This window comes from Excalfactoria chinensis, chromosome 2, assembly GCF_039878825.1.
Source record: "Excalfactoria chinensis isolate bCotChi1 chromosome 2, bCotChi1.hap2, whole genome shotgun sequence".
NCBI lineage: Eukaryota > Metazoa > Chordata > Aves > Galliformes > Phasianidae > Excalfactoria > Excalfactoria chinensis.
Window position 1 is genome coordinate 82391452 of NC_092826.1, and position 427167 is coordinate 82818618.

At 41.2% G+C, this 427167-nt stretch overlaps 2 protein-coding genes across 26 annotated transcripts; one reads left to right on the plus strand and one right to left on the minus strand.

Moving 5' to 3' along the window:
• Nucleotides 1-121300: 121300 nt before the first annotated feature.
• PHACTR1 (phosphatase and actin regulator 1) lies at nucleotides 121301-404466 on the plus strand. 22 transcript variants are annotated; one of them, XM_072329542.1, is made up of 17 exons: nucleotides 121553-121688; nucleotides 123700-123813; nucleotides 135207-135353; nucleotides 136420-136566; nucleotides 148240-148344; nucleotides 287126-287290; nucleotides 333111-333191; nucleotides 340212-340397; nucleotides 341350-341556; nucleotides 348234-348567; nucleotides 355420-355628; nucleotides 357740-357896; nucleotides 384928-384983; nucleotides 388662-388723; nucleotides 396904-397044; nucleotides 399812-399888; nucleotides 400736-404466. In XM_072329542.1, exons 2-17 carry the CDS (start codon nucleotides 123753-123755, stop codon nucleotides 400749-400751), a joined length of 2151 nt encoding a protein of 716 aa, XP_072185643.1. In that variant the 5' UTR covers nucleotides 121553-121688; nucleotides 123700-123752; the 3' UTR covers nucleotides 400752-404466. The 22 variants fall into 22 exon arrangements, with proteins under 22 accessions (XP_072185650.1, XP_072185647.1, XP_072185653.1 ...); XM_072329537.1 differs by having other exon boundaries at nucleotides 121564-121701; XM_072329538.1 differs by lacking the exon at nucleotides 121553-121688 and adding an exon at nucleotides 122446-122579.
• Nucleotides 404467-409900: 5434 nt separating this feature from the next.
• On the minus strand, nucleotides 409901-420202 carry TBC1D7 (TBC1 domain family member 7). 4 transcript variants are annotated; one of them, XM_072328728.1, is made up of 9 exons: nucleotides 419886-420202; nucleotides 419025-419136; nucleotides 418707-418827; nucleotides 417885-417965; nucleotides 415369-415556; nucleotides 414073-414210; nucleotides 413641-413786; nucleotides 410930-411059; nucleotides 409901-410170 (listed from the first exon to the last, which is right to left on the minus strand). In XM_072328728.1, exons 3-9 carry the CDS (start codon nucleotides 418816-418818, stop codon nucleotides 410084-410086), a joined length of 882 nt encoding a protein of 293 aa, XP_072184829.1. In that variant the 5' UTR covers nucleotides 418819-418827; nucleotides 419025-419136; nucleotides 419886-420202; the 3' UTR covers nucleotides 409901-410083. The 4 variants fall into 4 exon arrangements, with proteins under 4 accessions (XP_072184829.1, XP_072184832.1, XP_072184831.1 ...); XM_072328731.1 differs by having other exon boundaries at nucleotides 419890-419919; XM_072328730.1 differs by having other exon boundaries at nucleotides 419537-419914.
• Between the last annotated feature and the right edge of the window lie 6965 nt (nucleotides 420203-427167).

The window sequence follows — 427167 nt, forward strand, 5'->3', positions numbered from 1 at the left end:
GTTTGGCTTAACACAGATATCATGAATAAAATAAACAAGATTTAACACTACTAGGATCTGCAAAACATGCTGTTGTGTCAGTATCACACCTAGGGTTCCCACATCTTTTCCCAGTACTTATTTTCAGCACTTCTCCAGTATGCTGCTAACAGGATTTTTGATCAGGGAAGTAGAGATGTGGCAAGGCTGGAAGGACTTAGGCTGAACAATAGGCAAGCAAACAAGTTAGCCCTTACAAAGCCACGTCTGTTGCAACTGCATGGCCCTAAAGAGTTAATCCCAAATGAACCTGAGCAACGTGAAAGGTCTCTGTCTTCATAGCAGTGTTGTAGGGTCACTGCTGGGCAATACTTAGCATCCAGTGATGGTGCAGTGCAATGGCAGGTGGATGTTCTTACTGCTGGAGATACTTTTTTGAAAGCACTGATGACTGTTCCTCAGGTTATTATAGTTTTCTTTACACTCTTGAAGATGTCTAATGAAACACGTCCAACAATAGCAAAAAATACCCACAAAAAACACCCACAAATGTATGACTTAGCTGTGTAGTAGCACTATACTTTCCCAATTTGATATCCTCACTTGAACAGGAGACTTGCATGCTGGTCTTGTATTCGGTGATCACAGCTAATCTTTTCTGCTGTGGATGATAAATACACAGGGTCTATGAGGCTGTGAAGGAAACTCTGAGATGCCCCATGAAGGCATCTCCACCACTGGTACTCCTCACTAATTGCCCTGGATGGTTTTACTCTCTCACATCCCAGCTACCAAAAGGGCTATGCTAGAAATAAAGCCTTCAGCTCGCCCAGACCTGCTATATATCAGATTTACACAACGAGAGCTTACAAGCTGACAGGTGACAGACTTCACAGCAGCTGCAATTAAATCTGGAGTTTATGAGCATTCCAAATAATTGTTACAGGTTTGTTTAGACAATTTGCCTTTTAAGGCAGGTATTCTTTGCTGTTTATGTGTATATTTGAGAACATCTTTATTACTTAAAAGTAGAATTAAAGGCTTGATTTCATTTTTGAGTCTTAACGTGTCTCTCAACTATAGCAATAAAAAAATTAACAGTAAAACAGCATACTTTCTTACATGATGTCTCTATGTTTTTCCAGTCAGAGACTTTGTCCCCCAAGCCCTAGAGCACAACCATTGCGTGGTAATCTGCTGTTTGTTACTAGTGAGGCTGTCTGGCCATTGAGCCTGCCCAGCATGCATAATGCAGTCCTCAGAAAGACACGTGATTACTGTGGCTGCAAACTCTCCTGAGTAGATTTAGGCAGTGATCAAATGAACAAGAATATTATACACCTTCAAGCTGAACATCTTCTGTAGTCAGTGTCTCTAGGAAGGATGTACTCCTCTTCATCATGAGCCATTTGTATTTTACACATCAGGAAGTAGCCCATGAGAGACACCTCACTTTACTCTGTATAGATATTTATCCCTGTGCTGATGTCTGGATATTTTTACATTTGGATATTTTGATGGCAGAGGCAATATATGGGCAAAAATGTTCCACTGTGACATCTAAATGCTGTTGCATATGAGACAGTGAAGACCTGTAGGTGCAGAGTACTTACATAGTGTACAAATCCTGAAGAAACAGCACAGAAACCATTTAACTTACCATGAAGGTATGCATTGCTACAGTTTCTGCAGAGCCTATGGCTCACCATATTAATCCTACAACTGCTCTGTCCTGAGCTGAGAGGAGGACTCCATACTCAAGCAGAGGGAAAACATGGCAGAATCAAATTTCTCCATTCATTTACCTTGTGTGGACCCAGTATGTCCTAATTAACAGCCGTCAATATTTCAACTTAACTTGATGGCGGCAAGTACAATAAAAGGGACCAAGGATGTTTCTCTGCATCAGATGCAGATCCTTCCCTGCAAAATGTTAAAGCTACTAAATGTCTTTCAAAAAATACTCAGGGTATTCAGGATGTTGACAGATAAGTGGATGAGATTCTCAGAGTAAAAGAGAGAGAGAAACAGGGGGCACAGGTCTGTGGCCAACCTTAAAGCCCATTGTGGCTCTCCTAAGTCCAAGCTCACACCACCTACTCCCCTATGTTGACTAAAAGAACATCCCCATGGGGCACTCCACATTTGCAGGCGCAATTTCACTTTGGAACAAGTCAAAACATTTTGGCACTTCTAATATGTGGCAATGGTGCTCCCAGGACTCATGTGCCAACTGCTTATACTCCCCAGCTCCTGCTCTTTCTCAGTCAGCCTGTTCTGATGAGTAAGTTAACCCAGGGAATAGTATGTACTGTATGCCCAACCACAGTCTTCTTTTGCATCAACACCTTTGCCTCATACAATATCTCTGAGGAAGAGAGATGCAGTCACAGAGTTGATACATGTCTTTGTAAGCATATTCAAAAAGGAGATAAATTTTGCAGCTTTATCTACAAAAATGCCTGAGCTGAGGGAAAGTCACAAGCAGTACTCTTTTGGGGTGTGACAAGAGAAAAGAAGTATTCCCTTTTGTGCTGCATTCTCAGTCCACTTAGCTCATCCTGGAGTTCTCTCCCTATGAATTTACTCTTTGGAGGATATCAGTCCATGACTACTACACTAAAGGCTGATTGAAGGTAAATAGTAATACACAGCCTACCATGTTGGCCTCTCTCTAGAGGTCTCAGAAAGCAAGGTAGTTTTAATCATGTGACATTGCTGTGGAATATGTACCTTTATTACCACTAAACACAAAGGGAAACAAAGGCAGGTGGCAAAAAGTCATATTATATCTCTTGTACAGGAAGGCTCTCTGTCAACTAAAACATGCCATAATTTGTCCATGGTTGACCCAAATCTGTGAGAAATTCTCATAATGGTGGATTTTTCAAAGTGCAGTGGAAACCAGAGGTCAGAGGTAGAAGATGAACCATTTACAAGGACTGAATGGGAGCTGGAAATCTTTTGAAAGAGGATTTCCTTTTCTTCAATGTGATCTTTGAAGCTAAAAGGATCTTCCAATCCAGACAATTTAGAAGTCTTTAACAGTGCTGGCCGTTCTTGAAAATCCGGCACCTACTACTTCATAGGAGAGACATTCCTACATCAACTGTAAAAGAAGGGTGACATCCTCAGACCACTGGATTCCCCAGGACATCTCTTCGAGGTGTATGGACTGAGAGTACACATCCCTTTGATCCATACCTAAAAAAGTGGCAAACCTTGAGACATGATCAGTTGCAAATAACTGAACAAACTGTACACAACTACAATTACTTTAGAACCATTACTCTCAATGAAAAAAAAAGAGGGGTCAAAATAGCCTGAACAATTGTTGATGTGCTTTCAGAGATTCTTTGTAATATACATTGTACTATAAGTCCTTTCAAATGCCTTTTTCAGTGTACTTTATCCTGACTGGCCAGCTTTGATAATTTACTGGTTCATTGTGAAAACTTTCTTTCATGTTTAAATAAATATGTGAATTTCCTGCATAAAGGCAAATCACTATTGGCTCATCATCTATCTCCACATTCATGAAAGTGAATTCCATGCAGACACTAAGCTAATGCTAGGTGTTCACAGGCCATTAATCCAAAGAGCTTTGAAAAGGTTGTGGGTTTTTTTAGCTAATAGAATAAAATCCACATAGTATAACATTCAGAAAGATTGAAAGTCTAGGAAGTGTCTCTTGCAAGCTAATTTAATCCCCTGTAGACTAAAATGTCTGGATAAAGCTCACAAAAGATTAAAGACACTGAGGGACCTGATTTTCTAACCCATTGCATTTGCTATCCCAGTGCAAATCCATACAAATCTTTACCTCTTTGAAGTCATTAACAAATCTCTTGGTTTTTTCAATGGGACTTACAACTTCACTTCTGGTAATTACATCAGCCTGCCACTGTGGAACATCACTCCTGGGAAATGTTAATAATATAAAGCTGTGCACTGTCAGATCCTCTTTGTACTAAAGCCATTTAATTTAAATAGTTCTTTTCTCTGCCTTGTTGAAGATGCAAGGGTGTCACAGGCTTCAGATGCTCAGATCGTCTCAGAAAGGGAGAAGGTGATCTTTTTAATGATGGTTTGAACTCTGATATTCTGATTAGGGAGAAGATCATGGCTAGGCAGCCAAATCTTCCAAGGTTTCAGAGGCAGTTGGTTGCTTCCAGAGATCATCCTTCCTCAAGGCATGGCTTTCCTCCACACGATACCCTGACTTGGTACGTGCCTGTCATAAACTTCTGCAAATAGCTCTTATCAGCTACATATCTCCTTCTCCTTTCCAAGACCCATGTTAGTGTCTGACCCAATGGGTGCATAGCAGCTCATCTAATCTGACAGCCTTTGCTCAGGCCATGCTCCTGGGGATGACTCCATCTCATTCTGCGCACCCTGATGGATCAGCAAGAAACTGAATAAAAATTTGGCTGGATATGAAAGTAGGTCACCTTTTATCAGCAGCCTTGGCACGCTGATAAATCTTTCCTTTGTTACCCTCCTCAAATTAACACATTGCAGAGGCAGCCTGCAGTGGCTGAGGAGCTAATGTTTGCCTAGAGGTACTTTCCATCGCTCTGAGTCCACATACTGAAATACATCTTTTCACAGCAGCGTGATGGATAATGAAAAGAAAACAGAAGATACCAACTGTGCTGCAAGGAAATAAGGGAAACACACTGCAGAGTCTCCTTCTTTTACTGGTTAAGTTTCCAGCCAAAATACTCCATTTACTGAAGTATTGTGCTGTGTCGGGGTTTTCTGTTTGTTTATTATACTTCTCCATTGATTTAGACACAGACACAAATACACATAGAAAAGCAAAATAAAACAGAATTCTTGACTAAAGATCTGGATTTTCTGGCAAATCACGAGAGTGATCAATTGCAACTACCAAACTCTACATCTGCATCATCAAATGCTTGTCTGAGGTGGAGTTCACTGTAACCCCACTGCTGAACTCTGCCAAAGGCTCTCTGTTTCAGTAGCAATGTGTCTTCCTATTCAAAATTTCATGTTTTTGTGGCCTGGCAGGTTGCTAAAGAAAAAGTTTCTTGTATGCTGCAGGCTGCTGTTCCTATCACAGTTGCCATTTCTTTTCTCTACAGGGGAACTGTTGACAGAGCAGACAATAAGTAAAAGCCTAGATGATGATCTGGGTGTTGACAGATAAGATCCATGTGCTTGTTCTCTCAACCCAGGCACTGTTCATCCAGTACAACGATAGGCTAATTTCACTGGCACTCACTGTATGCTAATGCCTCATCATAAATGAAGATTTAGGAGTTAATACAACTCCACCTGAATGCTTGTGCTGCTCCAAGTAAATGTCAGCTGAAATACCAGGTGTGGAGATTGCATGTTCGATAATTTCTTTTGACTTAGGTGGTTTTTCTTGGGGTATCAACATGGTGCAAGTCTGCCATTGTGTCAGCTGCAGGTACTCCTCACTGAATGAGATTCTCTGTGAGATTTAATGCATATCATTCCCTAGGTATCAGAAAAGTATGGCAATAAACCAGAATAATTTGAGATTAGAATCATTCTAAATTACATATTAAATCCTGTGTTATTCCAGTACCTTTGATGACGCTGTGACAGATGCAAGCTTGTGCTGTTTAAGGTAGAATCTTGGCTGTTTTCTCTAAGCAGAAATGCACTCTTTCAGGAGCAGGAAATCATTTTCATGTCTGCATGACAAAGAATTATTACATACAAGAGATAATTAAAAGCATCACTTCACAGATCTTGTTTGTGTCACATAATTAGTTTTGTACCCAGGTGATAAATGAGGACCTTGGCAAATGGAACCAGTGCTTTTCTACTTATCACTAGAAAGGACTTGCTTGAATTCCACCAAAACTCTTTTCCCTCTTACCACTATCTTCTTTGACAAGCACTTGTAACTCCTTTACTTCTCCAACGATAACTCCCTGAAACCATCACTGCAAGATAAGGTCTGTAAGTGCCTCCTTCACACCTCTATACTCAAGAAATGGCTGTGAGGTTTATGTCCTTCACAATAATCCCAGAAAGACACTCATTTCTCAATCTCAGTATCAGAGATACATCTAAAGCAGCTTCCAGACCATGTGCACTGACACTGATTGGGAAACAGCTGCTAGAAAGTGATGAATATTTAGAGGTGATCTTTGTAATGACTGTAAATCATAATTAGGGCCGAATGGAAAATATAAGTAGCTTGCTGAGAAGATGAATATGCATTTTGTTAATGAATTCCCCCTGATGGTATCTGTGTTTCTTTCTAATGTTTTTGTATTGCACAAATGCCTGATTGAAAAGGATTTTCTACCCACACAAAACTAGGCTACCAGATAACATTGCTGTAGGTGTCCAAAGTGGCTGATGGGGTACCAGGAGCATTTTTCCCACTGGTGATCAATACTGGAGGGAGCCAGGTTTGCAGAACACAGCCTTGCTGAAGGCAAACTGTGGTGGCAAATGCCAGCTCCAAACAGATACAGCAGTGAGTTACCTGTACTATATAGCAGCACTTACAGCTTCCCTAAACTGCAGGGGACAAATGTCCCTAATACCTGCTCTAACAGGGAAGATGTAGCTCTCCTTCACTGGCTCCTGTATCAATAATTAAGAACTCTCTAAGCAGAGTACTCGAATATTGCAGTTATGTGAGAATTATGCTATTTAACTTGTGCCACACTTGCCACTACTAAAATATTTTAAACTACTAGGATAAAAGGTAATGAACGCTTGTTACTGTGTGTTATCATTAATGGTTGCTTTTCTATTTGTGGAGTGATTTTGCTGTATTCTATGCTAAACTTTGTAATGGTCAGCTGTGTTGGTTTTGTTCTGTTTTGTTTTTTTGTTGGTTTGGGTGTTGTTTTTCTTTTTTGTTTGTTTTTTGTTTTTTTGTAAATAAATATTGTTAACTGGGAACTTAAACTTCTTTTATTTGCCAGATTGAGTCAGAACTTTAAAGCAGAAATCAGCTTTGAAGTGAGGCCTGAAGTAAGAAAGAAAAGCCAACAAAACCTTTAATGTTTTATCTGCAGGTTTGCTGACCAAGTCCGTCTGCTTTATTTGACAGCTGATAAAGACTGGCAGGTGCTCTAATGAGCCGGATTTGGCTGCACTTGCAGATCATCCTTTTGAAACTTGCAATGATGTTGTCCTCCAAATAGCTGAAAGACATGATTGACCCCAATGTCAAATGTCTCTGGGGATGTGTGCATGACCATTCTTGTGAACATGTCTAAAATATCCTCCCGCACCCCCATGCTACAGCACCTTGACTCCTGCTCTTCTGCACTATACACACGCGCACACATCACCACCACATTTGGTCTCTTTTCCTTTCATTTGGGATTCCAACTTTCCTACAACACATAGAATCACAGAATCACAAAATCATAGAATGGCCTGGGTTGAAAAGGACCACAATGATCATCCAGTTTCTACCCCCCTGCTATGTGCATGATCACCAGCCACCAGACCAGGCTGCCCAGAGCCACATTCAGCCTCCAGAGATGGGGCATCCATAACCTCCTTGGGCAACCTTTTCCAGTGCATCACCACCCTGTGTATGAATAACTTCCTCCTAATATCTAACCTAAACCTACCCTGTCTCAGTTTAAAATCATTCCCTCTTGTCCTACCACTACCCACCTTTGTATACAGCCATTCCCCATCCTGTTTATATGCTTCCTTCAAGTGTTGGAAGGCCACAATAAGGTCTCCCCAGAGCCTTCTCTTCTCCAAACTAACCAATACCAGCTCCCTCAACCTTTCATCATAGAAGAAGTGCTCCAGTCCTCTGATCATCTTAGTGGCCCTCCTCTGTACCTGTTCTAAGAGCTCTGCATCTTGCTTGTGCTGGGGACCCCAGGCTTGAATGCATGTCAATGCCTGTTGGAAAGCGGAGGCTGGTTCCTACCTATAGCATTGGTTCCCACCTATGGCATTCCCCATCAGATATAAAAAACTTCAGGGAACTAAAGGGTTTCCACATTTCATCCATCTGAACAATTCACAAAGGTCAGAAGCTTTTCACAGCAAAGAGGATGGGAGCTCATCTGTAAGAGCTGATATCTGAGAGAAAACTTACAGAATGGCTTGTGTCACCCCACAGTCTGTATTAGAAGGGAAGAAAGGAACTAGTCCGTGCTCTGGTCCGTGAATGCTGTTCTCATTTGGGTGACAGAATTTTATCATTAAAAATGCACACTTTATGGGAAGAGGTAAAATAAAATCTAATAATTGAGTTTGGAAAGGATTTCCAAAGGTCATTTTCTCCTCTCAAGGAAGGCCCAATTTCCAAGCCGGTGTCTTCAGTATCGATGTCTTCTTGTGCTACCTTGTCAAGCACCTCTATCTCCCTGTTTTGCAAGAACAAACTGGGAATGTCTTTTCTTTATCATAGTCAAAGGGGACAGCATAATCAGGTTAAAATTAGAGCAACTGTCCACAATTTGTATCTAGCTTTTCAGCCTCTTCTATTTTTTGACTCAAAGAAGAATTTCTGTACCCAGACTCTTATTTGCCTTTCCAGCTGTATCAGCCAGTCTGATAAAAACTGTTACCTCCTCCTACAAACCTTGCTTGCATTCTTAGACTCTCTCAGCAAGAACATTATCTTCAGTGGCAGTTTTGACTCAGCAGTGGACAGAAAATTCTTGTCTCTGAGATTACACGTGTTTTATCTCAGAGAAACTACTGAAGCTGCTACTGGAATAAGGAAACTAACCTAAGATTCACTAATGCTTTCTAAAGGCTTAAACTGTACATAAATTCTCAAAAGAGAAATTGAAATAAAGCGGCCAGAGTAAAAACAGTGATTATTTGGTTTGTATGTAACTGAAACGTATTTATATCATTTATCCAGATCTTTTTCTCTTTTCTTTCTTCCTTTTTGTTTTTTTTCCTTTCAAACTTTTTATTGACAACACGCTCAGTTTCCCATTCCAAATGAAATGGGAAAATATTAGGAGAGCAGACCTAAAGAAGCAGGGTTGGGCAGATATGTAAGTGGAAAGATATGCTGTGCCCAAAGTTCATTTATCTTTATTATGGTAAATGATTAAAGGACATTATCACATTCAAATCCCTACCCTGACATCTTCCTCTTAAAAGTGAAAGCTAAACTGCTGATGTAAGAGCAATGCAACTATCTTTGAATTGGGCTTTACAACCAAAAACAAAAAAATAGGACAACTCTGTCATTTAATTTTTACTGGTAATATTATGGGAATTTCAGAGCAGCTATTTCTCTATGTGGTTCTGCTGTTCCTGATGCGACTAGACACACACACAGTAGATTTTTCACTGGACTGCAATCTTGCTGCATTTAAGCAAGTTAGAAACTTAGAAAAGCTCCAACTTTATCTCCCTGAGGAAGTCTTGACCCTCACAACTGCATCTTTGAATGCTTGGGGAAAGAAAAAGAAAAGAAGATGAACTGTTCAAGCTGCCCTGAAAGGAATGCAGATTCCATCAGTATCCATTCCCATCCATCAGTGGAAATGACTCCCAAAAAATGCTATCTAAACTAATTGCTCAAGCATCACTTGTTGGACTAACTACACTTCTTCCAGGTGCCATGTTAGTGTTGATTATGATTTCCACCAGCAGATCCCTCCATTGTGGGCATGGTCTATCCTTCAGGGAGTTCACAGACTGATCAAAGCAAAAGGAAGAAGAAAACTTGTTGCCACCACTTAAAGACTGGGACTTCAGATGCAGTGGGGCAGTGATATCTTGAGGGACAGGTTGTTGTTGCCAGGAAAAAGGACACAAATAAATAAGCTTCTGTCACAACAGGATAAAATATTTGGTAAGAAATTCCAAGCGCTCAAGGTCTGTCCTGCTCCTCAAGCTTAGAGTAGCCACAGGAGTATCCCTGATCCTGGAGAGAATTTGATGCGCTGGCTAAAATCAGCTCTCAGCCACAAACCTTTCTTCAATAACTCTTGAAAAATTCCATCACAAAAGCATAAACACCAGCATGGAGAGTGTTTTAGGGGAAAGAGCAAGCCTGAAGAGAAGGCAACCCACAGGTCTGTGGGAGGAGTGTCAAAAAGGGCATTACTGTTCATGCCACTGAATACCCATTGCTTTGTGACACTGGCTCCATTTAGCTTCTCTTCTTTCTTCTCCTATTTGCCTTACCTTCCCCCAGATAATACTGACAGAGAGGCCTAGACTGAAGAAGCAGGAGAGAAAGTGTTGTTTGCCAGAATAATAATGGAGAATTCAGTGAGTTACCTCATCACATTAGATCTCTCAATTTGAAATGCTGTGGAACAAATAATATCAAGAAGAAGAATGGAATTCCTTCTCTTGGTTTCCTTTCCCAAATATGAAATTTCAGTATGCCAAATAGCCAGAAAATTGTAATGCAAGCACAATTAGAATCCCGAAGGGCAAAGAAAATGAAATACACTGCTGTTCATGGAAAACTCATGTCTAAGGCCTGGCCAGATAACCCTAACAACTTTCACCATGCCATTTGAATAGTCACACTCTAGATCTAGAAAATTCATCAGCTGAAAAGAGCAGTCCTATTCAGGAAAAATAATTCCTAAAGGGCCAATAACAGCAGGACAAGGGGAAATGGTTTTAAGTTGAAAGAGGGAAGATTTAGTTTGGATGTTAGGGGGAAGTTCTTTACTAGGAGAGTGGTGAGATCCTGGAACAGGCTGCCCAGGGAGGTTGTGGATGCCCCATCCCTGGAGGTGTTCAAGGCCAGGTTGGATGGTGCCCTGGGCAACCTGATCTAGTAAACATGGAAGTTTGGCGGCCCTGCCAGGCAGTGGGGTTGGAGCTTCATGATCCTTGAGGTCCCTTCCAACCTGGGACATTCTGTGATTCTGTGATTGTGAAGCTAATTCAGAAATGGCTGTCTGAAATCCCACTGTGATGCAAGTGTGATTATAATGGACATTTGGATGTAATCTGCATTTGCTCCAGAACTGACTGTGCGCTTTCCTTCAGGTTTTGATCTAAAAGTCTGCCTCAGGCCATCACTCCTTCCTTGTGCAACGGCCACAGCAGTAGTCACTAACTGTGAACAAGAGGCACAGGCACCGGTCACAGACACAGACCGTCTGCAGCTTCCATTTGAGTAAATGCAGCATGGGCTGCAGAGTTTCAGTCTATCTGACAGTCCTAACCCAGGAATAATAATAAAGAGTTTCTGTAGTAGGCTGGGCAATGCACATTCCTCAGCCAGGCACAGAGCACCATAAAAAGAGGTACTACTGGAGTCATATAAGGTTAGTACGTCATAGGAATGTGGTAACAGCTCTATGTTCATGTCCAAAGTATTCCTCTAACAGGGTACTTTCTACAGACTGACTGCTAAAGAGACTCATTCATGCCCCTAACTGAGAGAGCTTGGGATGTCCTGATGTACTCCGAGGGATGGCTCATAAGGCTCATGAGCTGATAAAGTCAGACACAAAGAATGGTTTCTAAGCAAAAGCTTTGGAAAAGGTTAATGAAATAAAAGAGATAGAAGATGAGATAGTAGTACATGTGTGGTCAGAGTGGGCAGGAATATTCTATACATCAGGAAAGACCTCCATCTAGTTATTCCTTTGGGAATATCACACATTCTGTAATTGCACTTGAGGATATAAGGATGATACATTCCAAAGTCAGATCACAGATGAGGCTTGAAATACACCTAGATTTCTTTTGAACCAAAGAAATACCAAATTATCAGCACCCAAAGGAGTGCATCTCAGTGCTCCAGCTATCTGGGGTTCTTGCCAACCCTGTCACAAGCAGTAGAAAACTTTTACAGTTACAATGCATTTACCAGAAGTACTAATATCGTTTTAACCCAAAGCCTTTGTTTTAGGTCTGTATTTCTCTTATAGCTGGTCCTTTGCAGAGGGATATTCAGAAAGAACAGCAGCTTTCCACTATAGTAAAACTTGCTTTGTTCCTGAGCTTGGTTTTGGAGAATATAACTTGACATGCAGAAGTAATAAAATGCAACATTTCATAAAATCACCATTTTAATATTTGTCTTGGCTTTATTGCTATCTTCTGTGAGTATGTGTGTTTTTATGACTGTTTTGTTTTGTTTCCCCAAAGGTTAGCGTTGACAAGCAATCTTCATCAAAGAACATAAAACAATCTACTTAAATCTGTCAGTGGAGATTAAGATGGGCACTTTCTGGAAGGTGCATATATTAATTTTAGGAAGTTCTGAGTGGCAGAGCCTTCAAGTTTAGCCACAGGGTTTGTGGGTTCCTCAGGCAAGGCCATCAGTTCTCCCAAACAGAGCAGCTAGAAGAGAAAAGAAGCCCACGTTTTCCACTCAAACAAACTCACAGCTACTTGACATTGATTTCTATCTTTCCTTCTCTCAACCTGGACATCAGGAAAAATTTATCCCTGTGAGCCATGGTCACACTTGAAGTATTAGAGCTGCATGTAATGATCTGGGGTTTCTGTTCTCTTCTGATATGCATGAGCTGGGGATTCCTTTAACAAGCCTGATCACAGTGAGCCCCTGCCCTTTGACCCCACTGTGGCACCCTGTTGTCTTGTGTTTTCTGGTCCCTGTTTTATCCTAGCAAAAGTAGCATTGTGCTTTCCCACATCTACACCTCAGATCCTCTTCCCCTCTCATAAAGTGATGATAAAGGACAGAGGAGAGCCTTTGCAAGTAGTCACCTGCTGGGTGAAACAGTGCCACTCAGTACTAGGATCTGCAGCCAGGGGCACCAGAGCTCTGCCATCTTGTGTCCCCTTGCACAAGCTTGTGGCCTGGGCTTGGCAACCCCCTGTAGCCAGCACTGGGAGACAGCCAGGATCACCTGGCACCCAGAGCGTGAGACTGGGCCTTCAGACTCTAAGCATCCCCATCAATGAAAATTAAGAGCAAAATTCTTATGTTTCTAGCAGGGTGTTTGTATTTGCTTTGGCACAAGTGGTAGCAGCATACAATCTTTTCCTTAGAAACACATGTGTGCCGTTTCTATGACCCACCTTGTCCAGTGTGCACTCGCTCTGAGAAAGTAATGTGGCAGTGAGAAGACCAGGGGAAACAGCCTAGCTTTTCAAACTGGAGTCTATACACCAGCAGCGTACACAGAGGCTGGGGCTCCACAGCTGAGCCATCCCATAAACCAGCCTATAAGATCCTATCACAGTTTTTGATTGAGGTTTATTACAAAGTTGGGCACTTTTATTCTGACAGGTAAAATGGTCTTGCAGGAAGAAAACAATGACTAAGCAGGTCTCCACAGGAAGAAATGCCCAGAACTTTATGCACAAGTTGCAGTTCTAGTTTTTTTTTCTTTCCTTAAAGTATCTTCAAGTCAGAACAAATTTGTTCCATGCACTGATTCAAACAACGCTCTCCCGGTCATGGCTGCACTGCCACAACTGGCACTGTTAACTGAAAGGATCTTACTAAAGAAAGGCACTCAATAAATTCTGCAACACGATCTCAAACAGCAGAATTGTGTTACCAGCCTCTTGTTAGTTAGATTCATCTTTCTTCTCAAGCTGACAGTATATTAAACCACACATCTGTTGAGTTGGTGGGATACAATTCTATTTTGTATAGGACCTGTGTTTTATGGGAATAAGGTTGGATAATCCAGCTATAGCTGATGAGAAAGGAAGTGATGGATTTTCTAAAACTTAATCTGAACAAACAGGCAAACCAAATATATCCATTCCTCTTTAATTGGAAAAGCAAACTGCAGAAAGAAGGTAGCACTGATGTTAGGGTAAAGGTAGCAGAGGAAAGGTGCCCGCTAAATTACATCTTGACAACCAAAGAGACCTGTGAGGGGCCGTGTTTGAGTTACATGTTTGCACTCATATTTGGAGGAACAGTGAGGAAGGTGGTAGGGTCTATTACCTTTGATGTCTACTGGAAGCCCAACTAACTAACTAAATAAATAAAAGCAAATAAGAGATGAAAATCTGCGTTTTAATACTCCAAAGAAGGCTCTTACTATAGGATTTGAGTGTTCTGTGGTGTAATCCTGTCTGTAATTACATAGGAACAGCATTTGTGGTAGCGTCAGGACATATATTACCTGCATTAGGTCTTGAACAAACATGACTTGAGAAGCGTAGGTGTTCTCTAACGTACTCTGTCCACAACACGAGTTAATTGATTTTATTGAGTGCTACAGGCACCCCAAAATTTGAAAACTCGTGTTTTGAATGCCCTCTAGTGGCTACTGATGCTGTTCCTTGCCTCTTCCCAAAAATCTAAGTGGTCCTTGAGGCCTTTGGAGCTGGACTTCACAAGTGTGGTGGGCTGACAAGGGTCAGAACCAAGCAAACCGTTTCACTGAATGAACTGAGAGGTTTTCAGGCTCCTTTTTGCTTGAAGAAAGTAAAGCTTGCTTGTAATGATTTTTTTGTAATTCTTTTAATATTTGCAGCTGTTAACAGCTTTCTAATGTAATTTGTCTCTCACTGTCTCCTGGAGGGAGAAGGAGGAGAGGTGAAAGTACTGTCTACTGTGTTTGAATACATCTAGCCAAGGTATTTATTTACTCCTGCACCCCCTTATGTCATTTACCTCGCGGCAATTCTCTTCAGATTTTCTACAGCTCCAATTTTAAGCTTATGCCAGCAAATTAGCATTTTTGGTGTGAGAAACATTCTCAGCAAAAATTGCTTCTCTCTAGGCTTTGTTTGCATGCAAAGGCAGACCCATCCTGGCATTGTGCTACATACAAGCTGGGTGCCTTTATTACACAGAGAAACCCAACTACCTGGGAGAAATGAAGTAAAAATCCATAGGCAGGCATGATGCTTGTAGCTCTTCAGAAGTGCCCTTATCAACACCTTCCAACAGCAGATGCAAAATCAGTCTATATACTTTAATAATTAACAGTGGTGATAAAAATTTACAAGTTATCTAAGTTAGACTTTTCTTCCTTAATAAAGTTTGTAAACTATAGCTCTGTTTTTCCATCTGCTTTTTGATCTAGAGGCCCATCTTAATATAGTCATCATCAACAAGCAGAAGGGTGTGTTAACACATTCCTTTTGCTAGCATTGCTACAGGCTAGAAAATACCTGAACTTTGAGAAAAGAAGAAAAACCAAAACAATACAGTAAGATCAAAGCAAAAATCTCTGATAATTTTTCTTTAACAGAGTTTCCTTCTTTTCCTCCTCGTATTTTTGGAGATGTTTCTGCTCTTGGAGGTCACCCTAAGCTATTCTTTGGAGAAAGATGACATGGAAGCCTTGATAGCATTAAAGCAATCCCAAAAGGGATTAAGATCAGATCTGAGGACAAAATTTCTGCTTCAATCAGGCTGGACTGTTCCACCGCTCTTGTTTTGCATACAAGAACTCAAGATGCGAAGACAGTGTGGCAGAAGCAGCTTTGCAATAAACGCTGAAGAGGATGACTTCACTAAGCATTTGGCTTTTACTTCTTTGAGATAACGCGTGGTAATAGAAATAAATCAGAGCCAGAAGGACAAGTCACTTCCCAGCTGTGCCTTTCACATAGCAAAACGGACTTATCCTGCAATGGGACATTTTCCACCAAAACCAGTTGTTTGTATGCATCTGCACTGTGTGCTCTTTGAATCTCAGTCCACAGGCAGAAGTGGACACCATGTCAGAGGATCATAAGTAAGTATTGTGTATTAGCCAAAAATAGACCATTCTGATTTTGTTGGGAAATAAGAATCAGTAAAGTAAATGCTATGTACACAGGTATTAAGATAGAAGTAACTGGTGCTACTTTTTATCCAGGATGCTAGACTGGAGGCATGAAATCAGAGTTCTCCTCTCAGCCTGACAAAGGCAAGTCATTGTACTTTTTTTGTGCATCGAACAGGGAGGGAGTCCTGTTCTAAAAATGCTTATAATGAAATTGTCTCCTTCCAGAAAGGGCATGGAAATCATCTGACGTGAAGGGTAGTATCTAAATATTAAAGCATATTATGATTATGCAGTAATATTAGGGCAGGACTTAGGCTGATGTCCCGGCTAACACAAAGATGCCATTGGTCCCAGGTTTCTGATTTAAATGTTTTGATGGTCAAATGTCAAACATTAGAAGTACATACAAGTACTTCTGAATGAGCTGCAAACAAAGAAGTTACAATGAAAATACCTGTGGTAAAATCCAAAGAAGAATCGCACTGCAGAATCCAGCAACTGATCAAAATATTCTATAAGAGAGCAAAGTAAAATCAATTAGGTAGGTTGGGAATTACCAAGCAAGAATTTAACTCCAACTGTAAAATAGAGACTAGGAGTAGCAAATTTAGCTCCTGTGTGGGTCTTTAGCACTCAACATAGGGGACTTCTGATGTTCTGCACTAGATTAAAGACTTCATATAAGCATGTCTGCTGGTAGGTATTTCTGGTTTCAGTCCCTAGTAAGAAACTAACTAGCAGTGTTTACAGAGAGCAGCTCTGCCTGGAAGTGTGGGGTAAACTAGCTTGTGGTGGGACACACTGGAAACAAGTGATGCCCCACAGGTCCCTGAGGGGCAGTGTGCTGTGCCTCAGGTATATGAAAGCCTTGCTTTAGTCCCTGATGTATCGAAAAGGTTGGTGATGCATTTCTAGTGACCAAAGTATGTTAGTTGGTATGGGCTGGGATGAAGATGGTAGGGTTGCTTTTCTTGAGCTGTGAACGGAAAACTGTGGAGATGTTCCCAAGCCTGGGAGTTGCAGATATAGCAGTTATCGTAACGTTCTGTTAATGGAAGTGATTGCTGGTAGCCTTGTACTAACGTGTCATGGCCCCCTTTACAGTCTCACTTGCAGGCCTGTGGGCAGGTGCCTGCATGCAGAAGCTGATGAGTGCATTCAGCTCTGCTTTACAAAGATCTGGTGCAGTTATTTGGTTCCTGCTAAACTGCAAATGCAGGTTTCCCTGAGCAAAGCTTTGAGCATGGTATGTTTTAGAGACCACAAGAGAACGTTAAGATATAAGAACAATCCCTCTTGACATTCTGCTATACAGTTAAACCCAAAGTTGCTTCTAGAATATTATCATCTTCCTGTCTATTGTGGTGAGATTTTGATTCTTTTGTTAAAATCTAGCTTGCTTGTAACTGCCATCCCTCTTAAACTTTTAAAACTTCTTGTTCAGATATGTTTTATTTCAGTATTCATTTTAATTGCATTCTGAGGTTACCTGACAGTCGTTGCTTGACTCGTCCTGGCACCTACACAAAGGCCCCACCTACAGCTGAGGTATGAGGGAAAACAGAGTATAACCTAATTCCATTGCAATGGGCTCATGTGAAAACTGTGCTGCAACTGCTTTGCAATATTTGACAAAACATGAGTTGCAAGAAGGGAAAGATCCATTAACTTTATAAACAGGGTTTCTTTGCTCTTTTTCTTTTCTTAATAGCAGTATAGGAATTGGAAGTGGGGAAGCATTATACTGCCCTGCATTCAGCTATCCTCTATCTCAAAGATGCCTATATTCTCATTTTCAGAGATCTGAAGTCATTTCAAAATAACGACTTATCACAAATACACCTGCAATAAAAATAACTGAGTGAAGTCAAGTCCATTCTGCGACAGAGGCATCCTAGATTCTGTGTTTTGCAGGTTTGCCTTTCCTTCCGGCAATTGTTTTATTCTATGACTGGTTTTCGCTTGTCCAGGTGCAATATCCATTGGCATTGCCTGTTTTCTGACACCAAACTGACTTAGACTTGAAGTAACCTGTCCTACAAGGCCTCCTTCTGCTTCTTGGAGGCTCAGTAGAGGACTGCCCTAGTTTTTGGAACATCCAAAATCTGTTATCTTGAACACTGAGTCATTTTAAAGAAGAAGTAGGTACACTGTACTGAAAGCTTTAGATACTGCAGACAGTATTTTGTCCTTTCTAAGGCAGCTGGAGACATTTTATAGATCTCTTAGACTCTTAGCCTTTAAAACATACCTTGGTCATATTTTTAAGGTTTGCTTCACTGTGAGGGTAAGACATACACTTTACTTTTGTTTTGTCTAATTAACACTTTAAAAATAATACTTAATTTTTAAAAAATGAAATATAAGTCCATAAACATTGTATGACTTGGTAGGGCCATGACAGCCAATGAGACTATTTACTTGCTACATAGTCAAAACATCTCCAAGCGCATACGGGCCTTTCAAATCTACCCATCACTAACCTGTGGGTAGTTTTCATTCTTTTTACATTGTGTGCTAGGCAGAAGAAAGAGAAAGTTTAGGAAACGTTATTGCTTCATGCAGTATCTTAATATACATCTACCACCCACTGTGCATATCTAATGCACTATCTACCACCTAGTATAGCCTGATATTGCACCATAACAAAATTCAGCAGCAGTTTGGAAGAAGAAAGTAGCTTTTCATCTTGTGAGTAGGCCTATGTCTCCCCATCTCCACCAGGCAAATCCACTGAAGTACTACTTCCCCTGCCAGCACTGAGGTGTTCAGGTTCTGTTAATTTATACTTGTCATTACTGGACTGATTCATTCATATTATCTTTCCAAAGATGATTCAAAGCCCCCAAGATACTTCCATTCCCTGCACCTCCACTGACTTCTGCAGAAGACCATCTGTATGACTGAAAAGATGCTATACGTACAGCTGGCAAAACTGAAATTAGGCCACGCAGACTCATCTGTGCTGTCAGACTCACTGTTTATGCTTGCAGTTGCCCTTACAAACCATAGTTGCTCCAAAATTAAGCATGATATTTTGCTCCAGGTAGCAACTTGATGTGAAAGGCTTGGCAGGTGATTAGTTAATAATATCACTTAATCTGTTTCAGAATACTGTCAGCAGCTAAAAGTGCCTATTGCGAAGTAGCTGCTCTAAGGATGCTTAATCTCTTTGTAAAATGCTTTTGAGATCTACTGATGAAAGTTAGGTGGTATTACTATTGTTGTTGTTGTGTCATAAATCTGGGTGTATGCTACAAAATATTTTCTCTGAGTACTCACTTTAATTTGGATTTTAAACAGACCGTTGTAGCCAACATGTATTGCTTTCAAGCCTGCTTTCACAAATTTTGCTGGGTGTATTAAGCGTGAATTCTACAAGCACTAACTCTGTGAGCTTGATAGCTGAAATACTGCTGTTTTCTGAATGTGAAGCTAATACCGTGTGGAGCATGATGGAGGAAGATGGTTCTTTACACAGGGAGGTATAGCTAACAAGTAGGTGGATAAATCTACCTGTTGAGTTTTTCAGTCGGAGACAAACCCAAGGCAAACAAACTCCTAGGTTAAAGGTAGGTAAAAACATTGTTAGTCTTCACCACTGATGGCAGGGCTTGTTGACCTTCCTGGAGCAGAGCTCATAAGAAAGTGTGAATTCCCCATTTCACTTTGTGCTTTCCCTGACTGTGATCCCTGTCCATCTGGTGAATCAAATTTCAAGTTCTGCACATGCCAACATGGCAAAACATTGTAATTAGTCACGTATTTCAAGTCTTTTGCTCTTTATGCAACAAAGAAGATACCACAAGGAGTATGTTTACTGTGCATACACAAATACGAGGCCTAGAAACTTGTGCTGATATTCTGGCTGGTTTCTGGCACTTCCTGCAACAAACTACTTTGAAGGGCAAAGTACAAGAGTAAGAAAGTGTTATGTACAAGTTTAGTGATTAATCACAGTTTATTGTATACAGGAGGATATGCAATATCACTTAACCCCCTTCTGAAGCTGCTAGGTGTTCCCATAATTATATGTATGAGCCACCTGGCATGCACCTAGAAGGACTGACATCTAGTTTTCAATGTAAAAGGCTGTCCTGCTCCAGTTTCTTCTGCTACTGAAGACCTAGTATGTCCTCTGGGACAAGAAGTCTTCCTTTCCTCTTGAAATTGTTATTCTGACCCAAGCAGCGGTAAATGGGCAGCAGTAGTGTGAAAAATAGGATACAGTATTATTAGATTTGAATATTTGTATGGAAGTACATTGGTTAATGGCTGGATTCAGGAATGGGTCTTTCTGATGTTGAGATAACTGAAACAACCTCACTGATGGGTGAGCCTTCGTTTCTGTTTTCAGTAATGTTCTTTAGTGCCTGGTGTGAGGAACCAATCTAATATCTTTGCACTACAACAGGATTTGCAGAAACAGTAGCAGAACACTTGGACTGTCCAATTTTTCCTGTGTTACCATGCTACCTGCAAAGCTCCTGTAAATAAAGAAAACTGCATGCAAAGAGATTGGGAACAACTACTAATCCTCAGCATAAGTAAGTGTCACCTCAGGGCTGTAGATATAGGATTGCTCTTTGCACACCTCTCTGTTGCCTCAATAGTCCAAGTCATGCCTTGCAGATAAGATTTCAGGGTCTTACAGTGACTGTCTGGAAGAAAGCATCACAGCCTGCAGGGTGCAAAACCAAATCTTTATGCATATGTTATTTATGTGCATATTTACTACTAAGCTTTGTTGTGAGAATGTGGACATTAAGTGCTCAGAATCTTTCCTGCATGAAGCAGCCCAGCAATGTGCAGCCTGGATGGATGGTGCTGTGAGGAAGAGCCTTGGGTTGCACTGAGTAACACTTCCCTGGGGAAGGCTGTTTACCACCATGATGTGTCACTGATGGAGGCAGGAGGGAGAAGGTGCCTGTTGTCCATACCCCACCCTAAGAATTCCCCCTGCCTCCCAGGCTCTTCCCTTTATTTCCACAGACACTTTTGGAGCCTGCTGGTAATGAAAATTCAAGATCTATCAAGACAAAATGAGAGGAACAACAAAGCGAAGAGGATGCCTCAGTGCTTACTCTCCTCTCAGTGGCTCTTCTGGGCTGTGGTTGACTGTATGAAAAAGCCCTGCTTCATTCCTGGGAACCAGAAGCTGTTTATGTGAGGGAGAGAAAACTATGCTAGTAGAGGATTAAAGATTTAATAGTCATAAAGTAAAACATGCTCTGTAATGAACTATCAACACTAATTGACTAGTTTCTGCTATTTTGACAATTGCCAGGTGTTCTGCAGCAGCATGATCCACACCTGCCTGTGTTATTTCAGCAGCACAGAGGCTTTCCTCTCCACCAAGCTACATCTTGCACTGCAAATCTCCCCTGAAAAGGATTAGGAGCGGTTGTTCTTTGGCATGTTGCCATGTTTCAACAAGGCAAAGTGCAAGGTCTTAACACCTGGGCGTGGACAATTCCCAGTCAAAAGACTGTGCCATGGATGGATTGAGAGCAGCCTTATAGAGAAAGGACTAGGGTACGGATGTAGGAAAATTTGGACACGAGCAAGTGTGCATTTGCAGGCTGGAAAGCCATCCATATCCTGGGCTGCATCAAAGAAGCATGACCAGCAGGACACGGAGGTGACTGTCCCCCTCTGCTCCACTTATATGATGCCCCCTCCTGCACTACTGCATCCAGGTCTGGGGCCCCCAACAACAAAAAGGACACAGAGCTGTTGGAGCAGGTCCAGAGGAGGGCCACAAAAAAAGAGAAGTCCCTGGAGAGAGCTGAGAGCAGATTTCCAATATACAAGGAGAATATATCAGACAGATGGAGACACTTTTTACCGAGGCCTGAAGTGACAGGACATGTCAGTGGTTTTGAATTGAAAGAGGGTGCATTTAGATTAGATGTAAGGATGAAAGTCTACATGGTGAGGGTGATCAGACACTGGAACAGGTTGCCCAGAGAAAATGTGAATGTTCCATCTCTAGAAATGTTCAGAGTCTCATTGGATGGGGCTCTGAGCAACTTGACCTGCTGAAAGATGTCCCTGCCCAAAAGATTAGTGGGTTAAACTAGATCATTTTTGAAGGATGCTTCTAATCTAAGCCACTCTATGGATCTAGAAACCCCTTTGTGCTTCTTTATGCTGTTTGAACAAAAGTGGCTGTGGGAGAGCTCCTTGGCAGCCTTCTCGCGGAGAGTCTGGCAGGGGGATGATGGCTGTCTGGAGGTGCAAGGCCACTCCTGATGTGTGAGGATGTCTGGGAGACCTGAAGCACATCTGTGCCAGGCAGGCTCCTGCAGCCTTGTACCTTGGTCTGCTCTAATCTCTCCCACAGAAAATGGTGTTCTCTCTGAGGTGAATGAGCATGCCCGGCAAAGACTTGGAGCAAATGTGCAGACTTTGGCTTCTTGGTCTCTTCAGCATTCAGAGTTTGCAATGGGTGTAGTGCTACTGACTGGGTTTCAGGAATGACTGTGGCTCAAGTTCATGGCTCAGTGTTGATCTCTGAAAGTATCTTCTGTTCAGCAAATAATTCAGTGTAATGGATAAGAAAAAGAAGGAGAAAAACAGCTGATGCTGATCTGGATTTGGCTGCTTCTGAAGCTGTAAAAGTCCTGTCTTCTAACAAATTTCATCATCTGATGTCTTTCTTTGAGCTCCAAGCTTGATTTTCTCCTCGCGCATGGTACACCAATGCCCATACATACTGTGCTTCCAAAGACTGGAGGACAAAACATAAAGAAGCTGTTGTCATATTCCTGGTATACTTTATGTCGCTGTTCTTAGAAGCTGAGGGTGCGGTCAGACAGCAGAGCAAGGCCAGTGTCACACCCTGCGGAGACTGTCTGTCCCCATCCCTCCCCATTCCTGCACCAGCTCCAACGCGTGTCTGTTTGCATAGATTGTTTAGCCCTATACCCTGGCCATGGGCTGCTTTCCACCTCCCTGAGCTAGTTTCCTGCTGGCTTGAATTGCCTTATCGGCCTATCAGCCGTGCGCCAGCAGGGAGGGGAGGTGGGCTAGTGTGGACCCACTCTCCTGCAGAGCTTCTGTCAGCCCAGCCTCAGCATCGCGCCACACCCTCTGACACAGAAATGAACGACACTTCAGCTGTTCCCAAGATAGACCTCTAGATAATAACAATAGACAATAAGAGCAGTGTACTGCTCACAAGCATTTTTGGCAGACAGAAGCAATGCGGATATCAAGAGTCTGAAGAGCAATGCTAGCTCTATTTGTTATGGCAAAGCTATTGACACAAAGGCATGCATATCCAAGTGCTTTTCTTTGCCTTCTGTTGTACTTTATCTTGATGGATAAAGATTTATCTGAATTAATTGCATCCTGTTATCATAATGGTGGCTACTTTGAAACTGCCGGTAATTATACTTCAGAAATCTGCTACTAAGATTGGTGCGTGTTAAAATCACTGCTCCTCCCATCGCTGCATTTCAAGAATATCTATGTTTTCATTCTGAAGTTGTATTAATATGCCACGTTCCCGAGTCTTGGTCCTGAACGGAACTCAGAAAGCTGCACATGGTCTCAGATTTTGAAGAAGTAAGCCTTTCTAATGAAAGTTCAGGTTATCCTTTTATCCTTTTCCTTTCTCTCTGAGCTGGACCAGGTCTAGAATTTCAAAGGTGTCTGGTTTAAACTTCCATAAGTGAATGCAGCAGTAGTGGGCAACAGGGTTATGCTACAGAACTGAAGCCTGGGTAAGTTTTCAGGTAGTGCAGTTTTCAAGTATATGACAGGTCCTAATAAAAACATGTGAACTGCAGTGACTCTGAGCCCATAAAAATCTGAGCCTCTCAAATACTTCCGCTGGCAAATCGAAGGCTAGATAAACTTTCTTGGTCAGTCCTTGGTTCAGGAAGCATTTAAACAAATAGATAATCCTGTTCAGTGGGACATTCAATTGCATTGTGCTGAATAAAGAATATACATACTAGAGTTGAGCATGCAAACAGTTCATCAGAAGAGATTTCAGACAGTGCAGATTGAAATGGCCTCCATCAGCAGTGAGAAGACCACTCAGGGTAAAACCAAAGTCCAAATTTGATTCTCTTGTTCAATCTTAGTAGCTAAACCTGAGTTTTAAAGATCTGAGCACCTATAGGATGATATTTCTTCATATTTTCACAGGTGCCAATTGCTTCCATTTGTGACAGAACTGAACGGCACAGAACAAATAGGGCTTTATAGCTTATTCCTGGTGGTTAGCTGCCAGCTTGCATGAGCAGTTGACTACTTCTCTTACAGTGTTTCCGGGTTATGGGACAATATAAAGAAGTTTGCTAATTAAGGACTTAAGTCATGCTCTGATCTTTTCTGAAACCATGCCTGAATTGTCCATAATCTTCTGTTTATCAGCTATTGCTAAGTTCATTTATTTATAAGCTTGACAAATAACCCTCACGTACATTCCTCCTGTGATTTATTGTGCAATTGTTTTGCATTCCTCAAATGTAAAATAAGCCATCAGAGTAAGACATGATGCAAGATCTCAATTTGTAAGAAACAAATGGCAAATTCCTTGAAATGAACAATGAAAAACATAAACAAACCAGCTGCTCATGTACTACCGATAAGATTCTAGCTGAAAATTTAATTTTGATGAGCACACTATGAAATGTGTAAATTGTTTGATTGTAGAAAAGATATTGATTATGCTACTTTGTCATAATGCCAGTTAGTGCTCCAATAATTTGCAGATTTGCCTTGAAGACTGGGCTGTTGCTGGGCAGCATCACTTTAGGGCCTGCCTCTCATTGTCTTTTGGCTGCAGAAAGTGCAATCTGATCCAGATTCCACTGGGGAAAAAAAGAGCTGGTTCAGGCATATTGTGCATGGTGTCAGTGGTCATGTTTCTATCTAATCTCCACTCCTCCATTCTCCAGTCTTGGAACAGTTCATGCTCCAGGAAGGTGAGCTGCAATGTAGGCACTATGGGAAGACACAGAAGTTGTGCTCTCTTCCAAAGTCTTCAGGAGATACTAGACTGGGAGTGCCTGAAGAGTCTCTCCACTGATCTCATCTGCACTAACTAAAATTGTGAGGCAAGAAAACACCCTTGAGTTGCTTGGGGTTTTTGTGTATGAACAAGCAGTTTATGTTCCCCCAGAAATCAATGAAAACAATGAATGTCTAGTGTATGGCACAGGGGGATTCATCTAAAACAAGATTGGACCCTTCTTCACAACTATTAGTTGTAAGATCCTTGAATTAACATGACTTCCTTACCAAAATTTATATTGGCTTATATGTTGCACAGGCACGTATGAAATATGATATAGCTTGTGCTCTTATGGTCTTACTGGATAATCCAATTCCTAACCATCCGAATAGGTATACAAGCTACCATGTGATAGTGATTACATTGCTGTTGATTCTACTACTAGTTTGTCCTGCTTCAGCTTGCTCCAGGCATTCAGAGAAGGTGTTTGCCCTCGCTACAAAATGCCAATGAACAGCTCGTGGCGAGCCCTGAACAAGGCTTTTCCTGCTGTTCACACATGCTCCGTTGGATGCTCACCCTGCACTCTTTCCCTTGAGTGGCAATTTTCTGTGGTCTCTCTCCTGTTTGTTAATTGCAAGACCTTAATAATCCTTGTAACCTATGCACTTCTATCAGGCTGGTTGAGGTTGGTCAGAGGGCTCAAGAGCTGCTAGAGGAGGCCATACCTATATCTCTGTCAGCAAGTACAGATGCATACCCATGTGAATAAGCACATTATGATCACACCTATTTTTATAGAAGCCTAATGAAAACCCTACAGAAGCTCTTAGCACTAATGCTGAGAACCCACTCTTCCAATTGAGATCAGGGCCAGTCTCTAAAGATCCAGAATGTCTGTAGTGGAAGTCTCTTAGACGAATTTAACACTGATTAACATTAACGCAATCAAATTTCATCCTGGCAAGAGCTGAAACAATGTACAGAGCTCTAACGTTACTGGAAATTTGTGAAATAATCATGCTGTTGCTTAGTTGTTTTGTTCTGCTTAATACCAATTGTTTAGAAAAGAAAACTTTTCTGAAAAAGGAAATCAAGAGCATTTCTCCATCCTACTGTTGCTGCAATAACAGGAAACAAAATTCGCATATGCAGAGTTCAGCAGATAAGAGCTCAATTGTAGGGGTTATTTTTTGTATTATTATTTTTTTTAAGTAGTTGGTGGCAAGTGATCCGAGAGAAAACCAAACTGCTTGCCATTCTAGCTCTTAGAGAACTGAGCCCTGTGACATCTGGGACCTTTTCAGGCACTGGGATGGAGAACCCCAGGGAGCTTTAGGAGAGCTCTCTCCTGAACCAGCAAAATGACTCCAGGTTCAACAGTTCACAGCCATGGGTTGGCAGTGGTGCTGTAGAACTGTCAATATAATGTGACCTGGCAACCTGAGGAAGGCAAGCATGGCCAGCTTGCTATGTGCCTCCTATATTAGTTTTTCTGCAATGCAGAGTCTGTGGCTTTTCTGATAAAATGCCACACTAACAGGTGATGTAATCCAGGTAGTGTTTAGGCTCCTTGCCCTGGTCAGCTAGTAGTGGCCTTCCCTCACAAGGAAAAATCCACTAGTATCTCAAACTCTGGAACTGAAACTGCCTTGAGTAGCCTATGGGATGAAGGTTCCTGCAACAATGCAGTGCTGTGTAGGCTTTGGGGAAAAAAAAAAGAAAGCTGAATGGCTTCCTAATGCTAACAGCAATATAATTATCAGCAGAGTTGATGGTGTTCCACAGCTCACCTTGTCAGGAGCTCTGTGATACTGAGCAGTTTCCCCTTAAGCTTCTGCATCTTGTTGGTTCTCTTAAGTTTTCCATTTAGTTTCCTAGGTTAGCATGTAATGTTTTGTTCCACATTCATGTTCACAGATTGTGTAGTAATAGCAGTGGATTTCACTTAATCCCTCCTTTTTACCTAGCCTGAGAGTTAATCCTGCTTTCTGGCAGCCTCTTACTGTCTGCTAAATCTGGCAATGCTGAAGCATACACTTTCTGAGTCGGGGCTTGCTCTCTGGCTACTGATATTGGTATATGTATACGATACTGTGTCAGTAAAAGAACTGCAAGAATCTGTCTTCAGCAGTAAAAACCACAGCATTATTCAATAGCTGAGATACACACTGACTACTGCCTTTTGTCAGGTGTGAGCTAAGACACGGGCAGGTACTCATTTCTGGGGATGTGTAGCAGGGGGAGGCTGCAAATAGGGCTGCTGCAAACAAGAGCCTGCGGGAACGCCGAATTCCTGCCCCAAAGAATTTATAATTTAGGAAATAATGTGTTTCTCTAATGTATGTTTCACCCAAAGGTCCAATCATGCAAATTATTTTAAGGACAGAAATTAAGCTTGTTAGGGTAGCATTATTAAACCATCCACACGTTGTTGCCTTTAGGCTGGGCTGCATTGCAGGCATGTTTGCTGGCTTAAATGCTTTTTTGCTTGTCTTGACATAGCAGAAAAAGCATACTGATTTGTTGTTTGTTTTTTTTTTTTCTTTTGAGGGAAGATGGAATACTTTGAATAGCATCAGCCTTGCTGGGATTCCTATCCATATGAATTGCTCTATTGCTTAAATTGCAGAGGTAGAAAACTTTCTCTAACTGGTTAACAGCTCTTTCTTACTGGATCTGACACTCTTCTGTCCACTGTGCTTTCACTTCCCTCCACAGCATTCTCTGTTGGGTCTCCTATCTGGGAACACACCTTTCATCTACCTTCATTTATGTAAATTATTTTTAGAAAATATGTTTTCCCCTTTGAAATATAGAAGCAAGCATCACTTAAATGTAAAAATAAAGCAACAAACAGCTCTATCACTAACACTGCTGAATCTTTGGCTGCTTGTGAAATGGCTGATGATGTTCTGCTTAACACCTGGGTCATCTAAATTTCCATCAGGTGAGGTGTAGCTTGCAAAGCTGCTTGCTGCCGTGACACACAGCTGAGCAATTCTTACCACATCTTACCAGGGAAATAACTACAGCCCAGCCATTCTACTACTATTATTTTTTAACTTAACTGGGAAATGTGTCATCTTTAAAAAATCCATAGGAAGTATGTGAGCTGGCAGTGTTGTTTGCGGAAGGCAACAACACCTTATTGTTTGGCATCTCTGTTACTTGTGTTTATTGCTTGCATGTGAGGGGTGAGGTGTAAAAGCGAATATCAACAGCAAACTGGAGCACATGGGTTCACACTGTTGAGTATTTAGACGTTCGTTCACTGCAAGTTCCTAGGAAAAATAAGCCCATGTCCTCACTATGGATCTCAGTGCACAATTCCAGAGCAGCGTTCCTCTACTACTGAGCTGTTCTAGAATAATTCATGTCTACTAGTAAGCAGAGACGATGGATATTCCCTGCTGTCTAGTGACTAACTAAGCTTTAAATGACACCTTCACTAGAATGAGTGCAATTAGATTGTCTTCAGTAGATCTGGGTGGCTAAAACTTGCTGGAACTTAGTCAGCACTTCTGTGGTGGTGGGCAAGACCCATTGCCACTTACCACAGTGGTGAGGATCCTCAGCCAAAAATTCCAGGTGTCGACACGGCTGGAGAACACTGGCTGCAAGCAAAAATCAGCTCTGTGAAAACAACTCTTGATTAATAAATCATTGGAAGCTTTCATAAGGCCCAATTTAATGGAATTCCAAGATGAGAGGGGATTAAATGAATAAGAGGAAGCATCCCGCAAGAATTTCCCCCAAAGCACCAAGGGTGAACAAGAGAAGGGAGAGACGAGTGCACTGTGTTGGAGTTGTGTTATGCATGCCTCTGAGGGGTGGTGCACGCTCCCCCTGGGGCAAACCCCACTTGCTGCATCCCACACAGGCTCTGCTGGGAGAAACCAGTGCTCACAGGGAACAGGTGGGCAAACCCTGCCTTTGCATTCAGCCCATGAGCCAACAAGGCGCGTTGTGTCTCGCTTCGTTCTTCTTTTCCTCTCTCCCCCAAGCCCTGTAGCAACCCCCCCCCCCCCTCACATCTCTGAAAGTAAGGCCTCCTTTGCCAGGCAGCCCCTGCAAGGAACAGGGTATTCAGAGCAACAGCACACGGTATCAATGTATTTGATAAAATGCAAATATTTTCCTGACCAGCTCAGTGGCAACACTGTTATTCAGACAGAAACACTGACTGCCTTTCTGCATGAGCTAGATGAGTATTTTTGTTTGAAGTACGGAACACCTATGAGAAAGAACAGCTGCAGGTATTAAAAGTAGTTAACCAGAGGAAACAAGAGTATTGCTTAAACAGGGAGCTTGACAAAGAGTAAGTCATCCAAAAGCACAATGATGCTTGAAAAGTGCCATGACAGTAATTTTCTGCCACAGAAGTGGAAGTAGAATTCTCTTGAGCCACAGAATATAATAATTTGGAGTAAATCATTCCCTCATTTCTCACACAAGCACTTTTTAATGTCAGAAACCAACTGTACTGTGGACAGGGGAAAATATTACTCTGTGAAACTCAGAACAGCATTTTGTCTACAGTTCTCAACTTTAAATTGCCATATCAAAGAAGAATCCTGCTAGCATGTCTTTAATTAAAGGCCATTAATCTCATGGCCCTACTGAGAGTGCCAAAACAAACAAAAAAGTGCATTTTTTTCATTCCCAAGGCAAGAGTGTTGTTACATGAGCGAGGCAGCAGCTATGCAAAAGGTCCCAGAGGGGCAGGAATGAGCAGAGTTGCCCTGCTAACTGCGGGCAGTAACTGGCACAGCATGGGGAAAAGGAAGGGGAAAGTGTTTGAATTTTCTTCCCCGACTCTAAAATGTTATAAAACAATGCCAATTCTCCACCTAACGTGATCCAAATGTGGGAAAGGCTCAGCTTGCAAACAGCAGCATCGACGCATGTCCTAGACTTTGATGGAGCGCTTGTGTGCATTTCCAAGCAGTAGCACAGTCCTGATTTTTATTGCATCCTGTTTGCATATTAAATTGATTAGTTGCTGATACATATATATATATATTAGCTTAGCTTTGGAATGTTCCTTAAGGTAACAGAATGCTAAATAGGAAAGCCCAGAGTCTAGAATACCATCTGAGGTAAGGACTGAGGTTGCGATGGAGGAAGGAGCTCTGCCCGTTGCTGTTTGCCCCGTCACTTCAGGCCTGTGTGGAAATGGGACACATCCCACAGCAGTATAAGGAAGAAGACCATTCACTGTACAAATGACAGTGAAGGAGAGGAAGTAATTTCTTAAACTCCCTCCCCCACAACAACTTATGTAGTTACACAAACTTGAGCATCCACACATTGATTTTTCATCAGGTAGTACAACTGTTCTTACATTCACTGAAATGCAAGAAAGGTGTGAAACAGAGAAAAAAAACAAAACACCTGATGTACCATAGTAGAAAATCAAGTTATCCCTGCAGTGGCATAATGTAGTGTTGCAAACTACAGCGTACATTTAACACTCCCAACCTTTATGTCTCTCATGACATACCAGACCTCAGTAGCAGTTGTCTGACATCCTGGGGAATGAAGGACAGAAAGGAGAAAGAAACCTGAGTCATCTGAGTTAAAATGTTGCTATGGGTTTAAAAGCACAGCAGTTCATTAGGAAGATCTGTTTTTTTCAAGTGGGTCAAGGTGCTGAAATATTCTGATTTTCAACCTAAGCTACTTTGCCAGTTTTCAGATGTGCAGACTTTCACTGAAAAAGAACAGTTTTCCAAGGAAGATGCATGATTTCTATGGGGAAGCGGCAAAAAATCTGTATCTTTTTGGATGAAAACTTCATTTTTAACTTCATTTTTTCTCCATCAGATCATGTTTGCAATCAGCTTTATTTGAAAGGGAACTTCCTGTTAGCAGTGCTCCAACTCAAAGGCGGGTTGGTATCAGTGCAATGTTTTGTTTATTCAGAGATGTCAGGATCAGGCTTTAAGTCTGTAGAAACAAGAGGTCGTGCTACTGTTTTACTTGTAGATGTGCAGCTGATGGGTGTTCAGCCTCCAGGACTTAAGATTATTGAGATAAGGTTTCAGATAAACGTCCAAATGTTTAGATCTTTATCTAACCCAAAGCTCTGAACCTTTAAAGGATTACCCACCTCCAGGGATAATCCTGTAGTGATTTCAACACCTGTACTGAGTCAAAGTGAGTTCATAGTCTCCTGGCCACAAGAAATGGTTCAAACCCACCCTATCATTTGTTTTGGGTGGCTAAGGGCATTCATGTCAGATCTGAACATGATTTGCTGAGTATTCCTATTTTAAATGACTCCATCATGGGATATCTCCAAACAGTTGTCAGTAGGGTCACTTATCACCACGGAAAAACAACCTGTGACGTTATGCTTCTGTGGCCTACAGGGCTGATCTGCCCTGGATGTTCTTATGGTGAATCAGAATCAATAAATAACCCACATTTTTATAGATATTTAAATGGGCTGCTTCTCTGTCAGCATTTTGATTTGGAAACAGACTTTGCTGCCCTCTTTTGCAGTCGTTATGAAAGTGTGTTTGTGCTGGCTGGCACACAGGAAAGCTATACTGTAGGTTACAGCATTGACTTAAAGTTTACCATCAACATATACAGAGCATGACATCTTGAAAGTAGCTATTTCCCTCTGTTATTGCAAACATCTTAGACATGACAGAGGGAACTTTGTTTTACTCCTCTCCCTCCTCTTCTGAAGAGAGCACACAGCAGGATGGGCTGTACGCCGTTCTCCATCTGAGGCAGCAGCTTGTCCAAGTGCCCTGAGGAGCACTTGGACTTTAGGCCTTTTTCAAGCTCCTCCCAAACAAAGCAGTAACTCTTATCAGGTTTTCTGCAGTTCTTCCAGCAAATCCAAGAAATTATTCGGTGTAGCTTCATTTTGAGATGTTATGCTGGTGCCTCACAGGGAAGCACGAATTGGGAGGAAATGAAAAACTTAACGCTTTATACACACATATGCATGTATGTAGTTTCACCTTATTTCACCATGGATCTGAAAGTGCTTTACATGCGTTAACTGATCATAACACAGAAATCTCCTTTCCTTATGTAAAAAGAAGAAAAACAAAAGTACTATTCTGACAACAAAATTATAGACAGAATGCAGTCTTCCCTGGGGTATTTAGGCAAACCCTTTTGCCTTTCTGAGTCCCCTCTGAGTGTGAAAGGAAAGCAGAGGTTGTTAATAGAAGGGTTGCCTGGTAGACCGAACCTGAGCAAGAAAAATAGGGCTTACTATTCCTCACTTGAGAAGCTCATCTGCTGTAAGCAAATATACTTCTGGAAGCAACTACTGGCTTTGATCACTCCTGAAGTACAACAGTATTTAAGGAAAAGCTGATCTTGTTTTAATCACTGGTTCTTCAGCTCATCTTTGTAATTAGAAGGAAAGCTTGCCTTGACAGCGCTCAGGTGGAATGCATTGGAAACATATGATTAAATGGTTAGCTTAAGTTTAACATTTCACCTCCAGAAAGCAAAACAATTTTTGAGTGAAAGGGATTTTTGAAAGTCCACATTAATTTACAATGGCCTATGTAGTGAGAGGAGACAAAGGATGAAATCACAGTGAATTAAAGTCACTTGAGATTCTGCTGTTGCTTTCAGTTGGGACAGACTTTCAACATTCTATTTGAAAACGGAGTCTCTACAGATTTAGCTTTGCATTCATGGTGAGCTGACTTGCAGGGAAGTTTACTGATAAGAAAAACAAATACAGATTGGGTGTGTTATCTTATGCCACGGCCATCTGATCAGCCTGAACTAGAAGCTCCTCCCTGCCGTGTTGTGCATCCTACTGCTTGGTAACTTCAGGCAAATGTTTTTAATAGAGTTCTGCTGATTATACTTTCCGCAATATGTTGTAAATCTCTGGAAGTGGAGGAGGATGTTTTCCTGGAGAGGAGAAACTTGTTTATCCTTTTAAATGAAACTGTTCTCTAGTAACTATGTACATCTGGCTACTGGCAAACAGACTTACACAGAATTATGTGTCAGGAATGTTTTTAGTCTGGATGTCCACAACTAGAGAATTGCAGTCAATGGTCCAAATCCAAACAGAGGCCAGTAGCAAGTGGTATCCCTCAGAGGTCTGTCTTGGAATCAGGGCTCTCCAACATCTTTATCAACAACCTTGACAGTGAGATCGAGTGTACCCTCAGCATGTTTGCTGATGACACCAAGCTGAGTGATGCAGCTGATATAACAGAAAGCAGGGATGCCATTCAAAGGGACCTGGAAAAGCTTGAAAAGGGGACCCTTGAGTACATAAAGAGGTTCCCCAAGGCCTAGTGTGAAGAGTTGCACTTGGGTTGGGGCAATTCCAGGTATGTGTACAGACTAGGAGAACTCATTCAGAGCAGCTCAACAGAGAAGGACTTGGAGGGTTCTGGTGGAAGAAAAGCTGGACATGAGTCAATAGTGCACTTGCAGACCAGAAGGTCAGCAGTAGCCTGATCTGCACCAAAAGTGGGATGGCCAGCAAGAAGAGGGAGGTGATTGTCCCTGTCTATTCTGCACTCACAAAGACCCATATGTAGTACTGCCTTCAGCCCTGGAACCCCCAGCGCAAGAAGGATTTAGAGCAAGTCTAGAGGAGGCTCATGAAAATGATCAAAGGGCTGGAGCACCTCTCCTACAAAGAAAGGCTAAGGGAGCTGGGTTTGTTCAGCCTGGAGAAGGATCCAGGGAGACCAGATAGCAACTCTCCAATGCTTAAAGAGAGCTTATAAACAAGGGGGAAACTGACCTTTCATATGATCTGATAGTGAGAGGACAAGGGAGAATGTTTTTAAACTAAAAGAGAGAAGATTTAGGTTGGATGTCAGGGGGAAATTCATTATTCAGGGAATGGTGAGGCACTGGAACATGTTGCCCAGAGAAACTGTGGATGCCTTATTCCTGGAGGTGTTCAAAGCCAGGTTGGATGAAGGTCTGGGCTACATGATGTAGAGAGCAGCAACCCTGCCCATGGCAGCAAGGTTGGAACTAGATGTTCTTTAAGGTCCCTTTCAAGCCCACACCATTCTGTGATTCTATGATTCTATTCTACCAGTGTTTTTCACCACAGTACCACAGTCCACATCTAATTTATATAAAGATGTGGTCCAGGGGGTATTTTCACCCACACTACTGTTATTATCATAGGATACCTACTATTTGCATCTCTGATTCATTGCTTATTCCCTCACCGTCCCAAGAAAGGTTTATCCTTTGTAGGGATTTAGCAATAGCAACGGGATAAGTTACTGCATGAACAGACAAGGCTGTCTTCGTTGTATTGCACATTGAGCAGCCAATAATGTTAAGAGTTCCCAAAAGTTCCTCCAATTCATTCAGCCAATACTTCCCAATATTCTCATCATCTTCAAATTTCATTCTAGGCTAAATAAAATTTAATGTGTGCCATTTGAGAAGTGCAAACGCAAAGGGAACTTGATATAAAGCAGTTTTCAGATCTATTTTTTTTTATATGATGGTGAATAAATTCTTCTCTCGCACTTGCTTGTGTTTCTAACACTAGTCTCAGGAAAAAATGCCATTTCCTAAACTGGATTTCATAATCTATACTAGAAGATATGACTCATAGAATGGATTTTCTGGAGTCTGTCAGGTACTCGAGTCTGGAACATTTTGCTCTCCAACAAAAAGGATTAAAACATGCGGTCTCATTTCTTACCTGTAGAAACTTATGGCTGGACCATGATAATGGTCTCCCATGGAAAGCCATTGGTAGGAAATGAAATTCTAGATGGATGGATACAGAAGTTTCTGTATCTCAGATATTCTGGACTAGAGGCTGAGGGAGATGCGGTGAGTAGGAGACAGACCAGATATTTCAGTTTAAACTCTGATGTAGATTAAGATTTCAAACTTGTGAAAATATTTCTCTATTTGAGTGCTTGACTTCAAACTCTGATGTTAGTCTGGCAATTTCTTTTAAGGACAAACATCTTGATAGAGAACCACTTAATTCCATTTATTTCCATTTACAGAAGAGCTAAATGAAGCACAAAATGTTCCGGGAGTGCCTGGCTCACAGTAAACAGCAGCCAGTCTTTGCTGATGGCAGCAGCCATGAGACTATCGCTTGGAAAGAGAGGATGAGAAACACTAATGGTCTGGAAATTTGTGCCCACAGAAGGAGCAGAAACATCTTCACTTCTACCACACCACTGAGTCTCCAAAAAGAATTCTTCTTTTCACTGTGTCCGTCCTATATCACTGACACTCTCATGAAATCATGAATTTACCTTAACCAGGATCCTTGGTGAAAGAAATTAACACATTGGACTGTTTTGAGAGGTAAAGTAGTCTTTACCTGAAAATGTATGAAACAACATGGAGAATATACATGTTTTAGACTACTGTAAACCATGGCTCAGACTGTGTGTTGAATAGTTCTGAATGATGAATTAGCCTGTTGTTATTAGATTGATGTTTATTACCTGGTGAAACCTCTACAGCTATTAATTGCGTAAGAAGACATATGAAACCTGCTGATTGGCAGGAAACAACTAACTCAGTCTTTTCTTCTGATCATACTGTTGTCATATGTTCTTCACCAGGCATTTTTACTTTTATTACTTTTTATTATTATTTATTATTACTTTTCTTGTAATAGTGGTTTTTCTTTCTGTGACATTGTGTGACAGTTATATTACTGTTTGTTTCTCAGAGAACTGACATAGTACTGTACACAAATCTACTCCCTAAGTGATAAAATACAATCTTTTTTTGCATATTAGGCATGAAAATCCAAACTTCCCAGTGCAAAATATTAAGAATGTTGTTTTGATGCCTGCAGTTCCTTGGCAACTTTCATTTTAAAACTTCTATATCTAGAAAATCACATTTTATTGATTAGTAAAAGGAATCTCAGTGATTCTTCATTGTCCAAAGGTGAACAGACAAGCAAATCTAAATGCCACCTCTTTTCAGAGTGGATGCTTGCAGAGGTCACCTTGCTGAAATATCTCCTGAGCCATTTGAGTATAAGATGGCAGTTTACACCTCATGGATCACACATTTATAGGGTAAATATTGGACATCGGTGATCAAATACAATATTAAACATGGGGAGCATTTGTGAGTCCCTCTTCCCTGGCTAGTGAAGTGAGCAGCTCAGTCATTTCTGTTCCAGTACAACAATAATCCATCTTACAGCTTCTCAGATTGTGAATGGAGTCTAAAATGCAGCTGCCTGTCAGGGGAAAGTAAGAGAGGAAGGCAGGGAAATGGACAGGAATAGGAAGAAAAGAATAATAACAATGCAGTGCTTTGAAAAGGTAGGCTTGACTCCAGCTTAATATCAAAAACCTCTGAGCTGCATGGTAACTTAGCAGCTGGGAGGTTTTCATAATGATATTGTGCATTGTGCTGCAGTGGCTTCTACCACTGCGACTGAGCCACTCTGCAGAAGACTCTGGGGAATTACCTTGGTATTTAATTTGTGTTATGAAAACAGTGAGTTTGACTGCAGCAGGAATAGTTTCTTCCCAAACAGTTACCAGAATCCTATTGTTGTTCTCCTTCTTGTTGACCTTTTTGCTGGTTTTGCGATTGTAATAATGATTTTCCCGTCTTGGCTATCTTGAATTTGTTTGATTTATATTGTGCCAGGAATTCAGAAGGGGAAAAAGCAACCCATCCCAGGCAAAATGTTCTGCTCAATGATGGATTTTTAGTAATTTTTTTGAATGGAATTGTGACAGGAAATGCAAAGTTTTCCTTTCTTTAAGCATTTTAATTACATATGGCCATTACACACAAACATATGGGTCCATTTTCAGACATTTCCGCTGCTAGCACACATGCAGTCTAATTTTATTTTATATTTTTATTAAATTAAAAGCAAATATTAATTTTTTAGAGTAGAAAGGCTATTAAAATCATCTCATGACGGTATTTGCATCCAGAAAATTACTGAGATCAATGGCTTCCTTACTTAGTTTTATTTTCTGATGGTATATTCTGGGCTTTCTACTCTATCTTTCACATCAAATTCCAAAGTGAGCAGAAAAGCCCTACCAGTGTGCTTTGTATAGCTATAGATAATCTTTCCTCAGAATCCTGTTTGCTGCATCTCTGTGTGCAGCCTCTCCTTGACCTCCCATGAAGGTAAGGATCATGTTAAGTCTGGTTCAGGCCATGCTTTCCCAGCATATGTCGAAGCAGACAATGGCATAACAAAATCATTTCCTGTTCAATTCTCCTGTGCCTTCTGAGACCCAGGCTGTAATTTCTCAAAGCGTCCAAGATGATGACAATATTAGGAAGGCGTTATGTTGCCTAGCACAGAAAGTGCATTGTAAAGTTATTTGTCTATTAAATGTGTTGGATGGGCAGCTAGATCATCTTCCCTTTGCCTCCTGCTAATGGCCCAAGACATTAGCACAAGAGCGTGTGTTACTGTGCCTCTATCTCTGGTCAGCCCATGTCCCCTTTTGTATTGTAACAGGTCTTGCATGATGTCCACTATACAAGTACCAAGCTAAAAATCAGTGAAAGTAAATGTCTGCTAACTTAGATACAGATGAGTGAATGTATGATGTTGCTTAGAAGATCAAGTCACTGAAGAACATAAAAAGATTTTTACATTTTTTACCTAGATGTTCTTTATTGTAGGTAGTTGACTATATCTGAGGTAATATTTGCATTTTAAACTATGCACCATTATGATAAGACAACATAGTCATTATAATAGTATTTACTGTGCTTTTACAGTGTGCTGATTCTGTTCCTGCACATTACTTTTTATTTACTACTTCTGGCAGTGTTTAAAAAACAATCCAAACAAATACCTTTTTGTATGTGTGTGTGTATCAGTTGTACGTGAAGCTTATCTATGCTCTGCAAAGCTTACATTTTAATTGACATTCCTTATCTGTGAGGACAAATTTCTACAATTGGAGCAGTGTGCCTTAAGCTATTTATGGACATCCTATTGGGAGACAATTATTATAATTACTATATTTATTAATGTTAGAATGCTGTTAAAAGCATTCTATGCACTTAAAAGATAGAAAAAACACCTCTCTATCTTATACCCACTTCTCCCAAGACAGTTTGCAATCTACAGACACAAAAACATTTGGGAACAACTATAAAAGTGCGCAGAAGCTGGTAGGCCAAAGTGGCTTTCATGGACTTAAGAAAATACGAACATAGTCTTGAAATCATTTTATTAGGACCTAGGTGGCCAAACTATGGAACTATGCTGTCTACTGTGTATAATTTGTTCTCAAATTACAGTAATATAAGTGAAATAAGGTAATCATGAGTTGCTGGTTTCACACCAACTTTTCCAGCAACGGTGTCATTTTGACACCTTGTATGAAGGTTAGAGGTATTCTTTAAGCTTTTTTCTTGTACTTTCAATGCAAAGGCCATACATAGAGAGTGTCTGTGAGTTTTTAAGCCTTGTGTCCACCAATAAGCCTATCTTGTGTGATGAAGATAGACTTTTATGTGTCCCACGAGACTTTTTATTATTTTGTTACCAAAGACACGACCAGTTCACAATAGATGTGTGGGGTTTTTATTTGTTTTTATTTTTTATTTATTTTTCACGAGGTTGTTAGCATGGATATTTGTAGTAGTAGATTTTAGCACAAGGTTGAGACGAAGCACAAGGAAAGCAAGATGCTTCAGATGAACAAATGAGAAGAAGCTCAACATGAATAGCCCACAGAGCCTCATTTGTTATTTTGCTCCATTTTTCTTGGCAGCACCACCTAATACTTGTCTTCACAGCACAGATGGAAATGACTCAATAAATCTCCACCTGGGGAGTATCAAAACCTAGACAGAGCTGAAATACTACTGAAACAATGGGAGATAGACATACTCAATATAAAATCAGGAGAATGAATCCAGTGCTGTAATGGAGATAGAATACCCGTATTTCTCCTTGCCCTTTGGTCTCCCCTGGGCTGCCTCTAGCCCATGTAGAGCGTATGTATTTGCATGTTTCAGACTCCTGAAATTTAAGCTAGTGAATTGAAAAGGAAGAATTGGTTTAGTGAGTCATGACTCATCCTGAGACACAGAAAGAAAACACTTTTAGCAGTGCTCTGGCCTAGCTCAAACTCTGTTTCTCAAGGGCGGTCTGACAATCAACAGCTTTGGGAAAACATTTGGATCCCTGCTGCCAGATCAAGACAGGTGGACACTGATCCAACCAGAACTCTTCTGGCAGAGAGCTCCTTCCTGCAAGACCACTGAGGCCTCAAACCTTGATGTGGTAAATGGTGAAACTAAACCAAGAAGTGGCTTTGCTAATGGAGTTTTGGATGCTGTCCTCAAGCAGTAGGAAAAGACCCAAAATATACTGGGAGCAGGTGGCCTCTTGGCAGCTGCTGCCAAACAAAATGTTCTCAGGAGTGTGGTAAGGCTTCTGAGAAAGGATTTTCATCTTCACAGAAAGGTTTTAACACTTTGCAGAGGGAGTGTCAGGTGTGTGACTGGAGTTTCAGGTCAGTCATTTCTCCATGTTTGCCTACTGGCACATGGATAAAGCTACAGCCACTCAAACACTGAAGGTCTGCTTAAATCCCAGGTGTCACAAGAGAAATCAATCTTGATATAGAATGCTCTGCTGTACGTCTGGGTTTTCTGCACAGTTGTGCCAATGTTAAATAAGACTGGGGAAAAGACACTTATTTTAGATTGCCCAGGTAAGGAAGGGAGACCTGCTCCATGCCTGTAGTCCAGCCTCCAGCTGATGTTTTCCTCTTTGTGTGCAAGCACACAATTTAGTTGTACAGTTCAGGGCAAGAGTTATCTTTCAGTTCCGTGTTTGTACAGTATCTAACACAGTGAAGCCCTTCTCTTTGACTACAGCTTAGAGACGTCATCACAATACACATAGTAAATAATAATCAGGTCAAAGATAGCACTGAATTAAACCAGAGCAAAAAGTCTACTGGAGGCTTAAATGGGTCACAGTGCCAGCTGGGGCAACTGGCTCTCAAAACTGAAAGAGAACATTCCTCTACAGTAAAATAAACACTATTCTTTTTCTCTCTAGCTAGATAAAGTGTTGTGTGTTTCCGATAAATCCATATGGTTTGCTTGCTTGCAGAGGAAAGCATGAACAACAATTCCCCAGACATCTTCCTCAGAAGTTGCATTATCAATAAATGCCTGTGATATCAGTTGGGTTCTTTAGCCCACACATCCGGCCAGTATCTTAATTGCAGTAACTTCACGTCCCAAGAAGCTAATGCAGTGATATACAATGGACCTGATTCCAACCCCTAACCTCCCAGAGCCCGGAAAGTCTTTCAGCATTCCTGCAAACTTACATAAGAGAGAATGAGAAGATAACATTGTATGCTTGCAGTCAAAAATGCAGAATGCTTGTGCCCTCTTGCAAAAAGGAGTGAAAGAATGGCCCCTTAGGAAGTGCTTCTCAATTAGAAAATGGCCTTACAGCTGAAGAATTTGGAGTACAAAACACAAGACCCTTGGGATTGCCCAAAATTGTTTGTAACTTTCCAGAATGACTTAATTGCCTTTTTTCTCCTAGTCTACAACAGCCTCAAACCTACTGAATACAGACAAAACGCTGTACATGGTTTTTATCCATATTGGACTAGGCCTCACCAGCAAGACATATGAAGTGGACAGAGGACAGGACTTACTCCTAAGTGAAGAGGGGAATTCTTTTTACTTAGAATATTTCCTTTATTTAATTTACCCTTAGGATTGCAAACTATAGGCCAGAACTGGGAAGTCAGACCAGTTTGACTTTCATCCTTCTGAAGGCAATAGATGTCTCCATACATCTCTTGGGAAAGAGTCAGCTTCTGCAAAGGGAATGTCTGTCTCTGGATCTTTAGAAGGATATCAATAGCTCTTGAGTGAAAATAATCCAATCAACATAATGCATATGAATTTTCAAAGGCCTCTAACAGTGTCCCACGGTGTGGAAGTTGTTAAGAAACTAAATGTTTCTTTGAAGATATAGGCTTTTATTGAAGACTTTCTCTTTAGGAGCACTGGGGGAAAGTGCTGCTATACTCAAATGGGCTTTGTTTTTTGATTATGTTTTCTTCTAAACTACTGTATAATGTCACTGGATTTCATGGGTATACGAAAGTGAATAAGTGAGATAGCATTGATATAGTTCAGTTAGTAATGAAAGTAGTTAAATAAGTGCACAACTTTGAGCTTTTGATAGATATTTGAGTCATTCTGACAAGGAGTCAAGGTGAGAGTACTCTAACGGATTTTGTTGAGCTAAGATCTAACAGTTCTTGAGTTTGGTAAAGGGGAATACTGTTTTCATGATCTAAGAGGTCACCTTGGCCTTTTCCCTGAGGTTCTGCTCTCTCTTGTCCTCTTTCAGATCCTTTCAGTGCCACTGAAAGGACTGCCAGGCATGATATTCTTTCTCAATGTTCCTGTTGCACTCTTAGATTATTCTTTGGACAACTGGGACAAGTAGTACTTTAGAGTGTAGTTCCTCAATGCTCACACCATCCCTGTGAATAGGAGTCAAACCCAGGGTAAGATGCTATCAGAGAAGCTGTGGCACAGAGGGAGCAAAATTCAAGTGTTATTTCAGCTAAAGAAAAAGCTTGTATCCACATTTGATCACTCTTTGTCACTATTGTTAGTAAATGGAAGCATTACCAGCTTTACGAGGCTTATCTAAACTCCAAGACAGGACTGTAATGTGTTCTGTGAAAGCTCGGTTAGCAGAAAGTGGTAGTAATGCAATCAGATCACATCCTGAAGTCAGATTTTTAAAAAATTCCATTTCCAAACAGTGAATACTTTCATATTTGTTGTTTAGATTAAGTAGTTACAATGGGTCGAACATATATGAAAAACCTCATATTTTATCTGACTTATTACTGTCATGGTTTGGACCCTGTAAAAAAAAAGTTCTTTTTCTTGCCCCTAATTATTCAAACTCTTATTCAAAGCCATATTAGTGTGTGGAGGCAGGAACTGGACTTAATGATCCTTGTGTGTCCCTTCCAACTCAGGATATTCTGTGGTTCTATGGTTCTATGAGCAAAGTATTTAGGCTAAATCTATGGATATCAGACAAGATAGTAGTTTGAATATGTCCACTACCTAGCCAGTTCCAGGTGTTTGCACAGAGTTAAGAAAAGGCTGAATGAGTTTCACTGGGTCTTAATTTTGGACAGTTCTGAAAAATTAAGCAATATTTCTTCTTGTTAAGAAGGAATCTACATCTTCCTGGCACCTATTCTGATCTACCAGGTGTGTGTGGTCTCTTCCCCTTCTGAAGTTGCCCTTTTGTTCTGGCTTTAGCCTTTTTTGTTGTTTTTTTTGGAGTGGGGGGGTGAGGTGGGGGGGATGGAAATCAGCTGGACAGCTTTAGTCTGTTAAATAGTCCACATTACTTCCACGGCTACTCTCCTCACTGACCCTTAACAGTTTAGTAGCTACGAGCTTTAAGAGGCTCAGCCTTAATCTATCATCAAAGGAGCTGGAATGTGGCCTTTTGATTGTGGTTTTCCCTGAATTTTAGAAACCCACCTTTATCAGATGGTCACTTCTATGCTTTTATCTAGATGCTAACAATGATAAAATTAATGCAATTTACACAGGCTTGTCTAATGGCTTTTCTTGTTCCTCAATAACTTGCTCCTCTTCTGACATGAGCTCTTGCTAATGTTGTGTTAAACTGGAAATTGCTACCTAAGGGACAAACCGTTCATAATCCTTGGGTGCACAGTCTACAGAAAATAGGCTGTTTGAGTGCTCTCTGGATTATAAGTAAAGCCTTTTTTAACTGAGGAAAAATGGCATACAAATTATGTGATGAATCAATTATAATACTATGTCTCTGCACATGGTTTCAGAAACTGCTTTTCTGTGATCTGCACAGGTGTCAGGACTGGACCCAAAGAAGCTCGTTACTTAGGGAAAACAGTCATTTTCAGCAAGACATAGGTGTTGGGCTGATGTTCTCAATGGATTTTTGCCTGTGAAGCAGTATTCTCCAATGATTTCACACAGGTATCATTTGCTATTTCTTACTCTCCTTTGGTTCTCTTTGAAGCAACTGTGCTCTGAGCAGTAAGTATAGAGGGTAACTGTAGCCATGGTCATGAACCTGAGCTGATGTAAAGAATGTGTTCAACACTGACACCTAAGGAGTTTGAATTGGATCCTTTCCTGGTGCTCCAAAATGCGTGTGGGTTGCTCTGCAGCATGTATGCCTATTGCATGCAAGACCTCAATTCCACTGACAGTACTTTTTTTTTTCCCTTCTAAGAGGTCAGATGTATCTAAAGAAAGGAAAAAATAGAGAGTTGGGAAGGAAAAGGGATCAAACTGCACTAATAATTTCTTTGCAGTATCTTGATTTATTGGAAGAATTCTAAACCAAGGTGCTAACTACGGGCAATGCATGTGTAAGAGAAATGGCTGATCACAGCCTGAACCTCTGATTAACCATCTGAAGCAAACGACAAGTCAGCTGCAGGAGCACAGGTGAAGATAATTCAGCTGTGCTCCTGGAAGGGGTGGAACTTGACTCTACCTCTCCTAGATCGCATTTAAGGGCTGACTACCACTAAAGTAGCATTTCTTTCCGGAGATTGCTCCTTTGTGGAGTCCTTTTGATGAGCGTTGACATTAGTGAGCCCCCACATTGACTGCAGACCTCAGAGTTGGTGTGTCCTTTTCCTTAGATGCCCTTTGGCTATCTTTTTCCAGCTATGTTTGTATTATTCCAACTGTACACTATACTTGTATTATTTCAACCATACAACACTATACTTGTACTATTTCAACTGTATAGCATGGCACTGGGACTGTGTATGGATGCTCTTGCTCACACTGATGATGCAAATGGACCTGCTGGCTTCCCTGGCACAAACACCAATGGCTGATGTTGTGGAAGGTTTTATCAAGATGCTAGGGCCCATGCTGGGCTCTGTAGATTCAAAAGCCTTGACTTTGTTGTGTGACATTCCTTCATATCCTGTCCTCTCTTGTTGACCCTTTATTCCTTGTTTTCCATGTGACTGACGGCCCTTCAAAACACAAAGCAACAGGATAATGTCGGATGGTGGGAGGAAACATTGTCATCGGTCTGGGATATCATTATTGAAACAGCTTCAAGTTATCAACAGCTTCAAGGGGGGAAAAATGCTGATACTTGTTTTTGCCTTGCATACTATTCCCCATTCATTAATTGGTTTCTTGACTTCCTGACCCACTTTCCTGCAATAATAGTACTATGGAAAATCTAATTTTTCTTATCCCGATGTCTGTATCCCTCGGCTGAAGGTTTTCAGTTCTGCTTACTGGCAAACCTTCGTAAGATACTTCTGCCTGTAAGTAGACAAGACCTTTCCTTCCTTCTGGATTGGAAATCATGTCCTAATTCTTCCCTCTTACTCACTTTTCTATTTCTTCACTACAGCTGCTAGGAAAGCTAAAATGCAGTTCCTCCAGAATTACATTACTCTGTTGAACTATTAGGGACCTACGGGGTGAGGGAGAGTAGCAGGTCTCCTTTCTCTGGAGCCATTGTGCTAATTACCTGTGTAGCGCTTCACCAAAAGGGGTTTGACTCTAATGATTAGCGTCTCAAAGCCTGCCACTTATCTCATAATCACAGAGCTTTGCAAACATTTGTTAATTACTTTCATAGAAGCCAGGTTTCTTTAATTTCGCTGTTCTAACTTGGTACCACAAGAACCACTGTTTTTAGTAAGGTAATTTCTAGCTTCATATCAGCATTGTATAAACTGATATACGAAGTGATTACATTAGGTCACTGACCAATGGAACACTACATATGCAGCAGGGAAAGGGCTGCATCTGACTCTTTCAGTTCTATTTTGACAACTAGGGTAATCTCACTTTTTAATCCTGTAAGTTCACATGGGGTCTTCCCTAATGCTTCACTATAACAAAAGTTGGAGAGAAGAGGTGGGTAGACTCCTCTGCCCCAGAGCAAAAGCACAACGCTAACCAATGACAAATTTCTCATCAGGTAGATGTTAGGAGCTGAGCTGCCATGGAAGCTGAGTTAGCTGTAGAAGATGCCAAGACTATGAAGCGCAAGCAGTTGTGAATAGCTCTAATACTGAGGAAAAACTATCTGCAGAGGCGTGTAGTAGCAGAAAGCTCACCCTAGAGCAGGGATCTTCACTGAAGGTAAATGAAGTGGTAAATATGAGTGCTAAGGAACTACACAGGTGAACTATCTGTAATTAATAAGCTTGGTATACTTTGAAGATTAGATAATCCACCCAGCATAACCTGTGACAGATAACACAGGCCATGAGTAGACATGGCCTGGGGCCAGCAACCAGTGGTGCAGTTTCACACTTGCTTTGAGCAGTATGAGGCCACAATGCTCCTGCTTGTTCTCTCCTGTCAGCAAATCTCTGCCCCTCTTCTCACGCTCTTTGCTTTGCACTGGCTCGAGTGGTTGTGAGGCTAACTTGAAAGTACCAAAAGAAGTGTTGTTTTCAGTTGGGTCTATAATCTCAGTGTTTGATACTATGCAAGCAGTGAGGTGGGGTGATGCAGCCAGAGGCTGAGAAGGCTGTGCATGGCTTGACTGCATGAAGGCACTTGGTTACAGTTGGGATCATCTAAAACATCTCATTTCTTAGCTAGTTCTGAATCAGAAATGTTGACATTAGGAAACTCCCATTGTTGCCACTTTATTAACGTTTTCAGGACCATAGGACTGCCTTCAACTACGTCACCACAATAGCCTATTCTTCATTAAAAAAAAAAAAAAAAGAAAAAGAAAAAGAAAAAAAAAAAAAAAAAGGATTTATTTACTTTTTCTGTTGTTCATATTGGAAAACGTTGTGGAAATCTACAAGTTATGCTCAAGGTTCTAGTGGTATGACGTGAGGATAGTAGAGAGGGGTAGCTTAAAAGACAAAATGACAGTTGCACACCTAATCCTCCTGTATAGTTACCGTTATTCTACGAAAATCATAGGGCTAGCTAGCATTTAAGACTGAGAAGTTTTTGCCATTGGGCTGTTGTCAGTGTCAACAAGGTCAGTGTTTAAATAACTGCAGCATGCAGTAAGTTAAAAACAAGGGTCAGATTCCAATGATTGATGGGTGCAGTTCAAATTGTGAAGGGAAGGAAGAGAGTTATTTGCTAAGGTGTGATTTATGTATTTGAAGAACATAAAAAGGAAACAATATGGAAGTAACACTTTTTTCATCTTTTTTAAAGCCCTTTACACAACAATCAGTCGTGTGTTATATTTCTCAAGGGCAAAAACAGGTCCTCTCCAGGCTAAGATAACATAAAGCAGTACAAGTGGGCAAAACGGGCTGAGTAGGAGTTAGTATTTGGTTAGTTCTAAACCACCTAGTGAAAAGCAGAGCTAAGATACAGCAGAATATACTGAGAAGTTGATTGTGCTTCTTTCAGCAATGCATTTACAATCATCCACATCTACGCAGACCATTTTTTGGGTATATGTGAAGCTGTGCATAAGTCCTGTTGAAACCAGTGGAAAAAAATATTTCTGACTCAGTTATGCTACCAAAAAAAATCCCTTCTTCAAAAATTTTGCTCTATTCCCATTTTAATGTTTCTTTTACTGAAACCCTTCTGGATGTCAACTTCTTTTAATGCTGGGATTCGTAATTTTTTGCTAATACTTCAAACTGTTTCATGGACATTTTCCCCTTTGATCTCCCGTGAAAGGCTACCTCCTCTTTTGTGTCTCCCCAGAGCCATCAACATTTCTGTGCTCTGGGTGATATGCAGCCTTGAGGATCTTGACTCCCAGAAGCGCATGCTTGTGCCTCCTGTGGGCATTAACAAGGACACGCTTGTGGGATAGGGCCCTTGGGTTGCAAAGGCAGCAGTGATGCCCCCTCTGGGGTCAGTGCTATCTCTAAGGACTCATTTTCTCAGAGGAAGGTTCGTACCTAAAGACAAAGTCTGGCATTTTCCTCGTTGCTCAGATTGTGTTGGGAAAAGTTACCTTCACCTCTGAGCCTATACACAAGACCTTTTGCTCTATTCCCTCTTTGAGCTCATACATTTGTGCATTTCGGGTGTAATCTTGGCCTTTATGTTTTGTGGTCTAACAGTGATGATAATGAACAAGATGCTGATGGCAATGAATTGTTCAAAGGCCTCAAAAGCAAATGTAATGCTCATACAGAGCATTAATTTATTAGCCTCTTATATTTACAAGCTGGATGGGAGCAGAGAGCTTAGCTTGTAAAATGCTACATGAGAGCTGACACCATTATAATGGTAGAAAAGCTAGCTGGAAAGCATTGGAAGAGCAGCCAAGAAGACTGCATGAGTATGCTGGAATAGAGAGTGAGTTGGCCAGAAGCTCTTGGAAAGATTTAGGCTGAGGGGCGATGACATGATAGTAATATAAATAAGTAAAAGGAAATTACATGAAGGAAAGGAAGAAGGTTATCTGGATTATCAAGAAAGTGGTTGTTCAGAGTTTGGTCTAAAATTAAAAATGGAAAAAGAATCAGGCTAGACATTAGGAAAAAAATTCGTAAACTTGAGCGTGACTGGAATAAACTGTCAGACTGACATGGGTGGGTGAGACTAGATAGGAGCAGACAATAGCAAAAATAAAGCAAGGAAATAATCCTTGTGGAATGAGTGAGTGGAGTGGATGGCCTAACTCATGTTTTTCCAGGCTTGGCTATCTATGTATAGTTGAAGGTAGACAGTGAAGTCTGTGCGCTTGTCAGTAGTGGCTGGCTGTGATGTGCCTCCATACAGTTTTGTAGTGATGCAGCTGTGAGGGCCCAAATGCTTGCCAGAGGACAGGCTGCAAGAATTACAATGAAATGGAAAAGAGCTACACCATCAGTTGCAGCTGTGGCTTTCAAAATCTTCCAGGTTTTGGGAGTAACTGTATCTGGAGAGGTTGCTTTGGATGTTGAAATGTCCAACTTCATTTTTCAATAGGTCTGTTGTGGCTTCATCATTTGCATGTCTGCTGTTTCCAAACAAATCCCTTCACCTCATTCCACCTCCAGTGTAGTGATGCAGACCCCAGCAGATGTTACTGATGGGAGATCTGTAGGCTCCTTTGTAAATTTCATACACCAATCAGTTCAGTGACTACTTGTTTTATTCTATCATCTCCTTGATCGGTTGAGGAAAGAATGGCATGAAAAATGAAGGGAATGAAAGGTGTGAATTTGCTATGGTGCTTTTTTTGTTTACCCATGATGTCAACGTTTGGGAATTGCTTCTTTGTTTTTCCCAAAATTTGTGTTAATGTAACCTCTGTGTCTTTCAGAAGAAAGACAGTGAAGAAAAACATCCATCAGAAGAACCTTTTGGCACGCTTCTTTCTCTGTGAGAATTTTTTGTTTAATGTTATGATGGTTGGCTCATACTAAGCTAAAATGAACCTTTAGACGAAGCAACCTTAAATGGACCCTTCAGGTTCATTCTCTCAGACCGGACAGGAATGGAGAAAGCTTGAAATTCTCCTTGCAGAGAGAAGGGGTCTGCATTTCTAACCTGACGAGTCATTTTTCCCCATATTTGGCATTCAGTTGAGTTCCTGAGAGTAGCAGTTATGTGCAGGAGGCATACCAAGAGGGAAGAAGCAAAATTTTGAAGTACTGCCAAGTACTGCACATTGTTACGCACCAACGTGCTCTCTGCACACCCTTTGGGTAGTGGTTGTTGGTATGCAAATACTCAGGTAGCAGTCATCCTAAATTTACATGCCTCTTTACAGGGAAAAATGCTGATCCTGTTCCCCAGTAAAGAAGGCATCGGGAGCTCTGCTGTTGATTTACTGCTCAGAACAGACACTGTAGATTTAGAGGAATCCTTCAGGAGATCAGAGAAAACTGAGGGCAGTCTCCATACCCTGAGAAAGAAATAGTTCCCACCTTTCCAGCCTGTTTCTTAACATCAAGAAGTAAAAAGACTGAATATAATGATGCTGGGCCAAATGTTTCTGTTTCTGGGTGGCAACAGAGGGAAGAAATGATGAAGACTTGAGGGAAGGGGGGCAAAACATATTTTCCAAACTTTCTGCAAATGAGGAATTTCACAAAAGAAAAAAAGGAACAGAAACACTGTTCAGGAAAACTTCAAATCTCATTGCAAAGGATATGTAAGCTTCAGGACATCAGGGGCCAGAGTTCCCAGGGCCTCTTGTTTCCTACCTGTGACCAACCCAACAATGACTTGCCCTGGAGCAGGGATGTCAGCAGCAATACACTCCCCATTACCACATCAGGTAGCCCAGCAGGAAACCACTTCAGGACCCATCTTACCTGTGCTTTATCAGAAGACTGTCAAACAGACACAGTTTCCTAAAGACACTGTCATTCTGAATTGCCCCTTTCTAATCTGTTTCACTGGAAAATTCCTGAAGTGCCCTAACTACTATCCAAGGATGCAAAAGAAACTGAAAGGTAGCAAGATTGAAGGAGCTGGGGCTGTTTAGTCTGGGGAAAAGGAGGCTGAGGGGAGACCTCTTCCAGTATCTGAAAGGTGCTTTCAGTCAGCACAGGGCTGGTCTCTTCTCACTGGTGACAGGTGGCAGGACAAGGGGAAACATCCTCGAGTTGTGCCAGAGGAGGTTTATGTTGGGTATCAGGGAAAACCTCTTTACAGAAAGGGTTGTTAAGCACTGGAATAAGCTCCACAGGGAGGTGGTTGGATCACCATCCCTGGATGCGTTTAAAAACTGTTTGGATGTGGTGCTCAGGGATGTGATTTAGCAGAGGGTTGTTATAGTTAGGGTAGTACGGTTAGGTTGTGGTTGGACTTGATGATCTTTTTTTCCAACCTGACTGATTCTGTGATTCTAAGTAAGCTGAGAATTATTTTGAACTGTTTTCACTGTGCAGTATAGTTCAGATACGCAACTCATTAGGCCCTCCTATCTCTCAGGCCAGGAATTTAGCAAGGTTTGGAAAGAGCTGGGAATATATGTCAATGTGCTTATTTGCAGTAGTTTGAAGTAATGCTACAAAAGTAGGTTTGGGAGGGGTTGTGTGAACTATTAAATCTGGACATAAGCTTTTGCCCTGTCTGCTAGAGTTTAGGATAAGACCTTCATTGATCTCTCTTGCTATAATGGGCTGAAATGTATTACCTATAGATGTGTATTATAGAGGTTTTTCCTTGTGTTCCCCTGTATGAACAACCAATGAGTTTCAGTTCTCATCACTATCAGAGTGATAGTGGTCATTCACTTGTTTCTCATCCTGGTTGGATGAGAGAGGCTTAAGTAACAAGATCTCCTATTAAATATTAAGACTCATTTTTGATGCACTAAAGATGTTTAATTTGAGAGATTATTTGCTTAATGATTTAAGTTGTCATAACTGCCATTGGAAACACAGAGGAAAAGAGGTTTTTTCACTTTGGAGGGGGTTGGGCCTATGCTGTTGAGGCAAAGGAAGGTTGGAGGTGAGGAATGGGCAACAAAAGTTTCTGGGGTGTCAAGTCTGCACAGGGCCATGTGGGTACAATATCCTCCAGGAAGGGAGGGTAGTTTGTAGGAGGAACTGGATGTCTGGCAAATGACATTTCAAATTCTTGAACTGCAAAGTCATGGCCAAGTTTACAACTATGGACTTTTTTGCCTCACTAATTTTGTCAGGTGGGTTAAGGTCAGCATTTCTAGCATACAAAATCACCTTTTGGGCATGATTCACCTCACTTGATTTTAGTCACTTCAGACTAAGACTAGTGATCAAGAACCCCTGTATCCTCAGCACGTGGAGAAAAGTGTGTCTAGAGGATGATTCATCTCTCATCTCTGATATCTGTCACAGAACAAGTTGAACCATTCTCAGAAGAGCTCATCTCTTTCCACGTCCTTGAGCAGAAGTCCAGACACACCAGGTCATGCTATAGATACATAATGCTCAGACAACTCAAGTGAAACGAGATAAATCTTCCTCCTTGGGTAGCTGTGCTAATAGCAGAAATAGCAAAAAGCACTAATAAACTTTATTATTATTTAATCACCTCATGCTCACTGAAATGGCCAACACGATATGAATTGTATGAGTACCAGCAAAGAGGAGTCTGCCTTCAGAGCTATGTCAGTAGGGTCCCACAGCTATATTCCTCTCCCTTTCAGCTCTTAGACTTTAATTTCTGTCAAATTCTCTTTTTCTCAGGAGGTAAGTAACTTCACATGAAGTTGAGGGAAAAAATGTAAGAAGATGACAGGAGCATAGCAGCTCTGGTGTGCACCAAAGCCTGCTTGTTTGTTGGTCTAATGAAAGATACTAGCTTTGCTTACTTCCTATTCTTTTAGCATCAAGGCAGCCACAAAACTACCCTTACCTTGCCCTCAACTGATCTCTGATGAAGAACATATGCTAAGCCTGTAGTGAAATAAACTTGTGCTTTTAAAATGTACACTTATCAAGCCAGAGGAACTGCTCACGTCTTGTAAAATCAGAAGATACTTAAGCATCTCCTGGTGATGAGACACTCTCATCTGCAAATGGCAACACTTCTGGCTTTTCAGTGTAAGAACTTGAGAGGTCATGTATTTAAGAAAGAGGTATCTTCTCTGTTTTATCCATAAAAGCAAGTAGACTTTCAGAAGTCTGTATATTTCCTTGACAACAAAATCATTGGAAGCAGAAATGAATGGCAAAAAAAAAAAAAACAACCATACATGGGACAGACAGTGTTACTCATGCAATGACTCTGTCTCTTAGAGGAAGAAAACAAATCCCGCAGAAAACCTCAGAGGAGAAGCATGTGGGGAATTTCTGTGCTTCACAATTCCCTCATTTTGAGTGTGTAAGTAACAGCGCTTGCCATCTGGGGGACTTCTTGCACAGTGACACATTGGTAGCTGCTTATTGTCCTTCTAGGGAAATATACAGTAAGTTGTGCAAATAGAGGCAGCATGGAGACTTCCGTCTCCCACTGGCGAGGAATGTGGGTGTGGATCACACCAGGCTCCAGCCCGGCCCCTCTGGGGCACTGCTGTTGCATGGCCTGAGAACAATAACCTCAGGGAAGTGTTAAGAGATCTTTGTGATGGGGGTGGAGAGAAGAAAAAAATACCATCCCAGTGCATCTTGTAGTGCTATTTCTGGAGGTAAGTGGGATGTGCATATGTTGACATGCTGCTTTTGCTCACCTGTCCAGGATGCTCTCAGAAGTGGGTGGCTGATGTTACAGCATGGATGGTGCGGTGGCCTTGGTTTCCCCTAAGGATGGCTTGTCCTTGGATGGGCTGCCAGTTCCCTCTGTTACAAGCTGTGGCTTCTCACAGCTGCCAAAGAGGGGAGCTCTGCAAGCGCTGCCTCTTAGGATGTACCTGGTGGAGAGAGAGAAAGCAGCAGCAGAATCTCAACAGCCTCCTAAAATAGCTAGATACTTGTTTACCACCATCTGCTTTGCTAGCCTACTCTCTTGGTCTTCACGCATATCAAAGTAATTAAGTGCTACAGCTCATTTTCATGTTGTGTGGAGCTGATGTGCACGTATCCCACCCACGTTGAGGAGAACATGTATTCCCTGTGCTGTGGTTTGGAGCAAGCATCTCCTGCTAAAGCTTCTTGTGTAACACCACCTCCTTGCTGGCTATTTCTAATTCCAGACTGGCTGCTTGCTTTAAAGGCATCTTAAAAAAATCATTGCTGGGAAGCTCTTGAAGAAGGCTGCAATAACCCATCCTTTGGCACCTCCAATACAAGAGCAATGCTATACTTCTGACACAGCCTTCAGCACTGGCAGCCTTCTCCAATGGCTACGACCATGCCATGTTCACTAGCAGAGGTTATGACCACTCATCACAGCTCTGGCAATGAAAACACCAACTGTTTTGGTCGGTGGGATCTTATCGCCAGCAGTAACAAAGGAGGGAAATGTAGGTAGCCAGAAAGGACCCACGGGTGCAGCGGTCAGGCAGTGATGCTAATCAGTATTGTAAGAGTGGATTGCCTGCCCATTGGCCCTCCCAGCCCTGCTAAGTAGCAGATGCCAGTGGCAGGTTTGATGTTTTTGGATGTATTCTGCTGCTGACTGCAGCATCCATTGCTGGTGTTGCATCCTCTCAAAACTCAGCATAGGTAATTAGCCGTCATTATCTGGAAGAGAACAGTTGCTTGTGGGCACTTGTGTTTGAAAGTAGTTGACATTTGACAATTGTCTCTCCGTTACTATAAACAAATAAATGTTGCTTTTCTTCTTAGCTCTGATTTCCCCAGAAACAAGTAGACTGGAAGTAAGCAAGCTGTGACTGCCTTTAGCTCTGTTTCTGTGCTTCTTGCCCCAGCAAATGCAGTGTGAGTAAAGCCATTTGCTACTATAGATATTCTGTACTACCAGTTCTTCATGTAATCCACAACAACCTGTGTCAGGTATGATTTTTAGGTTTCTTGTAGTGTAACTGTATTTAAAACAATAAAATTATGTGATACAGAGGCTTGCTGTAGATAGCTTGATAAAACACATTTAAAAGAAAAAGTCACTGAAAGAAACAGGCTGGACTAAAGACAGCTGATGATCTGCTACTTGGCTGTTGTAAAGGCTGTAAATACAGGATAAGTAGTGACAGCTCACAGCATCATGGGATCAGCACATCCTCTTGTATGATAAACTTATGACTGGTTGGTTAGTTTTGGACAAGGAGAACTACTATCCATGCCAAAGATCAGCGTGTTTCACTCATCACATCTAGCAAGTGTTACTTAACATAGAAATAAATAGAAAACAGTAATTTCAGTGTGATGGGTTCAGGTGCAAAGTTTGGGAAAGGTATGTGAGAGGAACTTCAGGGATGTAGCTTAGGTGCCAGTGACTGCTTTTTGTACCAGTCTGAGTCACTTTGGCAGAAGCAGAGCTTGGATCTGTGTTTTTTCCCAGCTACAGCCTGGATTGAATACCCAAAGCCATCTTCTTGGGGAAAAAGAGACAAGATGGACTAGGCAGAAAGCACAAGGATACAGCATTCAGAATTTCACATTCTTGGAAGGAAAGTGATAAATTTCTGCCAGCTCTGTTAGGAATTAGCTTTGCATTCCTGACTTCACCTGTTTTGGAGGTGGTGGGAGCAGAGGCTTGGCAGGGTTGCTGAGCTCCCCAAAGGATGCTATCTGCCCTGGGTTTGGCAAGATCACACTACCCCAGGGCTCCATGGCATGGAAACTGCCAAGTCATGACTTTCTTTCAGGAACTGGGTCTCCTAACACAAGAAGGACAAGGAGCTATTGGAGCAGGTCCAGAGAAGGGCCACAAAGATGATCAGAGGGCTGGAGAACCTCCCCTATGGGACAGGTTGAGAGAGTTGGGGTTCTTTGGTCTGGAGAAGAAAAGGCTCTGAGAAGACCTTATAGCAGCTATCTAGTACCTGAAGGGTACTAAAGGTGGGAAAAAAAATTTTATGAGGGCATGTAGCAACAGGACAAGAGGAAATGGCATTAAATTGGTCAGGGTAGGTTTAGACTAGATATTAGGAAGAAATCCTTTACTGTGAGGGTGGTGAGACGCTGCAACAGGTTGCCCAGAGAGGTTGTGGATGCTCCCTCCCTGGAGGCATTCAAGGCCAGGCTGGATGGGGCTTTGACCACCCTGGTCTAGAGGGAGATGTCCCTGCCTATAGCAGTGGAGTTGGAATTAGAGGATCTCAAAAGTCCCTTCCAACCCAGACCATTCCATAACTCTATGAACTGCACTCTGCCTTCCTTCATTTCTCAGGCTCTTTGGGAGTTCAGTGCTTTGTCTTAGTCTGCTGGTTTTACCTGATGTCTTTGCCACCACTCAATCCTGTCTTATTTTTCCAAGCTTCCCAACCAGTAATTCAGTATCTGCAGTGAGTGTTTTCTAGAGAGTCAGGCAACAAAACATTGCCTGCAGACCTGTGTATTTCAGGCATGCAACCTGCTAACACTCTTCAAAGTGAGTGACTGCCTTTCTCCAGCACTGGCAGCCCCGAATGAAGAAGACACCTTCCCTCAGGGGATGCCTGTGGCTCTGAGTGATGGGCGCCAGTGCAGCAATTAATCTGCCAGCCACTGGGACAGCTCTGCTGGAATTCAGGACAAACACATCAACACCCATTCTCAATGGGGATAGGCGTTCCATAGGGTACAGCAACCCTTTATTTCTGCTTGTAGTGTCTGCAAAGGGCATGGGTCAAGACCTTGAGTCTGAGGAGAGGTGGCCTAGATCAGTCAAGGAAGATGTAAGCAGCATCAGGAACCATCTGCGAACAGCCAACAGCAGGCTTCCTTTCTCATAAAATATTCAAAATCCACAGGATCGTCACTGATGGCTGGATTAGGGTAGGCATGAGAAGGTAGCCTCGAGCCAAATGAAAGCACAGCTTTCTTTTTCGTTACACAGCCATCTCCGCTTGACTTCACCAATTAAGCCAGGCTATTCTCTTATTTGTTTGTGCATTTGCTTGCTTGTTTGTTTGTTTCAAAAGGAGAAGGGAAGGCCTTTGTTGTACTCTACAGTTGTAATTTGATTTATCCTGGCTTTTCGTGTGCTGTTGAGACAAGCTGAGTGGAAATTCCAGTTAGATGTTTTCATTTGTTCCCCATTGGCATGTAGGTTACGGGAATAGAGCAGCAGGCCCATTGGCCTACATGTCATTAATCTTCCGGGAACAATGAAGAGAGAGCATTTGAATGTGTCTTGTGTTTTCCGGTAGGCTCTCTCTGAAGGATTTTTCATTTGTGTGGCAAGAATAACAAAATAAGGGGGAAGAACAATAAAAGGAATCTTTGTGAAGAGAGCGCATGCATTTGTGGGTGCCCATGAGCCTTGCTAGATGAGGCCTGCATCCAAATACCAGGAACAAAAGCCAAGGTGGCAGAGGACTCCTTTCACAGCTTGAGAAGCCCAAAATGTTGATTAGATACAGCTCTTGGCAAGGAGCTGTGGATGTACACAACCAAAAACTTCCTGAAGGCAAGGCAGAAGGCCTCCTGACCCACCCCTGGTAGCTTTCAAGGCTGGGTTAGATGGGATCCTGGGCAGCCTGGTCTGGCTGGTGGCAGCCCTACCCATGGCAGAGGGTTGGAACTGGGTGGGCTTTGAGGACCCTTCCAACCCAAGCCATTCTATGATTCTAATGTTGGTGTCTGCCAACAATTGTCTTGCTTTCATTGTGGCTGTTGCTGGAGAGTATCCATTCCACCTGCAGGTGGATTATTTTATTCTGCATCATTCTGATGTTTTTTGTCACCTGTATTTCTTATTCTGTGTCCTCGCTGCTGCTCCCTTGTAACAGTTACCAGCTGTCTCTCTCACAAGCTCTGTGCTACTCAGTTGTTTATATAAACAATTACCTTACTGAATGCATGGGGAGCTGACTAGGATTTTCAGTGCAAGATGTACCAGCTTTTGTCTGCAGGCAAGTATATTTTACTTCATCATTTAGTCTAAGGATTTACATTTTGCTGGGTGTCCGAGGAAACCTCAATATTTTCATTACAGGGCTGGGCAGGCAACAAGAATTCCATTTTGCAAAATATTTCAAGGTGTTGACACTGATGTCAAAGTGGAATGAAACCAAGACTCTCCCAGATGTTTTTGCCAAAAAATAAAAATTAAAAAAAAAAAAAAAAAAGGCAGGGGTGGAGGGGGATACACATGCACAATAGCCAACAGCTCATGCATGCAGATACTCACTTGAGAAGTGGGCTGCAATCTGGAAGAGGAAGAGCACTCTTACCACCAGGCTACTCGCCATCCTGGGGTGTGCCTCCCTAAAACAGAGATACTTCACTGCACCCAAGCAAAAAATATGTTCTGTATTCCTCGATGAAAAGCAAGCAAAAACAATAGGTCTTCAAGGACAGTTTTGGTTTTAATTTACTGCGCTTTCCAAGGAAACACCCCCTCCCATTTTTATTTTTTTTTTCTTTTATCTTCCCTGCCATCTCCAATTATAGCATTCTTTTTATGTGTTCTCCACTATGGAACGGATCCAATGCTAGTGGAATTGCTTATCTTTTTCCAATAGAAACAAAAATAATCAGAATTATTCAACGTATAATAAGAATGTTTTGGTATTCAGCTTCCCAACAAGCCGTGTTTTGCCTTAGAATGTTACATTTCTGCTAATTTTGCAGTTTATTAGAAATGAACTGCAAGCCAGCGTCCTTGCCTTTCTGGAAAACTGATATCTAGAAAAATGGATAAGCTCTAAGGTACAAAGAGCAAGTACGCTCCATGGGCAAGCACCAAAGGGCACTCCCTTTGGGAGAAAGGAGTTGCCGGCAACTATTTTCAATGCCCATACAAAGCCTTCTTGTTTTGAAAGCAAACAAGAGATTGCACTTGGTGTCTTGGGGATTTTCTGTCCTCCTGCAGCATGGGGGAGGAGTATTAATCGGGGTGATAATTTTAAGGTTTTTACCAAGGTTCTATTAGGTTTTTCCTAGAGAACTTTGGAAGCAGTCCATAAGACAACACTCAGTGAGCTCTTGTGCTGCAGACTGGGTGTTGTGGCACTGTATTTACTCTAGAATTAAGAGTAAATATTAATGATAAAGAGAAAAAAAAATACAACATCACATGCATGCAACTTAATTGTGTTATTTAGATTTTCATCAGTGAAGCAATTGAAGGATTAGGCTTTACATACTGAAGCTGCCTGTTGGAACTGTGTCTGAAAACTTGTATTCAGACAGTAAATGCTGGGAAGATAACAATTCACCTGTCAGTAGGAAAGATGGAAAATGTGTCTTTGAAATAAAGGTTGATAAGACTGTGTATTTTAAGCAAATAAATAGTAATTCATAAATTCTGCAGTTTTTATCATAAATGATGGCACTTCCAATTTATCAGAACTAAAGCTCCGCAGCATCAGAAAGAAATTCCATACGTGGAACAGCGTATCTGAAAATTCAGAGCGAAGGGGCCTGGAGAAATCTTTAGAACATGTTGAAACATATCCACAGGAAGACAAGAAAATCCAAGTATCTCTTAAATTGTAGATTTTAAAGAAAACAAACTCAAAACCAAGGTTCCAGTACTTCTGTTGAAACTGTTCCTAAGAAAATTGGTAATTTTTGGTTGTATCAAGGAAAGTAAGCAACAAATCATCCAATTAAATCCTGCGCAGAAGACAATCTGCAGTTGGAACAGAAAACCTCTTTATCATAGAATCACCAGGCTTAGAAAATATCTACAAGATCATCCAGTCCAACTATCTACCTGTCACCAACAGTTCTCACAACGTCTGAGCATTCCTTGAACATCTTCTGGGTTGGTAACTCCACCACCTCCTCCAACCAGCCCATTCTAGTGCCTGACCGTGAGTTATTCCCTCCGTTTTCACCACTTTCCCTGTGAAAGAGAGGTGCCAGAACAGGACTGGCCCAGAGAATGTACATTCGCCATCAACAGGGGATGTACAGAGCTTGTCTTACCCAACCAAAACATATAAAGGCAGAAACTGCTGATTATTGGAGGTCTGGTGAAGCTTAACAGCAACAAGTGAGGCAGACCTGGACACCTCCTGGGCCTCAAACCACTATTTGCAGTGTTTGTTGCTTTTCTTTATTATCTCTCCTTGGGGCTTAAAACTAATCCAGACACACCTCAACCTCATGCTCTGTTTTACCTTCAGGTTCGAGTCCTTTAACAGACAGCTCTGTAAAGAGGATGTGGAGCAAAGCCTCTTGCTGGCACCCTGAGCACCCCATTGCTTGGCTTTCTGGGCTCAGGAGCCCCCCTCAGAACATTCATTCACTCTTCCACCCACCAAATCTTAAGGCAAAGATGGCTGTTCCTCCTCCCATTCCACAGGCAGCCTCGTAAGGGCTAAAATTCACCCCTGTAACCAGCAGCATTTCTCAGATAGCAGCACAACCTGACTCATGGTTTTCTTTTGTTCCTCCCTGCCTGTGGTAGCCACCTGTGGCATTTCACCTAGCACTTGGTTTGGAAGGCTTTAGGCAGGGCTCCTTTGTTTGTTGTATGTTTACATACATAGCACAGAGTGGGAAAACCTGAATCATGGCTGATACTCCTGAACAACACTGCATTACACACACACACACACACACACACAAAACAACTGCAACAGAGACGAAGATTTGTTGGTACTCAAGTTGTACTCACCATCAAAACCTCCATGCAAGCTTCAGCCATATGCTGATGGGGTTCAGCTGCATGTGTGGGGAAGGAGGATATCTGCCTTTGGGAAAGCCCAGTAAATCTCAGTATCTCGGCTCCTGAGAAGCGTCTTTGTCCTCCCTTGTAGACTGCTGCTGCTTGTGGTGATGGAGGCCACCACACGCTGGCTGCTACAGAGGCAAAGCACGGTGTGTTTAAACCCAGAGATACACTAGGAATTAAAGATAATGGTCCTGCTGATGTAAGACAAGAAGTTATCCATCCACTCAAGGCTTGGGGAATATATCAGTGTGATATGAGTGTGTACTATATGTTGTTTTGAATGATCTAGAAAAATATACACATATATGCTTTGCTTCCTTAATACATTACTGATATGATACTTTTCTCCCTGTGTGACTGAGATCATGTTTCTCTTGTATCTACAATGCATGAGGAAATAATTTCCTACCATAAACCTTCTTTCAAACAGAGAATCTTTTATTTCCTTAGTATTATCAGAGGAAGGCAGGATGGTTTAAAAAGAATGCAGCAGCTTGGAAAGAGAAGAATGCTGCTTTTATTTTTATGCAGGTGTCAATGTTCATGTGGGAATAATTGCTAGCAAGAATCTTTGGAACAAATTAACACCTACCAGAAATATCTTGGGCCTCAGACCAGCAAAGCAATTAAGCATGTGCTCAGCTCAGAACACAGCTTATTTTGCAAGTCACTTAGGTGCATAATGTTAAACAGGGCCTTAATTACTCCACAAAATCATACAAAAGCAGGGTTGGAAGGGACCTCAAGAGATGACCTAGAGCAACTTCAGCTGATGTTTCTCTAACCCTCCTCCAATGGCAGGGTTTGCACAGCCTCCTCTGGAAGCTTGTTCCAGCCCTGAGCTATCCCTCAAATGAGAAAGATTTTTCCAAGCCGCTAGGTTAAATCATTGTGCAAAAGGAACCAATTTTTCTGCCAATATAGAGAACAAAAAAGCTCTCTTTTGTTGTTGTTAGAAGGCTAACAGCATCTCTTCTCTTTTGTTTTCCTTTTGCTCCTGTTTCTTTATTTTCCCCAACCTTCTCCTGTATAATCCCTTTCTCACATCATGTCACCCCCATTGCTCTCTTCTAAACTCTCACTTGTGCACTGATCTCATTGGAGAGGGCAACAAGCAGATGCCTCACCAGTGTTGCACAGAGCAAGCTGACTGTCTTGTCTCACATCTACTCTCCTATTGATATGCAATGAAAAAAGGCTCTGCTTCTTTTTCTCTGTTTGCATTGAGCTCCTTATCCTCTACAATCCCACAATCTCTTCTTGGTATGCTGCACCTCCTCTGCTTATTCAGTCTCATTTATTAATACATTCAGTACCACCTCATCTTCGCAGGATGTCATGCTGCCAGTTTGAACTCCCCTACCCCTTCTTTTTAGATCATTCTTTACATCTTTACCTCTAGCTCTGTAAGTGCTCTGCTCGCTGCCATTTCCCCTCTCTAACAAATAAGGTGAGTAGAGCAGAGATCGGAATAAATGTGTGAAGCATTTCCTTAAATGTCAGACAGTAAATGATCAATAACTGAACTCAAACTTCAGGTTCTTTTCACTCAGTGGCACATTCAAGTGCCATATTTTCCTGTTTTGCTTCTCAGAACAGCGTAGGAAGATGGCATCCTGCCTTCTTCTTAATTACTAGACTGCTTAGACTGTAGAAGAAACGGTCTGACATACTTTGTGCTTAAAAATGATGGGATGCCCTCTTTAATCCCTGAATTCTTACAGATAACGGCTAATAGCTCAGACTGCTTTGATTAGTTCCTTAATTACAGCAGTGTGAGTTTCATCAGGCCTCATGAACTTGAAAGCATTTACCTTATCTAAAAAGGATCCAAGCAATTCTTTTTTCTATCTTTGTCTTTGCTTCTATCACCTGCTAAATCAATCTCACAGTTCACTTTCTTTTTTCTTTTTTTCCACAGACTTCAACAGTCCTGTTTTGGCCATTATCCGTCCTCTTTATTCAGTAAGTAGCAGGTTTTCCTGTGTTGACCTGTTGCCTCTGGACATCTGGGAAGTCCTTCACATCCCTTGCTAGCTGCTATTCATACTTGCACTTAAATACTTGCACTATTTCTTGATGCTCATTCATCAACATAAGCCTGCACTTACACTTCTATAAGGATTTCTTTGTCATGGCAATCTTTCACCCGCTCCCATTCTGTTGGTTTTAATGATGCTTGCTTTTTTCTTTTGTCTTCCCTCTGCAACTCACACTGCTTTGTGATTGTCCAAACAGAGTCTCACACAGTGACTTTTCTGCACTTCTCTACAATTTCTACTTGCAAGACACGACTTATAACTTCTGTGATGCTGCTGAAGTTTTCTGTCTAGAAATAGCTGGTTTTGTTGGTTTATTTGTTTGCTTTGTCGATGTTGCTCTTTTCATGAGCTTGACTGTTGTATGACCCACATTATCCCACTTACCTTATGTTTGAAAGCTCACTTTCAATTCATGCAGCACAAAAACTATGTTCTCTCCTTCCCCAGGCAAACTCCCTTCTTTCTTAAAATCAAAATGTTTTGCTATGGTGTTCTAAACATGATGAAATACATCCTGCCCTATTTGGTTAATTACTTATGTAACATTTCCCTCTCACCAGGTCTTCATTGCTCTGAGATTTGCAGAACCTCAGACCAGTTCATGCTGCAGATGCAGCCTTGTCTGCTGAGGTCAGACTCAATGCTATTGCTTTCATTATGAGATGCAGAGGTCAGTAAATTAAACCTTTCACAGAATGATATCACCTCCAATGTCTCATTGACCCAGTTACCTTCCCATGTTAATCAGAGTACTGCTGCTTCAGTTCACAGTCCACTGAAGACCACACAGCACCTGATGATGGCCAAGTGCCTGATACTCATCCCACTGTATGTGTACCATCCTCTAAACGTGTAATTACATGCATGTACTTAAAGTAGACTTCTCTAAGAACTTAATACAAGATTTGGCAGTCCTGAATACTCTGGCCAAGTGCTGTCTTTGCATTGTCTAGAAGCCTGATGCACCCAGACTAACATCCTTAAATATATATATATGTATGTGCGTGTATATATTAGGGAGTCAATAGTCTCATCCACAGCATAAACTGGTTTTACAGTAGAGGGTTCACCTTCTGTTATGTAGTCAGTCTGAAGCAGCATCTCTCTCCAATGCTTCTTTTCCTATCTGCAAGGTATTTCCAAATGTGCAGATCTCTGCTGAGGGGTGAAGTTTCCCCACATGACTGAGGAGGGGCAAGGAGCATGCTATGCTCCTACTACCACCTTTCCTGCCTTACCTATGGATCCGACCACTCCTTCACCAAGCAGCTGTTGTGAAAACCCTTCTTGCTGTGTGTGTTGCTTTGGTGGCTGGCACCACCACCTCGCTCAGCCCATCAGCGCTGCCGGCCCTGTGCAAACCTTTGGAGTCCCAGATGGCTTTATCAGAAGCCTCCCTGCTCCTGTTTAACAAGTGCCATGGTTACAAGCACCACTAGACTGATGATATTCACATGCAGGAAACAATGCAGGGAAAACAGGATTTGCACGGCTCCGGCTGCACTGCCCCAAGAATTGCAGGAAGCGATTGTACTTTATGAAACCGTCTGTGCTCCACTAGATTGTCTATAGCTTTTAAGGTCAAGCCATAGCACACCGCGTTTGAAATGCCTTTTGTAATAATGCAGACTGTTTATGAGCCGGAGTACAGGCTGTATTGTTTACCCTAAGCTTTGGTTAAAAGGTGCTATATTTCAGCCTGTTTTGCAGGATGGCACGGGGAATCTATCATGGGCCTTTCTGGCACGAGCTTGGGCTCAGTTCAAAGGGAGAATGTCCATCATGTCAACTCAAGCATCCCCCGGCATGCAGAAAGTCACGCAGCCAGCACTGCCACTGCACCGAGCTGACAAAAGAGCCAGGGGGAATCAGAAGGGTCTGAGTGGTGCCTCTCAGAGGTGTACTCAACACTGCCAGGAGCTGTCCTGCATCCTGGCAGGCACAGTCCCCAGCAGCCCAAAGGTCATGCTGGAGTCTTGAAGCTGAGACATACCCCCCTTCAGAAAGCATATTTTGGTTAGAAATCAAGGTAGGTGGGCAAAAATAGGTCAGCAGTGCAGGGGAACATGGACAAAATATCCCCAGGGCATCTCAGTGCTGGTGCTTGGCTGGCAGGAGCCTGGATGGTGGGCATAGTCTGCTCTTTATCTTGTTCCTTTTGCTTCATCTGCATCACAGAGACATCTCCTGGCCTCACAAGGAAGGTACTTTGCTTGGGTTAGGCAAAATCTCCTCCCAGACCAGGACCAAACCAGAGAAGAGCACTGTTTTCCAACAAATAACATATTAAAAGGGGAGTGAAGGGAACACATAATTAACATTTGCCGCAGATGCCGAGGGATGAAACACTCCTGATAGACATCTTTCACATCCCATCACTCCTTTGAATGCTCCCATTTGCCTGTTTTATCCACCTGTTGGATCTCGACATGAATAGAAATATTGGCCTCAGCTGCACTCTGTGTTCACCTCCTCCCACACGCTCTGTGTCCTTCTGTGTCAGTCTTGGTGTCCAAAAGAATCACTCAGTTTCATTCCCCTCTCTCTTTATCTAAATTACAGTACCTCATGGCACTGAAACTTTTGAGGAGCTTGACCAGTAATCCATAAATAAAAATAAAAAGGCACAACTGAGCTGGACACCCACATATGTGATAACACCCATATGCACGGATATAAAAGCTTCTGAAGATTTAGGGACAGATCCATGAGGCGTGGGGATGGAAGAGGTGGTTCAAGGTAACAGAAGATCTTCCTCAAAGCATTCATCACTTTAAAAAAATCTTGGCACGTGTATATCTCATGTGAGCAGGCATAAAGATCTGGGCTTATTTTTATTATGAAGCGGCTAATTGTGGTTAATGCACTAGATGCTGTTCAGACACAGCGTGCCATAGCCTCTAGGGTATTTAAAAGCAGAAAAGTGAAGAGTTAGACAAAGCAGACCTTGAGAATAACATTGGCTTGACTGGCTCCACACATACGTCTAAGATTAGTCATGAATGAACTTCAGTGGACAAAGAAAAATGCTCAGCTCTGGGTTGAGCCCTGTTTCTATTAACGTGCTGCTCTTCTTTCAGTATGCATTGAACGGCTGTGACGACACCGTATTGTTTGTTATGGCAGGTTTCAGATGGTTATTCACAGTTATCAGATATGATCACTTGCTCAGTTTCTTCTTAGTTTTCTTCCTGGAAATGCTTACCCAGGACGATGACGACTGCATTCCTGGAGAAATACACGAGGTTGAGAAATACATCCATGTGTGCTCTGTGTGTGAGTAATGAGGATAATGACCTCACGAAAGCATCAAAGCAACACAGCTTTCAGACTTGGTTCTCTTTTTCTTCATTTGGTCACTTTTTTGTGTCTGGTAGTATGCACAGAGAAATGAGATATGCTCATACTGAAGTACTTCAGCTCTCACCATAAGAGCAGAATGTTTTTCCAGGGAAACACTGCTAGGAGAGCTGACTGAAAAACAGAGATATGCAGCCCAATAAAGTAGGAATTTGCAGCTTAAGGGGGAAATATATCAGAAGACATTTAAAGACTAAGACTGAGTAAATGAGAAAACAATTGAAAAAGAACAAACACTAACAAAGACAAACAAACACTTTTTGGAGGAGTGCCTGGAAGAACTTGGACTTCCTAATTTAGGGCTAAATTAAACCCCTCTGTAGGCAGAAATACTTGGGTCAGTTAGAAGATGGAGGTGATAAAGCTGCCAAGGAAGAGAGGAAAGGAGCACCAAGGCTGTAGGCCAGAGCCTCTGTCCAGAACAAAGCAGTACAGAGCAGATGTCGAGGGCTCTTTCCTTCCTTGAGTACCCACGAAAAAGGAGCAGAAATTGAATGGAGGCTGTAAATGTTATTCTCAAGATGAAGAGAGGATTTTTTCTCTTTAAGTTCATAACAAACCTCTGTCCCAGCATTCTGCAGCTAGGCCTTAGAAAATTATCCTATCTCACACATGTATTTATGGCTTCTGTGACAACAGGAGATGCAGTCAGGATTTTTATATGAAACCTGAAGCCTCAGATTCAGACTGAGTCACAGATAGTGACTGGGAACAAACAAGTAGTGTTAGGATTGCTTGCCCGGTTGCCTACTTGCAGACACCTCTGATGTTTTTGCTCTCTTTCTCCTCTTGTCCTGTGCATAACATGAGAAGACTTCAAGGCTTCCCTTTCCTCACCTTTCCCCATGTCCATCCCTGGTGCTCACTGTGGAGACATCTGAAGCTGTAGTTCATGAGTGGATCCCATGAGATGATCTGTAGTTCCAAGCCACCACCAGGGCATAGCTCTCTGGAGAACATAAAAATAAAATTCACAGATTACACAGGAAACTCCAGCAGTTTGGCTGCCTGCTTGTAACAACAGCCTTTAAGAGCTCTGCTTTACTTGTGACCAAGGCAATTCCAAGGTCAGCAGATCATAACCTTTTATCAAATGATAAATATTTGCCTTTATAACCTCAGCACAGCCTGTGCAAGTGGGGCAGGAAATTAACTTCCACCAAAATATTCTTGTTTGTTTGTTTATGATGAGTGTCCAGCCTTGGCACCAGGCTGTGCTGAGACACCTAACTGTGCAGTTCGGTCCTCCAGCCCTTCGCTGTCATGGAGATAACTGTCTGACTTTAAAGATCAGCTTGTGCTTGTAAGTCACTCCCCTAATTCAAGAGCTTAGCTCCATAGCATTTCTCACTTCTGTTTTTCTTACAGTATTCCAAGTAATTCATACAGTTTTAATTTTGAAGCACAAATATCGAAGAACATAAACATTTTTACAGCGTAATTATGTTGTCAAATGTTTATTTTCTATTGTTTTTAATTTTTATTGCTGTTTCTTCTTGTTAATTGCTTGCTTTCAGTCAACACTTTAAAGCTTCTGTGACATTATGCAAACTCATTCTTGCCAACCTCAGAAGTTCACAGTCTTCAGCTCAAAAACTGCACTGCCTTTATTTTATATGTCATAAAGAATCTGAGATTCTCATTCCTCACATTCTGCATTTTCAGCCTCTCGGAGGCAATCTAGTGGCATTTCCAAGGTTTTGCCTACAGGTGCACAGACATCCTTTCTCTAAGGGGATGGTGAGGAGCATAAGAGTACAGAAGCTGGGTTTTGATTGGGCATGAACTATTTCCCAAGTCACAACAATTTTGGTAGCATTGATGGTGATTCGGAATAGATCAGGCCATGGTAAATTCAAAAGAAAGGGAGGTAGAGTTGAGATACGTATTTGCGTTTAGGCTACGCTGCAAAGTGCTTGGGCCCTCAGCACAATGCTTAGAATAAATAAATGGAGGAATGGGATGCATAAAACCCAGCAGGAGTGAAAGTGCTTTCTTCTTTTATGTGAAAAGTTTGCTCAACAGCAAAAAAAGTCCAGCCCAACAAATGGCTGCTAAAACAGACATTTACCTTGCACTCCTGCAACATGAAAGAAGCCCGAGGAGAGGGTTTTTTTGTGTGTGTGTGCATTTTTAGTTAAAGTGTGTGGAGAGTTTTAAACAAACCTGAAAGGCTGAAATCCTCTGCCACCACCATATATCCACCTGGCTTAACAAGAAAATCCCTAAAGTATGTTTGTTGACAGACTAGTAACAATTGCAGAGTTAATGCTGCTATTTACCCCTCTCTTTTCTTCTGCCTTTTACCCTTGATGCTTGCAGAAGCTTTGCCTGTATGTATTTTATTTGCTCACTGATTTAACTCAGCCCTGTTTTAAAGCAGAACAACAAGAGTAAAGGCCTAGATTACTTATTTTTGTTATGATTACCCCTTTTTTTTTTTTTTTTTTTTTTTTGCAGGTACTGTTTGTCCAGAGATTAGGGAGGCCAGGGGGAAAAGGGACATTTGAAGCGTGTCTCCTAGGATGCCTTATTAAAGGATGGCAGTTCCTTATCACTTCTCATCACACAGCTGTGGCCTCTTAATTCCTGTTGTTTCTCAATATGCATTCTTTAAGCATTTCCATGTTGACAGTGATATAATTTGTGGCATGCCCTCCCCTCTTTCCCTTTCTGTTTTTCTCTTATCAGATTCGTTGTTGCATTATTTTTTGTTCTAGAGTTTTTTTCTCTGAATTTGTAGGGAGCTATTTTTATGTTCACAAAGTTTTAAAGCGGAAGAGAAAATAAAAATGAGATCTGGGTGGAAGAATAAGCCGCAGATTTGGGGAATGCTGGCAGGCAAGAACAGCATGGACTCTGGATGCTTCTCAAGGAGCACGGCCTGGTTTTAAGCATCTGCTTTTAAAACTGAAATGAAATGTATGTGGTAGTCTTGAATGGCTCTGAGAAATGGAAGCGATGAGGTTGCAGTAACTAAGGTATGAAATGTATAAAGTAGAGGCTCCATAAGATGCTCCTTGATCTCCTTCAATTGAATGCAGAATTGTACAGGAGGCTGAGAGATGAACACTGGAGGTCACTGCTTCATGCTTAAGTATGGACCTTGAGTTAGTGGAAGAAAGCCACAGAAAGGTCAGCAATACTAGGGAAGCTTTTAGAGTGAGGTAAGAGGATGGGACTAGGAGCTTTTCTCTTTCTGGTACAGGGATAGGGCGGCTTAGAAGAAGACGTGCCACCACCTTGTGTCTTGGCCTTGTGTCTTGTCTGTTTGACCTTGAAGATGGGGTCACATGCAGTTCCTCACCGTCACCACAGGGAGCCTCTGGAGAACGCAGCTACATCCTTGAAAGGTTATGGGACTTTGAATTTCCCTTTTTCAGTAACTGACCTTGGGTTTAGGCACCTCATCTCACCTTTTGTTTTATGTTTTGCTTTTGCTTTTTGTTCACCATGACAGCACGCACATGCAGAATAAGAAAATAGGAGAATGGGGTTCATTAGGAATATAACAGCTCGATGACAAATTAGTCAGTTACCAAAGCAGTAACTATTAAAAAGAAAAAATCCTCCTCCCCCCAAAATTGCTAGATGTTTCTGCCAGCCAGCTCATAAACTGAATATAAATTAAATAACAGTTTGCAACAGAGCCAATAAAGTTGCTAAAGAAAGCATCAACAGAACGTTTCCGACATAATAAGGAAGAGTTTTTAATGGCCAAGACATTACAGCACCATCTGAAATTCCCTAACGTGTCTGTCCTTAGAAGGTCAGCATGGAGAATTATTGAGCAAAGCAAAAACAGGTCTGCACAATAGAAACAAACACAGGCGTACACAGAAAGGGTGCAACTTGGTTCTTGTGCATTGTGTACCCATGGTGTGCCCATTTCCTTGGCTTTCCCGCTGTTTTCCTTCCTTCTAGGCATTGCTACTCAATTTTCTTGTCACTGCTGTGGCAGAAGGGGAACTCTTGTCCTCTTTACAGTCTTTCTTCTCTCGGTGAAGTATAGTTCTGTTAGTTGGTCCCTTCTCTTCCCTTTCTCATTTGCACTGAAACGTTTTCCCCTCTTCCTAAAGTTTAGTATCAAAACATCTTTCTGTCATCCTAGAATGATGCAGCTATCATTGTGATAGTGTAAGGGAAACTGTTAATCACAGCCCGAACCTCTGATTGACCATCTGAGGGAAGTGACGAGTCAGCTGCAGGAGCACAGGTGAAGGTAACTCAGCTGTGCTCTCAGATAGGGTGGAGCTTGGGTCCATCTCTTCTGGATCCCATTTAAGGGCTGACCACCACCAAGGTAGCATTTCTCTATGGAGATTGCTCCTGTGTGGAGTTTTTGTTGTGAGCCTCAGTATTGGTGAGCATCCATCTTGACTGAAAGCTTCAGCATTAATGAGTCTTTCCTTAGATACCCTTTGGCTATCTCTTTACTCTGTAATTAAGACTACACGCTTGTATTATTCCAACTATATAGATAGGGTTGTTATAAACAGAGAAATTCTTGTCAACCAACCTATTTGTGAGCCTGTAAATGTGTTGGTACTCAGCGCTGGCTTTGCTAACACTTTTCAAAGGCAAAAAGGCAAGCTAAAGAGCAGGCTGGTGATTACTCTTACCTTGTCCTTTGGTCTTGCCTTGGAAAATTTCCTCAGGTCCCATGCTGGCAGTTCATATATGTTTGCTGGAACTCAGGCTAAAACATATTTCTGTTTTTTATGTTGCTTGCTTCTTGTTGTGAGGATTTTTATAGAGACATTTTCCACCTGAAGGGAAAACTGCTGTACCTCAGAGTTATTTAATGGCTTTCTTCTGGTGAAGTTGCTTCAGGTTTATTTGATGATAAAAGCTATCAGATGTTTTTTCCCCCTCACTGTAATTCTAGACAGCTGTAATTCTAGACAAAGTTCTAAACCCAAGATTCAGAGAATCATATGAAGTCACCCTGTAAGAGGGTCTCAGGAGATCATCTCCTGCATCCCTCTGAAATGTGGTACTCTTTGAAATATTTTGCTGCAGGTTTATTGGATGTATTTTTCAATCCTTTTCAGCGTGTGTTAATCAAGATTTAACACACCGCTCCTTGTTTGCTCCTCACAGATTGCATTTCCAAGCCTTTTGCCATTGCTTTTGCTCAGCTCTGAGCCCAGTTCAACTTGCCCATCTCCTCCCTGAAGTATATTGTCCAGTACCAGAATGTGTTCTGGTACTTGTACTTGGCATCACTTAGGAGATGAATAACTCCCTCTTCAAACAACACTTTAGGTCAGGAAATAGTTTTGAGGAGATGAACACAAGTGTTGTGAGAAATTGAGGGCTCACTGGGGAGTTTGCTATTGCCCCTTCCCTTCCAGTACTGATACCTGCTTTGGAGCTGAGTCCCCTTGGCATATTAAATATGCAGGGAGTTAGGCACCAGAATGCCCTTCTAGAAGACCATGGTCAACTCTTAGTACTCATGAAATACTAAATAGCCTTATAAGCATCTACTTTTTCTTTTAATTGTTTGGGTTTTAGTCAGGAAAGTTGTTTTTTTTTTTACTCACAACCATCTATCTCTGATGATACAGGCCTGCCTCGAGCAGATCTCACACTCAGCCTTATCAAAGACTTACAGAGCAAGCACAGCCCTGTCTTACTCTACCTGCAGGAAGGTTGTTTTATGTGTACCCTCAATGAACGTTCTTTTATTGCACTTTTAATATACCTTCTCATATTTTCCAGTGTTTTTATCCTCAAGAAATGAGGCATAGACCAATTCTGCTCTCTGAGGTACCTTTTAAACTAAATGAGGACAAAGCAGTGCAACAAGTACTCAGATATGCTGTCCAGAGCCAGGTTCAGGCTCTGACCCTGTACAAAGCTGTTATCCTGTGTTCCAACCAGTGCTTTAAGCATCATGTTGTTTGGTCCCTTAGAGACCACAGCCCCTTCAGTCAGATCATACAATGATCAGCTTTTCCATGAATGCTTTAGGAAGCTGAAATCCAGGAGAAAAAGTGTTACTGCCAAGCCTTGCTAAAAGAGATGTTTACATACTTGAGGAAGCAATGCTGAGGCTGCATAGTTTTGGGTGATTAAACAGCCTTGCTATCTTCCTGCATTCAGGAGATCCTGTTTTTTAGGCTCTCTTGCCACAACTGAGGTACAGTACCCCATACTTGGGTTTGCTGAACTTCACTTGGGCCCACTGCTCAAGCCTGTCTAGGTCTCTCTGGATGGCATCCCATCCATACCACGCAGCTTGGTGTCATGCTCCAACTTACTGAGGGTGCACTCAATCCCACGGTCAATGTCATTGATGAAGATGTTAAAGAACATTGGTCTCAGTATAGACCCGCTGAGGGACACTGCTCATCACTGATCTCCATGCAGACATCAACCCATTGACCACCACTCTCTGGGTGTTATCTCGCACAACCAGTTCCTTGTCTGTCAAACAGTCCATCCATCAAATCCATATCTTTCCAACTTTGAGAGGAGGATGTTCTGAGGGACTATGTCAGAGGCCTTACTGAAGCTCAGATAGGTGACATCAGTGACTCTTCTCTCGTCCACTGACACAGTTATACCATCACAAAAGCAACAAAGTTGGCCAGGCAGGACTTGCCCTTGGTGAAGCCAATCTGTTTGTCCCACATCATCTCCCTCTTTAGTAATTATCTCACTTTTTGTGATGCATCAAGCTGCACATGCTTAACTGTAGTTAGATAAATTTACTCTTCTGTTTTCCTGTTTCTTTTTGAAGTGACTTTTATGCAATTCAGTTTATTTAGTCAGTCTTAGGAATGTTTTCTTACTGAGCAAAAAGCTTGAAACGTTATTGTTAGCCTAAATAGTTTTCTTTTCACATGAAAAACTTTCCTTACTCTTATTATTTAACGTTTCTATTTCCTTGTATGCTAATTCCTAGCTGTGGACAAGGGAATCTTCCACGAGCTGTTCCTTTGGATGGTCACAGCAGTCTTAGAGCTAAGGTTGAGGTGTTGGTGCCCTCTAGTGAGCACTATCTAATTTCACGAAGATTGTTGATTGTTGCTACGAATACCTTCTTCAGCTTGTGCTGTCGTTAGAACTTATTATCAGGTCTGAAATAGTAAGCAGCAGAGGTCCACACCTCTGCAGCCCCAGGGATCGCTGTTTAATGAACCAGAATGAACCACTCATAGCATATAATTTAGGAAACACATTTAGGAGCATTTCTTGCACTTGCATTACCTATGAGAAAACTGCTCTTTTTCCAAGCTCACAGAACACATGGTGTGCATGTTCTGAACATCCACCTGTTGTCACCCAGGTGCTCTTTCCCCACCTCCCTGGGGCAAACTTGGACACCATGCCTATGCTACCTTTTCCAGCAGCACTGCATATGCCCAGTCAGTTATCTCTTCTTGTCTGCTGAGATTTTTAAGTACCTTAAGGTCTGGACAAATTATTTAGTATGTGTGCATACCGTGGAACATTTCTCTTTGAGTTACCAAGGAGAAATGCAATGATACTTGGTGCTCACAAATGGATCCAGTGGTTAGCTGCAACTGAGCAAACAAGGCATGGTGTAATGTTCACTGGCCAGAAGGATGTCCCCTTTAGGATCAGTAAATAACAATCTTAAACCTCTCTGAAATTCAGGTGGCAGGAATGGGATTTTTGCTACGTTTTCCTGAAGGGCTGGGCCAATCTCTGCAAGTTCTTCTTGAAGAAATTTAGGCATTTATGTTTACATACATTTAAATTAATAGCATGCATGTATAGTGTGCATTTAGCTTGGGAAAATACTGAGTGATGTTTCTCTAGTTGACTTAACTGAGGCCGGGGTCTGCAAGGACTCTGAAGAATTTGTCCCTCATGCTGAACCGTGCAGGAGAAGCCTTAGATGTACCCATGTGCTTTACTGCCCTGCAGAGCACAGACAGGGAAACGATGATGGTGGTGAGCTAAAAAAGCAGTTTGCTGCAGTCACAGCTATCCGTAACATTGTGGAAACCATACACAGCACAGTCAACTGCCCTGAAGAACTGTTTTTTCCATGTGGATATGAGACCCTGGCAACAAGGGGTTCCCCATGCTGTCCCTGCAGTCACCCCTGCAGAGGACAGAAGCTGCCTAAACTTGGAGGCGTTACTAGATACTTCTAGCATTAGGCATCTTCTGTCATGTCTGAATAAAGAATGTTTCCAGGTCTCACTGAGACTATTGAAGGCAGAGGCACAGTTCCAAGGCTCGAGGAGATGTGGGCTGTGAGATTAAGTGATGGGGAAATGAGAGCAGTCATGTTGTCTGCGGCACAGCAGCCTCCTAGTGACAGTCTGTGTCACAAGCAGAAAGCATCAAGTGGCAGGGATTTGTCCTTTGTGCTCCTTGTTCATTTTTATCCAACCCTTTCTAACTCCTCACCACTTGAATCGCAGCTTAATGCCAATGTCCAACTCATCCCTCAGTGCCCTGAAGAGGTCCTTGGAATGACAAGGGTAATAATCATCATGCAGCTCTTCCTCCTGAAAAAGTGCACATCTTGCCAAAAAAAAAATCAAAACTAATACACAGTTCCAGCTATTCTAGACAACCACAATCTCTCTGTATTCTATACACTCCAATGTCAGGTGGATGCTTTTTCTGTTGTATTCAGGGCTGAGCTTGGCTGGTGGTCACGCTTCCTTACTCACAGACGTTGTTTCTGTTTGATAGGGATTTCACACACAGCAAACCTAAATCAACTGGAGAATGCTTATGCAGTGACTGCTCAAGTGACACCCATGAAAAGCAGCTGACAAAGTAACTGCACATAATGCACTTAACTGGTGTGTTTTCTGGGGCGCGTTCGGGTTAACTGTGTGGGTAGGTTAAAAACAGACTTCTCTGACTATGGCTCTCCCCAGCAAATCCTGTCGTGATCCTCCCTGTCAAGCAAGCAGAATCTGCAAGTGGAGGAGGAGAAGCTTGGCAGAGCTGTGGAAAATTTCAGAGGAAACTGTCAGAAAATCTCCAAAAATTACAAAATTGCCTTTTTTACAGGAGTTAAAACACTTTTCAAAGGGCAGCACTTGCACGCTATCTGCATACCTATGTGCTCTCATAGGTGAAAAGGTAGGATTTAGGCTTCCTCTTAATTTGAGGACTGCTGCAGTGTATTCAGATGAGTCAGTTACATTCAGTTATAGGTTTGCCTGTTGGTGAGAAGAAACCATTTTAGTTACTTGAGAAAAGCAAGTCTATAAATAGCAGTGTGATTCTGCCACAGATGGGTAGAAACTCCATCTCTTAATCTGAACATTTCATGCTTTGGGGCACTTGAAATATGAGTCTGACGTTTGCATCATTAAATGTTTAGAGTCCTCCTACACAAGATTGTAAAACATGCAATTTTCAGCAGATGTTACTTTAGTCAGATTCTCTTCCCGTTTCTCTGCCTCTCTTTCTTTATTTCCCCTTCTCCTGCTGTTGGATCCTAAAGATTTTCACAGAAAATTATTTTTATAGATGTTTTTATTAGCGCGCTATCCTTGCTAAACGCATCTATGAAATTCTCAATTAGATTGTACCCACCTACAGACCCTGTGGTTTCCTGCTAGATTTTTCAATCTTGATTTCACCAAAGTTTCTCCCTGGGTACACTTTAAATGTCAAATTATAACTTTCAGCCTGTGATGTTATATATAGTAATTTCATCCCCTTCCTTCCAGCTTTCGGAGGAAACTTTTTCTTTCCTTCTGCACACACAACCTCCACAAGCTGTCTGATGTTTCCTGTCATAGTTCACAGAGAAATCTCTCTGTGGAGAGATGCGAACCATTAAAAAAAAATCAGCAACGAAAGGAGATCTTTTAGAATGTTGCTATTATGTAAGGGGAGCAGAACTATTATGTAAGGGCAAGAGTGCTATGGAAAAGAAGAAGCACAAAATAATCTGAAGACTTAACTCCTTGAAGGCCCGAGGAAAATACTGAGAGCTTGTCTATTTTCCTCAAGGTATCAGTTAGGTCAATTAAGATTATTGCCTCTTTCCTTCACTTGCTGTCTCCAGCTCATGACAAGATGTGGTGATGCTGCTACTGCAGCAGTGAATCATGTTAAGAGTGGACAGCATCACAGCTGCGTGCTGCTGAGGTCAACCCAAGCAGACAGCATCATATATGCCTATATTTTTTTTAAACAGAAAACTGGACTTACACCTATCCTAGTTCATAGATTCAGAATCATTGAGGTTAGAAAGGAACATTAAGATCATCTAGCCCAACTACCAACCACTCAGTGAGACATTTATCTTTTTCTTGAAAGCCTTCAGGGATGGTGACACCCCACCACCTCCCTGGGCAGCTTGTTCCAATACGTCACCACTCTTCTGAGAAAGAATTTTTTTAGGCCATTCCCTCCCATCCTATCATTAGTTTCATGAGAGAAGAGGCTGACCCCCACGTCACCACAGCCTCCTTTCTAGGAGTTGTAGGGAGTGTTAAAGCCTCCCCTGGCCCTCCTCTTTTCCAGGCTGAACAATCTCAGTTCCCTCAGCCATTCCTCATAAGTATAGTTCTCCAGACATTTGACAGTCTCATTGCCTTTCTCTGGACATGTTCCAGGGCCTGTAAAAGTACTGTGCTGCAATCATAGAATCATAGAATCATAGAATGACGCGGGTTGGAAGGGACCTCAAGGATCATGTAGTTCCAACCCCCCTGCCTAGCGGGGCCACCAAACATATGCCTTTACTAGATCAGGTTGCCCAGAGCCCCGTCCAACCTGGTCTTGAACACCTCCAAGGATGGGGCATCCACAACCTCCCTGGGCAGCCTGTTCCAGGGCCTAACCACTCTCCTAGTAAAGAACTTCCCCCCAACATCCAACCTAAATCTTCCCTCCTTCAATCTTCTACCTCGTTCTCTACTGAACCCACTTTGCTTGTTTAGCATTTATCAGGTCTATACTTTTACTTTGCATGCAGACTATATGCTGGATATACAGAACAAGCAAACCAAAATGGTTTCCTAGCTCTGTCTGTAGGAGTTGGGACAGAAAATCCTTTGGAAAAAGAATCATAGATTTAATATGGTAGCTCAGCTCTTGAACAAATCATTCCTGAAGGTATTAACAGAAACATCAATTTAAGTTCCAGTGCTGCTAATGAGACCACAGAAGCATTGTTACTATATGCAAAACACTTAGTTTATACTGCCCTCTTCTGTAGTACACTGAAAATTAAAACATAATTAAGTTCAGGAATTGCTCCAAGAAAAGAGATCCTATTTACTATTACGGATCCCTCTGTGTCACATTCTCCTTCCAGGCTAGCTTTTCCTTCTGGTTATTTGTGAAAACAATGTCCGTATTCAGAATATAACATTTTGTGTTCGCCCTTTCATTCTAAGTTGGCCTTTGCTAATAGCTGTTCTGCAGAGTAGGTGTCACTTCTCAAAATACCGCTGTTACGTAAAGCCTGATTGATATGAGCTAAGGTGGGCAGAAAAGAGTTATCAAAATGTGACTGTTTGAAAGAGAAGAATGTATTTTTGTTTAAAGCAGTGGGAGGGCATAATTACCTGTGCTGAGGATAGGAAAGATATGAGCTCACTTTGCCGACGTTAAGGTCTGTGAAGTGCAGACCTCCCTCTTTGTGTGCTTTTCTGTGCCACGCTGCCCTGAAATATCCAAGAGGGGTTTCCAAAATCCCACTGCAGTCATAACATAAAAGCCAAACAATGCCATGCTGTTTATCCAAAGAGCATTAGCGGTCAGTGTGTTTATGCCACACATGTAGAGGTCTATGAGTGCTGAAGGATGTGCAGTGAGCAGCTGGCTGAGTCACCTTGCCCTGGCATGGAGTGGCAAACAGGGTGAGGAGGTCCTGAACAGCTTGGAAGCTGTTGAAAGATAAGGTGAAAACCGAAAATTAAAAAAGGCTCCAGCACCCAGGGCTTGGTTTGCATTCAAGGCATGTTGCTTGCTAACATATGAGAGAGAAGCTGGAAAGTGATGCTTTAAATAAAGATCTGGGCAAATTTCCAGCTTCCCTGTTGTAGGAGATTTAGGTTTGATCTACAGCTGTGTTTGAAAGGTAGCTCTCAAAGTCTTCCCTTTATGTCCCTAAGCCAGCTATCTGCAGCATTTCGCTCCTCTGAGACCCTGGGAACCCTGTTCTCTGCAGTTTCTCTGCCAAGCTGTCACCCTTTTGGCAGGTGTGTGCAGGCTTTCTAAAGGTCTGTTTTGACTGCAGAAGGCTCTCTTTTAGTCCTGTGATGAGGCCTTGCCATGTAAATGCATTAAATTCCATCTACCAGGAAGCTGTTTTGCTCACTCAGTAAATTGTAGAGGAGAGTACGAGGGACTCATACATACACAGCATATTGCAGCCTTGATAACTACTGGAGCTGGTGTTCAGATAAAGAAATCCAATAAAAGACACTGTTTGCTGAACAAGTTATTTTAAGATACGTTTTCATTTCTTAATGATCATTCCATTACCAACTTTCTGACCAATTATGAGAACAGCTGGTGCAAACTGATTAACAGAACAGTACTTGGCATTTTCTAATTATGCTTTACAACCAATATTCTCACATAGATACTACAGTACAGCTGACCTGTATGTGTACATAATTATTTCAAAGTAACCTATCAAAGCATTTAGGTGAAATAATGATGCCTTTGAATATCTTAGCCACTGGTACTTCACTGACTTTACTACTAATATTTGTTCCAGCAGTGCATCCTGAAAAAACATATTTAGCAATCAGACAGAAAGCTCTTTCCTCTAAACAGTACCACATCTTTTCACAGACTCATAGAATCATAGAATCACTCAGATTGGAAAAGACCTTAAAGATCATCAAGTCCAACCATACTACCCTAACTAACAACCATATGCTAAATCATGACCCTGAGCACCACATCCAAATGGTTTTTAAACACATCCAGGGATGATGACTCAACCACCTCCCTGTGGAACCTATTCCAGTGCTTAACAACCCTTTCTGTAAAGAGGTATCTCCTGATACCCAACCTAAACCTCCCCTGGCACAACTTGAGGCCATTTCCCCTCGTCCTGTCACCAGTGAGAAGAGACCAGCCCCACTCTCGCTGTAAGCAGTGTTCAGATATTGGAAGAGAGCAGTAAGGTCTCTCCTCGGCCTCCTTTTCCCCATTCTAAACAGCCCCTTTAGTTCCCTCAGTCTCTCCTCATAGGGCATATTCTCCAAGCCTTCTCAAGTCTTGTTGCCCTTCTTTGGACCTGCTCCAGTACCTCCATGTCTTTTCTGATTTCCATCAGGCAGCTTTCCAGACACTCCTCCCCAACTCAACACCCTGCACTTGGCCATGTTGAACCTCATTAGGTTCAACATTTCTTCTCTTTTGCCTCTTGCAGTGAAGATCTTCCAGAATTTTTATGAAAAACTGGCATATTCCCTGAATACTTTGCAATCCGAATTATCTGGGTCTGCTCAGCTCTGATTTGTAATATATATATATATATATATATATGAATTACCTTGTTTTTTTCACTTGAATTCCCTTGCTAACTGCTCATATTCTGTCATATTTTTATAGTTAAATTTAGGTTTGTCTACCATCATTCTGGTCTCATTTCCTAGAGAATGCAAATTCCCTTTTGTACCACTTGAAAGCTAAAAATAATAGTAAAAAGAATGATTAAAAACTAGAAGTGAGTTCAAACAGAAAAATTCAGATTTAGGCATAAGTTCAGTCAAAGTTCAGGCGCAGTCCAGCAGAGGTGTGAAGGCTCATTCCCCCAGCCCTGACAGTATACAAGGATGTGCCCTGTGCTGAGTTGATGGGGAAGAGCAGCTCTAGCACAGCAGTGAAGCAAAGGCATGAAGGCATTTTCCCTGTTGTTGACCAAAGCATAGTAAATTCCTCTGCTGGGAGTCGAAGCTCACCAGGTGCTACATCTTTGTTTGCAGTGAAAGAAAGGCTTTCACAATAGAAACCCGCAATAGAAGCAGTTGCTATGTGGGAGGATACTGAAAACAGTGATTGGCACCTACATTCTTTCTTATGTCTTTTCTAGTGCTTGAACCCCAAGCACTGCAGGTACCTTATGTTCTTGCGGTTAAGTCCATTACCCTCTCCTCTATACCTCATTTCCCTGCTCCAGCCATTTATTTTTTTGGAACAACTTGAAGTAACCATTCCACCGCCAGCAGGCTTGCATCTCCCAGCCTTTGACACTACCACTGTGCTGAAGGCCATGCATCGGCTCCATCCCAGGGCTGAGGCAGCAAGGTGAGCTCTGCCTCCACTGGGGCACACACACACACACATATACATATATATATGTTTGTGTGTGTCCCTCTGTCTTCCCAGCCTAAGATATGCTCATGTTTTGTCTCACCATTGAGAAAACAGAATTAAGAGTCCTTGTTAAAACCAGCCCTTCAGGCTGGCACTTGCTGAAACTTGTCTGAAACTCATCAGTGGTTGAATCTAGTTATAGTGATAGCAAGAGAAAGCACAGCTGCAAAGGGAGACTGTGTCGCACCACCCTATCAAAATTTGGAGATGCTGTGAAGTGCAAAGTTATTTGTGGTCAACCTCACACACCGAATCTTGTTTTGTTTTTGTTGTTGTTGTTTTTTTAAGGCTCTTGCAAGGGGAATGGTTGCTAATGGATCTCGTGCAGCCTACCTCCCTGCTCTGTTTTCTGAGTGTGTAGGTAGCGCAGAAAGCCAATGGAAACCTTTTGTACTTTTGTAAATTGAAAGAGAACAGCTACTGTCTGTTCACAAAGATGAAAGCCAGAGACTTAGGAGGAAAGTACTGTTAACAACTGGCTTCAGAAACCTCGATGAAAGAAATTCGATAATGAAAGCCACAGTCATCAGAGAGACAATAACACAAAGAGGCTGAAGGCAGGATTTTTTTAAGCTAGGCAACCACAGTGGTTAGGAGTAGACCTTTCAATGTATCGCTGCCTGCCTGCACATGTTTGCTGAGGTGAAAAGGACACTGAAATGTGTCCTGGAATTGTGCATTGCTCTTTATTATGATGATCAGTGCTACAGCAGTGCCTGACAACTCTAATGAAGTACCTCATTATAGAAGTCAGAGTGTGAAGGGGAAATGAAGAAAAAGTGATTTGGCATTTTAGGCAGAAAAGAGTATGAAACAAGCACTCAGAATGCAGGCTTTAAAATACTAGTTCCATGAGAAATAAAATGTATGTAAAACAAAGATATTCTTCTACATTTCTATGTTTTTGACTAATAAAGGGAGGCTCGGGGAGAACTCTGAGAAAGAAATGAGGGGGAAACATTTGACCAGTAGCAAGGAAAATGTCTGAGACTACTTAAAAAAGGCTTAAAGATGCCTTTCAGAAGGGCTAGGTCTGTTTACAGGGCAGAGAAAATTGAAGCATCAAGCTCTCTAAAGATTGTTTCCAGTTCCTTTCCCCACATTCACATGTTTCTTGGAGTCTGGTCATGGTGTTTCCATATCGTTCTCCTACTACTCAATATCTAATTGTCACCGCTATTGATCTCCTGTCCAGTTGTTGTGAGTGTTCATTAACTGTAGCACACAAATCATTTAGGTGACTTTGCCCTCTCTGCTTAGCAGATTGGCTTCGTTTGTGCGTGGTGTTTCCTTATCTTGTTTGGTTTTGTTTCTTTCCCTAGATGAGTGCTGTCAATGGTTTACCATCATTCCTCCCTCTGACTTGATTTTTCCCATCTCATCAAAGACAAGCTTGTGTTGTGAGCTGATACCATGCCCTTTTTTTCCCCCTGTGGCTCTGCTGTTCTCCAGATAGGTCCAATATTTCTCAAGATCAATACTCCTTATTTTCAGTAGCCATGTTTTAAGCCTTCTTGCTATTCAGTGTAATTCCTTCCCTGCTCAATGCTTGCTGAAACCTTTCTCCTAGGACCAATGCCCTGATTAATCAATAAGTAATAAAACTGAGATAATTCCAGAACCAAAAGGGGAAATCCCAAGGGAAATGTGCTTCTTTTTAGAAGACTGTAAGATTTCATGAACTTCACAGGGCTAATTAAAGGGCTTTACAGAGTGCAAGTACTGGAGGACTGAATATTTCTCTTCATCTTGACCAAGAGTAGCAGATGTCAATCCACAGCCTGACAAGAAAATCCATTCCATGAAGGCAGCACCATGAGAAACTGGAGGTTAGTTTTAGTGACCAAATAACTGCACAATGTGTAAGTTCAGCAGAAATCAAGCACATGAAAAGTGAAAATACATCTGAATGTTTCCTTTAGACAAGAAGTGCTAGTGAGGGAAGAGACCTGGATGATACCTGGAGACCAGAGTTATTTGTGGACCCTACTCCTTGTACCAGAGGAGACCAAACAGTTATTCTATATTTGAGAATCATGATTTCATATCTCGGTGTTTTTTTCCACCAATCTGCTTCCCAGGCTGTAGAACTCCTGCTCATTTCCCTTGTGCTCTTGGCAGTCTCACTGAATCTTAATGCACAGGTCCCACAGTTCAGTATGGATACTGCAGTTTTGATCTTCTGTCAGCCAGGTCTGAGCTGCAGCTCGTAGGAAGGTCTGTCCAAGGACACAGGTGGTGCTTTCAGTTAAGGTTCCCTGCTTGTCTGCTTCCACTCCTTGCAGAGAGATTGTGATCATGAATGTGCAGTCATGGAATCACAGAATGGCTCAGGTTGGAGGGGACATCTAATTCCAACCCTCCTGCCATGGGCAGGGTTGCCAACCACTAGACCAGGTTGCCCAGGATCCCATCCAACATGACCTTGAATGCTTCCAGAAATATGGGAATCCGGAACATCTCTGGGCTACCTGCCCCAGTGACTTACCACCTTCTAAGTAAAAAATTTTTCTAACATCTAACTGAAATATCCCCTCTTTTAGTTTAATTGCTATCAGATCATATAAAAAGTTGGTCCCCATCCTGCTTGTAAGTAAGTTCCCTTCAAGTACTGAAAAGCTGTAATGAAGTCTCCCTGGAGCTTTCTCTTCTCCAGGATGAACAAGCTCTCTCATTCTTTCTTCATAGGAGAGGTGCCCCAGCTGTTTGAACATCTTTGTGGCCCTCCACTGTACCCACTCCCACAGCTTTGCATCCTTCCTCTACTAGGACACAGTACTCTAGATGGGGTTTCACAAGAGCAGAGTAGAAGGAGACAATCATCTCCTTCTCCCAGCTGGCCACCCCACTTTTCATGCAGCCCAGGATACAGTTATCCTTCCTAGATGTAAGAGCACGCTGGCTCATGTCCAGCTTTTTGTCCATCAGAACATCTAAGTCCTTCTCCACAAAGCTGCTCTAAATGAGTTATTTTCCCAGTCTGTACTAGTATCTGGAACTGCCTCAACCCAAGTGCCATGCTTTGCACTTGGCCTTGTTGAACCTCATTAGGTTCTTGTCAGCCCCAATTTCAAGCATGTCCGGGTCCCTCAGGATGATGTCTCTCTCTTCTATCATTTCAACTGCACTACTCAGCTTGGTGTCATCAGCAAATTTAGTGAGGATACACTCTATCCCACTGTCATTTATCACTGATAAAGATGTTGAAGATCACTGGTCATAAGACAGACCCTTGGGGAACACAACTTGTGACCAGCACTGACCTAGACACAAAGCCACTGACAACAACCCTCTGCCTATGACCATCCAAACACTTCTTTATCCACTGAATGGTCCAGCCTTCAAATCCATCTCTCTCCAGTTTAGAGATAAGGATGTGCTACAGGCCACAAATCCAGGTAGACAATACCAGTTGCCCTTCCTTTGTCCACTGATTCCATCACTCCATCATGAAGTTATCAAACATCTCATAACTGTTAAGAAGTTCAGCCCTTGCTGAATTCAAGAGATGGGTGAAAGTTTTGCCAAGAGTGTTGTGAAAGTACATCTTATCCACCTCCGTACCTGAGCACGTGTCTTGATGGGAGAGCTCAGACAGTGCCAACAACACTGCCTTTCTCACGCGCTGTAGAAAGACACCTTGAGCAATTTTGCCATTCTCCACAATGGAAAAGTACATGCACACAGCTGACATCCAAACACTTACTGCTTCTGTATGCAGCACATTCCCAATAGTTCAGTTCTGTACTAAACCTTCACTTTTTAAAAAGTTCATTATGTGGGAGAGGATAAAGCAGGGACAGCACAACTTTGCTCAACAGCATAAATGGGTTTCTTTGGCAACCATCAGCAAACTGCATTACATAGTAACTAAGTGTAGAAGCAGCTATATTTAGGTTTTTGGTCTGCTATTGCATTAACTTTTCCACTGCAGAAAATTAGTGTGTATCTGCACACTAATCCTCTACCAGTAAGACAGGAATATGTCTTTGAAATTTGAAAATGTCTGTCTGACCATCTTCATTTTCCTTCTTTGTACGCTTCTCTTCTTAGTGCATTTCCTGTTCTTCACAAGTTTCTCAGCTTCCTCCAGACTTTCCAAACACTTGAACCACTGGGCCCTTTGCAGGACATAGCAAGCCTTAGAGGACCTAGAACAGTTCATCCTACATATAGAGCAGAGAGCATTCAAATGCAGGCTCTTAATACCCATTTAAATCATTCTAAATATCTTCAAATTTCAGAGCCTGGCTTCTTCAGTGCATGGTATTCTGGCATCACTACAGCCAGTGGGAAAGTTAAATGTTTGTCTAGCAAACATCCTCAGCACCATCGCAGATGCATAATGAATAGAAATAGGATAAGAGCCCCGCTTATGATCTGAGTAGATGGGACTGTAAGAACCAGAGGAGATTCAAAACCCCAATTTTCAAAATGTTTGTGGAATCTGAGAGTGCAAAGAGTTGTTAGAAAGTGACAACTATCACCTTCTGGTGACCAGCCTCCAGGAAAATGCCTTCACTTTAGCAACTAAAATAGTGGCACTTAAAATCACAAGTCCCTTTCCTGAATGTATTTCTTCTCTATATAATACACAGACATCAGCTAAAGTATTATCCAAGGGATATTAAAAATAATTCTGAAATATTCTGGAAGAAATTTATTTTTAAAAAATACCCTTTTGTTGATAATTTTGTGATCTTTAATTTTCTAATTTTCCTTAGTATCAATTGATTTCTTTCTCTCAGCTTACTGAGGAGAGAATATGACAACAGCTATGTACACAACAGTAAGCATCAAACTAATTAATACAAATCAAATTGAATTAAATAAAAATCTTGCATCTCCAAAAACTAAGAACTAACACATGTACAGTGCAGGGCATTATCTACAAACAGCTACTAAAGACAATAACAACACTGTTTATACATTTTTGGCAGTTGTATTTCAAATAGCAGTGATAGCTTGACATCTAGAGATTAGCTCACAGTCTCATTATCTGCTGAATGAGCCTAATGTTTTTAAAATTACTAAATCAAACCTCAGTCTGACATAGCATTATGTAAGTTTTCTTCCAGCACCCACTCTATCCAACTTGCCCTCCATCTCACAGTATTCTTGATTTCTGCACTAGTTATTTGGCAGACCTCTAGGCAAACCAGCAGCAATTTCACATTCCACGGAAGAAGTCTTCAGCATAAGATTCCACAGTGAGTTATATATTTATGTAATGTTTAAGCTGATAAAAATGTTTTGTTGAGAACTCAAGTGGTTATTATAAATTACAGATTATTCCATATCTTCCTCTGGAAATAGACTTTATAATGAAGTTGGTGAGAGATGGATTGAAAGAGGGAGACAAGAAATTGAGTGGAAAAACATCTGAACTTTCAGGCTCCAAGGATGCTGATAATGCGTACAAAGTCCAAACGGGGGCCATGTGCCCCCATAGTTCCTCAGATATCCATAATGGGGACAATGCTGTTTAGGGTCCTTACTGAGGCAGAGGATGAGGGGAATGGATGTGCTTTGTACAAGTTTCAAGGAGATACCTAATCAAGAAAGCAGTCAATATACTGGAGAACAGGTTGGACAGATGGCCCAAGATGAACCTCATGAAGTTCAACAAAAGGAAATACCAAGCCCTGCCCTGGTGAGGAATAGTCCCATGCACAGGACAGGCTGAGGTCTGACTGACTGGAGAGCAGCTTTGCAGACAAAGCCTAGGGGTCCTTCTAGACATCAAGATGACCAAGAGCCAGCAATGAATCCTTGCAGCAAAGAAGGGTCATGGCGGCCTGGACTGTGTTAGCAAGAATGAGGTGATAATTTCCCCTTTATTTTGCACTTGTGAATCTGGAGTGCTGTGTCCAGCTTTGGCCTTTCCAGTACAAGAAGAGAGCTGATGCTCTGGAGCAAGTCTAGCAATGAGATACTAAGACACTGGCACATATTAAATATGAGGGCAGACTGAGAGGAGTGAGAGGAGATCAGACAGGAGTAGAGAAGTTAAATGGGAGGCCTGCTGTGTGCAAATACTGAACCAGAAGTGGAAATGCACATTGGAAGGACAAGAGACAATAGATATATGTCAAAACATAGGAAATTTTGTCGCGACGTAAGAAACATTTTTACTGTGTGGGTGATCACACAATGGGGGAGGTTCCCAGAGAGGGAACACTCAAAGCCCATCTTACTGATTTTTGGAATTCAGACAAAAGCAGCAAAACCTCAGCACTAACTAGACAGTCGTGACAAAGGCAAAATTTTCTCCAAGTCCGGAAGGATTTCCACCTTATAGGCCAAAAGAAGGGTATTCGACCTTAACCTCTCTCTAATTCCAAAGAGGAAGGGCAAAAACTACCTAACATTGTAAAATGGCACCTAAAGACAGGTTAAAATGCCAACACGCATTCAAAAGAAGATAATGGCACCTTCCAAGCCAAGTTCCTTCCCGCCTGATGGGCTGGACATGAAAGACTTATGATACAGCTGTGTATTCAACCTCAGGTTGAGCAAGGAGACTTGCTAAACTGAAGCAATATGTTGTTTTCTACCCTTAGGCCTGACAAAGCAAATTCTGGTCTTTAGGATTCTGTAGCCTGAAAGACAAAGCCAGGAGTAAAAAGCAAAAGTTTGTTTGTCTTAAGATGTTTTCTGTGTTATTCAGTTTAGGACTAGCCTGCATTACAAGTATTTAGGGATCTGATACTAGTGGGATAGAAATTGTTGTTACTACTACTTACAGCAGTGGGGGTTTTCAGCTCATAGGAGACCAACAATATAACAAGCTGGTGAAATATGTGCACTCTTGCTTACACAACACTAACATCTTTATAAAATATATGCATCTTTTTTAGACTTAACAGGAATTCTGTCACAGGCTTACAAAAATAAATATTCCCTCCCCTGACTTGCTAACATATCTGCCCAAGCATCAAGCCTTATCTCACATACAAATGCTGATTCTAGGAGTCTTATCAGTTTACCGAAACAAATATTATAAGAAAATTAAATAGAAGCATATGTTTGCCTTCCTTCCTTCCTTCCTTCCTTCCTTCCTTCCTTCCTTCCTTCCTTCCTTCCTTCCTTCCTTCCTTCCTTCCTTCCTTCCTTCCTTCCTTCCTTCCTTCCTTCCTTCCTTCCTTCCTTCCTTCCTTCCTTCCTTCCTTCCTTCCTTCCTTCCTTCCTTCCTTCCTCCCTTCCTCCCTTCCTCCCTTCCTCCCTTCCTCCCTCCCTTCCTCCCTTCCTCCCTTCCTTCCTTCCTTCCTCCCTTCCTCCCTCCCTCCCTCCCTCCCTCCCTCCCTCCCTTCCTCCCTTCCTCCCTCCCTCCCTCCCTCCCTCCCTTCCTCCCTCCCTTCCTCCCTTCCTCTCTCCCTCCCTTCCTCCCTCCCTCCCTTCCTCCCTTCCTCCCTTCCTCCCTCCCTCCCTCCCTCCCTTCCTCCCTTCCTCCCTTCCTCCCTCCCTTCCTCCCTCCCTCCCTCCCTCCCTCCCTTCCTTCCTTCCTTCCTTCCTTCCTTCCTTCCTTCCTTCCTTCCTTCCTTCCTTCCTTCCTTCCTTCCTTCCTTCCTTCCTTCCTTCCTTCCTTCCTTCCTTCCTTCCTTCCTTCCTTCCTTCCTTCCTCCCTTCCTCCCTTCCTCCCTTCCTCCCTTCCTCCCTCCCTTCCTCCCTCCCTTCCTCCCTCCCTTCCTCCCTCCCTCCCTCCCTTCCTCCCTCCCTTCCTCCCTTCCTCCCTTCCTCCCTTCCTCCCTCCCTTCCTTCCTCCCTTCCTCCCTTCCTCCCTCCCTCCCTCCCTCCCTCCCTCCCTCCCTTCCTCCCTCCCTCCCTTCCTCCCTTCCTCCCTCCCTTCCTCCCTCCCTTCCTCCCTTCCTCCCTTCCTCCCTTCCTCCCTTCCTCCCTTCCTCCCTCCCTTCCTCCCTTCCTCCCTTCCTCCCTTCCTCCCTTCCTCCCTTCCTCCCTTCCTCCCTTCCTTCCTTCCTTCCTTCCTCCCTTCCTCCCTTCCTCCCTTCCTCCCTTCCTCCCTTCCTCCCTCCCTTCCTCCCTCCCTTCCTCCCTCCCTCCCTCCCTCCCTTCCTCCCTTCCTCCCTTCCTTCCTCCCTTCCTTCCTCCCTTCCTCCCTTCCTCCCTTCCTTCCTCCCTTCCTCCCTTCCTTCCTTCCTTCCTCCCTTCCTCCCTCCCTCCCTCCCTCCCTCCCTTCCTCCCTTCCTCCCTTCCTCCCTCCCTCCCTTCCTCCCTCCCTCCCTTCCTCCCTCCCTTCCTCCCTTCCTCTCTCCCTCCCTTCCTCCCTCCCTCCCTCCCTCCCTCCCTTCCTCCCTTCCTCCCTCCCTTCCTCCCTCCCTCCCTCCCTCCCTCCCTTCCTCCCTCCCTTCCTCCCTTCCTCCCTTCCTCCCTTCCTCCCTTCCTCCCTTCCTCCCTTCCTCCCTTCCTCCCTTCCTCCCTTCCTCCCTTCCTCCCTTCCTCCCTTCCTCCCTTCCTTCCTTCCTTCCTTCCTTCCTTCCTTCCTTCCTTCCTTCCTTCCTTCCTTCCTTCCTTCCTTCCTTCCCATATGCACTTAATATTTGCTGCTCCCATTTGGACAGGAGAAAAAAACAACAACAAGAAAATCAAAACACCTCCCTGTATTACTCTCCAAAAGCAGTCAGATGAGGACTGGCAAACATCTTCAAACCTGAATCAAAGCAGACATCACATCTTTAAAAATAATGTGCACAGTAAACTGAAGTCCAAAGGAAAGAATCATGCAAGCTATTTCCATATCTCCCCATAAATATCCTGTGAGATTTGTAGGTTTTTTTGTTCATTTGTTTAAACACACTAGCTTTTCCTTCTTTATTTTTTTCTTTATCTGAGATTGACGTTTGAGAGAAATTAATTATGTTTTAAATTATCGATCTCTTAATCAAAATGTGGATTTTTAATAGGCTGTTAAATAAGATCTAGTCAAGAAGAGCACAGAGGTGAGAAATGTCAAACTTATCTAGCTGATAAGTTGCTGGGTTGCTGAGACCATTTGGGTGATGTATCTTGTGGACCACTGGAGCATGAGCATTCAACAGCAAACATTGTAAGGATGGGCTTATGCTCTTTGTTACTGAGTTCACACCGTGGTTGCTTTAGGGAAGCAGGGAATAAAAAGAAGGTTTCTCCCCATGGAGAAATGGTGGATTAGTAATGGAGAGGTAGCCAACATCCAGAGTTTTGAGGAGAAAACAGAGAAGAGGTGCAAGACTCCTCTGTATATCTGTGAACCTATCTAAGCAGAACACAGCATGTTTCCCAGGAAAGTTTCAGAAAGATTTTGTGCTCTCTTGTTAAGATAGATGCACAGAGGGTTTTGTTTTGTTTTGTTTTGTTTTTAAGTGTGAATAACTTCTCTTATACAGCAAATTGCTGCTTTTAATGACTCCTGAGTCCTTGAAAGTGAAGTATGAACAGTGAAACAAAAAGAGCAGGGAGTCACGGAAGCCGCCTCTGCTCTCGAGGGCACTTTGCCTGCATTTCAGGCAGATGAGAAGCAAGTCATCACTGCTGCTCCAGCACTTCTGGGAGATGGGTCCAGCAAATGGCACCATATGCAAGTCAGACACCCAGGGAGTAGTGCTGAGGTACATGGCAATGGGCCTCACCCTGAGCAGTGTGAGAGGCCTCGGATAATCACTGGGTGGGTGGGAAAGTCTTTCTTCTGTCCTTGCCATGTCACGGCCTTTAAGGAAATGCCAAGCAGAGTGTGGACTGCCTCAATATAATGTACCAGAAGGTGGTTTGCAGGTATTTTCTAAGCAGCTTGATAAAGACCTGCAGCCTGCACACCTGGCTGCTCCCTGTTCCGCAGCACTTCTTCATCCTGTAGGGACTCAGGAGACGCCAGATGGAGGGATGTGGGGAGCAGGGCCTGAAGAGGGCACAGGCCACACATCGAGAAGGGCACAGTGGCTTGTGGCTGGGCTCTCCATGTCCGACCACCATGGTAGGGATGGTTTTCTCTGCAGCTGCCTCTAGAGGGCTCCTTGCGTTGCTGGAGACAGGGCTCTTTGTTCTTGCTTCACGCAGCATCGCCGCCACAGAAAACGCGCCGTGTTTTGCTTTTGCTCTTTAATCTTCCTCCTGTTCCCTCTAAAATCACCCATGGTTTGATCTGCAAACTGAGTGCGTGAAGTGAAAGGGGGTCTGTTTGCCTATTGGGGAGGCACCGGGGAGAGTCCCATTTGCCATCCTGCAGGCCTCTCAGGGTCAGTGGCCTTAAAAACCATATCCCTTTGCTCTGAAACTCTACCTTGCATCTACTCATACTGGCACTTCTTATGTGGGGCTGACATGCCACGGGTATTGGTCCTCCTGCCGAGGGTGGGCTACCACAAGCACTGGGATTGAAGACCAGTGTCACAGCCAGGTTTGGGCATTTAGACAGAATTTCTGCACTCAAAAAAAGAGAAAGCCAGTCTAAAGGTGCTATTAGTCCCATGCATCAATCAGGCAGATAAATGTGTGCCTCCAGATACTTGCCAAGCCTTCAGAGGTATTCAGGACTGATTTTGTTCTCCAGGGCCAGTCGCTAGAAATCACATAATCATAGGGGTTGAAACAGGGACCTCTGGAGACCATCAAGTCCAACCCTCTGCTGAAGCAGGCTCCCCACAGCAGGCCACATAAGAAAGTGGCCAGGTGGGTTTTGAATATCTCAAGAGAAGGAGACTCAGCATCCTCTCTGGGCAGCCTGTTCCTGTGCTCTGTAACTCTCAAAGGAAAGAAGTTCTTAAACTTCTTCCTGGTATTAGCAAACCTTCTTGTGTACCGTTTGTTCTTCCTGCCCCTTGTTCTATTGCTGCACACCACTGAAAAGAGCCTGGCCTCATCCACTTGACTCCCACACTTTAGGTATTTATAAACAGTGATGAAATCCTCCCCTCAGTCGTCTCCACTCCAGGCTGAACAGACCGAGGCCTTTCCTTAGAACAGAGATGTTCCAGGTTTCTCACCATCTTTGTGGCCTTTCACTGGACTCCCTCTAGGAGATCACTGTCTTTTTCGAACTGAGGAGCCCAGGATTGGACACAGTACTCCTGTTGTGGCCTCACCAGGGCAGAGCAGAGGGGGAAGATTGCCTCCCTCAAATTGCTGGCCATGCTCTTCTTGATGGATAACACTCGCCTTTTTAGCCATAAGGGCACAAGGAATGTAAGCATACTACTTTTTTCTTTTTTCTTTTTTCTTTTTTTTCTTTCTTTTTTTTTTTTTTTTTTTTGGTGGGTAGTAGTTAGAATAAAAGCTGTGAACATGAAGCTTTAACAGTTAGCACCGTTTAGTCATTCCTGTGACATTCTTTTGCACTGCACAATTTTTCATCAGTATTAAGGTTTCATCTGCAATTGTCCATTCATTTAGTTTTATCCTAATGCAGAAAAAACCATCCAGGACTGCTTTGCAAAGCAACCAATGTAAAAGCTGAAGCCATTAATTGTGACTATTCTCCCTCAAGTTTTATAAGCTTTAGAAACCTCTGGCTTTCATCTGGATTTTGTTAAGACTAGTCAGGATGTGATCACCTCACTTGCTGTACAGCTCTTCCTTCCACGGAGTGTTCAGCCTCCACTCCTTGTACCTTTTGCTTTCTCCCACTGAAGTCAATAGAAAGATTCTTGTTGGCAAGGTTGAAAGGGGGCAGATCATCAGCTCCCCAAAAGGTGCATGTGACTTATCAGTGTGACTTAGCAGTGCTTCAAGACTCCACAGCATTTCTGGGATATTGCCAGTTGGGCTCATTTCTCTATCCAGGAAAGAGAAAAAGCTTTTAGCAGGGAACAGCCCCTGCCATAAGGAGTAAAGCTGAGACTTTCTGGCTACTAAGGTTCAGTCCTCTGGCATAAGTCTGTGAACACCACACATGACAACAGTATAACAAGTCTTTACTAAAGCGAGAGTGTGAATCAAAGCAACAGGCAAAACAGAAACACCAAGCATCAAAAAAGGAACAAACATCTGACTCGGTAATGTAGCATGCCAAATGCCCCAACACACAACAGGAGACTGTCATGTTGTTGATAGTATTTTGTCAGAATTACGTGCAATTTGCTTATAGACATTGTTCAGTACAGATAAAATAATGATCAGCATCTCACTAAGGAACAAGTATTTAACTCCTGAAAGCAGTCTTTATATTCTACCTTCCTTACTGTGGCAAGAGGAGGTGTGTTTGTGCAGACTGAGGAGTTGAGCTGTGCATTTTACAGGCTGCCAGACTGATTTCATGCAATCTTGGAGGGGACAGCCTCTAGGGACTGCTCACAATTGCTCTGGTGCCCGTGATGGATGAACACTGCCTTGTGTCTCCATGCAATCGGAAATCCAATTTGCATGTATATTGCTGATGATTATTCAGTCATTATTTTTATTAGGGAACCACACAGAGACCTCTTCTGACAAGTAGTCCTACAGGTACTATAGAAAAGCTTTATGACAGTCCTTTCACAAAGGTTTTCTGGTACATAAGAGGAAGAAAAGAACTTGAGTGTTTACAGCTGCTGCAGAGCTAAATGAGCAGGATCCTTTCTGCAAACTGTTCCTTATTTGCACAGAGCTCACTCACAGGCAGCCACATCTCTTGGGGAAGCAGAGGGCAGCACAGCAAAGCTCTCATAAGCTAGGCCACGTTCCTCCTCTGGGACCATTTAGGATCAGGTTTGCTGAATTTAGGCACTGCAGAGTCTAACCTAGTGTATGAAAATGTGTGAATGATCTGCACAGAGTTCTGTAGACATCTTTGTACTTCTCGACAGTCACTTTTACCTTGAAGCTCTGTGAGATTCATTCTCTATAACCACATTCCGTGGGTTTCCATAGACTTGACAAACTGCTCTTCCCATCTGGCTCAAGACAAAATTTTTAACAATTTTTTTATGCAACTGGCCCATTTTTGAGAACTGGTTTATTACACAGTGGTCTATTTCATGGATGCTCCATTGTAAGATATTCAGCTGCTACTTCTATAGGATAAAAATGCAATACTATACAGCATACAAAACTATTCCCTAGAAATTCTAGATATGTCATATCAAAAATGATGGATGTGGCATATGTATAACATAAGGCAATGAGCTGCTTGCATCTCAGGAAGCAAAGTTTTAATGTTTAATTTTTCATTTATTATTTCTGTCATTTCTTTCCATATCTTGAAATGTGTCAGCACTACATAGGTGTTGCTAGAAGAATTGCCCAATGAGTAGATGAACATCCAGATCACTCTCGCTTTCCATTAGGCTGAGTATCCTGCACCTGGGATGGGGCAGGCCTAGCTATGGCTATATGTACACACTCAGGGATGAGATGCTGGAGAACAGCCCTGCAGATCTGAGGGTTCTTCCTGACAGCAGTTGAATGTGAGCCAGCAGCATGTGCTGGCAACCTGAAGGGCCAACTGTACCCTAGAGTGCATCAGACCCAGCACTGCCATTAAGTGAGGAGAGGGGTGCTCTACGCTGTGCGGTGGCACCTCCAGCACTGGGGGCAGGTCTGGGTGCCACTATATAAGGAGGGCATAAAACTATTAGAGCATCCAAAGGAGGGCTATGAAGATGGTGAACGCAGTAGAGGGCAAAGTGTATGAGGTGCAGCTGAGTTCCCTTGGCTGGTTCAGCCCAGAGCAGAGGAAATGAGGGGAGGCCTAACGGCAGCCTGCAGCACCTCAGAGGGAGTGGAGGATCAGCTCTGAGTTCTGCTTTCTGATGGCAGGGACAGGGCCTGAGGGAACAGCATGGGGCTGCATCAGGGGAGGGTCAGGTTGAGGGTTAGGGAAAGGTTCTTCACCAACAGGTGGCCAGGCCCTGGAACAGGCTGCCCAGGTCAGTTGGCTCAGCCCTGAGTTGCCAAAGTTCAGGGGATGTTTGGAAAATGCTGTTAGATATAGAGGCTGATCTTCAGTCCTGTGTGGAGCCAGGAGTTGATCTTGGTGATCCTTGTGAGTTCCTTTCAGTTTGGAATGATCTGTGATTCAGCATGTCAGGATTACATGAGCGCATCCTCAGAAATATTTGTTCAGTTTGATGCCTATGGAGTGAAAGTTTCCTCAAGATTTCAAACTTTTGTTTGATTTTGTATAACAGCAGAGTTTCAAATTCTTTCAGACAGGGAAGCTGCTGTTACATCCTATGAGGTAATGGGTAAACTGTCTTCAGAGGCCAGCACATTTCTAGCTGTCAAAAGAATGTGTGAGCACCTAGGATGCAACAAATTTAACTGCTATGAATGACCTTTATTTGGGTCATTTTGAGGGGAAAAAAAAAAAGTTCATTTCACATCATAGAAAAAATATTCCATTCAAGATTTATGCTTTTTTTTTTTGTCACTAGTGTTGTGTTAATCCTATGGAAATGAATGAGTAAAAGACCCATGAATTGAGACCTGATGAAAACAATATGCTGATTACTTACATTCACACATTACTTACCCCCCAAAAAACAACAACAACAAAAAACTAACTAAACACTGGTATCTGTGACTGTGCACACAAGTACACTTAGATCAACACCGTCATTCATGGCCCAATACTATCAAATGTATTTTACGGCTTCTGGCCTTAACACTTGGCTGGCTTTGAGAAGATCTTTGTACCTGATATTTCTTTTTTTGAAACTATAGCTTGCCAAAAATATCCTCCATTTTCTCTGAGATTCCCCATCCTTGAAAAAGTAGCCATGTGTCCAGTGCATACACAGCTCGTATCTAGCTCTGCATAGAAATGTGAAACTCCTTGCAAAGACAAATTGCTCTCATCTAAGTGTCAGAGCTAAAACATTTCAGTTTTATGTATCCAAAAGTTTTCACAGGTCATCTGCAAGGTGTGTTTTTATTCTCTAAGATTTCTTAATAATACTCGTTTCCACTAATAGGCATTGATACCAGAACCCATCCATGTCAGAGACGAGTCTTGGGCATACTGAGGTACTACATACACCTACCTGCTTTGCATGTCCTGCCTGGCAATTGAGTGGTTCTCCCATACGAAGAGGACAACAGTGAGCAGTGAAGCAATGAAATCCATCAGGCTGAGGTGAGAGCCAAAATGTGCAGACTTTTGTCTTAGTGTTTGCTCTCCAGTCTTTTCAGTGCATCACACCACAGTAATAACTGTGTGTGTAGAACATCAGTGGCATGGAAGAAAAGGACTTACACACACAGCAAACTTTTTATAGCACTTTAGTACTTCCATCAGAAATTACTGGACTCAACAATATGATTAACTCAGTTTTTGTAATTGATTTTACCAACAATTACTGACTAATGAAAAATGCCTGTTGTTTTTCTGGATGCTCTCACCCTGACCCATAACACATATCAAGAGGCAATAAACTATTTTATTCCTGTTTTCACTTCAACAAATGTCCCTTAGAGCATCTCTTACATTCATTCATTAGAACAATTTGGAGTAGATATCCGAAAGCAACTTTCACTGTGGCTATAAAAGGTTCATTACCTAAGACTGGATTTCTATCAACATTTCAACAGGGATTTCTTTTTTCACTTCCAAATGTTCTTCCAGTCTATCAACTTTTATACTGCTACTTAGGGCTGGCTCGAAGTCAACGGCTTCATTTCCTAACTCAAGTAGCTTTATGCTTGCTTATTCTACAGTATGTGGGCAGTTTGCCCTGAAAAGCCCTATAATTAAAAGAGTTGAGACATGACCTCAGCAATAAATTGTCCCTGAATACTGAAAGTACACACACAAGCAGGGAAAGAAAGCACTTTACACATCATAGGATTGAAAGCAATAAATGCTCACATTGTTCATGTCCATTTAAACGGACAGATGGAGCTGTTTGGGCCTATCAGGTCAATAATCCACAAACTAAGAAGGATTTATGTGATAGACCATAATGGCTTAAATCCACTTTAAAAAGGAGAGTTACAATAACTTGGAACAACGTTCAGTATATTCAGGGGACTGATGCGGTAAATAACGATGAGCCTTTTTTGAATTAGCATAGTTATTTAAAAATTGAGCATAGAGGTGAAATAACAGGGTTTTTAAATGCCTGCATTCTGCTCGTTGTCAGACTACAGAAGCTTTAATGCCAAGTGTCAAAACAGTGAGTCAGAGCCAGGTTGACAGAGCAGCATTTCCTCTGGGAGTGGTGCAGGGCCAGCCTCTGTTCTGCTCCTTAATTAAGGAAGTAACACGTGCAGCCTTGTGATTTAGTGGGACAGCGTTCACTGTAAGTGCAGCATATGCTGGTTTGGGGTGTTTGAATTCCCACTGAGCAGACCTCTAGGCAATCCGTAGACTTTCAAAGTCTCTCACCTCCCCAGTAGCACAGTGTCACCAGCCTAAATGGGACCACTCCAAGTGCATTCAAAGCCCCACTGTTTCTCCATGGGAAGGGGAAGTGGCCTCCACCTGGCCAAAGTGGGTTACTCTTAGCTTGGTACAGGAGCATGGCATGTAGCACTCCTGAGGATTTTGCTTGTTCTGTTTGCATTTATTAAACAATTTAGTAGCTTGATTTGAATTGGGCCAGTGTGTAACAGAGCTTTTGTACATCCTTTTCTCACTAAGCAGGAGCAAAATGTTTTGAGTGCATCATGGAGCTGATTTAATGATGTGGGTAAGTGTTTATTTTGCTGCTATGTGCTTGAGTAAGTCTACAAATAGCAGCAAATATGAATTCAAGCTTTCTTCTGCCTTCTGGGGCAATAGTCTATTTCTGTATTTTCTTTGCCTGTAAAAAGTCTTTGCTATTTCCATATTCTTGGCTCTGGCTTTATCAGATTTCTGCCCTTTCCCTCAGACTTCTTTCCTTCTCCAAGCTTTCTTGTTCTTTGCTGTTATTTATCTAAAATGTTTGAAAGCTTCTGTACTTATGTCCTAGCAACAGCAGTTTTCTTTCTTTTTCTGCCTCTGTGACCACTTGAAAGTATGTCATAATTGTATCTATCAAAAACATTACAAGGCATTAGACCAGGTTTTTCACTGTCTGTAGGAAATATGATCCCATAGCAAGAGAGTAGAATTGGTCATCAACTAGAATGAGAAAATATGGAAGTGGAATACATGGGCACATCTTAAAGAGGAGCAGCACCCTGTGGACAAGCTCTGTAGTGTTCTGGTCACATCAATTCATTTCAACTTTTCAACCAGAGAGCAAAGCTTCCCTTTCTCCCGCTAGTAAGGAAAGTACACTTAGTTTGAGGTGTTTAGATATTGTGGATACAAATGTGTCATTGAAACCTAAAAACAAATGCAGAATAAAGAGAGAAGCCCAAGGGAGCGCTCTGAGCTGCAAACCATCACGTCCTTGGATGAATGCTCTTGTTCAAGTCAAGAACTGTTCTGCTTGCAGCTGAGGAAGGCATATGGTTAAATGCACTCATGTATGGTTTTCCTTGTTGCTTTCAAGGAGTTCAAAAGACTTACGCCCACCAGCAGCAGAAATTTGTGGGAGCTGAACAAAGGAAGGGTGCTAGAAGTTTAACTTAACTGCTTCTGGTTGATTCTGTGTGCTTCTTCTCCTGATGTGTGAAAAGTGTGTATATGCATAAAATATAAGCAGCTTGAAAAGCATTTTATATTGAAATGTGTTCTTTTCTTTAATATATGTATATACAAATGGAGCCTAGTCTATTCCAAAGCATTTGAACTGCAGAAAAATGAAGATCTGGACTTCAATTTGGCTTTGAGTGCTCAATCTAAGAGAGTGAGATTACTAGACACAATGGGGATAACTTCATTAAGCAAGCGCTTTCTGTAAAAGTGATGTATTTTCTCTTAATTTCCTTTTTTTTTGCTTTACTCAGTCCTGGTTTCTGTGTCTTTGGATCCATCCTCCCACATGGATGTTATTTATCAAAGGGAAAATGCCTTTCAGATACCCAAGAAAATGTGCACAATCTCAAAATACAGAATTATAGATCATGCTTTATTTTGCCCCTTTGATGACCAAAAATGTCAGGAATAGCATCTTTGAAATGTGCCACCTTCTGATAACTTTTAAAACACTGTCATCTTCTTTCCATTAAGCAGTAAAGAAAAATAGTATTTATATAACCTGAAGAGGATAAAGGAGAGCTGGGGACACCTTGCTATGCTTGGTACCTTGAAGGACCTGGAATTCATATTTATTCAGTGCAGAGCCTAAACAGGTTACAGCTTAGTCTCAGAGCTGAAGGATCTAGGATTACAGCTGAATTTGAAGAAGGGTTTATTGATTTGCTGACAGCTACAGAAAAATAAAGAAGTAATTTTGATTTCGGATGATCATGAATATTTAAACAACAAATCACAGAATTAAGAACTGAAAAGAATCACTTCTGGTGAAGAAGTGACTTGATTGGTCTGAAGCAGGGTGTTGTTTTCAATTTGAGTTTTCTGAGTAATTTTAAAATACGTTTTGAAAGTCATTTCAGACAGTAGAGTTGTTTTGTGCTTGAAAAGCAAAACGCATCACTATCAAAAATGGCAGGGTAAAATGTTTGGACTTTTTCAGGTTTGTCTGCTGTGTATCCCCACCACAGCTACTTCTAAGAACAGGCACTTCAGTAAAATTGACCCAGATTCAAAAAATATTTCTCTATAGCTGTATAGAAGCTTTCTCACTTGATGCTTCAGACAAACATTTGTCCAGTTATGGTCTGGATGTCACTGAAATAGTTAATAATACCTTATTTTTATAACCTTCTGCCCTGCATAATCCTTTAATGTCAGAATATATACTGACAACAGCAGTTATCCCCAGTGAATGGGTAACCCATGAGTGAGCAGAGCAGCAGAATATGCAGTGTGTCGGTGTCAGCAGTGACATATCAGTGTGTGATGGCAGAGTGAGAAAATATTTAAGTGGAGCTATTTGTCATGTAACTAGTGCAGTGTTGCACACAGATCTGGATAAAGCTGAAGGCTGAACTTCTGGTATGTATTAGGAGTATATATTCATTGGCCACAAAAGGCTGAACAACATCACCATACCAGCAAAGGTGCTTTGTGGTGAGGTCAGCTGGAAGAAGCGATAATAGAAATATCAAGAGGTCGAGCATGAAACTGTGGCCCTGATGAACTCACTGGGAACTCTGCCTTATGCACTACACTTGACTTTCTCTTGAGAACAGGTTTCTTTTGAGCTTGTGAGTCTGAGTGGGCGTCCCAGCTTCATACCAAACAGAAACTTACTTGGACATGTGTTTTTCTTTTTGCCTATGTTGATTCCCCTGACCCATGCATGTGCTGTTTTACACAGAAACATGGTGTAAAATCCTACCATGTTCTAAGAGGTACCAGAACAGATGTCCATTAAAATGTTATGATATACCATAGTAGAAAATCAGCTTCCCAGTGGAAAGGAGCAGATGTAACTGGAGAAATGAGGAGTCTCTCCACTCAGTACCAGTGTAGGTTTCTCTTAGTGATCTACTGGCAAGTCTCCTGCATTGACAGATCAACAGCAGAGAAATCAGCTTACAATTAATACATTCACACAATGAATTAAACAGGATTTCCTGTATGGGATATATAATTCTAGTGCTGAAACATAAAACTTCTATTTATGTGAATAAGAGCTAGCATCAACTGGAGCAGATTTTGTTTCCCATGTTATGGGAAGAGGATGATACAAGTTCTCTTTAGCCTCCACCAGTTCAACTTTATGACAGTCTCTTTGGTTGCTAAGTTTTCTGGCCTGTGGATACTTTGCATAGTCGCTGGAGTTGTTTTGATATTAATCGCTTAACACGGGCCATAGAAATTCTAACAGCTTGACTGGAGCCTGGAAATAGAACCTCCACAATTGACAGTGAGAGTTTATCACCCTCACTGACCTGAGGGTGTTTATCAGAATGTAAGTCACTTTTACCAAATATTTCAGATTTTGTCTGTGTCTTCTGATTAAATAAAACCAACATATTCATATAATCAACATCATAAAAACCAGGTCATCCTCTACTACTCATGAATTATCACAAAGCATCTGTCACATGCTTAATCTGCTTTTTAAAGCAGGGAGAATGCCTTTGCTTAAGCCAGTGTCTTAAGTTACTGCTTTAGCCCCCTGTGGTTCGACAGGGCATGATTGGAGGGCATGATTACTTATTTTTATTGTACAGTATGCATTGTAGAAGCAGCTGACTGATTACCAGGCAGTGGCTCTAAGCAGGTTGTTTAAAGCTTTTAGCATTCTAACACTAGTCCTGAAAAATTGGTCCCCCTGTACCCCGTGCTGTTTATTCAGTGTTGGGCCTCTCACTACAGGAAAGACACTGAGGTACTGGTGGGTGTCCAGAGAAGGGCAATGAAGCTGTGAGGGGTCTGGAGCACTGTCCTGAGAGGAGTGGCTGAGGGGATGGGATGGTTCAGACTGGAGAAGAGGAGGCGCAGGGGAGAGAGACCTCATTGCTCCCTACAACTCCTGAAAAGAGATCATGGTGAGGTGGGAATTGGCCTCTACTTTCATGTAACAGCAATAGCATTAGAAGTGATGGTTTTCAGTGGCACCAAGGGAGGTTCAGTTTGGATATCAGGAAGAATTTCTTCTCAGAAGAAGTGTTGAGACCTTGGCACAGGCTGCCCAGGGAAGTGGTGGGGTGACGGTCCCTGGAGATGTTTAAACAAAGGGTAGATGTGGTACTTAGGGACATGGTTTTATGGGCAATAGTGGTGGCAGCTGGACAGTTGGACTAGATGATCTTAGAGGTCTTTTCCAACCTTAACGATTCTCTGATTCTATGAAAATGTTCTCAGAATTGGAAACTGCTGTGTTCGTTATAATGTTTCTTGCACTTGAATAATATTCTGCTTTCTTAGGTGAAAATGTAGACAGTCAGCTTCCATAAGGGCTGTGACAATGGACCTGTCAGTCACTTCAGAACTCTAACTGTGAAAAGTAAAAGGTTTTCTTCAAATCTTGAGGAACTTCTTTCACTGCAGTTGCATATATTTGCATATTGATTCACAGATAAGTGTATGCCAATAGCCTCTTCTGTGAACAGATGTTGACTTCTGAAGTATCAGAGTTCCATGAACGAGTACATATTTTTGCATGCACAGAGAAATGCATAATCTATATGCTTCCAGCATGTCTATAGAGCCATAGCACACTCACCAGCCTTTGCAGAAATACTCAATCTTCGCAGTAACATCAAGCAAGAATTTAAAATAAGAAGGAGACATACAAAAAAGAAATTGTGTTGCAGGAGTATTTCTAATAGAGATACTGTATGGAGTATACTGACATATATTTTGGAAAAAAATAAAAAAAGAAAGCAAGCAACATTCAATTTAAAATGGTGTTTGTCAAAGAGTGTGATGATTAAATATGTTCTTAGTCATAATCATAACAATTATGTAGCAAATATTGAAATAACAGACACTACCTACAAGTTCAAACATTTGGTATTTGATGTTCTAGTAATGGATTTGAAGGAATCTACTAGGCATTTCTCTGGCATGTTGGTGTTACCAAGATAAATCTTAAGAAATACGGGCATTTAATAGAGAGCTGTCATAGGCTGGCTTTTGAATCAAGTCTCAGCACTGTTTTGGAAGGAAAAAAACACTTGTTTGCTCAAGGGATAAATCTACTTTCCTGATGACAGAAGCAAAAGTTTTTATAGATATGTTTTAAGATATTGATATATATTTTTCAGACCAAAATGAAACCAGGCAATATGTAACACAGACTACATACTACTAGGTAGAGGAGTGAAATGCATATACATCACTCTGGCTCTGTTGCTCCTTGGGCATTCTAAGGCAAGTCAACAGTCCTTCCCCAGTAACAGGTATTACTAAAGCAGTTTCTATACAAATGCATTAAAAAACCAAGATACATGACGACTGATCTGAAAGTAATGCATCCAGTTTTCTTATTTTGGCTGACAAATCAGAGGTGGATGTTGGTAGCATGACAGTAGAAGCTGAACTATCTACTATCTACTGAAGCTATCAGTATCTCATTACATTTTGTTGCTGTGTGACAGATGGCAGCAGAGGGGCAGTCTGACAAAATGGCGCCTGACATAGAAGGGTGGACAAAGCAAAGGTGTGTCACTGAATTCCTTCATGCATAAAAAATGGCTCCCACTGGCATTAATCAATACCTGCTGAATATTTCTGGAGCCCAAGCAGTGGATGTGAGCTCAGTGAGGGGGTGGGCGTTGTGTTTTAGCAGTGGTGACAGTGACAGTGGGTCAACTCTGCTGGTACAGCATGCAAGCTTGTGTTCATCTAAAGCATTTTTGAATTTGTTGCTAGAAAAAAAAATAAAAAATGGTGTTTTGTAGCTGAGAATTTGCTCTATCAAATAGTGATGCTGTGTTCTTTGTATCTATTGTAATTTCCATGGAAGCAAACAGGAGGCACTGCTTTCAGAGCAACCTACATACTTAGCATATGGATTTTTGCTTTGGTTTGGTTTGTTTGTCTGTCTCGGGTTTCTACTGTGATTAGCAAAGAACCCATCCACTTTTATTCTGATGTTGCTGTGTTCTTTCTGATAATACACACTGACACCCTGAACTTTGTTTCATCAGAACATTAAATAATGGGAATTTTGTTTGTCTCTTCTTCAGTATTCTTTATTGTGCTTTAAAATTGTGCCTGAGAAATCAGATTTGCCATTATGATAAACAGCCTATAACACTTTCTTTTTGTTTTCAATGTGGAAAGTAATCTGAAGAAGATCAGATTATCTTCTAGGTCTTTTCCAACCTGAAAAATTCTGTGATTCTGTGATTCTGTGATCCTTAACATCCAGACCTCTTTCTACAGACAGGAAGTGGGTGGTTCAGTGGGAACATGCTAGAGAAGAATCAGAAGGGCAGAAAGCTGAAGGGAAAAAACAGTATAATAGAATCACAGAATATCCTGAGTTGGAAAAGGTCCACAATGATTCTCAAGTCCAACCCTTAGCTCTGCAGAGGACCACCCAGAATTCAAACCTGGTGTCTGAGAACATTGTCCAAACACTCCCTGAACTCTGGCAGCTCAGGGCTGTGCCAAATGTGCTGGGCAGCCTGTTCCAGGGCCTGACCACCCTCTGGTGAAGAACCACCAACCTGACCCTCCCTTGATGCAGCCCTATGCTGCTCCCTTGGGCCCTGTCCCTGCCATAAAAGAGCAGAGCTCAGTGCTGACCCTGCACTCCCTTTGAGGAGCTGCAGCCACCGTCAGGCTCCCCTCAGCTCCTCTGCTCTGGGCTGAACCAGCCAAGGGAACTCAGCTGCTCCTCATATACTTTGCCCTCTACTACATTCACCATCTTCATAGCCCTCCTTTGGATGCTCTAATAGCTTTATGCCCTCCTTATATAGTGGCACCCAGACCTACCACCAGTGCTGGAGGTGCAGCCACACAGCACAGCACATTGGGACTTCCCTTGCCCTGTGGCAGTGCTGGGTCTGATGCTCCTGTGGGTACAGTTGGCTTTTTGGGCTGCCGGAGCACACTGCTGGCTCACATTCACCTTGCCACCAATCAGAACACCCAAGTCACTTTCAGTGAGCCTATCATCCACCAGACTATACATATTGTCAGGGTGTTAGTTTGTTCTTAAAAAGTCAGGAGTCTAAGTCCTGTCTCAGAGGCAAATTTTAACTTCTCTGGGTGTTTACTGAGAGCTACTACCAAAGACAAGGCTTTTGTAATGGGTGTTAGGTGTACTTTTTGTTTTTAGTTCCAAGATAGTTTCCTCAAGATTTTTTGAATACATGTCTGAAGTTTTGTCCCAGCCTGCTGGCCCTGGTATTTTGGGGGTAGGAAGCAGGATATCACATGTAGTTTCACAAGAGTTTTAAAACACTGGCATGATTTTTCCTATTACTAAAAATGCAGGACACATTACGACTATGGTTGCTGCAGGTGAATGACTTTACGTAAGTATTGTAATTAAGGCAAAACATAGAGTGAATTTCTGTTTCATTAGAGTCGTCCTACAGGTCTGCCTAAAGAAAGAAAAAATCTCATGTGAAAGAAAATGCTGCCCACATTTACATAGATTAAAAAAAAACTAATTTCTTGACCATCTCTCAACTACAACTAGAACTCGACTACCTTCACTTTCTCTATTTCATGTATACATACCAATTGTAGTTCACAGTTTATCTACTCACCTTTCCAGTCTTTCTAGAGAGATTTGAGTCCTTGAATTGTATCTAAAGATAGAAGACTATTTTTCTTACCTGTCCACAAATCTGAACAAGTGAGTTGCATTAAGCAAAAATAAATGAGCCTCCTTAGTAACAGGAGCTGGAAGGAAAATAGGAAATTCCATAGAGAAAATCTTGCTTGAAGAATAGCTGGGGTCATCTTCTGTAAACGTAGCCCTGGCTTTAACTTGAAACAAAGATTTTTTGGAAGCACAAGGACAACAGATTACCTTGAGATTTCTTATCTCTGTTGGTTTGGGTTACCTGCTTTAGCAATTGCCTATGTAAGCTATGCTATTCTAGCTATAGGAGTTAGCTGTAAATGTAGAGCAAATGTCATCTTAATACTTGCTGAAATGTGATACTTTGGAGTATGGTGTGTCCAAGCTGGCTGATGAAGTGGTATTTAATAGATTCTCCTAAAAATAAGCATGGATAGATATTCAGTATTCTTAACTGGTGAAAATGCAAGTTTTTGAAAGTCTGGTCTTTGGAACAGTTTCACCGATGAACCTCCTTTCCTTTATAATAAAAATAAAATATTTTTTGGCAAGGTTCTCTATACTAAGTTCACAAGTCTAAATAAGTCTGTTTCCCAAAGGTTATTTTGGTACCCTATTCTTACACAGTTAATGAGCTAATGAGCAGTGCAAAGTAACAGTAGCCTGAGCATGTGGTAGAAGCAGTACCGGTCTCACTGAGAGCTGACTAAACAAGAAGGTAGCTGGTAGAGCTCTGAGAGGCAGATGAAACATGCTTCTGAGCATCATTAGAATCACTTCCATACGTTTGTCTACAAATCAAAAGAAGTATCATTACTGTCTTCGCAGTAATACATCAAAAATATTCTTGAACCATTAACATGTGATGTGCTTAACAACAGTGAGAAATTAATGAGCTGGTTATCTTCAGCAGTCTGGTCCATTTCTTGGAACACTGTAATTTAGTCACTGCACAGGAAACAGAAACACCTTTCTTTCCTTTTTACCTGATTTTAGGATCTGAATACTTTCGGGATGCTTGAAGAATATAGAAGTCAAATGCTGGGGGACAGCCACCTATGTGCTTGTGTCCCTTCCCCCTAAGACCTCCTCTCTGAACTCCATGGGACCCAAGGCTGGATATTAGAAAAAGGTTCTTGCCAGAATTCAAGAGGTATTTGGATAATGCTTTCCAAAATACATTTTGAATTTTAGTTGGTCTCACGTGGAGCCAGAAGTTGGTGATCATTATGGATCCCTTCCAAGTTCAGATATTCTATTCCGTGTTGTCTACCTCAATTTTAGTACACAGTTTAGAACTCTTAGAGGAGTATGCATTGATATCTGCTCATCTAGGAATGTGATATTTTTATGAACTATGAATTGAAGGATTTTTGAGCCTAATTGAATACAAACTGAATCCAAAAACAGCTTTGGAGATTCCATTTTACACATCCACCTGTTTGAGCAAATTATTTCTGGTACCAGAACAAGCTGGCTATGATCTCTGACATTTACCAAGGGTTAATCCCTGTGTCTTCGGTTACATAATTTGTGGAGCTACCTGGTAACCATAGTCAGTCCATGGCCTCCTAATGTCACCTGCCATCTCACAGTCTTCTGTTCTGAGCACTGTGGGGATCCTAGGCTAGAATGCCACAGTCACTGGACAACTGAAAACAGTGGTTTCTCTTTCTCTATGAGAGAATGGTGTGTTCTTGTATACATTGTGTGTTCTTTTGTATACATAATTGATAAATCTGTACTTTTAACAGTTTAATACATTTTCTCTTTTTAATTTAGAGGCACATGATTTCATTTTCATTATGTTCCCATCGTCTCTGACTTTTGATTTGCCTGTGGTATCATCTGTGGGAACAAATTAAGTAGAAAATAACACTCTGATATTACTGAGATAAGGAGAGAATAATACAAACAGCAAATTAAAAAGGATAATTACCTGAAAATTCGAAGATAAAGACATGAATTCCCTGAAACAGGAACAGGGAGACTTAACATACAATTTTGTGCCAGATTCCCTGGCTGTACCTCCCGACGTTTTTGAAGATATAAGGAAAGATTCATTAAGAGACTTAGGGGCTTTTACAGGTGCTTAAGTGTTGCTGGACATGTACTGATCTGCATAGACACTGCGGTATCCTTAGCATCCTCAGCTTTCTCCCCTGTTACATGTTTTGCAGGAAAGCATGACAAATTTACTCTAGATAATGACTCACAAAGCCTCTCTAATTGAGCTTCTTGACTTGCATATTTACATGGCAAAGCACCAAAACCCAAAAGCTCTTCATTGAATAGTCCCCTGGTGACTCGTGATAGGCTTGGTATGGAGAAAGGTCTGTCTTCATGCTTTCCCTCTCTCTAGGTGAATTTTCAGCCTGTGGGTTTCTGCTTTTGAGGATTACTGTGAACACAGAGCAAGTCTAGCTACTTCAACAGATCTGGCCCAGCATTTTTCTAGGTCTCAGCCCCCGCTATTCAGCCAAAGGAAAAGAAATTGAATGGGGTGTGAGGGAACAGAGACGGGGCATTTTCATCATCTTTCCCATGAATGCACTATGAGTTAGGTTGCAAACAATCAAATTCAGCACTAGCCAAGGTTTTTTTTACTTCTAACTAGAAGCATTAATTTACAATCTAGATTTGCAGTAATGTAAAAGTTACAGAAAATTGAAACGAAAAAGCATTAACCTGTTCATGAGTAGTCTTAATAATCAGGTAACAATTATGTTAAGTCATCACAACTGACATACCAGTGTGGCTGTTTGGACTTCATAACCCATGCAGACCCTGATCAGTCCACCCTTCCTCACTTCTTAAAGAACAGCAGCTGCTTTGAACAGCTGCCACAAATAGCTTGGCTAGCCACAGGTGTAATGACCTCCTCTTTCCTCTCTCTTCCTGTTTACCTGCCCTCAGTCTCAGTGACTGGGAACAGAGCATTTGGGAAACTAGCTCATTTCCTTTCTCAACTACTTAAGATGGCCTAATTATTATTTCTGTAGTGTTTGTGCCTTCCTTCTTCTGAAAACATGCCAGTATGGTTTTATGTGAGACACCAGGACCCGTGCTGAATACATGATCTTCTTACCAGAACTGGAACTGAACTCATTCAATGAATATCATTCAACAAACTAAATGTCATATAGGAACACTGATGGTGGAAGAAGAGCTTTGATCATCTGTTCCCAGTGGGAATTTTAGCAAGGCTGGGGGACTAAAGAGCATGACTGTGCACTTGCCTAGTTTGCTAAACTGCTGTTTGTCTTTGTATTGGCAACACCAGGTTGTAAACCTCTCTTACTGACTGATACTCCTGAGGGTTTGTCAGCTTCCAAAGATGAAAATGAGAAAGCAGGAAGTACTAACAACATCATTTGCAGGGTTTTGTTTGTTTGTTTGTTTTTGTTCTTTGAGATTACTGCTCAGGTAACCTTTTTTCCCCCCCTTTTATTTATTTAAGAAAGCAAAATAAAGCTTTATAAGGATGGATGGAAGAACAGAGCAGGTAGCAGAAGATTTTTGAGGGGAAGATTGGTGAAAGCAGAAAACTTACTACTTGATAATGTTACGGTGCAATAATGGAAGAAGCTATATGTTTTAAGGAAAGAAACTAGTCAAGCTCCTGTTATTATAAGCACCTAAGTACAGTCTTGCACTCATCCTTCTTCAGCAGACCAGTGAAAGTAGATGTGACTGAATTATTGCCCTATATTTAAATGAGTGCTGTAATGAATAAGGGTTATGCTGAAGTTTGTAAGTATGTGATCAAATCACCACTTCATCCTGTGCTGTTCTTCTGCTCAAGCCTGGGATTATTAAAGAACTTCCTTAACTGAAGGGAATAGCATTTTACTTATTACAATGCAAATAGTACTTTCAACTAGGTAAAACTTTCTGGTTCTTAACGGGATATTTAAGACTATAATTCCCTTTTTGCACTCTATAATTTGGGTATTAATCTTTGACTCATTCTTGACATTCTACTTACACCTACAAGTGCTTTGGTGCACACTGTGTTTTGGAATTTAACAAAATTAGATATACTGTACTTTGCCAGAGAATGACTAGAGAAAAGGCATCCTATTTTTTAAAAAGCTATATAAGTAAAAACCACATTTCTGCTGCTTTAGCAAGTCTGTGTGCACCAGAGCAGAACATGTGGGTCAGGGCAGCCATTTTTGTGTTTCATCATTGTGTCCATGTCCACTGAAGGTGAACAAACTGTGGAGAAAGGAGAAATAGTTTCTATTTTTTGTTTGTTTAACATGCTTTTAAACATGTGTGTATGCATTCCCTGTAGAAGCTTTACGCTACAGAAACTCCAGATGGAAAGATTTCCACTTTCTCTATTGATTTCAAAGATAGATGGGTCCATCCATCTCATCTGGTTTCTAGGAGCCAGTTATTTACTCATATTTCATTATCTCTCCCAGTATCTTACTGATTTCTAAAACATAACAGAGTGAAGAATGAGCCAGCTACTACTTTTCTTTTTGCAAGTTCAGTGCTAGTGGGAACTCGTGAGAACCAAATTCTGTGTAGCAGATCAGTGACATCTCATTTGAGAGACAAAGGCTGATGATTGCAGCCTTCTAATGATGCCCCTCTTAGTGCCACTGATCCCTTTCTATGAGGGTTACTCTGAGAGTAATACCTCTTATTTTATGACCCATGACATCAGAGGCAAAATGTTGATGATATGATTCATTGATGCTTCTTGAATGTATCTGAAGACCCAACAGTGGATGTGAGCACAGTGAGGAGGTGAGTGGTGAGGTTCAGAGGCAGCAATAGAGACAGTGGTTCACCTCTGCTGGTATGGATTTTTATGAGCATGACAATGCAGGCTCTTGTTCATCACTGGTGAAAACACATAGCTAATGGTGGTGACTATGTTGGAAATAGCGTTTTGTAATTGAGACTTTGCTCTATCAAACAGTGTGGTTGTGCTCCTTGAATCCATTGTAGCTTCCTTGGAAAGAAGTAGGAGGCATTACTTTTGGATCAACTTAAGTAGACTCCCCTTCTCAACAACAAATGTTAGTGTCCCGAATCTCGTGTGGTTGAATCTTAGTGTGTGCAGGAGCAGCAGATTAAAATTTGCATAAAGGATGCAGTGTGTCCCAGAAGAACAAAAAAATCTCTGAAAAAGGGGGAAAATGGCACTTGGTCACCTAAGGAGTAAATGCTTGTATCTGACTGAAATCTTGAATGCACTTGTGTGTTGTGCCTGTGGGCTGAAACATAGGCACAACACAGCGGGCTTGCTCCGGTATCACTCTAATGATAATGAACCTTCTGCTTTCTGTCATTCCTCTGCTCCCTTTCACTGAGAAGGTATGCTCTTCTCCCAGGAGCTTTAGCTATTGATTTAAATGAGTAAACATTTAGATGGTAAATTAATTCAGGTAGGGATTATTTTTGCATCACCTGACATAGTGGGGCTTTTGAGAAATGCCCATAAGTGTTAGGGACTCAGAAAGGCAAATTATGAATAATAATAGCAGCGAAATAATACAGACCATAAATTATTTATTTTTCTGATGATTTTTAAAGCTAAAACTTACCTAAATCTCTCAGTAAAATCCAGATCTGCTGTGAATTGAGGGGTAAAATGTAGCCAGGCTGGATCTATCCCTTCTAATCTCAGCAGAAGGAAGCCATCTGGGTAACTGTGTCATGGAGATGAGATCTTCTACACTCCCAGGTAAGGGCTGGGCTCCTTCTTGCAGCTTGGTTGAGGTAAAACAGGGTTTCATAGGAAAGCAGACAGAGAGGGCATGGATGCAGCCCTTTAGCAGCAGTGGAATGAGTTTGGAACTCACTGCCAGAGTTCTGTTTCAGTCCTTTGCTTTGCCAAGTAGCTATTGCTAAGGAGTTTCAGTTCCCCCCAAAATCAGCAGTTGCAGCCTCAACCCCTCTGGTTCCCCAGCAGCAGTGGAGGTGCCAGCCCAGCTTCTGTGGCAAAAGGGACCTAGCATCCAGGGGGATCCTTGAGCCAGCCTACTTTATACTTGCCAGGTTTTAGCTTTCATCCTGCTCAGAGTATTTATTACTTAACCCAAGCTAGAATACACATGACTGTAGCTACTCTTCAGTAACTTCTTGGGGATGAAGTGAATGGGGAGTCCGACTGCTAGTTGTTTCAGAGCCCTTCTATCTCAAGATCCCTATGGAGATAACTATGAAATCTCCAACTTGCCTTTGCCCTACTCCATCTTCAGTTACTGAATACAACTTACAGGAAACAAATCAATGTGGTAGGGACAGAAGCCATCAGAGAGAGAAGGCAATGAGAAGTCTGGGGCTAGATGGCAGGAATGTATTTATTACATCAGTATGCATGAGTTGTAAGAGTAAAGAAGTCCTGGATTTGAAAATTGCACAAGATATTATTAGAAATACAATGATGAATATGCTCTGGGGGCTTTTTAAACTAATAATGACCATATCTATCTCTGTCACTGTTTCCAAGTGACTGGGAAATCCAATGGATTATTAAATAGACTAAACAGAATCATTTTCTGAGGTGACAAAACATGGGGAAAAGCCTTTACAGAGTGCTTGAAAAGCAGAATGCTTGAGGAGTTAGGCAGATTTGCATTGAGCACTGTTAACAAGTTCTTCATTAAGAAGAAATGACAACTGTATTCTTCAAAGATTCTCATGGTAGCTTTCTAGTCACCAACAGAGAAATGTGATTTTGCCTTCAGCAAAGTAATTGAATATGTTATCTCTATGTGAAACGTTCTAGTTACATCACGTTGCTCAATTATTCAAGATATGTGCTGGAGGAAAAAGGGGGGGAAAAAAGCCCAATTTGTAGCAAAGAAATTGGGTGATTTTAAAAAGAGAAATAATAACCCTAAAAGGTACTGTAAAACTAGAAGGGCTTACCAGGGAGGTTGTGCTGTCTTTCAAGGGAGGTTTTAAAGGGTAGGTTAGAGAAACATCTGTGAAGAATGATCTAGGTGAGGTTAATTTTACTTCATTGCACAGGGACTAGAAAATATCTCAAGATCCTCGCTGTCTTCTGTTTCTGTGCCTTCATTGCTGTTGTGCGCTGTCGTTTTATTGATCTGTCCCAATATGCTGCTTGTCATTTACATTGCAACTCTGCATTAAGTGCTGCCTTCAAAGACTTTTTCCTTCCACAGTAATCCTTTTTCTGGAGAGCACACTACATCTCTCCTTTAATAGACACGTACAGTTCATGTGTTCCAGTCCTTACCTCCTCAGGCTTTTACAATTGTTTCTAGCAAATTTCGTTTTCTCATAGGCTCCAGGCGTTTAGAGGAAAATTACAGCCTAGTCATGAAAGATCACACAAACTAAAAAAATGTTAATATCTGCCAATGTGTGCTGTTCACATGGGGTCAAACAATGGGCTCACAGAGGACAGGCATAAAACACATCTTAATTTCAGCAGTGCTTGTGTTTGGCTAAAGGAACCTGTCATATACAATAGAGAGCTGCTATAGATACTGTCCAAGTACTCCCTTTGGTTAGGGGCACCATTTAATTTAGTCCTGCCGTATCTCATTTTTTGAGCTAAACAAAGTACAGCATTCTTACTTACTTACATACTTACTTCTACAGCCAGATGAGTCATGCTCATTAGAGATCCTTTGAAGCCTCATTGTGAGTTGTGAACATTGAGATATCACAGGAACAAATGCTGAGCCACTTTGGGCTTGAAGGAGGTAAAGAAGGATTCTCAGGGAGAGCTCATTTCTACCAATTCCTCAGAAAAGCAGTGAGGAAAGGGAGGCAGGAGGCTCTCTTGAATTGCTCTGAAGCAACATCTCGAGTAGTTAATATTTTTTTGTCTGCTGACAAAATACAGAGCACTGGGAGAATAGCTTAACAGCTGAGTACCTCTATGGCTGTGTAAACCTGAGTGAGCTTACCTCCACAGCAGTGGCTGAGGTTCCTTTTGTATGCCCCAAAAGAAATACAGGAAAAAAAACAGTCTCTCAGGTCAGCTGACATTTCCTTATCCATGCTGGACATCACTGAGACACAAAATTCTGCACAATTATTCTGTTCCTTTTATATTTATTTATTTATTTATTTTCCTCTAAGCCTATTATAAAGCTTCTGAGAGTACTTTGAGATGATAGCTTTCCTTGATGTTGAAGAGATGACACATTAGGGTATAAGCAATCCAAGAGGTTTCTAGAGTGCTTTGGTGATACTTTCCTTCTCCAAGTAATGAAGGAGTCAACAGAGAACAGGGCTATACTGGGCTTTTTTCTCATAAAGGAGTGAGTGGTGGAGAATGTGAAGCTGCAGGGCAGCCTTGGCTGCAGCCACCATGAAATGATGGAGTTCGGGATTCCTAGGGCAGCAAGCAGTGTGTGCAGCAAGATTACTATACCAGACTCAGAAGAGTAGATTTTGGACTCACAGAATCACATAACTGTAGAGGCTGGAGGGAACCTCTAGAGATCATCTAGTCCAACCTCCCTGCCAAAGAAGGCTCCCTAGACCAGACTGCACAGATAGGTGTCCAGGTGGGTCTTGAACATCTCAAGAGAAGGAGACTCCACAACCTCTCTGGGCAGCCTATTCCAGTGCTCCATCACCCTTACCATGACGAAGTTCTTAAGCACATTTGTGCGAAACTTCCTATGCTTCAGTTTGTGGCTGTTTCTCCTTGCCTTGTAGTTTAAAGCCAAATGCAAAACCCTGCACCTTGACTGAGGCAATCCCAAGCACAGATACAAGCTGGGTAGAGAATGTATTGAATAAATAAACCCTGAGGAGAAGAACTTGGGGTTGTTGGTTGATGAGAAGCTTAACACGAGCCAGAAGTGTGCAAATTTAGCCCAGAAAGCTAACTGGGCTGCATCAAAAGGATCATGGCCAGCAGGGTGAGGGAGTTGATTGTCCACCTCTACTCTGCACTCATTAGTTCGTACCTGTATTCAGCTTTGAAGCCCCCAGCACAAAAAGGACATGGAGCTATTGGAGTGGGTTCAGAGGAGGCTGAAAATATGATCAGAGGAATGAAGCCTTCTCTCTTATGAAGAGAGCCTGGGATTGTTCAGCCTGGAGACTGCAAGGTGATCTTACAACAGCCTTTCAGTACCTAAAAGGGGAGCCCAGAAGAGAGCTGGAAAAGGACTCTTTATCAAGGAGTGTAGTGACAGGACAAGTGGTAATGGCAAGCGACAAGTCAGCTGCAGGAGCGCGGGTGAAGGTAATTCATCTGTGCTCCTGGAAGGGGTGGAGCTTGACTCCACCTCTCCTAGATCCTATTTAAGGGCTGACCACCATTAAGGTAGCATCTCTCTCTGGAGACTGATCATTTGTGGAGTTTTTGTGGCAAGCCTCAACATTGGCCAGCATCCATCTCAACTGAAAGCCTCAGTACTGGTCTTTTTTTAGATACCTCAGGCTATTTACTCTATAATTACAACTATTCACTTGTATTATTCCAACTATACACCAACCTTCAAATCCACATCTCTCTAATTTCTAGAGAAGGATGTTGTGAGAGCATGTAAAAGGCTTTGTAGAAGTCCAGGTAGATGACATCCATTACCCTTCCCCCATCCACTGAAGCCATCACTCCATCATAGAAGGCCACCAGATTGGTCAAGCAAGATCTGACTCTGGTGAAGCTATGCTGGTTGTTTTGAATCATCTCTTTGTCTCAGATGTGCCTTAGCATAGCTTCTAGGAGGATCTGCTCCATGATCTTCCCAGGTACAGAGGTGAGGCTCACCAGCCCGCAGTTCCCCAGGTCTTCCTTTCGCCCTTTCTTAAAAATAGGAGTAATATTTCCCTTTCTCCAGTCACTACAGACTTTGCCAGACAACAATGATTTTTCAAATATGATGGAGAGCAGCTCAGCAACCTCATCAGCCATCTCTTTCAGAACCCTAGGATGGATATCATCCAGCCCTATGGACTTATACACCTTCAGTATCATGACGAGGACTTAGACTTGTTCCAATGTTACAGTGGGACAGAAGCCACTCCTCACACCCTCATCTACAGGTTCATGTTCCTGGCAGACATGGGAAGTCTGACCTCCTGTGAAGACTGAGGCAAAGCACTATTGAGTACCCCAGCTTATTCTATGTCTGAGGAAGCCAGCTTCCCATTACCTTTCATCTGAGGGGGAACACTCTCCTTGGCCTGTCTCCTCCTACCAATGTACCTGTAGAACCTCTTCTTGTTATCCTTCACATCCGTCACCAAGTTCAGCCCCATCTGCTCCTTAGCTTTCCTAATCCTATCTATCTCAACACAGTGTGACAGCAGCCCTGTATTCCTCCCAGGCTACACAACCCTGCTTCCAGTTTCTGTACATTTCCCTCTTTTCCCTCAGTTTAAGCTGCAGGTCCTTGCACAGCCATGAAAATAAATAATAAAAGATAAAAGATGCAAGTAATAGAGACCAGCAAGGCAGATGAGCTGAAGAGTCTAATAACTGAGAATGAGCTCTCTTTAACAGAGGCTTCATAACACAGAGCTGTGAACAATAAATACTCCACATCCCCTCCTCCCCCCCTTCTGAGAAAGGAGATTAAAAAAATCCATATTACTTTATCTTTTCGTTATTTTTATTTTAATATTATAAGCCCTAAGTTCAAGCTGACTTTAAGTAACTTCTAAAGCTATAAGGGGCCGGGCAAGGGAAGGATTTCCAGAGACTGCTTAGCATCTCTGAAAAGTAGTTGTTGTTTTTTTTTATATATCACTGAGATTGCTGATTGCAGCCTGTAAATGTATTAAATAATGTCACTGTTGCTGGTTTGATCATCAGTGTCTGATTTTCACCCCTCCCCCCCCCACCTTTATTTTCTAAACACATTGTTGGTTCTAATAACAGGCTTTCTAAAACTATCCATATGACCTCTCAGACGAGATATTTTTGGTCTTTGTGAATTTCATCATCTGCATTTTCAAAATCAGTATTTTTTAATTGGTCACTTGAGCTTTTTTTGCAGTGACGTTAAACCTCTGATGCATGTCACTTCAGAAGCATTTTCCAAACATTGTAGGCGTCATGGAGCAATTTTAGCATAAAAAGAAGAGTATAACTAGAGATGGCGGGGGAGCAAATTACATTTTGTATATATAGTATTAAATGCTTCCATTAGTTGCCATAGGGATGGGCAGAAGTTGGTCTGAAATGACAGCTTTTCTGATGCTCAATGTGTTTAAAACGAAAACATTTTGGGGAGGGTTTTTACTGTTATTATTACCCTGGGAATCTTTTATAGGTGAAAGGGATATATTAAAGTCATATTTCTCTAAAAAACACAATGAGGCTATGTTAACAGACAAGGCATCACCTTCACCTCTCTGCAGAGGCAATGACCTCTATAAAACATGCATCTTTGTAGCTTCAGGGCTGCAACTCCACAGCTGCTTCAAGCTTCACATTTCCTCTTGTGCAATGCAGGAGCTAGCAGGCAACCACTCCTCCTGAGCGCTACCTGTAAATCTGTGCAGCAGTAACTCAAGGAAATCTTTGTCCTGCATAGATTTGCTACTGTGCACACCCTAGTTGCCACAGAATTAACAAGACCTGGTTCTCAGACCAGACTTCTGTTTGTTCAGATTCATATACATTCGTTTGGACAGAATACAGGGAATCAACAGAACCTGAGACTTCAATTTACAGATGTTTTATGAGCTCCTGCACAGTGATGTCAAAAAGCTGAGAGGTGCAAGTCATATCACAGCATGCAATCTAATCCTGTGGCTATCCGATGTTAGAATGCACGCTCATGTTAAGCACGATCAAGAGCAAGATGTCAGCTGTGCTGTCTGCTGGCATTTAGGTCCCTGGAAACTGAATGGATAGTATGTGTGCCACACAAAGGGTCAGTTTCTGCTTTTGATAGCAAAAAGAAAAGTTTCAGAAATGGCTACTATCTGGCACACAAATGATATCTAACCAGTAGCCTTAATGCCATAACTTCCAGTGTTTCTCAGAGTACTCCATAAGAAAAGGATCTGGCCCATGAGAAATGAAACTGAAGCGCTAAACTTAATAAGCGTAATTTAAATTAACTGGACTTCCCATTGACTTCTAGTAAGTTCTCAGCCTAGCACCTCTGAAATGGAATTTAAAAAGGAGCACAACACAACACTATATTCTAGGCTGTGCCCCATGTGCCTTTTAAATTCATTTTTCTAAGGAATACAAGTTTTATTAAAATTGCCTATTATCAGCCAGGGGGATGCTGAGCAAACATCAAATGTTATCTTGAGAAGACCACCCATAGACTGCAAAATGTCATTTGTCAGGGCAATAATTTGTACATGCTGTTCTGCTAGTTCATGAGGATATACCACACTCATATGATTGTAGTATTTCTAACAACTTCTGAACGATGGGCAACAGAATAAACATGAATTTTATTCTCAAAGTGTCTGACTGGAAATAAGCACAACCCACATAAAATAAACTTGTCCTCAGCTGATGTTCTTTTCTAGAAACCATCTAGGTTCCAGTACTCTGCTCAGAGACCCAATTTTCCATCAGGTTAAAGGAACTAGAGGAAAGGATCTGCATTAGATGTTCTACAGTGGGATGCAAATTTGATGTTAGTCCTACAAATTTCTACTGAAGGTGCAAAGCAGTTTTGCTCAAAGCTACGCAGAAATAGTTTGAAATCATGAGCAACATAAAGAGTTTAAAGCTCTTCTGAGACTGGAGTGTGTGAAAAGGAGGAGGATGTGGGCAGAAAACAGGCATGTCTGAGGAGACAGGGGAACTCGTGCAGCCCCCATCATGCTAATGGAGCATGTAGCTACAATATGTATTCCTGGTTTAGGTCATGCTTTTGCCATCAGGCAGAAGTAACTTGACAGTTCTACAATCTCACTGTCATTAAGATAGAATTAGGTTCTTGTGGCTTGCTATTTTACTTGTCATTTTTGACACAGCATAGCCCTGCACTGTGCAGGATCAAATCTTTTTGTAAAGTCAGGACAGCACAATAATATGTAGTTGCATATACTTACATATTTGAAATGCACAAAAACATCCAACTTGCACATGTGGAAAATTGTGTTTAACCTAAGGTAAGGATAGATGCAAACTGCAGAATAACTCTAGTAGTGAGGTCCGACGATTATTGTCTAAGTATACTTGAGGTATCTGGATGATTTTGCCAATTACATTTGCTCTTCTTGTAAAAGATGTGGCTCCTCAGTAGCTCCACAGGGTAGGAAACAAAAGGCAGGTTGACGTCTTTACTGAAGCTCTCGCTGTTGCTCTCCTAGCAAAATTCATCATTAAAAACACAGACCAAACACCTTTGAAAACTTCATTAGAATTGATGCCATTTTTGGAGGATGATACGATGTAAAAACAGGAAAGGAGATTGATTTTATGTAAATTATTCAGAGACTGGTATTCATATGCATTATTTATCTATGCGTGCATGGTGCCCTGTGAATATTAAATCACACCATGCTATTGGAGAACTGTTCTTTGTAATTTCATTAATACTCCATTGTTATGTCTTTGCCTCGCATGGAGTCAGTTGGCAAGAAGTAATTTGCTTTTGTTCTAACCAGATAGCAATTCCTAGATTTTTATCAAATTTCATCAAGTTACTGCACTTCTGTCCAGCTGCTCAGTTATTTCAGAATTGTTTATCCCATTTACAACAAGCAGCCAACTGAAAACAGATTTGGGAATGATCCACTAGCAGTGCAATTTCTCAAAGGCCAATGGAAGACTGTAAACACATATTTGTTTCTACTTTCCTTGTGTCGAGTTTTCCCCCAACTTTTGATGAAAGCTGAGACTGAGGTCATTTGTACTTGCATTGGTGTTTTTTAGGGGGTACAGATGATACCAAACTGGGAGTAGATGTTGATCTGCCTGAGAGTAGGAAGGCTCTACAGAGAGATCGGGACAGGGAGGATCAATGGACTGAGGCCAAGTGTAAGAGTTTGAACAAGACCAAGTACTGGATCCTGCTACATTGGGGCAGAGTGGCTGGAATGTTGCATGGAGGAAAAGGATCTGAATGTGAGCCAGCAGTGTGTCCATGCGGCTGAAAAGGCCAATAACATCCTGGCTTGTATCAGAAACAGTGTGGTCAGCAGGAGGAGGGAGGTGATTGTCCCCCTGGACTCAGCTGTGATGAGGCTACACCTCAAGTACTGTGTTCAGTTTTAAGCTTCTCACTACAAGAAAGACATTAAAGCCCTGGGTCCAGAGAAGGGCAATGAAGCTGGTGAAAGGTCTGGAGCATGAGTCTTATGAAGAGCAGCTGAGGGAGCTGGGATTGTTTAGTCTGGAAAGAGGAGGTTCAGGGGAGACCTTATAGCTCTCTACAACTACCTGAAAGGAGGCAGTAGCAAAGTGGGAGTCAATTTCTTCTGCCTGGTAATTAGTGATAGGATGAGATGTAATGGTCTAGAGCTGTGCCATGGGAGATTCAGGGTTTATATTAGAAAAAATTTATTCTCCAAAAGAGTGGTGAGGTATTGGAACAGGCTGCCCAGGGAGGTGATGGAGTCACCATCCTTGGAGGTGTTCAAGAAATGTGTGGACGTGGCACTGAGGGATGTGGGCATGGTACTGAGAGGCTGGTAGTTGGACCAGATAGCTGGTACTGATGGGTTGGTAGTTGGACCAGATGATCCAACAGTGGTGTTTTCCTACCTTAATGATTCTGTGGTTTTATCAACTACAAATTAAAAGCATTCCTAATCATGTTTTTGAACAATTACACTGCTCTTCATGTGAGGGCTAGATCAAGCTTTGGAGACTGCTTGGTCCCAGGACAGCATAGAGACTGGGTCATTTTACGGAGTTCCACACACTGTTTTTTGCTGCTCCTTTGAACCCTTTTAGATCTCCTTTGCCAGAACTCCTAGAAAAGAGAGCAGGAAGCCAAAAAGGATGTTTCTGCCTCCACAGCTGTTGTGTGCTGGTGAGGCTATGGAGGAAAGCTTATCCAAAAGATCTGTATTACTAGTTTCATCTGTGTCCTCTGCCTCACGTAGCTCTATACTACTCTGCTTATCCCCGCATCACCAGTGAGAGTGAACCTGGGAAGTTTTGTTGTTTTTCCCCTTTATTCTAGTGTAGTTTGTTATAGGAATAAAAAATCTAGTCATGTAATTGAGGATGATGAAGGTCTATTTAGTGCAGAAGAATTTCTGCCTATATAAGGACTGAAGGACTAGGCTTAAACACATGTGCTCTTCCAAAAGCTCTCCTCTCTAATATGTTTATCATATAATTATGACTTCAACTTCTCCTCCCTCAAATGAAGGCGTATCAAACTGCCATATATCATATTAGAATAGAGGTTTTTTTTAATGCAGGATATCTAACCTTTGTTCTCTGTGACAGCACTTTAAGATTTTCTCAAATAATAACTTCTGGAACTTCTTGTTCACGTCACAGGATGCTGGAGGTTCTTCTTTTCAAGCTCATCTTTTCTGCATTGGAAACTAAAATACTTGCTTCAGAGCTATATAATTGGAGTGTAATCCTGATGCTACAAAAGACAAAACCAAGCTTTGTGCTTTTTTTAAAGAGCCAGATCTACCTCTATGCTTTTTACAGTGTTTTTGGATATTGATAATTTTCATAGCAGAAACATTAGAAACAAGTACTTCCATACTGGGAGCATCTTTTCTTCTGGTCATCTCTCATAACTCAGACATGTTACCTTGGGAACCTCAACCTTATGAACCCAAAGATAGAGTTGTACAAAATCTGTAGAAACTTGGGAAAACACCAGCTTTAGTCTCTGTCACTGTGAAGTGCACGTAACACTCATTTGAGTATTTTTGCTTTTATTGTATGCTGTGTGTATCCTAATATTTGTCTTGCATTACAAATAAGAAACAGAGAACACACTTGTGTCCTAATTTTGTTAGCAATCCTCTTTTTAATATATCTAAGCACAAGACTGATAATTATGATTTTTAAAAACCTACTTTTCGTAGCTTAAGGACTTAAACTTTTATATTCTTCCTTTATTCTGAATGTATCCCTCAGGAAACAACTCTCTGTAATAATCACCTTGCCTACACTTTTTCAGTCACACATTACATTCTCTCTCCCACTTTCTTTCAGGTTAATATTAGTGTTTGTCAGCAGCAGACTTCTTTCTTTTTTCTTTCCCTTTTCTTTCTTTCTTTTCTTTTCTTTTTCTTTCTTTTTTTTTAAAGCTCTGAGTCACTACAGTTAACAGTTATGTTCTCAATAGAGAGTTCAGGGTAGGAAAAAGCGCCAGCCCTGTTGCCTACATGTATCTGACTGTTAGAAAACCAGAAGGCTACTCACTTCTTTTAAATGCCAAGTGTTCAATTACTTTCCTCTTGAGGGTTGGTTGGTTTGTTGGTTTTTTCTTTTTTTCAGTTTTCTTTTTTTAATTTGGGAAAAAGTCAAATGTGATGCAGTGGGTTACTTAAGCATACGATGAGGAATGGCAGCTTCAGATGTTTTGCAGAGCGTGACAGTTTTTCTCCAAGTATTCCTCTGAGGTCGATTGGGTGGTTTGAACATCTCGCTCACAAACAGTTCAATCATCTCAGTCTGTTCCTCTGTGGGTATCGGTCTATGTTACAAAACCATTGCATTGATTATCCCGAATAGGGATCTGTGCTGATAAGAGGCCTGGTCAACGGAGGAGTTTTTGCATGTTTGGCTTCAGGGGTTGACAGAGGATAGGGAAGCTTTCAGAGAGATGGAGACTATAGTTTCTGGCTCTGGCTGTGGATGCCCTTCCCTGTCCTGTGAGGTGCTCTGATGCTCCTGAATGAGCGTGAGTGGTACCGTACTTTCTGAGCAAGCTTCAAGGATATGTAAAGCCTGATCTGGGGAACATATTCAACTCAGAACCATTCTGTTTCACCTGAACATTCTTATAGAAATGTAGGCTTTTCAGCTGAACTAGAGGTGATGGATTTTCCTATCTGAGGGACTGAAGGTCAAATGTGTGCTGCCATCCTAAAGGCTCTGAAACCAGGCAGGTGAGGATTTCCCTCTTTGTGACTAACGCCACAGAAACATATAAATAAATAGGTACAGTTATCCTTGTTGCTAAGTACCCCCTAGTCAGAGAGAGCTCTTGGCAGCTGTCAGAACTGCTGCACAATAATTTAAAGTGAACCATAAAACCCTGAGATGGATGAACGTATTGAAATGGTTGATGGAGTGATGGTCAGCAGAGGCTGCTGGTGATTTCATTGACTGCACCTGTCGGTCAGTGGAAGTGACAGTGCAGACTGAAAGGATGATGACAAAGGGTATCAGAAGAACACACCAAAGGCTAATAGACAGGTGCTGTAAAACATTCTCCAGCATGCAAAGTTTTATTGTTCTCAGCCCCCTTTTGACTGAGAGATCCACTGCCTCTAAAAAGCAAGCAAGCAGACATTCTTGCAGAACGTGAAGAAAAATCTTTTACACTCTTCCATCTGTGTGGCTGTTCCTAGTCTTTCTTTTTTTTCCTGCTTTCTGTTAAAGAAAGTCAGTGGGGCTAAAGGGGCAAACAGACTGTGATCCAAAATATAATTAATCCAATAATTATCAGAAGACAGATTGGAAGGATCTACTGTTCAGTAGTCATCACGGCAGACAAACTCTCTCAAATACAAGGAGTGCATAGAGAAAAGCCTGTAGTGTTCTTGCTCTTTGTTTTTGCTTTAATTTGTGTTTAGGAATGAAAATGTTTGTCATACCTCCGAAAACAGGAGAGCACTGTTTGCATAAGCCAGATCCACGATGGAGGTAGCACTGCGAGACACCTACTCACTCCAATCACATTCAGTAGGGTGCCAGTGTAGAAATAACCATTCCTGATTCTACCTGAGGCTCATGTAGCTCACCCCTATCTTTGATACTGCCTGGGTGCTTTGCAGATGCATGAAAGAAATTTTTGAGTGGAAATCCATGGTATAGCCTGCTCAGGGTGATTCTTACTTTCTAGCCCGCACCAAAGAACATATACTCTGAGGGTTTATTTATCTTCTTGGGTTTCTTCTTCAAAGCCAAAAAGTCTTTGCTATTTGATTTAAAGAGCTGGCTGATGCTGAAATGAAAATCTGACCTTTCAGAACCCGCAGTTTTGAGCATCAGTATTGTCTGGTGGCAATGCACTTGAGAGGGTGGTAACACCTGATCTTTTGAGCAGATCATCTGCAAACGTCAGAATACTAAGCCTGGTGCTTCTTTTGGCCAGAACTTCTGAGATTCCTTTATCGCTGCTTTTGTCACATTCTGGTCCACTTCCAACATCAGGATTTGGGGAGCCATCCTAAAAACTGCTGGGCAAAGCTAGTCCTGACCTTCTCATGAGGGATGTCCCATGCAGCCTCATACCAATGCCTTTGTCAGCCCCTAATGCCTGGTTTCACGAGGGTTCCAAACCCAAACAATGTGAGATTCCAAGAACCTTAAACTAGATTAACCGGAAGCCAATAAAAAATAACTGTTCTGTATTTCAGTTTATTAACTGTCCAAGCCCACTTTCAAACTTGAGAAAGGCTTATTATTATTGAAAAGATCCTAGTAGAATCTTATTCTGCTTTCACAATCTGTGGATATGCATGTTTAAGCAATCATGACATGACACCGTGCTATTTGATTTATGCTTTTACTGATGCTTTGACTGAGTAGTTTGTTGCAATGTACTGCTAAATGGAGAAAAAAAAAATCAGAAACTGCATCAGACAACCACTCTGTATTTCATTCTAGAAAATAGCTGGCAATTATAATTACTCACCATGTTTCTGGCTCAGAATAAAAGTGGAATTGCACAAAAAAACCACACTGAACATTCATCATGATTAGAAAATGCTCCACACCTTGGAGTGCATTGGAGACATAAGAATAATTTTAAATGCAAATTAAATTGTGGGGGTAGCAAAGAGAACAGATAAAAGACAGTAAAACAAAGCCTTTCACTTTCCTCAAATTAGCAGGCTAATGTAGTATGAAAAAAAGCAGTTCTACTCAGATCTGTGCTAAGAGCTTTCACTTCATCATAATATAAAACAGCAGATCCGTCACCTTTCTGTATTCAGTACTCTTGATTTCGAGGTTGAAGTGAAAATTAGAAGCTGTTCGTTCTGGCTCACAGACCGGGTTGCATTCGTTCAGTCTTATTCCATGACAGTGGGATGGAAAGAGGTCAGTAACACTGGTGAGTACTTCTCTCCTGCATGTGATTTTATTTATTTATTTTTAAAATCCTTCACAGTGCTTCTGCTTTTGATCAGTGCATACTTTCTGCAAAAAAGCTTCGCTGTGTGTTTTTGTACAAGGCTGTATCTCACGCAGAAATGCAATGATTCATAGATAATGCTTGTATCAACTATTACAGCATCTTAAAGAATGAATGAATTACTTAAAGTAGGAATTCTGGTATTGAAAAGATTTCTGGATAATTTATATATTTCGTAGCATTACTGGCACATTTTGTGTGTTGCTTTTTTCTATATGCCTTGTCCAGTAAGCAGTACCAGATAAGAACTGAATCTTTTCAAGACATGATTTGCATTATACTCACAGCAAAGCATTTAACAGTCTCATTACCCTTGTGGTAAATGAAGAAAGTAGGCATTTCAGTTACTGGAAGCAAATTTCTACACAGAACACAGTCTTATGGTTAATCATTATGAAACACTTAAAAATATCTCAGAATACGAGCTGCAATGAGGAAGATTGGAGTGAAAAAAAAAAAACAAACCCAAATTCTTTAGGAAACTTGAAGAAGATCTTCTTTTTTTCTTGGGAAAGTTTTTATCAAATCAAAACCAGGGGCTTAATTTTTCAGTATGAAGGGTGAGGGGGAGTGGAGAAGATGATCATAGTGTCACCTCCTGTTGCTAAGTAACAACATCTCCTGGCCATTTTTATCTGATAAAGGAAGTCCAGTTGACGTTATGCATTATTCATCAGAGTTCCAATCAAACAATCAAAATTGTTTGCTTACACTGGGGACATTTAGTAAGATCAAAGAAACCCTCCTTGAAACTACTGGAGCTTACACGACTGCCAGGCAGCTCTTGATATTTTGCAGTAAGTACAGCTTCTGGCTTGGGAGTGCTACAGTCAAGTTAATTGCTGAGGAATTTTAGAAGTTTCCTTGCCAAGGTAGGCTTCTGAATTTCAGAAAGGACTGCATGTTGATGAAAGCTGAATTGAAGAAAAGAGGAAAAAGCTTTGGAACCCTGGTTTCCTGATTTTTGCCAACGTAATTAAAGGAATTGCTTGAAGCGAGGGTCTCGAGTCTCTCTGCCCAAACCTTTCTGTTAGGTTTGTACGGAAAAGAACTGGAGGTATTTTTGTCTGTCTGTCTTAAAATAAACGTCGTGCAGAGCTGTTTGCATGTTTATGATTGTGCCGTAAGTAACAGAGGTGTGGAGGAGAGATCTGGATCTCTGCAAATCTTGGATTTTTATGTGAGTTGCTGAGAACAGACGAAAACGAAGGAGGTAGAATGGGTCAGGTTAATGTCCATAACCCCAGGAACTCTGCTGGCAGAGGTGTCTTGGACAGATGTAACCTGTGGTCTAGACAGACCCAAAGTTCAGAAGGATCCCAAAAATATAAATATCAACTAAGAAACTGTCCTGGGAGTATCCTACCATTTTTTAATTGTCACTCTTATCACTGCTTTTAAAACGAATGGTGCAGTATTTTGCTGTTATTTCTTTCTGGTCAGTAAGAGGGGAGAAAAAAAGGAAAGGCTGGTTTCTGTTCATTCTTCTGTTCATTTCTTTTCTAGTGCTGTGTTTTGTCATACACAGCACCAGTCCTGTCTTTACTGTAGCCTGTTACAGTAGTGTCTGTTCAGAGGTCCCAGCATTGTTGCTGCCCTTGGCACTGAATGACCTGGGCACCCCTAAGGTTTTCTGATCTCATTTTGAAGTGCAAATGTAACAGGCAGAGGAACCTAAGTATGTACTGAAAGAAACTGAGACTGTGGATAGAATAAAAGGTTAAAACCAAATATCCCAAAATAGCAAAGGATACTTGTGAAGCTCTATGAGTAGTGATTTGAAAATGTCTTGACTCTAATATGCCAAACTACATCCTTCAATGACTGCCTATGCTGTTGTTGTGTTTTGTTGTTTTTTTTTTTCACCGAGAAACTCAACAACTTTTTTCTGTCTGACATCTGTGTTATTTTTCCCAGGAATCTGATTGATCGTACCAGAGCATTGCAAACACACATTAAGTTCCTTCAAAATGGACTACTTTTTGGATGTCGAGTCTGCTCAGAGAATGTTTTACAGTCAAGGAGCCCAAGGTAAGAGACTCTTAACACTACCTCCACAACTACTGTTTTAACCATACAGCTAAGATGTACAGTGCCGTGCAATGGCCAGCCCTTGTGACTGAGCTACTGAAGTGTATCCAAGCAGAAGGGTCTTCAAAATGCACAGGGTGTAAAAGTGATTACATGAAGACTAATGATTAAGCTGATCTGGATAAAGGATAAGGAAAAGCTCAGAAGTGGGGGGGAAAAAGGAACAGCTGAGATCCAGACTGGGGCTACAGAACCAGACTGGTTCTGTTGGAGGGGGAAGGGAACTTCATGCTGCTACACTGTGGTGTCTTTCCCCTCCTTCCTTGCTTCTCAGGGCTATTGGGATGGTTTAGTACATAGGCTGCTATAATTCTGTGCTGAAGTTATAACTGACTTGGGAAAGCTCTGAGGCATTTCAATGTGCGGTATGTAAGCAGCACGCTCAGTGTGGTCTGCATCTTTCCCTGTGAAATACTGGCCCCCACTGAACAGCAAGAAAGCAAAGGAGTAATAAGACTTCTCTGCTTTAAGATAGCTGAGAACTGTTCACGACACAGATGATATTTTTGGTAAAGGCAGTTCACATTTTCCTCATCAGTTCTATTTCTGGAGAAAACTTGCAGTTTCAAAGAGGAGGGTTTTTCATTCCATAAAGCATCATACAAAATGGTAGAAAAATGTGAGGACCGAGTAGCGTTATCAGTCTTTTTCTTTTTACATACCGTTCTCCAAAATCATTGTCCGGTGTTTTTCTGCCATTAATTTCATCATTTGCTACTCCCACTCAAAGCTCGGACACCAGAATTTGGCCTTCCTTCTGGAGGCCATCTTCCTAGAGCTCAACCCACCAGGGGAATGCCACCATCCCAGGACACGTCAAGGTCAGCGACACTTAACCTTCTGCCCAACTGAGGTGCTGCATTGCCGGGCTGCTGTCCCAGTCTCTGTGATACATTTTCATCTCTATTCCGCAAAGTAACATTGCCAGAAACTCCCCTCTTGTCACAACACTGCCTTCCAAATTGAACCACATCAGAAGGAAATGCTAAGCTCCTCAAAGTCAGGTTAAAACCAGCTGAGCATAATGACTAATTTTGCTCGTTTTTTCTCCATCTCGAAAATGCAATGGATGCCTGAGCATTGCTATAGAAGCAATGTTAAAATAGGTTCTTTGATATCCCTATGGGAACAGATCTCTTTTCTATTCCATAGAAACAAAAGATCAGAAATGTGCATTTTAATGCTTTACAAGCTGTATCACTTTATCAGCAGCACCCTTCCTGTGCACTGCAGTGTACAGAGAGGACTGTGGAAGAAGTAATATGTATTCGTGCAATGGAAGACTGTTATATTAATACGAGGTAGCTAGTAAAAGCTACACAGCTAACCTTTACTGTAAATATTTCCAAGAAGGCAGAGGGAAAAAAAATGGTTATTTTACCCATATTTGGAGAAATTATATTGTTGGCACTGAGATGTTCACCTTAGTACCTGGTTAATTCCTTGTTTTAATGCAGTTATTTTGCCTTTTAAAACACGAAGAGAGAGAAAAATCTATTATGCAGAAATGTATCATGTATGATCTATATGATACACAGATCATTAGCTGAGGTTTGATATTCAGGTCTGTCATGAGGGCTTCTACCCTTTGGACAAAACAAATAGAAACCAGGACTAAGAATTGTGGACTTTCAGTCCATCAGTATGTGAACCTTTTTTTCTAAGACACCAATAAAAGCGACATGCTTCTGCTGTGCATCACAGTGTGGTACAGAGGCTCCCAAACCCCCATCACCTCTGTAAGTGGGAACAGCTCATTGATACAAGAGCCAAACTGCACTTACGCTCGGTCCCCTTAACTTCTCATCTCTGCTGCTATTAATGTATTTTCCCCAGCTTCAGGAGGCTTTCACTGTCTGAGGTTGCACCAAGCACAAGGAGACAGAGATGGTTGCAGCGGGCCAAATGATAATCCTCTGAAAAAGCTGCATCTGGAATGTTTCCTACAGAAAACGCCTTTATCACCTCCCTTAGCCCCAAAAGTATTGATATCATCTCCTTCCTCTGAGCTGTTTTACCCCAGTGCACAGCAAAGAGCTCTAACCCTGTCCCAGTGAGCAATTGGTGCTGCCTGTACTGCTCTCATAACTCCTGGCATCTTTGTACCTCGTGCCAAATTTTGTTTTCTACAGCATAGGCATTTCTATATGAGATAATGAAATGATTTCTCCAAACATGGGCAAAAGGAACCTCTCTCTTACTTTATCTGCCTCCTGAGAAACAGTTAAGCTGTGTTAGCTTAAACTTTCAGAAGAAAAAAAACCACACACACACACCCCAAAACACACTATTTGTGAGGCACCCATCCAACATAACCAGCTTAGCTCAAGTCTCTACTTTGGAACTGAAATGTCTTCAAGAAAGCATTGTCACCAGATCTACCTAATGGTATCACAAGAAACTATTTGATGTTAATATAATAACATGATGCTATTAGCAAATTATGCTATCAAAGAGCTTCTATATGTGCATTAAAACCTCGTTATGCTCAAACTGAGTGAAAGAAGACTACAGCATTCTAGTATTTAATTAAAAACAATATCAAAATGCATTATGTGTATTATTACTGTAGTTATTATTACAGTTATTGCATTACAATTTACTCTGTTCACGGATCATATAATAGGGGTTTATGACCCACTTACTCTTCTTGTGAAATTGTAAGACTTCTGCCTTTTAATCCTTTGATCCTCCAGATCAAGAACAAAACCTCATTTCCAATGTTTTCACATTAATGACATGCCAATGTTACAAATAGCAGCTGGAAAGCACTCATTCTCAACTGTACCCACTCCTTGTGAGTGGGAGAGAAGGCAAGGAATAGGGCTGCAAGATGTTTGGAAGGATCTCAGAGAGCTATGACAGCATTGCTAGCAGATTATACCAAATCCCAGCTGACCTCAGGTCTTCTGTAGTTGAGAGCAGGATACTCTGACCTTAGCAAAGGGACAGAATCAGGGTCTTGGCACCAGCAGCTAGCTGATTGTCTATCCCATGCTGACTGCACAAACACCCACAGGCTGTTTCTACCTCTGTAGAAAGCTGCAGAGCTGCCTTTGCTGCTGTAGGGTAGGAGGAGAGAGGTGTTACCTTATCAGCTGCCTCCTCTCCCATCCTCTCCTTCTGCAGCAGCAGCCATCACCTCCCTCCCGTGGGCTGAGTGCAGAACAGAGGATATTGGCCATTTGGGCGCATGTGCTGCTCAAACAGCTGCTCCCCATTTCCTCCACAGAAAGTGAAAGCAGGAGGGATGGAAAAGTCACAAAAGCTGGATCTGGCAGCAAAGATTATCTACATTTAGAAAACTTGGTAAATGAAGCCAGCTGGCTGTAGTCTTCAGATACCAGCCAGAAATATCTTGACTGTCTCTTCTGTGACCGTATGCTGGGATCTAGGAGATGGGGTGTCCTTGCCAACTGTGTAATGCCTGGTGACGCATCTGCAAGTCAGAAGTGAGAGAAAAGGGACCGTGGCCCTGTGTCTAACACCTTACTGTAGGAAAGTCAAGGTCTGAAATGTAAATATGGGCTGGACTTTAATATTTGAAAATTGCTTTTCCCTTTGAAGGGTTTAGAAGCAAAATACTAGTTGCTCTGGAATGTCAGTGTGTTCTAAATACAGATCTACCACAGCTGAAGGTATATAATGGGGCCTGGAACAGGACTCAGCTCACTTACCTCTTAGGCATTCTCAATGAAGATGTAGCCACCTAAGTCATCCAACTACCTGGCAGGTGTCAGCGGAGAGCAACAATCATTTTGAAAGTAGGGTTCACCTAACCGTAGACATCTTCCATCGTATAATATAAAGCACACCTAATGCTCTGCATCAATTTAAGCAGCCAACTCAGAAGACAACTGTGGTAATTGCAGTCGTTTGCATGGAGAAATTCCATGTTGACAGGCAAGAAAACACCCAACTCAGGTAAGGGAGTAACTTCCCTAGAATATGTCAAGCTGTAATGAAGCCACAATCCAAAAGGACAGGCTGGGTATTGTGGCCAGGATGCTGTTCTGGGCTGTGAGTCCACCTCTTCTCTACAGACCGACTCTCCGTTCCGCTCTGCTCTCAGGCAACTTTTAACTCAATCATAAAATCATTTCTAATATCTTCCAGACCTGTACGTCCACTTTTCCAGTCTTATCTCCTTTTACCCAGCAGGGGGCATGAAGCTTAAAATTAACTGCATTAATTGAACATTTCTAGGATGCTCCTACAGACGTTGAAGTTGTTTGCCGGTCCATTTGGCAGGATACACTGTGCATACTTAAGGAACTGAACAAAACTCTCTTGAAGGCTTATCTTAAACTATCTTTGTATCTATAAATTATTTATAGATCCACTCGCATGAGATATGCTCCTACTGCTTGCAACATTCCTGCAAGCTACTTGATGAATGTGAGGAGTAATTTAAAAAATGCAGAGTAAATATGGCAATAAGGAACAACATAGTACATTGGGCAAGTGGATAACAGAGTACAGTACATAGGACAGCCAGATAACATATGCATACGATTGTATAGACACATGGGGAATGGTTATTCAAGAGATTGCCTCAAGGAAATACTACTTTACTGTTTTTCCAAGTTTAATAAAATACTCCCAGTTAAAGTTTTAATTCGACATTCCCCTCTCCAACTCTGTTGCCATAATTTATTTATTTCCCCGTGCTTCGCTTTTGCTCACTTATTTTAATTCATACAGTGCTGACTCACTCTTGACGTTTGACTTTAATCACTGCTGACAACTCAGAGCTACTTCCCTCCTGCTTATGCATATTAGATGATGTCCAGTACTTCACAAAAGTATTGCTGCAGTATCCCCAAATCCTATCCCAGACTGATTCCACTGCAGATGTTTGTTGTGAAAAATAGCATTTGAACACTCCACCTATCAATTTATTTATCACTCACTGTATAGATCAATATCTCTTCAGAATTATGATTTTTCAGGTCTTATTCACCTGATGTTATTTGTTCTTAAAATAATAAGATTAATAATGGCAAATTACTAACAACAAATGAACATTCCTGATGTAATCGATTTCCTTCCCTTTATTTCCAGGAAGTCAACAATGAACACATGACATACCCTCATCCTTAAATGTTTTCTCCCCTTCCCACATCTTCTGTCATTAGTTAGAAGTTAGGAACTGGAAACTGAGCACCACGGTCTTGCACAATCAGGAAGATTAGCCTCATTAATTCTATTAAAATAGCTCATTGTGTGTTGTAGTAACTATACTTCAGCTACTTTTTGGCTACTTATTACAATATCCACTCAGACAAACTAAGAATAAGTTAGTTAGAAGAAATAAGAATCTCCTAATTCTCAGTGGCATATCTAAATAGAACTGGAATGCCTGAGATTCACTTATCTATACTCTTAAATGCAGAAAATTTTAGAAAACCTCTGCATTCCTCACAGTTGGAAAAGACTGTATCTGAATGCTAAATGTTCACCTAGCTGTTTTCCTTCCTTCCTTCCTTCCTTCCTTCCTTCCTTCCTTCCTTCCTTCCTTCCTTCCTTCCTTCCTTCCTTCCTTCCTTCCTTCCTTCCTTCCTTCCTTCCTTCCTTCCTTCCTTCCTTCCTTCCTTCCTTCCTTCCTTCCTTCCTTCCTTCCTTCCTTCCTTCCTTCCTTCCTTCCTTCCTTCCTTCCTTCCTTCCTTCCTTCCTTCCTTCCTTCCTTCCTTCCCTCCTTCCTTCCTTCCCTCCTTCCTTCCTTCCCTCCTTCCTTCCTTCCCTCCTTCCTTCCTTCCTTCCTTCCCTCCTTCCTTCCTTCCCTCCTTCCTTCCTTCCCTCCTTCCCTCCTTCCCTCCTTCCTTCCTTCCTTCCTTCCTTCCTTCCTTCCTTCCTTCCTTCCTTCCTTCCTTCCTTCCTTCCTTCCTTCCTTCCTTCCTTCCTTCCTTCCTTCCTTCCTTCCTTCCTTCCTTCCCTCCTTCCCTCCTTCCCTCCTTCCCTCCTTCCCTCCTTCCTTCCCTCCTTCCTTCCCTCCTTCCTTCCTTCCCTCCTTCCTTCCCTCCTTCCTTCCCCTCCTTCCTCCCTCCCTTCCTCCCTCCCTTCCTCCCTCCCTTCCTCCCTCCCTTCCTTCCTCCCTCCCTTCCTTCCTTCCTTCCTTCCTTCCTTCCTTCCTTCCTTCCTTCCTTCCTTCCTTCCTTCCTTCCTTCCTTCCTTCCTTCCTTCCTTCCTTCCTTCCTTCCTTCCTTCCTTCCTTCCTTCCTTCCTTCCTTCCTTCCTTCCCTCCTTCCCTCCTTCCCTCCTTCCCTCCTTCCCTCCCTCCTTCCCTCCTTCCCTCCTCCCTCCCTTCCTCCCTTCCTCCCTTCCTCCCTTCCTCCCTTCCTCCCTTCCTCCCTTCCCTCCTTCCCTCCTTCCCTCCTTCCCTCCTTCCCTCCTTCCCTCCTTCCCTCCTTCCCTCCTTCCCTCCTTCCTTCCTTCCTTCCTTCCTTCCTTCCTTCCTTCCTTCCTTCCTTCCTTCCTTCCTTCCTTCCTTCCTTCCTTCCTTCCTTCCTTCCTTCCTTCCTTCCTTCCTTCCTTCCTTCCTTCCTTCCTTCCTTCCTTCCTTCCTTCCTTCCTTCCTTCCTTCCTTCCTTCCTTCCTCCCTCCCTCCCTCCCTCTCTCCCTCCCTCCCTTCCTCCCTTCCTTCCCTTCCTTCCCTTCCTTCCTTCCTTTCCTTTCCTCCCTTCCTGCCTCCATATTACCCTACCCTACCTTTCTCATTTTTTTTTTAAATACAGATATTCTAAAGCCTGTCTTTGGATGCAAAGGCAGAGGTAAAAGCACATTTCCTCTAAAACGTACCAAAAAAATGCTAATTAGGTATAGAAAATTTACATTTACCCAGATGTCACAAGCCAACATAACACACTTGTGCACAGATTGGATGCCTTTTTGCCCTAAGTACTACTGTTTGCAACTGTGTATCTAAGTACTTTCAGGTTATCAGCATCCATCAAACTGATGTCAAAGATCTCATTAGCTTTGTTTTAGAGAGATGCAGCAATCCATATGTATGTACTTCTGTGTTTATCTGGGAGACATGAGTCTATGCATCATTCTTCATAGATAACAAACAAGTCATGTCCTCTCCAGTGCTTGCGCACACATTCTACTGTTTTCCTCTCCTGCCAGCCATACCCCATTTCACATCTCTAATACTTCAGAAGTTGTTCTTCACTGCTTGAATTTAAAACAAATCAAAAGTGAAGTGGCACTAAATCAGTCCACAAGATTTTCTGGTAAACATTCATTTGGATCCATTGTTTGACTGTCTTTAAAGAAGAATTTTCACAGTCTTGTATATTTTTCTAGCAAAGATGGGATATCATATTCCAGATGCATCAAAACCTACCTGAACTAATGATTTTACAGCTGATACCCAGCCAAAACCACATGTCTGTCTGCATCATCTGCACATGATACTGTGGTGAGCCCTTTCCACAACAGCATGAAAGAGGGAAACCGAAAGAGGAGAGGGTGCCGGGCAGAATAGGAAAGGAAATAAGATGCTCATACCCTTATCTAATGAAAATAACTAGCAAGAAAGATTCCTACCCTGTTAGCAACAGCAGCACTGCAATTAAAATGGTTTCAAAGATATTCTACACGTGTTCAGAATTTGACCTAAAAAAATGATTTTTTTTCCTCCAAAATATCTTAAGGATTGCTGTCGTAAAAACAAAATTCCTTTACATTTACTTCCATGTCACCTGTGATTATACACATCCGAAACACTGCCTTTTCCATTTCGGTCTAGACATCTCCAGCAGAAACGTTTTAGCACTGCACTTGTAGTGGGCTCAAAATCAAGGGTTTCGTTTGCAATTCACAGGTAAGAATTAGTGATTCAAATTAGACTTTGTAGATAAAGGCACTATTAAAACAAAAATGACCAGGGTATGAGTCACCAATAAGATATTCTAACATTTCGGTAGAAGTTAATTGGCAAAAGTGGATGGGAAAATCTAGATGAATATTTCACATTTTCTTTGACTCATTTTAAGAGAATGATTTCACCGCCAAAAGCTTTTCTAAAGAAGTGAGTCTTAAAAACATCAATTATTATAGCTCCTCGAGACATACAGCTAGACTTTGGGCAATATATATATATATATATTAATACTGATATTTATATTTACATTAAAGTAAGTGAAAATTTATCTTCATGGGGAAAAGATGGAAACCACAAAGAATTCTTTGCAAACCATCCCTTCAAAAATAGGGCCTTCTCTTGATGTAACTACACAAGTTGAAATTACATGTTTCAAATGCCTCTGAACTTGCACTATAATCCTTCACGCATTTCTCGTTCCCCTCTCCCTAACACGTACTTGTTTCACATTTCAATAACATGCAGTATTGTCAAAAAACGAATATGAGATTATATGCAATCAATTCTAACATGTCATTACATGTGTTACTCAATTTCTTAAGTGTTTTTCGTCCATAAGTAACCATTCTTTTTCTCTTTTTAATGAACATCAGACATGATGTTGGCGAAATGCGCTGATGCCTGTTGTATCAGGAACAATGCAAGCAGAACAAAAGAATTTAGCCAAAATGACTCATCTGTGTTCTGCGTTAAGGTAGAATTGTTTTAAAGGAGCTTGCAGTGAATTACAGTAAGGAAAAGAGCATGCACAGCTGTACCCATGACATACATACATATTCAGTGCCACTGAAAGGATATTTGAATGTGTTCAACCATACCTCCTACTTCTATGGTTGGGTAAGAATCAATCTTAGGCTTTCGTTGCAAAAATATTTACTCCATATTAATTCCCTCTAAAATGTTCCTGTGCTTATTTAAAATTTCAAGTCATTCTTGAAAACTCCTGTTGGTAATAGGCATAAAGGGGAAATACCAGGGAGATAAGCATGGTTGTTAAAATAATACCTATCGATTAATCCAGGAAACATTTTCCTGTATCCACCTGCCTCCAATCAAAATGAATACGTGCTAGACCCCAATATTTTGACCCCCAAAATAAAAATGAGTTATAAATGACTATAGGAAAGTTCTCTTTTCTTCTTTTTACAAGAAATGTGTGTGTGTAATTTGGTATTTGTTGGTTTTTCTTCTTCCAAATAGTCTCCTGCGCTGTCATCCATTCACCCCTGAAATGCATGGATGCCCTTTCTCTGACATTAACTATGGCTGAAGCACGCCAGGTTTAAATGACTATTTTTTTACACGGTTCTTTTATGAGATGGTTTTTACAATCCTGACTTCATAAACTGATAAATCTTCCTTACGTGTAAACTTGATGATGCCATAGACAAAATTCTCCCTTGCAGAAATTATCCATTCTCTTTCCTCTTCATTACTGTACATCCTGTTACAACTGAATAATAGTTCACAGTCTAGTAGCGGTGTTTACTTTAGCTTCATCTAAATAGCTGGCCCCATTAAATCAATTTCAACACTTGCCCTTTGCTTTTACTTCAGATTCAAATGTTAGGTTAGAAAGGATCAAAAACTTGAAAGGAATCTATTTAAAACCAAAAAAAACAAATAAGGTAGAGCAGAAATAACTACTACACCCAGCAGCACAGATTTGCATGTTTGGTAAACTTCGTAACTCTGCAAATTGGAAAATACAGCATGACAGCTTTTGTTAAATCATATTAATTACGTGTTATCATTCCTAGCACCTAAGTCAGCTTTTAGGCATCAGAAGGCTTCTAATTGACAGGTATTATTTGGAACTCTGAAAAGGAATTAGGAAAAAAATAAAGAAAGAAAGAATCACAGTTACCAGGCTGCAGAGTTTGCACTTAGTCACCATGCTCTCCAACTCCAGAAGGAAAATAGAGCTCATTATTAGCTCATTATTAGTGCGGTAGCTTACAAAAGCCCTGAGATGTGGGCTTGATAAAGGTGATTCTTGCCCAAACAGCAAGAAATATCCAGGCTTTAGGCCAGGGATGGGCACAGTCATATGCCAGGTGTGATGTGAGAGCATGCATGTGTGCATGGCAGGCCAGAATCAAACCCAGCCCTCTGAAGCCCACCTTGAAGTCATAATAAAAGGGTAGCATTTGAGGGTGTGAAGCTCTCAAACCCTGGATATTTATTTTGCACCTTCTTATTGAAGGGAGAGCAGTCTCTCTCAAAGTCCCACACTAACGTTAATAGCCCCACATGAAAGGCAAGGAAGGGGTTTCAAGCAGAAATTCTCTTCCCAGCTCTGTATGAAGGGAAAAACAACATACTGGCAAAGTACTTGGGCATGGCACTCACGCTTTCAGTGATCAGACAGATCGAATCTAGCATTTGTGATAACCTCTATCTACTCACAGAGCCGAGGTGGATATATTTGTAGTGGCTCTTCTGTTTGTGATTTGTAATTTATAGGCATGGCACCAAATGCGCTCAACAGACACTCATAATTATATTTTACATAAAAAAAAACCCACCTACATTAAAGGGTTATTATCAAGGCCATAAGGTCAAGTGCTGAATACTTCTGCAATGCCAGAATGAAGGTTGCCTCTGCGACACTCGTTCAGTTTTCTAATCCATGTGTATTATGGTTCAATTTTGGAACTGTATGATGAGACAGTAAGTTTTTTTGCTATCCTACCACTTGGTAGGATACCAAGTGGATAGGTACCACTATCAGTGGGCAGTACTCCCATAATGAACTAATATTGCATGTTTTGCTTTCTCTTCCTTTAAGGCATGGCACCATTTAACTTAAAGCCCACACAGGAGATAGAAATATTCATTTCCTTGTGGGCTCAGAAAATCCCTCATGGAAGAAGCAGATGATTCCACATTTCACAATTAAGACACTAAGGCATGGAGTGCTAAAGAGCAAAAACTAGCTGTCAGTCTGAGTGCACAAATTAAAGACATCAAGAAACTGAATTTTGGGACAGTTTCTGTACGTATCATCTCACACATCCCAGGGCACAGATTCCATCAGGTTCTGCAAACTAAGTGAACGCCTGGCAACTCCCATTACTTAAGCATCATGGTCTGAGAAGCAATACTCAGAAAAGGTGGCACTGCAGCTATTGGACAAGTTGTGAAGAATGGTATAAGTAGTAAAACTGGTAACTGCAAACAGGCAATCTGTGTCAGAAAACGTGCTATTAGTTGTGTCTTTTAGGCACAGAGTGCTGCAGTCTTTTCTCATTTGGCATCGTTTGAATCAGCCCTTAAGTTCTGCAGCACAAGGCAGGGACTTCACACCCTCATCTACTACATGCTGCAGATTTTAATTTCCATTGAACAATCTGATTTCTCTTCTTCTCTTTTTTCCCCCCTCTCCTTCCCCTTCACCCCCATTCCCATTTCTCCTGCTGTCTTCCTCTTCATTTCTTATCAGCTCGTCGGGCAACTCTGCTCACTGTGCCCACACTGATGTCAGCATCTTCTGAGGAAGACATAGACCGGAGACCCATCAGAAGACTCCGGTCTAAGAGTGACACCCCATACTTAGAAGAAGCCAGAATTTGCTTCAATCTTGACACAGGTGAGAACACCCCTTCCCCAGAGGGCAAGGTACTCCTTTGCTCACCAGTTGCATGGTGGTTCACCAGAGATCCTGCAATATTCTGCATGCACCTACGCATTTATGAATATGGATCCTTTTAAGAATCCTATTGCAAGTGCTGACCAATGCTTTCCCCTGTGTTTGCTGGGGTAAGGCAGCAACATCAGAGCAAACTGGATAGCTTTGCAAACAAGATACATTTACACCTTATCCACTGCAATCACATGGAAACCTAGAAGTTCTTGTAAACTTTCACAAAGGCATTAAGTCGTAATGGCAAACTTTGGCTAGAGCTAACATTACAGCCACAGAAAGAACATCCAGCGTGCTCCAAAACCTCTACAGATTTCATAGGCAAAAGAAGTAACTGTTGATTCTGCAGGAATGAAAGGCATCCCCAAAACTCTATGGCTGCCCGCAGTCAATGGGCACCTGCCGGTGTCCCTTTGGTGCTGAGGCTGACCAGAACAACAGACTCTGAGACCGTGACAAATTAGTGACCTTAAGTGACCACCTTCTTGTTAAGCAATCCTCATCTTTCAAACACGTGCCAACGCAAGGTGTACACAAGCCCCAGGCTGTAGGTGGTGGCCACGGGCTCCTCGCGTCGGCCCTTCTAAACGCGTGACCCCGGGTCCCTCCGTGGTTTATCTCATCCCCATCCCCAGACCGGCTCGGGCAGCGCGGGGCAGGCCGCAGCCCCGCTGTGGGGGTAGCTGGGCGGGGGCAGCTCGGCCAGGCGCGCTACGCTTGGCAGCCCACCTCAGCCGTGCCCTCTGCCAGGCGGCCAGCGGGCGGGGCGGGCGGCGCCGGCCGCCCGGGGGCGGGAGGGGCAGCGGGCAGGGCCGCCGCTCCCGTCCGCGGATCCTTGACGGGTTTTCCCTTTCTCCCTCCCTCCGCTCCTTTCTCCCTTTCCCTCTCTCCCTTCCCCGTCCTCGCCTCCCCTCCCCCCCCCCGCCTCCTTCCCTCCGTCCCTCCCGCCCGCCCCCGCCGCCCCCCTCCTCGCCCGGCCGCCCCGCGCCGCTCCGCCGCTCGCCCTCGCCAGCTCGCCGGGCCACGCTGCTCACCGTGCCCACATTAATGGCGGCATCTTCCGAGGAGGACATCGACCGCAGACCCATCCGCCGCGTCCGCTCCAAAAGCGACACTCCGTACCTCGCCGAGGCCCGCATCTCCTTCAACCTCGAGGCAGGTGAGAGACGGCCCGGTGCGGGGTGGGGACGGGGAGCGGGTCCCGCCTAGCTCCCCGTGCCGCTGTCGGGCCCCGCTTCGCACCTTCGGGGCCCGCCGGCCGCAGCCCGGCTTCCCCCGGCCCCCCGGGGCCTGTTCTTGGCCCCCAGCCTTCTGTCCGCGTGCTGCCCGTCCCACCTGCCCATCGCCTTCCACACGGCCTTGCTGTCTGCTCGTGGTGGGGCTGGCCCTGCAGAGCGCCAGGACACCCGCACCCGCCTTGCCCACCTGGTCTCCTGAGGTCTGCCATTGTCTTGCTGTTGCCTTTCGTGGTTCTCAAGTTGTGTGCACTCCACTGCTTGCTGGTCTACCTCTGGCTCCCCTGATTCACTTCCTTCGTCCCGCTTACCTACTCATTGGCTTCAGGACTAGCCTCCCTGCCCGGCCTCTTGCTCCTCTGTCTGCCCCTTCCTTGCAGCCACCTCATAGCACCTTGGGTTTCAGCTGTCCCACCAGCTCATACTGCACATGGTGTTTGTCCTAGGTGCTAGGCCTGCTGTTTCCCTCCTCCGACCTTTTCATCCCTTATGGTCTGTGTCAGCTGTAAACTACACCCAAGCTGATTTGTTCTCCAACACAAAGGAAAAGAAAGTACTTTCTGTTGGTTTTCTGCACCACGCTGAACTTCCCCTATTTGTCAGGGTGTGAGGGAGGATTGATAGCTGGGAAGCCCTCCTGCAGCCTTGTGTCCCAGCAGCAGATGGAACAGCCTCCCTGTGCAATGTGCTTTGGTGCAGCTCCCTCTTTCAGCTAAGCCTGTCAGCTCCTTAAGAGGGGCAAAGAGCCACCATGGTGTTGCTTCTTGCCATGCTGCAGGCTGTCTATGCCTCCTCCCCCTTTCAGCTGGCTGAAAGTTGGAGATGACAGAAAAGAGATGTGTTTTCTCCTCTGTTGGGTGATGGAGGGGATTCCCCTCCCCCTCCTGTCATCCTTGCTGTAATTACACCCTTGGTAATGGGTAATGTGTGGTTTGGTTGTACCATTGGTAGAACAGTTGGCTGCGTTGTGCGGTGGGTCATTATTTCACTCTGATCGTGACTTCTTAAAGACACACCAAGCTGTGGTGAGTTGGTGACTGGAATACAGTGTCAGAAACCAGGTCTTAGGTCTAGGGAGAGAGGAGTGAAAACACAAAGAGCAGCTCTGTGTGTAAGTTGTAAATCGTGCGAGGCTGCATGTGGTTGTTGGACTGCTGAAATACTCCTGTGTTGGCTTGCGCTGTCACAGGTAATAATACTATGTCACGTAGTTATAAATAGATAAACCAGTTAAGAGCAAGACTCCTTCAGGTCACCTGGTGCCTCACATCTCTATGCTGAGCCAGGCGTGCTGTCTTTACTACAAGTCCTCAAGGGCTCTCGAGTCCCGAGGTGCCTCTTTTCTGCAATCCACTGGAAAATGTGATGATTACACTTAGCTTCTTTCTGTTCCTCCGCTTGAATTTACATCTTTGCTTGGAGAGGTGGAATTCCTTTAAAAGAAATGATTAAAAGTAGCGTCGGTTTATCAAGGAACATAAATGAAAAGTGTGTGAAGCAGCGCAAGCGTGTGTTTTCATTAATCCATCTGGCAGCGAGTAGTTTGGAGCTTAAAAAAATATAAAGATTGCTTAGCAACCAGCATTGAGTGAGTGAGCCAAAGTAAGCAAAACGTGCCAGCGGTGCCCACTTCATTTCTCAGCTTTTGGATTTACTCCCCTGGTTCTTCAGAAAGCACAAGCCGTGCACCTTGACTGCAAGTATTCTGTATGCCAAGGGAACAGCTGCTGGGCGTCTTGTCGAGCCACTATAGCGTGATCTTGCCGCACGATGTAGCTTTGGAGCCTTAGTTCGGAGTGTCCTGCAGGTCTCTCTGGGTGCTTTGCGGCTGCAGGCGGAGCACGTGTCTTGGAGCTGTCCATCGCTCGCGGTGCTGAAACGGCTCCGCTGCGGGGAGGCGGCAGTGCTCGCCGTTGTCCGGCTCTCTTGTGGGTTACCTGGCGGTGCGCACCCAACGTGCGTGTGCTCCCATGCCTGTGCGGGGGAAGAGAGTGGAAAGGAAGCGATGCTTTGTTCTCTGTCTGAGCGAAAGTAAGGTGACATGAGGGGCACAGGAAATAGCCTCTGCCTGATGTGCTGATCACTTATTTTCCATGTAATGCATTCCATATCTATGGCTGCTGCTCAACCACTTCTTACAGAGGTATTTTTTTTTTCCTACAGCTGCTACACATCGGGTTGCCTTGCCCAGTCATTGTCTTCTTATAGGACATGGCCAGGGCTGAGATGCAGCATGCAGCTGCTTTGCTGTATTGGAACTTAAAATCCCCATTTATTAATGAAACATAAGCAGAATAAGCAAATACTACCCTTCTCCATTCCTAATTACAACCACTGGTTAAGAGCTAGCAGGTTTTTATCTACTTCTGCTGTAGGTTATAATTATACCATTACTGTTGTTATCTATGTTGTTGAACAACTGAGAGATTGCACACAGAGTCAATTTGGGGAAAGCATAGATTTGGTCGGCACTGTAAAAAAAAGTGATTAGCAATGCAAATTTTGTCTTCCCTTCTCTTCAGAACATCTTTAAAGTTTTGCTTTGATTGTCCAAAATATCCTGGCTTATTTTGCTTGTTTCTAAATATTGCTCAATTAACTCACAGTTATCACCTAGCATGAGTTAAAAATGCTGTTCAATTATTTGTCCCCAGTACATATTTTTGCTGGTCTTCCCAATCTGTTTAAAATACAAAGCTGTTTTCCAAACTCAGGGTTATTTTCCTTACTACTATACATATGCAAATCCTATTAATCTGAGTTATGTGCTCATATCAAGAGGATAATGCTTCCCAAAGGATTTAGATTACTTCTTCTGCCAAAATTAATGTGGCTGCATAACATAATAAAAATACAGACAGATACAAATTCTTTTTCCATATTTGATAGTGGATCAGTCCACGTACAAAAATGACTTTTTTAATTTTCTGGAAGACTTCCTCCATTGCCACACTAGAGGAATGTGAAATGTTCTCTTGCTTTTGAGTAGCCATCTTTTGTTTTCTTTATTTTGTTTAGCAGTCTGTCATGGCTCAATCTCTTAACGTGCAGCTTTGGCTTTTATTCCACATCTTCCTAACATCTGTGTTCAATTTTTATTTCTAACCTTCTTATTCAGGCACCTATAAGCTAATCCCACATTGCTTCAGAAAACTGGAGCCTCCATCTGTGACAACTGTTCAGTAGCATCATCTCTCTGCTGGGACTGTTCCATCTGAGAAGCTAATGTGTTTTTAGAGGCTTTGACCCATTTCTATTCCTCTTGTTGCTAAATATTCTAGGCTTACAGTAACAGTGCATGGTAGGTAACTTTCAAGTTTTATAAATTAGCAGAGATAGTGACTGATAAGGAAGTGGACCACTTACAACTCTCACTAAATGATCTAATACATGTGTTTTACTTCTGCTGTCCCCTTCATATCTTATCTGTGGACTACAGGGGATAGAACTACATTGAGCTGATCTGACCAAGTTTTCTTTCATATAAAGGCACATACTTATTTCCTAGCTGAAAAATAAGGATTTGTACTGCAATCAATTGCAGTGTTGATTTTCAGAGACAGATTTCTTGTTAAGGGAGCAAGAAGTCATCTATACCTCAGCTGTCTTCCAAAGATGATTCAGGAAGGTCATCAAGTGTCAGTCTTTGCTTAAACAAGATCGGTTGTTTACTTAGAATTTAACTGGGAATGTAAACTTGGGGAGGAAGAAAGCCAGTGCCTTGGTGATGGTATAAGGGAAGAAAGACTGCAGTAGCTGTTTAAGGAATCAGCCAGGAGGGAACAGTCCTTAAGAAAGAATATATTTAGTCTTTGTGCTGTACAACAAGGGGCGGGGAGCTCTTGAATTTTAACGTCTCCCCACCTTGGACTGAAAAGTATGGGCCAGTGATGCAACTGAATGGAAACCCATGGTCAGAGGGGATGTGGGGGGTTGGGATTTGCACTGTGGAGCAGGGATTATATTCCATATATATGGAATATATATATATATATATTTATTTTTTTTTCCTAAGACTCATCATTTTATTTAAAGATCTTTTTCTCAGTTTTCCTCTGGTCATCCTTATGTGTGATTTAGTACACTAACACAGCTGTCTCTGTAGTCATGTTAAATGTTTTTTGAGCTGTGTTTTTTTTTGTGTCTGTTTATCCAATGAATGTTTGCGTCTACCTATAATAAAGTATTCTGTGTGGTTTTGTGATTGGAATAGCTTGGAGTTTAGGCTACTTTGAATTTATGGGGTTAACAGGTTAGAAACTGTATCTAGGGAGTAATCGGAAGCACATGTTCGTATTTTTAAAAATACTTCCAAATTCTGTTGGGCTTATGATTTCCAATAGGTAAGATTGGGCTCAGGAGAACAGGGAAGGAATATGCAGTAGTAGGCTTTGTAATGTGTGTGGGATGTTTTATTTCTTGCTGGAGAAAGATTAGTAAAAATGCATGCTTGGAAAAATTCCACCTTCTTTCTCTGTTCTAATCACTCCCTCAGATTATTGTCATGGAGATTCTCTTGTACTTACAAAGCTGTTTCTCTGATTTTTGACAAAACATTTTTAAATACCTGTATGAAAGGGTTTGAACAACTGGTCTCTTCTGTAATCAGGCTCTGTGTTGCCAAAATTCACATTTGCACTTTGTTTTTGATTGAATTATGACCATTAGCCTCCAAGCTGCTTATGTTGCAGCACAACTAGAGACCAGATCTGTACCCATCCCTTGTTTTGCCTAATCCAAGAGAGTGCACACCAGTGAAAGCAAGTCTTTAAAACACGCTCCACGCATCAAACAGCAAGAATAAGTCATTTGAGACAGACGTCCCTTCCCAGGACTAAGTGAAGCTGCTGAAAACGCCTTAGGATCAATGATGTATGTGTTAGGCAAATGTTCCATTTTGAGAGGAAAGGTCATAACTACAATTGAGATTCTTCAGTCCTGTACTTGGCTTTGGAGACTCTTGGCTTAAGAGGCATGATGTTTCTTAAGGGTTTGCTGGATGGGAATAAGTTTAAGGGTTCTCAAAGTCTTGTAAATGGGAGGGATGCCTGTGCTTTAGAAGGTGTCACCAAAACAGGAATTGTTGATGCTTTAGTTAACAAATACAACTGGGAACAATTTAAAAGGAAAGGCAAAGTTGGTCAAGGTGATAGAGCTGCCAAGAAGAAAAATACATACATTTCTTAGAGTGCTGGCTTTGTTGGTGGAATAGGATTAAAAATATCTTTAATGATTTGACCATGTGGCAATACACATGTGCACTACCTTTCTGTGTCAAGGAGGCAGCCAACACTGGTGCAGTCTCCCGCGCTGACATTGCTGTGGAACAAATGTGGAAGGAGACAGAAAGATGGTGCAGGTTTTCTTCTTGGTTGAGATATACAGATCTGATGCATTTTACAACTGTTCACGTTAAATACGATTGTGAGGCTGCTGTCATGCATTGTTGGTAACCCAGTTCTTCTTGTAAATAGATGTAATGGCATTCACTGGAGTAAGATGTTCTCTTTATATTGGCCTTCTGCTTGATAAGGTTGTTGGGTTAATATAACCTGGTTTGTTCCTGCAAGATGAGAGACTGCAGAATCTTTCATTTTTTTCTCATTTCATCAGGAATTGTACTTTTCGTAGTGGATCTGGGACTGTAAAGAAAACACATTTTCTAAAACTTTAGATATAATTGTCAGAACCACCAATCTTAACTCTGAAATATTAGCATTAAAATCTAGTGAGAAGAAAAGGCCTAATTCCCAGTAACAGGTATAATTAGCTCTAATGCTTAATTACTCTGAGTCAACTAATTGGTTTCATTGGGACTACTGACAGTAATACTCACAGGTAGACGTGTAAGTAATAATGCCATCAGAATAGGTGTTAAAGTTTGTAAGATCTTGCTGTATGATAGAATTTGTTGGTGCAGAAAGAATGTTCTGAACTGCTTTCACATAATCCAGAGTTTCAGTGCTGATGAAATCTTATGTTATTAACAGTTGCTTCTTGTGCTTCTGACTATGGTATCATTGTGGAATGTTGTACTTGTCTACATTTGTTCTTGCTGTTGAACAGTCAGAATGGTGCTTCTCCTAAGGTGTAAAAAGTGTCAGTTACAACATTTTGATTATATCTGTTTGTCTTGCATGGTAATAAAACTGGTTAATAAGGCCATCTCAATTTTTTGCTCTTCATTCAGAATGCTTTTAAGGTAAAATTTTTTTTGCAGTTCACCATTTATAATCCTGCAATTCTATTGATTTTGTTTAGAGTGCTTCGATAGTCTTATTTTATATTGATATGCTGAGGCCCTACATAGCTGCCTTCCTAGGTTTTGTTATGGAACTGTTATTGAATATTTGAAAGAAGGTAATTATTGTCATTACTGCAGGCTTTGTTAAAGGGCATCATAAGAATGTTTCATTCCTTGATACTTAACTTTAACCTGTAAGAAACAACATGAAGGTGATGCCCAAAGACAAATTTTATTGAGTAGCAAATTCAACGAGAAAATAGGGAAGCAAAAATTGAAAGATATCCCGAGTGTTTCTTCAGCACTCCAGACTGTCTGTGGTTTCACGCTGGTTATGAAGTACATAAGGTATGGAAAGTATCTGACAAGTGTTTTCATGTTGATATACCGTATGGACATATGCCATTTTAACTATGATGGGTAATGACTGCAGCACATGTTTCAGCTAACCAGAGCATCTATGCATAATTTATAGCACAGTATGATTTTTATGATTAGTGCTAACAGTACTTGGACAGACAGATATCTGGTTAATAGTTTATAAGCAAATTAAATACTTGATATATTATTAAAGTGGAAGAGAAATTTTCATCAAGGCTTAATCTAATTCATTGCAAGAGTGCTGGAAGTAGCTAGTGCCTGTTGCAAGCTTCACACCCCACACTGAGCAGGATCTGTTTCAGTGTGACTCTTGACTGCCTGTATGTCCTTTCTCTTGTGTGGAGAGAAAAAGCTGTGTTAGGAGTGGTAAGGAACCCACTGATGGACATGAGAACAGCTTTCCACATGCTCTGGCTTGGGTTTGAGAGTATGTGAGTGTGAAGGCTTTGCTGCATGCTCTGTGCTCCACTGACCCATTGTGAAGAAGTCCCATGTAATGCCTTCAGCTTCTGTGTCCTCTACTTTTCTGCCATCTTTCTCATTTGTGTGTGTTTATCAAGGCTACCTGAGCTGGTAGCAGCATCATGTGAGTCTGCGGTTTCTTGAAGGCTGGCTGTGCTGAGTTGTAAGTTGCCATATATGCATTGGGAACTTAGGGCTTTAAATGGTCACTCTGTGTTCTTAGGATATCTGATAAAGAGCCTCAAATTGCGCCAAGGTAAGTTGAAGTTGGATGTTAGGAAACACTTCTTTACAGAAAGGGTCGTGATGTACTGGAATAGGCTCCTCAGGGAGGTGGTTGAGTCGCCATCCCTGGATGTGTTTAAGAGCTGTTAGGATGTGGTGCTCAGGGATATGATTTAGCAGAGGGGTGTTAGAGCTAGGGTACTATGGTTAGGCTGTGGTTGGATTTGATGATCTTCAAGGTCTTTTCCAACCTGGGTGATTCTGTGATCTACCAGGTGCTTCCTTGATCCCAGGCAAGCCAGTAATTCCTCAGAGCAATTGTTCTCACCCTCTGCTTTGTGAGTGCTTTTTTGTTCATTGTAGGCGAAATACTGACATGAAGAGCTACAAATAAACTGAATTAAGCTGCTAGTAAGTACTCACTAATTAAAGAAATTTGGCATGCTCAGGCATTCGTGAACAATTTAATTTGTCTTATCACTGTCCCATCAGCACCTTTTTCTTATGGCTTATGCTACATGTAAAGGCGCTTTGTAGATCACTATAGTGATTAACTTTTTAAAAAGCCTTTGTAGTTTGTTTCAGGGTTACAACAATTGTGTAGAAGGTTGGAAGAGCTAAAATGAGTGGAATGCGATCGACCTTTTAATTTTCTCTATGTGGAAGCATGGCAGAATCTTGGAACATTTCAAAAAATAACAACAAAAACAGAAATAGCTTTAACTAATAACCTGCAAAGTAGTAGCATATGATTGAGAGGCAAAAAAGAGATTAAGAAGGACTGAATTGCAATTCAGTCTTATCTCAAAGCTTTGATGAACAAACCATTCTGTAGAATGGATTTGATAAGGTTGTTACGAATAATGGTTTTAGGAACAAATTAATTTATAAAGAATGTTTTTGTTTTTCGTTTTTTAAAAGAAAACAAGATAGGCATCAGTGTATAACCTTGGGGTCAGACCTTGAAAGCTTTTCCCTCTGGAAGCAGTGCATCTGACAGCTCTGGCAGTGCTAAGGAGACCCAAGGGGAGAGCAACAAAACAGTTTGGTTGGGAAATATCATTACGCAGATGGAATATAGCTTTTTGTTAACATGTTTTATGGCATAATAGTAGGAAACAAGGGGAAAGATACACCAAGATTAAGGTGAAAGAGGGCATGGGATGTCATTAAGAATTGGCAGAGCTTGCTAAACTTAGCTGCTGCCAGTTAATGCTGCCCAAGGCAGCAGGAATGTTCTTAGCGGATGCCCCCAAAGCATCCCTAGATGTACCTATGGATATGTGTCAGCAGCCTCAGGAGTGCACAAGGACCATCTGCTGCCAGTGTAAAAGGCTTATAGTGGGCACTGGAAGGATTGCTCCAGAAGAGCAAGGTATTTGCTCTTGCAATTATCCATGTCAGTCACAGGTAGACAGTTCAGAAGCTGTGTTAGCTGCTCCCTTCTTGGAGGTGTTAAAGGTTGTGTTTCTGTATCTGTAGCCAACTGCGGTATTAAGTAGTAGTGCTTAATGCTGAGAGGGAGCAGAATGTTGGGCTTGTTTGCTTGTCTTTTCAGAGATACATTCTACTTTTAAACTCCTTTCTTCCCTCTGTCAAGTGAAAAGTCTTACCAGCTGTATCAGTGTAGTGAATGAAGAGATTCTTAGCTTTCATTAAGCCTCGCAAAAGAAAGAAAAAAATTAATGTCAGCAAGTTATAGAGGCATATACTGAGACAGTGAGTGTGGGAACAGTATTAGCTATAGCAAAATCCATCATTCCGGACATCTGATGTCCCATGTAGCTTTTTGCCACTGTACTGGAACGTGTATGAGCTTCGTTGTTCACTTGTATGAAACTGGTGGATTAGGTTTATGCATGCAGCAGAGCTGTTGTGTGGCCGTAGCCATTACTGTACATGTAGTTTTCTTTGTTGAATGGGATACTGTGAAGGACTTGCTTTTGGGAACTTGGTGTTTTATCTACTTCTGAATTTTATATTGAATCTAAGGCAGAGGTTTAAAGTGCTTTAAGCAAGGAAATATAGGTTGAATATCCAAGAAAACATTCTTGGTAGCTTAGATCTTCTCTCATGTCTTGGTTTAGCTAGTGGTGAAATTTTAGAAGATCTGGGACTGTACATAATGACGTCCCTATCTATTTGTTTTACTGGTGGATAAGAATATTGCTATTATGATTGCTCCTGCCTACGGCGTGACCTCTTAAGTAATGTGTCATTCAATGAAAACAAGAACGTGCCTGTTGTCCTTACTCTGTCCTCAAGTGTGCCAGGAGAAGTCATCCCCAGGCAGTGCGTATGCCCTTTCCATGAGGCAGAACCTCAGAAGACCTAGAAATCATGCAGACAGAAAGAGTGAGAGTGATGGTGAATGTGTACCGCGTCCTTCTCTAATTACAATAAATTGACTAAGTGACCTTAGTAGTTTTACTTACTTCTTCCATCTCCAAATTTTGGAAGGGATCAGTTCATTTTTTTTTCTGGGAAGCCATTGTGTGCATGAGGAAAGGGAAGAAGGGGCAAAGTGAACGTAGTCCTTCAGAAATACCTCCTTTCCCAAAAATAAGAGTGGATGGAGGAAAGATGTTTCTTTATGCTAGAACTGAATGTGTTGGGATTTTTTCGTTGTTGTTATTTGGTGTATTTTTCCCCTACTTACTGGATTTTATTTTTGATATAGAGGATTGTATTTTTTATTTAGCATCTCTTAAGTAGCTTCTGTAAGTCTGTATTCAGAGTATTATATCTGAGTTACAGATACTTTTTCTTGCTAGATCTCTTGTATCTTGTGGCACGAATGTGCAGGTATTTATGTGCCTTCATTAAAGTTTTTATTCTCCTCTATAAAGTGAAACCTGAGTGCCAACCACTTGCTGCTGACAAAGTCCTCTGATTTATTTTTTTCTGTTTTCCTTGGGAATCTCTTGCCTTAATTCTGTGTAGCAGAGTGGATGCTCTCTCCAAAGTATTTTTCATCATATTGGCTGAGGATGTGACGATAAAAGCCAGTGCAAGTTCTTTTTGAACTCTTTTATCTACTGACTCTACAATACCCTGAAACCACGTTGGCCCCAGAGCAAAGGTTTAGGCATACATCTTGTGCAAAGAAACTTATCTCATTGCAATATCCTGTCACTACACTTGCATGATTTGCCCAGTGAGGGTTATGGTGATAGGTTTGCATGCATGTGCTCCTCACCTTAGGAACTCTTTCCAGCAGCTTCAAAACTTAAGTAAAAGCAATGCCTTTCAAAGGTTTTTTTACTCTTCTTTCTCCTCCCTTTCAGGAAAAGGATATGAAAAAAAAAAGAGCAAATAGGCTTACTTTTAATGCAGTTTTATGTAGTTTGGGGGACTTGAAAGCAAAAGAAAATTCCGAAGAGTTCAGACTGTTTTCCTATTTGTTCAAATTATACTTGTATCCATAGGCCCTTTTATACAGCACAGTTCCTAGATCCCAGTGGATACCAAACAGCTACCCGAAGCTCTGGTTACGTTTTACACTGTGTAAGCCCCAAAACAGCCTTCCAGTTTTGTTACAGCAATTAGCCATGGAAAAGAAAGAAATGCTGTATTGTGATTAAGCTGAGTTTCTTAGCCCTCTCCCGGTTTTTAGGAAAGCACTGATGTGTCTTGGTTCATCATTAACGGGGATCAGAGGGATGTTCCTGAATCTGTCTTTAAATGGCAAATTAAAATGCAAGAGCCTTGTTTTCCTTTCTTGCACCCTCATTTTCAGTTGGGCCCAAGGAAGCATTCGTGTTTAAGGTGAAAGAGAAAATGTCCACATCAGTGCTGAGAGGCGTAAAGCCAATTGGACTGGGTGAAACTCATGCTGATTGTTACTTAGTTTGAAATGGGCTACTGGAGAAGGGACTTATAGTTCTTTAAATGATGTTTTTCATTCAAGTACTGCTGTTTTTCTTGTTTGGATAGTCATCAAAATGCAGTCACTCAGTAAAGAAACATCCTTCCAGCTGTGTTGCCTTCAGACTGAGATAGTTCCCTAGGTACTGTGTTTGCATAGGTCAGCCTCCTGGAAACCAGAGCCACAGAGCTATGTGTCTGATGTGCACCTTAGTGTGTGTCAGCAATGTGCTTGTGACACGTGTACAGCTTGAGGGAGGCAGGGGTGTTCCCCAGATCCCTAATCATAGCACTCCATTAATGTTTGTATAGTCTCTTCCCCCTCACTTGGGCTGCTGGCTCATACAGCCTCTGAATATCTCCATGGCTTGCAGTTGTCAGATGTGCCAGGTTTCTTCTTGTTTCTGCCCAAACACAGCTTCTCTGCGGGGAAGAAATCCAAGTCTGCAAAACGTTTGCCAGGGATCTCCAGATGCGAAGCAAGCCCATCAGAGCAATAGACTAAGCCTGCCTCTGGACATTTGTAAGTCTATGTACTTTTCTGTATGTTCAAAGAGCTTCTCCACAGAGCATGCATGGCCAATCTGATACATCCTAGAAATGTATGTATTTCTGTTTAAGGCCGTAGCCTTACTACTGTCCTCAGGATGCCCCGTGGAAAGTAATTTGTGGCTGACTTCACAGTGCCTGCACTAGAAGCAGACTTTTCTGGGCCTATAAGGGCACTGATATGCTATACATATCATTGTGTTGGTACACCAGTACAACAGCAAGGAGAAAAAACCTGTATTTCTCATCCTATAAGTGCTAACAGATAAGTATTAATCATCTATATTGAAATATTAATAGACATCGCTGAGTTAGCTGGAATCTCTGCAGTTAATACAGAGTAATGGATACATTGAATTGGAGCAGCAGTTCATCAGATCTGAGCTTTTGCTCTCTGTAGTGTCAAAAACATAGAGAATTCAGAGGTATGTGACTGTTACAGTTTGTCATAGTTTTGTGGTGCTGCTGTCAATATTCCACATTATAACATCATGTGCAGTATGGATCATCCATACTCCAGTTCCGTAGAATGGTAGCATCCCAGGTGCTCAGCTCTCGGAGAAGAACTACATATCCCAGAGGACACCGCGGCCAGAGATAAGTCACGGGAGGAGGACATTTATAATCTCGCTCCCAGGCTGGAACTCTCTCTCTCTCGGACTCTCAGGGAGTGAGAAGCATTCCTGCCGTGTCGCCTAGACTTCACAGTAGGCCTCTCGGTTTTCGGGGACTCTCTCTCTTCGTTTTGTTCAATTAATTAGCCTCAATCATTGTATTCCGATATCATATTTAGTAAAATAAGTTTTCCTCCTTAGATTGCTGCCACTGTTTTATTTTCCCTTCCTTTCCGGGGCCCCGGGAGGGGAGGGGAGGCCCTACGGGGCAGCTGCCCTGTCACGGATACAGGTAAATCTAGATAATCTGTGACACAGTTCTTCAATCATTGCAGAACACATTGGCTATGCTCATCAGAAAGTCAAAGAAATAAAGGGCAAAGCTCACAGAGGTCATATAAATGCTTTTATTTTGGTCATTCAGAGTGCAGAGTGATTCTTTCAATGCTGACCCATCTTTGGAGCATTGAGTCCTCTGCATTGGAGGAGAGGAAGGAGAAATAGATGTACTAGTTAGCAGGTGGGTGCATTTCATTAGGCAAATCAAAAGCCTGGAAGTTTTAAACAGGATTTTGATTCTTCTAGAGCTGGCTTGCCAGGCACTGGCAGCAGTGATGGAGTTTCATTTTGCTGGTTCTGTACTGTTCAGAATAATGCAACTCACATGATGTCCAGAGAATCAGCGAGCTCCCAGCAAGAAGCATGTCAGAAATAAATGTGAAGCTAGTGAGTTGTTTTCTTGATATAAGACCTGTCATTTCAGTCAGTGTTTTCCACCCAGTACTGAGAAACTCTGTTCTAGCCTTAGTGTGATGGAGAGTTTACTTTGGTGTGTGGACTTTGAAAATCCCATGAAAAAGCCCAGTCTACCCCCTAATTCAACACTGCTTTCCAGTGGCTGACCTGCATGTAGTTTTATGAATCGCATGCTTTTCCTGTAGCTTGCTCATGTCTTGGGGTTCTCAACATGATCACTGTTGTTCTGTTTGGCAGAATCTGAGAGAAAAGCAAGAGAAAATGTGACAGTTTTGACTTGTTCACATCCATTTCTTGTCTTTTTGCTGTCATAGATCTGAACTGGAATGGCTACTGGGACATGGAGTTTGCTGGTAGAAGGATTTGAGGGGATGGGAAAGGAATCTTACCCAAATGGCTGTGTCCTTGAAGGGTTTGATGACAAAGCCAGGCTATGAAATACAGACTGTGTTTTGTCTTTAGCCTCTTCTCTGTTCAAACCAGACTTTCAAAGCGTTTAGGTTATAAAACTATTGTAATACAGTAAAATAGCAGAGGTCAAAATTCTTGCAGGTTTTCTTTAAAGTGCTAATGACTGTTAGATGATGCATTATCTGGCAGTAAACAGGGCAGCAGGAGGCCCAGCAGTAGCATCTTAAATGCCAAGAAATAGAAAAGCCAAATATGTTGCACTCTGGAAAAAGATGAAGGTGAAACTGGAGTGCCCACATTTGCCTTCTTACTCAGGAACTCCTTGTGGACTAAAAGACTGAAGTTAGTGGTGCAGTGCAAAGCATGAGATGATACTGCGTCTAAAGTGTGACAGATATTCAACTTAAGTAACTACTGCTAATTATTCAATTAGAATTTTTAAGACAACGTGGTAAAAGTAGAAGGTAAGAAAAAGGATGTGCTGCTGCAGTGGTGTGCATAGAGACTTTAGAAAATAAGTTGTTCTACACAGTACAATAACTAAAAGAAAATCATTTCTTGTTAATAGATTTGAAATTGACAGTTACCTTGACTTGACAGGAACATTTAAATAATAATAATAATAATCACAAAAACAAAAGATGATCAGGTGGGAAGAAGGGAAGGATACCTGTAACTTGGATCTGGGAATATGCAGAATATTTTGCTGCTTGTTTCACTGCAAGGAGGCATTTTTATCTTGATGCTGCAGAGGCTGCTTTGTTACATGAATCACCACAGAACTGGTAATTCTCAGAGTCGGAAGCTTTATGCCAAGTGTGGAGGTGATTAGATTTAGAGTAGCAGTGACTCGCTCAAGCAGCCCTGCTCCCTGCAGTGGGACTGCACTTGTGTGCAGAGGTTGCAGAATTGACATGCTGCTGCTGGGGGATCAGGAGGGTGAGAGGGAAAGGCAGCATGCCTCCCAGAGCATTTCCATCTCTTCTATGTGAGATGGGAAGAGCTGCTTTCTCTGTGCAGTCAGTCTGGACCCCACTGAGCAGTCCTCCTGCTGGGATGTGTATCACACCAGGATAGGTGCCTACACCAGGAAGCATTAAGGTCATTCATGTTTCTCAGCACCAGCCATGCTCTGCTCATGTGTCAGGGGAGAAATCTGCCCTTTGGGGCTTCCCTGCTGTGTTGCTATTCTGCGCTGCCGCCCTGTGGATCCAGCCCTTGAAGGCAAGAATGTTTGTCCCTTAGTATTTGTCTGCTTGAAAAGCATCAGTGCTTCCTATTCAGGTTAGGTCTGTGTCAGTGAAAAAGAACTTTGAGTTGATCAAGAAAGAGATGTAAATAATGTAAGCCTTCTTGCTAAAATTTAGGGTTTTTTTGCCTTTCTGGTCTGTAGGCAAGATTTTTAGTGCAAGAGATGTTCATTGGATTTGGTGGGACTTTTGCTGAGTGATCCAAACTCAGGGCTAGCAATGCATTGGCTGTGCTTGCCACTGAAGGAGGATGAAGGTCACATGTTCTGCAACCTGGAGGAAATGCTGCTCAATGCGTATCAGAAAACGCTGAGGCCCCACAGGCTTTGGCATCAGCAGGATCCTACTCTGGCTTTCATCTACAACCAGCTCTTAAGGAGTCCCAAGGGAGTTGTTTTTCCTCTAAGCAAGTAGAATGACTAAAAGTCCGGTAAGCAATCTTTATGAGCACGAGTTAAATTTTCCAGATGGCATTTGAACACCTTATCTCTGATCTAGCCCTGTACTGTTCTTCATACTTGTTAGATCTCAGTGCATGTGCAGTTGCATGTAGCTCTGCTACCTTTCATCTCCTTTCCCCGGAGACTAATGCATGAACACTGAAGTCACAAAGACCCCAAACTCAGCCATTCAGGTGGTCTTCTGCTGGAAGAGGTCACTCAGTAACGGGGATGGAACAACCTCTTGATTCATTTTTATCACTGAAATCAGTGTTCTTTTAGAAAAGCCTCAGTGTGCTTACATAGGTGTAAGTTTTAATCAAACAATAATCAGGGATAATCAGAAATAAGGGGTTAAAGTTGGCGCTTCAAATCAATTATGGTGTGTGTCTGTCCAGCCAGTGGGATTTCCAGTTAAGAGTGCTACCTTCATCTATATTTCAGCAGCCTGGTGAGTGAAATACGAGCACTTGCTCTAAAGAGCTGCTTAAGAAATACTTGGAAAGTTAGGAGTATGCCAAGTGCAGTTGTAGGAAAGGAGTTGGTGGCTTGTGGGGTTTACTTTGGTTTTGGCTGTTTGTGGTTCAGCTAAAAGCAGAAACTCCTGCTGCTTCCTGTATGCCTGTTGTGGCTACGTAATGTATCAAACACTGCATCCTCATACTTTATTAATTTCTTGCTTTTATTTTGATTCTGATTAGTATGAAAATTAGTATTCAACCAGTCAGAAGAAACACAGAAATAATCTCTTAAATCTGAGATTTTAGTCTGCTTTTTTGCTATATAGGCTTATACTCTGGGGGGGGGGAAGAAAAAACATGCACTCATTTGTACATCCAACAGGCAATCTGTGACCCTAATTGAGAAAGACCTTTTCTATCCTTAATTGTAGTGTTTAAAAGAGATAATGTAGTATGAATTCTCAGTGACACTGCTCAAGCTATTTAGGGGTTCTTCATAATGCCCATGCTAGACAGGGCTCACTTACAGCTTGCAAGGTTGAGCCTTGCACTGGAAATGGGGCCTGAGTTACCTGTGTGGAGGGTTTTCCTCCCTTACTGTTATTGTGATTTGTTGGTCTTTTTAGTGTGTTTTTACCTGGAGTGTCATAAGGACATGACCTTCCAGGCAATTATTTTTCTTTCTGCATGCCAGCTTCTGGAAATTGGTACTAAAGCCAGGTGCCCTCTGGTTCATAACTTAGATTGTGTTGAATTAATCAGACCTCAATTTAGAATGAATTGCAGTGGAACAGAGCATTGTTTTTGGAGACCTATCATAGAGATCTGAAGGGGAAACCTTCCCTTTACAAGACTTGTTTTTCTTTAATAAAAGCAATGCTGTTATTTGGTAGGCTATTAAATGCAGACAGTTGAAGTACCACCATCTGCTGTGTGTGTAGCAAATCCAGTATTATGGAATGCCTCTGTGGCCATTCAATAAATAAGAAACTAGTCATATATTCAGTGTAATTGAATGTTTGTGGTAATGTGTATTACTGATGATTTGTACTGACAGTACAGTCTGAAAACATCAGCACGAACATTTGGGATAAAACTTTTCATGTGACAAACCATAAACTTGTCTGTAGTTGTTCAGAAATGGATGTGATGTCCTGGTGCAGCTTCCTGAAGCATTCTGCTGTGTTGTGAGCCGGTCATTTAAGTTAAAAGCAGATGCGTCTCTTTTGAAATGAATGTTGGGCGCCTTAAATAAGTGTGTGTTTCTTTATTTTTACTTTCTAACACTTCTCAGATCTCTGAAGGTATCTTTGGATCACTTCTTGTTGTTTTTTTCTTAATGTAAAAGAGTATGAACTACAGGTGACCCTTTTGCATCCCTCACTTTGAACCTTTCTGGTGACTTCTATTGTTCAGTTTTCAAGGTAATTCAGTCTATAGGCAATCCTGACGTTGGTCACGGGTTGATGAAAGGAAATGAGATAACGAAAATATTCCTTAGGTATCCTTTGCCCTTCTTGCTAAATCTTACTGTGTTTTCTAAGTCACCAATGATACTGCTTGTAGCTCTAGTTCACTATTCTGAATTTCAGCTGGGATGCAGTTTCCTGACCCTTCCAGAAGAGGTTTAGATTAGACATAAGATGGAAATTTTCCTCTCAGAGAGTGGTCAGGCACTGGAATGGCTGCCCAGGGAGGTGGTGGAGTTGCTGTCCCTGTCAGTGTTCAAGAGGCGTTGTAATGAGGAACTATGAGAGATGGTTTAATGGCTTGTGGTAGCAATGGTAATGGGAGGACGGTTGGACTAGATGATCTTGTAGGTCCTTTCCAACCTTCTGATTCTATGATTCTATGAGCACATTTAAATCAGTTCCTTTCTTCCTACAAGAATATGCTTTAAAAGTATATGACACGTGGTGCTGAAAGTCTTTGCTTAACCAGATTGGGTTTTTAACTGAGATTTTCTTTTCTAAACAACCTCATTGCTTTTTCAAAAATACTAAATGCTGTTATGAATAAGATGGTGGGGACATACAGCTGTAATTTTGTGTATTTCCAGGCATAAACAAGAGTAGCTACATTTGAACAAGATTTAATAGGAAAGGTGGACCTGCTATTAGTACAAGACTTGAACTGCTTCGTTTTCTGCTTTTTCCCCCTTTTTTTAATTCAAACAAATGCAGAACTATTCCTCAGTGCATTATTGTCTTTGGGTGGGAGAGGAAATGTCCTCAGGTATTGATGTATCTCTAATGCTTCTAAGAAGCTTTACTCAGTATATTTACTCAACTAGCATTGTAGGCATAAATTTAGACGTGAAATTTAAAAGTATGTTTTTCTATGGATAAATGTGAATAAAAGTTGTGTTCCTGATGTTGAAGGGGAGATTCAGCAATGGGAAGTGGAAAATAACTCCAAGGCTGCCTCTGAGGTTCACAGAGAGGTCATCGTTTCCCAAATGGCTCACTGGATTTCTTCCTGCAGAATCACAGCTTTTGTGCAGAGAAATTCTTTAATCTTCTGCTGAGATAGCAGGGATTTTGTGCTTTCAAAATATACTTGATCAAAGAATTTTACTTGGACAGTTAAAACTGTGAAATCTTTTCAGTCAACTTTTTGCAGGCCTTCAGCAGATCTGGATTCATCAAAACCAACATGCTTAGCAGTTCAATGTTAGCAGTCCCCACACTTGATTTCTCTCTTCTCCCTCTGTAGGCTCTCTGACTTTCAGAGATTTCGAAAGCTTCTTAGTAATGGAAGTGGCTGCTCTTGCAGTGTTCTTTTCATTGCAGCATTGCGTAAGTGTTTTTCTGCACTGTGTCGCCGGGCCTGAGCCACATGTGACGATTACAGCTATACCTTAATGAATGAATAATAACTCTTGTGGATTTTCAGACACGGATGGCTCAAAGTTGGCTAGCTTTAAACATGATTCCCTATACTTCCTGAAAACTAATTTCTGCAAAGTTGTTTTTTTTCCTATACTGCTTGTAAATCTGGGAAAATACTGTTTTGCTTTTTCACAGCTTGATCAAAATTTCTGAACGTTTTAACATCAAAACCTTCCATGACTATATGGAAAGAGAGCGTGAATAGCCTTAAGTATCACACTTAACTGAAAATGACAGTTGCTTGTGATTTAAGACCAAAAGGTTATATTTGACAAAGGCTTGTATTTGAGAGAGCCATCATCGTGGAGCAGAGCCTTGCAGAGCACGGAAGGGAGCACTTTGCAGAGCCACTATTGCTTTCTGTGGTTGAACGCCGTTTAATTGTTTCATGCTTGAAAACCTGGGAGCTACTCTGATGTATAAATAAATAGTATTGTGGTAGTTTAAGTGAATCTGTGTGCCAGCTGCCACAATCTGACCTGTCTCTGACCATGTCCTGTGTCTTCAGCTGGTGCTAGCATCTGTCCGGAATGAATAATCCAATAAAATAATAGCCCCCCCTAAAAAAGAGTTTTCAGCCAGATCCACTTATTGGACCAGCTCTCTGCATAGCTACAGCTGCCTCCTTATGGGACTGTACAGGCATTTACAGCTAAGGAAAAAAAAATCCTCTATCAGTTTGGATTTAAAGCAGGTTACTTTACCTTGGAACTGTATCAAAAACCACAACAAGGGCAGCAGTTGCAGGTGAAGCTTCCCTATTCTGTCCTTGTAGCATCGGTTTTTTGTTGTTTATATGCCTTCCTATAGGAAGGAAACAAGACAAGATTGTGGCTTTTGGGAATGGAGGGATGATGTGGGAGGTGTGCAGTAGAATCAACAGCACATTAAACAGTTGTAGTGTGGAAGCAAAAGAGGGATTGTTACACCCCACATTTCTTTCCAAGTGTGGTTTATTGGGGAATAACGCAACATTTCTTCATTTCCTAGAGCAGGTTGTTATCTTTTCTTACATCTTCATGGTTTCTTGGATATGATGACTTGCTTATTGTTAAACAACTGAGGGAAGTGCTTTTGCACACTTTGCCTTCCTACGATGCTGAAAGGAGGACTATTAGGGTGAGGATGGTGGCTCTCACATCTTATTTCAAAGCACTGTTAGCATACTCCATTGCATCAATAAAATGTCATTAAAATGCAGGGCTGAAAGAGCTTCAGAGTGATTGCTGAGTCCAACTCCTTGCTCATGCAGCTTGTCTCAGGGTTGACCTGTACCCTCTCTGCCTGATGAAGAGCTTTGAGCTCTTTATACATTGAAAGTGCTACAAGCAGGATTACGTTGAGTAAAGGTGTGTGTTTTTCTTTGTTTGCATGCATTTGTTTAGCTAAACATATGTGAAAGCATGAATCAGATGATGGGGCACTGTTATTGCTGTAAAAATATTGTTTCCCAAACTTAAACAAGCTGTACTTCCATGAGCAGTACAGCCATTTCTTTTTCCTGCTCTTAACTATAGACTGTGTCTGTCCTAGTTAAAGCAGTAAAATGCTGAGATGTGAGCTTAAACGCTTGCTTGGTCTTAAGTATTTCAGTCCACTGGAACCTAGGAGTGCTCCTGCTGCAGTCCTTGCTTCAGCTAATTGTGCACGTTCTTGCCTGTAAAAGCAACTTGGTTAAGGATTTCAGCAGCAGGATTATCAACCACTGTAACAATTTCTCACAAGTACAACGGGAAGCATGCAATGGAAATTCAGGAAATCACCTCTTAGAGCATTCATCTTTTCATTTGCTCACTGGACCATCTCCTTCATATGTTTTACAGTATCCATCCAACCTTAATTTTGGCTCCTGAGTATTCTGTATTGTAGCAATGTGCTGTTGAACCATAACTTTCTGTTTATTACTTCATGGATAAGTTTTCAAAACTCGTTATTTTCAACAGCTTACCTTACAGTACTGTTATTGGCTTCAGTAGTTGCTTGGTCACCAATTAGTGCTTCAGTCCATCTAATTAAAAACTGGCAGGCAGCTTAGTCCCTACATAATAATTTCCTAGGGTGATACAGAAAACTTGCTCAGAGAAAGAAATCAGTGGACTCCTGGGATTAAAGACTGTGTCTTTCTAACAGAAAGCAAAAGTTTCTGACTTGGATGTTAACAGCACTAACAGTGATGTTATGTTTAAGATGTAGTATGTGGCTTTCGTGGCTAGTGCTGAATGGAGATTGAGCAGAAGACCAAAGCTTGTGCACATCTGTGCAGAGGAGCCTCTTGCAATTCTGTGTTATCATCTGCTCCTCTTTCTCTCTGTTGAGGACAAGAAAGGAAAGGATCAGAAGCATCCATGCATTTGTTGTAGGCAGAGGTCCAATAACTCAGCCTGCCCAGAGATTGTCAGTGTGGGGAGCAGCGGCCTCTGGCTGCACACACTCACAGCAGTGTTCTGCTGGTTCAGAGCCATTGGAGTTGGCTTGTGAAGTAATTAGTGCTCTGCTAATGATATGGGATATGCAGTTTTAAAACTGCAGCTGTAAGCCATTCCTTTCTCTTTGTTCCTCACCCACTTGCTTTTCCTTTCTCTGAGCACGTTTTTTACTTCCCACACATGCACAAATGGCTTGCCAGTATTTGAAAGGGATGAAAACAGTTTTGAAGGGAGATTGGATCACAAAGCCAGGTTCAGAACTTAGTCTTCCAAGTGTGTGATTGCATGTTCTTCATTGCTTGTAACAGCAAATTTGAGTCTTGCATTATTGCTTGTGTTGCACTTTGCTGAAGTTTCTCCACAACTGAAACAGCCATGAGAGGGTTATGGGGAACTTTTGGAAGTTCTCCCCGGGTAGTGAGGTTAGCAATTTTAAAATGAAAACCATTAGCTCTCTAGTCCCCAGATATCACCTTCACAGTCTGTTTGAGGAGCAAGTAGGAGAAAGGAAAGGCTCACGCGTTCTTCTGACAAACTTAAGTGGAAAATCCATGGAAAGGATTAACTGTTCAGTTGAAATGATTGATCGTTCACTTTTGCCCAAACACTAAGACCAGGGAACCAAAAGCAGACACATCCTCACTGCACAGAAAGTCTCCTCTTGCCAGCCTGTTTTGATGTATGTCACATACATTGCTCAGTATCATTCCAAATAATTCCAGACCAAAATCAAATGATTCCTTGGTGTTTCCTTTAAGCATTTGTGTTTGTGTAAGAGCTGAAAATTACCTTTTAGTGGGGGCTGTCCAGATGTGGGTATGACACTGGCTGTTTGTCATGATCCAGAAGTCTGCTGAAGAAGTAACACTGGTTACTGATACCTTTGACAGAGAATAGCACTTCTGACTCCTGTGTAGTTACTTGTATGATATTCTTCAGTCATTGCTATACAGGTGATAGTGATCTATTTATGTCAAGTAAAGAAGCTATGTATGTGGAATAGTTGAGGTGCTTTGGAGATTGTCTGCTGTGCTCAGAGCAGGATCAAATACAGCAGGTTGCTCATTGCTCCTTCTAGTTGGGTTCTGAGTATTTCCATGGATGGAGACTCAGCATCCTCTCTGGGCAACCTATGGCAATGTTTTGACCGTTCTCGCTGTGATCACTTCTTCATATGTTTTAATCTAAGTTCTTTTATTTCAGTTTATTTTCAGTCCCTTGCCTTTTGTCCTGTCACTGGACTTTACTCAGAAGGGCCTGGCTCCATCTTCTCTACAGCCTGCTATTTATGTGTGTTGGTAATATCCTCCCCAGTCTTCTCTTCTACGTGTTGAGTAGTACTGCCTATTTTAGCCTCTCTACATACAAAAAAACAAAGCAAAACAAAACAAGAGCCCTTAATCATCTTTATCACCCTTTTCTGGTCTTACTCAGATATATTTCTGTCCTGATCAGTGATACTCAAGGTCTTTTGTTTAACTATTACGTTAATGCATAAGGAGTAGGTCACTACTGCATTACTACTTGTAATGTCAATTCCACATTTTCACTCCTACTCTTTTTTTTTGTTCTGAAGATAACAGAACAAGTCAGTAGGGCTTAGAAATAGAAAAAATAGAAGACTTTTCTACAGTGTTTCAGAGTGTCCCTGCAGAGGTTGGATTGCTGTCAGTCTCTGAATACCGATCTCAAGCTTTAGAAGTTTCCTACATTTGATTCCTTATAATGACCAAGGTAACTTCTTATGAATCTTTATGCACTGCTTTGACATCATCAGCTATAAAGGCTTTTTCTTCCTGTACTTGTGTGAAAAATCTGTTTTGCTTTTTTATATGATGTTGACAGAAATGAATTTGTTAATTACATTTGTCTCATAGTGAAGACTTTTTAGCACTGAGAAGTTCTAATGAGAGAGATAATGATGCAGGAGTTTGAAAATCATAGGGCTGCTGGTGGCTGTCACTTAGCTATCTTGTGTGACTTAAAGAGAATGTGTATCAAGTGGCATGAGTGACTCACCCGAACAGGGATGACTCAAGTTGTTGCTGTGAATTCTGCAAGGAATGTTAGATGATGGTGAACTCGCAGAGTGGCAGTGCTGCAAGTCTCTAGGTGACAACGAAGGTGCTTATATATTAGTGTGATGGAATCACATTAGGTTACATTCTGGACAAGAACTGAGACTTTTGCAAGTTGCCCAGTTTTGCAGGCTTGGAAGACTTATGAGTATGTTACTAAACCATCTCAGATAATGCCCTCAGTATGGATAAACATAAGGAGAGTGATGTTTATGACAGTACTTCTGATTGTCCTCATTTGTTTTTATCTAAATAATGTAACTCACTTTAAACACAGGACCAGGTATCCACCTGGCTCTGATGGAAACTTTAATGAATATACTGGAGAACTAGTAGCCAGGCTGTGTCTGGCATGCAGTGAGAGCTGCTCCGTGGAGCATCGTGGCTCCTGAAACTGAAGTTTGTCTTATATTTTCTAGCAGAAAGTTCAGTTCTGCTATCAGTGATTCTATTCTTCTAGGTAATCACAGTTCAGAGCAAAAGTACAGTGGAAGGTCCACAGGCCTAAGCCCTTGCAGTATTTTCTCTCTTATGGATAGGGGAATCAGCTGTTGAAACGAAGTACAAGTGAGGGCATAAAAGGCAAAGAAAACAGCTGTTCTTTAATAAGAAATCAGAAGGCAAATCGGACTATTGCATGAATGCAAGATTGCAGAAGGCCCTGAACTAGTGACCCAGGCAGAATGAAAGTGAAATCCCCACCTACACTGCCTTTTCCTGCCTCTGCTAAAAACAAAACAACAATTAGCACAATTATTTCGGTGTTCTACTGAAATGTCTGAACTGGGTCTGTTCAGCAGTTCAGTCTGTTCAGTTATATGGCATGCCGGATATGGGTCCCCCAACAGATCTTTATTCCTTGACTGTGTGAAATCAGATAACACAGCAAGTGCACTCACGTGCCTTCAAAGAGTATAGATGTTGCTGTGTGATAGACCTAAGGTGATAAAGCTTCTCAAAGGTTTTCATAGAGTGGTCGTAGTGTTACAATGTACTTAACTTCAACTGCAAGGTTCAGCTGCAGAAAAGGATATTCATATTTCATATGAAAAATTACTGGTGTTTAAAGCAAGGGTGCTTGTTTTAAGAGAAAGATATTTTATGGCTTTTCTAAAGCTACTGACTGTTAAGTGATTAGTCTCACTGACCTAAGAGCTGTCTGAGATCCCAGTGTTAATACAGCTATGTAAATTGCACTTGCAAACCTATTTTAGTAATCTGTTTCTCACAGACTGTTTGTATTCTTATTTATGTAGTTGCCGTATTTTATTTCAAATCTGTTGTTCTACTTGTTTGTTTAATTGTCAGACCTCCTGTCAATGTGGAATGCCTGTCTCCTTCAATAAATCCAATCAAAGGATCATACAATGAAATAGGTTGTAAGATACCTTAAAGACCATCCAGTTCCAATTCCCTGCCACGGACAGGGCTGCCAACAACTAAATCAGTTGGCAACTAAATCATTCAACCTGACCTTGAGCATCTCCAGGGATGGGAGATGCACAGCTCCTCTGGGCAGCCTGTGCTAGTGCCTTGTCAACAACAACTAAGTCTTATACACAGGTCAGGTAAAAGTGTGCCTTTTTAAAAGACAGTGATCTGCTGATCTTCAGGTATTGCTGGAGTCCTGCTGCCCACAGTGTCAGTGTTAGCTTCTCTCTGAAAAAGCCAAGAGCATGAAGCTCTGATGTAGATCTCTCTTACTTTTATAAACTCAAAGGGCCAGTTCTGAGGTTCATTTACTGCTCCACAGTGACTTTCATGAAGAAATTTATGGTGACTTTCTCAAGGATCTGGTTAACTGTACTAATTTTGATTGTGGAATAATTATTTGGGAGAACAGATTTGGGTTGAGCCGTGCCACAGTAGATTTTGACTCATCTAATCAAGATTCATCTTTCACCTGCCTAGTATGTGAATTTTTTGGGGTTTCCTTTTTAAATCCTTTTGTTACACACCTTTCTAACTGCACTGCAACGTGTAGAGAGAGACACTTGCTAGGTGTCTTTTGGCCTAACATGCGACTACATCTTTTTGCTAACTTAGTTGATATAACCATAATATATCATAATTCTTTGTCAACAAATCTAAGACAAATAGTGTTCTTATTAATGTTGTGGCTACTCCACTAAATTGCATACAGGCCAAAACCAGACATTTCCCAACTACCTTTCAAGATGCAAAATATCTAATGTTCTCACATAACAGGTAGCCTGAATAAGAGACTGCAAAGAAATCAGCAAAGCACTTCAGAAACTTTTCAGCCTTGACTACTCCTACTCATTTGCTATTCTTAGCACACTCTATTGCCGTCAAGAATCTAGCTCAAAGCTTTAAGATTCTTCTCACTTCATCAGCATCGTAAGATTCCTTTTTTTTGCATCTTTTATTTTTAGACATGCAGTTTCTGGCAATTAATGCACAGCCTCCCTTCCTGGAGAAAAGTGTGATTGTGAAGTACTGTAAAAACAGATTGTGTTTCACAAATGTTTGAGGGTAGAGGATGAACGTTTTCCTATTTTATTCTTACTCCACACCAGGGGCAGATGTTGCTGTATGGCTGATGCTACTTCAGTTTTCTGAGTAGGATTATCCACACTCCTCAAATTCTGTCCTGCACTTGCTTAAACGTTTTACTTGCCTGGAGCTTAGTCTGAAACAATGACTGGGAAGCTTGTTTCAAATTAATGAAATATGCATCAGTGAACAAGCGAATAAACACAGCAGATTGCAGAATAAGAAACACGCAGCATAAGAAATGAACTTTGCTCATTTAATAAATACTGTTTGTTTTTCTTATAACTCACTATTATCCTCATGAGAAGTAGTAGCACAGAATGGTCCCATGTAGCACAGGAAGAAGGGCTGCATATATGAACATAAGATGGAAAAACAAACAAATTGGACAAAGCAACCCTGGGGAATGTGATCCTGACTGAATAATAGCAGTGCTGCTGGCTGCCAAATTCCCTATCCTTAGCATCCAGAACCGGTCTGAAGAGGTAACAATGATATTTATTATTGCTTAGTTTATGGGTGTTAGTAAAGAACTTGTGATTTGAATAGTAGTCCCAGTGCATCATAGAGTCTGAGGTATGATTCTTTTTTTGTGTGTGTTTTATTTGTTGTAGCAGCAGAACGTTTTCTAACTCCTGTGGAGGACTGATGGTTACTGAGGCAGACAAATCAGAAGGGAGTTTTATGGATAAGTGTATAAATGATGGTTGTTGAATACCTCCTGGAAGGCAGGGAGCAAACTATTTTCAAGACATGTCTTTATCTGGTTCTTTCTCTTGATTCTTCATGTCTCCCTACAGTGGTGCAACTGTATATATGTATTAGAGGATCAGTTTATACATATATACTGACGTGTACGTCACTGGGATAGTGCAGGAAAGCAGCCAGTCTTTTGACTGCAGTGGCTCAGTTAATGCTTTCACGCACAGGAAGCACAGTTTTGCTGCGCTAAGTCCCAGTTAGTGTGTTTTAGAGGTATTTATGTGGGTTCCTTCTCTGCAGGAGTGTATTAGAACTTGCTGAAATGCCTTCCAGATAGAGGGCGCATCCTTTATCAGACATGACTCCATCCAAAAGAGGTCAGGGAAGTTCTGAGACTTCTTTTGCTTGACCTGAGTGAGGAACCATCGTCATGGAATTCAAAGTCAAGGAGAAGGTGAGAGTTGCTTAGTTTAATTAAAAAGTAATTAGCCAAGAACGCCAACAGATTGTGGTGATAGATGAGAAGCTATGGAACAAATTAGTTTTAAAAATTTTGGCTTTTTGCAAAGTAACATGCAGAACACATCAGGTACAAACATAACATCTGTTGTTCCGCTGATTACCCCGACTACCTAAGCGCTTCTTTCTAGATTACTGTTTTACCTTTAAGTAGCAGTAAATATGACTAATAATTGGAATGCAGAAACATGGGCATTATCCACCTGATGCTACAAGGTAGCAGCTAAAACAAACTGGTAGGACAATACCTCTTAATGATAAATATCTTACAACTGTGTAGGGAGCAGAAGCCTTTGGACTGGACAGCCACAGTCTGTGGCTGTCCATAGGAAACAATAAAAATGCAGTGATGGGAAGAGAGTAGTTTTATGCTTTGGATTTACTCAGGTTACTGCTCTTGTTTGGAGGGATTATTAAAAGTTTGTCATAGGGCTCCATTCTTTTACAATCAATCCGAAGCCCAGACAAGGAGCACCATCAAGAGCCATGTCCTGTATTCTGCATATAGGCCAGCCTTTTTGAAAAGCATCTTTGCATGAGACGTCAACTGATGTGCTGGGAAGTCATGCAGGAAAATGTAAACTGATTAAAGAGTGTTAGAATTAGGCTGAACAGAGGAAAAAGCAGACTTAACTTGCTGGAGTCCTTTGAAGATCTTACTACAAAGGTACAGTGGGTGTTGGTGTGTTTAGTGATTTGTCTCTAGCTGCTAAAATCAAAGCAGTCAGTGCTTTGGTATAGAAACCAAGTGATCGCATCTGTACTGCACAAATATTTAGCACATCACTCACCAAATCCTTCAGAACTCAAACCTCTATGACTATGGCCCATTATAAAATGTGTGGGTCAGCCGGTCTTGTTTTGTTGTTAGTTCTAGTAATATCCTACTTTTAATACTCCTCATGTGAAATAAAGCAATGAAAGTTTACCTAAAAACTCACTTGAGAATCTTCCCCCCTCTGTGTATGACTCAACAAATAGACGCTGCTGAGATCAGGAATGCTACTGTTGTCTGCTCAAATAGAAAGCTCTGCTAGGAAAAAAAAGAGTTGTTACTTCAAATAAATATTCTGGTCATGTTCTTCCCAGAAGAATGTAACACACTTTGAGTTATTGCATCTGATCCCACTGGATGTCTTTAAAATCAGGAAGCAGTATGCAGTGTGTGCTTTATTTAAAGCAAAGTAAAACCAGAGTGGCTGTTCAGAAACAGTCATGGAGAATGAGTGTCACACAACAGACCAGGGAAGTGGCAATATAATTCCCTTCTGTTTGTTTTGAAAGCGACCAGCCTCCTGGTTTTTTGTTCTTGACTGGTCAGGCTTTGAGTTTCCTCTCACTTGACTGAGAAAACAGGAGGAGCTGTAGTATGTTGGCTGTGCCTTGGGTTGCATTTTATCTATGTATGTATATACACAAGCGCGTCTTTTGTGCATATTTGTGTACAGTAGTGCTTTTCTTACAAATAGCATCTGAGATGTCAAGCATATGCAGGCACCTTAATGATCTAACAGCTGGTGGCATGCTAAATAGAAATATTTGCCCTGCCTGTCTTGATGGCAAGTGCAGAATAATTCAGCTCCCACTAGGAAGCGTAGTGCTGCTCAAGCAGGGTTATTTTTGGGTTGGCGATAGCTGTGTCATCACCATTGGTGCTCCAAATGTAACAGCAGCTACTGACCTACCTGTGCTGCCGTCCTGCTCAAACCTCGTGAGCTATTTCATGCAAAATTACTCTCTAATTAAGTTGCACAGTGGTAGAGCTAGAACAAGCTGTACTGAGAAGGGGATGCCGCTTTACAGTAGGTACCAGAAACTCAGCGTGGTGTTAAGTAAATGGAATAAATGCCTCTTCACGGCCTGATGCTCTCTGTGTTTGACCTTGCGCTGCCAGCTATTGCCATGTTGGCAAACAATACCCTCTCCATACTGTAAACCCGACCCTGACAGTGACTCCAGCTTAAACAGTTATGCCCCTGCCATATTACCAAGTGAATTTTGATTTGAGAGGTAAACTGAGACATACAATTATGTTTTGTAACTTGGTACTGCTCCATCAGAATACTGTTACCTGAGGCACCTGGAGGAGTTGAAAAGAAAACCAAGAAATAAGAAAGCTGTAGATATGGATTCTGTGGCTTTCACTGTTACTAGCAGGTGTTACATGAGTAATTTCCGTACGGAAATGTAATCTTTGGCCGCTGTTCTCAGCATTCTTAAAAATGCAGACTGTTTTGTATAAATTCAAATAGCATTTTTATAAGAATTTGTAGATGGAGGATGTATGAAATCTTGCATAAAATGAAGAGAAAATGATACTAGGGAGACATTATCCAGCTACAGAAACTGTTCACCTCATTGAAGTGTGAAGAGATGGGAAAGTGAAAGCCATTGATCTGGTAGCGTTAGAAGAATACATGAATTATCTGGGCTGGTGACAAACCAAAATGCAATCTGGTATGGTTCATTGCTTGAGGTTACTTTAAACATCAGACAGAGAAAAAAGCAGTTAGTTTTTTGCAGCAGGGGTAGGGAATAGCTTTATCATGGCCAGTGCCTGTGAGACCATGGTCGTCTATGGTGTTCTGTGACCTGTGCTGCCAGCTGCTGTGCATCCAGAAGTCATTCCCAGCTGTTCTGCATGCACCTGTGAACTATTATCACTAATCCAAACTGAAGTGTATGGAGGTCTTACTCAAAAAGCAATGATACACTCACAGATGTGGAAACAGATGCAAAAGGTTTTATGCAAGTATAGAATGCACGCTTGCAGACAGTAATGTATAGACTGGCATTTTGCTGTGAGAGGAGTTAGAGTGTTCATGAAGCTGCAGCACAGCTATCCCTGGAGAATGCTATCCTTCTTACTTATACAGCTCAGTGTGGCCAAGAATGGCATTCTGCTGCACGGCATCAGCAGAAAAGCAAACTCCTCTGCCCATTGTGTCACATTTTCTGTCATTTGTTCACTTTTGATAAGAATTATGGGACCAGCACATGGCGATGTTTCTTTAGTCAGTCAACATGGACATGGAGCTGGGACATTGCACTCATCTCTAAATGTTCTCCTAGCCTGTTCATCCATCCCTGTGTAAATAAAAGAAGGGCAATGAACGTTCACAGCTTTTGACATTCTTCTCTCATTCTGTTGCTAGAGTCAGAAGGTGAGAAGGGATGGGGATGCCAGCTTCTTCATAGGATTGCCTTGCTCTGTATGGGAAATGCTCTGCACTTAAACAGTTTCAGCTTTACAATACAATGTGACTTCCTTCTTTAAAGACCTCAAGTCAGAGGCTGCTATCACACAGAATCACAGAATTGTAGAAGTTCCAACTTTTAGAGGTCATGGTGTCCAACCCTTCTGCTAAAGCAGGTTCTCGATGGTTCTCTGTCCATCGTAGCTTTCATATAAGGAAGCAGTGTGATTAATGAGCCTGGTGTTCTCACCCAGCAAAATCCTTCAGGCTTGTCTCAAGGTTTCTCTTTTTTTCCTTTCAAACTTTAAAGGAAGAGGGAGGAATGGAGAAAGAACATACCTACAGCAGGTGCTCAGAGATTGGCTCAAGATAACGTCTGTCATTATTGTGTTTAGACTGCCAAATAAAATAATGATTGAAAATGAAGATTAAAATTGGAAATCTTCTTTCACGTCTAATGAAAATCAGTACTCTTGGCATAACATATGGTGCTACGTTCAACTCTTAGTGCTGTAGGAGCAGTTTGCAGCTGACAGCTCATATGTCTGTACAGTATGCTTCAGAATCCCCAGATTTAGATACTCCATTGAATCAGTAACTTTTAAGCTTGAAACATAGGCATGTTCCTCTTCCCCTTTCTTCCCCTGCTCCATCTCCTGTGCTTCTTAAAAGCAAACCTGTAGAAGTTAAGTGTTTCCTAATGTTTTGCAGTGCTCTCCCGCGCTAGTTCTGAGTGATCCTCTCCCTTATGCTTCCGCTATTCCTTTGTGCTAACAAGATGGTACTCGCAGTTGTGTTCAGGTGAACAAAGGACCCTCCCCCGGAGAGCATGATGTGGAATCTCAGAGCTCAGACAATACCTGTCAGGAAAGCTTACTTAGTTGCTAATTTTCGGTTCTGTAAAACTTTCAATGCAACTGACAATATGGGTTTGAGCAAAAAAGCGTGTGAATTATCTGTGCGGAGTGAGACCATGATTCCTCCTTGACTGACATGGTAAAACTCTCAGGATGCCTCAGCATCCCTTAGCAGAGGATTAATAAAGGATTCCAGTTTCCGAAATGATCTCCATACCTTCACAGTGCATGATCTCTAATTCATCCAAATGTGCTGAGAATTGTTTTCTCCAGGAAGATGACAGGATACAGTCAGCAGAGAGTGCTCTCGTTAATCTTGCTTTGCTTGGATCCCTTCAGGGCAAAATGTCAGACATCCTTTTTTGTGTGGCGTTAGATTTTGTTTGTGTTTCATTACCAGTATCGTTTGTATCAAAGTTTTCATATGTTTTATATTGTGAAATTTCAGTTCCAAAGCCATATGTATGTTAATTACAGTGGATAAAATTCAAAAAAATATGATTAATGAACATGGAAATAACAATCCTTGTTTTGAATCAGAAGTTGTGAATAATATGCATTTGCAAATTTGTGGATATCTGCTCTTTCAAAGCTGAAAATCTAGTGAAAATATAATCGTTCAGCTTAGGTCTGGGCTTCCTTGATGGCTAAGGTGAACTAGATATAGGGAAATAGTGGAAGAAGAAATATTTGGCTGCAAAGATCTGCATATTAAGAGAGCTGGAATTAGGTACCTGAGTGCAAAGCTGAATATATTGCAAAGGCACTGCATGAGGCACAGCAAAGCTGAATATATTGCAAAATGTGGCGCTTTCCAGTGTATTCATTCTTGTACTTTAAAATTGGGTTTTCTCTTCACATAATGCAGTAGGGCTGTGGGAGACTGTTACATTTGCCTGTCTGCATCCATGCATCAATCCATGTGTCTCTGTGGACTATCCCACTGTGTTGCAGGTACTCCCAACAAATTGTCATTGTGTACCTACGCATGGGGCTCTGGTAGCTCCTATTTGTATCCCAGGCTGTATCTGTGTGGAATATGAGATGGCCTCCTTTATTGTGAACTGCTTTATTCTTTTTCATAACTCCTAGTAACTTGACTCTCCCTTATCTCCGTTCTCTCATTTAATCGCGAGCTGTTTTTGCTGTCCCCATATATGGCTAGTTTAAAATCCTCTGCACCAGGTTGGCAAGTCTTCTGGCAAAGGAGCTTTTATCCTGCTTATTCAAGTGGATCTCTCTGTTCCTGAAAGAGGGATCCTTGGCCATAAAAGCCAAAGCAGGGCTTGCAACACCAAATGCCAAGTGGATTGTTAACTCAGGACATGTATCCGCTCCTGTTCGGACCTTACCCCTTCACCTGCAGGATCAAGATCATCATATGGGCTCTCATGTCCTTTACTTTTATCTCTTCACAGTCTTGAAGTTGAAGTTGTTCTAATTATTGATGCTTATTGCATAAAAAAATATAGAGATACAAAATGATTTCAGAAACTTTATTTCTCGGGATTTTACAGCTTCACGGTGTCTATTCTATAACCATTCCAAAAAAAACCCCACCACTAGGCTGTAGCAATAATTGTACTTATTTCAAGTAAGTAAGTGAATAATGTTATTACATAAGATGACAAAGATCGATTATTGGCTAAAATAACCCAGACTTTCTGGAAATTTAATCTTTGTTTCCCAGCAGAGTTGGCCCTGTACTGACTCAGTTTTGTTGAGAAAAATTATTGCAGTTGAACTGCGTGGACCTCTATCAGTCAGAAAGGATTTCAAGAAAGAAAGGTTAAATCTGGAACTGAACAAGTACAAAATCATCTTGAAGACAGAAATCAGAACACTTTGATGGTATTCATGAAGCCTTTCATTCATTTTTCATGAGCAGTGGTAGAAGTGATGTTTTTTTTCCTGCAAGAATGTCTGCAGATCTTTGTGTCGCTGGTGATTCTTCGGTAGTCTTGTAGATGTAACAACAGCTTATAATACCAGTCAGATTGTCCTGGTTTTACAAAAAGTTTCAACAAGGGAATATTTAAGAAAAGAAGCAAATCCAAATCACTTAGTGAAGCAGCTCTCAGACAGTTGTTTGCTCAAGGTATTTGAGAAATTTAAGCAAATTAGGAAGAATCGTAACAAAAAAGAAGCTGGATAATTTTAGGCAATACGTTTGATTTATTTTATGCTGGGGTTATTCTTGTCTTCTGTTCCCTTCCCCCATAGAGTTAACGTTTTTTTGCTACCTGAGACAAAAATTGCTTGCTCTTCATAATGTCATGTTCTGACTCCCTTCAGCGCTCATCTTAGATTCTTATGCCATATCCACCATATTTCCATCTTAGTGCAGACCAGCAACATATGGCATACGATGAAGAAACAGTTTATATTTCTGGTGCAATCTCTAGCAAAGGTGATTAAAAACTAAATAAAGCTTGGATGATTTTTAATAAACAGGTTTTACCTTTTCCATGGTATTTTCTAGCTGGTTTTTAGGAGTATGTGTATGTGCTGCCCTCTAGCAGGATATCTCCTAGCATAGCTATTGTTTCTATTTGATATACAGGGACACTGGTTTTTTGTACACAGTAATTGCCCAAAAAAGATGGGCTTACTTTTTGAAGCCTGATTAAAAAGGGAGAGTGTCACTTATAGTCTCTCTACTCGTCCCCATGATCACCTCGTAAATATTGCTGGTTGTGACATTCTTAGATGTGTGTTGCATAGAAGGGATTTCCAAGCACCTGTTGTCTATTAGCTGGGCAGTGTTCTCTGAATTCTGTGATAAATATCTGTGCTGCTTTGTTTGAAGGCCTCAAGAAATGCCCCAACTGCTCTCCTTGTAGTGGGAGGTAGATCTTTCTTTTTAAAAGCAAGCAAATCACATTTGGACACCAGTATATCTCTGCAGCACTATTCTTCAGGTCTGCTGCATGTGTGAAGGGAATCATTTACATCTGGTAGATGTTAGTTGTTGATAAGTGATCATTAGAGCCAGAATACTGGAGGAGAAGTGCTAGTCTGAATCTCCCAAGAGACTGAAGAATTCTCTGCGTGACTGGCACAGAATCATAGAATCACCAAGGTTAGAAAAGACCTTCGATATTACCTAGTCTGACCATCCACCTACCACCAGTGTGATGCAACCACCTCTTTAGGCAGCCTTTTTTAGCACACAACCACTCTTTGGAGAAGAAATTTGTCGTAATATCCAACCTGAAACTGTCCTGGCATAACTTAAGGTCGTTAGCTCTAATCCTATTATGCAGGAGAAGAAGCCAACCCCTATCTCACCACATCTTATGAATGACATTGAAAATGCGAGGGAAACAAATACATGATTGTCAAGATTTAAAGATGAAGTAACCCACAGCTTTCACTAAGGGGATGCTGTCAGGTTTTATTTTCCTCTGGAATCTTGTAATTTTGTGCCAAGTTTTAATTTCTCTCTGGCATATGAGAAAAAAATGCTGCTTAATTACACGTAAAATTGATAGGGTGCAACTCTGAAGATGAAACCTGACTTATGAAGACTTTTAACTTATGCCATTTATAGTTAAGCATATTGAGAACTTCATTTGAAGTCTCATAGTCTGAACCAATTGCTATTTTTTCTTTTCCTGTGCAGGTACTTGAATTTTAAGAGTGCTTTGAAGTGGAAGGGAGAAACAGTCTTCCCCTAAATTAACTTTCTTTTCAAATGTATGTAAAAATACGATAGCTTTAAAATAATAAATATTACTCCCTGACATTTTTTCAAGCAGCGAGACCATCTCATTTTCTTTGTTTTGTTTAACACTGTGCAGAGGGTATAGGTGTTGCAAGCAGGGGTGAAGAGGGTGGAGCTGCTCAAGCCAAGGGAAAGGCTGAATAACAAGTCACTCAGGTTGCAGAAGCACAGAGAAAAAAACAAAGCAAGGCAAGAAAACATTTTCTCTTAACTGCATCTGCATAGGATGCAATCCTCAAGAGGTGTGGGGCATTATTGCTACTGCAGCCAGCCGCTGAGGGATGGAGATGTGACTGAATGCCCACTGGCTTAGTTTCGTCTGTCTTTAAGGTGCACTGCTGGGGTCTGATTCTTAATTTGGCCTCTTCCCCCTATGTTATTTAGGGAAGGGGAAAGAAAGAGAGAGCTACAAGCTCTGTAGTTCCTGCTCTGGTAGCTGACAGCTTCTGTAGAGACACGGCGGCATACTGAGCCTTCAGCAGTACTGCACAACTGCCGTAAAGCTTAAATGCATTCTTTTGACAGACTCTTTCTCTTGCTGGCAAGCTGTCTTCATTTATTCCCATTACCGTGTCAAGTTGTTCAGGCTTTTTCCTTGTCTTGAAATGACTTTTTTTTCTTACCTCTAAGTTGAATTTCTCTATGGAAAAAGAGTGTCAGATGGCTGTGTTACTGGGCTGTGCTTCCAGGGGCTGATACTGAGGGTTCAAGCCTCAGTACCGAGGGGCTGTGTATTCCTGGTGTCATTACCCTGCACGTATTTTGCAAGAATGGAGGGACTAAATGCTGTCAGTACAAACTCCTCATAGAACAAGTGAAATAGACTGTGTTGAATGCTTTGAAGTTAGTTGTTTTGAAAGATCATTGTTTGTTGAGAAGCTTAGAAGTGTATTTAGAGTGACCTCTTTGACAGATTGCTTGGTTGCAGGGTTAGGTGATGTTTTTCTGAGTGTCCTTCAACACACTGAGAACTAATTCTTCAAGAATTGTATTATTAATGTAAGCATGTCCTCCTGCATCAGCAGTAAGCCTAAATATCTGGCTACTGTTTTGGAGCATGGAGCAAGAGAGACAACTGGCTCAGCTGCAAAATCACAAATTTTAAGACCGGTGATAAACTTGTAGCAGGCATTTTAACTCAGATTAAAACAACACTTATTTGAGGTCTGCTAAGAGTTACAACATGCTGATGAGTAACACTGGGACCTTTGGTACAAAAAGCAGAGTTTCAGAGGTTTCAGCAGTGCGTGGTCACTCTGAAAGTATTGCCTCCTATCTATCTATTTCCATGTGGATAAATTCAGTGACACACCCTCTGCTTCATCCACACTTCCATGTCAGGCACCATTTGGCAACAGAATGTATTGAGAGGGAAGATTCAACCCCTATTGCCATCCCACCAGCATCCACCTCTGATGTCATGGGCTATCATAATAAAATAGGAGGCATTACCTTTAGAGCAGCTCTCATATTGCAAAAACTTGGAGAAGAATAAAAATACATGTTATTAATATTTAATTTAGTACCGTATAGATATTAGAGCTCTTGTTAGTGCTTTTACAAAGGGACTTTTTACAGAGCCTGATTTGAATAGGAGTCCCGATACCTTAATCTTGATGCTTGGACCTCTTGTATAGCTGAGGGATCAAGGAAAGAATTCACCTAGAACCGTAAACTGGTTTGAAGGCAATGTAAGCAAGACAGAAGGAGGTGCTGAGTAAGAGCTTGGTGTCTCATAATTGGTTTTCTCTGATGTCCTGATTTACAGTTTCTCATCTGCTGCAACTGTAACAGGAACAATCTCTCTGGGTTTGGTTCGCCCAGTGAGATCAAGTCTTGGCATTCCGTTCCCATTCCTATAACTGAACGTTTTAAGCCCAAGGCTGCTAACTCTTATGGAACGTGTCTCACTTACTGTGGCTGCTGAGGCTTTTTACTTCATGTGTCTGGCTGCTTGCTATAGTCTAAAGCTGGCAGAGAAAGACTGTCCTAGGGATAGTTACAGAGCTTCTCTGACCTATCCCCAGTTAAAAAATTAAGAAAGGTAACATAAACTGGAACAGATTTGAAGGATAGAGATGTTCCTCCCAGAATCACGTATAGAGAAAGGCACTCGTAATTATCAGTCTTTCCTTCAAATCAGGAAGCAGATGACTTGGCTGATGGGTGTTCTGCTCTGACCAATGAGATTGACTTCCATTTCTGTCCGCTCTTGAAAATCTGATTATCTTTTGCCAGATATGGCTAATGTTCTTCCACATTATTTTCCTTTGCCTTCAGGAAAATTTCGACATCTAGGATAACTTCCTATGTTTTATTAACTGGAAAGGATGAGAAAGGAAATATTTCAGATCAGGCTTTAAGAGATGCTTATTAGCATTACAGTTTTCAAGTATTTTGTTCAAATTAATGATTTCACTTCAGGCAAATGTGAGAAATGAAAATTTGAATAGCTTTTAATTTGAACATTAATTTGATTACAGTGGCATCTCAATTCACTGTAGATCTTTTAGGTCAAGATTTCAGCACGTTGTTTCCAAGTTTGGTCTTGAGGACCCTCAGTGGTTCCTTCTAGCCCTTAAGATTCTGTGAGGCATGGGTGACCATACTTATATCCTTGTTTAAATGGTACATCATTCTTTCATTAATATTAGAAAAGCTGTACGCATCCTTATAAAAACCATTCTTAAACAATGTGAGGAACTGTCAGTTTCTTGATAGCAATGGTGTTATCTTTGCTGTTGTTGTAGATGCATGATTGTCAGCTGCACAATAGCCCTTTCATGAGCAGTAGCTGTTGTTGCACGCAGGCCTGATTGAACTAAAGTACTGTGATTGGTGATCTCACTTGAAATCACTTCATGCAAAATTCATAGAATCATTTTTTTTTTACTGAAGCACAATACTTATTTTAAGACTTCAGTATGTCTACCTACTTCTTCAAGATTATATTGCAGATTTACCACAATTGCTGTGTGTGGGACAATGAGAAGTGATTTTACCCTTGAGCTCTGTGACTCTACATTGCAGCAATAAAGTTCCTGATGGGCTGGAAAGGACTAATTTATGTATTATTAGTTGTGCTTCTTTCTGCTGTTTCTTCTAGCTCAGTTGCCTGTGATCATCAGGTAGGCAGGTTCAGTACAATTGATACGTGGGAACTACTTTCCACTTTGCCAATCCAGTAAGTTTTTTTGTCCTTTTTGCTTCCTCACAGTGAAAAAGTAGAAATCAACATGCTTCGGTTCTGGGAAGATGTTGCTTTTCTTATGTTTGGGTTCCAGTCTTTTTCTGAATGACTAATGATTAGGTTTCATCATCAGCCTGCCCAAGTGAGCCTTAATGAACATCACATTACAATTTAAAAATATCACAGAATCACAGAAATTTTCAGGTTGGAAAAGACCTAGAAGATCATCTAGTCCAACCATTACCAATACTTCCCAGCTAAACCATATTCCTCAATGCAACATCCAAACGTTTCTTGAACACTCCCATGGTCGGTGACTCTACCACCTAGAGCACATATTTTATGCTCAATTTTGGTTTCTTTTTCTTTTTAAACTTCTTTCTTTTTGCCAATAGATATGACTAAAAGTGCTAAACTTAATTTGCTGTGATAGAAAATTCTGTTCTGTATGGCATCCACCTAAGCGGGAAGGAATAGAGAGGCATTAGTTTAATTGTAGAACAAGGCTTTTAATGTGGTTAGGGTTGTATTAGCTGTACATAAAGGTTTACTCCTCTGGATTTTCATTTGCAAAAGCCTGGTATGGAAATAGCAATGAAAGTAGCTTTACAATTTTATTTTATTTTTTAAACAAGTAGATGACATCCTTGTGCTTCAAAATCTTACTCCATTCCACAAATCTCTTGACTCGTGGGTGACCTTAAATGTGCAAATTCTGAGCATGCAGATTTACAAGCCTGTTTTTCAGCATTCAGTTACAAATGCTTTTAGATTAATACAGCACCGTTTCAACAGTCCTCTTTGCAGTGTTCTCACAGTCAGCATTGCTTGGGGACAGAGGCTTGGTATGCAAGAGCAAAGCATTTGCTCTGTAGCTCAAGAAGCACTGCCTTAAACTGCAAAACAGCTTTGAGCAAATACACTTAAAATAGCATACCTACTTGATATTCTATAGATAAAATAGCAGCAAGAATTGTATACTGAGCAGCTTACCACTGATTACTGTTCCTGTGTGCTGAGACTTGAATACTTTGGTGCAAGTTTCAGGTAACTGTCGATGCTCTGCCTGGTTGTTCCTTTACAGAAGTTGGACTTAGTAGAGCATACAAGTTAAGTGTAATTGAAGTAGATAGACCTTCACATCTACATGGGTACTGCTGCTTCATCTGACCAGAAGCAAGTAGATATTGATCAGATTCTGTGATAACCTACATCTACTTTGTCCCTTACATTTTTGTGATAATAAAAGGAATTGAATCAGATACATTTCCCAAAGTGTTACTAATTCAAACATACATATATATTTTATTTAATAAAGAGAAAGCATAGCATAACTGAGCAAAAAGAGGGGAAAAAAGGCTTTCTGGTTCTTAGATACCATAACAGAACATGCCATAGAAATTAGTTACAAATACTGAATTCAATCTAATACAGTCCTGTAAAATCTAATTATGTAAGTATTCCTATGGTTCATTTTGAAAATTGAACTGTGGGAGGACTTTAAGAAAAAAAATAAGCCAGCCTAAGATATAAAGCAATTTCCTTTAAACTGGAAAAACAAGAAATTGCAGCACTATGCATTTAGTCTGCATAGTAATAAATCATATCATATTAAATGCTTTAGATCGGAGAGGTGACACTGAGCACTGGAAACTTACCAGGAATCAAAAGTAGTTAAATGGTGCAAATGGGCAAGATATCAGGCTTTTGTTTCTTGTCCTGCTTTAGAGCAGTCCCTTGGAAATAAGAAAATAACAGGATTTCCTGGGCCTGTGTTGAATCTCAAATGTTCATCTGAAAACAAAGAAAACATTTTTCTTTTTCAGCTAAATCCCCCAAAACACGCACACAAAAACAAGCTTCTGGAAGCTGTCTTGCTCAAATTCTGGTAAGTTTAATTCTAGAAAGGCCTGTTTTGAAAAAGTATGTGAAGCAAAGGAATGAACTCAGTGAATATGCTGTCTGTGGACTTTTAAGCACATGGCTTTTACTGTTCAGCTTCTAGTTTATTTCTCAACTAAAATCATGTTTTCCTTTCTATTGACTACTGTGTCACACAGGAGAAGGCCTAATGGCACTCTGTCATCCTGAGCAGGGAGGTATACCAAGCCAGCCACACTTGTGGTTGTTCCCATGGCACTCCTGAGCTGGTGGTGGTTTGAGTCTGAGGGCCACCAGTACTTCCAGAAACCAGGGCTGCTTTGGCTGTGCTTGCAGTCTTCTCCCTTGGCAATGCAACAATGCGAGGCTCTGATCTGAGTCCTGTTGTTGCTGGGAAGCAGTGATGCTTGTGGAAATGTTAGCATGGCTATACAAGAAAGTTACAAAGGGCTATGAAGATACTGAAGGACCTAGAGGTCAAGGTGTATGAGAAGCAGCTGAGGTCCCTTAGTGTGTTCAGCCCAGAGCAAAGGCTGAGGGGAGGCTGCATGGCATTTGGACAACACCCTCAGAAATATGGTTGTTGCGTGGTCCTGTGTGGAGGCAGGAGGTGGACACCATGATCTTTGTGGATCCCTTCCAGCTCAGAATATTCTCTAAGACGTGATATTTTAACCACTACGCTATTTAGGCCTGTTACAGAAGGAATTAAACATGAGCTGAAATGTCAGCAAGAGCCTGAAACCTTGTCTATCAATACTCACGCAGAGTTGCCTCTGCTGGAAGTAATGCTGGGGAAGAAGTATTTAACATAAATCTGTCTGTAAATTTGTTCAACTCCCACAAAGTTCAGAACAAGCTATACTTCATTAGAAGAAGGTATGTTCATCTGCAGGAGAAACTAGTGCAAAAATGACTCACTAGAGCAGAAAAGATGCTTTCATAACATGCAGGATATTTCCCTTTTGGATCACAGCAAAAGTATTCTTTAGCCCCGTGCACCATCTTTTTGCTAGAGTACTCTTCGTATTACATAGAAAATTTGCAATGTTTAATGCTGTTTAAAACATCATGTGTGAATGTATCAGCTTAGTTTAAAATGGACTGTATTCTGTCGGAAGAATACACATCTGAACTCAGCTGGATGTCCTTTCAGGGTTTTAAACTAGCTTAATATTCTGGTGTAGAACTAACACTTTGTTTTTTCCATGCAGCATCTATCCAGGTGCAAATTCAAACCCATAATTGGGCCATAATTAGCAGGTATATCAATACTGGTGTTCATCAGAATGCAGTTTTGGCTTGCGTTAGCTAGCAGCCTTGGAAAGGGGACAGCTTTCACATGCCTGAGGCAGGGCCAGGTTCTGTATGGAGGTGCACAGAAAGAGGACAAGAGGTGACTGTCAAACTGAAGTGAGGGAAAACTATTAATGTGGTCAATGTCTGGACCTGTTAGTCCACAAAGACTGGGCAGTCTCTGGACAGAGCCGTGAGCAGCACTCTGGTCTGTGATTTTGGGTGCTGGGCTTCCCTCAAGTTAAACTAAGCAGGAAGGCATGCTGAAAGGTTATCGATCATGCTCCACACATTAAGAGCTGTTTGTGCAAGTTTCTTCAGAGAATATTTGGAAGAGATCAGATGAATGTTAATGTAATATAAGAGAGAAAGTATTTCTGGGTATAGAGAGCAGAAAAAGAGAGAACGCTGACCTGATTTGTAAAAGACTGATATAGAGACTACTGAAGAATAACGTAACGAAGGTGCATGTAACTTTTGTGTTGTGTGATACATCTTGTTCCTCAGGACACACTAGGCTGCTAAATTGAGCAATTGTTTTGAAACATAGCTTAGCAAAACCAAAAGCTATTCTTTTACCACTTTACTTCCCACACTCAGTTATGTTGTTCACGTAATTGAGAGAAATAATTGTATATGATCTCTGTTTCTTGAAGGGAAGCAGATATACAAGTCTTTCTCATCGAGTAGTTCTTCAGGACTCAACCACATTTATTGATGATTTAGCTAACCTTTCCCATCTGGGTCCAGATAGTCATTAACTGCTCTCTGCTTGCAAAAACCATGTGGTGCACCTGTCATGCTCCTGTACAGGATATAGCCTGACCAGTTACAGAAAGCACTAATATCTGTATTTTTGTGGATACTGATTTCTGCGATGTTTATGTTAGTACTTCTGCCTTGGTATCCTTTGGAGTCAGATTGTGATGCACACTGGAGTGCAGAACATCTCTGTAAAGCACGCTCTTACAGCTGTATGACATTTAACACACGTTACAGGAGCTTCCAGTCTCTTTGGTATCTCATGATACCAATGATTCATCTTGTATTGTCAAGTTTGACCTGAGTATCACAGAAGTGGGTTTCCAGTGTTGTGCCTTTCTATTCACTTCCAAGTACAAATGGTGTTCTTTAGGGATAGGGGAAGGGAGAAGCTAGGTGGAGTTGCTTTTGATTTATCCACATTTGACATTCTTTGGAGTAGATAAATACTGAAGGCTAGATAAATGAATTACTGCTATTAATGGGAGATGAGAATTAGTGCAACATAAACTGTATTTTTTCAACAAAACAACATTGTACGTATTCCATGAGAGGGACATGGTAGGAGCCTTGCTTTTCTCAAAATGGCTGCCGTATACACAAGATATCCAGTTCACAAGACCATTACAAAATCTGGATTTTTCAGGTTCCCAAATTAGATTTAACGTGTGCACATCATTACTTCTGTGAAATGCTTTCAAATTGCTCTGATTACAAAACATTTCTTGTAATCAGATCAAGATGAACAGGAAATCCCAACGAAGCGCAGTATTTTGTGAGTAATTGCTATACAAATACTTTAAATAAATTGTGAGCAGTTTCTTATGCAGTGGCTTTAGTTAATGTTCTTAGAGTGCTTAATTGACTTTTCTCTGTGTCAGATTTAGCTACAACACTGAAATCAGAAGGGAAGAAAACACCTGAATTTGAGGCACGTTACTTCATTCACATTCAGGCATGAACAACAAATTGTCTTTTAAAAGCCTTCGTTAATTTCTAAGCTATAAGTCAAATTCTTTTTTTCTTTTCCTCGGGACTTGAAGTCCTGACTTTCTTCCCATGTGGCATAGTGAAATTTCAGAGTTAGCTTTCACCACCTCCGTGTATTTGTGGAACACGAGCTTGTTGCCTGCCAGCTTCCACTGAAGTGGTTCAAAGATTTCTGTTGTCTTTTACCAGATTTTAGATTGAGTTCCCTGTGAGAAATGGTTGGTTGGGAAACTTGGCTCTTTTGGCTTGTGTTTCAGAATTCTTATAATATATCTTCATTGTTAGCACCTGGAAATAGTGTTGCACGCTAAGAAGTGGATGTCATCACACTTCCTCTTGTGATTATGATTTAGTTGTTGAATTGACATAAAACTCTCCACTTGGATGTTTAATCACATAGGCTGATTTAACTCAGTTATGTATTCTGTTAATAAACAAGACTGCTTTATCTGATGTAATATAGGATTTGTCCATAGGTAAGAACAATGACATAAGCCTGTATACCAGTGCTCCAGCTATGCAATGTTGATATTCATTTTACGAAACTGAAGTGAAATCAGTGTTACCTTCCTACATAATTGATGATCTTTTAATGCTGGCATTAGTGTTCAAAGACTGCCTTTGCAGTTAAAAATGCTATAATTCAACTGTTGCTGTTTAAGACAAAAGTCTAAAGAAGTTAGTTTAAAGAAACTGATATGATTTAATGGGAAGCTTGCCAAACTCTGTATTTCTGTAATCATTGCAATGTGAATATTTCACTGCAACTTGTTCTACAATGTAGTGCAGTAGATATTTACATAAAATTAGAAAATAAAAACAGGACTTCTCTTATTTACTGTAGTGAAAACACTTAAGCTCTTTTTTTCTTTTCTCCATGAAGACTATTGGTGAGAAACTCTTTGGAATATGCATGCATATTACTGAGGGTTGTGGCAGAGACATATTTAATAATTAATGCACTGGAATTATTTATGTCCCTAATATATCATAAAAGTTTTTCATTTCAGTAATGAGAAGTCTTGGTGGTGCAAGAGCATTGAGAACATAAAGATGAAAACAGCCATTGAGATTTGTTTGTGCTGAATGATTAATAGAGAGATATTTTCTCAACCTGTTGATCGATCTGAGAGTCATTTAAAGGAATAGTACCAACAGGCTTAATAAACACAATGCCTTACAACACCTCTTGTAATATTTCTCCTTTTCCTCTGCACTTCCTTCTAACACATGAGGTCAAGTAGGAAACAAAGTTGACTAGACTTAAGCCTGTTCTGAAGAAGTCTGTGCTATAGTTTGGGATTTAGGATAGAGAAAAGGCAGTAGACAGCTGATTGTTTAAGAATTTATTTAGTATGATTCCACACAATCAAGTAGTTTTGTCTGTATGTCTTTTTCTTCCCACTCTTTCCGATTAGACACTGTAACACTTGCTGATCAACAATTTTTTTTTCAGCTTGTTTCTGTGGAATAGTGGGTAGCTATAATTGTCCTGTTGACCTGAGTAAAAATAGCTTCACTAAATATGTCTTGACCTGTTCTTTCTGTTCTTTTGACCTGTAATGCTCTATTGTTAAATCTAAATTAAGTTCTTAATTACAACTGCCTTTTTCTTTGTTTTTTTCTTTCTTTTTCTTTTTTTTGTGTGTGTGTGTGTTTGTTTTTTTTTTAGTTAGATTTTGAATACTTTTGTCTCTGTAGATTCTACTCTGCCTTGAGAAATGGACCTGTTAAGGAACTGAAATAATGTTCTTCCTCTTGATCCTGGTGTATTTAGAGAATCATCAGTTTTAACTTACATTGCCTCTCTACCTGTCTAATTTTCTGTTGTTGTTGTTGTTTTTTCTCCATATGATTTCAAAACATTGTGGTTTTGCTGACATGTTTTATATGATTTCTGTTTTTAATGTCTTTAAAGTGTCTCCTTGCTTCTTATTACGGCAGTTGTTTGCCGTACTTTTATTATGCCCACACCCAATAACTGCCATTCTTCTGAATATCTTTGTCCCTGAGGTTGCTTTTCCATGGTTTTCTATGTTTGCTACAGTTTTTATCTTTTAACAAAACTTGATTGTTCTTACTTTGTATTTATTCACACCCATAAATCCCAGAGCATCTGTTCAGCTCTTCTATTAAGATTATATTCAGTGTCTAGATTTCCATACATTTTTCTACTGGACGGTACATTAAAGGCATGATGTGGTGATCAACTGACAACGTGAGCCAGCACTGTACCCTTGCTGGCTAAGGAGAACTTGGGCTTCACTGAGAAAAGAGTTGCTGGCATGTTGAGAGAGATGATCCTTTCCCTCTGTTTAGCACAGATGAGGCAGCATCTGGAGTCTGATTATAGTCTCCACAGTACAAGACAGGCATGCAGCAAAGGGGTACAAGGATGATGAAGGAGCTGGAACAGCTGTCTGAGGAATCAGAGCTGGGACTCTGCAGTCTGGAGAAGGTTCGGGGGCAGATCTCATCAACATCTATAAACACCTGAAGGGACAGTGCAGGATGAACACAGCAAGGCTCTTTTCAGAGTTGCCCAGTGACTTAACTATAGGTTTGGGAACAAACTGAACCCTATAGTTTTGTCTGAGCATTTGGAAACACTGGCACTTATTCCAAGGGTGGTTGTTGGAGTCTCTCTCCTCAGAGGAGTTCAGAAGCCACCTGGTCCTGAACTTGTGGCTGTAGGTGGCCCTGCTTGAGCAGGGACCAAATTACATCTAAAGTTCACTGGCACCTGAGCCATTCTATTCTGTGATGAGAATATGACACATGAAAACTGTGGAACATTCTTGTGCCGCTGTGCTGGTGATTGTTCCTCATTGAAAATACTTCATAAGTACTGTGGTTTAACATAATACTTTGGAGACTAATTAGGAACTACAGTAGCTTTGGAGATTCACAGGCATCGAGGATAACATCCATGGACTTTGGGGTTGTGTGGTACCACTGTTTACTGTAGCGTAGCTCACTCCAAAATCTGCAGAGATAGATCAGTGTGCTGCAACACCCTATGTCGGTAGCTCAGCTTAAGGTTTTCTTGTCTGAGCACATAGCAGCTTGACTGCTTTCAGACTTTGAGCTTAGCCAGCCCAGTCAGACATCTTTCAGGAACAAGCCTAAGAGGATACTTTCGTTATCAAGTTCAACTGCTATTACAGACATCACATTAAATGTCTCTTCTCACTCCATACTGCTTTGTGTACCACCATTCAAGGGCCTATTTTATCTCCTCTGTTATTTGCTAGATGTGGCATCCCAGTATGTAATGATATTTCTTGCTGATACCACTTCTGTCTTGGGAAATCCTGGGGATACATTTAGTTTATCCTTTTTTCTTTCTTCTTTTATTTGTTTGTTTGTTTGTTTTGGTCCCTCCAATTGACAGTTAATCGAAGCAGCTTCATTCTAAGTCCTAGAAAGCTCCAGTTCTGACAACTAAGAACTAACATAGAACTGCTTATTCTGGTTTCTGTTGAAGAGAGTTTAGAGTAGAATGTCCCTCATACTCCAGAAAGTATTGAAATATGTATGTTATGTTACTTTATTTTAAAATAAGGGATATATGAATAAGAATTATTTAAAGGAAATAACACACATTTGGGAGGAGGGAAGTCTGTGTATGACAAATGTTTCAATGATCTTAGAACAGACCTGGGCAAATGCATATGATTTAGAGGAAAATACTGATAAAACATTATCTTTCTGGCTGCAAGTTGTACCAGAAGAGATTTAGATTAGACCTAAGAAAGAATTCCAGTGGTCAGGCATTGGAATGGCCTGTCTAGGAAGGTGGTGCAGTCGCTGTCCCTGACAGTGTTCAAGAGGTGTCTGGATGAGGAGCTACGAGATATGGTTTAGTGGCTTGTGGTAGCAGATGGTTGGACTTGATGTCCTTGTAGGTCCTTTCCAACCTTGTGATTCTATGATTCTTGCTGCTGTTTATCACCCCACAGTAGTGTAATGAAGGGGGAGAAAAAGGAAGGAAAGACAGAGAAAGATAGCACTGGCTTGCATAGATTTAATTTAAATTACTAGTTTGAACAGTGCACTTGGACATCTCATCTGCTGCAGCTTGGAAGAAGATCCAGGTTTCGGCAGCAGAAGGGTGAGGAAGAATCTCCTTTCCTAGCATAGAGACAGGAGTATTTTCAGCTCATCTGTACATGCTAAATCTCAGTAGTAACCAGGCATTCAGCTGCTTGGGCTAGGTTTCCTCATCAGACGTGGTGGGTGGAAGCAAGCTGCTTGCCAGGTCTGGCTCCAGGGCTGCCTAATGGATTGCACAAATGTACAGAGTTGTTGGCTTATTTTAAAAGTAGGTTTTCTTATTTGGAGGGTGAATGATTGCATTTCTTTTTCCACCATGGTATATTTGTTGAGTTACATCTGCAGACAGTCCTTAGCATGTAGAAACTTAACCTATCTAGGGACTTCCAGTATTATACTGCAGTAAGGTTTTAGGAATCTTTCTTACTTAGAAAGAGGTTATTTTTGTTTATAACCTGTATCTAAAGGCATTGTTGCTTTCAGAGTTTGATTAAGATGATCTTTTCCTCTAGTTGTTACATAGGTAAATCACAGACATGGATCTTCATGGTAGGTATTCTAGGCCACTAGTATACCACGTTAGCCTGAGCTGTATGGTAACTACTTGAAGACTAACTGATGAGCAAGCAAGTTTAAATCTTCATATTAGCCATCTGTCCTGAAAAGTTTAGTCTTCCATTCCTTAATAATTTCCAGGAAAATAAAAGGATTTTGTTGTCTTAACAGGATAATTTGTTGTCTTAAGCCTTCTACCTCAGCTGAAAAATCAGATCATCCACACTGGAATAGGGTGGGTTTTGTTTTTTTTTGTTTGTTTGTTTTCTAATGGCTTTCTCATTCATGAATTGGTGTTTCAAGAAGCCATTGATTGAATCATAACTTACAACTATAAATATAAAATAATATAAATTCAGCGGGCTTAGAGTATTCTCTCAACTTGTACAATGGGCAAATGACAGTCTTCCCTTGAGAGAGTAATGCTGGTACAAAATCTGGGTGAGACTTCAATCAGAGTCAGTAGGGGACATTCCTACTTTATGAAAAGGATTAACTTTTTATCTAAGTACTCATGGTAAAAATAACACTCTCTTAGTTTCAGTGGTGAGGCATCAGAGGTCTAGAGAGCAACATGACCTGCCAAGATCACGCAGTAGGTTAACTGCAGAGCATGAAGTAGAAGCAAGTTTGACTCACATCCTGGTTATGTGATACTTTGAACCCTATTGTCTTGAGTTACTGCTTGGAGGCCATTGAGGAAGTATTTTGCAGAAGAATAAATAGTTCCCATTGATGCATATTCTTAAGATCATTTCCTTAGGAGTGTTTTCTTACCCTCTCTTATTCTATCATCTCATTTGTTTTCTACTGTTTCTGTTGAGACAATGAGACTTAATCTTTTCCTTAAATCATCTGCTTGATCAGCTATAATGTTTCTGACAACAGATTAAAAGAAGTCATTGGAGTAGAAATCGCCTTGTTTTTCTTACTTATTAATGATGTGATAAGGCTGCAAGTCACACTTCTAGATCTATTAGCAAGCTAGTCTGTATAATGGAAGAGGATTTCTCCAGGTTTGTAGTGGAAGTTTTCTTGAGCTTTAATCTTGGTGTAGCATCTGAGTTCATCAATGCAAAGGAATATATATAGGATATGCCTATATATGTGTGTGTGTCTTGGTGGAGCTGCAGCATAAAGCAAAAAAAGAAAAGTGAGGGCCCATTTTCTGAACCTTTGCTTTTTTCTTATAATAGGAAATGAATATGTCATTTTAGAAAATTAATGTAGATCACAGTATCACAGTATCGTGCGAGTTGGAAGGGACCTTAGAGATCATTGAGTCTAACTCCCGGGATTCGAGCCTTTCTGTGTAGCAGAGCAGCATTTCTGACACTTGCGCCACAGGGGGGATTCAAACCCTGGGCCTCTGGTGTTGCAAGCAGCACCTTATACCACTGCGCCACCGGAGGCACACAGATCAAGTTCTCTAGCATTCAATTACAAAAAAAAAGGGGGGAAAACAAAGTGGTTCGGTCTCTGAAACAGCAAAAATTAATGCTTTGATTTTGACAGTATTCAAATACTTCTCTGTGACCAGTACGAGCAGAATTCACTTTGTTCTTTAGTTCCTGAAGTTCATAATGCGAGTAAAAATCATTATTCATATGTTAAGTTCTACTTTTGTAACTGTTAGTAGCCGAGACTGTTCATGTCATCCTCATAAAAAGATGCTGAAAAGGTTTTGTCTGATGAAAATTTATCTATTTACACCCTTCTTAGATTGTTAACAGTGGAACCGTCCCCCTGTATGTTAAACACAATTACTCTGATGAAAGCAAGTTTAAGACAACCACTAAGGCTTTCTTGACAAATAAGTGGTTTGTACAAAGATACGAAAGATGTACTTAATTGCTACTCTTATTCTGAATACTTAGAATTCCTGATGTTTTATTGTAAGTGTCTCTATACTTTTGGGGTTTTTGTTTAGCGAAGTGGTAGAACTGAGTTGGCCCAGGAAGAGCTGTCCTCGTGAGCAGCCAGCCAGAGCTTGGTTCTGCATAGAACCGTCCTGCAGTTTGTAGCTGTAAAAGGGTTAGCAATATTGGCATGGTGTAGTAGATAAAGCCCTGCTTTGTGGTGTTTGTAGCAGCTGGATTGCTATTTTGATGACGTATTTTTCTCTCTCCCTGAGGGAGAACCTAGATTTTTGTATTTTCAGGCATTGAATGTAACTTGCAAAGCTCAGACATTCGTCCAGTGGCAGTGAGTTATTTAATCTGATAAATGATTAATCCAATCATGAAAAGAAAGAGCTTTTTGCTCTTCGCAAAGCTCCAAGAAAGGAAATTAAACTGCCGCAGGAAGGACGCCCAATTAAAACTATCAGCCAGCCATTCCTTTTTTTATTTATTTTTTCTGATTTAAAAATAGCTGCAATTAAAATATAACAAGAAGCAGTTCTGAATCTGAGCACATACAGTCCGACTGATTATTGGCCATCAGATTTAAGTATCTCCTGTAATGGTGGGAACTGTTTCACAGCACCTTAATGGCCCAGTATCTTGTTCTCATTTATTTTTACGGTTGTCTTGTAGTTCCCAAGTTTTATTATGGGTCTCTGTAGAAATGGCTTTCCTAGATCTGAAGTGCCTACAGTGCTGAGACTGGGTGAATTACAAAGCTGAAGAGTGAGGAAAAATGGAGTTTCTATCTTTTAAATTGCTTTTTAGGCCAAAAAACCCCACAAACAAACCCAAAAGCCTTTCTCGGAAGAATTAATGAGCAGAAGATGACTTTTTGCAATGCGAATTGTGGGACAAATAATGCAAGTTAATGCAAGTTCTAAATTTAGTTTGTGTTTTTGAGGTTCCATTTTCAGGACTGCAAAACTACTTGATCAGAAATAGAGTTGGGTGAAATTACAAACAATTTCATAGGGTGTAGGAAGTCTACTCAAAACGTGTCCATGGATTTACCACAGAGCGCTCTACATACTCACATACATACAATATTCAAATAAGTATATGAGATTTTTTTGTCAGCTCAGAAGTAATTTTAAAAATACCAGCAATTTGCAGTATATAGAAAAGCTCTTTGAAGGTTTCTCGGCGTGTTAGCACAGTAAGAGCTATTCAGTGCCAGCAAAAGATACGTATTGCACACACCCACTAAAAAGCATTTGTATTTTGGCCAAGTAGTTACTCACAGATAATTATGTGAACGTCTCAGTTAATGCATAAGGTTTTATCCATCTTCATGTTTTTCATCTTTTTATGGTCCTTCAGCACTTTGTATTGCAACGTATTCAGGGAGATGCTGAAGATCCTTTTGGGGAAGGGAGAACATACTGAGACACAGTAAGTGTCTCAGCTGGAGGAGTGTGGGCTTACCTATGAAGGAAAAAGCAGTAGAGGTATTCCAGATCAGTGAAAATGTGGCTTAGTCTTTCAATGCTGCTGAATTTGAGTCAGATGTTCACTATTCCCCAAAATAGCCTGCAATCTATGAAAAAGTGGAGCTCTGCTGTTGTTGAGATACAGCTGGAGCTGCTTCTGACAGTGAGACAGACACATTACAGTGGGATCAATGGAAACTCCCACTTCAGTCTTCAGGAGTTTACAAATGATCATCGGATAATGCTTCTCCTGATTACAATGGATTTGATCGTTATTTCCTAACAAGATATTATATATCTGTAGACTGCATACTTTTGAGCAAGTGTCAGTCTTTCTTTCTCTACGGGAGCCACATTCAGTATCACAACAGAACAATGGGAACACTGGACTGAAAAAGCAGAAGCAAGCTTTTGACATGCCACATGTATCTTCTGATGTTTTACTTCTACTATAGAGACGGTGTTTTGTCTGCTCACTTCAGAACTAGTAGTCCCTCCAGTTATGTTTTCTAATTTACTGTACTTTTGTGCTCATATTAAAGGCTTTAGGAACCTTTTTCAGATATCTGCTTTTCCCAAGTCGTACTGTTACAGTTCTGTGATTGTGTTGAACTCCATCTATTGAACTCAGCAGGCCTGAACACATGATTTGGGCAGCTATTATGGCCTCCTGTGGGACCCTGACACTCAGCATCAGTCAGAAAGGAGAAGGATGTAAGATGATATGGCTCCCAGGACCTCTATAAAGTTCTTAAATGTTTTAGAGTAGCAATACAATGAACACCCTGTACTCCAAGCTGATGAATCACAGCTTATATCCTCGTCATATTAGTCCTGTCGCTAACTGTATGGTCTACCTGTCTATTCTTCACTTTAATATTAAATTTCTTTCCCTTTTCAAAGGGATGGAGCTTCTGCCTGCTCTGTATTGCTGCATTCTCATTTAATTGAGTTTCCCCTCTCTAGTTGATAAAAGATTCATTTCTCTTATTTCTTCCTTTTTCTATTGTCTCAGCTCAGACTTCTTCATAAACAAGGCACATTAAGCTTTGTAGTTCCAAACCAAAAACTCAGAACCTTGGCATTGACTAACCTGAAGAATGATCTGTGGGTTTAATCTATGAGTAGGTTTTTACAAGCAAGGCAATTGTAATCATTCCGGTTAGGAAAACATTGCAACTGCTAGAAGAAATGGAAAATATTGTCTTAAGTAATAGTAGTGCTAACCCCCTATATTTGTGATTAACTGAATGAATCAGTGAAGGTGCTGAAGAATGGAAGAGGCAGGTGAAAGTAGTCTGTAACTTGTCTATTGGGTTCTCAGTGCAGAAGGTTTTCCTCCTGTGAATATTTGTTTTGGAAAGACTGAATGTTTAAGCTTCCACATCCTTTCAAAAGTGGATGTCAGTTTGTATAATAGAACTTTTATGGCAGACATATGTTTCCTAATAACACTTAATAACATGTTTTTAGGTATCCACAAAGAAAATGATAACTTCTAAGTGCTATGTAATTCAAAGCAGTGTATTTACGTACTGAATCCAGCAATCCAAACACTGCAAGGATATCTTTCTTCATTCACAAACATATAGTATGACAATGTTTTTATACCTCATGAGCATTTAAATACTGCATTACAGTTTCCCCAAGCATTCTTTTCGGAGGCTACTTGGCACAAGACTTTCTTTGTGGATAAAAAGACAAGTGTTGAATTGTTAGTACTGTCTATCTGAGGCTTCTGAGCTTTATTGAAAGAACTGGATTTCCCAGGGCAGCTGGGGGTTGTTGTATGCCACTTAGGGGGCATAAGGCAGGATAATGAAAAACATGGATGGTTGCTTTGGTCAGCCCACACTTCAGTCAGAGGGAAAGTCTTTCATTCCTGTATGGGCTGTTTTAATGCAGTTAATCCCCCATGTGGAAGCTACAAATGCAAATCCAGCTCTAGACTTAAAGTTGTTAAACTGAGAATTAATATCAGGGAAGAAAGTCTGTAAGGGGATTTTTTCATTCATGTGAAATAAATCCTCCATTCAGTGGCTGATCCAGCTTGATACCCTTCGAGGAAGGGCTGGTGAACAAGAATGCTCACTGCTGAGACATTTCTAAATCTGTTTATTGCTGGATCTGTGGATTTAGAAGCCAGAAGACAGCCAGCAGCTGCTTGTTGACTGAATGTAAGCATTTGTAAGAAGGGTGTCCCACTGCAGCCTCCCTAAACTCAGTAAGGATATGTTAGCTTACAGGTGAAAATGCATTTAGCCAGAAATGTGTGTGATGGTGATGTTTGGGGACATGTATTCTTGTGTTTCAAGACTGTACAGGGAAGAAGCCCTTCTTCCCTGTTAATGATGTAATCAGGGTATTAATAAGCCATCAGCAGCAGTAACAATACTTTGCACCTAAGCAACGCTTTTCAGCATTAGTACTTCACACATATCAATTAACGTTGTTCACCTCTCTTGATTCAGCAGCCAGTAATTTTCTTCTCCTTGTGAAAAAAGAAAAATTGCCTCTTGAGATTGACAGTTTATTCAGAGCTAGAATTATCTGTACAAAGAGGGAGCTGTAGGCTGTAGTTGCTTAACTAAACAGCTCCAATGGCAGTGGATTGAGTGGGTTGGCAGTGACAGAGTGGCTGTGACAGCGACCACAAGATATGATGGTAGTGCAGTGGAGACACAGGCAGAAGTTTATTTCTTTACACTTGCTGGACAGAGATCTAATGCAGTCCTTGAATTAGAGTTGAAATCGGCACCTTTTTTTCCCCCACAATTAGCCTATGTAGTTTTATTTTTATGTTGGTAATATGGGCCACGTGTCTTTACATACTGAGTTCATCTCTGGATATGAACTCATTTTGGACATAGAGCTCCTGGGAATAAATAATTGTGAGCTATCAGTATTTCAGTGCTGTGTGAAAGCAAACTGCATGTACACCCATCCGCATAAGGAGTAAAAGCAGGAGCACTTTGTGAGAATGGAAGCATTTGTAGAGAAGTCCTGGAGAATCATGTGGACTGAGAACACTTCTATTGTGCTACGCTGTTCTGGCTCTTGTTTTTAAGCTATCTGTAGAGAATGGTAAATCTAACAAATGTAAGAAGCTCAGAACAGAATGAATTTGTGTTAAGCTGTACAAGTAGAAGGCTGGTTGTTTTGTTCCTTTTTCAATTTATATAATACATATAGAAGTGTGTTTCTGTGTGTAGAAGTGTGCATGTATACATATATATATACACACATATAGGAGAAAAAGTAACACCGCATTTATATTCAACTACATCAGTTGACCATCTCTTACCGTTTAGTCCAATGACTTTGTAGAGTAACTTAAGTCAATTTGTCTGCAGTGATTTCAGTCTGTTCTTTTTTAACTTTTCCCCTATGGGTCTTATCCATAAAGACACCTGAAGGAAAAATGATCAACATTTTGGCTAAAATGTTTCTTGGCAGCATTTTTCCTCCCAGTTCTATAAGAGGCAATATTTTTCTACCAGGTCATGAAATTGTAGGTCACTGATCAATTGTGTCTTAAAGAACTTGAATCCTGCTTGATCAGCTTAAGGAAGAGAAGATTGTAAGGCAAAACCTTTACTTGTGTATGTTCAAAGCTCCTACCAAAAATAGAAGTTAACTTGATTTGACACAATTCTTTGCTCTCGTGAAAGTTTTCCTGTCTGAAGGTTTGACTTGGCAGAAAGATGAAGCTGACCTCTCAACTTCTACGGGGCTATTAATTACCAGAGAAGAGGAGGAAATGCTTGCAGTATAAGAAAATCTGTAGCAGCTACGTAACCATGCAAAATTGATTCTGCTCTCAATACTTAATACGTAATGGGAAAGAAGTTTCCCTGAGAGAAACTCTGGTCCCCATGTGAGTAAACTGAAACAATGGAAGACTAATCAGTTTTTTATTCCAGTAAGAGAATCAATATATTCTGCAGAGCCAGATGGAACATGTTTCCTGACGTAGTGAAAATTAATCAGTTATTTCACACTATATTTTCCTTTCGCTTAAATTTATCACTTGAGTCTCCTGTCATTTTAATGAATGGAACTATCTGAAATGTGTAACTCGCCCAATGCGTTTTGCAGTGAAAAGCTGCGGGTCTTTGGAATATTTGGTGACTTGCCAAAATCGCAATAACAACTCTTTGACCTGTGGATGGAATGGAAGTGCTGTTGTTTTCCTGGTTACTTTGTGCTTTTCCTCCTTAAACCTGCTCAGCAATGCCATGAAAAGCAAGCAGAGATGAGTGGTGGTCACTCTTTCAAGAGAGCGCTGGTTTCATGAGTTTGATTTTGTTAGCTTTAAACATGCTCATCAAAAGGCTTTTTATCCAAAGACATAATGTCCTGCATTCTACCACTTCCATCTCTTCTATTTTCATACCAGTCTATAAAAGTGTGCTGTTTTTATCTGTCAGTGGTAGTACGTTTCACTCAGCTTATCTTTGTACTTCACTGTGGAGCGGCTCAACATAAAGCTGATGATGCAAGAAAAAAAAGGCATAATGGCCTTTAGTTTAAAATCTTTTGTTGGCAGCATTCTTTATATAAGGCCCACAAGAGGAAGGAACTTTCTTGTTTCTGTTGTTGGATGTTCTGTTTTCCCTCAAGATTTACCTGCTCTGAACTGAGACCTCTAAAGTCTGAAGGGAGGCCTATCCCCATCAGACAGGACATCTGCTGCTGTGTTTTTTGCTTGTTCTGGATCATTTCCAATCTGCTTCAGTGTCTCACTTTCTCCTGGGAGCCCTCAGCCTGCTCCGGACATCTGTACACTTCTCATTTCTGGAGTGGCAAAGCAAAATATGATTATGGTTAATTCTATTGCTCTGTTTTTGGTTTGTTTTTTGTTGTTGTTAGTGAATGGTTTTTACTGAGTGCTGCAGTCCTGAATCATAAAATCTGCTCTTCTTAAGGAAAGGTATATATGCTTTACAAGTCCTAAAGCTGTGCAGTAAAATTCACCCAACTATGAAGTAATTAGACTTCTGAGCATGAGCAGTTTTTTTTCATTCTAGGAGTTGTACTGTCACTTTCAGCAGTTCCTTACTGCTGTATCTGGCTGCAGCTCCTTCTACCAAAGAGGCAGTAATAAATGAATACAATACATTGAATTTAGGTTTGGTTTTGACAAAAGAAGAAGGAAAAAAAAGTAGCCTTAGGATAAGCCTAGAAATAAAGTCTAGCAGAGAGATCTCGGTGTTTGTATTTGTTACTATGTTGAACTATTTGCTTTGTTGGTTTACAATTTACAATGGTATCGTCTACTCAGCACTCCTTCAGAATGAGAGTTAAGGGTTATCAAGTGAAGTTGGAATGATGGAGGTTTAAAACCAACAAAAGGACGTAGTTCATCAAAGCATGCTATTAAGCTACGAAATTCCTCAACACAGGGTGCTGATGCTAAAAGTAAATTTTCAGTGGAAGACCGGAGAAGCTCATGGAAAAGATCTTTCAAAGGCTAAAAAATACATAAACACTTCCTTTGGGAAGTTCAGCCTGGGGAAAAGAAGACTGAGGGAGGATCTGGTAAATTTTTGTTGTATCTAAAGGGAGTTGGGAGGCAAATGGATGAGGCTGAGCTCTTCTCAGTGGTGTGTAGCGATAAGACAGAGAGCAATGGCCTAAAACTTGAACTCAGGTAGTTCTGTACTAACATGTATCATAACTTTGTTATGATAAGGATGACAGAGCACTGGCACAGGCTGCCCAGCGAGATTGTGGAGTCTCCTTCTATAGAGATAGTCAAGGCCTGTTTGGATGCTTACCTGTGCAATCTATAGGAGGGAACCTGCTTTAGCAGTGGGGTTGGACTCAATGATCTCTTGAGGCTTCTTCCAACTCCTGTGTTTCTGTGATTTAGTTTTATCTAGCTGTTAACTTCTTCTAACTCCATTTTACTTGAACGTACATACATGCATCACAGGATAGTTGTAGTTTAACAGCAGTTTTCCAGTGTTTGTGAGACTACTTGGAAATATGATGGCAATCTACATGTTTTTTACTTAGGTTCAGAGTATGACTTTTCAGTTTTGTATGTTGCTACATTTTTTAATATTAGCCACTGTCCTGTATACCTAATAGGCGAAGGTGAGCTAAATATGGAGAGGAAAAGAGCAAGACAATATTTCCCCATAAATTAAATCTGAATCACAGACTATTAAAAAGACATTGGCGTAGAGAGTATTCACTTAAAATCAATCTCTGGCAATGGAATTAACGTTAGCAAACCAGCGTTTTACATTGTTCCTTATGACAAGTTAGAGAAACCATTAGAGTTGCCTCAAATTATTATTTTATTGCTAGCTATTTTACTGTTCATTAATAATCTGGAACTTCCTGCCATGAAGAAATACTTCAATTTTAGCAAATGTCAGAGGAGTGAAATTTGAAACAATTCTTTTTACAGGAGTTGGGTTTCTACATGGCAGCTGACAAATGGGATAAATCTTTTTATACATTGAATTTAAAACCCTTCATGAATATCTCAGGAGATTATTCTCATTTAGGGCATTTAACTTCTTTAGTCAAATTCAGAGTGCTCTTTAAAAATGATAACTTGCTCTGTAATCCAGCTGAAGTTTTAAATAGCATATGCATTTATGCTCTTCATGAGCATATACTCTTGTGCTTTAGCATTTAAGAACTACAGGCACAGAACAGGATTGTAAAGGTCATTTATGTATAATCTTGTCATAATAAACTTTGCAGCATGGTGTCAGTCTAGAATTCTGCCTCCACAGTTTCATCTGGCACAACTATGAGGAGTCATTTGTCTGCCACTGATGTAAATGCTAAACCAAACTGCAGCATGATCATGCTTACTTCCAGTTAAGTCTAGAAAATAAATGAACTCTGTTTAAAATATATATATACATTAAATATATATATATATATAACCATTATCATCCAGATGACAGAATAAGTTTGTGACTACAATTGGTTTAAAACCAAGACTTCTTGAATCCTTTTTTCCCCCCTTTTTCCCTCTTTCAGTGTGCAGAACAACCCAGGTCTGTGAAGCCAAAGCTACCTGGTTTTGTACAATCTATCTTGGCTGTTTTTGCTGATGTTGCCTTTCGTTTTCTAAAGGGGATCCTAGCATAGCCAGCAGTTCCTGGGGTCAGCTTCTCTCCAAGATCAACAAATGACTTTATAAATAGATGATATGTTATTAAGATGTAAAATTCTTGGAATTAAAACATAGACTTTATCAATTCACAGGGTTAAATGTAATTCTTTTGATGCTAATGATAAAACTAGTAACTATTTTTAAGTCTTTTTAAGCCTTCTCCAGAGTTTTTTCCAATGAAGTTTGTCAGAGGGCAGTAATTCTGTGTAATGACTGTTTTTATTTTTCTGGGCAATCAGAGATCCATTTAAAGCATTTATTTACAGGATAGAAAATCCCAGCTACTTTCATTTCCTCCAGAAAATCTAGCTGGAGAACAGAAATATCCAAGTTCAATATCTTCACTACATAATCTAACAGCAGAATGATTTTACCTAGTTTCTGGCGGTTCCTCTAATTCCAAAATGGTTGCATATGAAATAAAGAAAATAACTATTACATTGAAAAAAAAAACAGCATTACAGTTTTGCTACTCCATCTTAGCGTGACATTACTGTAGGCACACCATAAAATAACACACTGACTTCAATCACTGTAATCCAGTACTCATGGTACTGCAGAGACTGGATGTGGGAGTGGTTTGTTACCTTTTAAGCATTTTTAAGATAAGTGCCTAATTACTCTGCAAGGTAAGCCTATGCATCTATAGAGCGGATGCAACAACACAGCTGTAGTTCTATAGAAAAATTCTGTAGATGGGGCATTGCAATGAAATGTGAAATACATCACAATCTATTGCACTGAATTCTAGTCATTTGGGAGACCTCTTAGCTATCAAAAAATCTGAATAGACTTACTAAAGCTAACAGCACAAATGTTTATCATACAAACAGGGTCTTTGGTGTTGCTGTCAGAAGTTACTGGCCTTCTTTCTGCCTTGTATTGTCAAAATACAAGACGTAAGAGCTAAAGATACAAATAAAGATACAAAAAATAACTAACGTATACATTTTGGAAAGCAAAAAAAACCTGTTCAAAACCAAATAATTTTATTTGAAAAATATGGTTATCTATGCTTTGTCTTCTTATTGTGTAACTAATCCCAAATGGTGCATTTGCAGAATGCCTGTAACTTGTTTTCTGAGTCCACATTCAAAGCCAAAGCTGTGGCAAGTAAAACCAACTAGCATGTTGATAAGAGGGCCGAACTCAAAATATCTACTTAAGCAGTGCTTGATTCTTCATTCTGCTGGAAATCTCTCTAAGCATATTAGTCCAGAAGGCCATACAAGAGGAGTGGATTATTTGGGATGCTTACCATCAAAATTTGTAACAAGCTATTTTGTATTTGTTCTATACCTCTATCCCATGTTGATGATAATAGCTAGAACATAAAAGAGGAGTTGGGAGTATACTGGAGGAAACATCTGCATGCTTATATCGTAAATAGAGCTAATAGTTCATCTTTGCAGATACTAGCAAGTGCAATGAAAACAATAATTTAAGTAATATAGTGCCTAACATAAAAAAATTAAGCTATCAGACAAGATGTTTCACATGTTGCATTTTCTTTGTTCTTATGGATCAAAACTGTCTTCTGAGTATAATTATGAGATGAGAAGATGCATGTTCTGCATAGAGCTGAAGACTAATTAGGTTTCATCTAAGCACTGTAGAAAGCAGTCTGTTCCTTAGAACATCCTGTAAGGTGAATGATGGTGTGTGAAGTGTATGTTGAAGATAGCTTTGTCTGAAAGAAGTTACAATAACTGCAGTATTGCTTGACCTTCAAACCAGGGCAGATGTATATGAGCAGAAGTGAGCAGCATGCTCAGTTGGTAAGTCAAACCAAAAGAAAGCAATAAGCTGGGCTTCATCATTCTGTCAGACTGCCCCTTTTGCTGCCATCAGTTACACAGCAACAAAATGTAATGGAACATTGGTTGGAAGGTTCAGTCTCTACTGCCATGCCACCAACATCAGCCTCTGCTGGAACAGGGAACATAACCTTATTTTTGGACCTGCCCTCATATGCTGCTGCTGTTCTTGTGCTTCAGCATACTCTGCCCATCCTCTGTTTCTAAGGAACCATCCTTGTTCACACCATTCTTGTACAGTACTCATGGGAAAGCTTGCTGCAAGACCTTAACATTATTTTTTTCTAAATTTAATAGAGTAGTAAAATAAATGCATACAGCTGTTTATTCCATGGAACTGGGAAATGAGATCTGATAGTATTAATTCTAGTAATTGTTTACTAACAGAACTTTATTTCTCTTGTTCTGAAGACTTAGAGATGGTACAATTTCTCATAAACTCCAGTATTTAAAAATAGCATTGCATATCCTTGAGAGCTGAAGGCAGTGAAGACTGAGGGATGTACAACCACCTCAATAAGCTGGAACCTAGGTGTCCAACCTTTTGGTTCAAGTTGAGTAAAGAGGAATCATCTTGGTCTGCATGTGAAATATATCACATGTATACAAGTAGAAAAAATTCATTTTAAATATACTTTTTTAATTATTATTTTTTTTAATTAAAACATAAAAAACAGGGCAACAAAACAAAATTAGTGGGTTGGACATGTATGAGCTAGAAGGAAGCTGTTAAGTGATCTGGAGCAAGTGCATTTCCAATGCTGAGGTTTCTGTTCATGCCTATTTGTGAACTATAAAATATGAAGTAGAAGGAATACATCATAAAATATGGATTACAAAGTAACTCAGGAAGAGAAAGGCATTTAAATAGCCCGCAGCATGAAATCTGTCTTTATAAATTAATCAGTGGTTTTCTTAAACATAAATTTTATAAGAGAGGATGGGGTGAATCTTAGCCAATTTTTCTATTTATACAAGTTGCCTGAAGTTAGGCATTTAAAAGCTGTATCTCCTGGGCTGCTTTCTGGAAGTTTTGAACTGCAGAGTCAGTTCTCCTTGTGCATGTAAGCCCCCTTCAGGTGCTGGAAGGCCATATGTTTCAGTTCTTTAGTAAATCATGCTGTTTTCACTCAAACAATTCTAGCCGTAGTTGAGGCTTAGAGATGCAAAGTATCTGAGAGTAATATTTGAGCAGTAAGGCCTACGTTTTCTATTAATTCTGGGCAGTACTGTACTCTTTAACTGTTCCTGTCAACTTTCAGTACCTCGAGTGAAGGTGTAGCACCAAGTGTGGACTATAGTGCAGATCCCCAGTGGGCTGCATCAATTGGTAATGTTCTCACTTAAAGTGAATAGCAAGTCAAGGCCTAAAACTGACAGGGATTTAAGATTCTGTACTCGTCTGCATAATGACAACTAATTTTCATTCATATTTGCTTAATTTCATGAGTGTGGTATGTGGTCTTCCAAAACTTGATTCTACCTTCTACACTGCTTTGTATGTCTCCTGCAAATGTCCACATGATTGTGAGCTGGGGAACTCGATTTGTTTTTGTGGTCCTTGTAGAATCTGTCACAAAACCTATGAGATTAAGAAAAGTCTTCTGCTTTCTTTGAAGTTAGCTAAGAAAACACTGCTGTGTATGGTGTCAGGGTATGCTGTGCTAACACAGCTAAATTTTTTAATACTGCTTTAGAGAAATGCGCATCAGTAAAGCAGGTATGTCTGCAACTAAACATCTCATGCATAAGTGTGCATAAAACACATAAACCTCCTCTTAGCCCACCATGGGTAGAATGTCTATGCTAGGGATTATATAGGCTTTTTATGCTGCTCAGCCTCTCTAGACCTTAGCTGCAGTTGACGAAAGCTTAATTGCAAGTTTTGCTTGCTCACATTTTACCATGACCACATCTATTGGATGTGCCTCTTAACATCTGGATTCACATTTGCAGCTTGATTGGCTGACTGACAGAATTTGCTTGCTTGGATGAAGTACTAAAAGGTCCAATTCAACTCAAGCCATTCTACTGTAAAATTTTCAAGTTAACCAAATGTTAAAGAACGTCTCAAGTCTGTGTTCAACCGAGGCTGCTCTGCTAAGCTCACTAGTCTTTTCTGAATCTCAATATGAAATAATCTTTCAGTGTTCCTATTTGTAAGAAGGACATGAATTTTATTGTAAAGAAGCACGTGAATTTTGTGAGCTTCCTTTCCACTTCCAGTGTATACCAAGGCTCAGCATGCTGGCTTGTGTCTCTCTACAGTAGAGATCTACAATAGAAGATCTACAATAGAGATCTACAATAAAAGTAATGTAATGGCTCTCACAGGTAATATAAGGTAAAGTTGTTTTATATGTCTGTAGTTGAAAGAGAAAACAAAAGTATTAGAACATTATTAGAAATTACTTGAAGACTGGGGAAAGCTGACAGGGAATGCTCAGTGAGGAGAGAAGATATTCCCACTCCAGTGCAGAAGTAAGATTGGCAGATGCTACTATAGATAATGCTATAGTTTGGTGTTTCTTTTTGTAAAATATAGACAGTCATGCTATGAGGAAACAGTGTTTGAGTAAATGCTGTAGATTTTTGAAGCACTTCTTGTGCTTGAGATGTGGTTGTCATTTTGTTTTGCGTGGTGTTTGATTGCATGTATGGGGAGGCAGAAGAGAGGGTTTCAGCAATGAGGGGGCTAAGTTCACATTTGAGAACTTTCTTATTTTTGCCTCTATTGTGAATGAGATGGGCTGTCACAGAAATACCCTATCAGTAGTCAGGATGCCTGGCTGTCTTACTGTTCTAGGTGCAAAGAAAGTCAACAGAAAGAAGGTTTTTTCCCCACTCTGAAAGTATTTGCTGGTTAATCAATGACACAAAGCCCATTGACCTTAACTTTTCACTAAAGAGAATCTAATCAACCCAATTTTGACCCGTGCAGGGCATTCTGCCTGCTGGGAAGGATGGGGGCTGTCTCTATCCCTTGGGTTGCTGCAGGTGCAGGGTCTCTGTAGCAGCAGCTGAAATGCTCCAGGCACCTGGGGCCTAGCCATAACGGCCCAACTGTGTGTGTCCCAAATTAGAGACGTAGAAAGGTTTTTTTGCTGCTGAGAAGATTGAAAAGGCACCCATTTTCCTCAAATAATCAGGCAGGAACATGAATTCCAGGTAAGACTGTTTTAGTACAAACTTTTTCCTTGAAGTCCTGAACCCTTCATTTCTTCCCCTTCCCATCCACTTAATGCTCAATGCCATTAACTCCAAGAGTTTGTCTCGATTAATATTCTGTAGCAAAGGATAGAATGACATCCTCAGGATGAAGTATCTCCTTTAAGTAGCCTAGCAGAGATGCAGACCTGTTTCTTCTGTTAGTATTTGCATTCGTTTTGCAGGGGTTCCTTGGATAGTGGGAAGGCCCAGCAGAGCTCTGGATGTATGACATAAGGACAGTTGGGACAGGATTCCTGTCTTCTAGAGGAGTGTGTTCAAGGGAAGCGTCTAAATCTGAACTAATCCTTTTAGGCCTCATTTACAGACAAAAGGATGTATGAGATGCTTAAAGCTTTAAAGGAGCAATTCACTTTCCATATTATGATGGTTACTTTATGGGGAGATCAGCTGCTGCTGACTCTTTCCCCACTGACTTTAAAGGGAACTTGCAAATTCTGCCTCTGATGCAAATGTCAGTGTGTTAATGTGGTGAAATGAATGCATGCAAGAAATATTTTTAACTCTACCTTACAACTGCTACTGAATAGTTTAGCATTCGTGATATTGTGAAGGAGAGTGTAATCTGATTGAGCTGAAGTTTAAGAATACTTTGCCCCTTAGCAAACCTGGTACACAAGTCCTTATCTGTGACTAGAGCACCTGGCAGTGGTAACTAACCCTCCAAAAATGGGACTGTGGCAACTGCTCACACTGGTTTTTGATTGATTTTCAATGAAGCATCTTCAAGGTTTTTCTCTTTAGAAACAAACTAAACCACAAGTATATTTTAGGAAACGCTTGGATTAAAAAAACAAACAACTGTGTGCTTTCTCTTTTTTTTGGTTAAAGCTAACTATTTCCAAGGAAATTGAACTTGTTTTTTTCTTAACTGTTTGCTCTGAAGCAAATTATAACTTTTTATTTAAAAAGTGATAAAATCAAAAGGCTGAAGTGTGGTGATCAGAGTTCAGGCTTCTATGCAGAACTCGATCAACGTACCGCATTGCCTTCCCACACGTTGCATACATCCCTGCGATGAAGAAAGACTGATGGCATTCAGCTGGCTTTCATAGGGTGCTTCTCCACCCCAGAACCTTCAAACTCAAAAGATGTAGAACAAAGAGAGCTTTTCTGGTAGCTTTGTCTTTGTTCTGTGCTTCAGAATGGCTCTTCAGGGAGAGTAAGGACAGGAGCTGCTATACGCTATTTTTCTTCTGCTCTTCAGTGGATACTGCCAATGTAGCGGGCTTTACGTAACTAAAAAGTGTTGGACCTTGAGATAGACAATTGTTTTAAAATATAATGCAGAAAGCGTTACTGCTTCACTGCATTCTTCAAAATGTGTTTCCAGAACAAAGTGTTCGCTTGCTTTGACGGTCACTAAGCCCACACTGTTGATCCTGCAACATGGGAGCCTTTGAAATGGCGTTGCAGTTCTTCCCAGTCAAAGCTTTTCTGAGTAAACAGGTAAACAGCTTCAAGATCTTTAATAGCTGCAGGGTGGAAAGAGCTCCAAATTTTTAGTGGCTAAGCACATTAAGTGGCAGCGTGTTTTGTTCTGACAATTTGAAGAAGGGTCTGTTTCATAACCGGGGGCAACAGCTTCATGAAATGACAACAGTCATTTTTAGCAACAGTAAAGCAGAAGATGCTAAAGCACAGACCTACAGCTACTGCGTATATATGAAGATGTGATTTCATAGGTGGAAACAGAGAATTGTGTTCCCAGCTGTGTGTGTTAGAGAAAAATACATACATCATTAGGTGAGCTTCCTTAGTTAAACACTGGTGTAATTGTTGTATCTAACTGAAGATGATTTTGCCCACTTGTAGATTATATTGAATAAGGATTTGTTTTGGGTTGTTTTCTATACATGCTGAGCCTGGTGTCTCAGTGAAGTGAACAGATGATGATACTTGTAAGTAGATGAGCATTGTTCCAGTCTATAATCACCTTTAAGCTATGTGGGTTGGCACAGAAGAGGTGCTACAATCATCTGATAATCAGTGGATTCAGTTGTGCGTAGGTAGATCCTTATAGTATGTGTTGTGTATGTGCAGAATCATTTCAGGAGAGCCTCTTCAGCATAGCTACCTTGGTACTTAAGCTGTGGATTTATTCACATTGCTATAGTGTACCATTAAAGTCAGACACTGTAAATGGTAGTTATACCTCCCATGCATCTCCTCCTCATGCTCTGTTTTCCACTTCATCAGTACTCTCTGGTAATGATACCTCAAGTAATCACTTCTTCAGCACCTCATCCTGTTCAGCGTGCCTGGGTTCAAAATCCTGCATACAAAAATCTAATGAGAGAACTTACTATATTTCCATATAAAGGAAGTGTTTCACCTGCCTTATTAAGTAGCAGGGTGCCTGCCAATTGCTCTGTTTCAGTGTAAGGAAGGTGTAGTTAAACGCTGTTCTTATAAGCAAAGTACTGTCTTGGAGGATGACTTTAAGATACTTCTGTTTAATCCTGCAAAAGCTGCTCGACCTTTACTTAGAGATATCACTTAACATGTGACTTGGTGTGGTGGCGCAGCCTCTCCAGAAGTCACACACCTCACTGTTCATCTGTGATGATCAAATAATTCACACTCTCTTCTCAGCAACAAAGCGGTTGATGTTGAATGTGCCAGACTTACCCAGGGATTTTGGGTGAGTTCCTAGACATGTTGAAATCAAGGGCAAAACAACTTCTAACTTATGTAGGATCAGTTTCTTACCCTTGGATGTTCTAAAAACCACTTTTTTTTTTTTTTGGTATGTGACAACAGTGACATTTAAACACCTGATCTTAAGATTTCCTTGCAAGTTTTCTTATAGAAGTTAATAAAATAGTTAAAGAAAAAATGACTGGAATAACTTGTTGCTTCAGTCGGAATTCTCTGAATTAAATTTCAGAGAGATTATGAATCCCGGTTCGTAATCTGGGAAGCTGCTGTCATTTCTGATTTTAAATGGAAGGTGTTTAGCTTCTGTGGTTCTCAACAGCACTGAGAGTGTGGTGTCTTAACAAATGATGATGAGGAGTGTGTATTCATTACCCTGTTGTAACTCAGAAGTAACTTGGTTTATTTTCCTACTTTCTTCACGTAGGGAAGAATGTGAAACTATTGCTTATACCTTGGGAGGCACTGATGAGTTCAGGATCCTTCCGTATCTTATCCTATAGAGCTTTCTGAACTTCAGCTCCGTCACAGCAGGCAAAATTTCTGATTTCTAAAATGTAGATAGGGAAGAAATGGGAAGTAACTCCGAAGAGTAGGGCCAGGAGCATGTGCTGATGGCCAGTCTCATGATATACTGCAATTTCTAGTGCATTCTCTACTTTGCCCTGACAGTAAAAGGCTTTAGTATTAAAAGACACAGACACCAGTCTGTATACTTGAGCTAAGATCAAGCACAGAATAAATGGAGAAGGCTATCAGAAACTTTTCTGGTTTCTGATTCAGATCAAAGTAACCTTTGATCCGCTCGGTAAGAAATCTTACACCAGCTTAAGGCAAACTCTTCCAGCAGATCTGCTTCTTTTGTTGGACTCACTCCAAATAGAGTTAATCTGTACTAACTGGGGAAGGTAATTTGGGATTTTTTGTGATGTCGTTATTTAAATATACATTATCTGATGTTTTCCTCTTATGCAAGTAGAGGAGTGCTGATGCTGGTTAGTGTGAATCTGGTTGCATTGTGATCTACTGAAGAAAAGGAGTCAAATGCATGACCGATCAGCACAGCTGTATTCGTCTCAAAGTGCACAGGCTGGAGATCTAACTGAAACATTGCCAAGTGATGCTTCTTTTTCCAAAACACACACAAATAAGTTCCTTTTAAACATTTTCCAGTTGCAAATATACATGACATGTTCTTCTCTATTCTGTTTAAACTGAAAATAAAAGTGAGTGACTGGAATGGCCCAGAACTATAAATAATAATGATCAAAGTGAAGACATGAGTAGGCATTACTCATTAAATGATCATCTTCTGAAGAGCTTTAGAGATGTCTTGGCCCAAACTCCTTCTGTTGCCAGGGATAAATGACTTGTCCTGTAGGAAAGTGTGTGGTGACAGTACGCACCGCTGATGTCAGACTGACAGCTTGCTTTATATAGAAAATTAAATGTGCAGTTACTGGTTAGCTATAACATGGCTTATTTCTTCCCCCTTGCCTCCAGCACTCTCCTTCCATGAGCTTTGTATACTGCATCAGAAATCATTACTTGCTGGCACACTGGAAAGTCAGCAGGGACAAGTATCAAATCGTTAAACATGTATTATGCTAGCTTAGGACTAAGCATTCTTATGATGGCATTGTAAGAGGAAATCCGAAGATGAAGGAAATGCTGATGATTTGTTTATTGTCTCTAATGTGCCCTACTGAGAGGCAGGTATTTCTTCTGAGTTTTTGCTATTCTAAGAGCCAGTTAATTTCAGTGTTTTTAAATAGCTGAAATAGACTCGCTCAGGCCATCATAATGACTGGATTTTGACTGGCTGACCGGCACCCTGCTTAGAATAATAATGGCCCAAGTCTGCAGTGTAGCCAGCTGAAATAAACTTTCAGAGTCCAGACCATGCAGGAACTTGTTCACGGCTAGCAAAGATGCATAGCTAATGGCAATGACTGTGTTGACGCACTGAGAATTTGTACAGTCAAACATTGTGGTTGTGCTCTTTGTATCTGTTGTAGTTTCCATGAAATTAGATAGGAGGCAGTACTTTCAGGGTGATGTACATACTTACTTAACACCTGACTTGACATCATACTGAACCTTCTCACATCTCTCTGAGTAGAAAAACTCTCATAGTGGAAGAGAGTGATTTTTTTTTCTTTTCTTTCTTTCTTTTTTTTTTTTTAATTGAGCCATAAATCTCTGCAAGGATTTGTGCACGCTCTGCTGTGCTCCCCCTTACTGCAAATGTTGCACCCTGCTAGTGCACGAACTGCTGCCTTCCTGTTCATGCCCAATGTATACAACAATCCTAAAGTAGATTTCTTTGTGCTGGGGGAACTGTGAGCACACAATACTAGTTTCAGAAATTGCATTCAAGAGCATACATGGGAAAAGATGTGTTTTTGTGATCATGTGCTTTTGCTGTTTCAAGTAATGGTAATAACGGGACTAGAAGAAGAATAATGATAATGGCTGGAGATACAAGGCCATTCCCTTGTGTGCTCCCCAGAGTAATACGCTTTGCAAACCACAAAATCACAGAATGGTCTGGGCTGAAAAGGACCATAAGATCATCCAGTTTCAACCCCTCTTCTATTATGTGCAGGGTTGCCAACCACCAGACCAGGCTGCCTGGAGCCACGTCCAGCCTGGCCTTGAATGCCTCCAGGGATGGGGCATCCAAAACATCCTTGGGCAACCTGTTCCAGTGTGTCACCTCCCTCTGTGTGAAATGGTCGTGCAGTGTCATTCTCATTGCTTTTGTCTCAGCGATGAGCTTATACCCCTTTGCCCTGAGAAAGCAGAAGTGGTTTGTCATTGACTGTTCATTTAGCAAGTGCGCCGGCATCTACTCTTCATTGGGTGATCTCCAGGGGGGATTTTGCTGCTCTCTGCTTGGTGGCTGCTAGCTAGCTCAGTCTTAGTTGTGATTTAGGTTCTCAGCTCTTACTGAACAACACGGGGAGTTGAGCATCCAGCTGCTTCTTTTGTCCTTGTAAATATTCCCTCTTGCTGAATGATCTCGTCATTTTAAGAAAGCTGTCATTTTTACTGGATTTTGCTGCTGATGTAGCAGTTGAGAAGGAGATGAGAAAAGAATGGCTCCAAAGTAAGGCACCACATGCGGTTCCACAGCACAAAAAAGAATGAAGCCAGATTTTTTTTATGGACTTGCATCCTGCCTTCAAAATCTTTGCTATTAAAGAAATGCACTGTATAAAGCGGACCCCCTCCCTGCAGCTCTCCCTCTCCTCAGGCTATCTGACTGGATCTGTTCCATCAAGTTAACTAGCACCAAGATGTCTTTCTGAGCAGTCTGGCGCTTAAGCCCTTGGTGGGATTGCCTTATGTATTTTTAGTGGTACCTGTGGAGGTGAGGCTGCAGCCTTGCTCTGCGCCAGAGCCAAAGTCTTGCTAGATGCAGCAGCCTTGTAGGAGGGTGTCTGGCTGGGTTACATGAACCTCAACTACTTGGCATCACATTTTCCAGCAGCACAGTCATGACAGCTTTTCATGGTGATGCCTCAAGGCCTGTCAAAAGCTGAGGCCAACAAATCATCCCAGGTTTTTTCCCTCCCCTGTAGAATTGTGATCATTACTGAAATTGCTACCTAGAGGCTCAGCTTTGGCCACCAGATTTTGAAGTTACTGGGAAGGACAGAGAGACTGAAATGCAGCCTGTGTCAAATCAACTTAGTTTCCACAGGCCACTGATATCAAGAGCGAAGTTCATGCTGCCGAGTTATCTCTTGCAAACTCCGATAACATTTGCTGGTGAAAATGTGCTGACAATTGATGTTGGTTTTGGTTGTGGTTTTTTCTGTCTTTGATTAATTAGTGCCTTAGAACAGTGTGTTATTTTTGACAGCCCACTGAAGTTTGTGAATTAATATTTCTCGCAAATAGCTTTGTAGCAGAAGGAGCATATTTACAGGCAGAGTTGATGGATTTCAAATCGCGATTAAAATAGATTAAATAATCAGCCAGCAGAAATCTGTTACATAAATGGTTTTCTGTTTCATTTGTACTCACTTCTTGTTTTCCCAGAGAAACACTCATTCTTAGAGTGCGTATGGCCATCTAAACCATGTTGATTTACAACTGAATGACACTTCTGAACTAAAAGCTAGGGGTGCTTGGTTAAACTGGCAAATGCATATTCTGTAATTGCCTGCATAATTTCATTCCAAACGGATGCATATTAAGCAATCTCAGTTCCTAGTTTTGTTTTTTTTTTTAAAGTTGGTCAGCTTTACTGGATGTGATTTTTCTGTTGTTTATATATATATGTGCAATATCAGGCAATATAAGAATGAGAACTGATGAAGGCACAGTTGATACTCATGTTAGCATGTTGGGTTCCTTTTATTTGGTAAACTTAACACGCATACTGCCACAGATAGAAGGCCTGTTTAGCCTAGTCTCTTTTACCAGCAAATACCAGCTAATAGCTCATGCCTAGGAAAGAATATAATAATGAGGTAAGCAAATATTAATACTTCCCCAGTGCACTATATTGCTCTGTGGAGATTTGTAGCTTATGGACTATATCAGCCAAATAAGCTTTTCTATGTTTAATATCCCCTCATGTTTGTTTTTTTTTTTTTTTTGCCATTTATTTGTCTGAATGCTTTATGAACTCAGCAAGATTTTTAGCATCCATTCCTGTAACTGGTAGTGCATGAACTATGCATGAAAAAATCTTCTTTTGCTGTTTCTGACCTGACACACGCTGGACTTACTGATCTAATTTTATTTCATTAGAAGACGTGGTGAACGGTTATTTCTTATTTATCTCCAGCAAGCTTTATGGATGTCATCTCTCCCTCAGCCATCTGTAGATCCTGATTGGATGTGGTCTGCTTAATTATTCTTTACATGGAATATGGATTTGATATGTGTCTGATTATCTGTTTGCCTTTCTCTGGACCTTTTCTTGTATTATTCTTATATAGAGACTGGTTTTGATAAGCATTCAGGCTGTGGGTATACCCTGCATTTATACAGGGATAAAGAAATCTACTTTGCTACTCTTCTTCAATAATGGCTTCATTAAATATTAGAATGCTAGGAATGAAAAGATTTTTTTGCAGACAGGAAAGACTAAGCTTGCCAAAACATTTTTCTGTGTTCAAAACTATCTTACTCATTCATGAAACATTTAATTAGAGTCAGTGAATTGAACTACCAATTTCTAGTCATGCACCACATTCATTTTTAGAACTTAAAGATTTGGAAAAGAAGCTTCTTCTGTGCTGTTCTAATATTTGTTTCCTCAAATTCTGATTGATTTTTTTTCAAAGCAGAATGTTAGCTTGATACCAGAAAAGATGGTTATGTTCTTATTATTGGGATTTGTGTCAAGAGGTATTCTTCTACCTACTCTTTCTATGAAACAAATGATGCCAAGTATATAATTTCCTGCAGGCCTGTTTACACACTTTTCATTTAAAGGTTAGCAATAAGAGGAATTCTTCTAGCTCAGCCCTGATGGCCCTGTGCAGTAATCTCACTTAACGTATCTTTATTTTCATCTTTTTAGTTTGCTGTTCATTCTATTTGTCATTCGACATGTGTCAGTATTCATAAAACATTGTGTGTCATTATTCAGCTTTCAACACTTTGTCATCATTACCTGGACTCGGTTTAAATATATTAATAGTAAACATGAATATTTTGTCTTATGAAAAAGAAATAGTGGCATAATCTGTTGTTCCCTTTGTCAGTGTTGCAGTAAAATGTTTTGCAAAACTTCATGATAGGTTCATCTGTCTTGTTTTCTAAAGCTTTTTGATGATCGGTGATACCTTTCTTTTTTCATAAGAAGTGCCATTCATTTTCATAGGACTGTTAATTGACAGAGTAGTTAAGTAGCAATAACCATGGCAAAGCCACTAGATTTTAATTTTCTTCTACCGTAACATTTCAGTGACGGCAGTGTAGACAGCTAGGTCCTAGATGTAATTGTTTATTTAGGCCTTGTCTCAAGTATCGTGTTCAGTTTTGGGCCCCTCACTATGAGGAAGACATGGAGGCCATGGAGCATGTCCAAGGAAAGGCAACAGAGCTTTGTAGGGTCTGGAGCACAAGTCTTATGAGGGGTGGCTGAGGGAAGTAGGATTGTTTAGTCTGGAGAAGAGGAGGCTCAGGGGAGACTTTGTCGCTCTCTACAGTGACTTGAAAGGAGGCTGTAGCCTCCTGTGTGCGGGGGTCATCCACTTCTCCCAAGTAAAAGTGATAGGACAAGAGGGAATGACTTAATTTGCACCAGGGGAGGTTCAGACTGGATGTTAGGAAAAAATCCTGCTCCAAAGGTGTGGCCAAGCATTGGAACCAGCTTCACAGGGTATGGTAGAGTCGCTGTCCCTGGAGATGTTCAAGAAACATGTAGATGTGGCACTAAGGGATATGTTATAGTGGGCACGGTGACGATGGGTTGATGGATGGACTAGATGATCTTAGTGGTCTTTTCCGACCTTAAAGATGCTGTGATTTCTATAGAAATGTAATTTACAACATGTTTCTCTGTTGGTTTTGTTGTTGTGCATCATAAGCGGCTAACAGCCCAACTGCCTGGTTTCTTAGGAGTGCATCTGTTTCCCTAAACACAACAGCACACATTTAAATTTGGTATAATCAGACAGTAGAAAGCATAAATTCAACACTAAATTCTGTGTTTAAGATTAAGCAAGACAAGATTTGCATGGAAAGAAAATATTTTTCTTAGATAGACAGAAATAGTTGGGGGAAACAGGAAAGCTTATTCTGGCCCACAAGCCCGCCCTCTCATTTTATCAATATAAGAACTTGGTATTTCAAAAATATCATCTAGGAAGATGTATTACAAGTAGAGATCAATATTCTGGCGCCTGATAATTAAAATATTTGGTCTTTCATGTTTTTGTTTCTGTGTTTTCTTGAAAGTTTTATTACTGTATTTCCTTTCCAAAAGCTCTGTAATGTCAGACCTTTTAAATATCCCTGAGGCAAACTGCACTGCGCTTTATTTAACTAACACTTTCTCTTTTGATGCTCATAATTATTCCTATTTAGGCTGTGATGCACATGTTAACCTCAGCTGTGGAGTCAAGCTTTGATTCTAACTGTGGCATGAACTGGGATCTCCATTTCATGGACTCTGGGTCACAGTGCGTAATGAGGGCAATCAGCTAGCGAGAGAGAAGATAAGGGAAATAATATAAAGAGAGGCTTTAGTAATCTCATGAATCAGACTGCAAATAAATATCAAATGTTTTGCATTTGTTTTCTTAAAAAATGTGATGTTAGGAGCATGCAGTGTTTTATATTCTGATAAGGAGAAGGCTGCTCTCAAGGAGAGGCTGCTGCTATGAAACATAAGTGAAATACCTGACTTTCTTTCAGCCCTTTCTTATTGCAGATCTGTGTAATTAGATCTCTGGGCATTGTGCAGAGAAGTTGCCTGTTTTCAAAACAAGCTAATGCATCCTTTTAAACATATTAGAGAAACTTGGAATAAGAGCTTGGTTTCGAAAATGAGCTTGATATTATTATTACTGTTTATACTTGTCAAAAATGACTGGTAAGCAAAGGCTGTGAAGAAGACAGTAACTACTTGCTCCTGAAATCTGTAGGCACTTGCTTTGAAGTACCTGCAGGAGTGTCTTTGGTTTATCACACATGCTAAATAATGAACCACATTTCAGGAAGACCCTGCTGTTGTAATAAGGATCTGATCATGTAGAAGAGTGACATGCATCCATTGGCCTGAGTAAACTTGGCTTACAGTGTTACCCAGAACTACTAGAAATACAAATGTCTCATTTCTGTCCTTCCTCCTTAGTTTTCTCTCAGTTTTATTCTGCTTTGGCCTTGGGATCATAGGCAGCATGATGATGGAGAGGACAACTATGTCTTTAGGACTTGAGTTGGGCTCTTTCCCTTCATGAGTCCTGTGCCATCCCTTCCCACTCAAAATTTGAGCACTGTTCCCCAAGCAGTGACCTATCCTGTCTGCTTTAGGGTCTTGCCCCATATTCAAGTATCGCTTTTTCCTATGAGATTAATTCATGTGTTTTGCATATCTGAAACTGGCACTGATGTACTTCAAGTTGCTCTGTGGGCCACATTTATCCCTGTTACTCCTCTGGGTACAGAGAGAATGAATTCAGACCTTTTCATGTAAAGGCATCAGCTGCTGCAGAATGGCTGTCAGTGCCTCCACTCCTAGTCGTTTTCAGTTGTATTTTCTTCCCCTGACATCAGTCAAAGAATCACTGGCAAGTACTAAAGAGACAACCCAATGCTCTTGCCCACACAAAGGATGTCAATAATTAACAAGCTGTGCATTGAAAGTGAAAAGAGAAATGAGAGGGAAGGAATATATTAACTACCTGAACAATTAGTGTTATTAGAAAGGTGGATGCTAAGGATTAATAATTTTGGTTAGCACCTTCAAGACTGAAAACATGATGATGATAAATGAGAGACTGTCATCAGGTACAATTAAGGGATGTATAAAACTTGTGTTGAGTGTTTAAGTGCAGAATATAAATCAGTAATGTTGATGGAACAGGTCTCAGTGTGGATGCAGATCTTTACAGATGGAGCTCCTTCTCAGTCAGGCTCTTTGGGAAAAATATATACTGGGTATTTGGACTAAGGCAGCTTATGCACGCCATGCTGCCAGGCAGAAATCACAGCCCTGACTTAGGTGTCTTTTTCCATCTGCTATCCACGAGGAGCTTTTGGCATCTGAAAATTAGATGCACCAGAGTTCTTGTTTTGCTTAACTTTCCACATAGAATACTTAAGGGGTAGTTTCCAGGAGGAATTGGAACCTGCATTCCCGCTGCCTAAGTGCTGTGGCTTCTGAGTGGTGTTCTTTTCTTCTGTTTCCATGTCGGTTGTCCAGTGAGGCCATTGGAGTGGAACAGTTTAGGGGTACAGTAATGCTATTACGGACTACTCCGTAGCTTACTCTTTTTCCAAGATGGATTGTACATTATTTCCCGCCTGCATTTCCATCTGCTATATGTTCCTTTGATCTGCGTCTTTATTTCATTATCATTTTCAAAACAAACAACAACAATATAGTACTGCACACAGTTAAATTGAAATGTGCTTTTACTGCTTTTTGCATACCATTAAGAAAGTGATAACATGATCCAGGTGAGTTCATGTATCAGTTAGGACAACACAGTCTGCTCATCTCATTGCAAACATATTCTTTATATACATTAAAAAAAAATCTATTTCCCGTTGCACAAGGTGCCCTACTTTAGTTTTAAGTTTGTTTTATTTTGTCCATCTAAGCAGTACTTAACTATAGCAGGCAGTAGGTAATGTCAGTTTACCAGTGAATTTGATTCAAGTGTATTTTCACTCATATCTTCATAGAGGTACATTACATGGAGTAAAGAAGCTGCAAGAGGCCTAGATCTCTGGATACAAGCTACAAGATAACATCCAGTTTCCCATAAGAGAGGAGTAGGGAAATAGTTATGAGGTTATGAATACATATTTCAGTTAGCTGCACCCATTCTGGGTTGTTCAGTCTTGCTAAAACAATACCAAAAGGATGCAGTAGACTTGCATGCTAAAGCCAAAATCTATGTACAAATTTGCACATCCTGAAAAAGCTGAAAGCTTAATATTTTGGTTTTTGCGGGTTATTTATTTATTTGCTTTGTTTCTTTGTAAGGCATTCATTTCTCGTACAGCTAAGGAGGAAAATAAAGCAACTGTAAAGGACAAAGTATGTGTATATCAGAACCCAGCAAATCATGCAAATTGCAGGGATGAAGAATATTCGCGGGAAAGCCTGTCACCAGCAATTGAAGGTGTTGTAGCATAAGGCTGTCCCCTAACGCAAATGCTGCTGAGGATAGTAGTTGTTGCCTTTTGACAGTCTGTCAGAAGGCTGCTCTCGAAGTTAATTTATGGTCCTGCTCAGGAGACCTGTGTTATGTCCTTATGGTTTTGCATTTTAGTTGTTGCTTTTGTTGGCAGTCCTACCGGAGAAACTAAAGACAAAGTGAACGTAGAGGGAGACTGTCCATGTGGTACATCTACTTGGGTTTTGACATGACAGCTTTAAATTTCAAGTTAATACATAAGCAAGCTGGACAAACATTTGCTTTTGAATGATATGGTGCATATAGCACACATTATACTTGTGCATAACTAATCCACGTTTTGCCAGGACTCTGGGCTGTTGTGAGCCATGCCAGATGCTGCATTATTTCCCTTCCTATGTCTGTGTTCAGTGTACAGATCTCTGAGCTGCATTTTATTGCAAAGCTGCTTTCCTAGTGGCCATGCAACAGGAGTCTAGCTCTCAACCAGTGTTTGGCAAACTTCACGAAGAACTTAATTCCTTCCAGTTTCTTTTAAGTTTTTAAGCTAGAGTGCAAATGCATGAGCATGTCAAGAGATACTATTTTTGTTACTTCACACCTAAGTAAAGCTAGAAAGAACAAGCAATCTTTCTCGCACTTACACACCCACATCCACTCTTTCCCTCCCGTCCCTGTGTGCACATTCCTCCTTCCTTCTTGCGTAATGCTCTTGCACTAAAGAGAGTGGGTGGACTGAAATGAACTGCATGATGCTCATCTGGACTAGAGAGCTAAATCTTTCAAGATTTCCTGTCCCCCACTGCTGTCTGTGCTGCAGTTGAGAATCATGTACACTTGAGTCCTTTCCAAACTGCTTGTTTCAGAATGGTTACATGAAATGACCATGCTTTATATGCTTCTAAACAAAGACAGTCTTTCTCTTGGTGTGTTTTCTTTGCATGATGAAGCCTTTCAAATTCCTCTTAAAATTGCTTAAGTACAGAGATTTTTTGTCTTTGGTTAAAATGTTGACTCTTGGACATTGCAGGCTTTGCAGTTGTATTAAAGTGTAGTTACCGACCCTGGGGGTGTTCAAGGAAAGACTGGATGTTGTGTTGAGGGACAGGGTTTAGTGGGAGCTATTAGTAATAGGTGAACGGTTGGACTGGATGATCATTTAGGTCTTTTCCAACCTTGGTGATTCTATGATTCTATGAAGTTATCAGAATGTTTTGGCACTTAATAATAAGGACTTAGGTAAGCATCTGTACAGGACATGACCTTAGGATGTAAGATCCCTTCAGTGCCTTTGTGAGGAGCAAGGGCAACTGCTAGAATCAGATGTTTTTGCAAAACTTGTAAGAACTTCATCCTTGGTGATGGCACATCCATGTGCTAAATATTTTCCTTCATACTTAACAGTCACATATTCTTCATCCACTCCAGTCTTGGCTTGTGGCTGGAAATGATAGGTCATAAGCAAGTGCACAGGTATGTCATCAGTTTTACTTTTCTTGCAATTAATCTGAGCAGTGGAAGTAAAACCACCTCTTTTCAACCTCCTAATAGAGATGCTGCAGCTTTCTTCCATTTTGTGCAACTACCCACTGTACTGTCACATCAGGGGCTTGCTGCCTACCCTCAGTGTGTTCTTCTGTCAGTCGCAGGTACCTCTGTAAAGTTGCTGGAGGATAAAATGAACTCTGCATTTAACCATCAGTTCTGGTGCCAACTCAGGTAATATGAATGAACAGTCAGAAAATACATAGACAGCTTAGAAGGTAGTATTTTCACAGAAAATACTGTGTTAACTTCTGTAGCCTCCCAGCTTTAAAAGACAACGTGGAAGTGTTTGTTTTTCTCTCCTACGTATTCCTGTTTTTTTTCAGTAGGAAGTCTAATTTGTATGATACCTGTAACATCTCACAGCTCACTTCATCTTTCTCCTTACACCCACTCTTCATTCACAAGGTCTTCAATAACTGTTCTATAGCTTACTGTCAAATGTGGTGGCCAATTTAAGGATACCTGATTAAATAAGAGTAATGAATGCAGTGGACCTTCTCTGAACAAAGTAGATATATAAATCTATATGTATATAGATATATATACACACACATGCATTCACAGGAGATATATACAAATTTCCTTGAGATTGTCTTCAGTATGAACTAAAGCCTGTGGAAATTTGCCTTGCATTAACAAAAGAAAATGCTTTTATCAAAAGCCTTAACCATTTTTGAGCAGACAAGGTGAACATGACAGACAGAAAAGATAATGGCTTCCCAGCTCTGGAAATCAGGAGGTTCTCTGGGAAACAGCAACACAAAGTGTGTTAGCTATTTTCTGAGGTGCTCAAATAAGGCATTTTCTTAAGTTAAAAGAAATACTTAGTCTTGGAGCTTGTCTACGTTCTAACATTCCTACTGAAAGTGCTGCCAAAATCAATAAAATTGCCTCTTGTGATGGAGGTTTGGTTTTTTTGACCCGCAGGAAGAGAAGAGATCCTCTAGAATTGGTGCACAAGTGATACAGATAAGATCCTTATTTACAAATAAGGATGATCTGCCATCTGTAATCAAAATAGCAGTGTTGAATAAAGAGCAAGTTCTGCATTACAGGCAAAGGAAAGAGTAAAGCATAGTTCAAATTGATGTTGAAGCCCGTAACTATGTTGTCTTTGTTACTGTAGTTCAGAGTGTGAACATTTGTAAGATGGAAGCACCTTGTAAACTTTATTTAAAATAACATCTTTAGCTGTCTACGTTTTATGTCTATGAAGATTTTGTCTATGAAAAATGTGGTCACAAAACTGAACGTTGTGATCAGATCTTGTTTGTTGAGTTAGGAAGCCTGTATTTCAGGATGATCGTTCATGGGAACTGGAACTGAGTAAAAATGGGTTGTATTTCCAAGTGTGAAAGGCTGCTGCTATGTTTACCTCCCATGTGTGTGATTCAGAACCTGTTCAGTTTTCCTCCCTGCCATGCAAGCAGGGTCATCGTCCTTCAGGGTGATGCTAGGACATTCTGGATGTTGGCATAAGCATTTTGGGCTTATACAAAAAGCTGTTTGTATCTTTGTCTGTGTAAGCATTACTGATCTTTTTAGGGATGGCAGTTTGCAGAAGTTGAAGCACAGTGTCTAACTCAAAGCCAAATGTAGAACCAGTTTCAGAAGTCTTAGTTTTCCTGCTGTCTTTCATAATGCAGTTACTGTTGCTCAGAAGATAGACTAGACACTGTTTTTTCTTTCTGGTTAATTGAATCAAGTGTTTTTCCTTTTTTTCTTTTCATTTTTTAAATGCTAATTCATTAGGCTCAACAGAACAGGTTTAGTGGAAATAGATCCAGCTCAGACCAAATTGAGATAACCATAAAGAAATTTGGCAGTGTCACCTTTTAAAAGAAATACAGTGGTGTGTTTTGTTTTGTGGTATCTGAAAGGATTAAATTGGCTTGCACTGGGTGTAATGGGCTCTTCTGGGCCAGGAGAGCTTGCCAAGAACTGACCTCAGCAAGTTCTCACAGGTTACTAACGTTTTATGCCACAAGTTTTAAATGACTAGAACTTTACTGTCTCCATTAATTTATTCTTTCTCTTTCTTTGAATGAGAAAAGGACAGCACAAAATATGTCCATTTAAAAAATGAATCACAAGGAAGAACAACCTTTTATTTTTTCCAGAGATGCACAAGATACGTTAAATTACAAACATTCATGTCAACATCATGAAGAATATTATTGCTTTGCATCACACTGGGAAGCCTTTCTCAGCTCTCTGTGAGTTGATCTGGCTTCCCATAGATGCACTAGGATAGGCTAACCCCGAAAGAGGTCACTTATTTGATGAGTTTCTTAAGCCAGCTGCAAAAAGGTGAGAATTGTAGAAGGTGGTGTCTTCTGCTTGTTGGTTTTATTTTTCTATGGAGCAGGGATTGGTTGGTTTTTGTAACACCTTTGGATTATTCAGATGAGGATCTGTTCTCACTTATTGTGAACTTTAAGCAAAGATGCTACAGAACTCGTCTTATTTATTTTTTCCATGTCTAAATGATGATGTCAGAAAAAATGACATCTCATCGGACAGCTTATACAACACTTGTGTACATGTCTCAAGCATTGCCCAGTACTTGCATCCATACCCTCATCTACTCTTTTCCTGCAGGCACTTCCTGTCTGTCTTGTCTCATACTGTACCTTCAGATCTTAGAATGCTGTCTTGACCATCCAGCACTTCTCACTTACAGTGAAGGAGCAGAGATTCTTTAGAATCATAGAAAAGTCTGGATTGGAAGGGACCTACAAGGATCATTGAGTTCAACTCCTGTCTCCACACAGGACCGCCCAAAATTCAAACCCAATGTCTGAGAGTCTTGTCCAAATACTCCCTGAACTCTGGCAGCTCAGGGTTCTGACCACTGCCATGCTCAGCCTGTTCCAGGGCCTGACCACCCTGTCCATAAAAAACCTTTTCCTAACATCCAACCCTTCCCGACACAGGCCCATGCCCTTCCCTTGTGTTCTGTTGCTGTCACCAGAGCTCAGCGCTGACCCTTTGCTTTGTCATGAGGCCTCCCCTCAGCTCCTCTGCTTTGGCCTGAACAAACCAAGTAACCTCAGTCGCTCCTTGTATGTCTTGGCCTCTGAGCCTGCAGAACTATTAGTGCTTTCCTTCCTCAGATTTCCCATTTAAACTTGCCTTCTGCTTGTGGCCCACTAAATTCTTGTTGATTGTCAGGTGTGTGCATGCACTTCTGTGTGCTGTGAGAGCAGGATTTCTTCTGGGCGTGAAATTCACAACATGCAATGTGGGCATGTTATCCTCCACTGCTTTTTGTCTTGTATCTCAGCTCTACATCTGTATTGTTAACACTTGCATGCACAGTGCTGTTAAATGAACTCAGCACATAGTCTCTGTAGGCAGACATACTGTTTTGCTTCTAAGAACTGAGTGTTGATACATATTTTGTCCCCAGTATAACAACTTTGACCCTGTTTTTCCTCATTAGTGCCTCCCGGGTCTGGGGGAGAGTTTTTCTTGGTGTAGTTGGGAAACTATTCTGAGATACATGTTTTGTCTTCATTTTAAGCCTTTCATTCACACCAGTCCCTGCCTGCAGGTTCACAAGGCTCCATCAAGGTTCATTTCAGTGATCCCACTACCTCAGTGATTCCAACTGTGTCAGGGAAAACATTTACATGCATCTCGCTTCCACTGCCTGTACTCATTAAAGCTCTAATGGTTCTCATTCATGCTGTCCGTCACACCCAGAGGAGGAGGATGATAACAGATTAATCCTTTCATCCCTCACCACTAAGTCCTTTTAGGGATGTGTGTGTGTGCTGGGTTTTAAAGGCTTTATATGAAAATTCCCCTGTGTTTTTTTCCCATCTATGAAAATCTCTTCCAAATCCCTAAATTGCTAATTAATGTATTTGCTCCGCCATCATTTTGGGCTATTTTCATTTTAGCTAAATGCCTTCCTTAGATTTAGCCATATATCTTTTCATGATGAAAGAGCCTGCATTATATGAAATCTTACCTGTTAAATCACGTTTTTACCTACAGACCTATCAAGTCTATAAATCTGCCTTGGTCTGTGAGATAATTGCTTTCAGAGGTGAAGTAAATGAATACCCTCTGCTTTTAGCAAGAAACAAGGAAAATCAGTGATTACTCAGAAATTTTCCCAGTGCTGGTTCTTCCCTGATTTTACTCCCACTGAAAGGTGGCATCATCTGTAACTACTGGGCTCTGCAGCCTTCAAAGTATTTGTTCTGCCCCTCTATTGTCTTGGTCGATAGAGTCCTGCACTTTGATTCTGCTATTATAGGGCAGGGGTCAGAACCTTCTATTAATGACAGTACTGTAGCTTGCAGTTCTGGAGAGTCAGTGATCTTTCTTAGGGAACTCTCATGAAAACACCTATAACGTGAATGATATTGTTATTAACAAAATCCTTTGGTCCAAGAAGGGACAAGATACAAATGTATGGTGGAAAATGCAACCCAGAAACACTTGCTTAAGCATCACATATGCAGCTACATGACAGTGGAATGTCACCAAACGCGTGGGCAGTAGATATTGCAGACTTTGTATGTAACTGAGTTCTCTGTTGTTCAGTTGCATAAAAACTATGTTGTTTTTTAAAGTAGATGGAATATTGAGGTTTGGGTTTCTCCCCAGAATGCCATGTATAGAGTCATGCAATTTTATATCACCAAGATCCTGATGCTTTCACAGTATGTGGCCCAATTCATGGGAGAAAGGAATAAATAGTAACTCCATCAATTAGAATGTGTTCTTAGACAAGCAAAAGAGAAGCAGGACGTCCAGGTGATCATGCTGTTCTTGGTGCATAAATCTTCATTAGCTTGTTAATATTTAATATTGGCTTTGAGGATAGCTTTAATTTTATTTTGGGTGCAATGTGCAGCAATTCCCAGCATTGTTTTCCTACTGTGAAATAATAATTAAAAAGGGCAGGTAAAAGATTCTGTCAAATTTAATCAGTTCAGGTTTGAATCTTCGTTATAGAATTTCTATCTCCAGATATCTTCACCAAGCGCCAGCCCTTCCTAACACACCATTTCAGCCATGCCAGGCTGATATTGCAATTTGGGGGTAGGCAATAGCAACAAATACACTTAGGGTGCTAGGTTTAAATATAATGAGCTGTGACACCTGTATCTAATAGGCATTCTATATTTAGCCATATAGCAGAAGAAATGGAAAGTGAGGCAGCCGAGACTAAATATTCAAGGCACATGTTATATTCATTTCATTAGTATTCATATGCTCTCACTGATTTCACATTGTCACCGTGTTTATCCTGTTATTGTTACAATAGTTTGTTGTTTTGTTTGTTTTTTTTTCTGAGAGACTTGCAATTAAAAAATGGAACATAAACTTGCAGAACATAGGAGCGAAATTTGCATATCTTAATCTGATCCAAATGTGCTGTGTGCTTTTCCTTTGCTTTAAGTACTTTTCCACATAGTGTTCTTCTCACTTGCAGTGATCTGTCCTTTGAAACTAAAGCTGTTTTGCTAAGAAATGGAAGTGAGAAAACAGGTCTGAAAAATTCTGGAAATCTGAAGGAATTCAGTGCTAAATGCCCACTAAATTAGATCTCAATTTACTTTAACATACTCTAGAAAGTTCTGGGCCACTGTATTACATTTTCTAACATCCCGCTTTGAGATTTCAATAGGTAAATCCACAGAAGTTTTGATGATAACATAATTTTATAAACTGGATTTATTCCTGATTCATCTGAGTTATAACTGTTCCTTATGTGCTTCTTTCTTTTACTCCTTCAGTTCAGTTATGGCTCAATTCTACATCTCTTTCATCCATAAAATCTCTACTGCCTGTCATGTGAGTGTGGACTGGCCTCATCCTTCATGGAGAAACAGGAATAAGCAGCTGTGCAAACAGACTTCTGATGACTTTCATAAACCTTGTAGATCAAGGTTTCACCATGAAACTTGTACATATAATCCAACATGGTTTTCATCCTCACACTTGCTAGTGGTCAGCAGTAGAGTGCTGCTTGCCAGATGGTGCAGGAAAGTCAGCACCCCTGGTTTTAGATGGAGGTGAGGCAGCATGGAGTGATGGAGTAACTGGGACCAGATGATCTGAGTTCAGAGTTCATCCTTAGCCCAGCCCCAGCTGTGCTGGAAAGAGCCAGAGGAGCCCTTGGCATCCATCACTCATTAGGAAAAGAAGAGCACCCTTTGCTCACTGACTTGTAGTGGTTTGGGTGTCTCACAGTGACGTGAAGTTTTGCTATCTGGCTCCTGATTTTGAAAATACCTTCTTTCCTAGAACTGCTCAGGGCTTGCCTACTTGATCAGCAGTACCATCAAACAACACCCACATCTCTGCACCCAGGAACTTGTGTTATTTCAGGGCATTATGGATACACTTTTTCTTGCGCCCTTGTTTATTGCAGAAAAAATGCAGACTAAGTGTTTAATATAAGAAAGAATTGTCCTCCTTCGTGACTTGCCAGCTATTTGCTCTTTATGTTTATTTCCAGATATAGATTCCAAGAGAAGGCTGGTAAATCATTCCCTCATGTAATTTCATTCCTACTGTATCACCAGCTTAGAGAAATAGTTAAAATTACAACTCGGCTGTCCCAAGAGGAAAAGCTCTGTGTGCCCAAAAACAACTTTATCTGATTGCTGTGCCGCTCAGCTTCACTGCAATGAGGAAAATCATTCTCTGCCCAGTTTCCAAAACATATTGCAGTATTTGCTGTCTGAGTTTTAATAAATGTAACCTGGTTATCTTGTATAGTGATTTTAAAGTATGAGCAGCAGGCAACGTGCAGATCTCTGTTCCTGCTTTGTGTCCAGATTTCTATATTTATACACAGAAAACCAGAATAATCTTGGTCTTCCAAAGTGACTGTAAACACATAGCAGTGAAAGATGGTTAGCAGGAACGTCAGCACATTAAAACATACATAATATACCTAGGATACCTCTGAAAAGTGATTCTTGCTTGCGTGTTGAGCTCGTCTTCAGTCTGCAAAGACTTGCAGCTAGTTGTTTATTCTGCCTGAGCATCCTGTGACAGTTGAATGCTTTGTGTTTTTCTCCTCTCATTAAGGTCATATTATCTGAGGGCAGTTGTGTCCTATGTAGCTTCAGCCTTCATTGCATATGTTGTATATGATTCAATCTGGCCTCTAGGCTAAATATAAATAAAGAGAATATAAATATAGGGAAAAAAAAAGTGGAGAGTTTTCTGATTCAGGATACCATAATAGCACTTGAGCACTCTGTGAATACAAAAGAGGCCTTGAAATTATCACTTCATTCTTCAGCACTGCTGCTAGTGCCAAGCTGCATGGTAGGATCCAGTCACACCCAGCATGTGTCAGACTCCTGCTTCTTACTGTGCTGGATGTAGCTGGATATCACCAGAGCCTATATGGCTGGATTTCCTACTTGTCTAAGTGTGGGGAGCTGCGGAGTCAGAATATGTGCAGGTGCGTGATGTGACACTAAGGAAGTACTTGCAGGTTGCGCAGTTTTAGACACAGATGGCATGTCTTTGGGAAATCACTTCTATGTATGTTTCAGTACCTCAGTTTCCCTACCTGTTTAACGTGTGCATGAACACCATTTTTATATGCATAAGGCAACATCGCTACCGCCATCTAAGAAGATCTTGCGATGTTTATGAAAGAACTGCTCACAGCATTGTGGGCTGCTCTTGCTCTACAGCTTCAATATTAAGCTTTAATCCTACGTAAAGATAGTACAAAAAGAAGGGGTGGGGAGTGGGGGGATAGGAGGAGGAACCAGTTCCTCCTACAGATCCTTTCTGTTTGTTAAAAGTGCATCAGTATTCACCACTCTGCAGGGTTGAGCACAGTAATATTTGTTCATTGTGTTCAACTCAAATCCTGTGGAGGGTAACTAGTTGGCTAATTGTTCCTGAACTGATTCAACATTTCCAGTGCATGATTTTAAACAGTCAGAGATGAGGAGATCTTTGCTACCAACCAATTAATTATTTCAAAAATAGTAATACCTCAGAGGCAGGAGGGGAGAAATATAACAGATCACAGCTTGTTGCACTGTATCAATCCAGAACCTAAGGCAACACTCAAAGGCTGCTTCTGACACAGCTCTGTGGTCCTTTATTCCACCCCAAATGAAATCCCACTGTGACACATCTCTACAATGTTTACTTTGTACTGATTGCATCCTAGGCTGCTGAGCAGAGGGCAAGGAGCTAAGAAATCCCCATGCTGTCAATAACGCTTGGTTGTCAATTAGTTGCTATCAGCAGTGATTATATACTAGTATGACTCCACACGGGTGAGAATTCAGTTTAATTTTTAAGCTTCATCTCCACCTTGTGGTCACACAAAACACTGCATATGAGATGGACTGTTCACTGTCTCGGTGACTCTCCAGATTAGTACGCCATGCAAAGTAGCATGAGTGAGCTGCCTCACAGGAGGAGAGATGGATGCCTTTTGGCAGCAGAAAGCCACTATATTAGTTCAGCTACTAAATGAGACCCCCATTAGCAAACCGTAGCTGCCGGGAATCATCTTTTTAACATAATCAAACTCTGATATTTACTCAGCCATTAGGAAATGAGATTTTTTTGTGGATTTACAGCAGAATCAAATTTAAGTCAGTTTAAAGAAGTGACCTAAGTCACACTAAGCTTGCTTGATGCCTGACCATACTACCAGGTGGTGGAACTCCCATGAGAAAATCTTGTTGCCTGGAGGTCAGGTCTGGATGCACACTTGTCTGTATAGCTGCTTCCTCAGAACTGCAGAACGGCGGAGTTTGGAAGGGACCTCCAGAGATCTTTGAGTCAAATCCCCCTGCTAAAGCAGATTTCCATGATAGGTTTCACAGGTAGACATCCAGATGGGCCTTGGATATCTCTACTGAAGGAGACTCCACAACCTCTCTGGGCAATCTGTGCCAGTGCTCCATCACCCCTACCATAAAGAAGTTCTTCCACATGTTAGTATGGGATTTGTAATGTTCAATTTCTAGACCATTACTCCTTGTCCTATCATTACATGCCAGCAAGAAGAACCTGGTCTCATCCATTTGCCTCCTAGCTCCTTTTAGATATTTATAAACATTTATCAGATCCTCAGTCTTTTTTTCTCCAGTCTAAACAGAGACATGTTACCCAGCTTTCCTCATAGGGGACATGCTCCAGATCCTTAATCATCTTTGTGGCCCTCCACTGGACTCTTTGAAAAGGAGATCCTTGTCTTTTTTTGAACTGTGGAGCCCCGAACTGAACACAGTAGTCCAAACATGGTCTCACCAAGGCAGAGTAGAAGAAGAGGATCACCTCCCTCAACCTGCTGGCCACTCTCTTTTTAATGCACGATTTAAGGCAAGATTGGCCTTCTTGGCTTTAAAGGCACACTGCTGGCTCATGGCCAACCTGCTGTCTATCAGAACACCCAGGTCCTTCTGTAGTGCTCTACAGATCCTGCCTCGTACTGGGCAGAGCTAACAAGCTGGGAGAGGCAAATACCTAGTTGGCATCTTCTGGTTTGGTAAATCTCTGTTTGGGTCACCACTGTACAGTTAGTTTTCCTCCAGCACATTTCTCCACTGCCTTGAAAACTAGCAAGCTTTCTTGAGCGTTTCTCTAGGCAGAGATAATCATTCCCTCACCTGGGAACATCCAGCCCTGCCCTTGAGTATTTCAGGACTGATGTATCAGTTGGCAAATTGCTTTTCAATAATGCAGAAGAAACAAGTTAAAAATGAAATACCTTGTGAACTGAGAGCCTTCATTTTAAAGAAGTACTCGCATGGCAGCCAAGAAAAGCTGCAGAGAGGTACAATCTTTTTCCATCAGCAAATGAGTTAGTGTTAATGGGAATCTAATTTCTGCTACCAAGTGTCTGTCCCTATAGTAAAGCAGTAATTTGGAACTGAATGCTCAAGTTTAAAAACAATTATTATTATTATTTTTTTTTTTTCCACATCTGAAAGCTTGATAATGTAGCAAAGACTGATTAATTTCCTGGTGCTTTAATGATCCTGAAAATAAGATTTAACCAAGTCAATTTATCTCATCCATGGGCTCTGATCATGTACCATTAAAGTCAATGGGAGATTTGTTACTGACTTTAAAATGTGGAAGTTAAAAACTTAAATGTGAAAGGATGCCATACAAAAGATATTAACATTGTCAGAATTCAGTACATCCTTCATACCAAGTCTCATTAATCGAGTCGCAATTGTTAAATGATGTCAAATCTTTCTCTTATGACTGTTGTCTTTACCGGACTGCAAGTCTTAGCCCAGTAATTCTGTTTATGGACATGAAAATAAGTTCTGTTAAAGAAACAGTCATTGTGAAGATCCTTATGATAGATTGTATCGAATTTGGTTTTATCTCCTCATAGTGTTTTGTGACTATACCTTTCTACCATAATCTGCATGTGCTTTCTCAGAATCTCTCTTGTGCCTTAGCTCGTCATGAATTTAAGTCCCTTCAGTGTTCTCTTATGGATTTGAGGTAATTATTGGTATTCATTTCATTCTTTGGGATGATAGTGCAAACTTGTCCTTTTTCTGTCAATTCAGTAAAGTGGATGGTGTAAAAGGAGAGAGTCCTAAATGGGTTTGAAGATATATACATCATCAATATACATCTTTTTGACACAGTATTTTCAACATACTTAAAGAAGGAAGGTGTTCATATGCTCAGGTTTGGAAATTGCTAGGGCTCCTTCACCATAACTTAAAAGATAGCTCTGAAAGTGAACTCCGGTGCCCATGTGATGGTTTAATTATCCTGAAATAACAGTTTTGTTGCTAATTACTTAATATACCATCTACCCTTTCCTGCAATTAAATTTACAGTGCCTGACTATTAGAAACTGTTGTCATAATAAGGGCAGTTTCCTTTATTTGCTTATGCTGAATTGCAGAATGTATAATTATATGCACAGATCATCAATTTCAGACTTGTTTGTATAATTATAAATAATAGAACATGAAAGCAATCTAGGAATATCGGGCTATAAAGTACTCTTGTCTATTGTGGAGTTGGAATAATTAGTAGATTAGGGGGATGATTATTACTGAAGAAAGAGCTTCCTAATTTTGTAGCAATTTAAATATAATCAACAACAAAAAGCACAAAAACCCAACTATCATGAATGCAACAGTAGCTTGCCTTGCTTACAATCAGGAAATAGGATAAGCAGTCTTCCTTGGATTAATACCGTCTCCTAACCTCTGCTGGGAGATGAACTGAAAATGCAAAGGAGCAAAGTGAGCCAATCATAGGGAAAAAAACCAAACAAAGCACCATCTCCGCAAAAAAAGACAAGGGTTGCCTTCCTGCAGTGTGACCCGTGCTTGTTTTTATTTGTTTGTTTTTGTCTTGATGGTGACATTTCAAAACCTGACATGATACTTTCTGTTTCTGCTGGATTTGGTGATGCTGCTGTGTGCCGGTGCTCCATATAGTTACGTAGCACTGACATCTGGTGGTAACAGGCAGTGCAGCCTGCACGTTGCAGTCCAGCAGAGCTTTAACAGTCCACACACTTGTATTGTTTCCATGTATTTTCCAGTACATGCAGCATGTTGGAAAACTAAGCAATCGTGGAAGATTTGGGGCTTGTTAATGCTGTTCTGGTAAATACTGACTAATAATTAAAGCTGATGACAATAAAAAATAAGTAGTAACTATTAAGTGTTATTTGAAGATAAGTGGGGGAGCGGGGGAGGGGGGGAGGAACCCACATTGATACAAATTCAGGGCATTCTACTCCAGGAAAGGATGCAAGGAAGAGTCTGTTTTCTGGTTAGGATTCAGAAATGATAAGGGGTTCCTCTCCTTTCTTTCTTGCCCTGGTTTTTCCCTCTCCCCTTTTCTGCTAAACTGCTTCCAGGACAAGACTCAGATGTACAGCTGGCTGTCACTAGAGCACTTGCAGGATTGCAATAGCAGTACCAAAAACAAGAGCTTAAAGTCATGGGACATCCCCTAATGCACTTTAAAACTTCCTGAAGTCTTAAATAAAATGTGCAATGCTTTTTGTTTGCATTCTGGAGTTTAGGAAGTAAGGAGTCACGTTTTCTGGGCTACCTGTATAGATGTAAGGGCTGAGTTCTTCTCTGCTTTCTTTTTTTTTTCTCAGTAAGACCAGATGTGATGATGTGATCACCTGGTTCCGTGAGCTGAAACTTCCAGAGAGTTGCCAGCTCATGGGAGTGTCACAAAAGTGCTGCAAGTTGGCTGCTTTGGGAATATGGAACCACACGAATCCCCATACTGCCAACTCTCTTCATACATCATACATGCTCACTGTTTAACCAGAACTGTGGATTCCTGCAAAAGACAGTCACACCTCCAATGGCCCCTGCCTGAAACGTTAGTGACAGTTCATAGCTTATCCCTATTCTCAAGTGTGTGCATTAAGGCCTTTGAAGAAACTGTTCACAGGATTATATTTCATATTAGCAGTCTCAGTAAGCTGCAGCTTAAACTCTCTGTGAACTTGCTGGATTTTTATGAGGCAAAAGCTATTTCTTGAAAGGCAAATCTTGTATATTTTTTGTATCTGCTAGGGGGCATCATCTGATAAATAATCCTGTGTGAATAATGCTAAGATCTTTACAGTGATACAGTAAGGAAGAAGCGTGTTATAGAATTTCTGGGCATAAATTTCACTCATGGTAAGATGCAGTTTATATTTATTAAGTTACATAATTAAATGTTTGTCATTATTAGCATCTCTGAAAGAAAATACGCAGGTATTAGGCCAGCCCTATTCTTATAGATTGGATATTGGGGAGAGGTTCTTCATCACAGGGTGGTCGAGCCATGGAGCAGGCTGCCCAGGGCAGTGGGCACTGTCCCAAGTGCCAGAGTTCAATGAGTGTTTGGACAATGCTCTCAGACTTCAGGTTTGGATTTTGGGTGGTCCCGTGTGGAGCCAGGAGTTGGACATCGTGATCCTTGTGGGTCCTTTCCAACTTGGGATGTTCTGTGCTTCTGTGATTCTAGATTCTGGTGTTTGCAGTACAGTTATGGTGTGTATTACACATTTCCATTCACGTTGCATTCGATTGTATTTCGCTTAGAAGAAACTCACAGCTGTAATCTAGCAACTTCAATCAGGTTTCTCATTGCTTTTGTAATACTTGCTCATTTATGGAATTCAGGAATGCAAATTCACGTACTTCTTCTACGACGTGCTTACATGCAGGCAGATGGTTGGTATACCCGCTGGGAGCATACATTTTATGAGCACGAAACAGCATTTGCGAGCAGGAGAGAAATTCACTGTGGAAATAATTCAAGAAAAATATGGCAGAAATAATTCAGTTTCTTTTATTAAAAAACATTTATCACTACCATATTCCTTTAAAACTAATATACAAATGTGCGTGCATTTAGCAGAGCACGAATATTCTAAAAGGCCAAAGTAAGCACAGACATTAGCAAGAGAGTTATTTTACTTACTTGAGTAGTCCAATTGAATTCTTTGCAGGGTAAATGCTCTGGGGAGTGTGATGAGTGGTTTGATTAGTTTTAAACCATCATATTTAATCAAGCACTGTGCATTCATTCACTCCTAGGAAGGCTTTTTCAGGTCTTTATATCATCAGTTTATGAGACTTTGGAGCCCTAGATCCAGTGTGGAGCAAACCCCATTAACTGACATCACCACGTGCTAAAACTAAGGGATTATTCTCAAAGTCTAACTTTGGACATAGATTGCAAGAAGAAAAAGACAGGTCTCAGAGCCATAATTTTAATTGGGATATGGTTCATCTGCAAAGCATCCAGAGTTCATTCCATTTATACCTGTGATAAGAAGCTAGAAGAGGTGTGCATAATAGGATAGCAGGCAAAATGAAAGGAAAAATACACATATCAGTTAATTACATCTTACTGAACAACTTTTTTTGAATAAGAGCACCTGTAGGCCAGTGGTTCTTTCTCAGGTCTTTCCTGAAACAGGTTCCTTTCTGGGACAACTGAAACGTTTGGTTTATGACTTCATTGAGCAACTGTCAAAGCAAGGTAGAAGGAAGTGTATAAACGGAGAGGGAACAGCTGTTTACAAGGGTGGTTACAAGGGGGAATGGTCTTTAACAGACAGGGGAGATTTAGGTTAGATATTAGGAAGAAGTTTTTCACTCAGAGGGTGATGACGCACTGGAGCAGGTTGCCCAAGCAGGCTGTGGATGCCCCATCCCTGGAGGCATTCAGGGCCAGGCTGGATGTGGCTCTGGGCAGCCTGGTCTGGTGGTTGGCAACCCTGCACGTAGCAGGGGGGTTGAAACTACATGATCATTGTGGTCTTTTTCAGCCCAGACCATTCTGTGATTCTATAGTACGATTCTATATTCTAACTTCTTACACACTCCAGTTGTATTAAATGAGCTTGATGAATTTAAAAAGAAGGAAAAGGAGGGAGAAAAGTTCTTGCTGTGTTGTGATTTTTTGATTAGCTGCAAAGGAAAATACGTGAATTACTGCTGCCATGTGGCAGTAGCACACTTGCAACCAAAGCAACCAATTTGGAATGAACTCCTTGCTGCACTGAACAAGTTTCGACTGGGCTAATGCTGTAAAGCTAGTGGAGCACAGTCTATTATCTGGATGCGGAATCTGCTCAAGGTTGTCCACCACCCTCCCCACAGGAGACTCAAAGGACCTGGAGGAGATTTTCTGTCCAAGACTAGACTGTGTGAACATGTAGTCCAGACTTCCTGCAGGCCTGCTGGCTTCCTTCACTAGGTGTCTGCTTCAGCTGTCCTGTGCAGCATCCCTCTGGGCTGTTCTGGAGTCCTGTGGATAATCTCTGTTGAAGTGATCTGGACACGTCACACCTCTTGGTGTTAATATTGCACTGTTAGCAAATGTAGAAAAAGGTATTGGGCGTTTGAGGTAATTTTAGATGCTCACTTCGGAAACTGCAAGGCCAGATTTTAAACAAAGGCCAGTAAATATATACTTTTCTGTAAGCACTGATTTAATACTTTTAAGATTATCACTTCACTTGACCTTTCTCATTAAAAAAAAAGTTGTGTAATGGATTTCTAGAAATGCCTTTCCTGATAAAGGACAGCTGTGAAATTCGGAAGCATGTGCTTAAAATTTTTAAGAAGGACTTTTATCATTTTAACTAACTGCATTCAAAATAGCAAATTAGTTCCACTGTCTGCAAGAGGAAACAAGAACTGTTTTCTTTATATATCGGTTAGCATCACCATGCTTAACTGTGGTTAAGACATGGTTGTCTTCAGTCCTTCTTAGTAGCAGTTTTATGATAGAAGGTAGTAGCTGTTGAACTGTAGCCCCTTCAAGTAGCCCTAGTGCGAGTACAGTCCTTGCTTTGAGAAGTTTACAATCTAAATAAACAAATGGACAAGGAGGTAAAGGGAGGTGCTTGCTGAGGGAAAGGCAAGTGATTTGCTCAAAGTCACCCAACTCGATTTGTAATAGAGCTACAAATGTGTTTCCAAATACCCTCAGAGCAAGGTGAGATTTTCCAGCCAGTGACAGATTTAAGGTTTGCTGTCTCACAGTCTGGTCTAGTCTTAGGATTCACAACGTTGCAGTAAAATCTATAGTGAATGCTCTAGATGTGGAAAGGACTTGAGGTATCAGATCTAAAAACTGTAAGTCTTACATATGGGAAAGGTTTGTTGGGTCACTTTTTGATGCTTCTAAAATCGCCAGACAATTCCCTACCTAGACAGAGGACATACATAAAATAGAATGAGTAAGTTTCTTTGCCAAACAACTCCTAAATCACTTTGGGTTCTCTTTGTATGTTGAATAGCCAGTGAATAGTCTGCCCTGAACTAAATATATTTACTGGCTTTTGTTAAAAGAAACGCAAAGTGAAAAGATCCCAAGTTCGTGACTTCATGTCAGAACAGCAAGAAGCACTCCATCAAGAGAGCTTTTTTCTACCTGCTAGGGCCGACTTGTTGCAATTATAGTGTCCTTTGGAACCAATTAAAGACCAACAAGAAAGCAAGGAAATACTTGGTGGAAATCTGTCTGATTTCCTTTGCCTGGTTTCTGGATCTTTCAAAGAGCTGCAACTCAAGACTCTCTGCTCCTGGGCAGGCTTCAACTCTGCTGGTGCCTCTTGCTCGGTCAACAGGTTCCCTCTCTTGAGTGGAGATGAAGAGCACATAGGAGAAGAATGGACCCTGGCTGGGAAGAGAGAGGTGTCACTTGCCTATACATGTCTGCAGAAAAGGAGCAAAATTCTGGTCCATGATCTCTTTTTTTTTCCCTGAGTAACCTGCATTTAGCAATCTGGAACACTGATAATGTGTTCTATTTTATTTTATTTTATTTTATTTTATTTTATTTTATTTTATTTTATTTTATTTTATTTATTTATTTAAGAGAATTGGGTCTGGGAGAACTATATATATATGTATATATATGTATATATACACACACACACATTCCCAATTCTCTTAAAAAAATTATATTTATATATATATATATATGTGTACGTATGTGTATATATATATGTATTTCTCCCATGGCACAACAAAAACAAATCTAAGAAACTTTCATAACCTCCATTTTTTCTTTGCTGGACAGTCTACCCTGTGCATCTTTGAGGCACAGTACAGAACCTGAAATATTTTTGATGTGGTTTGCTTTTGCAGCCACTTCTTTCTATCCTTTTCTGAATGAAAATGCAGAGGTAATGTTTAGAAGAGTAGTTCTGCAGAGCTCATGATATTCTTCTGTTTGATTTACCTTGTTGTTAGTGATTCTGCCTTTCTTTGGTCACAGGCTGGGATTTTACGTGGGAAGGTTGGTGCATGAGGAGCTTTAACCTGTTGTGGAACAACCACTGTTCTGCATTATGTGAAACCCTTGTTCAGAGTAGAATCAAGTCCTGGGTAAATGTCTGCAGGGTAGTTCCTACATCTCCTCCTATGTTGCCTTTTTTCACTGATGACTTGGGTGTAGTTCTTATGCGTTGTCATCAATCTGTTCGTATTAGATATAACTTTGCAGCTGAATTTAGCAGAGCAGCTCGTCTGTGTGAATTCAGTTTAGGACTGAATTTATTTATTTTGTATAAGAGAGCAAAAACCTTTGTGGTACCCATATGAGGGTGGTTTCTTTCTTTAGGAGTGGGAATAGTATTTCTTCACATTTGAGATCAGAGAAACAAAAAAGGATGCTGATTTTGTAGATATGGAAGACAAGATGATCTCACTGCACTGCAGAGTAGCCCTGTGGACAAATGGAAGTATGAGTATTGGTCCCATTAGCCAGCTTTGACATTTTCCCAATTGCTGTGGTGCACTCATTGATCTCAGAGCAGTAAATACTTTTTGACACAGTATTTTCAAAAGAGTCCCAGCAATGGACTGTGGATTGTACTCTCTGTAATTGTACACAGCGGATAAGGAAACTTGGATGGCTTTCAGTGCCTGAACCATGGTGCATGAGTGAGGCCACATGTCTCAAAGGGCTACAGACCTAAGGAGAGCATCTTAGAGAAGGACAAAGGAGGAACCTCATCCTCCATTAATTCAGTGGATTTCCCCAAAACCAAGATTCCTCTGTGTCCTTGAGATGGTCCTCAAATACAAGGAAAACATTGCTTTCTGAAGTTGGCTCCTGCAGCATGGATTGCATCATCTGCATTGCATTAATCTTAGATGAGCTCTTGGTATTGTGTCAGGGTTTTGTAGTTACTGGGGGAAAATTTGTGTAAGTTCTGCTGAACGTTATTCTTGAAGCGTGCAAATGTTCTTTTTCATCTGCACAAGTACTGCAGTCTGTGCTCTCTCAAACGTTAAATAAGAGAATAAAAGCATTTCTCTGAAAAGTTAGAAAGCAGAGATGTATTAAAAATAACCATAGCTGGAATTCAGTTGGGATCTTGACTCCAAAAGATCAAGCAGTTCGTTTTAGTCTCAGTGCTGGCAATTTCTGGTTTAGTCTCGTCTGCTTTGTCTCTTGTATTTTACTCTCTTTCGCACCCATTCCATCTTTTTCACAACCCATAGCACATAGATGAGGGTCTTTTGAATGGTTATTAACTTTGTTGTCCTTACAGTAATTTAAGGCAGCCTTACCAGTTTCCTACTTTTTCTTTTTTGCTCTTATGGTAACTTATTTTAAGTGGCAGTGTCATGTCATAGATGAGTCTTCTGTGGTGGCCCATTGATGAGTGTTATGATCCAGCTATTTCTGCTGGATATTACATTGAATACAGTGGAGGCTGCTTATGAGTGTTTTATTGCGTTATCTTAGGCAGTCCCTACAGTCTGGAAAGTTTGTATACCTGAGAATTTAGAGGAGACATAAGCTATAAATAAACACTACTAGGAGGAAGATTTTACTTGAAATAATTGAAGCCAGATGAGGAACCTAGAAGAGGAGCCTGCAGGCTTATTTCAGAACTCCACCTACATAAGTCTTCTCCTTATGGTTCACAGTTGGGATTAGACCAAGCTCTGGAATTAAAAGATGAGTCAAATCCACATCTCTTGAGTCTGAATTCAGATTCAACCCTTTAGAGTTTATTTGTGACAACGAACTTGGCCAGTGGAGCAGTCAATAGCACTTTCATTGGGTACGTGAATTCCATAGTCAGGTTACTTCCACAGGCAGTTTTCCAGAATCTCCCCACAAATGGTTTGTATTTTTCTCCAGAACGTAGTTGCTGTCTTTTGGAGAATTTATTTGCACAAGGATGTCTAGCCAACAACCTGGATGTTCCTGGGTACTTTCTTTGTTGTAGAAGCTCAGAGGGTTTGCATTGAGGTGCTTTTTTTTCCTCTTTACGTCTCTTCTCTCTGTTATTATAGATTTTTTCCCATTGCACTTCACTGCAGTTGTATTAGGGAAGATGTGGGCCTGCATGATATGCTGTCATTACCTGTGCATTGTATTGGCTATTTCATTACCTGTTCTCAGAACTTTGCATTCTGAGGTATATTGTTATCACTTGTGTGCATTTTCACCATCTGAAAGTGTAAGCACCTCTCCTCAGCATTACCCTTGATCCCCACTTAAAACCTCCTTTGTGTAACTTACAGCAAGTTCTATATATACACACATGGAAAAAATGGGAGAGATTAGTCTCTTCCAGTATCCTTGCGAAGGCCACCAGGATGGGCAGTGAAGATGCTTCTGATGACCCCTGTGTCCACTATCAGTGTTTAAGCTGGGAACTGGCTTTGGTAATCTTGCTTTGCTATTTATCATTCGCCACTTGGTACCGTGATAGCAGCCAAGTACAGTGGGTTAATATGCAGGCCAAGGTGATAGAATTTAACCAAGACTTTCTATTTTTCATAGGCAGTTTTAGTCCTTAGGTGAAAAAAGAAGAAAAAAAATTCTTGTATATATTTAGATCCAATGTTAGGTTAATGGAAATTTTCTTGAATTTCCTCTCATTGCAGAAGTGTCTTAGGTAAGCAGCCTAGAGCTTTTAAAGAAGAGTATTCAGTGACTGCACCACAAGTGAGCTGCTTTGGTTTCCAAGGGCTGGCCATTATCTGTAGCTGAGGTGTGAAGATATTGACAGATTAATGATTTCTCCCTGTGACTTGAACTGTTTTTCTACTGTTTCTGTTAGATTTGACCTTGAAGCCAAGACTGATCGTGTTTGCTCCTTCTTCCTGTTCTTTCTGAACGCTGCCTGCTTGGGTTTTGTGAGCCCACAGCATACTTTCTTATAGCAGTTGATGGGAATTAGCTATGTTTGCTCCCATTTATCATTCCACTCTCAAAGGCTACTAAGAACCAGGCGTTTTCATTATCTTGCTTTTGTTATGTCCATGGCTGTGGCATTCCAGTTGTTTGGATGGGGGAAACTCATACACTGCCAAACAACTTAGTCTGTACTTTTGTCCTAATCTAGCTGTCTGTGTGTTACAAAGGATGCAATGCACATTTGTGGTTGAAAAGTGTACTTACTCTACATAGATTCAAAGATATTTCTCTGCTCCCAGAAACGGTTGGCCTTCAGTATAGGGAGAGTTATTGCCCTCCTGATTGGGATGGATTTGGGAAAAGCATATGTATTTAAGAAGTATTGGCATGTGTGATAACAAAAGTAGCTGTTAAGAAAATAAGATTGCGCATGTGCGTGTGCTATATGGAATTCATGCTTCATGTGATCTGAGGTTACGTAGCACCCAAATTCCTTTAGTACAGTCTTGTGTCACTAAGTGGATAGTCGCGTAGGAGACAAGGCTGTGGGTAGCCTCATTTTCCATTTATGCTACACAACATGAAGATCTTTGCTAAATTAGTTGCACCAGGATTTGTCTAACAGCCAGGTAGGAAGGAGTTTGCACTGTAGCAGGCTCTGTACAGAGAACCAGTGAGTAAAGAACACTGCAGAAACCTACTTGAGTCACCAAAACTGGAACGGGCATGGAGCTGTCAGTACAACTTTGATTTTTACCCTTAGGCTTTCCCTGTGTCTTTAGCCAAACAACTTTGCTGTCCTACCTCAGTCTGCCTATCCAAAGAAGGAGAACATTAATTCTGGCTGAGTTTCAAAGGAATGCTGTAAGGATTAATTGCTTTCTTTTTCTGCTGAACATTGTAGAAAAGGAAAGCAGCTGTATTGCTATTGTTTCCAAGATGTTTTTGTTTTGTGAATGTTTTCTGACATATGGCATTTTAATGCTAAGAATATTTATGCTGTGGACTTTCTTTTAACACTCATTTAAGTTGCCTGTATGAAATACTTTGTAATAAGAACTATATTAATAAATTAATCAAAGTTTTACAGGCAAAAGATTGAGTTCAGAATCTCCCTCACTATTTCATTGTCCCCTCAATTGCTCCATTACTTAACAACATTTAATCAGATTTAATCTTCAGCAAATCTCTGTGTCATTAACGTTTTGCTAGGCGTTACTTTCACATTATTCCTGAAGAGTTTGAAACAGACGAGGTTTGGGATTATTTTAAAATAGAAAGGCACTATGGTGAGGGAAGGGAAAAATTATGCTCTTGCTGCTCTGAGATACCGCATTAAAAATAATTCTTCTAGAACAACTTAAGCATTGCTGGCTGTTTCATGTAAGCTCCTCTTGACGTTGGATGGCTCTGCCCATTTTCCACTTTGATCTGACTTAGTTGATGAAATGGGTTTTATTTTTTCGTATTTATCTCTGTGATGCAGGAAAAAATGGACCCACTGTACTGAGGCGAGTGAACCCAGTGAAGCTGCACCAATGATGATGGCTGCCCCAAATGGTCAGCCTTTCTGTGTGCAGCGCATCTAGACTTCACGTGTGACTTCACACACAGATTCTTCTTAGAAGCCCATCTCCTGGGACTGTGCGGCTGTGCTAGAATCTCATATCTTTGGCGATATGAGCTCAGAAAAGCTCAGGAAGTCTAAAAATAAACCAACTACACAGACTGAATCAAAGTGCAGTCAAACAGAACGCTCTTCTATGTTTAGTACTCTTTCTTAAATATTAAAGTTGAAGATCTGGTGGGTTTTTTTTTTAGATTGCATAGGATGAAATTGGTGAGAAGAAACATCTGATTCCTCAATAAATGCTCATCCCGTTTGTGAGAGTCTCAGAGTACAAAGTCTGGAAACTTAACATGAGGGGAATATCAGAGTAGACCTGCTGCCCTCTACACTGCAGCTGGCAGTTGTGGGCCTTGCAGATGAAACTACATGATGCATCAGAACAGCAGAAACATTTGTGAGACAAGTATCAGGTATTTCTTTCCTAATACCCAGATAGGTGCCCTATGGCATAAGTTCATCTGACTGTCTTTTGTTCCACTAGTGATTGGAAGTGTGCAGCAGTACTACATACACTCATCTATATGAGGTTAAAATAGTGTTCTGTGCTTTTTCCAGAGGACAATAGCTTTAGGACAGTAAGATTGCAGAAATCAGAATAGTCCATCAGCTTTTCAAATAAAGCTTTTTCATATGTGCCAGTTTTCATTTAGATGTCCTGCACCAAACCCATCCTGTGGGCACTTTTTTTTTCAGTTTTTATGGTGAGTTTTGATTTCCCGTTGGTTTTCCTGTGCGTGCTTTGTGGGACTAAGTGGTGTTAGTAAGGAGAGTGCTGGCTTTTGTGGGCATGGCTGGCAGTCACCCCTCGTCTGCCTCCTCAGTGGTAGATAATGTTTTGTGGTGATCAGTGGATGATTTAGGTAGGCTGCACAGCCCTATAGGCATGAGTGGTTCAGGCCAGATAGGACTGGAAGGATAGTTTCAGAGGGACAGAAATCATGGATGAGAGGAGAGGAGGCACAGCGCTGTGATCATTGGTTGGAAACTGGTTATCTTCCAGCATGGTAAATAATATCCTTCATGATAAGGAAAGGCACCAGTAAAACCTGTGTTGTGCAGGAGAATGAATGGACAATTATGTGAAATAATCTGTAAAATCTCTGAGTCAGTAAAATGAAACTGGCTACCTTATTTATGAGGTCTGACCCATAGCTGCAGGAATCTATTGCTAGTTGCATACACCAAAGCAGTGAATCCGAATGTTCCTAAACATGAGTTGGAAGTAAATGGCTTGGACTAAGTTTTAAATCAAAACTCCATGGTTGATCCTGTCATGACAAAAGGCCAAGAGAGTCTCTGTGCTGCAGTTGCATTGATAAACAACTCCGTGCTAATTATGTCTTAACTTTGCACTGCAAAAACCTTCCTGAGCATTGCGATAGAGATGGTGTAATCCCATATCTCCATTCTAAATGTTTATTATCAGATCACTTTAGACTTGGTGAAAGCCTGAAATGTTCTCCTGGTTGTGAACAACTTTAAACCTTGGAGAAGCCTGGTATGGGATTTTAATTTGAATTTAAAAGTTTCTTCTGCATTTATACTACTGAAACTTCTGCTCTCCTCAGATCTGATAAACTAACACGCATGCATATCCTCTTCCACCTGGTGACCATTCCCTTACTGAGAATGTGTTGCAGACTTCTTGCTAGCTTCTTTTCAGCTTCCTATACTAGTGGGTTCTTTTCTAACTTAGGTGAGGCTTACACTACTATGTAACCAGGTTTTTCTGAGACAGCAAGCCCAGTGTGAGTGCAGGCTGATAGCGTTACAAGGTGCTAATTGCACTAAGATGGTGTTCCCTTGTCATCATGTAGTTTTGTCTACCTTCTCTGGTTCCTCAACCCTAGCCCTGGTGAGACTTATCCTGGAGTGAATTATGTAATTGTGCTGCTGCAGGCCACGTAACAGGCTGCTTGAGTAATTCCCTGCAGAAGGAGACAAACTGCATTTTAAGGAGCTCAACAGACAGTATCTAAAACACAAACATGTGGTGGTAGCATGTGATACTGATGTCACTTCTGCTGAGATCTCCTACTAGCACTGCAGCCACGTGGAAGCTGCATTTATGGTGCTCAGTGTTCTGAGAGGGAGAGCACAGGCTAGCTGGACTTTTAGCTTATTTTCTTTCCTCCGCAACAACTCTCTGTCACTAAAAACGGTTTCACCTAAGGCATATCAGAATGAATGGTCCTTTGGAGACCTCATCAAGGGGCTAGGAGTTGCTGCCTCACAGAGGTAAGCAGCAGTCACAGCATCCCCAAACTCATGGGATCTCAAGTCCGTTCTCACAGTTTTGCAGTGGTGTGGGACGGAGGGAGAAAGAGAAAGCAGCTGGAGTGAAAGATGCCAACATCTGCTAAAGACCCTCTTCATTTATAGTTAATACATGGGAAGAGGTGGGGGGAGGGCCAGATTTAAAAATGAATGTTCCCATTTTTCAAAACTCCTTGCACTGTGTTTGGAACAGTTAATTGCATTGATTGTTCTGACCTCTGTATCTTCCTTTCACATGGGAGCTGGGCATTGAATTGTAACTTGTTTTGCGGCTGGCTGAAGACAGAGGAGAAGAGGCTGTCTGGCACCGCAAGGCTGGGTGGGTTTTCAGAGTATAAGACTTAAGGAGGCTGTTGCTCAGTTTCAGAAGCACAGCTGTTGCAGAGTGAGGGAGGGAGTGTGGACGCAGCCTTGTGATCTCTGTCAGGTAGGCAAAAGCACAAGCCTTGCACTTGTTAACTGCCTGGTTTTATTTCTCGTAGCGGTGATGTTATTAATCGATGGCATTTGGGTTTGCAAAGTCCTCTCTTCTGCTTGTGGCAGTCGGATGTGGATGTTGATAGCAGCTGGGTGTGTTTGCACAGAAGCTGGTATGTATGAATGAGGAGATCAATAGCTGTGCTAAAAATTACTGAGCCATCTGGGATTTACAGATAGAGGATTGACTTGCAAATCCCACTGCAATTGAGATCTGCAGTAACTGCTGAAGCACAGCATGCATGATAAAGGTATCATGAAAAGTTATCCAGAAGACCTGAAACAACTTCTTTCAGTCCTCTGTTGCAAAGAGGCTTAGGAAAGGTAGAAGAAAAAAAATGCTAAAGCAGAGGGAAATGATGTTTGGCCGATAAGTTTAATGTTTTTGTACATTGTTGTTGACATTTGATTCTGAACTCACTGCAGGAAGACCACAAGCAGAGAGAATAGAAAAGCTTTGTTCAGAAAGGCAGCAGAGAATGCACTGGGAAATGGAGCTTTCATTTCAAGTCCATCTTATGATTGTTCTGTGCTCCGTGATTATGCAGAACTGCAGCATCTATCAAAGTGCAGAAAGGATCTGGGGAGGAATCATGGTCTGAGAGTACAGTGCAAAAACAGTCTTTTATTGTAGGTGTAGAAGGAGATGCTTTCACAAGAAATTGACTGGTTATCTCTTGTGGCAGTTTTGATCATGGATTTTAAGAGTAGAATTAGTCTGCCAATCTTTTTCAGTGATAAACAGTGGTATTTGTTTTTTCTTCCCATGAGGAAACAGGTATGGGTCAGTTATGAGCTGTCATGTGGGTTTCTGCTCAAGCTGCTCTAAAACATGGCTGGGAGTGGAGAGGCTGATTGTTGGCACTGGGTGCTGTGATTGTAGACCAGTGTAACTGTTAGGTAAATCCACGTGTGCTCATGGTGTGGAGCAAAGTAGGTATTCTTGCTGGTAAGTGATGTCATTTCTGGAAAATAAATAAAGTGGTTGGTAAATAAACCTGAGAACACAAAATGTGGTTTCTGCTTGGTAGTCCTCCACAATAACCGTGTTGCTCACAGTGCTGTGTGTTTGGAGGTTTGTCAAGGTTTGTAGTGTTTGCCAAATCTTCTCCCTGTATTTATTTCTCAGTGGAGATGATCACAGTAAAAAGGTTTCAATTAAAACTTTGATAACTAGAAGGCGTCTTTCATATGTGTAGCTGTCACTGCATCACACAACAGATGTAGTGGGGACCTAGCCCTGCTGCCCTTACTAACATGTTAACAGAGCTACACTTAGCACACTGGTGTTCCTAAGGAGGGATGGGCCTTTGCAGAGCTCGTTTCCCATATTCTGAGTCTGTGGCCCTGGTTGTGATCAGCTGAAACTGAGGAACAGCTGATCTTGTCTTTTGTTTTGTCTTGGAGGGCTGCTGGTAGAAACGTCTCTCTTCTTTTAACCTACACCACTGACTAGCATAACTCTGCTGGAAAGTCTACTTAAGTTGATGTTTATAGATGTATTCATCACTTTTGTAATGCTATTGCTCAGTGAAGTCACAGGGAGTGTCTGTATAGTCAAATGCAGAATCATGGAATTTTTTGAGTTGGAAGAGACCAATAAAGGTCACTTAGTCCAACTCCCCTGCAATGAACAGGGATGCTACTGCTACATCAGGTTGCTCAGAGCCCCATCCAGCCTGACCTTGAATGTTTCCAGGGATGGGGTATCCACCACCTCTCTGGGCAACCTGCTCTAATGCTTCACTACCCTCATTGTAAAAAACTGCCTTATATCCAGTCTAAATCTCTCCTCTTTTACTTTGAATCTATTTCCCCTTGCCTTATCAAAACAGACTCTGCTATGAGATCTATCCCCTTCTTTCCTACAGTTTTCCCTTTAGATACTGAAAGGCCACTCTCAGGTCTCCCCAGAGCATTCTCTTCTGCAAGCTGAGCAGCCCTGGCTCTCTCAGCCTGTCCTTGCAGGGGAAGTGTTCCATCCCTTACATCATTTTTGTTGCTCCCTTGGGACATGCTCTAACAGATCCATGTCTCTCCTGTACTGAGAATATCTGGATTCCACATCTGGACACAGAACTACAGGTGTGGTCTCACCAGCACAGAGTAGAAGGGCAGTATCACATCCCTCACTCTTCCAGGCACTCTTCTCTTGATTGGGCTGTGGGAGCACACTGCTGGCTCATGTCCAGCTTGCTTACCATATGCCAACGTGTTTGCTATCCAGGAAGTTCTTTAGATAGGCCATAGGTAGCTAACAAGATGTCACTATGTTATCTTTTGAAGGAGAAATAATTTGACTATCCCCTTACATAACTTTTGTGATTCTCCCCAGCCCAGGTGTGAAGAAGCTGAATGCTCTGATACTGTGTACTGTCTCCACTGAAGGCAGTAAGAATTAGGATCACATAGCTAGGAAAACATGGAACCATTGATTTTTGTAAGTGGTAGTCAGACTAACTGAAGATCAGAATCTCTCAGGAGGTATTGTCACACTTCATTGGATAAGTGTCCTGCAAATGAGAGCTTTTCCAAGGGAACTGTGATAGGTGAAAAAGGAATCATAGAATGGCCTGGGTTGAAAAGGACCACAATGATCATCCAGTTTCTCCCCCTGCTATGTGCAGGGTCACCAACCACCAGAGCAGGCTGCCCAGAGCCACATCCAGCCTGGCCTTGAATGCCTCCAGGTATGTAGCATCCACAGCCTCCTTGGGCAACCTGTTCCAGTGTGTCACCACCCTCTTGAGTGGAAAAACTTCCTCCTAATAACTAACCTAAACCTCCCCTGTCTCAGTTTAAAATCATTCCCCCTTGTCCTGTCACTATCCCCCCTCGTAAACAGCCGTTCCTCCTCCTGTTTATACGCTCTCTTCAAGTATTGGAAGGCCACAATGAGGTCTCCGCTGATCAATCCTGCATATGTTGGCTGGAAGAAAAATGTAGCCCAGCAGAGGGGTTAAGGTCTGGTTAAGTGTGTTGAGAAGCAAGCTAGAACTTAGAATTTTTTGCCTGGATCTTCAAGTAATAGACTCTGGTGTAATGTGAGTAAAATCCAGATAATTCAAGCTTTCTAATCCTGCCACCACCTGATAGTACAACAGAAGATGTCTTCAGAGCTTTTCAGAGCCTATCAAGCTGGTAAAGGAGCAGATGTGTTTGTTAGAAAGTCTGTGGCCTAGCAGTAAACTGAAAGTGGGGAAAAGAGTCTGTGCAGGATTATACACTCAGGACAAGGAAGCTGTGGAATCCAGTTGAACAGAGCTAACAGCAGCTGTGAGTCAGACTGACACTGCAGTATTTCTGCCTCTGTGTAACTCTTGTTTAGCACAGCCTTGGTCTTGAGTGGCTCAAAACATCTATTGCAAAATGTACTTGGTTTTCTGATTCTCTTAACTAATTGCCAGATCACCACAGGTTCAGAATATGGTTGATAAAATGAAGAGAATGCTGTGGACTTCTTTGAGTGCAGCCATAGTGGGGGGAAAAAAAACACCTCTGCAGGAAGGGAGACAAGGATTGGTCAGTGGTTGTTTCCATTCTTTCAGGAGGGGTGAGGGGAATCATATGCTAGGGAAGAATCATAGAATCATAGAATTACCCAGGTTTAGTGGTTTAGGTGTTTCATCCTTCAGCAGATCAGTGTAAAAGCAAGCAAGATTTGACTCTGGAGAATTTAGATTGCTAGTCTTTAATGCTATAGAGGAGATTGGGAAGCTCCCTATAAAGAGGGACCTTGAGCAAGCACTTATTCAGTAAGCTGCTGAGTTGGCCAACCATTCCAATAAGAACACATTTTCAAAAAGACACTGCCTTTTTCAGATGTAATGGCAGGCAGGGTTGCAAGTCTCGCTTCCTCTGATGCGGTTGTTTTTTTTCCCTTTGGTACTCACCTAGCTGATAAGTGTGAATTCATCCCAAAATACTTTGAAACACGGAACATTCATCTTTTTCGTCTTCATAATTCATACGTACTGGGAAATGGTGTGGGGAAAATGCTTTAAAATAGTAAATCCAAAACACCTTCAATATCCTGCTGGAGAAAGGTTATCAGGAGAAGCCATCAGTCTGCATGTATTTGACATCAGGTCAGAGCCTCTCCAAGAATGAAATGGATCAGCTTTTCGAGTCAGTGGAGTTAGATGGGATGAATCTGTCTCTCCTTGTACCTTTCCCACCTTTTGCTTAATGTGGTGCAGTGAACTAAACCTCAAGACTTGTACTGCACCTCTCCTACTAATAGAAATATCTACAGATAAATCAGGCTGTGGTACTTAACATTAAATCTTACTTATTATAAATGATTGTTATGTCTTGCTAATGAGCTTTCTTTCAGTTTTACTGCCTGCATACTGCTGATCCAGACAGCCAAGAATTTTGGTGTTATTTTATGCTTAGCTGTGCCATACTGACTTTTTTTTTAGGGGCAGGAGTATGAAGGGTAGTAGATAACTCCTCTGTTAAATTTTTATCCATTGTAAGCAAATCTGAAACAAGCAAATGGGAAAGTTGTGTGTTTAAGCATATGAGGCTTTTGAGGCTCTCATTTCTAACTTACAGAAAACAAACAAATATTGACAGTATTTTTGTCTGCATTAAATATCTAAAATAATTAATGGGAGTTATGCAGGAGAAAATAAGGATACATTTTTTTGGGAAGTAAGAAAACAGGCTATGGCTTTTCATCCTTTAGTCTTGCAACCATAAGCAGTTAAGCAGAGTAGATTGAAAAGGTCTGAATAATACAACCAGTCAAATGTGCTTTTTCCATTCCCCAAAGGCCAGGCTAACCTAGTCTCTGGAGACCTGACACTGATCAGACATGCATCTCCTGGGGAAAACTTCAGGTCTTGAAACAAGCACGGTAGCATTCTGGTGGGATCATTAGTGTTGAAAAAGCCAGTAAATTCTGCTGCTGCTCCCAAGCTCACATGTAGTTTGAAGTTACCTGTCTTGCTCAAGTTTTTTCGTGGATGGAGTATAACTGATAACTTCGTAGCAAGATAGGAGATCTGAGAAGGCTTCATCTGCACACATATGTGTGCTTGGGAGGTGAAGTGAGCTCTCTACTCTGCTGGTGAGACCACACCTGGAGGACTGCATCCAGATGCAGATTCCTCAGTACAGGAGAGACATGGATCTGTTAGGTCACGTCCAGAGGGGACAACAAAAATGATGTAAGGGATAGAACACTTCCTCTGCAATGACAGGCTGAGAGAGCCAGGGTCTGTTCAGCCTGCAGAAGAGAAGGCTCCGGAGAGACCCAAGAGCAGCCTTTCAGTAACTAAAGGGGACTGTATGAATGAAGGGGACAGTCTTTATAGCAGAGTTTGTTGTGATCAGGCAAAGGGAAATGCATTCCAACTAAAAGAGGGGAGATTTAGACTGGATATAAGGAAGTTTTTTACAGGGAGGGTAGTGAAGCATTAGAGCAGGTTGCCCAGAGAGGTGGTGGATGCCCCATCCCTGGAGACATTCAAGGTCAGGCTGGATGGGGCTCTGAGCAACCTGATATGCTGTAGATGTCCTTATTCATTGCAAGGGAACTGGACTAGGTGATGTTTAAAATCACTCTATTTTTCTTTGAGGAGAGAGGCAGGCTTATCACCCAGATGATGTGTATTTATTACTCTTGTTATTAAGAAAGACCTCAAGTCAGAGTAAATGTCACCAACATGTTGAGCTCTATGGACTTATGCTATCTTACACCAGCAGTGTATTTAGCTAATTAGGATAGTGTTCTGTGTTCTGTATGTTTATCTCAGCATGAAAGAAACTTTGTCCCCTTCACAAGCCGTGTAGATGCAGTAGCTCCAAGACCTAAGCATGTAGTCACAAGCAGAAGGAGTGACAAACCTGCTTAAGAAACTTCCTTTAAACCTGAGGTGGTAGTTTTCCCCCTTCTGCCAGGACAAGAAGCCATCTGCAGATACTAATAAGTGGTAGCATTGTAATCAGTTATTTACAGATGCCTTAAAATAACAGAATCAGTGAGAGAAGTCCAGTCTGGATGTCATGGTGTTTAACAGTAATTGTTATTTTTCCTAAAAATAAATGAATCAAGGAAATTAACCCCCTCCTTCACCAATGTAGAATGGCATCCTAAAAGGTCTAATTCAATGAACTGGTAGGCTGTATGCTAACTCATTCCCCACACATACTGGATTGTGGCCATCCCTTGTGTGAGTTGTGCAGGAACTCAGTTTGTGGGAGATCACAGATCATAGATCATAGAATCACCCAGGTTGGAAAAGACCTTGAAGATCATCAAGTCCAACCGCAGTCTAACCATCGTATCCTAACTCTAACATCCCTCTGCTAAATCATATTCCTGAGCACCACACACAAATGGCTCCTAAACACATCCAGGGATGGCAACTCAACCACCTCCCTGGGGAGAAGTGATGACTTGGCCACCAACCCTATGTGTGGTTGCTTTTCAATTTCTGATGTGTGATTTCTCCGAAGAACAGTATTAGCTTGGTTTGTACTTTTTATTTTTTGAAAGCCCTTAGATTGGTGGTCAGTTGTTTTGAAGTCTTCGTGTTCTCTTGCGTCGTTTTGGAGTGATTTTGACCTGTTTTATATTCAGGCTTTCTTGCTCACTAACTCCCCTTTTCCTTGAAAAAGTGTTGAAACTGATGTGCTTGCAGCCTTACTTCCTGTCACGTACATGCCTTTGTGCCTCCAGGAAAACCACGGCTTCGTTTTAGGGATTGTGTTTTGAAAAGGAGTTGAAAATCGGTGTGCTTTGGACTTATTTTTTTCCAAATAATTGGTGCCTTGTTTGCTTCTCAGTGTGGTCAGATGGGCACATCTTAGAGACTGCTGCCTTATAGAAAATTATTGCCCATGCTTTCAGAAATCTTTAGTGCACTTCAAGTTGGGCTAGTCATAGTTACTAGTCATATGTGAAAATCCGAGGCTTCAGATTTGCCTTTTTTTGTTTTCTTTAAGTCATCTTACTCTGAGACCTCAAGGGAAGGTAAATTAATCACAGTCTAGTGACATTCCATTAGGGAAACATGATTCTTTTTAAGTCTCTGTGCAGTTATTACAGGGAAGCTTTCATCGTGTCAAAGCCTCAGATTGAATGTGATAATACAGCAAAAAAAGTTATCAGTGTGCAAAAAATATTAAGTTTATATTAGGAACTAGATTGCAAAACATTTTTTCTCCTTAAAATAGACACAATCTAGAACTGCTTATAGTATCAATGAACAAAATGGATGTCTCAGTTTCTGAGGCCAGCTTTCTGCATTGTGTAAATCACAGAATCATAGAATCCCTAGAGTTGGACTAGATGACCTTTAAAGGTCATCCAGCTCTCCTGCAATGATCAAGGACATGCACAGCTAGATTAGGTGGCCCAGAACCGTATCCAACCTCATTTTGAAAGTCTCCAGGGATGGGGCATCAACCATATCTCTAGGCAGCCTGTTCCAGTGCCTTACCACCTTCACTGTAAAAGACTTTTTCCTTATATCCAAGCAGAACCAATCCTCTTTAAGCTTGAAGCTTAATACCCAAAGCTTTCCCCTTGTTCTATCACCACAGATTCTGCTAAAGAAACTGTCCAGTTCTTTCGTGAAGTGCTCCTTCAGATACTGAAGACCTGCTATCAAGTCACCTCAGAGTCTTTTCTTCTTCAGGCTGAACAGCCCCAGCTCCAGATGAAGCCTCACCAGGACAGTGTAGAGGGGCAGGATCACCTCCCTTGACCTATTGGTCATTCTTCTTTTGATGCAGCCTGGGATATGGTTGGCTTTCTGGGCTGTGAGGGCTCTCTGCTGGTTCACGTCCAGCTTGCCATCCACCGGTACCCCAGGTCTTTTTCTCCAGGCTTCAGTCAATCCTTTCATCCCTGAGCTTGTATTGGTAGGGAGGGTTGACACAACCCAGGTGCAAGACCTTGCATTTGGATTTGTTGAACCTTGTGAGGTTCACCTTGACCCACTGCTCAAGCCTGTCTAGGTCCCTCTGGATGGCATCCCATCCCTCTGGTGTGGTGTTGACTGCACCCTGCAGCTTGGTGTCATCTGCAAACTTGCTAAGGGTGAACTTGGACCCCACTAGCAATGTCATCAATGAAGATATTAAAGAGTATTGTTCCCAGCACTGACCTCTGTGGGCACTACTCAGCACCAGTCTCCATCCAAATATTGAGGCACTGACCACCACTCTCTGAACTCAGTCCTGCAGCCAGTTCTTCATTTGCTGAACAGTCCACCTGTCAAATCCACATACTTTGTGACTCCATCCCTACACAGCCTAGCTTGCCCATGTTTGTCTAAGTGTGTAGGTCTGGATGCCTCCCAGCAACAAATTACAGGTAATGTTGAAAAGTGTACCCACAGCTGATGATGTTGAGCTCTATACTGAGTTCAGCACTGATGAGTGAGCATGGTAGGTGCTTGGAGTACTTAAAGGCAGGGGATGGATTGGATTGCTCCCATCTTGCCTACATCTCATTCACCCAAGCAGTTAACAGTATTGCTGACAGACATGTCCAGAGGAGGGTAACAATAAGCAACTCAGCTTTGTTTTAGGGGTACAGAGAGAAGTCTAGGAGAAGTCTAGATTTGTAACTTTCCTAATACATTCCTGTTCCTTTTTTTGTTTGTTTGTTTGGTGTGGTTATTTTGGATGCCAGCTTGTTGTTTTTTTTAATACAGAATATATACTGTATGAGCAGCAACCACGCTTACCATTTGGGGGGTGCAAGAACAGGGCACCTTCCCTGTACCTGAGTGGTGTGACTGTTCTGTCAGTGAAGTCCTTTGCTCCAGTCAGCCTGAAAAAGGAGAGCCCAGAGTACATGCACTCTGCTGCATTTTCATAAAAGAAGCAGTGGCTTTCTGGTACTCATGTGCTGACTTTCCAAGAGCATCCAAACAGCTCTTGTTGTAATGAAATGCCCAGCTGTCGGATGAAGAAGGGACTGGGCTTCAGCTGAAACTCAGCAGTGATATTTTTTGTTGGCTTTATCGAGCAGAATCAAGGAGTTCACGGTCTCGATGCTGAAATTACATTCTGGCAACACATAATTGGATGCAGACCTGAGCACTCTTGAGATCATAATGAAGCACAAAAGCTCGAGGCCCTAGATATTGCTGGCTTTTATGGTAGGCATCAATTTATCAATTGTCTTCGATACAAACGAGTATCTCTCACCAAGCTAAAATTATGTTTCTGCAGCCAATCAGAGCTGAGCAGTAGAATTCATGTAAAGATGCACGAGTTATAGTTGTGCTTGGCAATGTGCTCCCCGTTTTTCCCGTCCTCCTCTTCTGTTGCACAGGGATAGCAAGAGCAGCAGTCTTTACTAATAAGTAGCCTAAAAATGAGACAAAAAAAAGCGCTGAATATCAGCGATCCAGTGTTCAAAGTGAAAAGTGATTACTGGTAGGAGTCATGTTGTCTTTCAGCCACTTCCAGATGTGCTGGTTAGAGGAAGAGATGAGTTGGTGGCAGTTGCATGCTACATTTCATTACTGTGCCTCCAAGCACAAATCTTGGAGCAGCTTGGCTGGATAGATGACTTTCTGTAGGGGAAAAGAGTTGTGTTTTGAGTTTGTTGGGTCTTCAGGTCTCCTGGTGTGAGTATAGTATGTACCCACGAGGGTGGAAGAGCCTCTGTGTGATGCAGCAACACCAGTAATTGGCACTGCGTGCTGCTAGGAAGTCATGCAGGACTCAGGCAGACACTCCTTACCTGCTATTGTTCCTGCTCATCTTTTAATATAAGTACTACTTTACATTTTCTAACGTTCTCCACCAACTAATATGTTCCCTTTGAAATGTAATGGAAAGTTACTGCTTTAATTAACTTGTTGATTGGAACAATTGTTAATTGTACCTGGCTGAGGAGCTGGGAGGATCTTACTGTCACTGATGTGACTGGATAATAATAGATTTTTCTTTTCATATATTTCTATAAAACAAGCTTTCTTTACACGAGCTTTTATTTCTGACCAGCTAACTTTCAGTTCCCACGAATGGCAGGTGCAGGCTAGCAATCAGCCCTGGAGCAGCAAATGGGATGAAGATATTTCAGACTTCAATAACTTTGCTCCCTTAGGGATACTCTAGGCAAACAACGTATTCATTTTTGTATGTAATGCATGAAAGCTACTACAAAGCTGTGCCATAGCCAAGAAGTCTATGTATTACTGGAAGCATCATCTTTGGCTGGCTTCTTCTAGGAGCCTGAATAGGGTTTGGTTGTTCACTTTTAGAAAAGGAAAGAAACTAAAACAAAAACGAAAGAAAACCACAATGAATATCCTGAAAAGCCACCTCTGAGATGCTGCTTCTGCATCTTGGCATAACAGCCGGCACTCAGCCTGCTGCAACCCACACACATTCACTCGTTCTTTTCAATAGGCAACGTGTGGTTGCTAGCTGTTACCACAAATCCTAGGGAAGTTGGCAAAAGTCAGCTCTTTCTTCTTCTGCTTCTCTCAGCTAGATGACAGAATGTCTGCATGGCACAGTGTGTTAGCACAGCACTTCTTCCAGATAAGGATTACCTTGTGTAGAGGTATCTTCTAAAAGCAAATTCCAGTCCTTGACCTTCTGCCACTGGCAACTTGCAGTCCCTTCTTCCAGACATACTGGGAGATTTTCAAGTGAATATCTTCCATAAGAACTGCCTGGAGCCACCATAGAAAGCAAGCTGCCCTCACTTGCCCATGATTTCGTGCAGACCATTTCTTTGTCTCAGTTATTTACCCATTAAAACAAACAAACAAAAACCCCTGTAATAGGACAGAGATTCTTCCTGGGTTTTTATTACAGTGACTAGCCCTCATATCTCTTCGGTATGTCCTCTGGGACATAATGTAGTTCAATTATAAGTAATAATATTTTCTTTGGGAGTTTTGTGTTTGTTTACAGAGTGTAGCTACTCTTTTGGCATTTGTCTGTCTTGAAAGATTTTACTGTTTCAGTAATGCTGTAGAAATGACCCTTCTAATGGGCTTATGGTACTTAAGGATAGGATTCTGCAAGCATTACTAGAATTGAGTGGTACTTTTTCCTGGCTGTGTATCCATAAAATAATACTTATGTCTAAAGCACAACATTAGAAGCCATCCTTATGCATTATAAACCTCACTGAAGTCTAACATTCTCTTTGAAAAGAACAACCCATAGCATGGCTGGAGAGGTTATACGTGTTTTTTCCTTGAAAATGACATCTGTAGTCCTGGGATTGCTTGCTTCATACTAAGCAATGCAAGAGACATTTCACTGCAATATTTGTATGTATTTGCATCCGGTTTAGCACAGTAGAGGAGTTTAATTTAACATCAATATGGGATAACTTTGTAAGCAGTTGCTTAGTTTACTAAGTTGATTGTAGTCACTGTGTACCTTTATAGGAGAAAGGATAGCTGATGACGATTTGTTTAATAAGACATTTTTACTGTAAGGCAAGGCCAAGGAGGAATTTCTGAGTTATTAAACAGGCATTAGTTTTGGGCATCTGCTTTAGTATGTTACCTCAAAGTATTGTGTAAAAGGAACTGATTTTTGACGTAGAAAATACGCCTGATTTGTGTGCATTTCAGGACTAGATGCACAGCCACAGTGCTGCTGTTGCTTTTAAACCTTGAGGCTGAGAATGCAGCAGACTGGATGTACTGAGCATAGGAGAAATGTTCTTTAGTTGTGTTTTCTTTTCTGCGAGAGGAAGGAGGGGAGGTTGCTTGTGTAAAGTCTGATGGATAGGAATTGGTAATATCAGTTTGCCAAGAAAGTTTATTCTCCAAAGATGCCCAGTTTGACCTAGTTGAATGCAGACAAAATACGTTGGATGCTTATTTAAATAAATTCACCATCTTAATGGGTTAGAAACGTTCCTCCCTTTTCCATTTCAGTTCCGATATGAGTGACTCCCTTTAAAAAGCTTAAGAAGCAAAGAAGATTCATTTCCTTAGCCTAGATCTGAACCTAGCCTTACGTGCTACAAATGTTTGTTTCGGTCCAGCTGTGAGTGAAGGTATGAATGGATTTTAAAACTTTCTGACCATACACCAACATTTAAATTCTGTATTTGGATCAAATACCAGCACCAGACACCAGAAATTAGGATTTTAACACTGCCCCGAAAAACTACGTTTGCTAGAATGAGAGAGAAAAAAGAAGATTTAATTTGAAATGAGGGAGATAGTACAAGAGATGGTTTTGCAGAATGCACTTGATTAGGACTGTAATGGAAAGGAATCTTAAATGAATAGAAGCTCAGCGTAGTATTTAAAGAAAGCTGGATTTACAATGCTCCAGATGTTTTGCTTAGAATAAGCTTCATTGACCTGGAATATTAAAGTGTCTCAGCGTACTTACTGGAGCATTGTTAATGCCTGCGGTCAGGTTTGTTTCAGGATCTTTGGTTTGAATTTCAATGTATTTCGTTTCTGAGCGCAGCAATCTACAAAGAATGCTTCTAAAGATCAAAATTATAAAGGTATATCAAACATCCAGACACAAAGCTTGCGCTGTCACTTCTCCCCATTCTAAGTCACCACTCATTTTTAAGTCACCACAACTGCAAAGATCCATTGTTGCCATAAAGCCTATTTTTTGCAAAGGTTGCATTATCAAAATCCTTTTCTAGGACTACTGTATTTGAAGGATGTTTGCACATTTTAAAAAGGCCTGTGTCTTATCTGACCCAATGGCCCAGCCATCTTTTGTAGCCAAAGGTACAGAAGGCAGTGCGCAAAGCAGGTGAAAATCTACAAAAAGAAAAACAGAAAACCTCTGTAATCACCATTAAAATGCTCATTAAACAATATTTTGTTTGTGTTGACTGCAAGTACTGTTTTCTTACTGCCTGGCCTCCTACTCCAGTAGACAGTTGGCAGTTGTTCAGTTGCAGAGCAATGACTAACACCAATTTAGACCCCTGGGAGTAAGAGATATTACAGTGTCCCATACTTCTTGTCAACTGAGGCAAATGACCCCGGCCTGCGGTATCTCCTCAATCTACTGATGCCTGGGAAAACTACCCTAAACTTTATTATTTATTTATCTTTGTTTATCCCTGAACGATTTATCGTCTTCTAAAACATAGTGTCATCACCCCTGTGATTGGGCAGCTGCAAGCCTTTGAATATCCTGGGACTACTAAAAATGTTAATAAAAGAGTCCCAATGTCATCATTATTGTGCAGCAGAAATGCTTCGTTATGTAGTCCACATCCAATTTGGCAGCAGATAATGTAAAGATGATACACGTATTCCATCAATAGGTTTTTAACAGAAGAAAACACAAAAAGGTAATGTAACAGAATGTAGCATTATTTCTGAGAGTAAAGAAGTTCCCTGTGTGGTCTGGCATCTCAGCTGGCTTCTGACTTGTTCGCCTGAATCAAGCTGAATTGGTCTCCATTGCTCCATTGTCCAAAATGCCTGCTTCTGTTTTCCTCAGAGGATGGGGAGAAAAGACAGAAAGAAACAAAGGAAAAGACATGTCTACCTGTGCCACCCAAAGCCAGACTTCCCCTGTCTGTGCTTCATCCTCCTTACAAAACTGTGCTTTTATTGTAGCCATGGGGACATTTCCTTCCACCTCCTCCCTGAGATGCTTTGATTAATGTTACTTAGTCATACCTGAATTAGCACATTCCTGCCTCGGAGACAAAGTTTCTCATTTACAAGTCCTCAAATCCTGCTTCTAAACCCGGTGCTTCAAACTTCTTATAATGGCAACTATTTTCTCTTTGGGCGAATTGCCAAAACACAACATTTGATAGCATGGGTTGTGCGGTTCAGCATGGGGAATTGAAGGCCTACTCACCTCCCACCTGTTCTCCTCCATACACTTGGTTTTGAGGTAATGCTTTAGGGACCCAAGGAGAGTTTTCAAAGTCCCTTTACTCAACGTGATTATACATCTCTCAAACTCAGTTTACTTTCCTACCTTCCTCCTGTCCTCCAGCTTTTTTACTTCTTTTTGGTCCCTGTACCAGTGTGTATTCAGCACTACCTCTCACCTGTCTACTCATGGCTACATTTGCTTTTCTCAAAACATAAAAAATGGGAGACTGATAATTCTGAGAGTTGCTAAAAAACATTCTGGTAAGGAGTTGAACTACAAGTTGTGACTTGAAATTCCCAGAGCTTCTATGACTGCAACCCAGCAGAAGAGGTAGATTGTGTGAAGATGTTGTTTATATCTCCTGTTAGTGAGCCAGAAGCTGCTGCCTTCCCTTATATATATGCCTTCTCATTCTCACTGCAGGACTTGTAAGAGCAGAAGCAGGCTCTTTAGGTGCTGGTGAACACTGTGGCTAGAAAAGGAGACCTTTTCTTTGTTCTTTGCTTCTTTATGTGGACTTCAGTTGTGCCTAGTATGCACTGTGCAATTTCTAAAAGCCCAAGCAGGAGACATAGCTTATAATTCAACATGGCTTCAAGTCAGGCTCTGGCACACAGTTTTTGTAAGACACAAGACAAGCTGTGCCCAGTTTCTCTTTGTCATATAGAAATTAAGGTGATATTCGCTACCTTTTCAAGGCTGAGCTGTTTGAAAAATACCTTGTGTAAAGCAGCTCCTCATGCAGGTTGAAGTCTTTATTACAGATAATTACTTATGAATAAGCCCTCATCCTAAAGAGCTTACAAGAGACCAAGCTTATTCCATGCAGCCTGATGAAATGAATCATATGGCATTCACGTTCAGTTGGCACTGACTTGACCCGAATTCAATGTGTCTGATATGAAGATGAAAATCTTTCCATATCATTATAAAACCCCTTCAACCATTTATCATCTCTAATTGCTAACTTCGTTTTCCCTTAGCTAAGCAGCAAGCCAACTATTCATAATAGCTTTATAATAAGCGACTTCGTGTTCTACAACTCATGTTCTTATTTTGTCACCTTTTTTTGCTGTTAAGTCCTGCTTTGGTCAGAAGAACAAGAGAAAGAGCAAAGCAAACACTTGTTCCCTCCCTTACTGGTCTCCGTGCATCCTATTGGAGGCCAGATTAGCCTCACAAAATTCCTTCTCTCGCACATGCAGTGACTGTTGGTGCCCTATATTGTCAGGAGCTGGAATCTTTTTCATTTGTACTTCTGTGTTTCTGTTCAGATATCAAGGGAGATGTCCCTCGGGCACATGCTTTGTTGTGTGATACTTGTGTGTGCCCAGAGATTTGTCCTCTGTCAACCAGAGCACAGAGAGCATGTTCCTTCAGACAGAAGCAGTTCAGAAGTGATGGATGAGCCTCTGTCAGGGAAGGTTACAAGACGTAGTCAGAAAATGTGCATAGTTCAGGATTTCTCAAAGCAGCTAGAAAATAGGGACAGAAAAAAAGCAGCACCTTGATGTGAAAACCTTTTTTTGCACCTTGAGAGAGGTCTCTCAAGAAGAGAAGTTGAAGGTCCCATGAGGAAGAAAGCCGAAGGGTTTCTCTGAGAAAACTTTGACAAACTAGGTGTATCCTCATGTGTGCAACTCAGCAGGTTCATAACAAAGGGCTATTAGGATGGTCATGTCCAACTGAAATACTGATGATACAAAGTTGGGAGGATTGGCTGACACGCCTGAAGGCTGTGCTGCCATTCAGCAAGATCTGGACAGGCTGGAGAGCTGGGCAGTAAGAAACTGGATAAGGTTTAACAAAAGCAAGTGTAGAGTCTTGCACCTGCGGAGGAATAATTGCATGCACCAGTATAGGTTGGGGGGTGGCCTGCTGGAGAGGAGCTCTGCAGAGAGGGACCTGGGTGTCCTGGTGGACAACAGGTTGGCCATGAACCAGCAGTGTGCCCTGGTGGCCAAAAAGGCCAATGGCATACTGGGGTACATTGAAGAGTGTAGCCAGCAGGTCGAGGGAGGTGATCCTCCTCCTCTGCCCTGATAAGGCCTCATCTGGAGTGCTGTGTCCAGTTCTGGGCTCCCCAGTACAAAAAAGAGGGATTTCTTGGTAAGAGTCCAGCAGAGGGCCACAAAGATGATGAAGGACCTGGAGCATCTCCCCTATGAAGAAAGGCTCAGTGAACTGGGTCTGTTTAGCCTTGAGAAAAGAAGGCTGAGAGGGGATCTGATCCAGGTCTATAAATATCTGAGGTGTGGGGGGCAAAGTGGCGAGAACAGACTCTTTTCAGCTGTGCGTAGAGACAGGACAAGGGGAAATGGCCAGAAACTGGAGCATAGGAAGCTCTCTAGGAATGTGCACAAGAACTTCTTTACGGAGAGGGTGACGGAGCACTGGAACAGGCTGCCCAGGGGGGTTGTGGAGTCTCCTTCTCTGGAGATATTCAGTACCCACCTGGACACCTACCTGTGCAACATGGTGTAGGGAACCTGCTTTGGCAGGGGGGTTGGACTCAGTGATCTCTGGAGGTCCCTTCCAACCCCTACAATTCTGTGATTCTGTGAACTACCTCAGCCAAGCAGCTAAAAACTATTACCCAAGCTGTTAAGCTTGGTTGCTTTGCTGGTATAGAATGCAGCAGTATGGCATGGCATAAGTTTCTTCATCTTCTTTTGTGTTTTTTTTATCAGTGTACATCTCCATGAGCTAGATTGCCATTGATTGTTAGCACAAAGGTTTACAAGTCAGAGGAAGATATTACTGATTAAATGTTTTTAATGTCATGGAATAACTTTGGTGGGATGGGATTTTTGGAGCTTAAAACAGGTGCATGCTCAGAACTTGTCCAGACCAGTCTTGGCAAGCCCCAAATTTCATCACTTCCCTGGGCGACTTGGTCACATGCTTGGAGATGAGTAACCAGTTATCTTACCTCTAAGCCATAACTTGTTGTGGAGAGGTGAAAATATCTTCTTATGCAGACAGGTGTGATTCTGTGCAAGCATCACGAGAGAATGCAAGCAGTGTTCTTTCCTGCATCTTCTCCCAGCATAGTCTCATTTAAATGCCATCCTTGAACAATAAAAATACTTTGTTTTTCATAGTGGTTCAAGGAACACCAATGTGTTTGGCTTCTTAATATAAACTTTATTGCTAAATTTCCAATCATAACCCAAAATCCATCTGTTATTGACATCATGATGCACCTAGAGCCTTACCAGAGTCTCAAAGACGGGCTGCTTTAAGCTCAGAGTATATTGCACTTAGAGAAAATTTGAAGGAGAAGGTCATTAGAACAGAAAGCTTGTTGAAGTGTTGACTCAGAGCACACTGAATACTGCAGTTTCTCAATTCTGCTGGGATTCCTTGGAGTTTCGGTAATACAAAGCAATAAAACAAAGTTCTGCAGTAGGCATTTCCACCATTTTTCTGCTTCTCCTCCACTGTGAGTGAAGTGTGCGTTGTACTGCAGACTTTCCACTTCAGGTTTCTGTCATGCATTCAGATCCTGTTGAAACTTGAAGTTAAAGCGAAATCTTTTTGTACCTTTTGTGCTACTCCCACCTTTGTCCTTTGTTTGCTTCAGCAGACAGGCATTGTGATCAGCACAGGATCATGGTGGTGGAGCAGTTGGATCCATAAAAACCTAAACAAACAAACAAACAAATACACACACAAAAAAAATTAGTAGTAAGTTCTTATAATTCACACACACGATGGCTAAGATTTCAAAGAGTAGTATAGCTAATACGTTAGGACAATACATCACTGAGAAAGCTGATTTAGATTTAAGCCGTGGTAGGGGTTAGCGTTTCCTTCTTTTCTACAAGATCCTGAAAAATTACTAAAATCCAATCTGAATCTTTAGGCTTTATAATTATCCGACAGGCAGATGTTAGAAAGCTCAGCAAATTTCACTTAATATGTTCCAGGATTTCATCAAGAACTGATTATACAGCGCTTTCTTCAGATCCTTCAGCACACTCCAGCTTCTTTTGTTGCTACTGAGGGCTTTGAGGAGGAAAGCAATATTTAATATGGCCTTTTGTCAGAAAGAAGTGTTGAAGGCACGTGTCTTGCCTGTTGGTTTGTAGAGACTACCCTGGTTGTGTTAAACTCTGGGGACAGTAAGAAATGATGGCATGGGACTGCTGCAAAGCCAAACTTGTCCCAAATATCGCTGTCTGTTGTGCTTCATCCCAGCCAACAGTGAAAGTACAAGGTAGATATATGTATGGAAACTGTATGCTGTTCCTGGAGATCTGTGTTGTGTTTTTGTTGTTTTTCTTCTCTAATTTGAGAAAAATGTGAGTGCTTATTGAAGTGAGGAGATTGACAGCGTGTGCCACTGTCAGGCCCAGTGGAAGCAGTTGCTTATGAAAGCTTCCACTTCCAGCCAGCGTGCCTTAATCTTCCTTTGCAGCCTCTCGGGTATTCCAGGTTCCTGCACTGTTCAGCTGTAATTACAAAGTGCTTTTTTGTGGTGGGGAAGCTTCTGAAGGTTGGGAGGGCCTGCCAGTTCAAAGGCAACCTGAAAGTGTAACATCTATTCACTTCTTGTCTAATCTTCTGTCTTTTCCTCCTCCTTCCCTTCATCTTTTTTTCTCTTCCTGCTGCTTCCACCACCCTCATGTTCCCTCTTGAATCTCTGCCTGGTTTTCTACTCATTTGAATTGCTCATCATTTGTAGTAATTTGCAAGCAGATCACTTGCTCCTTCAGCTTAGCCTCCTGTCTTCTGAGCTTGGTCAGGGTCTGATCCTACTGGAATTGCTCTCTGGCTTTCCCCACATTAACATCTTCCACAGCTTTTACAGCTTATGACTGTCTCAGGTTGCTTCAAACACGACTGCCCAGAAAACCAGAGGATCTGTCACGAGCAGCGGAACTGAGATGAAAGCTCATTAGTTCTACATGGCTGACCCAGTGGCCCATGCAAGACATAGGCTTGGAAAGTTTGAGCAAGAGTATGAAATGTTATTACAAGGGAGATCTTTGGGGCAAAGTCTGCAAAACTTACTCTTAATTTACCTCTTTTTTTTTCTTTTTCTTTTTTTTAAATGAAAGTATTCCCTAAATGAGTGTTCTGCATGCACAGTCACACTCCTGACCTTCAAGTAAATTGTTCTGAACTACGAGCAACAGACTTAATATGAGTCATTTATAGAGGCAAAAAATCCAGTCATCCCTATTATATTCTGATCGTAACTTTGTCTGCTTTAGACTGGTGATCTCAGTAGCCAGTAGAGAATTTCTGAGATAATAACTGTCCATTTAATTGCTTCGAAATAAGTCTTTTGGTCTGTCTAGCAATTTCAAGCCACATTCTTACTTGTTCTGGCTGTATTGCTTCACCAAAGATTTCTACAGTCTTATCCTTTGCCACAATTTGGACCTAGAAAGTGACAATAAGAATACAGATTATCAGCAGGGAATGGCAGTCTATGTGTATTCTTTGGGAAGCCACGATATCATCAGGAATTAATTTGATTAGTCATGTAGACAGAAGTGCAGGGGCAATTTGTGCTGAGAGCAATGCTTGTGCAAGCTGATTGACTTCATTACAATTGCCTGTGATGGAAAGTTCAGTTTGACCTATTTTCTTATATTTTCCTTAAAGCCAGATGACTCAGACCTCTCTGAAGACCAAGCAGACAGCACTGTGTGTAGCTCAGTCCTGGAATGCCTGTGACAGGGAATGGAAAATCTTAGACCTCTGGGATTTTGTGATAATGATGTCTATCCAACGCACTGTAAAAAGGGATGGAGTTTCACGTTATGTGAAGTGTTATATCTAGAAAGACTGAGTTTTTCTCGCATGCCTGAAGTTGATCACCCAAGGCACTAGCAATTGCAAGTAGATATTCTTTTTTTTCCAAGTGTTTCCCCCATCTTGAAGCATGTACGGTTCTGGAGAAAGTAGTAAGAAAACCTGGTCATGTTCCGAAAGCTGGTGACTGTGACCTGCTTTACCGCACTGTCTTTGCGTGCTGGAGTCTCCAGTAAAGGCTGCTGCAAGTCGACAGTTTGTCAAACGCGGTTTGATCAGTTCCACAATTTCAATCTGCTCCACTGCACATAGAAAATGCAGGGCTTCTGCTGTATTTCCTATGTTACATTAAGCTAAACATTTGATTGCTTTGTTATGTAACAATTGTAATGTAAACCTCAGGAATCCTCCCATTGCCTTGTTTACTTCATTTTTTAGACGTAGTATTACTTGGAGCCAACAGAACACAAGCGCCTTATTCTTGTATCCATAATGAAAGGCATAAAACAAACCCATGATGTGAGAACCATCTTGCCTGTTTGTCACCCAGAGCAGGCCAGTCTTTGCCTGCCTTTATGCTAAAGGCTTGAACCCTCTCTCTCTGGACCCTCTCCTTGTCATTTCTGTGGCTGGGAGTATTTGTGACAGTGTCACATCCAGCTTTTCCCGTAGGGGCTTGCTAGGCACGCACACATACACAAATGTGGTCTCCCTTTTCCCCTTGCTGAGCTTTTGTTAGCATGCTGTGGGGGAATATAACCGTGTTAGGAGGGATAGATGCAGCCAGATCCTTCACTGTGGGTTTGGTTGTATAGTGGTGTTGTTCTTTTCATGTTTTTCTGTGCAAATATATATAAGATGGCTCTGGTTTTGGTGGGAGGAAGGAGAAGATGCAGAACTCTTTATTTACAAGAAAGGAAAAGGTATTTTGGGGGAGGGAGAAGTGAAAATCCACAACATGTATTGGTATTCTTCCAGTGTCAATCTACTGCATGTTCAAGTCTTCAGGTCAACAGTGCTGCTGTGTTTTGGCGTATGTTTTGATGTACAGCAATATAAGCTGCTGAACTGGCCAAGCAGAACTAGATGCAGATTTCTCTTTTGTTTCAGTCTCGTAATTGCACTGATGTTTTCAAAACTGCTTTTGTTGGCCTCGAGGTTGTAGCTATATCTAAATTGGGAGCACAGGAGTGACGTGCAGTGACTTTGCTAGAGAGAACTTCCCCTATAATTTCAACATAAAGATTCTCTTCTCTGATTACCATCTAATGAGAATGAGCGATTGCTTGCCCAGGTGTTTTACAGATAGACTCCACACTGGCTCACTGCTGATGTTTCCTCAGGCCTTTGTGAATTAATTACACATATGTGTCTGGGTTTTTGTATGTGTGCACTGTTCAGCATTCAAATGGCAGCTCAGCAACTTCCCGTCTGTCCTGCGGGGTATGATGGCATCTTCCTTTCTATCCTTAGAAGCCCTTCACCATCAGCAGTGCTTCACACTTGTGGCAAACAGGTGTTTGTAAGCTTATGTGTTTTATGTGTGTAACCTTTTCTGTTCATTTTTATCACACCATATGGCATCACATTGAAATAAAGCAGGGCTTCTCCTAAATATGGAGAGAACTCCATTATGGCAAAGTGTGTGTACAAGACATGGAGATTCCTGCAAAGTAGAGCAGAAATGAACCATGAGATACTTCAGCAGCACTGCTAAACACAGAAAGGCCAAGAAAGAGCACTTTCCTTCCTTTCTTCTCCCTTTAGTTTGTTTTTGTTTGTGCAGCGCTCATCACCTGGCTCTCTGGGGCTTGTGACTGTGAGTAGCATGGGATTGTTGCTTAAGAATGTGTTTATAGCTGCAGAACTAAAAAGGTCATATTCTATTTTGGCTTGCAGGAGTCTCAGGCTGATTCTCCCTCCTCCCTGCCCTCCTAGTTTTGCTGATGAGCCATGCAGTAAGCAGAAACACACAGAAATGCTGTCAGCCTTGCACCCTGGAGCTTCAACTTAGGCCAGATAATGCTGCACCAACTGTCTGGTGAACAGCCTGTCCAGTTTTTGTCACAAGCAGGAGGATTATCCACCTGACAACACTCCTTTGACAAATGTTAGCTGTCCTAAGGTGGATTTGAGGGATTTTTTGTCCATGAATAGATAGTAGAATACCCTCTGTTGGAAGGGACCCACCTGAATCATCAAGTCCAACCCTTGGCTCCACACAAAGCCCAAAATCTAAACCCAGTGTCAGAACTTGAGGCTCTGACCACTTGCCCTGGGCAGCCTGTTCCAGGGCCTGAACACCCTTTGGTGAAGAGCCTTTCCCTAACCCCCCAACTTGACCCTCCCCTGACTCAGCCCCATGCTGTTCCCTCAAGTCCTGACACACAGAACACAGCTCAGCGCTGCCCCTCTGCTCCCCTCATGAGGAGCTGCAGCCGCCATGAGGCCTCCCCTCAGCTCCTCTGCTCTGCGCTGAGCAAACTCGGAGCCCTTGGCTGCTCCCCACATGTCATGCTATCTACATGTTGATGCTGCCAAAGGGGGTACAGTGTTAGTGTCTGCCTGTTGCTATCAATTGATCAGACTGTACATATTTTCATCTTCTCTGCAAGCTGATAGGTTTTAATATGTGTAATATAACATAGATGTATGCATTAATCACCAGAGCAGCTGGTAATTAGTTAATTTATTTTTTATCTCTTTTTTTTTTTTTTAATTTTCACTGGATTCACACTACAGTGGGCAGAAGAAACAGGAAAGATGGAAATATTTAGTTAAAATTGCCAAGTACAGAGGCATCCCTGCAAAAACATCACTGTCTAAATAGACAGTAAATCAAGTGAATCATGATGTTTTGGTAAGAAAGGCTAAACTGCTTAGAAAAAGCAATCTTGCCCTGTTCGACTTGCATTTGTGTAGCATTGTGAACTTGCGAGCACCAGGACAGCGTGCTTAGCCACGGGCTCTTCAGTGTGACACTCCAAGGAAGATGTGGCTGAGAGGCTTCCACGTGATTTCTGATGTCCATTTATTTGTGCTGGAAGCAGAATGAAAGCTGTCCTGCCTGCAGATGAAAAAGCTTAGTGAAGGTTTGAGAGGAGTCTTTACTGGCACTGGGTGAGCAGTGACACTGCTTAAAGAGCTAAGTAACAAAAAATCTTCTGTTCTGAGGGGCAGAGACTTGCCTGCTCTTGGTTGACTGGTTCCAGCATCCTTTTTTGCTTCTCACAGATTATTTGAGGGCATGGCGGCCCAAGAAAGATTCAGCCATGGGATTTGAGGCAAGGGAGTCACGATAAGGAGAAACAACATAGAACCTCAAGGATTTTGATGCAGATATGAGTCCTTCTCCAAGTAGTTGTCTGTTTAAAGGTGATGCTTCTCTATGGACACTGAAAGTGGCACTTTTCTTAACGAGAAAGGCTCAGGTGGGAGGAACTGATTGTACACATGGTTTCCCAGGGCTATACAAGAAATGAATTTGGAGTGGGAATAAAACTCAAGTTTGTTGATTTACTGTCAGATAACCAACTGTCTGACTTCCTCTTCATTGATTTTGGTGTCCACTGTGCAATAAAATTATGCCAGCATTTGCAGCCACTTACTGAAGCAGTGGAAGAGTTATTAAGCTTTTTTTATTTTTTATTTTTTTTAATCTTATCTTTAAAAACAAGACAAAGCAAATCCTTTTCTGCAGGAATACTGTAGTATGTTCATTCTACATTATTTGTCCTGGAACTGATTAGCAGCAGCAGTTTTCACCATAATTACGCAGATCATAATTAAACATATTTTTGTTTCATGAGCTGTGTCAAATTCAGATTCTCTATAAGACAGCTCTTAGGAATGAAGGCAATTTGCATGTTGTAGCAAAGTGCATGTTACAAGAGATGTACTGGCAGATGGCTCCAGGACTTGTTTGCATTTAAAATACATCGCACCTGCAAGAAAACATGCACTGACCTTTCTCTGTGATAATTTTGGGTTCATACCCACGTGGAACCAGTGGATATGATTCCATGAGGGAGTTGTTTAATTCCCAAATGTCCCCAAACAGCTGGGCTTCTGCAGTCTTCTGGGATCTGCTTGGAAAAGCTCAGTCCATTCCTGTAATGCTTGGTTGTTCTCCCACTGTACCACAGACCTGTGAACCTGGACTAAATTGCTTAAGACTTTTAGAAATAGACACATAATCTCATTCAGTCTCTAAATGGAGATAGAGAAGGAGGCTGCTCCCATTCATCTCTAAAAGCTGTTTGGGGACAGGAGATAGTGATGGTGACGATGAAAAAAAAAAACAGAGGTTTTACATACCAAAACTGTTTACAGCTCTGAGGTGTATTTTACAGTTTTAGAATAAAAAGGAAGAGAAGGACTAAAACACTTGAAAGAAAATCCAAGGATTTTTGAAAATAAAGCATTAAGTTCAAAGTGAGTGAACCATTCACACTTAGCCTAATGGAAAGTGTTTTTGTTTCCTTCTGAAGAGCAGTATTTGAATAGTTTTTGTTCCTTCCCTGTCATATGCACACACTTTCGGAGCACCTTGCAGTGCGATTGCATAGGATTTGTCTGAGAAACAGAAATATTGATATGTCTGCTCTTTAGCAGAGGAGCTGAGATGTCAAGACAATCTGAGGAATCTGTCCAAGGTCACGGAAGGAGACTGCAAAAAACTGATGGTCTGACCCAGTTTTTCATGCCCCGAGTCCTACCCCTGTTCCCTAACCGCAAGGCCATTTGCCTCTGAAAACCAGCTTAGCTGGTATCCAGCTCTGCTGAACATATCACTGTAGTTTCCTTTCCTAAAGCAGGTGAGGCACAGCACCCCAGTACTGCCCAGAAGGCAGCATTTCCAAAATGCAGGGAAGCTGATGCTGGAATTTACATTCCCTTCCTAATGCATTTCTCTAGCACAGTAGTGCTGGATGCCCGTGACAAGCAGCACTGAACTTGAGGAAGTTCAGGAGGTGAATTCTGACTAGCCATGTCTTCTGCTTACCTAATTATTTTCTGAATCACGGGTGTTCTTGTAGGCAATAATTAAGTTAGAGGGAAATCCACTGCGAGTGACCAAACTGCTGTGTGACTGGTAGGGGATCAGATTGTTTCTCAGCTTTGTCTTTCCAAACATACAATTGAGCAAACACTGTCTCAGCATCAACCGTTCAAAGGGACAGCTTCTCAGAGCATTAACTTGCAGCTACATGAAATGCACATCTTAGGAATTCATCTGCTTGCTCCCCAGTAGTGCTGCATTGCTTGTTCTCCTCGCACTTATATATGAAACTGGTGAGAATTTTAGATGAGCAGCCATGCAAAATCATGTCCTTCAGGGCAACACTTAACCTGAGGCAAGTGACTCCATTCAACCTGAGCCTAACCATAGCACAATGTGCAGGATGCTTTGCATTGTGTAGTGAAAACTGCATGAAGCCCTTACAGCACCTTGTCTCATTTGAGAGAGCTGCTGAGAAGAGTGAAGGCTCGCAGTTCTTGCTGTGTGACATCTCAAGGCTTCAGCTCCCTGTAGTGCCAGGTGAGAAGTTGGACCCGCATCAGAATGACGCAGAACAAGTAGGTCAGTGGTTTCATTGCGTGCATCTTGTGTGTGTGTGTGTGTGTGCATTTAAGAAAATGGAAAAGCAGGCACTGAATCCTTAAGTTTCTGCTCCATCTTTTAGGCAGAATTCTTACTGCCTGCTTCTCATGCAGCTGAGGAGGATCAGAGCCATTGTAGCCTCTTGTTAGAGAAAATGTGGCAACAAGGTGTGAAAAGGGCAAAGAACTGTGGAATTAGTTGATTTCTTCTAGCATGGAAAAAAAAAAAAGGCTAAAAATAAGGAGAATGGTGTTGTTCTTTACCTTGTTTTGCCTGCCCCAATTGTACTCTCTGCTCTGTGCTTGCCAAACCGATAGCTTGCTGAAGATTTAAAGCAACAGCACTCATGTTACTGTAACAGCTAGCAGAATAGCTGAGGTTAACACCTCTTTGGGCTTTCTTCCCCAAAGCCTGAAGGAAGCAAGCACCCTCTCCCTTGCATCCCCCTCCCTGTGTGAGCTTCAGAATGTGCTTGGGCTGTTTGCTCTGCCATGGAAAGAGGGCGTGCTTTGGGGCATGTGGGCAGCAAGTGATCAGCAAGGCATCTGATTAGGGGTTGCAATTCCCTTCAGGCTGCAGGAGCCATGAAAGCACCCAGACATGAGTGCATGCACCCGGGGCTGTCTGGCTGTTCCTTGGGCAGCTGTGTCTTGGACTAGAAGCAAATAAAGGGGTGAGCATGGTGAGCTCTCTGAAGAAATCTAAACCCCGTGTGCTGCTCAGCCTCAGTGTGAGGGAGAGCAGTCCTGTGCAGATGTCCCTAGGCAGTGCCAGCTGCTGTCAATAGCTGTCACTGCAAGCCACACACAGGACAGGAGCAGGCAGAGGCACTCTTCTGGCTTTAAAAAAAGAAGCAAACAAGGAGAAAAGCAGGAGGGATTTGGAGGAGAGGAGCTGGCTGCAGCACCCAGGCCCGCCAGAGCCTTGTGGGGGGCTGGGGGGCACAGCCTTCTTCCAGTTGGCAGGCTGGCTCCTGGTGTATAAAATATTGATAACTGTGGAACGGGCTGCACTAGTGCCCATGCATCCTTCCTGGGGACCAGAGGTGGGGGGGGGGGAGGGGGGCTGCCTGAGCAGGAGGCAGGGAATGGGAGGAGGGGAGCGAAGGGAGGATGCTCACAGCGTGGGGGGAGCGGGGGGACACGGAGCATCCTCCAGCCCAGCCTGGCCGGATTGGTGGAGCAGCAGGGTCGTGGGGGGCAGCAGAGCTGGGGAGCGCTGCCGCCGCCCGCCTCCCCTCTCCCCTAGCCCTCCCCGTGATCCCTGTGGCGTGTGGCAGATGAACGCCAAGGCAAGAGCGAGCGGATGGCGGCTTGCACGCGCGCCAGGCAGCCTGGGATGCTGGCTTTTCTTTCTCCTGGCAGCGGGCAAGGCTCTGTTTCAGGCATGAACGGAGAGAAACCTAAAAAGAAAGCTTTCTATCTAGTGAGGATGAAGCCACTGAAGGAGCCCGCCACTAACAACAATGTCTCGTTCGTGCTACACTGTCACATAGGCAAGGAGATCAAACACATTTGCAGCAACTGCAGTCGCGGGGAGGAAGCCCGTGACGGTGAGTGCGGAGATGCTGTGGGTGTAGGAGCGAGCAGGAGCGTGTGTGCTGGCATGGGCTGCGCGTGTGTGCTTGTGTGCGCTCCGCTCACAGCCTGGGATCGTGGTGTGCCCTGCACAGAGCCCAGGGAAGCAGGAGAGCGAGCGCAGGAGGAACGCACTGGGCATCGATTCAGCGTGTCGATCAGAGGAGTGCCAATAGGGACAGGTCCCCTAATTTGCCACAGAAGCTTTGTGCTAGCAGTTAAGGAGCCAACTCTTCTTTTTTTTTCCCCCCCCAGTTGCTATAGAAATTGCTGTGTGTATTGATTCTGTTTTGTTACCATTCCATTGAATTTTAGATTGGGGTTTCTGCCTTGATACATCAACTTTTTCCTCATCGTGCTGCAGTAGAGTTTGCTTGACTCAACTCAGTGTTTGGAAGGACTGCTTTGCATGGAATCCGGCTAGCGTGATTTTCACCATGCTGTCAAACGCGTGGGGAAAATCGTATTTTTATTGGAGTTAATACGGTGTTCTTCATCAGACAACTGTTCTCATCCCTTCCCCCTCTCCTTTTGGGACTGAGCAAAATCTCCAGAGGGTATTCAGAGAGTGACGGTGTAATCGATCACAGGTGTTGCTAGAGGTACGTATGTGCTCTTTGTGGTTTTGTGAATGCAAATATTTGAAGTCAACGATGACAAATTATTTGGATTTTGCCAAAGTCAGCAACGAGGTGAAGCTGAGAACTAAAAGAAGGATAAAAGCATTCAGGCAAAAACCAGCCTTGCAGATGTTACCTACATTCCTGTTCGATGTTGTATTACTTTGTCTTGCTGTGTGGTTTTTCGTGTTACTTGGGATCGAAGGTGCTTGCTTTAGAGCTCCCTAACTGATGGAGTAGGCGGATCTTGTATTCTGAAGGTCAGGGAAAGGCTTTTTTGGTGAGAAATGTGCATATGAAATTATCATTTTCCGAGCTGAGGTTTCTGAGTAGTTGTTGGCACTTCATTTTTCAGTTTTTATCTCTGAAACTGATGATTTTATATTTTGTTTAACCAAATCTGGTACGATTTGCTTAGCGCAAAAGAAGGAAATGCTGTTTGGGATCTAATGGTCTGTTGTCAACTATAGGTTTATGGTTTAATGAAGTGACGGTGGTTTTGCTCATGTCTCTTCAGGATTAGCATTAAACCACAGCTAAAGTGGAACAAAATTGCTTTCAGTGTAAAGGGTGAAGACACCCTGGGAAGCCTGGAAACCCACAGTGGGTTAAGCACTCTTACTGCTTATGCCACCACAGCAAAGGGAAGAATCTGATGAATGCTATACAAAATGTTGAGTGTTTTCTTTCCTCTTACGTGCTGCTGGTGACAGCAAGCCCCACAGATGCTAAATGAAGAGCTATGCACAGCAGCAGTAGGTACTTCACACTGTTAGCATGGATTATTTATCCTTAAAAGCAAATGAAGCCATTTATTAAGAATATGCTCTCCTAGATTAATTGAATTGACCTGAAAATCGACTGCATCTATGTCTTTTTTTTTTCTCTTTTTCAACCCTGTAGTTTAAATCTTAGCACAGTAAGAAAGGAGCATTGCTTTCCTCCTTCTTAATAGAATACATATGTGCACGGATGCCTACAAACAGACCAGTAGGTATACATTTAAGAACTGTACTTCCTTTTTTTGTTTGACTGTTTAGCTTCAAAATGTTAGATAATCTGAGTGGAGAGCATGTCTCCATGGAAGGGGATAATCCAGCGACCCCAGAGAGACAAAGAATAGGGCATGGAGGCTTCCAGCCACCAGACTTCAGGAGCATCTCATCCACCAGTCTTCACCCCTTCATTCTATGGGGTAGGATTTCATTCACTGCCATGAACATGACTTTCATGGTCATCATTTTAAAATGATAGAATAACAATACAACCTCACTGCTTTCCTTCCCACCGGCATACACAGCTGTGACTTTCTTTTAGAAAGTAAGGAAACTGTAGTCTCAGGTATGCTGGCTCTACTCTGACCTAATCATTTTTCAGGCTGGGTATTTCCCTGGTTGGTACCAGTTCTCGACCTTAGAAGATTGGAGGGAAAGGATTATATGTGAACTGAAATTGTGATGTGATCGTAGTATCAGCAGGAAAGGTAAAGAGTATCAGGTAAAACCCTGTATGGAAAAGCCTGTAGGGATATCTAGGTGTCGATGAAGTTGTGCAGCCTGAAGATAAAAGAGGGGATAGCTTAGTTCTTCCTGTTAACAGAAATGCACATCCTTTTCCATCATTGCAAGCTTCACCCTGCTGTCCAAACCTTTACATAGTTTAGATAGGTTTCAGGCCCACAGCTATGTTAGTAGACCAGGTTGTAACTCCTACAACCTGAGCAATTATTCCAATTGTTGGTACTGCACACAAAGACCAGGATTCAGTCCTTATAGTACAGGCAAGCCAGTGGGGTACTATTGATTTAATGCTGAAATACCTTCCAAATCTAGTTGTGAATCCTGGATTCTAGTCATGATTTTACTCTGCTTCCTCAGCACTGACAAAGCTGGGGAAGGAAAATTCATACTGAAAAAGAGGAAATCATTCTAAGACCACTAACCTATCTAGCAAAAGGCACAAGATGAGAGCAGAATAGATAGCACTGCACCCAAAGGAAATGCTGGAGGCAGGTACTGAGTCCTGTGATATCTTCAAAGGGAGGTCATTTAATTTGGAGAGAAGTTGCGGAAGGAATGTGGACATGCAGATGGACTCTCTGAAGTAAGGATGAAGGGATGGTGTGGATACAGCATTTTGATGAGGTAAAAAATGAGAAGGGGAAAGCTCACAAGATGAGCCGGAGGTTACAGGCATGCAGATGGAAATGGGAAATGTTTTAGCCGTCATACTGAAAGTCACAGATGCATTTAATGCTAAATTAGTCAGAAAATAGAAAACAGAGGGGGCTCTATAAGGCATCAGTACTGAAAACTTTGGTGAGCAGAAATGGTGTAGCAACAGAAATTCCCCCTTCGGAGGGAAGAATGAGGTGTTTAGTTTCATCCTGTGAAGTCTGAGCGGCTGTAGAATATCCAGGGCAGAATGTCAGCGAGGCAATCAGACATGCTAGGCTAAACTCAGAAGGAGAGGTCAAATGTACAAAGGCATGAGGCACCCCAAGGGATAGAAGAGCAACCTGCACTGAGCTCTGAATGCTGTTGTAGTGCTGGGAGGGAAATGATGGGAGAACTTGGGTGAGGAGTTACAGAAGTCCCGAGACAGGCAAGAACTAGGAAGACAACAGAAGCAGAGGTATTTTGAAACTGCCACAAGTATGGAGGGGGATGAAAATGCTGTCTGTATGTAAACATGGGAAGGTGAATTATAAGCTTGTAGAGAACAGGGAGCTTGAACTAGAAGAGATCCAGATGTATTGGGTGCGTGCGATGCTGACCATCTCTTGGTACAGAATACATCTAAATGTACTGTGATTTCAGAGGCCTCTGCGAGGGCTGTGGTGCTGCCGGGCCATAGAAGATGAGATGCTTATGAGCAAGAGAACAGTAGATATTGGGCCAAATAAAGGGAGAACACATTGGGTGGATTTTGTTTAGTTTATACTCTGAGTCTGAATCTTGGCCTCTTGCAGGTGTCTGAGCCTGGCTCTGAATCACTGTTCAGTCACATCTCTTCTTTATTATGGTGAGAAAACTTTTGAGGGTAGAAAGAACCCAGGAAAGAAATGAGTAAGTGCAGTGGGTTACTGTTGGTTTTTGTGCAAAGGATCTGGCAAGAAAGCTCAAGTGGAAAGCAGTTACATAACTGTGTATTGGAGGAAAGGGAGAAGAGTGCACAGAGAATAGTGATTTCTATCGTCTTGACAGACCAGTGTTCTCTATTGAGGGTTTTGTAACTCCATTCACACTTCTCCAGTGGATCTCTGGGAAGCTTTGGACACATCGATCCATGTGTTGTCCTGGATCACAGTTCTGGAGCTGTAGAACTGAAATGATGGGATTTCCTTTCACCTATCTTCTATAAGATCTTTCTTCTCAGGTAAAAAAAAAGGGGCTTCCTCTTGCTACTTTTATGTCTAGTGCCAAGAATCACGGGGATCCAGGATTTGGGGTCTTTATATAGAAGCATAGTGGACATATACATAGTGTTAAGAATACATATACCCAAAAGATCTCATTCAGAGTTCCTATCCAGTATGCATATCACATGGTGCCATAATTCAGGTTTTTGTTGTTTAAATGGCAATTCTTATCTTGTACATACATGCATAAAAATCAGCATGGACTGAGATACTGCTGCCGTAGGAACTCCAATACTTGTTTTTCTGCTGTCATCTCTTTTCTAGTGCTTCCAGAGGTAAATATTTTTTCAAAATCTAAAACGTATGTGTGATTTTTAACCTGGAACTGAAGACTTTCTGCTTTTCTTTTTTCAACTAGAAACTTTAAGAACATTTACTTTATCATCTCTTAAGAGACTGTCTCTGAGGTGATTATTTTGCTTCCCACAAAAGTAATTATTAAATGAAATAGTTATCTTCTAGAAAAGCAATAATCTCTGCAAGAGCTGTGTAGAAATGTAAGTTTTTCTTCATTAATTCTCACATTATATCAAACAGTAGCTGCTCTTCCATTACCATCTCCAGAGCTTGAGCAGTATGTGGCTATGAGGCATTGCAGTCATTTACAATTGTACCTGTTCTAGCTCCTAAAATATTTTGGAGAATAAAAGAAGTAAACCTCACAGAATGGAGAAGTGGAATAGAAAACCAGCACACCTGGTCCTGCTGTGAAGTGTAGGAAGCTGAAAAACATGCTTGGGGTTACAACAGCCCATGTAATTATGCACTGTGTGTCTTCAGTCTCTGAAGGATAGTTGCCTTACAGAGAGGGGGGGAAAAAAGGCATGAGCCTTTCACTTTAGGGTGAAATATATCTGCTTGACAGCACAGATCATAAAATAAAATAGGTTATTTTTATATATATATTTATTATAAATTGAACTGTGTAGTGTTTGATTTGAGATGAGTGTGGCAAAGGAAGCTGATGCAGTTGAGCAGACGTATTCTGCATGCCAGTGGTACCAGGAGCCTGACAGTGCACCTTGCCTCCATTGGCACCACTTTCTGCTCTGAAAGATGAGTGCCCTCAGCATTTTGTAGGATGAGATAAATGTTTCTTTCACAGAAAGGTGTGATCTTTACTCAGTTTATCATATTCAGACTCAATGGGTTCAGTCCTTCACCTCAGGAAGCTTGCAGTGGGCACAAGCTTTGTTGCCTTCATATGGCCATCCCTCTGGAAACCCCACCACAGCTGGGGACAAGTCCATGAGCTGCTCATGTGGCTGTGGCAAGAACATTTGTCCCCAGAGTAAAGCAGTTGTGTACTCCGTGCATGTCCATGCTGTGAATGGTGAGGGGCATTTTGACAAGAAGGCTGCACCAGTAGTCACCCAGCAGAGCTCTGGGATTGTCTGAGAGAGCCTCATAAGATGCCTTGGCCCAAATACGGTTTACACTATTGTCCAAAACAGTGCAAAAAGTGTAGGTAGAATTATAGGTAGTTCACTTGGTAAATGAGAGTATGGGCAAAAGGGCTTTACACAATATCAGGTGCCCCAGGTTGGAGGTTTGTGACTGTGGTGACAATCAATTCCCAGCCAACCCTAAACTTGTGCAGGATTTTCTGTTCTGCCTGGAAGTATATAAGTTGAAGGGACCTGATGGAATTCATCACAGGGTACTCAGAGAGCCGGCCAATTTCATTGCAAGACCTCTCTCAGTCATTTTTCAGTGGTCTTGGGAGTCTGGAGATGTACCATTTGACTGGAAGCTGGCTAACATTGTTTCAATTCATGAGAAGAGCAAAAAGGAAGACGCTGGTAATTACAGGCCTGTCATTCTTCAGTGCTTAGTAAAATCATGGAGAAAATCTTGCTGTGAGTTACTGAAAAGCATCTGAAGGACAGTGTGGTCACTGGTCACAGACAACAAGAGTTCAAGAGAGAAAGGTCCTATTTTACTAACTTAATTTCTTTTATGAAAAGATCACCCATCTATTTGACCAAGGTTGATGTTGTCTTTTTGGATTTCAGTGAAGTTTTTTGGTACTGTTCTTCACAGTATCCTTCTGGACTAAATGTCCAGCACACAGCTTGGCAAAAACACAATGCAGTGGGTGAGCAATTGGCTGATGGGTCAGGCCCAAAGAGTTAGAATAGTAATGAAGTTACATCAGGCTAGCAGTCAGTCACTAGCAAGCAGGATTCCCCAGTGCTCCATTTTAGGGCCAGTTCTCATTAATGTCTTCACAAATGGCTTGGATGTAGGAGTAAAATGTAGTTTAAGTTGGCTGACAATATTAACCTAGAAGGAGCTGCTGACTCCATTGAGAGTGGAGAGGTCTTACAGAAAGATCTAGACCAATTAGAGAGCTGGACAGTCCCCAACTGGTTAAAGTTTAACAAGAACAAAGGCCATTTTTTCTACCTGGAAGGGGGCAACCCTGGCTATAGAATGGATAAGATGCCAGAGAGAAGCCCTGCTGAATGAGGTTTTGGGGGTCTTGGTCAACAGCAAGTTGAACATGAGTCATCAGTGTGCCCAGTTGGCCAGGATGGCAAAATATATTGTGGGTTGCATTAAGCATGGTGTTCTTAGCTGGTCAAGGGAAGTGATTGTCCCACTCTACACTGTGCTGTGCAGCCTCACCTTCAGTAACATGTGCAGTTTTAGGCACCACGGTACAAAAAGTACATAAAAACTACTGGAGTGTCCAAAGGATGGCTTCAGAGATGGTGAAAGGCCTAAAGGGGAAGATGTTTAAGGAGAGACTGAGGTCCCTTGGTTTGTTCAGCTCAGAGGAGACCTCATTGCAGCCTATGGCTTCCTTACAAGGGAAGTAGAGGGGCAGTGCCGATCTCCTTTTTCTGATTCCCAGCAATAGAATGCAAGAGAACAGCATGAAGCTGCATCAGGGAAGGTTCGGGCTGGATATCTGGAAAAGGTTCTTCACCAGAGAGTGATCAGGCACTGAAACAGCCTCTCCAGGGCTGTTTCATGTGTCACACACATGACTGTTTCATGGCACCAAGTTTGTCATCAGAAACAACTCTCTCGGACATATGGTCTGAATTTTGGTGATCCTGTACGGAGCCAGTAGCTGGAGTCAGTGATCTTTATGGATTCCTTCCAACCTGGGATGTTCTGATTCTGTGATTGCATCAAGCTTACGTAAAACCATAACTAAGTCCTGTGTTTCAGGGTGAAAATGCTCATGTTCCCATGGTAGAAATTTAAGCAGCCTCCTATGGGCTGTATCATTGATGTGAGAAATTTTAAGAATAACAACAACAGCAAAGATGGAATTGCTCACAATGGATCAAATTCCTTTTGTTTTTATTTCACAGTCTTAACATACAAACACTGCTAAAAAGCCACAGCAATTTCTGTTGTCCTTAAAGTGCAGGCAGCTGGCATGTTTCAGCCCCATCTCTTCTAATTGATTTCTTTCCTTCTTTAATCCATAGCTCAGTTGCCATCATTTGCTAGCATCTTACCTCCCTGTCCTCTATTCAGAGAACCTAGTTGAAAGTACTGGGATACGTAAACCACTTAAATATAAACATCAGGTTAACACTGAATACGCAACAAAAAAATTGGTTCCTTTTCTACAGTCCAAAAAATGAAACAAAGCGCCAGTGAGAGTGATAAAAGCAGTACAGAATTTCCTATACTTAACAATAATGATCTTTTCTAGGTATTTATTGTGTTTCTGAATAATATGCCTAGTTTGATATCTTCTGTATCAAGTTAAATATGTCAGCAATACAATATAGAGCTATTTGATGAACCACAAAGGGCCACAAGCTCTTCACTCTTTATTAAAGAGAAGGCAGTGTGTAAAAAAGGGTTGAAGTGCAGGGGGTGACACATGTAATGGAAGGGCAGACTCTCTGCTTGCTCTGCTGTTACCAGAGCATTTGAGACCATGTGATATCAACCTGCCCAAACAAACTTGGCGTTCTGCATCTTCTTGCGTCATCCCTCTGTCCTATTTTACGCTCTGATCCCTGCCCATGTGTGCAGTTAATTTCCTCTTCTGTGGTTTTTCTTTTCCGAATGCATCCCTTACTCACTTAGAAATGTTTTTTGATGGTTTCTATAGGTGGCTTGTTTCTCTTGTTAAGGCTTGGGATTCTTCAGAAGTAAATGAGGTTTATAGAAATCATTTTTTTGAATTAAAATCAGTTAAAATCAATTTCTGGAATTTTGATCATTAATAACATCACTGCCTGTCACAGCCATACAGCCGGAAAATATTGGTTATGTGTGGAAGGGATCGGAAGAGATAACCCAAATCAGTATTCTGTCACAGGACAGCTCTTCCTTTCTTCTCTTTTTGTTTCATATTTTCAATTTGCAAATGGTGCCATTTTGTATCAGTTCATGCTATTAAATAGCTTCTGCCTGTTTACAAACAGCACATTATGACAGGGTTCACTTATGACTTCCTTGACTAATAAACAAAACCTGTTCTTTCGAGTATACTGTTGCACATATAATGTTATCGCTCACTGATATTACCTCAGCATTAGAGGTATTGTTGTAGTGCATGAATATATTTCTTGATCCATTTCAGTGGCTTGTAGTAAATGCATAGCTGTTCCTTTGTATCTCTTAGGATTGTCTTGCATGTAACCAGACAACATTTAGCTTCCTTTTAGTGTCGTCTTATTCAACCACTAGCTTGCCAAAACAAGTGTTTACAATAGCACTTTGCTAACGCTCTGCTGGGATGTCTGAGAGTAACTGCGTGTGGTTGTAGGCTGGTAAGTTGATGGTGCCAGGTCTCATATGTCATCCCAAACAGATCATCCAGCATCAGGGCACAGGAACATCTGAAAAGGAACACCAAACTATATGGTGGACAAATGTGCAGTCCCAGCTGGAATTTGTAATCACTTTCTTAGAACATGGAAGGTGCTGTGATATTTTTCATTATCAAGATGGATTCAGGAAAGCTGCTAAGATATGAAGGCTGGGATGTATTTGGAGGCCCCACATTTTCCTTTGTGAAATTAATTTGTACACTTAAGGAAAAGTAATGATGTTCTTGACATCCCTATGAGCTGAAAAACTGTCCCCTTGCTTTTTTTTTTACTCCCGTGACATGACTTGAATCTCCGCTTCTCTGCTGCTTCTTGTCATATAGTCTCAGGAAGGATTGGGTGGAGGAACAAGGTAATGTCCAATTCCATCATTGTCATCTCTCCATGATTTCCCTGGCTTTTGGTCCAATTTAATCAAGATGAGGTAAATCTAGTAGAGCCTCTACCTTTGGCTGAGACTCTTGGATTTAACAGATGCATTTTTGGTTGCTCTGAAAAACTGCACAGTATAGTTTAAATCAAAGGTAAAATCATTAATTTTGAAATCATCTGCTGTAGCTTCTTTGTACTAGTTGTACCATTCTGGCTTATATTTGCACAGGCCACTCTTTCTAAAAGATGCCCCCATAGTCATAGCACCCAACTGCCACCATTAAAACGTGCTGTTGAGAGACAACTCATGGACCATCTTGGAAAAAAAGTCAATGTGAAAAACTGTTAGTAAGAGATGACCAGACCTGACTGATAATCTCTGGAGATTTTCTTTGCATAGATAGTGGAAATTTTTGAGGTTTGAAAATACAAATCCAGAATAAAAGACAAATATTTCCCTGGATTTTTTTATTTCTTTTTCATAGAAGAAAGCCTGTGTAAAAAAAAAGAAGATGGTAGATATCTATATGTGTGTGTTCTGTACAAGTTAATTATCATGAGAGACACACAAGCTCCAAGACCTTGGTTTGTGGAACTGAGATTTATTATCTTACCCGTTTCTGTGACTTAACTTGGAGAAGCATTCAATCTGAGCTACGTACTAGCTATCTGTAGCCTGAGGTTTGCTATTTAAGATGTACTGCTGCTCCAAAAGTAATGTTTCCTTTTTTATTATGTTGGCCCACAACATCAGAGGTGAATGCTGGTTGTATTTCAGTAGAGGTTGAACTTTCCCGTCAATGTCCCATTACATTTTGTTGCTGCGTGACAGCAAAGGGGCAGCCTGATAGAATGGCATCTGACATGGAAGTGAGTATGAAGCAAAGGTGCGTCACTGAATTCCTCAGTGTGGAAGATAAATAAATAAATAAATAAATAAATAAATAAATGACACCTACTGCCAGTCATCAACACTTGCTAAATGTTTCTGGAGACCTAACAGTGGATGTGAGCACAGCGAGGCAGTGGGTGGCGCATTTCAGCAGTGGTGACAGTGACATGAAATACAAGCCACATTCTGAGTGGCCATGCAGAGCTGTCACAGCACAAAATGAGGAGTGTCTCAATCACCTCTTCTGCATGAATTGGCTGATGGTGGTGACTGTGTTGTTGTGGCTGTAGTTTACAGCTGAGAATTTGCTTTATCAAACAGTGTTAGTGTGCTCTTTTTATCTGTTGTTATTTCCATGGAAATAAGTGGGAGACATTGCTGCACAGCAGCATTTTGTGGGGGATAAGCCTAAGGTATCTGTAGTTTGGGATATTTCAGAGGGGGTGTAATGTGTACATCATATCTTCTCCCCTTCCTCCCAGCAAAGGAGGCTTAGTCCTGCAGTTCAGCTGACACTCTTCCCTATCACTATTTAAGTAAAGGATCTTGCCCTCAGTCATCTTTTGCATGACATTTTTCAAGCCATTAGTCTAATAGCTTTGTACAATGTGAGTACAGGGAATAAAATGAAAATGGATAAATGGATCCAGTTATTTAATTTATTTTGAGATTTTGGTGGCAGAGAATGCTTTTTATTTTACCTTATCTCCTAAGAGAAGTTCATTATCTGAAAAACTGGAAAGTAATGGTATTTTAAATCCTTTGCTTTCAAAGGTCCGGAAGCATTGGAAGAGTAGTGATGGTAACACTGAGAAAATCAGGTCATTTCAAGAAGCGCACGCCCAAGTTTTGTTAGAAATAGTTGATAACTTTCAGCAGTGGGCTCAGGGATGTACAGCTACAACAAGAATGCCACTGTCCCAGTTTTTAGCTATTTTAACACAGATTCAAGAATCAACAGATGGAAGTGTTGGTTAGCAGTCTTGAATGTAACAAAAATGTTAAATAAGTAGACTAGTCATTAGCTACGTCACAACAAATGAACAAGGTCTCAGAATGCCACTGTGGTCTACTTCATTCACAGACCATGTACTAGAAAGCATCTCTGAAGTATTTGTGACCTATATATTCCCATCCACATGGACCATATCCATGGTTTCTAATGTCAGTAGTCCATGTCATAAGGACTGTGGCAATAGCTTTGTCTCTTTATATATCCATTGGGTGCAGCTACTTAAACACTTCTGATATTCAGATGCTATTGTAGTGCCAGTGTTGTGGGTTTTGTTGCTTTGTTTTGTTTTTTTAATGCTGAAAACTTGAACTCTTCCTCCCATGCACTGGCAAAGCAGGATGCTCTCCTTATATTAGCACACCAGCTTTATTCATTAAGTAACTTTGAAATCTGGGTTCACACAGAAGTGAAAGCCAGGTGCAGAGACTTGTGTGGAACTTAGGCTGTTTGAGTCTGAAGTATACCCAACTGAGAAATAGGAGAGTGAGATGACTAAAGTTTTCATCAATATTTACAGCCCCAAGGTAATTGTTTGCTGGTTTATAGCCATAAGAGTTGGAAGTTGACTTCCAGCTGTCTGCTGTGTTGCTGAAGATGGGATTTGTTGCCTGTTCCAGCATCTGAATTGAGAAGAGCAATTTCTGCCTGTCTATTCTCTGGCTGCCAGTCTTTGAGTCCTCCAGCGGAGGTTGGAGGTAATTAGGCGCAATACCTAAATGAGAAAGCAGGGAAGGACTCATAAGGTTCAGTTATGTAGCTTTCCTTCCCTCAACGACTCTCCCTAAGCAGACAGTGTAGACAAGCTGAGATTCAGGAGGTTTTTCTCTTCTCTTTCTTGTGTGCCTCAATAAAGTACAGACTGCATTTTGTCTGTATTGTCCAACTGCAAGAAAGTGGTCGAGTTACTAACATAGAATTGAATTTCTACACATTTCTATCATCACGCAAACTCCATTCTCCTTGGGCTGTGCATGATAACCCATCAGCCTAATAGAAGATGCAGGGATCCTGCAGTTACAATGGACTGATCGATTGCTCTCTAATCATATCAAGTTGGCAGAGTATCAAGTTGGCAGAGCAGCCAGTTCAGTAAGCTGCAAGGTGATTGTCAGTTCAATAGTAATACATTTTCTAGCGTTAAACAAGGGTTTTGCGGAAAACATTTCAGAAATGTTTTTATCTGAGTTTGTTTTCTTTTGTCAGTTTTTCACCCTCAACCTCCTTTACGTAGTGAACTCTGTCATAAGTACAAAAAATAAAAAACAAAATTGCAGGTAAAATAAATTCTGTATGAAGATGGGTGGTAATTTTATAAATGAGCTGCTTTGAGCTAATATGGCTATTGCCTGTGTTTTGTAGACAAAGATGATGTTGTTTTTCACCCACTATGACAGTTAATTTACATAAGTTTTTTGCGCTATTACATTTTTTGTTTACCAGTTTCTGTTTGCATTTGTTTGTCTATAGGTACCTTTAAGCATATCTGTTTTGTCCTTTCTTAGTTTGTTTCCTCCTAAGCATCACCACAAACCTTGTAAAGCTTGAGATCCTTGGCTAGATGTCATGGTTGTGGCCAGTCTCTCGCTTGTGAATCTAAAACAAATGCTGTTTAAATAAAGAGGTTTTTGAAAATCAAGAGTGTGTAGCAAAGACTCCAGCTTAGTTGAAATAGCGTATGTGCAAGTTTGCTGAGCTTCCTCCATGTAAGGGAAACTGTTGATCACAGCCTCTGATTAACCATCTGAGGCAAGCAACGAGTCAGCTGCAGGAGCACAGGTGAGGGTAATTCAGCTGTGCTCCCGGAAGGGCTGGAGCTTGACTCCACCTCTCCTAGATCCCATTTAAGGGCTGACCACCACTAAGGTAGCATCTCTTTCTGGAGATTGCTCCTTTGAGGAGTTTTTGTGATGAGCCTCAACATTGGCCAGCAACCATCTTGACCAAAGGCCTCAGTGTTGTTGAGTTCTTAGATCCCCTCTGTCTATCCATTTACTCTGTAATTATGACTGTACTTGTATTATTCCAATCATACACTCCACAATCTGACATTTGGTAGAAAGGAGTCCCTGATACTTGGTTGTACAAACACTTCCTCTAAAAGAGACTGGTATCTAAAGTTGAGAGCATTGTACCCCATTGGGTTATGTGAGGACAGGCAATTGAAATTGCCAAAAGTTTTTCTTTTTGTTAAATTTCTGCTTTATAGCCGAATCTTGATAAATTTGAGAGGAAACCTTCAGCATTTAGGGAATCAGATTTCATCAGTTTGTTATTTGTCCAATGCCAACAGCGAAAGGGTGAGAAAAAGAAGTGTTTTACTGTGATGAATGTTGGGCTCTGGTTGGCTTTTATCCTATTTCTGTATGAAATGAAATCTCATGCAGATGCTTGCTATGGTTACCTTAGTGGTACAGAAAGAGGAATTTTGCTGCCAATTTTGTGGTCAATGGCTCTTCACAGCCACACTCCAGTGTGCTTCTGAGATGTTCCGCTCAGTTCACGGAACACAAGATGCCTCTGGTTTCTCTCAACCACCATAGAAAGGGGCCTTTCCCATCACTACAAATGAAGGCACCCATTAAGACCAAACTGTAAAATCTTTTATGCCAGTTTGTTTTTCTGTGTGTGTATTTTAGCATGCTGAAAATGTCCCTTTTACAACTCTGGCCAGTGAAATCCTCTGACCTCAATGAAGAGGCAGGTTTTAGCATGCAATCAACATGTTCAAACCCCAAATGAGAAGGATCACACACAATGCGGTGCATTTTCCTTCCTCATTCCCCTGCTCATCTAATTGATGTGCTCATCACAAGGAAAGAGCAGAGGGCCCTATTTTTCCCTCAATTGCCAAACTTTGACAGATCCGAGGACAAAATATGATAGTAGTCCCCAAGATGATCATCCAGTCACTAGATGGCTTGGTAAGGTAACCTGCTACTTGTGACCTTTGCCTTTTAGTTTGGTATGGTCAGCGTTTGATGCGTTTCTCTCTTCCACTGCTATTACCATGCATAAAATTGATGGGACTATTTCAGTAGGTTTTTCAGTGTTAATGTTTTCCTACTCCTTGAGGTATTTTTTTCCCTTAGCTCTGATTTAAACTCTTTCTCGTTTTCTGAGCTATTTCTGGTTTCTGGACCTGGAATTATTCATGAATTTGAAGCTGTGTGCATAGACCCTTTCCTTGACTGTAATGTTTCCCAGGCAGGGATAAGCAAGTTGATAACTTGATCAGCTCCATCATTTTAAAGGCAGGGTAAATATAGCCTGCTATGGTCCACTGTAGCCTCTTAATCTGTGGGGCAAGAGAAACACCCCACTGATCTCAGCAAACATAAGACATTCTAAGTGCTAAGAAAAAGGTGAACAAAGTGAAATCACAGATATGAAATCCTCACAGAAATATGCTGTATGTTTTAGCCAACAAACCAGCATGCTTTAATAGTGATTTTAAAGGAGCTGTTGGTGTTTTCTCCCTTCTGAGTATTCAGCTCTGAAACTCAAGTCTACCATGAGGGCCTAAACAGAAATTTCACCTCAGCCAGAAGTCTAAACTACCCATCGTTTGAATCAATAAAGGAGTTTCTATTTTAATGACAATTGGAGAAAACCACATAGAGCTATTTTCAGGTACTGAACCCAGAAATATTTAGTCCTTTTAATTCATGAATATGGATGCGGATACGAACTGTCTCTACTGACTTCAGTGAAACACTTTTTAATTCTTTTATTTATTTATTTTTGCTAGGCTGTTACTGGTTTTTGTTTCTTTAATACTTATGCTCATACCACCTTATTGGAAGTAATTCCACTCGGGGAAACAGCCTTAAAAGTGTTAAATTTTCTAAGCTCAGTGGTGCTGTCTTACTAGTATCATCATAAAAGTAAAAAATGAAGCTTTTTATTACTTTAATGGCCAGAAGAAAAGGAACAAGTTGCCCACCTTTAACATCTAGAAAGTTCAAACCATTTCCTTGTAAATTCTGTACTGCATCTCTTGGGAAAAAGCAACATCTATTTTTGTTCTTTATAGAAGTTGATAGGAAGTCGGCCAAGAGGAAAAGAGTAATTGTACCAAATGCACACTTATAATGAGCATAAATATGACTATTAAGGAAACATAAAAATCAGTAACAAATTCAGAAGGCCTTCTAAAGCGCATATCTTTAGTAAGATAAATTAAATTATTGGATATTCCTTCTTATAAGAACTTCAGAAGATAAAGATCAGAAATCGTTCACTTGATCAGAATGTCTATTACAAAATTAGAAGCACTTAAAATATTTTTTCTTCACTTTCTCAAAATAAATGGGCAGCCTTTAGCACTAGCAGTCTCTTTGTGGAAAAGCTGAGCACTTGGCTTAGGGAGAACTTCCCACTGATTCCCTTTGTAGAGGGAGCAGTGCAAGATGCTGTGCTGTATCTTCCTCTGTCCAAATGGCAACCAGCAAAATGTAGCAACAAGCCTTCAGGCTTCCATGGAACACATTCTTTTCTTGGATTACTTTTATATTTTGCAACTCTACAGAATTTGCAGTTCAGGCTGGTAGAGAGAAAAATCCAACCATGAAAACGTTATCATTACCAGCTCCTCCAAGAAGATGCTTTAATCAGTTGCAAGACCTTCACTGAATCAAAATGTGTAAAAATATGAACTAGTTCTTCACTGGAATATATTTCAGAGTTGAAGGTACATGGATTTTGGTGCTGTTTATTCTTGTTGAGTAGATTGAAGACTTGCCTGGAGGAAGGCAGCTTCTCTGCTTCCATAGCATTGAGTTTGGAGAAGAATTTGAGCTACGGTTAATAAGACTTAACTCTACGTTTGATGAGCTAGAGAATGACTCAGAAGTGCCTCTTGGGTTTAACAGCGCAAGTATATGTACAGATGCAGCCCTGCACCATTGTTTACGGTCCTATTGCCAAGTATCAGATCAGCTACTGCTGTTGACAGATTGTAAGATGACAGTCACCAACACCACTACAGCAGCATTGCCTTGTAGCATTTCTTTACTTGCACAGTGGTAGAGCCTCGAATTACAGATAATCCTCTGTGAATCATGCTAGCATTCTCCTTTGAATTTTTTGGTTTATTGTCCTTGTGAACTTTGCAAAGTATCTTCTAAGAAGGTTTAAAAAGTAGAACTTTTAATATCATGTGCATGGTTTAGTAGGCAATTCAATTCCATCTTCTAAACAGTTAGATTTCAGTCTCAGAAGCTGAATGGATTGAATGTGCGCTTGTCCAGCTCCTGATCTGCTTATGCTTAGAACCTGCTCTGTTCTTCATGCACTAAAACACTCTTGGGAGAAGAGTCTTCTTGCTCACAGATGACCGTCCTGACTATTGGGAGCCATGCTTCCACTCATTCATTCTTTCAGACCCAGTAGGTCTTGAGTTCATCTTGGCAATAATTCAGTAGGAGAGATGGGAAGTACTCTCCCATCCATCATGGTACAAAGTCCAGTGGTGTTCCCAAGGAAATTTTGGGGACGTGGGCTTGTACTTTAACAGGAGGATGAAAGAAATGAACCTGTGATTCGCGTCTCCCAGATAAGTGTTCTGTATGCTACAACATTAACTCCTTGCTATCTCATCATTCGTCCTCTACTTTCCTAAAAGCACAAACTATCAGTCTCCTCTTGTTTCCATTTAGGATAGGTTGAATTCTCCTTCCTTTCAAGTTGAATCTTCTTAACAAAGCAAGAATTCCTGGGATGTGTGGAATTGCTTCCATGTAGGCCTAAGAACTCAGGTTTGCTTGTGCTGGTGCTTTTTCTCTCTTGGCTACCATCTGGTTGTGCTGCACTCCTAGTGGCTGCTCCTAGTTACCTTTTGGAGCAGCTGAGTCTCTACATATTGTGTGGGGTGTCCAGAATAGGTCTGTGGGTTCTGTTCATGCATCCAGGCTCTGAAAAGCAAGGCTTTTTGTTGAATGTAGCTCTAAATCTATATGTAATAAACACTTAGAAGGTGGGAAATGCAGTGAGTAATGAGAGCAATAAGGCAAAGACAAAACAGCTGAGATCAGTGAAACACAACAATCCTTAATTTCTATAATTGCAGCAATTATGTAGCTATTAATGACATAACCTGATAAAGCGCTTTTGTTGCAAGCCAAAATCCTGTGAACTATCTTAAAATAAGAAAAATACTTGGTGTTTTGAGAGATTTCTTATCAATAAAGACCTATTTATAGTGTAACCTACAATACAGTATAGTTTGCAGAGGCTAAAAAATGGCTTTCAGATTGCAGTTGGCATGAATAATTAATGGTTTACGTCAGAGTGTGGGGAAGTAGGAAGCAGGGTCCTAACGGGACTGGACTTCTAAAGCTATTCATTGCGCTTCTATTCCACCAAGAGAAATATAAACACTGAGGTAGAGAGATCACAGCAGAGAGCAGAGCTTTACTGTGGTCTGAGACTGTGCTGAAATGGGCAAACGTAAATGGTAAGAGATTCAGTTTACGCATGTAATGTAGAGTGATGCACACCTGGGGAGTGGTAATAATTGGCAGCGCTTTAGAAAGGGGGAGTGCTGCTTAGCATGCAAAGAAACGCCACTGACAGTCTCTTCATGGCTCATAAACCCACTGTGCCAGCCCAGCTAGTGGCATTACAAATGCAGACTTCCAATGGGAGCTGTTGTCAACCAAAGAGCTAATCATTCCCGTCTGGCAAGACTGCCTTCAGTCTGCTGTATGCCATGCCTTGTCTTTCGTTGGAAAACAGACCTTTGAGAAGTTAGGGAAAGTTTAAATGGGTAATTCAAATAGTAACAGGAGGGCTGCTGAAAATTAATTCCAGGTGCGGAGGGAAATTAAAGAGAAATAACAATACAGATGATAATAGCAGAGCAGAAAATGAACCATTTTACTGAAAGAAAAACAAGGCGTTGTTTTGTTTTGGTTTTTTAATTGAAAGTGTTCCTGTTCAGGTAAAAAGAAGACATCAATGCTTGGTAATTAGAGTAGTTGTTCAAGGTTCCTGTTATTTCAAAAAGACACATTGCCCTTCCATATTTTGGATGGGACAGAGGCTTTAGAGAAAGGTCTAAAGTGGGGAAATGCTCAGTATGCTGAGTATAAAAGAAACCTCCTAACAGGAAATGCTTGGAAATTAATCTGTAGAATAAGGGCTGATTGGGTGTGGATTGAGAATAAGTATTATGGTTTGGGGTTGTTGTTGTTTTGGGTTTTTTTTTGTTTGTTTGTTTTTTTAATGTATATACAAGAATTATCATTAAGTAAATGGCATTTTTACCCAATTGCATTTGTAGGACTAAGATCTTTTCCAGCTTGTTGGTAGAGATCGTAGCAATATTATAGAAAGCTCAGTTTACATATTGGTGTTTCCTAGGAAGGCTTAAAATCCAGCTTTGTGAACTGCCTGTTAAGGTAACAATATACCTGAATATGAGCCGTGATGATCAGAAATGGTCAATGAGGAAAGGGTATGATTATGAGCAAGGAAAGAAATATTAAAGATCTCAGATAGGGTAGGTGAGCTTCAGATATTGCTGTGTACCTGAATGGGAAAACAGTGGCTTTCCGAAAATGGAACCTGGACCATGTTATATATTGGCAGCATTAATAGAGGCTGTGATTCCCAGACAGACATTGGAATGACAGAATGTTGTTCTCTGACAAACGGAGTACGATGTGTTTTCTCTGAGAGGACCTAGATCTGCCTCCTACACTGCTCAAACCAAGAAAATAGGTGATGTTTATATTTCTCAGTGGACCTTATGGAAATCAGTGTTCTAATGAAAGATGTGGGAAGTTCATAAGAACACACAGAACATGTCTAACTTGGCCAGGCCTTTTTCCTAGGGCTGGTAAATTGACTATTCTGAAGCAGTGCTCTTCATACTGCTCTTCCATGACTTGCTAATTTTGTTCATCTGACATTTCATACAGTGTGTTTCAACCAACAAAACATAAAGTGGTTTTATTTTAAAGATAATCAAAATGAGAAGGAAAAAAAAGTAGGGAAAGAAATCAGCTTTCAGACCTAGTAGCTTTTATAGGTCTCAGCATTATGTTTTAATCATTTTGGCAACATTTCTTTTAAATCATAAATTATTTTAGATCTGTGGTTATCCTTCTGTTTTTCCACAAGATCTCTCAGGTCCTGTGGTAAAACAAGTTCCCAAAAGCACAGAGAATCAGCATCGAAAGTAACCTGTAATCACGTTTGTGGCGCCAGGCTAAAGACAAGACCTTAGCAGTGTGACTCCAGTGTCGCACCAGTAGATGCACCACTTCTCTTTCCTAGGTCAACAATCTGATCAAGATGAGACTGCTCTTCTTACTGAAGGCAAAAAAATGTTTAGGCCTGGAATGGTTTACATTTGTGCAAGTACCACTTTTTTTTTTTTGGGAACAGCAAGGGTGTGAAACCAGCCCACAGAGCCTGCTGTCAGCAGTGGGTGTCACAGCCTACAGATAGTCAGTAGTCATTAGAAGTCAAAAAGGCAGCCAACTCAAAGGAAAGATGGCCACCTGGCCAACTCAAAGGAAAGATGCAGCAGAAAATGAGTGCTCAAATCTGGCTTTTGCTTCTTGCATCGTGGTCTGGTTTTATTCTTGCTGTATTAAAACTGTCATGGCTTTATGCTAATGTGCTTCATTCCTAGCCAGTGATTATTATGCTTTGAATTAGCATTGCACTTGAGTATTTTTCATGGGGAGAAAATAGGGCTCCTGGAACAGATTCACATAGGACAAAATGCTGAAATTCAGGGAACAGCAGTCAAAACATGGAACTGGTTTTGACACTGTTTAGCTTGTAATGAACCCACCCTTATGGGTAAATTCCTTTTGACTCCAGTATATGTGTTACCCAGTGGTGAATCCATGCTAGTTTACTCTCATCAGGAGAGACTTCCTGCGGGCAGTGAGAGCACGGCTGGTGTGTAACACAGAAAATGTGCTACATGAAATAAGACTGTCTTAAGGGGTGTCATTTCACCTGGAAATGGCCTTGGCAGTAGTAACTGGGACCAACTCTCAAAGAGCTGTGAATCTCTGAGGTTTAGTAATTGTAGGGTTACTTTGGTAGCAGAAATGTTGTCTTGGTGAGGAACATGGAAGAGAGGGCAAGCAGCAGGACTTCAACTGTGGATTTATGTAGCAGAAACCCTAATTCAGCAGCAGTAGTGTGTCATTCCTAGTTTGTTCAGCGGGTTGCTTCTACACCCAAGAGAATTGTGTTGCTGATGTTAAAAAAATAAGTAAATAAATAAACAAAAACAAAATAAGCATCTTCCCTGAAAAACCTGAAAAGCTCAAATAATATTTTAGTTTAGAGGCCTGATAATGGGATTTCCTTTGTGCTAAAGGCATCTCTCTCATGGTTCCCATGAAAGCCAACCTAAATCTGGCACACTTAAAGCCTTTTAAAATTTTCCATTGAGATGCACAAGAATTTGACAGCTAAGATCTCTGGTTTGTTCCATGGTGTAGGTGTGTTCATCCCTTCAGAGCTCTGTTCTTGTTGAGGCTCCAGAGCCTGTGCTCATGGCTGAGGTTAATCCTTTAATACTGCTAGCGGAATGAAAACACTAGGCTGCAGGCTTCAGAATGGTGGCAGTGAAGATCTGTGTTCTGCCTTTATTACTCTGGACTGCCCTTTTGCAAACCACTCACTTCAGTTTTCCTGGCAGTGCTGCATTACAACACAAGGCTGGGAAATAACAGAACAGTTCAGCTGGAAGGGACTGTCAAAGATCAATTAGTCCAAATGCCTGAACATTTCAGAGCTCACTAAAGTTACAGCGCTTTATTGAGGACATTATCAAATGCCTCTTGAATGCTGGCAGGCATGGGGAATGTGCCACTTTTCTAGGAAACTTGTTCCAGTGTCTGATCATTCTCAACAGTACAGAAAAGTTTTCTGATGTTTCTCAGTTTGAACCAGCCTATGTTGTTCCTGCATGTCTGCTGTTGGTTACCAAGAAGGTGCAGAGCCCGGCACCTCCCTTTGCTTCCTCTCTTCGGGGAGATGAAAAGAGCAATGAAGGCCTCTCAGACTGTCCTGTATAGAGGAGGTCAGTTGTCCTCCAACCCTCCCCACAATACATACCTTCCAGCCCTATTAAAAACTTTGGTACCTCCTTCATGTGCTTTCAAGTACTTCTGTATCCTTTTTATATTGTGGAGCCCAGAACTGAAAACAGTATCCAGTGTGAGGCTCCATCAGTGCTGGCCCAAGAGTGGGATAATGGCTTCTTTTGGCTGGCTGTACTATGCTTAATGAACCCCAAAATGTGCTTTGCCCCTTGGCTACCAGGCACAATGCTGCTCACACTGAGCTTGCTGTCCCTCTCTGCTGTGCCACTCTCCAGCCACTTATCTCCCCATCTATTCCTGTGTGTGGCATTGCTCCATCTCATGTCATCTTGTTGAATCTCATTACACTGATGGTTGCCCAATACTCTAGATCCTGTTGAAATCTAGAAAGACTGCATCCACCACCTTCCTTTCATCTAGCAAGTGGGTGCCCTATCCTAAAAGGAGATCAAATTTGACTTTCCCTTGACAAATGATACTGTTGGCTAAGCCTGATGATGGCTTTGTTCTTTACATGCCTTTCAGTATATGCCAGAGTAATCTTTTCCATATCATCTCTAGAGACTAGGGTAGATTAACAGGTCTGAATTTTCCCAGGACTTCTCCTATACACCTTTTATGATTGAGTATATGATATCCTTAAGAAATAAAACTAATAATGACAAAAAAATACCCCCGCACGCTGACTGAACTGTGCAGATAGATAACACTTTCTAGGGGTGGAGGCTGCATGCTTCAGCCTAGGACTGGGAGAGTTCATTGAAGCCTTGGTGGCTATAGTACAGAAGGACACAGTGCTTCTGCCTGCCATTCATGTTTTCCTTTGTGGTCCTGGCTTACCTCTCTCTACACATCTAATTACAGAGATGTAAATTCTCAAGAACATCAGCATACCGTTTCCCTGCAAACATGAGGGAGTAGTCATGCAATACAAATGTGCCAAGTGACAACCACTAGGTTTCTCTTGCTGTGAGGGAGGGTAATTTAAATACTTCATATTTCTCTGTTGGCATGTTTAAGTACTGAGACTTCCTCAATGTATTACAATGTAATGACTGCAGAATTTTCTTTTATTAACAACAGAAGTTCAGTGCAAGTCTGTAGACTCTCCTTAGGGAATTCAGCCCTGACTGTGGTAAAGTTCTCCAAGTCTCTAGTTTTAAAGACTTAAAAGGAAGGGATTGGGTTGGCAGAAACATAGGACTGAGAGGGACCTTCTGCGTTCTTAACACCCTTTCACTAGGAAATCCCTAGTGTAGGCCCTTTCAGAACCCAGACAGTTTCAGTGAACATAGTGGTGGTATCAAGGGGTTTTAGTCCTTGCCCTTGGTCAATATTAGTTCATGCAAATCGAATCCTATTGTTACTGCAGGTCTTTACAACAGAACATGAGTTCAATTGGAAGAAAAGAAAATCAAGTTAAAATAATAAAGACTGTGATTCCCCCCCTCCCCCCTCCCCCCTTTTTTTAGTAGTATTTGTAACCATGCAAAAAAAAATCACCATCTGTGTGATTCTCTGATAAGTTATTAAAGTATCTATTTCACTTTTTATTTTGTTTCTTTCTCCTTTTCTTCTTTTTTCTGCGGAAAATCCAGCGGAGGAAGTGGAAAGACTGGCTGCAATGCGTTCAGATTCTCTAGTACCTGGGACTCACACACCTCCAATCAGAAGAAGAAGCAAATTTGCCACTCTTGGAAGGCTATTTAAGCCATGGAAATGGAGGAAGAAGAAGAGTGAAAAATTTAAGCACACTTCAGCAGGTAATGGTCGCTGTCGGGCTGCTTTGTTAATCTTGGATTGTTTGGTCAACAAGGTTAAAAGCTGTTACTGTGGCCCCTATTTATATGCTTCTTATGGTTGTAGCTTGGCTGGCAGAGATTTCTCAGATTCTATGTGGTCTTTGTTACCAGCCCTTTCTTAAAAGAAGGAAAAAATAAAAGCCACATTTCATATACTACAATTAAAGCAGCAGCTCAACAGAGCTATGTTTTCATGCTCTACTATAAGAGTTAGAAAGTTAAACAGGAAAAATCTTGTTACACTGATTAATTAGCAGGCTGTGGATAAAGGAAATGGTGTGAATGAAAAGACAAACCAAGTGGAGGGTACAGCTACAATCAAACTCTGTAAGTACAAACAGAGGAACAGAAAAAGAGACGGCAAAGGAGTTGACATTTTCTTGAGTAATTTGTGTAACCATAAATTATTTTTTCCATTGGGCTGGAAAAATGTGTCACTTGTTTTCTGAGAAAAACAAATCTCTCTTCCTGACACACCTCTTCTCCTTGCATTTAACACTCCTGGTTTAACACTTTTTAATATGTGTATACACCTTATATATGTATATAGGTCTATACGTATTTAAGTATAAAGTTGAACACTTTATATATGTATATACATGTATCTGTATGCATTTATATAGAAGAGAACACTACAGAGACATTTTTTTATATTGCAAATTTGTCTGATCAAGAATCCCAAGAATCCATGCACTGATTCATAGAAATCTGTACCTGATTTGTTTCAGACTCTGCTTCACTTACTTAGAAAGCTTCTTTTCTTTGCTCTTCCTTGATGACTAATAATTAGTACGTGTGTTTCAGCAAATCTTATGTCTGGATTGTCTGTGAGAAAATGTGAATTTTCTTCTGACTTTTTATCATTCTCACTGGGGCTAGGAACAAAGCGGTTGCCAAAAGATACTTGAATTATAGCCCAGTTGCTCTCTGACCTGTTTATTGCACAGTGGAAGCTTTCAGGCAGGGCTGGAGTCTACTTTCTGACATCCCTAAGCGTGTACTCTTGCAAATGACCCATAATAGAACAAGAAGTCTGTTTTAGCTAAGTGCAAATTCATGCATGAGGTTAAATGCAGAGTAAGATTTTGCAGGGTTCAGACCTAAGGGTGCACTGTACTGTGTGGTGTTTAAGCTGCTCCCTGATTTGTCAGGCAAGGACTAATGAGCTGGAATGGATGGCTGTGTTACTCTTGACTGGTGATTGTATTTTTGGTTTGACAGCTGAAAAAACTATTGTCACAAAAACGACGTGTTTCTACAAACAAAGAGCTTGTCTTTCATGTTCTGTAGCAGCCATAACTGGAGTGCAGTGTAAAGGATTTCTGCGAAATTCGCATTGCTCACAAGGAGTATCGGATATGTGGATGCTCTAGTGACAACCAGTTTGAAGATAGTTGCAGCATTCTGGGCTCATTGGTTACATAGCATAACTCAGCAGTTAATGGATGTACCGTGGGATGCAGAAATGCCCTGTTTATTTATTTATATAGTTTATCCAGCTCCATGAACTGGGACTGGGCTGCATACTGCTAGAGTTAGACTAATTAGGTTGAAGCTGGCTTGAATATGCCTGCGTAGTCTGCTCTGGGCATTGCAAGAGTCGTTATGTAGATTGTCCTCATTTACCAAAAAAATTTGGAAAGCGTGCTGTGATTAAAACCAGAGTAAAAACATATACTTCCTTTTCTCAGGAAGCTTAACCTGACCAGCCAGCATATCTCCTTCTCTTGTAAATGGGACTTCAGTGTCTGAAGAACAAATTAAAAGCAGGGTATCCAGTCTGCAGGAAATGTTTGACTAAGGTACTGAGTTGGATTTCAGCTGAATCCAAAACCCTTTCTTTCCCTCCCCCCCCATTTCTTGTAAGCCAGCAATATCCTGCAGCTGCTTGGCAAAATTGGTATTCTTGTCAGCTTCCCTTCTAATAACTACAGCAAAATTGACACAGATGTCAAATTTGCCAAGCACTCTGCAGGAAGCTCTGGGGGAGACTTGCTTCTGGACTGCATCAGAGCTGGGGACCCCACAGTTTCCATCATCCACAACCCCAAGGAATGGGAATCCAGCAGAATCCTGTCCTGTCAGACCTCTATCTGACAATTCAGCAGCACTGATTGAACCTACTGTGTGCAAAATATTTCGCAAGCAGAATACTCGTGTTTTCCTACCTGTGTTTCCATGAGCTCTAGTCTGATACCTCTGATCTCACTGAGAAAATATATTTAATTTTTACAGTGAATCAAAGGACAAGCTTATGAGGTGGCATAATGAGAGTCAGCATGATGCTCCCTAATACAGGCTTATTTTCTTCTAGTGCGCTGAGGAATGTGATGCCTGGGGGGAAAAAAAGAAACCAACACCCTATTAGTGTCCTGCAGGCATGCAGCCAAGCTTTCCTACCTGCACAGAACATCAGTAATTATTAAAAATAAATACTAATACAGGTATTTTATTAGCTTCTTATTTGCCGCAACAGTAGATTGAATTATTTTAAATGTCGAAAGCGATATGGGTCAAAACGTGTGACCTTATCTGTTGACAGCTGCCTTGAAATTAATGGGATTTTTATTTTTTTTTCTGTGAGAGGACCAGAAGAAACAAGAGAGTCAGGCTGATATTGAAGGTTGAAAGGTTGCCTTTTCTTTTGGAGTGATAACATCTTGCATCTATATCTTTATTAGCTTAAAAGCTCTGTGCTAAGGATTTATTGATCTTGCGCACAAAGTGTGGAAGCGTTTATTGCTGTGGTGTGGCGAAGGGTCCCTCACAGCAGTGAGAAGTATGATAAAGCTTTGGGTGTACACTTGAACTGCCAAGATGATATCACTTGATGAGTCTCCTCCCTATAACTGATGAGCAGCAGCCTTACCTACAGCAGAAGCATGGGAGAAACTGGAAATTTTCTCTGCCTGAGCGTGTTAACAGCTGGATGCAGCTGGGATGGCTCCAGCAGGCTGCCCAGTATTTTCAATGCTCCATCAAACACTGTGGGAAGCAGCACAGCAGATAGCAGGAAGGAAAGCTGTCCGTCTCCTCAGCTAGACCTTTGTGGTCATTTTCACACCTTGATCTTGATCTTGCCTTGATGTGAATTTCGAAACAGTTTCTGGGTGTGCTGATGTTTTATTGCACTGCTTTGCACGTGCTGGTGAAATGTCATTTCTCGACTGTGTTTTGGAGGAGGAAGTGTTGTCTTCTGAAATAAAGAAGCTTGTGGGGAGATAGGTTCTGAGGTTATTTGAAATATTACTGAGGTGTTTCTATCCCTGAGCTCATCAAGAGCCAACTGCTTGCAACCTTTCAGAAGAATATTTTTCAGCTGCTTACAGGAGTCATTATTGGGAAAAACGTCTTGTTTTGCCATTTCAGGTGTCTGGTGACCTTTATTTTAAAGAACCGATGCCTTCCTTTTCCTTCATCTATCCTGAAGTTGCAGTGCTCAGACAGAGGGAAGAGGAAGCATGTAATTTGTACCTGGAGGAAAATGATTGTGCTGAGAAGGTTAAAGCAGGAGTTAAGGGATCTGGATAAATCTCAGTAGTAAAGTAGGATGGGCAAGGGATTTGTCAGTGTTTGGGATAGGTACACAGTCATCCAGTACAGTCAGCAGAGAAAGTCCAGTGTCTGAAGGGAGGAGCTCCACTGCAGCTTTTTTTGATAAGCAGAGGATTGTCTGAGATAGTAATACTAAAGTGAGAAAAGGGAATCTGCTAATCTCTGCTTTCTCTAGGTACCTCAAAACCTACTTTCACTTGTATTCAAGATCCTCCTCCTCCTCATAGGAAGCCATGAAACTCCTTCCTCATCCTGGCACTACAGAGGCCTTGGGACTGGAGAATTGAACTCCTGCTTCATATACAGCCTCGCTTGCTTAGAATAAAAAATAAGAGGTTGTAGATGTTGGTGGTCACCTGTCTCAAGGTATAGGAGTTTGTAGGGATAAAGACAGGGTTCAGAATGAACATGAGGCCAGAAAGATCTGTTGGGCTGGGAGATAGGGGCTTTCAGGATATGTGAGCAGGTTGACCTGTTGCCTGAGGACCTTAGGACTCTTCTCCTGGTATCAGTTGCTCTTCTAAAATAGCTGAGGTCTGTGCACTGAATTTAAAGGCTGAAGCCCATTACCACAGGCAGTGCTGCAAAATGGAGCATCTGGATTCTTTTAGAGAGGTCATATAAGCACCTCCATCTACTTCCTCACTCACTCAAACTGTTTAAAGAAAAGCAAGTGTGCCAAAATTATATTCACTCATGAAACTCGTAGCTGTTCCACTCCTGGATCTGCATTAAAGCAGCTGTTTGTTTTATGCTCAGGTGCTATTTTTTAATCTTTTTCTTGCTTGTGGGGCCTTATTGCTTCAGTTTTTCCAAACCAGGGTCTTTTAAAAAGCACTGCATAAAACTTCATATGGCGATGTGTTTATATCCAGTAAGTCTTCCAGTCAGCAGAGGGACTGTTTAACAACACTCAGAGACAGGGACTTTGAATAATTCTGATTAACATGAGAAGAAAACAAAACGTGATAAATCTGCAGTTAGAGGAGCTGTTTTTCATCAGCGATGTCCATATCATTTTAATTCCTATGGCTGATGATTTCTAGCTATCATAAGTAAATATTTTGTGCTTTCCTGAATGGTAGAAATTCAGTCATTTGTTGCCAGTGCTGCTCTTAAACATTCCTATTCTCTTGTGTTTGGAAAATGATTGCTTTGTGTGGTTCCACAAGGACACCTGCGTTCTAAAACACATTAGGATCTTGTTCTAACGTCTTGAATTTTTATTTAATAACTCCTGTGGTCCTGTGTGAAAGGTTGAATTAATTAGTTTTTTCAGTTACAACTCCTTTTACACTTTTAGGCCAGTCTTTCTCTGGGTTTGGGTACGGAAGACTGAGATAATTGTGTTTCTTCTTCTCTTATCAGAGAGCAGAGCTCTCCCCTGCAGTGTAGCTCAGTCTGAAGTTACACTGAGGCTTGTCCTGTCCTCATCCTCGTCTGAAGCTGTTACCTACATCACAAATGTACACTGACTTTAAGCAAATATTTTTAACTGAAGGACAAGCTAGAAAATAAGCGTATAATATTTCAGTAATTTGTGGGTGAATTGCAGGTGTTTCTGTTCAATTTACATTTGTTTCAAACTTGAACTAGGTATTGAGTATAGCTAAAAATGTGAATAGTAACTATAAGATGGCAAGACAGGAAAATGTTTATTTTTCAGGTCTGCTGACACATGACACTGTTTCAAGCAGTGGATTGGGAATGAAAATCTAAATTATTATTTAAATAATGATTTTAAAATTATAATTTTTATTTATTTATTTATTTATTTGCATTGATCTGAAATTGCTCATGCTTTTTTCCCCACTTCGAGAACTGAGAATGCATAGAAAGAAGTTCTTCTAGGTCTAACTGCAGGTTGCCTATGCTTCTCTTTGCATGCACTAACGTTTCCTTACTGCCTCTTGAGAAGCTGGCTCAAAGCTGCATCTGAATTCATTCAGAACTGTAGGTGACTTCTGAAACTTTAGCATTTCCATATGGTGATCACAAACTAGCCTCTGTATCTGCTTACCGCTGCGGAACAAAAGATCCCACAGAGATTTTTAAACCCAGTGGTCATTTTCCAACCTGCACCGAGATTAACAACCCAAAGCTTAATTAAGCACTTTGTAGCAAGGGAAAGCCTGAGTGACACTTGCTTCTTTATTGCTGGAATTATAAATCTTCTGTGTTTTCAGATCTGGCAGTTTAAACAGATTAAAAGAATGCAAATGAGCAGTTATGTTCAGAAGGTGCAGCTTTGATTTGCACATAGAGGGCAGTTACAGCAGTCGTCTATTTTTATACAGGAATTGCCAAATGCAAGCTTCTGTTTCAAAAATGGGGAGTAGGAGCACTCACCCAGGTGTGCTTGTCCCACTGCAGAGCAGCATACTTATGCCTCCTTGAGGGCCACTGTACGACACTTTCAGGTTTGAAGAAGGAAACGATGCTGAGCTGGACAGAAAATGCATTTGGGGGCTGTTGGGAGCCCCATCCCAGCTCTGCACACAGCTTTAATAGAGCTATTGAGACGAGGCTCTTAAACGTGTCCCATCTTACAGGAAAGGGATGTTTAATGAGGCTGTTTGGTTTTTATGCTAATTACATTTCCAGCTGCTGTGAAAATTATATGAGGGCACCCAAAGTGTAATACTATGACATGATTCTACAACAATGCGTTCCTTTTAAAATAATGTAATAATACAATTAATCCATTAGAGAATTTACAGCAGATTTTTGAGGATTGAAAAATAGATGCTGTTAACTGTGTGCACTTCTGGATGCTACACGGATTAGAGAATGACATTCGTTGGATATGGCTTCAGAAGTGTTCAGAATGAGCAATAATCCTATCTGGTTTGAGGGAGAGAGAACACGCCCATTTGGAAGAAGCACGTTTTTGTTTAAAAGAACCTTGTATTTCTTCAGCTGCTATTGCCATGACTCATGGAGGTACGGCCTTCATCAAACTGTGTGCTTATAGACTATTTTTAGAATGCTTTCATTTAATAAGAAAACACACTGAAGCCTCTTTTTATTTTTAAACTGCATTTGAAGCATGCAAATTAATTACTGTTTCTCAGGCTGTTGGTTTTCATTCTTCAGGTTTGTCATGATGTCTTTAATGATGTGGGGGGAAACAGCAGTGTTTTACAGTGATGTAGAGGCATGAGGCGTTCTGTGTGGTGAGAACAAAGCCTGAAGGGCAGCAGTTGCATCAGGTTGTCCCAGGCACAGCAAGCAGTCCTTTTTCTCCTTTCTGGTAGGATGTTCTCAGGATGTGGCTTTTAAGAAACTCAGGCCAGAAGTCGTTTATGTTATTCCATCAAAGAAACAGCCATTAGATGTTACCACCCAAATCTCTCATTGGTCAGTAACCTATGTTATGCAGGTGTATGTCTTAAGACTCATCCACAGCACCGCAGGATTCAGGTGTTGTGGTTGGAGGAATCTGCTCAGTACATTCTATGCTTGCTTAGGGGTGAATGTCTCTCACTCCCAGAACAACAGCATGGAAAATCCACCACGCGTTTTAGATACCAGTGCCAAGTGAGTGATTTCCAAATGGGATATTCATTAGATGCCTTTGCTTAGAGCTGTTGTTGAGGGAGTTTTGTTCCTCGAATACGGCTTTGCTCTTGCTTGCTGTTTCCCATGAGAGAGGAAATGAAGCGGGAATCCCTGAGGCCAGCGTGGCAGCACATCGATTGAGTCCTGCCATATCAGTGACCTGATTGATGGTTGACCCATATTTTGGTTGGGAATGGAGTTGTCACAGTAATGCAAACATGCAGCCCAGTGACTCTAATCTGATAAGATTTTTTTAATTGCAGTAGCTGCCCTTTATTTCAATTGTCTGAGAAATACATTTAAAAGGCACATACAGCTGGATGAATAGGATTTTGGCAGTAGGGATGAGAAATCCCAGATCCACAGGGATCTGAAACATGGATAGCAGTCACGCAGACAAAGCCATTAACCATGCGCTCTTTCCAGGGCTGCTAGAACTAGTATGTAGAGGAATTATAAACAGTTGCTAGAAAGAGAATTTGAGTTGCCCTATTTATAGAGATTTAACAGTAAAAAAATCTGATTATAAGTAGGGAATCAGAGATAGTTTGATGGAGAATAGTTGTTTTTTAGAGATGTTCATCTAAGTCTTGTTTATTGTAGGGCTTGTTTATCCATTGTTACTTGGGAAAGTTGTTCTGAATTATTTAAACTGTAAATATGAAATGGATTAGTTATGTCACTGTAAGCCCTAGGGTGGATGTTTATTCAGTTCGTGAACCCATTCATCTTATTTTAATTCATTAAGGCCAATTCATCTCTGAATTAAAGTGTCCACAGAAGTATTTAATATAGCATTGCTGATCCTCCTTGAGTTACTTAATTTAGATGGCTTTTCTTGAGAGCCTGTGTAAGTAGCCACAAGAGCTAGCAGGAAGGAATGCAGATTACTTACGTGATCTGCCACAAGATCCAGAGGCCCTATTGGGTTGGTGAGAGCTACTCCTGGCTACCAGGACTGACCCACAGGGGCAAGGCAGAAGAATCCAGAGGTAGTGATTAGAGCACTTTGTAAGGAGAGAAAACTAAAGCTTTCTTCCGAATTTTGCTGCTGATCTCTCTCTCCGTCTTGTCCTAAACAATGCCTGTAGGTCCTGTGGGCTCCAAATGCTGCAGATTGTGGTTCCCCTCTATTTTTTTGGTCAGTCTCCCATTGTGTGATCCTTCAGCACTCCTAGTTGATAAGTAAAGTCCTTCAGAGAGAATCTGGGGTTCTAGTAATAAAAAAACAAGCTATAAAAAGCCTCATGTGACTGCAGAAGTAAGTCTTGGAAACCAAAAGAAAGGGGAACAAAAAAGTCAATTTTTTTCTAGTATTTAAAGTCTATTTCGAAGAACACAGTAGGTGTTTTTAATATTTGTAGTTTGCTTTACTGAATCCAATTACATTTTTAGAGGGATGTTCCTGTTCTGTATTGCAGTATCTCTGTAAAGAAAACGAGGTAGTTAAAAAGAAGACATAGTTTGGTTCGCATTGATTTGTATAGACCGAATGTAGTACTCTCTGTTGTTAACTGCATGTGAGTTGTTTGTAGTCTACAAGATGTTCCTTTCTTTATAATAGTCTGTCTTTCTGAAGCCCCCCACACTTCTAGATAGAAGTAATGGGTGGAGAGGTCAGTGATGATGCCATCACCAGCTATTCCTTTTGCTATTACTCAAGTAGCAGATATATATTCCCAGGCAGAAAAAACAACAATCTCAATTATTTTGTAACTGAATTTGTACATATTTGAATCTACAGTCCTTATTTCCCCTTAAAAGGCTTTAATTTGGTAGTTAACACTCTTGGTCCTTTGTACCTCCAGAGCTCTATGTGTCTTTCCAGGTTAATCAGGCAACACAAACAGTTCTGTTTATCAAAGCAGGCAGTAAAAATCAGCCTTTTGCTATGGTGAATCATACTTTTTCAATTTAACCAACAGCATTATTTGCCTATTTTAAAAGAGAAATTACTAGGGGAATTTACTTTTGCTGCTAGCTACTGCTTTAACCTGAAAACACAAATCCATCACCTCCCTAAGTTTTGCAGAATGCTCGTGGTCTCCATGTGCTCATCATTAATTCCACAGTTGCATGGGGCTGACAGCTGAAAGTGCATAGATAAGCAGTGCTCCGAGTGAGGTCCACAGAGTGCCCAGAAACCCTGCTGCCTGAAGGTGACTTGTATTTGTGCTGAAAACAGTTGACAGTGGGTTTGATTTTTCTTTCTGCTGAAGCTGATGAATTCTCCCTGTCTTCACTGGGTGCAGGGTGCCTGGCAGGCAGTTGCTGAATGCCAAGATCCTTTGCTCATGCAGATAGCCTGTAAAGGCTCCTGCCAGCTGCACAGTCTTCCTTCCAAGGAGCTTTGTACCCAAAAGAAAACAGTGGTGCTCAGTGGGCGCTTGGCTCTTTAAAGCAGTGAGCTTTGTGTCTGCAGGCCAAGGTGTCTCCAGGATGTGAATGTGTGCTGAAAACACACTGTTTGGAGCCTTTTAGATTTAAGTTCTGCCTAAAAACACTTGGAAGCTCATGAATTTTCTATCGCCATCATCAAAAATCAATTCTTTGTCCATGCTTCTATGCTGGCACTTACGTTTTCAAATCTGTACACGTATCCCTAAAAGCCTACATGCTTTATGGACCCAATCAAAAGCCCAGTAAAAATGATTGTTGAATCCCCTTTGGTTTTTGTGGCCTAGGATCGAGCCTGTATTAAGTAGTCACGCTAGCATTCCTCCCAATTTGATATCTAATGAGAAATATGCTATAGGCATATTAAGCATTAGTTAAAGAAAGATGTGGTTGGCTGTGAGTGAAATACTCAGATGTTGTTCGGACTGAAGTCTAGATATGCCTGAGCATGAGGGCTTGGGTTCTTTTTCTTAAATGCTAACTATTTCTAGACACATCATCTTTTCTGGATGGATTTTTGTTGATGGCTGTGGGGGAAAAGAAGCAAAGCTATAATTCCGTAAACAACGAAACTTACGAGGCCTGATTTTATATGGGTTACTCTTTCCTGGATTAATCATGACACTAGGAATGCAATTTGAATGACTTTCCTCTAGCCAGCCTGCTAGTTTGCCTGAGCTTTAGGAACATAATTTCATGGTCTTTCGTTCCATCACCAAAAATGGCTGAAATTAGAAACAGGTAATGACATTGTCAGGTAGGGTGGAGAAATGCAAGAGATTCAAAATTACTTCAAGAAATACACAAAAATTGGCTGGCTGGTGCTAAAAGGTCACCTTGGCTGTTCTGGATTTAGACTAGGAGATGAGTTTGGGAGAGTGGCAGTGCTCCTGACAACCTTATACCACTTCAGTCCTGAGTCCAAAGTATTTAAACCAAATGTAATTCTGTTAGGAAGGATCAGAACATCTGAAAAATTGTTTGCAGAAATAATTGGGGATTCTATGACACCTCCCACAGCCTCCCATTTACACTGAAAAGGAGGAAGTAGGAAGAATATAATAGTGTTTTCTAGGGAAGCCTCATCACTATAAAAGAGAGATGCCCAAGAATGAAAGAATTGCAGAATAGTCCAAATTGGAAAGGACCTCAAAGATCATGAATCTCCAAGCCCCTGCCAGACAGGACCACCAGGACTCCATCCAACCTGGCCTTGAACACCTTTAGGGACAGGGCATCCACAACCTCTCTGGGCAGCCTGTTCCAGCACCTCACCGCTCTCATAGTAAAGAACTTTCCCCTAACAGCCAACCTAAATCTTCCCTCCCTCAACTTAAAACCATTTCCCTTGTCCTGCTGTTATCCACCCTTTCAAAGAGTTTATTCCCCTCCTGTTTATAGGTTCCCCTCAGGTACACAAGCCCATCTCCCTCAGCCAGTATTCATAGGGGAGATGCTCCGGCACCCTGATCATCTTCATGGCTCTCCTCTGGACCCTCTCAAACAGCTCTCTGGTCTTTCTTGTACTGGGGCCTCCTGGAGAAGAAGAACTCACGTGTTTCAGAGGCCATGAATAAGTAGGGTGAGGAGTTTACTTCAAGGAGTTTCAAAAAGGCAGCAGCAAAGGAAAATGAAGCAGATCACATGTGGAAGAAAATCCCCAATTAATCCATGGTTATCTTTGATCTGGCATTATTAGAAGGAAAGGAATTAGAAATGAGTAGTATTTAATGCATTGTCTATTTACCTGTGAGTAATTCTATCACAGTTAGTCTTTTTGTGAGAATGACTGAAAATGAAAGAACCTTTTCCTCTGCTTTTTAAAATCAGAAAACTTTAGTTAGCCACGCTCCAAAGAGAGCCCCATGGTAGAGTGGACACAGGGGAGTGCAAGAGGTCATAACAAAGAAGGAAAAGAAAGCACAGGGTCCTAACAGCTGTCACTGGTGGTGCAGGGACTATCCTGAGTGCACTAGCACTGCAATCCCGCTGAGAGATTTCAGTGTTCCTCTCAGTGAACCATATCAAAGGCCAGGTTTATCTTGACTGTGCAATAAATAACTCGGTCTTTCTCAAGGTAGACTGCCACTTGTAAACCTGCTGCACAGATGCTGTGTTCTGAAGATGATGATGACTTCATTTTGAAAGACTTTGTAAACTGTTTCTTGACTGTTATTTACCCTTGAACTAGGAGATAACTCATTGTCTCACAGTCTTGTTATCTCATCATCTCATTCATCTTTTGCTATACCCTGGTGTTTTGTTGTATTTTTTTTCCTTCCTCTGACTGCGAGTAGTTAAATTTTTGAAAAGCCCTTAGTCCATCACCATGTCCAGGAATGAATGTGCTGTAATGGCCTCATTCTCTCCTTGAAAGGGTCTTCAGTGGTATGAAGGACAGTTTTCTTCTGCCAGAACAGGGTAATTTGCTGCAGTACGTTCTGGCCCCTGCCGTGTTGCTCATGACTCTCTGCAGATGTACAAGGATATACAAGCAGAAGGCAGGATACTATACACATTAACAATATTTCTGGGTGTATGTATGCACCAGTATACAGCATAGAGCCTGATAGATGTCTATATACTTCACCAAACACCACTATTACCTGTTCAGAACAAAAGGGATAATAACCAGAGAAAATTCATGTATACTGATTTACAAACTATAAGAATGCAATCAGTGACTACTGCCCATCATATGCAGTGATGGGTCTACCACTAGATATCCATGCTTGGTCCCCATAACATGGGAGTCACCTTCACAAATACTGATGCAGGATCTCTAGCACATGTACTTGTCCCTTGTAGAAACCAAGCCCATGCACCATTTTTTTATTATTATTATTTAGATGTGATGTTTATGCCCCAGAAAGCTCATAGTCTGGAACAGCTACCTCTAAATATTGATGTTGACTTTTTGCATCAGAATCCACAAAGGAATTGTGCTGAAACAAGAGGCCAGTGATGCTGTAGTATTCCTGGCATTAATGTGCAGGCAACGCTCCTGTAGGCAGAATGCACTGCAAGTAGCTGACAAAACCAATCAAAATCCCCATATTGGTTAGGCTAGCAGATTAGTCCGTGTTCTGGTTTTACTTCAAGGACTGTGAAACTGGCTTGATTCAACTGCACTTGTTCAAGTGACTGTGTTTAGATCAAGTTATGTCTCAGCTGTACTATAGTGTAGGCTCATTCTGAACTCACATAGCTGAGACTTGAATTGGCACCATTAAATTTACAAATGTTAATATTAATTCTTTTTTTTTTTTTTTAATCAAGATATGTTAGGGTTTCTTGCAGCTGTCAAAAGGGGAATTGTCTGATCCTCTATTGCAGGAGGTCATGAGCTTGACCTTGCCACCACTCATGGACTATTCTACATGCTGGTACTTGAACCTAGATTTCCAAAATCCCTGAGCTCCTGCTGCCACTGAAGAGGGGTAGTTTTACAACTTATTCCTTGTCATCTGGTGGAGTTCATTTACTGAATTGGCTGGCTCTGAACTCATCGGGACAGCCATAACTTCTTCCTTCTATGCTGATCAGAATGACTGCTGAGAAAAAGAAGTTTTATTTGACCAGGATCCTCAGGATTTATCTGAGGAATTAAGTGCCCTGAGGGGGAGAGTGGCTTGTGTGTGTGATATCTGTTGTCTTGGTAACATGGTTTTATCCAGAAAATACAGTTTGTATCTGAGCACCCTTGATACCCAGAGCTGCAATGTGAGTTATATTGGTCCCTTTGCTTTCCTTGCATTCCTAGAGGGGGGGACCATAAAAGTGAGTGCTGGGAGTACTCGGGATAAAAAAGCCACTGAGGAGGAGATCTGTGATGCTCCATCTGTACCAATTAAAAATATGCCAAGCTATAAGTCACTAAATGAGAGAAAAAGAAAACAGGCTTTGAGGATTGCACTATCTAATGAAAGCCAACAGTATCTCCAGAATAGCAGAGCTCTCGCTTAGCTAGCGTTGGAGCAAACATGGTACTGCTATGCATATTATAAGCAAATTGCTCTGCATACTTGATGTGAAATTCCCTGTAGGTTAAAGATGAACAGAGCAGTAGCTATTCCAAGCACATGTGCTAAGGTATGGGCTAAGTACTTTTTCTGCTGTTCTGATGATATCTGTTGTGCTTCAGAGAAGCTGCATGAGAATAGTGCTAATAGTCAGGAGCCTCGGACAAATGTCATACCAAGTGGTGTAAAGAATCTCTTTACTCATGTAATACTTGCTAGTCCAGTACAACCTTTACATACATATACTCATGTCCAACTTTTTTCCCTGTAATCTATACATGTGTTTGAGCATTGTCCTTCATTGCATCACCTTCCCACAGTAGATGATGTGTTGCAGTTTTCTGTCTGTTAAACTTGTTGGTAAAAAATCTCCTCACCTCTAGTGACAGCAGGCCTGACCATGTGTAAAAATAGGGTGTAGCCAGGAGGCTTTCTTTTGCTTATCTAGGACGACAAGACCACTTCAAATAATGCTCTCAAGTAGGAAGACAAAAAAAATATGTATGTACATTTCTTAAAGGAGATAACTGTGGAACAAATCATGTCATTGAATAAGAGTGGGAATTGTCTACAAAATGCTGTTTTCTTGGCCATTTTAATTTTTTTTAAACTTTGCTTGAATAATGGAAATGCTTTTTTTCCCATTAGTTGCCAAACGACCTTTAGTCATTTCCATTTGTAGTTGCTCATATGAGTTTCCCAAAGTCTTTTGAAGTGGGACTGCTTCTGTGTAGGAAGACAGTATTAAGAGGCACCTCTCATCCTGTTCCTGTCACTGTAGTATCCCCATGGAAATCGAACCAACTGCTTATGTGGAAAAGTAATACAAGGAAGCCACTGAGGCAGTTTTAGCTGTCTCTTAATGAAATGTAATGTCTGGAAATCAGGAAGCACATGAGCATCATGGGACCAATCTTCCCTCTATGGAGAAGCAGCAATTGCTGTGTAAACCACAGCCAGTATGCCTCTGAGGAGAGCAGCACTAGGATGTGTGGGTAGCTAATGCTATGGTGGAGTGCTTAAATCCAAACACCACTTTAATTAAATTTCAGTAAGTATTGAGTCTAGGAAAAATGAATTAAGTAGTGGGCAAGATTTTAGAAATTGGAACCAATCCTGAACTGATGTGAGCACACTGACCTGCATCTTTTTGCCATTCGCCCAAGATCATTTTCATGCTTTGGGATATCCTTTCCAGTCAGTGGCCCACCATATTTTAGTAAAACTTGGTCTGTTTTCCATTCTTCCAATATTGCTTGCTTTGTAATTGTTCAAAGTATACCTTGGAAGGATTTTAGTTCATTTTTCTGTACTTCATGTCATGGAAAAATGTTTAAGTCAGATAGAAGCTTCCTCAACACAACCCAGATTGAAGTCTCCAGTTCTTCCTGCCAGAGATGTTCCGGCCAGATGTCGATAGTATCGCATTCAGTGCAGGGACAGCACGAGACCTCATCCATGGCAGGTTCAGAGCACACACAGAAAATGTGTCATTTTGTAGCTTTCTTTAGAAGATCTGTGTGAGAGTTTTCCCATTTTTGTTTTAGTTATTTGTTAGTAACTGTCTTCTAGCTAAAATGTAGCAGCAACTAAAAATTGATCTTTACTTATTTGAGATCAAAATTGACTTTGCTTCACATGTTTATTCTAGATATTTTTCAGTATACCCAGGTTAATGATAATTCTTCAGATTGGGTAACATTGACATTGTAAGTAAAAGTCTAAATGGGCTCCAAATGGCTTTGTTCATCCAATCCATTTTAATCTGTTCAGTTACTTGTTTTTTTAATTGTAGAGCTAATTCCTAGTCTGAAAACTGCTAGACTGAAGTGAACCTGTGCTCAGTGCTTGAAGATAAGGAGCATGGGGTAGTCTGTATACTCTTTGTAAATGAATAACAAAGAATAGATGCTGAATAAAGATAGCAGGAAGACAACCAAGGCATGAATAGGTATCTCATGTGTATTTGTTAGCACATACATGCTCACATGCATTAATTCTCAAATCCTTCTTTCTAGTTTTAAAATACCGGTGAAAATCCATACGGCAGAGATTTGTAGCCCATAATTTAAATTTTGGCTGCACATGCTTGATATGAATTGATGTGAGCAATTAAATGCATTAAGAAACATTTCATCACTCTGCTTTGGGAGTGAGCCATTCAGAGCAGTTTGTTCAAGGGTTATATATATGTGTGTGTGTATATATATATATATATATATAACTTTTATATATATATATAAAAGTTACTGTGTACCTCAATAAGGTAGAACAAGTTGGACAACCATAAAATGGTATATGTTCTAGCCCTTACTATCCATGTTCTAATTTGTTAATTTTGTTATATCATTTAAAAGCCATCCCAGTTCTTGGTCATTCATGTGTAAAACAGGCTTAGCTTAATTGTGTAAACATATATATATTTTATATTTTCTATTGAATTTATGGATTGTATGCTACTAAGTAGAAGTAAAAGCAGTGGGGCATATAATAGAAGTCGGGTTCTCTTTCAGCTTCTAGTTTTGGAATGAAGTATGTGTAATTCAGACTTGATTTTTGTTGCCCTGGAAGTGGAAAAGGAGAAGTCTCTACCAAGTTAAATGTTTTGCTAGATTTGCAGTGTTCATAGTGGGGTAGGATTATGTGTAACAATAATAAGATGTAAAGAGTTTCTGTAGTATTCAGGCAGGCCCATAATAAGAGAGTGCCAGACTCTTCCAATCTCCTGTTTATTTCAGTATGCGAATCAGCAGGGGTACAGTTTTTCCCAGCTGCATGTTAACGTGCACAGACATATGTTCTTCCTTCTAAGACTGTAAAAGCCCATAGAGAGTTTTACACGGACAGTTCCTAGTGGAATTCAACATAACTGAATGTGTAGTGGCCAAGAAGTTAAGGGAACTGGGGATATTCACTTCTGTGGTTCCTGTTGTTCTCTCTGTGCACCTGCATACTGAAGTGCCCTATTGCTTCACACTGTAGTGTTCAGAGATGCCCAAGGATGCTACCAGGCATTTCTATGCATTGGTGAATGATGTGCCAGATTGATGAAGCGTGGGTGAACTGGGCTGAGAAACTTCAGCCCTTCACAGGAACAGTTGGGCATAGGAAACCGCACAAAGCAGACCTGGCAGAATAGTTTATCAGGCAGACAGCTTGAGACTCAAGGAAGCTTTGCAACATGGGGCAGCATGGTGAGAATGAAGGAAATCCACTGGACATGTTGGATCAGGTGGACACCTTGTTCAGTGCTGCTCTCACCAACTGCTTGCAGATACAGAAAAGAAACTCTCACAGTGGCTTCATTGGAAATGTAAATCCTGATATAACTATTCTAGTGTGCCTCAGATGTTTTGATGAAGTGTGCATGTTTACATGTTGCATTTGATCTTTAGAGGTGCATCACATTTCACAGTAGTCTATGCTGAGGTGATTGTAGTGAAACTGTGACTACCTGAAACTGATTCCAAGGAGAATAAATTACCAATCTGTCTTTGTTTCAGTGTGCACAAAGATAGGCCGGATTTCAGGAGCTGTCACTCCCTTGGCAGTTTTAGCATTTGGACATACTTCCTATTTGAGAATGATAGGTCTTTAAGATTTTACTTCTAGGTGTAGAAGTAAAAGTAGGTGACATTTGGAGTCAGTTTTAGGATGTGTATGGTGCATCTGTAACTGAACTTCGGTCAAATGTGTTAGGATGAGAACAGGTAATTTTGAAGCTTCATCTAAAAGCTCTTCATAATGTTTTTTTGAGCTGTGTTTATCACAATGCTAGAAAAGCACTTTCCGAGTTTCAAATATTTAACAGGGATTTTGTGTTTCTCGTGTTCTTTCTCTACTCTGCTCCACTTAATTACAAGAGAGTGAGGTGAAAATACAGTCTTTGTTTACATTTCTTTGTCCCACTTGAGAGTAACAGGATTGCTTTGGTGTTCTCAGAGTGGTGTCTGACCCACAGTGGCAGCAATAACATCTGCTAATTTAAGGATTTGACAAAATAATTGCAATTTTCTACACAAATTAGAAGGTTCATCTTAGTAGGGCTTGTGATTCTTCTTCAGCTTGGGAGATACACAGAAAGAAAGCTTGCATCAGGACAGGCAAATAACAGCTCGTTAACATAACAGGCTGGCATCAGGAAGACAAAAGCCACTGTTCTTTATACAGAAAATGAATCATTCTCACCTGGGACGCATAATTTTCTCCACCTGTCTCTCTGCTTATCTGTGTATACATGTACTCACAACTCTTGCCTGTTAACTGTTGTTTTAATGTTGATCCATAATATTCCACAGCACAGCAGCAGTAGGGTTGTTTGAGAAAAGGATGAGACATATTATTGCAGCGTTTTATGAAGAACAGCAGGAGGTCACAAACCACTTAAGTTTCCATGCCATAGAAAAATGATTATGTATTTATAAAGATTAATTTTTAATAATGCTGTTAGCTACAAATGTTCCTAGATCACATGTTCCTTGAACTCTGGTGGAGCTCGCATCTGAATTCAGAACAATGAAATATGTTAAATATTTCAGCTAAAAATATATACAAAATATGCTGGATACACAGAAATGCTTGATATTCAGATATAGTGAAGTTTTCGTGATCGAATATCACTGGAACTTCTGGTTCTTGTATTACAGCTATGCTCATCATTCATTTCTTTTAATATCTAGTCAGGATAATGCTGATATTGCAAAGAAAACTGTAATCCTATTATTTTCCTTCAGTGCGTAACTCATGACCGTGCAGAAGTGGAATTGAACAAACCAGAAAAACAATTACTCATAAATTCATATACCGAACATTACCCATCTAAGCATATTTTCAGATAAAAGCATTATAATCTGGAGACTGAAAACCTAGTGGCAGTACCAGGATCAGGAGTTTGTAGTATCTTCACCTACGCTTCTAGAAGCTGGTATATATTTACATTGTAAAAATGCTCTAAATTTGGTGTGGAGAAAGAAACCTTATCAAGGACATTCATGGACTCTTTTGGGCCCTTTGAGAGAAGCTCCCTAACTCTGTCCATCTTTGCCCTTATATTTGGCTATGTAAAAAAGAACTGGAAAACTCATGAAGCACAGGTCCCTCCCTTCTGACTCCTCTTAGGAGGCAAGCCTTGTAGTACTTGCCTCTCTCAAAACGTGAATTAATTGGAAAAGCTGTTTGAATTTATGGATTGCTGCTCCCCGTTGCAGGGAGAAGTTTTCATTAAAGACATCCTGTGTTTCAAAAGTTTCTTCTCCACACAAGTCATTGATTTGCACTGTGCAAATTACTCAAGTCACTGTTATTTTAGACACTCCTGGTGAGACCACAGTCAAGCCACATTCAGCTGCACCTATCCAGGTGTTGCTGCTAAGGTTGAAACTATAAAGATGGCTTTTAAAATGTTTCATATTTGTAATGGGTTAATCTTCTCCATATAGTGTCTTTGTAAGGTACCACGTACGTACTGCATATTATTAGGTATTTCTCACAGGGGAAAATTCAGAGCAAAGCTATTGGGAAACCTCAGAGACACATGTGGAGTAAAACTGGAAGGCAATGGAGGAAAGGCTTGTTCCAGTCTTACTGAAGGGCTGAGGCATTATTTTGTTCTTACATATGGCATAGGAACTTATTTGATTCTGGTGTATGTGACTGATACAGAAAACAGTCTGAGAATTGGAGAGTTTTCCACAGAATATCTTACTAGTTAGCTGTCATTTCCCAGACTGCACAACATTATTACAACCTGGAAAAAATTGTAATGTTTATGCTGTAGGTTGTACTCTGCAAGGTAAGCAGGACTAACACCCGATAGGGATGAAGAGGCTTCAGAGCTTCTAATATAAAATCCTCTCTGGTGTTGCTAGGTTTGTCACATCTTGTCTATACTGTAGATGCCTGTGCTGAGCAAACAATGTTAGCCTCTATGTCATGAAGAGGCGTATTTTATTTTTGGGATTTCTTATTTTATATTTAATCGTAGTATTGCTATTTGTCAAAAAGCATGTGGCTGGTCATATCAGAATATATAGCCTCCTATATACTTCTGGAATAAATGAAATATCTGCAGTCATTTTGCTGGATGCAGTAAATCCAGTAGCAGTACTCAGAAAATGCTTAGCGCTGCTTAGTTTTGTATCCAAAATTTCTGCCTCAGATACTTCCTCAACATATTTGTCTGGGCTCTTTTGGGCCCTTTGAGAGAAGCTCCCTAACTCTGGCCATCTTTGCCCTTATATTTGGCTATGTAAAAACAAACTGGAAAACTCATGAAGCACAGGTCCCTCCCTTCTGACTCCTCTTAGTAGGCTGGTGCATTGAACAATTGCTTATTGCAATTGCTATCTTTGTCTTGCTCAACTTAGCCAAACATTTGAGTACATTGTGTTATAGATTGTCTGTACTTTAGCAGATTTTTTCTTCTTTTAGCAGAAGGTTTCTTAAAGCAAACACACTGATGCATTACTTTATTGTTAAAATTTAGCATACCTCATTTTGAAAAATATTAGTCTGGAAATACCGTTCACATTTTCTTTTCAGTAATATTTGCCCATTCAAGTTGCTCTTGTGGTTACCGTTAAAAAAGCACATGTAACTGGCTGGCTGTGTGGTGTGTCTACGCTTTTATGTGAGAGGGGCTATGTGAAGTAATGTAAATGGACAAAGCTTAACAAATCCTGTCACCAGAGCTCTTCCTGATTGAACGATGATGTGATCTTCACCTAAAAGAATGCAAACCATCTGAACAAAAAATAGTCATAGAATCAGTCAGAAATGTATATTAGCCATTTAATTCATAGCTCAACCTTATTTTTGTCCTTTAGCTAAAAATGGTATGACTCGATAGCATTTGCTTTTGGAGACCATACACAGTTCACTGCATCAGCACTGACTGTCCTACACAAATATGTACAGCTCTGGATGAGCTCCTCCATGGTTTATCTGAGTGGAGAACCTGAGTGGAGAAGGAAAACAGTGGTGGAAGGGCAAAAGCTGAGTCAACTCATGTCAGTTCGAGGATGTTAGACTGCTTCTGTAAATTTATTAACAAAAAAATAGTGCACAGATTTTCTTTGCTATGTTTGATATTTAAATAATATATGTAAGCTGTAGAAATAACTCTAACAATGTCAAGGAAGACTGTCTAAACCACTCTAATAGATATTTTTATTGCCAGTTTTCATCTATGTTTTCTTCTATAGGTTTTAGTTTGGCAGTAGGTAGTATGAAAAGTGTACAACTTTCTTTACTTAATGGCTCAGCACAGGATACAGTTGTCAAGAAACCATTCATCTTGACCAGATTTATTTCACATAAATGAAGTTGACCAAGGAAATAGGGCCAGTTCTCTATTGTTATCATCAATTACCTGGATGCAGGGCTTGAAGGTATACTAAGTAATTTTGCAGATGACACTAAATTGGAAGGAACTTTTGAATGCCTGAAAGGTAGAGAGGCCTTGCAGAAATACCTTGACAAATTGGAAGGCTGATCAGTCACCACCTGCAACCCTCTGTGAGTGCAGGCTGGGGGATGAGAGGCAGAGACGCTGGAGGGAAGCCACACGGAAAGGAATTTGGAGTTTCTGGCTAACAGCAAGTTGAACGTAAGCCAGCAGTGTGCCCTGGCAGCCCAAAGGGCCAACCGTACCCTGGGATGCAGCAGGCCCAGCACTGCCACAGGGCAATGAGAGGGGTTGCCCCCTCTGCTCTGTGCTGTGCAGCTGCACCTCCAGCACTGGGAGCAGGTCTGGATGCCACAATATGAGAAACGCATGAAACTATTAAAGAGCATCCAAAGGAGAGCTGTGAAGATGGTGAAGTGTCTGGAGGATGAAGTGTATGAGGAGCAGCTGAGTTCCCTTGGTTGTTTCAGCCCAGAACAGAGGAGGCTAAGGGGTGGCCTTATGGCAGCCTGCAGCTCCCCAAGGGGTCAGCAATGAACACTGCTCACCGGTGACAGCAACAGGACCCAAGGGAATGGCATGGGGCTGTGTCAGGGAAGGGTCAGGTTGAGGATTAGGGAAAGGTTCTTCACCAGAGTGTGGTTGGGCCCTGGAACAGGCTGCCCAGAGTAGTTATCATGGCAGCAAGCCTACTGGAATTTAAGAAGCATTTGGACAACATTCCTAGACATGGAGTTTGATTTTTGAGTTTGTAGCCAAGAATTGGACTCAATCCATTTGGGTTTACAACTCTGGACATTGTGCGGTTATATGAAATTTCCCTCAGGTGATATAGTCCTTCACACTGCTAGTTCATAAAGGAGCTCAGGAGAGCAGGAGCCAACAAGAGTGGTCAAAGCCATCATCAGGAACTCCCTCTAAGAGGGTACGAGTGCTGTTACATCCACCAGTTTTCACTGGGTACCTCTTTTCTTTTTCTTTTCCTCTATTTTTCTCACCGCTACAAATTAGACTTGTAGCTGGAGTTCAATTCTGGCAGAAAATGCAGCAAGGACGAGGGACTTCTCTGCATCTTTTGCACCATTGTACTTCAAAGTTGATTAAAGTTGTAGTGATAAAGCAGCTGGCCAGGAAATCAGAAAACCCCATTATCTTCTGAGCTCTGCCGCCAATCTGCTGACTACAGTAGAGTGTGTGCCCCTTCATTTCTGCAGATTGCTGCTTGTGCGTCCTGCCTGGCTTGGGCAGCAGCTTTATGGGGTTGAGTATCAGTTGGATGTCATCCTAGAACTGGATGCTTAATGCTTCTGATACTTGTGTGCAGATACGTGTGCCTCTCTGCAAAGTAAGCTTCTCACCCCCAGTCTTCACCTTTTCCTTTCTGACCTTTCAAGACTTACTAAGTTCTTGCTCCTCAACCTTGCTGCCCTGAACATTAATGTAAGCCTTAACCTGGTGCTTTCAACCTGCTCAACAACTGGGCAACGGCTGGGAAATTGCTTCTGTCAACACTCAGAAACCTCATCGTGTTCTGGATAAGCCTGGTCCAAGGTAGGAAATAGTGCTGGATACAGACCACAGCTTCCATCCAAGGCAGAAATCTTTTATGGGTAGGAAGATTATGTGTTGCATTTCTCTATGTGGACAGAGTTAAAATCTGTCCTGCTGTTGCGGCAATAGGAATTCTGCCTGTGGGAGAGGCTGATGCCCACCCCTGGCACCATGGCTCTTCCTGCCAAGGGCTGCACAACTGAGCTCTGACCTGGCTCCCAACACAGAACAAGTACTGGCATGACACAGCTCATTTGTAAATCCCAATAGGCACTGGTAGACCTTATGATCTAAGTGACAAGCTCAGTCACTGAGCAACTCTTAAGGACCAGGAGGTGCTCCATACTAGAGCTACAGTTCACAAAGAAGCTAGCTAGAAACAGCATAGGATAGGATCACAGAATTGCTCAGGTTGGAAAAGACCTTTAAGATCATCAAGTCCAACCTCAACCTAACCATACTACCGTAACTCTAACAACCCTCTGCTAAATCATGGCCCTGGCTGTGCAAAAATTGAGAAGAATACACCTATTAAATCAGTAGTTATTCCTATTTGATCCCATTTGTACCTAGTATAAATAGAAGTCTTTTTGATCTTAAAATTTGTGTCATAAGTATAAGTTCAGACTAAAATATTTGGCACGGTGATGCTCAGTGCCTGAGTCTCAAGAAAGGAGAGGTATGCAGGGCCTGGGAACCTTGATGGCAAGAATCTCAGCTTCTCCCATCCCAGTATTACCACAAAAGTGTAGGAAAGGTCAAGCAGATTTCTTGTAACAGTCTAGTTAGGCTAGTTATTCCAAGCAGTCTATTTTTATAATAGCTTTAAGCAATTAAATACAGACAATTATGTGCCACCCACTTTCATCTTTTCATAAGCCTTCTGAGTTTTACAAACAGAGAGTTTTGTTTGCTATAATCCTGCAGTAGCCAAATGAACTGACAGCATTCTCAGGTAGTCACAGAAGATAAATTAAAAATCGAGATGAAATAAAACCCACTGTTCAATATGTTCACCACATAAAAAAAACAAACCCTGACTTTCATATCCAGAGTTTCAGGCTCTATTCTTGTCTGGCATCTGACAAGAACCAGACTCTAATTTTAGTCTGACTTCAAACTCAATCCAGGCAATTGCCTCCCCCAGTCTTGAGGCTGGCAACAAGAGGTAGTCATACAGTAGACTACTGAATATAAGAGTAAAAGAACAAAAAGGAATACACTGGACCAGGTTGCCCAGAGAGGTTCTGGATGTCTCCTCTCTGGAAGCATTCAAAACCAGGCTGGATGGAGCTTTGAGCAACCTGTTCTAGTGGGAGATATCTCTGCCTGTAGCAGGGGGTTGGAACCAGAGGGTACAAGTACATTCAAACTCAAACCATTTTATGATTGAGATGCCCTACTTCATCCACTGCAATGCAGGATCTTTAACTATCTGATGGGAGAACCAGGAATGTATACAAGTGATTTTCCATAGGATCCTCACAATTTCCATTGCTTTACTCATCACATTTTGTGGGGAATCCAGTGTAAAATGCAGACATATCAGGATTAGATATTTATTTAAAAATATGTAAACTTGTTTATGTTACCAGAGAAAACCTTTTCTTCATTTCGTATGTAACCAAGATAGGCTTAAAAAAATTACATAAGGTTTGTGACAGTGAGTTAACTGCGTATTACCTTGCCATGCTCCTACTTGCTTTCTCCCATTCCCTCCTGTACAGCCTTCCTCTTACAATTTCTCTTTCCTCCTTCATCCTCAGCCACTTCTTCTTTCTTTTGCTGATTAAAAATGATCAGCAAAATCAGCTGTTCTGCAAGATGAGCCCTCCCAGCTCTCATTTCATTCCACAAAAAGGTCTGCAAATCTCCCCTCTCCTACACCACAGAAAGCATTAAACAATCAGCAGTAGCAGCAGCAGAGTGCCAGCACAGTTCAGGGTGTACAGCTGGGTCATCCCTCTGTGCCTGCACTGCAGGGGCACATCTGAAATTGGTGAGTCTCACAGCTGAGCCCCATATACCCAGAAGCATAGATTAATAAGAATATGATAACCTCCATTTGAGTGCAGCTGCATGCAGCCCTCACGACTACTTTTCCACGCTGTAATCCTCTCTCTGCTTTGGACAATAAAAATAAAGTCCACTCCAATTATTCCAGCCATTCTGAACCTCTTATGGTAGATCCATGTCTGTGACTGTGAATATTTTTCACACAATGTTTCCTCTGATTTTTTATTTATTTTTTTAACTCATGCTTAGTTTATGATGAAGAACTGGAATATGAAAGATAAATAATACATTGTCTGCTTCATTCTTACTGGCTTTGTCCTGACCTTGGCCTTAGACCACACCAGCGGCACCCTGATACATCTGTAGGGGACTGAAGGGTTTCCCTGATATATAATGATTATCAGTTGAGGTAAAAGTTATATTTATAGTTATAATAATTCTGTCACTCTTACCAGAATAACTGTTTCAGCAGCACAGTAACGTGTGATTGTGGTGGCGGTAGTTGGGCTTGAATGTAATTTCATGGTGATTTTCTTCACTCCCTAAAAACAAAACTGAAATGTATTTTTTTCTGCAGTGTTGTGGTTTGGGTTTTTTTTAAAAACAGTGTTTTTGAGCTCTGATATTTTGCAAGATGGATAATCGGGGGTGTCTGTAAGATTCCCTATAGATACTTCGTATTTTTCTAAAAGTTAAGACTTTTAAGATGAAATCTAAGCCGTTTTAAGATGGTTCCAGTCAAGCACTAGAAGCAAGAGGCACAGAGTATGTGTTACACTGCTGTATGTTAATGGACTGAACAGCAATGAAGTGAGTCTTGATTTCAGATAGCATTCAGAATGCAAGTGTGCCATGGCAATCCTACAACAGCTAACAGTACAATGAGAAATTTCTTATTTGAATGCTTACTTGTAGCTCATATGCAGACTTATTAGCTAAAAATAAAGCTTAAAAATAATTCTTAAATAGACCTATAAGGACATTGTATGTATTTTTTCCTAGTTAAAATGAAGCCTTTTCTGTTGACTAAAATTATCTTTAATTAGGATTGCATAACCTAACAATAAAACTGCTGATGATTAGAACCAGCAGACACAGTCAGCTCATGGCTTTAATTAGATTAAGCTCTTCACTGCCAGCAGTAAGGGATGGAACGCTAGACCTCTTTAACATCCAGTCTGGAGAATGTTTTACAATTGTATTTAATATCACGAGGAAAAAGTTTGCAGTGAGACAAATACCAGTCTGCCAGCATCTTTGTATATTATGCTTGCTTAGCTGTTTGTAACATGTTAGAGATAGATTGCTTTGGGAGAGGGATCAACATGGGGAGGGGACCTCGCATGCATAGTCTTATAAAAGTCCAGATTGTCTCTTAAGTAGCTTTGGCAATCAGCAGCAACCTCTCTTCTCTGTTTATTTCTGTGCTCTGCAAGACCTATGTAAAATGTTGAAAAACATTGAGCGTGGTGACATGTTCAGTAAGTCCTCACCAGTCAGTTCAGTGCGTAGGACCATCAGTGCCATGTGCTTCATGTTGAAGTGCATTCCTACACCATGTAAGATGGTAGTTCAATAATGATCAAATTTATTAGCCTTCACAGGGTTGCAGCCTATGAATTCCCAGTGCAAGCACTGGAGGCTCAGAATCACCCTGCCTGCACAAAGTACAAGGCTATTGCTGCCCAGCAGCAGTACCAAGAGTGCTTCATTGAGCTTTGTTCAGACCAGCTCTGCTCACCACCACCACCACCACCACCCCCCCTGGGGTTTCTCTGACACCCCTGAGAATCTGGGATCAAGCCAGCTCCACTTTCTGGACTGATAAACCGTCATTTTTCAGTTCTTCCTAAATTCAGTAGTACATTGTATTGTGGGAGCATTTACCTTGGGCAGTCATTCTCAGGGATATGTGACATGGGCTTTGAAAATAAGAATGTTACATGTTATTAGGACAGTACTTCACTTTATTTCCTGTCTCATTTAACTAAGTTCCTCTTAACTGAACCTCTCACAAGAAGCCTGTCTGAGGTAACTGATCGCTACGATATGTGTCCTTATTTCCAGGCAGAAAAGTACTGCAATTAGGAAGAGATTTTCTAAGGTATTTTTAAATGAGATCTCTGATTGTGAAGGCTTCTTAGACATTTTAAACTTTTTCTTTATTTATACTGCAAACATTTTTTTTCTCATTTAAACTCTAGTGGAGAAATCAGGACCATCACAAACATGAGTGTAGAGAAAAGATGGCAGTTTTCAGCTAGCTGGAACAAGACTTGTTATCTCAAATAACAGGCCTGTTTGTCCTATTTAAATAAGTATTTGTGAGAAAAGCATAATGTTTAAGTTTCCCCAGCAAACTTTCTATTTTACTTGCACATTTAAAGATGGCGTTTGTAATGTTTTCGAAATGATCCTGAAGTGTTTGCTTCCTGAAGCAAATTCATTTAAAAGGAAAACATTTTTTTTTTTCCACTTCAGAAGATTTCATTTTGCAATCCATAAGATTTTGGGTTGAGTGTGGCACTATTTTTCTGGAGATAGATGTGGAGGTGCCGCTTTTTAATTACTGGGGAGCTTTTTGGATGGAACTTGTGATGTTAACCAGATAACGAGAGTAACCACTAAAGAAGTACAGTCAGTGCCTTCATCTTCAGGGTGCCATAAAAATCTAAACTAAGATAAATGCTATCGGTTGGGAGTAGTACTAAAAATATGAGTTCTTTTCCCATTTTCTAAACAAAAGAGTGGTTTCTGTATTGTGCAGTGATTGTCTTGTGTAGGGCTGCAAGTTCTGTGGGGCTGAGAGGTACTTTATCCTCCAGCATTAGCTGCCCAAGGATGGGGGAAACCTTTTCCACAGGTCAAACAACAAACACAGATGTGGGGTTTATCTTTGATTTCCAATAGGAATAATACCTGAGAGAGATGTTAAGACACTACTCTAATGGTTGAGCTCTTTGATCTTCTTCAACAGAAGCCAGTGTTGAAATGCAAATGATTTCTTAATTACAGTACAGTATCTCACAGGATAGGGGATTTGGGTTGTTCTGTAATTTTTTGACCAGTAAAAAAAACAACCTCATGAAACTTCACAAGAATGGAGGAGCCTGACAAAAATACTCAAGCACAGATTTAGCAGAACAGTTAAGCACTTAACTTTGCTTGAAAAACTTACTTTGCCTGTTCTCCAGTCTCCCTCTCTGTAGTTATTGCATGTTTCTGGGGACCAAAGGAAAGGACTCAAAATATGAGAAAGGAAAATCTTCCTGAAAAAGTACAAATTCAGCAAAGTGAACAAACAGTGATTCATCTTGGCTGTGGTTGTCTATCCTGGTAAGAAGATACTGGCTCACTTGGGATTTGTTAATTTTGTTTGGGTACAATTAGCCCTCGAGTTACTCATCCACTTGTCAACTTCCAGAGCTGCAGGGTTTTGCAGATTCAAGGATTGTGCTCATAGAAACTGGCTTAAGGAAGTGTTTTTCAGTAAAACACTGGAAGAATGATATTTTAAAATAATAAGAAGAAATGAAAATCCATGCACATACAAAAAACAAAGCCTATTGTGGTACTGCAGAAAATATCACCTCTCCTCCTTAGGAAACATAGTTAAAAGGCTGCCATTGTTGATAGTAAAAGGAAGGCTGGTGTTATACCAGGCTTTACTTAACCCATGATGAAGTTAGTGGGATGTGAGCAACTCATTCTTACTCTTTTTGTGCCACTTACCAATGACATGAAATGAGCAGACTTCTGGTTCTCTTCTGTACAAACTTGAGAGTTATCAGTAAGTCACAGACAGTGAACATCCACCAGTGGCAGTGCTATTTATTTGTTACCTAGAACAATGCTACAGCATACAGTTCCGTTTGAATATGAGGAGATTTAGGGGACTACTGCGGTGAAAATAGCAAAGTATTCCTATTGGTACAATGTCTTGAAGGAAAATACCCATATCTGTATATTTATCTATTCATAGTTTCTAGAAAGTTATATTCTGTCATGTTTTCTTAGGTGTACTTGGGGAAAGGCTAGGAAAAGTTTCTTGCATTATCAAGCCATTTGCATTGCAGACATGGTAAACCAATGAATTCCATCAAGGGGAAATTCATAAATAATATTTCCACAAACAAGTTTAGCTCATTTGAGTTGCATTTGCCAGCAGAGAGTACAACTTTGGCATAGGAACCATAGGAAAGAGCTTGTGCAGAGGAATTAGCTAGCTGTGTCCACCTGGGTAGACACAGCTTTATTGTGATATGAGGTTTGTGCCTCTCCAGAGGGATGCTGGTTTTGCTCATGTGGTTTAGTGAAGGTTAAGTTCTTTGTATATATATTTCTTGAGCCTTGCAGTTTTCATGCTTTCTAGGAGAATCAGCAGAGATGTGGAAAGTGTTACTAATTGGCCACAAGGTCCACTGTATTCTGTGAATGTGAATTATTGCATTACTGCGTGTCAATAAGAAAAGTCACACTAATAAAGATCATCCTAAAGGGAAACAAGCATTAACTACTACTTGCAGTCACTGAAAATACATTAGGAATTTTCACAAGAACGAGTGCACACAAGAACCAGTGTTAGGATCAATTCTTTTACCCTTTTCCTTTCATACTTCCCTGTGCATTTTCAACTCATTACTTGTTTTCTGTGCTTTTTTTTTTCTGCATTCCCTCAAGAGCTCTCAGTGTGACTAGCACATCACAATTATTGCTTTCCACCTCTGCACTGGCTGCATTTCAGGGGTGGCTGAGTAATCTGTTTATGTAGGCTCAGGATGTATTACCCTCTTCCTGATGAAAGATGTAATACCAAAAGCAATTTTAATGTGACAATTGATATTTTTTTAGTTTGATTTGGTTGTCAGAGCCTGTACCTAATGCTTATGTTACTGTAATTGCTCTTCTTACAGCATACCAGGCCTAAATAAAGGGATAGAGCAGAATGCAATCAAAAAGTCACTTGGAAAAAGAATGCCTCTTCTTTATAAAGAATGTGGAAAATGAAACATATCATAGATCTTCCTTTGAGCTCTGCTGTCTGAACTTTGGTAAAAGTAACCTACAATGGGAGGAGGACTTCAATTTCCATTTACATGGAGATGGAGATTATTATTCATGTATATCTGCATTTTCTCCTGTATTAAAAATGCAGATCTTATCTGCCCTGGAAGATGCTTATCCTGAATAATTCAAATTGTCCTCTCAAGAACAGAGTGGGAAAAAAAAGTGTTTCTAAATCTGCTGAAAGATTTTTTTTAGTAGCATCAATTAGACATGTACAATTGATTCTTTGAGTTTTATCAAATCCAATAGCACTGCACAACAGATATCATTTCAGTCCCCCAATTCATTTACAAATCCAGCAATAAACAAACATTTCTTTGCATGATATTTCTGAGGTGAAATAACAACAGTATGGAAATAGCAGTCATTTCTATGTCTTTTCAGACCTTTTTGTGCCAAAGAAGAAAAAGAAAATAGGGCAAGCAACAGTAATAGTTAAAAAAAATGATAGAGTGGAGAGGGAGGAGATTCTACCCTTTAATTTTTAACTGTGAACTTTCACCATTGTTTGCAGTAATTTAAGTAAAAATATAGATACCCCGCTGCATCAGTTTGCATCCACAGTAAGCACAAGAACTTTAGGGAAAGTTTATCTTAGCTTTTAATAGGTATAATAAGAGCACAATTTGGCTCTGTGATTGTAGTAATTAGTTACCTAAATGATGCCTCTATTTTTACTCCTTAAAAAAATAATAATAATAAAAAAATCAGAACTGACTATAATATGTTGAGATGGAAGGAAGCCAGCTGGCATGTCCATATCTGTCCATTGACTTTATAAAAACACTGTCGTTAAATAATTTTGTGCAAATACAGAATCATAATTATTTAATTATCTCCTTTTTGCCAAGGCAGTAAGCCTGTTGTGAATATGCCTCATTCAACTCAGTATGTAAAACTGAATGGCTGAATGTTTTCCTAAGCAATATGTAGCAGTCACATCTGCCTGACTCCCCTTCAGTGTCTAAAAGACAAGATAAAGAACAATATAGCTCCAAAATATTCAAATTAATGCTAAGATTTTAAGTCCTCAGGGTTATTCTACATAAGCATTGCACAGGAGATGCTTGCAAGAAGAGCCTACCCGGTAACTGCTTGGGCTTTTATACATTTGTCTCCTTCACCATGTTTAGCCTTTGGCTTTCTCTCACATGCAGCCTGCAAAACCCTAATATGTCATCTGAATCCCAGTGAAAAAGAAAATCTATTTTCAAGTTTCTCCATTTTCCTGCCTCTGTTTGTTGTTGTTGTTTTAATCTTTTAATAACTTCTCATTCTGCTTTGTGGCTAATCACGTATTTCTGTGGTTGATATCAGTTTGTGTTTATAAATTATCAGATATCTCAAAGCAATCCAGAAATGCTGCCCATATTCAATGTGTCTGAGGTATTTGGTCAAGCTAGGTTATATGGAAATTGCAAATACTATGGCAATGATATCTCATTTTTAACTATTACTCACTAAAGAAACAAAGAAATGGGGGGAAAAAAAGTGACAATCAGCTGCTACTTTCCAGCAAACAAATCTAATCCCAAAAGAAAGAGAGGCTTCTCAAGGATCTGATTGTCATGAGAGCTAGTTTCAGTTAGTTTTCGTAGTCCAGCTGGGAGTCTAGGGAGCTTCCATAGGCATCAGTGGGAGAGGCATCTGAAGACATGCCAGATGGGAAGAAACCTAGGTTCATAGTAAGTTCCCGCTAATCTACATTGTTTACAATAGGAAGTATTATAATCCAGTTTTCCAGTATTAAAAATAAAATAAAATTTAAAAAAAAAAATAGAAAAATGAAAAATTCAGTTTTCCTGAATCTTTCCAAAAACTTAAAGTCCACCAAACCTTTGTATTTTGTATAAAGAAGGCAAAATATATGGCTTCAGTTGTTTTCCTTTTAGAAAGTCTCCATGCTTTCTGGTCCTCTTTCCTTGTCCAGTCACATAAGGGTACCTGGTATCTTAGAAGGAACATAAGTCTTCTCCTTTCTAAGTTGTAACTTCAGTGAGTCATGAGTTGTGTTAATCAATATATCTGTAATTAGGAGAAGAATTGTCTAAACTTGTGATTTTGCAATTTACAGAATGCTTGGTCACTTCCATTGACCTAGAAGTATCTGGACCACTGACTCTTGTTTCTCACACTTGTGAAGACCACCATTCTCAAGGTTCTCTTTTATGACAAAGATATAGCACATAAAAATAAGTGTCGTGATCCCAATTAAATGTTTACAGAATCGGGACTGTATCAAGTCTCACCCATTCTAGTAGATTTCGGTGCAAAAGATGTTACTCCTTCATTGCTGCAGTAAAAAAATCAGGAAACTGCTACTTGAATTCATGAAAATTGCACATCTGTGTCATCTCACAGATTAGATCAGTGAGTCATAGTAGTCATATCCATTTTCAGGAGCTGATTGATAACTGCAGATAAAAGATCTTATAAGAAGTAATTTCCTGTCCCAAGCCACGCTAGGCATTTGTTGTTCACACCACATGTTTGTCAGTGTTGGTCCTAAAAATTTTCACTGATGATTTTGTGACTCCTCCATCAAATTGCTTGTTCTGCTGCATGACTTGCTTTATTGCTAGAGTATCATACTCACAAATTGGGCTTAAATCAAATGCATCTGAATGAGCGATCAGAAGCAGCTAGCATGGGAAAGCTGAGGGAAGATGAAAAGGCTGTGAATGTTGTCTACCGGGATGTTAGTTAAGTCTTTGACAGTCTTCTACACAGTTGTCTTCTCAAGAGGCTCATAGCTTGGAAAGGTGTACAGTTTGCTGGCTGGATGGTCAAGCGCAGGGAGTCCTAGTGAATGTAGTTAAATCCAGTTGGCAACTGGTTGCAAGTGCCATTCCCCACAGCTCAGGCTTGGGTCCAGATTTGGTCATATTTGTCATTGGTCTTGATGGGAGAATCAAGCATATCCTCGGTAAGTTTGCAGGTTTGCAGACAATACCAAGTTGAATGGTTGGACTGTATGATCTTGGGGGTCTTTTCCATGATTGGTGATTCTATGATTCTAAGTTAGGATAGGCTGTTCATGTACTTGAGGCTAGGAAGGCTGTGCAGATGGATCTAAATAAGCTAGATTGATGGGACACATCCAGCTGAATGATGTTCGAGAAGGGTAAATGCCAGATGCTGCACTTGAGTCATAAAAACACTATGCAGAAGTATGGGCTTGGAGAAGAATGGCTGGAAAGCTGCCCAGCAAAAAAGGACCTGGGGGTGCTGGTTGACAGCTGGCTGAACATGAGCTATCAGTGTGCCCAGGTAGCCAGTGGCATCTTGGCCTGCATCAGATTTCTGTGTGTCCAGCAGGACTACAGAATTGAATGTCCCCCTGTACGTAGAACTGGTGAGACAGCACTTTGAATATTTTGTTAAGTTTTGTGTTTAGATTGGGCACTGGGGAAAATTTCCTCACAGAGAGTACACAAACACTGAAATAAGCTGCCCAGGGATGTGATGGAGTCCCCATCCATGGAGGTGTTTAAAAGATGTATGGATGTGTTGCTGAGGAACAGAGTTTAGTGATGGAACACAGTAGATCAGGTTAATGGTTTGGATTTGGTGATCTTGATCTTTTCCAATCTAAATGATTCTCTGACTCTAAATTTGTCTTAATTGAAACTTGTGTAAATCATGGTTTTATTTAGCATGCAGAAGTGAAAGGTGGACAGTATGTGTCTTCTGCCCAGCCCTGATGGGGAGATGGGAGATGAGTAGTCTCTCAGCTAACCGACATACAGAGGATTTCTAAACCAGATGCATTCTCAGTTTTTGACTTTAATTACTTGCAAAGCAGAACTATTTAACACATACAAACAAAATCAGTTTGACAGCAAGAGGATTCCCATCAAATAGCCTAATTGGCAAGCTACCACTTCAGCAGCAGTGGTTTATAAAGGTGAAATAAGTAGGTAAGGCAGGAAGTGATTGGGTTTTTTTATTTGCTTTGTTTTGTTTTGCTTTGTAGCTGATGTGAGAGTTCCTTTCAGAACATCAGAGTGAGTCAGGATTGGGCATACTATTATTTCAGCTATACTTTTACAAACCAAGGATCTTTCCATTCCAGTATCTTTGAACTCAGAAGATCTATTGGTACTGAAACCACTCAGTGGCTGGCCAATCAGTCAGTATATATCCACTGATATCCTGAGGATCTACAGTCCACAGTTAGTCCACTAAAACTATCATCTTAGTTCCAGGATATTTGCCTGGTGTTTAAAAAGAATATGTTCAAAGATGGAATGGGTATCTTGGAAATATAATTGTGATATCACTCAGCTATGCATAAAGAGGGGAAGAAATTTTGCTTTGCAAGCAGATGCTTCTCACTTTCCCTTAATGCTTCTCACTTTCCATTCTTGTTTCAGAATTCATCAACTTAGCTTTAAACAGCAATACATAAGAGAGCATTTAGCTTAGTATTTAGCTCAGTCAAGCTTTAAAAAGTCTGTTTCTTCATAAAAGCCTAATTTGGGGAATTTATATATATATATTTAATGTAGGCCAATTGCTTTGTTCTACTGAGGCAGAAAAGGCAAAGATTTACTAATGCTGTCATTTTGGAAGTGTACACAGTGGCTGTAGGAAGGCAGCCTCATTACACACAATCAATTGTGCAGCTCTCATTACACAATTGAGTTTCACTTTCATAGAATCATAGAATCACAAGGTTGGAAAGGACCTACAAGATCATCTAGTCCAACCGTCCTCCCTTTACCATACCTACAGAAAACCACTAAACCATATCTCTTAGCTCCCTGTCCAGACGCCTCTTGAATGCTGACAGGGATGGTGACTGCACCACCTCCCTGGCCAGCCATTCCAGTGCCTGACCACTCTCCGAGAGAAAAAGTTCCTTCTTATGTCCAGTCTAAACCTCATCTGATACAAATTGTGGCCATTTCCTCGGGTCCTGTTTGTTGCCTGGGAGAAGATGCCAAGCCCCTCCTCATCACAGCCTCCCTTCAGGAAGTTGTAAAGTGTTGTAGTGCCAGCCAGCCCTACAGCGGCAGCCCTAAGCAAATGAGCTATGTTGTAAACTGGTACACTGGGAATTTTATTGTTGTCTACTTTGTCCTTCTTCCCTCTGAAAGGTTCATTAGTGTTACCTGAAAAGTGCTGCTCAATACTTGCCTTTTAAAGAATTATGTCAAGGGGGTAATTCTAGCTACTTTTCATGCCGACACTTGAACACCTGTTCCTCCTTCATTTCTCTGCCAAGGAGAATTAGTTCAGGATAACACCCACTGATTTCATGTGCTACTGCTATTTTGTTTTGCCTCATAGTAATAAAGGTGAATAACGTAAGTGACTTCTCTAAAGGCAAAATTATATTTAACAAAATCAAGAGATACACAAGTTATATGATAATCTTACTATAGCATCAGGCTGAATTTAAGATGCTATCATATGTACCTGTCATGTTTCTTCACGGCGCATCATCTGAAATGTGCACCACACCCATATTCCTCTGATCCTGCTCTTTACTGTGTCAGATTCAAAAAGCTTATGGCTAACAAGTTTCAAGCAACCTTACAATATTTGAAGATTATCAGTGTCATCTTTTCCTGCTGTTTATTCGTCATTTGCAATTATAATAATCTGTGATATTTCAACTATCTCCACAGCAACTACCTATGATGGCAGAAATAGACTGACATCTATTGCTACTGTGCAACAGAAAGAACTTTTACAGAAATAAATCATCCCGATCTTCCTAGTGTAAAAATAGTAATAATAGTAATAATAATAATAATAATAACAGGATAAATTGGAAATAGAAAAATACTTAGGTAGATTAAATCAGTGTGCTTTATTATTTCTTCACTTACATATGAATTTTGAATTTACTTCATGAATATTTTAATGAACGTATTTATAACTACATAATGGCATTTTGATAGTCTTCTGAAAAATATTTTAAGGTAATATCAACTTTCATCGAACTTGAAATTGTACATGGAACAGTGATTTGCAGCTTCTCTCTATCTCTTCTGTGAAGCATTAGCCAGACTCTGCAGAACAGCTTGGCTTTAATTTTCTTTGTTACCAGAAGCCATCTACAGTCGGGTTGTTACCCTACCTTGGGCAGAATTTCAGATTTCAAGTTTGCATTCCATTGACGCTTTTCATACCGCGCTGTCAAAACGCAATCAATAATAATTAAGATTTGTCCAACATGAAACACAGTGCAAAAAAAAATAACAACAAAAATCCCCACTCAGCTTTCTCAGGAGTTAATGAATAAAAATCGTGAAGTCTGCAAGACCTATGATGAAAAAGTACCCTAAACCTGGCTGACATAATAGCATGCTACTTTTGCAACTAACACTACCCAGGCAATGAAAGCTGAATCCATTTTTGTAATTCTAGATGCCAGTATGTTGAACTCTGTATTTCTTAACAGGTCTGATTTAATCATGAAAGAAAAATCCCCTGACAGGCATAGTAAGGAGATAAAATTTAAGTTCCTTTCTAAGGCAAATTAGGTGCCTTTGCACATTCCCAATGGTTAGATAATTGAATACACTGTAGTTTTGTGTGTTAGGATCAAGGGTGATTCATTTAACACATCCTTTAAGGAAAATTTTGGTTGAAGTGAGACATAGTAGATCATACCAAAGCCTGTGTAGTCCAGTATCTTTTTCCAGTCAACAGATTTAGGAGAAGCACCCTTTCAGTATCTAAAGGTGGGCTGTAAGAGAGGAGGGAATGGACTCTTTATCTGTGTCTGTTGTGATAGGACAAGGGGAAATGGTTTCAAACTAAAAGATGGGAGCTTTAGTTTGGATATAAGGAAGACGTTTTATACAGTAAGGGTGGTGAGGCATTGGCACAGGTTGTCCAGAGAGATGGTGGAAACCCCATGCCTGGAGACATTCAAGGTCAGGCTGTATGGGGTCTGGGCAACAGAATGGAGCTGTAGGTGTCCTTGTTCATTGCAGGTGAGTTGGACTGGGTGACCTTTAAAGGTCCCTTCTAACTCAAAACGATTCTGTGATTCTGTAAATATGTTAGAGTAGGAGAGGATGAGTATGTACTTATCTGTCCACTCACATACCAAATCAGATCCCAACACTCAGAAGTTCGTTGGACAAAATTCATATCCAGGCCCCCAGATCTAAAAGCCACCTGAGGACTTATTGTGCGTTATTATTTGAATAATGTTATTTTAACCCAATTACTCTTTTGGCTTTAATGGATGTCATTTCCCAGTTAATTCCACAAGAGAAAAGTACACTGCACTTTTGTTTTTCTTTTTTCACATGCACCCAGACAATTTTGTTTGGTGCTCCTTATTTCTTGCATTTTACAAGTGAGTGAATTCTGTTACAAACCTCCATCATATTCCCAATTAGCAGCCCATTTCCCAGAGTGAAGAGCTCTGTTTTGCAGTGTTTGCTCTAACATGGCCTGTGGTCCCAAGGGCGGGTGATGCAGACTAACTTGCTTCTCTGCATTGTTATTTCTCCTCATCTGGAGCAATGGGATGTGAGCAGGGTGAATGAGAGCAAGGAGCTCCTGCTGCTGCCACAGGTAGTCCCAGAACAAAAGCCCTTCTGCAATGAGTTTTCAGTTATTAGTGGATCCAGAAGAGTGCACAGCCCCTGTGGATGCTTTGGAGAGGTGCATGTGTGGTGCAGAATTCCTGGTTTCTGTTTCCTGTTTTTCCTCTTTTTTTCTTTCTTTTTTTTTCCTCTTTTTTTCAAGCACTGTCATTCAAAGGAAATGACTATTAGCTGTTAACTGTGCGCATACAGTTAGGGCAGGCTTCTCCCAAATGTGTTTTGTTTGCTTTTATCAATGTTGAGTTTTGTCACTTGTCATTTAGTATTGTAATATCTTTTATGGCTCTTTACAGTCAACTTAATTTGGCCACAGTCAGCAAATGCTGTCTTCACCCTATTGCTGCCCTTTCTGCAATTAATCTTTGTGAAGAAGAGAGCAGGGCCTACCACATCTCTCTGTTTCACGTATGGGACATTCCTCCTCACTTTCTAAATGTTATTAATCCTCTGGAGGACACTCATTCTCATCTTATGCAATTTTTATTGCTTTAATGACTTTAACAAAAGGTTTTTAGAAGCACTCCAGAAGCACTACATGGAGCAGAACATTCATTCATTGACTTCTATGAGCTTCTCACCTCAAGCCCAGGATGATTCTTCTCTCATTTCTATTCTGTTCCTGTTTTTAGGTTTATCTTGTGTAGTTTTTCCTAGACTGGTGGTATGGAAACCAAGCTCACTGGTCTGTAATTCCTAAGCAACTTTTGGACTGTTCGCAGTAACAACCTTTTTATCTTAGCTAGGTTATATGCCACATAATATCCTTCTGAGCTGCTGCTTTTAACCTTAGGTCACCTATGAATCTAAGAGTTTTGTGTTTCATTTTCTACATTTTCAACAGATGCACTTATTAGTCTCTAGGCAGTCGAGACACTTGAACTGGAATGCTGAGGTACCAGACTTCAATTCTACCCTTCTTTTATGTAATTATATCTACCTTTGTAATGTGATGGGACTATAAGAACTGTGTCTGAATTATTATCGTATCTCCTTCACTTCATTGTCCTTCCTGCTTATCCATCTCCAAATTTGCCTCTTATATCAGTACTTCAGAAATGTTATTGTCTAAACTCTCATCTTCAGCTCTGTTTCCCCATCCCAAACAAGAACTGTAACTATGTTTTTGCAGACAAAAAAACCCCACTAACATGATATCTAATACTGAGTGTAAAATGCTGTATTTTCTCAGATCACTTCAGCATTTGCTAGAGAGAAAATAAAACCATTTTATCTTCGATGGATGTTAAAAATATTAACTCTTACTTAAATAATGGAACAATTCATGCTACTAAGCAGGATGGTGCATGCAAATTCTCATGAAGCTGTACAACTATAGCTGAGACCCCAATCTCCTCCTCCTTTTTTGATCTGTGGTTTCTGGAGGAATGTCTTGTATTGTGGAGAGCTTCCCTCTGTGTGGGGAAGTTATGTTTTTAGCCAAAACAGATCAAGACAATCAAAGGCAAACAATCAGACCAAGCCTCTAAATATGTTAAATATTCTGAAATGACAAATGCATGACATTACTTGGACAACTTCCAGCTTCCAAAACAGGAAGTAGACCACACTATTGCGATAAGAGACTGGTGTTAAATTAATACATACAACTTTGTTTTATTTCAGCATTAAATCTGCTATGTACTGACCAACTAGTGCTGTTGCACAAGCTGGAAATATCATCCAAAGATAATTGCTGGATGATATGACAGCTGCAATTTGGGAATTTTCATATTTTGAAGGAAGTGTCTGTTGCTCTGTGATTCAGTCATCCCTATAATCAAGCCTTAAATGAATGATTTCCTGTCTAGTTCCTAACAGAGCTCTGTGTTAAAGGGATGTTGGCAGTTCATTCTCATAACAAATGTATTTTTAATCTGTGTGATCCTAGTTGACATTTTCTGGGTGTAAAAAAAGGGTTAGTGATGGTCTCCCGAAGCATATGAGATCTTAACAGCTTCTCTCTCAAAAAGGTGCTAAGGCGATTTTGGATTCAAATAGGTGTTTCTTAGTTCCAAGGTGTGCCTTGTAATGTATATTTTAACTAGGTGTACATACAGCCATAGATATACAACTATCCAAACTATCCATCTGCTTTGTGTGTCTGTTTGGGAGTCTGCGTTGTACTAATCATTCCAGTGTAAATGAAGAATTTTTTCCTAAACTGCAATTTACAGCTGCAGCATCACTTTGTGCTGGCACTGTTAATGTTATCCCAAATGCCTATTAGGTGAGATAGGAATTTCTAGTTGATAAAGCCGCCTCTATAGCCAAAGCAAAATTTCATTAAGGAGTAAGACACTCTTTTGGCACATCTGGATGCCAGGCAATTTATGCTAGTAAAGTCATAGCTGTAAGGTACATCCAAGCTGTTAAATGAACTGCACAGCAGTTTGCTGTTGCTATAAGAAGAGACGTGTTGCTTGTTTTACTGATTGGAGCTGTTCTTCTATCAGCACTGTGATCCTCCCAGATGGCAAACAAGGGGACCAGACACTGGCCAGTAGTTTGGTTGTCATCTCCTAATAGTCAGTCCAAGCAATCATCTTCCCTTCCTACCAATCCACTGCAGTTGCTTTAGTTTTATCTTGATATTTTTCCCCATTGTTTCTGCAACAAAAAAACTGACTTCTTCATCCTCTAAAAGTTACACTGTATAATCCAGTTTCCTGACATCTGCTGGACTTCTTTCTGTATTATCTACTCTGTGTTATGCCATCTGGATGCACTGTCTGATGAGGAGCAAATCCAAAAGCAGCAGCTTGTCTGGTTATTTATATCCCATGTGTAAATTATTCTGAAGAGAATTCTTTTCAGCTGCAGAAAGTAACTTGAGTTGTATTATTCAAGCAGTGACCACCATGTAGATGATCTGTTTTTTGCTCTGGGGAAAGTGCCTTCAACTATTAGGTAGTGGAACATTGCAAAAAGACATTTCTGCCATTGCAGATGACACTGCAGATTCCTAACAGCTGTATCATCCGTCTGGGTACCATCTTAGAGCAAAGGAAGCACACTCAGAAATCTCATCTGGCAGCTCACTGATTTGCCTATAGCATAGCTGTTATTTCTCATATTGCAGAAATCTGGGACTGGGAGGTGCCTGAAGCAAGCTGAGTTACTTTACAAATCAGCCATTCTTTGAGCTATGTAGCTGCTGCTATTCCTACAAATTTCTTTCTTTATAATAATTTCAAATGATGTTACCAGTCTTACCTGGTTGTGAAAAAAAAAAAAACAACACCCACATTCTTAGTTTAGTTGATGCTACAACTTGCTGTGAGTTTGTTACAGGGCAGAAGCCTGCAGGAGAAACCATGATTTCATTCACTTGTGATTCATCTGAAGACACAGGTGGATACTCTGTCATTGTGTCAGCTGCCTTCTGCTGGCACTTAGGACACAGCTTCATTTCAGTTAGAACAATGGTGGTAATCGCCATGTTCAATTTATCTTTAGCTGATTAGGATGAAGTAGGAATTCAGCGTGGGCTCTTAAATCCTGCCAGGTTTCTTACTTGGATGCAAATCTTTAAAGAAGGCAGTACCACCCCCTTCCATACTGTTTCTGATGCCTAAATTATATATATTCAGAATTCCCAGGATATGGCTTTCGGTGCTGTAATCACACTGTAATTGTAGGGCAGGTGTTCTCTAAAATATGCTATGTTACGTTCTTGCTGGTTTCTTTAAATAAGCCTCAGAAGCTTATTTTTCATTAAGCAATGTGGAAGCAATGTATTTTGGTGATTCAACTTTCTGGTTCTGGTATACCTAAGAAATCACAAAAATGTTTTGCTGTGGTTCCCAGGAAAGAACTCAAGGAATGCCTTTTTTTTTTTCTTTCTGGTCAGAATCCTGAATACTTCCTAGTTATCAAGTTATCATACTAGTTATCCTAGTAATCAACCAATGCTGATTACACACCAATGTTTCAGTTGTTGCTGAGCAGCACTGTACAGAGCTGAGGATGTTTCAGTTTTCAGTTTCTCATACTGCCTTGCCAGCAATGAGGCTGGGTGCACAAGAAGCTGGGAGGGGACAGAACCAGGACAGTTGACCTAAACTGGCCAAAGGGACATCCCATACCTTATGGCATCATGCAAACAAATTAAAAGACCAGTTGGCTTGGAAGTCTGTTGCTGTTTGGGGACTGGCTGGACACTGGTCAGTGGGGTTGTTTTGTGCATCCCTTACTGAGTGTGTGTGTGTATATATATATTTGTGTGTGTTTATATATACTTATTTTTTCTTTTTCTGTCTTAGTAAATAGCTTCTTAATAGTTTTTTACAAGTTCTATTTTTTTTTTCTCATTTTCTCCTCCATCCCACTGGGAGGGTGGGCAGTGAGTGAAAGGCTGTGTGGTGTTCCACTGCTTGCCAAGTTAAACCACAACAAGGGTGAAAATGCAGGTCTTTTCAAAATACAATTCATGGACTATCAAATTATATTGACTAAGTGGAGTTCTGCTTTGCTTATTAGCTGAGTGGTTGGGGACAGTACCATTTTTCTTTTGGATGTCTGAGGACTTGTTTGCTTCTCACTTCCATTCTCTGATATATTATTATAATTATTAACCTATTGAATTCAAATATAATCGACGCACCAGGAAGCTCCTCCTCTGTGCTTCATTCATAACTAATGATCTTTGCTCCCTAAAATCATTGTGAAGATTATAATGACCTTTGAAAGGAAGAACTCAGGCAAAGCAGGCCCCAGTGTTCTTTAGGCTTAAGGGTAACTTCAGAAGAAAGCAGGGTTAAGAGTCTGCTGAGCTAGCACTGACATGGGTTTTAGTTTTGATTACCAGATAAATAGTAGGACTTGCGTGTTTAGTTCACTCCTTGGTTTAAACAGCAACATGACAAGTTATGTGAAGGGGGGATGCATGTTGGGAGAGTTCACCTGAGATGTATTGGTCCTGAGGGAAAGAATGGCGGGACAGAAAGGTCAAATATCCTGACTACATAAATGCCTCTTCGGTTGCTTAATAGAACATCAGAGGCATTTGGCACAAAGGAAGCAGCGTGCTTCACCTTGTCAGCAGGAGGAATGGCCCACAAGCATTGTCATCATGGAGCACAGCAGATTATTAGAGGAATAAAGACAAAACTGTACTTGATTTCCAGAATGGAGGGGCTGGAAATCCTCGTGACCTTGTCAGAGCTTTACTGTTCTTAATGGGTCTGCCACAGAGAAGAGCTGTGTTTAAACAGTGGAGGGGTGCTGCTCCTGGGGGAAGAGTTCAAAAACACTAGCTCAGGAACATTAATAAAAAATATTTCCCACTGTTTATTCATCAGAACTTGAAAGTAGTAGCTACCGCAGAGCTCAATGGCAAAATCTGTACGTCTATGTCATAAAATACAGACATCTCACTTAAAGAAGCTGGTAACAGTATCTATTGGAAAACGGATGTATTTGTTAAGATAACCGGTTTCTGGTATAAGCAGTCCCCATAAAGAAGGCTTAATGCTTATTTCTAATCTCCTGGAAGATTGTACAAATGAACAAAATGAGGTTAATCGCCCAGGAAAATCACTAATGAAGCAATACGTCTTTTGTTAAGTATTAATTATATTTTATTTGTTCCCATCGCAGAATTTACAGGGTTCTCATGAATCGAGGATTAATTCAGAGTTGTGTTTTTTTTTTAATTTATGCTCTACCGTGAATGGATCCCTTCTCAATTGAAAGTGAATGAATTTGTTCTGCATCAGCTTTCTGCTTGAAAGTAAAACCCTTCGTAAAAGAACTGGCAATCCTTGTCAGAGAAATCCGGGCGGAGTGAAACATTTGATTGAACAAGCTGTTAGAGCCTAATGAGTTCTGCATCTAGGCACTTGTATGTTGGTTGTTTTTTGCTCTTGATCCTGCAGTAGTATAGCAGTTTACACATTTAAATGTGCAAGACTTGTTCGGGAGGAAGATTTGTAATAAGAGAAAGCAGCATGTTCCATCGTTTTAGTATAGCATCTGTTATTATCATTCAGTGCTGCTCTTAGCTCAGCATGCCCTTCCTCTAAATATCTTATTAATTAAAACTGGCTTAGTAGGAAAATAATTAATACTTTCAGTTCTATGCCTACTTAGAAAGGATTTGGAAACTGAAAAAAAAGATTGCTTTCGTCTAAGCTTCAAACTGGTGTGGTTTGATTTGGGTTACGGGGGGCTTGATTTTCTTTTTGCCATTCTGGATTAGAAACAGATTACAACTAAAAGGGGATGTCTGAAAGAACCTATGTATTTTGTCTTCTGAAAATTTAGATAGACTGCTAGGTGAACTGCAAAATAACCTGTGTTTCTGAGAATTCTTGTCCTATATTTGAGTATGTTGCTCAGTGATAATCTTGGGAAAGTTACTCCTCTGCTTCTGCATAATATCCAGGGGGCCCTGTTTAGGACTCAGACTCCGGAAGTATTACTGGGTTTCTTACTGCTGCTTTTGTAATGTAATGGGAGTGCCTGGCCATGAAGTCAGCAGTAATTCTGCTGCTTAACTACATAGCTGACTGTTCACAAGGCAGAAGGGTGGGATGAGGAATGCCAGTGTGTGCCAGTGCCTGTGCAAAATGACAGACACATTCATCTCCTCAGTGGTTGACTTCGATGGCTTGATCTACCCACCCATTCTCACATGGCTTATTTGTGTATGGTATACGAAAACCCAGCATTTCGTATGGAAATCTATCTACTTGTGTATAGCATATGGTTATATCCCTGCAATCGTGCTCGGATTTGTATGTAAAACATGAATCTGTTACTTTGCTATTTCTGGTGAAGTTCAGAAATAGCAAAATCTGCCTCTCTCTTTGTTTTGTGAAGAGTGCTGCTGGCCTACGAACAGAAACTGCTGCTTTGCTGCTGGCTTGCCCAAATTAATTGCCCTCCAGCCAACACAAGCTGAGTGCTCTGCTCTGTTTGCATTCAGGGAAAATTACTTTTTCCTGGACTTGTTGGAAAAGGTGTTTGCTAAGGCCAAATTAGTCTTTAAAGACAGGATTTTAATGATCTGTGTGGTGGGAGAAAGCTCAAGGGTTAGCTGTAGCTTGTTCTGACTTCTTTTGTTTTGGAGGGACTGATGGTGGCTGTTCTTAGAGAAGAAGCTTTAAATGCCATACCAGAACAGTCTGCTTGGATGCAAGGAAAAGGCAGATGGACAGCCAGTCTACAAGGCAACTCCGCAGGCTGATTGTTGGGATGTCTATCTGTCAAAAGAATATTAGGAATCTAAGTTCCGTTGAAAGGCAGTGAGGTGCCTAAAGCACTTCTTAAACTGGGCTGTTACATTAAGAGCCTCAGAAATAAAAGTGTACCACACAGCTGGCCGATGGGGCTTGTACTGCCGTAGTTCTGACTGATGTTGAAGCTCAGAGGGTGTGTTCAGAAGAAAGCAGGGGTTTTATTAGTTACAGATTGTGTCTGCTGGCTTTCTTAGTCCTAAAGAATACATGTTCAAAGCCGATTTTAAAAACAGAGAAACCTAAATTTATATTATGGAATTGAGTGCTTTTTAAATCAGCGCTGCCTTGTTCGTGCTAAGCCACTCGTTTCTAACAGCAAACAAATTGCAGTGAATGCAGTGTGTCAGTGTAAGCACAGCTAATTCACCAAGTGTATTGTTTCCCTCTGGGAACAGTGAACAGCCAGTAGTGTCGGAGAAGGCTACATCCTCGTGTTTTCATGGGCAGAGTGTTTTGGAGCCCCTTTTGCTTTAAATCTGCCTTGGGCAGACTGAAGAAGCAAAGTCCCGATTCATCTGTGTGTGCATCTGCGCTGTGTCTGATAGGGGAGCATATGGCAGAAGCGATTCACCCTTAACTGTGCCTCTTTTTTGGCAAGCACGAGCTTGTTTCTCACAGAGCACACACAGTCACAGCCCCTCCTGCACATCACTTCTCGTGCCCCTTGCTTGCTGCCTTTCAGCAATTTGCCTGAATCCATGTCCTTTGTGATGTTTTGGTTAATTGAACATTGTTTTAATTACTGCTGAACTAAACAAATGTGAAATTTCTATCTGTCATCTTACTGCCCTGGTGACCACAGTCTCCAAGCAGCAAATACAGGACCCAGGCTGTCAAGACCTGGTGTTAAATTATTGTCATGGAGTATCATTTGTTTGTACTTATTTTAGGGAAAACATTCCTCTAGGGAGAAGACTCCATTAAACAGCTCATTTTTGGCACTATCCCAAACGCTTTGTTCTACTCTCATTGGAGTTAGTGGCAAACCAGTCTTGTCTTGTGGGCATCAGCAGTGCCAGTCCTCTTCCATGGCCAGAGAACAATCCACATCCATGTCTTTCATTCTTCGTGATCTTTCACGTTACCTTCTTTTTTATCTTTCTCTCACTAGGTTCTGCGTTATTATTTTGTTCTCTCTTTGCTGTTTCTACTTGTTCATGACCCAAGCAGGAAATGCTTGGGTCATGTATCCAAACTGGGCAATGGGAATTGAGACATGCCCTCAAATGAGTCAGTCTCTAGACATTTCTATCAGCTTTATTTCAAGAGCAAGATGGTTCTGTGGGCTTTTTGACACACTCGTTTGCCACTGACTGTAAGTGGAGAAAAAGCATTTTAAAACATTTCCTTTCTTTTCTGTTAATAATCACCCTTCTCCTTTGCTTTCAGCTTTGGAAAGAAAGATATCAATGAGGCAAAGCAGAGAGGAGCTTATAAAACGAGGAGTGCTAAAGGAAATTTTTGATAAAGGTAAGTGTTCTTCTTTTCACAATGTTAAATAGACATCCCGTGTAGTTTTATGGTCAGATCTCACTTTGTCAAAACATTAAGAACAGAGAATACCATCTGGAATGGCAGAACTGCACAGAATAAGGTCTCCAAACATCTCCTGGTGGATCTTGCAAATAAACTTGAAGGCTAATCAGAAATGTAAAGCAGTAAATTATAAATCACAACATTGTGTGGTAGTCACCTGCTGCAAAACAGCAAGGCGTCCAGACTGAAGGGAGATGGAATGGGTCTGTGCATGCATTTATTATCTCTGGTTGAGTCACTATAGGATTAATGGTTTTAAGTTTTTTAGGTTTGGGATTGTGTGATGAACACAGAACACATGAAACAACTCAGAATACGTAATAATGATGTTTCCCCATTCAGAATTATTCATTTGTTGAGATGGTGATGTATTACTTATGCAAAACACCATTATTTTACACACATAGCATAATGAATAATTGGTATATATTACATATTTGTGAGTATGTAACTCCAGCTTTTATTTGTTTGCTGCTTCTCTTGTCAGTAACTAAGGCAGTTAATTAAGCAAATTGTATTAAGGCATGCCAAGGTTGCATTTTAATTTCAATAGAACTTAGGTACGTGCCTTGATGCCTCATTAATCCCAAGGCTAGAAGTGTTTAACAATACCACAGCAAAACCTGGTAGAAGTCAAGTGAAGTTATTAACTTCCAGAGTTTTTCTAAATAGAATCTATCTTATAAAATCTGAACCATTGAAATCTACTTTGATCTAGCTAGTTGGGAAAGAAGAGATGATGTAAAAATTTACTAACCCAAACAAAATCCATGTGTGAATTGTGATTACTTTCTATGGTTTTCATCCATAACCTGTTCTAGATGCTTTCTAATCCTTTAAGAACGCCGGAGCTCTCACTATGGCTAGCTATCTCGAAAGTCTTCCGAGATGTAAGTGCAGACTAGAAACCACAACTGGCAAAATTTTCCTTTCTTGGTGCCTTGGGTTTCGCACTTTCTGGACTGTGACTTGAATTGAATATGCAGCCAGATGTCTCCGTTGCCAGAAAGGCTCCCAGTTCAGCACCCTGGGGAGCTTGGAAGTCAGCTTCTGGTCATCCCTACTCTCACCTAAAGGCATCCTTAATAATATCTCCCCTGTGGAATCTGACCCTGTTCTCTGCCTTGAAACTCTCCCTTCTCTGCTGCAAAGGGCTGCAGCTTTTTCCATGCAATTAATCTGTAGTCTGTAATCTTCTGTGTTTCCTGGTAAAGTAGACGTTGCGTTGTCTGGAGGTCCTCATCATGAAAACAAATGAAAAATCTTCTCTTTATGTTCATTTTTCACCTTTTCATATCAGAAAGACCTAGTATGAAATACATGCTGCCTTTTCCTATTTTCAGTACAAGACATAGAGACATCAAACTTTTATTGTCAGATGCAAGAATTGGGAAACTATCAGCCAACACAGTTAGAGTACTAATTCAGTATCTCTGCCTTACTTCCTGCTGTTTACAAACAGAGAAAGTGATAAAGCTTTCAAGGAGACCTTCCTTGAAAGAAGCAGACCAGAGGGGAAGATAGTTGAGCAGAAGTATAGTGATGCTGATCACATGTGATGTAAGAATATAAGTAAGGCAAAATGTGTAGAGGAAAAGTAACATTTTCTTCATTGCTATAATAGGACAAGCATAGTTCTCATAAAGGGTATTATATCGTGCTGTAAACCTTCAGCAGAAGTAACATTTTCCTTGTACTTCCTGATAGCTAATCTCCAGTACTTCATGGAAGCACTGCAATTCATAGCAGGAAGCTTTATTGGATGATTGTTTCTATACTTTCTCTACCAAGAAGCATCTTGCACAGACAACAGGTGGAACCATAATGCTAAATCTCTGTCTGCCTTTCCAAAGAGGAGACCAAAGCTGAGGAGTGATTATTTTGTCTTTTTCTTTCTTAAACAGATTGAAGGAAACTATATATAGACTGAAAGATATATCTATCTATATACCTATATCTATATATTTATAGACTGATATGTATATCTATAGATGTATAGATATATAGGAAACTATAGCTAGACTGATGTAAGGAGAGAGATTCTGAAAGTGCAGTGCATTTAGTGTTACTTTATCATCTGTGCTGAAGAAAACCAGAATTAGACAGCTCGATCTCCTGTTGTTCAGAGTGACACACAGACCTGTTTGCTTTGGGATTTGCTGGCTTTTTAGGTGACTGTGTCACCCAGCAGGTGAAAGTTAATAGAGCGCAGTAAGTCACAGTGTTCACACATCGGAGAGTCAATGCATTCCAGCTGCTATTTTTGGGAAATGATAAATGCTTTTATTATTTTGGTGACCCTCACACTTTAACTGTTGAAGTGAAACCACTCTAGACTGAAGTGCAAGGAACTCATTTCTTGGCAAGGTCCAAACTCATGCCCAAATAACTTTCCACTCTTTTAGATGTTCTGTAACTTGAATCTTCTGAAAATGTAGGCAAAGGCTGCTGTGCTTTTTATTTTTAAAGTACGCTGCATTTTTTTTTCAAATACAGTGTACTTTTACTTTTAGAAAAACAGTACATTGAAGAAGTATCTGATTAGATGCCTGCTGTTCTAATAGTTTGTGGACTGGCAGAGCCAAGAGCTCAAACACAGAGATGAATAGGTTTGACTTTCACATCAAATTGTAGCTGTTTCAAAAGCGACTGTCTTTAGAGTTACCCAGTGTGCTACAATACCAGTCAAAGAATGATACATACTGGTAGTATTTTGATACCTCTTCTTTAATCTGAACACAAACAGGTTTTCCCGTAGTGAGAAATTTCTGAATGTATGTACTGCTTGTTTGCTTCAGAGATAATAACACAATGATTCTTCGAGGAAGCATGGGTGATCTTCATCTTCGTATTTTTGTACTGTCCATCTAAACAAAATTTGGTTTAAAAACCCTTATTTCAAATTACCTAATTCCAGACAGGATTTGAAAATGTTCTGTCAATGAAAAACCACAAACAACAGAGCTCAGTGTTGTTTAGCCTAGGCTTGGAAATGCCCCACCCTTCCTTTGCTTCACCATCAAGAATAATTTCCTTGTTCTTACTTGAGAGCAGGCCAGTACTGAAGACAACTAGAAATGGAAAGTAACACGGGATGTAGAATTCTCCATATCATTTCAACTTCCTTAGTGATTTACCTGTGGAAGGAGCTCATGAACTTGTCATTTTTCAGACATACGAGAAGTTCTCTATTCTAAAGTATTCAGAATCAATATCTATTGTGATAAGGCAGGCAGAGCTCCAAAGAAATGAAACTACAAAAAGATCAGTCTGTATCAGCTAGGTGCTGTCCACATGGGCTGCTTCATTTTCAAGAAGTACCCAAAAGTGAATCTGGCGAATGAGTTCCTGAGTACAAACCGTGCTTAATCATAGAATCATAGATAGAATCATAAAGGTTGGAAAAGACCTCCCTTCATCTCATCCACTAAGCTACGCCACATCTACATGTTTCTTGGACACCTCTGGGGATGCTGACTGCACTGCTCCCCAGGGAAGCCTGTTCCAATGATTGATCGCTCATTCTGAAAACAATTTTTTTCCTAATATTCAACCTGAACCTCCACAGCACAATTTGAGGCTGTTCCCTCTAATCCTGTCTCTGGCAGAAGAGGTCAACCTCCACCTCTCTACAATCTTTCAGGTCACTGTGGAGATCTGGATGGTTTCCCCTGAGCCTCCTCTTCTCCAGACTAAGCAATCCCAGTTCCCTCAGCTGCTCCTCATAAGCCTTGTGTTCCAGACCCCTCTCAGCTTCACTGCCCTTCTCTGGGCACACTCCAGGGCCTCGATGTCTGTCTTGTAGTGAGGGGCTCAATACTGAACACAGTTCAGGGTGCAGCCTCACCAACACTGGGTACAGGAGAACAATTTCTTCACTAATGCTATTGGCTATAGTATTACTGATACAAACAAGAATGCTGCTGGCCTTCTTGGGCAAGATAATCTGCTCCGTATCCTTCCCTAACACCAAAGTCGGGCTGGCAGAGCTGTCATTCCCCGGATTCTCCTTATGATCATTCTTGTAAATGGGAGTCAAACTCCAGTCATCTGAGACCTTGCCAGTTGACCAGGACCATTGATAAATGATGAAAAGTTGTTTGTCAAGTGTTTTTGCCAGCTCCCTTAGTACCGTGGAGTAGATTCCATCTGCCTATGTGGACTTGTGATAGTCTAAGAATTGCACTGAGCTGAGAGCTCAAACCCTCATCTTTCAGTAGATAAGACTGGTGCTGGGCGAGCAGTCTAGTTGCTAGGCCAAACAAGCTCCCAGGATCCATCTCTTGAACATATCATCTCTGCATTTCTGAGCCTTCACCTCATATTGCTGTTTTCATATGCAAAGGTGAACCAACAAGTCTGGGTAGAGTTTTTTGCATCAGAGAATTTTCTCTGAGGTTCTGCTTCTTCCGTTGCCCATGATCAGCAGGACAGCATCCTTCATGTGCTCATTTTGCTGCAGAGTTCATGTTGTTCACTTTGGTCCCTTCCAGATCAAACTGACTTGCACTCCACCTGCTTTATCAAAAAACCTCATGTGTTTAAGGAAAATCTGTCTCCAGTGAGAAACAGCAGGCTCTGAGAAAACACAGCAAAGGATTTAGCAAGAGTGAGAACAAAAGATTACATTATCAATGTGCAAAATTAACTTTAAGCTCTTAGCCAGTTCCTTAAAACTAATTGATTCACCTATATATATATACCATAATTGCATTACTAGAATTCTTTTCATTTGCATGTCAGCTAACTAAAATAGCTCTTAGTGCTTTAAAAATAGCAATTAATTTGCCTTTTATATCTGATTGTCAAGCATGCCTCTGATCCAGGATTAATTCACACTGAGAGATTCTTCACTCTACAAATGATGATTTTATCTGTCTTTGATCTGTTTTCTGTTTTAAGAAGCTCCCTGCATAGCTTTAAGCAAGCTCAGATTTAGGGTATGTGTTTCAGTCATGATTCTGTGTCACGTCTGATCATTTCAGTCCAATCTGAGGATGATTTTTAGAGTCTAGATGAAGATCAGAGATATTTAGAGGGAAGATTAAAATAGGTGATGCTGTCAGTGCAGAGAACTGTCATGCTGGTTATGATAAAAAAATAAAAGTCAAAACTTTATCTCACATTTTGCTTTTTCTGGAAAAAAAATTAAAAAATAAATAATAAAAAAAAAAGAGCAGGTGATTCGAATATTGACTTTTTCAGCCATGCTGAATGTACCTTGAGAAGTGCAAACTTCATTTAAGACAGTGAGATTTAGAAGTGCTCAACATGTTACAATTGGCATTTCATTTCATTAAAGTATGTAGATATCCTTTAAGAAAAAACCTTTCTTTTAGGTAAGATTAATGGTTAAATTTAGTCCTGTGCTGAAATTATTAAATACTACGGGATATAATCACTGTCTTTGGTTCAAAAAAGCAGTTATTCTGCCCAGTGAGTAGTTATGGTCTTTCATGAAACCGTGCATCTGAGATAACAGCAGCCTTTATCCCAAACACTGTAAAGGGGCACGTTTATAAAAGGGAAGCAAATCAAGAACAGGATATATAGTATTTCCACAGAAACAGCTAAGTCAAAAAAACATTTGGCTTAAATGTTGGCTGAACTGTTGTTTGATCTTTGCTGTCTAGGGAAATAAAATGGTTTGTATTGAATGACCAAAGCACCTACAGTGAAGCTTTGCTGTGAACAGTTGGCTGAAACCTTCAGTTTTGATTAATGTTGCCACCTTTTGCCAGCTCAGTTGATTGCTCCAAAAGCTACGGATAGAGTTTCAGTCTGCTGTGATGTAACAGTGAGCAATAATATGGCTAGTCACAGTTGCCCCAGCATCAAGAACTAGATCCGGATATTCTGAATTTCATTTAAAATAATGATAATTTGAATGTGTGGTAACACTAGGCTCTCTTTATCTGCCTGCTGGGCTTTCTGCTTTACAGGTCACATTCTGGTTATATTTTCAGGCTTCCACTCATAATGACAGAACACTTCATAAAATTGTAATTGAGATATCTGTGTAGTCTTTGCCTCTAGGTGCCAGAGGGCTGTGCATAACAAGTTCTGATATAAAAATCATGTGGGTTGATGCTGTGGAGAATGAGCTGATCCCACCCTTCTGTTCTATATTATTTCTAATGTGAAGTGGTATTTGATAGGAAAAAAAAGCTAACAATTGTTGATCCAGAAATGTTTGCTCAAATGGGTCAGTTATTAATAAAGAGTTTTAAAAAAGAGATTTCCAAAATGTAATCTGTTTTATCTCAATATCAAGACCTTCACCAGGCAACTGTAGAAATTCTTCTTTCCTTTACTTATACTCTCGGTCTTGCTGGGAGACTTCAGTAGTTTAATTAGTATATAAAATAGTGGCATACTGTACTTCTGTGATTTTGTTTGTGCCCCTAATAGTGTAAAAAATGGTGGAAGGGAATAATGTTTGTTATAATTATTATTAAAATATAAATCATGTATTGTTGTTTCTGTTTGTTTTTTTAAAGAAAAAAGCTTGATAGCTTCAGTTCCAGCCCATTCTCATTCCTCAGTTTGCAGCTTAAGCAAAGGTAGAGGGAAAAACAGATTTTATCACTCTGTCAGATGAAGGGTGACCAGGAACCATCCAGCTTAGGCCAGTTATAATAATACATAATGCATACATCACATATCATATAACATAACAACCCTGTCGGGCAAATGAAATGCTGTCACACTTCTGTGAAACTGTTACAGACAGAACATCAGTGAGATATATTCGAAAATTATTCAACATGAGTTGTATTTTTGAGATCCAAACCATATTGTTTTGATTGTTATCCCTGTCATCTACATACATACAATAGTTTAGTTCAGGTTTCTCACTCAGAAACAATATAAAGCAGGATTCGCTTTAAATTCTTTCTGCATCTTTTTTATGTGTCTTCTGTTATCATTTTGCTTTCCTTCAAATATGAACAGATGGAGAACTTTCCATACCAAATGAAGAAGGAGCTTTGGAGAATGGGCAGCCTCTGGGATCTGGACAAGTACTAAGCTCCAGCCAGGTATCCCTGCCAGCCCTAGCAGAACTGGAGACAGGCTCAGCACCTGGGGAACCCTGCTCATACGAGGTGCTCCCAACCACAGAGATCATGGATGGGACAGGTAACATTTTGTTTTCGTTGTGCCAGAGCAACTTTAAGATGTTTGAAACAAGTTTTTGACCTCTAACCTTTGGTGTGTAGTCTCAAGGAGACCTTGCTGTCAAGACCAGGGTCTTCTGGTGGGGAAGGAGATGACAGCAAACAGATTACAAAAATGTTTGCTATCTCAGCATAGCAGTATCTGCTGCTTCTACACAAGTGAAGTCTGCAAGTAAAGCAAACTCTCTGCATTTTGTGGACTTACAGCTGTAGATTTCCCTCCTGCTACTTCTCAGGTGTGCCTATGAGCTCAAGGAGGCTGACAGCATTTATAAACCCTGGGGTATGTCTTTTACTCGCCATGTGGTGTTCAGTGACATTCACATCATACAACAGTAATTAGCTGCACTGCCCTAGATGAGGCTATATATGGTTCATTGTCAATCCATAAAGAGAGACAACAATCTGTACATCTAAGCTAACTCCTCGTTCTGTGTGGCTCTGAAAGTCATGGAGGAAGATCAAGTGAGGAAAAATGACTAGCAAAAGTGCCCATCTGTGATCAGGCGAACTACACGGCCTCTTTGAAATGGAATAGCCCTTGTGAGGTGCTTTGATGCTTACAGTATAAATCTAAAGTCTACCTGCTAACATATGTGGTCCTGAGCAAGCTGTGGTGATAGACCATCTAGGATGTAACATTTTATACATGTGTATTCAACACGTGGGAATACGTCCCAGGCTGGCATACAGGAGCTGACTTCTGTCAGAAGTAATGGGAAATTCAGCTGTTGTGTAGATGTGTGTTTCTTTTTCTTTCTTTCTTTCCTTCTTTCTGTGTTATACAATGTTTGAGTGAAATCTATTAGTCTTAACCTTCATTCTTGCTCTGCTTTTCACGTTCTACAATGGCCGTATCCGCTACTGCTTTGCTCGTAACGTTGTTGCGTCTATGATGTGGTTGTGTCCTCCAGTGTCTGAAGAGAGCCCCACATCCAATGAATCTGGAGTCCTTCTGTCCCAAGATCCTACAGCTAAGCCAGTCCTGCTACTTCCCCCCAAAAAATCTGCTGCTTTCCCTGGAGACCATGAGGACACCCCAGTGAAACAGTTGTCCCTCCTCAAACAGCCCCCTGCCCTGCCTCCTAAACCTATTGCCAGGATTGCCAGCCACTTAACTGGTAAGTTGGTGTTCCTAGACCCTCAGCACTACCATTTCCCTTATAGGAAAAGCCTACCCTTATTGCAAGGTGCTCTGTGTCCTTCTGTAAAGATGTTCGCCCATGTTGTTGTGTGTACTGGTAATGTATGTGTGTTGTACCTAGGGCAGGTATCACATCAGGCTACACCATCATCAAGGTGGCTTCAGGACTCTTCCCCTCTCAGACATAATTACCTAATGCTGGCACAGCATTTCCTTCACTCTTGTTTATCAAGATGTACCATTGCCACAAAAATTGCAGAATGCGCATTGATGGGAAAGAAAATACCAGGAAAACACTAGATATCTGTAAATGCCTTTAATCATAAAGGGCATTGAGGTTGAGAGGAGAGGGAGAATTTTGCTTTCTGCTGTTTCTCTTTCTCACGTCTCCTCTCAACCACCATCTGGGCAGGTCCCAGTGCACACACCCTATATTTTTCCTTGTTTCTCTTTCACTTGCCCCCCTGTCCTTACACAGGCTGTTCTATGCCATGGCTTCTTGCCATTCTGCCTCTCTGCTCACACTTCCTGCCGCCTGCATCCTCTGGTCTCTTCTCTCCAGTCTGTCATTTAGGCCACCAATACAGAGAATTATTTCCTATACGCAGATCAAAAAAGGTTCCCTAAGTCCTTGCTTGCAACTTTTGAACAGTCTGCTCATAGTTTCAGTCACATACCAGAATGTAGCACCTTGAAATCCCACGCTCCAGGCAAGCTGCGGTTCATCTCTGCAGTGGGGCAGCTCCTGGTGTTCTCACTGGGTTGCTCTTCTGGTGTTAATGCTAATTCAGTCTTTTCAGGGCTAATGCAAAAACTGTTCCGTTTTCATTAATACATTCAGGGTACTATTTTTTCAAGGAAGTTAATACTTGTTTTATGTAGGTTAAGAAAAATATTAGGAAAGAGCTCACTATGGAAGAATACGTTCTGGTTTTCTCTCATAACTGTACATATTACATGTTTCTGTTTGGATGGCTACACGTTTTTGTTCTGTACAGTTTTGTTCATTTTATGTGGAATCTCTTTGCTTTCTCGCCTGCCAAAATCTACACATAATTGTCTTATACTACAAACCAAATGGGCATTTCTGCAGCCTGGAAAGCCAGGTGGCAGTATTAATAACTTCAGGTTAGGGAACTGACAGGTTCCTGTTACCTTCCACTTCATTCTAATTACAAAAATCAGCTCAAAAATGAGGCCAACATGAAGAAAATATTTAAAAATAATAAAAATAAAAAAGGAATAGTGTAGGTAAAAAACTAAGTTATAGGAAAAACCTCTGGTACTAAGTACCCGTCATTCATAAACCTTCCTTTCATGGAAGATAGCAGAAGAACTGCAGGATGGGTGCTTCTGCTGGCTGGGTTTTTTTGCAGCTGGCAATTTTGTGTGAAGTGGAATCAGTCTCAAGCATAAAACAATGGCTTAATGGTGACGACTGTCCAATTAAAGTGAAATACAACTGTGACTTCTCTTAGTTCATGGTAGGCTTTATTCATCTCTCACTCGATCACTACTGATCTCTTGTATGTGCGTATGGACAAACTCTTGTACATGCAGGAGAGAAGAACTGAGGTTTAGATTTGGTTAAGGTATTCCTGCTAGAACAGAAAGCTTCATTTGTACACACTTTGTAAATAAAAGCATTAAGCTTATTCTTAAGGATCCATTTACTTTCATGATCCAAGAATGTGTTGTTCCACGCCTCGTGTTCTCCGGTGATAATCATATTAGCCATGTATAATTTTTGGAAATAAGCAGTCAGTCCTAATGAAACACCTTCATCAGCAAGAAATTAAGGCATTAAGGGTCATCAAGTTAGACATGAGCCAGCAATGTGCCCTCATAGTGCAGAAAGCCAACTGTATCCTGGGCTGCATCTAAAGAACCATGGCCAGAAGGTTGAGGAAGGTGAAAGTGCCCCTCTGCTCTGTGCTGGTGAGGCTTCACCTGGAGTTCTGAGTCTGGATGTGGAGTCCTTGGTACGGGAGAGATGTAGACCTGCCAAAGTGCATCCAGAGGAGGGCCACAAAAATGCTGGTACTTTTCTCCACACCATCTCCCAATGCTCTTGGTAAAGCTGCATCAGCACAGAGCAGCGCTTTCTCAGTACTGGGCGTGGAAATGCCATCACAGCCCCTCTCTACTTTTTACACTGTTGGAATAAAGCAGCATGCCTCTCTTAATCATTATTTAATTCCTTCCTAGCACAAGATAGGCAGACCTAGCAGAAGAATGCAGTTCTTAATTGTTTTGATATCACTGATCCGCTGCTCTGCATTTCCTGTTGGCTGATAACCTCCTAGAGAGTTCCCTGCTGGCTTTCAAGTATGATCATTATTAGAGAAATCCATGGGCAGAATTTCTTTCAGTTTTCATTTTGCGATGTCCGCATGCAGTGCTCAGGCATTTAGGACAATGCTTGCAGCCCCTTCATTTCACTGAATATTAAAGAAGAACTGAAATCACCACCTGGGACCAAATTTAACTGAACTGCTGGGACTGAGTCCCTAGATTATCATAACATTTTTAATGCCCAGACATCTCTTTCGTAGTTATGACACAGTGATTACCTAACCATGTACAGTTTTGAGTGGTCACAACCCTATTGGGAACAAGAATCTTGCAAAATTTCTCATTATTGTTGTGAGCGTGAAGAATCTAATCCAAAAGAGATTAATCAGACTTGCACACCTGGCTTCACACATTTTGCCTCTCTTCTGTCACATTAGTGTTTTGTGCAATGGTTTAAAACTCTAGTATAATCTTCTACAGAGAAGACAGTTATCGCAGATTCCTTGCTCATATTTCTCCTGCCCAGCTACTTATTCATCTACAAATGTCAATGTCTGATGGATATTCCATACTGGAGACAATAAGCATTTCCACCTCTGCTTCATATATCATAAATATTGTAAAATTAATAAAAGGAAGAACTTTAAAATGCAGTCTCTTTTAGGCACAGTGGACAAGTCATTCTGTCCTTTAATCCAGAATGGTAGTGCCATTTCTAGTAGCATGTTTGGAACCCATGGATTTGAGCAAAGTCCCATTTGTTCAGCACGCTAATCAGTCCACTCTGTTTAATTTTCAGTGCAGGGCTTGTCACTGTTACTGATGACAGTGAAGACATATTGATATGTTTCTGTGTGAATGGATCAAACTTTCCTTCTGTTGCAGTTATTCTCCCTTTAGCCTTTTCTTTTTTTTTTTTTCTAACAGGCACACATAATTCTTTTGAATGTAGATGATAGACAAGTGGATATAATGCCTGTGGTTCACTTTCAAGGCTATATTTAGACATTAGCAGCCCAAAATGCCAACCATGCCCTGGGGTGCCTTAGGCCCAAGACTGCCAACTGGGTGAGGGAAGGGGTTGTCCCACCGTGTTTTGTGCTGTATGGCCTCACCTCAAGCACTGGGTACAGTTGTGGGTACATGCCGCAGTGTGAGAAGGGCATAAGACTATTATGGAGTCCATATAAGAGCTACAGAGATGGGGAAGGGTTTAGAGGACAAGACATATAAGGAGAAGCTGAAGAAGTCTTTTTGTTGGTTCAGCCCTGAGCAGAGGAGACTGAGGGGAGGCCTCATGGTTATTCTTTAGTCAGAAGCAGGAGATACCTGCAGTTGGAATCTCTTTTGAACTCTCTCTGTATATCATGTAAAAAAATAATGGGGTATCGTGGCACAGACACTGTCAGGTGAAGATGTTAATTAATCTGCAGCAGAAATGAATCCAAAACTAACAGACAGATCTGCACTTTTCAATGTGGAAATGAGTATCCTACGGTAATTTTTGTAATTCAGGACCAGCTCCCAAAGTGAAATTGCCTGAAGCACAAATGTATGAACACATTTTGTTACTACAAACCCCATAGGAACGTTATCCTCTCAGGTCTCTATTATAATTTACTCCTTTTTCTTATTTATCTTCTACTGAAGATGAGGCATTCTTTTATGGAGAATACAAAGAGAAGATATACACAACTAATGTGTATGTAAGTAAAACACAGTAACTTGGAGACTTGTGCTTACCAAGAAGATCTTAAAAGTCTTTTTTTTTCTACTGTACAGCAGACAGTCTACTTTAGTGGAGAGGACAGTGACCTGTTGTTTGGCAGTCGCCTGAGTTAGATTTCGGCATTGATGGAGCCATCAAAATATTTTGCCTTCAAGAGAAGCAACGTTGAGCAGATATCATGTCTGTCAGGTGAAGTTTGTGGCTATCAGGCAAAGTGACTGGTGACTGGAGAAAGGGAAATATCACTCCCATATTCAAGAAAGGGAGAAAGGAAGACACAGGGAACCAAAGGCCAGTGAATGTCATGTTTGTGCCTGGGAAGATCAGGGAGCAGATCTTCCTGGAAGTTTGCTAATGAAACCAAGCCTAGTGGTGCAGTTGACACAACAGAAAGGCAGGATGCCATCCAGAAGGACCCACACATATTCAAAAAGTGGACATGTGAGAATCTAATGAGGTTTAACAAGGTGAAAGCTGCTGCACTTGGATTGAGGCAATCCCAAATAACAGTACAGACTGGGAGAAGAACTCATTGAGAACAGCTGTACGGAGAAGGACTTAGGGGTTCTGTTGGACAAAGAGCTGGACATGAAGCAGCAGTCTGACAGCACTCGCAGCCCAGGAGACCAGCAGTATACTGGGCTGCACTGAAACAGGAGTAGCCAGCAAGGAGAGGGGAGGTGTTTTGTCTCCCTCTACTCCGTGCTTGTGAGGACCCATTTGGAGAATTATGTCCAGGTCTGGGGCCCCCAGTACAGAAGGGATGCAGAGCTATAAGAGTGGGTTCAGAGGAGGGCCACAAAGATGACTGAAGGGCTGGAGTACCTCTCCTTTGAAGAAAGATTGAGGGAGTTGGGCTTGTTTAGCCTGTTGAAAAGAATGCTCTGGGGAGATCTTGGGGGAGCTGGAACTGGATAATCTTTAAGGTCCCCTCCAATCTAAGCCATTCTATGATTCTGTGATGTGATGTTGCACTGAAAACAGAAAGACTTGGGTTCTCACATCTGTAACTATCCTACTCTACAATTTGGAAAGACTGCTACCTGGCCATGCCTCCGTTTCATCTTTGCACACCCTTTGCCTCCCTAGTCTCTTGGAGAAAGGGAAGGCTTGCTGTTTGTGTGGGCTTACTTGTTCTAGTGTAACACCAGTATCAAGTGGATACTTCACTGCACTAGCACTAAAAAATGTCTAATACCATGAATGAGCTTGGCCTCATGCACAGTCTTTTTCCACCTTACTGTCCTTAAGCATTCTCAAGAAGTATTAGAGCTTATAAGTGTTGGTATTGACCTTGTGCACCCTGGCTAGTAGATATGAATACTAGTAGCAAGCAATGTCCAGGATAGTCCATAAGGAGGGAAGGATAAAGAGATCAGGGAGAAGGGTAGTTAACACTAAAAAGATCCATCTGGAAAAGGACTTCAAAAATCAGATATTACTTGGGAGAGTGATGGCATTTGAAACTAGAGGAAGCAGCATCTTACTGCCAAGCTTTCTTGGGTCATAAGAAGATTCTGACCCTTCAATTCCTTTACCATGTTACAGCAAGAAGTGTGAACTGAAGCAACAAAAAGCCACCAAGCATGCAGAACATTGCAGAGGTGAATGTCTGGGGTGGGATTCTATGCCAAATAGGGTTTGGCCTTCTTTCAAAAGACATCTACAGTTGCAGCTCACAATATATATACTTATTATCATTTTCTTTGCTCCTAGAATGTTCTGTGGTCATTCCCCATGCACATTTTGGGAGCTCCAAGCCCTCCCATTACCACTTCTCCCTTTTGAAACCATTTCACCGTGCAGCTACAAAAATCTGCATCCTGCAGCCTTGTCCAGGCAGAGATGTTTGTTTATGGACCTCCCATTGACTTTCCATGGAAACCAGGGGAGTCTTTGCTTGACAGAACAACTATGTGATTCAATTCGCCTGGAGTTGAAAAGGTTAAGATTAGGAAAGTGTCTGCCAAGTCTTCTGTAAAAGAATATGTTAATCTTAACTATCTTCTACCCTTTACTATCTTCTCCTCCTGTATCCCTTATTTTTCCAGTTCACTCCTGTTTAACATTCAAACCCTATCTTGTTTCCTCTTAATGTAATTTTTGACACCAGATTTTTTGCACCTTACAAAGCGGTAAGAAAGGTGACTTGCAGTAATTGCACTGCAGTGGCTGGGAAGGGTCAGTTATGCCTGAGCTTTCACTCCAGCAGGGATAGTGGTGAGTCAGCCCATAACTTCAGACTCCAAACTGCGCTCCCCAGTTAAGTGCCTGTTGAGTGGGAGAGGTTGTGCTTACTTCTCAGGGCTGGTTTTTGGGGGATTAGTGCTTCAAGGTATTAAAGTGTGCCACAAGCCTTGTTAAGCGTTACTTACTGTGCTTCATAAGGGGCATGTACAAGCCTGGGATGTTTTTATGAGACTCAGATGTGCTGCAAAACAACAGTTCTCAAAAAAAAATAAAAGAGTGCTGAATGAAAGGTATGCAGAATTATCTTGTCACATGTGGGAAGGGAAGCACACACCTGTGTTGATTAGCAACCTCAGTACCTGCTTACCCTGGCAGATACTCCGATCTCCACCTTACTGCCATGAAAATTAACACCAGGGCCTCTCTTTCTTCTGTTCTAGATCCTGGTGCTCCTGTGAAACTGCCTTGTATGCCAGTTAAACTGTCACCTCCACTACCTCCAAAGAAAGTCATGATTTGCATGCCTTTAGGGGGGCCAGACCTCTCCTCTCTCTCATCCTATTCCACACAGAAGAGCTCCCAGCAGCCTTTGACTCAGCACCATCACACTGTCCTGCCATCCCAGTTAGCAGCTCACCAGCATCAGCTCCAGTATGGCAGCCACAGCCAGCACCTGCCTTCTGGGTCCAGCACGTTGCCCATACACCCTTCAGGGTGCCGGATGATAGAGGAGCTGAACAAAACACTAGCCATGACCATGCAAAGACTAGAAAGGTAATGGATCAACTTTTAAAATTTTGTATTAATGTGCACTGTTTTCCTCCTAGCCTCAGTACCAATGTTAACACCGGAGTCATATTGACAGTGCTGGAATCAAGCCCCTTCTCTGGGGATTTAGCACCTTCAGAGCAGAGCCACTGTTGAAGAAACAGAGACGGGAAGAGCTTTTCCAGGCTTGTTAGAGAACTGTGTGGCAGAAAGGTGAAAAAGGCCAAATTTCCTGAGCCTTTGTCCCATCCTTGCTAGGTTACACTGCTAGTGTAGAAAAGGCTAGAAGAACATGGCTGGTTTGCAGTATATACTGCAGAGTATATAACTGCAGAGCTCTGGTTGTGTGGTGGATTGCTTAAAATAAAATAAAATAAAATAAAATAAAATAAAATAAAATAAAATAAAATAAAATAAAATAAAATAAAATAATTAAAGGGAATGAAAGATTCAGAAAAGAGCATTAAAACAGAACTCAACCAGGACATCTGATTAGTATTACCAGTTAGCTCAAAACAACCTGTGAGTACTTTGTACAAGTCACTTAGCGGGGCTTTAATGCGCTATTTAAATTATTTCAGTGACTTTAAATTTAGTGTTTAACCCATTCCACAGCAGCTCCCTTCTTATGTATTTGCATCTGGAGGAAGGTTGTACATTTAATCAGAAGTGCCTTACCCACCTTGGGGCTGTTTTTGTCACTTGTGAGCATCTCTGAATGCTGTTTCAAGTAGTCTGAATAAGTGAAGCATGTTGCATAAATGCAAGCTGTCCTCATAGACGACTAGATCAGCAAGCTTTGGAAAAATTATTTTGACTTACAGATGAAAACTGAGCAAGTCCCAGAATAGAGAAGGTAGTCCAAAAACGACATTCTATTTAGTAATGAGGGCAGCTTTGTAACCAGTTTGTTCTAGGCACATCAGATCATCCTTCTGTTATACAGGAAGCTAAAATATTTGGTCAAACGGACAAAATGCCTAATGACTCGCCCCAGTATCTCTTTGTGATAATATTACCTTCATTATATTGCACAGTTAAAAGGATTTCTGTTAGGGATGGCAGATTCTCCTTGCTGCCACTAAAAATAGTCAGAGGAACAGAGGCTGTCCTCCTCTGTCGGCTTATTTCACTTCCAGGATACTGAGATCTCTGCAGTTAGATCAAGGGGGCTAATGCTTCTGCAGCCTGACAAAAACCTCTGCTGGGGGAAAACCATAAGGACAGTGATGGAGATTCCTGTTCCCATCGATAAAAGAACTGTAGCAGAAGGATTAGAAAGTGCATCCATAATCCATCCTGTGCCCAGTGATCACCTAGTTACCTCTCAGATTGCTAGCAGGGCTATTCAGATGCATATGCATCAGCCCAGATCATGGTGCACTGAGTACAGAAGATAGCAGTGTCTCCCAGAGGCTCCTTTGTGGCAGCAATGCTAATGCCATCCCCACCACAGGCTGGATATTGACCTCACAGTCTGGCTCACATTGTGTGCAAAAGGCACAGTGAAATCTCTCAGAGTATGACTTCACTGTGGCATCTGTTGCCCCACGGTAACAAATGCTCCAATTTCTAGGTATCCATCAAATTTACGTCTGCAAGTACGCTTAAAGATTTAAAGAAGGTTATGCTGTTTGGTTTTAACTATTACTTTGAATTCAAAGCTGTATTGCTTGTTAATAATGTAATAAACGAGGATTCATGCCTTAATATGATGCAGTTGCATCCCTCTGCAGAAGAGAGTAAAAGAGGTTGTGGCACTGATACTTCACATTAAAAATTAAAATGAATACTAGTTCGTGATATTGCGGTTGGTTTTTCATAGCCTTTTGGGGTGATTAACTGTTAGTTATTTCATTCATGAAATGAAGTATTGAGTACTTCTGTTATTCTCCTTGTCAAAACAAATCAATAATGTTTCTATTCACAGGAGATAAAACAGGAAATGACTGTTTTCTCTACTGCAGCTATTGTTATTTGATAGCATTGACAGACAAAAGGGTCTGTGGAACTGACATTTGCTGTTCAAATCTTAAACTACTTTTCTGAGTGACACTGTGGCCTGTGCAGATTTTTGTGATACACACATCTAACATGGGAGAAGATTAGTTATACCAATACTGCTTTTTTCTAATGCTTCTGACGGTGCTTCTTTTCCCTTAATTGCATAAAATCTGGATGGAACCCAATGGAAATCATATTTCAGTATCTCTCGTTGGGCATTTCAGCCCAGAAATATTGAAAGCCTTTTAAGACTGCACAGATCCTAGATCTACTTTCTTCTGTTTAAAATTCAATAATGTGCTCGTGTCTGTTGCATGCATAAGATAGGCAATGACGTCCAGAGCTTTACTGTTCCTTCTGAGATAACACACTACTGGGTCACTGCTCTGGGGCCAAAAATCTTGAGGCTGATCAGTCTTTATCTGGAAAAAGGCCTACATGATAGAATAACAGTCTTCCTCCTCCATTTAATATTAATTCCAAGTCTGGTGATTTCGGGGATTCTTTTCCTTAATAAATGAGAATCCCATAGACAAATACAGATTAGTATCCTGCTCTCCATTTATTTAATTGTTTCCTATATTATTTTCTCTCCCCTGTGTCTGGTTTCTTTGTTCCTGATAGAGTAGAATCTCAAGTTTGTTAAATTCCACTGATATACACACTCATAAGCAGTTCCTATCAATCCCACGTTTTGTCTGTTAAACTGATCTTATACTTCACAATCCTTCCTTCAACCAGGACAGATAGGATGAAGAAAAGAAAGAGTGAAAAACCCCTCTAGCAATCTGGATGGGGTTTTTTTGTTTGTTTGTTTGTTTTTGCAGATGGGGTCCCTGGAATTCAGATAGCCTAGCAGCATCTAAAGACTCATATTTGAAATCACTGATTTTCCAATGCGCTACAGTTTTGGCCAAAGAAAAATGAGCTGTCTCTCTGTACCAGAATGGAAGCCAGAAGTTATTTTGCTGTTTGACCTTGAGAAAGCTACTGAGCTTCTCTCCCTCTAGCAGCTTAAAACTGTTGTTAATTCCCAGATCTTTTATTCAGTTTTAGTGAAGACACTATAGAGCATTAGGTTCATTTACACTCTTAAGGCTTTTGATTGCAAAAAAAAATCTGGTACTTAAAACATCTATCTGTAACCTACTCTTAGAAGGGAAATCTATCCTTTGTCATAATATGATTATTAAGATATCATTTGTACTGCCAGCATTCCTTCATTTTCCCTGATAAATTACCAGACTTACGATAGATTAAGAAGAAACAGAAAGAAGTGTGATTTCCATGTAACCTTGTTTTTGCAACCTCTGTTGGTAATTTTTACCTGCTGCAAACAGCTTTCAGCTTCAACCCAACTTATATGTGTTCTGCATAAATAAATTTCTAGATTCCGGCATCATTTTTTTACCAATCTGTGATGCATTTTTAGAGTTACTGAAGTTTTTAATTCCTGCCACCAACATCCACCAAAGGCTTGATCCTCCTGTCCGAATTGAAATTGAGAGGAAGGACCATGCCCAATAGGATCTCAGCAAAACAGCAATAGGAGAAGCTTTAGAAAGCCTCTTCTGCCATTGTAACATGTCTCTAACTTCAACTTAGTAGATTCTTGACCTGAAATAACCTTACTTTCTTTTTTGCCCATCTAGTTCCTGATTTGACTGGTAAGACAATTGATTTCAATTACTCTGTGGACTGTTGTACAATAGCAACTGAATCAAGGCCTTAGTTTGCTCTGCATATATGGGAGAGCTGTTGAGTATCTGTATCTTGCTCTTGACAAGAATTGAATCTGTGACAGATAAGTAAAAAATTGTGGTGTCCAAAATACAGTTTGTGAAACCATTTCCTCTGGGATATACAGTTCAGCTTCAGACTATACATTCACAAAATGAAATGCGTTTAATATTCCTGACAATGCTGTGTAAATCTTATTAAATGTATTTGAGTCAGAAAACATTTATCTTCCATAAAGCTTGTCAAAATTTGCCTAAACTTCAGTATTACCTAAGGATAGAAACACATAATAAGGTGTCTCTGCCTTCTTTGTCTCTCACATATACCTAAACAGTATAAATATATATACAGTCATTTGAATTTTTGTTTTAACTGGTAAGTACAGAACAGTGTCCCGTGGATCAGGGCATGCTGGTAAGAGAGAAAGCCATTTTGATCACATAAGAATGATACAACAGTAAGTGCATAGTCAGCTATGAATTATTCAAATCTATGCATTAAGTTACGTTTATCTTTTTAAAACAAGTACGTGCTTAGCTATGGCTCTGTTCTCTAATTGTGTTGAAAAAGATGAAGCTGATGTAAAATGGATTGTTTCAAACAACAGCGTGCTTTTCAATGAATAATGCTGAAAACTTTTGTGGTATAAACCACCTGACTATGGTTCTTTTTGCTAATGACCCCGAGGAATTTATACTCAATGAAGACATACGATGACCTTGGTTCATCTTTCTTAAGTATGCTGCAATAATGCATGTATTTCACAAAGTGCTTTGCCTAGACAGCTGACTTAGTCAAAATGATGTGATGAAGTCTGAGTTTAGTCGAGAAAAACACAAAGCATTAGGAAAAATGAGGGGCTTAAAATAGAAAATAGTTTTAGCAAGAAAATGGATGATTCAGAAAAATTACAATGAGATGAGAAGACTTCTATTTCTAGAGCAGTAGTTCAAATAAAGATGTCGCGTGATAATTTGTAAATCTTGTTTCCATTTGATACCTGCTTAGTAACCTACATTGGTGAGCCACTTTGATATCTGGCTGCCCTACGCACATACGGATGAATCCGTAACCTACATACATCCTTCACAGAGCAGTGAAGCACCAAATGCTCCTGGGAGCTGAACTGTTTCTTGCTGCTTTCATTTGTGTTTCCAGAAGGGACTTAATCAACATGCACTTATTCTCTGTGAATGTTTTGTTTTCAAATTAGGTGAACTAATGATTCAGTGGTTGTGATCACCATTCTTATAGCAATATTAATGGATTTTCTTTGTTCTAATTTCTCTTGAAAATCCAGGCTTTTGAATTTCCTGCCTTTCTCCTTAAAGGAGCTACAAAAACACGTTACATAGCAAAATCATTTTTCAAATGAAATTAGTAAGTTGAAGATTTTTGAACCTCAGGAGTTGAAGTTTTTAAAGACTGTCATACATCTGTGTGTCATTAGGAGAATTCAGCTGGTGAGTTCTAATGCTACCGCAGCATAGAAAATATTTTAGGTCCAGCTTACTGCACAAGCCAGCTTTTTGTGAGTTTTTCATGCATTGTGGTGTGAAACATAGAATATCATTAAGAAAATGGAGTTCCTCTCTTCAAGGCATCCAGAAAAGCTATGCAGCTTATTCTTGGTTAATTTGCGATAATACATGTTGCAATTAACAAAACGGTTCCTTAGAAGCTGAACGTGATGATAACAGCATGGTACGGTTTGTTCACAGGGTCTGAAGCCCTTTATTCTCCTTGATCCCTAAGCTCATTGTGGCCTGGCATTATATGCCCAAAAGTACATTTTTAAAGCATTCTCTGGGATGTTATCTGGCAGCCACTTGAGAGTCTATTTTAAATTTAGATTAGAAAAAAAAAGAGAAATGTTTCAAGTTAACTTCATAGAAAATCATTTAAAGATAAAAATACAACTTTATTTTATTTTATTTTATTTTATTTTATTTTTCAAGATACTCAGGGTAGGCTAAAATACTTAAGAGAATTGAGGCTTCTTAGCACTTGGTAAGGTCACTCCCAAATTTGAGTCCTTCAGATGCATCTCAGCCGGCACATTTGATTTCACTCTTGAATTCTTGTGCAATGTAAAATGAGAATTTGACTAAAGAGAACGTCCAACAGGCAGATGTTCCTCACCTTTCATGCACTTGTTGCTTCAGCTGGGACTCAGGAGGGAGAGCAGTTTCTTCCCACTAAGGAGTAAATTTCAGCAGACATCATTTTTGCCTACGGATCTCATTCTCATTTCACGCTAGAAAAGCAACATGAGCGATGTCTGACTTCAGTATCCAACTCTTCATATTCCTGTTTCACTGCTTGTATTGGTGTGGTCCTTGTTGAAGGACATTGAAATCAGCACACAAGCAGAGCTAAATGGTAGCAGTAGTAATGACAGGTCTTTGTCACATTTCACGACAAAAGAAATATTAGTTTAGATACTAATTCAGGCTGATGTCCAGCCCGTGGATGAAGTGAGCAGCAGAGGACAAGAAAAGGGTTACTGCAGGAAATAAACCTTCCAGACTTTAGCTCCCTTCTTCATTTTTCTTACCAACTCCCAAAATCTGTTATCTCCAAGCTCAGTTGTGCATGGTCAGTCCCCTCTGCTTCATAGAGTCATGCCTTTGCCCTCCTCTCAAGTTAATCAACATCTTTCAACTGTGCAAGCCATGGCTTCCCTCAGCCTGTGTACAGTCCCCCTCTAAAATCCACGCCTTTCTTTCCTCCCACCCTTTTACTCCACCTTTTACACTCAGGTGAGATATTTTCTCCTTCCTGCCCAGGTGGTAGTGGAGAGCTCACACATATATCAAATCGGAGTAGCTGGTGCAATTCCCATTAAGTCTTGAAACTGCGTGTACTTTGGTTTTTAGTCCTGGCTTTCTGCCTGGATACCGTCCTCCATCTCACTAACAAATATTGCACTCTAGATCTAATGTGTAATCATTTTATCGCAGTAGGTGTCGTGCAGGTCATGAAGATATTTCTGTTCTAGTTTCTTTTCAAAAAGGGATGTAAGACCATTACTAAATGCAGTGAGAGGAGCAACCTAGTCTTCCATTGCATTGTTTCCTTTTAGTTTATTTATTTGTTTTTCTTTCCCAACAGCTCTGGTTTACACACAGGTGACAATGTTACAAAACCAGGACCTGGAGGCCTTCCAGACATGAGACAAGTGCCAACTGTTGTAATCGAATGCGATGACAATAAAGAAAACGTGCCTCATGAAGCTGACTATGAAGATTCTTCTTGTCTCTACCCACGACAGGAAGAGGAGGAAGAGGAAGATGAAGATGAGGATAACTCGTTATTTACAAGTAAGATGCATTCCATTTTGGCTTTCTCACTTATTGAAGTTTTCCTCTGAAATCTCAAATACACAAAAGAAACACACGGCCTGTGCATTTTCTTTCTTGACCGCGGCTTTTGCTTTTCTCAGGGCTTGACTACATGGGGACATTCTGTAAATTAATGGAAAATAATGAGGAGTATGAATTAAAACTGATTACCCTAATCCATGTGAATCCCTGTGGGTAGTTCTCACACAGAATTCAAATGACCTTTTTTGTTTTATCTTAGTTCAATTTCAAACTGACTTTCAGATTCACTATCCCAAGTGTCAGTAGTATAGAGAAGCCCTGACTTTGGCTTAAGTCAAGATCAACTCAGCAGGGTTACTAAAGTGCCACAGATAGATAATCAGATCTTACAAGCGTCGTCAGTATTAAATCACATCAGAATCAGAAGTTTGCACATGCTTTTAAAGGGGTCATTATCAGAGAATAAAACCCCTAAGTGTAGACTAAAAAGTAGAGGAAATAGTCTTGAAACTTCCGTACAATAAGATATGAATAAAAAGTGGGGGAGGATCTTATTTTTCTTCCTAGCAGCACACCTACTTACAAAGCCTGTGGTGTGCAATTCAAATTATGATGGTAGAGAGAACTGTGCAGATGATCAGTATACAGATGCTCTGTTCTGCACTGGAATGCAGCACAGTTCTGCTTTCCGCTCTGATGCATTTTACATGGCAAACAGTGTGAGAGTATGTGTGGGAGTAAGTTGGTTTGTGTTTAGATCCCAGTTTTTTTTCTCTGTTCTGTTTTTGTTCTTCAGGGTTTTTTTTAATCTATAAACCTGAACTCTTGACTTACATAACTGAGGAAATGAATCTGATTTTAGCATGCAGTGTTTTTGTATTAGGATAATTTCTTTTCTGGAGTCATTTCATATTTGTACCATTGCTACTCAAACTGGGAATCAAATTTGTATACCCAATGCTAACTAACTGCTGTGAGCAGTTCTGTACTGGCTTACACTCTGTTAAGGTGTTTGTATCAGCACAAAATGAATATAAAATGCTGCTGCTGGGTTACGTGTGATGTTACTCCAGTTTGATGTGGTCCATTTTGATGTGGTAAATTGAGCTCAGATATGAATGGGTTTATTGACAGCTGTATAACAGCTACAGTTTGAAGGGACTTGTGTCTCCTTTCTGACCTTTCTGAGAATAACAGCCATCCTGGTGTGGTGTCATAGGGCTGTCTCATGAAGATGAGATACCTTACTTTGTGTGTGACATAGAAGATGTCTTGTTATCTTGCAGTTTGAGCTGAAGTTTCAGGCCATTAATTTTTTTTTCTTCTGAAAACCAATAGCAGTACAATCACACCATTTTTAAAGCACACACAAGTTTCTAAAACAAGCATATTTGATCATCTCAGAATCTTACCTTACCTTGCAAGTGAAATCAGAGTCTTTTGTCTTAAATGAAGAAGCAAAGCAGAAGTGCATTATCTGTCATTCTCCTGATAAAGTCTGAAACCTCACAGGGGCTTGCAGTCTGCTTGTGCATTTCTACCCTGCTCTGTCTGCTTTGGATGCAAACGAAGGGAAGCAAGCTTGAGCCGTGAAATGCCACTGGTTTTCACACTGTCTTTGCCACTGTCACTGCCTGAAAAGCAGCATCAGCTGATGTACTTAAAGGTCTATTCCACTTCTCATAGTCTTGATTTTTTTTTAAGTGCTAACTTGGATGTCCTGGTGTTACACTGCTAGAGAGAGATGCCTCTCTCTTTCCACATGCTGTAGCTCTGCTGCCCTCTCAGAAGTTGAATTATTCATTCCATTATGAATTCTGAAATGCTACAGATGCTTCTAGAAATTATGAGACAGGCCTTTATTCTCTACTCCCCTCTGCGGATCAATATTCTTTTTCCTGTGTAACTACAAAATTCATCCTTTCTGTATTATGGCATGAATTGTGGCTAACTGAAAACCAGATGTTAATTGATGCCCCTTTTCCCACTGTTCATACCAATACAAATAAGAATGTAGCACCCTCCCTTGCCTGCCACTTCCTTGCCTATTGTATGCTGGAATGAAATGATGACACCTCCTTTGGCAAAGCCTCTCCTCTCTCCCACAGGTTCCCTGGCAAGGAAAGTCTGCAGAAAGGACTCTTTAGCAATCAAACTCAGCAACAGGCCTTCCAAGCGAGAGCTGGAGGAAAAGAATATTCTCCCCATGCAGACAGATGAGGAGAGACTTGAACTTAGGCAGCAGATTGGAACAAAGTTAACAAGGTAGGAGATTAATGTTTTTCTAGCTCTTGTTTTTGGAAACATGTGGGAGGACACCTTTTATCTACATTCTGCAAACATCTGAGATCTGTTTGTTCACTATAGTCAGAAGGAAAAGCCGTGGGAAAAAAGACTAAGAACTAAAGCTGCTGTACTGTAACATTCCATAATTTTCCTGGTGTATAGTACAGGATCTTTGGTTGTGTAAGTACCTGCATGAACTGTGTGCGTTCAGTTGTTTTCAATGCACTGCTGGGATAAGTTCAGCTTTGATAACATTTTGGATATAGGTGCCATTTGATAATAGATTATTTTTACCAAAAGACAGAGGTATAACTTTCTCAGCTGACTGAGTGTCCACTGAGTAGGCGAGTCGTCTTCTGATTCAAAATATTTTCATCCTTCAGTATTTTTTGTTGTGTCAGGCTTGAACAGATTTACTTTTGTACACTCTTTCCTCTTTATAACAACACTTATTCACCAGCTGTTCTGATTTTCTGTACTGCGTTGAACATAGAGGGGTACCCATTAATGAAACATTTCCATCAACTATTAGTAAAGCAAGGCCAGGTAGGAATGTCTAAGAACTTCCTGCGCTCCAGCCATAATTTCTGGAGTTGATCTAACACTGTTATATTATCAGTTCAATGGTATGTAGAGCCAGTGAGTGCTGTTGGTTGCCTGCTGGTTTAACCAAGAAATCCACAAGGAGGACCAGCAAGTTTTCTGATGGCTCTTCTTTTTTTTTGTTTTTCCCCATGAGGTGGAGGAGCATCTTTCTTATTGCAGGGATGCAAGGACTCATTTATCTTCTCTTTGGAATAAACTAACCACATTGTTCCAGTCCATCTTTGAGAGTCTTTCTTTGTGCTGAATCACACTTAGCTTTCTCCAAAACCTGTCAATTCTTTGGTATTTTTGTGAAGGGCTACAACAGTGGTGACCAAAGATGGTTCTGCACTGTTGATGGGCACCAAAATTCAATCCAGTCTTTGTTCAGCTTAATACCTTGTTAAACAGATGTGAAGCTCGTGGTCCAAAAGAGCAATGCAGGATAACAGGGTCCAAGTCCTGGTCTTATATAATCAATGTTGAACCCATTGAGGTGGGTGAGGAGTTGAATTTTTTATATTTAGTGGATCTTGATCTGCATCACATGACACTACAATGACAAACGGCATTTCTACCTGCCCATTTGCCAAGATTATTTGTGTTTCTTAGAAGTTTTACTGCTCTGTCTAATGAAGGTAAATAGTGTCATTTGCAAATGTTGACTGTAGCTCACTGTGCTCCAGGTGATTTTTTATTATAAATACTTTATCTATCTCTTATCTCTCCAAAACATGCTTTTTTCACCAGTGAAGTATGTTTCTTCAGTATGTGTCTTTTGGGGAAGCTAATTTTGGCAATACCCAGAACCCTTCCTGTGTAAGCCACCTATTCTCACAATGTCATTGTTTGTTTCTGCAAGTGCATTTATTCTATTATCTGTGCTTGTTCAGAGTTTGAGGTATAATGTAATATAAAATGTTTGTCTAGCAGCATAGCTAGGACTTAGAAGTCATCATATATGCTTCAAATAATTAAAACCGTGTATATACGAGCAAAAAAATAGCTGAACCATTGCTGGTTCATTCTCATTTGTTACCAGTGTAATATCACTGAAATTGGTAGAATTTCACTAGCCTTATCTGAAAAAAATACTCTTCACTCTGACCTTTTAATGACAAGTGTTTACCATTCAGCTTCTCATCCTTTTGAATAGTCAAGAAATAAAAGGAGAAAACCGCTTTCCTCATCTCTAATATGCAAAAAAACACAGATGTTTCAGCATCAAAAAGAGGGGTACATGTCTTAACAGTGCCTTCTACCTAAATGTGATGTATCGATGTATACAGGCTGACAAATACTAGATTGAAATAGAGGGAATACTTCAATTTGGATAATATTTCTTTATGTCCGGACTTCATTACTCCATCTGTCTTTTGCCATTGCTTAGTAATTGTCCCACAGTAATGCAAATGCCAAGCAAAATTAAAGTGGTGAAGCATTTATAGTCTTTAGAGAAGATGTGAGATGCAGAATATAATTGCAGATGGCAATTTTGGATTTCAGAGGGATTTGTGCTATTCTACCAATGGTCCTCTATGGCTTAAAATAACCAGCCAATGAAATTACATATGCTACTTACAGAAGTAAAAAAATGCAGAATAAAAACTTCAGCAAATAGTTATTGTCGTCTGTAATGGATCAAATAATTTTCAGCAAGAGGCTGATGAGGATACTTCAGTATTTATGCATAATCCTCACACTATTTAGTTTAGAAGAGCTCATTAGCTGTACAATTTGGCAGATCAAATTTTAGTACTATAAAGAGAATGTCATTTTAAAAAGAAGCTGTTAGACTGGCATATTGAGCGATTGACCATTGGCATACTGCATTGGGTCAATATGATCCCAAGTATAGTCCAGCCTTGTTAGAGTTGTACCAAGAAACAACTTGGCTCAGAGATTTTTGATCATAACCTGTTTAAAAGTAACAGAAAGTAGCAGTAGTTGCAGAAAATTATGATGATTTTATTATTGCATCTGCCAGCTGGTAGAGAGACTCCAGAACTGACTTAAACACATAGCTGCTTCCCAAGTTAGGAGAATAGTGCCCTGGCTTATATTGGACCAGTTGCAAGGATGAGGCTGCAGAGGCTATATGTTACAGCAGAATATGGCCCACTACACATCTGAGCAGCACGGAGTCTAGTTGGAGGTCTGTGTTCCCCAGGGATCAGTGCTGGATCCAATCTTGTTCATTATCTTCATCAATGACCTGGATGCTGATGATACAAAGCTGAGAGGAGTGGCTGACACACCAGAAGGCTGTGCTGCCATTCAGCAAGACCTGGAAAGACTGGAGAGTTGGGCAGAGCCCACTGATGAAATTCACCAAGAGCAAGTGTAGGCTCCTGGAGAGGAATCACCACATACATCAGTACAAATTAGAGGCGACCTCCTGGAGAGCAGCTCTTTAGAGAAGGACCTGGGTGTCCTGGTGGATAACAGGTTGACCATGAGCCATCAGTGTGTGTCATAAGACCAAGAAAGCCAGTGGTATCCTGGAGTGCACTGAAGAGTGTGGCCAGCAGGTCAAGGGAGGTGAACCTCCTCCTCTACTCAGCCGTGATGAGCCTCATCTGGAGTACTGTGTACAGTTCTGGTTCCCTTGTTAAAAAAAACAGGGATCTCCTAGAAAGAGTCCAGCAGGGGGTGACAAAGATGATCAGTGGCCTGGAGCATCTTCCGTAGGAGAAAAGGCTGAGAGACCTGTGACTCTTCAGTCTGGAGAAGAGAAGGCTGAGAAGAGATCTCATAACTGTAACTATCTAAAGTGCAAGAATCAAGTTGTTGGGGGGACTTTTTTCAATGGTGTGCAGCAATAGATAATGGACAGAAATTGCAACACAAGAACTTCCATACTGACACAAGGAAGAAGTTGTTTACTGTCAGTGACAGAGCACTGGGATAGGCTACCCAGAGGGGCTGTGGAGTCTCTTTCTCTGGAGATATTCAAGACCCATCTGGACAACTAACTGTGTGACCTACTGCAGGGAACCTCATTTAGGAGGGGGTTGGTCTTGATGGTCTCTAAAGATCCCTTCCAACCCCTACAATTCTGAGATTCTGTGATTCAGGTGAATGTATTGCTTCACTGACGTATATCCTGTTTCAAGGCTTAGCAAAGGCAGGCCCAAGCAGAAATTGATCTTATTGCAAAACATGCCTGTTCCATAGACTGTTTGCTGGCAGTCCTTATGCAGCAATTGCAGCAACTAATTAGAAGACCTTCTCTTCTCAACAAACCAGAATGGACTCCCCCAGAATGTGACACTTAACTATGAAACGAGGAGCAAAAACAGTGAATTAAGATGCAGAGCCACATGACTTGGGGATAGGAAGCGGATGTTAGAGACCATGTTCTTGGCTGTTAAAAACCCTTATAGTTCCATTAACTTCTGTTCTGACATGCAGACCATCTGCACAAATAAATCTTTAAGTGGGTATAGTTTTCTTTTTGCTCTGCCTGCTGAGGTTCTCCCAGTCTCCTCCTCCATTTCCTCCCTCTGGTGCTTGCATATCTTCACAAGCTGCACAAGAAGTGCATTTAAGTGGCCGTAAGCTAGAAAGGAAAAACAGAAGGTAAAACAAAGCCCTGGATGTTAGCAAGCAGAGGGAAAAGTCTGATTTCTGCCTTCTGACTGTCATTCTGGCTGTCTAACATGCTGAGAAGCACTGATTCCCCAGTCATTCAGGTTAGAGCAGGATGGAGTGACTGAACTTTGCTATCAGTGGAAATCAATGAGGGGGCTGATGTATTTCTTGGCTATGATTGTGAAATAAGGATACAGATAGATAGGAACTGGAACTGGTCTTGGAGGCTCTCCTGGTACAATGACAGTGACATTGCCTGTCAGAAGCCTTTGGCAAGGAAGAGGTCTAGCACTGATGGGCAGTTCACAGCAGTGCTACATGTCTCCCAGCAACTGCATGACTATCCCCCTCCACCAAGACAAGTATTCCAGTGCCAGTCCCTGCTTTTCTCTTTTCCGGAGGAATCATAGTGGTGATTTTAAGAGATCACACAAGCTCCTTCTGTCGATGTATTATTTAGTGAGCACAAAAGCCCTTTAGAGAAAAATGTTTCTATATATTTCTTCACAGTTATACACTGCTCTAGACTTTTCTGAAGACTCTGTGCTCCCTTAATCTGGTAAGAACTTGTTTCTTTGCCTCTTTCAGATCGCCACTGCCATACCTTGAGACGTGTGTCTTTAGAATATGGTCAGTCTGCCATTCATCCTGTAAGAGAGGCTGTCTAAAACACCAAAGGTTTTTTTTGAGTCTCTTAAGCCTCAACTGTAGCAAAGGGGCTCATCAGCAGTTAGATACAAGGGTCTTGAAGCTGAGATTCTGCTTTTGAAGAATGCACGGCGTTGTCCTTATCTGCTCTCACTGAATTGCTTCCCTCATGGCTTTCCAAACCTCTTGGGATGAGGTCAAACAATTCTATAAAAAATCTGATAATATAGAATGTTATGCTTTACTTTGCCTAACAGTCAGAATTGGTGTTAAGGGATCTTGTTGTTTCTTGAGACATTATCAGTGTCGTGTCTATCTCATCAGTATACTCCTACCCACCTTAGGGCAGAGGACAGGTTGGCTGCAAGTCACAAGGCAGAGAAGATTAAAGACTACCCAGTGAGCAGTGTGTGTCAGGGAACTGCTGCTGATCATCAGCAGATGCCTCAGGCAATCCAGTAAGATTTTGCATTCTGAGCTGTGCTACTGTCAAGACCTGTCAGTTGTTGGAGTCATATTTAATTGTATCTACTGTGAAAGCAAAGAGAGATGGAGTAGGGAAGCAGTCTTCTGCACATTAACTAACAAAAAATAATTAAATTTGAAACAAATAAATAAGAAAGTACCATCTTCTTGAAGTTTCCTGACGTTACCTTTTGCCTCTTCTGTGACTTTGATTGATGGACATCCAGTTCCTGAACCCTGTGACTGTGTTACTGTGTATGTTCTTCTGGCTTTAAAGCAGTGAGTTAGTGGCAAGCCACACTGACAGTTATACAGTAGTGCACTACATTGTTTATTGTAAAACCTTAGATTTATGCACTCTTTAATACATGATGGGATGCCATCTGTACAAGTGGAAAATATCGATCTGAAGCAATATAAATAACACACTGCAAGTATCACAAGACAAAGAATAGGAAGTAGGAAAATAGATCAGAGAGACTGTCTCTTTATGCATCTGGCTGTAAATATGTATGTATGAAATGCAGACATACATTCCAGATGTGTTTATAGTCCCACTGATGCTTTGGTAATAGTTGCAAGACGTCTATGACTTAAAAATGTAATGTGAAAAGTTATTCTTCTTTGTTACGGAATGGCAAGTTTGACAGATGATGGTTGCCTACTATCTTGATCTGAAAAGTAATCTAATCTCCACACTCCCCAATCAATACTATGTCTTCCCCAGGTGTGCTGAAAAACACTGCCTAGAAACAAATCCTAAGATTAAATGAACTTGGTGAATTGCCACACATATAAAAAATTGCCATCAATTTTAAGTGTCGTGTGCCTGCTGCGAGGTTTTTGCACTTGCTCCCATCAGCTGCCAGTTATTTTTGTGTCTCTCTGTGTGAGGCTGAGTGTAGAGGAAAAAGAGCACTGCAGAATGTTTGTAAACAGAAGAACCATATAGAAGGGTAGAAAATATAGACAGTATGGGAAAAGGATAGCTTTTTCAGAGTCACAGTGAAGTTGGCAGAGGTATTACCAGTGTTAAGGATGAGCTGATCTGCAGAGGTGGTTGGATAACTTTCTTCACTTGTCTCCAAAATTTCCTTCCATCTTAAACATAATGCTCATGGAAGACAGTCCAGTAGCTTTGGTCAGTTGTGGTTTTCAGCTCAACAAAGCCGAATAAAGAGCAGTGTGATGTTATCATTGTGCTAGAGGCCATTCTTCTTTAGATGGATTGTTAGAACATGGTCCAAAAGAAACTGCTTGTAAAGATTATATGTGACTAATGTTCCAGTTCAGTAGCTTAAGCATTTGCTTATATCCATAAAACAGTCCCTAATCTATTGTCTGCACCCATCACTTGTCAGCTTGCTGTCACCAGCCCTGTCCCATCCATATGCTGGGTCAGGTGTCAGCAGGCAGAGTAGGACTCCCTTCCCTGGCTTCCCATCCTGGGGCTGTGCTGGCATGGCTGCTCCAAGTTTGCCTCCTGACTCTCTTCTCATGACAACAGACGTGAGATCTTTTATTTCAGGCCAAAAAATAAAATAAAATAGATCTGAGCTTTGAGAGCAGGTCATGTATTGCCATGTGGAGGAAATGCTGAGACTGGCCGTGATGCATGGCCATGGCAGGGCACAGGCCACTCTATTGCACCACAGTCACAGCTCCCTTGGATGCTGGACTGAGGTACCTGTCCTCTGTAAATGCACAGCAGTTCTTTCATAACCCTGAAGGGAATGAATAATCTAAAGAGATCTTTTTGTTTACCAAAATATTCTGTGGTGAAGAGACTCAGCTCTTTGACACAATAAATTATTTGGGCTGTGTAGCAGTCCCATTGAGGGGAGGCTTTATTCAGCCAGATGATGGAAACAAGATGGCCCCTGTTAGGGCTGGATCTCATAACGGCTGTTCATCCAGTGCTGTGGAGAGCATTTTGTTCCCTCCTCATCTCAGAGTCATTTAGGGATAGAAAGAGTGGACAGACAGTAGGATTAGGCTTTATTCACAGGCCTTCTTTTGTTGGGTAACATGAAATAATTTCTTCCTAATTACCTCTGACGTCTACAATTCTCACATTTATTGTTAGCTTTCACTAATGAGAGAAAAACAAGTGCCTGAAGCAAGAGCTCATCCCTAACCTCCAACTGCAGCGTGTGTTGTGTGTTGCTTGCCTCTTCACACATGGGGTGCTGGTGATAAATCACACGGAAAATGGGATTGTGGTAAACAAGCTCATCTAAATCCTGGATTAGAGGATTGACAGCACTAGGTGTGTGAATGGGAGTGTCTGGAAAAAGCTGCAGAGGGCTGAGCCTGGCTTTTAGCTCTTTTGGTAGCTAGGGAAAATGGTAGTTATGTACTTTTCTATTAAACTTAGTGAGGAAGCTGTACAAGAAGGTATCTAAATTGTCCTTAGCACCAGAGGAAGGCAGCAAAAACAGGTGATTATCTATGGGCAACAAACTGAAACTGAGTTCTCATTATACATTTGTGCCTAACACTGGGAGTAAATACAGTCGAACTGATCTCCGTCCTACGCCGGGGTATGGATGAGATTAACTCTCAACACCCTTGTCAGCCCCATTTTCTATTATTATTATCCTGGTGAGCCATGTTGCTCTGAAAGAAAAGGTGGTCTTGTAGTTAAAATGCTCTGGAAAGGCTGTGTCTTCCACGGTCTTTCTGACCTAAGGCAAGAGACTGACAGATACACACACACACACACGCACGTAAGTGTGTTTAAGGTATACTGAAGTCTCCAGATGTACATATGTACCTATGAACTTTGGAAGAAAACCACTTCTTGACAAACTGTCATTGACAGCACATTTGGTGTGCTTTCAAAAGAAAAACCCACCAAGATATCAAGATCTTTTTAGACATCTAAATTTTCTGTCTCAGTAAAACAAGGATCCTCATTTCTGAATATAGTTCAGACTTGTTTCTATATGTCAGCAGTTTTCATAGGTAGCATCCATCATGGAAAAACACAAGTCTAACATCACAAATGATTCTATTACTGTTGTTTTGATATATGAGTTCAAACCATAAACAATATGAATTTGCTTCATCTGAGTAATTTATGATCATGATTTGCTACAGCAAAAGGTCAGTGGAGGAATCTGGGGAGGAGAAGGTGATGCTGTCACCACAAAACACATCACCTTTGCATGCGCCCTTGCTTATAGTTCCCTGACCTATGATCTTGATGGGCCTTGGCAGTGTGACCTCTCCCTTGTTGCAGCTCCAACTCAGGATGAGATGCATCCCTGTCGCCACCAGTTTTGCTCAGCCAGGGCCTTCTATGCATCAAAGTTCTGCAGACTGGATACAGTCTGGCTGGTTGTAATCTCTCCTTGGGCAAACGTGTCTCTTCACATTAGAAGGTGGGGCACCAAATGTGCAGACACAATTGATTAATGTTACTGTAGAAGAGGGGACAGTACTGAGGAGAGGAATGCTCTTAATAGTAGGCAACAGGCAGCAGGAAGCAGCATTGGAAGGCAGGGTCTCCCCAGAGGCACCCAGGTGGCCACTGGGGAAAAATGGACAGTGTTTGTTCTGCATTCCAGTCAGAGTTGTTGCCAGTCCAGGAAGGTATTTGTTATTTCTGGGATCTCTCACTACTCCTATTCCCTGCTCTAATAGAAGTCACTGTTTTTTTCATTGCAGCAGCTGTTTCTCCCATCTTTTCTCTGCAGAATCTAAACCAGAATGCATTATGGAGTTACAATTTCCTCTTCAGACTTGCCATCCACTTCAGCCCCCTAATTTTTCCTACAGTCTGTAGGAAAATCTATTCAAAATCTAACTTATTCTGTCAACAAATACATTTAGTCTACCTTTGTTTCCTTTGCAGATTCAACGGGGGTGTGGTATCCTTCATTTCCTGTCCTGAATTGATTGCAGTGTTGCTTTTAGTTGTCAAATCACTGTCAGCTTTTACCTCAGAGGAAGCCACATTTCTCTGCTGGGCAAACTTATTCATGGTGATATATAGAGTATATATAATATAATGAAAGCTTGTGGCAGTAACAAGGAGATAGCTTATGTCAGTAATAGAAATCATCTTTTATTTCTTCAGTAAACAAAAGGCCATGTAGAGTCCATGCAGTGCTCTTTTGACTGAAAGCATGACAAATGCTAATAAAAAATGAAACAAACTAGGAAGTAATTTCAAGATGTTATGTTCTGGCTTTAGAAAGATTTTATCTTTTTTCTTTTGCTGTTTAATGCTGACAAATCCAGGGCAGCCTAGCTGGGATTTGTACATGCTCCAGTGTGGGCCTGGTGCCTTCCATCACCAAGGACCTCTGAGAAAAGCCAGTCTTTGTCTTCCTCCACATGCCAGTAAGCAGCTACAGCAGCTGGGAACACTCAGACCCTCCTCCCCGTTCTTTCCTTAACGTTGACCGAAAGCATTTCTCTCTGCCTGTACCCAGATGTGGGGTTCCCTGGACCCTGCCCAGCTCTGACAGCTTGATGCTGATGTCTTTCCTGTACTAGGAAGACCAGGAGAGGACACAGGAAACCACACACAGATTCTGAGCCCCCTTAGGGCTCAGAACAGAAGACTGAGATAGCAGGTGACATCAGGAGGCCACCATGGTATCATTCTAACAGTGTTCCATGATGCCCAAAACATGACAGTGTTAGCACTTGGGGCCTATAGCCTGTGAATTGCCCCAAGGTTGAAGGAGGAGGAAGGGCATAGGTGCTGAGGGCTACTTTCCCGGGGATGGCTCCCTTGTGCCACTTTGCTTGATAAAGAGAACGCTCTGGAGAGACCTCACTATGGCATTCCAGTACTTAAAAGGAACTTACAGTCAGGAGGGAGACCAACTTTTTACATAGTCTGATAGTGATAGGATGAGGTGGAGTGGTTTTAATCTAAATGAGGAGAGGTTTAGATTAGATGTTAGGAGGAAATGTTCCCCTCAGAGGGAGGCAATGCACTGGCACAGGGCACCCAGAGAGGCTGTGGATTCCCCAGCCCTGGATGGTGTTCAAGGCCACACTGGATGGAGCCATGGGCAGCCTGATCTGGTGAGTGGCAACCTTGCCTGTGGCAGGGAGGTTGAAAGTAGATGATCTTTAATATTGCTTCCAACCTAAGCCATTTGGTGATGATTCTATGACTTTGTATAAAGGAAGCAAACCTGACGGTAGTTGAAGTAGATAAAAGAAGTAGACTGGCAGGAACAAGTTTCACTTTATAGGCTGATTGCTGTAAAATGGAGCAATTTGCTTTTTCGGTAAAATATTTAACACGTCTCAGGAGTTACTTTTGTATTTCTCCCCTTGTTACATCCTATTTGACAATACATGTGCAGGAGATTAACATTGGTAACCCACTTTAAGGAACTATGCATATAGAACCAATTTTTCATCCAGACTCCAATCTTTTAAAAGTTTTGTTGTTTTTTTTTAAAAGCTTTTAAAAGCTTTTACAAGCTTCTAAATATGTGTGTACTTATGTATGTGTACTGTGATTATTACTGTGGGCACAAGCTGAATTGCAGGATACATGGTCATGTTCACATGCAGGAACATGGGAATTCCATACTCAGCTTTTTGTATGTGAGTAAATTGAACTAACTTTCTGAGCAACTGACTGTGTAGTTAATAGAATTTAATGCTATACATGTATGTGTTTTATGAGATTAAATGTCTTTTGGACAAGTGGACTAGTGCCAAGAAAATTAATTAGTTAATTCGTTTGTCATTACACCTGGTACAAAGTTTGAACTGTGCATGCTTTCCCTAATAGACAGTATTAACACAAGGATCACTTGGAAATGAAGAGACTTTTTGCATACATGCAGGAAAATTACAAGTGGTCTTCTAAAGGTGAATGCAGATGAGAATTATACTCATATTTCAGTGCACTGGAATTCAAAGCCACTGTACAGACCATATGTGGGGATTAAAGTATATCCTTTAGCCTCAGACCTGGCCATGTAAAATTATTGTTTATGTTAATATCATTAAAGAAGAGGAAGTGTTCTTAATTTCAGTAGACTACATCAATATATCTCTAAATATGCTATCTTTAACATTCATTGCTTGTCCTTCTAATGAATAATTTGCAAACCAGCAAACTACAGCAAAGCATATTTTAGCACCATGGTAAATTCAGCTACATGGTTCTTCACTGACATCCCTTAATTCAGGAGGCAGAACACTGATGGCTAATGAGTAATTAATAAAATAACCATTCAATATATTGTATTTGCTAAATGAGCAAGCATCTTTAATGTCAGGCTGGACAATTTATCCTTCAGAGTATCTGAGTTTACTGGCACTCTGGAAAGGTCTTCACCATTCCTTTTGTTGCAGTAATCAAGAGAGAAATCGTCTTCCCTCCCTTTAATCAACAGTCTTTGGTACAAAAACAAGCCTTGCAAGCAGCAGACCCTGATCTCAAACAGCAGAGGCTGCAGAGACACCAGGCCACTCCTTCAGCAGCACCAGGGAATGCTGCTCAAACTTCAGGTAAATGCTGTCTTAGGGAGGTCTTTGCAGAAGCTGCAGGGAAAGGTTCTGGTCCATCTGCCATGAAAGTTTTTTCATGGCCCAATTAGCTGGTCCACATCCAGCTAAGCCCACAAGCAGTGCAAACAATGAGCTCATTTGGACTATATGGCTGCTCTGGGAAATGGGATCACCTGAATTGTGACCTCTGCCTTTCCTAAAGCATTCTCTGGCCCAGTGTAGGGACTTCCCCATCCTCATATCCAGATTTTAGTTGTAAAAGGAGGCAGCCTACCAGTCAGCTTGTTTGGAGTCAGTCCTACAGCTAGGTTCAGCTTACCTCATCTGCACATCACTCTCAGGGCTGAGAGCAACTTCCCTGGTGGGAGTTTAGCTCCAAAAGCCTCCTTTTCCTTTCTTAGACAAAGAGATGCCAGATCTCCTAGGGACTAAACCATCCGACAAACTCCCTTCCTTTCCTGTTCCTGACCCTTTGCGGTCTCCCTTAACCCTTTTCTCTTTTAGGCAGTCACATATTCTGAGACAGATAAGTATCGTAAAGTTATATGACACTCCACCATCAATTTCATCTTCTCTTGTAGACTACTGAATAGTCTAATATGCTACTGCAGATAGAACAGCTGCCACTATTTTACACTGCACTAATTCTGTTGCATTAAGGACCACATCATGTTTTCGAATGTAATATGACAGCTGAAAGGATAATCTGCAGCAGTGAAAATGTCTGATTTTTGCCTCCAAAATCTACCACGTGTGGCACATTTTTGGGAGGTGCTTTTATTCCCCTCTCCATTGACTAATTCTTCTAAGACTTTATTCTGTCTTATTTCTCCTCATAGTTTAGTTGAGCTAGTAAATCCACCTCCACCCTCTGGTTCAAGGTACTGTAGAGCACCTGACCTCTGTTTGAGGGATTCTACAGCAGACATAAATAGAGCAATGAGGAAATGCAAGGCATCAGTAGAGGAATGAGTCATGCCAGCTCACTCTTCTCAGTTTTCTTGCTCATTGTTGTGAACCTTCCTGCCTCAGATTTGGTTGTCCCATCTGTCTTTCATTGTATTTTGCCTCTCTCTGAGTTCTGTTCCTTTGTAACTAGACGTTTCATATTTTAAGAATTAAGTCCAGAGTTAGAACTTTCAAGAGAAGGAGGAGTCCAAGAAAGCTGCTTGATATTCAAGGACTTCCTCAAAGCTCAGGAATGGCAAAAATACCAGGAAGCCCACATGGAAAAACGAACTCCTGGACAAACTCAAACACAAAACAGAAGCATTCAGAAGGTGGAAGAATGGGCAGGGAAGCTGGAAGATATATAGAAACACTGTGCAATTATGCAGGGATGAATTTAGGAAAGTTAAAGCCCAAATGGAATTAAATTTGTTTGAAGATGTCAAAAGATACGTTAAATTTGTTCAAAGATGTCAAAATTCACGCCATAGTTTACAAAGGGAAATGCTAGGGAAAGTGTGGGACCACTGCTTAATGAGGCAGGAGATCTAATGACACAGGTCATGGAAAAGGGTGAGGTGCTCAATGCCTTCTCCTCCTGTCTTTACTAGCTAAACTTGCCTTCAGGAGTCGCAGGTCTGAAAGACAAGTGGAAAATCTGGAGCAAGGAAAATGGTGGAAGATGAACAGTTCAGGGAATTCTTAAGCAAACTGGACATGTTTAAGCCCTAATAGGGTTCACTTACAAGTGCTGGAAGCTGGCTGATGGTATTGCGAAGCTATTCTCAATCACCTTTTAAGCAAGGAGGGTGAACAAGAGAAGTTCTCAAAGACTGGAAGTAGACATCCCTCCTATCTCTAGGAGGACCCAGAGAACTACAGGCCTGTCAACCTCACTCCATTTTCCAGGAAGGTGTTGGAGTTAATCCTGGAAACCATTTCAAGGCATGTGAAAGGCAAGGATATCATCAAGAGCAGTCAGCATGGAGTCACTATGGAGAGTCATGCTTGATCAACTTGATAAACTTCTGTGATGAATTGACTGGCCTTGGCAAGTTTGCCTGCTGCACAAAACTGGGAAGAGTGATAGCTACTGCATAGATTCAAGCTGTCATCCAGAGGGCCTTGGACAAGCTGGAGAAATGGGCTGACAGGAACCACATAAAGTTCAGCAAGAAGTGCCAAGTCATGTACCTCGGGAGGAACAGCCACTGCATGCTGGTGAACATTTAGACAGAAAGCAACTGGTGGTCCTGGTAAACAAGTTGAACATGAGCCAGCAACACGCCTTTGCTGGTGCTGAAGGCTAATAGCATAGTTAGGAGTAGCAATAGGAGTGTTGCTAGCAGGTCGATGAGGTGATCCTTGCCCTCTCCTCAGCACTGGTGTAAGATCACAGCTGGAGTGCTGTGCCCAGTTCTGGGCTCTCCAGTAAAACAGAGACATGGAGCTCCTGGATGGATACTAAAAATGCGCCGCAAAAATGATTGTGTGGTGGAATGTTTCACATATGAGGAAAGGCTGAGAAGGAAGTGAGGCTGTTAGGCTTGAAGAAAGAGTCCTTATCATTGTATATAAATCCCTGAGAATGCAGAGAGGATGGAGCGAAGACTCTTCTCAGTGGTGCCCAGTGTCAGGACATGAGGCAACAGTCACAAATCAAAACAAGGAAGATTTTATCTGAACATTAAGAAACTCTTTTTTACTGTGATGGAAACTGAGTAGTGGCAAAAGTTTCTAGAGCTGGTTGTGGAGTCTTCTCCCTCAAAGTTATTAATAAGCCATCTGGAATTGGTCCCAGGCAACCTGTTCTGAGTGGTCCTGCATGAGCAGGTCCTTTAACCCTAACCATTCAGTGATTATATGATAACGTAAGGCATCAGAAAAAGCTGCACAAGTCTTTCAAGTGTTGGCAGCATCGTAGCCTTTTGAGGCGTACAGTATTGCTGGCTGATTTTGTGTGCCTGTGGCAGTGCAGGGTGGTCAAATACTGTCTCAGATCTTCCCATGTTCTTAGTCTCTGCTCTTTCCCCCACACTAAGGTGGGGGGAGTGTGTCTTGTGAAGCTATTCCAATACAATTCCTGACAATGTTTTGCTCTGCTTTAGGTTATTGCACAATGGCTGTGCCAACAAAGACAATTTAGCCAGGTCACAAGCTCTGACAAATGTCTTACTATTACATGCACACAGTAAAAGTCTCCAGCTCACTTCAGTTACAAGAGCATATTGGGTTAGCTCTGAAGACAGAAGTCCTCATGCTTTCTTGCATGGAAAAAATGACCAAAACTCAGTTTCTAAACAAGAACGTCTCACACAACACTGTGTTTGTGTGGAAATCAACTCCAGATGCTCAGCTTCTAACAAACATTTCTCTCAGCCCTGCATTCCCCATGCCCTTAGTCCCCCCCTGCCATTGCAAAGTCCCACTTTCACTTCCAAGGGATTTTCAGTTTCTTTGTATATTTTACAGCTTTTCTTTCTTTTTAGCTTTTCTGACTATCCAAAGCAGAATTTTGAAGCTAAAGGGTGATCTGCTTCCAAATTTCCTGTTCCAGAGACAACAAACAGCAATTTACTGCTCTATCTCTGTTTGGGAAAAGGGGTTTGTTGCTTTTGGAAATGTCCCCGTCTATTTATTACCTTTAGAATAGCAAAGACCTTCAATAGTGCAGAATAAGGTAATGTTCTAATATATCTAATAGGAAGTAGGACGGATAAATATATTTGATAGACATTTTACCAATAACGCTGTTCAAATCAGTTTGACACTGTAGTAGCTGTGAGATATTTTCCCCTCTCTTTCTTAGCAGCTGGTGTTAATTAGCTGGGCTATGCCAAGCACCACTGCCGTCAAGCAGGAGCAGAGTCATTATTAGCACAAGATAATCTGCAGTCGTGAAAGTGGGCTTAACACCCAATAAACTATAAGCTACAGATGTGAATTCAGTATGCTTGTAAAGCAGAAACCAAGTTCACATGGCTTTGGCCCATGGAAGCTAGAAGGAGGGGCTGAGCTCAATGCCAATGCATGAGAGTCTGCACATTTTAATGATGAAGTCAAGCAAAACTAGGAAGCAGACACTGCCTGTTTGCGCAGACTATCCTAGGCAGTGTGTTTTAATACCAATATGCAGCCTCTTACAGAAGTGCAGTTTCCAGTTTTACCAACATGTTGTGTATCATCAGTATGTGTTCAGAAGGGATTTTGTCGAGATAACTGTGCCAGTTCTCCCTCTGAGCCCCCTCTCCTTGGCTTCAGCTGGGTATGCAGGAAACAACACAGTGACAAAAAAAGAGAGTACTGGAAACCTAGGACAGAATTTTATCAGTTCTGGCATCTCTAGTCATCTGAGTGTGCCCTGCAGGGAAATCTAGACCTCTCCTATGGCCACGAAAAAGCATACATGAACAAGCATACTTTGCTTAACTGGCAGACAAAGCACTCTAAATAATAACCCTCTTTTGCCCTTCTGCCTGAATGATGGCTGAATAAGCTATTTGGATCAGTAAGAAGCTCAAAAAAAAACAGTTGCTTATTTAAGACAGGAATGAGCTTCTCTCCCATGTTTATATATATAAAGAAGAGGTAGCTGGTTGTTTCTTCCAATTTGCTCAACATCAGCTCTAACTAAAGAGGGAAAAAAAAAGAAGGCCGCTGCTCTCCCCTCAGCAGCCAGAATGTGATAATCAAGCAGGTTTTTACTTTGATAGAGTATCGCAGGGGGCTGAGTAATATGTACACACACCTGATCTTAGTTGGAAAACTGACACCAGCGAAACTTCAGTGGGCATTGAACCAATCCCTTGAAGCTTCAGGGGAAAAATGTAATAGCTGGTGTTGCACTGTGCATAAAAAGATGAAGGACTGCGGCCTGTTCAGCATATCACACGCGTCGTCCCCCTGGACGTGTTTTGGTTCCTGGGTTTGATTCTGTTTGTTTTGAAGTAAAGATTATTTGCCTGGAAAGAGGATCTGTGTTACTTTGGAGATTATTGATTCCTGCTGCTAATGCCTTATTCAGCGTAATAAGCTTCTTTATAACGTTGCATTTGTTTTGCTGTGGAAATACTTATGAAGGAACAAAAAAGGATGATCACTTTGTGGTCCAAATTTAGCCTCAGAGCAATGATATGCATCTCAGTAATTGCAAGAGAATAAAATGCAGATGGGACAAGACTTCTCCCAAGAAAAAAAAAAAAGGTCTTGTCATCATGCTTTTAAGTCACCAAATCTAAATGTAAAGATGATGATATAACTCTGAGTAGATAGTGTCTGGTACCTTGTCAGAATCACAACCATGCAGTTTCCTACAGTGGGTGTTTTTAAAGGGTAGCCAGGTGAACAGTGTCTGTTCTTTTTTTTAAACCAGCCATTCTTGGTACCTTTTGCGTCAGGTGCAGTTTGTTGTCATCGATGTTTCAGGAGATGCTGCAATTGATATATATATATATATATATATATATATATATATTTCTGGGTTCTGCTAGTGCAGAGGGGCAGAAGTAGACCCTGGTAGTTAAGGTGTTAAATATACACCATCTGGAAGGGGATGGGTTGTGTCCTTGAACAAGGTGGGAATTTAGTGGATGGGAAAATCTCTGGGTAGGGTGATGAAACATGGTTACCTGAAAAGATAAGAACTGAATTCGCAAGCAAGTGAAGCAGATACAAAAGAATCAATGATGTAAAACACATGCGAAGATTCAGTCTGATCAGCAGGTAGCCCAGATGTAGATGTGACCGTTAAATGGACAGGAATGACCCAGACATCTGCACTGCAGCTGGCAACGCTACCGCTGGGAAGAGCCAGCCTTGTAAACTGTTTCAGTAAATCTGGGCTTGTAATTGCTGTCACAGTTGCTGCAAGAAGAGTTTTGTCTACTGAATTTGGCTGAATAAGGAGTTTTTCACATTTGGTACTCAGCTGGAACAGTATGCATAACAAGTATGGGAGAGAAAACAATAAAAATAGAACAGTGAGGAGTTAAATTTTTATTACAAAATGAGAAATACCATTTCAGGCCGGTACCAAATATTTTCTCCAATGTATTCTTAATGCTTTTCAAAACTCTTTTAGGAGTGTCCAGTAAGTTGTTTCCTTAGCTGAAACTACTCACCGAGTTTGACCTCATCTTGTAGATAGTTTCTGACCTGCTGGAACTCAATTTTTGGCAGTTTTACTGTTTGTCATAAATGTTTGACCCAGGCCTAATTCTTGATCTCCAAGTGAATGTTTTGCAATAATTCACTGCTCTTTATAAGCTAGCCTGCCTTTTATATAGTCTGGGAGACTGAAATGTCACTGACACAGTATAGTTAATCACTCTTAAAGCTCTCAAAATTGTTCGAGGAATTTTCCACTTCAATAACAAGACAAAGTATGGATGCCATGCTATTTCCTATGCATCCTTTCTCCCAGAAACGGAATTGTTATGGTTTTGAATTACTGGTACAGCCAACTTCTGTTATGCAAGTTAGAATTCCTACATGGTGGATTTTCCAAGTCACTGAGTGTTTTAGATTGTGATTCCTTTCTCAGAAAGTAGGTAAGCTGCTTTTTTTTTTGCATTCCCATGCTGTTTGGAGATGAATTTGATTAGTGCAGTAGCGTTTATTTGCCTTTCTTCATGTTGGTGCTGGTAAGGTGTTCTTTAACAGAACAGCGCAGTACCTAAGTCTTCTGTTTGTTTCCATTCTTTGAGTGGTCTGTAGCTGGTGCAATAACTAAGGAAACTTTTTCAGGTTAGCCATGGAAGTGTTGAGCTTGCCATCAGCAAATTGGAAAAACTTCCCTTGCAAGTTTTCTTCATTAGAATCCACAACTTTTTGTATTTTGAATTGAATTTCATCACTAAATTCACAGATTATTTGGACTATCAAGCAATTTTGGTTGCTTACATGTTTTAGCTCATTCTGACTTGGTGTTTTTAAGATTTCAGTTGTGCAAGTGGCTATATAAATTAGAAGATAGGTTTCTTTTGCTTTTCTAATTAAGTAAGTCACATATTTACAGTGCCAGAAGATATCTACTAATGCACAGGTTATGAAGATACAATAATTGTATGTATACTGTATGTAGTCGCCACATCAACATGGTAGTCCACAAAGGCTCATCAGGAGGTTTCACTTTCATGCTAGATAAATCAAATGTTTAAAAAGGATGGTTCTTCCGTTATGTGCTTCTGCACTCAGTGCTTCCTTGATGCCAGCAACTACTTCTCAGCACTGGCAAAGTGTAAAGCCTGTGACAGCTGCAGATATCTCGAAGGAGAAATCTCAGAGGAGGAAAAGATCAGTGGGTCTTAGAGGAGTTTTGAGAAGTAAGGCTGTGCTCCCATACTCATCCCAGCTTCCCTGCACAGTTCTCTTCACTGAACCCACAGATCTTCCTGCCTAAAAAAAATTGCCTCCTATCCCCATCTCTATGCTACTACACACTGTACATGAATAACTGCTTTACTCCTGTGTCAAGCCTTGCTCACTTGAATGAGCTTCCCTGAGCATCAGGAGCCAGGGCAGAGGAACCTGTGAGGGTGGAAGTGGACTTTGTTACTTAGTCTTTTCCTTGGAGATGAGTGTACTTTCAAGAGTAACTTTTATGGGAATAAGCAGTCAGTGACTGGAGACAAGAGGGAGACTCCACATTCATTCAATCTAAGTTCCTAAAAACAGCAACCAACAAGTTGGTTGGGTGACAGAGCTGAAGGGGTCTGGGACTCTTTCAGGTCTGTTGTTTGTCTGAGTGGTTCTTAAGATAGTCCAAGAAGAAGGTCTTCAGCTACAGAAGATGGAGGACAGCTTTACAAATGTATTAATGGGATCTGGTCTTCTACAGATTTTCCAAGTACAAAGGCTACCCCTCAAAACTGAGAAAGTAAGTGCCAGGTGTTTGCAGGAGGAGCCTCCAAATACAGGTCTTTGGATAAAGAGAATATTAAATTTAATGTCGTACAAGGAGTAAGAAAAATAATGTTTCTAAGATTTAGCCTCCAAATATTTCCTTTAAAAAACGCATCTTTGAAGACTTGTTATGTTTGTTCAGACATAAAACCGTGTAACTACAAGGAGAAAAGATTCTAAAACTAAGTAGCCACAATAATGCCCGTAGATAGCAAGCACATCTGTTCAGATCAGGCTGATTTTCACAGTGCCATTTTATTCAATCAAGTCATTAATGGATTGACCTTGAACTGTGAATTATACTTTGTGAAATCAGCTTTCAGTTGAGTATTACTACTTCTATAGAAGCAAATGTCTTTCCTCAAAGCTGCACAGGAGGACAATCACTACCACTTTAGCACATTTTTTTTTCTTTAGCCTTCTGCATTTTCAGTACTCAAAAATAACCAATTTTCATTGTTCCAAAAATACGTTCTTGAATTAGAGATGCTGTAAGCTCTCTCTTCTAAAAAAAGACTGTTCTTTGTTTCCTACTACAGTTGGACATTTTGCTGTTGGGGTTAGAGATAAGAGATTTGAGAACTAGTGCTACAAAGCTCATGTGGTACAACCGTTTTAATTCCACCATGCCCTTTCTTAAAATTAAACTTTTGTGATGGTATTTTATGTGAGCAGCTGGCATTTGGCTAACAGGTTTGATGATAATGAAACAACATGATAATGAAACAGAGGAAGCTCCTTTTTAGAGCTCAGGTTGTGGGACAATCTTGTGTGCTCTTGCAGTGTTCAATGTATCAGTAGGTGTTTTGCAGTTGGTGTTAGTGAAAAAGGAGCTGAAGTCTGAATTTTTGGCAAAATGTGGCTTTATCTTGAGAAAACAGTAAGAAACTGATAATCAATTCCTTGGCAAAATGCAGGTTTCTGCATCGTGATACCGCAGTCCCTTTTGTGCGGGGAGATTCGCTGGAAGCTCCTCCTGTGATCTTATGAAAGATTGCTGGCTTGGATGTGTCATTATTAGGTGTATAACTCTGTTTCTGCTCAGCGCTATTGGACTATCTCGTCATTCCTTTTAATTTCTTAACAAAATGCAGAGTTCACAGACCAAGATGGTTCTGCTTTATTTAGGTGTTTCATGATAATGTGCTATGTGTATGGTAGATAAGATTTTAACTTCATGTGGGTTGTTGAAATCTACATTTTGAACACGATTCTCTTTCCCCCAGAAGACTGAATCTGATCTAATGTGGGCAGCCTGTTGTTTTGTGAGGAGCTTGTAACTTCCCAAGAGTAAATCAAACCAAAATAAATCAATTCCTCGATCAGCTTAAACAGAAAAGAGTACATTGAGCAATGAGTCTAGAATGGATTCACAAGGGCTAAAGAATGAATAAAAATTTTTAGACAGAGTGCCCACTTGGTCTTATTTTCCACTATCCATATGCTTGAGAAAGCAGAAAAATTGCTGATAAATTTTCCTTAAGGACTTCACGGTAATCTGGACTAGGTAGAGCTTTAAGGTTTATACTTGATAGTGTTTCTTAACACAAAATGAAGTCTGGAATGAGCATGATTTGAGGAACAGAAGGAGGCTGCTTAGAGCCTAAATTAAAATCTGAAACATTTCTTTTTGTTGAAAATATTATCTTCTTGCAGAGCCCTTCTAGATGCATGTCTGCAAGCATGTTATAGGAGCTGTCATTCTGTTGTTTCATGTTCTGGACCACTCGGTATTTCCTGCGGTGTGCTCAGAAGAGGTGCTAAGCCAAATTGCCACCGTTATCCTTCAGGACATGGGCCTGCTCTAGCTATTCTGGACCAGGTGATGCAGCCCAGGGAACAAGCCGAGATGTGAACGCAGCATCAAGAAGCACTTAGATCTCCAACTGATACTTTGCAGTTGTTAATTGGTTGGGGTTTTTTGCTGTAAGCAAGCACATTCTACCAAAATTTCCTACATAGTTCTCACTGAGACTCTCTCAGTGGTGCTTTATCTAGGGGCGACCAGGAGTCTCTGCCCCCTGTGGACTGCTCTTACCACAGGCCTCTTTTTAGCTGCAGGATCACTACAGTCTCGAAGGGGCTGAAAGCTCAAAATCAACAGGGAAGTGAGGAGTACTCATTACATGGTAACTGAATCGTGGCAAATGCTCCTTATGGTTTTATTGCCTTAATTTCTCAAGAAAAGCAGTTCTAAAGAGTGTTATCGTGACAGATACCAAGAGATTTGTCACACAAGGAAGAGAGCTTAAAGGAGGTGATAATGTATCCTACAAATTAGCCAACATCTTAATGGAGTCTGGTACAGAAATCGTAATGATGTAGAAGTCTTACATTTTCCTCTTTGGGTAAGGATTTTCTATTTAATATCCCTTCAGCTTATTCACTGATTGATAAAACTGTGTTAATCCCATTTTATAAATCCTGTTAGGAGAATGATAGTTTTCTGTAGACTCTTAACTCTGGCTGACAGTATCTGGGTTGACAATTCAGAGAAGGTGAGCTGCTGAGCTTACGGATATTTTTTGCTCATTGTGCAGTGGCATAAGGAAAGGAGGTCATTTTTTTTTTCTTGCCCTTTGCTAACAGTTAACTGTCACAAGCAAATAAAAGCTTTTCTTCTCATCCATTTTCATCTTCCACTTTTCTGCATTTGTCGTGGGAGTACAAAGAGCCCCTAGTAAGTTATCCTTCATCAGTATTGCTCTGCTATCAGCACTATTATTGAGAAAGGCAAGCTAAATTAAGCAATAGTAGGACTCTTTATTGCCATTGAATTTTCCTCATGTTGAATTATATAGCTGATTTAAATCAGCACAGTTCTGCTGGCTTTAGTCGTGCTCATTTATACCAACTAAAGAGCTATGCAACAAGTAGTTCTTTATGGCAGCTGCCTTCTCATGTGCCCAGCTCCTCTGTTAGAGCAATCTCTAGGGTGGTATGAACCCAGATGCACTTAAGTAAAAAGATTTGCTTCTAGAGAATTAATTTAAGAGTTACTCCAGAAGATTTTCCAGCAAGCCATGTTCTAAATCCAATTCTTATACCTAGAGATGACCCCACTGTAAGATCTTACATCTTGCCTGCTGAGAAGAGACAAAGAGGGATTCTACGCATCTAAAAGCCACCAATCTAGCACCATTCATGAATGACATTAACCAAGTCTTTCTCTGAACTCAAGCACAGCACTGCAAGAGATTGTGGAGATAAAACTGGTGACTCTTAGTCAGGGAACAGCCTAGGCAGTCAGGAGTGCCTTGCTTCAGAAGTGTTACCAGACCAAAAGTGCTGTCATCTCAGCAGATAGGTGACCACTGTCCTGAGTGCCCTCTGGGCATGACTGCACTGCAGAGCAGTCTAAGCATCACTGTGCAGACTCTTGAGTGTTTGGTGTTGCCTGGGGAGGTGTACAGCCAGTATTTCCTTTTATTGCGCATTGTCACGTTGAGCAGGAACTTCCCATCCCAAGTCTTGAGTTGACTGTGCAGGCTCCAAAAGCAGTAGCATCCATCACTGAAAACACTGTCTTTCCTCCTTCTTACTCCCTGAAGAGACTGTGTCCCCACCAGCCAATGCTTTAAATTACTTGTCAAGTAATTGTTCCTCTTGTCCCCAAACTCTTGATCAACTACCATGACGTGCTCAGCCCTGATCAGAACAAGTTCAACAAAGCAGAAAGAAAAAAAGAAGGTATATGAAATAAAAGCACCATGCAAAGTTCTTGCTAAGAAATGAGCCCTGTATTGTGGTAGCACAAAGGCTGTGGTATGTTTTGATATTGATATGAGGGAATTAATTCAGAAAATTAGTTTGCCATCATTTATTTTTATAAATCTGAGCAAACTTTTATTTTTCACTGACAGTCTCAATCGAATATTATATTTTCAGTGAAATCTTAACAGGGCTTTCTTTACGTCAGCAGAAATCTCTAGAAGGTTTGGTTTTTATTTTATTTAGTTGTTTGTTTTTTTTTTTTATAGGGAAATCTTTATCAGTGTATTTATAAAACCACTATTAACAACACCACAAAAACGTGTGAAGTGTAAAACAGACAACACAGTGCAGAGCACAGACTGCAAGAAGCATGCCTCCGTATCGTCTTGAATGCCCGATGTGTATTGCAAAATAAAAAGGATGACATGTTCACACATGGTTAAGCATGTTTACACAGAGGTCTTTAAATTCAGAAAGAATTGTTGAAAGACTGGTGCTTTCAAAGGCCTGTCTTTGCCTTGGTCAGATAACTACACTCCTGCAGCTCCACAAAACACAGTTCCCATTCCAGTCAATAACTTGCATCCCACTTGATTCTGATAGTTTCCATAAGCAGTTTCTTTACTTGCTATTGCAGGAGGTCTGCAACCACATTATTTCTCACCTCCTTTTTCTCCTGTTTGTTCTGACTGTGCTGCTAATTAGACGCTTGTTTCCTGACCTCTGGCCTCTTGACAGGCTCATGCAGCCCCTGCAATGTTAAATGAAAGAAGGCACAGCAGCAATCCAGCAATCAAACCTCTGAAATCAGCCTCTGCAATCTAGGTGGGCTTTGTTAATATTTTTATTCTGCACAACACAGGAAGGAAAGACAAAGAGTGGAGTTATCACATCTACTGTTTGCTAAGATCACAACAATGCGCTGGAGATGGTACAAGGAAATTAGGTGTGGGAAAAAAATGTGTCTTTGCAGCCACAATAACGAAGCAAGAGCTGCTAACATTCATTTATTTACAGGATAGTACCTAGTACTGTCAAAAATGTTAACAGCTGCCCAACATACGGCAAACCCAAAAGTTGAGAAAGAAAAAGTAAAAACTAAAAGATGGCTTTTCTGAGGAGTTAGTGGATTATGTAGAGTTCAAAGATAGTTTGGGGGATGGAAGTCACTGTGGAAGTAAAAGAAGAAATGAACAAGAAAAATAATAATTGTGGGAGCCTGGATGAGAAGGAGTGGGGAAGGGGCTGGTTTCACTCATTTGCTCATCAGAGAAATTAATAATGAGGGAGCAGTCCAAGTCAATACAAAATGGGGTGAAAATGGGAATGTAGCAGCAGTCCATGAAAATCAAGGACAGACACCAGTCCTGGAGGCTGGGTACTTTCAGAGCTTTTCATTGCCGTCCTCACTCTTCACTGCTTCCACTGTAAAGACTAGTCATGATTTCATTAAGCTGTGAGGTTATTTTATTCCTACTGCTTAAGTTTTGCTATTTACAAATTCTTGCATATCTGAGTCAAGAAACTACCCACAACCTATGAATATGAGCAGCTCTAGATCTCTAGACTGTGTCTATGAAAAATACCTTGCTTTTTTCTGGCATGTAATTTCATCCCTTTAGAACAGTGGTCATCATTGAGGCAGAAGCACACTGCAGCCTGAAAAAGGTTTTTTATGGGATCCATACAATACTTTGATTATTGATGGGGAGCACAGATGTTTCTGGCTGGTTTTCACTAGACACCCTACCAGGAATCTTAGGGAAGAACTGCACAGTGTATAGTTCTCTGAGCTACACAGGAAACGAGGAGGAGGAGACATGCATAGGGCACACCTGGAGGAAATCCCTCACCTCAGTGTAGATGCAGTGAAAAAGTGAAGTAAAAACTTTGTTTAAATTCATCTACTTTCTGGCAGATACTGAGAAGGAAATACATGGAAGACTTGCTCTTTTATGTAAATCATTCACAAAGTTAGACAAAACCTCTGCCTTTTGTTTGCAATGGTCCAATGTGAACTGTTCTTGATAAAAGCGTTAGCTGAGTCTTTTAATCATCGTTTTCTTCTGGAAGAGGAGGAGTTCTTTGGAAACCTTCTTTATAGACTGATGTCTCCTTACACTTGTCGTGTGATGTTTGTTTCTATAGAAGCGCTGCACACTGGGTGGATTGAGTCTGTCCTGTACGTTCATCCAATGCTTTCTGTTGAGAAACATCACAGTGTGGTGGATTAAAAACTTCATATAACTCAGTTCCTGCAGATACTCTTAGTGGAGCTAAACTTGTCAGCTTTTTCTCTTTGATTCTCAACTGCTGATTGAAATAAGGTAGCTTTGATTTCTTCTTGATACTGAGGTGAAGTGTTCCATTAGCAACAGCTACTGTATCTTAAAGATGGTAATAGCAAGCATTCTAACAGCACTTTCATCTTCAATGTACTTTGTAGGTGTTCTTTACTTCTGAATTATGGTCGAGTTTCTGTCCCTACCAACACATTTTCAGTGAGGTGTATGGTTGATCTGTCATGGCAAAGAGGCAAAGCCAGTCATTCCAAATTCTGCACTGGAATAGGACCATGTTCTGTCTTAGTGATGGAAAATGGCCCCAAAGGCAGTACAGCTGGTATCATCTCTGATAGCAGAAATCTTCAGGCTGTGTAAAATCAGGTGCCCAAACTTCTGCCTTCATACAGAAGGTGAGGCTCCTACCCATCCCACGCACTTCAGCCCTGTGCACCATGTGAGGGCAGACCAGAGGTTGCTGGCCAAAGCAGGGGTATTGAAATAACTGATGTAGACACAATCCCCTGGTTCTGGAGATGGCCCCTGTTGGGTACCTCCCTGAATGACCATGCCTGAGGGATGAGAAGGCGGTGTCCTGTCACTGGCAGCACTGACAAAACTCCCATTGAGCCTGGTAAGAGCAGGAGCAGGCCCAGCAGTGTTGACTTCTGATGTCATCGCAGTGGTTGTCTTTGTTTTCCTTAAGATCCCTTTGTGCTTCTCTGCTTTGCTTTGTATTCTGAATATTCAGATTGTTTCTGCGCTCAGGGCCCCTGCTTGTAATTAGATTGCATTTGTTGTGAATCTGTCCTACAGGTTGACAGGCAAGTCATGCTGATCTTCACTGTAAGGTTTAATACAAGCCACCAGAGGAGGAGGGGAGTGGAGCTGTGGAGGAGGAGTGCCACTATTGTTCGGCCCTCAGCACTGCCAAACTGTCCCTTGTTTTTTTCTGCAGGCTGCCTGTGTGTTCAGATGCTGTTTGAACAAGCCTGGAGGCTCACAAAAGGGCAGGGAGAGGGTTAGCAGGGTCTCAGCTAGAAATGCTTGTGCGAGTCAGGAAGCAGGCATGGGAGGAAGGAAATTAAGTGAAGACATCTGTGTAGCTTAACTCCCAGCAGCTCTGCCTGGGGTAGGGGTGGGAGTGCTGTGCCTAAGATGACTTAACATAGCTCGTCTTTCATGGGCTGGACACAGAGGAAACTGCGAAAGTGAAGCATGGTCTGTGTCACGCATGGTCCAGGCACACCAAGTGCATAATGGAGCAGTGTTGGAGCTTTCTGCTCTGCCTTTCACACCTCAAAATAACTCTCAAAGACAGTGAGCTGAGGAGGATGTGATATGGTCCAGAAACTGATCTTGGACTTTTTTCGCAGACGACTGAGCCAGAGGCCGACAGCTGAGGAATTGGAGCAGAGGAACATTCTGAAACGTAAGTTCTGATACTACTAACATTTAATCTGAAGCCGGCTAGTTTGCATTAGCTCTGATTCACATTGTGTGGGTTCTTCTTATAAAACATCGGCTATTCTATATATGTATCACAAATAACAACAAAGTGCATCATAAATGCAAGTAAGCGTGCAAGTCTGCAGCAACACTTAGAGCTGCAGAAGTAATTCATTAAAATCGTAGTCAGTAAATTCACATGAATGAACAGCCCTTGGGAAAGAAAAAAACAACTAACACAGAATCTTTTTTGCAAGTCCTGTTCGCAATAGAGGGTCATTCTGAAAAGCCTTTCTGTGCTGCTCTCACGCGGATATGAGCATCCCATTATAAGCTGGTAAAGCCATTAGAGCATGGCTTGATGAGTTTTGCTGAAAACCTTCACAGTGATCTAGACTTAGGTGGAGCCTTTATTTAATTCAAAGAAGAATCCCGTGTTACTTGGGATAATTCCAGTGAAACGTTCCCCTGAAACTCTTCCTTTAAATCAGCCAGCAGAAAACTTACCGATAGGTCCTCAGGTCGCTAAAGTATATTTTAAAGAGACAGACTACTATTTGGAGAGCCTGTGCTAAGTTAAGTTCCTAGGTATGTTGTCACCAGTTCCAAAAGAATCAGGACTGAGTCTTGCACAAACCTCGTAATCTTGTGAATGAACAGGAAAGAAAAATGGCCGTTTCATTACTCACCTTGAAGTGTTTGCCTTTTAACAGGAGCACAAAGCTGTTCATCTCATTATTGTTGGTACTTTGGAAATGGGGAACAGAATAACCAACTTCCTTTATTAAGACAGTAAAATCCTTTATTCCAGGGAAATTTTAAAAATGAACACAGTCTAGAACCTTAAAAGAGCATCGTAGGTTGGTCCATTGTATATCTTCTATTGTTCTAACAGCAGACTTGCACAGAACCATAGAAATGTGGTAGCTAAAGACAAATTCTCTGGAAATCGGCAGAAACAATTGATTAAATTCTTCAGAATCCGACTCCTCACGTTATTCATCTGTTCTTGTTGTCATGCATGGCAGTCAAGGAAAGACAGAGACACTGCTATCAGTGCAAAGAGGAGCAAAGACTGGACAGCAAAGGCAGTGCGGCAAGCCCAAGGCTGCCAGGAAAGCTGTTTCTTTGGGGTCAGTCCCCTGCAATAGCCACGCTCCTACTATTCATCCCTAGCTCCTGTGCCAGCAGCTGGCAGAATTCAGGCTTTAAGGGGACAGAAACTGAGGAACTGGTGGCACATCCCTCTGTGATTGCCTTGGGGTGGAGGCTGTCAGGACAGCTGAAGGAAAGGGAACCTGTAGCATGACCAACAATGAGCTCAGGCTAATGGGGACAGAGGCCAATTCTCTCAGCAGCTCGTGTTGTCATCCTGTCTCTGGCTGCCAGCATGAAGCAGCCCGTGCCACGCAGCACCTGGCACTGGTATGTGACCAGTAAACACCGCACTGGCACTGGTGAGGGTGGCTGACAAGGGCTGTGGGAAGGTAGGGGGGTCTCAGGCAGCAGTTCTGGATGAAGTGTTTGAAGCAGAGAAGTGGCATGTCCAAAGCTGGGGTCCTATCAGAGATTTCCTAATCTCTCCCATGCAGAGACTGAAGTTGTTTTGTTTTTCAGGGGAATTATCCTCTGAGCCTCATCAGTTTCCTTCTGAATTCTATAAAGGCTCCAGTACAATTTCTCTGATGGATACAAATACTTTACTTGTCAGTCTGGCGCATCAGGCTGGTATAAACTCCTCACAAGAATTTGTGTAGGTGGGGCCTGATGGTCTCAGAACATGCCAGGGGACATTTCACATTAGCACAGAAATTAGGCCTGGAAACTGTGACCCATTAAACCCGAAAGAGCATCTTTTGTATACATAAAGCAACAGTTCTGTAGATCAGCACTGTTGAATTGAAATTCAAGAAATAGTATTTTCTGTTTTCAGAGGAGAATGTATTCCTAATTCTCAGCTTGTACCTGACCGAGGTTTTCAGCCTGCCTGGCTGTCTGTGAAGGTGGGTAAATGGGCTGAGAAATGAGGAGAAAAGAAAGGCATTGTATGCGGAGTACAAAAGTGAGCCACTTTGACTCAGTTTATACAGAACTCCTCATATACTTTCAGTTCTGCCCAGGCACCATGTGGACTCCATTTGCTGTTCTCTCTGGCTTAATCTTAAAGGATTTATTAGTGGCTCTGTTTCTGTGAGTGGCTATTTGCAGTCCTGGCTTCTCCAAATTTGAGACACAACGGGAAGAACAAAACTGCTGGAAGAGCAATTGCTAGACCAGAATCCAGCCCAGCAGGAAGAGAAACCATTGAAATATAAAAGTATATGTAACAATATAGGTATTCTAGTTACCATTTAAATACCTATTTGTAAGTCCATGGTGTCTTCTGGTCTTTTTGCTCCAATATCAGCTTCCTTCCTCCAGACAATGCAAGCAGTGTTTTGGGGAAAATAACATTTAAAGGTAATGGGCGTGTTATAAGCCCTCTTACAAACCAGTGGTGGGCTCTTTGTCCACTTTGATGGAGAATTCCCACTCCTGATGAAGTCAGTGAGCAATCACCTTGGAGTGGCTCTCTGTTGTCCTGAGCAGCCAAAAAACAAGCACCCGATCCAGCCCTTCTTCTTGCTTGTTGTGGGGCTTTGCCCAGACAGTCTCTTGATCCTTATATCCTATTCTGCTACTACCACTCTGCCAGAGGTGCCTGCTCCACTTGGATTTATTTTAGGCAAAATTTAAGTGATTTAGCTCAATCCTCCTACCCCAACGTGGCCTTGGATGTCCGTATCTTCCCTGCGGAGTTGTTGGTGCCTGAGTTAGTTCTGTCTGAGTGAAAACCAAATCACACAAGGGGCACAGGGTACTTGTAGCTGAGTTGCATTTGCTTTCCTTTGGGCTTTATTTTAGTGAGAAGCAATTCAGGTATCAACGAAGCAGTACAAACAGATCCTAACTGACTGAGCAGTGAGTACACAGAAACCTGTGATTTTATTGACTTTTGATAAAGTTCAGTGCCAAGACATGCATGAGAGCCTGTTCCTAAATTGGGAAAAAAAAACGTAACGTGGTCAAATCTTACTGCCTTCTCGAGTGGTAACGGTTGAGACTTACCCTGGTGAGAATTTGTAGCATGTGATTTTTTGGCTTAATGTTGAAAGTGGATTCCCTAGGATGTGTTTTTTACACTCCAGTACAATGCTATGAAGGCTCATGAAGGAGGGAAGGAGACTCTCTCTTCACTCTGCTCAGGTCACATGAAGTTGCAGATATTGCCAAACATCCCTACTCTGAGTTTTCGATCCATTTCCATTCCACAGAGAGAAAAAAAAATTATATGCATGTTTCTTTTTCAGCTGTTGACCTCTCGGAATCAAACCATATCATAGCTGAGCCCCATATGGCATAATGGCTCATTGCCTGGCCTTTTGACAGAATGGCACACATGAAGAGTGCCAGCACAGGGAAAGGAAGGTTGTGTAGATCTTTATGAAGTGTGTGAAGAAGCAAAGAAGCTATGGGTCAGGCAGGTTCACCAGTCCCAGAGGGGCATGCTGCATATCAGAGAGGTCCTGAAACATTAATATACTGATGGACAGGCTTATTTGTTGCATGCTGTGCATGTTTGATAAGTCTGCAGCTTGAGATTATTATATATCTCTTACAGCCCGGAACGAGCAAGAGGAACAGGAAGAAAAACGAGAGATAAAGAGGAGATTAACACGTAAGGTGAGAAGCAGCTTTGATCCTATTATGGCATTACCGTAACTTTCTTCCTACTGCACAAAACTGTTTGCATTTTTTCTTTTCCATGGCACTATTTTCCAAAGTAGGGTATGAAACCAGTCTTGAAAGAAGTCTTCAAAAGAAGACATCACCTCTGCTACAGAGTTTAAGTCCATGGACAGCAAAGGGAAGTGCTGTGCAGGCTATTAACAGTAACATTTTGAAACTGGCCAAAGGAAGATCTAGTCTTCATAACAGAAGGAGCTTTGGATTGTACAAGATGCACAGCCTAGCATTAGTCTAACTCTGCTCTCTGTAAATGGAATGGCTTACAAAGCTATTGCAAGGAGAGAGCAAAGTTAAAACACTGCATTCGAAAATTCTACCTTAAGAAGCAGTAAACTAGGAAATAAACTTTTTCTGGAAGGGGAGATTGTTACTTGAGGCATTCCAACTAAATGGAGACAAGCACTTGGAAAATGGCGTATAGTGCAGAAAACAGTCGTACAGTCTTGCATCAGCAGGGAAGGATGAAGTAAATAGTTTGGTTTTGGTTTTCCTCCCATTTGAAAGTCATTTGCTCTTAAAACTGAAGAACAGTAATTTCAGATACACATGTTCATATTCTCGACTGGTGTAAATGTCTACAGATGCCCCCATATACATAGCCAACAGTCTGTCCTGTTATTGCAGGTAAACTTTATTTCACTGCTTGCTTCTATTTCCCACCTACGGAGCAGGAGAAAGTCCTCTTAAAAACTCACAAGCTTATGGAGCAGCACCATTCTTCTGTATGCTTTTAGGTGGCTTACTCGTTCTGGGATATGTGACTGCAAGCTTTTATGGTGCAAATAATGACACAGAAAGGACTGAATATATATGCAAAGCTTACATTCAGAGAGCTGGATTGTTTTCATTCATGCTTAAAAATCTCAGACTTTATTCTCAACTCAATTAAATCAGCAGAGTTCCCTGACACCAACTGGGTGATGCTGCCTTTGTCTGCAGGAACAAAGAATGTGGCAAAGAGAGATATAATATTATTTTAAAGGCTCTAATTCCTGCCAACAATGGCAGGGACGCTCTTACATCCCCTTATAGTACTGTCTGGAAGGAATAGAACCTCTCTGCGTTGCAGAGATTTTGTAGAACTTAAGCTCAATGCAAAGGCTAGAAGTGCTGTTTTACCAGTCTGTCAATTTCCCTGTGCATTGAAGAGTAAACATGTACAGGAATCCGGTCCAAAGCTTTATGCCATCTGAGGAACAACGGTAGAAGACAAAGAGCAAAGCTACCCATAACTAATCTGCTGCCTTAGAAGTGGGGGCTTGCTAAAGCATCCTGCTCTATCTCCATACGGTTCCCATCCTCTGCTTCTTTCTAGGAAAAGTGCACAGCAAATGAGTTGTCTATTAGAGATAGAGGCCACGGCTACAACCTAAACAAAAATGTCTTGAAATCTCAGCACATTTATGTGAGCTTTTTTTTCCTTTGTCTTGTTTGCACTTTTAAGCAGGAACAAGTCAGTCCAGGTCTTTGGCAGTTCACTGTTCATACTGACATTCCAGGCTGTGCTGTTTTTAGCCTTTTCTTTTTTCCTTTTTCTTTTTGGCCATTTAGCAAATATTTTCTTTTGCCCTTAGCATGTTTGTGAGGTTGGTAGCAGCATAACTCGCATTGTTTGAATTTGCCTGCTTGTTAAACTGTTATAAAATTGTTCTAGGACTGGATGATCTTAGCGGTCTTTTCCAAACTTAGCGATTCGATGATTCTAACCACAGGCTTGGTCTAACAAGGAATTTCATTCTCACCTGCCAAATGTACCGTCACAGAGGCTCAGTAATGTCTGGAGGAAAAAACTGTAAAGTAATAAAGTGTGCTAATGGCTAGATGACAACCGGAAATGCCAGGTTCCTTGTGAATCCTGCAATAGATATTCCCCAGCTCTGCCTTTTGTGAACATGTCCCAGATGTCTCGTGTTTGAATCGGAGTGGCAGGCTCCTTCTGTCGCTTTGTACTGAAGTCTTATTACCAAAGGATTTTAAACCTCAGATCAAGCAGAAATTTAGTTGAGCACGTCGAGAGCGTTGCCCAGCAGACCTCTCTATTTACACTGAGTTTTCAATGCAGACATGCCCATAGGGTAAACTCAACATAAGGAAAGTATGCTGTGTTGCCTTCTTGTGTCCATGTCTGGTTGTGTAATGGGAAGGGGTTCTGCAGAAGCCACTGAAAAGACTTCTGACTTTGCACTGTAGAAATTGTTACTGTTCCCAATTTCCGATGGCGTGATTCCAGCTCCAAGGGTACAGCCCATTTCCTCATCCATTAGAAAGCTGTTCCTAAAATTCCTCCAGCAATCACACTCTGTTACAGTATGATGATGATGAGTTGCGACATGACATGCTGTAATAACTAAAATTGCCTTACTAGGTCTAGATGTCTTATTAAAGGCAGTAATAAATATCCGCTTGAATTCATCATATGGACAGGCAATTTCTAAAAAAACTTTAAGAAGTTGGGTAGCCTACAGCAAGCTGCACCTTTAAGCACATTTCTTGCTCTTCGTCTTGTCTAACTCCAAATTACCTGACCAGGGGTAGGAAATAGGTGCCATTCAGAGAGTAGAAAGTAGGCAGATAGTGCTTGGGGCAGTTTCTCAGTCACTTGTTTCCTTCCTGACAGAGGAGGGTGAGATGTTTGCCTCCCAGCTGAGTGCCTAGGGGTGGGTTCTGCACATCTGTCTGCTCTGTGCTCTCTCCTGTGGAGTCCCACTGGCAGCTTTGGGTACCTGGACTTCTACTGTTTGAATTGAGGAGTGTGAACAGGTGGGGATTTCTCTGAGTTCTGGTTGCAGACACCTAATAAGCCCATTCCAGGACTGTGAATGTGCTGAGATCCTCTGGGAGAAGTGTTGCATCCAATTTCCTTTCACAAGGAGATCTGGGCCTCCAGAAACTACAACTAAGAATTTGGTGTAGCACCGAGGCAATTAACATGAGCCTGAACTCCCCCGGAGGTTTTCCACAGATAAAGAGTTGTAGCCTGAATGAACAGAAGATATTACATATTTGTTTGTGAAGAGGAGTAAAGCTCCACTTTTCCTGCCTTCTCTCAAATAGCATTTTTCTCCCTGTTCCCCAGAGCTGTTCATGGCTTCCTGTCCCCCCACTGTCGGTAGTCTTTCACTGAGGTCTGGCTGCAGGAAAACATATCTCATAGCAGTAGAAAAAAACAAAGTGAAGAGATGTGGCTGTTTCTTAAAATCCATGCAATATTCTGAAGTCTTTGTTCCTGTTAAGTTCCTGCTCTGGTACAACTTAAAGCCTCTATTGATGGGAGGGCAAGCTGGAGCCTCCCCAGGAAGTGTCTTGCTGATAAGTATTTTCTATAATGGACCTCCCCTCACCTGCATCAGCATGGGGTGTTGGAAATAATGAGTTGTGTGGCAAAGCAGAGGGAGGTGAGAGGAGGGGGTAAAAAAGGTCAGAAAGCAGTAAAGGTTAGCTGCTAATTTGGATAAACAGCATTTATAGTCAAAGAGGGAAAAGAGCTTTGGGGCATTTCAGTCACATCCTGCTCCTATGTCTTAGCACAAGAGGTGGGGAGCAAAGAGGTGAGGAGGTTGTTAGCACTGCTAGTTAGAGTCTGTCATTTTTCGCTTCAGTTTCTTTCATAAATAACAGTCGTAACATTTTAATGAGGTAACAAAGCAAACAGTGAAGAGACAAGGTAACAAGCTTCACCTATCTCAAGTGGAGCACACTCAGCATTTCACATTCTTCTAAATCCCAAGACCAGACAGACAAGATTGGCTTTCCCTCCACTTTACCTTGTGACAGTGCTTTAGTTTGCTTCACAGCCCATGCTGAGAACACATAGGTTCGAGTTAAAACTAGCTTACTATCAAAGCTTGTAATGTGCCCATATTTATATCTAGTGATTGAGAATATCCAGAGGAAAACTTAGCCTGCCATGACAACAGTTTCTGTTCACATTCACACTAAAATAATGTGGTGACTTGCTCAACTCACAAATCTTCACAAATAGATGAACTGGAATGTATATGCTGAGGTGGTACACCCAGACAAGACACACATGGACATCCCTGTAATTTTAGCATCGGTAAGAAAAACAAACATACAAACTACCCTTTGTCATATCTGTTAAAAATGGCAGTCATCGTGCAACCTTTTTAAGCAAACAACTGCTTTAAATACCTCCCTCTGATACCCTTGAGAAGTTCCCAGATGTATCAGTGTCCCAAAGGGCTGGCTGACTTTGTAGGGAGCCATGGGGTGAGCACAGAGAGAGACCCTTTTCCCCTGCTTGGAACAGCACTGTAAGCAATTGCATCGTGTCCTTGAATGTGTCCTTTCTCTGTAACTTTCAAACATTCTTGGTTCTTCCTATCTGTTAGAAGAAGCACAACTCATTTTCAGATGTGGTCCGTGAAGGATTGTGTAGCATTAAGTAATTTTGACCCAAGAGACCGTAACTCACAGGTCATTAAAATAAATGCCAAGGTGAGATCTCAGGTGAGCTGTGCCCTTGTCACAAACTGACACTGAATGGACGCTTACAGAGTGTTCTGCAGAGCTGTCTGCCAGCTACTGCTGCTCTTAAGATTTAAGAGTGCTCTGCATAATGCAGACGTATGGAAAGAGCTGAGCAGTTCATGAGAAGTCTCTGTAATGGCATGAGAAAGAGGCAGGGCAGTTTGTTAACAGTACAAATAATGAAGCTTTTATTGCCATCTTAAAATAATTGTCCTCTCCATTTATTATGATCAGATCTGTTCTTTGGCTTAATATACTGAATATCTGTGTGTGTGTGTGTGTGTGTGTGTGTGTGTGTGTGTAAATATATGTAGATTTATGGCTGTACATTATACTTTGGATTTAAGGACAGCTTTTCAGCCAGAGCACTGGCACAGGAGCAGTGCAACTCATGGTAGCTCAAAGCTCTGCCATGGGGATCTGGGTCACCCTGAGCTGCTTCTTCTGTCTCTGAAGGTCTCTTGCTTCAGCTGCTCGGTAGGGATGGGGACACAAACCACCATTGTAGTGGGGTATGCAATACCTAACATTGCAGTGGTATTGCCATGGTTTGATGTTTCTGAAGCAGAGTTGTTTGCTGATGTCACCATACTCCATGTCATAAAACATTTTATTTGAAAACATAGTCAAAGCATCATCTGTGCTGCATCCAAAAATGTTGAAAGCTGAGAATTATACAGATAATATTGGTGATTCACCCTTAATTCAACCTGCTGTGATGATAGAAGTAAAGATGGAGTCTCACACCCTAATCTTTGCAATATTGCAACATTTGGCTGTAGTCATAATGTTATTTCACTATAAAGATCTTCTCTACCCCCACCATCCAGGCATAGATTTAAAAAAAGAAAAAAAAAGAAAAAACTGAAAGAAAAATTCTGCTGTACTGTCTCATTAGCAGCACATCAGCGCTAACAAAGCTGCCAGCTCCCAGTAGAGGGACTGCTAGAAAAAACAGTGATTTGGAATCACATTCCAGATGAGTCGTTGGACAGAGAGAAACCTCTCTGAGAGCATAACTGTGGTTATACTCCAAGGATGGTATTGTAGAGTGTATTTAGCATGCAGGTTACTTAGGTGTAGGTATCCGGGCTGCAAGTTGAAGAAGAAATTCCGCTGTCTTGAAGAGTGAAAAAATACATATTTAGATGTACGCACGTTTCTATCTATCTTGTGCTTTCTGGCTCTTCTGACATAGCGCTCTAGCTCAGAGATAGATTTCTCCTGTTCTGTAAAAGAAGTTCTGCCTGCTGTGTGTGCAGTTTGCTTGTAAAAAAAAGTGAGCACCAAAATATGGAGTCTAAGCTGGGAATGGTGCATGTAGCAGAAATGCTAAGTCACAGCTTGGAGCAGTGATTGAGCATCTGGTGGAAAGGCGGGGGAGCTCAGGTGCAAGCAATGTGCCAGAGTAACTAGAAGGGGTGGAGCCAGGATCCAACCCTTCCCAGACCTCATTTATGGGTTGGCAGTGGAGGCAAGGGTATCTTGCTGTAGTTCCATGCCTACTGGAGGCCTTCAAAAGGTGAGGAGGTTTTCTTTCATTGTTTCTGCATCTGTAACTGCTGCATGTGGGCTTGTTCTTGTTTGCTGCGGCCTAGCATTGTGCTACTCTGCTATTATTGCTGTTCTTTCTGTCACATTATAGTTTTACATTGTGCTCCTTGCTGACCTTGGCACCTCTGTGCTTGTTGGCTGGCCTGAGCGTAGGTGTCTAAAATGGGGCTTTTCTTGGAAGGCTTTTGGAAGAAGTAAGAGGAAGGTTTTTAAGTATTGACTGTGAAACACAGGTGGAATGGCTCTTCCTGCGAAATGTCATGCTTCACATAGAAGAAAAGGAGCGTGGGAAAATTGTTTAAAGACAAATACAGCATTCAGAAATGTTGAAGTTGGCCTTTTTCAACATGGTAGTTTATTTTTTTTTCTCCTGTCAAGTATGATTTGCCCTAAAATGACTTGAGAGACCATGCATGAACCACCAAACTGCAACTTGGTAGATGCTGCCCTAGACAAAGGCATGACATGGCAGTAAAGATGCGTGCTTGGTTATACTTCCCTCTGTGATTTCTTTTTCTTCTCTCTGGGCACAAATATCTCGGCTGCAGCCAGGAGGGGATTCCTGTCTTCCTGAACAGTTCACAGGTGGAGTATTAGTGCAGCTTTGCAGCCTTTCTACAGGTGATATCTGAACCCATTTTGTGAGTGCTGAAGTCTGTGTCAATAGAGCAGCACCACTGTCACTTCCAGTAGTAATGCTTTCTCATATAAGAGAAGAGAGAGGCAAGCATCCTCCAGGGATGATCCAAGCACAGTCACACAGGGATTTAAGTGCAGAGGTGGGATGGGGTGGGGGAGCAATCCTACCCCAGCAGCCTGATACTGCAGAGATGTGGGCTTCTTTCCTGTGATATCACAGATTTTTTTTCATCCTCCACTCGGCGTCCTGTGAATGTTAATTCTCCCTGGGAGATAAAGTGAAAGGAATTGAGATGCTTAATTTGGAAGGTAGGTGGAATTGCGCATCAGGATCTAAGAGCCTAAACTCCTTTGCAGAAAAGAGTCTCAAGCCTTTTATGAAGTACTTAACTTTTCACTGGTCACAAGAGTGAAGTATTGCAAAGCACACTTATTTCTAGTGAGTGGTAATAGCATGAGAATACAGTCTAGCTAAATGTTAGCAGTTTATGGTTATTTTTCCTCGTAATATCATTCCTGTAGTTGTTTCACTAATGTAGGATTAGCAGCTAACGCACATCCATGTGCACACATCTGTTGCGTCTTCTTTGGAAACAGTCATATAATCCCACTTGACATTAAGCAGCAAGCTGAGCATCTGAGGAGAACTGATCCCAAAAAGCCAATCCTTGTCCTTGACTGTGTGAGTGGTCATACAATACATGGACTTCCAGAGATCTGTGACTCTGTCTGCTCTCTCTGCTGAGAAGTTGGAAAGAAATGGCTTTGGAATAGTGAAGAGGCTTTCTTGACACAATAGAATCCACCCTTGCAATTTTTTATTTAGCTTGTATTATGTGGTGTAAGCTGTTAAAGTCAAATATGCTGTGGCATAAAATTGAGCTGCAGCACTCAGTGAAACATTCAGTGAGCAGTTATCATCATCCTGCTCACCGTGTCTGGAGGTAAGGGCAGGTCTGCAGTATGGCAGAATGGCAAGGAAAGTTGTCACCTTTTGCAGCTAACTCAGGGCAGGATCCGCTCTGTTTCTGTGCGTAGCCCTTCCCAGGCAGCAATAAAGCACCCACAGCAGCTCAAAGCAGGGGAGCACATGGCAGAGTATGAGGTTATGCTGTAATCTTTGTGTTGCATTACATCCAATTTCTCCCAGGGATTGGGGGCCCCTGCCATGGCTGCTTATCAAACAACAGCATTCTGCTCCAGCAGCAAGGTGGGATGACAAACAAGGTGCTGCAGCAAACAACAGGTTATCTGTCTCTGAGGTAGCATGAGAGTCTGATTAAAAACAGTAGTACTGGCAATATTTGAACTCTCTTATTGTTACAATGGTGGTTGCAGTAAAACTGGTCCCCTGGCAGCACTCTGCAGGGAAGAAGTGAAGTTCTGATGTCTTTTTTTCCTTCCCCCCCCACACTTCTTTAACCATGTAGCTGAGTCAAAGGCCCACGGTAGAGGAGCTGCGTGAGAGGAAGATTCTCATCCGCTTCAGTGACTACGTGGAAGTGGCCGATGCACAGGATTATGACAGGAGGGCGGACAAACCCTGGACACGACTCACAGCTGCCGACAAAGTAAGTGGAGTGACCTGGGGAGTGCCATGACCTGAACAGCTAGAGCATGTCATGGTCAACAGCACCCCTCAGGTCCTACAGTCACCAGGGAGAAACCATCTGAGCTCTCTTCCCAGTTCATCAGGTTTGTGGTTTGAGTTATACACCTTTGGCAAGAAGGCTCCTGTGTACACGGGAACGTAGCAGCATTACACCATTTTAAAAGAGTAAGAGCCTTTGAGGAAAAGCCTCCATGGTAGCCCTGTGATATTTATTCATTGTGGTTTGGTTTTGGGGTATTTTTCAGGGGTGGGGAGGGTCACCACATAATTCTGTCAGCCAAGAGTGCCCATAAATGATTTTCCACAAGACAGACCTAACAGAGCAGCATCTGCCAGAACCGAACAGGCCTGGCTGCAGGAATGCCAGCAGGTCAAATCAGCAGAAGCACCTCCATCCCACCAAGGCTGGGTTGTAGGGGTTGAGACAGGTGTGATTTCCCCAGGATTCCTGCCCCCATCTCACACAGTACTGTAACCACTAAGCAGAGGCCTCGTGAGCCCTGCAGATTAAGGACAACTGCATATTTGGTAGTAAGTGCGCCATCCTATGAATACTAGTTCTGTCTTCATGAAGCAGTGTCTCTGATGTGAGCGCTGGTGGCAGAGAGGTTCAAGTGATAGAAGTCACATCCTGAGCATCTAAGTGGTGAAGAATTTAAGTGCTTTATGGCAGTTGTAAGAGAGGACTCTGAGCCTGGTAGGTGACTGCCGTGTCTTAAGTACAGTCTGTGGTGCCCTTGTAATTTTGAAGACATTCAGGTACCTGGATTTAAGCCCGGCATATGTCTTTGCTGAGTGCCTGATGCAGTGATGGAGACCAGACTGTGATATTCAGTGTTTAAAGGACCTGGACTTTTGTTTGTCACAGCCACCTGTGGTGCTCTTGATTCCTTTCATAGAGGAAAGGACTGACAGTTTTACTTATTTAACTTATTTAATTGTGAAGTTTCGTAACCACTAGTCTTCTCCTCAATAGAGGCCCTGTTCAGCTTACCTTTCAGTAACTTTCACCTGGTATAAACTGGCCTGAACAAAAACTCTTTCTCTGGACTTTTCCCAGACTGCAATATAGGGCATTAAATTTGCTTTTCCCATCTTACATTACCACACTGGCTAAATTAGTTGACTAAAGTCTTGTCCCATCTATCTATTGGGGGTTGCATTCTCCCAGTAGGTGAGGGAAGGAATAAGTTTCCAAGCAGTTCTTCTGTCTTTGAGAGACAGCAGATACTTTGAGAGATAACAGATTATTTTCTTCCAGAAGTTCTGGTTCAATAACTGCTTCCATTGGTCAGCATGGACTAAATTTATTGCAAAAGTAGATTTTAGTAATGGGCTTTTCTGTTTCTCAGTAAGTCTTCATCTGTGTTCTGGACATGGGGAACTTTACTAAGTTTGACTGCTGGAAGAAGAGCACTTTTATATCTTCCCAGCAGCTGAGAGATGCAGGTGATAGATTTCAAACCCTGTGGGAGGTAGCAGCGCATGTGACCTCCTTCACTGTCACTCGAGCAGCAAATGGGTTTGCTAAAGGTAGAGACCCTTGAGCTGCTGTGTAATCAGCTCTCTGCTCTGATAGGCAGTGGCTGAGCCTAACAAACATTTCTGAAGTTAATAAAAAAACAAACAAACCAACAAAGCTGTGTAGGAAGAGCACAAGAGGCTTTTTCTGTAGATCATACTCACAAGATCTTGTAGTCCTAGTCCAGGCAAAAATCAGTGGTGATCAGATCAGCGCCTTGAGTCCTTTATCCTTGTTTAGACTGCCTTAATCAAGAAAACATTCTTGACAGCCACGAGCACCCATAACTGGAGTGGCTGTTTCCAGCCACTGATGCTTCTGGCAGTGGCACACACTTTGTGCTCATGGGAGCACTTGGCCACACTGGCACCTGGCACATCTGTTTCATAGGCCCATGGAGGGGCCCGCTTGCGTGCTATCACACAGCACTATCAGAAGCCTGCAGTGCAGGGCTAGAGCCATTTTTGCTGAGAGCCCTCTCCACCAAGAAGCTGAGTCCCTCAAAGTCAACCTTTCTTTTTCTTCTTCAGTTTTCCCCTTCCCACAGTTTTTTTTTCCCTTGTGGGCCAACTACAGAAGCTGAAGGTAACAGGTTCTCCTGCTGAAGTTGATCCAACCACTTAGGGTTAGTTGGGATGGGTTTGGCAGGTGAAACAGCTGGGTCAGAATGGTGGGTGAGGGCAGAGGAGCATGGCCTGAGGCAGAAAGAAGAGCAGGGAGCCAGGCCGGCCCCTTTGCCTCTCGAGTAAGCTCAGCTAGGTTAGGTGGCTTCACCAGAGGGAATTTAGGACTGCGTAAAGGGGAGAGACATCTCAGATGTAATTTTGGTGAGATCTACCAACACCGAGTTTACTCACAGTCCAGCTCTGAAACAGAGCACAGGGTTTGAGAAGCTCTGGTGCGTGGTTTTGTCTCGTACTTATGCTAATTTGGATTTTGTGTATGGAAGTGCTTACATAATAAACCCAAATTGGCTTTTGTATCAGCATTGTCTGCATTTTCAAATCGATCCATCCCATGGAAGCATTTATTTCTTCCCTTCATACAATTTAGAACATTTATCTCTTTTCCTTTTCACGTGTTGTTGGTTTTTTCTCTCCAATAATGTTATTTGCTTCACCTCTAATATAATGTTTTGAGAACAAAGTGAGCTTGTTTTGATTTCTGTCATTTATACATTCACGAGTTTATTTGTCCTTTGCAGGCAGCCATTCGTAAAGAGCTTAATGAATTTAAAAGCTCTGAAATGGAAGTTCATGAATTAAGTAGGCATCTAACAAGGTAAGTTCATTCTTTTAGGGATAGCAATGAATACTGTTGCTTTTCCAAAAGAAATAAATAACAGCAACCATTTCTCAAGCAGGCCGTGAACTCGTGACCCCACTTAGAATTGCAGGCTGTCAAAGGAACACTCTGATGAACTTGTGCTGCCCTATTAACATGGCCGTATGCAGGCATGTGCCATTTGCTGTGTAACCTTTTGTTTTAAGTCATTGTGCTCATGGTGTCAGCTCTGGTGCTATCAAGAGTAAATAGCGTTGAAGAGCAGAAGGACAGGGAACTTTTCCTAGAGTGAGTACATAGAAAAGGATGAATGAGACAGTACTCTCAGTACTGTCATCTTGCACTGGCTTTTGCAGGCCTCTGAGCAGTATTTTGCTTCTTTTCTATTGCTGGTGTGAGTGGTCACCTTTTGAGTTATGCTCATTTGCGTTTGACAGCTACCACGTGGCTTTGACCCATTTAGGCTTGGGTCAGGCAAACTCCATAAATACAATGGAAGTTGGCACAGGGGTTTGAGGTTCGGCAGGACTTGCTGGTTTGGCAAATGGCCTCAGGAAATACACACTTGAAGGGAGCAGGCTGAAACAAAGGAGAGTAATTCCCTTAAGTAAGCATACATAAATCACCCTTACAAAATCATTAGCAGTGGCGTGAGCTGGGCTGAAAGGGTCAGCGCTGCTTTCCTAGTGGGCCAGATTAATTAGTTCAACAAAAATCTCACATTGGAGAGAAAAAAATAATAATCAAACATTAAAAAAAATGCATTTGCACAGCTGATAAAACATGAATAATACCTTACTCCTCCTCTCTCTCTCTTCCCCCCCCCCGTTCCCTTGTATTTTAGGTTTCACAGACCGTAGCAGTTAAATTCTACCTGACTACTATGCTGTCTTCAAAACATAACAAAAAAGGAACCATAAGTGCTGGTATTATTCACTTCCCTGTTATGTACAATGTAAATCTTACAAACTGCCTTTCTTAAGAAAAAAAGAAAAAAAAAAAAAAAAAAAGGAAAAAAAAAAAGTAGATGATATTTAAAAATATAAAATTGTATGTACATGTGATGGGTACTGCAGCATCATCAGACCTGCTGGCTCAAGCTTCAATTACAGAGAATACCCCTGGTGGGAATCATGCCAAGACGCAGCATTTACGTGTGAGACTTTCCTGGCATGTGGATTTGCCATACGTGTTTGAGCCCAGCTGGTGGGGCATCCATTAGTTCGTCTTCAGGTACCCCTCACCCTGACAAGCCTCTGTCATCAACCTGAGAGAGCCCTGAGATGGTGTCTGGGGAACCATGGGCCTGGGGGAAGTCTCCAGCAGACCTGCGCCTATGGCACTAAAGCACCTCCTTATACCAAACACTCCTTTTGGTCTGCGAGCACCTTACAAGGACAGGGAAGGAGCAGAACTCCTCTTCATCTGCAACCATCATCTGACTTGAAGCTGCTTGCTTGCCTACCCGGGAGAAGCTTATGGCAATGGTTGGCTCCCAAGAAGAAAAAAGGACTCCCTACATGGTCACTGCATGGCATTCTGTCAATCTGTAGCTTGTTTTTATGCTCAAGCCTCATGACTGTGTGAGGGCTGACACACCTCCGGCAGGAAGAAGGGCTGGGAGTGCCAGCTGGGAGAACTGGGGGTTGATTGGGGACTGCTATCCTCCCTGTATCAGGCATAGAGAACTGATCCTAATGTACAGTGAGAAAAGCATGATGGTGTGTTAACTAGCTTAACAAAGGAAGGCTGTTGCATTGGTATGGTTGGTAGGACTCCTCACTGGTCTGTGCAGCTGAAGCATAATGACAAATTCAGGGGCATGCTGCTGTGTTCTTATTTAATTCTACCATAGAGGTTTAACACATGAACTGACCCAATGGGGCTCAGAGAGCTGGATGCTCTGGGCCTGGTTTACCTGCCTACTTGAGTGCATGCTTAATGCTAAACAAGCATGCAGACAGTCTCACTGAAATCCAGACTAGGTCTCGCAGTCTTCATTGAAGCTGAACACATTTAAGTAAGTGCTTTTCTGGATGTAGGCCAACACCTTTCAGATTCAAGCCCTTAACTAGTGTAATGCCAGTAAGCATGGGCAGATGTTGCCTACGAGTCCTTTCTAGCTCTCGCAAGAAGCTATTATGTTGTTATGGGTCAGTGATCCAAAGCACAATAGCAACATTACTGTAAGTTCCAGATTATTACTTCAGGCCACCTTTTTGCTTTCATAATGGCTACTATGCTTAGAAGATTTGAATAGAGAGGCCAGAGTTTAACTAAAGCATTGTTATTTCTGCTCTCTTTTCTTTCTCCCCACCCCCTTCTGTCTTCCAGTATCTATCTATCTACCCCTCTGTGCTCCCTCTTTGCCTCCACGCTAACCTTGGCCTTCACTGATCATGGGCCAAGAGGCCTTTCTATTGCATGAACATTTTCTGGCCAATACTGTATCATGCCAAGCACTCCTGCCTAATCTCAGGCCTCATGTGGGCAACATGGCATACTGCTACTGACCCTGACAGCACCCACCTCTGCCAGCAAACCCTTCAGCAGTGGTTGAGGGGCATGACAACCAGGTCCCAGTAAATGCTGGTCAGTCCCCAGCCACCGTGCCTTTGGTCAATGGGCCCAAGGCAAATCCCTGCTGACCCCTGGTTGCCTCAGGATTCATGTTTTCCCTAGGGCGATGCTTTTCTCTTACTTTATTTTTTAATTCTATTAGTTTCTAACAGTCCACGCAGACACAAAGAAACAGTGGAAGAACTGTCAGATTTCCCCCAGCTCATAAATACAGCCTGATATTGAAAAGGAGAAGGAAGAGGAAGAAGCAGCAATAAGAAGTGTTAGACACCAGTAAGCATTGCAGAACTGGCACCTCACCAGCTTCTAGCTCCAGCAGTTCAGGGTATTTTGCAAATTTATCCTATGATAAGGCCTCCTTCAAGAACCTGTCGGTGCCTGAACATCATGGCATGGCCTCAGTGGGCAGGCCCAGCTCTGTCATTCTTGGGAGGTTGCAAATAGGCCAGGGAGCAGCTAGTCCATTGTTTGAACCTGTTTTCTTGAGCACTCAGTTTTCTCATCTGTGAAAGCCATCTCTACCACAGCTGTGATTCTGCTGGGAGAGGGAAAAAGTAGTGCTGATTCCCCCATCCTCCAACAAGCTGGATTACATGAAGGAAATAAAGACAGCGTTCCTGCTGAAGACTCAGTTACCACCAGTCATCCTCGTTCATATTGGGAAGAGACTAACAGTAGCAATAAAGAAACTACATCTCATTTAGAGAATGGAAAAAGTCAACACAGGACAGAAACTGGTATTCCGGGGCTGATAATGGATGTAATATACAGAATTCTAGATTTTTTTATTATCTGCTGAGTTGTGGGTTATTCTCATTTAAAGTGTACAAAGTAACAAGACATGTCCTACAGCCCAAGGAAAGGTGAGCTGGAAACTGAGCAGAAAGGAAGAAAGAATGGAAACAGCAACTGCAGAACTTCTAGATGAAAGCTCTGCAATTTGGAAGAAAGCAATGGCAAGGTAGCACAACGTTGGCATTCATTGTGTTCCCACCCACACTCTTGCCAAGGGTGGACTACAGGGACCTGGCGATGGACTCAGGATCAATGGGGAAGGTTGGTGTTGTGGCCTTTCTCCCCCTTAATCTCCGTTGGTTAAGTACTTGCATGCTGAAATAGTTTTAGGCTCCAGGCTCCCTGGGATAGTGCTGAGAACAGCTTCTGTGTCTAGACAATTCCAGGTGCACATTCTAGACGTTACTGAAAGAGGAAAAAGAAGGAAAAAATAATAGGTTTTTATTAACAATTCTGTGTCAACCGAAGGTTGGTAGTAAGCCCATTCCACAAATACATTTCAGCCTCAGGTTTACATGTAAAACCACAGCACTTCATCACCACCGCAACTGGCCACCAAACCCACCGTCCACTAATTCTGCAGTGCCATTTGTACAGTGGAAACACCACAAACCAACAGAGTGGGAGCACTTCAGCCTGCCTAGTTACATTAACGCTTGCACTCACACAGAAAAAAAAGGGCAAGATGGAAAACCCATAGTTACATGTGGACAGGGGCTCCCTAACGTGCCTGCAAATAACATCACTTTGTCTAGCCATGGCAGATGACTACGCTGATAAAAATCAGGAAAGAAAAAAAAAAAAGGGGGGACAAGTAATTTTTCCCAGGTGTTCAGCCTGCTTGAGCTTGGAACAACTTCTGTAAGCAAAGAGGAGGTGACGGGCACACTACCTGCTTTCCCCATGTGTCCCAGTTACTCCTGCACCATTTGCATTTACCAGTTGATATCCAAGTGTATGTATATAGTTTGTCTTTGTATAGGAGTGAGTGTGGTGGCTGTCAATCATGTGCTCTTCCAGTATTGTAATTTAACAGATTATGGCTGTATGAAAACAATGTAAATAACTAGGAAAAAAAAAAAAAGAAAAAGAAATTAAGCTGGATCTCTATGTCCGAGTTTTTGTACATACTGAAACTGCATGCTATTTAAATTATTGTTTGTCCCTAATGTATGCAGTTTCTTACAAAAAAATTCATTGAAAAAGAAAAGCATTCGGGTGTCTGTGTGTTTTCTCCCATTGTCCCAACAACTGGCACAGTTGAAGGCAGCAGGTCCCGTGCTCCCTACATGGCGGAAGAGCTGGCCTTACCCAGGCAGGTCCATGGGTTGTTGCACTTGTGTTGGCTGAGCCTCTCAGAGCCTCTTGGTTCAGTAAAAGTGGGCAAGAGATGACAACTCAACTCAGCTGCCAAAGCTGTACCAACACCAGGCTAATGAAGAAAGAACAAACTCAGCAGTCTGCAGTAGACACACACATATAAATCTAAAAGCATCACAGTGTGACTGGAATAAGTAAGTAATACCCGCAAAGCCCATCCCAGTACGTTCATATTGGCCTTTCCATCCTCTGACTCCTCCAACCCAAATCACAGGAGTAGTTTCAATAGCTGGAAAGCATTACTTTAACTGACCAAATTCTGCTGATTGGTGTTGCTGGCACAGATACATACTGTGATCAAAAGGCTGGTACCGTTTGCTTCCATTTGGGTATGTTTTCACTCACCTCCTTCCAATTGTTTTTGTTTGCGTGTATTTCCATTGTAGAAGCCAACAAGTCTGTAGCTGTCCTGGGAGATGTGGATGAATAAGTTTCTTTAAAGAAAAACATCTTTTTTTTTACTAAAGATTCCCTTCCCCCCCAACTACCTGCTGATTCCAAAGCAGGATCATCTTGTGTTTTGGTTACATACAGTAATATCCGTGCATTATAGATAGATATCTATGTTGGTAGGGCTGCAACATACAAGGACTGTGAGAAGGTAAAGGCAACCTCTTGCACAGGGATCGCTACACAAGGGCTGTGTTTTTACATTTTGACTTCAGCTTTTTGTAAAACTAGCCTAAGGAAAGAGGTTAAGTGCGTTCAGCCAAGTCCACTCATTACCCTCAATCAAATTGCTATCTAATGCCACCTGCAGGCAGGAAACAGAGAGGAGGGTTGCAAAAGAATTAACTCTATCAAACACAGCCTTTAGGAACCAGCTCACATTTATCAGCTGCTTCAAACCACTTTGAGAAACGCGTCCTCTGGTGGTAGGCCCACAGAAACACCCGACAGCAAGGTGCAGCTTGCAGTCACTCTTCTGACATTGTTACTGTGACATGAAATATAATCATCTCTATTTTAGCTTCAATTTAATGAGCATCCAAGTTTCACGTGCATGGATTCATCAAACCTGAGAGGTGGCACCTAGAAGCTAGATTCAAACATGCACAGCTGATCTTCAGTATAAAGAATGGCCACTATGCACATACATTTTGGAGGCCGGGGAGAAAGAGAAACACACTGGGTCCACGGAGCAAATCCTACAGAGGCACTGGAGGGCCCCTGCTGCCAGACACCATCCCTGCACAACAGCAGCAGAGTTGATTTGGATAGACTCTCAAATTTAGCCCCACAAAAACTAGACTGGCTCCAATGCATTCAACATGGCCTAGTGGGCATGATGGTGATGGGTTGATGGTTGGACGACGTGATCTTTTCATCTTTCTAACCTTAATGATCCTATGGTCCTATGATAAGTGGGACATTGCAATCCGTTCCACTAGGAGAGCCAGTCTGTGACCCCTCATTTGGATGGTGAGAGTCAGCCCCTAAGAAAGAGGAACCTGGACATCTTCAGGCTGTGAGGTGCAGGATTTGCAGTCCAAGGTGAGGAGCATTTCCACCTCTCCTAATGTAGACCACTGCAGGGAAGCAAACTGGTCTCCAGGCAGTAGGCAGCACTGGACATGACACACAACCAGGCAGATTCTGCTCCATGTCTCCACCTACAACCTGGATTAACAATTAGCATATGAAAGAGGAGCAACTCCATTCCCCCAGGCTCTTGTACAAAAGTATTTAAAATGCACTGCTCGCTGGGAAAACTCAGAGAGTTTTGGACTGGCTTTTGTGAAGCCCATTATTTGATACCAACTTTCCCTGTCCAGTGCAAGGTGAGACAGGACAGCACACAGAACAGTAAGGCTCTTCTGCAGGACAGGGATTTCCAGCCAGTAACAACAAACCTAAGCACTACCAGGACACTCAGGCCTGCCTGACTTTATGTAAAGGTAACTACATTGTGAAGACATCCCTCATGCAACTACAAGAACCCAGTTTTTACCAATTGATCTCCTACCCACAGACACCTGATGCATCACTGTTACTTCACCAACCTCTGAATTATCATCAGACACTTAACACCACACTCTCCCTCCATTTCTTTCTATGTTTTCAAATGCATCACTGGAGTTCAAATTACTCATCATTTCGAGTACCTATTAGAAATAAATTCTTTACTGTGAGGGTGGTGAGAAGCTGGAACAGGTTGCCCAGAGACATTGTGGATGTTCCTTCTCTGGAAGCCAAGAGAAGGCCAGGCCAGGCTGGATGGGGCTTTGAGCAGTCTGGCCTAATGGGAGGCGTCCCTAAAAATGCGCAACTAGAAACTGCATTTATTGCAGTGCTTTCATGCAAAAGGATAAAGAGCAAACGTTAGCAGCATATCATAGAATGACAGAATGGTTTGGTTGGAAGGGACCTGAAAGGCCAACCCCTCCACAGCGGGCAAGAACACCTCCCACTAGACCTACCTTTATCCAGCGTGGTCTTGAACACCATCCAAGGATGGGACACCTACAGCTCCTGGGCAGCCTGTGCCGGAGCCTCATCTCCCTGTGAGAGAAACTTTCCTCCACTTCCTAAAGGCAGACTCTGTTCGAAGCCAAGACTATAAAGACCCTTACTTTGAACTCAAATCTGCTCATTACACGATGGGAACAGTGACAACTCACATTTTACTGTTCTCCCATTCTCTTAGGATGTAGGCTTCAGAACGGAAGTATCACATTCAACTCAGCAGACATCGCCAAAAACAGATTAGTCAGTCACATTCAAACTTTCAATCTCTTAAGAAGTAGGTGAGGCTTGGGGATTTTTTTAGGATGAACTCTATGCCTCACAAATCCAAAGTAAAAGCTGCAGATTAAGATATACACAAATAAGATCAGTAAAAGCAGCATGGAGATGAGCCATTATTTATTCTGTGGAGAGCTCCCCTTCTTCAGCACAGCCCAGAATAAAAAAATGCATTTGGTTATAGAAGCAATCCTGCTATTTCCTTGCATAGAATGATAGAATTACTCAGGTTGGAAAAGACCTTACAGATCATCAAGTCCAATCACAACCTAACCGTACTACCCTAACAATCCTCCACTAAATCACACCCTGCTGCCGTCCTGTCCAACCTCAGCCAGTCTGTGATCCTGTGACAATGGATCCTTGTCTGTCCTGTCAGAGCAGCTCCAGGGTCTGCTCATTGAACGAGGCTTCTCTAAATTAAAAGCAAAAAGTTTGCAGCCTTCAGTCCGACAGTGATTGGAGGAATACGCTCTGACTAGTCTGAAAGCAGTAACACTGAGTGGCACTTCTAATCTTGAATCAGGGCTTCTCTCTTCACAGAATATGAGTTACTGATTCCCTTTCAGCACTGAAACTGCTAAACACCTTCCATGTCATCAGTGCTTGGTTATTGGTTTTGTTTTGTTTTTTAAGTAATCTGCGGTGTAAAGGCTTGCATAATGAATACATAACTTACCTTTCGTGAGCTGTGCAGCCTAAGGGAAAAAACGTTCAAATAAGCAATCTCTGACTGTACCACTGCTGATTATTGGAAACATTTGTGCATTGAATGGTACAGAGAGAAGTGCTGTTATTCACAGAACACATACACTCTTTCCTAACCACATTATTCATCTTTCACACCTACTCTAGAAAAACAAGCTCCGTTTTGAAGTGAGCTGTATGGATTACACTATAGTACAACGCAGACACAGCAGTGGCTTTCAAAGCACATACAAACAAGCTTTTTCTGAATGGGGTGGACTCGGGCATTTCGGGAGCATGAAGGGCAGCATCTCAGAATCTCACACAGATCACCTCATCAGGTTCTTACCTGTAACATGAGCTCAACCCCTTGCCTCCCCAGCTAACCTGTTGGAAGGTAAAAACCTGACCTAGTTTAAAGCAGATTTAAATGTCTAAAGCATCTGAAGTCCACCCTGAGTGCAAGCTAAATACACTCTCTGAGGAGCAGCAAATGTACTTGGCATAGTAAGCACCTCTGAGTCAAATAACTAAGCAAAGCGTTCTTATACGTGATTCTGTGGCCTATATGAGGTGTAGAAATCTAATTTTACACTTTTAAAGGATTATTTCTTCAGCAACCTGTATCTGTGGTCAATCACTCTCTGCTTTTGCCTGCATCCTAAATTACATTTCTGTATGAAACATTTTGAAAACTGAACCAAAGAGGCATAAAACTTCAAATTCAAGCCACAACAAACAAATGCAGTAAATACTAAATATCTACGTAGTCCCTGAGTCATGCACAGTGGTGCTTTTTATTACTCGTCTGTAATTCTGAATTATAATTACTCCTTTCACTGATTCCTTCCATCCTTGCCTAAAGTTACACTTCAGTATAGGACAGATCACAGGGTAAATCAGGCTGGAAAGGACCTCAGTATGTCTCCCACCCAAACTTCTGCTCAAAGCAAGGCCAGCAAAGGAATAAGACCAGAGTGCTCAGGAATGTAACCACTTGGAACTTGGCAATCTCCCAAAGGTGGAAATTGTACAGTTCCTATGAACTATGTCTACTGCTTCGCTGTCCTCATGGGGGAAAAATCTTTTCCCTACAACTTATCTGAAAACCCTCTCATTTCAGCTTACATCTACAGTCCTGCCATCTCTGTGTCATCTGATAATTGACACACACTCACTCTGGTTTCTTCTGCAAACATTAAATGGAATAAGTGCTGCATCACTTCCTTTACATCACTGATAAAGAAGCTGAACAAGAAAGCCCCCGTGCCGGACACAACCTCCCTTTGAAACATTTCCAATCATGAACCTAATTGAGGTGCGCACTGGCTGGCCACATCACTTTGCCATTATAAAATGAGGATGCTAGCAGGAAGCCAAAGCTCCTGCTTTACACGTAGCAATGTTTTCTTTCCAAATAATTCTTTAGTACATCTACTGTCCAAATATCCAGACACTCCAAAGATACCTCCTCCTTTGTCCTCCTCTGTCTCAAATTTGTGATGCCTCTCTTGCCTTTACCTGCAAATCTATGGTATTGATAGAGTACTTTTAAATTTCCAGCAAAGGATGTATTTTGTTCATCAGTGTGTTCCTGCAAACTAAAAGATGCAACAAGTTCACCTTAAAGGCACCTCCAAGTAGAGACTAGTTCTATCAAGTATAAGCTGGCATACAGAAGTATCTTCTACAAGTCAGCCTACTTACCTTGTCCCAGGAGCTAGATTTACTTCCCCAAAAGCCTTAGAACACACTGTGTAATCAGAATACTGCAGCTGGCTGGATTAAAATGCACCAGGCATAATCATATCACCACTCGGTATTTTCACTCCATCCATATTTATTGAAAAATATTTACACATTGATCGCTATGCCATTAAATGCTTTAATAGCATCTTCGCATTGGAGAGGAAATAAAGAAGGTTAAACCACAAAAAGGGAAGAACAGTACGAGGAAACTTTTTAAATGCCTTTTCTTCCAAGCTGTCATAAGTAAGGAAAGTTCTCAGGCCGAGTGTGCTGGAGTCCCACAGTGTGTGCGCCACAGATCTACAGCTTTGCTGACAATAGCGTCAGTGTTCTCTTGAGGAATCTACAAAAGATTTGAGTTAAGATGCCTTGTCAATGCATTTTATGTGGACTGTTTTACTTTAAATACAGATTTTAAATCTCCACTTCACGTTTCATCTCTTAATACAAAAAGAAACGACAGTCCCATCTCCCTGCTCCAGCATCCCTCACATCCTACAAGCACCACACCACCCCCAAGTTTTAGACACAACACTTATTTACAAAACAAGAGAACACAAGGATCTCGTACTTAACACCCCTCATCTGTCATCAGACAGGACTTACAATGGCTCATCCACGACCATAAAAAACATCCAATTCAGCTACCCTAGGTTACCTGAGGATCCTACAACCCTGTTGTCATGCTTGTGTGTCTTTCCACAAAGGGAAAGTTCAGGGCTAGGTTTAAGATCCCAATGCTACAACAAGAAAAAGCATGCTGTGAGCCTACAGGTTCATGACCAGAAAAGGAACGAAAGGAGTGCAAGACACCAGACCTGGTAAGAGGTTCTGGAAAAATAAATCCAACTTAATCCATGCTTATTTTCACAGGGGAAAAGAAAAAGAAAACAAAACCTTTCTCATCACAAGGATTGCTATCAAATCGGCACAAACATAAATAAATCATTACCCAGAGCCTACAGTCATTTCATTCTATTCACACTCCTGACAAAAACCACTCCTCTCATCTCTTCTTATGTCTAAAGCAACAAATGACTGAGGCCAAAAGATATTCTTATGGGCCATGTGAGGTAATTGCACAGCACAGAGTATAACTCACATTCTCCAAAAACTGGGTGATCTTTTCTGCAGTGGTCAGTGCGATTATCTTCATTTTAAAGGTTAACAATATCTCCAAAGCAACAAAAGCAAGAATTTTGCAGGATCCACTGATTACTTTGTCCCAGACCCTAGAAAAAGATATGAAAAAGGAATCACTAAGCATTACTGTAGTCCTTATCTGCTTATGTATCTGGCTAGGACACTGTTTGTACAATTATCCTCTCCGGATTGTTTTTCTGACTAGCAACAAGTATATTGAATTATTCAGGTCACAGTCAATAAAAGGCATTTTATTAGTTCCTCAATCTGTACTGAGTGATGGCAAGCAAATGTATTAATGTGGCGTGTCCTTGTTTAGAAACGGAACTGCTTACAAGCTCAAGTGCAAAAAGCAAATCATGTCTTAACAGCCTGAACTGTGACAAGTATTCCGTAGTATGGTAAGAGTGAGGATTTTTCCTAGCGCAAAAAAAGGAAACAATTTGCTAGCATGCTTAATAAAGAGATTGTTCAAATAGGTAAGTGAACATTCAGAAGAATGAAATCCTGAATCGCTACACCTCAAGCAGCTAAATATTCCAAGTCATTTCTCTAGGAGATGTATCAGCAAGATTCAGTCCATAATGTTTAATAGTTGTTCCTTGTACCAAATTTATGTTTTGCAACTCATTCCACTGTGCACAGACTCTCTCAGAACTAGAAAGCACTCCTAGCACCTGTAAGAGCTAGGCCTGGACCTTACAGTTATAAGGAAATCGGAAGACCAAGCCTTCACAGAATGCACGTTCTTTAGCAACAGAACCTCTTCAGCTACCGAAAGAGATCCACAGTACTAAAACAGCCTGCAACAATTTGAAACCACCCTTCATCCAGCAGCTCTATTTCAGGCCCAACTCAACAGACATAGGATGAAAGAATATCCAAAACCGGTGTGAGACCATCTGTCAGATGGCAGCCTTAATTTTCCTGCATTATTTTCAGTTCCTCACATTTAAGAGCTGTGTCAGAAAGACTTCCTGAAGGCTACCTTTCTTTAATCCATCCACATACGTGTGAGTAGTGTTTCTCCTTTCAAATAAAACCATGGGAGACAAAGATCACACTCCATTCTCTATAAACTCTGAATATAGTAACTGGAAAACATCTCCTACAGCCCTCCTATTAACTTAGATCTGTAGGTGTGTTTCTTCAAAAGACAGTTCAATTTTGGCATGACCTTTTCTCTTGGAAGAACCTGCACTTCTACCTGGAGTGCCATGAGAACACAATGCAGGCATAACGAGCTTCAATGGCCAGATGAGAGCTCCTATCCTTCTTTCATTTGTAATATGGAACGATTGCTGCTGTTATACAGTATCTATTGTCGAACTCTGACTCAAGTCACGTTTTTGTCTGTTTCATCAGGGCAAAAACAGTGCATAAGCTCAAGGGAAGTTTCCACACAAAAGCTCTCTACAATAGTTTTCCAAATCCACTTAAGATAAATTTACGTGCAATTTTTACCTATGGTAAAACATAGGAGTGCGCTTTAAAACAGTACATACACTGAATGACAACACCTGTCAGGAATACAGCTGGCATTATGCACACCTCATCTCACCATTACTGGATAAAATTACTGTACAGCATACACAAATCTTGTACATCTTAGAAAAGAAGGGTGAAATTTCAGTTTTGCTGCCTGGCAGAGAGGGATACAGCTTAGACAAAGCAAGCAACCACTCTAAGAAATACAGTATTAAATCTGAAGTTAAATTAAATCATAAAACACCAAGCTCGAATCAGCTGTCACTTGAAAAATTAAGTAAAACTCGCAGAAGAACTGGGGAGTTGTTTTCAGTTCTCAGCAGTTCTAATACTGCCATTTGGATGCATTTCAGATAAGCATTCGGGCTCTCAGATTCCAATCCAAACTGAATCTCCAAGCATTAATTAAGTTCATCTGTCACACGCTGCCCACAAAGTATGTTATTTCCTTCGCAAATATGGCCATTTTGATTACAACTGAATAATTTAGAAACCTAAACTGGCAAAGTGCACATCTATCATGTTGTCATACAAATTGTTGGCAAATAGAATTGTTGTGCCGTCAGAAGTTCCAGTGCTCTGATTCTGTAGCTAAAACACGAGTGAAAACTTTTAACCTCCATATTATAGAGCCGCAGCATGAAACAGACTGCTTACAGGTACTTGGTGGGCAGAACCTGCCACATAACAACAAGCACGCCATACACAGGATAACGCTGAAACTGCAAACTGCAGAATGAGGATTTCATGAACCCAGTGATGCTAAACATGCCTTAATGTTTTTTTGTTCAAACGCACATCACCAACATCTACTTCATCTGATGATGACACAGTATTACCATCACTCCCTAAGCAAAGATTTCAGTTTAAAAGCCTGAGAACTGCATCCCTTCAGCTATCTATCGCTAATAGGGGATTAGGAGTTTTAAATCCCAGGAGGTGAGAAGTGCCTAGCAGAATAAACTGCTATATTCAACTCCTTCCTTGTTAAATTTCAAGGCTAGAAGTGATCACAAACAGCTCATCTTGTATCAGTAACAAGTGGAATGAGACAAAATTGCGTCATTTCCAACTCAGCAATAAAGCTAACTCCGTAACTCCACCACAGGTAAAATGCACGTGGTAACAACAATTTGAAATTACTATGGACTTACAAACAGAAAGAAATAAAAAACATCTTGCCTCTGCAAACTGGACTCAGGTAAACAGCCTGCAAAGCACTTCTTAAACCAAAGATCATAAGGGAGCTTGCTCACTGCAGCACATGTCTTCAGATGCATCAGAAGCCTACTATCTTCAATGTTCAAATACTGCTCCAGAACTTTTGGCTGAGAAAGGAAGAACAAAAATTCAGATCATTCCCATCAGAGCCATCCATACTTACAGAACATTGAAAAACAAGAAGTACCTTCAAAATCCTTTAAGCATAGAGACACACTCTTAAACAATGATTTTGCATTATTTTAACTAAAAACACGGTGTCCCAAAACACAAGTATTGTTGATTTCTGAAATTAGCTCATTAAATAAATTCACTAAATAAACAGCCCCAGGTTGTTGACACCAGAGTGTTCAGCAATTTAATCACACGCATACAAGAATATTTTATCCTTACTAGTTGTTGCAAAGAATCTCTGTGCTTGCTGTTAAGCTGATTCACAAAGCAACTGACGAGCCAATAGCATTCTATAGGATCCTCCACCATTTCCTCCATTGCTTTAGCAATTGCAAGAAACACTTCATCTTCTGGTTCCTGGAAAACAAAGTGAAAAAATGAACTGATTACACAGTAGAAGTAGATTGTACAGCTTAAATTATTTGTACATTCCTTTTCCCTGCTCTTTGCAAAAAGAGAATGGAATCTAAGTACACAGAGATGCCAGCTGTCCTGACATATTTATAAATAAAGCACTGGAAAACAGCTGCATTATGGTGACAGATATCTAATAAAGAAGAACAAGCAAAATCTGTCTTGTTTTTAAAACAAACAACAGGACAACAGGAGATTGGAGCAACTCTGATTCAAAGTTCTCAAATATTCTCAAATGAGAGCTCATCTCTGGATGGCACTGCTATATTCCTACTTCTATGCCCCACATTTTTAACCAGCAGATTATTTTTTCCCCTTTCTCTTGCTAAATAGGCCCCTCAAACACCACTGTCATTGATATTAATTACAGAAGAAAAGGAAGCAGTCACGAGCTATATCCTTGCCTTCATCTTATTTATTTGGTTTGAGATAAAACACCTTCCCAGGAACAAATAAGCAACTTTTCCAGATGATGTGAATCTTATTCCCCACATTAGAAGTCTAGAAGTGTGTGATGGGCACATTATCTTATTTTCTCCAGAATAAAAGATCAGACAAGAAGTATCAGGATGCCTAAAACACAGTTACAGGTGTAACTGCACACAGGACAGAGCTGAACTATCTATTCTATAGATATACTCTATTCTATAGAGTAAGAGTAATAAAGCTGGGCTTGAGTGAGCATAGAAAATGAACATAAAATATAAGGTAATGTCTGCTTCAAAATGTCCATGGTTCCTTTCATCACCTCTTCGCTTACAGAGGCTTATATATGAAGCCTGCATACTTCTTATCATCACACCACAGACACAAAATACAGACCTGCTTACCCACATGTGAGCATACTGTAAACTAGAGAGTACGTGTATTATGTGGAAGACCCAGATCAGTTCAGGCTAACAGAATAAGGAAAGCAGAATATTAATACCTGGATTTTAAAACAGATTATTTTAAAATGATTTAAATGAGGTGCTGCAATCTATGGTTTAGTAGCTTAGGGGGTAATAGTGATGATAGGCGAGTGGTAGGACTAGATGATCTTATAGGTCCTTTATAACCCTGTGATTCTATGACTTCAATACTATTAGAATGGGAACTTACCAAAGGATAAGCCAAGTTTCGAGGCAATTTTCCTGATTCCAGTTGATGTATGCGGAGGAAAACATCTACCTGTGGGGTAGAGTCATCGATAAAACGGATTACATGAAGGGCATGGTGGATATCCCAGTACTGCTCCTTTCGGTAGTTCATCACCAAAGCATGAGATTTATGGTGAGGAGGAATAATTCCTAAAACAAATAAATAAATAATAGTAATAAAGAAAAGAAAAAGCATCTATAAAGAGAAAAAAAAACTCAAAACTCTAGTTCCAAAGAATTTTCCTAGCCAGTTCCTACTGACACTCCAGCCTACAGAAATGTAGGACCTGGCAGAGAACACACATACAACTAATGCAAAGATGCTATGCATTACAGCTTCACTATTTAATTTGATTTTAGATCTCTGCTGGAAACACCTTTGCACACCGTACTACAGAAATCCATCCTCTCTAAAATCACACCTAGAAGAAAAAAAATCAACCGCATGGTTGAACCAACTGCAGATTAGAATTTAAGAATACCATCCAAACACCTTTTGATTTAGGGTTGTTGACTTTCTCAACAGTACATAAATAGTTTTCCAGATGGAGAAAGAAGATAGGTATATATCCAAGCAGACAGGCAGAGAAAACAAAATTGTTTCTGATATCCAGATGAAATGTTCAGCATTTCATTGTTTCCTTTAATAACTCAAGGCTGAATCTTGCAGTGCTCCAAACTGGCTACAGAAGAAAGAAGATCTTAGAAACACTGAAGCAAAAAAACACCATTTTCATATCACCAATGGAGCAGAATTCTTCCTGCTGTAGAAACGCAGGAGAACAAAACATTCTTCAAAACCCAGTCTTAAAGCAGGCTACCTGCTGCTTTCATATTTCATTTAAAGGGGAAGAGGGGAAGAATTGCTGTCAAAATGTTAAATCACGACATGGTTGAGGTTTAGAATCAAGTACAACAGACAGTAATTGATCTTTTATTTCCCAACTGCAAACTTATTTCCACTGCAAAGGCTGGGACAGAGCAAGATACTTTTATGCGATCCAAAAACAGAGTTAACATCTGTGTTATGTTACATACTGCCAACTGCTTTTCTTAAACAGGGAGGACTCCTTTTGGCAGACAGAAAAGAATCGTAACAATGGCATGTCTAGAAACTATTTCAGCCTCAACAGCATCCTAAGTCACACCTGAATGGGAAGTCAACAGAGACATCTCCAACATACCTTGTCACCTGGGACAACATCAAGGTGTACTATGAGTCTGAGATGATTATGGTAAGAGGACAGAATCCCTTCTGCTACATTTTTATCATTATTTAGAGATCCTCTTTTCTAAGTACTCACATATTGGTTAAGAGACTGTATTTCACTATTAAAATTACAGCTGAAGGACCTTGTCTTAAGTGTCTACCTGCACTATACTTCCTACTACCAGTCCTTTAAAGTATGCTCACTATTTTGTTGCCTGGGCCTCAGCAAGATCCTTTTTCATCCTAAAATTAGTGCTCTAACTGCAAAAATATTCATCAGGTAGGATTATTGCTAGCCCTGTGCTCAGTACTGAGAGTTTCCATTTCTACGCTTTAGGTCTTGCATCTTCCACACACTACCATCCATTTACCATCTCTCCCAGAAGAAAGACAAAAAAACATGATGCTTAAATTGCAGGAAATTAGAGAGGGGGCAGGAGAAAACCGTTTTGAAAGACTGTTTAAAATCCAGATAAAGCTTCCTCATGCATTATTTCCAGCTCCATGTCTAGTGGTACGTGGATACCAAGAACAAAAAGAGGACATACTCAAGCTTTTCAACAGCAGTGTGATGCTCAACCATCAACAGTGCAGTAGATCACATTTCTCTTCCAAAGATTCAGTCATGCACCCTATCTCACGCTCAGTTTGGCAGTGTTTCCTACACTCATCCCTCTAAGGGAACTTCTCCTGATACCTTTTGTGAGTCAGAACTCCAGGACCCTCCACAATCTGCCCTGTCTCCAAGTGTCATGGTCTCAAATCCAAGGAGAATAGAATCTATGCATGTTTGGTGGTTTGTTTGTTTTTTTCCCTTGTAGTTTCAGGGCTTGAAGTAATCTTCAAACCAAGATCTTCTAGAACACAACTACTCCAAAACATAAACACACATTTGCATAGCTTGCCCACCTTCTTAAGCTTAACCACTGCTTTACTCAGTTGCCTTTTATTTTAGGAACAGATCTGAAAAGCCTGCCAGGTACCAGTGACTTACACACCACCTTTTAAATCCATCTTATAGTTTTACTTGGGTAGCACTACAGGCTAAAATACACTCTTCTGCATATACTTCTGCAAAAGTTCTCAACAAGTACACATGGAATATTCAAGTTTTATAAGTACTACTGTGCATCCGTGGTGAATATAAAAGTAGGCTACATATGTATCAGTAGAAAACAGTACAAAATCCATGCCATTAATTAGGGGTGGAGATGGGGGGGCATTCTACATACTCGTTTCTACAGAGAATCGCAGATGTTGTTTCATACCTAAAAGAACCTTCCACACCAGTATACGATACATGGATGGGAGAGGGAACCTCTGACTGAAGGTGCAAAGCTTCTCAATATCTGTAGAGAAAGAAATTTAAAATAAAAAAAGTTGTAACAGAACAACAGTTTTGAGTCCCCGCTTACCTAAATATGACAAACACTTAGTTGCAGATCAAAATCCACACTAACACCATATATATTATTAACAAATGCCTTCATCTGTTCAGTTGAGAATACAATGTGTCTAATAAACCGCAACAGTGCTTCCACTGAAAAAAATACATGCATGGACTTGATTTACAATATCAACTAAAGCCACCCCAGGTCCCACCAGGAAGATTCTCCCATTTTTATAAGCATTTTGTAAACTCTGTTGCTATCTCAAAGCAATTAGGGACCTTGCTAAAGGGACAACTATCTTTCCATTCCATTAAAGACGTGGCACTCCTCAAACACCCCCATCGATAGCAAAACCATCACTGTTGAGAGGTTAGATGGAATTAACAGCATGAGACGATATATTTTCTGATGGGAAAAAAAGAGAACTTTTAGTTTCTTGAGCATGGAGAACGAGAGAATTAAATGAGCAAAGAAACCCCACCAAGCATGCAGATGTTTGATACGCTTTAAAAATCAGGTTCTCAAATCCTTGAAACTCAAGGGACTGCCTGTACTGAGAAATGAAAGAGGAAAGATGGAAAAGGAGGGTGTAAAACTCCAACACGCACTAAGCATGGCAGCAATACACTGTGTATGATCCTCCCCTCTGCCTGATGCCAAATCACCAAAGTAATAGAGGAAACATGGAAGTCAACTTGCCCAACCGGTCATCTTTTAACAAAATTTCCAGTGACTTCTTTTCTTCAACTCCACGAAACCCCACTTTTTCATAATAGACCGAGCGGAAGTTTCTTTGAGAGTCATCGGCCATGACCGATACCTTTAGGAGATAAACAGTAATTCCACTTGTGAGTTACAAAATCTCGGGTACAAAAACCCAAATTGCATGCAGCTGTTATGCAGAGAAGCTACAAAATCATCAGTTTCCATACTCACCAGATGAGGCAAGCAGAAACAAGGCCAGCTGATGTTGGCCTCAGAAGCACAGAGGTGACAGGAAAGAATAAGGCAACGTACCTGAGCTGTCTTCTTAAGCTGCAGATGTGGATTAAATGTTCATGTTGCTATCAGACACAGTTTTGAGTTTATCCTTCCAGTACTAGAGAGGCACGACCATCTCATCCCTATACTGGAAACAATGGTAAATCGCTGCAGTGAGCACCACATCTTTCTTAGTGTTTCACCTTTTAAATATCAATTCTCAGTTCTCCTTTGCAGTCTTGTATATATATATATATATATATATATATATATATATATATATATATATACACACACACACATAATAGGGTTCTAACTTTTAATCCAAAGAGTCACAAAGAACCTTAACCTTCAAGCACAGCGATGGCAGCAACACTGGCAGAAAATGTGGTGGAGCAGCAGGTGAATTATGATTCGAATAACTTCTCTCGTAAAACTAATCTGCTCCCTGATACACCAAAACACACAAGAGGCACAAGGCACTTGCAGACACCGACAAAGAACACCTTTTTTGCAGCAAATAACCAGAATTAAGACTGTGCACCCACCAGGCCTAGTGAGCACGTGGGTTTTATATTGCTGTTTTCAAACTAAGTCCGTTTTCAGTGCTTTCTAGGATCAAAGCCAAGACCGGCCAGAAACTATAAAGCTGCAAGCAGTGCAAAGCCGAAGCCGGCCGTCCCCCCGCGGCCCTGTGCCCGCACATATAGGGACATGGACAGGCTGAGGAGCACGGAGGCCCAGCAGAGAGAAGGCGCGGCTCACGGAAACCGGGTGACGAGGGCCAGCCGCCCAGCTAAAGCCGTGCTAAAGCCGAGCTGAGGCCGAGTACCCGGCGAAAGGAAGGGGCTCGGGAAAGAGAACCGATAACAGACACCCACCCCGACCCTGCACTACCTACTGCAGCCGGACGGGCTCCTCAAGGCGCATGCGGAGGCACCGCCCTCTCAGGGGACGGGCTCCTCAGTGCCTCACCCACACTAATATGCTCATCCTGAGCCTTCTCTCCCACATCATGAGGCCATTCGTCTCGTCGCAATTAGCCGAGAGAAAATGCCGACCCCCGCCTCGCCACAACCTCCTTTCAGGAGTGATGAGATCTCCGTTGAGCCCCTTCTCCAGGCTGAACCATCGCAGTGTGAAGCGGCCCGTTCTCAGGCGGACAGGGCGTCCCTCTCTTTATCTCGTACCCTGACCCATGCATTTAAATGCTGGGCTTTTTGTTGAGCCCAGGTCGGGAAGACAGAGCAAGGCCTTTGCAGATGTGCTCCTTGAAGTACTCAGGCAGCAGCAGCAGGTGGCAGCCTGGTGCCATCTGTGTGGGTTTGGGCTTTTTTGGTCTTCCGTCGCTAGATGGCTCTTTGGAGCTATTGGAGCTGACTGGTATCACGGGAATGGGGGGCAGATACTGATGGTTCCAAGGTTGAAAACAGACCTATCAACCAGTCCGACCGTCCATCTATCACTAATATGTCCCACTAAACCATGACCCAGCATCCCGGTCACTGTGTGTCGGTTTTAACTTCTGCATACACCTGCACTGAAAATGGCTAAATGGCTCCATATGCTGTAAATCAGTGTTGCTAAGCACACAGGTGATGACGTGTCTTATAGAATCATAGAATGGTCTGGGCTGAAAAAGACCTCAAATATTATCCAGTTTCCCCCCCTGCTATGTGCAGGTTTGCCAGCCACAAGAGCAGGCTGCCCAGAGCCACATCCAGCCTGGCCTTGAATGCCTCCAGGGATGGGGCATCCACAGCCTCCTTGGGCAACCTGTTCTAGTGCATCACCACCCTCTGTGTGAAAAGTTTCCTCATAATCTCCAACCTAGACCTCCCCTGTCTCAGTTTAAAACCATTCCCCCTTGTCCTATCACTAGCCACTCTAGCAAACAGCCATTCCCACTTCTGTTTATACGCTCCCTTCAAATACTGGAAGGCTACAATGAGGTCTCCCAGAGCCTTCTCTTTTCCAAGCTAAACAAGCCCAGTTCCCTCAACCTTTCCTCACAGGAGAGGTGCTCCAGCCCTCTGATCATCTTAGTGGTCCTCCTCTGGACCCTCTCTTTCATAACTCAAATAAATGACCTTTTTGCCCTTTGGCGAGAGACATTAAATATCTTCATTCCTATCAATGGAATCTATTTGTTTCCATTGTAAATGAAAGCAGAATTTCAGATAGCTGCATGTGTCAACCAGCTGAACAGAAGACTTTTCAGAACAAAATCAGTTGACTAGTGTATCATATCTTCGTAGGCATCTCTCCAAACTCTGATAGCATGTATGCTGAATTTTTGGAGTGCAATAACATAAGAAAAGGTAGCACACATGAAAGATAAAAGCAGTACAGTTTCGGAATTGGCTTGTAATTATTGCAGATAGCAAAACCAGAATAAATATTTTCCTTGCTAACATGCTGCATCTCTCGCTTTTATCTCTTATTATGAGTGGTAATGTGTTTGTTTTACAGTGATGTGTCTGTATTGCACAGGTGAGTTAATCACTGACATACAAAGTCACGTGAGGGAGAAGACAAATGGGCAATGCTAATACTTTTGTGGCTTTTTTCTCTCAAAGCATGAACTGTGTTGTGCCCGTGGTTCTTGAAAATCAATGCTTTTGCTATTAAAGCTGAAATAATGATGTGGGAGTGGTGTGCTGCTGGATGTTACAGCTCTTGGGAAGTGTGCTGGGCTTTGTTCTCTCATGCATGACTGATCTATCAGTGGAATTACAGATAATCCCTGGAAGCAAACCTTGTTATGTGAATTTATCGGAAGAAGATGGAAATGCAAAGCGATGGAACATTGATTTTACGCAGTACAGAGGTCCACATTTGCATGGCCTTACAACGCATGTTGTTACCTACAAAAAATAAACACAAGTCGTACACTTGCCTGAGAATATCTTCACTGGATAAGAAAAGTAAGAAAAGCAGTGTATACTTGCAGCCTGCTGAAGCACCACACTGTGTTCCTATTACAGTAGGAGGTGATTAATGTTTTAGATAGGAGTTATACGTTTGCAATCTCAGCTTTCCTAAGACAGGATTTCTGAGATGCTCCTGTTTCTTCAGAAGCATGAGCAGTTGGTGAGTAGCGCTGTGTTAGTGGAGTAGAACTGTGCTAATGGAAAGGACAGTTTACTCATAGATTCACGTTACCTTTTCATCGTGAACATCAACAGATCAAGAAAAGTTTGGCCCTGTTTCCTGGCCAAAACAACATCATTTTCTGTTTACATTCTACCTGAGAGAAAGAATGCGTGTCAGACCTATAAATGTTCCCAACTTAATCTCTTGTTGGAGTGAGACAGAAAGAACAATAGTACTCTAGGGTAATAAAAATATCATGAAACTCTCTGGCAGCAAAAGGGAGTTTAGCCTTTCATTTCAGCATGGCAGCACAATAACCACGTCTGTCTCCAAGCAGACCAAACTCTGACTCTGTAATCACGATTTCCTATCCTCAAATGGCAGCAAGGAAAAGGCCCACGGGGCTGAAAACACCATGATGAGTGGCTGAACTTGGAACGCTGAGTGCACATACGTCCTACTTCTCTGTTTTCTCATTTCTCATCGGGAATGAGAGCATTTCAGAGGTGACATGCTTTTGTCTGCAGACACATTCAAGGGAGGTGCAAGACAATTACTAAGAAAGCAGCAAAACGCAGTTGCTTGCTCCAGTAGTAAATGAATTTAAGACTGTTAGTGATTTTTTTAGGATGCCTTCTGGATTCCAGACATAACTTGCATTTGTTACTTAACATCAGATACACAATTGTGCACACCCTGATTCTTCTTCTACCAGTCTGACTAGTAGCTGAGTTAAAGGGACGTAACTGATGTTTTTGACTGAAAATGGTGTGAGTTTTTAACTAGTACCAAAAACATGCGTTGCAATGTCAGCATGCACGGCATGTTTGGGTTTCCATGTGACAATAAATAGTCTCAAATCATCTTTCTTCTGCTTTGTTGCTCTTTAATTGAGATGTGACAATGAGATGATGGGGGGGAAAGTGTTGGTCAGTTTAGACAAATGTTGGGAAAATTAAGTGATAGGTCTTGAGAGTCATAACCAAGAGGTCATGCATATGGATCAGGTATTTGATTTCACTGTGTATGACTAGAGATGGAACAAATCCTGTTGCCTTATTGTAAGTATATGCCCTAGGCTCAACAGGAAGAAGCTAAACCAGTGTCTTCTCGGGATCACTAATGAGGGGTGAAAGGCTCAGATCTCACCAAAGCCGCGCAGCACAGCCAGCAGTTGTACCCCCAAAGAATAATTTGTCACATAATCGCCTCCTTTCAAAAGGGCTGCCTACCAAGGGGGAGGGCGAGCCTTGTGCACAAGCTGGCTTTTGATCTTGGTGAAGCTCAGAGGGCTTTGTTAGCACATTCGTTTAAAGGATTGAGCAGCAACTAATTAATTACTCTAAATTATATCAGTCATGGTTTCCAGGCTTGTTTTAATGCATGAAGACAAGCTGTTAAACGAGAACGTCTGGGCGATGTTTGTTTTGTGACAGGACAAAGTAGTCTCCACCTCTCTCCAGACCATGGTTTTCTATACTGGCCATCTAGGTCCATGTTCCCAGAGTCATTAGAAGTACTGCCAATGTCCCGCTCCCTGGTTGTTGTTCTACAGAATAATGGAAAGCTGTAAAAACACAAAGCAGTTTACCCCATAACCTCCCAAACTGCAGTAGGATGATTGCCATCTGCCTCTCCAGGTGATGATTTGCTGCTGTTAGCGCTGAGAAGTTGCCATCAGGAAATAAAAGGAATTTTCCGTAAAGGTTCATTTTAGACAAGAAATCTTTGCCAAACGGAGCAGTGTGAACCACAGGGTGCAGGCAAGCACAGTCCTCTAACACCCTTCCTTGAAAGGCACAACAAAACTGTGGAGTGACTTGGACTGTTCCAAGCCAATTGATGACTTTAGTGGCTTCCCGGTGAGCACATAGATTGCTGCTAATTTTATAAGCTTGGTTTTAAAATCAGTGCTAGGAGAGTGCAGTGTCTCTCACTTTCCCCTCCGTAGATAAGGTTAGACAAAACGCATTCACTTAAATAAAGCGGTTGGCATTGGCTTTGGTGTTGCTAGCACTTTCCTAAACAGATGAATTTGAACTTAGGCTGTGCCGACAACACGAGCTCATTTGGCATTCACAAACGGCAGCAGGTTATTAGACATTAATTACATATGACTAATTATATTAATTACAATGAATGAGATTATATTGGGCTTAAGAACTATTTAAATTGAACTAGAAATTAAAGCAGCGGGATTTAATATCTGGATGTCATGGATGTACTCTGTGTGGCCCCAAACAACATGGCGCGCCATTTGTTCTCTGGTTTTCCAAAAGACAAGGTGAAGGTAATGAACAATATGTGCCTCCTTTGTAAAGCCACCGGGCTCCTGCCATGAAAACAAAGATCACAACGTATGTGTTTTAAAGCTGCAGGCTGCAATTTCTGCCCTTCTAGATCTTTTTTTAGTGCCTGAACAGTTCAAGACCAGTCAGTCCATAAAAGGAGAAAACTCCACCAAAACTGCATTTCTTATGTGTTTTTAAAATATTAATTCTTTGCGAGACTATTTCTAAGCAGGCAGGAATTTCATACGGACCTAAAGTTGTGCTCTGTCTAGAATGAGAACTTGGGCATTTGGGGGGTCCCCTGGCAGTGATGTTTCAATAGATGGGTGCAGCTACTGGGGGAGGGAATGTCTAATTCAGAAGAAAACAACACCGGTTAATTGAGAGAAAAGCAACACTCGTCAGAGAATGAGCTCACCAGCTTCTCCTCTGCCTCTACCTTGCCAGCTGCCAAACTGAGATGATCACACAGCTCCTTCTGCAGGGACTCGTTCATGTTTACAAGGCACTTCAAATGCGTGAAGCAGCACAGACATTTGCCAAATGTGGGTGGATAGCTTTGTCTAATCAGCAAGTGACTCAGTCCCTTCTCCACGGAGGCCCTGTTCCTCCTGTAGTGCTAACAGAAATCATTCCTAGCCACAAGTTTCTGAAGCCAGAAGGGCAGGCTGTCCCACTGCAACTTGATTCTGTTGTTTTGGAACTGCAAGCAGAAGGCTCAGAAGAGTGAATGGTAAAACAGTCCATTTCAATCAAAATGCATTGCGCTGAAGCGGCTCAGCACAGCTTGTACCTGTAGTACCTCACTCTGGGACAGAAGTAGTCTCATGTTTTAACACAGTAGTTTAGTAATACCAACATCCAGCAATTCTACCAACTCTAAACCACATCTACAGCACCAGATGAAGGGACTGGGACCACCACTCTCTTGGCAGCAATGTTCATTGGTGCAGTTGGCCCATGACCCTGTGATTAACTTCATCACCTCCTTAAAGGGGGTGGTTATAAGCAAGTTGCTTAGTGGGAATAGTCTGTGCTGTGTGCTAACTGTGCCACAGGAGGGATACAGAAGAATACAAGTCGACCTTAGCCAAAAATCATGCTTGGAATGTGTCTAAGAATTTCACAGAATAGAGAATGGGTCATTAGCACCCAGGAACATTCTTGTTCCCTGCATTGCATGTGAATCTGCTGTTTGTCTTGCTCCTGTCTCCTGCTCTCTGATTGCCTTCCTTTATGGTCTGGAGAGCCTGCAACAGTTTGAAACTGTTGTCCTTCATTCATCCCTTTTTTGTTTCTTTCGGACTTGTTTATTATTCTACAGTTAGTACACTCAATCTTTGATCTGGTGTGGGGGGGGGAAAGCACATTTCTGGCAGTCAAGCAACATGGTTTCTATTTGCATTCTGCTATTAAAGCGATCTGGCATAAATCGCTGTCGACAGTGGATCAGATGAGGGAGCAGATTTGCCTAAAAACTAGTCCAGCAAAAAGCCACGTTTTTGGTTTCCAGCTAAATGAAACCACATGAAGCATATGGATGCACACACGCTCCTTGGTGCCAGCCGCCCGCGGATGACAGGAACGGAGCTGGGGGCAGGAGTGAGGGCTGCCACTCTCCATCTGCCAGCAGCCCAGCCTGGTCCTGCAGGCCCTGCTCACAGGGTTGTAGCTGCAAGGAAATGACCACACTCATTCATTTTAAGGCAAAGATGAGGTGCCACACTGTGGCTCGCGGTGCTGAATTCACTAGATGGAGCATTCTCAAGGAGAAAACGTATTACGTGTTGTGATGTATGCAGGAGACAAGTAATAGGTAGTACTAGTGAGCCTCCCGAGGGCCTCTTCTGAGGGCTGTGTGATGGAGATTGCTTCCATCCGTGCTGAGTGTGACAGCAGCAGCAGCAGCAGCCAGCACAGGCCTCTAAGGCACTCTGGAGTATCACCTGAACAGAAAATGCCCCGTTGTCCTGTCCTGTCCTCTACGTATGTTGGCACTGATGCATTACAAAGCATTCCACAGCTACCTGACAGGAATTAGTAATGAAGGCACATTTGGTGCTGCTTCTCTTTGGCACAGCAGCACTTTTTAATAGCCCCCTCCCTGGCAAATTCTTCAATCCCAAAGAGAACAATGCGGTGCATTTAACATACCTCTGTTTAATATTTATGGCTACAAGCCTTCCATTGCTTTTCCTGCGTGCCTGTTAATCAGCAGGGGCTCCAGAGAACAGAACACGCCAGTGGGACCGCAGAAGCCTTGCGTGTTCCAAAGCTATGGAAAACGGCAAGAGGTTTCCCCCCTCGCCTCCATTTTCATGTTACCTACGTTTAATAGCAGAACTCTTACTTTGCCTCATAAATCTACACCTCGGTGTCTCACTGTATTGACCCACATTTGAAACGGTTTACCTTAGCATTTCTATAGCCTCATTAGCATGGTATTTTTATACCCACTGCTGCATTTGCACTTACCTGTATAGTTAAGTACTGCATGCTGGAACCACGTAACAATAATTCCACTGTATCCCTGAAGTGTCCTTTCATTGGAATTGTTCCCCTTGGTGCTGTTTTCCAAAGATTCCTATGTCTTAACCTTTGGAATGGAAGCAGCCTTGGTTTTCCTGTTAAGAATATGTCATAAAGTTTGACCTTGCTTTACTTCAGTGGTTAATCGATCAGCTGGGATGCTTGTCTGGAAGCCTGACTGAGCTGCATTTGCCTGGGCACTGATTCTCCCTCTCTCTGTCTGCTTCTCTTCAGTGTAAGAAAATGTGTATTAGAACAGAACA

Excerpts from the sequence above, each read along its gene's own strand:
- PHACTR1 (XM_072329542.1), top strand. The coding sequence starts at position 123,753 with ATGGACTACTTTTTGGATGTCGAGTCTGCTCAGAGAATGTTTTACAGT. Across the intron at positions 123,814-135,206 it reads TTACAGTCAAGGAGCCCAAG|CTCGTCGGGCAACTCTGCTC; the intron begins GTAAGAGACTCT and ends ATTTCTTATCAG. Across the intron at positions 388,724-396,903 it reads AGAGGAGATTAACACGTAAG|CTGAGTCAAAGGCCCACGGT; the intron begins GTGAGAAGCAGC and ends TTAACCATGTAG.
- TBC1D7 (XM_072328728.1), bottom strand. The coding sequence starts at position 418,818 with ATGGCCGATGACTCTCAAAGAAACTTCCGCTCGGTCTATTATGAAAAA. Across the intron at positions 415,557-417,884 it reads GGTGTGGAAGGTTCTTTTAG|GAATTATTCCTCCTCACCAT; the intron begins GTATGAAACAAC and ends TATTTGTTTTAG. Across the intron at positions 410,171-410,929 it reads TCACCCAGTTTTTGGAGAAT|ATTCCTCAAGAGAACACTGA; the intron begins GTGAGTTATACT and ends AATCTTTTGTAG.